The 440,048-nt window shown below is 46.7% G+C and overlaps 8 protein-coding genes, 1 non-coding gene and 1 pseudogene across 13 annotated transcripts; 5 read left to right on the forward strand and 5 right to left on the reverse strand.

Annotated features, from left to right (window-relative positions):
* The first annotated feature begins 32,370 nt into the window (after positions 1-32,370).
* LOC142570350 (uncharacterized) lies at positions 32,371-35,692 on the forward strand (annotated as a pseudogene).
* Positions 35,693-40,799: 5,107 nt separating this feature from the next.
* Positions 40,800-51,911, reverse strand: LOC142572100 (putative bifunctional dTTP/UTP pyrophosphatase/methyltransferase protein). 2 transcript variants are annotated; one of them, XM_075680962.1, is made up of 6 exons: positions 51,693-51,911; positions 51,108-51,245; positions 50,254-50,357; positions 44,997-45,058; positions 43,232-43,328; positions 40,800-40,966 (listed from the first exon to the last, which is right to left on the reverse strand). In XM_075680962.1, the coding sequence occupies exons 1-6, from the start codon at positions 51,780-51,782 to the stop codon at positions 40,816-40,818; spliced, it is 642 nt and encodes a 213-aa protein (XP_075537077.1). In that variant the 5' UTR covers positions 51,783-51,911; the 3' UTR covers positions 40,800-40,815. The 2 variants fall into 2 exon arrangements, with proteins under 2 accessions (XP_075537077.1, XP_075537078.1); XM_075680963.1 differs by lacking the exon at positions 44,997-45,058 and having other exon boundaries at positions 43,232-43,321.
* A 5,346-nt stretch (positions 51,912-57,257) lies between these two features.
* LOC142570351 (arylsulfatase B-like) lies at positions 57,258-79,560 on the reverse strand. The gene is made up of 11 exons (XM_075678738.1): positions 79,245-79,560; positions 77,763-77,956; positions 69,672-69,791; positions 68,018-68,215; positions 65,822-65,962; positions 65,486-65,596; positions 63,447-63,572; positions 63,132-63,258; positions 60,492-60,785; positions 58,572-59,008; positions 57,258-57,383 (listed from the first exon to the last, which is right to left on the reverse strand). The coding sequence occupies exons 1-11, from the start codon at positions 79,558-79,560 to the stop codon at positions 57,258-57,260; spliced, it is 2,190 nt and encodes a 729-aa protein (XP_075534853.1).
* Positions 79,561-83,358: 3,798 nt separating this feature from the next.
* On the reverse strand, positions 83,359-86,781 carry LOC142572103 (protein KRTCAP2 homolog). 2 transcript variants are annotated; one of them, XM_075680966.1, is made up of 5 exons: positions 86,603-86,781; positions 86,276-86,430; positions 84,726-84,789; positions 84,578-84,644; positions 83,359-83,524 (listed from the first exon to the last, which is right to left on the reverse strand). In XM_075680966.1, exons 1-5 carry the CDS (start codon positions 86,604-86,606, stop codon positions 83,407-83,409), a joined length of 408 nt encoding a protein of 135 aa, XP_075537081.1. In that variant the 5' UTR covers positions 86,607-86,781; the 3' UTR covers positions 83,359-83,406. The 2 variants fall into 2 exon arrangements, with proteins under 2 accessions (XP_075537081.1, XP_075537080.1); XM_075680965.1 differs by having other exon boundaries at positions 86,698-86,774.
* Positions 86,782-86,836: 55 nt separating this feature from the next.
* On the forward strand, positions 86,837-102,081 carry LOC142572102 (uncharacterized). Its single transcript, XM_075680964.1, has 8 exons — positions 86,837-87,018; positions 87,138-87,201; positions 87,389-87,507; positions 89,054-89,443; positions 90,433-90,684; positions 92,983-93,129; positions 100,304-100,405; positions 101,891-102,081. Exons 2-8 carry the CDS (start codon positions 87,180-87,182, stop codon positions 102,014-102,016), a joined length of 1,158 nt encoding a protein of 385 aa, XP_075537079.1. The 5' UTR covers positions 86,837-87,018; positions 87,138-87,179; the 3' UTR covers positions 102,017-102,081.
* A 16,956-nt stretch (positions 102,082-119,037) lies between these two features.
* On the forward strand, positions 119,038-124,475 carry LOC142572104 (UPF0729 protein C18orf32 homolog). Its single transcript, XM_075680967.1, has 3 exons — positions 119,038-119,234; positions 120,110-120,294; positions 124,327-124,475. The coding sequence occupies exons 2-3, from the start codon at positions 120,139-120,141 to the stop codon at positions 124,426-124,428; spliced, it is 258 nt and encodes an 85-aa protein (XP_075537082.1). The 5' UTR covers positions 119,038-119,234; positions 120,110-120,138; the 3' UTR covers positions 124,429-124,475.
* Positions 124,476-149,551: 25,076 nt separating this feature from the next.
* On the forward strand, positions 149,552-150,907 carry LOC142572105 (neo-calmodulin-like). Its single transcript, XM_075680969.1, has 2 exons — positions 149,552-150,021; positions 150,641-150,907. Exons 1-2 carry the CDS (start codon positions 149,755-149,757, stop codon positions 150,815-150,817), a joined length of 444 nt encoding a protein of 147 aa, XP_075537084.1. The 5' UTR covers positions 149,552-149,754; the 3' UTR covers positions 150,818-150,907.
* Positions 150,908-155,665: 4,758 nt separating this feature from the next.
* On the reverse strand, positions 155,666-389,788 carry LOC142572106 (adenylate cyclase type 1-like). Of its 3 annotated transcripts, none has more exons than XM_075680972.1 (22): positions 389,136-389,788; positions 312,093-312,785; positions 206,631-206,780; positions 205,514-205,632; positions 204,085-204,196; positions 203,829-203,956; positions 201,659-201,817; positions 199,507-199,651; positions 197,963-198,142; positions 196,668-196,708; positions 195,887-196,031; positions 193,685-193,782; positions 188,945-189,029; positions 186,418-186,513; positions 183,090-183,358; positions 181,909-182,029; positions 180,691-180,810; positions 179,322-179,468; positions 177,387-177,485; positions 176,305-176,422; positions 171,381-171,505; positions 155,666-170,257 (listed from the first exon to the last, which is right to left on the reverse strand). In XM_075680972.1, the coding sequence occupies exons 2-22, from the start codon at positions 312,663-312,665 to the stop codon at positions 168,578-168,580; spliced, it is 4,710 nt and encodes a 1,569-aa protein (XP_075537087.1). In that variant the 5' UTR covers positions 312,666-312,785; positions 389,136-389,788; the 3' UTR covers positions 155,666-168,577. The 3 variants fall into 3 exon arrangements, with proteins under 3 accessions (XP_075537087.1, XP_075537085.1, XP_075537086.1); XM_075680970.1 differs by having other exon boundaries at positions 197,963-198,145; XM_075680971.1 differs by lacking the exon at positions 389,136-389,788 and adding an exon at positions 388,789-389,033 and having other exon boundaries at positions 197,963-198,145.
* Positions 308,618-308,690, reverse strand: TRNAS-CGA (transfer RNA serine (anticodon CGA)). The gene has a single exon. It is a non-coding gene; the product is annotated as a tRNA-Ser (tRNA).
* Positions 389,789-389,897: 109 nt separating the features above from the next.
* Positions 389,898-431,562, forward strand: ND-42 (NADH dehydrogenase (ubiquinone) subunit ND-42). Its single transcript, XM_075680973.1, has 8 exons — positions 389,898-390,570; positions 391,523-391,609; positions 392,450-392,571; positions 396,039-396,127; positions 400,368-400,422; positions 407,805-407,917; positions 415,886-416,000; positions 431,370-431,562. Exons 1-8 carry the CDS (start codon positions 390,030-390,032, stop codon positions 431,499-431,501), a joined length of 1,254 nt encoding a protein of 417 aa, XP_075537088.1. The 5' UTR covers positions 389,898-390,029; the 3' UTR covers positions 431,502-431,562.
* The last annotated feature ends 8,486 nt before the right edge of the window (positions 431,563-440,048 follow it).

A 440,048-nucleotide genomic window follows, 5' to 3' on the forward strand; every position in this document is an offset into this window, starting at 1 on the left:
AAAGAAGAATTCTTCGCTTACCTGTTCTCAGTTTTAATAAAAACTATTTCCAAGACGGTGGAAATGTGATCTGACAAGACTGGAGAACCCTGCCAAACCAGAATTCAGTTTGTCCCTTCGTTACGCGCTCCCTCATCGGTCGAGCGTAACTTCGGGACAGTGCGACTGTGGTTCCAAGGTTTCTGAGCTTATTTGCAAAAAAAAATTGGGAAAGCGCTATCCCGGGCTTGACTCTGCCGAAAAGAGAAGTAGTTTCTGGTGCCGGTTCCTTATCGCGTATATATATATATATATATATATATATATATATATATATATATATATATATATATATATATATATATATATATATATATATATATATATATATATATATATATATATATATATTACACATTACTCATTCGTCGGTTAATTTCAGCTGCTTTGCAGCCCTCAGCGTGCAGAAATCGAATGACAGCACGCATTGCACACTTAGCGGATCAGACCTTGAAAAGATATAACCATCGTATCTTGAGATTTCCCTCACGTATCCCGCTTAAACGACTAAGGAGCAATTTTCAGGAATTATTTTAATTGCCGTGACGAAGTCAGACGCTCTTTAACCGAGACCTATAGGTGATCTCCTGGCAAACGATTGAACTATGCCAGCTAAAAGGTAAATACTTGTGTTTGCAAGCTACTCGGCGTCGTTTAACGGTAGCGTATGCACGGCTCCAGGCACATTTGTACTCGTAACTGCGTTCACGCTTGGCGCTATCATCCTCCCATGATGCATTTTCTCATGTACTACGCATTTTTACAAAATAATTTCCTCAGCCTATTGGATACGCGCCGTGTTGTACAACTAACCTCTGAGACACGAACATCTCAAACGACATGTAGGCCAAGTCGAAATTATATAGTTATCACGGATAGGCCTCCACAACACACATATAAGAATCTCAAATTCTAGCCACACTTCGTGCCATAATTGCGAAGCTTACCTAAAGAAAGCGTATGCATTTTTTTTTTTGCTGCGCTCTTATTAACGTCAAAAGAAAAAAACAACGCTTGATTTATGGCATTGTTTGCAGTTACCTTGCTCAAAAATTACCGGATACAACTTAGAGGAAGCGCTGGCGCCGTTCATTTACGTTATTACTTGGTAGTGCAATACCGCTGTACTAGATAACGGTTTTATTTTGCACTGGATGTCCACCACCAACTGTGAATAACTAAAGGAAGTACACGCGTGATTTATGTGCGGAAGCTTCTTGTAATGCACTATTTTATTTTCCTTTCTTTATTCTTGGCGTTATTGCTTGCAGAGTCCTGGCTGAGTGCCAGTCGGACTAGCGACATTATAATAGCCGCAATTTCATAAACGGGGCACTACGGACTGTGCCTAGCCAGCCAGGAGAGGACTCATATTCATCCAATCAAAAAGAAACGAGAAATTCCGTTTATCCATAATGAATACGTACACGGGGACCATTATTTTGTAAATAATCAGTACAATAAATCGTTGAAAACAAAGATTGCTGGAGCTCACGCACAGCTAGAAAACTGAGATGAAGATTATGGTTTTTAACTTCAATGAGCGATGGGGGTGGTGGTTAAAAGATAACGGTTTCGACAAGTCTGTTTTAGCGAACATGTAGATTTGACAACATTGTTATGTCTATGGCGTGATGGCCGGTAACCGCACATTTCCCTATGTTATGCTGTGCTTGTATATCAAGCTTTGCATGATGTATAATAAGCCTCAGGAAATTTGTTGTTGGTGGAGAACGCTGATGAAGAATCAATGGAGCTAAGGTCACTGAGCTAGCAAAACGTCGCGAAACAATACAGAGCAAGATTTTATTAAGAACTTATAACAAAAAGCTTTTCATCACAAAAACTTTCTGGCATAAAATAAGCGGAAGTGAATGAAAGGCACAGCAATATCGAGGAAACTGATCGATAAAAGCTGCCTAATATATGAATTCTACGGAACATGAAAAGTAAGGTACATAATATCAAAATTTGTTCTTGCTTGGGATGTTTTATAAAATAGGCACGGCTTGAACGTGGGACAGCTTCAGTCGTGCTATAACATCATATGCCAAAGCAGAAGCCTGAGAAGTGCGCTGCAGCATTTCGCCCCTACTCAAGCTGGCAAAAAAAGGATCATTTTGCCAGTCTTCCTACCACTGCACATGGAGAATGTGCGCATAATATCAACTATAATATGTATTCAAGTCGTAAATGTCCCTACTTGTCTTTCCGCTAGCAACAAAGGGAAGTGTTAACTCTTCTAGGGTCACTATTGTTACATCTACCAAATTCATTGAACACAATAAATTTCCGATCCGCCTTTGGACCATAATGCTCAAAAACCCCGCGTAATTACCTCCCAAACACAGGTTAATGCGATCCTGGAGATGTGGGAATTTATCTTTAAAAACAAACGCAATAAACTCTCAATATAACGAATAAATGGGGACTGCAAATTGACTTTGTTATGAGGGGTATTTCGTTATAAACGTAAAGGCCGTGAAAGAACCGTAGTGACGCGGGACACGCACACCAACAGCGTGGGAGCTCGCAAGACGTAAATTTAAGTAAATCCCCGAAAGCTGCGACACAATAGCAAAATTCTGCTGACATCCGAGAGCAGGCGCGCTATAACGTAAAACTATTCCAAACTTTTCTATTCCAATTCTGCAATCAGCCCTCCGCGATTAGCGAAAAACTTTCTTGGACCACCCCCACTTCACCTGTCTGTCCCGCGACGTCACGAAAACCGTTGCAGCTCCCCATCTGATATGACGTTTGCACACTGATTATGCATGATTTGACCGAACAAAAGAAAAATAGTCACCATTACTCTTTAATTTAGTTCTACTCGGTCTACCCGAGAAATTAACAGAAATAGAAGGATTACATCACAGCCTCTACGCGGATGGCATCACCCTCTGGGTTCCCGGGGGAGGATGTGACGGTCACGTCGAGCGAACGCTACAGGCAGGAGTAGATGCGGTTCAGAATTACTTGCGTGGAACGGGCCTCGAGTGCTCGGCTACGAAGTCCTAACCCTTACTCTACAAACCCACAAGGAGAGGTCGTAAAACCCTGCTCGAAGAGGAACGGGAATATTCCAAAATACGCATTACATTGGCAGATGGTACTTCTGTACCGCACGTAGAGAAAATTAGAATCCTAGGGTTACACCTTCAGGCAAACGGCTATAACGGAGAGACGGTGCGAATACTTCATCGTTCGGTAGATGACACGATCCGACTCTTACGTCGCATCACGAATAGACGCAATAGACGAGCAAGAGACCTGCAGAAGAAGATTGGCAACAGCAACGAGGCGGTGTACGTAGACGCGGCGCGATATGGAGGAGGGAGAAGCGCACACGCGATAGCGGTTGTAGACCGCTCGGGTAAGTGCTTCGCGAGCGCCACGGTGACCACGGGACACACGGAGGCGGCCGAAGAAGCCGCGTTAGCCCTAGCACTCGTCGCGGTGCCGAACGCTGCGATCGTGATCAGCGACTCGCAAGCGGCAATCCGCGGCTTCGCGCGCGGTCGTGTCTCGCGGGAAGCGGCCCGCATACTCCAAATTTCTGACGACGGCGACTCGTCATCGCCCTCGCAATCCCAAAATTCTACGGTCTTCCTCCTCTGGACCCCGGCACACACAGATGTTCCGCTCGCGGGCAACGAGGCGGACCACGCCACGGCTCGAGGTCTCACACGCCGAGCCGCCGCTGATTATGTGGCCGCCTCCGCCCCCGAGAGCGGGGCATCGGATCTGTCGGATCGGGACACTACAACAGAAACACGGCAACAAGAAACACACTGGGCGTGGGGCGATCGCCTAACCACGTTCAGAGACCTCACCCAACACTACAGACTCGAAAGACGCACATTCCCGCCACTGCACGATAAATTGAACAGGAACGAGGCCGTAACTTTACGCTTGCTCCAGACACACACCTACCTTAGCCCCACTATCTTACACCACTGCTATCCGCGTTTATATCCAACAGACGCGTGTAAAACATGCGGGCAGAGAGCAACGCTGCGACACATGCTCTGGGAGTGTGCCGGTAACAACGGTAATCAAACCATCTCCGTTCGGGACGCGTCCATAATCGCGGCCGTTGCCAGAGTAGGAGAACGCTGGAGCTCGCTTCTTCCCGACGCCGCTTCGGATGCGGGAGCCGCCGGGGACCTTCTCCGTAGGCGTCGCCGCCGCTGGGAGGCGGCTATCAGAAGTTCAGAGCTGGCGGACCAGCTCTGGGCCGTCCGGCAAGCCGAAGATGCCGCTCGAGTCCAAGGACTTCGAGCCGTCACCTGAGGCCACCACAGCAAGAACTGCCGGACTATTCTTTAGTAAAGTTTCTTTTTCTTCTATTTCTGATTCGACGGCTTTTCGCCATTAGCCCTCTACTATTGCTCAAAAGTTTTCGGGCTGCACCCACTTCATCTGCCTGCCGCACGACGTCACTATACCGCAAAAACTCACCGCGTCAAAGTGACGTGTACGCGTTAAAGATGCATTCATATGCCGGACAAAACTGAATTTTCTTCTGAATAGCCCCAGGCTACCCCGTTCCGAAAGGAATAAAAGATGGCTGCCGCCGATCGCTCAGGCACTGGCTAGTCGCACCTGCCGGAGAGCATGGGTTTATTTGCGTGTAATAAAACTTTTTGCGTGGCCGTGTAACGTTTTCGAGCACTTTCGGCACGTTTACGAACTCGTTCTGCCAACTCGTCCTTGCTGATGATCCGCTTCAGCATCATTCTTAAGCTTCCGTTGCATGCCGCCGCGATTGTGGACGAGCCACCGTAAGCTAAGTAAGGGAAAGCGGACCAACCACAGAGGCCGGCACCACTCGCTTCATCCGGTTATCGATTTTCAATGCAGTGGCTCGACCCCATCGAATCCCTCTCCACTTGAGCGTGCTCCTCGCCTCTTGTGAGCCAATTAGATAAAACAAGCCGCTCAGTGTAGGCAATGCTATTCGTTCTTCAAACAAACAAAAATAACCTCCTATGAACGAGGAGAGCGTTTGATTGGTTTGTTGAGACAACCCTGTGGGTGACCGCCCGATGCTTGCGTGGGCTAATGCGCAAATTTGATGTGAGGAGATTGGAATAAAAACACATTGGAATAGCTTTACGTTAAAGGGCCCCAGGTGCCTTTTGTGTCGCTATTCATCACGTGATGCAGTTCGTTTCTAGTAGCTGTCACCACCTGGTAGAGCGATATTCACAGAGCTGTTTGCCTCGCCAGGTTGATGAGAAGAAAGAGGCTAAGGGCACTTGCGTGCGTATGCTGCACCGAGCGGTCCCATGCAAATTTTCCGTTCTGCACTTCGTACTACGCGGAGTCTGGTGCTACTGCACTAGTAATCGGGTCAAGATGCATGCGCTGCAGCAGGGACCGCGAAAAACTTCGAATGGGGCGTTATGTCGAATAACTAGATTTCGTTATAACGAGACACTACTGCGCGTAAAAGATGAGTTGAGGAGAAAATAAAATAATGATAAAAAAACACACAAAAAACATATCCAGTGATGAATGAAAATGAACTAATCAAAAGTAAATCGAGCAGCATCAATTTCAACTCGCAAAATGAACTCACACAAAGTGATACACAACATTTCCGCCGCGAACACGGTACTGAACAGACCTTGTTCTTAGAAGCTACAGCGCGGCTATACGAAACGTATAGATTCACGAGTCTCGGCCTATCCGCACAGTAGCAACAAGTCGCAGTGTGCTCATTTTCTTCTTGTCTCCTTTCTGCCTGCTTCTTTTATCTTTCTTTCTTTCTTCTTTCTTTTTTGCGACATATAGTCACAACCTCATCAGGAAAGGTTGGTTTTCTGCACTGCAATTAAGTGAGGACCTCCGTAACCCACTTTGTCTAAATTCGCTGCTGATTTGAATAATACATTTATTAAAGAACATTCTATCCATCCGAGTAAAATTATTCTCTCGCCTATTGACACAGCGACATGGCAGAACTCGGCGTCAACTAAATGACCTATCCATGGCATCACTGCTGCGTCTTAACACCATATATATATATATATATATATATATATATATATATATATATATATATATATATATATATATATATATATATATATATATATATATATATATATATATATATATAATTTTTTCCACGTGGCACAATGCGCGGATAGCCCTGAAATGACATTAAAACATGTATGTGGGATCGCATAGTCCGCTTCGTGACCTAGAAGACTAAAAATATATGGAATGATTCATAGCGTATAGGAAGCGGCGGAGGCGGGGGGAGTATTAAGACGCAGCACTGATGATCATTGTATATATATATATATGTATATATATATATATATATATATATATATATATATATATATATATATATATATATATATATATATATATATATATATATATATATATATATATATATATATATATATATATATATATATATATATATATATAATGTCCGGGCATTATTTAATGTCCGGGCAAGAAACCGTGCAAGACTCGCAGCGTGGCCGAGTGTAAGGAAAGCATGCATAGAAGAGCTGAGGGGGTACGACAAGAAAGTAGAAGTGGAGGGTATAACAGGCGCTGTGGGGGACGGCCGGCTGCCTGTTTTCAGTAGACCATGACATTACATGACAAGAACTTTATTTGAGTCCTGAGGGACTGAGACCTCGGGGAGCCAAAACCGAAGGCTCCCGAAGATAAAGTCGGTGGCTCCGCCCACGATGGAACCTGGAGATCATGTCCCGCCGCAATGTCGTGGGCCCTCTGGACAGCCTGGAGTTGAATGTGGATATTGCTGCTCTTGAGAGATTCCTGCCGTTGTTCTTTAGTGATGGGTGGAGAGGCCTTAAGGGCGCTGGGCACAGCCAGAGCATGTGGTCAAAGGAGCATGAGTCATGGCCACATTTGGGGCACGACTGTGAGTGTTCAGGATCTATCTTGTTAAGGAACCGAGGAGTGGGATACGAACGGGTTTGCAGGAGTCTTGGTGTGGTAGCCTGAGGTTTGTTCAATTTGGGGTGAGGGGGTGGAAATGGCCCCCTGCCTAGTCGATAATGGGAAACAATTTCGTGGAATGTACATAATGGATCTTTGTGGATGCTGACCTCGTTCCAAGCCTGGCTACCCGCGACAGCGCGGTGCATGAAATCGCGCGCTCTCCGGTGGGTCTGCTCGTTAGGATTACATCCAAGCGGGTTAATTGAGCTATCTAGATGTGCTGGGAATCACGAGATTTGGTATCCTCCTTCGGTACTCTCCCTAGTCCTTTGAAGTGCTTTGATCACAATACTGTACGCCTGTTCAGATATGAGGGCGGACGAGAAGGATCTAACCGCTGTGCGCGAGTCCGAGAAGACGATAGCGGGAACTTTGGAGCTGTGAAAAGCCAGAGCGAGCGCCGCTTCCTCCGCCACATGGGCAAACTTAGTATAAACAGAGGCTGCATTGACCAGGTTGCCCCTCGCGTCCACCACCGAGACAGCGAACTTATCCCCACTGTCATATCTGGCAGCATCGACAAAGAGGGCATCTAGTTTCTGCTGATTGATCTTTTTAAGGATGGACTTGGCTTTCGCGAATCTTCTACCCTGGTTATGCTCTGGGTGGATGTTTCGCGGGACGGGGTCAACCATGATGCGAGCTCTGGTTTCCCGGGTCAAGCTAACTTTGGTCGCCGGTTCATGTCTAGGTTGGATTCCTGCTTCTTCTAAAATCTTAATCCCTGCATAGCGTCCCGTGTGAACAACGCCTGCCTAAAGCCGATTAGGTTGTGTCTAAAGAGCTCCTTGTTTTCAATATGTTCAGTGATCCTGTTATGTATCGCGTGCTCCGCAACCTTGGCGATGCATGATGTAAAGGAAATAGGCCGCAGATTATTTATATCTGGAGGTTTTCCTGATTTGGGTATGAGTACCACTTTTGCGGTACGCCAGTATATCGGGACTTGTCCACTTTTCCATACTTCATTTATTTTGGCCGTGACTATCTGGATTGCCCTATCGTCTAAGTTCCTGAGGAGTTCGTTCGTGATTCCATCAGGTCCCGGGGCTGATCTGCCATTTAGATTGAAGAGAACGTGTCTGATCTCTGACACGGTGAAAGGTTCGTCTAGATCAGGTGCCGAGAATCCCATGTAGTTCACATGCTCCACCGGGCGATCCGCGTCTTTGGCGAGAGGGAGATAAGTACGTGCTAAGTTGTTGGCTAATTCCCTGTCGGTGAGACCGATTGCGGTTTGCTTCTTAATGAGCCTATCGGTTGCAAGGCTAAGGGTGTCCTTAGACAGTTTATCGCTGAGGAGACTTTTCAGTAAGCTCCATTTGCTACCTCTTCGCATACGCCCGTTCGTTTCGGTACACGTCTCATCCCATTGCTGCCGGACGAGCTGGGCCGAATAGGTTTCAATCTCCTTGTTAAGAAGTGCGATTTTCGATCTGAGTCTACGATTAAGCTTTTGGGTCTTCCACCTGGCTGAGAGGGCGTGTTTGGCCTCCAGAAGGTGAGCAAGTCTCGAGTCCATTTTAGAAACTTCAACATCCGTAATGATTTCTTTGGTCGCTCCTTTAACCACCATGTTCAGATTATCTAGCAGATATGCATACGTTTCGTCTGGCGGGACTGTTTCATTTCTGATTTTTCGAAAAAGGTCCCAGTCCACATACTCATATCTCGCGGGTGGTCTGGGTTTGACACGCAACAGAATTTCAAGTATGTAATGGTCACTGCCTAGCACCTCCTGGAGGTTGTACCACGTGCCCTCGATACCTCGGAGGAAGGTGAGATCGGGAGTCGTATCTCGACGGACCGAATTACCGGATCTGGTGGGGAGCCTTGGGTCTGTGAAGAGTATTAAGCCGAGCTCTGCAGCGTCGAAGGCCAAGTTCGTCGTTTTTGCACTTTTGTAACTGTACCCCCATTCCGTATTGGGTGCGTTAAAGTCACCCGCAACAACGAGAGGCGCGCTTCTCGCCGCCCTAGACGTGGTGCCTAGTAATGTTTTAAAGTCTCTTTTCCTGTCCGATGGTGCGCTGTACACGTTGAGAATGAAAATTTTAGATTTGCTTGTTCTGTTGGGCACGATTTCTATTACCTGGGCCTCAAGGCCCGCTTTGTACGCGCGGACCTCGTGCTCAACGAACGCGATGCTCTTTCTGGTTAGGGTAGCGATACCTCTGCCCTTTTCTCTCCTGTATGCTACCGTGCGGTACCCCGAGAGGGAAATTTCAGCTGTGCATAGCGTTTCCTGTAACAATATAACTTGCGGCTTGTCCAGTCAGTAGACCAGAAATACTTTTTTTTCTGATTTTGTCCTGCGACTTACTTGGAAATGAAAAAGTGCTCGGGCTAAGCGTGTATTTCGTTGTTGTTGTTGTTGTTGTTGTTGTTGTTGTTGTTGTTGTTGTTGTTGTTGTTGTTGTTGTTGTTGTTGTTGTTGTTGTTGTTGTTGTTGTTGTTGTTGTTGTTGTTGTTGTATCCGCCCACTCATGAAGATGAGCTTCAATATAACCTCCAAATGGATATATTGCAATAAATTAGCGTGTCATTACCACATTAAATAAAAGAATATGTCGTTATCCATTGGTCTGTCGTTGCTAAAGAAACTTCTACGTATCCTGCCCCCTCCCCCGCTGCGCTCTACGCCGGGCGCGTCGGGTCGTTCCACTCCCCCATTGGCCGGAGCCCACGGTGCCAGGCTCTGTGGTAAAACATACGAAAAACGAGCATATACTGCAAAAGTCAAAGTGGAAAACGATGTACAGGTTTACGGCAGTGCAGCTTCTGTTGCTGGCGTGGCGTGGGCTCCGATAGGGCAGCGACTGCAGAGCGGTGCCCAGGTGGCACGTACAGATCACTTGCCCTCTAAGTGCGGATGAAAGAGTGTCTGTAGTTTCCTCTTCATCGGCTTTGAATGAATAAATTTCCCGGCAGAGATTTGGGTAGTTGTATTATTTTTAGCCTGCATATCGCAAGTGTTATAGGGTCGCAAGTACACGATGCTCGAGTTACCGCTGTCACTATTTCCAAGATTAGAAGACACTGATTATTAAGTGTCTTCTAATCGATCTCCATGGATACTTTTCGCATTTCCTCTAAAAAAGTGTTCCTGTGTAAGCAAAAAAAAATGATGGTTCGCAATAGTTCATTTAAACTGTATATTCCTTATGTAATGTCACTTTTGCGTTCAAATTAAGTTGTCTTTAAAATTGTCGCACGCACAAACGAATCTGTACATAAGAAAATAAGGAATTCACGGTGGATGCTGGGACTCTACTCGAACTCCAGGCCATACATTCAGGTAACTTCGTTATTATCAGACATCTCCCGAGTGCACATGTACAGATTCCTCGAGTGCCATTAAATAGCTGAAGTGAGTGATCAGTAGAGCTACATTACTTTGTTAGGAGATACATAAGCTTCTTAATAACTCCCCTTTCAATGCTCACCAACACTGGGTACAAGGACGCAGCCTTGACCCTTTCAATGCCATGACAGATAGTAAATCACGTGACAACGCGAAGAAAACGCCTCCGCCGACATCTCTTTTGTCTGACACCTCTACCAGTTCGTTAGCGCAAAACATTCCCTCCGACGTGACATATGTGCTCTTATCCACCACGTACGTGTGCCCGCTCCCTCCCCCGCAATCTCACAAGTGGTAAGAAAGGTCCGTTTACGGTGATATGGGCTGGGGTAGCCCTCACCTCTGGCGTAACCTGCAAGTGGAAGGGCTTCGACGTGGAAGACGCCACCTGTCCGGACTGTACGAGTCTGGCACAAAACGCCGGTGTGTACCACTTGCTGTTGACTTGCTCAGGCGCGCGACACATCCAGGAGCCCTTGCTTAGGAGGTATGGCCTTCGCAGTGACTGGCATGCTGACTTCAGCAAGTGGTGTCAAGATAACTTCAATTGCAGAGCCTTACTTGATTTCCTGCACGCTGCAGGCTTGCATTCATACTTTCGCTTTCTCTCTCCTTTTTTTCAACTATATCATAAGGTAGCGCTTATCGGGAAAAACGATAATTTGCACAAGTATGGCCTGTTTCTCCACACGGCCAAGAACACGCTCCTTTTCCATTTAATTAAATAAACCTCAGGACGCATTTGCTCTCTTTCAGGAAATGTGAGCGAGTGAGTGGCAGTGAACGTTTCGTGGGAACGCAGACACGGGGAGTGTCCGCCACCTGGTGGACCAAGTTTTTATCGCTACCTAATAATTTTCCGGGCAGGTATATACGCTTATTCAAAAAATTTTCTACTGCGAGACAGCTGTTAAGCCTCGCCGGTTTATTGCGCCGGACGCGCGCTGAAAACGATGACGCTGGCCATGATGATGAATATATACAGATGAAGAAGATGAAGTGGTAATATAATGCTCACACAATTTCCCCCGCGCGTGGAAGCGGCCATCCTGGCCGCTGGTTATGGCGGGAAACACCGTATGAAAGGCTTTAAACGAGAAGCATGCACAATCTCCGTGGCACGGCAGCGGCCGTCCAAAGGCGGAACAACTGGAGTGACACGATAGTTAACTGGCGAAATCTGTTCCCGAACAATGTAGGGCCCGATAAAACGGGACTGAAATTTCTCGCACAATCCAGGAGCGTGAACTGGGGTCCACAGTAACACTCCGTCTCCAGGGTGGAAGCAAACGACGCGGTGAGATGCATCATAGCGAATTTTGCGGTCTTGTTGACTGGCGTCGGTGTTGAGACGGGCACGTTGGCGACACCGGGCAATGCGCGAAACGAACTGCTCACACACTGATGTGGACGAAGGCACGGGGATACCGAAGAACGAAGCGTCGAGGATAGTGAGCGGTTGGTGACCATACACGAGGAAAAAGGGCGACTACCCCGTAGTGCTCACACTACAAGTATTCGTCAAATTGGTACAACGTTATTTCACACTACGTTTAAGTTAAGAGCGCGGATCTTGTGATCAACCACAGTGAGTGTTATCCCATCAACATGGACCTGACACTCAATGGAAAGAATACAATCGTAGATCTATGCAAACTTTCATTAGACACACCAAGAACGGCGTCAACTGTGACCCAACTTGTGAAGGCCTGCAGCAATATTTAGATGCAATCTTAACCTTATATACCGTCGTCTACACAAAGATCGCTCAAGTCCGCCGAAGTTTGCGTACAAACCGTAAATAACTGTTAACCGTTGGAAAGTTTCCGCAAGCTGTCGCGATGCCTGTTCACTTTACCAATTTTCACTGCAAATTTGGTAATCAATTACACTTTTACCACACGTCCTTTTTGCTTGCACCAATGTGTGTACACGCGGCGCGGTGGTCTAGTGTAGTGGCTTTAGTGTTGCGCTGCCGAGCACGGAGATGGTCATAATCAATACGAAGTCCCCAACTACAGCGCGCCTAATAATCATATCGTCGTTCTGGCCCGTAAAATCCTAGATTTTAGTAATGTAATTAACCAGTGTATATGCAGGCTCTAGTCAGTTTCTGCAAAGTTCCATCTCAATGCTGTTTCCTATCTGCTCGTAATGATATTCTGAAGATCGGCCCCAGGCCACGTGTTTCAGGAGCGTGTATGGGACTCTAGCCTTCTGATGCTGCCACAAGTACGTGCCGAGTACGCCACGTGTTCACGTGGCACGCTGCACATGTTCTAGCTACTTAAAAGCGGTGCTCTAAAAAAAGTCAAAGTTGCTTTAGCGCATAGACTATTAAAATAGATTCCGCATGCTGAAATTCTGGGTCCCACGTGTTGAAGGACTAGTTTTACTAGGAAGGACGCAGCGCAGCTGGAGCTGATCTTGCTCAGCAGAATTACTAAAAGGCGAGCCGATAAAGCAGGAACATTATCCCTGTTTTTCGCGACAGTCCTGCCAAAATCAGTTTCTTTCACGAGCGTGAGCGAGTGCTTTTTAAGCCAGTTACTAAAAAAAGTGCAAAACTCTCGACGCATGCTTGCTATGATACGCTTTCGGCCCTTCACTCATGAATGACGTGTACATAGAGTTGGGAGCAAAATTGGGTTGGCAGTGACTCAGTTTTTCTCTTCAAGTACGTCAAGCACAACACAACACACTCAAATGGAGGCGGTGAATCGCAATGACTGATTATCGTAGCCCATGTAAATGCCCGATCCTGAAAATATTTCTGCGCACGCGCCAAGCCGGCGTGTCGCAAGTCCACCTTCCGGTGGTTATCGTAACTAGACTTGGTTGGAAAAGAACGCGAGGCACCGCGCCTACTACGGACTGTGTTGCTACAAAAATACTGGTGTTGCGCATGTGGTTTTTTCGAGTATACCGGTTTATTGTATCGCCTTCAGGTGCAAGAACTACTACAATGGAAACAAAAACAAGAAAGGGGCTCATAGATGGAATAGCACACTGTGGTATAAAGTTTGTAAACAGGGATAAGGTGCCTCAGAAAGGCTGGCCAACGTTTCGATAGGAGTACCTCGTCAAAGGTGGCCTCGTCATCCTCGGCATGTTAGGTTTGCAGGATTAATGAAGTGACGTCACGTGCGGGTGTTGTTAATGGTGGCTGGTTTTAAAGAGAGAGACTTCAGAGGAAGCGAGCGGTGTCGTCCGACGTCTATGAGCTTCGTTCCCAAGACGGGGGGACAAGAGCGGAAGAGTGGGAGCGCGGGGAGAAAAGAAAAGAATGAAAGAAAGAAAAAGAAAGGGGGGGGGGGGAGCCAGGGCGACACCAAGACAGAAAAAAGGCAGAGAGAAAGAACAAGAAAGAGAAAAAAATTTTAGAAAGACGGGGGCCTGGGGAGCGTGTTGGGGATACGCGAGGTTAGGAAGCATTCAGGGGTATCGTTGGCGGCATGTTCTTGTGGCATTAGAGCCGGTCAGGTGGTCAGTGCTCGAGTAACACGAAAGACAAAAAATAAATAAAAAATAAATAAATAAAAACATGAGTTGCACGAGTGACTTGAGTAGCATAGCAGCAATACGTCGAGTAATTTCGAAATAGTTAAGATGGCGACGAGGAGTCTGCGGTGCCTGGAGTGAGTCTGCGGTGCCTGGGTATGGGGTGACTGAAAGACAGCGGCATGGTCTTTCAAGGGGCATTGCCCCAGTCGCTCAACGTAGGTGTCATTACGGCGGCATCCAGAAATGGCGATACTCTGGATTGAGGCGCCGAAAAGGCACATTGACTTCGGAATGTGTTGGTGGGGGGTTTCAAAAAATATATACAAAAATATATAAAAAAGAAGGGAAAAGAGAAGGGGGGACCGAAACCGAATAACAAACAGGAGGATGACGTGCGCAGAAGCGGGCGGAGGTAAGTGTACATGGGAGAAGGGGGTCGTACAGTTGATATAGACGTAAAACCCTGAAAAAGTATATTAAATTGAGTAGTAGGCAGAAAAAATTTTTCGAAATGGAAGAGTAGGTGAGGTTAAGAATTAAGGTTAGCTGGTGGCATAATGTGTTTTGTGTCTTGGTTGGTGATATGAGAATTTCAGATTTAAGTTACTGCTTTTAAGGTTTCTAAGTTGCCGCGTGTCAAATTAATTCCCGTCGGGTGTAGGCAATTAAACTAGTGTATGAGGTATAATTTTGTATACTTCCTTTCGCGAGGGGAACGGAAATTTGTTTATAGTATATAGAACCTTGCTTTGTCAAATATATGACTATATTCATTAAAGTGGCTGGCTACTGCTTTGGGTAAATTGTGTTTTGTGTCCGCGCGGTGACCGTTGGGTCTTGTGTGAATTTGTTGTCCAGTCTCACCTATGTATTGTTTGCTACAAGCGGCGCATTCTAGACAGTAGACTACGTTGCTTGATGGGCAGGTGAAAGCCGAAGTTGCCTTGTGTGCGTAATTCGACACTGTACTTTTTACTGTAGTAGTAGATTGAATATTTTTGCATGTAGAACACCTGGGACGGCCACAGGGATTGGTTCCCAACTTCCTCTTTGTCTTTAGTTTGGCGTGCACAAGAACATCTTTAAAATTAGTGTTGCTCTGTAGGCTACTCTGGGAGGGTCTGGAAAAATCTTATTTTCTGGTTGCTGGCAAGAATTGGGTAGTATTTACTGAGGATGTTATTCACGTTTGGGAGTGCGTTTGAGAATTTAGTAGTAAGAAGAGGCGTTGTTGTTCTTGTGATCCTCGGGTGGGGCTTGAGGACCTCGGCTCGATCAAGGTTGGTTGCAGCGGTGTAGGCTGTTTGAAGGTCACTGTTTGGGTGGTCCCTGTTTGATAGGGTTTCTTTAAGGTGATCGAGTCTGTCTATGTAGTCTTGGTTTTCAGCGCAAATGCGACATAGTCATGTGGCTTGGCCTTTAAAGATGCCTTGTTTGCAATGTCTGGGATAGTGGCTGGTATATTCTAGGTATTGTTGTTTGTCGGAAGGTTTCCTATACAGCGTTATCTTTAGCTCCCCATTCTCAATGTATATTGTTGTGTCCAGAAAGTTTATGCGCTCAGTTGAGGATTCTGATGTGAATTTTATTGTTGGGTGAACAAAGTTTAGAAATGCTACATATTTATCTAGACTGTCTTGACCATGTCCCCATATTATGAGTATGTCGTCTATGTATCGTAGGTATGTGTGTGGCTTGGCAGTGCAGCAGGATAGGAAATGTGTTTCTAGAATCCCCATAAATATGTTCGCGTGGGTTGCTGCAAAATGCGTACCCATGCTTGTACCATGTATATGTAGGTAGTAACTCTCCTCAAATTCGAAGTAGTTGTGTGTTAGAACTAATCCAAGGAGAGACCAGTAGACTTCAGTAGAGTCTTGTGGATTGTGTTTGGACAGCGTTTGTTTTATCGACGATAAAACATCAGGGATTGGAATGTTGGTGTACAGCGCCGTGACGTCTGGTGTTGCAAGAATTGTGTTGGTGGGGTAGTGTGCCTTTAATATTAATGTCCTCTATAATTCTCAGCAGGTGGGGCGTATCTTGTACAAATGACGGAAGGGCTTTTGGCAAGTCACCAAGGTAGTGGTTAAGGAATGTGGAGATGCTCTCTGTCGGGCTGTTGTTGTTTGATACTATCGGACGGCCTCGGATAATAGCAATGTATAGTTCAGCGGATGGAATTTTATGAATTTTTGGAAGGAGGTAGAAACGCTTGGCCGTTTTGTTGCTTGGTTTAAGAAATTTGTATTCTGAGGGTGTTATCAATTCATCAGCCAAAAGTGACTTCAGCCTGTTGGTAATTGTCACTGTGTAGGACAATGTCGGATCGTTATCTAGTTTGTGGTAATTTTCTGGGTTGTTTAGTTGTCTGTAAGCCTCGCGCTTGTATTTTTCTACTCGCCAAATAACTATACTTCCACCCTTATCTGCTTCCTTAATAACAATGTCATTCCGGCATATAACGGAGATTCATATCATTTCGAATCTTAGTTGCCAGAATGACATTGACACAGCTTTCCACGCCACTTCCCCTTCACCTCCGAACGTTGCCACGCTAGTTCATCGCGCCTACATGGCAATCGAGCATCCGCTCGACGTTCCGGAGTGCACTCACCTTTTCTTGGAACTCCTTCCCCGGCGGCGGCAGGATGCCAGCCTTTCTGTCCTTAATGTATACAGCCCTCCCCGTACACCTGCAGGTCCCCTCCTCCTCCTTCTCAGCAACGCCATCTCACGCGTGAGCCGGAACGAGCTCCTAATTCTTGGGGATTTCAACCCTCCTCACGTAAGTTGGGGCTACCCCATGAACTGCAGGAAAGACCTGGCGCTATGGACCTTCGTCCAGAACGAACAGCTGTCCCTCAACGATTTCTTGGACCCTACCCGCATTGGCGCCAGCGCACAACGAGACGCTAATCCGGACCTTTCCATCTGCAAAAATATAAAAATATCCCGAATGCGGTGTGGACAAACACCTGAGTCTCTCTCGGTAGCAACCACTGTATCCTATCCGTTTGCTTCTCTTTTCCCACCCTATCTTCGCGGCTGGCGCAGGTGGTGGACTGGGATCGCTTCCGCCAGTGGCGGCAACAAGCCTCCACCTCCAATTCAGACCTTTCTCAGTGGACCATTAACTTGATTCAGGATGTTTCCTCTGCCACCTCCACCGTCCCCCTCCCTCCTCACTCCTACACTGCTGATTGTCGCCTCTTCTTCTTTCTTTCTCACCTATTGCATCCCCTTGCCCCTCCCCCAGTACAGGGTAGCCAACCGGAGATAATCTCTGGTTACCCTCCCTGTCTTTCCTTTGCCTTTCTCTCTCTCTCTCTCTCTCTCTCTCTCTCTCTCCTGCACCTCTGGGAGGCGTATCACTCCTTGCACCACCGCTGGCTTTCCCAGAAACACAATCGCTCGCTGCGCCTCCGCCTTTCTCGCCTGGCAATGGACATGAAAGAGCACTGCTCCTCTCTCACCAAACAGCAGTGGGGCCAGACCTGCGAGCGCATGGCTGGTAACCTCGGGCTGAGGGATACGTGGGCTCTCCTACGTGTCCTCCTTGACCCGTGGCATGCCAAGGCCACGCACTGCAGGGACGTGACGCGCCTGCTTCACTCACCTCCACTCTCTGATTCCGACTTTCTTCTGGCTATTCGTGATCTCTGTCTCTGCACCAGCCCCTCCTCCTATCTCCTTTCCTACACCGGCACCCCTAATTCTGCGCTCGACACAGATATCACCCTGGGCGAGGTTCGTGCCGCGCTTCATAAGCTCCGCACCACCTTCACACAGGGGCCGACCAAATCTCTAACAAGGCCCTACATAATCTGGACACCCCATCCCTCGGGGCCATCACTGACCTCTTTAACAAACATTGGCATGAAAGCACTCTGCCTTCCGAGTTGACGCACGCTAAGGTAACTTTCATCCCCAAAGCTGGCAAACCAAGACATCCAAAATCTCCGCCCCATTTCCCTCACCTCTTGACTCGGTAAGCTCTTGGAGCACGTTGTTCTCGATCGCTTGCAGAACTTTCTAGACGATATCCACCTTTTCCCCGATTCGATATTCGGCTTTCGCCCTTCCCTTTCTACGCATGACGTCATGTACCAGCTTTCTGAAGAGGTTCTTGCCCTCTTCACGCCCAGCACACTCGTGCGGCCTTGGCACTGGACATACGAAAGCCTTTGACAACATCCTCCATTCCGCCATCCTAGATGCTCTTTCCAGCCTTAACGTGGGTCCTCGTATCTACGGTTATATCACGGCTTTCCTTGCCCGTCGCATGGCTGAGATCTCATTTGGCCCTCTCTCTTCTCCAAATTTCCCTCTTGGAAATCGGGGCACCCCTCGGGGTTCCGTGCTCTCCCTCCTTCTCTTCAACATCACCCTCTTCCCCATGGCACGCGCTCTCGCTAGTCGCTACCATTCCTAACCTGTCCCATGCTTTCTACGCCGTCGATATCACCCTCTGGGTGACCACCGGGAATATTGCAGAGATGAAGGCCGTCCTCCAGGCGGGCGCAGACCGTGGTTGCCGGTCATGCTCGAGCAGTCGATCGGCCGTCAAAGTCGGAGCTTCTGCTCCTCCCGGCTCGAGGCACGGCCACAACCTCGTCCACCACCCTTCGCGTCATTATTGACGCGCACCTCATCCCTTCGGTCTCCTGTCTCCGCATTCTGGGTCTCCAATTCTCCAATTCAACGGCAATACACTGCCGTCCTTTCCCGCCTAACTACCACCGTCCACCAGACCGTCCGACTTATTCGGCGTGTCGCTAACCAGCACCACGGCATGCACGAGCACGACCTCCGGCGTCTTGTCCAGGCCTTCGTTCTCAGCCGCGTTGTCTACTCCCTCCCTTATCTCTTTCTCTCTCACGCCGAGGAAGACAAGGTGAACTGTCTCATCCGCCAAGCCTACACGTCAGTCCTTGCTCTCCCCACCTACACCCTCACTTCTCGTGTACTGGCGATGGGCGTCCGCAATACTCTTTCAGAGCTTGTGGAGGCCCATCGCACGGCACAACTCGACCGCCTTCCTCGCACCCCCTCTGGTAGAGCCCTTCTCTCTTCCCTCCGCTTGACCCCTGTGTCCCCTGCCTGTGTACCCACCCCTTACCCTCCTCTGTATCTTCCATGCTCACTGTCAGCCCTCTTCCCAAGAACATGCACCCTGAGCATCACGCCACCCGCTACTCTGCCCGCGCCTCCGCCCTCTGGCGCCAGTACGGCACACAGTTCAACGCTGTGTATGTCGATGCGGCGCCATACAATTCCCACCCCGCCTACGCCCTTGCCACCACTCCCCATACACTTTCTCCTCTACCTGCCCCTGCCCCCCCCCTCCACTGCCGCAGAGGAAGCAGCTATTACGCTCGCCATTGTCACTACCCCGGCCCGTTTCATATTCAGCGACTCCAAAGCTGCAGTCCACAACTTTGCGAAGGGCCGCATCTCCTCCTCTGCGCTCAGCATCCTTGAGCACTCCCCTCTCCCTTCTCGTAGTATCCAACTCCGCTGGGTTCCGGCTCACGAGGGGCACCCTTGCAACGAGGCGGTAAATTCCCTCGCTCGCGAGATGACAGACCGAGCTGGCCCCCTCCACCCCAGGACGGGCACGCGTGACTCCCTCCTCACCTTCCATGACATCACCCTTCATTATTGCATCTCTCGCCTATCCCTCCCTCCCCCTCACTAATCACTGTCTAAGCTCCAACAGAGCATGTCGCGCCATTTACAGGCCCACACTTTCCTCTCTCCTGCCCGTATTGCCCTTACTCACCCCGGTGCCTCCTCACACGAATGCACGCTTTGCAGACACCCCCCACGAGCTGACAATGTTCCTATTCCCTATTCATGCCCGAAACACTCTCCCCCTGCCTCTTGGCATGTATCTAGTCCGCAGCGTGGGAGGCTGCATTGGCCAGCTCGGAGCCGGATGTCCAGCTACGGCTAACGATCTGGGCAGCGGAACTCGCCGCCAGGCATGATCTGGAGACCTCGTCCGGTAGCCTGAAGGCCACCCATGGAACGGCGGCATCTTAATTTTTCTTTTCATTTTTTGGCCTTCACTATATAAAGTTGGTACCACCACCACCACACTCTACGGAGCGGCGGGCGAGAAGGACATCGAAGCACCCTAGCAGCCTCCGGAGAAGGCCCCTCCTCCCTCACCTGACCCCCGCGTCAGGAGAGGACATGCATCTGGGCACCTTGTCCTGGCTGCGTTCTCGCTCGCTCACGCGAGATTTAACTGCGTTCGCCGGCTCACCCTCACACGCTTTCACTCATACGAAACCTCACAGCGACGGTGATGGCAGAAATGTGCCCCGAATGTCCATATAATTGCTGTCTCAATAAAAAGAGTGAAAATACGGTGGTTATCTGAGTACCGGTGCTATACGCGTAGGTTACGAAGGGCAGAATGACGTCCCAATTTGTGTGGTCGGAAGTGATGTACGTCGCAAGCATGTCCCCGAGCGTACGGTTGAAAAGTTCTGTGCGGCCATTGGTTTGAGGATGGTACGCCGTAGTTGTGCTATGAACAACGTGGCCCTCCTTAAGGATGGCTTCAACAACTTAGGACGGGAAGACACGGCTGCAATCACTGTGCAGTTCCCCAGGTGGCCTATGACGTGTCACTGCCGCTAATTCATGCAACGTGATTAGCCATGAACCTTACGGGACTATGAGTCATTGCATTTTTTGCTTGCTTACGGTGGTATGAGCCATTGCTCACGGGGGTATGAGTCATTGATGATGACAGTTTTCAACATGTTGTTCTTTATGTTGTATGCGTGATTAGACAGAATTTAAGCACTGTTCGCTTCACTTTGCTGAGTGCTTGTAGCCTCTGCCTGACGGGGCTATGAGCCATTGTATCGTTTGCTTGCTTGCGGGAGCATGACTGCTTACGCGGGTATGAGCCATTGTTGATGATAGTTTTTGTTCACGGATAACAAAAATGCATAGAATCGTAGCCATATACAACTTCACTGTATTAAGGCTAGAACTTAGTGAGAGCCCAGATGATGGTCAGGCATTCTTTTGGTGTTCCAGTGTAAAATTTATCGGCTTTCGTAGGCGTACGACTTGCATAAGCCACGAGATATTCAGGAAGTCCTTGTTAGCGCTGGGCAAGAACAGTGCCGAAGACAACCCCGCTGGCATCTGTGTGCATCTCGGAAGGGGCTGTCGGGTGGTAATGGCGCAAAATTTACGGAGACGTTAGCAAAGCACGGAGCGTTGTGACGGACTCGTCGCAATACGACGACTACAAAGTGAGCGGCCCGTTGCTTCTAAGTAGCTTCGTCGTGGGCGATATGATGGCGGCGAAATTTCGAACGTAAGTAACAGCAGAGACCTATGAAAGTGCGCAATTCTTTGATGGATGTCGGCTGAGGGAAATCAGCGACGGCCCGAAGTTTGGCTGGGTAGGGGAGAATTCCATCCTTGGATACAACGTAACCTACAATTGTCAGCTGCCGAGCTGCAAATCGGCACTGCTTTGGGTTTAGTTGTAGGCCAGCGTTTCTTAAACGTCAAAACACACCGGAGCCGTTGAAAGTGCGTGGTGCAGTCAGGAGCAAAAGCAACGTCGTCAAGATAGCACAAGCACGTGCGCTAATTCAAGCCGTGCAGAACTGTGTTCATCATGCGCTCAAAAGTTCCGGGCGCATTACAAAATACAAAAGGCATTACGTTAAATTCGTATAAGCCGTCAGGTTTGACAAAAGCTGTCTTCGGCAAATCGGAGTGTGCCATAGGTACTTACAGATACTCAGTGTGCAAAGCTAGAGGTGAAAAGAATTATGCGCCTTGTAAACTGTCAATCACGTCGTCTAAGCGCAACGGAGAATAGACATCCTTGCGAGTGATCCTGTGATGACGCCGGTAGTCCCCACAGGACTGCACAGAACAATGTTTCTTCGTAACAAGGACGACAGGAGGTGCCCATCAACTGTTGGAAGGTCGTATCACCTCGCGGCGAAGCCTGCCGTCGACTTACTCGTTGATTACACGACGCTCTGCAGGAAATACGCGATACGGACGTTGCCGCAATGGCGGTTGCGAGCCAGTGTAGATGCGATGTGAAAAAAATGACGCCGACCCAGGGAAGATTGCCCTACGTATAAAACAGAATGAAATTCTTATAAGAGGCACAAAAGCTGAGACCACTGGACCTGTGTAAGGTTATCAGCAAGAGAAGAAGCGAACACATCACTGGGTGATAGGTCACACGTAGAAACAACAGTGACACTGGAACTAGCACATGAATATCTATCGAGCACGTTCATAAATTGCACGTCTTCGATGGCTTCTACAGTGGCAACACATTCCCCTCGGATCAGCATCATAGGGTGTGGGAACGGGCTGCAAGCGAAAACGGCGCTGTAGCCCTGTGTGATGCCCACTGTCGCAAAAGATAGCGGCAGACCTTTGCAACTGAGAATGCGGTCAGATGGAGACAGTAGTGCAACAGCGTCTGAGATCAGGCTGCAGTACATGGGCACGACCGTTGACCCTTTCGGAGGAACGTGGGTGCCGGCTTGGACAAGAAGTTTCCTCGAAAGCGAATTGTCGGTGAGCGGCAAATCTAACAGCGGCAAGAGTTCTATTTCGGCCCGTGCGCAATGGATAACGGCATTGTGGCGCGAGAGAAAATCCCAGCGGAGGATAACGTCATAAGAGAACCAGGAAAGGATTATGAATTCTATGGCGCATAAGACGTCTAAATGACAACACGAGAAGTGCAAGCCGCTAAGGGGTGACTATGCTAAGCACTAACTGTGCTGAGGGACAGTCCAGAAAGAAGCGTCGTCACTTTCCGAAGTAAGCGGCAAAGCTTAGCGTCCATAACACATACGGCGAGTCCTGTGTCCACTAGTGCAGATGCGCGAACACCGTCAACAAACCCTTCGATTACGTTCGAGGGACTGCGTTGAGGACTTTCACATTTCGACGGAGTCGCAACCCTTGCCGCTGCGACTGCGACGATTAAATTTCCTCGTCTCGAGTCACGGGGCGAGGTCGCATCGGTGACATTGAGCGATGGCGAAGAGACGGGTTAACGGCGGGTAGTTATAGCATCGGGCGCAATATCGGTGACATAGAAAACGGGGGGCCATACTATGGACGGTTAGGCTGGCTTTTCACGGGTGGGGCGACACTAGGCGGCTGCACACGATTGCAACAATGTGCGATGTGACCGACGTAGCCACACTGTGATGATTGGGAGGTCAATCCCACCGCTCGCTAACCCGCTGTCAAGATTGGAGTCGGGCATGAATTAGATCGTAGCTGGCCCATGCCGTCGTCCAACTTATCCACGCTGAGGACGTTGTTCCCATGTTCCTCGTTCTCATCGAGAACGAGGAATATGGGTTTATTTACAGTATCTACATAAGGACGTTGCAGTTCATCAGTCTAGCATGAATGCGAGGGAAAGTACACTGAGCAGCCGCAAAACGCGGTTTATAAACACTCGGTCCTCCCTCGATCCCTAGGTGAGGGAAACGTTCGATCAGTATAGACAAGCCACCTTTGAGCGGGAGGGCTTCCGCACCGGTGTCACGGTCCGGAACACGCTTCCACACCGGTTTCACGGACCCCACCGAGGGCAGACGGACTTCGCAGAACTCGGGGCTTACGTCAGGAACGGTGCGTGGGAAGGGGCCTCCAAAGACGTTCCCTCGGGACCTCCCTTGCTCACGGCGGACCGGGTCGGCGGTGGCGTGTTCAGTCACAAAGCCTGCTTCGTCGAACTCATCTCGGCAATCCCGCGACAAAGGGTCGAGGACGCGGCGTATTGTTCTCCGCACACAGTAGACTTAGTGACGCCGTGTGGCTAGAGGGTGGCGGTGGCTTTCCATGAAAAGTCGACGCCGCTCTCGCACCTGCCTGGCAAAACTTGCACCTCAGCAGGCCGTTCTTAACAACACACAAATCATATTGGCCGGTTGTCGGGGGTACGCCACCGGTTCGCTGGGGCAGGTCCCATCCATGTCACAGGACGCGTTGTACGGCGCGGCTACTTACATGACTGCACTGCGGGCGGCAGTCGGAGCCTAGGCACGATGTCGACAGATCGGAGAAACATACTTGGAGAGAGTGGTTGGGTCGTCGCGACTACTTCAGAGTAGATGAGTGGTGCAGCCACCGGGACCTGTTGGGGCTTCGCAACGACATCAGCTTAGGTGAGAGGTGTAGCCGCAGGAGGATGTTGGCGCTGGCAAGGCCTCGACGATTTCTTGCTGGATCGCGCGACGAAGCGGAGGCAGAATTCGAAGTAGGTTCGAAGTAAGTATACGCGGCGGCTGAGCGAAGGTCTTCAAGGAGAGCTGGCGTGCAACTTCCTCCCGGACGAACGCTTTTATTTCTGCAAGCAGCGCCGTCTGGTCGGAGGTTGTAGCCAAACCAGCAATGTGTTGGTCGCGGGATGAATTAAGGGCGACTTGTCAACGAGCGCTGCCTGCGTACCTCCTCGTAGCTTTGGCAGAGAGTGACGATGTCAGTCAAGGACTGAGGATTTTCGGCAAGTAGCATGTTGAAAGCATCGTCCTCTATCCCTTTCATGACATTTCGTATTTTGTCGCACTCCGACATCGTCGCGTTTACTCTGTTATAGAAGTCCAAAAAATGTTCAATGTACGTGGTAAATTATTCACCTGGCTGTTGCGCACGTTCTCGCAAACGCGAATCCGTGCACGGAGCTTGCGCACGACAGGGCGACCAAACACAGCCACTAAGAAGATCTTGAACGAGGACCACATCGGAAAATCGGTCTCATGGTTGTTATACCAGAAACTGGCCACACCCGCGAGATAGAAGAGTTTGTTGCTCAGTTTTGCGGGATCGTCCCATTTGTTGTGGGCGCCTAACCTCTCGGTTATAACTCAATTGTTATGACTGCTACCGGGTGGGAATGGAATCCGGCCGGACGGCCAGGAGCATAATTAATGCCCACACAAGAACGGGAACACTGCACCCGTTTATTCAGTGACAGCCCTTTATTCGGATGTTCTCAAGCCGCTCCGGCACTAGCGATGACGTAGGTCTCGCGCCACGTCGAACGTTGTTTTCTCTGTCTTCGTTGTCGTTTTCACTTTGCACCACTCTTCCCTCCTTAAGGCCAGCACCGCTGTACGGATTTTCGTATACGGGTCGATCTACGAAGCACAGCTGGTTGAGCCTCTTCTGGGAGCGTCGGTACACCAGCTGGTTGATCTTGCGAAAGTTGTGCCGGCACATGACTGTATCGAGGATGGACTTGATCCATGTGACGCTGAAGCTCACCTTCTGCCGTTTCAACGGTGACCATTCGGGATCCTCTTGTTTCTTTCACTGTGGCTGGCAGCCACCTTTCTCCCTCTCCGAAGTTGGGAGCCCAAACAGGAGTGCCCGCGCTCAGCTTGTTTTCTTGATATGCTTGTGGACAGATAGGAAAGGTTACGGGTGGTGGGAGGCATCTGTCCAACCGAGAACGGATCTGGTATCCCAAAAGTCGTTGAGACGGTGATCGTCCATCATCCAGGGGCGTTCTACGGTAGCCAAAGAGCAGTTTAGCCAATTGCTCAGACAAGTCACCTGACCTAACCTTCTTGAGGCCATCTTCCAGCGTCCGCACGGCGCGTTCAGCAAGCCCGTTCGATTGGGGGTGATATGGTGCCGTACGAAAGTGCTTTATGTTATTTTCTGTCAGAAACTTCGTGAAAGTCTCTGATGTGAACTGAGTTCCGTTGTCTGTCACAATGGTTCTTGGTATGCCCAGCCTGCTGAAGATTTCACGCAAGGATGTAACTGCCGATTGTGCTGTGGCATGACGCAGTGGAATTGCTTCGATCCGTTTTGAATGTGAATCTATGGCCACTAGGATCATGGTGTTATTCACTGGACCAGCATAATCCAAATGGACACGTGACCAATTCTTGTGCGTTAGTGGCCAGCTTACTAGTATTTTTGCCGGTGGCATTGCGCTTGCTTGTATGCATGTAGCACAATTCCTACTGATTTGTTCGATAGCTCCGTCGATGCCGAGCCACCATACGACAGTACGGATTAATGCCTTCATTGCAGACATTCCCTGGTGCGTCTCGTGCAGGAATTGCAACATCTCACCACGAGCAGTCTCGGGAATCACGACTCTGTGACCCCAGTAAATGAGACCTTTGTAAACAGTTAGCTCGCTTTTTCGTGCGAAGTATGGGTCCAACCGTGGATCGGGTGCTTTGCGCTCCTTTGGCAAACTATGAAGCACGTAGGACTCGACATTTCCAAGTACTTGATCTTTCTCGGTCGACTGTCTCATTGCTTGCGACGAAAGGGGTGTGTCATCCAGCTGCTGCAGCGAGTGCACGTACTCGTGTAGCTTCTCTGATGTCTCCTCGGTGATTTCCAGAGGAAGCCGACTGAGTGCGTCTGCATTCAGGTTGTCCGAGCCAGGTTTGTACTCTATCTTGTACTGGTATGCTGCCAGCAGCAAGGACCAACGCTGAATTCTTGCGGCAGCCATGATGGGCGTGGGACGACCTTCACGAAATAGACCCACCAGCGGCTTATGATCTGTGATCAAGGTGAATGTTCTTCCCAGTAGGTAGTCCCGAAACTTTGATACCCCGAACACTAGGGTCAGCGCTTCACGCTCCAGTTGGAAATAATTCCTTTCCGCTTTGGTAAGTCTTCGAGAACGAAAACCTATAGGCTTGTCAACGCTGCCAATGCGATGGGGACAGTACCGCTCCGATTCCGTTGGGTGGCGCATCACACTCCTAGCGCAGCGGCAGTGAGAGATCGAAGTGAGTGAGCATTTTGGCATTGCATAAAGCGTTTTTTGACTTCTGAAACGTTTCCCGTTGTTGACAGCCCCAATTCCAGCGACGTTCTTTGGTTAGCAAATCGTAGAGCGGTGATAGCAGACTGGCCGTATTGGGAAGGAACTTGCTGTAATACGTTAGAAGACCCAAGTAGGAACGCAGTTCGCTCATGTTCTTGGGTGTTGGCGCCTTCATGATAGCATCCATGATCTTCTCCAGAGGTTGCAGCCCTCCAGTACTGATCTTGTGGCCAAGATACGAAAGCTCGGGCATCCTGAAGGTGCACTTGTCCTTCCTTAGCTTGACGCCGTACTCTCGAAAGCGCTGGAGAACTGCCTTGAGGTTATTTCCGCCGTCATTCCCCTTCTCGGCAACCATAACGTCGTCCAAGTACGCCTGGACTCCCGGCAAACCGTTCAGGACTCTGTCCATTATTCGCTGAAAGATAGCTGGAGCAGAAGACACACCAAATGGCAGGCGATTAAAGCGGAATAATCCCCAATGTGTGTTAATGACCGTCAGCTTCTTTGACTGCTCATCCAGGGGAATCTGGTTGTAGGCGTCTTGAAGGTCCAATGTGCTGTAAACGTCACATTCGTGCAGTGCAGCAAGAAGGTCATTGATTACCGGGAGTGGGTACTGCTCCGTCACACAACTGGCATTTACTATTAGCTTGTAATCGCCACACAATCGAACTGTTCCGTCTTTCTTCATTACCGGAACTATCGGCGTCGCCCACTCAGAGTGAGCCACCGGGTACAGGACTCCGGATTTAACAAGCCTGTCCAGCTCTTTAGAAACCTTTTCTCGCGTTACATATGGAAGTGGCCTGGCTTTGAAGAATTTTGGAACCGCATCCTCCTTCATGTATAGATGAGCGGGCGGAACCTTGAACAGACTCAGTTCAGGTGCAAACACGTCCTCGTACACACACAAGATCGCTTGCAAGTTTAGCCCTTGCTCCTTAATGCTGAACACGCTCAAAACCACAGCCCCTTCGTTGTTCAGCGCCTGGGCGAGATCACGGCCACACAGGGTCGGTTCGGAGACGCGAACAACGGTCAGTGACGCCGTAACAGTCGCGCCGCAGCATGAAACTGGGAGCGTTCGCTTCCCGGCTATATGCAACGGACCCAAGTTGCATGACTACTTCAAGCTGGATTTTTCAAGGCAGGGCCAGCTTGTGCGATGGTGGCAATAGACGTCCCAGGACATCACGCGCACGGGTGAGCCGGTATAAATTTCCATCACGATGTCGGCTCCGCCCCAGCAAAAATTGCGTCATACCGGGCTGACGATTCCGTTGTCTGCGGTTGGTTGCGGCTTTAGTGTATACAACTGTGCGGAGAGCTCGGCTTCGGCATTTCCCATTGAGCCGCTGCTCAGCGCTAAGCTCTGGTGCGGTTGCTTTTCCTTAGATCAACACACGGCAGCTAGATGCCCCTTTTTTCCTACAGTTGAAACATTTGGCGTGTTTAAAGGCACAAGTCGCCTCACCGTGCTCGCGGCTTCCACACCGATGACAACCTTTAGATGATCCACTCGCCTGACTGCAGGTTTTTCCTGCCTGTCGCTGCCGTCGATCGCCCGTAAGATTGTGAAGCTCGGGCTCTTCTTTCGGTTCCGCCTGCTTCATAAGCTGAACACCCTGTCGTGCAGCCTCTGCTGCAAGCACGATGTTTTCTGCCTCCTGCAATTTCAGTTTCGGGTGAGAAAGCAGTGCCCTCTGCACGTCACTGCTAAGAATTCCGCGCACGATCCTGTCTCGCAGCAGGTGGTTCAACATGGTCCAGAAGTTGCAGTTATCAGCCAGGCGTCGAAGCTCCCCGATAAACTGTTGAGCTGATCGCGATTCCCCTTCCCTTTGAATGCGGGTAAAAAACTTTAAGCTTGCGGCTATCTCATTTGGCGGGGGTGCGTAAACTTCTTCGAGAATGGTAACCGCTTCCGCGTAGGTTAACTCGCTCACCTTCCGCGGGGCACAACGCCCTCTCATTACGTCGATAGGCTTAGAGCCCAGTGCCGAGATGAGAAGCGCCCTTGTTTTTTAGCGTCGTCAACGATGGCGTTACGCTCGAAGTACGACTCGACTCTGATGTAGCACGACGACCACTTGTCCTTGGGGTCGTCGAACTGTGGAACTTGGTACGCCATGGCAGGAGTGTTCGCCGTCATCAAGGTGCTGGTTCGTTGCTCATCGCCACTGTTATAATTCAACTGTTATGACTGCTACAGAGCGGAAACGGCATCCGGCCGGACGGCCAGGAGCATAATAACGCCCACACAAGAACGGGAACACTGCGCCCGTTTATTCAGTGACAGCCCTTTGTTCAGACGTTCTCAAGCCGCACCGACACGTGCGATCTTTTTTTTATTATAGGGTTTTACGTGCCAAAACCACTTTCTGATTATGAGGCACGCCGTAGTGGAGGGCTCCGGAAATTTCGACCACCTGGGGTTCTTTAACGTGCACCTAAATCTAAGTATACGGGTGTTTTCGCATTTCGCCCCCATCGAAATGCGGCCGCCGTGGCCGGGATTCGATCCCGCGACCTTGTGCTCAGCAGCCTAACACCATAGCCACTGAGCAACCACGGCGGGTCCGGCACGTGCGATGACGTAGGTCTCGCGCCACGGCGAACGCGGTTTTCTCTGTCTTCGTTGTCGTTTTCACTTTGCACCAATCTCATATGTTGTCAGTCCTCCACGTCGGTGTCGTCCGCGCCGCTGAAAATGGCAGGGTCTCTGTGGCGAGGTACACTAGAGCAAATGACTGATTGAGGAGGCGCTTGCTGGGAAGGAGTAGGAGGTGTTCGCTGGGAAGCAGGCATGGTTGAGCGTAGGTTATGGGATCGAAGTTCCAGGATTAACGCTGTATGCCGAAGCACTCTCCACTACTTGTAAAGGTGTTTATTAGTCACCAGCGTTTGGGCCGACCGTCGGAGCACGGCACGGACTCTCAGCACCAACGGTGTTCCCCGAGCAAAAGCGCTGGAGCGGATGGCCCACTATAACGTTCCTCTTCGCTACTATTTATTTATCTTACTGCAATATTCTCATGGCTACATGCTTTGAGCACATGGATAGCCCTGGCCAATTGTGAGCGTTGATTAATCGACTGTGATGCGAACGTAAAAGGAGTGTTTTGCTAGTGCTGTTGGTAAAAGGGAAAGGAGAAACACTAAGGAGAAAGAACAAATCAGAGGTGCAATTCTGGACATCGTCAAATTACGCCATATTGTCAATTTCGCCATCTTGTCAGCTGGTTGGTGCAGAGGGCTGCTACGGCCTCTGATTGGCTCAAAATGCCGCCATTACAGAATTTGGCAGTATGAAGGAATCCTAAGATGTCCAGAATAGCACCCCAGTTTGAACAGGCGAAATATTATTTGGCGCAAAAACTAGCGAGTTCAAAGGTCAAATTTCTCTATATATGGAATTTTGTGCCCCAACCTCAGCACCGATACATGAGTGGCGTCACAAATTGTCTCGTATGTAAGCCGTATGAGCGTGGGAAGAGTTCACCAAGCTTCCTTGATTGTCTCTGGCTTATAGGAAAGGAAGGAAAAGCAGGGCGGTTAACAAGACATACGTCCGGCTTGCTACGCTGCACTAGGGAAAGGAAATTAAAGGGACGGTGGCTTATTAGTATTGTAATCAAAAGAAACGTGTCAAAATCCGTAACACCACGAAAATTTGGAGTGGGAATACGAAAGGTGCCGCTACCTGTCCTTCGTTATTTATGTTTTCTGACGTGCAAAGCTTGCTCTCACAATAAGAGTGAACTTTTCGACATTGTGGGAATCTATTTACTGATACAGTTTTGTATTCCTCGTAAGTGTTCCTCTCTTTCCGTACCGCGCTCATTGGCATCGTTGGCCCGCTAAGGGCTGAACGCTCGAGCCGCCCATCGCCGCAAACCGCACCGCACGCTTGCGGTCGCGCGAAAAATTGCACGTATCCAGCACTTGTGCAAAAATTACCATTTATACTGTGTGCACAGTGTATACTTTACACATTGTAAACCGAAATTTGTACACAAATGTTTGATACGTTCAATCTTTCGCGCGACCGCACGCGTGCGGTGCGGCTTGCGGCGATGGGCTGCTCGAGTGTTAATCGGCCCTAACGCGGTACGGGTACGGTTTCAGCGCCGCCCACGGAGACACTGCACCATCGGACATGAAGGAGGAGGACTACTCCTTTGTTTTCTAAGCGGTTCGTTTTTTCCCCCAGGCGGTGATTTTTGAATGCACTCCGATGGTTTCAAAATCGTCAAAGTAGCAAGCAAAAATGGCCGCCCGCTATCGATGGTTTGAAACGTCGCTTTCGAGACCTTCCGCGCCGCGCTCACGGACACTCTGCGCCATGGGACGTGAACGAGAACTATATTTTCGTTTTATAAATAGTTCGCTTTCTCCCCGCAAGGTGTTCATTTTTAACGCGCTCCGAAGTTTCGCGACCGTCAAAGTATAGAAAGCAAGAATGGCCGCCTCGGGCAGCGGAGCGCACGCTTCGAAAGATCGCTGATCTCGCGATTCCGCTGCGTTTGCGGGTGATTTTCTCGGTGGATCGGGCATCAGCGAGTCGGAGGATGCTGTCTTTTCGTCGAACATTGACTGAGAGCCACGACGACCCAAGCCAGCCCGGAATATCGACGGCTGCAGCCTGGCACTCCAAACTGTAGTGCTTGCACTTACCTTTTCTAGTGGAAAATCTGTGGAATGGTAAGAATTTTTTTTTTTGGAGGGGGGTTGTAGTACCTATTCGGCAGCAATACATTTTGCATATCTCATAATTTTTGTTACATACTTTTCTTAGTAGATACAAGCGTCTCTTTACGAACTTTGTTCAATTTTATCCCACAATTTTTATTTTGGCAATTTATATCTCTTTTATGGCATATATTTTGTTATTAAAGCTTTTATGCGTGAAAAGTGCATTTATCATGCTTTTTGTTTATGTGTTATATAAAATCTTAAGTACAGTAGTTCCTTCAGAAAAACATATTGGCGTAACCAGGCACGTACCCAGGATTTTTTTTCATGGGGGGGGGGGGAAGGGGCGATACCTTTATATACTAGTGTGAATGACGGGATGGTGCTTGGCCCAGTTGGTGTGGGCTGCTACAGATGGCGCAACGTGACCTGCGCAACAAGTAGCCGCAGCGACATCGTCACCTACCTTGTCCTGCTTCCGTTTCCGGGAGCCTCGCTTGTTTTTGCTGTTTGCCCGCGATGGGCGAGTCAGTCAAGCCACTGCCGCTGGAGTGATCAGTCGGTGTGTTAAATGTAACCTTAACCTGCATTAAACCGTTACCCTACCATGCGAGTCTACCTGCGTTCAGCCCAAGCCTCACATCTGGCGCAGTCGATCCCGAACCTCTGCCAAGCCATTCAGCCACGGCAGCGCAAGAACGACGGTCAGTACGCCTCTTCAGCCGCATTCGTCACTGTAGTCGCGCCCTCACGCCGCCGAAGACTCACGCCTGAAGATACTTCTGCCATTTTACCGCTCGTCTGTGTTCACTCCGCATCACAAGAAAAGCACGGCCATCAAATGAAGAGTGCCGTGAAAGTTCACAACTAGCCCGGAACTAACTTGAATCCCGCGCATAACATGTGGCTTAGCGCTCACTCGCCTAGTCTCCCGTGCGCCCAGCCTCGCTTTGCGGTGCATCATGCCAGGAATTATTTGGGAGGAGCTTGACTCAACGACCATGTCGCGGCTCGGAGTCGACCTTATCCGCGATGAATTGGCCCGACGCGAGTTAGAGAGCACCGGCTCTAAGGAAGAGCTCATTCAGCGCCTCGAAGCCGATATTCACCAACGTCGTGAGGCAACGCCACGGTCAAGCGTGGAGAGGGCGGGTACCGCCGGCAACTCAGGTTTGACCCTTGATACCGCGACGCTCGAAAGTCTGGCACTTCTGTTTCAACAGCTGCCACGCCCCTCGACTACAGTTACCACACTGCCAGACCTGTCGTCATCGATTGCTTACTTTGATCAGTCTCCAGCACAAAATGTTAATGTCTGGCTCAATGACGTCCGCCGGGTACAGCAGCTTGCCGCATGGGACGACGCCACCACCCGTCTCATTGCCGCAAGTAAACTGAAAGGCACAGCTCGTAATTGGCACCGCGCTTTTGGAAATCACCATTCAACCTGGGAAACATGGAGCGCCGTCCTGAAGGAAACATTTTCATCGGAGCTCACCCTCATCGAATGGCAGGAACGCGTCATAAAGATCACAGGGCCCAGGCGAGAGCCTACAAGAGTACGCTTACGCAAAGCTGCGTGTGGTTGAAAGCTGCCCCGTCACCCAAACCGACGCCCAGAAGATTGATTACCTACTACAAGGCTTTCAAGAACCACATGTCATTGCGGCCATCGCGGCTAATAGGCCGTTAACAGTGCGTGACTTCATGTCCACGTGCACAAGCCTAGACAAGTGCACTCAACGTGCCCATGACAGGGTAAGCGTAAAGCAACCGCTGCTTCCACAGAAGCCACCCCCTCGTTCATCTCAAAGTGGCAACTCAGGACGTCAGCAATATAACTTCCAGCCACCAGCTCCGCCAACAGCTACAACAGTACAGCCAAGACAGCGCATTTCCGAGTTGCCCAAGGAACAACAGGAACGAAGATACGAAGCCATTTCTGCACAGTATGGGCCTCCAGCATTCCGGAGCGGCCAAGACATCGCAGAAACAACCTGTTACAAGTGCAAAGAGTTAGGGCATTTGGCGTCGGCATGTCCCTCGCGTAGTAACAGGGCACCACCGTCAACCATCCCTGATGCCCAACAGCCACGGGCTTTTCACAGTATGCCTGAAAAACTTGAAGGCTCCCAACATCAATGTCCATTTTTCACGGCGGCCGTTGCAGGAGTCGGAGAACACGAAGCATATCCGAACTCTGGCTCGAACGTGACATTGATTTCTAAAGCCATCCTACCTTCCGCAATGATCTTGCCATGGACTAATTTCCCTCTTGCCGTCGTTGGAGGTGGTACAGCGCTACCAGTTGGGTCCGCCCTCCTTAAGATAACTATAGGCCCTATCACTGGTGTGGGTGAGGCAGCAGTTTTGGAGAACGTCCTACCCCTTATTCTGGGTGAAGACTGTTTTTTGGCAGCGCGAGCCCGCCTGATCTTCCAGCCACCAGAGCCCACTCAGCTACAACATCCAGCCACGGGTGTAACGCTTCTAGCCACTCAGCGTCTGGTCCCGCGAATGGCCAATGCCGTCATTTTAGCCTGCTCAAAACTTTTTGCGCCGGCAGAAGCAACATCACAAGACTGTCTACAACGAGAACCCTTACCTTTGCCAGAAGAGCCTCCATGGCAAGTTTTGGCGGCGAAGACAGTGCCGCTGGAAAGCAGCACTGCCACACTACAAGTCTGCACTACGGTGCCTGTAACCATCCACCCCGAACTTCCAGCAGCCAGCCTAGGCAGCCAGCTCTCCCCTGAACAGCATTCTGTCATTGCTGACATACTGGCCAAGAACAATGCCGTCTTTTCTCGCCATGAAGATGACATTGGTCATTTTACTGACACTCAACATCGCATTGATTGGCTGCCCAATACTGTGCCGTACAGCCGCAGCCCTTACAGATATACGCTAGAAGACAGGCAATTCCTCGAAAAGCGAATTAAAAAGCTTCTTGCTCAAAATATCATCCTCTCTGCATCTGGCCCGTGGGAATTCCCAGTCGTTGTGGTGCCTCACAGTGGAAAGAAACGCTTGTGTGTGAATTACATTCCACTTAATGAACGTACGATCAAGGTTGTGCACCCTCTACCTCTGGTGGATGACATCATTCAGGACATCGCTGGCTGCGCCTACTTCGCCACAATGGACATTAAGTGCGCCTACTGGCAAGTAAGCCTGAGACCCCAGGACTATGAGAAAACCGGATTCATCACCCACCACGGAACTTGCATGTGGACCCGAATGCCATTCGGATTAAAGAATGCGCCGTCCACATTTCAGCGAGCCATGCAACTAGTATTCCAAAACCTTCAGCCTCGCCCGGATAAATGCGGCATACGACTATATCTAGATGACATCTTTATCTATGCAGAGTCATTCGCCACATTTGCAGACTTGGTGGAAGAGGCCCTCCAGTTGCTGCATACCAGTGGACTTAAGGCCTCACTTGAGAAATGTTCCTTCGGTCTCGCTTGCATCAAATTTCTTGGGTTCATCATTTCAAGCGAAGGCCATCGCCCGGATCCAGAGAGCAGCTGCCATGTACCGTATCGCAACTCCCCGAAACCAAAAGGAAGTCCTTTCCTGGCTACAGACAGACAGCTTTTACCGTCGATTCATCAAGGACTTCGCTAAAGTGGTAGCCCCTCTTCAAGCTCTAGTCAAGTCGACCACATTTCTGTGGTCTCCAGAATGCGAAACTGCCTTCCAGACTATTCGCTCAGCCCTTACAGAGCCACCACTACTTGCTCATTTCAATCAATATGCAGCAACAACAGTAACCACTGATGCTTCTCGTGAAGCCATAGGAGCAGTGTTGTCACAATTTCAGGATGGCAAAGAACGTGTTATTGCCTATGCTAGCCGATCCCTGACCCTAGACGAACGCGAGCTTCACAGTGACTTGTGGGAAGGCATCGCAGTACATTGGGCAATAACAGTGAAATTTCGTCAGTATCTAATCGGAATCAAGTTCGTCCTAGTTACAGATAACTGGACTGTTGCTTGCTTGACCAAGTGTGTGAAACCATCTCGCAGATTTACGTCCATGCTCATGGACTTGGTTGAATTTGACTTCTCTGTCAGACATTTGCCTGGACGGCAAAATGTTGTAGCTCACCATTTGTCTCGACTTTCGTGTGCAGTCACGCACTCCGCCCAAGCGCTGGCTACCGCTCAAGAAAAAGACCCTGAATGCAGTGCAATTCTTCAAAGCCTTGCTAATGGAGATGCACCGGCCGAGTTCAACCTAATCGACAACGTGCTATACCATCGGACACCTTTAGGAACATATGCCGTTGTAGCGCCATCGTCATTGCGTCCCGCCATTCTCCAGGCACTACATGATGGTGCAGGTCACTTCGACGTCAAGCGGACTTTACACAAAGTGCAAGACCGCTACTGGTGGCCAGATATGGAAAAGGCAGTCAAGAGCTACGTGTCATCCTGCCAGTGCTGCCAGCAGTATAACAGTCCAACCTCAAGAAGTGTTGGTTTTCTTGGCAAAATGCCAACTTCAGATGTTCCATTCTCGAGCATTGCTATCGACCACATACCTATGCCTCCCACCAGCTCATCACGGTACATACTGAACGTGATTGATTTTGCAACTCGCTTTATTGCTCCAGGAGCCGTTCCGTCAACCTCGGCACGCGAAGTTATTCAGACTTTGCATAAAGTATTTTATTGCTATGGTGCACCTGACCACTGTCTCTCAGACCATGGGTCGGCCTTTGAGTCGACAGAGTTCAAGCGGTTCATGCATTTACATAACGTTGAGCTGCACTATTCAACAGCCTACCGACCTGAAAAGAATGGCCTCGTTGAACGAAGCAATGGAACATTACTTACAGTATTACAGAAAATATGTGCTTTGGAACCTTTATCATGGCCTGCAAAGCTCCATGAAGCAGCCTTTGCGGTTGACACTTCGGTGAATTCTAGCACCAGCTTTTCGCCATTCCAGTTACTCTTCAGCTACGTACCAAAGGTTCCTCTCCAGCAACAACGGTCGCTCCAGCAAACCGGCCTTGTTGAGCGCGTCCTTGACGTAACAGCACAACGTTCAGAGGCATCTGCCAATCCAGAAGCAGCTCAAGCCTTCCGCAAACGCCACTATGATAGTACCCATCGCTCTCATAGCTTCACAGTAGGTGACCTAGTATGGATCAAACGTCAAGCGCCAGCGCCCCACGAGAAAATGGCACCGCGCTTCAGAGGGCTCTACCGTCTCACTGAGCAGTTGACTGCATCCACATTCAAGGCTTTGCGTGTGTCAGGAATGACAGCTCGCCTGCTTAACCAGCCAAGAACTGTGCATGTTTCGCAAATTAAGTTGTATGTACCTCCGTCATCTCCTGTGGCACACCTTTCGTCCAGCCTTGAAGGGGAAACATCCGCCACTACAGTCCCTGATGATGAAACTGCCATCCACCAAACACAGCCTCAGCGCCAACAGCGTGTGCGCTACCTTCCCCGTCACTTGCGAGCATTTGTTCTTGAGTGACTATATGGACGCCAAGTTAGACCAAGGGACTTGGTCATCCGGACGGGGGTGGAATGTGAGTGACGTGATGGTGCTTGGCCCAGTTGGTGTGAGCTGCTACAGATGGCGCAACGTGACCTGCGCAACAAGTAGCCGCAGCGACATCGTCACCTACCTTGTCCTGCTTCCGTTCCCGGGAGCCTCGCTTGTTTTTGCTGTTTGCCCGCAATGGGCGAGTCAGTCAAGCCATTGCCGCTGGAGTGATCAGTCGGTGTGTTAAATGTAACCTTAACCTGCATTAAACCGTTAGCCTACTATGCGAGTCTTCCTGCGTTCAGCCCAAGCCTCACACTAGTAGAAATCTGAATAACGCCCGCCATTCGTCATAAACAATTGTAAACCCACAAAAGAGAAATGAAGTAAGGTGTGTTTTAAAGCTACACCTATGCGATAGCCCTCTCCTTTACTTGGCAAACAAGGAACCATGTCAAATGGACTCGCGCAGGAAGAACAGTGCCAAGAACAAGTAAAGAACCGAAAGCGTAAAATAACAATTACTTTAGTAGAATACAACTTAAAAAAAAGCAGCAGTTGGCAACCAATGCACACGGACCGCGCAGAGTTGTGTTACTGCGCCAGCCAATCACAGAAGCAAACAACATCGTCGCCATGCGGCCTTTTCAAAATGGCGTCGTAGTTGATACCTCCAGAGCGTCTGCTGTTCTTGAAGAGCCTTTTCATCGGCGGAAGCAATGAGGTGTGCAACAGACATGGACAAAGTGTATGGAGTCTGGACATCTCACTCTTCAAAAGTCTGCAGTGCAGTTCATTTCACTGTTGAATCCGTTTTACTCATGAAACTTCACTGCCAACTGAAGTGAAACTTGACAATAAATAGTTGCAGAGAAGCAAGCATGTTATTTCAGTTCAATAAAGAATTAGGCTTTCGCCATTCCCCTGTAATAGACGAGCGAAAAGGTATAAAATTACGCGTTAATAATTTCATTTTTGTGGTTACCGTCTTATTTGGGTAACAGAAAAGGTTTTAAGTACGGATTATTTGCAGACTCTCGAAGGAACAGTGGCTGGCGGACTTAAGTTGTAGCCGACTATAGCAGCGTTTGTTGAATTCGCTCTGGAAGAATTATAAATATATATTTCCGGAACAATCACAGTTCTTTTGGATCCCTCGTTTACTGCTCTAGCAAGTGCCACAACTCACTCGTATATTTATTTGGGAAGTTACGTAACGATGCGTGGCCGTCAGTCCCGTACAACCGCGTAGGGCACACGACGCTGGGAGTCTAAACGTACTGCGCCTACCGCGGAAGGTTAGAAATATATATATATATATATATATATATATATATATATATATATATATATATATATATATATATATATATATATATATATATATATATATATAAGCACAGCAGAGAAGAGGCTACGTCAGGCGGCTCGAATAACTGTTTAAGCGTCATTCAGTACACACGAAATTTTTCTCCACTTCCGGCGGCGTTTTCTCTACTTCCTAGTTAAAGGGACACTAAAGGTTACCAGAAAGTCAAGTTAAAGTGGTAGAGCAATGTTCTAGAACGTCTAAGGCGTCAATATAATCACGAACAGAGCTTTAGTAACCGAGAAATTGAGGTAAATGCGTGACACTATTTGAGACCCCCCAGCGACATTCCGGTACTAGCCCGATGACGAAAGCACTCCTCATAATTTGTGTTACTAATACTCAACTACTCGTATTAAAAATATCATTTCATTCGATTATAAGATGGAATAAAATGCTACTTGACTACGTCTATTCGATTCTAAGAAAAAATAACATTTTGACGTTACCCTTCAGTAGTATTGGTGGTCAAAAGGTTTCGTTTTCGCTCGACTCTGCGCCGCGCACGTAGTACGCAACGACGCCGGCAGTGCGAGCCCTCAGCAGCAGGTTGCGCTCGTCAGTGCTCAAATCGCTGAAGTTGAGCCCAGCATCGCGAGCCAATCTGTCGTTGTCAGGGTCCATTGCGACGAGCGTCGAAGTTTGCGTCATAGAATGAAGTGCCAGCTTATGGTCGCGCGTTTCTCCTTCCGCTAGCCACCATACTCCCGCTTTCGCTCTGCTGTCGGCTCTGTCTTGGCTCTGTTTCTGGCCGCGCGTTTGCGTTTTGCGCAGAAAATCCGTAGCGCCGTCTGCGGACGCCGTTTTACTCACAGACGGCGCAACGTCACTATGAGACCATGATGTCAGTACTCCTCGATCGGAGGGCGGGCGATTTGAACTGCGCTAGAAGTACGCGGACGCTTCAGAACGCATTTTGTCTTAAAACAAGTCTCTCCTTGGCACGAAGCTAGTGTTTCGAGGTTTCTGGGATGGTATTTCAACAGTCCACGTTGACTTCATAGTAACCTTTAGTGTCCCTTTAAATAAAAAAATGTTGATCCATAAATATTTTCATAGACAATCGAGCCCTTGGGGGGGGGGGGCGAGCCCTTGGGTACGTGCCTGGGCGTAACGTGCAAAAACCACCTATTTTTCCCCATGGTACGGAAAGAGTTAAGCAGACCTCGATAATGGTTGTGGCAAACATTATAGTGTACGTTGATCCTGCCTTTTTGGGACTATCAAGGTATGTTTCAAGTGCAAAATTATCACGAACTTCTCTTATAGCCAACATACAACATATTCCCTTCAAATTCAATAGGCCCATAAATTACTCCTTTAAAATTTTATTTTTCTTAATTTCGCCATGATCGATTTATTAAAATACAAAAAGAAAGCGAGCGTTCCATCATTCATTTTTCATGCCGAAACCCATAAGCTGGTATGTCACTCACTATTTAGATCATTTCAAAGTATCTTTTTTGTATTTAGGCACTGAAAGCTCAGTAAAAGCTTTTAAAACTAGCTAAATCCGTCTATATTTATAGAAGGCTACCCTTACCGATAAAGAATACAACTAGGCCTGAGAAGACGCGGTGAGGATTTCAGTCACAGCGAGCTGGTGCAGGTACTTCAAGGCGGTGGTGCCACCAATCTCATTTTTACATATTTTCTGGTGCACCAAGCCTCTTCTGAAGGTAAGGGTGGCTTTGTTGAAGGTAAGGGCGGCATCAGCTATACGTAACAATATAGTAGAAGGGCAATTTACAAACAGCACAAATCATTCAATTTAGGGTCCCTGTAAGATACTGCAATTTATTTCACTTGACACCCACTTTTAAGAGCAGTTGATACTCTTCATTACCTGCCTTCTTCTCAGCAGATGCATACACGTCATCAGGTACTGCTAAAATGCACCGTCAGGCAGCTAATACAGCCTTGACACCCACTTTTAAGAGCAGTTGATACTCTTCATTACCTGCCTTCTTCTCAGCAGATGCATACACGTCATCAGGTACTGCTAAAATGCAACGTCAGGCAGCTAATATAGCCTTGACATGCACTTTTAAGTGCAGTTGACACTCTTCATTACCTGCCTTCTCAGCAGATGCATGCAACGTCAGGCAGCTAATATAGCCTTGACACCCACTTTTAAGAGCAGTTGATACTCTTCATTACCTGCCTTCTTCTCAGCAGATGCATACACGTCATCAGGTACTCTTAAAATGCAATGTCAGGCAGCTAATATAGCCAATGCTTCACAGTGCAACTGAGCAAGATTGCTTCCAGAGTAAGACTGCATTGATGCATGTGCCACACCCAGATGCCAACTTTTCTAAATCGCAAATGAAATCCACAAGAGAAATATCTTACATAAACGTGATAAACAGCCCTTTTCTGGCTTTACACTGCCAGCACTGAAATGATGGGTGCACACGCCCTTTAACCCCACCGCCCCATCCTTCATATATATGTGCACATTTTGCTCTGGTTGAAGTGCTATAACTTTATTTTACATTGCCAAGTTTTGCATAAAGGTCACCAAGCTCCTTGCAGAACCTGTGTAGAGGGAATCCCATAACATTGTAGAAATCACCAACAATCTTCTCCACCAGACTTCCTCCTTTCCCTTGGATTGCGTAGGCTCCAGCTTTATCACTGCATGAAGTCAAAATCAAGCTTGTTCTGTACCATAAGTATGGCACCTAAAATTTTCAAAACACTGTTGTTTTTGAGATTTCGAAAGCATAGGCATATTGAACCAACTGCAAGTGGCACTTAATTTTGCGTTCTGTTCGCTCCTTCAATGTGACAAAATAAGAAACAGAAAACGACATTAGATCTCTTATGTCTTCTGGATAAAGACACAATGCATTTTATTATCAATGCCAAGGACAAAGGAAACATGTGCCCCCCTCCCCACCACTTTCTTGATCATGGTGTAAAAAAACTCTAGGTGTGGACAGCATGCCTTGCAGGAAGGACTGATAATGTTTCCTGGTTCGAAATTGTGAAGTGAATATGCCATGGCCTCTCAATGTTTACATAGGAGTGCGGCTGTAAAATATGTATTTCAGCTGCCGCCACCAAGTCCATTAACATAGTAATGTTTCCCCAGAACACTGCTCTCACACATAATGTAAACAGAGAGACGCATGGACCCTCTTTCCGCTCAAGGAGCCCTACACCATGACGTAATTTTCCAATCATACCACAGGTCTGTCCCATAAGAAGCAGAAATGCTTTTCTATGAGAAATATGTGCTGTACTGGTGTTTTGTAAGAAATTGCACACCGCTCAGTGGGAATGCAAGTGGGTGTGCACACAATGCCCAGGCCAGTAGCAGATCGTAAAACTACGGTGGGTAGAATGCTGCCCATCTGCTGCTGTGTTCCACTGCCATGTTCCACTGTAGTGTTGAGTGGAGCGTGATGTTGCATCCACTTGGTTTAGTTGTTTTGCAGCCAAGCTGACTGTACATCACTCACATCTGCCGACATCTCTGAGAAACATGTTCAAGAAACATGAAATAAACCAGCTGTGCCTTTTTCATTATGTGGTGCTGTGGATTATTGGTTCGTTTAAGGGAAGCTTGAAGAAATGTTATACACAAGCACTCACACCAGCAGTTGTTGCGCTGTTTCTGTACATAAAAATATGTATCTTACACCATCGTGGCATTTCAAGTCTAAGCATATATCAGCAAACTCATTGATGAGTAGATTCACTCAAACTCACACAGACACAAAACCAGCTGTTAATTTGGGTCCAAATGAGCCTCACTGAGCCGATGTGGGGCCCCTCTAAGTGAGTACCATTTCGTCCTGCTAGCTAGTCTTGAGTGAATCCCAGTGAACCGGAGCTTGTGTGAGACTGAGCGAATATGTGCAAGTTTAAAACACAGGTAATATCAAGTCAATTTGACTCTCGACATCCATGAATGACATATAAAGGAACCAGAATGAGAATGTGGAAAAATCACTTCTGCCAATTCAACGAAACTTGCCAGAAACCAGGTAACAGAATAAACTAAGTATGAACTTCGATGCACTAAGACCTTTCCCTAAAACCCTCAGAAAACATTACTGCTACACATTATTTTGTTCCAGTGCATGCACTGTCTGAACTTCCTGGTAATAGTGGGCTCATATGCACACTCAGATCTCTTGCACAGTCAGCAGACCAATGAAACCTGCCGACTCTGATGACATTACATATAGATACGAACCTTAATTAAGCGAATACCCAGACCGTCACCGGTGGTTCCAAGTTTGTGTGAGATAAAAACTTGAAAATTTGGTCTGATCCTAATATTCTAAAATGTTCCTTCACTCAGCAATCCACCTCGACTCAACAATGTGGATGCCAGCACCGCTCCTCAATAGAAATTGTCACTGCCCGTCTTTGACACTCGAGAGCAATTCTTGAAAAGTATACCGTCTTTTTTAGTTGAGGGGTGCCACTGTGCTCAGATTCGGTGGAGTTGAGTGAGGATCATTGAATAATACAGGGTTGAGTCTGTGGGCCTGTAAGCCTGAGTAAGTTTGTGATTTCACAAATCTAAGCAAGTATCAGTTCATAATTGTGCAATTCTGAGTGAGCCCACCTGCGTCTGGTTTAGGTAAGTGAGTTCAAGTTACTTCAGTGAGGTCAGATTTTGGTGAGCCTCAGTCAGACCTGGCTCGGTCTGATGTTCATGAGCCCAACTGAGTCCGAGTGAGCCCTAAGCTGTAATATATTCTTTTTAAGTGAGTCTGAATAAGCTGTGCATTTTGCTGACTCTTGATCTCATTATAATAGCTGCACCATTGTAAAAGATATTGTACATGTGAGAATATGCAAGGCATGATGCAGTGGGTGCCTAAACAAGGATATAACAATCAAGGATCAAAAACAAGAATATAGCCCAACCAAAATACTCACAGTGGCTCTCCCGTACGTACGTAGGCTTTGATAATTTCCTGTGACATAGGAGCCATGAAAACTTCAGTTGTTTCATGAAAGGTCATACATCTGAAATCTTAAGCAGAAAAATAGTCACTACAGACATGTCATACATCTGAAATCTTAAGCAGAAAAATAGTCACTACGGACATATGGCAAAAGACACAAGAAATCTAGTTCTAGAAAACATGAGAAGTCTGAAAAACACAATAGGTTTCCCTGAGACGGACGACTTAATGTGTGCAGTGGTCAAGAAATTTGCGATTAAAGATCCCTCTCAGTAATTTTTAATTCAGTAGTTCATCCTGCTGCATAAGTTGGGTGATTCAGTCATATGTAGCATTTGCCTGACCAGTCCAAATGGTTCTTATTCCTAAAGCATAGGTTTGGGGGTGTTGGTAATGAGTGATTCGATGTGAATAACACACACACAGTGCGTCAGAACAGAACGAAAACGAAACATTTTTGACTGACACAAAATGTAACCAAAACATCATTTATTATTTTGTTTCAGAGCGAAACCGAAATATCTTTTATCACTTGTCGGTTCAAGGGGAAAGTTAGCAATCCAAAACATCAGGCAACATCAGTGTTGGCGCGCATTTCAGGCAGGGACAGTGCAAGCGATAGCCGGTCGAGCACTCCATTAATCTAAGCCTGTCATTCGGTGCAATAGCAGATCGGCGTCATAGCAAAACCCAGGGCATGCACACAGAAGAGCTTATTGTTTCATTTTTCTACGGGTACAACGCTTTGTTACCGAAGTTTTATCACTCATTTATGTTCGTTTAAGTTTTTTTTATCGGAACAGTGGTCTCACATTTCGGCGAGTGTACTCGATGACATGCTGCCTTTGACATTATGTTCAGTGCTTCAATTCAAGGCACTGAGCATGATCTCAGAACTCATAATTAACTTACTGAGAAAAAGTAATATTGTTCTTATTGTTACTTTGCTTCGAAAATTTTTGCATGAAAACAAAAGCCGTTAGAACTGTTACAGATCATTTCTTCTTTTCATTCCAGAGCAGAACTGAAACTAAACTTTTTTTCAGTGAAACGAAACTAAAACCAGAACAAAAAACATTTGTTCTATTTGTTCTACACACAAAAAAAAGGACAAAGAATAAACAAGGTCACACATAGCATTAAGTGTATCCCTGTCTCACCTTCGTCACTGGTTTTTGTGTGCTACCCAAATAAAACTTATTCCCATGTTGTCCAAAACAAACAATTTGCCTGTGCACTACATCATAAGCACAGGGTAAGCTATCTCACTGCACAACATGCAGAAACATATACAGCATTTAACTTCAGATTTGTTAGGTGACTCTGTACTTTCATTCCAGCTGTGGTGCAAAAAAAAAATGCACCATGGTAGCATCCTTCAGTGCAGTCATGTTTCAAGAAATCATAGAAGTTCCAATTCTGTCTGGTAATTATAACTATGTGCTTGTAGTAAAGAAATTTGCACTTCACTAAGAAAGCCTCATTTCAATCCTTGTGAAGAGCTCACATTAAAAAAAGGTTCAACTGTGGGGTTTAACATCCCAAAACTGAACAGTGGGTTATGAGGGATGCCATAATCGAGATCTCCAAATTCTCATACCACATGAATCTGGGTATGCACCAGAAGAGTCACAGTAAACTTTTTTCTCCTGGATGAACTTTATTAGATAGCTTGAATTTTGTACGCGCTTTCCTGCACACAGTAATAGCTACGTTGAGTTGTGACAATGACTTACCATCGTTGCACCGATAAATAAGTGCCACACCTGTTTGAACACTGTGCACTTCTCCACTGAGCCTTGGGCAAGAAAAGAATACAAACACTGAGTTACACAGTGGCTACAAAGAGTAAACAAGCAACAAAAGCTGACAATTTTTCACCAAACTTGCCAAGATGTGGCATTTACATACTTGCATTAAATGGATTAATGACATAATCCTGCACTAGGTTTCTCACCTACGATCTGTCAACCTTTCTCTGCCAGCCACATCTGTGCTCCACAGTAAGGCAAAAGAATTTTAATGTCACTTCTCAAACAACTCCTGTACTGTCAAATTTGTCATTGCTTCAGCCCTAGCTATGTACCAATTTCATGTTTCAATTTCATGCCTTACATCACCATGACCAAGCAACAAATATAAAGCTGGCACATAGGAAATTTTTACATATTTAAGTTGTACATGAAATTCCTACACAGAAAATCACTATGTGCTTTATCATCAATAGTCACCAAGTATTTTTTTTTTTTGCAATTCATCCTGATGTATTGTTTATTTTTCAAAAAATCATGAACATGAGCTCTTTGTATTGCAGAAAATATTGTAATGGCTTGGTAAGAACCATGGCAGTGAGAATTCCTTTGGCAACTGCCGACTACTTCTGTCAGTAACTAGATAACAATGAGAACCTTGAACAAAGCTGAATTCTGAACACATTAATACATTTTTATAGGATATTAACAAGTTTTATGTGAGATCTCAACAACGCTTGTGCATAACAAATTACATGTGACTAAGTACTTGTAACCAATTACATTTGTTGGTAGTCTTGTAATTGATCTATTACTAACTTACTCAGTAACACTAACTGTAATGCAATTACTCTTTTCAGTAACCAATTACATCTAACCAGTTCCTTTATTGATGAGACAAGCTGTAACAGGGTATGCAGCTTTGAGCACTTGCATTTGGTAGGAACTATAGCACAGAACACCTGCGGTCATGCTGTGCAGCTGCCTCGTGGAAGCGCATGTTCAGACATGCTATACTAAGTGCATAGTACTTGTTTCCCGGTATTAACACTTCACCAGATCTTAGCCAACAATTTGAACCAGCACTGCTATGGTTTGAGAGCAATGACTACATCCGACATTTATGCTAGGTAATCAACTATAGTAAATGTTTTCAGCTTGTCACTGGACCCACTGGAAGCACCTCCTTCGAGCCCCAGCAACAATGATCTCACTGAGCTTCACAGAAGACAAAGAGACAAGCATAGTGCCACTGTGCGACAACAATCTTGTATGCATGGTATTTGTATGATACAATGCCGCCTTTAACTCCAGCGCACACATTCAGCAAGTTTTAAGTGTCGCTGCTGGTGCCTTTACAAAAAAAAAAGAAGGGAAGGAGACTGATTAAAATTTTGAAGAATGATTGTCAGTGAAGATAAACAATGTGTAAAGGGCAGCAGAGGACACACTGAAAGTAATGTAAAAGTAATTTATTGCATTCTAGTAATTGCTCAATTACTCTCCTGAGGCAGTAATTGTTAACGAGGTTTGCAATGTGGCTTGTTGGTAATGCATCTTCAAGGGGTGTACAGTATCGCGATTAAAAGACGGAACAAAAGAAGACACACAGGGACACGCACAGCGCTAACTTCCAACAATGTTTATTATTGAAAACCAGGTCGAACTTATACACTCAGCCAACATGAGTCACAGCCACGTGAACAGATAAACAATCAATCAGAGTGAAACATTTTTGTAAGCGATATGTTAAGCCATGCGCAAAAATTTCTGTTCTTTTTCAGAGAGAGCCAGTGACAGTTTGTTGATACATGAATCCCCTAGGGCATCAATCTGCTCGGCTTCTAATATAAGTCTAGTGAGTTCGCACTTATTTCTACCAGTAATGGTCGTTGATTTGAAGAGAGGGGAGCACTTATGTTGCTTACAATGAACGGAGAGAAACCCATCTGATACAACTTTGTAGACTTTATTCTTGTTTCCGTGCAGTCTATCGTTTATGCTCCTGCCAGACTGTCCGACGTAATACTTCCCACATGATAAGGGTATACAATATATAATTGATCTCTTACAATCTCTAAACTTCTTCCTGTGTTTAACTTGGCAGCTAGGACCACTCTCTTTCTTTTCTGGTCTTGTTTTCCTGCACAAGCTTATTGAATGGTTGTCGCACAACTTAAAGAAAATTGCCCGCCGAGGTAACACTGATGTGGTTTTTTCTGCACCTAACAAACTAATCAGCTTGTGCAGGAAAACAAGACCAGAAAAGAAAGAAAGCGCTCCTAGCTGCCAAGTTAAACACAGGAAGAAGTTTAGAGATTGTAAGACATCAATTATATATTGTGTACCCTTACCATGTGGGAAGTATTACGTCGGACAGTCGGGCAGATGCATTAACGATAGACTGCGCGAACACAAAAATAAAGTCACTAAAGTTGTATCAGATGGGTTTCTCTCCCTTCATTGTGCGCAATATAAGTGCTCCTCTCTCTTCGAATCAACCACCATTACTGGTAGAAATAAGTGCGAACTCATCATGATGATGATGATGATGATGATGATCATCATCATCATCATCATCATCAGCCTGGTTAAGCCCATTGCAGGGCAAAGGCCTCTCCCATACTTCTCCATCTACCCCGGTCATGTACTAATTGTGGCCATGTTGTCCCTGCAAACTTCTTAATCTCATCCAGCCACCTAACTTTCTGCCCCCTCTGCTACGCTTCCCTTCCCTTCGAATACATTCCGTAACTCTCAATGACCATCGGTTATATTCCCTCCTCATTACGTGTCCTGCCCACGCCCCCCCATTTCTTTTTCTTGATTTCAACTAAGATATCATTAACTTGCGTTTGTTCCCTTACCCAATCTGCTCTTTTCTTATCCCTTAACGTTACACCTATCATTCTTTCCATAGCTCGCTGCGTCGTCCTCAATTTAAGTAGAACCCTTTTCGTAAGCCTCCAGGTTTCCGCTCCGTACGTGAGTACTGGTAAGACACAGCTGTTATAAACTTTTCTCTTGAGGGATAATGGCAACCTGCTGTTCATGATCTGAGAATGCCTGCCAAACGCACCCCAGCCCATTCTTATTCTTCTGATTATTTCAGTCTCATGATCCGGATCCGCAGTCACTACCTGTCCTACGTAGATGTATTCTCTCACCACTTCCAATGCCTCACTACCTATCGTAAACTGCTGTTCTCTTCCGAGACTGTTAAACATTACTTTAGTTTTCTGCAGATTAATTTTTAGACCCACCCTTCTGCTTTGACTCTCCAGGTCAGTGAGTATGCATTGCATTTGGTCTCCTGAGTTACTAAGCAAGGCAATATCATCAGCGAATCGCAAGTTACTAAGGTATTCTCCATTAACTCTTATCTCCAATTCTTCCCAATCCAGGTCTCTGAATACCTCCTGTAAACACGCTGTGAATAGCATTCGAGATATCGTATCTCCCTGCCTGACGCCTTTCTTTATTGGGATTTTGTTGCTTTCTTTATGGAGGACTACGGTGGCTGTGGAGCCGCTATAGATATCTTTCAGTATTTTTACATACGGCTCGTCTACACCCTGATTCCGCAATGCCTCCCTGACTGCTGAGGTTTCGACTGAATCAAATGCTTTCTCGTAATCAATGAAAGCTATATATAAGGGTTGGTTATATTCCGCACATTTTTCTATCACCTGATTGATAGTATGAATATGGTCTATTGTTGAGTAGCCTTTACGGAATCCTGCCTGGTCCTTTGGTTGAGAGAAGTCTAAGGTGTTCCTGATTCTATTTGCAATTACCTTAGTAAATACTTTGTAGGCAACGGACAGTAAGCTGATCGGTCTATAATTTTTCAAGTCTTTGGCGTCCCCTTTCTTTCGAACTGACTCGACTTATGGCGTTTTTCACTGGTCGATTCGGAGCAGAATTTCTTGCTCCGTGGCAACGAATCCGAATTTCACTGGTCGATCTGGAGCGGGTTCGCGCGTTCCACTGGTCGTTTCGGATCAACTCGCTCCGCGCCGGATCGCTCTCACTTGCTCCGCCGCCGAGGCGCGGATTCGGGCGGAAATAGCGCGCGTCACTTCCGTTTTCAAGCGAAATCGGTACCCGGTTGTACGCACAACATTGTGTTGCTTCGCAAAATGGCTGCGTTCGGTGCTGCTGCAGCGCTCGCGTTTAGCGATGAGAGCGCGGACGACAGCGATTACGAAGTGACGCAGGTGCTGTACGAAGACTTCTATGCACGTTGTCCATGCACAATCCTTGCAGGCTCGACATGGAAATGACGGACTATGCGACTGCCACGGTCAAGTTACACACGGGGGACGGCGAGTTTGGTTGCCGTGGAAACGTACAGAACGGAAGTAGGGCATGGTTTTCAGAACCGGTTCGTGCGACGTGTACGCAGACTTCCTGTGTGATCCGCCGCGGAGCGTTTTTGCGCTCCGCTGGCCGATTCGGATTTGTGAAACCCGAGCGCTCGCTCGAGGATTTCGGCGGCCGCTCCAGATCGACCAGTGAAAAACGCCATTATATTAGAAGCCGAGCAGATTGATGCCCTAGGGGATTCATGTATCAACAAATCGTCATTGGCTCTCTCTGAAAAAGAACTAAAATTTTTGCGCATGGCTTAACATATCACTTACAAAAAAGTTTCGCTCTGATTGATTGTTTATCTGTTCACGTGGCTGTGACTCATGTTGGCTGAATGTATAAGTACGACCTGATTTTCGATAATAAACACTGTTGGAAGTTAGCGCTGTGTGTGTCCCTGTGTGTCTTCTTTTGTCCCGTCTTTTAATTGCGCTACCGTACACCCCTTGAAGAGTAATTGTTAATTGTAATAATTACACTTTTGAATAAATTGTAATTGCAATTATTTACTTTTTTTCTGCAACGTATACAAGTCTGATATTAACAAAGGTCTCCAGTGTCATGTTTACTGCCAATTTACTGATTGTGCCCCCCCCTCCATTGTGAGCAGCACCACTAAAGACAAGGACCAAAATTGAGAACCACAGGATGCATGCAGAAGCAATGGGGCTGCTCGCAATGAATTGTTATGAATTGTTCAATGAATTGAAATGGAACCAAATTAATATTTATAAGTTTAATTAACGATTGTTTCTTCAAACCTGCTCAGTACTTCATCACCTGTAGATGTTGAACACACAAACAGTCCTTTGTCAAAAGCTGCACAATCCTCCACCACCTTAACAGACTATAAGTAATGCCAACTTACTCATTAAGCATACGTTCTGCGTCACTGCTGTCCTTGGGCTTCTCATACAGACTGTTGCCTTTCACAACAATTGTGTCAGCACCAATCACCAAATCAACTGCTTCCTTCAGAGAAAAAAAATATTTTTGTGATTACAAGGCAACAATAATAAGCATTTCCCTCAGCAATTGTGCATTCTTGGTAAAGCCAACATTTGAAAACGTAATAGCAGTCAATTTGAACTTTCCTTTGAATTCAAGCCTGTTGAGGCGCAGTAGGCACACCTGCTTTTTATACCATTCAAACGTGATAATTTCAAACATAATTTCAACCAGTTCTGCATATTCCATTAGTGTTTATTCTACGAAAGTTGAGTGCATTTACATAATGAGGATATCATTAATGTTCAATAAATTTATCAGCATGAACCCATAACACTTTAGAAGTATGTATATAACTCTACAGCGGAAAAAGATGTTTTATGCTTGGCAGAGTAACATATATCCAGCCATTCTTATCACGATCATAATTAAGACATATCACTTGCCTACACAATCTAAATGCACAAACAAAGCTCAAGAAGTGGCTTATCGGACAAAATACATAATTTGCACATTACAGCAGTTGACTCCGTTTTTAAGCAACATAAATTGCCAAAGAAAAGCAAACATATTTCCTTTGTCTAAAATGCGCACAGTTTATTTCTCTTACGCGGGCGACAAGTTATAGCTTACGGTGGAAGAAAAAGACAAAACACTAAAGGGAGTTTATGACGACACGAGCCCCAGCTTATAAAGCATTATGGTATTCTGCGTTAAGTTCAAGTACAACACTTCCGTCCTTGTAAAACATCTAAAGGAAAACAAAACACTTACATTCTTTTGTTGAAGGACTCTGGCGACATCTCTTGCTTTGCCTTCAGCCGTTCGCACGCAATATTCGGCCGGAGTGGTAAATGCATGCTTGTCGAGATTCTCCTCGAAGCTGGAAGCCACGACATCGTAACGAAAGCCCTATAACAGCATCTGTGTCGTTAGTACACCACCAAATTTAAGAAACAATGTCCCAGAATATAACTGACCAAAACCACACTAATAATAAAGCAAGCGTCCGAGGAGCTTGAGATAATTCACATAATAGAAATCATTACTGCACTCCTCCACTAGAACATCTTTAGCAGTTCAGGTGTCGACATCGGTACACATGTTGCATTCAGTATGTATCAGTCAAGTACGAGCAAACATAGACGTATCTGTTACCGGTGTCACACGGCCACTTTCAATCGCGATCGAGCCCGATACGGATCGAAATTCCCGACCGCGAGTGGCTCGCTCCCGTAGTCTGCACAAAGGAGCCAATCACGACGGAAAAATTCAATCCCAATCAGGCTGAGCGCGATCGAAAGTGCACCGTGCGACACCCGTATTGCTTAAAAGCATCGTATTGCGCGCGGAACTGACCAGCATGTTGAGTATCTCTTTTCGTCGTGGTGATGCACTGGCAAGAACGATTCTCTTCTTGTCTAGAGCGCAAAGTAGCGGCTCAAGCATTGTGTATTACTTTAGCGTATTAATACTTCACAAAAGTAACAAATGCAAGCTATAGGCACAGAACCGGATGAACTTCGCGTTTTAGAAAAACATCCAATGATGAAACTAACGCCAAAACTCATTGGTAAACTTGCTAGTGGATTGGATTGACTAGATGCGCGCCAACAAAAATGAATGTTTAAAAGAAAGAAGGGGTAATGCATAGGTAATGCCTTCAAAATGCATTTCTGCTGTTCTATGTTGTTGTAGTTTTTGTTCTCAAAACGTTTATTGCGATCAATCTATCGCAACATATATTATCACCTTTCCTTCCGGCACCTGCCTTGCCTATGCTTTAGTACAGAAAAAGCATGGACTTCGAGATTGCTGCGAGAGAGAGGCAGAGAGAGAGAGATACCATGTGCCCTGGTACTGGCATCAATGAATGTTAGGGAATTGGCTTTCACTTAGCAACGGATTTGTCCGAAACTTACGTTTTGCTTGTTTTAGAACCGGTAGCGACGTCGCAGCATGCTCTGTTTCAACTATCTAGTAGCGATGGTTGCAACAGCGGAACGCCATGATCTCGAAGGCCATGTAAAACTAGCTAATCTCTCTTTAACTAATACACTGTTCATACGTCCTATTCAGCAATCTCGATCAGGATGTATACAGTGGAACGCCTCCACAGTGAAATTACCTGTAAAACGAAGGACCCGGCCGAATTCATATCTACCATGTGTATTGCGAGCACCTGTAGAGCAAAGGCCTCTACAACGAAATTTTCCTGCTGAAAGAATGAATGTAGACGTCCCAGAAGGCTGATTTATTCTTTTACAACAAACGCTCGTAGCGACGACGCCATTTTCCTTCGTAACCGCCACAGAACGGGGTTGCACCTATGAAACGCCAATGTGCGGGAGATTCCGGACCCTGGCTCCGGACACCGCAGTAGTTACGGTAGCCCTTCCGCCCCGCCCCCTCTCCATTTAACCCTCATGATGATCTGCTCGGAAACATCGCCGAGGCTATATCAAGGTCGTGATACAGGTGAAGGTCGATGAAGGCAGCAGTGAGCCTGCAGACTAGCCAATTATTTTCACTAAGTAGGCTATATAGGGGCATTCGACACTCTGCCCAGCTGTAGCTTGTGCCTATACTTGAGCCACTTCCGAATTTCGCCTCTGAGCATGCCGCGTACCTCGTTACCATAACGTAAGCTGCAGTCGCACATTCCGTCGAGCTAAGCGTGCAGAAGAAATTTAGCGACAAAATTCACTAAATATTTCTTGGATTCGTGCTAAAAAATATATATTTGATTTTAACGAACAAGCTTAGCCTGCTCTATGGCGAGTGGTACGGTGCGCTATCTTTACAATGAAGTGATGTGTATAATGAAGGATTCTGGAGGCCGCAAACACTTCGCTATAAAGGCGTTTGACTGTAGCTCCTCCTATCAGTTGGGAGTGCGTGTAGTTACACCAAATGGAGTCGAAGACGCACGTTGATTCCTTCTGCTGATTAGCACACTCAAATATCATTAAAAAAATACAAAATGAAGTCACTTAACTAGGAAATTACACAGTAATCTATTTATATAAAAAAAAAACAATTATGCTTATCCTGCGCACTGTCGGAATAGGTGTACCCGAAACTTTCATGAGCCAGCAAGGCAAAATGGCGCATTATACGACAAGACACACGCTGCATATTTCAGTGACGAACTCATAGATCAGCCATCATGGAGGGCTTTGCAGAGAAAGACGGACCTTTATTCAACATTAGGACGTGTTGAATCACAAGACACGACAAGCTTGACCTTGTAGAAGAGCGCCGCAGCGCGACAGTATATGATAAGAAACACGCAGCGAGTTTCGAGGACGAACACGTCCCCTAACTTCTATCTTCATTGTCAGCTAGAAAGTAAGCGTGTTCACTTCTTGTAACTATATTAACGCGACAGCGTCAACGGCTCCGCCGCTCGAGGCACTTTGCGTGTTTTCGCTGGCTTCTTTCAAGCTCGGAAAAACTTTTATGTAGCACGTATTGAGGAACAGAAAGCTGTATCGGGAGTTTTTCATGTCGCTCTACAAGTTTCTCATTGACACTTTTTACTTAATTATAATATTTGGGAAGTTGACTGATTAATTAAGACCAAATATGTAATTAGGCAGAATGAAAAGAAATAATCTGACTATCTCCAAGCGGCGGCAAATAACATTATCTTCGTTCTGTCCAGCTTCGTAGCATTTGCATATATTTAGATCTTGGGTGCATGATAGTTGGGACACCCTGTATATAGCTGCAACTGAGATATGGTTGTAAATGGCGCAAACGACACTCATGACAATGAAAACGATCGGACTCGCAGGTGCAGTGAGAACATGTAGCGGGAGCTATGAGCACAGAAACTGTCGAAAAGTGGCAATCAGTGGGAATTATTTAGGCTCTGAAGAAGTCTAAACTTGGAGTCGAAAGCGATAGTTATCTTAACGGGCATAGAAATGTATAAAAAGAAGGAAATGCATACGCGCTGTGAAGACTTTGGAATGACACTCCTTGTGACATTGAATTTGATACTAGGGCCTTCCGACATGACTAAATGTGATTATAATACGTGACAGTCGATTTCCTCACAGCTCTCACAGGCCACAGAAGCCGCGTTTGGAAAGTTCACTTTTTGTTTACTTTAATGGTGCTGAAAATAACCAACTGCAAGCGGTGTAGTGAAACCAACTTTCACTAGAAATAAACACATTTTTATGCGTGTTCTGCAAATAAATATATCATTCTATGTGTATGTTTCGGTCATTTATTTATTGCGCCGATTCCAAGCATTTAGATTAAATTGAAACTGCAGAAACGGGTTTCCTTGTTCAGAAATAACTCGGCAGGTAAAGGATTAACGATATGTGAACTCAAATCAAATAAGTCTAGCTGCAACACAGAACATTAGTGGCCCTGCCTCATTGACAAACCAGACACTACAACAATATATTTTATGGTTTCGCACCTACTTACCCACAAAAGTGGACAAAATACATGCGTATTTGGTATAACACAGCTTTCATAACTACACAAATGAAAATGAGCTGGTAACCTAAAGAAGCCAGGGTGAACCTTCACTAATTCGCGAGCGGGTAGCTTCACGCTCAGATGGTTCATGAAACAGAATGCTGTGCCAAGAATCTTGGTCGAAAAGGATGGTGACCGTCATACACAGTGCCTAGGGGAAATGCGTCCAGCAGTATGACAATACCTGCTTTCCTGTTTTTGCTCATGCCACATCGACCGATTAATAGCGATTGAATCATTGATCGAAGAATTGGATAGTTAGAACTGCCCCGCACAAGGCATTATTGGCAAAAAAAAATTGCCTCCAGCGTTTGTGTAATGGGTGCCGCAGTGGTACAGCTGACCTGCCAAGATCCTTCTTTAAAAAAGTGGAAGGGGAGGGGGAGGTGAAGCTTAAGCGTACTCCAAATTTTTGTTGCTAGCTATGCGACGTGTCTAAAACGCCAAGGGTCTCAAAGCAATGGCTTGCACGAAGGAAACTTGTAAAGTCGTTTTCTTCCGCCTTTTTTGGCATGTGTCCGTGGCCTAATTGTTAGAGCATCGAGCCTTTGTGCTGGGGGAAATGCGTTCGAAACCAATCACCGGAAATGCATGTAGTTTCCTCACATATGTGTCTGCGCGTGCGTGTTCGTGCGTGTATGCGTGTGCGCACGTGTCAAGGTCGCCATCAAGATCACATAAACGGCCAGGCAGAAACAAACATACAAACCGAAAAGTTGGGGGACAAGTAAAGTTATCGCTTTAATAAACCAACGGCGTCTACGTTCTGTCGCTGTACCGATTCCGACTTGATGCAACTTCAAAGCTGTGGTATTTGCATTCTTGGCTGATTGGTGAGATTTAATCAACTCAAGGACGGTGAGAGACGTCGTAGTGGAGCCCGTGTGATTATCTTCGAAAGCTTTGTCGGCGGCACGCGAACGTTCTCGCATTCCGTCCCCATTGCGGCGAGTTCGCAGTATACGGTATTCTTGTTTTTAGAAGACTGTATAACTTTTGTTCTGTCTTAAACTCTTAAAAGTTATGTTGACAACGCTTCTCGCATTTGCATGCAAAGTAGCTAGGTAATCTTGACTTGTTGCATTCCATTTCTCGAAGTCGTTTCTACCGCATATCCGGCAGCACCGTCAAAGAAGGTAGCCTTCTGAAACCGTCTGCCATTATTAAGCATAACAATTAGGGTGACCATCTGCTTTTGTTTTTCTTCGCTGTTTATCTATATTTATTTATTTATTATTATTTTTTGGACTGTCTTCATTGACAAGTTACTGCCACTTTCCCGTATGGCGCATGTCTCTTTTTCAACTTCCAGTCTCTTTCGTGCGCCGATCCCGACGGCAATGCCGTCGGCGCTCTTCATTCTCCCCTCTCGCCATAGTACCGTGCGCAGTGACTGCGACGTCAGAACGTGGAACGGAGGAGCGGCGTGAAATGAGACCAGCGGTCGCTCGCTCGCCACTCGCCTTCGCATTTTCATGCCGCGCCCGAACAAATTGCCGACTACAGCGGACTGCGAAGAGCGGAAGAGGAAACGTGCAGAGGGCGTCGGACGGTCATGCACTCGAAAAAGTTTGGATGGCGATTCAACTTGATTGTCGTCGGTCAAACCCTGTCGTTCCAGCGCTGCTCTCACAATAAATTGTACGGTTCATACATTCCATTCCCGACCCCCAACTCACTCATGAAGGCACTGTCTTTCGTCAACGTCAAGTGTGCCTTGAAAATTATCCCAAGTTATTTTATGTTGTGGTTTCTTTTTTTTTTTTTTCTTACCAGGAAGATGAATCGCCCGCCGGAAAAAGACGCTTATGACAGTGCGCGTGCATACGCGAAGCAAAATAATTGAAGCGCCTGCTCGGGTAGGAAATACGCGGCTTGCGTACTTTAAAACTGACTCTTTACTTAGATAGGAAAAAAACAATAAAAGACACACGCTTGCACGGGTACATCGGTGTCGACAAACCACCAGGCAACGTTGCAATTTTTTTTTATTTTGCGCAAGTTTCAACACACACCACAATACACTTAAATACTTGCATACCTTATTCGTGAAGAAACATGTCAGAAATTTGTCCCTACAAGCCATGCTTTGGTTCTGTGTGTATACATTGCTTCACGCCACTGCGAAAGAGGGATTGCGTCGATGAGATGCCACCTAGTTTTCTAAGACGCTCTAGGGCGATGGAAATCACTGTCAAATAACTGATTTCTTTTCATGTGTTGCGCAGTATGAATTCGTAATGTGTGGCATATACAAATGGAGGTTCTCATTTAGAAGGGACAAGTCCTTAAGAGGATCGGCTCCTTCCGCGAAGGCACGTAAGTGTACGCGATGAGACGTCACTAATTTTTCAGGTTGAACGATGTGGGTAGTCCACTTTCTACAAAATAAGGTCGATGACTACGCATCCCATTTCACTTTCAAAGCCATGGTGCCCAAATGCCATTGTGCTGGTCAGGGTAACTCCTGGGGTCTGCCAGTGTAGTCACAGGTGGCACCACCGTCTCGTTGTAGATGGCGAGCTTTTTCAACATCATAGACAAGACCTGTAGGGAGAAAGCTATGTTTAAGGGATGGACACTACGGTCATGTTTTCAGTCAAACCGCGACCTCCACCAGGACACTCTCGACGCAAGGTAAACCTCCTGCGCAGCTATTGTGAAGCCAGGCGCTGAAATTTGCCTTTGCATTTATCGGACAGCCGCTAGTGCTGCGTGCAATGTAGGTTCAGGTGGATGACCTGTAGAGGCAGGCATTATTTGCGAGACAAGTCGCGATGCCCAGATGGCTAACTGAAATGTTCATTAATACAGTTTCTAATTATTCACTTAAGATACACGTTCCAATTGTCAAACTGAAGTCGAGCATTAGAGAAGTCATGTCTACTTACCAAAAATCCTGAGACTATAGCGCTACTTTCTAGAAATCCTTCCCCAAAATCTGCTAAAAATCGCACTGGCGTTTCTCGATCTGCTTGACGCACGGTTTTTGGAAACTGTCAGCTGCAACGCAAATGTATGTCGTAGCACATGTTTAAGACCGATAACCCGAAAATTGTGCTAGCTACGATTTCGGATAAACAAACGCGGCTTCACTACTGATTGGCTTCAATTGTACAATTGCAACAAATGCAATAAAGCGAATAATTAGAAAGGTAATTAAGAGATATTTTTAATAAGCTATCTGGGTAATTGCGATTTTTAGTGCACGTGATTTCCGCCAGAAGGGAACCTGAAAAGGAGTAACAACGCTATCGCTCACAGGCGATTTCTAAAAAAAAAAAGAAAATCTGCTCGAATTAAAAAAATAATGGTCGGTATATCGAAGCGCGGCATGAGAGAGGTTAAAACCCTCCAATGTGCGCGCGTGTGTGCGTTGCCTTTCCTATTTCTCTATTTTGTTCGCGTGTGCGCGTTTTTCTCCACACATGAATGCTCAGGCGCGCTCGCATCTGTGTTCAGAAAAATTAAACTTTCACTTTCTCTTATTTCTCCCTTGTTTCCTTTTTCCTGCCTACGGTGTAGCCGACCAGACGCTCTTAGATTTCCCATTGTCTCTCACTCTCTTTCTCTGCCAATGTGCAATATCCTTTTTTGCCGAACAAGCACCGAAGTATAGCTCTGAAACGTTTTGTTTACCGCATACTTGCATTTAGGGATGGTGTAAAACTTAAATTTCTTGAAATGAAAAGCCCGTCCATAGGACAAAACCCAGCGCATGCAGGGAACACTTACGTCGGGTCGCTCCTTGGCCAAGTTTCGCTGCTCGCACGGGTCATCGAGTATGTCGAAGAGGTAGTAGGTGCCGCCCATTTGGAAGTTGGCGTCCTGAGCATGACCGCACTTGATCGTCGCCTGCAGCCTCCATCTGTCGACGTGCTTGAACACGTCCTTCTTCCCGTAGAATCGCCTCAGCACGGCGGCTGCCTTGGACTGCTTCAGCAGGGCGTCCAGGTCTCCGTACGGTCGGCTACCTCCTGGGACCTCGAAGCGCGCGTCCAGCTCCCCGTCGCTCCCCACGACCAGCTTGAAGTCTCGATAACGCAGAGCAGCTATTCCGGCATTCTGATCGATGTTGTGCAGTATCTCGCTGCGAGGTGACGGCTTGCCGACGACGAGTGAGTGCCACATGTCGATACCGTCGAGAGCACCTAGGCGCTTCACGTCTCCTCCTGTGTGGTCAGATTTTAAAAAATCCTTCAATTTTTTTTTTTTTGGCTCTGTCCCATAGACAGACAGACATAGCATTCAAGTTCCCCAGAGTTACCAGAAAAGTACTTGACACCTCGTAGGTGCGGTGATGAACTCACAAAATCGAGAAAAAAAGTTTACCAGCTTGGCGTCATCTACCGACTCGAGTTTGTAGTGGCCTGCTGTATAGTCCACCGTCCTACTCGCACGTGCGCTCTTTGAAAGAGGTTATGAACCAGATCAAGCGCCCTTCTGCATCTCAGGCTAAGCTTTCAGATTGTAAAGGATAGTTTCTTTCGCTTGCTCACTCTAAAATTCACTATTGGCCAGAAGCGCTCATCAACGCCTCCAATGCAAAGCATCCATCGTTATACACAAAGAAAAGAAGACTCGATGTGCCATGGTGGTACAGTACAACCATGACGCTTGCATCTATTTTTTTCTTATTATTGGTTCGTGCAGACGTGATAACTACAGCAGTAGAAGCGGTTAATCTGAGATCCCACCAACTTCGCTCTCTTTCTGATCGCCAAGCTATAAAGTTCATTCCTCGACGAGACCAGCGTGGGTCCCCCAGTGTCTCTGCTTCCTTTCCAGCAATCTTTCCCGGGTGGAGAAAGCTATTATTCGAAGGCTGGAGTGGCACTGGCAGTGCAGCTGTGGTCTGTGCCGAGGTATCTACAACTGGCAACCCTGTAACGTGTCGTAAGTGCCTGACTCCTGCGTTTATGCGCTTCCGTGGATGTACCCTAGTGGCTGGCACTCGGAATATACAGGCGCAAGATGCTCAGGGAAACCAAACTGATCGAAGCCTAATGTTCCAGAGGACTATGCCCTGTGAACAACGGACAACATATATGCAAGCTCATCGCTGCAATATCTGCATCACACAGGCCTGCATGTGTTTATTTGATGTTCCTTTTACTTCACCTTTGTTGAACGTATGTCTTGCGGTAAATCCTCCAAAACGAAGTGCTGACAATAGGCCCTCAGGAAAAGCACTCATAAACCTCATTCATTATGATATTGTAAATGTTCAAACTATTTTAATAAAACTCTATTCGCCTCTGCTAGTAAACCAGCACGCAAGCGTAAATTATCGCGTGATTTCGATTATGTTTTCACAGTGCCAGCGACGCCTGTTCCTTGCTTTCCGCGCGAGATTTAATGATTTCGAACTACTGCACACTGGATATTGTGGGACCACGATAGGCATCTTTATCAGCGCCGTGCGCAGAACGAAAAACACGAGAAACACACAAGAAAAGGAAACTACGTAAAGAAAAAAGCCAGAGCTGCCAGACGTGAAGACATCGTTCAGAGCTTGTCCTGACCTTGTGTTCCTTTAGGTCCCGTATTTTCCGTTGCCACAGTTCACAGCGAACAAGATCGCCCAATCGAAAAAGCACTGCGTGGTCCGGTTCCAACTTTAGAAAGTCGATTATAAAAACAGAGTACACCTACCGGCGGCTGCGTATAGCGTTGGCAACCAATCGGTGATGTGCATGAGCTGCTGCGACACCTTCCCGCCATGACGAAGCTGAGCACTCCAGATGAACGCGCTTGCACGGATGCCACCTTCCCAAACAGTCTGCTTGGCACCGCGCAAGGGCCAGTTGAAACCGAAGTTGGACACGAATCCCGTGGGGGAGCCACCGTTGTCGCTGCTGAACACGATGATCGTGTTCTTCAGCATGGACTCGGCTTCGAGCGCCTCCAGAACAGCCCCGACGGACTGGTCCAGGGCGTCCACCATCCCTTTTGATTGGCGCAAAGTGTAATCATGGTATACATGCGCGCTATCCGTCGACCTCGTTACATCAAAGTGAGAGAAGCAGCAGGCAGCAGTAGCAGTACATACACTTGGAAATGCCTCAATAACTAAGGAAAAACACCCATCTCAGAAACCTGTATCGTCTTTAAATTGGCTTTTACAGCGCAAGAAACAACACGGATGACAGCGCGGCTGCCAGTTCTGTAGCCTGTATCGCCACAGCTTTCACGCTAAATCTCGCTACTGTAATTATAGAAACATATTTCTTTATATTTGTTTAAACAATACGTTACAGAGCCCAACTGGCGCATAGAGTAATGGGGGCGATGCATGAAAAGTATACATAGAAATCATGAGTGAAAACACCTAGTGTAAGCTTTGCATCATCAAATGACGTAAAAGCGAACAGTCATCATAAACAGCAAATACGTTAGTAAAGGTACAGTTCGCATTTTTATAGTGAGTATACAATGAAGATGCCATACCAGTACAAGCAAACCTATCATTTAAACGCACACATGCACAAACAAAAAAAATAACCTCGCAAAAAAATACACACTCATCAATGAGACAGTAAGCTTGCTAACATACTGGCAAACAGTCATAAAAAAAGAAAACGAATACTATGAATCTTCAAGTATTACAGCCAAAAGTAAAAAAGTGAGTCTGTGCATGCGAGCGGCTGATGCGCTGTTAGAGGTACACGAAAGACAGAAACGGATGTTCTACATACTACTGGCTTATGATGATGATTCCTGCCTTTGCCAGAGATAAATGTATTGCTTCTTCGTTTTGTCATGCGGAAAAAAAAGGTAAAATATGAAACATATTGGCCCGTTACACTTAACTCCAGCGTCGCCTTTCGCGTGTCTTCACTCGCCTGCTACACAACCGGACATTTCCATTGCCAAAGCGGTAACGAATGTCTTTAATTCCTTGAACGCAGCAACAAGCGAGCTGCAGCTCTGAGCTCAAACCTTTCATAAGGAAGCCTATAACATAATGTTTAACACTGCGTCAAGTATGCAAACGTGAGAACAGGGACGCTATAACGTAAAACTATTCCAATCCCTTTTTACTCACCTGACATCAAAGTAACCGCCGACGCAAGCATCGGGTGGTAATCCGCAGCGCTGTTTTATCTGTCCAATGAAACGCTCTTATCGTTTAAAGGAGGTAACTTTTGTTCACTTTCAAAATGAATAATATTGCCTACCTTGACAGGTATTTCTTATCTAATTGTCTGATAAAAGGCGAGGAGCACGCAGAAACGTAGAGTATTATATTGGAACTGAGCTAGCGCCGTGAAAGTTGATAGCTGGATGAGGAGGGTGGTGCCAGTGTCTGCGATTGGCCCGCTTCCCCTTGCTCAGCTTGCAGTGACTGGTCGAAAATAGCAGCGGCGTGCAGCGGAAGGTTAAAATGCCACTAAAATGGATCCGAAGCGAAGAAAAATTAGCAAAGCGATGTCGTATTGCCACGTAATTCTTTTTATTATATGCAAATAAATCTGTTCTCCCTGGTAGCTCCAAGTAGCCAGTGCCAAAGCGATCAGCGGGCACACAATTTCTATTCCTTTCGGGACGGGACCCCCCAGTGTATGCCTATTCCGAAAAAAAAAAGATAGTTTTGTCCGGCATACTACACATCCCTAATGCGTACAGGTCACATTGACGTGAAGGGTTCTCGCGGTTTTGTGACATCGTGTGCCTGTAGGGCGAAGTGGGCGCTGCCCGAATTCTTTTCGTCATATTGTGGAGGACTAATGGTGAAAAAGGTGTCGAATCGTCAATAGTTATTTTTCCTTTGTTTGATCTATTGAAGCATAATCAGTCTGTACCCGTCAAATCAAATGGAGAGTTCTCGCGGTTTTCGTGACGTTGCGTGACGGACAGGCGAACTGAGGGCAGCCCGAAAAATTTTTGAACAGTCGTGGAGGGCTGATTGCTGAAATGGAATAAAAACAGTTTGGAATAGCTTTACGTTACAGAGCCCCAGTCCGCTATCCCGAGAGCTTTCAGCGAACAAAGTCCCATAAGGTGAACGGTAACGCGAGGTGCGCCTAATCTTTATATATGGTTTAAAGGTGGTTATGCCGCTACCATATATAAGTCAGCTTTAAAAATGAGCGGAAAAACAGAAAAAGAAATATCGCCACATGAAAACTAGGTGCAGCATGCCTAATTTATTTATGTATTGAGCTGAACGCCTTTTATTTTATATCGCTTTGTGCGGGATACATATTGTGCAGCATAACGTCAGCAATAAAAAAGGGTTCTATACAAACACCCACGAAAGCATGTGCGTACATTTAAATCCCAGGAACTTACCCGCATAAGTCGTTCTGTCCGGTTGGCCAATGTATGGAAATTTAGCCACGTTTTCCTCCGGGGCTTGCAATGGATTCGGATTTATGCCGCTGTGTGACGCCTGATGTGCCAGGTACAGGAACAGGGGCTACACAGTGCAGGTGCAGCACAGTCACCACGTGATTTGGCAGTGCCAAAAGTTATTAACTTGACAGCAATCACTTGGAAGCACTCGAAAGACACGTATAAACATCTAAAAATGATCATAAACTACAACAAGAAACTGTATGCTTTCGCCTTTGTTCTTGATCCATTCAACGAGAAAGAAATGCTCACTTTTGATTTATCCCTGTTCGATATGATAGAAGCAGCCCGCTCCGTGAACAGAGTGGTAGAATATTTTCCGTCCTCGGTCGTAAGGGGCTGCGTATCGTTCCAGAAGTCAAGGCCTCTCTGACCTTCCTGCGGTGAGACGATCGAGATGCTAGTACCAATATGTTTCTTTACCATACATGGTTCTGGTCAACAAATGGCTAAGGAGCTGCTTCAGGCAAATTTAGTGCGCGTAGCAACAACAACAGAAATAGTCACGTTGAAGTTCCCATCAAATGTATTCTGCTGCGTTTAGAAAACTATGCCTACTACGTCATCAGCTTAAAGTTGCATCCCCTGAACTTAAGTCATTACCTTATACCACCTTTGTACAACCCAAACTGGAATATTCTTGCGTTATTCTTGATGCATTCGCTAAAACTAACAGTAATGCTGTTTACAGGATTCAGAGAAGATCCTTTCGTTTTATTTTTTGCAAATACGACCGTGAAGTGTCTGTAACCGAGTTATTGCGCACTAATGGCTTTCACACCCTTCAAGCAAGACGAAGAATGCTACGACTGAAATTTCTTTACTCAATAATACGCCGTAAACTTTCTTTAGATCCTAGCCCACACCTCACTTTTCCTGCATTTAGAAAAACCCGTCATTCCCACTCTCTTAACCTCTCTCCTTACCTAGCCAGGGGAAACAGACTCTAAGTTTTCACTCCCCCCCCCCCCCCCATAACTATATAGAAGAATGGAATGACATACTTGTGATTATCTTGACTCTTGAAACTCACGTTCTCAATAGTTCATTCTATGTAAACCTGCTGTCTTGTGCTGTTTTGTTTCCGTTCCTAATGTCTCATATTTTTTTTCTTACAATGTTACATTAGCGTTATAGCCTTTTATAAGCATATTTACCACTGTACCTCGCCCCTCCTGCTTGGGCCACAATGCGTGAAGTATGATGTGAATAAAAAATAGCGATACCGTGAAGAAAGTTAACAGAAAGATTTACAAGGTTCCGATCGTCAACATTCGCACTAATGACTCAGAAAAAAGGGGTCAAGTTGGAGACCTCACGCCGAAAATTACCGAGTTTGAATAGTTTACAAACTGCATTTCTGCACAAACAGCGCGCCGAAAAGGAACTAGGAAGGCCTCCCATAAAAGGACAGCTTTGAGTATCTTTGAGTATCACGTGGCAATAAAGTACATGATTTGCTTTTAACCATTTTCTTTTTCTCATACTAATGCGGAATTTCGATGCAATCACGGTATTTACTTTCGTCGCTTCTCTCTGTGCGTATCCCTCATTTGAAACAATTAATTGGGAGAGACTTGCTGGCAGCTATCCTGCCTTCCACCGCCCCCCCCCCCCAAAAGAAAAGCAATAAGCAGCGGGCGCATGGACACCATGAGCGGTCGCTCAAGTGTTGTGTCGTTTACGTAAGTCTTAAACTTATGTAAATGTCTGGGCATCACAAGCAGCTGCCAAGGCGTGTCCGCTAGCACAGTGCTGGCGTTCCAGCGTGGCCGAGAGCTGACATTGCAAGCGCCTATTGTACAAAGCAATACCCTATAGAGTCATGACATGCGCATTCCTTGCATGCGTGTGTGTGTGTGTGTGTGTGTGTGTGTGTGTGTGTGTGTGTGTGTGTGTGTGTGTGTGTGTGTGTGTGTGTGTGTGTGTGTGTGTGTGTGTGTGTGTGTGTGTGTGTGTGTGTGTGTGTGTGTGTGTGTGTGTGTGTGTGTGTGTGTGTGTGTGTGTGTGTGTGTGTGTGTGTGTGTGAGTGAGTGAGTGAGTGAGTGAGTGAGTGAGTGAGTGAGTGAGAGAGAGAGAGAGAGAGAGAGAGAGAGAGAGAGAGAGAGAGAGAGAGAGAAGCGACGTGTTGAACGAACAGCTTGACAGCGGAATCACCTGCGTGAATGCTAAGTTTCTAAGCCTATAGAAGCAGCCGATAACTGGACAACAACACACTTTCACAGTCATTCTTTCACTTCTTCTTACAGAGTTTTAAAAGCGTTTTCACGAGGCTTCAATGAAATGCCTACCCATTCCAAGATGTGGCTGTAGTAGTCGTCAGGCCCAGTGTGTATGCCGCAAAAGCTGTCGAAGCCTCGAAATGTTGGAGTATAATTCAGGCTTTGGTATCCAACGTGCCACTAAAAAGAAAAAGGATGTGTCACCACAGTGAGTTCACGGACTGTATTGAGACACGTGTTAACCGAAACAATTGCATACGTGAGGTAGGGGCAGTAAGGGGAGGGCATGGTTCGTCCAGGATGCTATGGGAGTGCATTATTGGATGAAGGTATACAGCACCTACGGACATTACAGTCTGTGTGAGACTGTTCGCCCTAACTTTGATATACGGCATGTCTGTGTACCTTTCCTAGCATGTGCGTTTCATAGCCCAGATCTTTGAGATACTCGGGCATAATCTTCACGTTCAGGGACAATGCCGCTGGCACTCCGGGCAATATGGCGCTTTCTTGAAAACCTGGGCAAGGAAGAAAAGTCCAAGCGCTCTGTTAAACCAAAAACAACAGAGGCAGTAAAAAGGTGAAAAACAAACACGACTACCACTGCGCGAACTGAAGCATATTAGCAGCATTAATTGTTCACAAAGAGAGAGAGGAAGAGAGAGAGAGAGAGAGAGAGAGAGAGAGAGAGAGAGAGAGAGAGAGAGAGAGAGAGAGAGAGAGAGCGAGAGAGAGAGAGATTAGATTGGAAATTCAGGGAGGTTAACCGGAAAAGAAGCTTCTGGTTGGCTACCATGCACTGGAGGGAGTGGGGCACGAGGAATAAACGGAAAGAAAAGCGGAGAAATAAAGCAAACCCACGACCAGAATATAGAGTAGGTGGGAAACATACGCGAGAATTATTAATAGGCCTCTAGAACGTGAAAACTTCAGTAGTGCCTTGACCGACTTCTCGTGTGACGACCGATTCCATGATAGTCTGCTCCGAAAGCGGCTGGTTGTCAAGACGAACCAACATGGTCGCGAGAGTTGAGTTATTCAAGGGCCGGGGAAAACTCCGGATGATTGGAAAATGAATGCTTCTTTTTTCGTTTTTCTCAGAACAGCGAAAGTGTAAACAGGCCATTAAAATTTCCACATACAGTTATACTTGCATTCTCAGCTGTGCAACATAGCATTCTAGAAGCCAGGACGACAAGAAATTGGCAGAAGAATTTTCAAGTACCTTCATTATACGCTTTCAGTTTCGTTTTGAAAGCGCAGCGTAGCTTTCAGACGTTGCGGAAAATGTAATGCCCTCTAAGTTTTGGCCTGGGGCTGACGTCTGAGACTCCACGCGAAGCCCGTGTAACCGTCAACCTCGGTAAGGCCATTGAACTAATCAGCCGTTGTCACGTGCAGATGCAGATCCTTGGAAGTACTGGCACGTACCCACTCTGGGGGATTGGTCAAGAACCGGTTGGGTCAAAGTAAATTACAAACTAAGAGAGGACAGAATCTTGTAATAGGTAAACTAGAATCGAAAGACAGAGATGTCATAAACTGCGTCATCTTATGAAGCTAAAGAAATTATGTGATAACCATAAAAATAAAACAATTCAAATTCAATTTGGCTGAAAGAAAAGGATGCTTAAAATGTGGAATTTAGAGTTTAAATCTCATTTATCCTAAAACAAAACATTGCATCGCCGCGCTAACCTTGCCGTCGCTGTACCCAAGGACAGTACATTTTTAACTGTTAAATCTACTCCAAGAAGGCGGATTTGTTTTTTTATGGTTCGTATTCGTAAGCTAATAAATAGTGGACAAGAAATTTTAAAAAATTCTACAGTCTCATCTTCCTTACGCATAGGGCCTATACATAGAAACTGAAGATGGTATGCGACAGCGTAGCCGACTAATAGCTGTTTCCATTCTTCTTTGACAGACTACTTATCGAGAGGTACAATAACTGCTTAAAATTCCAGAAACTTGGTGGTACAGAGAATTCTCGCAACATAACTAGCCTCCGATATCTTGCAGCTATGATCAAGCCTGATGTATGGACAACTCGAATGGCTGGGCCAACTGTCGACGCCTGGAAGAGAACGAGACGTTAATTCCATTGTCTTGTCCTTCGCTGCGTAATTATCGCATGCGTTTAAGGATAATAATTATTGCTGGGATAACGGACATAATCTATTTTATGGAATTTCAATTTCTCACGACATTTCTAAAATTTTCTTTAAAGAAAAACTTTATTTTTCTCCCGCTCGTAATTTGCCCAAATGCTGCATCCCTACGAACGACTACCTGTACAGCTTGCGGCAGCGAGGAGATAAACGTTAGCAGCCGTGAGGATAGACTTAATGACCCGAAAGTTCGTTACCTCGCCTTATCCTAACCGTGTTTAGTTGTCTTTTATGTGGCTACAGTGTGACTGGCTGCCAGAGCACACCTGGATAGCGTTCCTGTGTCGACAAGGGACGTAGGCCGACATCCTATTCTCGGTTTACGCACACCGCGCACGTGGGGAAAGCGAAGCGCCGAGGTCGTTGCATCTACGGCGCTACAACGCCCTCTCTTGCACGGTTTCGCGGCGCGCGCATGGAGCGAATGTACATAGCGAATGCGTGCGATGAGCGGAGAGCCGAACGGACCGGTGTGTATGGCGTAGAGACCGCTCAACAGCGACGCCCTGGAAGGCGAGCAGAGCGGTTGCACGTAGTAGTTGTTGAGCGCCATTCCCGTGCAGGCCAGGGCGTCGATGTTGGGCGTCGGGATCTGCGGGGAGCCGTGCATACTCACGTCGGCCCATCCCTGCAGTACACATGTGCGAGACAAGGCGTTAGAACCAGGGTGCATGCATACGCTGTGGCAGGCTTTGCTGTGCTTGTACCACATCTGCGATCCCTTTTTATTGTTTGTTACAGACGCGAAAAAGTGTGCTCTTGCGTCTGTAAGCGGCGTCGGATGACGAGAACAAACAGAAACGTGTAAAAAGAAACGAGGCGTTGAAAGGCGTGCGTAGAAAACGCGTACACAATTTGGAGAAAAAATACCGTAAACGCTTATTTCCTCTGGCGTCAGCGTTCTTGCGTACGTCCTTGCGAACCATAAATCCTTACAAACTATCACGGCATACCACGCTGTCCGTATTTCCCGTATCGGTCCGCCCCTGCATGTTTTACAAGTTCAATAAGTTCAGCTGCAATCTAGGATGACCTTCTCGGATCCCTTCGCCTTTTGCCGGCATACTTTTTCTTTCAGCTAGCGCCATCCGACAGCGGCGAGCACGCGCAGAGGGTGCATGTTCACACACGCACGTTAACAACAGTTCCCTAACATTTTCCTAATGTGGAAATATTATGAATGCAAGGCACATGCGTGTCTTAAGAAGACAGCGTTTATGCTGTTGTCAAAAAAAATAGGGAATTGAACAAAAAGATAGGCAGCAGACAGCAACGATTCCTTAAGCTCTGAACTCAATTACTGCGACAGCAGCCATTATCCCAAAGACCAACGTTTTATATTGGTTTACCTGCTCGTTCCTCAAATAAGTGCGCTCGATCGTCCACTACGGGGGAGTTTACAAGCTTCTTAATATGTTTATGTGAATTATTTTTGCTCGAGCCGGTTTGGCATTTTATTATTCGAATATATTTGATTCAGTCAATCTTATAGTGTGTAGTGTTAATTTCCTTTTCTTTTGTTGTGATAGCACGGTGATATTGCCTTGCGGTGAGTGTAATAATTTTCGAGAACTTGTGAAAAACGGTCATATTTTCTGTTTCCATAATTCAGCAGAAGGACGTCTGAGGATGTATACCTGACCAAAGTGTCGGCTGTGTGGCATTTGAGATGATGTTTCAAATTTCCTTACGCCATTTTGGAAAATTCAGTGTTTGCGTAACAATTGATGTTTAAACTGCTGGCGACGAAACTTCCGACCCCTGTCCTTGTGACCAGTACCCGTTCTTGTTTATGCAATGAGCCATCCTTTCTCAAAATGTTTTATCCGTTTATCTATTTACTGATACACGTTGTCTATCACTACAGCTCACAAAGAACGGCACGACAGACCGCCACATTTAGAAATGGGGGGAACGCGACAGCTATCAAAATTTCGCCAGAAAGCAAGCAGGGCTACATATATATATATATATATATATATATATATATATATATATATATATATCGACTTGCTTCCTGCCTTTGCCTTAGCAATAAGCCCTTCCTGACAGGCGGTGAAAGCTAGCGCATTTCGTAAGCGTACCAAGTCGTCGGCTAAGATGAACACGATGTGGGGTGGTTCCGATTCCTCGAGCGCTCCAACAGTCCAAGTAGCGCAAGCGAGTACGAACAGCAGAAGCGACATCTCGGATAGACGACTGCCCTGCATGCAAGCGAAAACATCAGGCATTACCGCCGCATTTTAATCACTGTGTTTGCGCAGAATTTTTGTTTTTCAGCATGCACCGCCAAGTGTCACTCATATTTGGATGTATAGTACAAGCTAAACTATACATTGACGTAACAAACACAAATTTATGGCGCGTATAACTATAAATAGATCACGTGCGCATGCGCAAGGGCGTTTTTCGTTTAGCAGTAGAGTTACGAAAAGGCAGATGAAGACACGCGTGCACTTCTAAAGTCGCGTAGTGAACGAAAGTAACACTTTTTACAGACAGTTTGAAAATAGCGAAAACATAAGAGCACCGTATAGTGTGGTCAATTATACTTGCAAAACGTAGCCTGGGTAGGTAGTAAGAAATAAACGGAAAACATTACCATTCTATGTGGAGTCGCTGAAAGAATATAAACTTCTCAATAGTCCTCACATGTACTCGTATAAGGATATAACGAACACTTTATGAAAACTGAATGTACTGCTCCGTCACGTTGCTTTGAAAATACATTACTAAAGGGAGCATTATAAGAATGGGAAGAATAAAAAGAACTGACATTTGCGATAAAGAAACTAAATGAATATGGCATGCGGGATGACAGGGGACACGTTTAAGTCGTCAATTCAGTTTATAATGTCAGCTTGCCCAGTTTTCGATACTGCCTTACGGGAGCTCTGCGTTGTCACCTCTAGCATTTGACTGCTGCGCGCACAATCCCAAATTGGAATGGTATTTACACATTTCGTCGTCGTCGTCGTCGTTGTGGTTGCTGTCGCCGTCGTCGTCGTCGTCGAATAATTCGTTTTGAATGCGCGGTTTGCGCCTTCTTTTTTATCAGGTAGAAGACCGACTATCTCTGATAGTAAACATATATAACCTAATTAAACAATATTTGAAACCGAATGAAACCAAATAATTAAATTTGTATAAGCGCATCAATGCTAAGTCCACGCGAAAGCTTTGTGAGTACTATACTTGACGGCCATAAATAACCTATAAAAAAGTGCATTGAATTATATGCCTATCGTGTGCTAAACGGCATTATAATGTCATCGAGTATTAAGACCACGGAAGTTGTGTTAGGTTGCTTAGTTAGAGCTGGACGTAAGTCTGACTGAGAACTTTCTCCACTTTTCGTGCTCAGAGATTTAAAAACGTAAATCTTCGTGCAGGAAGTAAATTCAATAGAGAAGTGTAGGCTCCTTCGTTTTCCACAGTGTTCACATTTCTATGAAGAACAAACATCAATGCGTCTAGCCACGTTGTAACAGAAAGAAAGTCAACGGCAAAACAAACGCCGAATCGCAGCTATCGAGCTCATAATCCCACTGCCTCATTTACGCGTGCTTTTCTTCAACTTACATATGCGCCCATAAACTCCGCCGCTATAGAGCATGCGTCTTGCTTACTGCTCCAATTTTGAGCAAATATGGTGCTACCTTCGTTCAGATGTAGTAACTATAGAATGTAACGCAACAGAGTGGTGATTTGGGAGAGTTGTCCAATAAGATTCAGTTGGAGGACGGCGCTATAGAGCATCTTCATTCATTCTTGTTGTTTTTTCCTTTGCGTAGTGTGCTGACCGCCATTACGACTGTTGTAACCATGGGTATAGGCACCTGCGCATTCTGAATTCTGAAGGCATGGCTTAGCCAAGCGTATACCGATCGGCCAAGTCCTACAACTACGGGGTTTTACGAGCCAAAACCACGATCTGATTATGAGGCACGCCGTAGTGGGGGACTCCGGATTGATTTTGACCACCTGGGGTGCTTTAACGTGCACCTAAATCTAAGTACACGGATTTTTTTATTTTTATTTTTTTGCCATATCGCTCGCATGGAAATGCGGCCGCCGTGACCTGGATTTGATACCGCGACCTCGTGCTTAGCCGGGCAACACCGAAACCACTAAGCAACTTCGGCGGGTCAAGCGGCCAAGTCCTACAAAAATATAGCTGCAGCGTAGTTAAAATGTTTCAAAGTGGCTATGTGTGCAACTACATTTCGCGAAAGTATCATTTGCGTAGCTGTGCGTAACATTTTTGCTAGCTAGACGGTCCAAGTAATAGCTACATATGGTAAGTGGCACCGTAACTACACCTGTACGATGAGCGGAAAATATAAGTGGTGATGTTACACGATCTAGAACGGCTCGCGCGAAGGTGCATTTCTAAGTTTTCCATCTGCTTTCGAACGTTTCATCGTCGACTTCTATTCGACTTATGTTATCCAAACGCATCCAAGCCGCAAAAATTTCCAAGAAATCGTAGAGCAATTATGAATAATGTCTTATTACCTGCCTGTCTGCCTCCGTTGACGGCTCGACGCTTGCTGGATTCCGCGATCCGGTTCTCGAGAGAAGCGACAGCTTTGTGCGCCTGCTGCGACCGGTTCGCGGATGATGTTTAAGACATGGCCGAAACAACGCAATTTATGCCCCACGCGCTCCCCATACCGCACCCGGCACGAAGTGAAAACCAATCGTACGCTGAAAACAAGTGTTTCGAGCTCTGCAACACAGGATTTCCTCGCAACAAACGCGGTGTCGCACGGCGACGTCGAACCCGGCATGCGGTGGGGCCACGCATGCCTTGCACTCCCGCACGAAGCAATCACTCGTTTCACTGCACCTGGCTGTCGTACTTTGAACTGAGCAACGAATAAATTCACTGCGACGTTGTTTGTCCGTCCACCACGTTATTACTGGCGCCCATCACAACACTACAGTTACGCAAAGCTTCCTGCATGCGGCCTGCTCTAAATGCGATAGAATTTAACGGGACTCTACGATTGTATAGCTTGATTTCTCCGTACACGCGTGTGTGAAGTGGTGGAAATTTGGGCACCTTGAGTTTACTCGATCGCGTCTGTTGTGGGCCGAATAAAGTTGTTTCACTCACTTTGCTCCACGATATTTCACATTTGTAGCGATGGAAGAACACGACAAAATGATCGAAACACATTGCGCATTGCACTACGTTTCGTCCTCGTGCTGTCGTTGTGTTCACCCTGCGCTACAAACATCGAAGGTCATATATGCTGCGTGTTTGGGACGTGTGTGCGTATGTATGCGTGCCTTCTTATCTTTCGCCCTCGACATATATGAAAGCACGGCGAGCCTTCGGCGCGGCTAACCTCTCTGCAGTTCTTCATTAAAGCCATCATTATACATTCCTCCCATTGCATAGTAGTGACCTTGACTTGCAATTGACCTAAATTTTGAGCAAAGCTGCCATGGCAAATAGGATTAATGCTATTTTGTAGAGGCATACGTAAGCACAACAGCTGTTCACGGCGTATACATAAGCTCAACATGCATCAAGGACGCCCGGGCCGGCAGAACAGGACGCCCACTTCATTCGTTGGCACCGATGTTCTTACGACCAATGTGAAGAGTAAAATAGTGTATTCACGATGTCCTTCACAGATGTGCAGCCACCAATGTCAATACGCGCGCAAATGACTCAAGCATTTGAGGCTGCAGCGGTATGTACCGTGTCGATGGTGGGTGGGTTTCTATACTGATGGTATACATACTCACTTTCGGGGACTAGTCAAGAGTCAGACGGCATTAGAAGTTACGTTTAGTATTTACTAAAAACAACACAAATCTTGAGGAAGAATCGAAGGAATGAAAAACAACATTATATACTGAGAATTTATCAAGAAATTGTCATGAAACAAATAGAAATTAATTCATGGCTGAGTAAGCATTCCTACGGCAGCGTCCAACAGAAGAAGCTCCCAGAGAAAATGTCCAGAATTGAACAATTTACTCCAAGTTGTCTAAACGGCGACAGAATAATAAAAGAATCACCGCCCAAGCACTCCGTACAGATGGTTAACCAGCGAAGCTGAAATGCGCGGCCCCGTTGTTTATCACAGGATTAGTCCTGGCGCTTCATTAAACGACGGCTTCGTAGGCTGCCGGATCCTACGTACGCCGTTGCTGCTTGCGCACGGCTGCAGGATCCTGTTCTTGTGCTCGGACTTCAGCATCGACACGGCCTAGACGAGCTCGTTCACGGTTTTGCTCGCAGCGTTGCTGATAGAAAGCTACCTGTTCCTGAGGAGTACGTATGACTCGTGGCCTACCAATTTCGGAGCCGGAAACTGCTGCGCGCGCGCTCGGCTGCGACGGACAGCAACGACGTCACTACTAGCGCAGCTCATCCAACAACATAGCACAAGGCCCATTCACTCCCATCCATGACATCATGTTACCTGGCCAGACCGCCATAGAATCTAATGGGGATGCTCCCGAGTAGGCAACAGCGATTTTGACGTCACCGCTTTCATCACGCCAGCCTTGTCAATGGAAATTTCAGGCCAGATAGCGTGACGTCATGGGTCGTAGTAAACAGGCCTTGCGCTATCTAGGTGATGATGGCTAATCGCGCGCCTCTCTTTTTCACGCATGCACATCGGGTTGCGCCGTAGGAGCTTTCGGCGTACAGACGACCGACAGTTGGACGGACGACCGAATCGGCTAGCCATATACAGCTTCGCTGTAAAAACCTCGCAGGATGAATTTTCTTTTTAAGCTTCCTGGGTAACCATTTATGTTCCGTAAATGCCCATGGAACATGATGTTCTAAACATTGCACACATCCTATAGATATCTAGATTTATCCAAACAACATTACAAATACATACCATGGATAAATCCCAGTCAGATCACGTTGCTGAAATTTCGTAAGGTTGTCGCCGCTAGGAAAAAGGGACCTCAAACAGATGATATCTTTAGACAAGCAGAGGTTCGTAGAACCTCTAGCGGATCTTTGCGGTTCACGCTATCGAGGCACATTTACAGGTGCTACAGCAGATGTACTCTAGAAAAATTAAATGCGAACACCTGAGCGTGTGGCCGAAGGCTAACTGAAGGTAGTGTTCGGCCTCGGCCAGTCATAATTGTAGACATGCACGCACATGTGTGACTGTCCCGTATATCAAATGCCCATGCGGAGTGCTTGCTCTACTGAATACTGCTTAGAAAAAGTTTATTTGCAGTATTTACAAGACAGCATAAAAGCAATCATGCGTTCAACACTATGTAAAAAGACAATACAGAACTATACACTGTGAAACAGACACTTTACATGTATGATAATAAGGAACATTGCTTATAATACAGGGAAATGAAATTGGAAATGGTAACCTGAAGTTTCAATTGAAGTGGCATACTTATCGCCACTCCGGACGGAAGACTAGATGCACTCGGCCGTTCTGAACACAAACAAACGGGCACGACCAGTGGCGAAGAAACTCCTATTCCCCGAGGATGAGAAGCTCATCCGACAGGAAAGCAATCACCTCTAGCCTCAAGCGCCCCATTATGGGCCACATTGCTCGACGGCGACAGTTACCTGCCACTGCTTCACAGCGATTACGCCAAAGGCTGAACAGGGCTGCCACGAGCAAAAGGCCCTCGAAGCGCCCGCGCGGAAACCTTCCGCTCGATACAAATTCCCGGACGCCCTGGCCTCGAAACCCTGCAAGGACGGCGTGCCAAAATACACGTGCGACAACGCACTTGATTGTTGCATGTCTGTCTCCACCGACGTGCAGCTGGGACATGTGGAGACACGTACCACGCCCCAGCGCTCTAGCATGTCCCGGGTTGGGAGCAGTCCCCAGAAGAATCTCCAAATAAAATCGCTAAGGTGGCCAGGCAGCATGGCCGTGGCAATGCGCTTCCATTGAAATCGATGCGTTATGGTACGCCGGTCAGGGGGCACCAAGGGAAGCAGGACAGCGCCCATTATTTCTACGACCTTGTCAAAGCAGAGGTCGACGTCCGGGCACGTGGCTGACATATGTCTGCGGAAGGCTACGCTTGTCCTGTATATACACTGCAGGCGCATCCGCCGACTGCGGTCCACGATTCACGGGGATCATCGGAAGTAAAACCCGCAATGAAGTGCCAAGGAACTACCTTGCAAGGGTCTGCGCGGGGGTGCCACCATTGGCCAGGGTCCACATTAAAGTGCGCAGTAATAGTATGGAGGCTGTAACTGAAACATTCAGAAAGGTGAAAGCGCCGCGGGGCTGGGCTAACGCCGGTCGCGCCAATAGCTCAGTGCCACCCGCCTAGAAAAACGAGTTGGCACTGCTTTGCACACTCCTCAAGACACGAAAAAAAAAGGGGGGGGGGGGGGGCTTAACAACGTGGCACAGGTACCAAAAGCTTCCTAAGAAAACAGACTGTATAAGGTAACGCAGCTCGAGAAGAGGCAAGTCGAAATCACGGGGTGCCTGAACGTTGCTCTTCAATGTATTTATGACAGGCATCCACATGCCATCCCAAATGCCTAATGTATCAAAAAACCCAAAATCTTTATTTTAGGATGCCACTGTAATGGCGAGGCGATGTGGAGACGTGCGTCTGGAGAACCAATGAAAAGATATTTGCTTTGGGAATAATTTAACCTTGCACCAGATATTGAACCACAGTCCTGAAATGTGTTTAGGGCATACAGAAGCGTTGTAGACATACAACGTTGTATGTTCGTTGTAGATATACAGTGTAATGTCATCCGCATATGCCGTTACTTCGACGAATGAGTTGCCGGGTAGCGGCAGACCTCTAATCTGCGGATGACGTTCTAAGGCTATTAAGTATGGTTCGAGGGATAAAATAACCAAAGTGGAGATAGAGGGCAGCCCTGACGGACCCCTCTCGCAACGGGGAAGGGCCTAATTTCGCGTGAGTCTAGAAACAATGTGCTTTCTATATTGGTATACATTGCTCTGTTCAGATGAATAAAACTTTGGGGGAAACCGAAAGCTTCTAATGTGCCAAATATATATTCGTGTTCTATGTAGTCGAATGCTTTTTCCTGGTCCAGAGAGACCAACAGACTTTGACTACGGCGACCGATTGTGTACTGTATTATGTCCCGTGTGACAGTATGTATTTCGCGGCCCGGTACCAAGCACCCCTGGTGCCACGCAATAAGCGACGGGAAGATATTGCTGAGCCGGCGAACAATTACACAGGCTAAAATTTTATAATCAGCGTTTAGCAGAGTGATGGGACGCCGATCGTCGGGGTGCGTTGATGTGGGTTCTTTCTTGGGAATAAGTGTAATACGGCATTTACCGAAGAAAACCGGCAAGGTGCGATCTTCAAAGCACCGTCCTTGTACTCGCGTAAGCAAGGATCCAATGGCATCCCAGAACTCCGAATAGAATTCTACAGGGAGACCGTCCGGGCCTGGGGCCGCCCAATGCTTCATTACATCTAGCGTTCCCTTGATCTCGTCACTGGATGGCGGAGCAAGGAGCGCTTCCCGCGATTGGCTGGCAGCGCGTGGCAGTGCGCCCAGCAGAGGATGAGCGGACGCTTGGGCAGCGTCGATAGAGAGAGTCCTTTGTGCCACGGCTCTGAAATGCACGACAAAGTCGTCCAAATCGCGGGCACCGACATCATGCGAGGCGTCCGAGTCCAAGGAATGGGCCGGTAATCCCGCCGGACGAATAAATTCGCGGCGTGCGTATCTGAGAACTTCGGGGTGCCCACACGGCGCACGCCTACAGCGCCAAGCGGCAGCTGACAGCGAGGAAGCGCGCACTAGCCGCTGGTAGCGTTCGACGAGCTCGTACTTCCACGCGTACATAACGGCCGTCGGATGCGGGCTGCGCTGAAGCGATGCGCAACTTTGTCACCAACGCCGTCATTTCCCCGGTGACGCGAGCCCGGAGCGCTCGCCCCGACGCACTGCAGTGATGACGCCACTGCTCTTTTAACACATCCCAGTCATGTGGATCAGCTCCGACAAGCGACGCCTTAACAGCTAGCAGTAATCCAGTTTTGGAGCCAAGGTAGTGTAGGACACGGCAGTCGAGACGCCATGGGCCTCGAGCTGACGGAGACCCTGAGGGCAGCTCTAATACTAGCTCGAAGGGGCGATGGTCGCTTACATATACTGGTGAAGGTGGGAGTGAACGCACCTCAGCAACATGGACGTAGCCAGTAAGACATCGCGGTACATAGGCTCTGTCCAACCTACTCGATGGTGCCCCACGACGCCACGACGTACTACCGTGGAGCAGTTCGTACGTGTCAAGGAGCGCAAACTGCTGCACCAGCCGACCTAGCTCCCTAGCGTTGCCGTTTGGCCTGCCCCTGCCAGTGCCCTGGACATCTGCATCCGAATCGAGTACACAATTGAAGTCGCCCAAAAGAATTACCGGACGCGAACCTAGAAAATATACATCCGATGAATTGAAAAGGGTATTAGAATTCGAAGACCGCACCAGACCATAAATGCACAGTGATCGGATGCGTACAGAGAGAAATGTGCATTCGAATGCCAGCACGTGTCCGAGCGCGTCGAAGGTTACGTGATGGTCGCGCAATAGATTGCGGTTAAAAACAAGCACTCACACACCGCTTGAATACGTGGTGGCGTACGAAAAGAAGCAGTCAATATTGAAAGCGCGCTTGAACATCAAGACATCGCTTAGCTTAAAGAAATTTGTTTCTTGCAGGAAGAGGAGGTCGCAAGGCGACGAACGGGCGAAGGTGACCACCTCTGCCTGCTTTTGGACACTACGGAAACCATGCACAGGCATTAAAAGTGATCACTCTGAGGTGAAGATCCATACTGCTAGAGAATTATTAGGGTACCTTTAACTGTCAGGGTTCAATTGCGCCGAAATCAGCGCAGAAAGTCTCACTTCTTCCGCGCTGGCGACCCGGCAGAAGCACGAGGCTTCCGGGGTCGAGAGGAAGCCCTCAATGGGCCCGTTATGGGACAGAATGTCCCCTGGGTGGAGCCGTAGTGCCTTTTCGTGCCAGCCAATGCCAGCGGTGGTGAGGGAGGGTGGTACAAAAATGTCCGGGCTGCAACCGCTCAAGTCACTAGGAGTACTGTCCTCGATTCTTGTCGACGACGCACACACAGGGACGCCGCGTCGTCATCCTGGCCTGCATGCCGTCTCATCGATCAGAAAACGGCACGCCACAGAGTCTACGGACAAACAAGGCGACAACACGGCCTCTGGGGCGTTGTCCTCTGTGAGCTCTCGCGATGCAAGAGGCTCGACGCGGTGTTCACCGGCTATCTCCTGGGTACACGGTGTTTTGGCCGGTTCCAGAACACTTCCGCCGTTCTCCTGTTCGGGGGACGCTGCCGGCGTTCCAGCTGGTGACACTTGTAGCACGTCTTACTGGGCGGAAGTTAACGCAGCTGGCGAATCGGTCGGTTGATCAGGTGCGTGCGTACTCGACTGAAGCGGCGGAAAGTTCTTCGACGCCGCGTCCGAGTATATTCGCCGCAGGGAGCAGAGGACTGTTGCGTGCGGGTCTCCATGCACAGCCGCGGCACGGTAGAACGCAGCCCTTGCCGATGTGGCCATAGATGCCGCACATTCCGCAGAAAGGTGCCGTGCACTGCACACGGAAACAGCTCGAAGACCGACAACGCCAACAGACGCGCTGCATTCCTTTGTAGTCGCAGGTCACGCGGTGGCCTGCCACTTTCAGGTATTTGGGTACTAGTGAGCCGGGCTTCATCTCGATGCAGACATAGCGCGTTCCGGTGGTGACAGTGGGACGCGAGCCTATCACACCACGGCTGATGTGAAGTACTTTGCCGTACGGCGACAGCGCTTGAGCCAAGGTTTCACTGGAAACACGGCACGGGAGAAACATGACGGTCACTTGGGTGACTTGCGGGCTCAGGGGCACGATGGAGACGCGTTCCTCCCCGATGACGAGGCTGGCAGCGCCGACGATTTTAGCCATCGCGGCTTCGCTCTTCACGGTGACTTGGTATAGTTGCGTTCACCGAAGTGCTGGACGCAATGTACACCTCCTCCAGGGCTACTATCGAAGCCGTCGCGTCAACGACGTCTTCGGGACTTGTCCCCTCAGGGACCACAGCCACAGAGAAAGCCACAACATCGTTCAGAATGCTTCAAACAAACACGTACCCTACGCAGAACAGACTCCACCACTACATGCCTGACCTATACAAAACATCATATTGCGACAATTGCCATAGAACACTAGACGTACATCACTTGCTCTGGCCGTGTGGTCGGACCCACGCAAACAAGGATCAAGACTCCGCCAGGCTACAAGACGCATTACGCAGCACGGACCTGGCGGAGCAGCTCTGGGCCGTCCAGCGAGCCCACGATGCGGCCAGGGAGTTACAACTCCCGGTCCCAACGTGGGAGTAGCCCGCTCTATGGGACCTTGCGCCCCGTAGCTCGCAGGACCTTTCTATAAAGTTACTCCATCCATCCATCCACAACATCGAAGGCATAGGCCTTCTGGGGTGAGAAAATAGGCAGAGTTGAACACATATGAGATGCAGATATGACAGTTTCGAACTGTACTTTTAACAAATTAGAAAACGTAAGTCTCTCGTAGGGACACTGGAAAAAAAGGGCCTATCGGTGGATAGCATGCTGTTGCACCATGCATTAGAGGTCATGTGATAAGCAGCGAAACGACATAGGTACGGGCTTCTACATTTCCGAACGAAAATTCCCTGAAAAATTTGCAACGAGCCTTTCTTGTTTTTTTTCACTGCCTAAATTGAGCCTACGGTTCCGGGTGTTATTTCTGCAAAATTTGAGTACCGCATTAAATGTAAATCACATATCGTACACAGTGAAGCTCGGGAAATTTAGCGTTTTCGAACACGTAGTCGCATAAGCATTTTATAAGAAAATTTTGAATTACATCAACCGATATGGCACCTTCAATAAATCTTCAGAAAAACTTAGAATGGTGCCCAATCGATATGACCTTGCGTATACTTCTTTACAATGCCAGTATGTAAAGCCTATAAAGAGTCTTAATGCCAAATTAGAATGAACGACTATAAGACGTCGGCTATTTGATATTTACAAAATTCACGTTACTAGGATGCGAGTTAGATGTTATGGCAAGAAATAGACGAATGGATCGCACCTGAATTCCGGCACTCATGCCCCCCCCCCTTCTTTCTTTCTTGATAGTTGATGAAGGCCCCCTATCCATGGAGGCTGCCCTAGATCCGCCCCTGAGCCTTTGTATAATTGCGCTTCAACTATTCTTTTCTATTCTTACTATTCTATTCAACTATTCTTATTATTCAACTTTTCTTTCGAGGACCCCGTATGGGTCTCCTTCGTAGCAATTGCTACGAACGGGTGGATGTCTGATTTTCCCTTTATTCAAATTACTTCTCTCCACCTTGCGGGTTTCCGCAGAACTACTACGTCAAACACTTGCCTTTGCTTCGTGTTGTCGACAAATTCGACTTCGCCCTGCCATCTGCTAGCCACCGGGTTAGCTCAGATGGTAGAGCGGCTGCCCCGGAAAGGCGGTGGTCCCGGGTTCGAGTCCCGGACCAGGACGAATTTTTCTTCAACTATGAGGCTTTTCCTTCGAGGAACCCGTACGGGTTTCCTTTGTAGCAATTCCTACGAACGGGTGGATGTCTGACTTTCCCTTTATTAATTACGCTCAGTATTTGATCATTTCACTGTTGCGACAAGAGCTGGGTGACAGTTCAATAAGTTAAACACGCTCAAGTTAGCAATACTCTTCTCGTGCTTGAAGTTAAAGAAGCGCCAAGATCAAAGCGATGAAGCTGCAAGAAAGGCTGCGTGCCTTGCGTGTCCAGCGCGTAATCTGTCAAGCTTGCTAGTAATGTGACCCACGCTTGTGATACGGCTTTCGATAGCTGGAAATCAATTTACCGCCGCAAATGCTTCATGCGAGTAGTACAATCAAATTTAATCTCGCGCACGTCCGCCCAGAGACACCCTTGCGTAATCAGTGGAGTATAGGACATCTCTGGTGGCGTCACAGCGGGATGAGTGCCAACGAAGCCACGGAACATTAACCCTTCGTATCTGCTTTCCTTTTCGTCCTCGTACTCATATCTTATAAAGAGGGCGCATCTTTATCCTCTCTCGTTTGAGTCCTACCATTAAAAGAAAAAATAAACATATATCGGCGCTATACGCACTGCGCACGATCACTATACGCCCGCATGGCATGTGTTCCGTGTCGGAAGCTCGTACTAGCGATACCTATACTAATTCATTCATAGGGCGCAGTCACCGGTGCGGTTTCGTAAGCACGCGCAGGCACCCCCTTTCCCCAGCTTTGCGGACAAGCATCAAAAACAAACTTGTGCGCGCATAACTCCCACGTTCAAGCCATAAACTGTTCGTGCCGCCAGCACTATATATGCGTTTAAATGGCGCTTGTTTACGGTTTCTTCTTGAAGTACACTATACATGTTGAGCGCGTTATTGTGTGCCCTCGTGCGCGAACTCACCCAACATCTGCGAGGCTCTTAAACGTATGTGGCGCTCGATGCAGCATCGATCCTTGCATTACAACGTGCGGCGTAACTTCTAACTCAGTCTGCCGTTGCCGCTGTTCTGAAGGTATGCATAAAGCCCCTATAGGTATACACCCTTGCAATTTTTTAACCAGAACACGCGAGAATAGACCGCACGGCATGTCCGCGCCTGATAGCAGCGGGATGGCGACGATATGCGCAAACACAAAGCACTTTCCGGTGCGAGCATCGTCTGCTCCGATGTTCGCATCAGGACACACGCACTGCCAAAGTTATCTGCGCAGTCCTGCTTGCGAAAAGCCGGTCAGAGAATAGGTGCACATTAACAGGAAGCTTTAGCTCGGCCACAACTCAGACGCTGCCTATTCATACACATGTAATTCGCAGAAATGCTTTTCCGAGATGATCCGTGGCGCAGTAAAACTTTGATTTGGGAGAGTTGGTCTGTGGCTACTGAAAAGGCGAAGCGCGACTGGGGCGGAGACAAAGAAACAAACCACATCACAAGCGCTTGTGACGAGATTTGTCTCCATCCCAGTCTCGTTGTGCCTTTTGAATAATCCATGGGTCAATTTTAACGAAACTTGGTACACTTGAAACAAAATATTAAATTCTAGTGGCTGGTGGAAGCGAAATTTTGATTTATGGATTTACTGTTTTTACAGAATTTGCCGAATACTGGTAAGCTAGAAAAAACTAGAAGCACAAAGTTTGCAAATCTGTAACTATGCACCAATAATAGATACCGCACTTCTGCAAGTTGCATCCGTCAGAACATCCAAAGCAGACAAACTTGATATATTAATTTATATCTTACGTGGATCTGTTACAATGTTTAGAAAGGTTTTGCAAAAGTCCTACTCCCATATGTGGTGTAGAGAGCCATGTATAATAGATCCAATATGTGCTTTTTGGATGTACTATTAGATGTAATTTACAGAATTGCGACCTCGTTTTTCATTGCCGAGTTAGAGTTGTAAACTTGATAGCTTTGTTCTCTTAAAATTTGCGATTCTTAACCTTTTTATTAAGAAATGAATGGCCTAAATGAAAAATCTGCTTCTAACAGTCACTAGGTTTTAACTTTTTCGTTTTTAATGCAACAAATGCTTCATCAAATTCCGTGCTGTGGTTGCTGAGAAAAATTATTGCTCCTTTCCTATGTATTTAGATAGAAGCCTCTGAGCTAGTAGAATATTAGAGTACATATTGATAGAATAGTCTCAACACAGTTTGAAATGGGTGAGCATGAGTTTATTGCACAAAGGAAGCACGATGAGTTATTTGGCCTTCTTGCCTTTGGGTAGGGAATTCACAGTCAATGGGGCTGCACCAGTTCCATGGACCTTGATGGATATTCTCGAGATATAGTAGAGGGCCACAAGTGAAAAGATGAGGCTGGAATATATGTTTCATGATACCAATAAATCAGAAATATTTCTCCCAAGATCTATAAAAAAAGCTGTCACTGCTTTTATTGAGTCCTGTCACAACACACATTTTGCTTGTATTTTGCTGTTCCACATTAATCTACGCACTAAATTCATATCCAGGTGAAAGTGTACTGTCTACAGGGTTAAGAATAGCACGACTAATAAAATGCATAGTTGACAGGAGGCGCAATGACAAGCACGCAGAGATGTAGAAACAAACAAAAAAACAGGCAGGCATTATATCACCAAAAAATTTTTTATCACCAAGTATCGCAGCTGTTGGACAATGTTGTATGCTACGCAAGTAATCAGTTACATGCACACTCATGACACCAACATGATCCTCACAGAGATCAAATATGATCTCGGCAGCTTGTTAACTTATTCCTATCTCTCAAATGTGTCGACACAAGCCCACGGCACACTTTCTTAAAGGGACACTAAAGCGAAACAATAAATCAGTTTACACTAATCAAGCATTGTTTGAGAACCCTGCAGGCAGTCATTTCAAAAAAATAGTTTGATTATTAGATGAGAAAATGAAGGTCCAAGTATCAGTGTTGAAATTTCGCGTCGAAACCCCAGCGCCGGTACGTCAGCGTGACATCAGGAATTCCAAAGTATGTTTTCTCATTTGGGCTGCGTTCGCTGAATAAAGGTTCCCGAAACTTGCCATGTTTGATATTTGGTTCTTTTAGAACACAATGTAGTCAATCTGTACCGCTATATATAATTAGTAGGCCCTAGAAGATGCCATCAAAATCCAAGACGTCACAGCCCCCAGGTGCGGGAAGTAGGCGTCGCCACCCGTACTTCATTCTTGCGCTTTTTCTGGCTTACCAAACGTCTTATCGTTGTAAGAGTTATGTTCTTAGTGTTGTAGAACGGTAATTTACTGATGCAGAAGAAATCATTTTTCACTTTAGTGTCCCTTTAAGCTCTATGAACATTACGCAAGACATGGATAGTGATAGGATTTTAGGGTGTCATGGGGATGAGGATTATAACTTCCACTCACCATGTTGTGACACATACTCTGTGCACCAAGCCAGAGGCCACCATGGCAACCACCAAGCAGATGAGCACTGGCATGAGGAATACACGTATGAGCTACAAAAATTACAGCAATGTCGACAGAGAGATGGCTGAAGTGGTGTCTTGCATACCTTCAGGAATCAGTTTTGTCTGGAAGTTCTTCCCAAAGAAGTGGTTTTCCATGTTGGAAACAGCCTAAACATTGAACTGTCAAGGGGGCACCATATGTGAAACATTTGTTCTTTTTTCAATATGTAGGCATACCAATACCCTGAGCCATGTCTATTGGGTCCTTGCTTATTTCTTTATAACCGATCGTCAACTCTCAAGGCCTTACAGACCTGGTAGGTTCAACTCATTTTTCTCACACCCACAACATGGCTTCTGGAAAACCTATTCATGTGGAACTCAATTCATAATGCTCAAGCATAAACTGAACATCATCCTTGATCATGTTTCTTTGACGGACTGCATTTTTTTAAGACTTTTTGAAAGTGTTTTACAATATGTGCCATAAATTATTACTTTTCAAGTTTACTTAACCTTAATTCGAAACTTCTCACCTGGTTTCAAATTCATTTTCTCTAACAAAATGAGCTCCCCACTAACCCCTGTGAACTCGGGCATACCACAAGGTTCCATACTTGGCCCGTTACTCATCTATATTAACGACTTGCCTAACTACATTTCATCTCACATACAACTATTCAGCGATGACTATGCATAATTTATCATCAAATGTCTCAACCTAATGACTAATTTTCATACTGACCTTAATGCAATTGCTAAGCAATGCAAGAAATGGTGCATGGTACTGAACATTAACAAATGTAAATTCATGCACGTAACAAGATCTAGCTGCAGGTTTCAAACTTACTATCTTAATAACATTTTAGAAGCAGTGGATTCTTACGGAACCTTGGCATTCACATAACAAATGCCGTCACCTGGGTCACTTGCATTACCTACGTAAATAAGAACGCAAAATGAATACTGCGATACATCCACTGAAACATTTCACAAGCGTCTTCAACACTTACACTTTTGCTTTATTTAACTTCAATTTGCTCAAAACTCAATTGCACCGCCATAGTCTGGGACCCTGCTCACGAACTGTTAATACACTCATTAGAAATTATTCAGGACACCTCTACCCGCTTAATCCTATCAGACTATAAGTGCCAGTGTAATATAAAACCTAATCTCGACCCGCCATCACAAGCCCACCATCGCAAAATCTCTCGTCTCTGCGTTTTTCCCCACATATTTAACCACCCTAACCTTCTTGACAAACTTAATTTACCTCCCGATTACATATCATATCGGCTAGACCATCGTCACGGGGTTGATATTTTGTGAGGCAGAACCAATGTTTTTCTTTGGTCATTCCTATAACGCACATCTCAAGCGTGTGATCGCCTTCGTATTGCATCACTTCAAGAATTCTTTAAATAATGTATATCAGAGCCACTTACATTGTATACCACTGTACTATTGGTTTTTATTTGTTGCATTATTACTCCATTGTTTGTTATTTTTCTTTGTACTGATTTAACCACACACTTACGTAATACCTATGATCCTAGGACATACTAAATAAATAAATGATACTGTCGCTGAGTGCTAATCAGTGCAAACCTCGATACCACTGTAGCCACGCTTAAGCGTGCTAAAAGGATACAGTGAGAATGAGCATGAACAGCACAGATCCAAGGAAACCGCCAAGAATGGTCATCGGTTGGCTCGACGCCAGGTGAGCTTTATAAATTTGCATCGCCGCGAACAGCAACATGAAGAGGCACGATGACAGCACTGCTGACGTTCCCGTAGACACCGCTGAAAAGTTGGAGTAAAAAATTACGCGCATTGAAATGGCAAGAGGACCACGAGCGGCGGACTATCTGCACATATAACAAAAGAATTGCAAAAGCGCTATCACACACTACTCCGGTTATCAGATTTGAAGGGGCACGAAGATCACATTGGAACGCAAGTATTCAAGACTGACCCATTATTTGACCTGAACGTCCTTCTTGTGTTTGAACAGAAGCCCTTTGACCAGCTGTTTGAGGTCTGGAATCAACCTTTATCAAATTTTCTTACTCGAAACTTCTCGAATCAGCATGACACGGTGGCACAAAAACAACTCCACCGGCGTCAGAAGGCTGGGGCTGGCTTGTGTGACTGGCTTGACTTGGATTCGGTTTAGGTTATCATAACGACCGCTTGAATCCAACACGATCCGTACCAATCCACTTACGTAAACGCGATTGCTTCTGTCACAACAAACTCGTGCCTTCCTTGTTCGCCAGCAGGAGCAGAAAAATTTACAATGCTTGAGCGGTAATGAGAAATACTTGGTGCTTTTATCAGAAAAAACCGCTATCCCTGTCTTCCTGAGGAACCTTGAGCATTGATAAATAGGTACAGTACTGAACTTGGACATTAGTTTCGTGATGGTACAAGGGGCACAGAGCGCTTGCAGATTCACCGTTTGTTGATACATTGTCTCGTGTGATTGCGTCGTTTCGTTTCTTTGACAGCGAGAAAGAACTTGGCAATTTCCCACAGTTCCCACTGGCCTGATGGCCTCGTCACGGAAGGATGGTGAGTGGTGTCACGAAAGTTTCAGTTAGTCGAACGTAGACGTTAGAGCTGCGTCGGCCGAGATAAAATTCTCCCCTCGTAGTTCTGTTGATATTCGTGCCATCGTTTCACTCAGGGATGGCGAGTGTTCGGTTAGTCTTTTAGGAGACGTGCTTGCTCACTTTTTGCCATCGCCTACATGTTGTAGTGGTCTGCTACCTGGATGGAGTACAAGTGAAGGTTTCAGAAAAGTTCAGGCCACCACGCAGGATAGTGCTTCCAATGGGGCTCACTAGGAACTTCTACCCTCAGACACTGCATGAAAACGTAAGTGAGTTCTTGAACCTGTTTATGAATGGTGCGTAAAAGTTGGAGGTTTGTGTAGCGATTGTAATTAACGCTTATCTTACAATGCTCACAAAATGTGGTGCATGGGCAACGTCAGCTTTTTTAACACCGCCCCTGTGGCGTAATGGCTATCATAGGAGCATGTTATACAACTAACATATGCAATCACTTACGTTGCACGCACCTGATTCGAATTATTTATTCAAAAAGGGAAACAAAAGCAATGGCATTTTCTTGAATAATGAGAAGAATGCATTCTGAAGCGTGTTTGATTAGCAAAAAAGTCACATTCATTCAAGATAGACCACATGAATGCTATGTGTCTTCTTAAATCGCTGTTTCGAAAGGAGACCAAGTATCGCATTCCTAATTTTACCCAGAAGCTGTTGAAACAGCTCAAAGAGAAACAGCCTGTTTAATGAACACAAGGAAACTGAACATAGTGAAACAGGAACAGGAAGGAAAACAAAAGGAGTCCAAAATGTTATCAAACGTAAGTGTGTTATACTCTAGCTGAAGTTAACATAAAAAGGCACTCAAGTGATGTCTGTAACTCTGAACTCCTTTATTGCAACATTAGTTGGTTCCCCAATGCCCGCAACTTTGTATGAAACTTCTGAAATCCTTTACAAATTCCATGAACTGTGAGCAATGACAACAGCGTATGCCATGGTGTAACAGAATGGAAAGCAAACAAACATTGTTTGAGCATGTAGCTATTGTCACAGAAAGAAAGAGAGAGAGAGAAAACAAGGATGGAAAAGGCAGGGAGGTCAACCAGAAGAGCATCCGGTTTGCTACCCTACACTGGGGGTGGGGAAAGGGGAATAGAAAGAGGAATTGTCACAGAAAAATGTTGCATATGGTATATGTACTCTGCACTAATTAAACAAGATATGAATCATTGCACAATGCCACAGTACAGCAAATGGCCGTTGAAGCACTGTTTCGAGCTCAACTGTTTTAACAATAGAGGTTGGTTGGAGAAGATGATCAATGGACCTTTAGAATAAAGAAGTGATGCTAGAGAGAATGGCAAACATTGACTAAAAGATATGATTGAGAGTTGCACTTAACTGGTCTCTGCATGTATGGTGGGCAGCGTTAGTAGTACACTCATTTTATGAAGTTGCACCCAACACAAATATGCCTTCATAATATTCAATATTTGTTCTAAGCATATATTCATTGCATGCTAATATGGGCTAGAAAATGTGTAGATTTACCTTTTTATATCAAATAATTTGTTATATCTATGTTCATTATATCGAGATTTGACTTATTAATTTATGGGTTTCACATCCCCAAACTTGTGGGTAGCACTGTGGAGTATATCAGTCCTGCTATAGCATTGAAGAACTGAAAATGCTTCCATAAGTACTGGTTCCATAATTACTGCTTTCATAAGACTTGTATTTGTCATGGAACATGTTTATGTTACCCTACCATAGTGTCTAGACATGGCATACCATGATTTTTGTATTTTATTTTATTTTTTTATTAATTTTTTTCTTTCTATTTTCAGTATGACTTTGATCTTGAGCAGAAAACGATTGAGTTTGCCGAACGCTACCGCCAAGAACAGGAGTCCAAGCGGCAAGCTCGAACAGACCGTGTGGCAGCAGACATTCAGCATTTCACTCAGTTGACAACGCAAGACCAACCTAGTGTGGGCGATGTGAGCCCTAGTTCAACAAATTGTGTGCCTGCTGCGGTTGTCACTGCTGCGGCAGTTACATCTGCTAGCATTCTGCAGCCTGCACTCGCTCCAGAGACAGCTGGTACTGCTGCACCTCAGTCCACAACACAGAAGTCATTCAGCTTGGCAGAATTCGAGAATGACAGTTCAAGCCCCTTTGATTATGTTGAGCTTCAGACAATCAATGAGCTGGAAGAGCTCAGTTCAGTCTTTCAGGTGAGATAAGCTACCTATTTATACCTTAATTATGCCTTATACCTATACCTTAATTTATACCTTAATGCCATTTATACCTTAATTACTTATATCTGCCATAGCAGCTTTTTAGCTCCAGCCCTTCTCCAGAAACATTTCTGTATGAGAAATAGCATTAATGCATATCTTACAAGGGCTGATCGTCAGCAGTTCATGACTAGAAGAGTACACAACAACCCAGGAACTGGCTATAGCCTTTCAAAGTTGGAAGCATGAAGGCGCAGTACGTCTTGTGTCATACTTCATTTCTTCACCCCTTGGCTTGTTGTCACGTTGGAAATTATATGATTTTCTCGACTGCCAAATTTTGTGGTTCTTTAATCTGCCAACATCTTATTATTTGAGATTTATGTGTGATGCAAGAATTTCATTAGAGTAAGTTTCACTTGACATTATTATACCATGAGCCCGAACCATCACACAAGAAAGAAAACATCTAGCTACATCTCTGGTGCTTGGCTAAAATTTCCTAATGCCACTGGGCAATAAGGTTCCAAAACAAAGCAGTGAGTTTTCATTACTTGAACTAGGAATGGTGTCCTTGTTTTACTATGTTGAACATGTCAAGCTGCAGCGGGTGGGGGAATGATCAGGCTGTTTATTAGGTAAGTTATGACATAACCGAAAGAAAGTGTGTTTTGTGGCGAGAACCTGGCTACAGAAAAAACTTAAGGTAGTGATTACGTCAGTGGTGTGACTATCATGCAACTAATGTGCTTGGACAAACACAAATGAGAGACGGTTGGCCACAATTTAAATGACATCATCATTGTCGTTAATCACAGGAACACTTTGCAGCGTAACTTCAGCGTGGCAGTCACCGTCAATAATAAGTGCAATCAGCAGCAGTACATCTGCCTTGTTTGCTAAAAGCAGCATTAAGGCTTAAAGCAATCTTATCTGGTAACTGAAATGTACAGAGTGGTTGCTAACTAAGTAAATCTGTGCAGGGCATGACAGCGCAGTCACCACAAGCTACCGCTGCAGAACCAGAGTATCCTGCTAGTGGACCAACGTGGCCAGACCCACAGGCCACTGAGACGCCGGTTGTGAAGAAAGGCAGCACCAGTGCTCCCTTGCATTTCTCAAGGAGTGCTTCAGATGTCTGCACCTCTGGCTCTGGTGACAAGAGTGTCAGCCAACGTACCATAACCCCACCTCCAGAGCATACACCTCAGAATGAACCAACACAAGAGGAAACAGTGAGTCGCATCCAGCATTCTGCCTGGCACAATAGCTGATGGTCATAGTCATGAGCAAACCATGCAATTATACCGTATTTACTCGAATCTAGGCCGACCCTGATCCTAAGCCGACCCCCTAAAGTTTGAAGCCAACAAAAAAATATATATATAGTACCTCAAATGTAGGCCGAACAAAAACAGCGAGGACAGCATTCGCAAAATGCAAACAGCATTTATTGAATCTGAATGTGCAGAGCTCATTCAGTGTCGTCGTCGCTGCTAGACTCATCGCTGTGTTCCTTGTCACTGTTGCCTTCAAACAGTGCACTATCTTCGGTACCGTCAAGCGCATTAAATATGCTGCACTTTTTAAAGGCGCACACGATCAAATTACCTGGGATGTCGTCCCACGCTGCAGCTACCCAGCCCACCAGCTGCGATATCGATGCATGTTTGATGCGGCCCATTGCCATTAGCATGTGGTCTTCGTCAGTCAACCAATCCGTGTAATATTTCCACAGACAATCCTTGAAAGGTTTGTTGATGAACACATCAAGTGGCTGCAACTGGCCCGTCATGCCGCCTGGTATGATAGCGAGGTCTGTGTTCGCTTGGGCGAGCGCAGCCTTCACGTTGTCGGTCAAGTGCCCGCGGTAAGAGTCGACGACAAGGAGCGAGTTCTTTGTCAAAAGGGCTTCTGGACACCGTCACCACACAATCTTAACCCACTCCTCCACCATCGCACCTGTCATCCACCTGTCATCCACTCATTCTCATTCGCCCGCACAATGACATTTCTTGGGAAAATTTCTCAAGCAGGCAGTGTCTTCCTTTTAAATATCATATAAGGAGGGAGTTTATGTCCATCAGCCGTGCAGCACAGCATCACAGTTGAGCGCTGCTACTCGTAGCTTGCAGAGCGCACCTTCACCTCCTTGGCACCCTTTTTATTCATGGTGTACGCCATTGGCATATCAAAATACACAGCCGTTTGGTCGGCGTCGCCGATTTGTGCAATGTTGTAGCCCGCCGCTTCTCTCTTTCGCAGCACGTAGCGCTGAAAAGCTATCAGCTTTTCTTCGAAATCGCTTGGCAGCTTCTGGGTGATTGAAGTGAGACATCGGAGGCTGAAGGCGAAGCGCTTCATGAATTTCTGAAGCCAGGCCCGGCTGGCTTTGAAATCCTTTGGCGTTAGGCCTCGCTCCCTCGAAAGTTCCCTAGCTTTCACTTGGAGCACTTCTGTTGTCAATGGAATTGCAGCTGCTCTCTGCGTCCGAACAAAGTCGGCCAAAACTGTCTCCACTTCGTGGTGACGGCCTTTCTTTGGTCTGCTAAATGCCATCCTCATTGCGCCCCACGCAAAAAAGTGCTGTTGTTGTCCCCTCCAATGACACACATTTTTCTCGTCAGCGCCGAAGTCCCGCCCAGCTTGAAGGTTCGACGATGCCTCTGTGGCTATCACAACTTTTCTCTTGAAAGTGGCACTGTAGTGGCATCTTGGTGCCATAGCTTGGTGCCATCGCGATAACACCACGCCGCACACCGATACAGCCGACATGACACAGGTCAAAATGGCGACCTCACTTGTGTACGGTTGGCTACTGGCACGGCTAGTAGCAGCTGCGATACTGACTTTTCTAGATGGCGCTAGCTATGCACCATATTTAGCAGTTTCAATGAAAAACTTTTCAGATGAAACCACATGAGAGCCCACACCACTCTTGAGTGCAGGTGCACACCACAATATATGGCACTAATAATTTGGTGCACTTTCTCTGCAGAGCACTGATTGCCAAGTGTCTGTGGCATCTGTCATATCAGGATTGTGCCACATAGCCCCGTTCTGTATTTTGCATGTACTCACAAACCGCACTCCCTGTACCATTCATACTACGTGCTTCGATCCTTGCACTTGTGCAGTATGCTGCCTTTGTGCTTGTGTTCAGCCCCTCCTTCCATCCCACTTCTGGCTGCGCACATAAGTTCTAGCTATGTGCATAAATAGTTGCTATAGGTAAGTGCATAGACAAATAAGAAAGATGAATGTATGAAAGAGTAGTGAAGATGAAGATAAAAGAGTAGTGACGGTTGAAGGAAAATGGTGGAAATAAAGGATGTGTGCTTTTATGCAGTTTTATGTAATTGACGCAATATTAGAGAGATTGTACTGCTCCTGAGTGGAACTGACTACAGCTTTTGTGTGGTTTGTCTTGTGCAATGAAGGGTATTCCAACAATTACCCACTGCACTAATTTTCTTTTTTATTATTGTGATCATTGTAGTTGCTGCCTTTTGAAATGTCTGCCTTTCACGTAGCCCCAGCCACAGCATGATCAAGCAGCAGCCAAAGAGACTCCAGCAGAGGCTCTCTCTCCTCTTTTACGCTCCCTAATGGATATGGGCTTCGACAAGCATAGGGCTCAGCGAGCCCTGCAGTCCCAAGGAAGCACAGACGATAAAAAGGTATTCCTCTAGTGACCTCCGTTTCTGAAGCTCTGATACAGTTGCATGACTATAAGCTGTTACCTATATATTCTGGAACCATCTTGTTAGCCTCATATCACCTGAAATTTTTGTTTTTTGTGAAGTAAAACACTTGAATTGCATTTAACTCTCCTTACGGAGCCCAAAGGAATCGATCAATTTTATCAATGGTTTTTTTTACATGTTAAACATTGCCATTGGAATTTTCCCATGAGCAAGCTTGCACACCGTATGAAGTGACGACTGCACTTAGCTATTCGTCGGATTTGACAATTATATGCATGTTGAGAAGTACTGAAAAATAAAACTTCGACTGGAAGTATTGTCAAAGCTAGCCTCCATTGCTCCTAGCAGTTCCACAATCAGACAAAGCAAAATTTGTGCTTTGGTCGACTCGGTAACATAACCTTTAAATGGCAGCAGGAGTGAAAACACAAAAGCTTTTCTTGGGTAGTCTAATTGTCTGATCCATAGTCTACATTGTTTTAATGATGTTTTAAACCTTTTACATACTGAAGAGTGCATGTCGTTTTGATAATTGTGTTTGACTAATTGTCAAGTGCAACTTTATTTTTCTCCCGTGGGTTGCTTTTATCCATCGCCGTTTCCATGTCGTCTGTACACCTTATAAGGAGCAATGATTCCCAGCATGTGGATTTTTCACTCACACAAGAGCACACAGTAGATTTCAGATCAAAACTGGACTGACAGTCTAATCTCACAGTTTTTGAACACTGCCTGTGCAAATGCCATTACTTATGACCATACAATACTGTGCATTACTGTGCAGTACTGTATAAGTAGTATACAAAGCACATAAAGGTTCCAGTACCAGTTCAAGGTGCATGACTAGACCACCTTGCTTGCACAGAAGAGCCAATCAAAAACAAAAATCAAGTATCAAGAGGCATGCTCCTCAACCAGACTATCACTGTTTCGAGAGCCTAAAGAATGCAGTAACAACGGAAGCAGGTGCTTGCTGCAATGAGTAAAAACACGATTCCTGCACCACAGGCGCTTACTCGCTTTCACATTCGCGAAGTCACGGCTTTCCCGATGGCCAGTATTCATCCCACCAACTCTGCATAATATTTCTTTTTGCATGGTTCAACTTAAAAAAGTTGGAAACCAGGAGCAAGGCACATATTTTGTATATTCCATATGTTTGGTACTCTCAGTACTGACATTAAAAATAGCAAATCGTTACTTTCATTCGTGTTCCTTCAGGTGCTTCCTTGAAGTTTCACGTAAGAATTTTCAAGAACTCGCTGAGCAGTTATTTCTATGTTACTTCCATTTGACAGACCAATGATCAGGATACAATTTTATATATCATGGTACGGGAGGCCACGCAAAATTGGCAGGGTACAAATCCTATAATGCTTCTGGGTCGGATTCCACCACCGCTATTCTAGTTCACAGAAATCTAACAGTCATTAAACATGATATTGAAGAAGTCGACATAGACCACGTCTTTATTGAACTCATTCCTAAACGTAAGGAGGATGAAAGCATATTCATTCTTAATGTCTATAGTAGCCCAAAGTGCCGACGTCACAAGTTCGGAACTCTATTCAGGAAGGTTCTCAGAATCTCCCAACAAAAGGCCATATTATTATTAGGTGACTTTAACGCTCCCCACACTGCATGGGGATACCGCACAGAGGTAGTCAAAGGTCGTAATCTTTGGCTAGAAGCCCAACAACAGGGACTGACTCTCATCACAGACCCCCAGACACCCACCCGTATCGAGAATAGTGTCAGTGTTGACACCACTCCCGACCTAACTTTCATCAAAAACATAGGCAACTATGATTGGACTAATACCGGGGAAAGCCTCGGTAGCGATCATTATATCATAGAAATCCACATTCAGGCGGGTCCACCCCGCAAGAAGGGCAAACGAGTTTCGCTCACGGAATGGGACCGCTTCCGCCAGATTCGGGAGACAACCGCCACCGAGCATATAAACGATCTCGAGGCCTGGATCGGGGATCTCAGAGATTGCGTGAAACGCGCCACGAGGGAAATCCCTGAAGACGATGGTCTGGTAGAGGTGGATAGCCGCCTCCTGCACTTGTGGGAAGCCAAAAATAGCATGCAAACCCGCTGGAAAAAGAATAAACTAAACCGTACACTCCGCTTGCGCATCGCGCAAATTAACATAGAAATCGAGGAATACGCTAACCAATTAACCAAAAACCAATGGGAAAAGGTATGCGACAGCATGCAGGGACAACTCGGTCTAGCCAAAACGTGGAATCTCCTCCGATACCTTATGGACCCGGATAAGAGTAAATCCGAGCAGAGGAAAAGCCTCAATAAGATCACTCACCAATACCAGGGCACGAACGACGAGCTCCTAACAGAGCTCAAAACCCGGTACATAGGCACAAATGCACAAATCCCCCAGAAACCATACACTGGTCCGGAGAATCATAACCTAGACGCACCCATCCTAGAGGCTGAAGTACGAGCCGTCTTGCTCAAAATCCGAACTAAATCTGCACCAGGCCCCGATGGAATAACGAATAAGTCCCTCCGAAATCTAGACGACGTATCTATCACTGCCCTAACAGAGTGCTTCAACCGCTGTTGGGAAACAGGTTCTATCCCCTCGCAGTGGAAGCATGCACAAATAATATTCATACCTAAACATGGTAAGCGACTACAGCTCGAGAACTTACGCCCGATCTCTCTGACCTCATGCGTAGGAAAACTCATGGAGCACGTTATACTTAACCGCCTCCACAATTTTGCGGAGGACAACAACTTATTGCCGAACTCCATAATTGGCTTTCGTCCAAAACTTTCCACGCAAGACATCATGCTTCAGCTTAAACACCAAGTTCTGGACCACATACCCAAGAATGGTACCCGGGCTGTCCTGGGCCTTGATCTTATAAAGGCCTTTGACAACGTAGCGCATCAGGCTATACTAGAGAATCTGCAGTACCTAGGTGTGGGCCAGAAGACCTACAACTACATCAAAGATTTCCTCAACCACCGTACAGCGGAACTAAGAATAGGAGAACTACAATCGGACAAGATCCCTCTTGGAAGTCGTGGCACACCGCAGGGATCAGTCTTATCCCCGTTCCTCTTTAATTTAGCGATGATCAGATTACCGGAACAACTTAATCAGATTCCAGGTCTACACCACAGTCTGTATGCCGACGACATTACCCTGTGGGTGGTTAAAGGTAGCGATGGAGATATATAAACCACGCTGCAACAAGCTGTAGACACGGTTGAAAAGTACGTTACCGACAAAGGCCTCGCCTGCTCCCCGCAAAAATCAGAACTCTTCCTACTCAGAGCCCCTACAAACCGCAAATCCGACACTGCGCCATCCCCAGAAATCACTGTGCGAGCCGGAGGAGGCGCGATCCCGGTGGTGACCACCATCCGTGTACTAGGCCTCTTCATGCAAGCTCATGGGCGCAACGGCAACACAATTCATAAACTGGAAGCATGCGTTCAGCAGACGATGCGACTCATTTCAAGAATTGCCAACCGACACTCTGGCATGAAAGAAGCCAACCTCATAAGGTTGGTACAAGCCTTCGTTCTCAGCCGCATCACCTACATCAACCCGTACCTCTGCCTCAAAGCGGCTGAGAGAGAGAAAATAGAGGGGATTATCCGGAGGGCCTATAAACAGGCTCTTGGGCTACCTATAAGAACGGCCAATGCTAAATTGCTAGCCCTAGGTGTGCACAGCACCCTCGATGAACTAGTAGAAGCGCACCTTATATCTCAATACGAAAGGCTAGCTCAGAGTGCCGCCGGGCGAAACATCCTCCAGAATCTCGGCATCAACTACGAGTCGATGCAAAGCATTAAAGTAGACATTTCTCACGATCAGAGGCGCCATCTCAAAATTAATCCACTCCCTAAAAACATGCACCCTGAATTCCACAAGGAAAGGAGGGCCGAGCGGTCCAAAGCCCTACATCAGAAATTCCACTCCTTCAAAGACGTAGTCTATGTCGACGCAGCAGAATACATAGAACGCAACTGTATGTCCCTTGCAGTGGTGGACTCCTCAGGTCAAATACGCGCTGGTGGTTCAATTCGCACCAGAAGCTCCGAAACAGCGGAAGAGGCGGCTATCGCTCTGGCAATAGCCTCCACACATTGTCATTACATTATTAGCGATTCCAGAGCAGCAGTACGCAATTTTGCGAAAGGTCGAGTCTCGGCTCCCGTAAAACACATAATAGACACAAACCAACACCCACGACCAATCCAGATCATTTGGGCACCAGCACACTCCTCCCTACCCGGCAATGATGCCGCCCACACCGCCGCTCGAGGACTCGCCAACCGAGCACCCGGACGGCTCACGCTAGGGTCAGGGAGGGATCGCATGGTCAGTTACCAGGAAATAACTCAGCACTACAGGTTAGCCAGGGCAGAGTACCCGCCAGCACACAAATCGCTTAACAAGCGACAAGAAGTAGCTTGGAGACGACTTCAGACGAACACCTACCCCAACCTCGTAGCCTATCACTACTACTACCCGGACCAATACCCTAATACATGTAAGCATTGTAAGCAAAAAGCAGATCTATTCCATATTATGTGGTCGTGCCCAGCCGAAAATCACACAAATCACGAAATAAGTAGTACTGAGCAGTGGGAGGCCGTGTTGCTCAGCTCCGACCCTGACCTGCAGGCCAAGGTCATCGAGAGAGCTGAGGAAGCCGCCCGGGCCCAGGGGCTCGTGGCTGCCTAACAACAAGGTCATCCGTCAATACCTTGTTTTCAAATAAAGTCTTTACTCACTCACTATCATGGTATACATTGCAACTAGTACGTCTTGAAATAAAAGATTAATATATAAAAGCACCTAATGTAAGCACATTTCTAGTGATAAGGAAAAAGTTAAGGGTACTTGTATATGAGGCCACAAAACATTCAAAATTAGTTTCACGCTACTTGTGACATCAGTGCAAAATATGTGTGCTTCTTACAATAAACTCTGTGCATTCCCTTCATACAAAAAACTGTAAAAGGCCTCTAACCTCATTAAACCGCAGTTGGCCGGAGCTCGGAAAAAGTATGTACTAAACGGTAGTACTGCTTAACCGAAATAGCATGAGATCGCCCACTTACCTGTCAAAAACTGAACTCGGAGACAGTGAGATGAAAGGAAAAAAATGTGCAGTATTTATTTACTTTGTGCGACTAACGTGTTTTCATTTGATGCCGGGCAGCCTAGCAGCGATGACAGCAGCCTCAAACTTGCTGAAGCTGTAAGCCAGCTTTTCAGCCAGCCCTCTCTTCTTGGCAAACACTCGCATGGCAGATTCCTCGTTGGCGTTGCATATTCTCAGTGCATAGGCACAGTAGCACTGCAGAAGTCGCGGGGCACCTTTTCATTGCGGGGTGCTGTTCTCGTCACGACGATTGCAATCATGAGGCTGACGTAAAGCGCAGCTTCTGCCACTGTTGGGCCTGAATCACCTGTGCTGTCGCTTTCCGTGTCGTCCTTATCACTGTCGTTAGGCGACACTTCAGCAACAACAGAGGCAACGATGCCGAAAACTCGAATCTCGTAGCCGACATCTCTTCATGGTCACAGCAGCACTGCCGAGCAACTACTTCGCATTCCAAATGCCACACACCGTAGTCAACAGTAGACCCATGTCGCGTGCCAGTGCCGGCTTTTCCTTTTCGTGTCACGTTCGATAGTACAAACTATGTCTAATTTTTCTTCTGTGCTGAGCACCCGGCGTCTTTTTTTATCCAAGTTTCGGCATGATGCGAGTTCTCGCTTGCACAATGCCACAACGCTCTCTGGCATGGCGCCGATATTATGTTGATGTTGATGACGCTTCACGCGCAAATGCACAGGGCGCTTGGAGGCGGTTGTGCTGATCTCTGAGGCTTGTTGTTCTGCCGGGCTGCCGGATGGAGACGACGCACCGCCGCATTTGCGCGATGAGAAGTGGAAACACTACGTGTTAACCGATACATACGCAAGAAGCTGGTATGGTTTATGCGGATACAAAACACATTATGTTCAATGGCCGCTGAGTCGGGGGATTTGACTTTACTACTTTTAAAACGAAACTACTGTTTAAGCCGGTACGGTTTAACAAGGTTTTACTATATTATGACTGTAGCTATGACTATTGATGAATGTAACTGTGCGAGTCACTTGAAGTATTCAGCCTCATTGAACAATGTACATCCAATGGGTTTATTTCAAAGTTAGGTGTGCTGAAAGGACATGTGATTATTGTATAATGACACATAACAGACTACAGCTTCCTCTCTCTTAAAAGCCTTGTTCCTATATGGAGCTCAGAAGGAGTGCGCTGTGAAATTGTGACAACCAGCTTGAACTGGCTAAAGCATTATTCTGTTCCTGAGAATGCCTACATTCTGCTTTAATGCCACCAAACAAGAAGCACTGCTGTAAAAACTAGTGCAGTGAACCTTCTGCACAATAAAATAATTTTTTTACTTCTTGCTTCTGACAGGCTGCACAATATGCTTCTTCATAGCCACTGCATTGTCGCACTGCAGTTCTTATGGCTTATAGCAGTGCACACTGGAATGTAATGTACTTGATTGTCTACTTTCAAACAGTTTACGAAGAGCTATCACCTTCCTTTCTCTTCGTAAGATTTTTTTCATAAAATTGATGAAGCTGTCCGTGCTGCTAAATTTGTGCATGGTCAGTTCTTCTAGGCAAGAGCTTTTCAGTGAGCCATATGTTTCAACACATATTATGATGGTAAGTTCAGTAAGTGAACATAACATGTGTTTAATTAGTGCAGAACCTAATGAAGAAACATTCAGAAACAGACTAACTTTATTTCACAGCTAGCCTAGGTCGTTAAAGCAACACCCATCTTTAGGTGCACACAAAAATGACAGCTGTTTACGACACACAAGAGCAGGACAGGCTATTCAACAAATTTCAGCAAGTGGCACACTGGTGGCACACTGGTGCCACACAAGTGACACACTGGTGCCACTCCACCCCACTTACTCTACATTAATACATGTGCTCACGGTCACCCTAGATTACAACTTTTGTGATTAATATCTGGGTTATATTGTTGTAAATGCACGACATGCTCAGCATGCAGTAATAATAAATTACTTTAAGGTAAATTAAAATGCTTCTTTTTAGGTTGTCGAGCACTTGTGTCAAGTGCAGTCACTTGTTGATGCTGGATTCAGTGACGTGGATGCTGAGGAAGCCTTGCAGGTCAGCACAGGAAACTACGAACAGGTTGGTGATATGCAGAGAACATCACTAGTTGATGGAATCGCCAGTAGTTAGTGCTGGTAGCATCATCATCATCATCCCACTCCATAATCACTACCACTACAGCGATGAATCTCGAGTAACTGCAAACATCAAAACATACTTTCGGTCTTCGCCAGGCTAAATGTCACAGCCACCACTCCGCTCACCGCTTTGCCTTCAGCTTCCCGAATAAATGTAGGAACAATGGCATACCACATCAGACGCAGTCGTGTTGTCCTACAGTCCATTCTTGTTAGAAAAAGAGTGTGTCTGCTGTTGCAAGCGAGTTAAACTTTAAATGCTCCTAGTATATAACTATCATGGCATAGAAAAATGACATTATATCCAAAATCCATTTTCGTCTCCCCATAATGTTACTAAAAGTCATTAAAGGTACACTAACACTAAATCAGTTGCACCTGATAAGGTATTCTTTCAAAACGCTATTAAAGTTACTCTCCCAGTTACAGGTTCATTACCAGAACAACAGATGAAGGCCAAATTTCCATTTTTCTAATTTTATGCTGAAAGCCCTGCACCGATATGTCAGTATGAGCTCACATATATCAAAGTGCTTTTTCATCCTTGGGGGATTGTGGCTAAATAAATGTTGTTAAACCTTGCTTGTTTAGCCTTTGGCTCCTATGGAATACAATGCAGGTCGTCTTTACCAATAAAATGTTACCTATGCTCGAGCGCACACTCCTAATCCATGGCAGCATGGTGAGTTGGGGCAGGAACATCAAAGTGGTGACACCCCCCATTTTTTGCTCTTGTGTCTTTACTGGCTTACCAAGCCTTTTCTCATGGTAAGGAGTGCCTTTTCTGGTATTGTAGAAGCATAATGTACTGATACAGTAGAACTGAAATGGCTTTCTCATTAGCGTTGCATTAAAGCTTGTGGTAGTGCAGAAAAAAAGCAGCACATTTATATTTTGTTAGTCTAGAATGATGTTGACGATTTTGTCGACTTGTAATTACATCACAGGGTGGATTGCTCATTATGCAAAATAGAAGTGAGGCATGCAGACAGGACACAAGAGTAGAGAAGGGGACAACACGAACGCCGACTACCAACTGAAGGGGGCACTGAGGCGAAAAAAGAAAGAAGGCACAAAACTCATCTGCGCATGCTCAGGAATGGTAACACCACGTGTCAATCGGGTAAACGTGCCGGCCTACGTGAGAGATAACTGTTAAGGTACTTAATCTCTTCCTGTATAACTTTAGTATTGTTTCTCGGCGTCTTGGAGTTGTTTTCTACATACATAACAAGATTCAATGACATAGCCTGCGCTTGAGTGTCAGTTTTTAGCAACCCATGAAGGAGGTAGTCTGCTGTCGTAATCTAGGTACACACGCATTATCACGGTGTGCATTGTGCGCAGTGATTTTCGTTCTGAGCGCCTTAGCTGTGATGTGTCATATGAATGGTAACAAACATCACAAATTCATATTTATCTACAGGCACTGGAGTTCTTACAACTCGAACAACAGTTCCTGGCGCTTGGATTCAAGAAAGACTCCATTGTTAAGGCCCTTCTTGAAGCCCAAAATGACCGGGACAAAGCACTGGACTTGCTGTTAGGATGATCTTTGTTATCTCTTTATTATTCATATTACCAAATTTATTTTAGTAATAAAATAATTATGCTGCACTTTCTGTGCGTTTGCCATCAAAGGAAATGGTTGCACTCAGAAAAGTCGATAAAGTGGCTTCTCATTGTGTAATTGGCATTCACCAACCTTCAGCAACATTTCTGACAAATAAGAAACAAATTGAAATAATTTTGAGATTCTTAAGCAAACCGTGTCTATAATGTTTTCATTATAGCACCAAACTCGTACTTACAAAATCAGATGTCAACAACCTGTATAAACAGGTTGCGTTATAAGTGTCTAAACGTATTCTTAAAAATTTCCAGTGATTATATATGATATTCGAGGGTGTAGATTGTTCATATTACTTCAGAGAAGTTCACAGTTCTGCTTGCTTTAAACTGCAAATACCCATGCACATCAGCCTTTTTATGCTATTGGTGGCAACATTGTTTTGCAAAGCATTTGTACTTTGTTCGGTGGGTGTGACCTGCTGCACAATGCAGTGTTGAATGGCAGACTGGTGAACTGTGTGCTGTATACACAAAAATAACTGCCTTTGTATATCTGTATATCATTATTTATAACTGTGCTAAAGTAACTATGCATGCTAAAGTAACAAAATGCTTCATTCTTGCCGAAAATTTGCATATTGTTAAATTTTTGTGTCACTGCCTTACATTCACCTCTCTCCGTTTAGCTGTTTGCATTTCGTGTAAAGCTAACAAAACATAACTTCTTAAATGCACACATCATGTTTCAGATCTGTATTACGACACAAAATGCTGATGCACCTGCACGAAGCAAACCAGGATGGATACTTTAGATTGGTAATAACACCCCCTCATTGGAGTAAACTATAATGTTAGTCCCTACCGTAGCACGGAAGTACGATTTGTTTCTCATCTTCAGGCACGTATAGCTAGGCACACAAACGCACCATCAGCTAGCTGCTGTCCTTTCCCTTCTTGTTGGCCTTCTTGTTAAGAATTTCGTCTACCAGTGCCTTGACCTGATCTAACGTTAGCTGATCTGTTGCATTAGACACATGCTGACGGACACCGTCTTCATGCTGTGGGGCTGCGGGGCTGCTGTGAAGGTGGAGCATCGTCGAGGCTCTCTGCGAAGTAGCCTCGGTATTTTTGCTGCGCGGCCGACCTGCCTTCGTGTGGGTCTTAATAGACTGGTACACTTCTGCGGCATTTTGCTCTCCGTAGCAGTTTTCGTCCACTTCGCTGGCTTGGCTGTCCCTGGAATCGGAACGCCGGGCGGCGTTACTTTCCTTCGCTCTGTACATCCTGGCGTCCCTGACGGAAGTCTTGCTGCCGTGGTCCTTGGCAGGTTTCTTGTCTGGGCTGAGACTGAACAATAGAGGCCGCGCTTTCGACGCATGGCTGATATTCGTATTTTCGCCGCTCGAGTACGAGGAAGCCGAGTAGCTATCCGGCGGGTACTGCCTCATGCTGCCGCCTCCGGAGGCGTTCCTGTTCTTGCGGCCGGACTCTTGGTTGATGCGCAGGTCGAGCCGCAGGTTGGACAGCGCCTTTCTACAGTTGTGATCGTCGACGTTCTCGTCGTCACTGCACAGTTCCTGCCTCTGCTGGGCATTGGCCTTGTACGCGCCCCTCCTCTTGTTGCTGCTTTCCCGCGTGTGGTGCTGCTGGTCCCTGGAGTATATCAACTCCCGGTAGTCCCCGGGCGGGGCGTTGTACGAAGGCGTGTTGCGAGCGTTGTACTGCGGCAATTCGCGAGCAGTGTACGACACGTCGCGAGCACTGCGCTTCAAGTCGCGCGCGATGCGCGGCTCTGCGGCCACCTGGCCGGCCCGCTGCTTGAACATGACGTCGGCCAGAGGTTTCCCGCGGTTCTCGACCACGCAGAAGTTGTCGTCCTTTTGAGCCACTGAATGATACGCGATCTGTCCGTTGAAGGATTTCAGGAGGCACAGGACGCACAACGCCAGTGTCATGGCTCCCGCAAAAAGACCCGTGATGAACAGGAACAGGATGAGGGCCACCGACGGCCGGTGCCTGGCCGGTGGCTGCTCCACGGTCTCGACGATGATCTGGTCGAAGTCGGGCGAATCGTGGCGCCGCCGCTTCGCCGCTCCGCTGGCATCGTCGTCGTGCCACGGCTGCGGCTCTGCAGCGCTCGCCCATTCTCCGCGGAAGGCGGCCGAGGCTACCGAGCCGTCCTTGATGATCGCCGCCGCCGATGTCATCGCCACTACAGCCGTCATCACGGCGACCAGCAGAATGGTGGTCCTCATGCCGCCCCCGCGTCGATCGCCCGCCTCTACGGGACCGACCTCATCCCGCCTACCGCGGTCGCCGGCGGGCGCTCCGCAAAACAGCAGGGGCCGCCGCTGGAGCCCTGTCCGCTCCTCATGATGATAATGGCTACGGCGTCACTGCACGATGTAACGATTCATCACAACGTCGGAATGAAATGATGCAGTCATTTCATCAACGGGCCATCATAATGGGAATACCCTTTAAGATATATTTAAAGATTGAGGTTAATCTGTAGAAAGATAGCTGATTTCTTAGTAATCTTCTTCCTTTATCGGCTGCGGTGGTTGCATTTCGATGGAGGCATAATGCGAGAACGCCAGCGTTCTACTCGCGTGCAACGATATTTCCGTGCGTCCCACGTTCATTCCATGCCTTTCACTTTACGGCGTCCTGCGCAGTTTCGTGCAGGCACCACAGTCTCGTAAAGAATTAGAACAAATCGGTATCACCGCTCCATTCTGAAACAGTTCAACTAAAGGACTTTGTCGCGGTGTCAACACGTGTGCCACGTGTGACTTCTGCATCACTCCTTGGCCAGTGGTGTACAGCCAGCAATTTTTTTTTGGGGGGGGGGGGGGAGGGAGGGGGAGAACGTGAGAGATGGGGGCGAAGGAAAGGCTGGGCAGGCCGCACACTAACACAAATTCCGGAGGGAGGTACGTGCCCGGTGTGCCCCTCCTTCCTGGCTACGCCACTGCTCCTGGCATCATTAGAGTGTAACCAATGGACCTTGGTCAGTGATGTTGCGTACTTCACGGAATAATTAATTCCCGTTTCTAGACACGACAAATATATATTTCCGACTCTTTTCCCCGTGTGATTGTTACAAAAAAATTGCCGTGAATTTCCCCTGAAGGACATACATCCACAGAGATAACGTTTTAAAATCTAAGTTAGCGACTGTACCATGAGAAACCAACAAAGACACCAAGGACAACATAGGGGAAATTACTTGTAATTACTAATTGAATTAAGGAAATGATAAATTAATGGCAATGAAAGTGGATGAAAAAACTTGCCGCAGGTGGGGAAGGATCCCACGTCTTCGCATTACGCGTGCAATGAGCTGCGGCAAGTTGTTTTTTCATCCACTTTCATTGCCATTAATTTATCATTTCTTCAATTAGTAAGTACAAGTAATTTCTCCTATGTTGCCCTTGGTGTCTTCGTTTGTTGGCTTCTCATGATGCAATTAACAAAAAATCGGGCCCCTCGGTTAATCCGCACTCTTCTAGAACTTATCGACCGCGTTATTTAATGAAACTCACGTTGAGAAACATGGCACGGTGTATTCGACGTTGCTGTTCTATTGCGGACACGTCTTCCGCTTTGGAGCTTTAGCGTAAACTACAACGGGCACCCTGCAGCTAGTTCTGAGCGAGTTTAACTTATCAAATACTGACGCAATAGTGTGCTGTTCACGTTTAGTCGTACGAAACAGTATCCCGGCTGTTCAACATTGTAGACTCACCCGCCGCGGTTGCTTAGTGGCTACGGTGCGGGCTGCAAAGCACAAGGTCGGAGGATCAAATCCCGGCCACGCCGGACGCATCTCGATCGGGGCGAAATGTGGAAACACCTGTGTACTTAGATTTAGGTGCACGTCAAAGAAACCCAAGTAGTCGAAATTATTCCGTAGTCCCCCACTGCGACGTGCCTCATAATCACATCGTGGTATTGGCACGTAAAACCCCATAATTAGAAAAAGAAACATTGCAGACTATGAGAGCGTGGAACTGAATGACTCCAATTTAAGCCCGTGCACTGACAATGACGTGCTCTGGATCAATAAGATAATGTGTCGTTCACAGGCGCAATTTTAATATTTACTCAACCAATCTTAATATTCCCCGTAATATCGCAAGGATACGGCTATGGCCGAAAATCATCAGAAAGGGGAAATATTCCTCGCACGGAACATCACTGGCCTCTGTGCAACTATAGCGGCAGCGACACTGTCATCGACTGTGGAAACATTCCTCCAGTTGGCGCCGCTGCGGCCACACGGTTTGTGCAGCCATGGCTGCGGCAGCGGCCCTGTGCGCCCGGCTAGTGGCCGGGCAGCTGCTGCTGCTGCTACTGCTGCACGCCGTCGCGGCTGCTGGTCCCGCCGGGACTGAGCGGCCCTCGCTGCTGGCGTCGCAGAAGCACCGGTTTGTTCTGCCAGTCAGACGCGCCGCCGCCGCCGACAACCAGAGCGGCCACGTGCTCAACCTATACGATAATGTGTCCCGCCTGATACTCGAAGAGCAGGCAAGTTTGCGATGCTCGCTTCTGCTGAGACGACGCTGTAGAACAGCTGCCGCGCACGGCCTGCTCGAGTAAGCATACGGTCCACGGCAAAGCGCGCGCTACAATACAACCGCACGCACGGGCCTATCGGAAAGTGCACATGTTACTGCGATAGCAACTATATTGACAATCCCAGAGCGCTTTTGCCGTCGCCGTTGTCGTGATGTTCCGTATGTTTTGGTATATGTATACGCTATATGCCGCGTGAGCGAAGCTATATTACACGCGGTATGTGCTGGTTACATTACCACGCCATTGGTTCACTGAAGTTGCTCATGCCAGGTCTTACATTCTTGGCAAAATTTATTCCTCAGAAGGTTGAGAATGGCCGCCCAAAAACAAATGTCACGAAACAGAACACCGACAGCGCATGACTTTTATCTTAAATGCGAAACAGTAACAGAGCTGAAACCTAAATATTATGTAAATTATATGGCGCGGATGCGCCCCACCTCCGGGATCGGCCCAGGAACGAGGTTTGAAACACACCCGATACGGAAAAGGGGTGGTAAAGTCGCTGAGAAGGACGTTGGCTTCAATTAATAAACATAAATGTAAGTGTCCGATGGCAGGACACAGAGGACCCTTGCACAACAGCTCGTTTTTATTTGGTCAACTTACGTTTACTTCAATTCTTACTGTCACTACAGCTACAAGTCTTACACTTCGTGTAATATTGCAACATGTTTCTATCGCATTCACTTTCGTCCTTATGGCGAAACTGTGATATTTTTCTATACACACCTTGTCAATAGTTCCGAAGCCAGTGCCTGTGTGACAAGCTTATTTAGCTGTCTTCGAATATGTATTGAATTTTCGAGCGCCAAACTTTCAGAGGGAGAAGGAAGAAATGTGCTTCTCACTCTCCTAAGCTCTATCTTGCTCCATAGTGCAAGGCGTGTCGAAAGAGCCCTGTCGTGTCACATGACAGATCCTGTCACTCGCAGAGTGATCGCAGGGTAAGGAACCAGCTATAGGAGTGGCTTCGAAACTTGCCGAATCCCCTGGATCATATACTGCTGCTCTTTTGCAGCGATTTTCGCAATATTTCGGAAAAGTAGCCATGAATCGCTTGCGCGATGCCACTCGTGATGACGTCGCAAACTTCCGTCAAACCTATAGAATAGGTTTTGCGGAATCAGTATGTGGAATCGCTATAGTTGTAATGCGAAACCCGTTTGTAACGAACGACAAGGTGCGTGGAAATTAGCGTGTCGTGGCACATTTCTGTTTATCGTAAATTGTTTTGTTGTTGTGATAATAATGACCGCTAGGAACGGCCACCATATTTATTGCGGGAGTATGATCTGTTCCACTTATCTGATTGTATTCTTGCTGTTTAGCGCCCGGGTCTCACAAGATGCGCTATTGCACATATCCTAAGTACATTATGAATATCTTTTTTTCGAAAAAGTGGCTTAATGTAAAATAATAAACGGTAGATTGTTCCTGCACAGTATGTCTGGCATTCAGTAAAATTATTCAGGAAGTTTTAAGAACTGGCACGTCTGCCATTTGCCAGTGGGTGGCGGTATGGGCTATAAATTTGGAATATCCGATATATACAGGGTCCTTCGTGTTCGGGTAAAACGCGATTAATTCCCGAGTTTTGCGCCCCGAACAAAATTTATTAAAATCGGGTTATACCCTACTTCTCTCCTAGTTTTCTCTTTCGCAAAGGGTAATAATAAATGCTGGTGTTACAAAACTAATAAACGCTGCCTACCTTTTGTGAGCAAGTAGTCAAGATATACCATATTGATAATATTATTAATATGTGAATATAGTGTATGTCTCGTTATCGCTAACACTCGAGCGATTCTCGCTAACTTTTGTAGTTGGCAATGTCAATAGATGTGCCCTTACATTACTTCTGTAACACTTGACGGTGTTAAACGCTGTACCCTTACATTGCGTATGTCGCCATTCATTCCGATAGTTAAATTTTAAAAATTATCGGGTTGTACGTGCCAAAATTACTTTATCATTATGAGGCACACCGTAGTGGGGGATGCCGTTATAATTTGGACCACCTGGGGTTCTTTAACGTGCGCCTAAATCTAAGTACACGGGTGTTCTCGCATTTCGCCCCCATCGAAATGCGTCCACCGTGGCCGGGATTCGATCCCGCGACCTCGTGCTTAGCAGCCCAACACCATAGCCATTAAGCAACCACGGCGGGTCATTCCGATAGTGTATATTGCGTTCCGCTAACTATTATGTAACGTCACCTCGTTTTATGTACCTTAGTATACGTCTTATATAATAGTTATCTCTTTCCATTCCTTGTAATGCTTCCTCTTATGAACATATATATTGTATAACCCCCACCCCCCTCGCACAGTACTCCTGCTGGAGAGCTTGTTGCTTATTTAATAGCCGCGTTTACGGAATTGGGACAGTGACGTATCGCATCGCATTTCCTGCACGTCGCATATATGTAACTCGGTAACGTGCTGTAGGAAGCGAATTAACACAGCACTGACGTTGGTCTACATTTGTGAACGGTAGCTGTGACGTTGAGAGGATGTTTAACTACGTTCAAACAAGGGTGGCTAAGTCGTCTAGTTCGTCGTCTATAATTTTCATACAAGGACGTATACTGGCAACCAGTAATGCGGGACGACAACAGACGAGGACGAGAGGCCCGATAGGTCGAGGCTGAACACAGAAATGCTCCCGATACGAGTGATGACGTACGACGACAATTAAGGGCTTGTAAGATAAGGGAAAGCATTACACGAAGCACGCCCGCATGCACTACATTTATTTTTCTTTGTTATAAAAGTGCAAAGAACAGTGTAAAGAAGAGATCACCAAACCCATCTGTATGTGTTGTTCTTATTATAATGTCATTTATTTTAAATATATCATATATGTCTGACAAGGGAAGGCAATTTGTAGAGCTTGTTTCAGGATTTGCCAGTAGCTCTCTTTGCTATTGCATATTCCACCGAACATTGCTTTCTCCGAGTGAGTTTGCTCGTTTAAGTGTAACGTTCGTGTTCGAAAGAAAAAAAAAAAGACATTGCTTGTGTTAATCGTTTGTAAAAGTTACTCGAAAAAATCCCGATATTTGGGCCGCCAGTAAAAAGAAAAGATTTCTTCCTCGTTTTCGATCTGCCAAACGATAATACCCCCCGATTTCGCGCTGGGTTTCCTTTTTAAAAACTAATACCCGATTTGTGCCCCCCAAATTAAAAAAAAAAACATAAATCCCCCAAACGAAGGACCCAGGTATATACTGTATATGCTGGTGTACGCACAACACATGAGCCACATGTTTCGGCGATAAACTTGTTATCGATCGATATGGAATCAGCCTTTTTCGCTCTTAGCTTATGTAGTTGGTTAAATGAAGAATTTTATTAGTAATACGAAGGACCGTGGTAATACTTTAGGAAATTGGGCTCCTGAATTAAGCACTATTTTCCCGGTAGCGCGTTTTTCGCCTAAGTGAAGGTCAGAAATTGGGCGAAAATCGCAAAGGGTATGTCTTAATTGACCAAATTTGAGTAAAATACTGCTAAGTAATAAGCGCGAATAATGCTTAAGGCGTGTCCACCTAGTGGCAGTCCTGAGACTCACCATTTTGGAGATAGGCGTCCCCAAAAATCATTCGCATTTCATATACTTTTGGCAATCGACATAACGGCATTCCATTTAATTTTATCCAACAGTGTTTATAGAGGGCTTTGTGGAAAACACGTGGAGTCCCAAATGGTATCCGCACCGCATTTGAGGAAACGATATCTGGAGACTGTCGCTGTTCTTGGGATTGCGTCTAGGCGTTCACACACTTCGAGCACACGACAACTTCACATCGGCTTCTATTCCGCCATTACCTCAGCACCTTACATTTAGTAATGAATGTAAATTACCAAATTGTAGTTAATAAGGCACTTATTGGATATTTGTGCGTTTCCTGTCGCTCACATACCGCTAACATTGCGTTGCAGGGAAAACGACCACTTTCGTATACGTCTCGCTGCCCTGTATTCAAGAATTTGCGAATGTCTGACGCTGACACACCAGGTCGATTGGTGTTTCCGGTTAGCCACCCTTGCGTCATAGCCTTTGCGGGTAACGATAAACTCACACGGGACCGCTTCTCCGAGCAGGACGCCAAGGTGATCAGGGCCGCCCTACGCGATTCCTTGCAAGAGGCCATGCACGAGAACATCGAGAACCTCGTGGTGCCCGGCAAAGACGTCCGGAGGCGTGCCAAGATGCGCCAACTCGGCTTCGGCTCGGTCTCGGACGGCTTATACGTCGCCCAGCGCTATGTCCTGGTCGGCATCATCGCCGTCGTCGTCACCGTGTCGCTAGTCGTGCTCGTGTACTGGTTCGTCGCGCACGTCATCAGGGGCGCCATGCGACGCAGTCCGTCCGACATCGGTCTCACCGAGCTGGAGGACCTCGACGTCTATTCGACCGACGACGACGGCTCTTCGGCCGGTCGCTACAACCGAGCCAGGAAAATCGCCCTCGCTCCGCGAAATGCGCTCCTCGGCTACAGGCCACTGCCGTGATCGAAACCGAGCAGTGGCCAGCGTTCGTGAACTGGGTTACTGCGTGCGTCGTCAAACAGGTACCGACGAGAGATTACTGCGCCAGTTGGGTTGTCGGCATTGTTTGTCAACCGTTACTTGTGAGACGCCAATTGTTTTATACATCTAACGTCCCGCAGCCGCTGAGCATTAAATATGTGAGCGGTTCGGCGGTTGGTATGACGGTCTAAAAGGTGAGTAATAGTTCTTTATAACTGTTCCTTTCTTCCTGAACGATCGGCTAAACGGCATTCTCACCTCGTCCTCACGACGTAAGGCCGGCCTCTGTGTCTCACGCGAAGACTCACAATTTCGCTTTACCCTGACCATATATATATATATATATATATATATATATATATATATATATATATATATATATATTGGTTTGTGCCGTTGCGCACGAGGTCGCAGGGTCGATCCGCCACTGCGACCGGCGGCTGCATTCAGATGGCTGCGGCATGCAAAAACCCACGTCTATTTGGGTATCGCTGTGCCATAAAAATACCTACATATACGGTGGCGCTGTCGATATCCCATATTGCAGCTTCGGAACTACAGAGAACGCTACAAAGGAACAGTAAATCAGCTTAGACTCGCACAGTATTCTTTCAAAACAAACATGGTCAGCCGGCACGTCGCCATGACGTCACGGATTTCATGATATCTACGGGTATTTCCGCTGTTGTCGCTCAGTAAAAGATCTCGAAACTAAGATCGCTTGTTGGCTCCTTTAGAATGCATTGTATAGTCCATATATTTACAGATAAAGATTGTCTAGGCTCAAGCAGGCGTAGTCAAGATCAATGACGTTATGATCGCCACCTGTATTCGCTTCTTGCATCTTTTCTGCCCTCTCTCAGTAAAGGTATCCTCTTTTTTTCTGTTCTTCAGAAGCGTAGTTTACTAGTACAGCTCAACTTGGCTTTGGGCAGTGCAAAAAAGACAAGCACCGTGCGTAAATCACGCCGTGGCTATCGATGTCTGCCAAGTAATGTGCCGGCGTATACGACACGAAAACTGCAAGTTAAAATGAAAGTCATTGAGCACTTCTAGAAAAAGCCACTTTCTCCGCCAGCAGCGGCGACGTCACGGGAAAGTGCCTACGCATCACGTGCACCACTTGCAGCGCTGCAACGTGAGACAGAGCGTTCAGAACATGGGCCGGAAATGCCCCGAACCCCACTATGCAAAGAAAGAGAAAATTGAGGAAGCGGAGATCGTGGCGTATAATGTCACCAGGGTCCTATAGAACTGTCCCTTGCTCGCGCTGCTCCAGGTGAAAATACCCTCTTCTGCGGGGAGAGTAACTCGCATTCTCACATCATCGCATCATATTTTATCTCTCAATTCTTGCGGTAGAACGCTTCCTGGGCAACGTTTTACATTTCGCCAACGCATAAGAAAGTTTTTGACGGAGCCTGTTCAGGGGAAACCCAGTCATTGTCAAATATAACTCGCATTTTCCAGTGATATTGTAACGCGAGCTATTCATTTTCCCAGTTATCGCAAACAATCGCAAACAGTGAGCACTCGTGAAACACCGCGTTGTTTGAGCGAATGTTTAGCTATCGCTTCAGTATATGTGCACACAGCACTGCCTAATTTTTTACGGCGGCAGCTATTCCGGGTTTTCTCGACATTATACGTGTCCGTATACGTCCAAATGGCTACCGGACACATCATGGGCGAATGCAGACGTGAGGAGGAGTGGGGGTCTGCCACGGTGTACGAATACTTCTTACACCGTGGGGTCTGCGTCCCCTATATCCCCTCCCGTTCTATGTTTGACGACTCCCCCACCATCCCGCTAGGGGCTATACAGTGGATCCGCCCCTGTTCTCCGTAGCATTGTCACGTGTTTCAATATAATTACTTCATGTATCTTCGTGGACGTCTTCTAAATGTTTCTTATAGACCCCTTTTAGCGGAGCAGTTTGCTCCAGAGGAACGACATCTTCGGCGATATAACGCAGGTTGCCTCAGCGAAAGCGCACGATCACCAAACCATTACCGTTCAGCCCTGCTACTATGCGCTCAGCTGTCAGAAATGCAACTAGGTGTTTGCTAACGCACTGTCCTCCATTCATGCTGCAATATATGCAACACTAAAGGGAAGACGTGTGCATTATAGTTGGCTGCAAAAATAAGTGACTTGCATATTAGGGAATGGAATGAATCTGTGTGGCCAAGTTCACAGACCGCTGCTCCACAAGGACTGCCTGTGTTGCCGGCGCTTCGCAATGCACTGCTTTTCTCTGGGATTAAAAAAAAAAAAATCACTCATGTGCTAGCATTGTATCGCTAACCTCCAAAGAAAGGAATTCAACGCTGGAACGTCGGCAAGAGTGAGTACACCGCTCGTCATACAGTGACAAAGGGAGCAGCGCCGCTTCCTGGTAGAGGCTTTCTCGCACGTTATCTACACGCATACGCCTCAAACGACACTCAAACACGTTCACCCTATCGCCCACATATCAAGAATAAGTGAGTGGGCGCACACTCGAATTAGTGCGCCGAAGCACGGTGACCGACAGTACGCGAATGCTCGAAGCTGAACGTTGCGTGACGGTCCACAGAGTAGGCAAGTGGCTAGTCATAACGGGTCTTTGCTACAAAATATTAGAAAGTACAGAACATCTATGTTTCAAGCCTCGTGTGCAGCAAGACCGAATCCATCGCAACTGAGCTCACGCGCGAGCGATTAGGCAGAAAAGAGAAAATCAGGTATAATAACCGAACGAAGGAATTTACTGAGTTAGAAACATAACAAGCTACGGCTTCGATATGTTTGCCAAATAAAGAACGAAGGGCAAAACACACTAATCCTGATCTAATTCATAAGTGGAAAGTTTGGGCACCTTGGAATACATTTCTAGCCCCACTTTTAGCACGAGCACCGCATCGCTGCTCGCGCCTTTTGGGCAAGGCGCAATGAACTCCTAAAGCGCTCACATATCCTCTGTAGCTGTGGCCAAAGCTTCGTGTGGTCCCCTCGCTCACAATCTACTATATTCGTCGAAAAAGAGGTTTGCTGAGCCGCATCGGGGCGTCATGCACATCCATCGTAAACACGGAGGCAGCTAAGGCAACCAGTGTTGCGGAGTGCACTCTGGAATTGGAATGACTCCGGAATCATTCCACATACGCGCGACCACGGAATAGAATGGAAATAGAATGGCGACAACGCTTGGAGGAATGGAATGAGAATGGAATTAAGCGCAGTTTGCCCGAAATGGAATTACATCTTTTTCCGAAAATAGAGCGCTTTTTCGCCTACGTGCTGTGTTTTGACAAAATATGCCGAAGAACCCGCCAGCCCACGTTCAAGCATTAGTAAGTCAGAGCCTCGAATTTAGCAATAAAGCAGTATCTTTAAAATGGCTTGGCTAACTAAAAGCACGGTACATTTACAACCAACGCGCGTACTACAATTCTGTCCTTATAGACTGAGTTGCTCCGAAGTTTGTCTCGATTATTCGCGTAACAGCGGTTCTATGCCGTTGATATCCGTCGTGCGGAACAACGGCGGCGACATAATGCCCATGAAACGGAAAAAGCGGCAGGAGATGGACTACCAGTCGATATAATCAAAGATGGTGGAGACCTAATGCTTGAAAAACTAGCGGCCCTGTATTCCAACTGTCTATCGACTTCAAGGGTCCCAGAGAACTGGAAGAATGTCAACATTATACTGATTCATAAAAAGGGAGACGTTAAAGAATTGAAAAATTATAGGTCCATTAGCTTACTTCCAATATTATATAAAATATTCACTAAGATAATCTCCAATAGAATAAGGGCAACACTGGACTTTAGTCAACTAAATCAACAGGCAGGTTTCGGGAAGGGATACTCTGCAAAGGATCACATCCATGTCATCAATCAGGTAATCGAGAAATCCAGAGTACAATCAACCTCTCTACATGGCTTTCATAGATTACGAAAAGGCACTTGATTCAGTCCAGATACCAGCAGTCATAGAGGCATTATTTATTTATTTATTTATTTAAAAATACCTTACAGGCCTCAAAGTGAGGCATTGAGTAAGGGGGGCAGTACATAGAAAATACATTGAATACAAGACATCTATAAACCGTATCTGTTTACAACCTACAACCAAAGTACAACTGAGATGAAAAAAGAATTATTTAGATCACGATTCACTAGGGAAAAGAAGAAACATAAAAAAACATAATATAATAACAAGGAATAAATCACACAGATTGTTGTCAGTGAAGTCGTGTAATTAAAAAAAACAGTTATGATGAAAAACAATAACAGAAAAGTTACGGACGCGACATTCCAACGAAACGGTAAACATAGCGACATAACAGTAATAATGCGAAAATAAGCTGTAAATATAGTGCAAGTATAGAAAGCATTGTGCGACAAACGTAAAACTTCACTTTTCTTTAGTCATGTAATCAATCAAGGCATCACGGAATGAATCGTAGTTAGATTGGCTTGCAATGCTGTCCGGGAGTGAATTCCATATTCTGATAGCACGAGGAAGAGCAGAGTAATGGAATGCCTTTGTAGACCCGTAAAGGCGGGCATAGCTGAAATGATTATGAAGCCTATGTGACGTGGAATAGGGTCGTTTCAAGCATGCGGGTGTTCGAGTGGAGTGAAGGAATTTGTGGAACAGTGTTAAAAGGGCAATGTCTCGGCGAGTGCTCAAGGTTTGTAATGAAAGCTTAAGTTTTATTTGTGTAACACTAGACTGGTAGCTGTAATCGTTTATGATGAAGCGGCTTGCTCTATTCTGGATCCGTTCTAGCGTTTCAATTAGGTATTTCTGGTGAGGGGACCAAATGGGAGATGCATACTCGAGCTTGGGACGAACGAGAGTTAGGTAAGCTAGCTTGCGAACATTTGAAGGAACATTTCTTAAGTTGCGTCGCAAGTACCCCAACGTTTGGGAGGCATTAGCTGAAATGGACGTGATATGCTCTGTCCAAGAAAGATTTGATGTGAATAGAACCCCTAGATACTTATATTGTGTAGCTGTTGTAACAGTGTAATTGTTAATATGGTAGGGATACTGTGAGGTTGCCGACTTCCGGGTAAAAGACATTACTTTGCATTTTGTGGTATTTAAAGTCATTAGCCATTTATTGCACCAGTTATTGATTTGTTGAAGGTCTTGCTGAAGAACGAGATGATCATCTGAGTTTTTAATAGGGCGATAAATTATGCAGTCGTCGGCGAATATTCTGATGGTGGAGGACAAATTTTGAGGTAAGTCGTTAATAAATATTAGAAAAAGCAAGGGACCGAGCACGCTACCCTGTGGTACACCAGAAGAAACGTCTGTTACGGAGGAAGAGTAGTCATTTGCAATAGTAAACTGCTGACGATTAGACAGGAAATTTCGGAGCCATGACAAGGTAAGACAGTCTAATTTAAGTGCGGAGAGTTTTGATATTAGGCGACAATGTGCGACACGGTCGAATGCCTTCGAAAAATCAAGGAACAAGCAATCAATTTGTAATTATGTAACCAAGAAGTATAGGACGCTTACCTAAATATCTTGGAAAATATCTGCAAAGGTTCCACAGCTACCTTAATTCTCCACTAGAAAAGTAGGAAGACACTTATTAAGAAAGAGGTCAGATAAGGAGACAAAATCTCTCCAATGCTATTCACTGCGTGCTTGGAAGAAGTATTCAAGCTATTAAACTGAGAAGGCTTAGGAGTCAGGATCAACGGCGAATATCTCAGCAACCTTCGATCTGCAGATGACGTTGTCCTGTTCAGCAACACTGGGGATGAGTTATAACAAATGGTTGAAGACATTAAAAGAGAGAGTATAAGAGTGGGGTTGAAGTTTAATACGCAGAAGACAAAGGTAATGATCAATAGCCGGGCAAGGGAACAAGAATTCAGGATTGCCAGTCAGCCTCTAGAGTCTGTGAAGGAGTATGAAGGAGACCTAGGTCAATTACTCACAGGGGCCCTGATAATGAGAAGGAAATTTACAGAAAAATAAAAATTGGTTGGAGCGCATTCGGCAGACATTGTCAGATCCTAACTGGAAGCTTACCATTATCATTAAAAATGAAGGTGTACATCAATGCATTCTACGGGTGATGACATATGGGCAGAAACTTGGAGACTGACAAAGAAGCTCAGAAACAAGTTAAGGACCGCGCAATGAGCGATGGAACGAAGAATGTTACGCACGCATAACGTTAAGAGACAGGAGAACGGTGTGGATCAGAGAGCAAACAGGGATATCCAATATTCTAATTGGCATTAAGAGAAAGAAATGGAGCTGGGCAGGTCAATGCGTAGGTCCGGTGGACCATTAGGGTTACAGAATGGGTGCCAAGAGAAGGGAAGCGCAGTCGAGGACGGCAGAAGACTAGGTGGGGTGATGCAATTAAGGAATTCGCAGGCGCAAGCTGTAATCGGTTGGCGCAAGACAGGGGTAATTGGAGATCGCAGGGAGAGGCCTTTGTCCTGTAGTGAACATAAAATAGGCTGATGATGATGATGAAATTAATTTATCAGGCAGCCATTACTTCTGCGAGAAATCAAAACATTTAGATAATTAACATAACTACGTAATTATATTTTTATTATTATCATTACGGCTATTTCAATCTGCGAATTATAGCCGGTGAGATTGCAAGGCGTATTCACTTGGAAAGAATTTTCATGACTGCACCAGTTTCGAGATACTAATTTTCAAAGTGGAACGAAAGGGGGTTAACCGGTGGGCCCGATTTTAAATAGTCATTTTATTTGTCAATTTTCAAAGTGGTCCGACGAAATGCACTGGCGTTCCACTTACTTTTCTTTTAAGGAAGCGCTGTTTTATTCATTGAAGCACAAAAATAACTGGCACACCAATGCATTTCTTTGGACACCTTGAAAATTACTATCTCGAAACTGGTGCAGTCCTGCGAATTCGTTTCTAAGTGAATACGCCTTGCGAACTCGCCGGCTGTAATTCGTAGATTAAAATAGCCGTAATGGTAATAATGAAAAATGTAATTACGCAATTGTGTTAATTATTTAGGTGTTTCGATTTCTTGTAAAAGTAATGGCTGCCTGATCAATTAATTTAGATCAAGGATTGGAATTGTGCTATCTGCTGCCGCTAAAGAAAGCACTCCGTATATCGAAAGCAGACGCTGCATTTCGTCACTCCTGCTTCTCCTGTGCTTCCGGTACTCACTGTTTCATATAGGTCATAGATACCACAAACACTTGGTACTCGTACAGTTCGTTCTATGACCCAGAGAACGAACTCAAGGGTCACGTGTGCCACGAGAATCCTATAAAACCATATGATATGACCATATCGATAACGTCTTGGTAAACTGACAGCATCGACAGTTTTCACGTTATGGCTCTTTCCACGCCTTTAGTGATCTAAATATAGGAAACTCAGCTGATTCTGGACGCACGGCATCATCGCAGTGCATAAAAAGCGCGGCCTCTGAGATTGCGGCGCGATGCTTACGGTGGAATGCCGCAACCTCGAAGGCCATACACGACCTGACGCACACAACTTTTTCGCACTACGACGTTGGACAATGTTTAGTATGCATATAACGCTTTTATATAACTTTTTTATTCGTTTATAACTTCTGACACATTTGTTTTTATATTTTTTTTTCGACTGCATAAGAAGAACAGAGCCTTCGAGATTCATTTTTATAACACTGAATAAGCCTTCCTTGGGGGAGTTGGGAATGCGTTGTGGACAATACATGATGTGCAAACAAATTTTTTTTTTCATAATTTATTGTGTGTAACGCGCCAAGTACACACATTTTTGTGTCGCCGCGGTGCCCTTGCTAACGTTGCCCGTGCTTACACTGTTTAGGTGATTCGACGGCCTAACTTGGCAACTATGAGGAGCAGCTGGCGCATGTGAGCAATTTTTCGTCAGCGCTAGTCGGAGCACAGTCAGAGCTACAAAAACAGCTCAGCGAAACTGGAAAAAAACTCGCAACCATGACAACGCGATGGCTCTTTGACGTCTAATTATTGTATCTGGCCAACTACCCATAGTTATTTCAGCTCTTGGAGGCTTTTTGCCACGGCACGATTGTTCAGGTAAGCACTTGAAAAATTTGTTGTCGCGGTCACCCAGGGAGGATCTGATGCAAACCTAAAGCACCAGTAAATTTGGATGTGCTCTTTGCCGACACAATCCCATGTTCTCATCGTAATTTGATAGCACCGTTAATATTCTGCCCCTTTTAAGTTAATTGTCGTATTTTGTAATGTGCCCATCTAAATGCTTCCGTAGGTGAACGTACTACAAATTGTCCCTTAATGGACGCCACCCTAGAGCGGCATTGCTGAGTCATATCCGTGGCACTGTAGGACGCTGTTGACGAGCAGTCCATATATATAAGAGATTTTGTTGTAAGCGTGCACACTGTACACTAGAGAAAGCTTTCTCGAAACTTGCGGAGTTTGCAAGTCATCCATCCTTCCTGATCACTGCGAGCGGTTTCTCTGTGAGAACCAAATGGTGTTCGTGCACTCGATTTTCTGATTTCACGGATGAGCCCACCTCCCTCGTACAATGCATTCTCACTGCCTGCCAAACATAAGCTTCCTTCGTTTTCTTTCTTTCTTTTTTCTTTTTTACTTTTCCTTGCGCCGTCACGTGTACGGCAAAATGAAAATGTTTATTTTTAATGACTGTACACTAGGTAGAAACAGTGAACAACGTTCATTCCGTAAAGCATACATTTTCTGCGGCTTTTATAACCATCGCTCGTTGGTTTCAAATTACAAAAGTGTAGTCACATGACGGCCCTCCTAGAAAGTTTAAATATTTAAAATGTCATGCTGCTTTTGATGTATGGCTACTTGGACAGTTCAAGTAAAGTATTTATTTTGTGCTGAAAATGTTCCATCAACGCATGTTGTCATGATATTTAGCGATTTTGGATAACATGGGACACATTTGTACGTAGCTGCTTCCTGGAAGAAAAAGGAACACGCCATGGTTTGCATTCCATGCATTGTCGCTCCGGTTTTGCTGTTCATCTGGTACCGGTTCATCCAGCCCATTGTGCTTTCCATCTGGAACCCATGGGCTAAAAAGGAGATCCGCATGGATGCTGCAGGGGATGACTCGGGCAAAGAAAAATCTAATGATGTAAGTTACACCTCGGCATATGTGGCTCAGAGTGCAGGCACTGTAATGTTAACTAGTGCCAGGCCCACAATTTGTTTGTTTGTTTGTTTGTTTGCTTGTTTGTTTGCTGATTCATTCATTCATTCATTCATTCATTCATTCATTTGAAACTTCCTTACAGGCCTTGTATAAGACATTGGACAGGGGGCGAGTCAAATCACAGGGTGCCCAATTTCGGCTTAATTTAGCGTTCATGTGTTGTCTTCTTTCTTTCTTTCTTTTTTTTTTTTGAGTACTGAGCTGCTTAGAAAAAAGTTTACTAAGCTTTCTGCCAGGAGACTTCTTACACAGTGATATGCAGTGTGGCTGCCCTAAAGATGTCCCACGCACTTTTTTCTGATATTCAAAACTAAATGCTGCCTAGTGACTTCTAGCATATCTTTAGTTCAAGTAATTAATTCATCAGCAAGTTACTGTGCAGAAGCAGGCACATTTATTCACTTTTCATCCATAACCTGCATGCTGAAAAATAGGTGTAAAAATGATAATGAGGCAATAAGTAATGTAAGCCACCAATTATATATAGCTACAGAGATTCTTTCGATGCATTGATCAACTTTCCGAGAAATGGTTGCTTATAAGCAGAGGTGTACTGAGCCTAGTGTAGACGAATGAAATGGGCAATAGTAGCAATGCTGGTGGTCACTGTTGCAGTAGTTTCCTTACTAGCAATGCAGTCCAGCTGAGTTTATGCTGGGCAAATTGGTGCATACCTGTGAATGGACAGGAAGACAGCAAATAGACACTTACACAAGGGGAGCAATGGGTGGGACTAGCTGAACTTCGTTTTTAGTAAATCCAGTGCTCATCCCATCCACGTTATCCGTTGTATAAGTGACTGTTTGCTGGCTTCTAGTTCATTCGCTGGCAAAGTAGAACAGAATGTGGTGAATAGACCAGTAAACCACACACAGCAAGTTGTGCAATATAGTTGGAGGACTAATAACAGAATGTTTGTGCAAGCAAGCACCAAGCCACAGAAGCGGAGTGCATAGTGGCAGAAATGTTGATGGTAGAATTCAGGTTTTCATCAGCGGAAGGACACACAGTGATGAAGGCCGCCTTTGTAAAACCATCATCAAGTTTGATAAAATGCTATGCAAGCTTGATTTTGTGAAGGTGCTGTATAAATATGTGTTTGTTAAAGAGACACTAAAGGAAAATGCTGAGTCGAGTTAAAGTGATAGATTAGTGCTCGACAATTGCTAAGGTGTCAATATTATCGCGAGCAGAGCCTTGCTAATTGAGAAATAGAGGTATATGCAGGACATGATTAGAGACTCCCCAGGGACATTCAAGCACTTGCCCAATGACGAAAGCACTCCCCAGTTAAATTCTGTCACTAGTACTCAACTACTCTTTGCAAAAAGCATACTCGTATTGTATTATAAGATGAAATAAAATGCTACTTGTCCAGTTCTATTTCACATTCAGAAAAAAGAACTCATTGAAGTTACTGTTGACAACAACAAGGTTGGTAGAAAGGTATCGTTTTCTCTCGACTCTGTGCCGCCCACGCTTTCGCGTTTCAGTACTTTCCTGATCGTGTAGTGCTGCGCTGGTTTTGCTGGCTCGTGAAACTCGCACAAACTGCAAGTAGCAGAGAATTCAACTTCCATGTGATGTCGCGGGATGCCCGAATGGTCTACCCCACTTGACCAAAAAGCAGCTGCAGCAGCAAATCTGCCGCTCTGTCTTGGCTCGGTGCCGCAGTCTGTCGGGCGCTGTTTTACTCACCGACGGCAGCAAAGGGCGGTGATGGCGTATGCAATGTCACCACTCCACTCCCTTGGTTGGGTGGCGGGAGATTTGAATTTCGAAACAGGTATTCGGACCCTTCAGATACAATTTTCTCTTAAACTAAGTCTTTTCTTGGCAGAAAAGAAGCATTGTGAAGTTTTTGGAAAGGTATTTAAACAGTCCACGTCGACTTAGTATTTGCCTTTAGTGTCCCTTTAAAGTAGATGTGCAGAAATGGTCAGAAGGATGCAAGGTGTGATATTCTGTGTGCTACATGGAGCACAAGTGTGTGTGATTACTGTAGAAATTTTCTTGCAAGAAATACCATAGCAGCAGACCATGTTATGTCTGACTCTATTGGAAGGGAAATTTTCTTTGTATGGCAATATATTTGTTACTTTAGGGAATCGCTGTTATGGCTAGAAGTACATGTTGCTGGACTAGTCGGTTCATATTGCTGAGTAGACGATAAATATGATCGCTTTGGCGCAAACAAGGTCGGGAGGGAACAAGGGGAGCGCCAACTTTCAACTTTTTATTCTCTATTGTATAACATGCAATATATACATGCAGGTGAATGCGCAACATACAAAACAGCTTCAATCGTGCACCCCCCTAATCACAGCCGACCTTCTTTCTGCATGCAAAATCTATGGCTACTATTATATGAAGTGCTTTATTTGTATTGCACAGCCATGGTCAACAGGCAATTATTGCTGATCACTCTTGTTCTTAATGGAAATAGCTATGAACAAGGGTGCAAATTGGCTGTAACATTCACTTCCATAAAATTAACTCCTGCAGATTTATGTTGCCACCCTACCTTCAGGTGTGGCTGGATTACTGTAGTGAAAATTGTTTTTTAATTAAAGGCTTGGTTTCAGATAACGTGGCAAAGCTGGTGTTACTATTCCTGTTTTCAGGATTTGTCACATATGCTAAGAAGCCTCAAATTTTAGGTACTAAGTTAAAATCTGCGATGTTACAAGGTTAGTGTGGTTCTACAAGTTATTATTTTATGCTTAATATATATCACATGAACTGAACACACTTTGACACAGTTCAGCAAATTTGGTGCAACTTCAGCTTGTGTCTCTAAGAGGCATGTAAAATGTTATTTCAGAAAGTTACATAGAGCAGAGGATTTGCACCTCACATAACAAATAAAGCAAAAACTGTAGGCAGTAGCTCTTGCACAATGGAGGGATCTTAATTTTTAACAGCCCACCTTCTTTTTGCATATGCATCTTTCTGGCCTTTGTCTGTAAAGCAGTCATTTTGTTTCATTTCTTCAGGTAGGCACTTATAACAGACTTAGGTGCATGTGCACAGCGATCAGTATCAAGGAGTATGCCTTTTAAAGCGAAAGCTTTACTAACCTCGTAGAGCCTAGTTTCGCCGTCGCCGCGAATTTGACCTTAATTTGACCGCAGCTGCGCCGTAGCCTTGGCAACGCATCACGTGACTCGCCGCGCCGAGCTCCGGCGGCGCCGCCGCCGGCTTGGCGCATGCGTTCTCCGCAGCTGGGTCCTTGGCCATGGAGCCATGGATGAGAGCGGGACCGGGCCTTAGCCTTGGCAACCGCCCGGCCTTGTATGAGCGTTGCGCGGGAGCGGGATGCTTTGAGTCGTCGTCGCCAAGAGGCGTCTGACCACCCCGCGGATATCGCTTGGCGAGCTTTACTGGACAGGGTCCGCAATGCAACAGGCGTCGCACCGTCGAGATCAATGTAGCGACCGCGTTCGCGCCCTGTCCGTTTTTGCTTCCCCGCTGCTCATGTTCGCGGCGTCTCCTTGCATGTCTAGCACTTGCGCTTTCCCTGTGGCACAACAGGCGTTGCACCGTCGAACGATGGGTGTGTACCCAAGCCTAATCACAGTCATATGTTTAGCCACCGACCTAGGCACAGCCGTCATACCTAGCTTAACGATGATTGTATACTTAAGTATAATAATTACAACTAAATCAAAGGTTAACCAAGTGAAACCAAGACTTAACCAGGCTAAACCAGGCTTTCGCTTCGCATATCCAGGGTTAGCTGAGCTAAGCTACAGCAAATTTTTTGTTGGTTCTGTGAAAAATAGAATATTAGCATCTTCACATGAATGCATTTCTGTTCTTACTTTTTCAATTATTATATGCAGTCATTTTGTCTTTAAGTCATTGCTTATATTTAAAACCTCATATTTTTCTACTTCGCATGAAAGTGCAGGCACCGCCATAATTCCTAAATATGAATAATCTGTTTTACAGACCAGCAAGGAGGTCCCAACTGATGGAGGAGAGCCAGCCAACGTTGCCAGCAGACCATCAGAACCACCTGCAGATACAGAAGTATCAAAGAAAACAGATTAGTTGTTTATAAACCATCATTTTGTACATTCCTATCAACCAGTCAAGTGTTAATGTTCTGTGTTGTGTTCGATCACACCCTTTTTGATATGCTGTTGTTTTCCTGATTTTAACATTAAGCCATTAGCCTGTTTGCTATGCTATGTTTGGGTGGTCAATAAAGCCTTTAATAGGATCGAAAAAAATGTTTCTTCGTAAATCTATTGATTGCCTTCTTACTCTCCATTCCATACCTCATACTCACTTTATCATTCATCTGTTATCACATCGTAAATAATGATTATTGTTATAGCGCTGCAGTGGTTAAAAAATAACTCGCAGGACAGTTACGAGTGTGTAATGCGAATGTTCACGCGCAGGATAGGCATTCTCTCTCCAGATCTCGAGCTCGTCGAATCGCTTGGTTTTCTGAAGGACCTGCGTCCTCCGTGACAGTTCAATGTGAAGGGTGTTTTATAGCGTTCTGGTTTAAACTGCGCTCCTCCGCGATGCTCGGAAGGCTCGCCGGCTTTCTAAGCATGCACTGGCGCAGCCGTGCGCTGCATGGCGGGAAACGGCCGCGCCGCCACCCGATGACGTAGCCAGAATTTATTTCAGGCGGGGGAACTAACTTCGCGATAGTGTGGGCGCAATCGGTCGGTTCCGCGGCCCGTAATGTGTAAAGCGCCTTGATAGTGATGAAAATTACGTTTTAAAGCGAAGCTTTCTATGTCTCGCTGATTCGTCCGTGAGCGCCGAAAACGCACTGCAGGAAAGTCAACTTACTCATCTGCGTAGAACACTATGCAGTTTACAATCGCAGTACCGCGCCAGCGTCGACTGGCCGGTCGGTCAGTGCCTGATAACGGCGCGAAGCGACGAGCGCAGCAAGAGTAGGCATGCGCACAAAGTTCGCTGGAAGCGCAAGTCGCGTTTGCTAAGCATGACGCCACCCCTGTCGCGATTAACTGAGCTTCCCTGCTTATCGGAGGCAGGAAGTGCGCTTGGACACGGGCTGGTCTTAGGATCAGGAAAAAGCCCGTAAAGGAAGATGGTTGAACGCCGCGCCACCCAGACGACCCATATGGGCGAACTGTATATATCTGCTACGCGCCTCACGCATTCCCGGCCGTCACCATGGTAGGCCGCGGGTGCAGCGCACGGCAGTAGAGGCAAGTGTACGGCAAGTGTTCGAGTCGCCCGTGAAAGTGTATGTGCGTGTAATCAATGGCTACATGAACTAAAATAAAGGCTATGCAACTTAACGAAATGTGCCTCCATTCAGCTTCAACGTTCGAAAAATACAATCATAAACAAGCAATCAAATCACATACGCATAGTATCGGGTCGCTCAGCATTTCTTAGGTTCGTTGCGCGGTCGTTGGCTTTGGACTTTGATTCAGTTTGCATTGGGGGAAAGCTTCGCGTTCAACAATCCTTCTTTAAGAAAGGGGCTTTGATTTTTATTTGCAACCCCTTTGAAACGAGGCGGGGACAAACAATTCCCTAGCCCTCTTGATTTAATCAGGTTTTGCTACATATATCGCTATCTAGCCTTTTGCCTGTTTGATCTCGATCTTTCGTATTTGAAACCTCTATCACTCCACTGTACCATTACATATATACACATGCAGTGACTCCTGTTCTATCAATCCCTTCTTTTGTTCCACCAATACTCTAATCGTCTATTAGTTATCTCGACTCATCATCATCATCATGATGATGAGTCGAGATAACTAATAGACGATTATCTCGACTACTGACCAGTTAATCCTTCCTTCTTTGAATGGCGGAACCATAGTGAAGCGAGAAACATCGAAAGCGAATTCGCAATAGCGCATAATGTAATAGCAGTGGCATCGCTAGGGGGAGCAGCTCGACAGTGAAACGGGGTGCGGGGGTGAATTGGCAAACAATTCATCAAAGAAACCAAAAGGTACTTCACTACAGAAAAAAAAAAATCGAAATTTCCAGGAGGGTGCCCTTAGCAAAGCTTAATGACTTATGGCACTTTGGAATGTGGAGTTAAAATGACTTGTACATTAGAGAGCTCGCCCCCGAGAGGTACATACAAAAATGGCCAGACCTGGTGAAGTGCCCTTTAAAAGGGCCTTTCACCAGGTCTGGCCATTTTGAGTTGACAAGCGCGGAGCATACAATGCGCAATAACGATCGTGTCTGCAGAGTACTGCGTCGCTACGGGCCGCGGGAAGACCTAAAATTACAAACCGAACGGCGTTTTCCCTTCTCGCTGCCGCTGCGCTCTAAAGCCGGAGAATGACGCACACGCGCTTAGCGCTTCTGTGTACACGTGTTTGTGCTGTGACGTCGCTCGTTGTGGCACGCGACTTCGAGAATTATTCAAGGCAACATCTGTTATTTGTGTGATATGTTGCTTGAATAGACGAATTAAAGCTTAGAGAAATAATAAAACACACAAACCGAATATCTGCATGATTTTTTGTTTTACTTCGCGCCGCAGCAAGACAGATGTACTTCCGTTTCGCCTGCTTGTTCCCATGTCATGCAGTCGCGCGCGCAGACACCGAAACTATGTCATTTCCTACCATGTTCTAGTGCGGGATCATGCTCCGTGATCCACTTGTGTCTGCTCCAGTATATATATACGTGTAGCACTGACTTATACCGTTAGTCAGGTGTCCTCGTGCACAGCGCGCAAAATCGTGCGCTGCGCGAAATGAGGCACAACAGCTCGAGCGCGACGCCATCAGCGGAAGTGCGCAGCGTCGCAGAAAAGCGAGGAGGAAAAATAAGTGAAGGCGGGGCCCGTGACGTATGCGTCACGCCGTCCTCAAGGTCCGGTATGGAAGAGCGCAGGGAAGGAATTTCGCTTGCGGAGGCTAGACGGGGCAAGTGGAGAGAATGTCTCGCTTGACAGTGGAGGTCGCCTCCTGAAATCATGGGTTCGCGGCACTGAAATATTTCTATTAAAATGGGCAAATTTGAAAAATGTTTGCGGCAGAACGCTCCATAGAGGACACGTAACAACTTCCAGCGTGTCACCAAAAGTTGCGTGGGGCCTGGTGAGGGGCCCAGACTGAAACGCGATAGCATTCAGAGATTCCCGACTGCTTCTCACGCTTCTCGGTAACTGCAGCTTATGTAAACGTGATGTTTACCGGGAAACGCTGGCGGCGAGCTTCCTGGTAGAAACGCAGCCTCTTGCGTGGGCCTATCCTGAAGGTAGTGCACAGCCGCGACAATAAAATTGCATCATTTTCAGGTTTCTGTTATTGCTTTAAGTCTCAGAAGATTTAACACAAAAGGCATGCGCTGTCGGTGTTTTGTTTCATGACATTTGTTTGTGAGGTGTCATTCTCAAAATTCCGAGGAATAACTTTGTCAAGAATGTAAGACAAGGCATGAGCAACTTTTGTGATAGAATGGTGTGGCAATATAATCCGCATATACCGCATGTCATACAGCATGGCGTGGCATATACATATACCTAAGAAATAACTTTGTCAAGAATGTATCACAAGGTATGAGCAACTTTTGTGATAAATAAATGGAAAATGAGACATCCGCCCAGACGTAGCTAAACGCTACGGAGAAAATCCACACGGGTTCCTCAAAAGAACAGCTTCTCAGTTGAAGAAAAATTCGTCCTGGTCCGGGACTCAATCCGGGACCACCGCCTTTCCGGGGCAGCCGCTTTACCCAGGCGGCTAGCAGATGGCAGGGGGAAGTCGAATTTGTCAACATGTCGAAGAAAGGCAACAGTTTGACGTAAAAGTTCTGCGGAAACCCGCAAGGTGGAGAAAAGCAATTAATAAAATGAAAATGAGACATCCACCCAAACGTAGCTACGTTTGGGTGGATGTCTCATTTTCATTTTATTAATTACTTCTCTCCACCTTGCGAGTTTCCGCCGAACCTTTACGTCAAACTTTTGTGATAGAATGGTGTAGCAATCTAACAATGTCTTTATTTGTGTCCCATAAAAGTACACGACACGGGATACCTGCAGTAAAAGCTGTCATAAATGACAGCTTGACAGAGCCGGTAGGCCCCCCATACATGGGGCAGTTACATAACGACAAAAAAGGCATATAATACATAGTCACATTTCAAATTACACATTCCGAGCGTACAATGGAACGTACTTAAAAATAAGGCAAGATGGAAATACAAATTGCAAGTTCACTCATATAATAAAACATCACAGTCAACGATGGAGTACTCACAAAAGAAACAACATAAATGCAGTTTCACTTATCCGCAAGAAATAACCTGCATATACCGCGTGTCATACAATAAGGCGGGGCATATACATATACCTAATTGTACCGAAATTTTCGCTCGCGGGCAACTCCGATTTTCTGCGATAAGAAGTACATACAAGGCGGCACTGGGACTGCTGGTAAACACACCAACTAAAAAACTCTTAGGGCTCGGCGTGCACAACACATACGTGCACGCCGAGCCACATGCGGCGGTACTCGTATACCACAGAGGAACCGGCTGAGCCAAACTCGGTCGGGCAAATAAATTCTCACCAGAATGGGAGTCCCGCCACACCTGCAGCACTTGGATGAGGCACTCGTAGAAGTACTGCAAGACATCTGCGGTATGATCTCGGTCGGCCCACTCCTCAAGGACATGAATCGAGACCATAATGCAGAAAAAAGGGGCATAAAGAGTCAAGTAGCTCAAGAAACAAATAATAAGAAAAAAATAACCTCATGTATGCAGACGCTGCCACATACAACTGGAGGTGCGCAGCAACAGTGATATAAAGACGGTCACGAGCGCATCTTTGTACACCTCCTTAATCACTAAAGCAGAGTCCGTTGACATAGCTTTGACTTGAGAGAGCAGGAACACAGGGGAAAGCCACCAATTATCGCCACAGAGCGCCAGGAAGTGTGCCGGCTTTATATGAACGACCGCCTACCCATGACACTCATCAAACTACTGGGACGTGAACTGATCAAGAAACGCCGACTGGTCTGGTACTCGGTGTTGCGTTTCGCCTGCGACACGTGGTTTTGCCGGCGCGACTGCGGCGGGGCGGCAGACATTTTGGCCCGATCGTCGTCGCCGCAACGCTCCCCGCCAGGTGTTTCCAGGCGCGACTGCGGCGATGCGACCGCAAAGGATCACCCTCTCCTTCCAGTCATTGTGCCTGAACCAGGTGATGCGACAGCAGGGGCACCCTCTCCTTCCAGTCATTGTGCCCGAACCAGGCGATGCGAAAGCAGGGATCACCCTCTCATTACAGTCATTGTGCCCGACCGGCAGCGCTACGACAGTGTGCGTCACCATTAGCCCATTGTACATTCACGTGCTCGTCTATTGAGGGGTTCCTTCTTGCCCTCAACTGCGAGAGTATAAAAACAGCTGCCCCCGGACGCCAAAAAGAGGGCTCCGATTTCTTCTGTTGAGTAAAGTGCTCTCCCGTCTCTCTACTTCGGTCAACCTGACCGCCAACTCTTTGCGATGTTAAAATAAACAAGTTGTTTTGTTGTTACCAGTCGACTCATGCTTTGCCGGGACCTTCGGATGCTTCCAGTTGTACCCCAGGCCGCCAGGCCAACGCTACCCTTGGGGCTTGCGACCCAGGTACAACCACGGGCGTCAGCGCCGAGTTCCCAACAGATCGTACCAGCGGTGCGATCCCAACAACCGATGCCATCGGTGGGATCCAAACATCTGTCTGCCAGCGGTGGGATCGCGACAACGGAGGCCAGCAGCGAAGAGATGCAGTTGACTGTATGCTGAGCAGCTCAACGACGATCCGGGAGCAGTGCAACGAGCCCTGTGTGACGACTGGTTGCCTGCAGCGGAACGACTGCGCGGAATTCCTGCCTGCGAGGTTTGGTGAGTGCGGGACTTTCTTCTTCTGAGCTTTGCCAGGCTTTTGTTAGTGTCAGAAACAGAGCTGGTAATTGTGGTTGTCGTTGCTGCCGGGTTAGTTTGCGGCAAGACAATAGTAAGCAGTAGAGAAAGCAGCATTCAGAGCAGCCATGGATTTGAAGTCGTTGCGCAAACCGAAATTGTTGGAGCTTGCAAGAGAGTTGGGTCTGGATGTCTCGGACAAACTCAGAAAACCAGAACTGCTAAAGGCTATTCTTGAGTTAGAGGCTGAGGATGACGAGCTGTCGGAATGCCTTGAGACTATTGAGGAGAGGTCAAAAAGACAGGAGCGCGAACTTAAAGAGCAAAAAGAGAAACAGGAGCGCGAACTTAAAGAGCAAAAAGAGAAACAGGAGCGCGAACTTAAAGAGCAGAAAGAAAAAGAAGAGCGCGAACACGCTTTGGAAATGAAGCGTCTCGAGGTAGAAATGGAACGCGCTCGTAATGGAAGTCAGGCACACGGTGCAGGAGAACGAGTATTGTTCAAAATGACTGACCTGATGCGGCCGTTTAAGCTTGGAGAGGACATTGGTTTGTTCCTGGTTAACTTTGAGCGAACGTGCGAGAAGCAGGGGTTCTCTCGGGAAACGTGGCCACAGCGCTTGCTCACTTTGTTACCCGGCGAGGCGGCCGACGTAGTCGCTCGCTTGGATAGAGAGGAGGCAGAGGATTTCGACAAAGTAAAATCGAGTCTGCTAAAAAAGTACCGGCTGTCTGCGGAGGCGTTCCGTCGGAAGTTTCGGGAAAATGAGAAAGGCAGAAGTGAGTCATATACAGAGTTTGCGTATAGGCTTATGTCGAACATGCAGGAGTGGCTCAAAGAAGAGAAAGCGTTTGGTGACCACGATAAAGTTCTGCAGTGTTCCGGGACTAGGCTCAGTGACGAACAGGGAAGACACCGGTCAAGTCATTAGTGACCTTATCAGTAAAGCACCGCTGTCGCCCGAGCAGAAAACCGAACTACACCAGCTATTACAAGAGTTTCAAGGTCTGTTCTCTGAGAGGCCTGGTAGGACTTCTGTACTTACTCATGATATAGAACTTACCTCCCCAGAGCCAGTACGATCCAAGGCGTATCGGGTGTCACCCCGCCAGAGCGATATTATGGAGGCTGAGGTAAAGAAAATGCTACAGCTCGGTGTTATTGAGGCAGGTGAGAGTGATTATACCTCCCCTTTGATTTTAGTTGAGGTACCGGGCAAGGAACCTCGTCCTTGCGTCGACTACCGCAGGCTTAATTCCATCACTAAGGATCAAATTTATCCGATCCCTAACATCGAGGAGCGCCTTGAGAAAGTTAGTAGCGCTCAGTTTATTTCCACCCTAGATCTTGTCAGGGGTTATTGGCAGGTTCCACTTACAGAAGAGGCTAGTAGGTATGCGGCGTTCATTTCACCAATGGGAACATTCCGTCCTAAAGTGTTGAGTTTTGGTTTGAAGAACACGCCATACTGTTTTTCAAGCCTCATGGATAAAGTGTTGCGGGGACAGCAAGAATTCGCTTTACCGTATCTAGACGACGTAGCGATATTCTCCGCATCCTGGTCTGAGCATATGGCACACTTGCGGGCAGTGCTAACCCGCCTGCGCGAAGCGGGCTTGACAGTAAAGGCTCCTAAGTGCCAGTTAGCACAGGCCGAGGTTGTCTACCTCGGTCACGTGATTGGTCAGGGTCGTCGCCGCCCCTCTGAAATAAAAGTGGCCGCTGTGCGAGACTTTCCGCAACCGCGCACAAAGACCGATATTCGGTCGTTCTTAGGTGTCGCCGGCTACTATCAGAGGTACATCCCTAGGTACTCTGATATCGCGGCTCCCCTGACGGATGCTCTAAGAAAGACAGAGCCTCAAACAGTCGTCTGGGACGAGACAAAGGAAAGAGCTTTTAGCGCCCTAAAGAGTGCCCTAACAAGCCAGCCTGTGCTACGATCGCCAGACTATACAACAGGGTTCATTGTTCAGTGCGATGCTAGTGAGCGAGGCATGGGCGTTGTACTGTGCCAACGGGAAAATGGAGAAGTAGAACACCCCGTCCTGTATGCTAGTCGTAAGCTGACCAGTCGTGAGCAGGCGTATAGCGCCACCGAGAAAGAGTGTGCGTGTCTCGTGTGGGCCGTTCAGAAATTGTCATGCTATCTAGCCGGCTCGAGGTTTATCATTGAGACGGATCACTGCCCTCTCCAATGGCTGCAGACCATCTCTCCCAAAAATGGCCGCCTCCTGCGCTGGAGCCTCGCTTTACAACAATATTCCTTTGAGGTGCGTTACAAAAAGGGGAGTCTCAACGGTAACGCCGATGGCTTAAGTCGAAGCCCCTAACGTAGGAATCAGCCTCAAAATTGTTGGTTACTGATGTTTTTCTTCCTGAGGCAGGATTTTTTTTAACATATTGCTTTTGTTTAGTGTTTCAAAGTGATGATATGCTTTCTAGTGCAATTTTCCAATTTGTGGACGCGTTCTGAGTGATGCTAGACTACTGTAAGGAACTAGGCAGTGGTATAAAAAGGGGAAAGAGCCTGGCAGGGCTTAGTGAGGGTTGTGCCGTGCTTGCTGACTGAGCGGTTGAGTTTCAGCGTAGTTCTAACGCTTGCCGGGAACGAGAACAAAAATGTGAACTCTCCCGAAGTCACTTTGCAGTGTCCCGTGCGAACCTGAACGAGAGAACGAGGCCTTCTCTGTGCGCTGCGCTCAAGAAACGTCGAGGGACGCCCGACTTCGGTTATGAGCATCATCGAGCGACATCCCTCCGGACAGCGGATGCAGTCCCCTGTCCATCGGGATCTCCTTTCCCCGGCGGGGCGGTCTGTTGCGTTTCGCCTGCGACACGTGGTTTTGCCGGCGCGACTGCGGCGGGGCGGCAGACATTTTGGCCCGATCGTCGTCGCCGCAACGCTCCCCGCCAGGTGTTTCCAGGCGCGACTGCGGCGATGCGACCGCAAAGGATCACCCTCTCCTTCCAGTCATTGTGCCTGAACCAGGTGATGCGACAGCAGGGGCACCCTCTCCTTCCAGTCATTGTGCCCGAACCAGGCGATGCGAAAGCAGGGATCACCCTCTCATTACAGTCATTGTGCCCGACCGGCAGCGCTACGACAGTGTGCGTCACCATTAGCCCATTGTACATTCACGTGCTCGTCTATTGAGGGGTTCCTTCTTGCCCTCAACTGCGAGAGTATAAAAGCAGCTGCCCCCGGACGCCAAAAAGAGGGCTCCGATTTCTTCTGTTGAGTAAAGTGCTCTCCCGTCTCTCTACTTCGGTCAACCTGACCGCCAACTCTTTGCGATGTTAAAATAAACAAGTTGTTTTGTTGTTACCAGTCGACTCATGCTTTGCCGGGACCTTCGGATGCTTCCAGTTGTACCCCAGGCCGCCAGGCCAACGCTACCCTTGGGGCTTGCGACCCAGGTACAACCACGGGCGTCAGCGCCGAGTTCCCAACAGATCGTACCAGCGGTGCGATCCCAACAACCGATGCCATCGGTGGGATCCAAACACCGGGGACACAACGGGCTCGAAGGGAACGAAAGGGCACATCTAATGAACCAAGCGGAGCATCCCCATCCCGACAACGAACCTCATTTAACGACTTCAAGACATTCTCGCTCACAAGTTCACGGGGCACACGTCAAATATATGGTGTCCCCAATAAATCATTAGACAGGGAGGACGCCACAGGCCTCCCTAAAATACAAAGGGATATGTGTCTTCCCAAATTAAGCAAAATTTACCCGATCGCTGTATCGGGACGCTTGTCCGTGGTGCTGCGGCTCGCCAACGTTGTACATCTCATGAGAATGTGATAAAAAAATTGTCTGTGGCTTAGTTCAGCTAACCCTGGATCATCATCGTCATCATCATCATCATCATCAACCTGGTCACGCCCACTTCAGGACAAAGCCTCTCTCCCATACTTCTCCAACAACCTCGGTCATGTACTAATTGTGGCCATGTCGTCCCTGCAAACTTCTTAATCTCATCCGACCACCTAACTTTCTGCCGCCCCCTGCTACGCTTCCCTTCCCTTGGAATCCAGTCCATAACTCTTAATGACCATCGGTTATCTTCCTTCCTCATTACATGTCCTGCCCATGCCCCCCATTTCTTTTTCTTGATTTCAACTAAGATGTCATTAACTCGCGTTTGTTCCCTCACCCAATCTGCTCTTTTCTTATCCCTTAACGTTACACCCACCATTCTTCTTTCCATAGCTCGTTGCGTCGTCCTCAATTTGAGTAGAACCCTTTTCGTAAGCCTCCAGGTTTCTGCCCCGTAGGTGAGTACTGGTAAGACACAGCTATTATACACTTTTCTCTTGAGGGATAATGGCAACCTGCTGTTCATGATCTGAGAATGCCTGCCAAACGCACCCCAGCCCATTCTTATTCTTCTGATTATTTCCGTCTCATGATCCAGATCCGCCGTTACTACCTGCCCTAAGTAGATGTATTCCCTTACCACTTCCAGTGCCTCGCTACTGTTACGTTTCGCCTACGACGCGCGGTTTAGCCGGCGCGGCTGCAACAAAGCGGCAGACATTTTGGCCCGTTCGGCGCCGCCGCTACGCCTCCCCGCCAAGCGCGTCCAGGCATGTTCCGATGCCACGTGTCTTCATGTGCGTGTGTGAGTGTATGTGCATATTGGTGCCCACGCTTGTCGAAGCGCGGCAGCCGGGGAGAGGAGCTCCCAACAACTGTGAAGCAAGGGGGTCCGAGCGGCGCCGACACAACGGCTGCTCCTCCTTCTCTTCCCATTGTGCCCACGCTTGTCGAAGCGCGGCAGCCGGGGAGAGGAGCTCCCAACAACTGTGAAGCAAGGGGGTCCGAGCGGCGCCGACACGACGGCTGCTCCTCCTTCTCTTCCCATTGTGCCCACGCTTGTCGAAGCGATCAAAAATAACGTACAGCGCAAAGGACCAGGACAGCGATAGACGACATACACAGCGCTGTGTATGTCGTCTATCGCTGTCCTGGTCCTTTGCGCTGTACGTTATTTTTGATCATGAATTACCAACTAGCCCAAGCAACCACCCTAGTTGTCGAAGCGCGGCAGCCGGGGAGAGGAGCTCCCAACAACTGTGAAGCAAGGGGGGTCCGAGTGGCGCCGACACGACGCTGCGCCACCTTATCCCATTGTGCCCGAGCGGCACCGTCACGTGCTCGTCTATAGAGGGGTTTCTTCTTGCCCTCAACTGCGAGAGTATAAAAGCAGCTGCCCCCGGACGCCAAAAGAGGGCTCCGATTTCTTCTGTTGAGTAACGTGCTCTCCCGTCTCTCTACTTCGGTCAACCTGACCGCCAACTCTTTGCGATGTTAGAATAAACAAGTTGTTTTGTTGTTACCAGTCGACTCATGCTTTGCCGGGACCTTCGGATGCTTCCAGTTGTACCCCAGGCCGCCAGGCCAACGCTACCCTTGGGGCTTGCGACCCAGGTGCAACAACGGGCGTCAGCGCCGAGTTCCCAACAACTCGTGCCAACGGTACGATTACAACAACTGTTTGCCAGCGGTGAGATCGCGACAACGGAGGCCAGCAGCGAAGATATGCAGTTGACTGTATGCTGAGCAGCACAGCGACCATCCGGGAGCAGTGCAACGAGCCCTGTGTGATGACTGGTTGCCTGCAGCGGAACGATTGCGCTGAACTCTTGGCTGCGAGGTTTGGTGAGTGCGGGACTTTCTTCTTCTGAGCTTTGCCAGGCTTTTGTTAGTGTCAGAAACAGAGCTGGTAATTGTGGTTGTCGTTGCTGCCGGGTTAGTTTGCGGCAAGACAATAATAGGCAGTAGAGAAAGCAGCATTCAGAGCAGCCATGGATTTGAAGTCGTTGCGCAAACCGAAATTGCTGGAGCTTGCAAGAGAGTTGGGTCTGGATGTCTCAGACAAACTCAGAAAACCAGAACTGCTAAAGGCTATTCTTGAGTTAGAGGCTGAGGATGACGAGCTGTCGGAATGCCTTGAGACTAGCGAGAGCAACAAGAGAAAAAAGAAGAGCGCGACCGTCAACACGCGTTGGAAATGAAGCGTCTCGACATTGAGATGGAACGCGCTCGTAATGGAAGTCAGGCACACGGTGCAGGAGAACGAGTATTGCTCAAAATGACTGACCTGATGCGGCCGTTTAAGCTTGGAGAGGACATTGATTTGTTCCTGGTTAACTTTGAGCGAACGTGCGAGAAGCAGGGGTTCTCTCGGGAAACGTGGCCACAGCGCTTGCTCACTTTGTTGCCCGGCGAGGCGGCCGACGTAGTCGCTCGCTTGGATAGAGAGGAGGCAGAGGATTTCGACAAAGTGAAATCGAGTCTGCTAAAAAACTACAGGCTGTCAGCAGAGACGTTCCGTCGGAAGTTTCGGGAAGATGAGAAAGGCAGAAGTGAGTCATACACAGAGTTTGCGTACAGGCTTATGTCAAACATGCAGGAGTGGCTCAAAGAAGAGAAAGTGTTTGGTGACCACGAGAAAGTTCTGCAGTGTTTCGGGCTAGAACAGTTTTATAGTCGGTTACCTGAGAACGTGCGGTACTGGGTCTTGGATAGGCCAGACGTTAGTACGGTGGCTAGAGCCGCTGAGCTAGCCGATGAGTTTGTGACGCGTCGAGCTCGCGGAGCTAAGGACGGTCAAAAGGGTGAATTTGGCTCGAAGTTTGAGAGGCCGAGGTTCACGCCCATGAGATTAAAGGGGGACACGCGTAGTGAGGATGCGAGTGAAAGCAGTCCGACCAAACGTAAAGAGACGGCGGCAGCCGAAGCCGAACGCAGAAAGCGGTTCGAGATGAGGCAAGCGCGCGTTTGTTATACGTGCCAGAAGCCGGGTCACTTTTCGGCGCAGTGTCCGGAAACAAAACCAAAAGTTGTGTTTTTGTCAATATGCAGCACTGACGAGAACATGAAGCTTCTCGAGCCTTACATGCGAGACCTCCTCGTAAACGGGAAAGAGTGCCGAGTGCTTCGCGATTCCGCAGCTACGATGGATGTAGTTCACCCCTCTTACGTAGAACCCCAGTGTGTCTGCCCGTAGCAAAAGTGCTTATCGAAGGACCTTTCGGAGCGCTTGAGACGGAGGCCGCAGTGTCATCTATGCTGCCTCCCCAGTACCCGTACCTATTTTCGAACAGGTCCGATCTCCTCCTGCGCGAGAAGGGACTTTTGTTTGGTGAGGCTAGCGTTCAGGCCTTAACCAGATCGAAGGTTCGGGAGCTCGCTGCAAAGGCGGTAGTTGCGGGGCCGACGTTATCAAACAATGAAAAAGGGTCAGAGGCGCAGCAAGCCGATATTCAGAGCACGCCCGAACTGAATAAAATTGAGTCTGTAACGTTAAAGGCACCAGATACTGGAGAGGAAATTCCCGATGCGGGAAAGTTAGAAGAGCTATCTGCAGATTTGCTCATCGCGCCTACGTCAGATGGACTTAATAGGTTGCTAAAAGTCAGCCGGTCGGCTTTGATAGCCGAGCAAAAGAAGGATGGCAGCCTAGAAAACATACGCTGCAATGTCAAGGAAGGTATCGCCAAGAAAAATGCTCGCTTTGTGGAAAGAGGTGGAGTCCTGTTACGGAAGTATCTAGACCGCAGAGGAGTGGAGTTCGATCAGCTGATCGTGCCTCAATGCTATCGTGAGGATCTGTTGCGCTTGTCGCACGGGGGTTCGTGGTCCGGACACCTAGGAGTTAAGAAAACTAAGGACCGTCTCTTGCAAGAGTACTATTGGCCAGGGTGTTTTCGGGACGCAGACCATTTCGTGAGGACATGTGACACCTGTCAGCGGGTGGGCAAACCAGGGGACAAATCGAGGGCACCGTTGAGATTGGTACCTATCATTACGGAGCCTTTGAGACGGCTCGTTATTGATACAGTGGGACCTCTGCCGGTAACAGCCACGGGGTACAGACACAGTTTGACTGTGATCTGCCCAGCGACAAAGTTCCCTGAAGCAGTGCCGCTTAAAGAACTCAGCTCAGTTGAGATAGTCAATGCACTACTGTCCATATTTGCGCGAGTTGGTTTTCCTGCGGAAATCCAATCAGATCAGGGCACAGTGTTTACTAGCGCTTTGACGACAACTTTTCTCGAAAGGTGTGGGGTAAAGCTGTTACACAGCTCAGTGTACCACCCACAGTCGAATTCCGTTGAGAAGCCCCACTCCGTCATGAAGCGCGTGTTGAGAGCATTGCGTTTTGAACATCAAACTGACTGGGAGCTGTGTCTGCTTGGGGTGATGTTTGCATTAAGGACCGCGCCGCATGCGGCTACGGGGTTTTCGCCAGCTGAGCTGGTGTACGGTCGCTCGCTTCGGTCTCCGCTTCGCATGCTTCGAGAATCGTGGGAAGGCAGGGGCGACGACCCAGTCGTGGTGGAGTACGTGCTTAAGCTCCTAGAACGCTTAAGAAGGGCACAGGAGTTGTCAGGTGAAGCAATGGCAAAGGCCCAGCAGAGGGCCAAGGTTTATTATGATCGGACCGCCAGGGCCCGTCGTTTTGAGGTGGGCGATGAGGTCATGATATTGCGCACATCGCTAAACAACAAACTAGACGTGCAGTGGGAGGGCCCAGCACGAATTGTTCAGAAACTGTCGGACGTTAACTACGTGGTGAGTCTGCCAGGAAAGCGGAAAGCACAGCAAGTTTACCACTGTAATCTGCTCAAACCTTATAGACAAAGGGAAGCAGTGGTGTGCATGATGGTAGACGTTCCTGAAGAGCTTCCGGTCGAGCTTCCGGGACTAGGCTCAGTGACGAACAGGGAAGACACCGACCAAGTCATTAGTGACTTAGTCAGTGGATCACCGCTGTCGCCTGAGCAGAAAACCGAACTACACCAGCTATTACAAGAGTTTCAAGGTCTGTTCTCTGAGAGGCCTGGTAGGACTTCTGTCCTTACTCATGACATAGAACTTACCTCCCCAGAGCCAGTACGATCCAAGGCGTACCGGGTGTCACCCCGCCAGAGCGATATTATGGAGGCTGAGGTAAAGAAAATGCTACAGCTCGGTGTTATTGAGGCAGGTGAGAGTGATTATACCTCCCCTTTGATTTTAGTTGAGGTACCGGGCAAGGAACCTCGTCCTTGCGTCGACTACCGCAGGCTTAATTCCATCACTAAGGATCAAATTTATCCGATCCCTAACATCGAGGAGCGCCTTGAGAAAGTTAGTAGCGCTCAGTTTATTTCCACCCTAGATCTTGTCAGGGGTTATTGGCAGGTTCCACTTACAGAAGAGGCTAGTAGGTATGCGGCGTTCATTTCACCAATGGGAACATTCCGTCCTAAAGTGTTGAGTTTTGGTTTGAAGAACGCGCCATACTGTTTTTCAAGCCTCATGGATAAAGTGTTGCGGGGACAGCAAGAATTCGCTTTACCGTATCTAGACGACGTAGCGATATTCTCCGCATCCTGGTCTGAGCATATGGCACACTTGCGGGCAGTGCTAACCCGCCTGCGCGAAGCGGGCTTGACAGTCAAGGCTCCCAAGTGCCAGTTAGCACAGGCCGAGGTTGTCTACCTCGGTCACGTGATTGGTCAGGGTCGTCGCCGCCCCTCTGAAATAAAGGTGGCCGCTGTGCGAGACTTCCCGCAACCGCGCACGAAGACCGATATTCGGTCGTTCTTAGGTGTCGCCGGCTACTATCAGAGGTACATCCCCAGGTACTCTGATATCGCGGCTCCCCTGACGGATGCTCTAAGAAAGACAGAGCCGCAAACAGTCGTCTGGGACGAGACAAAGGAAAGAGCTTTTAGCGCCCTAAAGAGCGCCCTAACAAGCCAGCCTGTGCTACGATCGCCAGATACACAAAAGGGTTCGTAGTTCAGTGCGATGCTAGTGAGCGAGGCATGGGCGTTGTACTGTGCCAACGGGAAAATGGAGAAGTAGAACACCCCGTCCTGTATGCTAGTCGTAAGCTGACCAGTCGTGAGCAGGCGTACAGCGCCACCGAGAAAGAGTGTGCGTGTCTCGTGTGGGCCGTTCAGAAATTGTCATGCTATCTAGCCGGCTCGAGGTTTATCATTGAGACGGATCACTGCCCTCTCCAATGGCTGCAGACCATCTCTCCCAAAAATGGCCGCCTCCTGCGCTGGAGCCTCGCTTTGCAACAATATTCCTTTGAGGTACGTTACAAAAAGGGGAGTCTCAACGGTAACGCCGATGGCTTAAGTCGAAGCCCCTAACGTAGGAATCAGCCTCAAAATTGTTTGTTACTGATGTTTTTCTTCCTGAGGCAGGATTTTTAACATATTGCTTTTGTTTAGTGTTTCAAAGTGATGACATGCTTTCTAGTGCAATTTTCCAATTTGTGGACGCGTTCTAAGTGCTGCTAGACTACTGTAAGGAACTAGGCAGTCGTATAGAAGGGGAAAGAGCCTGGCAGGGCTTAGTGAGGGTTGTGCCGTGCTTGCTGACTGAGCGGTTGAGTTTCAGCGTAGTTCTAACGCTTGCCGGGAACGAGAACAAAAATGTGAACTCTCCCGAAGTCACTTTGCAGTGTCCTGTGCGAACCTGAACGAGAGAACGAGGCCTTCTCTGTGCGCTGCGCCCAAGAAACGTCGAGGGACGCCCGACTTCGGTTATGAGCATCATCGAGCGACATCCCTCCGGACAGCGGATGCAGTCCCCTGACCATCGGGATCTCCTTCCCCCGGCGGGGCGGTCTGTTACGTTTCGCCTACGACGCGCGGTTTAGCCGGCGCGGCTGCAACAAAGCGGCACTGTTGAGGTGTCCTCCTGTGAGAGACAGTTACGGCGCTGCACTCATCTCTTCCGTTTCCTTTCCAAAAATCACTTCACACACACACAAAGCGGCAGACATTTTGGCCCGTTCGGCGCCGCCGCTACGCCTCCCCGCCAAGCGCGTCCAGGCATGTTCCGATGCCACGTGTCTTCATGTGCGTGTGTGAGTGTATGTGCATATTGGTGCCCACGCTTGTCGAAGCGCGGCAGCCGGGGAGCGTATTTGGAAAATCCAGAAGGGACAACGCATGGCAACCGCAGCGCCACGCTATTGGCTGCCGCCTGCGGGACGCGCCGTGGCGTCATGCCTAACAACGTACTCTCATCACCAGCGGTTTCGCGTAGCTTGTTGTGGGTCGTGGCCAACGCCGTGGCTAACGTTTTGTCGTGGCTGGCACGCAGACGCGGCTACGTGAAACTGGCTGTGTGCTGGCGCGGTCGCGAGCCGAGGGTGACGCGACTTTCCGTCCCATCCATCGAAGCGCCCTCTCCGCCCTGCCGATTGATAGGAATCGGGACCTACGCCGGTGCGACAGTTTACGCTGCGAGGATCGCTGGGCGAAACCCATGCCGACAAGATCGGAACCTGTGAGATGGAGTCGTATTCCACCACTACTACTAATGATACGCAGCGCGATGCCCTCAAGTGGAAACAAAACTCCCTTGCGATTACTGTGCTGCTCACGTCCTGTTAATGCAATTCGGCATGCATCGACACGGCGTGAAAGCACTGAATAGTTTTTTAAAGTACGTGCGCTGGCACAAAACGTTTTAAACAGTCCCGAAAGAGCCTATATTGTGTTGGAAGTTAAAGTTCACTCTAGATATCAATAAATGTTGCAGGTATGTGCCAATTTCTTCACGTAATTGCAGAGAACTCTCTCTGGCCGTTATTGCATATTTATGGCTTCCTCCATGTCCAAATATGCTGAATTTCAAGTACATTGAAGTTGTTGCAGATGCGAAATGCCACTTTTATAATGTATTTGGTTCGCCTGTTAAATATAGTTTAAAAAGTTCTGTTCAAAAAGAAACTCCCATCGTTTTACAACTGGGATAAATAATGTTAGAGGTGGAAAGCTGTTATAATGGCATTGTGCAAGCTAATACTTTAATTTAAGAGCACTGCTTTAAGTGAATTTCTAAAGCACAGCAATTTTGCTTGCCTTTTTCTGTTTTATAAACTACAATGTACATACATCTTTGAAAGGCAGCCTGACCCTCTTTAAATTCGAAATATTGGGCACAGACTGGGAACACTGCTTTCCAATACACTTGCTGAAACTGCCTTATCAGAACACCCTAGTACACAATGCAGATTCATAAGGAAGTGACAAGACAGTTTGACAATTTTAATCATTGAAAGACTTAGCTAAACGTTTTTTGGGTTTTTTCTTGCTTTCAGACGCTGCACATTGCCTTTTAAGGCATGTTTTCAGTGTTTCTTTTTTTATGGGGAGGGCATGTTAACATCTTTTACACCATGTCAATTATGCGGTGCCATAATGTGTTCTTGGATGGAGTCCTGCCCTTTCATTCAGTACAATATAATGTCGTTTATTGTGTCATAGGCCGTTTTACATTTGAGTATAAGTGTAGCATTTTGCCAAGTTTTGTCTCCCTCACCCAAGCTTGCAAGTTCGCTACCCACTGCTGGTGACGTGTGACACATGTGACTTTTGTTCAATAAAAGGAAGTCTGTCACTTATCCTGTGCACAGGTTGTCTTTTTGGATTACAATTTGTTGCCTATATTAGTTCTTTTGTTGCATCTCACATTAGGAATGGCTATCATAGTTGACATCATTTAACCATATTGCACACAATGTGGATATGTACTTGCAATATATGGCCACCATAAATATAAATAGAAGTTAATAATTCAAGAATAGTGCCTTTGCATGGTGGGACAGCCATGAATTGTGGCTACAAGGTACCAGCGCTGCAAGTAGCACTGTTTGTGCAGAATATAGTTCAACTCAAATACTTTCAAACATCATTGTTTTTGTCTGCATTTGTATAGCTCCAGTTCCTGTGTACAACACACATATGGTGGAAGAGTGGCTTGCACCTGCAGTTGGGCCCAATGAATAGCCAAATTTCTGCACGTTTTCATGTTATTAGCATATTAGTAGAGGCGGTCGTTCTTATAGTAGCCTGTTTGCCCAGTGTAGAAGCCACTGCGGGTGTCAGGATGTTGTACACATCTTCGGCTTTGCAGGGGACACAGCATCTGGCACATAGTTTGTCACAGGCCATGTCTTTGGGGCAAGTTGGGTTTACTCACTTGCAAAGGGAGAACCAAGCTTATTGGATAAGAATTAAACCGCCTGTACACTCAGTGGCCTTCATTTTGTGTGACATAAATGGTTATAGCTGCCCTTGCTTTATGCATTTCTTGTCCGGCAGCAGTCCTGCTTTTGAAACACTCGGGATAGCTTTTAGCAAGCTGGACAGGAATAGCACTGAAAAACCAGCAGATGTTAATTGTCACACTTGTCATGCGAAGCTTCATACAGTATGATGAGGGCGGAAATTAATGAGGGCCTCAAGGCCTTGTAGCACATGTCATGAGTTTGGAGCAACGTGATGTATAGCACTTTTCTGTTCGCATACTATGGGTTCAGCAGGTGTGGCCATGGTTTAAGTGCAGTGCAAGGTCAAGAAAACATATCTATGAGCAACACCCTGGTAAAGGAGACGCTGGGAAAACTAATGGGAAGCCTGTTGAACATCTAATCGACCAAGTTGCTGGCTTCATCAGGCAAAGTGTGATAAAGAGAAGAAAGTCATCAACACATCAGAATGTTTTTGCATATAGACACTGCTAAGGTTCTCAGGCACGCCAACAAGTCTTTGTGCACAGGCTATGCAAGACCAACTACATATGTCTTCTGTTTGGACAAAGAACTGTTCATTGTAACTGGATGAAGATGGCGTGGACAGAAATAAACGGCAGCTCTATTAATCTGGTTTCACTGGCATTAACATTGATATGTAAGTGCGCATTGCCCTACTCCGCAATGCCTTCTTGGGTGACATCAAGGACCAGCTTGAGGCAAAGGATAATAGACATCTTTACAAGCTAAAAATGCATGCATGGAGAGCACTTTGTGTCCAAAAAGTAGGCACTTCCACAGGGGCACTGGAAAAGGAACATATTATTGACAGTGGGCAAAGACAAGCTTCTCTGCTACTATACACCCAGCATTGTTGCCATGTAACGACATCTGAAACAATCCCTCTCAAAGAGGAAATCATCTTTGTGTATCCACAAAGAGGGCAGCAGGCAAAGCCCCTTCTGCAATGATGCCAGCTTCAAAAGGCCCACTTGCACATCCTGAATGCTTTCTTCTTAGACTTTGCTGGGTGCAAGGATTCTACTGTCCAAAAGTTGTCATTGAGAGCACTGTTCGTTTGGTTGCAATACAGTTCTGAAGTGATTGCAACAAATTTCCCTTCCTAGTTGGTCTGGAGGCTCACGGTGCTCATGAAGCAACACCATGAGATAAGCAAGGTGACAGGATGCCTCCAAGCCCTTGTTTATTTATCACACTGTTTTGTTAGTAACAACCATGAGATCTGAGACCAACAAGCTCACGTTCGGCAATCTAATGGTTACTGTGGAGGATCCATAATAAAAAGCACAAAACAGAAAACTCAACAGAAAGGATAAGGTACCATTTAACACTTAGTATTGCTGCAGCCCACCCCCTTTTATTTTGTCTGGTCATGCTACATTTTATTGCTGCAGCCCACCCCCTTTTATTTTGTCTGGTCATGCTACATTTTTTTCTATAGATAGGCATGAACTTATCCTGTGCGCAGCTTACTGCAGAGAGCATAGGTGATGTTCCCAATCGGTGTCCGATTTTTATATACACTATGTGCTGGCTCAAAGAGGCTCGAAACACTGCAATGGAAGCTTTTAGTAGAAAAGGTACCTGGAAGAAAAAAACTGCTACAACCACCTTGGCAACATCTTGTCCCCTTAATAAAAATTGTGCTTCCGTATCAACTTCAGCCCTCCAGTTTAGAGTAAGTACCAGTGCACTTATGAACAACGAATCAATTCTCAAAGAGCACGTGCAGTCCAGCCAGAAGCATAGGCATGAATCCGCATTGTGCTCCTGCATTGAAGGTGAATAATGCATTACAAAATGGCGAATGTGCCTTAGTAAGCTTCCCGGCAATATGAATTTGTAATGTACAAAGAATTGTCAATAAAGCTTACCAAGAGCACAGATGCACTTGCAAATTATATCACAATTGAAAATAATGAGTAATCCTATGTGACCTTTCCACTCTTAGTATGCTTTACTGCACGATGCTACACCCCTGTATTGCAGTGTAGCAAGCTACGAAAGAAACGTTGCATAATTGAGCTTTTTAAGATTACCTTTTTCGCAATACACTTATGTACTGCGGTGAAGCATACTAAAAGTGGAAAGGGGCCACTGTCACTGGACATAAAAAGAGTTCTTTAATTATACACTCGCGCAACAACCGCCGCCTCTCAGGTCGCCTGAGTGGACATACTATGCTGGGTGAAAGCGGTCCCCTCCCACTTTTAGTATCCTTCCGCGCGTAACTAAAATGTACTGCGGCGAAGAAGCAGTACATTTGTATTGGGTGAATAAACAAATGGTTTTTACAACAGTACAGAAATAAACGCGCACCATGCATGAGTCTACCACATGGAAGAGGGTCGCAACAAAAGGTAGCTGATTCACACAGGCTGTGTAGCCCGCTGATCAGTCGTAAAGGCTATTATAGGAAATTCAAAATTTCAGACACACAGAAATATGTTTATATGTTTACGTTCGCACTCCTTGCGTAATAAGACTGCCAGAACTTCCACAGTAGGAAGTAATTTACAACACACAAATGCGAACAACACAGACATATGCCTTGTTTTCAACTCGGTCGTCATGCAAATGACATATAGCACGGAAAAACGTGAACATGCTGTGTGTTAGCATCGTAAACTTCATACTAGGCAATGAGCACACCACAATCCCGCGACAGCCGCTAATGAGACCGAAACGGGAGCACATATCTGTGAACGTGCAAATGGAGACCCCTAAGCCATTCTGTTCTTCCATCACCCCCCGCTGCACGGCTGCACCACTCGTATCAAGCACAGCACACCTAACACACATTCAGCGCTGAACAGTGCATGGGCGGTCGACGCAGTCGCATTTACATGACTTGTAGCGAGCAGCACATCCCTCGATGTCCGTTAAGCAAAGTCGGACAGGGCGACGCCACATCGCGGTTCGTAGAACTTCGCTGCCGAAGCGCTAGGCCAGTTCGACATTTCAATTGTCAAGGAAGCACGGGTCACACAACGCAGATTCTGTACTGCCAGAGCTCACCGAGGCGAAAGTCGCACTGCCGCACCACCACTACTCGCGGCTTTCCGCCAAGTAACACAGAACCTAACACCAACACACAAGCAACGCAAGCACGATCACATAAGCAACGTTGAACAACGCACCGTCCGCGCGAGCCGGAGAACGATCACGCCGAGAACGAACACACCACGGCGCCGAGCCACCATCATGCCTTCTCAAAAATCCCTAAACGATCCTGTCCCTAGGCACCTATGATCAGGTCACGTGAGGGATTTTTATACGGAGAGCACCGGGAACGAGAGTTATCGCTTGGCGCCGTTGCTAGGGTTGACATCACGGCGTCCCGCAGGCTTGTAAGCCAATAGCGTGGTGCTGCGGTTTCCATGCGTTGTACTTTCTGGATATTCCAAATACGCAGCCGGGGAGAGGAGCTCCCAACAACTGTGAAGCAAGGGGGTCCGAGCGGCGCCGACACAACGGCTGCTCCTCCTTCTCTTCCCATTGTGCCCACGCTTGTCGAAGCGCGGCAGCAGGGGAGAGGAGCTCCCAACAACTGTGAAGCAAGGGGGTCCGAGCGGCGCCGACACGACGGCTGCTCCTCCTTCTCTTCCCATTGTGCCCACGCTTGTCGAAGCGCGGCAGCCGGGGAGAGGAGCTCCCAACAACTGTGAAGCAAGGGGGGTCCGAGTGGCGCCGACACGACGCTGCGCCACCTTATCCCATTGTTCCCGAGCGGCACCGTCACGTGCTCGTCTATAGAGGGGTTTCTTCTTGCCCTCAACTGCGAGAGTATAAAAGCAGCTGCCCCCGGACGCCAAAAGAGGGCTCCGATTTCTTCTGTTGAGTAACGTGCCCTCCCGTCTCTCTACTTCGGTCAACCTGACCGCCAACTCTTTGCGATGTTAGAATAAACAAGTTGTTTTGTTGTTACCAGTCGACTCATGCTTTGCCGGGACCTTCGGATGCTTCCAGTTGTACCCCAGGCCGCCAGGCCAACGCTACCCTTGGGGCTTGCGACCCAGGTGCAACAACGGGCGTCAGCGCCGAGTTCCCAACAACTCGCGCCAGCGGTGCGATTCAAACACTACCTATTGTAAATTGCTGTTCTCTTCGGAGACTGTTAAACATTACTTTAGTTTTCTGCAGATTAATTTTAGACCCACTCTTCTGCTTTGCCTCTCCAGGTCAGTGAGCATGCATTGCAATTGGTCTCCTGAGTTACTAAGCAAGGCAATATCATCAGCGAATCGCAAGTTACTAAGGTATTCTCCATTAACCTTTATCCCCAATTCTTTCCAATCCAGGTCTCTGAATACCTCCTGTAAACACGCTGTGAATAGCATTGGAGAGATCGTATCTCCCTGCCTGTCGCCTTTCTTTATTGGGATTTTGTTGCTTTGCTTATGGAGGACTATGGTGGCTGTGGAGCCGCTATAGATATCTTTCAGTATTTTTACATACAGCTCGTCTACACCCCGATTCCGTAATGCATCCATGAATGCTGAGGTTTCGACAGAATCAAACGCTTTCTCGTAATCAATGAAAGCTATATATAAGAGTTGGTTATATTCCGCACATTTCTCTATCACCTGATTGATAGTGGGAATATGGTCTATTGTAGAGTAGCCTTTACGGAATCCTGCCTGGTCTTTTGCTTGACAGAAGTCTAAGGTGTTCCTGATTCTATTTGCGATTACCTTACTAAATAGTTTGTAGGCAACTGACAGTAAGCTGATCGGTCTATAATTTTTCAAGTCCTTGGCGTCCCTTTTCTTATGGAGGAGTATTTTTAGCGTTCTTCCAAGATTCCGGTGCGCTCTAGGTCATGAGGCATCGCGTATACAGTGTGGCCAGTTTCTAGAGAAACTGCCACACTGACAATCTGCCTACCATCCTTCAACAAATCTGCTGTTACCTGATCCTCCCCAGCTGCCTTCCCCCTTTGCATATCTCCCAAAGGGGGAAGGCAGCTGGGGAGAACCCTGGATATGCAAAATGAAAGCTTGGTTTAGCCTGGTTAAGTCTTGGTTTCACTTGGTTAACCTTTGATTTAGCTGTAATTATTATACTTAGGTATACAATCATCGTTAAGCCAAGTATATGACGGCTGTGCCTAGGTCGGTGGCTAAACATGACTGTGATTAGGCTTGTGTAGACACGCATCGTTCGACGTTGCGACGCCTGTTGTGCCACAGGGAAAGCGCAAGTGCTTGACATTCAAAGAGACATTGCGAACATGCGTAGAGCCGAAGCGCAAACGGACAGGGCGCGAACGCGATCGCTACGTTGATCTCGACGGTGCGGCGCCTGCGGGGTGGCCAGACGCCGCTTGGCGACGACTGCTCAAAGCCTCCCGGTCCGGGTCCCGCGCAACGTTCAAAGACAGCCCAGTGTCGCATAAAGGTCGCACTGACTAGGCGAGCACGACGCTCTCCTTGGTCAGGCGCGCGGCGAGTCATGTGGTCAGGCGGCGACCAAGCTGTGGAGAGCGTTTGCGTCAAGCCGGCGGCGGTGGCGGCTAGCGCACGCGGCGGCGCTGGAGCTCGGCGCGGCGAGTCATGTGATGCGTTGCCAAGGCTACGGTGGCGCAGCTGCGGTGAAATTAAGGTGAAATTCGCGGCGACGGCGAAATTCGGCTTGACGAGGTTAGTAAAGCTTTCGCTTTAAAAGCCCGGAAATTTAGAGACTTTCCTGGGTAGTAAATTCGTAAATAGCACAGCTCTGACTCGGACTTGCAACCATCACTTGTGGGTCATGTCAGGCGGGCGGCTGAAGCCAGTAGGGCCCTGGAATTGGGGCACTGCCCATAACGTTCCGTTCCCATTTCCTCATTACCCCTTTACAACAAAGTTTTTCCTCATTTCCTCTGCGACACGGGCCCTTAACGCTCTCGCGTTAATATTGTTTCACAGATACACGCGCGTAGTGCTCGAGGAAACTGGTGTAGAAATATTTCCTATGTATGTATGTATGTATGTATGTATGTATGTATGTATGTATGTATGTATGTATGTATGTATGTATGTATGTATGTATGTATGTTTCTTCTGGTGTTTCGAAATAAAAGTAGGAAATGTCGTTAGTGTTGGCTCACAGCTAAGTGTTGCGCCACAAACTTTTCTGCCACGTCAGCGATCATTATTGGTAAAGAAGAAGACTGCGCTCACTGTCCGCGTGCTTTGAGTCTCGAGACGCGCGTTTCATGCCCACGATCTCCTGGGGTCAGCCGACGCCCAAGCAGGCTCCTTCACTGCACCGCCGGCAGCCTCAGCGGGTAGCGCAGCCGAAGAGCCTGCCGTGGCTTTGACCAGCAGTGGCAAACAACTCGCGCAGTCGTCCGCCACAGAAAACGCAGCGCGTATATACGAGCAGCGGCTGAGTGGCGCCCGGATCCAGCCGGCATGCAGCTGTCCGAGGATGCGGTCGCGGAGCTCCGCGAGGCATTCGCGCTCTTCGACAAGGATGGCGACGGCGCCATCAGCACCAAGGAACTGGGCACCGTGATGCGCTCCCTCGGCCAGAACCCGACCGAGGCCGAACTAAATGAAATCATCGCGGAACTGGACGTCGATGGAAACGGCACCGTCGACTTCCCGGAGTTCCTAGCCCTGATGTCCAAGAAGGCGCGCACTACGGACACCGAGGAAGAGATTCGAGAGGCCTTCAGGGTGAGCACAGCGCCGGTTGAGGCGGGCACGGTGTGTGTCTCGCGTACGTATGCAGGCGGCCGAGTAGAAGGAAACGAAATAAAAGTTGATAGTACGCATGCATCGAAAGTATGATTCGATACATTCAGCCTATTTAGACGTCTCCGATGATTATAAGCGTTTGATACCGGCGTCGCACGGTTACATAATTTCGACCTCGATCGAACCTGATCTAGGTCAAATTTTTTGAAGCGATTCGCTCCTTTTTACAAGCTCCGGAAGGGAACCAGTCGCACTCGAGAAATTCGATCCCGATCTAGTCTTCCTTGTGACCAAGGTATAACATGTACCGCGCAAGCAATGAGGTGTGCGCCAGGCATATACCTCGGGCTCACGTGTGTTTGGCGTGACTCATCGCAATATGATTGAAACAGCTCTGAAGTTTACGTAACGTTTGCGTTAGCATGCATTCAATTTTTTTAGCCCATCGCGGAAGTCTCAGCAGAGCATTAAATGTTAAGATGGCGGGGAGCAGGTAGGCTACAGTAATCAGCTAATGTGTATATTGCCACTGGACTAAAGCTTTCACAAATTCTGTAGTACAGCGCCCATAACTTCAAGTGACTCCTCTTTGCCGCAGGTTTTCGACAGAGACGGGAAAGGCTTCATCGCGGCAGCAGAGCTCCGTCACGTCATGACGACTCTTGGAGAGAAGCTTACAAACGAAGAAGTTGATGCGATGATACGGGAAGCCGATGTGGATGGAGATGGCCAAATTAACTACGAGGAGTTCGTATCGCTCATGACCTCAGGCTAAACATCAAAATCTCCGTGTGTTTCTTCACTCATTGCTTTGCCGTGGCCATAAGAAAAGTGAACAGCGCTTAATTAAACAATGTTGAAACGGCGGCACTGATTACGTTTCTGGGTTCGACGCCACGTTTGCGCCTTGTCTGTGGCACAGGAGCATATCATAGAATAAAGAACATGAAGTCACGATCAAGGAAGAAACTCCAAATTTCAACTCCGTCGACCGGGTCGCAGGAACGGCGGCCAACTCCAAAAGCTCCAAGGCGTGCAACGCGGCACAAATTGTGACGCTCATAGTAATTTACTAGCCGAACCGCCACTATCGCTAAAGCAAAATATTTGGCTTAACATAATACAGAGGTGGTGTGAAAGAATCGTAATATACTAGAAAAATGCCAAATTACCTGCATTATTACAGCGCACTGTGTTTGAATTTGGCACAAAGGCACTTTCCTTCGGCTTGGCTCGACCTGGCTCGATGCCATTACGACTCGCCGCTTGTCACAGTGGCCGCAGTTTCGGCTGGTGCGTTTCCGCTACCGCTGCAGCGCACGTGTTTGGCATCAGCAGTCAGCAGTACGAGCAGCAGTCAGCACTGTGTTAGCGCACGAAGGAAGGTCAGCGTATCGAAAATGAGCCCGGAATCTAAGCAAAAAGCGGCCGTTGTCCTCTTCCTCGCAAAGAAAGTGTTTCACTGGGGATTCATACCCACAGTGCTATACTTGGGTAAGCCGTCTCTGTGCACTTGTTTGATTTTCTAGTTACAGCGCTTGTGTGAAGCCGTTGCGATGGGCCCGTTTAAGAACTCGCTGTGTTGAAATGGTACAGCAGACCCTGCATTGACTTCACACCCAAATTTGTAGCAGCGTTTCGCCTTCGTGCTAGGTCAAATTAATGACAATTATATATTTTTTCTCGGTTTTAGGATTTAAAAAAGGAAATGATCCAGGAATGCCTGAATTGTCACTGCTCAGGTAAGGAACCCCTTGCGTTCAGAATTATCTGATACTTGCACATCTGTTGTGTGCGTGTGTGTATGGCGTGGGAGGGGGGGGGAAGCAATTTCTTTTATTTGCCAATTAACTGCGAAGTAACAACACCTATGCATTTTAGCTGCACAGTAAGTGCGCGAGAGAGGTACAGTTTTCAGGTATGTATGTACTTCTGCAGGTTGATAGTTTGTGCAAGCTCGCAACACTCGGGGGCTAACTGGGAATTGATATCAGTTAAGATTTAAACCAATCAATATTGGTCAGAGCCTGAATGGCTCCCATGTGCAGCGACGCTGCCGTTATCGTTTGTCTTAAGAGCAGTATAAATGCAAAATTTACTGCCACATATGTAGCAACCCTGCAAATGCTACTACCACGTACTTTCGTTTTTGAACCCAATGTTTCTTGTGCCGGCACTTTTTTGTTTACATTTTCCATCTTTAAAATAGTGCTTTCTATTGCTATCATGTGATGGTTCAAGATTGGGAAAGTGGCTCCCCTTATTTGTAGAGTGGAAATTGAAACATACTTCGTTGCTTCTTTTTCAGTCTCCTTTGGCAGTGAAGATTTTCAGCCTCAGCAGGATTCTGTTGCCTTGACACTTGGCTCTGTCACAAGAAACATAGTGTAGGCGATTTGAAAACCCATCTTCATTTGTGAACATTTCCTTATTATCTCTGTGCCAGTCGAGTCAGTTTCTCACGATCACTTATGAAGCGCCACTATTGATTTGATCATGTGATTAAAATACATTTGAGGTTCATTTGTCGCATTTTATTGATGGCCATATATTTTGATGTAAAAACGAATTGCCTGATGTTTGACTTTATTCATCGTCATTCAGGTAGCATCTTGTATGTGGCAATATCTTTCAGTCATTGTCATGACTGTGATGATCTGGAATGAGCAACTACAAAGAAAAATTACAGAGGCACACAGCACAGCTTTAGCAGGTTAGGCAGCATACGACAAACGTTCTGGACAGAACAAAGTGAAGACTAAATGTTTGATGTTTGTGGATAATGTGCGTGCCACTTGAATAAATGGAAACTACTGCTGTTAGGAGTTTAGGACCTTGAACACCAAAGTGGAAACTAAATTGTGTCGTATTAGTAAATTTTGCTTCTACAATACCAAAAAAGCCAGTCTTGCTGTGAGAGGAGGCTTAATAAGTCAGAGTAGATGCCAGTGCCACCATTTAGCCACTGCCAGTGGTGGCACTGGCTAACACTCCCAAGGTTAGTTTTACTAGCAACACATAAATACTCAAGAAAGTGGATGTGGAAACTGCGCTGCGGTAGCTCAATTCTTTAGAGCATCGCATGCGTAATGCGAAGACGTGGGGTCTTTCCCCACCTGCGGCAAGTTGTTTTTTCATACTTTCCTTGCAATTGATTTATCATTTCTTTAATCCACTTGGTAAGTACAAGTAATTTCCCCCTGTGTTTTCCTTGGTGTCACTGTTTGTTGGGGGGTTCTCATGACACAATAAAAATTGGGCCCTTTGGTTAACTTAACCCCTTTCTTCTTGTTCAATGTATGGCAATGTGCTTTCAGCATGAAAATTAAAAAATATACTATACTAGCTTTTATGTTTTTGAGTAATTGACTGCTTACCATGAAATAAATGAAAATAGAGCTTTGAAAGAATACTTTTATGAGCCTCTTTGTTCACTTTAGTGTCTCTTTAAATTATTTAACATCATAATGTCCGTGCTGCACAGGCATTTTTAACAATATTAGAAAGCTTGATGATAGCTGCAATTAATCCAAAAAGTTTGTCTGCTAATCGTAACATTATAAAAAATAGTTACTAAGCAGGCAAAAGTCCGAAAAGTGTCACTAAAAACATTTGTAGGCGTATTTTATGTAGAGATGTTTTGGACTACTTCAGAAATTGTTTATCATGTGCATTCACAACATCTAACTTGCGAGTGAGAGTATGTATTTGATAGTCAAGAAAGCACTGTGATGCCGTACTAATGGCAATAATCTTTAAAGCACCGAGCAGTTGATCTGATTTTTGAAGCCTGTGTGGTGCGAATACAACTCAGTGAATCAAGACGGAACTTTGTATGAAGAATGCGTGTTCGAAATTATTTCAAAGTTTTAGATGAATTGGGGGTGCCATTGGAATCTTCCTTTGAACAGTAAAATCAATTTTAGAATTGTCATTGGCAAGTGGCTCAGCTTTTCTTAAAACTTTCAAAGTAGATGTGTTCTAAAAGCCAGGCTTAGCTTGCAGAGAAGCATGTGTACCATGGGCTTCATTAGCCTTTGTTTGTTTTGTAATATAATCCAACACTTAAAAAAAGTTCACACCATTTGGGGCGTATCTTGTCCCACAACGGTAATCGCCATCTGTCTTGCCCGCATTTCGTTTAACGGTGTGAGCCCAGTACTTCCAAGTCACGAATGGCATGTGGGTTATCAGCGTGATATAGCATTCTCGACAGGAAACTAGCGAGCAAAGCATTTCCAAGAAATGAATGGCAAGCAAGGCAGATTACGATTATTGTTGTGGGACCAATATACACCCTAAAGGGTGCAAATGTGTTAGGAGTGAATTTCATTGAATTTCACAGTTAATCACATTTGACATCACTTTAATAGTGCTTTTGGCATAGTGCGATGCCAAAAGCCCTTTTACACAACCTCTATTGCTGCTCTTCTTTTACGACGGTCAATAACACCATGACACTATACAATTCAACATGGTTTAAATTGTGACCATAGTTAAACCATTGGGCATTACTTTCCACAGGACTCTGTATTAGAATGTGATTGTTGACTGGCTGCCTTATAACTGGATTATTACAATATGAGTACTGTACATTATAAAAAATGAAATCGCCATTAAATGCAATGAGCGGGGATGTGAAATGAGTCAAGCAGGTAGTGGGGGGGATTGTAGACTTCTCTAGCATTTGCAGCAACTTATGAGGAGTCCGTGTGCTGTTGTCCGACTAAAAAGAGCAGTTTGGCATATGGAGTGTGCAGTAAGCTGTATATATTTATGGCAAATAGGTACTCTTGAAATACTTGTCACATTGTGCAGTGCCGTCAAAATTTGGCTAACATTAGTCTTTGTTTGGACCAACATTTTGAGGAACCACGTTTGTTTTAGACCAGAGCTTCCAGGTTCTTGGGTATTTTTTTTTTTATGTGATGCAGTCTCTTGAAGAAAGGCCTAAAAAAGAAGCCAGAATTGTTGAGTAAGCTCACTGAACTAACACTGCTTGAAATACGAGGAGTCTCACATATGCATAGTGGGGCAAATATCAAGACACGGCTGGCATTTACAATTAAATGCTCAACAGCAAGACGGAAAAAAAACGGGGGGGGGGGGGTAGGTGTGGTGTTAAGAGTTTACACCCCATATCAGAACACATTCCTGCCTTATGAATGGTGCAAATATGTATTCTGAACGTAACGGTTGAATGTGATTAGGAAAGATTTATGCATTCATCATATAGTAAGCTAAGCTATATACAGCACTTGCAGTTCCAGGATAAAACGTTTCCCAAAAATGTATTTTGATCACATTTTTTTCACATGGCATTCTTCTGGGCTGAAGCACACTGTCCACTTCTGCAGGCGTGACTAAAATTCTTGAATGTCTCGACCTCTTTTTTTCTGTTCTGCTGGTGTGTTTGCTTTTAAACTTTTCAATTGACGCTATTCACTGTTGTCTCAGAAGGTTATGTATCCACGAAGTACAAGCCGACACTGCTGAAAAGAAAGTTGCGGTTTTTCCCAGTTTAGACAGATCTCCAATCGTACAGGTCAGGATAAGGCAGCACTTCAATGACAGGCTGCAGGCTTACTTCAAATGTGAACATGCAACAAGAAGTGGTCAAAAATTAACAGTGATGCAAAAATGATTTATTATGAGCACAGGGTTCATCATACAGTCTTCAAAATGCTTGGTCAATTTTTATGCTACAATCTTTGGGTCCACAATATGCATGCAGGTGTTTTCATTTTTATCACACGTGAAACATTGTGGTGTATCTTGCCGATACAATGCCAGGAGATTCATGATAACACTGCGGCATGACTAGATGAGGACAGAGAAGAAAATTACACATGGACAGTGCTGTGTATATGCCTTTTTTTTTCTCTATCCTCATCTAGTCGCACTGCACAGTGTTATAATGAATCCCAACCTACTTACCCGCCAACGTGCTTTAGCCAGGCGGTCCCATGATGAGTACATTTTCTTACAGGCCTCTTGCAGCGCACTAAGCCTGATAAAGTGCATGCTATACAAGTGAACTTACATGCACTATGTAAAGCTTGTCACTGTGTGACAGAAGACTAGTAGATTAAAACACTGACGAAAAAGGAAGCCTGCTTTCAAGAAAGACACAGATACAATGCACTGTGTGTGCACTTTTCGCATTGCTCAAGATAGCACATCACGATTGCTAATGGTGAAAAGGTGATAAGTAAGCTGCCTTATATGAAAATGCCTGCTAGCAGTGAAGTGAATGAAAGGAAATACACAAATAGTGATGTCCACTATTACAATATATAACACCAGTGCACTTTAAGGCAGATCTGCTATGTACAAGTATTTGTTATGAACGTAGCTGGTGTCCATACATCTTGAGTACAACAGTGATAACAGCTGTGAGTGAACTTGAAACTTAAGACCAAGTACTACAGCCCTTTTCTCTGCGAAGGAAAAATAGAGCCAAGATCAAAGATGTAGCAGCGAGGAATGCTGATAAGAGCAGACAGCTGTGTGCACAAGCCTCTTAGTTGCACAGCCACTGAACAACTATTGATGTTCTAGTGCCACTTGAGCTTATTTGTCAGCCAAGGCACATTTTAGGTAGTCTTGTTCGAATAGTCATCACTGTTGGAGAGCCTTAGTAGCCAAGTACAATAATATTGTGTATGTTTTTCACTGTGTGCTTATGCTATGTCACAATTAGCACAGTTATAATGTCAGCATAATACAAGCTTTCTTTCTTCTGATAAAAACACTACAGCATGTAATCAGTTTCTCAGACAAAATCTTGCATATGCTTGTGTGTTATGCAATTCGCTATGAGAGACGGTAACCTGGTGCCTGTGAATGCCCATTGATAAATGCACATGGATGCCTGCTGATGGTTTTTTTAGTATTTGGAATCTGGCAGCAGCAGCCCCACAAGGCCTTGTGCTTTCTGTTAACACCATTAGAAATAGGCATGTAACTTCAACAGTGCTACACAAACATTCATAAGTGTGACAGTGCAAAAGAACATAACATCTCTTGTTTGTGAGGCCTCCAAAACCACATAAGCACTTTGCAGTGAAGCAAAGCGTTGTTTGTGGCATATGTGAAAACAGTCACATTACGCAACTTTACATCTGACGTAGAACATGCACGAAGATGCCAATTCACCTGAGGCTTAGTGGGTGTGTTGGCTATGCACGAAAGAGTAGAAAGTCTCGTGGAGTCCAGCTCAAAACTGCCTATTCATATGTGCTGCACACTGGTACACTGGTTTCCATTTTGTTCCTTCTGAAGAGGTGGGCACACACCACAATGATCATATACACGACTAGAAGGCATGCTTAAAAGAGCACTGACAAAGGTTTCTCTCTCGTCTTTTTCTTTCAGGGATTAATGTCGGCCCATTAGTTATCGCATGAAGACTCAATTGCATGAGAGTGAAACAAATAGTTAATTACATCATACGGTAATGCAACCCGTTCTAAATGCATGGCAAGTGCTGCAGCAATTTCGGCTGGACTTGAAGCAGGCTTCCTCATTGCATCACTGAAATCCTCGGAGGTGTTGGTCATTAGTACTGCAAACCATTGACACATGGGTCAGTTAGCCTGGTACAGTGACTGCGGACCACTCCATGAACATGTTGCCAAATGTAAAGATATTAAGCATTCAAGCGGATAATAGTGCAAAGAAACTTGGAGGGAGCACTCCACATTCTGAAAGAACCGACAGCAGAGGACCAAGCCTATCCTGTGTCAAATGTGGAGGAGCAAAAAAAAAAAAAAAAAAAAAAGATGAGCGGTGCGGCAGCGTACGCCCAGCTTTCAGCAACACTGTCATGATGTGGCTTGTAACTGCTGCACTGGGATGACTGATGAATCTGTCAGTAGTTTGTGCCACCACACGACTGCTGCCTCCAATTTTTGTTGGTAATAAGGAGGCCTGCTAAACATGCCCTATGCCTCAGGCTGTGCCCGATTTGGTGTGCATTTTGAACTTTGATTGCATTAATAAATTATATAAGTAATGGTTTGCTGCTTAAAGACCCATACCTTGATTGCAAAGCTGATGTTCAAATAAAGCAAAAGAAAGCAAGACAAAAAATTTTCTAGTATTTCCTTAAGATTACTTCTATTTCTCTAAGATGACTTCTTTGAGTATGCGTAGTGTATCTAGGTGACCACTTCCAAACAAAGTGTACCTCACGTGAATTGCAGCAGTGTTATTACAAACTAGCATCAAACATTTAAGAGATACTTCCACAACACAGATAATTTGCTCCAAGGCATTTTTAAAACATTAGTAGGTTAAAAGATGATTGTCAGAAGTGCAGCATTGGTGAATTAACATAATCGCGACCAATTTCATTGCAACACAAGTGTGCACAATACGTTCAGTGCACCGGGTGCGTTACATGTTACGTTGCTTGCAGTACATTTTGATAATGTGGTGTGCAGAACTGTGCCCCAGGCATCCCGACACAACCCAAGACACACACTGTACCTGCACCATGCAGAGAAATGTGGGACCCGAGAGTTGCAACTGGGCACATCTCTCGGACTATTACTAGCATTATGTCTTCGTAAATGTACATAAAGCTGTGCTCGTAAACCATGCCTGCACTCATTCGAATCGCCACTTTCAAAGTGTATCTTCACTTGGATCCTCAATCAACTCCCTTGTTCCCTCCCATTTCCTCTTTTGAAGTGTCGTGCCACAGTGTGTGTGGCAGATTACTCCACCTTTCTAAATTGTGTACACGCTTCAAGTAGCTTGAGACGCTCACTTTCTAGCACTACACTCGCATACAGTAAGCATGCTGTATGCTTATGACAACAATCATTACTAAGAGATTCTGCTAACAACAAGAGCATCCTGGGGAGATTAACGTTTGATAACAGGTGATCGATGTGTGCCTGAGCACAAACAACAAGGATGAATAAATATTGCTTCAAGTCTATCAACTGCATTAACAAGCAGGCACATATGAAGGGTCACCGCATAAAGAGTGACACCGCTGACACTGTACCAGTGCTGAAAAATAATCTGGTGGCCCTTCATACACAATAACTTGGTGGAAGCAATGTGCACCAAAGGCTTGACCATTGCTCGACTGACTGGCACGGTTGGCACTAACAAATAACTCGAGTTCTTTTGTAAGGCATCCTGGATGCAATATTTTATGTTTAGCATTTTTATTGTTCTAAGTAAGAATTTGTCTGTAGGATTTGAATGAGAACGTAATCGGGGCTGCTATGTTATAAGAGCTTTGCATTGCTGCAAACTTGCGTTCACCATGTAGGGCAGCAGAAGTTTGGTCAACTTATGAACATAGAGAGGGAAAAAGAAATAAAACAAATGAAGCATGCATTGCTTTAACAATACAAAGCCTCCGGAAGTGATGTCATTCTGTTTTTGTACTTTGGTAAATGTATTCTTCAAAGTATAATAAAGTGCAAGGTTTCTTAATTCTCAGCTGGGAAAATTTATCTCTTGTAACCACTAACATCAGAAAATAATTCTAGTTTGAATGTGCAGTACATAGCAATCTTCCCAAGTCCGCAAGTATAACTGATCCTGTTTTCCTTTTACTGCCCTTACGTTCAGTAAAACAGGAAATTGGGTGACTTGTTGAGAGCTGATCATACTGAACTGTGGCACAAATGAGACAGCAAAAGAGCAGAATAGCATGGTACACTAATATTGACACGTGTCAATATTAGCGTACCTGCCCTGCCAACAAAAGTTTTCACGATGTGAAACTTGTGACTAGAACCACATTTCTGTGGCCCGAGAGCACAGTCTAGATTCTTCAGGCGAGAGACGCACTGTGTAGGCTATGTGCAGCAAGTATGTTCAACTAAGCCCTGTGCTTAGAGACGATACAGTTTTTTTTTTTTTTCTTGTACACTGCCTTGCACTCTGTTTTGAACTGCAGCACAAGAAATGGACGTGACGCAAGAAAGAACCACACAACAACCCTGTGCTGTGTTTTTGCCATCGTTTTTCTTGCGTCTCTTTCTAGCACTGCAGTTTAATATCTTCAACCAGCTAGCCCAAGTCTCTATCCTGTCAAAGTTTTTGCAGCACAGTCAAAGGGACTGACAACCAATTTTCATGGTACCTATTTTTTTTTACGCAATGGAAAGCTTATCAGTCAGAATGTCTAATCATGAAGTGGTAACGTGGAAAACACCATGGAACATTTATTGTCAGAATTTTTTGACCTGCACTGAGGATGTAGTCATTCAGTGGAAGCTTGCTGAAAACGGTGATAGGCGAGAATGATAGCGATTGTACGCTGGTGTTAGTGGGAGGCAGACGGCAAGTGTGGCCATAACTGTGAGAAAGTATTATTTTGTTTATCAAGTCGACGTTCCTGCGATTCATGTTTTCCAAAGTGAAAGTATTTCTGCGGTAATAGCTATGTGTTTTCATGGTTGCCTGTCTAACTGCTTTGGTATTTAACAAGTCAAAATGAAACCAATCAAATCGAAAACAAAATGACGGTGTTACAAAAAGTATGCAGTTCAGCGTGTAGCCGTAGCCATGCGCGCGTATTTGATTTCCGAAGCATACAATAAAGTGCAAGTGTCTAATAATATAGCAACTGCAATTTTAAGCAATAGTTATATTGTGCTTGATAACAGCTGACTTACGTGCGGTAATCTGATAGACTACAACCGAAGTGCCAAGATTTCTCTGCCAGGCTTCGTCACTTACTGGTTTTCGAGACTCTCTTTGCCAATTTAAAACTATAACTCCCACTTGAATAGCAAACATCATGCTGCATTCGATCACTATAAATCACAGTCATTTAATTTTCATCTGTGTCTTGCAACACATTCTGGTCAGTTGTCAGTCCCTTTAAGCAGTGTTGACCCCCATATTGCTTAACAAACTAAGAAAAATATTTGAGCAAGGAAGTGTTGTTGTGTGTCCAGGTGCCGTGCGGAAAACACAGGGCGGCATAGTGTCAAGACTGAAGCTTGTGGTGTAAGCAGAAAAAAATTGTCCACCCTACTGTTCTAAGTGTGTCTGCGAGCTCTATACCTAGAGGTCACATTTCTGCATAGGCTCTGTCAAAAGTAAGTTCAGAGGACTCGAACAAGTTTTTGTCCTGTGCCTGTTACCAAAATATCGGTGATGAATGCTGGCAGAGCCATTCAAACTACACAGTATGATTGTACTTTTTCGGACATTCATCAATACAAAAAACAAATAATGTCACATGACGCTTATTACTATAGTTGTTTATGTTGCAGTGGCCTTGTGTCACGTTTCTGTGCACTAATGCTCGCTACGAAATAGTATCCGGCATGCTAACACTACAGTTTTCACAAGGTTCTTTCGCACCATGCTTATCTAACCTCAAAACTTTTGTTGTGAGTGGAAACAAAAGTGCACTATGAATCATTGGAAATGTGCGAAAAAAGGCGAGCGTTACGTAAGCAACTTTAGTGCTGAATGACACCAGTGATGCTGGGAATTTTGTTCAATGTTAACAAAAGTGTGTATGTGCATGAGCATGTGTGAGGGAGAGGGTAAGTATGCTTTCAGATGTGCAGGTCTTGGGCCCTTAGAAACAGATGCAACTATTGTGCTACTCTACCTATATGTCCTCTTGATGTGCAACAGCTCAGCAAACATATCAAATAATAACTGTTTATCAACACTGCCACTAGCTTCTAGGTTGCTTCATATTCCTGTTTCAGTGTATTTCAGGAATATTGCAGAAGTGTGGTGTGCCACACACAACAGCGTAAATGCTGAGCTGCCACTCGTACCGTTACCTGCAGTGAAATCATTTGTGGATGAATGGTATTACGTGCATGAGAGCTTCTGAAGGCACATTTGTGCTGAAGCACAAAAGGCAGCCATTTTGTAACAATGCCTTCCCCTTGATTCTATGCCTCTCTTATACTCTACCATTCATGGCCAGTTGATCCCATTGATAAACAAGTGGAGCGTGATGCTGACCACTGACAAACTACGAGAAGGAATATCATTGGAAACGGCATTGCTAGAAAATCAGAGCCCAGCTCACAAACTGTCCAACGAGATCACTTACTGAAGAAAAAAGAAATGTTCTAAATGCAAAAATAGTATAATGAAATATACAAAACTAATTCAATAATCTATACATAATGTAATGTACCACGCATTGTTACGACTCACCAATGCAATCCCATGTTTACAACTATGGTGCACCTGTGATGTAACATGGCACTGTTTGGGATGATGTGTAATAGAAATATGCATGCCTGATGGTATATTCTGACAAGTTGAAGTGATCTTGAGAAGCCAGAAATAGCCTATACCATGAATGCATTTGCGGTACTTTTGCTCACACAACACCCATGTTTTCCCCCTGAAACTAAATTGTGAGGCGAGGCGCTACACAAACATCACAGTGCTATTTCAGACTACAGCGCTGCCAGAGCTGCAGCGTTATGAAGCTTGTTTTGGTGATACTTTGCTGTCGTTAAAATGCTTGGAGCATCAACGCAAACAAGAGCAATACTGTCTGAAGCTAGAAGTCTATAGTAAGGTGGTTGTGTGCATGCACATACCGTATTTACTCATGTAAGGCCTGCATTCCTTACAGCCCATGTAAAAAAAACTGGGAAAGGAGCTTCACCAAATGGCACTTGCATTAATGTTAATGCATGCAGCGATTCATGTTTAGCAATTGGAACATTAAAAGTGATGAGGAAACTGCTGAAAAATAATAGTCTTCAAATTGTGTGATTAGTGGTAGCACATTGCGAGTGACAGTCACAGTGCAGTACTCGGTGTGAGCTAGTGGCCATTAATCGGACTTGTACAAGATTTGCACCCTGCGATGGAATAAGAGTGAAGGTCTCACATGATCAAATACAGTGTACACTCTCTGATGCATGCTGGTGGTATCAACACCAGAACTGCCTTATTGTCAGCCACGCATTGTGGTCCCTTCTCCATTCACCTTGATGCTGAAATCATGGTAGGGAATACAAGACGTCATTAAAAAGGGCTCTGCAGTCTTAATGGAGGCATACAGGCACTATAACATTTCTTAAACATGGTAGGTAATTGTACTCTGTGGTTATCTCTACATACCTTACTCTACATTACAGTCAGCATAAATTCCAAGGAAACAACAAAATGTGGCTTTGAGCGAGTACAATGCGTACATTAAAGAATTAAAAATTACACTACAGAAGCTGTGTACTGTTAACGATGAAAACTCACTGCCCTCAACCAGAAGCAAGGAAACTTTTTCAAAATGCTTGAATTTCCTTTTTGTGCATTTTTCACGACCTGTAAACATTTGTCCCCAACTGCAGTGAGCAAAACTATTGGTAGAAACTCTGTTAAGCCTGATACCTTGATAAACGAGACATTACAAACGTCTGGTAAGACAACAGGCTTCCAATGTTCTCTTTTTACATTCGCTTCAAATTAAGTCTACTGTGTAGACAAGCAGCAGCAGTACTAGTATAAATCAAAGCCTTAAGAAATACTATGGATGACACTTCTTAGGTGCATGCCAAGCAAGCTACAGCCAGTTATTAGTGCTCTTGTCCACACAACAAAACCAGCAAACTTCTCATTAAAACAATTAACAGAAAAAGCCTTTGCTATATGCTTTTTTGTAGGGCTTGCTATGTTTGTTGCTTATTGCTCAATGCACAATTAAATGTTGCCATATTGAAGGTCACTTTTAAATATAGATTTAAACATAAGGTATATTAACCCTGTTATCTGACCAACAGTGCATTGTAATTTTTTCTACACTACAACAACAAGAAAGTGAAGTTTTGAGATATGGAACAAGCAGCTGTATTTCTTTTTTCCAGCCACAGATGAACGGCTTACAGAGAACTGCAATTAATGTTCATGTACCCGTGTAATAACAACTTTGCCATTCCCTTGATTCTATTCAAATGGCAGATAAAGTGGCTTTTCCATGTAGTTTACTGTCTCCTCACTGCACTCGTGTTTTGCTGCTTTCTTTCAGAGCATGCACCCTCTTATTGAGGAGTGAAATCCAAGTGGATTGGTATGGATCAATGATATATAATTAAGAGTGCAATAAAGGTGAGGATGAAGGTGACCAACACAGCAAAAGCACTGTGTTTTCAAGGTCAAGACAAAAACGGTGTTGGCACAGCAGATGTAATTTGCGCTAGGAAATGAATTATGTGAAAAACCGCGAGGCGGGGGAAGCTTTACAACAGATAAAGTGGGCATCCACCTGAAGCGTAGTTGTTTCGGTGAGTTGGCAACGCTTGATTTGTTGTATCTAGCGCATCAAAAATGAGGACAAAAGGAGAAAGTTCTACACATGTAGTGCTGTGTCCCTGCAGAAATTATGCCTCTTCGTTCTATGCAACCTCTCTCTCGCCTTTCCTTCTAGTACTTTGTTGTAATGCAGCAGAACAACATTAGACAAACACACAGTGCTCTATGTGTTTGTTTAATGTGCCTTTGTGTGTTCCCATCATTCAGCCTGCGCTACAACAAAGTAGGAGTTGCCATACCAAGAAGGCCCATATATAGCTACCCTCATCTACTCTTACCTTTCGTTCTCGTTTTCTGTGCGCTACCTACACGAAATCAACCAGCTGAAGCTACTTTTGAGGCGACCGATTGGTCGATGCCAACTACCATTTTCTCCTAATTCGCAAGTGCACATCTCTGCATTGCACATTTACGCAACTAGTGGCAGCACCGGTCGCAGTTCAAATGCAGACGGAGCCTTAGCTGCACATGCTGGCTTGTCTCCTGCACATAGTTTGCCTCCTGACATGGCACACATTTTCCATGTCGTAAGATGCACAAACAGTATTTGTACGTGCCAACTACAAAAATAACCGTGCCATCATTATAGCTGGTCAATCTGCTAGCCTTGCAAGTATGAAGAGGGTTCATAAAGCTTCCTCTACCCTGTGCATTTCAGCAGAATCAATCTACTTATTCAGTGTTCCTGCACCTTGAGGTTGTTGATTAATTCACCTTCACCTTGCTATCTACTAGCCTTCGGGTTAGCTCAGTTGGTATACCTAGGAAACACAGTGGGGCTTGGTTTAATCCTGATGCTGCAATGAATATTTCTTCAGCCACAAAGCTTTCTTTTTGAGAAAACTGTATAGATTCTTGCAACTTTATACTGCAGTCAGATGGATATCAACCTTCCTATTCAGCAAACCTCCTTAAGTTTGCCTTGCCCAGAGGACAACCCTTCATTTTGGAGCACAAGGTACCCTGGAGTTTCCAGTAAGTGACATACAGTACAGCATGATAGTCTATCAACTAGCCCAGCAATAGCAGGGTAACTGTGTTGAGAGCTTCTGGCCGGGATGAACTGTTTCAGCCTGATCCCAGCATTTGCAAACAAACTATACTTGCTTGTTGGGGAGAAACATCCAGTGCACTCTAAAGAGACGTGGCAAATAGTAGGGTATGGGAATGAACTAGTTCCTGTTCCGTTGCTTGTGGTATAGCGTGACCCATGTCACGCTGTACTACAAGTAGTGGCAATGGCAATTGATTTTGAAGAAGCACAATGCTGCAAGGACTCGCAGATTAAATTCACCTTGATAAAATTCAGTTATTAGTAAAGCTGTACATGCTCAATATATGTGCAAGCGTGCGGACACCTCATTCCATCACAGGGGTCACCAAAAGCCTATAATTTGAACTAAATTCTTGCACTGTGAATCATGTCATCAATGGATCATGCATGGCAGACTTATCAATACATATAAGGAACGCAAATTTAATTTTTAGGAAGCATGATGCGTCTTTTAGTCGAATGGAACAGTCAATGAAACAGCCTTAGTGCTGTGTGACACACAATGAAACAATTTTCACAAAATGCTTCCTTGACCTAGCAAACAATCTTTTTAATGAAAATGACAGTCACCTCTGGAAATGGAAAATGTTATAGAAGTTTAGGTGTGAATGCTTTCGGGAGACAGGTGAGTTCGGTGCATGTCATTTGAGTATATGCTTGCCTATGGCTGCACTGTTCTAAACGTGGGTTAAATGTATATTCTTATTTACAGACATTTTCACTGACATTCTTCACTATGTGCTGCCATGAATAATTGCACCTAACTGAAACTTCCTACATTTCTGTAGTTACAAAAATGGAAAACATAAGTTAACAAATGTGTTGTAACCTAACGTTACTATTGTGCGTATGAAGCTGCACAATCTGAAGCTTTATTACAAGCTGGCATTAGGGTTGGAGAAAGACAACAGATGAAGTGGCACTGAATCCTTTGACTGCTCTCTCGACTTCAACTGCACTTACTCTACATGTGAGTTCTTTGCAACTGCTGTATTTATGTTCTCACTATGACTAGTTCAACAGAAAGCCAGTACATACTATTGAAAATCCGAAAATACATGGCCAGAAAGTGGTAAATGAATTCTAACCACTCCTACCACCGTAACTGCAGACAACATTTTATGGTTGCGCAATGTTTACATAAGATGGCCACAGCCACTGAAACCTGCCAAACAAGGACAACTCTACATTTTATACAACATATCAGACACCCTGAACAATCACGCGATGGGTTCAGTGTAACATACATGAGGCTAATGCAGGTACTGCCACCACTAAGAGTCAGTGGCAGTGGAAACATGCCTTCGAGATCTTGCAGATCACCCAAGCAATGAACTGCATCGACAAACCTCTACCATAGTGATGTCCAAGCATTTCACGATATCTTTTGTGTACCTCCTAGCAATAAAACGAAACTATTCTCCAGTAACATCAAAGTGAAAAAGATAACACAAATGGCTGATGTGTGCTAGTTCTCTGCTGTCTATAGCAACTGAAAAATTGTGGATTGGAGCTTGTTCATTACAACCACACCATCTGCGAAGTGTGAAAGACTGCCCACCCCTCAGTACCTTCCATAACTATGCTCAAGCATAAAGCTGGCAGTGCTTCTGCTCTTTCAACCAGCATCCAGTGGCATTATCAATGAGATCAAGTGAGAGGGTCACTGAAGCTCAAAGTGGATTCTATCTACAGTTCAAATAATTGCACCATATCACTGGTGCTGCACTAGTGCACTGATCATGGCATAGATATGATCGAATGTGTGCTGTATCAGCCATGACGTAGGCCAAAGTACACTGTGGTCCTGTGTGGCACAATTTTTCTATGTGCATGTGAAACATAAGCTGAGGTGCAATTACCAATAGATCTAGTGTTGCTGATAATGCCAGTGGCTGTCAGAACAAGAAACACTAAGGCACTTCTGCACGTTACTGTTAAGAGCTTGGAGGTGGGCACACAAATTTGGCAGCTCATGCAAACGGATGCTGAAGAACTAGATGTCTCTATTGTTTCTGCCTTACAGTGAAGTTGTATTTCTCCAGCCACTGTCATGACCAGACAAGTGTTCAAGTGCATATCACTGTGAGAAAAAAAAAATTAGAGCAAGCATTTTTCTTTCTTTTCCAGTGGTATAAGCAGTACACATGTGCTTCTTTAACACTTACTCGGTAGTAATTCCAACTACAATGACGTTACTACAACAGGCTGTACTGTGCTTTTCATAGAGATCACATGTGTTAAGAACAAAAACACGTTTTAATGAGCCATTCCTAATAAAAGACAGCTAGACCCACTCCTCAAAAAGCATTCACACCCACTTCCACAAAACTACAATTTTTGACGGTGCAGTCTTAAATGAGCATGAGCCTAGAAACAGCCACGTTTTGGTTGCAGAGAAAAATCAGCCTCCTGGAAAAGTTGTCTGGGTAGCAGATTGACAAACAAACTGCACTGAAGTGAAATAGTTTCAAGTGAAATGGTAGGTGCACTCCAGCATACACATCAAATTCCACTAAGTGGCAATTCAGAGCATAATAAAACGACTATGTAAAGTGCAAGCTGCCACTTCTGCATGAAACTGCTGTGCAGCTTTCTGGAAACAAAGCAGAAACATAGCACAAACACTTTGTAACGTCCATTTTTTGCACTATTTTCAATATGCTACCTTGTAATCTTGCCCAGCTTTAAATGGCCAGCAAGTAAAACTATTCTGCTGAAGCTCACACTTTATAACTCTTCTAATATACCTCTCAAAACAACTCCTAAAGGCATGGTGACACTTATGAAAAATAGTGAAACAACAAAATGGCATCATGTTGGTCTGTCACTAACTTATGTAATCTGGTTGGCAGCCTTGAGTCCTAGCATTTTACGAACATATCATTGTGAATTATGTTTACATAGCAATTAAACTTTTGTGGCCAGTCCTTTCATTCACTCTTTATATCGTGCATTTAGGATGTGATAGTCTGTCTTTCAGGTAGTTAAGATGTATCCCAAGAAGTGAACATTACAGAAGGCCGAAGCTTGGATAAACATGAAACTACTACACAAGCTATGGCAGAAATAAACACATGAAGAAGATGTGCATTTATGTATACTGAGCATGTCAACACACGAGTCTTTCTTAAAAGAGCCAGAAAGATATTGTAGTTGTCACCGATCAGGCTATTTGGGTGCAAAGGGGGCTGGAGAGAAGTATCAAGCAAGCACGTCACTGTCTTCGTTGTCACTCACGCAATGGCCGAAGTTGCGAGCTATGCAGTCAGTGAGTGACCTCAGGTCCTCAGTGCGGCCCATGGCACCATTGAAACCAACTCCATAGTTGTCATACTCTGAGTCATAAGTAACACTGAGTGAGTCAATGCTGAGCAAGCGGCTGCTGGCACGTGAGGAGATACTCGTGTCATCCCCTTCGTGGCCCGCATCATTGAGGAGTGAGTTAAGGTCGCTTAGGGCCCCCTCCGCATCTGTTAGCCCTTGGTCGTTGGCAAGCGATGCGTCGTCCGTCGTGTAGCCACCACCATGATTGTCCATCAGTGGGGCTCCTTCTTCGTCTGCCTCGCTTGAACCATCGTTGCTCCAGCTGCTTCGTGAGTCAAGGTGCAACAGTGGTCCACTGAGAGGGTGGCCTGCTTCGGCCAATCGTAGTGCGATGCCTGCAGAGTCCTCGCCAAGCCTCATGAGAACACGCGGGGAGTTGCCGTTGAGCATGTCGCCCACGGCATATCTTGGCTGGACTGCCACACTGCAGTTCCCATTCTCCAGATAGTCTTCTATGGGTAACTCATCAGCATCGCTGCGCATGGACAGGAGTGGAGCCCTGACCTTGCCATGCTGCCAGACAAGTTGTTGCGATGCCGGACTCGAGTTGCAGAGCTGTTTACGAGGCACCTGCTCTGGGGAGTCAATCGGAGGTGATGCCACCATGTTGCTAACTGCCTCTTCATGAGTTCGTTTACGTGATCCTGAAGCATTTATGAAATACACTGCAAGCTCTGGATCCTCCCTTGTATTGGGAGCAGCTGCTTCTGGCAATGTGCGACTTAACTTACCGTCATGTGGCTGTCTCACATTGCGGCTAGGAGAGCAACCAACTTGAGGGAGACCTGGGCCAATGATATTGGGACTTGCCTCATAGTCACCCATAGACTGAGAATATGGGTACATACAGTTTGCTTGAGGACAGTTTGAATTTTTTAACAACAGCAAGGGAAAGCCAGGACCGGGCAAGCTTCCATGTGGCAATGACGGCTGGTCATTTAAACAGCGACTTTCCACTATGAGACTACCACTGCTAGAATTCCTGTCGTCAAGGTGACTGCTCCCACTTTCTGACCGGGGGTCGAGGCTGCAGTCATCAGTCAGCACAGCCTCACTTTGGTCACCAGGTAGCGAGGGAGGAGGCACCCTTATTTGTTTCAAGCTCTCCCAGGGGTCACCACGTGTAAGGGACTCCGGCTTGGAAGACACTCCGGTTTTCACTCTTGATCTGGACCCATGCGGAGGAGTGCTTGAGACAATGATGGGCTTGGGCTGGGTGTACGGTAGAACATCATCTTGAGGTGCCAGGGGTGTTACCTTTTGGTGCTGCCCGGCCCAGCTGTTGGGAGTGGACCCACTTTCTCTTCTCAGCTGCAGGGAGTTTGAGCTTAAGTGCGGAGGCAGACTTCCAGAGAGGCTATTATCCTCCCGCTGAGCCACTGTGCTAGGATTGCCCCCAGAGATGCCCTCCTCCCTTGGGCTGGACGCTGAGCGGCTAGTCTTGCGGTCGATGAGAAAGTAGGTCGTCATTTCTCCTTTGCCCTTCACCTTGACTTTCCCACGGCACTGGAACAGGTAGGGTCCGTCTCGAAGCAGCTGATAGACTTCCTCCGTCACCTGAAGCAGTAAATTTCATGCTAATGGTTTAAAATGCGGGATGCAAAGTCAAAAGTTACAAGTACAATTTATTATTCAAAAATGAACTTGCCACCATTAGGGCAGCACTGCAACATACAGCGAGAGAACGACACATCAAACACAGCATAATGAGTACGACGGGCGAAAAGGTGGTTTACTATAAAGTTTGAATCACTAATGTCATAACCTAATGGGAGGTCATTAGACATTGCATAAGCAATGAACAAAATTAGATTTACTAGAATTATACAGGGCATCCTGTGTAACTTCAGCCAAACTTTAAAAATATGCAAATGCCACATAGCTGGACAAAACCAATGTAACATTGTCTGCCGTCGCTTGGAGATATTCTGAATATTTATTGCATTTCTTCTAATTACATAATTAGTCGTAATTAATGAATTAAATTCTCAAATATTATAATTAGATGAAAAGTATCATTGAGAAAATTGTGGAGCAACATGAAAAGCTCCCGATACAGCTTTCTGTCCCTCAATACATGCTACATAAATGTGTTTTTCCAAGCGTGAAAGAAGCCCGTGAATACACACAAAATTTCCACGCAACTGGCCGCTTGAGGCACATTGCGTAAATTCGCGGGCTTCTTTCGTGCTTGGAAAAACAGTTTTATGTAGCACACATTGAGCAACAGGAAGGGGTTTCGGGAATTTTTCATGTTGCTCCTTAATTTTCTCATTGACGCTTTTCATGTAATTATAATATTTTAGAAGTTCATTAATTAATTCAGGTTAATTATGTATCTACAAGCGAAGACAAACAACATTACCTTGGTTCTGTTCAGCTACGTGGTATTCGCATATTTTTAATGCTTGGCTAATGTTACGTGAGACACCCTGTGTATGAACGGCATGTGCAAATGAACATGGATAAAGCATTAGTTACAGAAAAGAAAATTTTGAGAATACAAACAGAATGTTCTGGCTATCCATGCCTCATGGATATTCTCCCATCAGTTGTTTTTGCCATGCTTTTGGTCACCAGTTGTTTTGGTAAAAAGATGGGACGCAACTTTACTTCTATGGAACTTGCACTTTTGCAAGCTCCTGCGCTACACATGACCTCCCGAGACACTCAAATTCACCTGAGTGTGATTGGGCAGGCCCGTGGAATCCATGCGGCTGGCCACATTGACTGTGTTTCCCCAGATGTCATATTGTGGCTTGCGGGCTCCAATAACTCCTGCCACTACGGGACCAATGTTGAGCCCTACAAAATTCAAAAGCATATACAGTTAAAACCTCCATAAAACGAAGTTGGTAAAATCGGCCATTTGCTTCATTACATCAAAATTTTGTTACATTTAAATTCGCCCATTTGTGCAAATAACCACAGTCACCAATGAATTTTTCTTAAATAGAAGGGGCCGTAAAATTTCCCGCATTATCAGACAATCGGAGAAAGCAAACTTGAATGAGAAAAAAAAGCTGTGTCGATGGTATCTTCACATTGGTGGTACAAAGCGAAGCCAGCCACACTTTCTCGTCCACTCTGCCCTCGTGGCTGATAGTGTCAAAAGGATGGATGCGCTCTGTCCTGTTGCCTTCTTCTTTCCTTTCTGCATTTCGTGCACCAAAAATAATTTTTCCTTGTCTAAAGGCTGATAGAGACGTGTCGCCTACAGTGGGACGAACCTATCATGAAAGAAGCTGGCAGCGGGGAGCGAATGTTTTACCTGCCTCTTGCTTCAATGCATCTCTGAAACTCGACATTACACAACCACCAGTACCAAACATGCAGGAAGATAGCGCACATGATGTCACGCCATATCAGCACGCCCGCTCTTTGTACATGTGGCAGATTAATTCTAAATAAGGGTGCGCAGGCTGCTATGCGCTCAGCCGCACTGACATTCATATATAGCCACCACGGCGATAGAAAAAGTTGCAGTTTCGCCCGAAAGGCGAAGCATCGATTGGATAGCAAATTAGTGGACAGCTATACGAAGTCAGGACAGTAGTTTTATCGGCCGTACAAGCTTGTAAACATAGGCCTACACTAACTAAATTAACAGGCATGGTGTCATGTGCCCACAAGCAAACATAAACACATCTCACTCGATCATCACGGAAACTCGCTGTCAAAATGCTGCAGTGAGAAAACACGGAAGCAGCAGTGAGCGAATTAACTAAGTCATGAAAACACAGCACAACGCTGACTCTGCACCCATCGCAGATGGCAGCCGGGAGTGTGTGCGGCCACCCGGAGTCGAATGCGCAACCCCTCAGTCCCCTACCCCCGAAGCCTTGCTTGTGACAGAAGGCGGTGCGCTTACTCTATGATTTCGGCTGTTGCACGCACAAGATTGAGCCGCGATCACCGGTTCACCCTCATACAATCTCACTCGCACACATAGCACACAGGGCGCGGTGACGTCGACACCAACGGCAGAAATGCACCTGGAGTGTCCACATAATTGCCATCGCAATAAAAAGAAGACGCTCACCAACCAGCCCCTCACTTCATCCCCCTCCCTTCCATTGCACGTGCTTGATCGAGTTACTACAAGCTCGTTCCCCCCCTTTCCCTTGCTCCTGCGGGAAGATGGCTCATGCTTTCACTTGCACCCAAAGCATGCAGTGCCCACAGCGCTGTAGGATCTTATCGCACTTAGATTTTATATGGAACATGAAAGGGCACTCGCTCCTGGTCGCACGGGGTGCGATTTGAGAAATGCGTTTGCAAGTAGCAGCTTGCAATTCACCCATTTAACCATTTGCATCCGTGGAATTTCTTCACTTTCTCAGTATTGCTTTGCGATGGTAGTGAAATTTCATTTTGTTGAAATCGTGTGCAAACACGTTGTTATAGTGAGCTTCTAAATGCATAGTGTTCTATGGACAAAAAGTTATAAAAAGTGAAATACCTTGTTATATTGCGAATTTCATTATATTGAATTTCATTATATTGAGACTCAACTGTAATAATGATGCAAAAAGTTTAATAATAATAATGATGCAATAATGATGCAATGTTTTGAACAATAATTTCATCACAAGTGTGAGGTTGGTTACAAGTGGGACTTGCGTCAAAGAATGAGTAAGAGTGAATAAAAAAATGAGAAGTAACTGTCGTTGAATAATTAGATGTGATAATGTTAACATTACAAGATGTAAAGACAGCAGCGTGGATGAAGGACCAAAGGGAAGTAAACATATTCGAGATGACACAAAGAAATGAAACTAGGCAGGTCATGTGATGCATAAAACAGATGACTCATGATCTGTTAGAGTGACTAAACGAATGCCATGGGAAGGGACCCGCAATCAAAAGCGACAGAATTGTCCAGCATAGGTTTGGATTAGTTGAAGCAGGGCAGGAGCACTTGTAGACCTCCGGGAGAGTGTCTGCAATGTACATAATTAAGCTGGCGATGGAAATGATGAATGAGAGTGCAGGGGAAATATTCTGCGAGTGTCCGCCTGGTGGACATCTCCATTTCATCTGCTGATAAAAGTGCTCATTGGCTGGGAGCACCTGTCTCCTTGTGACGCATACTCCAGCCGAGCCAACCAGAACTTCAGCAGACAACATGGACACGTCTACTGGGTGGACACTTACAGACTAACCCCCCTAGGACTCGATAATTTGTCCTTTGCGTATAAAAGCATACACCTCATAGAACGAACAAGTACTTTATGCCGAGCTGGTGGGTCACCATAAGCCGCCACCACCTCAACATGAATCTTTTTGGCATTGTGTCCCTCTAAATGCGGAAAGCAGATCACTGCTCATGCTCCAACCAACGTTCCCGATAGAGATTGCCATTCTTATTTTGATGCCCTGGTAGTGTTCTGTAGTACTATATATAGAGCACAACTTTTATGTTTCGCACAAACTTTATGAAAGCACCTAATAATAAGCCAAGTCACAAAACACACTTGAATAAACACTTATGAGAAACATAAAATGAACTGTCTACTGTTCTTTAAGGTAATCCCATATTATAGCACAATAGAAAGCCTTCCATTCAAAGTGTCTAAATGTGCAGTTGTTTCTTTAGAAAGCAAGTAAAAATTTTTATAACAAGATTTATTTATCTGTGTAGCCTTCTCAAAACTGTGTACGGATGCATGCACCAGCGTTTACTGGACACAATGGTAATGCTGGTCAAAGCAATGGCTAATTTGTGTTAAAGACTGAAATTATGACCCCAATAGCCGTCCTCAGCATGTAATCGATTGCATACGTCATTAATTTTTTTTTCTTAGCCATGCGTGTTTTTTTCAGGTGCAGTCAGTGTAGTCTGTGTCTTTCAGTCAGCACTGCTACTGAAATGCAAGCCTTTTGTGCCACAGTCTAGCGGCTATTGGGTTAAGCAAAGGCACTGTGACAGCACTGATATGCTTTAAAAGTGCAATGAACTTTTGACATACTAAAAAAGAGACTCTCGCATCACTCCACCAATGCTACTCGCACTGTTGCGTGTCGCCATGTCAAGAGGGCGCCCTTCTGGACCCACTCATCCAAGGACATCAAGCGGAAAATCAGAGAGGCTGAAATAATCTCATGGGTGGCGGCAATGGAAAAAAAACCTGCCTTGAGTAACTACTTAAGAGGAAAAAACGAAATCAGGAAAGAAACAATCTGTGATAACTCACAGGGAAGCTCATTACTTTTCGAAGCAAGATCGGGATGACTCAGAACACGCACCTATAAAGCGAGGTATTGGAAGGAAGAAGAAGCATGTGCTTGCTGCGGTAAAGCTAGGGAATCTATGGAGCATGTTTTATGAGAATGTGAAGACATCTACCCAGCGGTCGATTTAGGCACCACTGGCCTCTTTGAAGCCCTTGGGTTCAGTGAGAGCAGTGGAAAAGTAAACATGTCCGTAATAGGCATTAGTAAGAGGTGATTGGAGGATTGATGGAAGAAAAGTAGGGAAATGACAAAAAAACGGAGACATACAAAAGCACAGTTCGAAATAGGAGACCAGAAAATTTGGTTGTGGGAGTTCATAGTGTTCTTTTTTTATCTTTTTTTATTGTTTAACCTAGGCAGGACATTAGGCAGTATAATAACAAGAGCTTGGTGGTGCAACCCACCGCCCCGTTCCAAAGGGGAGGCTCATAACATCCATCCATCCCCTCCATCATGCACCACTGCATCTGTCTGAATGAAGGCAGCACCGCTTTTGAACACTTTTACTGAAACTAAGAAAGAAGCTACTCTCCGGCGAAAAGGAATGTTAGCAGCAGAAGCAGCTACGCAATTTCAGGTACTGCATCAATGTATCTGAGCAAGGGAACACTCTCCTTGCACAGTTTTTAGTTCGTGTGATGGTACATTGTTTGGTTTACACTGCTTCTCCATCAAGCTATTCAACATGTCATTCTCACACTATTTTCATGGCCGAAATAAAAATATAATTCCTTGTTTAAGGAATATAAAAGCATGTTGTTTTCATCAATGTGACACACAATCTTGTCATTCCCACCACAATCTAAAGACATGATCCGAGTTGTAGACGGTCCCATAACGTGACGTTGGCAGATTTAACTTCTCGAATACGAAGTAGGTGAGCTTACAGAAAGTAGATCTCAATATGTCAGAAAGGATGAGAAAACAAAAGACAGGTCCACATTGTCTTGTGGATTTGTGCAATATTATAGAGTTTCATCCTGTATTTATAAGTACAATACTATTTCACAAAGCTAATATTTGGCACCTGCAGCCAAAGTCCAAGAGATAATCACACTGTTATATATCATTTACCTGTGCCCAGAACCAATCCGAAAAATGGCCATTTTTATGTCATTCAATCACAACAAAAGTGATATATCAAAGTATGTAGTGTTGTTATGCCTAGCTTGTACTGTGTTATGTCATAATATATGATTAGGATCTAGAGGATGACTGCTTGCACATCCTGCAAGGCTTATATTATTAAGTACACCTTTACTTTTCAACAACTCTATCAGTCCAAGAGCCTGTTCAGTGACGTGGTTAAATGACAATGATGTGGTATGAAAAATGCACTGAGATAAGAAAAGAGATATCAGACTAACCAACACGAAGCATGAAGTTGTTGTAAGAATTCTCATTGATGTCAGCAAGGCAGTCCTTCATGGTGAACACAAGCTCTGCCATGGTACTCATGTAGCTGGCACCAGATTCATGGTCATCCTGCACAAGGGGTGGCAATGCCCACACAAGTATTAATTACTCTTATGATGCAAGGACATGTGCCACTGAAATTTTCACAAATGCAGGTCTTGCTGTGAACCTTCAATCAAAATGTCGACAAACTTACAGATTTTGCCACACGGATTAGTACAAGCCAAACCCAGACACTTTTGGCACTGGTCAGCATCACTTTGCGTGCAACTTGACGCACAGTGCCTGATTTCACAAGCTGCAAGCTACTGTTTGTTCTCATGTGCCTGTATGATGTGCAAGTACAGTGTTATTTACAGTCAAACTGCATATTGACATAAAAACAACTGCCATCTTCCTTAAACGAAACAGCATTTGACATAGAAACTCTTTCATGATTGATTGATAAGGGGAGGGTTACGGGGTTCTGTGGCCACCCCGGAATGATTGCTGCAGTGATGTGCCTTAACATCCCAAAGCAGCACAGAGTTTATAAGAGATGCTGCAGTGTAGGACCTCCAAGATTCATTCTGACCACCCATGGTTCTTTAATGAACACCGTGGTATGTGAGTAACTCTTGATGCGATATGATTTTTTGGGTTCCTCGAACACATGTGGACAGTTTTTTTAATTTTTGCACATTTACCATTGACACTTACAGCATTTACATTTACAGTTTCTGCTGATCTTAGTTGTAAAAAACTAGGCTGTAAAATCTGGCAGCAATGACAGGAACAAAACAGTCGGCAGTCATCAAGAGGAAATCAGGTCACATCCTAAAGAAGATAGGGCTTATCAGTTATTCAACACACATTAGCAGCAGTATCATAATATCTGGTGACTAACACTGAAGAAGTCCAAAGAAATCGCCTTGACAAATCTCCGCATTCAATTTTTGAGGACTGTTTTCTCACTTAGTACACCATAGGACCTTCAGGCTCATTTATGTGGTTGATACGATAAGGAAACAAATGGTCAAGAAAGCACGCTCACCCCGATTCGTGCATCAGGCATGAGCCCAATGGCGGCCATATATGTACTGCCAGTTGTCTTGATCTTGTCAATGGCTCGGAACTGTTCACCATCCAGCAGCTAAGAAAAACCCAAACAATTGTTGTGACCATCAAAACAAAGAAACAGTAAAAGCCTTTCGAATACTCTTAGACAAACTGAGCACTGTAGCAAGGCCACACGACATAAAAGTACAGAAGGTGGAGCAACTACATGCACACCTTTGCTGATCAAGCAGATGTTTTTAAATGTGCACCTACGTGCACGCGCACCTGCATGTATGCAAGCTCACTCACAACAAGCCAGGCCTAATACAGAGCGGTACAGTCGACTTCCATTAACTCAATCCTGAAGGGATCGACTAAATGGATTGAATTATCTGGCAGGTCGAATTAAAAGACACAGAAAAAACATCAAAACACACCGCTGATTCATTCGGCAGTGGTTCCCTGATTCTAACACACCCCTGAATCAAACATACGCCCACTTTCTATAGGTACAAAGCAGAAAAATAACGTAAATATAACAATAAAGCTCTTAAACTAACTGAAAATCTAATGTGCACCTGGTTTTTTTAGCAAGAGAAATTGCCAAGGGTCTAATGCGTGTTGCACAGTGACGGCCGGTTTTCTAAAGTCAGTTTCGTCGCAATGCAGCCATGTTATGCGGTAAAGCATAGTATTGCTGTAAACGCAAAATTTCTTTCAATTTTCCTGAAAAAAGAAAGCAGAAGGAAGAAAGCGGTGCATTAGAATAGGGTAACCACCTTAATCTGACATTGTGGGCTACCGTTATTGCTTGAAAATCTTCCTAGGGCAGGTCGAAAATAGGCACTCTCAATTGGAGATGACATATGTTCAGCAGTTACACTGTTCCGTAAGTGCTACCAAGACACTGCCAGTGAAGATGACGACAATAGAGATGCTGCCAATAAAGGGGCCGCTATTGGGGGTCACCGTAGGGGTCAGGCATAGGGGTCAGGCATAGGGGTCAGGCATAGGGTAGGTATGTTCACTGGTCAAGTTAGAATTATCAGGCGAAGGCCCCTTTTAGGATCAAAATAACGAAAGTTTGGGCCCATAGAAAAGCATAGGCGCTGGCAGGGACTGTTGGACAGGGTTGAATTACCAGAAACGTTGAATTAATAGAAGTCTACTGGATCGCTCGTTTAAGGCAAGTATTTTTTTAATGGGAAAAAGGTGCTTGTTCAGAGATGAAATGAAAGCAAAATTTTCTTCCATGAATTTCGTGTCTGCAATACTGATGACGCCACTGTGATGTCGCTGGTTTCAATGAATTTGGTTTACTTGAGCTTTTTTTGCTCAACGGAAGTGCACAAATGTTGCCTACAGATCAGACAGAAGACAACTTGCACAAAAGTAGACACCTAACGTGTGTTTTTTGCAGCAAAGCCACAGTCAACTCTAATTCGTTTTGGTTCACAGCTCACACAGGAAGAGTAAAGATAAAACTCATGCACACCAAAGTATTTTTATCATGTTAAAATCTCAACTTCATCAGTCAACATGTTGAGCAGACGGTACCTGCAAATGTAGTATACCTGGCAAGCGTAGTGACACCACTGATAGTTTATTTAGTGATTTGGGTCACAGATTCCAACTAAAGTCAATGGTGTAGATACTATCAGTTGTGTATAAGAAAAGTGAATTGTAAAATATGGACAAGAACATATTTCCTGCACTGTGCACATGGTAATTTCAGAATGTAATGTAGCAGTACATCCTAAAGGCTCACTAGCCCAAGAACTCCAGGCTTAGTTGAATCTCCACCAAGTGTAACAGTGTCACACACATTGGTGAAAGTGAAAACAGAGATGTGGTACGTCTTGCAGTTCACATATTTGCATCTCGATTTAAGGTGACGTTAGTACATAAGGCAAGAAACATGGCACATTACCTGGTCAAACTCTGCAATGATCTCATTCAGAAGCCTCAAGCACTCAACACCTTGATTATTGCCATCCAGTTCTATGTAGAACTCGTGGAAGTTTGGTATTGAGGCAAACATGACACCTACACGGCTGTAAGACTGATGGTACAACTCCTGGAAAAAAAGAAGCATAGCAAGAATATCATGTCTAAGCTTACAGGGAATAAAAAATGACAGTGAACAGACAATACAGCTGGAGCGTGACTACACTTTTCATGATGCAATGTGCACAACGTGTGGCAGTACAGTGGAGACCAGAATTATTGGGAACAGGCAAATGTGTGGCTTTATCTCCGCACCATGCCTGATGGCGCTCTGGGGGCAGTACTGGTGGGTGTAAGGAATGCAGCAGAGACGGACTCTACCGCATCATCTGCAACAGCATGGAGTGTTGTCTGACATGCTATATAGACAAGTTAACTTGTGCACTCTAAAGATTTCCCATCTTATATGTTCCCCGCTGCTCGTAATCTAAACTTCAGTGCCCGATGTTCAAATTTTTTTTACTGGGAATGGATAATTCATGCAGCCTTGGGGCACATGTTCAAACTTATCAGACAACATAGCATAGGCAGAGCATGCTGCACTCTTTGTGAACATGTAGTGTGTCTACAGTACTGCCATGAGCACCCACATTTATCACGATATGATGATTAAGTCATGTGCATGCCTGTTCAAGCTGCGTTTTTGCCCCAATTGTAGATTACACAGCATTGCACACTCCGCTGACATCACTATATGTTCTCCTCAAATTTGTGACAAACGATTGGCAAACAAGCAACTTGAGTCAGCTGCTTATGCAGCAAAATCGACTGCATACAGACTTAATCCATTACATAGACATCTGATTCCCTGCGTGAATGAAGAGTTGGTGAACTGAAGGCAAATCCTAAACATTCTCAATGCAAAGACATTGCTATACTTTTGTTTAACATTCATCATTCTAGCAGATATTTGCATTTGCAGTTACAGTGGCAGAACTTTGAATTGCTGAACAAAATGTACTAAGTAATGTATTGACAAAAGGAGTTGTGCAACAAAAGTCCATACACGGTGCTTTTCACATTTTATGATTGTGAGCAAACAACTTACTTACGCCCCTTAGAGATACGTAAAAAATATTTGCAGAAAGCTTTTTTAAATTTTTTTAATTATTTTTTGCAAGCTTTAAGAACATTATTATTACAGAAAAAGTAATGAACCCCTAATTCCCTTAACTACTCATTATAAGCTGCTGTATCTCACTTCATTTTTTATGTCAGCACCTGTTGCCAAGCACAAGCTTACTGGTAGCCTATCAACTGCGTGCAACCACCTAATATCTAAGTAATCATACCATGTTATTCCTTAGCTGATTGTCCAGAAAATGAGTTGCCACGTGCGCAGGAAGTAGGTTGAATAATATTCTTCGATTGCTGCTCTCTAGGTCGTGCATTTCCTGTTTTTCTTCATTGGCCTAGAACGAGAGGGAAAATTTTACACAGAAAGGCAGAGCTAGCATGCTCCAGCCTTCTACTCTGCAATGAGGATAGGGACAAGTAAAGAACGGAGTGATGACGATGATGAAGAGAAGGTGCGCCTATATATGTGTACAACTACGTGATGCCGTGGCATTCTTAAAGGCAGTGCATCCAGTCTGGCCTCTGATAGAGCATATAAAATTGTGTTTATAATTAATGATGCACAGTTTGGGTGAATTCAGTGAAGGCAAGGGCCCCAGAACAAAGCCTTCTGATGCAGTGGCCCAGAAAGGTATGCAAAGAAGTATAGGTATAGTGTGATTTGTTTCATATGCTATACAAAACATAAAGAACGAGAGAATGAGCCAATGTTAGGCACTTTGACAAGGCTCTGATCCCCTTTGATGTAAACAGCAAACAGTTTAAAATAATCAAAGCAGTCAAATTAACCACATTTGATGCAGCCTAGTCTAATGTACCACATGATTGATGACAGTATCGGTATTCTATAACATTGTCAGCCAGAAACACTTAATGGTTGGTACAATACAATTTTTACCCAATGTTGGTTCATTAAGAAACATTGACCAGCTGTCCTGGTTGCAAAAAAAAAAAAAACTGCTGTTTTTCATAGTGACATTATTGTAACCTGATTGACATGAGTTGTAAGCTACAACAATGCTAAAGTTTAGTTCTGACATTTAAAAATACATATTTTACATGTTCACCATTTGTGCTTCCTGGTTACATCTTTTCTCTGTGGTCCCATAAAAAGAGCTATTACATTAGCATTACAGTGGAATATAGCTGCAGCAAGATTTACCTGTTGACAAATGTGCAAAAAAAAAAAATCAAATTTGGAATATAAATGAAAGAGTTCCACTTCACAAAAAACACTTGTTCTTTTTTTTTCTATATTAAATGACCCTGCATGTGTAAATTACTCCATATTCATAATATCTCCATGTGATCTTCAATAATTAACGTTTTAAATATGTACACAGCCTGACACGCTGTCATGGTGGATGTAACATTGGAACAGTCAACGAAAATGAGCAGAATGAGACTCTGCGATAGTAAACGTCCTTTGTTACCTGCAGGTTCCAGAGAAAATCGAGACGAGCTGTCCACTCTACTTGGCGACCATGGATGAGCACGGCCATCAGCATGTGGACGATTCCCACCACAGCTAGTACATGCAGGGGTACCAATGTGCTGCACACAATGAGACAGAGGTACAGGTGATGACTGAAAAATGCAAGCAATTGCTACACCATATTACCTGATTTGGTTAACATCATCATCATTCTTAATCTCGTCACTCCATGTAAACCAAGGCTCGCCTCCACAACTTAGAACCTTTGCTTGGTTCCCATTCTGTTACTCTGTAAGACGATTCTGAGCACGAGGTCGCGGGATCGAATCCCGGCCACGGCGGCCGCATTTCGATGGGGGCGAAATGCGAAAACACCCGTGTGCTTAGATTTAGGTGCACATTAAAGAACCCCAGGTGGTCAAAATTTCCGGAGTCATCCACTACGGCGTGCCTCATAATCAGAAAGTGGTTTTGGTACGTAAAACCCCAAATATTATTATTATTATTATCTGTAAGACGATTGGTTATCTGGTCTACACATTAAATAAAATGATGAACTCCACTTCCTCCTTTTTGTCTTCAGATAGAACCTGATTTTTTCAATGTACTTAACGCTGAACCATCAAAAACATACCGTAAAGCCCAATTGCTTCCCAAAAATATCCTAATTTCTTCACTGTGGTCGCACATGCCATCATATCACTTAATGCACAACCTCTGTGCTTAGGTGCCTGTGATCAAGGTGACCAAAAAGGGAGGCCTGAGGCTGAAGCCAATGTCTCTACGTGGGGATTGTGCTTGCCCTGACAAATACTGGTCCCCTTGTTGAAACATTGTTAAAATGTTGGTTCCAGCCTGAGGCTTACCTTGCCTGGCCACTGTTGCTCACTTCAAATCTATATGTTCCTGCAACCCTTTGTGTTCAGTTTATTTATTATGTGCTCAGAATTTATACTGCCTTGTATTCTGTAATCATTAAGTTTCACTCAATCTTGATTTATTCACAGTATGACATGCTAAAGACATTAGGCTGTCAGTGAACACAAAGAGAAATAAATAAAGCGCAACATTAACAGCTCAGCGCATGGCCAGGTACCTCGTACTACACTGCTAAATCGAGCATTCAACATTCACACACAGCAAAGAGAAGCGAAGAGGAGCAAAGGGGTTGAGTCTCACTGGGCATTTTGGTCATAGCAGAAGAAGACTTGCGCATGCGAGATCTCGACGAGGGCAAGAAAGGCGATGCCCATGGGGCAGAGCAGCAACACCTTGACCAAGAGTGGTAGGCGCAGGAAGGCTGAGGCAGGCAGCAGCGTCAGCAGGCAGCACACCACCAGGTACTGGGGCAGCGGGCACAACCGATGTGGCCACTCTGCCCCATGAGGACTGGCAGGCAATGCCGTCGTCTCATTGGCTTCCTTGTGGCAGTCAGCCATACACGACACCTGTGACACAAGAGGACGGCAGTGCGGGGCCTTGAGGTGCGAGGCTCAAATGAAAACCAGATTTATTCTAGCCACGTCAGCAGGCACCGATAACACTGACGCACCTATTACATAGACGAGAGGCACAGCTTGCTTTCTAAAGTTATCAGACCACTGTGACCAATCTATTAAGCCACCAAACCAGAGCAATAAGACACATGAGAAAACCATTAAGCCAGCTGTCCTTTGTGACAGTAGGTCAACCTAATGGTGGCACGGACAAGTCAGCAAGCAAATGCACAGGTAATGCAGCAAGATGCTGGTGCTGCTTCTGTAATGATATCACGTGGACCACTGAAACTGCTAGCACCATGCACAGTCAGCAGTTGACCATCAGGTGAACATCTTGTACCACCATTAGTTGGGGGGTTTAGCGATGGGTGGGGATGAGCTTCTAGGCTAGGAAAAGTACTAGGTGCACACAATAGGCACCAAAGTCTTCGCATCTGACTTATAAAGCACTGATTGACTTGCTCTTCACATTCACAAGAGGTATGTACTTCTTTCTTAAGCTTTGTTCTACAATGCTTACAGCTACGTTTCCACAAGACATAGAGAATGTGTTTTAAGGGTACATAAAATCATGTTGAATGTTTTAAGGGTAGGACCTATAGGTAGTAGACAGAATGGGGGCCAGCTCACTCACTTAACCATTTGCAGTCATGTGCTTTTACCCAATTTGTGGTTCTTCCACTCGGGTGCTGTTTTGCACATCTAGACACCATGCAGAGAAAGCACTCAGGTGAACAAATGCGTGCTAAGCAACTTATTTCAGAAAACTTATTTATTCCCGAGGATCTCTATGGTACTTGAGCACTATGTCTTAGTGCGCAAAACACTATCCTGAGTGAAGGTCAGGATTTGCACTGCAGGTCTGTGAGGTTTCATTGTCACTTTCTTCTAAAGTTCTCTCATCCGAGGATGTTTGACAAACATCTGGATGCAAAATATATTCATCCACGGCACTACTAAAATCATCTTCTGATTCACTGAATTCATCTGCATTTAATTCACACAACGCACGCGCATGAAACGTCGCCATCCTGTCGACACTTCATGGCACAAATTGCGCTAAAATTTCTTCGTGCACAGAAGAAAAAAAAAGGTGCTGCCCTTATTTGGAGGCTTTGCCAAGTGCACTGATTAGCTGGAAAAGTTCCCGAGAGCCAGCGCTACCAAACCAAATAACCAGCAAACGTGAACATGTGCACATCGAGTGCCCCTCAACAACTGACTGGGACAAATATTTTGTGTGTTGGGAGAAGCGCTACGCATGACTGCAAAGGGTTAAAGAGACACTAACAAAACAAATTAATTTAAACTGTACTAGGATATTATGTTTCTGTGATAGCAAAATGTCCACTCTTACCATGAAAGCAGTACTGGTAAGCCAGAAAGGACTCAAAGAATGGCGGCACCACCACCATGACGTTAGTGCATCAGCTTGCCATGATGTTATGAATTTTGACATTGTCTACTGAAGTCTAGACAATTGTTCAATGGTAAAGCTTTTCTAAAATAACAAAAGACCTAACTTAGCAAGTTTCAAGGACTTTTCCTCCCGCAGTGAAAATAACTTGACATCCGTCATGGCATGGTGATAGAGCAGCACTGAGGTTTTGTCGCGAAATTGAAAAAAAAGGAAGTTTCACTTTCATCAAGCAACCCTTTCCTAACAAACAAATAAAAATAGATTACTGAAACAAAACCTTACCAGTATAAAGCGATTCAGTGTTGCTCTTTGGTGAAGTTATCCCAGAGTAGTTTGCTGTTATATGCTGCCTACGGTGCAGTTACAGAGAATTAATATATCATTCGGCATTGCCCATTACACACATTAAACAGTTCACAAGACCATTGTAACACTACACTTCCAGCCCTATTTACTAACTAAATATTTGCAGCAATGATGCTAACATGAGGAAGATTCTGGTTAATGAAAATAGCTACCCCTTATCTGACGATAACTCAAAAGCTTATTGCAAAAAAAAGAGTTATGTTCGCAAACCATTGCTTTAGAGAACACATCAATGCTAAACATGAGAAAAATAGCACAAGAATATGTATTCTAAGGAACAGCTATTTACTATTGGCGTTGATAAGGATGAAACTGCTTGAGAAATCAGTAATTCTTTAGAAGAACACACTTTTCATAATAAACAAGGTCAAGGTATCAATAAATGATTTACTACAGTCTATGCTCGTTACAACAGACCCGGGTACAATAGACTTTTGGATATAACGGACCATATTTTAGCCCTAGTTTATTCTGCCTATTTTATTAATGCAACAAAGTTCGCTTTTAATGGACCACACTACAACAGACTATCAGCTACAGTGGACTAAATTAGCGGCAATATTTTTCAAAATTGGGCGCATAAAATGTACTTTTGCCGTGTCGACATGGGCTGACAACTGACTTGTGAGGGTCGGCCTAGGATCGCGGCTCAATATTGCACGCGAGGCACAGGGAGGAGGGGGGGGGGGGGGGAGGACGTGAGAGAGAGGAGCAGTTCAACTCCGGCGGCTGCTGCCTACGACGACACCACCATATCTTGAAAGCGATCTGCGATGTGGACAAAGTGCGCACCCGAGCGGGCGTTATATCTTCAAAGCGATCTGCGATGTGAACAAAGTGTGCCCAGTGCCAGTAGCTTCGTGTGTGCTGTGCTTTTGGCATTTAGTTCACATTGAAGCGAGACACAGCACGAAGGTCAATTTGCTCATTGCTGCTGCCGCACTTATCTTGCTTAATTTGCTATCGTAATCGATGCCTTGCCTTTCAGGCGAAACTGCGACTTTCTTTTGTTGTTTTTTTTTTTTTTACTTTGAATGTTCGTTACTTACTCCTTGCAATATTGTTAGACATCAGGACAAAAGTTTCGGAAGTGAGGCGTTTCGGATATTATGGACTTCGGATAAAATGGACGTTTTTTGTCGGATTATCAGAGTCTGTTGTAACAAGAGTCGACTGTATTATCTAGGACTTAGCATAAAAAAGCATAAGAAGGGTGAAATACCATGTTGACTTGGGCTACAGAATAGATGAGCAGCAATGAGAAGATTGTGATGAACATTCGCAGAACGAAATTACGGCTGATGTCCCAATGGATGCACTGCAGAAAAGAGATGGACAAGAAAAGTATGCACATGCATGTATGTATATTATGTTTTGTTATATACCCTTTACATATACTTCTTTAGTCCTTCTGTGATGCCACCCTTACCCAATGCCTCATACGAGGCCTGTAAGGAAATCTTAAATAAATAAATAAAAAAACTAAGTGATACCACAATTATTGGTTTCTGCTCTGAAGTTTTTTGAAGGTGCATTAAAAAGAGTTCAGAGTCATGCCACTATGATGTACAACAGTAGCTTGTGGTGACAGAGGTATCAAAAAGCATGTTTGGCACAGTCGGAGAAGTCAGATACATCTGCTGAAACCATATGTGAAATATGTGATCAAGCGTTTTATGGAAGGAAAGGGCACATATGATTTAATATTACGCAGTGTTTACTTGTAATTTGTACATAACAGCATCACACTATATACAAGCATTAGAGTCAACATTCAAAGCATCTTGGGGCTGTAAGAAGATAAACTGAAACGTTGAGGTCTCTGCAAACAGCATTCCTTTTTTCTCATTTAAAGCCTCAAATGTCTACAGAAATGGTCATAGTAAATGTAAATTAAATTTGCAGTAAAGTGCACAGTGATGATTTGGAGGGGTTATGTTGTACAGTGGAGGGTTTAACTAAGGAAGTGTAGACTTCAACAATACAATTGCTAAAGTTATTTTCATTAAAGGATGTTAGCAATGCAATCCTTTTAATGGGCTTATTAATGCCTAATTTTGCTACTTAAACAACAGTTACAATTTAAAGCAGCCTTTCTATATACTAGTTACTGTACAGCTAAAGCAATCTAGCCTTGATTTGTTTTCAAAAATTTTGAAAATCCTAGAACTGCTGTTGACCACAGACATCTATGGCATTATTCCACGACAAACCAAATCACAGATAAGGGAGGGTTGCTCTGCTTAAAGAAGATTTATGAATGTTTGTTGGATACTCAGAACATTATATTAAGTAATTAAAAATATTGAAATTATATACTTATAATAATGTTAAGATAACGGATATGACAATTCACACATTGTGATACCTACTGTGCAAAAATTGTGAGTGTAGCAACATGGGTATATAAATAATGATGTCTCACCCGTAACTAATCACGTCCTTAAATGCTACCATCTTTGCTTCAATCTTAATTTCTTATAAATAATTAACAAATGAAAGGACTCTTTTTGCATACATGTTACTTGAACAGTATGTGGCTTGACTTTTACCACAGCGACCAAAAATATGCAGATGTAACACAGTCTACGCTCGTTACAATGGACCCGCATACAATAGACTTTCGGATATAACAGACCATGGTTCAGTCTTAGTTTGTTCTACCTATTTTATTAATGCAACAAAGTTCGCTTTTAACGGACAGCGCTACAACGGACTATCGGCTACAGCGGACGAAATTAGCGGCAATTTTTGTCAGAATTGGGCATATAAAATGGACTTTTGCCATGTCGACACGGGTTGGCAACTGACTTGCGAGGGTCGGTTGACGATCGCAGCTCAATATCTTGTACGTGAGGGAGGGAGGAAAGTGGGGCAGAAGTGTGCCTGCTTTTTTTTACGCGCGAGGCACGGGGTTGGGTGGGGGGGGGGCAAGGTGGAAGAGGGGGGGGGGTTCTACTGCTGTGGCTGCTGTTAACAGCATGGCCGCGCAGGCACCATATCTTGAAAGCGATCTGCGATGTGAACAAAGTACATGCCCACGCGGGCCTCATCTTCAAAGTGATCTGTGATGTGTACAATGTGTGCCCAATGCCGGTAGCTTCGTATGTGCGTGCTTTCAATGTTTAGTTAGCGTTGAAGCGAGAGACGGCACGAAGGTCAATTCGCTCACTGCTGCTGCTGCGCTTATCTTGCTTAATTTTGCTATCGCAATCAACGCTACGCCTTTTGGGCGAAACTGCGACTTTTTTTTTTTTTTTACTTTGGACGTTCATCACTCACTCCTTGCAATAAAGTTGTTAGACATCGCGACGAAAGTTACGGAAGTGAGGCGTCTCGGAAATTACGGACGTCGGATTAAACAGACGTTTCTTTGTTGGATTATCAGGGCCCGTTGTAACGAGAGTTGACTGTATTTGCATACTAGAATACTTAAAGATATACTATTATACTACATACCGCATACTGCCTGACACAAACGTTGAGTCTATTCAAATATTATAGTACATTGTTACCTTCAATTCCCATCTGAAATGAAAGTTCACATAAAAAAAGCCTAACATTTCATTGCGTTTGCATGTGCTAAATATTTACACAAGTCTAAAATGCACCATTTGCTTCCCAACAGTAATGACATGACAATAAACAACAACACTCTAGACTGATGTTTCAGATTAGAGTATAATTAGAAAAGCTCGTTCAAAAGGAAGAAGAAGAAAAATTTAAAAGAGGAAAGCTGTTAAACCTACCCTGAGTTGTGCAGCCAGAACTAAGATGAGAAACAGGGAGACACACACAAATGCAGTCACCGACAGCACCACGAGAATCAAAGTCCTGAGAGACAAGGACAGGCACAAAAAAAATCACAGTCAGTTCGGAACTGGAATCATGAGCTTAACTCTTGAATGCACAACATAAACTGTGTGTCCTTAATTAGTTCACAAAAAATATTTTAAATTGAATAACACATGCCTAGTGTAAAATAGCGAAACTGTAACGGCTTGTCAAAAATAAAGTTTAATGTACCATTTATCACAGTCAATGTCACATATTATATATATATATATATATATATATATATATATATAAACACACACTGCATACATCTACGCCTTGTCTTTGCCTAGGCTTTCACCAAAGAAGGCGCCATAATTCAACAAACCTTATCAATATTAGCAATCTAAAGATGCTTCATTTTACTAACTCAAAGTGTGTGCTAGTACAAGGAAGAATGTTCGTGCCTGACCTTGACTTGTATTCCCAACAGACATGCATTTCATTAAAGATGAGCCTAAGATGTAGGAATGGATACTTTCTTTCAAATGAATGGCAGTTCTATAAGTAAAATTTAGGTCATGAGCTGAATTTCAGATGAATATGTTTTAGATTTTTAAGGCATATCCAATGACAGAAGATTCACAGAAACCTTTCAGCAAAAATCACGTGACACCCAAAATAGTAAGAGCATAACCGATGTTGTCTGCATCTTGCTGAGCTGTGAAAGGGGTTACATCGGCCAACGTGTTTCAATAAGTGTGTGCACGAGGGTCAAAAAATGTAAAAGATCAGTCGGAAGGGCACCTTGTCTTTCAATGCAAGCACTCCAACTGCGACGTGACAAGACCATGCTTTCAGAACAGGCAAGCAATGGGCTTGAATTTTAAGAGCTTACATACGCTATATTTTATCATCAATCAGAAGAAAACATTTTTAATGGCACGTCATCACTGTAACTGATGAAAAAGAAATCAATTATGTGTCTTTTTGTAGTTTCGTAAATTTGTGATGTCATGTAGAGTGACGTGATGCACATATATGTGATGTCAGAAGCAAGAGGCATGCTGTGTGCTCAAATACCACACTTCTATTTTAAAGCATGCACACTACGTCGTCTGCTTCTCTAGACATCAAGCACTTCATTGCATTCTTCAATTGTCACAGGTATATAGTGCACAAATGCGCTTTCTACTGAACGAAATTCACTTGTAATTCAGTGCCTGTCTTGTCTCTCTGCTTTCTTGCTGTCACTAAGTCGTTTATGTTGAATTCTTAGTATGAGATGAATCAACCAGCAAGCTCCAAGATTCTTCTGTTGCATCATAAAGTTAACTAATCATGCATATTTGCCTTTAATATTACCAAATGATTTGTTTAGAAGAAACAATAAGTGAAAGAGGCATTGTCAAAAGAAGGCATTGACTTCACAAATGCAATTTAAATGGCTATAAAGGGTGAGAGCACTTACTATCGATTCAAACATCCGTTCCCTAAAATTGAACAAGCCCACAGATGACATGAGCCAAGGATGATGAGACCTCCCACTTTCATTTACACCTTTGCTTTACCCTATCAGTTTAGATGTATGCTGATTGAATCATAGGCCTATGCCCACGAGAGAAAAAGTGGAAGAATTATTTTAAACAAGTGTCTCGGTATGCATATGTTGAATGAAGAAAGAAAGTATAGAAATAAAGCTTTGAAATAAAAAAAACTTAATTAATTTCAGTCCTCGCACAAATCACAAGTCTCACATCACCATTACCTACTTCTTGTCTTTTTCATTGGAATTAATTCTTCCTCACTTGTCTCTACCAAGACATGCTGAAATTGAGCTGAAATAAGTGCCATCCAATGTCACTGAAATAGAATATGTATTTCCAAAAACATAGTGCTGTGATGCAACCTGGCACATCCTTTCATATAGACGCTATTTAGGTAAACACACTCAACAGCAGGTACTTTATATGCACAGTAAGCTTTAGCTGACTTCATTAGCCAATCTGTAGGCAATCTTTCTTTAGTAAATATGTAGAGCTGCGAAGCATGTCCTTAAACGGTTTATTACAAGCCACCACAATGTGCTAGCATTAGTAACCATAAGCCCAGGGAAGGCAAGAGTGGCATTGAGGCAATAACTTACCACCAGAACAAATTCCAGCAGATGACCTATGCAACAGTGATAATGAAGTAAAGAAGTCATAACAACTTTTTCGAAACCATTTCCAGTTTCAGCTGTGAAACATGTGACTTTTTACAAGTGATGATACAAACTGATAAAAGGATGTTATGCCTTATGGTTGGCTCTTGTTGGCCTGTGACAGCATGATGTATGACTCATTACTTAGCAAAATAAGCAGAATTAAACAGCCACATGATTGCCTTCACAGAAATAATCCAAGTGAAGGGAAGACATAATTGTGCAAACCAAGACAATCACGTAGAGAGAAGAGCACAAGGGTAAGCACTTATTGGAAGGCTTCTATATGCAGTAGAGTTCTACTAATTTGAGTCTGGTTAATTTTTCAACTTGTTTGATCCTGGCTGAAGGTCCCGGCCGGTGCCCATGCATATCTATAGGCCCAAACTTTCGTAATTTCAATCCTAAAATTGGCCTTTGCTGAATAATTCAAACTTGAACAGTCAGCATGCATGCACCTGACCCCAACAGTGACCCCTTTAGTGGCAGCATTTGTCTTAGCAGAGCTTACGGGACACAGAATGTGTTGAACACAACTAAAGAAAAAATTGTCAGCCTGCCCTAGGAAGATTTTCAAGCAATAACCGTAGCTCGTAAGCGCAGAATGTCCGATTATGGTACTTACCTGATCCGAGCAAGAGCCTTCTTTTTTTTATAGGAAATTGGGCTGAAAATTGCCTACACTGTGCAATCGGACATGATAGCTAAATCGCCTTTGCGGCATTTGTATGGTTTAACTTATAACACATCCCAGATAACTATTTATGTTCCATAGATGTCCATAGAACATTGATGCTTTAGACATTGCACACATCCCATAGATATCTAGATTTATCCAAACAACATTAAAAATACATATAATGGATAATTAATGTCCCATCCAGATCACGTTTCTACAACGTTGTAAGGATATTGCAGCTGGACATATGTGAACTCTTAGAGATGTTCACGTAAGGCACGCAGAGGTCTATAGAACATTTATTGCATATTTTTCAGGACACACTAGCAAGCCATACTTGCAGGTGCCACAGCAGTTGTACTATCAAAAACAAATTCAGCACTATAATGTTCGCAGCAAACACTGTGTAGCAGAACATCCACTCAGCAAGATCAGCTGCATCGCGTGCACACATTAGTGCACATGCCTGCAGCAAGGAATCGCAGCCTACTCATTCTCCTAGACCTCCCGCGTGGCACATTGAGTATATTAAATTAACTAAAGTAATAAAATTAAATTGTGTGAGAAAATAGGCAGAGTAGATAAACAAACATGAGATACAGACATGACAGTTTCCAACTATATTTGAACAAATGAGAAAACCTGATTCTGTCATATGGAAACTGGGAAAAAAGGCCTATGGGGCAGAGCAACATCATGTGTGCTCCGAAAAATTTTTTTGTCGTATTGTTACAAAATATGTTAAGACATCATGTGATCAGCAATGCAACATGCCAGGCTAGCACATTTCGGCACAAAAATTCTCTGAAGATTTTCAAGGTGTCTAACCTCAGCTTATGGTTTCACCTTTAACTTCTGCAATATTCAGGTACCACAGTTAATGTGAATGACATTTCATGCACAATAAAGCTAGGGGAATTAGTGTTTTCAATGATCACGTCGCATAAAACTTTAACTACAAAACTTTAATCACACCCCCCAACCGATACAGCATCTTAAATCAATTTTCAAGAAAACCTCAAATGCAGCCACCCGGTTGACGTAGCGCATACAACTCTATGACATCAATATGTAATGTCCATAAAGAGTAATTCTAAAGTAGAATGAACATCTGTAAAGCATAGACTACTGGATATTCGCAAATTACATGTTAGTAGGACATCCTTAGATGTTATATCGAGACATGAACAAATGGATCATAACTAGATGTTGATAGGATATCAGTGGTTCAATGGGATATTAGACCCTTGCTCATTTTTCTTGCTTAGAAATCAGCTGCACAATAAATTTCTACTTTGTTTGGGAGCTTTAATGTCTCTTCTAAGTTATCTTTTTTTTTTCTTTGGGCACATAGAAAGTGGTCGTACATGTGATTCAGGGGCATGTTATAATTGGGGAAAATACTGCAAAATAAAATAAATTGGTGGTGTGCTTTGGTGTTTTTTCACATCTTGTTTACTTCGACACGTTGGACAATTAAATCACCTTTGTCAGTCCTGTCAGGGTTAAATTAATGAAAGTTGACTGTACGAAAAAGAGGGAATGGCTGTCCATTAGTGATAGGTGTGTTTCGATTTTCAGTTGCGAATCTCCGTTTTATCAGTGAGATTCCTTACCGTGGTGTATCTGCAACCTGAGTGCATGTGCTTACATGTGTATACATTCTTGGATTCAAGCGATGGATAAACTTGTTGTGAGTAGCTCTCACCCTTGAGTTCTTCTTTCTATGCGACCACATTATTCAATGCTATTACGTCTTCCCTGCAAGTTAATCAATTTAATAGCCTAGCAATGACTTCTGTTAATCCAAGACAGCTTTGCGAATGTTCCCACCTTGGTAGCACAGTGGCCTCTACTCCACTCAGCAAGAGAAGTACTCCTAGGATGCAAGCGAGGCTGTTGCCAAAGCCATGATCCTTCTCACGGTGGTACTACATGATAAAAAAGGGGGAAAAGAAATATTTGATTATGTTAAGCAGGATAGCAGAAGCCAGAATTACTGCACTAGCATCACAAGAGCAACACGGCTACTGCAAACACAAGGTCGCTACACTTAGCTGCCTGAAACTACATCGCAATTAGCTGATAGTAGTACAGCGGAACATGGCTCGCGTGACATTTCAAATATTGTGCAAGGAGGGGAAACACAAAAGCAACCATTAAAGGCACTGACAACTGACCACAATGTGTAATGAAATCGGAATGGGCATCGAATGTGAAAATGTTTACAGAATCATGCACAATTTCCTTAGTTGCACCGACTTTACATGTTAATCAGGAAATTGTGCTAAGAGACAAAAGTTGTCACAAGTTACCGTGTTAGGCAGCATATGCGCTAAAGTTTAAGAACAATTCAGGCATGGAAGTTGTCTGACGTGGAGAGAGCACAGATTAATCTGTCTTGCATAACTTAACAGAGTGGTAAGCCCGATTTCACTCACCTTACTATAGTATCTTGCCCATTACACTATCTGTTGGTATGTGTTGATATCTTTCACTTTAAAGGCACATATTTAGCTGCACATTTTCATACAAGGTGTAGTTTGCTGCCTTGTCAAGATACAGAGTTACAAATATAGCACGATGCCACACCTAATTGTCGTATTTGCTTTTGCAAGACAATGTGTAATCTCATGCGGTATTCATGTAGTCATGTGAACCTGTCATGTAATCAAGTGTGTTTCTTTTTTTATTTTATTATTATTATTTCTTTTTACACAATGGTTTGTTATGCTTTCTTTACTAGTATTTATGGCAATAGCTGCTGATTTAAGCCAGTACAAAATATACACCTGACTTCTGTACACTGTTCGGTTTATTTCTGTTGGCATGCTGTCTTTGTTATGCGCCTTGTATGCCAGTACGGGGGGTGCAGACCTCGTCAAGCCTGATAGATGGCTTATTGTCTGTACCCACCAAGTGTCTTTGATACTGAAATAAATTGATTGATTGATGAATTGATTGATTGATTGATTGATTGATTGATTGATTGATTGATTGATTGATTGATTGATTGATTGATTGTGAATTAAAAGTATGTTATTTCACTACGAATTTGTTTTAGCAGTAACCTACCATTAGAAGGAAAACAAGAGGGAGGACAACCAGATGAATATTCTGAAATATTAGCAATGCGTCCACATCTCAAGTTGCCAGCCATGTTTTCGGGCAGCAAGGTTTTGGATGTCCATTGTCAATGATACCAGACTTGCTCCTTTGACCCAGAGGTAGTCCTACTAGCCTTCAGTTAGACAGGCTAAATACCAACGCTTAATAATGGAATACTCAATATTGTACTTGCAAGGGATGTAGTACAACAAAGTGAGGAACGACTTTTGACAGTTCGAAGAATAAGAGAAAGTAACATTTTGCTTACGACACAAGTGATGTATAATGCTGTCATATATGTGGGCTTTATTAAGCGCAATGAGCAATACACTACCTCACTGGTGAAGTGTGGTCAGGTAATTTAGTGGGCAATTACAGTGGCTATTACTACGCTGAAACATAACAGGAGCCTGATGTGTTGCGCCAAAGGGCCAGATGCATGTATTCTGGGGCAGCCACATTTGTGCAGTGAGGCCATATGTATCTGCATCACTGTAATACGAGTAGATTGGGCTATTTGACTTTGATACGAAAGTCCCAGATCAACTTTGTTGCAGCTTTAGTTAGGCCAGTGCTATCACTTAATTCCCTCTAACTGCCCCGAGTTGTGCTCTCAATTTTCGTTCCGCTTCATTACCACACCTCTTACCACCAAAAGGCTGGCTTTCCCACAATGCTCAATGGCCCGATGGTTGAGCACACCATGAGAAATTAGAGGAGGAAAATAATCTCACTATTCGGAGCATATGGCTGCAAATATACCTAAAATGTAACGTGAGTTGCATTCATGGAGATAAGTTACTTTGTTTAACGAAAAGTGAGGTCAAGAAACTGCAACATACATTCTTATGAGAGTCGACTGGTTGTGCTAGCAATTAAAAGGAACATGCAGTGTTCAAAATTGAAGTGCAATACCACCAAGCCTACCTGTTCCTCCTTGGTCTTGTCCTTGAACCAGAGGGTGACCATGTTGACATGATTGGATTTCTCTCGGTCCACACTGCGGGCCTCGATGGCCTGGGCCAGGTACTTATTTATGCGATTGCTTGGTTGATGGTATACCACAGAATGCCTGCCAAAAAATGTAAAGTGGCGCCAGTCTCAGCATTAAACATGTGCTTTCCTGACCACCCTATAAATACTGTATAAATCTACAGAATGTCAAGTTAGGGCACTTGGTGCATATTTATGTACTGAAAGAAAACAGCATTTTTTCTACAAGATTTAAAGCAAAGTGGTCATGCACATTGCCTGCTTTATTATCTGTCGAAAAGTGCTGTTTCCACCATTGTGAACAACTCCTGATGATCAAAAGATTGATCCTTTATAATTTCATTCCATGCCTAAACATTAGAAACATTTTGTGGTCACTACATTTTGTCACAAGAAAGGAGCAAGAAAGGTGTCCAGTGGGACTTCTATTGATGAGACTTCTTATCATATGGTTAGCAAGAGGGGAGGGGATAAAAAAAGAAGTGATGAACATTAGGCCATCACAATAGCTGAAAAAAAACAAGAGAAAGTTATGTACTATTTTGACTAAATGAACACTGGCAAATCTATCGTTCTGTTCTCTAAAGTTTCTGCAGCTGCAGAGGTTGTGAGAAGAAAGCAGGCTGTTGAAAGCAGTTGTGAGAAGAAAGGAGGCACATTCATGCACTGATGATGTTTAAGAACAAGCATTTTTAAAAAATGACAAGAAGAGTACCTTTTCTTTAGTGGTTTATGAAGTTTGTCGGTCATCTTGAACTGGAAAGGATAGAATAAAAATCAGCACACACATCTTGCAAATTTGACAAGTACTTGCTTTTCCAAAGACTAATTAAGAGTGGAATGAAATTATATCACATGATATAACAAATGCAGTCGTGGTTGACCAATGGATAAGCAGTCTGGCAATAATGCTTTATGGAAGGCTTAGATCAACTACATATATGTCTATTTCTACACTGAGACTTCTTCATACTGTTAAACAAGAGAATTACATGTTCCTCGCAATTTACATTAGGCTGCTACGCACACAATGCAGTGTTATTTTTAAAACCTATAAAGAAGCTATCAATGATATCAAAATATATTTAAAGATACTATATTTAAGAACCTTCTTTTCATTTACATCATTCAAAGTGCTCACAATTGCTGGAACCTGATGTCGGCTTGTTCAAGTACAAAATGTTACTAGATTGAAATGCCACCACCCGCCGTTGGTCCATCACTGCTCTTCACAGTTAAAGGACAAACAAAGAACATCTGCTGCCACCTGATCACAACAGCTGTGCAAAGCATTCTGACGTCGTGTTAAACATTCAACCGGACTGAAAAATTGAAACAACAATCACTTTGGTGAAAGGCTGCTTCATAAGAAATATCTAGTGCTTTAAAGAACTCTGCACTCCGTTTCATGAATAGTGAGCACATGTTAACACAGTGATTGGAAGAATTATAGTTCAATAGACTTCACTTTCCGTTTGATGATTAAGATATCGCAAGTATACAAATTATGCATTCTTAAATGCTTAGCTTAGGTTAGCTTAGGTTTTCATATTTGAATGTGCTCTGAGGGTGTGTTAATGGAAGTCAGCTGTGCTAAAGTTACTTAGGGAAATCCTTGTGCAACTTACGATAGCTGCATATCACGGGCAACAAACGGCTGCCAGTATGACTTACTAACTTATTTCACATCGTTACTGGTTTGAAGCCCTCATTACAGCCCTCACTTGCAACTGAGGGTGTATAACATTCCTTTATGTTCAGTGAAATAGTTCAAATACTCATGTGAACAGTGTCGGTACCGAGCACAGCAAAGACACCTGTTCACTGCAAAGCCAATAAGACAAAAGATACAGAGAGAGAGAAACACAAAGAAACTTGTACATTTACGTATTTACTAGCTTGTGCATATTAAGCTGCTGGCTTCCCCACTGCATTTTTACTTGCATACGGACGACATTAACAAGGGCCTCTTTTTTAACCAGTAGAAAGCAGATTAGAGGTGCAGCTCACCTTTTTGCTTGGCTGCTTCTCAGCTGTACCACTGGGGCCAGGCATGGCCATGTTGGCGAAGGGCACATCAATGCTGTACTTGATAGAGTGCAACAGCTGCACCACGACATTGGAGACATTCTTGAATGACAGCTTCCGACCAGCCATGCGTCGGACGTGCAGCTGGTTAAACAGCATCGTCTGCTTTTAGGGAAAAGACAATTGTAAATAAAGCAAGGTGTTGTATCCCGGAAATAAGGGGGGGAGGGGGCAAAGGACCTTATGCGCAAGCAAACATACAAGCAAATGGAAAGCGCAAGATATTTTTTTAAGGCTATATTTAAGGCTATATTTTTTTAAGGCAGCTTCCAAGAGTAAAGCAAATGTATCCCAAGACAAGGAGGCTGCCAAAAGCTTTCTAAAACGATATCTATCAGATTAATGGTCTGCCACCTGAAACATACACACACAAAAAAAAGAAAGGTGCAAGCATTTTATATGCCCTTAAAAAATCAAGAACTCTGGGCTATGAAAGAATCATCATTGTTTGTCACACTACTGCATGTTAGAAACATGCACCCAATTTTTTAATAGTATATTTCCGGTGAGGAGGGCTCTTTTAGGCTTATTTTCATTGTTGCTGCATCAATCAAAGTAGAATTTGCTAAATTATCAATGAGAATTACACAGCTTTCCAGTGATAACTATGTATGCCAGCCTTGATACTACATAAGTATTAGACAACAACCACAAATTATGTATGCTAACAGCATGGAAAATAACCAAAGATCAATAATGAATAATGAATGAGAAACAACAGGGGAGGTATAAAAATAGTGCAAGTGAGAAGAACAAAGAAAGGAAAAGGGATTACTATAACAAATATAACCTGGCGCAATCTTGAGAGAACATGCCACATAATGTAATGCCTAAATAGAGAGGGAGGCCCACTGTCCTTTAATATGTTGGAGGGATGTGAATGCGGCTGGAAAGGTCAAACACATGTGATATGTGTGTCCAGAGAAACAACAACCTACTGGCTTTTTTCAATTCCTTCAAACCTTGGCAGCTCAGTAAAGCGCCCTTGCCCCATTCCCTTCCCCACACACTATGTGATAGCACATTTGCAATACTGAAAGACAGGAGACGCGGTCATGATCTGCGGTACAGCCTGAGGCTGCCACAATTATATCAACTATTAAACAACTGATATCCGATTTTGATACAGTCTATTGCTTTCATTTAGGCATAAGAAACAATAAGCTTTTGGGGCTCTCTTATCACAGGATATAGAGCTATCCATTACTCATGGATAAATTGACAATTCAAATGAACACAAAACCAAAAAGATTAGGAAATAAAAATTCCACAACAATATATCAAACGGTAGTAAATACTGGAATGTGAAGAATTAATAAAAAAAACGAAGAAAACCAATCAACAAGGTTCCCGCAGGGCTCAAGCACAAGATCAGACATGTCCAGCTAGGGGCAGATGTTGTGATGAAATATCCGGCAGTGCTATGCATCATGTCGTGAGAGAAGCATTGCATAAATTGCGCCTACCTTTCTCCTGTGTGCAGGTGGTCGAATGAAGAATGTGTTGACATTGTGTTCACGCAAGTAGCTGTTGCGCTCCTGCCCTCTGCCTGGTTCCAACTGGTACTCGCCGTGCAGACACTCTACAGTTGCCTCTGTCACATGTACACGCCTGGCAGGGAGACAGGGCAATGCCACACAGATTAGTATGTCTTGTTATATCAAGACTTGTCACTACGAGTGGTTAGGACAATGAAATCATTTCATCTTATGGCACATGCTTGTGTAATCTGAAAAGCCCAGCTCTGCGATAGGCAATCTTTATTTCAACTAAAAGAGTGCCGACTTGGAATGACACGATCAAACCTGTCTGCTGTGCCACGAGTCACGAAACCTCAACTAACCAACCACGAAGGAAACAAGCAGTCCTCATATTCAGACAGCAATGCAATATTGCCACCTGTCATGTGCTCTTATTTAATGCATGCAGCACCTACGTCGAATGCAGCCTCTACATGCGAGGTACAAACAATAAGAACCACGAAAAAAAAATTGTGGCAGGTATTGCCACACAACATCCACACACAGTGCTTACATCAAATAGACAGAGAGAAGACAAAGAACATTAATGACCATCGAAGAACATCAAAGAACACCAAATAGAAGCACAGAACAATCTGGTCAGTATAATTATTTAGCACATTCAGTCACAAATTGCAAATGACTGTTTGGAAAAATTGAGCACCTACAAAATTTCATGCAACAAGTCAGGGTGAACATGTCTAAAAACAACAATGCAGCTATACATAATGAGGCAGTTCTTGCAATATCCTCATAGATATGCACAATGACTGCATCAGAACTGTATTGCTGATCTTGGCAATTTCCTAATATAATAGATGAAGAAGAACAGAAAGCTTTATTGAAATAAAGTAGCATTTCACTGGATAGGAGAAGCACTTGGTGCATATTGTGCATATGGTTGAAGAAGCACCTGGTGCATATAGTCCAATCACACATATTGTTAATGGATGTATTCACTAGCACAATGCATGCTTCTACCTTAAAGCCTTGTGTTTCTGCATATATACTTCATGCTCAAACGTGGAATGCAACTGGCCTTTATCTGGCGCCAGTAATATACCACTGTGTTTTTTTTTTATTATTATTTTACTGTTGCCACTATGAGACACAAGATGAAACAGATTACGTCGGAATGTGAAGATACCATGGCTGCACAACAATAACAGTATATGAAACACCCCGCAGGTTATAGAGAATGTGAGCAGCCCGACAACATCGCATAGACAGCTGGCATCAACATCATCAATTAATTTCATCTGGTGGTATACAATGTCAGAGTAAAATGCTTAAACATGGTTGTATTATGCTGATGTCAACCACCAATAGGCATAAGCATGCATGCAACAGATACAGCCAATCTGAGCATTCCTGACATCGTTAACAGGATAGCGTTAAGGGTTTCATGTCGCAAAAAATCCAGTGTCGGCTTCAGACATTGTTTCGGCAAAAAGATTTTTGAACCACCCATACCCAGGCCCTCCATGTGGGGCAAGGAACTTGAACTAATTGTATTTCTCAAGCTAAAATACATTAAAAAAATCACAAAGTACGACTTACACACAACCTAAAGACATGACAGCTCTCGGATTGTAATTTGAACATACGAGAAAACGTAATTCTGTTACGCGAAAACTCAAACAAACCCCTTTTCCAGTGTTTCTACAATTTGTAGACTGCCGACGGCGTCAACCATTTGCGCGCTGGCGTGTGAATATCTCGGAGTGCATGTAGCGGCGCACCTGCTTCCTTGAAACACATACAGATGGTACTCACCTCCGTCCCATCATGGCCCACGCAAGAGGCCGCGTTGCTACCAGAAAGCCCGCCTTTGTGCGTAGCATTCACCACGAGCGTTTCCCAGTAAACATTATGGTTACATACGCTGCAGTTGCCGGGAAGCAGTCGGGGATCTGTAAATGCTATCGCGTTCCAATCTTAAAGCAGAAGCTTAAGCATCCTCTAAATCTTTTTGGTTGTGACTGTGAGTAGAGCAACTGCTTCAGTCTATTGCTGCTTTGTTGCTGTGAAAAAATAGTATTTTGAAACATGACAACATAGTGATCCACTTTCTTTCTCAGTACCATGCAATACATACCCTGGGATGCCACCAGCCTCCATTGCATTCGCCAAAGTTACGTCGTTGGACCAGACGTCGTACTGCCATTTGCGCAGGCCTAGCACTCCGCACAGCACCCGGCCCGTGTGAATGCCCACCCGCATGTTGAGCTGCACCTCAGTGGCCTCCACGACTGACCTGTAATGTGTAAAGCATGAAAGTTGAAGGGGCTTTGACAACTCTTGTTGCAGGCAGGAACATGAATACAGTTAAATCTCTATTTAACAAAGTCAAGGGAGCCTTAGAACTGTTTTCTAAAATTGACAACTTTGTTGAATCAAAAACACTTGAAACATCCGTGCAAATAACATTACATTAATTCAACAGCAAAAAGAAAAGTAGTTTCTGCCTGCATACACACTTATCGCACACAATGAATCTGCTGAGCATGTCTTCTGTTCTTTCATGAGAGAAGAAAACCCTTCTTAACAGGTCAATGACATTCACCGCTTGAACTGAAACCTGGCATACCCATGCATTATCTATATTTCACCTCAAAACTTCATTATAGTATTCGGTGAAGTGTTAAATTTCCTTTGTTCCTTTGAGGTTTTCAATGCGTCAGGCTCTATGAATATGTGTTGAGGAACCAAAAGTGCTTCATTTTGTTAAATTGTTATAAAGGTTTTGTTAAATTTAGGTTTGGCTGTACAGCACTTTTAAAGTGTCAAATAGCTGCAGGTTGCATGAACTAGGTTTCAGCTTATAGAGTTTCCCTGATCACATGGAGTCTTGCCAGTCTCACTGTCTAGCCAATCCTGCGAAGTTTTGCTGCTTTCACTAGCCATCGGGCAGCACAGCAAAAGCCTTCAAATCCTAATTCTCTGGCTTATTAGTTTCAGCATACAGTTCTAAAAAAAATGCGCAGCTTGTATCAAAGAAAAATAACTCCAACAGATCAGAGTTTGCACAAGGCTATGATTAACTTTTCGCCGCTCACAGGCAGGAGTAACAAGCTTCTCTAAGGAGTGGAGATTTGTGCAACTTTCAGCAGTTGCGCATTTCAACATCTGCAAATATCACTCAAACCTTTTTTTCACAATGTTGCACTTTCATAACTGTCTTGTGCACAATTGTGTGGCACGGCAAGGGCTGTAGAGCACTTCTTTGGCAATGTCCTTGCAAGCCACGCGGTGATGGTGTCACGAGAAGCTGGTAAACGTGCATTGGTCATTCTTTCCTCCATCGCTCAGTGGTTCTCCGCATTCAATGCAAGATAAGCCTAGCCTTCTGTTCTACTTCTTTCAGAGAGTGCTCTTCTCACCTTCTCTACTCTTTTTCATTGTTTAAAGCGTTCAACAGAATGACTGTGGCATGTATGTGGTTGCCAGTGGTATTATGATAGCCTGACCCCTGCTTTTCATGATGTGTAAAGGAGTCCAGCTGTGCTTCATCTGGCATGTGTTCTAAATTTTTCACAATATAAGCTGGCACAATTCCTGATCTGTGGGGTGTTGGAGAAACAGAAGCTTCATACTGTGATTACAGAGTTTGTAGCTATCTAGTAAAACAAGAAGAGCCACACAAACATTGTGTGTCAGTAATTCGGACACTGACCTTTGTCAGTGAAACTTAAAAGAAATTCCATAACAATGTACGTATCGTTTATTCTCAGTTTTAAGCAAAACCACACAACTTGAATATTCAGGTATGTTACAGAGGCCATGAAAAATGAAGTGCCTGTGCAAACACTTTGCAAGTTATTGCTCCAGAAACTGGGTAAACTAAACTTTGATGTTATCTTTGTGTAGTCTCAGTATATGCCATTTGCTCATTCTTCTTCAAGAAACCAAAAGAGTATAACTGCTTCTGCGGTAACTGCTGATCTAGAATTTCATGTAACTCCTCTCAACGACATAGAATCTGAAAAAAAGTAACTGAAGACTGGAACTGAATACTGAAAAAACAAAGAGCTAAAGCGACAGTTTCTACTTGAAGATGTGCTTCAGGTATACGAATATACCTTAAACAAGAATTAACAGTAACTCCTCCGTCAAGTGATGCCCAATCGCAGTTTGAAAAATGTTGGGTGGTCCATTACTTTTGCATGCAACAGTATGCGATTCTGGTTTCATAATGTCTTTGCACACAAAAAAATAACTTGTGCAGATTTCTAAATTTTTTAATAAAGAAATCAAGTGATGCTCACGCTATAGCGTCAATCATGTCTAGCCCCATCTCAACAGTGCAGTGAGCATGGTCTGAACGAGGCTCGGGCAGGCCGCTCACACAGTAGTAGCAGTCACCCAAGATTTTAATGCGCAGACAGTGGTTGTCCTGAAAATGAAGTGCAAAAAAACACTTTAACAAAAGCAGACTTGGAAAACTGGATGATTTCTCATCCTTTCAATGGCACACACAAATTTACAATAATACAAGAACACCTGTAAGACAGGTTAACTCACATTGGCCAGCTGGTCAAAGCGACCAAACAGCTCATTCAGGAGCCTAACCAACTCCTGGGCGCTACACTGAGAGGCCAGCACTGTGAAGCCAACAATGTCGGCGAACAGGATACTGCAAAAACAACAAGTAAACATCCGGTGAGCCGAAAAGTGTAAGAGAAAAGTTTAACTAACCGCACACAACAAAAAAAAATTCAAGCTACCTCAGGTATTCTTTCCAGGTCAAGAAAATATTCCGGGCTCAAGTAACCAACATGTGAAATTCTTACAAGGACAATATGTAAACACCAGTCAATCTGAAACTTTTCCGAATGGACACAAAGAACATCTGCATGGTGTTCTACATATCTCTAAAGACATTCTGTTAAATGTAAGCAATTATTCTCAAGAATGGGCCTGTCTAAGTACAACATCAGACATGCTTTATACATGCACTGAAAATGCAAAAAGTTTCAATACAGCTTAATTCACATGAGGTACACAAAATGTTACCTTAGTGATTAAACGTTGCTTGTGCATCAGGCACACATTGATGTTCAGCTGACAAAACCCTTATGCTGTAACATCAAGGAACTTATTCGGAAGAGATGTATTCACATTCGGCCTCGAAGAAAAGTAGTCTTATCAACAAGCATGTCTGTCATGTGTTACATTCAAGCACATCATTGCTTCGTACATGTGAAAATACTGTTCTAATATTTCACTTAGCCAGTGATATACCCAAACCTTATGCTTGTGCACACTTATTCATATGCTTGCACAGACCTACCAACCTTAGAATTTAAAAAAACATGACAGTGGAAGTCAAAGAATACTAAAATTTGGTGAAATATACTAAAAATTATTTGATTATTCTATATGTTTACTGTTTATTGAGATTTCACAGACTTTGTTCTGTGGGGATGCTGTGAATAGCCACTCTGCTCTATACAATTGCAACAACAATGATCCATGTCACAGACAAGCAGAAATAGTTATAAATTTTATTAATGAAATATTCCCGTACAAGTGTCAAAGATATGGTTGCCATTATACATTGGTTATATCAGTTAATGTCATAATGTCATTGCTGCGTGGATATGTCTGTATAATCAGTGGGTCCAAAAAGTGGGCCATAAATAATCACTCAATGAGTATATTTGTCGTTTATTGAAATTTGGCTTGCTCTAAATTATATGCAAATGAAATAAATCGTAATATACTTGTGTTAATACAACAATCTGGCATTTTATGATAAAATCATGAACATTGGCAGGTATGTGTTCAACACATGATTGAATCAAGAGGAATTTGTCCTTTAACTTCCTTTTTCTTTATGGCACTGAAATTTTTATCATTTCCTACTGCTTCCTTAGCTTGTTCCTTCATTCCTCTGAACACAACTTTGAGCACTGGTGGCATGAAAAGAACAGAAGCATCAAACACGCACCTGACATTTTCATGTTTTTGTATGTAGATCTTGTGAAACTGGCCAGCTCGAGGAGCTATGATGTCTTCTTTCATCTCCATGGCAACATGTTGTGGCAACACACTCAGTAGTAGTCGTTCCTGTGAAAAAACACAAAGGCCATCAACCACTTGTGCCAGTCTAATTAAGTTGCTGAAAGCATGCATACACTACAAAATCAAACTCTGATCAGACAGTTTCTGAATGAAAATTGCTTTTAATATTACTCTCCCTCAATGGTGCTTGTACAGAAAATCATGCAATAATTATCTCGATTTAATGAAGTAATTCTGTTCTGCTGTTTCTATCTACAGAAGTTTCACTGTACCGTCAATGCAGTTTATGACTGCCTCCAGGAGGTCAGATGAGGTTCCAAAGAACAAAGCGCTTGCTGTGCAATTTGTGGCCCTCACCCTGTGTGCACCCATATTCAATATGCTTCCTCTATGCTAGAGGGGACACTCTTAAATATGCAAGTGGAACAGGTGCAAGTCTCTACAAGCTGATAGTAACAGCTGAATATGTAGTCATGCCTAAAGGCACTGACAAGAACGTTATGTGCCAAGGCACCCTTTACCACTTTGGGTAGCGTGCAGTGCCAATGATGCTAGTAAATGTGGTGGTACCCACATACCAACCACAACATCTTCATTTCACTAGAATTTTTTATTGTGTCTTATGCTTTTGATTTCTTTGATCATCAATTCTCCCTTCTCAAGCCTGCCATTTCAATATTGAATCACAATTCTCAGTTCACCTAAACTTACTGGAGATGTGTCATGCTTGCTTTCATAGATTTTCTGTCACAATTGCACCTTCTATAACTTTGCCTTTCTTTTTCTTTTTAGACACAACTTCGGCTCGTCACCAAAACAACACATTCAGTCGCGAAGCGAATGTGAATAAGTTGACTAGTTTGTGTGCACCTTTTTATACTAATTGCTACAGAATTTTCTCAATCAGTAGCAAACTAGCTCCGGTTTTAGCATATGCATGCAGAGCATCACCAGCAAAGCTCACTTGCTTGCATGAATGCACACACACACAATTGTGAAGATGAGAATCTTAAGTATACTGTTATTGGTGGCTTGAAGCTTACAAGTTTCTCATTCTCATCCTCCATGTGCAGGCGGGCATTGATGCAGTTCCGTGTGTCCAGAAAAGCCTTCCGTTGAGCGTGCTCCATGATGGAATGCACAAACACCCCCACCAGGTGTCCGCACACAAACACCAGCACATTGGCAGCAACCTGCAGGTACAAACAACGAAAAAAAAGGAAGAAATGCGAAACATTTAGCATTTGGCAAATGCAGCTCAATGCAATTCATTGTTTAAGACCAAAATTAAGTAATACTGCCTTTTAACAAACACTGTTTACATAGTTCTTTGTCACAACATAATAAGATCAAAACACTATAGGAGACCACAAGTTCAAGTAAAAGACTGCACTCTATCTCAGGCTGATATACTTACAGCAGGGCATTTTGGAAGTGGTTTTTACACTCTAAAAGAAGCTTACACCCTTCGGGGCCTATCTTACGCACAAACAATAATTGTCATCTGTCTCGCTTGAGTTTCCTTTCTGGAAAACTCTGCGCTCTCGCTACTTTCCTGTCAAGAATGCTATGTCACACTGATAATGCACATGCTGCTTATGACCTGGAAGTATCAACTGCACAACACTAAAGAAAGGAAAGACACATGCAATAACAGATTGCGATTGTTGTTTAGGGACCAAATCAACCCCAAAAGGTGCAAACTTTTCTTAGAGTGCAAGTTCACACACTGTGACACTTTACACCCCTAAGGGTATAATGCTACACAGAATGCACTTAATAAGCTTTTATTTTGGCAATTCTACCCACAGGGTAAAACTATGGCTAAAACACCTATGCAGTACCATTAAGTTCTCCAAGAATGTGTGACAGGCATATTTTTACAGGTTATTATGCATTGTAAGGGGTGTAGGGTGTTTTATCTATTTTGTTAATGCAACAACAGAGATATCAGCCATGACAAAAAAAGATGTATTCCAGTCTCTGTATTCAGATGATGTTGAATTAAAAATTACATGTTGCTCACTGGCAAACGAAAGTGCGCATAATAAATTTTGCCAATGCTTGCAGCTGACTGCATATCTAGACAAAGCGCACAGGGGCTCGCTGATCCAACTGGTGCTGTCCACAATGTACAACAATAAATTTGGACAGGTGCCATGGCACCTCGTGAAACTGTAACTTGTGACGCTTGCGACCTACCTGCTGTTTTTCTTTTTTCATGTGTTGTTCATTGAATGCTATTATTATCACTGTGTTATAAACTGGAGATTGATAGCAGTGATAATCATGATTAATTAATGTCTGCACCAAAATGCTAATTTGCTTGCAAATAATTCTTGCTGTTGAGTTCTTTTGCATAGTAAATTATAAATCAGAGAATGCGTGGTACAAATATAGAGTTTATTTACAGAAAAGGCAGAGAGGTAGGCAATATTAGCAGTATATTATTTTATAAAGGTAACGACCTTGCTGTTTATCAGGATTTTACTCCCGCTCAAATGGTGTAATTTCGCACTTACACCCACGAAAATCTCACCAAAAGTGCAATGTGTAATTCCATCTTCAATAAGGTGCTTTTCCACACAAAGTACCCATCTCGATGGGTGTAGTAAGGGTGTGAATTATAGATGAAAACATCCTTATGGATTTAATTTTATTTATAGTGCAGAAGCTGCCGATGATGGCGGGTAAACACGACACAGGGAACCGTCGCTGTTAATACAGCGACTGGAAGCAGAGCAGCTGGTACAAAACTACAAGCAACCTCGCTTGTACAAAGTGGAGCTCTGATGCACACTCGGGTCTATTCTGAAGGCTCGCAGAGTCTAATCGTTTTACCAAACACTAAATTCGTAATAGACGGCGTCACGCTTACGTGGTCTTGTTCAGCAAACAGGAGAAAATAGCACATTGCAGTGAACTGCAATACTGTGCCGGGAGTGAAATGGCTGCACAGAAGTTAATTCTTGTATATCTATAGATTCAAGTGCGGTCCTCCCGTCTTCTGTAAGCCCCTTTACAACTTGATCGGTAAACACGGAACAGTTTCCTATAGACATGAGCGCGGAAACCGATGAGCACGCACTCCCAGGAGATATCCGCAATTTACCAGGTCGTGCAACGACAAAACCGCAATCGCAGAGTCGTCGACGTCGAGAAATAACGCCGACAACGTCGGCGCCACGCCCTTGGCAGATAATGGCTTCAAGTGAGCCGCGCGTCCATCGGAAACTGCACATTCGCGCGAGACAAGGCAGGATGCGTCGACCCGCGCCCATCCAGCAGAATTCCCGGACAAAGAGGTCTTTGAACGGGCGGAGATTGGCCTATCGCGAAGTCCCTTGCGAGCTGGTTGCGCGGACTCTTTTTTTTTTTTTTTTTTGAGAGCTGCAGACTCGCGCAGGCATAAAAGCCCTAAAGCTCATCACGAAAGCTTGTGAAGAGAGTTCGGCGGGCTACGGCGAAGCGCGGCCCAGATGCCGTCGTCTCAAGAGGAAGGGTGCGATGGCAGCCAGGCACCCCCCATCGCGAACGATGGCGAACGCGCGCGCGCGCTCAGACAGACGATACGCGCACTCCGTCAGTCGGAGCGCCAGCGCTCTCTGCAGAGAACGAGTGCTGCAGCCTTCCAGCGCATCGCGCGAAAAAAAAAACAAAGAAAGAAAACACGGCGATGTTCATCGGCTTCTCTTTCGTAGCAGCAGCGCCGACAACACAAGCGCGCTTTTATGCGCTGCGGTCGACGGATGGGCAAGGCGCCGCGACAATTCGATCGCGTGCGCGTGCGGACCGACCGGAGGCATGCCAGCCTCTAAGAAGCGAAGCACGCCGAGGCACCGAGCCCCGCATGTGGCGGCGAGGGCACACAGTGCGTTTTTTTAATAACCATGCATGTTCGCCGCAAGGTCTTCAAGCAGAAGACGAAACTATACATTAGCAATGATTTAAAATGCTGAATCCTCGGGCAACGTTAGTTCTTGTTGAATGCGTTTCGCAGCATTTCGTAACACCTTAGACTCAAAACAGCACTGAACGATTAGATCCGTTAAGAGGCTTCGCACGGCAAACGGGGTAGTCATTCTTGCTCCTTCACAAATCCTATGATACCGTTGAATTCGTAAGGGGGTTTAGCAGGTTACGCGTTTCATATCTGATGCAAGGACGCCTACAAAACAGCGCATTAGGGCGAAATGTGCCGACAGACCATAGCAACGTTTTCATGCGTGCGCATAAATTTACAGATTAGCACTTCTGCACGCGCGGTTCAAAACAAACGAAGCACGACATGTCAAACGCTCCGTTTTAATACAGGCGGCACATCTATAGGGTCCACGCAGAAGGGCAAAGCGAGGCCACACATTCGAATTTCATGAATGCCTGCTGCCGCTATCACGACGTAGTACCATCGCGCTAGCACTGGCTCGCGGTGAATGCGTTTCTCTCTCGTTCCATGTGTAACATTGGCAAAAATCGATCGGAGCGAAGAGCGAGAAGCACGGCGAAGTTGAAGCCATTATGGCTAGGCCCGCAGCCATTAAAGTTTGTGTCTGCACGAGCTCTTCCGGCCCTGCGCGCTTGCGAAACGCAACAAACGTCGCCTGGTCGCTTAAAAAAATAAAAAAAAATAAGCGTTCGCCAAAGTTGGCTTCTCCGCAGCAAGGGACCTAGCGAGGAGAAGCCCGCCTCTGTTTTTCTCGTTTCGCAGTCGCAGCTGATGGCCGCTATACTGGAATCATTTAAAGTGCGCATGTTATGTTACACGAATAAATAGATGCGCATCAGCCGGGAGCGAACAAGCGCGCTGTCGACTGCGAGAGTGCTGCTCAAACTGATCGCACCAATCGAGCACCTGGACTGCCTGAAGTTGGAAAAAGGATCCGAGGCCTCACGAAGCAGCGCGCATCAGGCGTGCTGTGCCGCACGTGTTCTGAACGCTAATGATGACCACAGCTTTCAGTGGCGGTGCTGTCGGTTGACAAATAAGGATACCGTGAACGCGTACGCATCGGGGCGAGCATGGCAGCTGGAGCGAACACATGCAAGCTGGCGCGAAGGGGATTTGAAAGCACATCGAAAGCAATCGCAAGGTTGACAGGGATAGGCCAAGGGCAGGTGGAGGCAAGTACTGTCAAGTGGATAAAAAAGGAGTGCCGTGCCAGGGTGCACTAAGTTTCGAAACGTCGCTGTAGGCTATCGCCTGTCCGTTCTATCGCATGACAGGAGAAGCTGCAGATTTCTTGTGTGGTCAAGAGGTGCCGGTGTCAAAGGGAAGTAGATCCTAAGTTCCCAAACTTGCAAGACGAATGGAGGATACCTTTAAGCCGCTTTTGCCGGCTTTGCGTGTTACCTTGTGCCTTCCGTCGTACTTCCTTAATGGTGCAGGACACGCCGACGCGCAGAACCCCGTTGCCCCTGCGGCCGAGGAAACGTAATGATTCTTCGCGCCGCTGATGTCTTATCATTAGCCCCGCCCAACCGCACAATTGTTTACGACAACGCTGAATAATGAACTTCGGTGACGATCGCGCGCAACAAGATGGAACGATTTCTCAAGGGACCATTGCCCAATCGTAGAAGCTCAAACACTGATGTTCGCCAGCGTCCATGTGCACACACACAGACACACACACACACTGTTAAGAACGGCCCGATGACGTGCAAGTTTTGCCTGCCAGTTGCGCCAACGGGCGTCCTCTTTTCCTGAAGCGCCGCCGCAAACCAGTAGCCACGGCGTCACCTCGTCGCCATTGAAACTAAACGGCCTCGCCGTTGTGACTGAATGAGTTCGACGAAGCAGGCTTTGTGCGCAACACGACAACGCCGCCCTGTTCTGCTGTGAGTGGGGGAGTTGCCGCGGGAACGTCGACGAAGGCCCCTTCCCACGCGCGACCAATACGCAGGACAATGGCGACCCGGGCGCGGCTACCCGGGTCAGCTCCGAGTTCTACGAAGCCCCTCTGACGTTGGCTCCGGACCGTGCACCTGTGTGTGTGTGTGTGTGTGTGTGTGTGTGTGTGTGTGTGTGTGTGTGTGTGTGTGTGTGTGTGTGTGTGTGTGTGTGTGTGTGTGTGTGTGTGTGTGTGTGTGTGTGTGTGTGTGCGTTTGTGTGTGTGCGTGTGTGTGTGTAAGCTCTCGCGCAAAGAGGCGGCTCGTCTACGGTGCCTGGTCGAACGTTTCCCTCACCTTGGGATCGAGGGAAGACCGAGTATTTTAAACCGCTGTTGGTGCGGCTGCTCAGTGCACTTTTTCTCGCAGTCATGCTAGACTGATGAACTGCAACATCCTGGTGTAGATACTGTAAATAAACCCATATTCCTCGTGCTCGATGAGAAGCAGTCCTTCCCTTCAACAACGTCCTCAGCGTGGATAAGTTGGACGACGGCATGGGGCAGCTACCATCTAAGTCATGCCCGACTCCAATCTTGACAACTGGTTGCGAGCAGAGGGATTGACCTCCCAATCCTTACAATGGCCACATGACGCAACGCGGTTGCTCATCGTCCTATGGTGAAACGAGCGGTGTATACGCTCTATTTATTTATTTATTTATTTATTTATTTATTTATTTATTTATTGTACATATTTTCAAGGCCCGAAGGCACTAGAGAAAGGAGTGGTAACAAAGCAAAGTAATATGCAGACAATTATATAAAGGAAAAAAGTTAAGCAATAGCGTGGCAGACTTCTGTTTTCAATGAAGATGTACCTGCGATGTGAATGATAGGAGGAGGAAGGTGGTTCCAGTCGACACTTGATAATTTGATAACAAGCCTTCGGCCATATAAAAAAGCCACGAAACAGAAACACTAAATTGGTGTACACAGATTCAACAATGTTTCATAACTTCATCTGCATTTCGTTAGCGCAAATAAGGGGTTATTACTGGAAGAGACAATGAAGGTCTCTTTCCACGCGCGCAAATAGCGATGCCGATAACGTCAGTCTCACGTCAGGGACTCTGGCGCACTTGGGCGGTTCTGAGCTGAAAAGGTTATCAAACGTCGCCGCATCGAGTATGCACTTATACTTTAGTATGAGACGTAGTCCTGCTTTGTTGGTTGGAACATATATCGCCCAAAGCAGACACTATCTACATTCATCACAGACTGTTGGTGCGGGAACGTTGACGTGTGCCGTCCTCCCCGTCTTTCTTTTTTTTTTTTTTTTTCGTTTAGATGGCTGGCTAACCAAGCCTCTGGATATTCAGGTAATGACTTATATTTGACATTCTGGAAGTGTTATGTATCAATCTAGATTAACCAAATGCGCTAGTTACCGTCCTTTTATAGTACGGCGAGATAAGTCGCACTTGTCATGCCATGCTCGTCGTCCACGCTACCAGTTCCAGGTCAAACAACGTTGCTTCCTCCGCTGTTTCGATAACTTTCCGTGATCACGCAGCCGAGCGAAGCGAGTGACGCCGCTAGCGAGACGCGCAGCTGTTGCGTATTCGTCCATTCTGTGGGGCTCGATTGATGCAGTACGCGAATTCTGTTCCGTGCTGTCTCACTCTGTCTTACTCGTACGGTTTCCGCGTTAGACAAGAAATAAGACAGCTTAAATCACCGTGGTGTTTCTCTTCTGTGTCTTTCCGGGTTAGATGACTTCCAAATATAGCCTGTGCTATCTCTTTAAAAAAAGAAGGAGATGGATGAGATGACATTATTCCTTGCAGGCGTTTGAAACAAAAATTATATATATATATATATATATATATATGAAATACGGCCAGTTATACATGAGACATTTGCTTGGGATCATTTATGCAACTTCCTTTTACTAACAATTCATATTAACGGACTAGTGTTACTTCAAAAGTTGAAGAGTACGTTCACAAAAACGCGATCCAAAGTTCACGACAAGTTGACCGCCATAAATAAAGGGGGGGGGGGGGGAGATATAAAGAGAACGGGAGGAGGCCATTATGGACTTGCGTGCTTGGTGCATATATTATGCGTGCCTGTGGCGCCCCCAAGTGCACTTTCAGCGAAGTACGAAGTCAGCAAAACACGCGACAAATGCAGGCCATGACATATTAGTGTCGGCCAGACGCGAACACATGTCAGCAAGTTCGTCCCCGAGATGAGAAGTGCTTACGGTCGTGCGATAAGCGGTAGGCTGGTGGCGAACGGCCGAGCGCATAACAAACGCTCCGCTGTTATCGCTTCCTTCCATTCAACACGCGGGCTTCGTTCGCTTAAAACACGCTTGAAGGCGCGGCAAGCTGGGCGCGCACAAGCGCGTCTTTCCTATATATACTGTCGCGTACGCACTGTTGAAGTAAACGTGTGCTTAGATTTAGGTGCACGTTAAGGAAGCCCAGGTTGTAGTACGATTTCCGGAGTCCCCCACTACGGCGTGCCTCATAATCAGACGGTAATTTTATGGCACGTAAAACTCCATAATTCAATTTTGTTTTGTTGAAATAAACGCTGAGTCTGCAGGCGTTAGCACTTTACTGAGCGTAAGCGTCGACGCGCGGTGCCCAAGATTAACCTCGTTCTCCTCTTCTTCAGTCCCCTTACTGTGCCACACCATGTGGCAATTCGCCGGCCCCCAATTCCTCCCACCCCCTCCAAAAAAAAAAAATACTGAAAATGAAAAAGAAGGAAAATATTGGCTTGATGTGAAGAGGGCGAGAGGGCCTAGGAGGAACACAAGGGTATTGTCACAATCGCTGAGGTGTGCGTTATAGTCACAAGTCACTCGGCAACGAAAAACAACAAAAAGCAAGAAACGCTGCTGAAATCGTTGACTATTAGGGGTTGTAATACGGTTTTAACGGCACAACGTGCACAATCTCAAATTACGGTTGTCGACGTCGATATATATATATATATATATATATATATATATATATATGTGTGTGTATATCTATATATACGCAAAATAATTTCCACGTCTCATAAGCACGGACAAAAAAGTCGGTTTCGTTCGAAAGGCGAGCACTGATAGCGATAGAAGGGAGGTTCGTAGTTTTATCGGTCGTATGAATTGCAGTGAAACTCGCTGCCTCAACGGGGTCCTGATGAAGAGCGCCGGCAGCGGGGGAGCAAACGCTGAGAACGCCTGAGAAACTTGACATTACGCGACCTCCACCACTACGTTCGTTTGAACAGAGCGCGCATGCAGCCACCAGCCATGGCTGCTCGCCCTTAATCTTTGCACTAGCCGCATATTACCTCCAAGATCCGGCGCATATATGCCGCGTATGCGCGAAGACAGCCATGGGCGGCGACGGCCGGGCTTCACCTGCCATGCCTACACCTCCTCCCCCCCCCCTCCCCAATTACGCCTTTGATCCCGCGACCTCGAACATTGGGAGCGCGAGAAAATGACGCTCATGAAGGCACCATCTTCCTCGGCTCGCCGTGGCACGCTTTCCCTCACACCCAAAGCATGCGGCGCGCGATAGGCTCCTATCGCACTTGGGCTTCATACGAAACATCATGGCGACAGCGAAAATTGACCATATTGATTGACCATATTATTATTCTTATCGCAATAAAAGCTGTCATGCAAGAGTCAACTCGCGCGGTTCTACAGCGAGTGTTTCTGAACGTGCTTTACAACTTATAAACTGTTCTATAGCGGTAAACGAATACCCAAGTTTATACCAAATTTGCCCAAGGCCTCATCTGTCCGAACGTACAACTCATTTTACTTTCCGAAACCGCACAGACGATATCGCAGGCGTCCAGTCTGGACCGAGGAAGACGACCTGTAGGCAGTCTTCTGCATGCATGCGCCAAGTCAGCGTACCCGTTCCAAGTAACGCACATTGCAAAGTGCCCATCGGGATACAGGTTCATTGACCATGCGGAAGCTTTAATATCTGGGCCGTTATTCACTCATTAGCACCCATCGATAGTTTCGATAAGCGTCACTTATCCAAAGTGAAGGTACCAGCTTCGGTGCAGGCGGTGTTCTACTTTATTCAACCTTTTCCCCGCATTTCATTTTATCGGTGGTACGACGACATGATAATTATGGGGGGGGGGGGCTGCAATGGTCGAGGTGGCGACAACAGCATGGTATACAGAGCGAAGCCGTGAATGCAGCCGGAACGTCTGGGGAAGTAAAGAAAAAAGAAAGAAAAAAGAACGGTGTATCAGGAAGGCGGCTCAAAGAAGCTGAGCCGACATCGTCTTTCTCGGAGCAACAAAAAGCAGATGACCCTTTAGCTACAAACACAGATCTTGCTTTCTGCAAGCTTTCATTCGTAAGTTCGCTAGTCCTTAGTGAATAATGCTGCAGAAGTGTCCCAGCAATCAAATGGCTTCAGACGATGTTAGAAGATGAGGTTAATTTTGATCGGCAATAAGGAAACCCGTATGTTAGCCACAAGAGGGTAAGGGGTGCCAATAACGAGTTTGAATGCCTTTTTTTCTTCAGTCGCCAAAACAACTTAAATATCTGGATGAAACAAACCCGCTTGCACTGTGTATGCGGCCTCCAGCTTGCGCGGTCTTTTTTATCTCATAAAGACACGCCGCCTGCCTACAGGCTACAGTTATTCCCCAAGGCGACTGCGAGGACTGTGTGTGTGTGTGCGTGTATATATATATATATATATATATATATATATATAGGACCTCCTTCTATTCCTCCCGGCGCCCACGTTCACAAGAAGGGTCTCTATGGCTGCGAGATCGGAGCATAAAATCACCGCCCGACCAGGTGCGATCGAGCCGCAGGGATCCAGGCGAGCTGCTGTCCGCGCTATAAGCAGACAGCTTCGCGCCGCCTGGAGGCCGTGCATTATATCGACAGGTGGCACGCTCCTCCTCGGGCGATGTGCAGGATGAAAGGGGGGGCACACTTGCGGCGGCAAGCATGCAGCCGGGATGACGATGAGGTTCGGCAGATGCCGCGGACCCTGCCCGGTGCAAGAATGCCGGGCGGCGGCGCCGATTTCGGGGCCGTCCATCACCGTCAGGGCGACAATGGGCCTCTCTGCATCGGCGCAACATCCGGTGCGTGTGTGTGTGAGCGCGCGTGTGTGTGTGTGTGTGTGGGCGCGCCACCGCCGCCCGCCGATATATAACGCCAGGCACGCCGCTCCGAGATATATACCGTATCCGCCACCGCGAGCGAAGCGCGAGGCGTTGAGCAAATATGCCAGCCGCTTCATGGCGAAATACAGCGCGGGAAAAAGAAGAAGAGGAAAAAAGAAAGACGAGGCAAGAAAGACCGAACAGTCCTGCTTGTCTCTGTCGTCCAGTTTCTCCCGCACCGTTTTTCGCCATGAAGCTGTACCAACAAGCTCAGGTTCAGATCATTTTAAATGCCAACCTGCTGCCGCAAGCAAAAAAAGAAAAAATCGGAACTGCAATCATACTACACGGTACGGGTTAGACACCTTGCGCACTATTCTGGACAAATTCCGCCGTATTGTCGAATTCGCCGTCATGACAACGCTAATTGGCTAAGAGGGTAGCTGCGGCCTCTCTGATTGGCTCAAGACGCCAATATGGCAGAATTTGACAGTGGCTAGGAAGCAGTTCAGGGTTGCTATTCAGGACATTGTCAAATTACGCAATACTGTCGGATTCGCCACCTTGTCAGCTCTGATTGGGCCAAAGGACTGCTACGGAGTCTCAGATTGCATCTCAAAATGCCGCCACTACAGAATTCGAAAATATGGAGGAATTTCACGATGTCTAGAAACATAGGGGGAGAGTTTTCATTTTTCCGGGGGGTGGGGGGGGGGGCAGGGGTAAACCCCACCAATAAATAAACAAATAAATAAATATTACTTTTCATAACAGCTACTCTTGAAGAAACCTCGTGTGACCTCGGAGAATTGTTCACCGAAGTGACGGCCTTACTTGAGTAGATACAAAACATCATATAGTAGAAGACAGTTCAATTTCACAGCCCGAATCTCCTCGCACCCCCAAGAGACTATCGTCTCTAGGATGACCCACAGAACAAGCGGATTCAGTGAAACACGTTAGGAATATATATGTGTCTTCTACGTATTACGTTGCAAAAATTTACATCAATAATAAAAGCCGCGTAACGCCTTCGGAGAAACCGGTGAAACGAAATAGCGGAGAAACCAATTAGCGTCATTACTGAGAGAGCCGCTGAGAAGTGCCCGTGCTTCCGCGCCCCCTAGTGACAGGGAACGGCGGAAAGAAAAACATCGAACGCTGCGTGCGCCTGCACGGTCAGGAGGAACGAGGTCGAATTCGAGAGGTAATTAGCAAACGACTCGATCGGCGCGGCGTGCGGTACAAACGCGCTCGACGGTTTGTGGTTCCGGCCTGACGTCAGTGATGCGTGGCCATAGTGACCCTGTCTGCGCCGCCGAATGAGAATCACCGGAAGATAATGCTGAAGACACGCATAATGATGTTGTGTCTGCGCTCCTCTGTTCAGTAGACAGGAAACCACGCAGCAGACCCACCGTCGAGGCACAGAGGCTACGGCGTCGTATACTGCTAGTCGGGCATGAATTAGAAGGTAGCTGGCCCATGCCGTCGTCCAACTTATCTACGCTGAGGACGTTGATGAAGGGAAGGACTGCTTCTCATCGAGAACGAGGAATATGGGTTTATTTACAGTATTTATATCAGTCTAACATGACTGTTTGAGAAAGTACATCAGTCTAACATGACTGCTTGAGAGAGAGTGTGCTGAGCAGCCGCACAACAGCGGTTTTTAAACACTCGGTCCTCTCCCGATACAAGGTGATCGCAAACTAGCCGCCTCTCCGCGGCACGGTTTACACACACACACGCATACACACAGGTGCGATGGTCCGGAGCCGACGTCAGAGGGGCTTCGTAGAACTCGGAGCCGTCCCGGGCAGCGCGTTGTCTTGCGTCTTGGTCGGTGCGTGGGAAGGAGCGTCCGTCGGCGTTCCCGCGGCAGCTCCCCCGCCCGTAGGATATCAGGTCCGCTTTGTCGTGTTGCGCACAAAGCCTGCTTCGTCGAACTCCTTCAGTCACAACGCATCCTAGCTGAAGCTACGGAGAGTGGAGGATGCGCGTATTGATACCGACACAAAGTCGACTTAGCCACGCCGTGGCTAGAGGTTGGCGGCGGAATTCCTAGCTGAGGTTGCCACCACTGGCGTAACTGTCTTGCAAACTTGCACTGCAGCTGGCCGTTCTTAACATCACGTACTAATCAAGTCATAAGCGTCTATAAGTGAAACGCATAGCTATGCATTGATTGCGCATAGACACACGTGCAAGAGTACACACACACACACACACACACACACACACACACACACACACACACACACACACACACACACACACACACACACACACGCAGGCACGCACGCACACGCACGCACGCACGCACGCACGCACGCATACACACACTTGTGTGTTACTTGTGCGCCTCAGTGCATGAAACGACGTGTTGTTACAAATTAACTGGAACGGCAATGCCTTTCTCCGTAAATTTCGGGAATTTATATCTCTAAACTGGTGTCATCTTGAAGATTCGTTCCAAGTGGATACGCCTTGAGAACTCCACGGTTAGAATTTGTAAATTGCAATATGGGCCATAACGTAATTAGTTAAAACTTAATTAGTGAATTTTTATTAATTAGCCGATTTTGTATCTCAATCTTTTGTGCAAGTATTGTCAGCCGCTTCGAGTAGACCAGCTCATGAACTAGAATTCTGATATCTGCTACAGGCAACCTTTAAAGATTTTTGAAAGTGTTCGCTGAAACACCCTGTATACGATGTCCCAGCTAACTTTAGCCAGCTTCAAAATATGCGGATGCCACGCAGCTGGACAGAACCAAGGTAATGTTGTTTGCCGTCGCTTGGATATACTCAAACTATACTTCTTTTTATTCCACCTAATCAGGTAATTAGTCTTAATTATTTAATCAACTTCTAAATAGTGTAATTAGAATAAAAGTGTGAATGAGAAAATTGTAGAGCGACGCAAAAAATATCCCTATATAGCTTTCTGTTGCTCAATACGTGCTACATAAAAGTGTTTTTTTCCGAGCGTCAAGGAAGCCCACAAATGCAAGCAAGATTGCCGCACGACTTGCGGCTCGAGGCACTTTGCGTTTATCCGGGGTACATTCGAGAAAAAGTTCGAAGTGGCCCCGTGCCCCGAAACGTCCATCCCGTCCACGACGAGGGCAGACGCAAGTCCAGAGCAGCAGCAATCCTCCAACAGATCAGGCAACAAGACATCAGAGCAAGCTTCGTCGACGCCGCAGAGTAGCGATGGGAAGACCTTTGCCGTCGTCGGTGGTCGACTCCAGCGGCAAGATTTCCAACAGCGCCTCGATTCGCACTTCAGGCCCAGAAGTCGCCGAGCAATGCCGCCATCGCACTCGCCCTGCTAGACGGCCGCGAGTCCGAGATCTATTGCGATTCCAAAACGGCAGTTGGGGCTTTTCAGAAGGGTTGCATCGCCAAACAAGCTGCTCGTCTCCTTAGCAGCTCGAGTCCATATGCTCTCACGCATCATTCGATTCACTGGTTTCCCGCTCATGTAGAGTCGGTCGAGGGTGCTCCCCCGAGCCTCAATGAGTCTGCTCACGAGGCTGCGCGCGACCTCACCGACCGTGCTTCCTCTAAGGAGCGCCGACTGCCCTCTCCCCTACGGCCACAGGGACGCTCCCGCTATTAGCAACGAGGATATGAAACTCTTCTACATGTCTAGAAGGGTCTTTCCACCCCCTCACCCCAAGTTGAATAGCGCGCAAGTAGTTTTTTGCGTGAACTTTTCTATGCAAATTAGGGGGGGGGGGTTGTACCTTCACTAGAATAAATGTGAATAATGCCCACCATTCGCCATGCATAAAGACGCGTAAACTCGCAAAAGAGAAATGAAATAAGGTGTATCTCATCACAGGCACGCCTGTGAGATACACCTCTCCTTCCCTTGGCAAACAAGGAACCACATAAAATGGACTGGCGCAGAAAAGAAGCGCAGGAAGAACACTGCCAAGAACAAGTAAACACGTGAAAGTGTAAAATGAAGTTTTCTAGTAGAGTCCTTTTTAAACTAGCTCTGGAAGAATTATACAGAAATATATATTTGTGAAACAATCACAGTTTTTTTGTGTCCCTCGTTTACTGCTCTGCCAAGCTAAGTGTCAAAACCGACTCGTGTTGTTATTTTGGAAGTCGAGCAACGATGCGTGGCCACCAGTCCCATACAACCGCGTTGAGCGCAGGACGCTGCGGTTCTAGACGCACTGCGCCCACCGCGGAAGGTTAGAAAAACACCCATATTATCACAGCAGAGAAGTGGCTACGTCAAGCGGCTCGATTGATAACTGTCGAAGCGTCATTCAAAACACACGCAATTGTTTTCCACTTCCGGCGGCGGTCATTTATTTCTGGCAAAATGTGTAGTGTCTCATACGCAGCCGGCACATCAGTTAAAAACAAATACAAAACATTCTTTCCTCGCGTATATTGCATTACAAGGTGGGTAACTGGGAGGAACGGCAGCGAATTCTTAATAGGGACACAGAGAAGAACATTAACTGCATTAGCAAAAACGATTATCCTACAATATCCAGACGGCCACTTTCTCCGTCGAAGGAAACTTGATAAGCCAGACAAGAGGCGAGAACGAAAGAGGTGCACCAGACTGCCATGACTTCATTGGCGTTGACGGCGCCTGCTCGGTCATAGTTAATGTTTTATCGGTAACGAAGCATTAAACTGCATTACATGTAAACAGGGGACTCAGCCTATATAGCAAATTTGTGGAAGTTTTCATGCGCCAAAATAGCCCCAAGAACGAGGAGGCGCTTTGAAATCCGTGACGTCACACTGACGTAACGGCGCTGAGATTTCGAGGCAAAATTCAGACGGAAGTTTGACTTTAATTTTGTTCAGTACGACAATATGAGGGGTGAGACCACCTAAAATCGCTTTGCAGTAATTCTTTGGAGCAGATGAAATTTCATTATGGAGCAGATTGGACAAGACAAATTCTGATTTCGGAGCAATCTGTATATGCACATATATCTTATTACTGGAGCAGTCTGGAGCGTGCGAATTTTAATTTATAGCATTATTATAATTAAGTGGGGTAGCAGTCAAAAAGCCTTGCATGCTGCAACATTAACTAAATGTTGATGAGTAACCTCGATCAAGGCGTTGTTCGTACTATTTTTGTATGAAGTGACTAGAGGTGTTTTCCAACAGAAGTCGTGAAGAAGATAGGGTTAGTGAACACCACAGTGGTTTATTCAAATGAATTTCCCGGTAATGTGACAACGCCAACTAGCTCAAACCAAGGTTCTGCACGTGACTGACTTCGCTTTGCCACTCACTGCAGATTGAGTTTATACGGCCGGTAAAGCTACTATCCTCACTTCGTATGGCTGTCTACCAGTTTTCTATCGCAATCGATGCTTCGCTTTTCGGGCGAAACTGCGACTTTTTATCTAGGCGATCTTTAGCACAGCACGTACTCGACTATCTCCAACTGAAACCGAGTCTTCGGGAAAACGAAAATTCCAGCATCCACTATAGTCGTTCAAGTCTGCGCGGAACCTGTCGGCATATCGCAAGATGTTGGACGGTCGGCACCCAGCGCCGTCTTACAGAAGGAATACTTACTACAAGAAAATATAACGAAATGATAATTTGCGGTCAAACACATCAAACGACGTCTCGGCTTTCTCAAGCCTTATTCACTAAAGCTTAGCGAACAGCACCTTCAGTGAACGAAGTCCTTTCAGTGAGCATAACTGTAAGTGAATGTAAGACGAACAGTTGAGGGCAATCAGGTCAATTAGCGCAAAAAGAATTATACATAAAGACGCGTTAACAAGACAGAAAGGAAGCTAGTTAGACGAACACAAGCACTTCTGTTCTTCCACTTATTTAGAGCCAATTTCTCTCAACATAAGTGAACAGAATGCTCACTGAAACAAAAAGCGCCCAATAAAGGTTATACACAAAGCTTTGACGCGCGGAAGCCGAGACGTTCTTTTTTTTTTTTTTAACGTTTACCCCCAGTTTTCTGTTGGCGTTCCATTTGATTCCTTGTTAATGTGAACTTTCTTCCCGACCAAAAAGTGTCCCCCAATTATCGATTTATAAGCTGCAGGAATAGCTCGGCCCTCAACCCGTCATTTTCTTAAACGCAAAAATAACTTGGTCGGCGAGGTCGCAGCGGATCCTTCCTCATACCGTTGCTTCACTCTAGCAGCGTGCGGTAGGGAACTTCTGACGTGTTCGGCCACTTGAACGTGTCGGTCCCATCTCGTACTTTTCTACTTGTCTTATCCTTTGGCTCTCTTCCGAAAGATAAGACGGGCTTGTCGGCAATACATATTGTTTTCATGTCAAGCGTAAAAAAAAAAAAAAAAAAAAAGAAAAGCGCCGAAGAACGAGCATTCTGCAAGCGGCGTCGTCTCTTTCTTTTACACGTTCGTGTGTCTGCGCTGTACAAAAGCAGTTTTGATACGGCTTCCTCTTTCCGCTCAAATGGCGCGGTCGAGGTAGTAGTAGTGGTCGCCTTAAAGCATATTCTTCGCGTAAGAGATTCTGCGCTTTTTCATCCTTAAAAAAAAAGCAAGAAAGAAAACTAAAACTACCGGTGTAGTCGGCGGCACGAAAAATGCGCCAACTTGGCGCTTGGAAGTGAACGCCTACGACGACCGTCTCTGGCTCAGTGTGTCGCGTCGTCTAGCGGTCCCACGAAATGCCAAGTTGTTATGACCTTATTAACGCCGGGTCGTCGTTGGCGGGATCACACGAACTGTCGCTGTGTCCAGCGCGGCGTACTGCGACGACAAAACGGCAGCAACAAAACAAAACGTGACAGCTCGTTGTGTCTGCCTTCTGGCTGTTCCCTTCGCTCGCCTTCCTTTTCGTGCCAAGTCGCAAGCCGATGTATAGCAGGCGCAAGCCGATGTATTTAAGGGCCGATTTACGCTCAAACCGCACGCTGCGCCGCCTGCCTGCTGCGCATGCGCAGTTTTTCGCACGACTGCACTCATGTGGCAGGCGGGCTACACAGCGGTTTCGCGGAAAGCCCTTACTTACCTCCAGAAAAAAAAAAAAAAAAATATATATATATATATATATATATAAATATTTCCTCGCGGATGCACAAACTGGCAAACTGCACGGAGACAACATTGTTGCACAGCTGCATCAAGTGAAATGAGCAAAACAGGCAGCTATCCGGATGGCTTAGCGGCTAGTCACATAGACAAGACAGGCGCCACAGACAAGCCGCATTAATGTATACGGCACCTCAATACAGTATGATCCAACGTAAGTACATTGCATTAGAAGTGGCTAATGGAATTTCCGAACTTCGAACACGAAACTGACAAATCTGGCAGAACTCTACTACGAGTGTGACAATAATGAAGCTATACGACTGGCGTCAGCTAACAGCTGTGCGATGAGCAGCTATGTCCTCGCCGGACCGGAACAGGCGCGTTATTTTTGCAGCTTCGTTTCTGCAGTCTCCTCCCGGAAAAGCGACGTGCATCATTTTTTTTTTCGTTTTTTTCCACGGGGAACAGGCCCGACGAGAGCCGCTAACAAATGTCAAGCAGCAGAAAGTCGAGGCCCGCGGAGTTTCCAAGAAGCGTAGAAACAAAGAAAAAAAAAGAACGAGAGAGCTGACGCTCACCGCACGCTGTTCACAGTGTTGGATCGCAAGCAAGTGTCACTGTCAAGCGGAAGCATGAAAGTCGTTATTGTCCGCGGTGAGTTGCAGTCGCCAGAAACACGCACTGCATGCAGCACAACGTTAGAACACGTCGTTAGAATCCTACTTTGCTTCGCGGAAAAAACAGCGCATCGCCAATGGGCTATTCACACGCCTAATGTTCGGAAAGAGGAGAGATAAGGAAGCGGGAGCTTCGTATTTCCGTCAGCAACTCGAAGACCAGGCATTTTCTGACGTCCTTTGCAAGATGTTCACTAGCTTTGTGATAAATACGGCCCGATCACAATTTCAGCACTAAAGATTCGGGGAGAAATAGGCGCGATCACAATCTTGGCGTTAAGGATTTGGGCAAAACACAAAAGACGTGAGAGTGATGAATATCAGCAGCCTACAGGCGCCCGACTACCATTTCACGCTTTCAGGTCAACAGACACAATTTATATATCGGAAAAGGTTACGCAGCGAAATTACCGGATTTCGCCATACGTACGTTCCACCATTGACGTTGCTGTTTTGCTAAGGGAAGCAAGAATTCGACTCGAAACGACTGCGCTATCTCGCAAATGTATAACCTTCCCCCCTCCCCCTTCTTTTACCCACAATAATGTTTTCATCTGACTTATGCTAACCTGCATATCAGCGCGGACTGTGCGAGAGCAAGACGAATGATAGTTAAACGGTTATATACCCCGTTTCGCAGTGACGCAATAACCACAGTTGGTGCTAGACGAGGCATGCTCCAGCGCTCGAGTTTGCTCGAGACTGAGCAGACCTCGCGTTGATCTGACGCGCAGCGACGTCTCAAGAACACAGACGCGCACGTTCGCACGACCGCCCTCTTGATTAGCTCACGCCAGCAGCATATATCTTCCACTCAAGCGCCAGAGTCACGGTGCACGCAGAACCGTTGTTTCGCGCGACACACACACACACGAACGAACGCACACATAATGCAAGACTGCACCGTCGCCAGAACGCTCAGACGAGCTGCGTATTATAACCCTGCCCCCCTTTTTTTTAAACTCCTTTCTGGCTCTAGGCTGATTAATTAAGCACCCGCACGCAATCCCGGCTTTCTCGTCGCTGCCTTAATTCTCTTTCTTTCCCTCAACGTCCGATGACTGAGCCCGGCTGAGCAGCGCAAATTTGCAACACAAGATCGACCAGCTCCGAGCGAGCTGAGCGAGCAAAGAGGAATTCGACGCGGTCCTCAATCCTCATCGCGAAAGACGACACGGGACGTAATGAGGTGGAGCAAAGCGGACGAAGCCACGGAGGCGCGCGCGCACGGCACAGCGGTAACAAGAGCTGGCTGCTCGAGACGAGTCCACGAGCTCCGAAAAGGCAACGCAGTGGGCGCGAGAGACAGATTTCCTTAAAATAGGGAGCGTAAAGAACTAAGCCGCGGCACATATTATAAAACGCCGCCGGGCGAAAACGAACGCTTCGGCCGGTCCGATATTAACGCAAGCGCCGAGCGATAAGAAGGAGTCCTCTCCCGTGCATGGAAAGAAGTGTTCTCAAACGAACACTTCGTTACGCCCCCCGTCCTCCCCACCCGCTTCCCCCGGGCGGCCGCTCGTTAACTTAAGGCCAACAGAACTCATCAATCGCACACGCGCCTCGCCATACGGACTGAAAAGTATACAGCACGGTGAAAGACGACGATGATCTCCGGTCTCTACGTCACCGAAATTTGGATTGCTGTACGCGATTGCACGAGATCGATACATCGGCTCTCGCGAATGCCAGTGCATAGAGAAATGGCCAGTGCAGCACGAAGCGCTATAAATAGACCTTTTACATCACCGCACCCATGGGCGCCGCCACATTTGGTCACATGACAGTGTGCGCCATTGAGCGCGTCTTCTGGTCGGTGTTTGCTCGCTTGCTTACAATGGCCACGGCGGCCACAGGCACGGCGCAGGCAGCCGCTATTTCGGCCACCACCGTGACCAGTGAGTGGGCAGAAGACACAAAAGTTTTGTTACAGCTGCGGAGGCAGTATAAGTATACCTTTCATTTATCTGCGTCTGCGCTGCAACCTTATTGTGTGCGCGCAAGCTGTATTTTACCGGCTGAAGGTGACGAATGTAACAGGCGTTTGTTTTTACCCTTATGTTCTAGTTTTTGTGGCGGTAAATTTGATAAGCTGTTAAGAGCGCGCCGGTTGTCGTTAACTGTAGACGTGCAACAACTTCGTTTGGGAATAGACGTGAGTGCGCGCGCTGAAAATGCGTTTGCGATCTGCTCCTGCCACGGTGCTCGATTCCGACCGCGTCATTCTTGTCGCCAGCGAGGATCAGATAACTTAATTTGGGAAAGTATTTCCGATTATTTACAGCGCAGATTAAACTGTATTGGACAAAAACGTTGCAAGTTGCTGAGAGATTGCCATAACCCGCTGTTTGATTCATGTCACCAAAAGAAAAATCGCGGTGCTCGCCTATATATATTATTCAAGGTTCGACTTCGCTGCTACGTAAAGTGAAGTGGGAGTAAGTCGCGCTTGGGTGGGGAGGACGTAGCGTTGACTTGAGTGCAACATTCCGTGATATTTTGTGCAAGGCGCGGTGGCGGTTTCAGGCGTAGTCATCTGCAGGCGTAGGTATACTGCCGGCAATCGGTTGCCGGTCATTGGCTATTTAGCACTGGCGGTTGAGCTCCTCATGCTCGCCCTGCGGAAAGGTATGCACGACAAACGGTCATAAACACGGACACTCCTTGCGCATCTGAGGCGGATGAAGCTCGCACAGTCTCATCCCACACCTGCAAGTCTTGGGTGCATCTCTTGCGCTTCCTGACAGAGCATGTCTTCTTTCTGCTCTTCCACATTTTAAATAACGAGTGCCACAGTACTAAGCGATCCCCGCGGCCTCTCGGCGAAGCATTATACTAGAGCGGCCGGCGGCGGCTGATGCCTGCTTGCTTACGATTCACAAGGCGTTCAATGGCGGCGCGCCAGTGGCGGCCTCTGGTGCGCGGTTCGTCGACTGCTTGCTGTAAAAGGTCTATAAGAGCACGTGACTTCCTCAGTTGGGCCAATCTTACTCGACACTTCTGTCAGCATTCACTTACCTTTAGTTGTCCTAAACCGTAAAAACCAGCCGTCACTTTAACGTTCATGTTTTTATCATTTTGACGCGATAGCGTTAAGAAACCTGTGTCGTCGTAGAACATTCGGCGTCGGCGTCGTTTTGGCAAAAACCATTTTCCAACCGCGTATACCCAGGCCTTCCATATGACACAAGGAATTGACAGAACTATTTCAATTTCTCAAGCTAAATACGTAGAAAAATCGTAAACTACGACTTGCACACAACCTACACACACGATAGCTCTTGTATTGTAATTTGGCTATACGAGAAAACATACTTCTGTTACGCGAAAACTAAAGGAAATTATCAGACAAACAAATCGGCCGCGGCGTCTGTCATTTTGATCGCGCCGGCGCTTTGGGGGGCCACGGAGAGGCGCGCCCGGTTCGTTGCAATAACTCCACCTGGCGCTCGCCTCCGACGCATCGCGACCCACGCAAGAGGCCGTGGTTCCGCCACAAAGCTCGCCTTCGTGCATATATCTATGTTCTCGGCAAGCGTTTCCAGGTAAACATTACGGTTACATACGCTCCAGTTGCCGGGAAGCGTGAGAAGCAGTCAGGGATCTTTGAATGCTATCGCGTTCTACTCTAAAAGGCGAAGCTTAAGCGTCCTCCAAATTTTTGACAAGCCATCGGCATCATCGGCGTCATAAGGAGAAAAGGAGAGAGTCACGAATACCTCAAGGGACAGAAAATGCTCGTGATGATAGCGCGATTCGATTGGCTGCCGTGCGCAGTACCGGCATGGTGTGTGCCTTACCAAATAAAAGGCCGCCATCATTTCGACAGGTAAATGCTTGGAAATAGGGCTGCCAAAATTTTCCCCGTCATTTAGTGCAGCATTTTTTACAGTGTATAGTTTACAAGATACCGGCTTTCCCGGCCAGTCGATGTGGCAGCGCTCTCCCATGGGCGCAGATGGAAAGAAAGAAAACGGGAAGAAATGAATTCGGAGCACTCCTCTAACGGTATTTCTCATAGTCCGTATCGCCTCATACTCAAGCGCAATTATTATTATTATTACAACAGCTCAAACAGAAAGAAACGCCATGTGATTAAGCGCTGAATGAAAACAAGAACTTCATACTTACAAGTGTTTTTTTTTTTTTAAATATCTGTATAACACATGACGTCTAGCTTGCATAACGCTGCACGGTAATACCGAGTTGGCACACCCACCAGCTTTCTCAAACGTTCCGTGTTCCGCTGCCATACACACCAGCAGCCGCGCCCACCGCCCACACTGTGCACGCACTGAGCAAACAGTCCAAAAGAAAACAGCCAAGACACGCCTCCTCTTTCATCCATCACTGCCCAGTGCGTTTTAATTGGAGTCCAGGCGAGCGTGCGCGGCGCGCACCGATCAAGCCGCTCGATTTTTGTTTTATTTTCTTTGTTGTTTCTCCCCCTACGATCGCTGTCTCGGTAAAGCCCGGCGAGGTAGTCCCAAGCCCTCGTTTTTGCGGAACGCGAGTGGAAAATGCTCCCGAAAAGTGGATTCCAAGTTTGTTTACGACGAGCAACACTGGAGGGCTCCTTGGAACGGCATAACAAGCCAGTAAACAAATCCCTCGGGCGCGCGACAAGCGGCAGCAGCGGCAACAGCAGCGGCAGCAGCTGGCTGTCGAGCCCACATTCGGGGTTCGTCGAGGCATCGTTGAGCGGTCCATACATATAGTGAAAGTCAGGAGCATATGCACCGTGTGCGAAGGAAAAAAAAATATATGGTAATGAACGGAAACGGCATAGGCTATGAACTCTCATAAAGCACCGTGCACGTGGATATACTTTCACCTCACCAGATACGCGCGTGAAGTGAAAGCTGTGCGTCGCTGCGGCCAACCAGAAACAAAGAACCGGAAGGGCGCTCCTCCTCTGTCCGCTCCTGGTCGACCTTCGCGCGACGCCGTCTGACGCCGACTGATTGGAAGATTCACAGAAGGATAACTATAGAGCACGACAGGCAATCTCTATATGCCGCTGACTGAGTGAGCACTTGGTGTGATTCGTACAATCGGCTTTTTGCCATTCCCCCAGTGCAGGTGTAGACATTATGCAAGAAAAGGTGAGGCGTGCCGACAGGACACAAGAGAAGAGAAGTGGACAACACGAACGCCGACTATCAACTGAAGGGAGCACCTTTCCTTGCATAATGAATCCTTACCAACTACCTCAGCTTTCTGTCGTCCTCAGGTATAGACAGCTGTACTCAGTACTGGTAAACCTCCTTCTCTTTCAATATCCTTTAATTTTCTCCCTCGCTCAGCTAATCAGCGATATAAAAAAAAAAAAAGGACTTTGCCCGCCGCGGTGGAAATGACGACGTAAGGATATGGTCCTCAAAGCGAAGTTATATACCGGCAAAGTCGAGAACAGTCTCGCAACCGGTACTCCAATCGGTCTATAATTTTTACCCTGCAAACGAACTTTTTTTAAAGAGAGCATTAATGGGAAATACGCTCCGACTTTGAGGTATTTCTTACGATTTCGCGTAAATATGGAAGACACGGGAATCATACACAATGAGCGCGATGAGTGACGCCACAACAACCACGAATGCATTGGGGAGAGAAGGAAAATGCTTTATAACGCGTGCGCACCTGCCATTATGCGCAATCATGAGTGCACGTACGCTTTCTCCATACGAAAAGACGATTGATGCTTCAACGACTGTACAATAGCTTCGCATGCGTTCGCGATATAGGTACAGGTTATTGAGCTGCGGGATTACGACTCGCATGCTTCATGAACAGAACGGTCCGCGCTAGCGCAGCAGCGGCGTTCCTGCTTTCAGAAGGAAGGAAATTCACATCCCGTGAACTATAGCATTGCAAGCCTATTCTTGCTAGCGACTGAAGTGCAATTCGCGCAAATTTATCAACGCGACGGTTGGCGGTTGCTACCGAGTGTCCGAAGCTCTTTCTGCGCTCACGCGTTTTTTTTTTTTTTTTTTTGCTGTTCTAATTGTTATGAAAAAAAAAAGAATTACTTCCCCTTTACATATGCTTCAACGCGAAATGTTACGAAACGACCTAGAATCGCTTATTCTGTGCGTTCCTGGTAGATATAGTCGCAGTGAATGTCGTTAACATCAATGGGAGTTACACGAAAGCAACATCTATAACCTAACCTTCACGGTGCAAACTTCAATAATAACGCGGTTCCGCTCGCAATAATAACACGTCGTCAACGCGACTGCTTCTCCGTATCTTCTCAGACTGAAAGCATGCATTTAAGAAAAAAAAATTACCGACGATTACGTTACTTCCTAATGCGAAATTTGAGCGCAGTAAATAAGCTGTTTCACCTTTTCGATAGATTGAGGCAAAGAAATCGAGCAACACATGTATGCGCTATCACAGAACTTTTTTTTTATATTTCCCGTACTCCTGGATCATCTCGACGGCGGCGACGGTAAGCTTCTGCTTCGGCGGCACGCACCTCTGGATTCTGACGGCGACGGCGCTGGGCCTCTGCTCTGGCAGCTCGTTTAGCAGCAGCAGCAGCAGCAGCAGCAGACGGAGGACTTCCATCGGTCGTCTCGCTCATGGCTCAGAAAGAACTGGCAGATAATTTCGCAGTGGCGAACGGCAGCGGCAATTTCGGCTCGGGCGGTGCACATATACAGATCCGCCGCCACCGATCTGGCTCTCTGATTGCCACCGCAAAGGGCGAACGGCAGCGGCAATTTCGGCTCGGGCGGTGCACATATACAGATCCGCCGCCACCGATCTGGCTCTCTGATTGCCACCGCACAGGGGTTGCATTGGAGGAGGAGCGAAGAAAGGAATTAAGTTCGAGCCGGCGCTTTGACAACCGGAGACTCGCACGAAGAGGGGGGAGGGGGGCGGCGTGTACACCCAGCGGCAAACGATGGGGGCAGAAGCGCGCGCAGCAAGCGGACAACACGATAAAGGGAGGAGGGAAGAGATAGCAGCGACTGACTGATGCCGCTGACGCCGATAGTGAGTCAACCCCAGCTGCGGAGTTGGTTTCAGGGACAACGCCGCCGATGCCGACACAAACAACATGATACCCTCGCTTCCGCAGCGCTAAGAACCAGGTCTAGCCGTGGGAAGGTGGTCACGTATTCGTCGACGTGCCGGGGCCTACGTGAAATAACCGGCGCGTCGGCAACTGAAGAGCACCCTATCCGCCACACAAGAACAGGGGGGGGGGACCCTTTCCTCCTCTTTCTGCATGGCGGCGACGGTGTTCTATGCAGTCACGTTATCTTGACTCTCTAGCGGCGTCAGCGGCATCCAGCGGTATCAGTCGGTCGCTGCTAGCGCTGGGGGGATGAAAGGGGGGCGGAGCTGGTTACGAGGCCGACGACAACGCCGACGACGACGCGAAACCCAGGAACGGACGCCAAAGAGCTGCGCTCTAAAAATATAGACCATAGGCTGCTATACAAAGTCCGCAGCACAAACACTCGCGCGATTTCGGGCCCGCCGATGCCAGTGATTCCTTCGGTCCCCACTTAAAAGAAAAATTAAGGTATATACAAGAGGGAGGAGGTTCTAGAGAAAAGCAGGTACTCGCGCATAAGTTCTATCTTCTGTCTAACGGCACAGGTGGAACGTATCGCGCCACTCAGTATACGCCCAGCGAGAAAACAACGCATACGAACGACTCACTTGTACACTGACAAAGCTTAAGTGCGAAATGAATTCGAGGAGTTTATAGAAACAAATGTGACACTCAATACGGACAACCAGAGCTGAAACTTGGCGTGCCAACAGCAGCTCCGTAAAACACACACAGCCTGGCTCGAGCGGAGGAAACAGTTTTCAGATGCCGCGATTTCGAGTCAGCAAATTCCCTGCTCACATTGAGGCGCACGTGTGAAGCTTCCGACCAGGCTGGGCACCGGTGCGCTATAGGACGTATATACTAGCAGCAAGCACACAATGTGCTCCTCGCAACGCACACGACTACCAACACAGCTTGACTTGACGCCTGGCTTGCTAAAGCAACGTTGAAAGGGGGCGTGCGCATAACTTTCAAAATATTCCGATATTTTCGTGGCTTCCTTGTATACCGGACGGTGTCGGCATATTTTATTTGCGCACACAAACTGCCGTGCGGCGTCTCCTCGCTAGCGCTGGTTCCCCCACAGGCTTAACTGTCACATTAGTGCGCCTTGTCATGGATGCATGTTGAGTACGTTAGCGCCACGTTACTGTATGCAGCCGTGACGCAAAAGGCGCTTGGGATAAACAGCCGAGATAAAACGTTACGGCAAAACGAGAAGCTGCGGAGGGAAGCCGAGTCATGCAGGCACCGAGGCGCGCTGCACCGTCGAACACGGAATCACTGCACGAAGCAGACAGCGCGAGCGAAGCTGCCAAGCTCCCACAAGTTTCGCGCACATGAATTCAAATGGCGCGCTTCGAAATGCGCGAGGTTGCGATTCGCTTGGTTGGGACAAGCTGCGCGGCGCGTGCACTGGGCCACAACGAGAGCGAAATAGTATTTCCATTTCCGCTGCTTTAGTAAACATAATTCACGCTCGTGCCTGTGTATTTACTTCGATTTGGAGATGTTCTCTCGCGTGCGCATGGAAATGGTTCGCAGGCAGCAAACGGAGCAAACTTAAAGCCGATGATTTTATGAAAAATACGCGACGAACACTGTTATGCCATCAACTTTATTTTGAGCTTCGTTTTTCACGCGGAAAACACGTTTCAAGGAAAGTGATCACGCCATTTTGAGCATCCTTCTCTTGAAAAAAAAAAAATAATAAAAAAATACGGGCCGCACAATATGCAAACTAGACATAGACGCTGAAACGCAATACACAATATTGAGCGTTGCGAAGAAAAAAAGTAATTCGGAAAATTATTTTTGCCCCAAACTTTGAACTTATGTGGACTGTGAAAGTCGCAGTGGTGGAGAGCTCGGAGTGACTTCCACCAGACTGAACAACCTTACAAGTCTCCTTTTCTTGAACACACACACACACTATATATATATATATATATATATATATATATATATATATATATATATATATATATATATATATATATATATATATATATATATATATATACAATGAACGAGAAGAAAAGAAACCGATGGGCCCGGTTTTTTACTAGTAATATCACAAGAACCCAACAAACAATGACGCCAAGGACAGCATAGGGGAATTTACTGGTAGGACATGTTAAGTGCATGCGACGCGAGTGCGCATGTGCAGGATATTGCTTAACTTACTTTGCCATTTAAGCGCAAGTAAGTATTCTTTGGCAAAAGCCATTAGGCAATTTCCGTTAGGGCTGCGTTCGAAATTTCAGTGCGAGCGACGTAATCATCGCTGTCCCAAAGAATCCCGCGCATACAAAATGGCGATCTGTATGCAAAAACAAGACACGGTCAAGTTCAAACAACGCGATCAATCGAAAGCAAGTTCGCTGCAACGCCGGGACGACGACCTTGATTGCAATAGGGAGCGCGCCCCCCCCCCCCCCCCAACCAACACCTTGCCGCCACCCGCCAACAGCAACGAGCACGCACGCGGTAAGCGCAGCTCATAATGCCCCGCCCGCTGGTATACGAGGCTGCATATCAGCGTGAGTGAAAAACCTTGCTCCTGGGATATTGGAAAACCGGGGCGTCGTCACGTTCACGACCCGAAACAAAGCCACTGTCAATCTGGAAAGCAAGCGAATGTATACGGGTCCACGATGCACGCGCTCCCCTCCAGGTGCACGGGTCTCTCCGAATGACGCAAAGGCGGCCCCATTTATTCTTCCGACTTGCCACGCAAGGAGTGACGGAGCCGACTGTTGGGGCAGAACAGTTCTTTCGACATGGACGCGTTGACCAAAAAGAAATAGAGAGAGAGAAAGGGAGAAAAACAGAAAACAAATGCAGGCTGCAATCATTGCCTTCCGATGTTTGGGCTCGTTTACTGCGACAGGAGATTGAGACAGAGTCGTCGCCGTCGTCGTCTTAAGTCTCCCTGAATGCTGTGCAAATCTCCACATTGCAGTTCCCGCGCCCGTCCCGTTAGCGTCCTCGTCTGGCGTGACGACATATATCACATAGAGAGTTTGCATAAAGAAAGAGTCGATATTTCCGCAGCTGTATAGATGGGAGAAGACGGCCATATACCGCCGCGCTGGAGCCCAGTGGTTATGGAGTTGCTTTGCTGAGCACGAAGTCACGGGTTCGATCCTTGCCGCAGCGGCCGCGTGCCGCAATGGGGGCGGAATGTAAAGAAAAAAATGTGCTCGTGTGTACACCGTGCGCATGGGGTGCACGTTGAAGAATTGCGCTTCGGCGGCACAGCTTCTGCGACACTTAAGCACGGACGGATGGACAGGACACGCATACATCATTTCTCACTCCAAACTCTAACCGCTGTCGGAGTTTAAAAGAAGAAAAGTGTCATCGAAGGCTTCTTCACTGATACTACAGAGCAAGAGGGCAGTATGACCATAATTAGGCGTTCATATAAATAAAGAATGACGCGATCGATCCGTGCAGCTAAGTACGGAGGTGTTAACACCATGCGTTGGAAACCTCATAATTATACATGAGTGAACCTTGCACGCAGGCAGTCTTCCGTGCATCTCTTCACCTATACCATTGTGATGAGGTTCTTTCAATTAATTAATCGTTGCTGAGGCACAGCCTCGGCGAACGAAGTGACGAAGCCGTTCGTTACCACACCGCAAGCCATTCATTAAAGAAAATCCAGAACAAAGAGAAAAAGAAACCGAACAAACCAATGTAACACAAAAAGAAAAGAATTAAGCCTCCAAAGAAAGTATCAAAGACAGAAGGGGGCCTGTACAGTGTCATTGCCTGCAGTGGAGCTGCGAGATGAACTCGAGGTGGCGACGGAGGCAGCGCTCGGAGCGTGGATGCGCTGCTGAAGACAGGCACCGCTGACGCGAAATCCTGGTCACCCTCAGGCGAACAACCCGGGATCCAGTGATGCAGGAAGATGCCCGGTTGCGACGTTGGGACCAAGGGCAGATGGTCTTGTCACTGTGGAGGCCTCGACGCCGGACACCCAAGTCTTCACCTCTGCTCCCGGTGCGTGGGCTTCGTTTCTCCAACGTCGATCGGCACCTTCCCGTTGTGATGATCAGGAGGACGTGCTGACCACGCCAGCGGAAGGTCGCCCTGGTCCAGCAGAAAGCACGAAGCACGGGCATGACGCCCGGCGACTTCCCTCCTGCGCCTGGAGCACTGGCGAACTCCTTCCTCCACGCAGGTCTTGTCTTCCAAGCACTGGCGCATACCCTCTATGGGAGATTGGCCAAGAAGCAGGCGGTTTGCAGTATAATTAAAAGAAAAGTGAATGTGACCAGCGTAGGAGCATAGTAATGTGATTTTGAAGTTTAATATATATATATATATATATATATATATATATAGCGTTAAGAATTTCGAGATAAAATGATTCAACAGTCAGAAACGAAATAATCGAGACAACTGATCATTCTAGCAATCCAGCAAGGTACTCTTTTTGTCTCTCTGATAGAGTTGTAGACTGAGAAAAGCATCCCTGTGGCTGGATCCCAGTGAAGTCGCCCTAAAGGAATGGTTGGCGAGGTTAGCGATAGCCCAAGTTTTCGAAATGAGTTTTCTAAGAGTTTTCTTTGTCTACAAAATCGGCCGCACGAAATAAAGTAATGATCAATAGATTTAGGTGCATTGCAAAAAGAACAGAGGGGGGACACTGACACCAGACCTGCGTAAGCAAATATTTAGAGGCGGTATACGGCATTTCAACTTTTTTAAGGAAACTTCCAGTTGCCTTGAAGGACAGCACTTATTATTCCATGGGTTGAAACTAATACGGTGGAATTCAGAAGCCGGTGTTAGCATGAATATTGCAGAATTTTGCAATATAGAGAAATTTCTCTTCCTAGCAGCGTTGACATAAGTTGATTTCGGCAAAACAGATATGATAGGGTTAGTCGTAAGAGCTCGAGGGAGTGAATCGGCCATTTCATGCAAGTGCGAACCACGATGTCCCGGTACCCAAAGCAAACATACTTGCCGTAAGTGCGGAGGTAAAATCGAACAAAATGTTTACCGAATTATTGAATTTCAAGATCAAGATCTCGGGCTACCTGGAACGAATCCAGGTAGCCCGAGGCATAATCGTAGAGCTTCCCTTTCTTAAAGTATGAGAGGTTTAATTTTGTAGGCGGGACTACCGGAAAATATTACGCAGCCGAATTCCAATATGGGCCGAACATACATCTTATATATCATCAGTAAGGTATCCCTGCGCAGTGCGGAGCGACAGTGGTTGAGTCGGTGGAGCACAGCTACGACTCGTTCTGCCTTTTTTTTAATGTTCAATGTAACTGCTCCAAGTGAGCTTCCAACCGTAGATAACACCGAAGTACTTGACTGCGTCAACTTGAGTAATGATTTCCTGGCGGTATCGTAGAGATATGTGCACCTGTTCAGTTAACGGAAAGACTAGAATCGCACTTTTCCTAACATTTAACCCCATGCATAACCCCTCTAGCCATGTCTCCAGCATTGCTAAGTAATTCTGCAACGACTGGTGTGGTGAGTGTATATTAGTTGCCGATGTAAAAAAATAAATGCGATATCGTCTGCATAAACATAAACACGTACTTCTGAGGGCAAAGGAAGTGTACTTGGCAAAATTTTAAATAATATAGGGGGAAGAACGGCACCCTGTGGTAAACCTCTTGTCTGCTTGTGTTTTGCCGTGGAAATATCGAGTTGATAACAATAAAACTCTCCATATCTCATAAATTCATAGATCCAAGCGGTTATATACTTCGGGAAGTTCATGCACTGTACAGCTTATCGAATAGAACACGATATTCTACAGAGTCGTACGCTTGTGCTACATCTAGCGCCACCAAAGCTGCGCATACTCTCGTTTGCGGCGAACATGTTTAATGCTGCCTCCTAGACCTAAATGGTCGCACCATATGGAGTGCCCGGGACGAAATCCCGTCTGACAAGGACTGAGAAGTTTATCATCCCGCATAAAATTTGTTATACAGCCGCGAACTACCCTTTCTATTCAATTGGCGACATTGGAAGTAAGAGAAATTGGCCTTATGTTGTCTAGGTCAAGTCCAGCTGCTTTTTTTCTTCAACAGTGGAATAATTTTAGCTACTTTCCACTCTCTTGGAACCCAGGAATTTTTGAGAGAATAATTTACTATACTTAATAGGCCCTGAGGCATATAATCAAACAGAATTTTTAGCATTCCTGTTGTAATGCCATCTGGACCTGGGGCTGACGCCGGTAATGATCTAATAACGCCCGTTGTCATGTTTGGAGTCGGGCATGAAAGAGATGGTAGCTGGCCCATGCCGTCGTCCAACTTATCCACGCTGAAGACGTTGTTGAAGGGAAGGACTGCTTCTCATTGAGAACGAGGAATGTGGGTTTATTTATGTATCTACACAAGGACGCTGCAGTTCATCAGTCTAGCATGACTGCAAGAGGAATGCACTCTGAGGAGCCGCATAACAGCTGCTTATAAACACTCTGTCCTCCGTAGATCCCTAGGTGAGGGAAAAACGGCAGTTCACTGCCAATTCGTAGCGTCCAACGCCAGCGTGGTCGACCCGCCTTTTAGGGGGAGGGTTACACACACTTCCACACAGGTTTTACTGACCACGCCGAGGTGAGTGGGTTCTTGGAGACACTGGGCTTGGCCCGGGCAGGCGCCTCTTCATCCCAGTGTTGATCCCGCAGACAATGGCCGCCACGTCCGTCTGGCTGAGAAGGTTGAGAAAACTTTGGATGTCGGCACCTCTGCAGGCCGTTCCTAACACCGTAGGCTCTGTCGCTGTTAATTCTACAAAGTCGTCTCCTGAGGGAGGTTTCGATAATCCTATCGGCAAATAATGCACGAAACGTATAGCAAGTCCTTGAGCAATTTTCTCAAGTGACTCTGATAATCCTTTTGTTGATAGAACAATAGAGTCGATATTCACGGGCGCCGGTATAACTTTACCGGATCGAAGAAATTTAAACAGGGCTTTTTTATTGCTAGACTTCGAAAGACGTGTGTAGTGCTTTGAATCATAATGGTCCTTAGCTTTTGAGACCGTTCGCTTATATGTATTAGCTATATACGTATAATCAGCCGAATAAACAGGGTATTGGTTGTATAAAAGTTTTTTCCATGCAGCTTTTCGACGTCTGAAATCTCGCTCGCAGTCAGAATTCCGCCAGGGGCAATATGATCCGCCCTTAGTAGATGGTACAACAAATTGAGCCTTTTTTGATGATTGTTTCAGAATCAACACAGGCTCATTGCTTTAACGTCCCTCTCCATGCCCTCCCGGGCGTTTAAAGCCGATTTTAAGGCATTCTTAAATATTTCATAATTAACAAAAGTCCGCACATGACTATCTAAACTAGTTAACGAAGTAATCGGTTCACAAATTATAGGGTGGTGATCATTGTCAGTGCCGGAGTCAACAGTGTTCCAGGAGCTGACAGAAATGCTCGACGCAGCAAACGCCAGATCTAGGGCAGATCGCGATCTGACCCAGAACGAAAGTAATGTACTCTCGAATTCAAATGAGATAAATGATTGATGTTCCACGTCTCTCCGGTTCTTTAGTCTTCTTTTCTCTCTGCTGGCTTCTTTGTTGTCGTTGCTGTGCAAACTATTTCCTCGGCGCGCTCGTGCTACCGCCGCAGCGTCTCGTCGTAGTTGTCGTCTTCGCATGGTCGACCCACTCCGATCACGGCACTCGCGCACTTGACACATCGCAACGATACTCACCGCAGTGTTCTGCAATCTTTTTTTTTCCCCCGCTTCATCCAACAATCACGTTTACAGGATCTCGCGAAAATAAACAGCCACACAGATTTGCTCGTAACACGTTGTAAAAGCAACTGATATCGACAGGGTTCCGCGACGGACACACAACGTACGTGGCGAAGTGAAAGAGTGGGGTCATCAGATTTTCGCAGGAAAATATATTCTCCGTTATCGCACCTCCCTCCGTACCCCCATTTTCGTGCCTCAATCGTCCGAGTCTACAAAAGCATTCTCACGAGCGTAATCGCGCCAGAAAGTCAGCACTGTATCGGAGGGAATACTATGCCGTTTTAAACGCAGACGCGATAAACGCCACACGAGTTGACGCTCTCTGGGCGTTAATTAACGTCCTGGAAAAGTGACGTCCCGGTAGCATCGAAAAAGGCAACAGGCCACATCGCTTAGTTCGCCTCCTCGCGTTCGCGACAGAAAAACAGAGGAGAGCGACGCGAGAGAAATTTCATCGTAAGTAAAGAAACAATAAGCGAATGAAAGAAAAGGGGAGGATGCAAAAAAAAAAAGGACAGGATTTAAAAAAAAATAGAGTGAAAGAAGAAAAAGGAAATATTGAACGAAGGAAAGAAAGAAAAGAGCCTCCAAAGGCGTGACCACACGCTGCACGGCGCTCAAGCGAAAAAGCGCTACTCCTTCTTTTTCGGCCAGGAGTTGCGTCAAAATCCTGCGCGCCTTCGATCCCGCGCCATTAATTAATTCTGTCTCCCCGTAGGAAGTTTCCGTGGACGATATATAGCATTGCCCCCCCCCCCCCCCCCCGTTGCCGCGGTATGGTGTCGTTCTGGTTCGGCAAATCGAATATTCGGGACATTTCCTGGTCCTCAGTACTCAATAATTTAATTATACGCACGTTAATATCTTCGGCGTGTATCGACGCCTTCTCTATTTCTTGTTTTCTATAAGGTTTTGGACAATCACGCATTAAATGGGATCTCTAAGTCGCAGGCACTCGGCTGTGTGCGGCGGGTCGAAACTACGCCAAACTTGGTCATGCGAACAAATTACTTAACGCAGTTGTAAAAGCTCATGATTAACAAAGATCGCGAGCACCTCGGTCTCACTTCCTCTCTCGTTATATCGTTATATATTATATATATATATATATATATATATATATATATATATATATATATATATATATATATATATATATATATATATATATATGTGCCGCTCCAATGGTTATTTGTTCCCGAAACAAAACGCATCGCTTGAATTCTGACCAAACATATATCACTGCTACGAAACGATGCAAAAAAAAAAAAAAGCAGAACCCAGAGAACGAAACGTCTTTGCACATGAGCGGCTTGATCGAGCGGATATTTCTCGCAGCGGAATTCATCCTGCATTTGTTCAGCCGCGCTTGTCAAGATCTGAAACAGACAATTCACCAAATTCGATCACCACACGCCTTTCGTCTGTTCTGCCATTTTCTTGCCAGCAACCCTGTACTGCGCGCGAATGTGACCTTTTACTATTTCAGAAGCACAACCTTACGAGCATGACGACGACGTCCCATCTTAGACTGGCGTTCCTTTATGCACTTGAAAACTCTCTATACAAAAAAAAAAAAAAAAAAACCACAAGCGTCGATATCAGCTGCCTTTCTTTTTATTCCAAGGCTGATCAAGAAGCTTCAAAGAAATTATGAAAACTACATAATAAGGCCCCCTACAAGACACAATAGTGGCTGATGAGGAAGAGCGGACGAAGCGATTAACGAACAAGCACCCCGAAATTGAAGAAAAAAAAAAGGGGGGGGGGGCGGTTAAAGTGCGGCGCACAGTACAGTCCGGAGAGAACACGCGAACGCGAAACATTCAAAACATGAAAATTATTTTTTTTTTCAACGCCACGTCGGGAAGCGTCCGGCCTGGAAACACATGATCAGAGACAGGTGGCTCTGGCTCCGTTCTACGCACATGCGCAGTGCTTCGAAAACACTGCTACCTTCCACCTGCATCCACAGGCCGGAGCGATCCCGCCAAAGCGTCGGCTGAATGCTGGCGTCTGCTTTCCTCCTCGCAACAATGGAATGCATTGCATGCACACACGCCCAGAAGAACTAGCGGATCCACGTATAGGCAATCCTACAAAACACAACTGGGTAAATAGAAACAGTAAGAACCGACTATATATATATATATATATATATATATATATATATATATATATATATATATATATATATATATATATATATATATATATATTCCAAGGGAAGGGAAGCGTAGCAGGGGGTGGCAGAAAGTTAGGTGGGCGGATGACATTAAGACGTTTGCAGGGACAACATGGCCACAATTAGTTCATGACCGGGGTAGTGCATGCCTTTGCCCTGCAGTGGGCGTAACTAGGCTGATTATATATATATATATATATATATATATATATATATATATATATATATATATATAGAGAGAGAGAGAGAGAGAGAGAGAGAGAGAGAGAGAGAGTTTCTTCTTTTTTTACCTGCACCAAATATTTTAAAGATTACCTATGGCAGATAGCACAATTCTAACCCTTGATAGAAATGCATTCGCGTTACAGTTCCTTTTTCTTTCTTTTTTTTTAGGAAACCACAGTAGCAGGCATTGAAGCACGAAAGTAACTGGAACACCAACGCATGTCGATGGACACCGAAAATTAGTACGTCGGAACTGGTGTTCTCCAGGGAATTCGTTCTAAGTGGATACGCCGTGCGAATACATCCTCTATAATTCGTAGATTGAAATATGTGGCATAAAGTAATCAATTTAAATAAGTTAATCGCGGGGACTACGTTAATTATGAATTTAACATTTCGATTTCTCATAGAAGTAACGGCCGCCTCATCGGGTATTTAGATCAATGGTTAGAATTGTGCTATCTGCCATAGGCAATCTATAAAAAAATTACTGCAGCAAAAAAAAACCGTATATATATATATATATATATATATATATATATATATATATATATATATATATATATATATATATATATATATATAGAGAGAGAGAGAGAGAGAGAGAGAGAGAGAGAGAGAGAGAGAGAGGATCGAGTCGTCTCACTGCACAGCTACAAGCTGCAGGGACCAAAATACCTCGCAGATATGCGGCACGTACCATCGTAAACGTCATTCCGTTAACCCGCTTACATATGGTTTCCAGCGGGCCGCTTAAAGATAAGTGCATCGGATAAGTGCGCAACTCTTCCTCGCGCTCCTTGTGAGCTGAACGCAACGTCCGGGTTGAGTTGAAAACGCCGCGATCGTCCCCACGGGCTACTGTATATACACTGGAGCAGCTATAAAGACTTCCGTGTATACCGTAGTTACGAACAGCTGTAGCCGTTATCGCCCAGTGTTTTTAGAAGCCCACGCTAGGCCCGAATAAAACGGGTAGTCAACATCAGCGGTATATATCTTAGCCAGACACCTCCAGCTGCGAAAATCCTGATTTACATTCTCGCTCTGTTTCTTTCTTCGGAAAAAAGAAAGCGGGGAGGGAACAGGCGCGGGGGGGGGGGGGGGGGAGGTTGGTCTTGTTTTTGTAGTTTCTATTTGCGATCCGCATTGCTGCGCGTTGCTTCTATCTCACTCCTTTTACGGCTTCCTCGCAACTCCCATCTCGTCCTCGCTCTGCTGCATCTATCGGCGGCGCGGCCGGTCGGCTTCCTGGCGGCCTTCCGAGCATATCTACCAACGACGTGCGCCGGCCGGTCTCTCCGGAACAGAACATTCATCACTCGCGCAGGCAGCCGCCAGCCCGACGATGCATGTTCCGCCTCATCGATACCGACCGCGATGTGGCGGCGAGCCTGTTCTATGGCGCACAGCAGGGCTTATGGTGGTGCGCACATAACTCAAAGCACCGTGTCGTTGCGCGCACGTGTCTTCCCGCACACACACATACACACACACGCACACACGCGCGGCCACGAAAGGTTTCGAGGCTTTGGAGTTATTCAGCTTCATGGGAAATTTCGTGTCCCGTAATCTTTTGCGGCCAAATGTACGCGCGTGCGTAAGTACAGACGTACGCACACGTTGTGTGTGTGCGTGTGTGCGCGTCCGCGGCCCATACTCATACATTCAAGGCCACCGCCGGCTGCAGCGTTTACTTTTCATTACTGCCCGCCGCATAAACGAGGCGGTTGTAGCGGCGACAACCACTGACGAGGCAGCGCTTCAGCAGCGCGCATCACCAACGTCGCCACGGGCACTAGACCGGCGTAACGCCGCATCGCCCCGTCCCTGTTCCGAGCGTGTCGCCCCCCCATCGATCCGACGCGAAACAATCCTCACGTGTGTATGAACACCACACGCGCACAAAGAGAGGTGTGCCCGCGCCAGGCCAATTACCGCCTTCGCTGCCCTGCGCCCGCTGCGCCGGCCATGTCGATGACGATGCACCTGCGGCGGAGCAGCGGTTCACTGATGAGCTAGGGGAGCGAGCCGCCACCGGCAGCGACGCAAACAGCACACCGGGGCCCTCGGGCCATTCCCTGTTTGCCATGCACGTTCGCTCTCTTAGATGGGCACGTACACACAGTAGGCCGCTAACGCTAAACGACTGTCGTGTTTTAGATGGCGATTGCGACGGAGCCGCGTGCTTTCCTATGTGGAGCACATATATAAGCGCTTTATACTGCGCGCGCGCGCTAATACCGAGTTAACGAGCTCATGAAACGTCACACGTGCGTATACCGCAACTTCGTCGATCGTTTGCGGATTGGCCGTTGCGGGCAACCAGCGCTCAAACTTCGCGTGCCAACAGAAAATGCGATACGGGACACGGTTGAATTCGTGTGAACTCGCGGCTGTTGGTACAGAAGCGCGTCTGATATCGTTCAAAGCCCTTTTCGTGACCTCCCTACCGGACGGTGTAACCATACGTTAGTTACGCACACAAAGTGCCGTCTTCTGGCCAGCGCTCGCTAACACCGCGCATTAGGCGGTGCGCTGACAGCGAGCCTCCTGCACATAATCACGTACTACTTAAGCGGCACTGATTACAGATCCGGATGAATTTAGATATTCAAAAGGGCGATCCATTCGTTCTGTCAGGTTCTGTTAAGGTATTCCATAGTGGAGAGGTGTCGCGGTCGCGTTCCGGCCCTCTCGAACTGCAGTGTGGCATGGCACCAGCCAATCGGGCATGCAGCTGAAGCGCCCAGCAATGCAGGCATTGGCGCGCACCGAATGCTGCAGCCACACAGGCGCTGTACCGCCTTGCTCTGTTTCGAAGGGAAAGTGTAATGCAGAGAGTTACGTATATCCGCGAGCCCAGACACCCGTAAAGCCTTGGCGCTATAGACTGCTGGTGAAGGCTGCTGGACGTAGGCACGTGACACATCACGCACGTTGCACGACGGTAGGGTAAGGCACGGCTGCAGATTCGTAGTTCCGCGTCAAAATGAAATTTATACAGCATCCAGTGCTCAGCGAATTAGGCGCGACATTTTGGGCGCGGCTGTATTCTGCGTCACGTGATAGCGTGGTGAGAAACTACGCTATAGTGGTATTAGGGGGTGCGTGAGGTACCCACACGTGTTTCTTCGATCGTCCGAAGCGTGTATTGTTTGGATCGCACCGCTGGTACGATCTGTTGGGAGGAACTCGGCGCTGACGCCCGTGGTTGTACCTGGGTCGCAAGCCCCAAGGGTAGCGTTGGCCTGGCGGCCTGGGGTACAACTGGAAGCATCCGAAGGTCCCGGCAAAGCATGAGTCGACTGGTAACAACAAAACAACTTGTTTATTTTAACATCGCAAAGAGTTGGCGGTCAGGTTGACCGAAGTAGAGAGACGGGAGAGCACTTTACTCAACAGAAGAAATCGGAGCCCTCCTTTTGGCGTCCGGGGGCAGCTGTCTTTATACTCTCGCAGTTGAGGGCAAGAAGGAACCCCTCAATAGACGAGCACGTGAACGTACAATGTCGTAGCGCTGTCGTAGCACAACGTCGTAGCACAATGTCGTAGCACAATGTCGTAGCACAATGTCGTAGCACAATGTCGTAGCACAATGTCGTAGCACACTGTCGTAGCATTGCCGGTCGGGCACAATGACTGTAATGAGAGGGTGATCCCTGCTTTCGCATCGCCTGGTTCGGGCACAATGACTGGAAGGAGAGGGTGATCCTTTGCGGTCGCATCGCCGCAGTCGCGCCTGGAAACACCTGGTGGGGAGCGTTGCGGCGACGACGATCGGGCCAAAATGTCTGCCGCCCCGCCGCAGTCGCGCCGGCAAAACCACGTGTCGCAGGCGAAACGCAACAGTATATACATATGTCTTACCACGGTGCAAAATGTACAGCGCGCAGAAGGCGAAGCATTAGAACGACCGTTGCTTCATTGGATGAGCTGGGATGTTATTCTGGACACTGTCAAATTCCGCCATATGGTCGAACTCGCCACCTTGTCTGCTCTGATTGGTCCAGAGAGTTGCTACGGCCTCTCTAATTGGCTCAAAATGTCGCCATTGCAGAATTCGACAATATGATGTCCAGAATAATACCACTGCCGAAGCTATAAATGCAGATTTTTAAAGATATGCTTCTCCAAGCTGCGAGTTCGGCTATACATTACCAGATCGAGCACGTATTCAACAAAGCAGCTCGTGCGCTAGAAGAGCTCGTACGGTCGGCGCTGGCGAATAGTAACAGCGAACATATAATAGCAAAGGACCGCCAACGAATGAGAAAAAATATTACGAACGAATATCTTCGTGGATAGTGATAATAATATTCCGTTGCCTTTCATGCAAGAGCTCTGTATTGAAGAGATGGCTAGGTAAGCTAAGCACTATGCATAAGCGAACCCGATATTGAGAGCAAACGTAGAGAACACTACGTTTTTCAGCTGTTGTACGTCCCAGTTTCCTACACTCCACCCAACAACTTATCAGCAAGGGCGCCTCGCAGGTAGAAAAGCACCGGACTCGCATCACAGGAAAGGACCGCAGACGAAAAGAAATTGTGTACGGCAAATAAAATTATTGACGCACGACAAGAGAGCAGCACCACGTGAGATACTTCCACTACACTCTTCTGTGTATACACGTACGAGGAGCGTCAAATTACTGCTACAGCCTATAGATTCGTCAACGCCGGCTGAGAGGCTGACACGACTGACACCGGAATGCAGAAGGCACGCAGTCAGTCCAAGGTCAAAGTTAAGCCACAGCCGCGCACGTCCTTGCGGAAGCCCTGCGAATGGCGCCGCAATGTGTATGCGTACACGGGCGACACATATCGGAATTCAACGAGGATCTGTTGGTAAGCGGACAGTATGCGATTAGAAAGCGTCACAAGGTCATGCCTTCGAAACATGCATGCGATATATACTTGTTGGTGCCCAAGTCGAGTCTCATTAATCAAACTTCTACTTCTGCGAAAGTGACCACGTTGGTCGACAACGACTTGCGCGAGTCGCCATTGACAGCAAAACAGACAGACGTGACGCGGTCTTCTAACCTACATACCAAGTGTGAAAGGACAGCCCCCCCGAGCTCGCATACACGCAGCTGACGAGTGAAAAATGGAGCTGCATAGCAGCCACCGCGCCAAGCGAGGAATGTCTCCAGCGACACGTCTACTACGTTGAGCGCGCGACGGCGCGAGTCATGCCGAAGCGCGAGCTTTGATTAAATCTCGCGAACGCTTAATTGTGGCGCTGGGCGTGTTGCATTCACCGGCGAGCCAGTTCCCACGTGCTGCAGTATGCAACGGTGCCAGCGCTTAGGCACGAAAATAAATAAAGAGAATGCCCGTCACTCGACCTGCGTTGCACGTGGCGGTAATAATGCCGAACGTACGTATTTGAGCCATATTTTCTGCTGCACGGCCGTGGCCGCCCGAGGTCGCCTTCCGTTCACGACTGACAGCATTCAGTGTGGTTCAGCCGACTTGTGCAAAGCTGTAAGATTTGTACAAGCTGACTTCCACAAATCTTACGGACAAATGGAAGTAATTTTCGTCACTGTGTACTGCCACAACGTTGGGAGTCGTGGCGCGTTTCATGCGTTGCCCTTCTAAGTACATGGGGAAAAGCATTACCGACGCTTCAGTTCCAAGCGACGAGTCTTATATAGACTGGAAAGCCTTACTGAACGTTCGCATCTGCAGAAGAGCGGCGGCGGTTGGTGCTGGTGTTGTTGCTTTCATCTCTTGTCATCACCATAAAAATCTTTCTCTGTGTCACAGGTTTTTGCTTTCGTCAACCTCTTTCCTCTTCGCTTCAGTGCCATTTTGTCGGCCCGATCCTTCTCCACAGGTAACGTAAATAGAACGTACGTTAAGTAAATATACAAAAGCAAGTTAATGAAGTTTCTCTCTCTCATTCATGCAAAGAACGCCATTTTATTTATCAAAACGATGAGTCAGTTCCAACAAGGAGCGATCAGGGCTGTACGCAGTTTTTATTTGGGCGCGTCAGACACAGGGCCGAGCATTTACAATGCACTCCCACAGTCGCTGACCCTGCGCCTCTCTTTCGAACCGCTCAGGCGAGACCGGCGCACTCAACAGCGACACTGAGCCGTAGGCGGAGCGCGCTGCGGCGCTGTCAACCTCCACGGTAGTCGAAAAACGGCGTCGCAAGAGGGGTTTTCGCGCATTGCGACGGATGTCGACACAAGTCGAAGCCAGAACTTCGACCTCTGCCACTGTGGTTACGTATACGCCTCCGAGCGCCACTTTTCTGAGTCAGCCCTTGGGGATTCGACGAAGCGTACGGTACGCATATACGACACTGAAAGGAACGTGTGTTGCCGTCGCCGCCTCCGACGACAGCTCCGACGTCTCTGCGAGAACAGGACCGAGGGGGGACCCTTCGCAGGCTATACTGTAGCATGCGCACTCCGCACTGCTATAGGTCCCACAAAGGAACCGCCGTCTAATCCACTGACGCGCCAAAGCGCCAGCGCAAGAAGGCAGGCCCTATTGTTGTACATCACTGGCGTGTTCACAAGCATCTGAACGTGCGGATTTATTTATTTACTTATGAAAATACTGCCAGGCTTTAGGTAGGAGTGGGCGATATATTAAATGTAACACAATATAGAACGTTTAAGCGATATGAAAGAAACAATACCACATCTTGTGCATAAGAAATGCGATGGAAAAAAAAAAGTTATATCAGTGGTTCAGAACGAGAGCCCGAATGATAAACAGAGTAAGACCAAGTGCATATAATAGGTACCACAGCAATAGAAAATACCACTTATATAGTCTAATGATTGGCGACGAGAGAGATACATTTGCCGAATGCCAAAAAGAACAAGTACATAATTAATGCTGAGAAACGAGGTTACGAAATTCTTCCAGATCTCTTCCACACCCCCTCACCCCAAGTTGAATAGGGCGCAAGCAGTTTCTCTTAGACTCTTACAGACCGGCACATATCCGTGTTTGGCCGTTCTACGCGAAGATCACCCCGACGTATATCACGACGACGCCTGCCCGTCCTGCGGCCAGGCTTCCACTCTAGCACACATGCTCTGGGAGTGCGGGTCGAAATACCCCAAGTTCAGCAAGGAGGAGTGGGACTCGCTTCTGCGTAGCCCCGCTCTGGACAAGCAAATCGTGGCTGCCCGGCGTGCCCGCAACCGGGTCGGTGGGCTAGACCTGCAGGTCCCGACGTGGGACTAGCCCGGTGGGCGACGAATTCGCGTCGTCGCCGGACCTCCAATAAAGTTATTTCACTCGCTCACTCATAATTCTTGCTGAGATGCAAAACCGACGACAAATGGCACCTAAAACGATAACAATGCCGAATACAAGTCGCGAATGAAACAATCACTTCGCGTGCAGGATCACAACAAAGCGCACTATAAAGCAAAACAAGATCGGAATACTATGCACGAGCGAATTCATATGAGCGCTTTCTATAGCTTCGGGTGGCCGATTGTTCCAGTTGTTACTTGCAAGAGAAAACAAAGGAATACTTGTATACATTAGTATGGCAAAGGAGTTCGGCTACATTTTTAGAGTGACACCAACGCGTTTCGTGGCGGTCGATAGGTTTAATATACTTACTTTTGTCTATTGCTAGCTTACGATGATATCTCATTTAGAATAACTTCATTCTTTCGCGATATCGTCTAGTTTCTAAAGTTTACAAGTTTGCACTTAGCTGATAGAAATATGTCGCGTTTATAGGCGTTAAATAGAAATCTTACAAAAAAAATAAATTACGGGATATTACGTGTCAATACCACGATCTGATTATGAGGCACGCCGTAGTGAGGGACTCTGGAAATTTGGACCACCTTGGGCTCTCTTTAACGTGCACCTAAATCTAAGTGCACGAGTGTTTTCGCATTTCCCGGGATTCTATCCCGCGACCTCGTGCTTAGCAGCCCAACACCATAACTACTCAGCAACCACAACGGGTTAAAAGTCTTACAGTCTTTCTCTTTATTTATTCTAGTTTATCTACATCACTCATGCATGTGCGTGTCCCAAACAGTTGGCACATATTCCGGTATTGTAATTGCGTATGTTTTATAGGCCATGCGTTTATTTTAATGGGCTGGTGTCGTTCTTATGTATTCCAAGTTTTCTGAAAGCCATTTCCTTTTTTTTTTTCAAATATATGGTACATCTTCTTTCATCTTAAATCAGATGCGGTGACAAGACCTACATACGTATATGCTGAAATAAAAAAGAAGCAACTCTATACTAGTCTACATACGTCAAAATCAAGTAAGCAAACGCGAGAGAAGGAAAACGGAACTCTCGCTTCGAAGCCGCGATATATGTGTACAGCCGAAAGCGCCAGTGACTTTGCAGCGATCGAATGTCACTTTTCCATTTGCCTGTATATTTCCCTCGTAATTCCTGCGTCCCGCCTATGTAGTCGCGTCAACGTGAAAGCATTATTATGTCACACCAACCGGCACATGTCAAGACTCTGTTGACACTACACTGTAGACAGGCGTGTCCGCTAGACGTCGCCTATATAGGCTGAGGCACTTCGGTGCACGTATTGCAACGAAAGTTGCAGGATCGCGTCCGTGAAACAGGAACGAGAACAATTAGGTGTAGGTATATGCACACGAAAAAAAAAAACGTCAAAGAATAGGTCACGTGTTACCTTTATCATGTAGTTTTTCGTGCGCAATGCATTAATTGAATCATGCGTTATCAACTGCGAGACCCGCAAAAAAGAAAGAGCTCTGTCTCGCCGCACTGTGAGCCGCTAATGCTGCCGTGACCCTTTCATTAAAGCGATATCGCACACGGCAGGACTATCGGCTGACAATAAGCAAGCCTGGTGTCACCTGCTTTTTGTGCCTGATCGGCTAAAGCGACTCGAATATGGTCCACTCCGACGATACCGGTACACTTCGTTCGCTTTCCACCCTACAGTACCCGTATATATATATACCTTAACTATAAATACGATAACGTCATTGCATCAACTTCTTCACACTAAGCAAGTATATAGTTAAGAGACAGAGTGCAACAGTAAAAACCACGGCTGTTCACGACGGAGGTGTTCCAGAGCGTCGACCGGTCGGGCGTAGTTATTCCTCGAGAGCTCGCGAGGTACACTGAGGCGCGCTGCATGTGACTGCGCATGCGGTTACATCTCTCGAGCTTCCTCGAAATAGGTCCACAAAAGGAGCCAGTGATTGCTCGATCCCTGATGACGGCCGTTACAGACATGCAAGCTTAACGGCCGTTCGCAAACTTCCATTCATGAAGTTACAACTATAAAAGCATGGCCCTGCGCAGCACCAGAGAAAGTTACGGAACTCATCCCCTTACAATGTAGTAATTAAGCCACGCAGATTAAAAAAGAAGAGGGCCACTGCCTGCGGGAAAAAAAAAAAGAAGACTAAAGAAAGAAAGAAAACCGGAATGGCGCGCTGGCATAGCGCGTTAACTGAGTCCTCCTCCCCATTACCACTTTTGATCGGCTTTTGACCGCCTTCGCGGACTCCGCCTGCTTTGTCGACACACTGACAGCGCGCGCGTTAGACAGACGGTGCGTGAAGAATATCTGCGTGATGTAAGGAACGTAATCGTGCATTGTTTATAACTTCAAGGGTATCGCCGAAGGCGATAGGCAGGTAGAAATGACGTGCAGCTTTTCACCGCTTGCTCTGTGTACATCATGGCACTCGCAGTAACGTCACGGCATACACCCAATATACTATGTGATAGCGCATGCGTACATACGAGCAACAACGCATGGCGGCTAAGAGATCGCTTTCGGACAAACACGATCCAGGCCCTACAGCTAATGTAATACGGGGCGACCATTCTTACGGAATTTTAAAGATCTGTTGCAGTAGCACGATTCTAGTCGTAGAGAGGGACACGCGCGATAAATCGAAACACATATTCGACTAGTTAACAAGCATTCAGGAATTAAGTTCTTAATGATTTACTTTATGGCACATATGAAAATTTGCGAATATCGGCGGGCGAGTTCGCAACGCATATGTACTTGGAGTGAAATTCCAGAATGACACCAGTTTTGGAGATATGCGCCATCAAACTCGCCGTAAAAATGCCCTGTTCTCCGCTCCTTTATGCATTGAAACACAAAAGTACACGTAGCTCGAACGTCCATGTATTTCGTCCCACACTTTGGGTGTCAAACTGTTGTCATCCTGGTCTTCTTATCGGACTCGATCGAGTTCGCCATTACAAAGCCTCGTAATGCACCCTCCAGCCACACAGCGAAAATACCTGTCTGGAGATGTCAGCTTATATAGAGAGAGCCTTAAGAAGACTCAAAAGATGCAAACGGGTGATTTTACGTTTCTTCATCTCTCTCTCTCTCTCTCCACACATGGCTAATCTTCGATAACGCGGCCACCGATCCGACAGGAAAAGGTCGGCCGAAGCCGAAGCCAGCGCGTTTGCCCCTCGCACGGAGGCGAATCGAAGAGTCTTTCCATATATACCCTTCGACTTATTATGCATCGTTCACTCGTCTTCGAGAACCGGTGCACTGAACGGAGGCCGCCATCACACAGAGGGGGGAGCGCGCGCTGAACTCCCACGCATCGCAGATGAGCCAGCTGTGCACCGCCGCTACATCCTTCGCCCTAGACCTCATCGTCCCGTCTGCCCCCCCTCTTCACACCCACGTACAGAACGGTTCGCGGAGGAACGCGGCCTTTTTCCCGACGAGGCCTCCACGGATGCGACACGCCAGCGTACGTCACCGCCGCCGCATGCACGCGGCAGGCGACAAGGGCGCGCAAGCTAAACAAGCACAGCAGCCTCTTCTCGTCGCCAAGTGTGACGCGTCTTCGCGACGTGCAGCGACGCGCCGCACGCGCGCACGCCGAGGACGTGACGCGTCGTCCTCCCGGCGCCCCGCGCCGGGCTCGTTGATATATCGAGAGCCCTTCCGAAAGTTCACTCACCCTCCAGCAGACCGCATCCCCTCCCCCATCCCAAGCACTCCAGTTTCGTCGTCTCTGCGCCTCTGTGGGACGTTTATAGCGCGAAACTAACGTAATGCGTCCTCTAACGCGACCAGGCGTGCGACGTGGCACGCAAGAAGACCCCCACCCCCTTCCCCCGCGCCCGTTCTTCGCGACACAGTGGCCTCGCGAACTCGTTGCTAAGCGCTGCTCATCTCTCAGCGGTTGCATTTGGCATACTATGTGGCAGTTAGAAATAAACGTTTTGAGCAACTCGTGTATATAGCGTTGTGCAATCCGACGTGGTTCGAAGCATGTCAGCTTGAGCGACACCTTGAGAAATGCTCGAGAGGTTGGTAACCTCCCGATTTTCAAGGCACGGCAACCGCCATGGAGAGCATACGAAAAATGTGGCGCATTTTCAGCGTGGTATCGCCCGACGTATCTGCGTTCGTTTCACGTTGTGATGGCCGCTGTGTGTCATGCATGTGCTCATTGTGTGTGTTATACATATACTCACTGAGAGATACATACTCAGAAGTACAGTGCGCATTTAGGTAACGACAGAGCGGTTGTCGTGTTGCTCGAAATAACGCGGCGGCGCCGCGTCAGAGATACGTCGGAAACATGTCACATGCATGTGCTTGTCGCTCAAAGCGTGTTGAACTACACCAGTGATTAACATATCTACGAACGTTACACACCCGAACTTCAACAAATTTCTATAGCCGTAACAACTGTAAAAGTCTTATCTTTCTCACACACGTCCACAAGCTGTCAGAAAGATTTTACGCCTTTACTTCTCTCTCGATTTGCCCTTTCGTTTGACTTTCCTATATAGCAATATGGCTGGCGTCCAGCATCGCTACCGTGTTTGCACAAGATTTGCACAATATCTTGCACGTGCAGGATCAGTCGACTAGGGAAAGCTTGAAAGCCATGCTACGCATTAGCAAAACGCGAGTGGTACTTTCTAGGGAAGTGTATATGTACCTATGGGTGTAAATTGCGCGAGGCGCACGGCATGATTAAACGACCGGTGCTGATTTGGCGTCAGCTGGCGCGAGACAGGGAAATGGAGATCGCCGGGAGAGGCCTTCGTCCTGCAGTAGACATAAAACTGGATGGATGGATGGATGGATGGATGGATGGATGGATGGATGGATGGATGGATGATGATGATGATGATGATGATGATGATGATGATGATGATGATCCTTTTTGCCAGTCGTTCCTTTAGCTGTACGTGTATTGCACACGTTCGTCTCGGAGAAAAAAGGAAAGAGGGGGAGAGAGGGTCGTTGGAAGCCTGCAGCGTCATTGTATGTTTTCTTCCCGACGTCTTCGTCCCGCTCGCTGCTGTTCAAAACACTATACAGTACCTTTAGACAGCAAAACCAAATTGTAACACGAACACAAACAATATCACTGTGACACAGGACCCCCACGGGATGAAGTGGGAGGGAAGGGCCACTACCTATCACTTCATCTCAAGAGTTCATATTGAAGTCTACTTCGCTTTCTCTAGAAGCCCCCTTCTCGCTTCTCCGCAATTTTCTCGTTTTATTACAGTTCTGCGAACTAGAATCGACGCGACCCACCTCGCTTTCCAGACAGATACCCGCCCTTTGAACCTCAACAAAGGAGTGAGCTTAGATCAAAGAGTCGTGCCCTGCTTTCGCCAGACTACCTTACACCCAACGGAGTCGCTGTCGACGGTATGCGTCCCCGAAACGACGGCGTCAAGAAACGAGGGCGCCGGTTTCGCTGAATACAAGCCATCTTTCAATGCGTAACAATCATTCACAAAAGCCCTGCGCTCAACAGTCTGTCGTCACTGGGTGAGCGAAATGCGTGAGAAGACGCTTTCTTTCTTCTCTCTGCCTTAACTACCCCCCCTCCACCCCCATTTCTTTAATATGCCTCTATCTTGAATTTCGAGGTCGAATAAGTTTTGTTTGCGCGTGCCAGTTTCCGTAATTGGCCTCTTCTTTGAAGCGAAATGATTGGCCGTGAAACTAACGCAGCAGCGAGAAATTCTTTACAGAAAAATCAGCCGAGCAAATCACAGCATAAATCGACAAGAAAGTTGCTCTGCTATATATCTAATCCGATTAACACCGAAGCGGCTTTTGTGTTTTCGCTTAACTCCGAATGCCGTTTTCGCCTACCCTATTACGCAAATGCTGGGACCAACACGCACACGCTGGCAACTTTATACCATTTGACACGCGGAAACGGCAGCTAGATAATCGCGCTAATGGGTGCACTAAGTCGCAAATCCGACCCTCAAGGTCACTTTGGGGCAGTCGCCAGACAAACAAAAAAATAATAAACTGAGCCGGGCGAGAGGACAATCGAGATAACCGAGGAGCGGGAGCATGCGCAGAGCTATATAGCCGCGTGGCGCAAGATTAAATCATGCTTGTGTATGCAAAAAAGTGTTTTGTTCCCCGCTGTGCCTAATACGAGACTAGGCACTGGACCGGACTCAGTTATTACCGTGTAAGCCGGTCGCATCTGCGCGAAATGGGCCGGCGTTTCTGCGTAATGAAATAACAGCGTTGTATATGTAAGTGGCGACCCCGTTGAGGAAATACTTCGCGGAAACTCGCACTGAATTGGATAAACCGGTCCTTTAGTGTGCGCACTTGCACGTCGCTTGCACTTGCACTTGGCCGCATTGTCTTCACGCCGCAGTTCCGAAAGACCCTTTCCACCCCCATTCCTTTTCTTTCCTTCTTTTTATGCGGCTCGAACACAAAGTTTGAATTTGTATAAAGCCCGCACTTGATGCGTGGAGAATAAGTGACGCATCAATTTTAATCGGAGTGTGTCAGTGTGCGGCCAAATGGCGGTGGGCGCAAGATCAATTCTTTAATCACTCGGCATTAACTCCCAAAAGAGTACGCAGAGAGAATGAGGCGGGAAATCTTCTAAAGCTGTCCCCAGTTTGCCCGCGCAAAAGCGCTTCCGCGAATTGCAGCCACTGGTTCGAATTAAACCCGCAATATATGCACGAGCAGAAAACTTCGACCCTTGCGTGTGCCGCTATATCTCGAGCCATCCAGATTTCTTACCGCGTACTGTGCACACACTGCAATACGGCGAGGCAGGGGGGAGGGGGGAGGGGGCTCTGAGTCGAAACGAAAAACACCACACGGACGGGGCGCATCGTTGCCAACGTTCACTGACACCTACGCAAGCGCGAACGCTGCAGATCGGCACGGGCACAAACGGGCCACTATATTATATATATATATATATAGCAGTCGTCGACCGCCCACCGTCTTGCATACGCGGTTTCGACACATTGGAAATGCATCGGCCCGTGGACTTAACGCGTGCGCGCGTGTGCTCGGCGGTTCCATCTGCGCTTTCAGCGCGTCTGTCAGCGGTTTCCACATTTGCGAGAAGCATGCTGAACAGAGAGAGGTGTACATCGCGACCGAAATAGTGGTCAGCACGCGAGGGTCGCCAGGAAGCACGACGCATAACAGCAACGTGAGCTGCGCGCAGCTGTAGCCGCTTCGGTGTCGTAAAAACTGTCCGTCACCGCAGAGATTGGCGCTGCGCTCAGCGAATCACGTGAGCGAATTTACGAAGACGCTCGAAATAAACAAACGTTTCTAATTAGCCAGCGCTTCTCGCGTGCTTTCCAATAGTGACAGCGTATATGAGCGCGGTCGTGGCCAAAACGTTGTCAGTGTCACTCACTCCAATCACGCTATCCATGTAGCGGCTTAATTAAAAAGCATTACGCCTACGTGAGAGAGAGAGAGAGAGAGAGAGAGGGGGGGGGGGGGGACTTTAATGGTGGAAAGGTCGGCCTGAGTGAAGCGCCTGCAGCTCTGGCCTGCTACTCCACGCTGGGGAAAGTATTTGGGTTTGACTATACGTTGCAGTAGCATCTAGGCGCAAAGATGCGCATATGCGTTGCAACATACACAACGTACATACTGTGCCACTCTTATCGTCAACTTCGTCATACCACCCTCCTTCCACCTCACATCCTACGCCGATCAGGATATACGTATTGTCAGTGCTGCAGATTCTCCGCGCTTTTCAAGCTTCCATTAAACATGGGACAGTTTAAAGTGAGCAACAGCGAGTGGTGTGAAACCATTTAGAAACAGGCAGCCGCAGCAGCGTATACGGTGAGAGACTGTTTAAACAGCGTCACGTGACATCGATCATCACGTTATTACTGTGCTGTATTATGTCACTCATCCTGCGACATCATGAAATTATTTCCGCTGATATTGCTTTATATGCTTCGTCTCTCTCGAACGTTGCAGCCCCGCAGGTCCCTTGCTTTGATTTTTTTTCATCTTTTTATTATTTGTGAATGATTTGCTAATGCATACAGTAAGGCCTATAGCTTTCCAGCCGAATAGTATCTTAGGATCGATTACACCGAAGTTCTCATGAAAATGACATGGGGAGAGAATTTTATTTTAAGATCAACTGATGTCCGTCTAACGCGCCACATATATCAGGCCCTCCCCCCTCCCCTCCCCCTTTTTTTTTCTTTCTTATGTAGTTGCGGGAAATCGCCAAACTTCAGCGACCCCTCCGGTTCTGAACCCATTTACTGCGACAGCAGCAATCGATTGTTGTTGTGGCCATGATTCGTACAGAACATATGCGACTCAAAATTCAAGACAATTCCAGAATTTCGAAGATGCCGCAGGCCTAAGTTCAAGGAGGAGAGAGCAGTTTATTTACAGACATACACTGAGAAATAGTGAAATCTCCTTCTTAGCTACAATTTCTTGAAGCTAAGCAGCTGCTCAGTTGGACACACACTTCAAGAGTTTCAGATGGCTTTTCTAAGCTAACCCATTGTAATCATGTCAATTGCCTTCTGGCATGACGGTTAGTAGTGTGGTGCCCGACTTCAGCCAAAAGCACTCTTCCGTGTTAAAGCCACGCAGCTGAAACCTACTTCCTGCCAGGCATTTCTAGAAACTAGGGCTCGAAAATGAAGCCATGATGGCGGCGGTGTGAACCAACCAGGAAAACAACAAAATGGTGGCACAGCTTGGTCGATTGACGGGGCTTTGCTAAGCTCCACGATGACAACGGTGATTTAAACAAGCCTGTTGTTGGGAGCTGCGGACACGCCACATTGCAATCGTTTATCGACTCTCTCAAAGGACAAAGTATCTAGGACTGTTTCCTAATAAAAGTGTCCCATATATAGCATAGTTCCTACGCAGAGTTTGTTACTGTGAATATTCGTAAGTCGCTGCAAACGCATGTCTTCAAGGAATTTAAGAAGCAAATTTATTTCTGAAGGATTCTTAAGGGCCCTTGAACTTTTTTTACTAAATTCGTTTTCAAGGGCTTTCAGGCATTTCAAGAAGATGTACGAACCCTGGTTGTAGCCTTGAAACATGCTCGTACCCACGAGGAGGATTGGCCACATAGAAGGGTGTGATATCCTCACAAAGAAAGAAAGAAAGAAAGAAAGAAAGAAAGAAAGAAAGAAAGAAAGAAAGAAAGAAAGAAAGAAAGAAAGAAAGAGAACATGATACACTGCGAGCACACAAGGTGATTTCATATACAGCACAAAAATTGTCAGTGGCTTAGCTCGGTTATGCCAGGATATACGTAGCTTTCGCTACGTATATCCTGGCATAGCCGAGCTATTCTGGATAAGACTAACCTGGACTTGCAATCTTGATTGCAAGTCCAGGTTAGTCTGGTTGTCTAGCTATGTTGCGGCGTTTAGCCAGTAGTTCGGCGCGCTGTTCGTCTGTTTCCTGGGCGATTCGTTTCCTCTTCATCTCGTTCCGATGTCGATTCCAGGCCTCCTCCTGCTTATCAGAATTGTCGCGTTCATACTGCCGCCTCAACTGTGGTTGCAGGGCAAGCGAGCGCTCCTTTTCAATCCTCCGACATGTTATCAGGCATGCGACGCAGCTGGCGAAGCGAGCGGAAGCGAGCGCAACGACGAGGCACGCGGTGTGACGTCATACCAAACGCCGGCGGCGGAAAGGCGCCGCGCTGCGCAGCGGCGGAACACCTGTGGCTCGGTGCTACTAGCGGCACATGCGCAATAGTGACTAGAGAGCGAGAGAGAGAAATATCCGCGGCGAGGCGCACGTTGTGACGTCATGTGCCTCCTCGGAGCACCGCCATGGCGAAACCGCAAATTCGCGGCCAGTAAAGCTCTCGCTTTAGAAGAGCGCACCACGATCGGCACCCTTAAGCCGCGCTACCTTCCGACGCACGAGTGAACAGCTGATAAAATGGTCCTTTATCCGGCATCGAACTGAAGTTCCACGAACGACAAGAGATTGGAGGTTGCTACAGTTAAACTTCGTTGCCTCAGTGACGCAACATTTAGCCAAGGGGGTAGAAGTGGCGGCAGGCAAGCGGTAAAGTTATCAATTCTTCTCAAGAGCTATATACTTCTGTGCGATGCACGCAGCGTCGTCTTCGGTCGCTACACAAGTAACTGCTGCCTCTGACATGCACTGTCAGGATTGGAGGCTCAATCCCATCGCTCGTAACCCGTTGTCAAGACTGGAGTCCGGCTTGAATTAGAAGGTAGCTGGCCCATGCCGTCGTCCAACTTATCCACGCTGAGGACGTTGATGACGGGAAGGACTGCTTCTCATCGAGAACGAGGAATATGGGTTTATTTACAGTATTTACATGCAGTTCATCAGTCCAGCATGACTGCGAAAGAAAGTACGTCAGTCTAACATGACTGCTCGAGAGAGTGTCTCAGTCCAACATGACTGCTTAAGAAAGTGTGTGTCGAGCATCCGCACAACAGCGGCTTATAAACACTCGATCCCTCCTTGATTCCAAGGGGACGGAAACGTTGGTCCAGTCATTGCAAATATGCCGCCTCTCCCCGGGACGGCTTACACACGCACACGCACGCACACGCACGCACACACACACACACACACACACACACACACACACAGGTGCACGGTCCGGAGCCGACGTCAGAGTGGCTTCGTAGAACACGGAGCTGACCCGGTTAGCGCGCCGGGTAGCCATTGTCCTGCGTCTTGGTCGGCGCGTGGGAAGGGGCCCTCGACGACGTTCCCGCGGCAACTCCCCCGCTCGCGGCCGACCCGGTTGGCGGTGTCCTGTTGCGGCACAAAGCCTGCTTCGTCGAACTCATTCAGTCCCAATCACGACGAGGCCATTTACTTACAATGGCGACGAGGTGACGCCGTGGCTAGAGGTTTTCGGCGGCGCTCCAGGAAAAGATGACGCCCGTTGGCGCAACTGGCAGGCAAAACTTGCACGTCATCGGGCCGTTCTTAACAGCACGCACAGAGGCCAGAATTTTCAAGGTGCTCCATGAAACCCCGCACGTACTTCTGTCAACGCTGCAGCGACAATGCCGTGGTTACAAAGCGCGTGCAGCTCCCAACTGCACATTGCCGCAACGTCATAAACCACATGCTGCAGCGGCGGTAGTTGTGAATGAAGTATTGTTCTCATTCACAAGGTTGTGCATGTTAAACCGCGACATCAGGGCGGTGGCCCGATCACGGCGCAACGGACGGGGCGGACGGACACAGCAAACCCAACTTCAAGCTCTAAAGTTATGTTGGCTTGAATAGCAATTAGGTGAGCACTTTAAGAGTGGTCCATATATACCGTACTTGCAAGGGCACCTTCCGGGTCGGCTGACACAACGTTCTACTCGTATATAATAACCCTTCCCGGGTTTACAGCCGTACAGAGAACAGAGGCACGCGGAATGCAATAAAGAGTTTCGAGCGCACAACCCATCGGGGAGGCCGGCCGGGCTTGGCCCCCACGCGAAGTTCTGGCGCGTATTTTTAAACAGTGCCGCGCACTGAACGGAGTTCCGTCAGTGCAGCGGACAGAGAGCGCGCGCTTTTCTCGAGGAAAAAAATGCGCGGGCTATGCCAACGGCGAAATATGGCGCGCAGCCTGCGGAGCACGGCTGCCAAGACGCACCATGGTCCTCGTTATAAAATAAAAGAGTGGCGACCCTTTAAGACGAGCCGACGGTGTGTCTGGCCTGGCTTCTCCTTTGCCAGGGAGACGCGGCCTCGCCCTTCACACCCGCCGTTTCTTTCTTTCATTTTTTCCCCCTTCATCTTCTCACTCCACAGCGCCCGCCGTAAACATGTATCAGAGAGTTTTAGAATAGGGGGCCCCCCAAACGTTTGGGGCCCCAGAGAAATAGCGTCCAAGCCACTGCGCATGCGCGAGACGCGAAATGCGTTTGGGTTTTGCGTCGGGCACGCTATTTCACTTATTTACCGGGAGCCCCAAAAGCTGCCGCAAGAGATTTGCGTAAAGAAACATGGCGGTACCCATCGAAGCGACGGCTCTAACGCTATAGCACCAAACTGGGCTCGATTCGAGGGTAACGCGGGAAGTTCGCAAGCTAGAAGTGAATGCGGTTGTCGCTTTCTCTCGACTATAGCGTGTGTTGTGAAGACTGATTCATTAGACACCGCTGATTCCGAATTCGATTGTGGATTTCATGGCTCGTAGGCCTAACACGGCTTAGCTTGGCTGGTGAAAGCACGTAAAGTTGGTTACTCAAAACTAGGCGCAACTATTTGTTTGCTGCTGATATAATAACCTCTAAATTGTAATTAAACGCGAAAACACGAAAGTCAAAATTACTATTCTTATCATAAAATGGAATATTTTACTTAAACATTTCTAATAGCTTTTCATTGACGCCGTAGTGACGCTGTCGCCGAAAGACGCATATCCGCAAAGGCCCACTCTAAAGCTCTTCCCTGCTGCGTGCCCCAACGCTAACACACGGAAAGCTCTTTGGGGCCCCTATTCTAATACTCTTAAGTTCTCTTGCTGCTTGCCAATGCTGGCTGCGGCAGTTCCGGACCGCTCAAAGCTAGCCCGTATGCTCACGAGGGCCGCTGTGTAATTGCGCCAGTTCTCCGTTTGTGGAAAGCAAGACGTCGACAAAAGCGACGCCAATATTTATAAGCACGTCCAAATAAACAGATACGTTCTTACGCGTGCTCACTGTGTGCCTGACAGTTCTTATAGACGCATGCATGTGCTTGCGGGGAAGTGGCGACACACCAGGTTGCCAGAACAGGCCGATAAACAAAAACGAGTATTCGGCCATTAAAAGGTGTGCAACAAAAAGAAATATTAAGTCCAGCTGCGGCGTTCTATAGATATCTCGCACTAATGTGAGGTAGAACATTCTCACCGCCAGCAGAGGCCTGAGAGCCAGAGGCAACGCAATAACGGAACATGAGTTGCAACGCCGCCTCTAAATTCCCGCACGTAGCGGAATTCGGCAGCGTCTGCACGGCGCTTCAGTTTAGTCTCTTATCGAGAGAAAAATTACTGCATAGCACTCAAAAGTAAGCCATGACTTGACCTTACGGCAGAGGCCTGTGGCAATGACTCGAGCTTTATAGGTGAATTTTTCTGCACAAAGAAGGTCAATCTTCCATAAAGTTGCTTGAAATCTGTGACGTCAAACTAACGCTCTCGGCTTCGCGATTTTGGCGACGAAAAAAAAGAAAAGAAGAGGGGAATGGAGCCACTTACAATTTCAAGTCAATCTGCACCAGCTGCCTCTTTGCGAGAACTGCATTAATTTGTTTGGAGCAGGTATGTCACGGTTAATCAAATGCTCGATGTTCTGCCACGATGTAGTTTTTAACATTGTTCGTGGTTTGTGATGCACTATATTGTTATGATGTTTTACACCAGTGCTTGTATTAAATCTTTGATGGCCGTCCTGCAAAGTCCCACATCCTGGGATTCATATGGAATTGAACAAACAAACAAACAAACACAGGTCGTTTTTTTTAATGATAACTATAGACTAAGCCGATTTTAGTATTTAGTTTTTGATGCCCTTTTAACCTCTATTCAAGACAGACGCTGCTGTATAGACATTCAGACACATCGATCCAGTCGAATGTCTGATGCAAGCCACGCGCATGCGCGAATCGCGCTTCTCGACTTCGTCAGAAGAGACAAAACTTTTTTTTTAAAAGATAGTCACGTCCATCGGCAATGTAAACATTGCAACAAGATGGCGAGCTGGCATAGTTGGTTGAAGTTCGGTTGGTTGGCAAGCGCCGTCCTGTCTGCCTCTCCCTATTTGCGTCCACGTCTTATGTGCGCTTCATATCAAAATTTCAAACATGGAAGTATAAACTCCTCGCTCCTCTATTCTCGCGAATCGGCTTTAGTAGAATATTGCAGCTCCTCTGCTATTCACCGAACGGCAAATAAGGTTTTCGAATAGTTGAAGCGATTAAACATCGTCGGCGTTACGCGCCCCTTTAAACTCATCAATTTAGAAACAAAATGCAGTCGTTTAGGACGAGTTTATTGATCTGTTTGCCACCGTTATATACGCATATAGACACATAGAAACGTAGTAGCCTTGCGCTGCAGCTGGGCAAAAAAGAAAAAAGAAAGAAGTGCGCTCGTATATAATGGATATGCGACCTCCCGATTAGTGCGCACGCATATATACGCTCTCTTCGGATTAACGCGCCGCTTTTCGCGGTACTTCTCTTTGTTCCGGTAGCATAACTCTTCACGCGTGAACAATGCGAAAGCGCGGGATTACGGCTGAGCGGCTCACGCAATGCGTCGCAGAGGCTGTAGCGATTATGGAGGCGTTTAGCGCTATACGCGGACGCGCACTTTTTAATCCTTTAAATGAGCAAATGTTTACGCGTCGCATGATGCTCTTCGAGCCAGCGCAGAACCACGAAAGTAGCACGTACGCGTATATAAAAGCGACACAGTTAAAAAGAGGAATCAGGCGGACCGTTAAATACGCGCACGTTAACGAGAGTAAGTCAGGCGAACAGATCGTCTGCAAAAGCAAGAGTATATATGCGTGCGACACACGCCTATACACGCTGCTGAACGCGAAGAGCCGAGTGATATCAACCGCTTCTCTTCGTATCCACACTTAATGGCGAAAGCGGCTGCAAAATAGATCGTTTCAAAGGCACGTAAAACGTAAGCAATATAACAATGAAACAGCTAAACCGCACGTACTCCTCTGTGGAACGCGCAAGACGACAATGTCGCCTCATCCAGAAGAGTGTACTCGCGGAGGCCGAGCGTCGCGCAAGGAAACGCGATACAGAAAAGCGCGGGCGCCCGTCAATTCCAATTTTGAAACAGCTTTAACCCGCGACGGCCAAGCTGCGCGCCCGCCCCATAGATCGTCGCCCCGATTTTATGGCGACGTATCGTATCTCGTGTCTCATACAAGGATACAAGCTCATACAAGCTGATTCTGCGCAACCATGGCCGAGGCCGTGGATCGTCGTGATCAGACGAGAGAGCGCGCGAAGGGGAGGGGGAGGAGTCTTTAGCACGCGCATCCGACGTGCGCTAAAGGCGGTCGAGCTGGAGAACGCGCGTCAGATGAGCGCCGCCACGTTCTTCACCTCGAGTGATCGATTCTTGCCGCCGCACCGCGAGAGAGCTAAAAGAAGTAAAAACGGAGGAGACTGAAGAAGAAAAAAACGCAATCGCATGTATAGGAAGGCCGAGAACGTAAAGAGGAGCACGGACGACGGAAGTGTGAGAGACGACAGTCCCGCGCATGAATCTCGATCGCCTTTTCACGCAAGCAAGCGCGCGTATGAAAACGGAGCCTCCGACGAACGGAAATACCGCCGCCCTCTTTCAAACAGAAAAAAGTAAAAGAGCGAGAGCGAGCAAAAGAAAGCCATCGCAGATCTACACTCGCTGCAGGCGCGTATCGAGTGACAAAGCTGCGTAGCGCGTATACGCTGCGCGCTCGTTCTCCATGCATAGCGCCACTTCAGAGATTGCCCTCGAGGGCATAAACCATGCAACCGGCGACATCGAGCGGGTTGAGCAAGGCCCTGTTCGGGACACGGGGGGAAAAGAAGGGCATCGGGTGGCGGTGTCGACGGGGCACGAAGGCAAACACTGCAACACCGTGCGTGCGAGGAAGAAAATGCGCAAACGTTGATACTCGGATAGCATGACGCATCAAACGTTCGCGTACGTGTGCCTCGTGGAATGATGGCGGTGGCGACGGCACAGTCGATGAAACGCGCTTCCACACACACACACACACACACACACACACACACACACACACACACACACACACACACACACACACACACACACACACACATATATATATATATATATATATATATATATAATCATACAGCTCGCGCTGTCGTCGTCCCATTTATATACATTCGAGCAACGAGATGACACGGCCGTCGGATTACACGCGTACACGTGAGAGACACGAAAACAGGCGTGCGCGATACAAAGTATATAGCGGACGTCGCGAATCGGATATATACATATACGGAGTCCGTTTCTCGTCTTTTTTGCGCCTCATATTTACCGTGACTCGGTTTACTGCCGGCCAAAACGCGCGCGTCTCCCCCTCTCCTCTTCTTCATTTTTTTTTTTTCTCCCGTATTACTTCTCCTGCGCAATAGAGCAAGATGAATACGCGTCGAAGATGAATACGCGTCGACGGGAACGCTGTCGCGTTCCACTCTTGAAGGCGAAGCTTAAGCGTCCTCCAATTTTTTCCCCTCCTGTTTGGAAGGACAGCTACACTGCTGCGACAGCGTAACGCAAAAGCTCCGGGTATTGTTTTAAGCGTATGCAGCGGCGTCGACCGACAGAGAAAGGCAAGCACCGGGGAGTAAGAGACAAGAGCGGACACAGTATAACCTCAAGGACGCGGCTCTTGGGTCGCATCTATATAGAAAGGCGCTGACGCGCCTTCCGAGAGACACGACGTCTTTGTTTATACGCGGACAGACGCCGACGCGACGCCAGGCTGCAGTGGAGCGAGCCCAGCGTGACGCCACGAAAGTGAGCGTACGTCCGCCGCGCGTTCAGCAGGCGCTGCAGCGCACCCCGCGTCGTCCCATTCCAGCGGCCGATCGGATTACCCGCGCGGTCCGGACTCTGTTCTGGCGAATGGGACGCGCCGGACACGCCGCTGCGCCGTTCGCCCCTCGAGATGCGTTCGGAGGGTCTGTCTCGCGCGTATGGAACCGCCAGCTCAACTTTCCGGAATGTTGACCCGGGGCGGCGCGAAACAGTGTGGACATAAGCAAAGAACACGCAGCGCTGGCTATCAACTGAGGATTTTACTAGGGAAAAAAAAAAAAGCCAAAACGAGCTGATATAGAAGCACTGAAAAACACGTGGTCCCAAAAATTAAAATTTGTAAGGAAATTTCACTCAGTGGTGCGCATCCAAGTAAACTCCCTTCTGTCGCATGCAGCGTAGCGGGCTTCGCGACATATGTTACACCCGATTTGCTAATAAGAAAAAAAAAAAAGGCTCCAATTCTTCGTGCGAGCTTCTCTTTGAATCTTGAAAGTACCCTGTTTTCAGAAAACATTGGTGCGCAGCAGCGTTCCTCGCAATGTAACGATAAGTTTGAACACGGCTGTCTCGTTGATGCTTCGTGGTCCATTCGTCTGTTACTCAGACAACGACCAGATTGTCCGGCATAATACTTCCCGCAACATAACGCAACGTGGTGTACAACGCCTGTGCTGCACTCGAAAAACCTTTCGCGGTGATGGATCGTGCACCCATGTAAGCTCTGCCCTTCGTCTTCTTGTCGACAGCCGCGCATAGCTTGCCAAGCTTGTTGTTCACCGAAAAAAAAAAAAAAAACACGTTACACCCGTACCTTGCCCCCACTTTTTTTAGACAATGGGACACACCATGAAGATACGGAATGCTGGCAAACGGCTTCTTCTTTGGATTCGGGTCTGGCTCCAAACATGTCGCTTCCTCATTTACCTTTCTCAGAACCCTTTCGCCAAGGGATGCAATGTGGTCATCAAGAAATCGTGAAAGCTTGAGTCGCTCAAGGTGTCTTGCAAAACTTTCCACTACGCGATGCGGGCATGACTTCTTAAGTGCAGTCTTCTAACTGGAGACCGAGACGGCATTCGCGACCGCACCTTTGGATGCACCGAACGGAAGCCAAGGATTAGGTTTTACAATTTGTGGGGCGTACATGCAGCATGTATGATTTTCATCAAAATATATACTCAAGTCCAAAAGCTGTATGCACCCGTCCTTAGGGACGACAAAGGTGAACTTCAACGCCGAACATCTTTCGTTGAATACCTTCAGCACGTTTGCCCGCGTGTCAACACACCTGCTAGCACCGACGAAAGCGAGGTATAGTCATCGACGTATACCTAAACGTACTCACAGCAACAAATTCTAAGGCGGTTTCTAGCTCGCGGTCAAACGCACCCAAATAAATGTCACTCGGCATAGATGCAACCCTAGAGCCTACACAAACCCCCGATTTCTGGCTCATAGTCACCTCCCATTCACCCGATAATTGTTGGGGTTAGATACGCGGATAAAGGCTCAAGGAAGGCACTTGCCGAAACACCACACCCGTCCTGAAATCCATGCATGTTCATCATTGTCCACTTGTATGCAGTCCTTTGCACAAGCTGTAATAGACTGTCGTGCGGCAACGAATAGGACAGGTCTTCCACATTTACGCTGAATTTTGGCAACGGCCGAGGTGTACCACCTATCATGAATTGGGCCGCCTCCCCCGAGTTATTCAGACGAAATGGGTCCACCACACACGGAGACGACAGATGCCTCTGAAGATGGCCGCACACCTCGTATTGCCATGTTACGCGCTCCGACACAGTAAGACGAAAACGGGCTTTGACCTTGTGCGTCTTCATCGTCAAAAAAAAAAAAGAAAAATCCGCGTGAAAGGTGTGTGGCGAAGCCATCCGTTACGCTGCATGCCGCAGAGCAAGTTTACTTGGATGGGCACCGCTGAGTGGCCTTTGTAATTAAAAGTTAATTTACAAGTTTTAATTATTGGAACTACGTGTTTTTAAGTGCTTCTATATCTGTCTGTTATAGAGTAAAATCCTCAGTTGTTAGTCTGTGCTGTGCATGTGTGTTCGTTCCTTTCGTCTCGGTTGTTTCGAGCTGCCCACGTCAAGATGCATTCCACCCTTTAGTCCAGCAATGCACCCTTCCTGGCAAGAAAGCGGCGTAAGACATAGGGAGGTTAACCATGCAGAATGACATTCCGATTGGCTACTTCGTACTGAGGAAGGGAAGATTGGTACGAGAGATGACAGAAGAAAAAGAAATAAAAATAAGGAGATAATGAAAAATATAGGGCTGTGTGGGCGATATATCACACATTCTGCGTGACAGTGTACAACGTGTATGCGACATTGCCACTGTGTGAATAACAATCTGGCAAGCTTGCCAGATTGCCATTGTACCAGCTGCCTGCGCCAGGGGGCTCGTATCCTTCCTGCTTAAAACAAAGCGAGGATATTCAAAACCCCTCAAGCTAACGCTTCCGCAAGACATATTGCTGCGCACAAAACTCCGTCATGTCTTGCGTAGAAGCTCACTTGCGAAACGTCGCCGGTGTTGCATACATGTCCTAGTAGTTGTGGAGAAGTTCCCTACAGCTATTGTCCCGTGTGTGGCGTACCCTACGGGGTCTTTGCTCAAGTCCCCAGCAACGACACCCTTTCAACGCCCTTGCTCTCTATCAAAACCGCCGTGAGATAGACGTCGCAGAGGAATTTTGTGCGAAAGTCGCCGACGGCACAGTTTCGGTCCTTGACATGACTTTAGGCGACATCCCCGGCCCACGAGATGCAAGTACGGACGCTCCATTCTCTATGGAAGAGTTAGAAGCTGCTATGGCGCTCTGCCGGTGTTCGTCTTCACCAGGGCCCGATGACATAACATATACTGATTTGCGCCACCTAGGTCGAGAAGCACGAAGAGAACTTTTCAGCCTCTTTAATAGTTCATGGCAAGATGGTGTCGTCCCACAGGAATGGAAACGCAGCCGCCTGGTACCGCTTCTAAAAGCAGGAAAGCCGCCACTCGAACTGGCATCGTATCGGCCTATAGCTCTTGCCAGCTGCGTCGGGAAGCTCAAGGAACGCATGATCCTCATGCGTCTCGAATGGTACCTTGAACACCACAAAATTTACCCTGACTCTATGGCGGGATTTCGACTTCGTCGTTCATCGATTGACAGTGTCATCGATCTAGTATCATCTGTGGAACAACAAAAATCTCGGAAGCGATGATCAGTAGCACTCTTTCTTGACGTGACAGGCGCTTACGACAACGTTTCCCATCAAATCATTCTAGACGTACTTTTGACAATTGAACTAGGAGGGCGAGTATATCGATGGGTCAGTAACTACTTGACACAAAGGTCCTTGTTCGTACGTACGGAAGATGGTCCGACTACCGACCACTACACATGCCGAGGCGTTCCCAAGGCGGTGTGGTGTTCTGAGCCCAATTCTTTTCAACCTCGCGCTTCTTCGGCTGGCCGAATCCCTACCGGAAACAGTGAGTGTCTCAATCTACGCCGACGACATCTGCATCTGAACATCAGCGGTCACTCGCCTGCAGGTTCGCGCACGGCTACAGAAAGCAGCAACACAGGCATCTGACTACCTTCACACACAAAGCCTTACCATCTCAACAGAAAAATGTGCCTTAGTCGCTTTTACGCGAAAAGCGATGACTCGTTATCCAGTATGCACCAATGGTCAGCCTATCTCCTACAAGAAAAATCAAAGGTTTTTGGGCGTCATTGTAGACCGGGACCTCACGTGGAGCCCTCAGGTTGCCCACTTAAAGAAGAAGCTCACATCTATTGTTCATGTCTTCAAGTTCATCGCCGGCAAAACATGGGGATTGCCAGTGGGCTCCATGCTACAGTTATATCGAGCACTTTTCATCGGATGCCTACGCTATAGCTCTCCCGTGCTTGCTAAAACATGCAAGTCAAATCTTCGAGAACTTCAGAGCGTGCAGGCGCAGGCACTACGTGTTTGCCTAGGCCTTCCGCGGAGCGCCTCCACAGCAGGAACCATTATAATGGCTCAAGACCATCCGATCACGACTTACATTAGCAACGAAACGCTTAGAGCCCATATTCGTCATGTTTCACGGATGCAGTCAAGCTCTCTTGCGTGCCTGCCAGAACGACGACCACAGGCGACCTTCTCCAACAAGGTCAGCATCCATCGTGCTTCCTTACTATCGGGCTTCACACCCTCAGCACGTTCAACCTCAGATTTGTGGTGTTTAAAACAACCTCATGTGCGTCTTACGGTTCCAGGGATAAGAAAGAAGACCGACCTGCCTACCTTGGCCTTGAAGCAAGCAGCTCTGGATTGTTTGCACACTTTCTACTTTGATCGAGTCCACATATATACGGTTGGTTCTTCCACTCAGACCAGCTCCACCAGCGCACTGGTTATACCATCACGATCACTAAGCATCCAATACAAGATTTCTCACTTGACAACATCGACCGGTTCGGAGCTTGTTGCCCTCCGAGGTGCCGTTGATTATATTAATAACCAACCGGCTAATCGGTGGGCTATATTCTGCGATTCAAAGGCGGCCTTACAATGTCTTCTGTCATCTCTTCGTCGCGGGTCATGTGAACAACTCGTGTCGGAGATACGAGAAATGCACCATCACATGATCACGAAAGCACACGACGTCGTGTTTCAGTGGCTGCCTGGTCATTGCGGTATCTCCGGCAACGACCTTGCTGACGAAGCTGCTAGGAAAGCACACCAAGGAGCAACCCTTGTTTCTATACCTTTATCGCGGACCGACGCAGCCCAACACTTAGGCAAGCGAGCGCATTCTTTGACATTGGAGAAGCGGCACACACCTGAATTCACTCAACATCGAGTGCATTCCTTCGATCCCTCTATGCAACTGCGGCTATTACCAGGTCTTCCGCGAAATGAGGAAACAGTGCTGCGCCGCTTACGTTTGGGCGTCGCATTCACCAATGCATATGCATTTTTTATTGGAATGGCTGATAGCGCCGAGTGCAATGCCTGCGGTGTCGAGGAAACCATAGAACACCTACTGTGCTACTGCCCATCTTTTGACGATGAAAGGCAAGACCTCTGCACAGCTCTCTATCAGCTAGTTGGAAAGCCGTTAACCTTGAACAAGATCTTGGGACCATGGCCTCGCATATCGCAGCTACAAAAGGCCACAAAAGCGCTGCTGCGATATTTGAAAGATACCGGATTGAGTCAGCGTCTGTGATCCGGACTGAGTGACCGACTGATATCCCCAGTGGACTTTCTCTTCTTTTAATCTTTCCGTCCCCCTTTCCCTTTCCCCAGTGTAGGATAGCCAACCGGGCTCAGTCCTGCTTAACCTTCCTACCTTTCATTTATCATTTTCTCTCTCCTCCTCCCTATAGCCGTGTCTTGAATATCCTTCTCATTTTACATGCAGTGATACCGACAAATAGGACAGTAACATGACAATGCTCTAGAAACCACTTCGTTGAGTGCTATGTCCCACTAAGGCGTTGTATGAAAGCACAGCGCGTTAATGCCTGCTTACAAGGCAGACGCTAAATTGTGCTGTATTTAGCAATAATCTCGTATACTGGAGTGAAAGAAGCTAAGCTAGGTAAGTTAGCTTAGGTTACATATGGAAGCTACAGATGATATCAGCCTATCAGGAGTTTGATCATGGGCGTGCCGTCTCCATGTGTCACGTGCCCTTCCGTGCCAGAATGTTGCCTTCTCGCTCTCGAGCGCTAGAGCCCACATGAGGCACGTGGTATTCTGCATACTTCCCGACATCGCGAAAAACAGGGGCCGACTTGCATCAGGGTATTTAGCTTGAACCGGCGCGTTAATTTTCACTTATCATGTTTCCTTCATTTTTACATTGTGGACCACTATATACAAGCTAAGCGATGCGGTCTTGATTTACATACTATAGGACGGACAAAACGAAGCGAAGGGCACACAGTTGGCAAGGCAGGTACCCCTGCAACATACGCACTCATCCCGCTTTTCGAGATAACCTTCCTCGATTGTTCCGGGCAGTTGGCCTTGTTTGCTCTCACACACGAGATAGCTTTTTCTGACCGCAGGACACAATCAGTCTCGGCAGTGCCCTCGGTCACCACCATTTTTCTCTGACGCTTGAGAGTTCGCGTAAGACTGCAGCCTTCTCGTCCGCCGACTCCGTGCCAGAGCCGACGAATAGCAAACAACCGTATCCACACAACAAGTAGGGGTCGACAGCTACAAGTACGGGACGACATGAGTCCATCAAGATAGGCAGCGCCAGCAACTGCAGCGTGATTCTCTTTTCTTCCTTGATGTAGCTCTTCCCACACGAAGACACCGAAAGCTAGTGATATTTTCGACAACGTACCATGCATGAATAGGTCAGCAACGAGTTGCCGTTCACATTTCCTCTCAACTATAGCACATCAGTGTTGATGGCGAAGTAAAAGTGTTCTGAGCTGGGCTACACAGTTTATGTTCATTATGGCGATACAGCGCAGACGACGGGACGGGTGAAACAAGTGCACAGTGTTGTCTGTTTAACACACCCCGCACCACCTCCGCTGTATCGCCATAATGAAGTAAAAGAAACATAACTATAAGAGCAACTAGGCCATACATGCCTTAGATAGAGACGTAGCAACAAGGCGAAACAGGTTGAAGGAAGCGCACGACGCAGCAAATCGTACAAGAGCAGACATCGTGTAAGCTCGGTCGCACTATCCAGAGCGCGTCACCGCTGTCGCCGTATAGCCTAACCCGAGTGTTGCGTATAGTGCTGTCAAAACGGTTAGGCGTTGTATAGTTCGGAAGTCCGCTTTAGCCGACTTCCCGAATATTACAACGCATGGCTATAGCCACCGTGGTGATCTCATGCGAGCGAGCCTGACAGAAAACAAGAGCGAGCCTGACATTAGGAAACAAAAACTATGGGGGCACCTAAGCAATTCTTATGATGTGTAAATGCGAGCGCATTACTTGTCGCTGAGTTTAGTGCTGCTGCGTTACGTTTCCAAGTGTAATGGTGCTGCCTATGAGGTCGCAACAACGCAAGACGACAAACCGGCCATATTGCGATCTTTCAGCTGAGTTTTATTTGCGGAGTTCTCATTATATATATAGTTTCACGCACATTGCGTTGAGTGTTCTTTCTCGATGACACCACTTTGCCAAGCGATGACAGTACTTTGCACATACATGGAGAAAAGTGGGGAGGCAGTGCGGGAGGGAGGTGGGCGACTTCGAATCCGCAAACAAGTCCGCACTTTGCAAGGCCGCGCGCGATAGAGCGCGACGTACCTTGAAAGAGATCTGAAGACAGCTCATACCCTTGCGCGCGCTGTTTTCTCGCCGCTCTAGCGTTGAAGCGATAGACCTCACGAAAGTCAGTTCGCTCGCTGCTGCTGCCGCGGTTGCTCACACCAGCGTTCTGACAGCGAGTACCCGCGCTCATCGAGTGTGATATGTTCGTGTTTGCTTGTGCGCGTTGTCACCATCCTTGTTAATTCAGTTAGTAAGCGAATGTTTCCAAATTTATACGGCCGATAAAACTACTATCCTTACTTCGTATAGCTGCCTACTAATTTGCTATCGCAATCGACGCTTCGCTTTACGGGCGAAACTGCGACTTTATTAGTTAGACGAAGATGAGGGAATTCGTGTGCCGTTTGTCTGCCACGGTTTCCTGATGACGGCGGGGTCGCACAATAAGCCAAGTAAGGCTGTCGCATTAATAAGCCCCACCTCGTGGCGAACTGAGATGCAGTTCGACCGACGCACAAGCGGTTAAAAAAATAAATTATGGGGTCCTACGCGCCAAGACCACGATCTGCTTATGAGACAGGTCATAGTAGAGGGCTCCAGAATAATTTGGAGCACCTGGGATTCTCTAACGTGCACATAAGTACACGGGTGCTTTTGCATTTCGCCCTCGTCAAAACGCGGCCGCTGTGGCCGGGATTCGACCTCGTGCTTAGCAGCCCAACAGTATAGCCACTAAGCAACCACGGTAGCACAAGCGGTGTCCAGTCGTCTGAGAAAGCCAGATCAGTTACATTCTGCCACAATGTCTTCTACAGCGGAGGAGAGCTAACGAAAGTCATAGCTTTCGAAACAAAGGCGTTACTTCCTGTAAAAGAGTCGCGCAATAACTTCAGCAAGTTGCGGCAGCCGAGCCATAGGCACACGCGTATAGACATCGGCTCCCTATCGTCGCGCGAGAAATGCCGCGAACGTCACGATCGAGCGGACTCGCTCTCGCGCGAGGTGGCCGGCAGATCAATCAACGAATCTACAGAAGAACGACCCTGGTTCGCTACTTGTTGGGAGAGAGAGCGCTGCCTCAGCTCGTCTCAATTCTGAACACGGACACTTGTGATCGATGGCGCACATTCGCGCTGGATAAGGGCGCAACCACATTGACTGCACGCTCGTCGCGTCACGGCCTCCCTGTCACGCCGGGATTGATGACGGACGGAGCCCCCTTCTCTTCGTCCCACAAGTGCCGCCGAACAAAGCTGTCGGCTCCACTCCTGACCTTGCCCACACCTCAGCTATCCCATAGTCAGCGCAGTACTCAAGCGCTCAGCGACCGATTTTGGCGCTCCTAGATGGCTCGTCTTGAAAATGACGAGCCTTGAAAACAAAGACGCCTTGAAAACAAAGATGACGCCTTGAAAACAAAGGAAACGGTAGACAGGTAGAGGGAGCCTGTCGGTATGCCTAGCGTCATAATTCAGATGGATATAATGAAATGAGATGATGCGCATATTGCACGTCGCTTACAAATAAACTGAATTGTTTCAATGAAACCGCTATTTTTAAGGAAGGTTAGAAGTACTTGGATAACGGTGCGTGTGTGTCTGAATTCGACATTAACCAACCTACCGCGTCCCAGCGTTGATCGGCACGATTTTATGCCTAAAGGTGCAGCTGTCATCGTCGTTTTGCTTGTCGTTGTTGATCAGCTGAGAAGTACTGGAGGCTTCATTCATTCATTCATTCATTCATTCATTCATTCATTCATTCATTCATTCAAAACCCTGTTATGAATACATATGTAACACGGTCAGGGAGGTAACTATTGTTGTTTTGATTATTTGTAGTCGACACAATAAGCGCGCTCACACCTATATATCAACACGCAGCATGGAGTTGGTTCTGCCACTAGACAGTATTGACCGGCATCGACCTTAACCGGCTTGGACGAAAAAGACCTCGCCTCGTCCCTCACTCATTCGGGAATAACGTTCGCACTACAGTTTGTATTTCGCGCGTCGAGCCGCGAAAATTAACTCGACATGACCGCGAATCATTAGCGGTCCGACCAAACGACAATTGCTCAGCGTGTACACAGGGCTCAATCTGCATGGGAGCCATGTTAAGAGCAACAATCGCGAGCAAGTTGTTCCTGCTATTCCGAGTACTTCGTTTCTAAATAAAGTCAACTAACACCCCAAATGATTGTATATGTCACAATAATTATTACCATCTAAGAAATTTGTGACGACTAATTAACTTCAGCGATGCTAACGAAACCAGTGACGAGAACCTCCCAACCCAATTCTACGTTGAGCCGCGTACTTCGCATCAATATTATATGTCCATTCTACTCATTTACATTTTCAATACCGTTAGCTTTATTATGATAAAGAGACGGAGGAATAGGAGAAGAAAAGGAACAAGTCATTTCCGTTTTCCTTTACGGTTCTTTTTATTTGGGGGGGGAGGGAGGAGGTCAATTACGATTTATGGAGACCACTAGCTAGCCCAGTAAAGCAAAGCCGTTACTGTAATCGTATTCACGCTGGTTAAACCGCCACATTGACGGCTGCGGCTGACGATGGCGCCAGGCTGCCTTCTACTACTGTGTGTGAAAGCGCGCGCCTGTGACGACACGTTACAAGAAACAGCAATGTACAGATACCATATAGCGAGCCTGATAAGAGAATGTGTCGGTAAACAAACTACGCCAGGCTCATCAAATGCGTTGCACATGTGTAGGCAGGGATTCTCGCATTCCATCGGTGCGCGCAAGCGCAGTTTTGCACCGAGTTGATCGAACACTCTTTCCTTGTATTTCCTTCCGCGTTACTGTTTTCTTTATTCATCCAGCGAACAGAAGTGGGTCGTCGTCGCCATACATGGCGACAAAGCAGTATTACACTTATTTTCATTTCGTAACTATTAATGCAAAAGGGCTGCTCCCCTGACACAGCGCCAGCAATGGAAGTGAACATAGCTCCAGATACGCTTTTAATTAACAACATCATTCGTGAAGCCTACCACAGAGCCAGCGGTTCAGGCCACGTACAGCAGCGAATTGCTCGCGGATGACGCACATGCTATAAGTTACAGAATGAGTTAAGGTCCCAATTTTCCTGCCCGTCCGTGGGGTATATACACGCATGGCAGTCGCAGCCGGGATATGATAAGCGAACGAGCATATTACACTGAACGCAGATCAAAACAGGCGAAGCGGAGCGGCGTACGTACCTTGATTTTTTACCGATACACGCTGTGCTACGCGGCTCGACAGCAAGCGATGTGCCCACAACCGGTACATATTCCACCCCACAACTTTTAATAAGCGTATAACGAAAAGCTGCGGGCACCGCTTTCAGCCTCAGCGCGAGCGCGGAGTTGTTCATGACGGCACAAGCCGCGTATGCTACAATCGCGATGTTTGCCGTGCCCGTGTGACGCGTCAGAGAAAATGGAACTGCGCACGCACTGCATGTAATGCAGTAAAGTCATGGCCGGTGGGATACAAGCCACGCACATTCACCTCGTGTGGAAGCTCTACAAATATATAATGCAGGCTTTTATTATTATTATTATTATTTGTGCGTGTACGAGTTTTTAGGGAGACTTCTTTTCGGCGAGCGAAGCAAGCAAGCGGTATGTCGGCATGCGCAACAATCTTTCATTTTGTTGCGGGAATTTGGCAGCGCTGAGCAAGAAGACAGAATGAAGAGGTGAGCAGGGCTGGCGGAGAGGAAATACGGGTCCGTGGAAAAAAAAAAGAGAAATAAAGTGGAGTATAAATGACGCTTCGCTCTAGCCACGACAACGCGAGTAAGCCGGGAAAACATGCACTGGAGAGAAGAGCCCCGAACGGCGATGCCCCCCCCCCTTTTTTTTTTCTTCTTCCAGCCACCCCGTAGTTGCGCGGTTGCATGTAGCCGAGCGTGCGTAGTTGCTGCTGCCGCCATGACTGCGACTGCATGCGAGCGAGCTCGCGGCGTGCAGCTAGTCTAAACTCCGCGACAAGCAAGCTATAGCGGGCAAGCAAGCAAGCAAGCAAGCGGGGCTCAAGTTTACTTTCCCCGCGGAGCCGGCATGGCATAAAGCAGCTGCCGTCCAGCTGCTTGCATTCCCCCGCGGGGCGAACGGTCTAAATTTAGAAGCATCACACAGTGCAGACGAAGGGCGGGCAACTCCATCCGTATTTTTCCATCCAGTGCCCCCTGTCACATCACATGCCGGCTCGCTCTTCTTTTTTTTCCGGGGCTCAGGAGGAACGCGTCTCTCAACTCTCCCGCCTCGCAACAACGGTCACGGGAGGGATTGCCTCCCCCCCCCCCCCCACCTTACTTGACTGCACCGGCAGTGTATACTGCCGAGCGCTGCGCGAGAAACTCACTCCTTGCCGATATATAGCAACCGGATCCCACAAACAAATGTCGGGCGCGACGGGCCCTGAACGGGGCTCGCGCACGCATAACCGCAGAGACCTCACAAACTGTTCCTTGTAGCGCGTTAGAATGGAGCGTTGCTATTAGAGAGCATTAGAGAGCGTTGCTATTAGAGGCCGCAAGCGGCTTGCGTACGGAAAAGCTAGGGGCGATGGTACTGCGCATGCGCCGACGCCCACGTCTGGGTCTGCGCATGCGCAGTACCGTCGCCCGTAGTACTTGCGTACGCAAGCCCCTTGCGTCCCCTTATCTAAAACTATCTATTATCAGGGTTCTGCTAAGGCAGAACATCCCGGCACGAGAAGTCGTCGCTGAACGTCTCGAACCCACTGCCGGCGCAATCGGACTAGCATGTCGTTGAGAAACATATTGGGGGCATTGTGTATATAGCAGCTTCGTTACCTTAAATCACTAAAGAGTGAGAGACAGAGAGCAGTGATACGGAAAAAGGTAAAGAGGTCAGACAGGCTAAGCCCTGTGCTGAAGAATCATTAAAGGGAGCGAAACATGAGAATGTGCAGTGCTTGCGCCGTCCTCCTGTCATTTTGTCAAGCCGTGCTGCTTGCTGATAGCAATGATGGCATCTGGTGATTATATATATATATATATCGAAAGGTAAATACGGATGAGCGCGTACGAAGTTCGCGCACCAACTTGCAGTGACCTCAATAGATATTTACGGCATCTGCTCGGACCTGATTAATTTGTTTACCGGTAAAGATGGACAACATTGTATTCTGAAAAAAAGAAATCCCAGGTGTCCTTAGCTACCGCTTAAGAGACGCGAAGTCAAAAACATTGTAAAGCCTACTGTAATTCAAGTTAATCGACATTCATCCACGTTATACCACCTTAATTCTCCTTAATTCACCCTAATCCGCCTTAATCCTCTTTCATCTACCTTAATCTTTCTTCAGAAACGTAATACTCCTTAATCGACCTTGATCCCCCTAATCCACCTTAAATCAATCACTAATCGATCGTTAATTAACTTTGCTAATCATTAATGATCTCTTATACACGGCTGGACATGCCTTGGTTCGCTCCTGGCCTCCTTTGGGTCACGTGATATTTTCTGTACCGCAAAACGCGACCTTTAAGGCTTTCGCCTTAAAAAAATCCAAGACTACCACTTCGCAAGTTTCAGTAACTTTTACTGCGTAACAATAACCCGAATACGAAAAAAAATGCATTGAAATGCCTGACATGGCACTGACGTACGTATACATGCGGCGGAAGCTTCGGCGCGAAATAAGAGAGAGAGAGAGAGAGAGAGAGAGAGAGAGAGAGAGAGAGAGAGAGAGAGAGAGAGAGAACATTAACCATCATTTTGTTTTATAATAAATAACCTACTACCACGAAATTCACGAAAATATCGTTTCGAAAATATAATTTATCACTCTAAACTGATCTGGTGGATCTTTTAAGTGCACCTTTAAATAAAATGAGCAGTACCAACGGAACAGCGGCGGAAACGTCCAAGATAAGAGCTGTAACAAACACAGACCCTGTACACGAACTGTTTTTTCTTACGACGCGATCGCGATAGCAGATCTCGTCAAGGGGTTTCGTGCGCTCTCCCGTAGAAGCACGCGACGAGCCGGCTGACGCTGCGATATATTTAGCTCGGTCATTCAACGCACCACGTCACCGCGTGAAGAGGCAGGACACTAAGCGACTCTCCACATGCCCATGGTGTATAACGCTGCAGCTTGCACGATCGTACGTCTGAAAGTCGGCAGTCAGCAGACACTTCACGTTGCCACGACACTAATACGACATCGTAGAACAAAAGACGTACGTCTTGGTTTTCCAGGTTATAATACCTCACCGCTCACTGCATACATGAGCGTAAAATTTAAGAACTGGAACGTCCCACATGAGAGAACGAGGCGCCTGAAAGAGCCGAAGTTGCACATCTATAAAACACGGTATCGCCCTCGTTACGGAGATGCAACTAAGACTTACGACCATTCGCACCATGAAACAAATGCGTGTAAGCGTTCTTGCCAACTACCTTCATCACCAATGACACCTGTGGGGCTGCACTCGTCACGAAAGCGCATGCTCTTTAAGAAGTTCATAAAAGACTTCATAAGAAGTTCATAATCGACAGATTAATTACGCGACTCAACCAACTCTAAAGAGGTTGTTATCGAAAAATAGTAATAATAATAATTTCTGGGGACCGACGTGCCAAAGCCACGACCTGATCATGAGGCGGACGCCGTAGTGGGGGCACTCCGGATTAATTTTGACCACCTGGGTTTCTTCAACGTGCCCCCGACGCACGGGTCACGGGCGTTTTTGCATTTCGCCCCAATCGAAATGCGGCCGCCGGTATTTGATCCCGAGACCTCGTGCCTATAGTAGCGCAACACCATAGCCGCTAAGCCACCGTGGCGGGTGTAAAAGAAGAAAAAAACCGAAAGAAAGAAAGCGGTCTATATATAGACCACATGAAACGCTCAGACGCTTAGTCAGCTCGCACAATATACACAGACGCGAAGAACCAGAGCGGTATGTCCTAGGCGGAATACCCCTCACGTTTTCATCGACGTTGTACAGCGGGGCGTATACTACGGGCTAGCACAGCCTCGCACGTGAGTCGATTACAGAAGGCTCGTTTGAGCGCTACTCCTGCCGGGTGCGCAAACTGGAAACTCCGTCCAAATTTGAGCTGAGGGCTTGTCAGCGAGGCGTGTCAGTAACACACACACAAAAAAAAAAGAGGGAGAAAAAGGACATGATTACAAAGAAAACGAAAAACGGCAGGAGAAAGCCCGTTCAGCCATCAAGTGCTTCCTCGTAGACGGCTGCTGAAAAGAAAAGCTCTGAAACCGACGCAAACAAGTCGGGTTTTCTTTTCTTTTTCTGTTTACCTTTGTTTGCACATCGCACAAGTGCGAGCGAGTATTGCAAGCTTTCGTACACAACCACTTTTGTATACAACCGCTGCGGACGTCAGCCAGTGCGGTTTCTTGAAGACGACGCCCCTCCAGACCTGCTTTTACTGTCATTTGTCTTTTGCCGACAGAATCCCGTTTCAAAAAGCGCCCCGAAAGCATCTCCGCTAGTCGACGTGGCTCGGGAAATGTCGCTACAGTTCCCGAAACGGGCAGGATGAATCTTTCTTTCTGACGGCTTAAGAAAGCGTGCCTGGCGTGCCTAAGCGAAAACAGCGGACTATTTGTTTGGACCGCCAATTTCCTTACTTTTTCTCCAATCTTCCCGTCATATGCTTATCCCTCTTGAACGGATATATTTCTTCCCATTAGAGAGGCTCTATAGTTCTCACGGCCGTTCCCAACCTCCTGTAATAGATTTTCTTATCTTCGCTTTTTCTCCGCCATTCTTTCTCTCTTTCATTTCCCCTATACCCTTCCTCCCAGTACCGGGTAGCAAACCAGAATCCTCTCCGCGGTTAACCTCCCTGCCTTTCCGACACGTTTATATATCTCTCTGTCTCATTGCAATACCGTAGACCGTGTAAAAATTGTCCGGTAAACATGAATTCTTTAAGCGTTTGTGCATTTAGTTTTTCTTAGATGTGCGGTTTACGTTTCAGTGGCCTCGAATTGAGCGCGAGTTTCCCCACAAAAGCGCCGCTGTATATATATATATATATATATATATATATATATATATATATATATATATATATATATATATATATATATATATATATATATAGCTTAGTGACGTTGCGCTGCTGAGCTCAAGCTCATCGTCGCGGGTTCGATTGCGGCCGCATATCAATGGGGGCGCAATGCGAAAACGCTCGTGCACACAGCTTTAGAGACACGCTAACGAACCCCGGGTGGTCAAAATTAATCCGTGCCCCACTACGGCGTGCGCCCCGTGATAAAGAAAGGGTTATATATGGCACGCAATACCCTCAGAATTATTATTATTATTATTATTATTATTATTATTATTATTATTATTATTATTATTATTATTATTATTATTATTATTATTATTATTATTATTATTATTAACTATACGTGCATTAGCCTTTTACACTTTCTAATCACGAGACAAAGCCGTATCAGGGCCCCCAACATCTCCTCCATAACCATGTTAATAAATAAAGAAATATAATGAAGGAAACTGATTGTGACTCAGTAAGAATATGCGTTAATTCTTCGCCAAATAGGTCGCGTATACCGGACAGCAAATACCTGTGCAAATCATTTGGGGACTTCTCTGCGTTTGCTCAGTTCATGATGCGATATGTTACCGAATCTAGCGAACTCTTTCTCCAACTTTCTCATCGCAAAAGAAGCGTACGAAAATATTTAGAAAATTCCCAATTCTCGTATGTCCTTTTCAAATGTTTTAAACTTCGGTTCCATGCTCATTTCAGACATATCAAAGAAAGAGAGAGAGAGAGAGAAAATGGAGAACGAAGCACTCATTTACGTACTGTCCTAATCTTGCCAGTCAATTGGATAAGCGCAGCGCGCGGTCAATCCATACAGACCGAGACCAATTGCAAAACACGCACACTGCAATCCGCGCGGTGCTCCGTTTGCAGAACGTTGCGCAGTAAACGCTGGTCTCCGTGGAAACTACGCAGATGGCTCGTTTCGGAGCTGTATAAGACCGATATTCTACGATGAGACCGACGCTCGCAAACTGTGGAAAGCGTCATAAAATGGCCAAGCTCCGCAAGCAAGCTCGAAAACACTACGATCTAAGCGCCCACGCCCAACACAAGAGACCAGTTCTCCCCTCCTCCCCTTTTCTCTCTCTCTCTCTATCTACCTCTTCATTTGTTTCTCTTCGACATCGTAATTAGCGCACTTACTGCCCAGGCAGGCCTCAACACGCTTTGCAATCGGCACGAATTCATTCCACAAGGCTATACAGGAAAACAAATGGAAGGGGGCGTTATCACCCGCGAAAGAACGTCGCCAGACAGTGAGTTTCGATTGTTGCACGGGGCTATTGTCCCTGGTCTATTCTGGCAAAAGCGGGAGCGTAAACGGGCAACGCATATATATTGGGGCGTCCATTCGCGCAGCCCTCTGCATGAGTGCTCGCGCAACGATCGCCCCCGGCTCGCTGCAAGCACGCAGTTTCTCATCTGCCGCCCTCCTCCCAATTCGTTGATTCCGAAAGACGGCACTCATCGCCGCAATCTGCGGCAGGGCGCGTTTCTTACACAGAACAGCCACTCCGCTCCGGTGGGAGTTGTATACACTCATCCATTATATATATATATATATATATATATATATATATATTATACAGCGACAAGTAGCGAAGCCTGCGTTTCCCGAACGTTGTTCTCGGGTGATTCGCAGAGACAAGGAATAATGGCGGAGCAGTTTCTCTCTCATATCTGACGACGCGACGGAGACGGGACGCGGAGGAAACCGTCGCAGGAAGACAACTTGATTAGGTGCCGCCCGTATACACACCACGCGAAAGCGCCAAAATGAACGTTGGCGCCGTAAGAAAAAGGCGAGAAAAAGAAAAGAAAAAAAAAAAAGAGAGAGAGAGAGAGAGAGAGAGAGAGAGAGAGAGAGAGAGAGAGAGAGAGAGAGCCTAGGCCAACCACGGGCACGCTCGGCGTAGCGAATGGGACTGCAGCAGTCAGCTCGCAAGGCATGCATATATGCTGTCGCCCTCGACAGAACGGACTCTTAGCGACGTCTCTCTCACCACGAGTACACTGGAGAAGGAAATAAGGAGGAATTGAAAGAGGCGAATAAGGAAGAAGCAGATAAAGGGGGAATAGAAAATTCTTTCTGCGCCCTTTCGGAGGCAGAGATACGATGGCATACAGTGCGGGCGCCGCGGAAAGTATACAGCCTGCGAGACCCTATGCAGACCCAACGACGCAGCGACCGCAGCACGCCATGTTTACACGCGCGTTTTTTCACGAAGATTAATGGGCACGTGGTGATGCTTACATGTTTCTTTTTTTTTTTACTTCTTTAAGTGAGTCGTGGGTGCAGCAGGGGCTGTTGCGAGCACGAAAAAAAATGTGTTTATTGCTTCCGCGCGCGGGCACGCGGGCCTGCACCGGACGCGCAATTTCTCCGAACTGTTTTGTAGCGGGCCACGCTGGGAGTGAAATGTCAGCTCTGTTTCCCGTCAGTGTTCCCACTTCTTTTGCCCTCGCTTCTCTCTACTCCTCCCGTTAACTTCTGGCATCATCCCGCGATTTTTCACTCACGAAATTATGCCGTCTATCTCAATATAGTAGTATAGCAGCAAAGAGCTACGCCAAACGCTCGCTATAGATATACGGTTAAATATCGGGCGATACCTAACGCAAGCCTCGCCCGCCTCGCACCACCACAAGACGCGCGGTCATGTCGGCGCAAGCAATTCTTGTCACGAGATGTAAGACATACTAGCAGCGCCGTTCCTTGTTAACCACAGCGCAGTTCCCAGGAACGCTATAGCAGTGGCATTTGAGCACGTATACGGAACAGTTCAGAGCTGCGCGATCATCATTTAAGTTAAATAGCTTTCTTTGGCTCATTCGGCCGTTTTTGTGGTCGGTCTGTGATCGGACTTGGCAACGAAGACGCTAGCTCTCTCTCTCTCTCTCTCTCTCTTTCTCAATCGCGTTCGTTCGTTCGTCCTATTCGCTTACATTGACCATTATCGTCGATGGTTTCCGCGCAGTATTTCTTTCATTTTTTTTTTCTATTCCCTGGCAGCGCGCACATACCAGAACTGGTAACAAGGCGCTCGAGCGCTGCTATTCCAACAACGGTCTCGTCCGAGCTAGCATGGTTGGTTTATCATTACCGTGGCGCACATTCTAAATTGACAAACAGGACGTGAAAGAGGACATTAAGTTACGAGGGCCTGCAGCGCCATACAATTTACCAGGCAAAGCGGGTACACGCGACATCTGTGGCCAACGTACACTGTCAAGGTGGCCACGAATGTGGCTTTAGGTAGAAGCAAAACGGCAGGAATGTGGGGCGCGACACACACAACTCTCGCAACACGTGGTCGACGTGCCGATGTGCACGCACCAGCGCACGGGCGAAGTGCACTGCTTGCTTAGAAAAACACCGGCACTGTATGCGGCACGAAGCACTGCGCGTTTGGATGAGGCGGACAAATATGGTTATTCCTCGACAGAAGGGACAGCGTCGAGTACAATCTACTGTCCTTGCGCGATTTAACCCATTGACTTGTGCGGCATGGGTGAACGACTGGTCCAGCCTCCCGGATTCAAGATATATATATACACTCCGTTATATCAGGTACGTGAGCCGCGGTTATTTATTAGAAAAAAGTTATTCTTAGAGCATCATCCTTGTGTCGAGGGAACGCGTATATATACGACGCAAACGATCAAATTATGTGCCTTTCAAGTTCACATTAAATAACCTGTGTTATGTCATTTCTTTATGGGGTAGGTGTATAATTCCTGCATGAAATGAATTCCCCCAAGCGAAAGAGGGAGAGAGAAACTGATAGATGAAAGGCACGGAGGTTAACCAGGACTGAGCCCGGTTGGCTACCCTACACTGGGGGAACGGGAAATGTGAGGGACAAATTAAGAGAAGAAAAAGTGCGCAGTGGATATCGCCGACGTGGTAAAGTTTTCTGCTCTATATCCACTGGCACTGCACTCATCCGGGATCACAGACGCTCGCTCAATCCGGTAGCTTTGAAATATCGCAGCAGCGCTTTTGCGGCCTTTTGTGGCTGCGATATGCAGGACCACAGTCCCAAGATCTTGTTCAAGGTGAACGGTTTTCTATCTATCTGATCTCTATCGAACTGAGGCACAGAAGAACACGACACTGGCGCTGACTCACAACTGTGAGTGTCGTGTTCGCAGCAGTATCGTGTTCTTCTTTGCCTAAGTCCTCGTCCGTTTAGCGCTGTCACTTTTCAAAACATGAATTGTCCCCAACTCGCCCGAGTTTCCCTTCTAGTAGAAGAAATGAAAGCTAATCACTACCGCTCGACCTATTGTTTCTTACTTGTCTTCCTAAGTATTTATTTTCCTGTTAGCGCAACAACATATTCACAAGGATGGCTCGGGAGACCTCAGCCATGCAGGAAAAGAAGAGGAAATTCTCATAGAGAGCTTATAGCACAGGAAATAAAATTGAAATGGGAACTGTAAACCAGACAAGCAAACAAAAAAAAAGTACTTCTATCCTGTGCCAACGAATGTATATCGCGTAAGCGCGTTGGTTAACGCGTCGATATGCAGCCGTGCAACAAGCGTATTCATTTTTCCGCGTCTCGAGGAAAGCGCGCTCTTCGAATTCCGCGGGCTGCTAATTACGCAACCGAGACGCGTGTTCAATCGAGGATATCTAGTTGTCGCGCGAGGTAATTGATCGCACCGGTCGCCGCACGTGGAGCCGCGGCTGACCCGAAGGGGAAGAAAAAAAAAAACGGGAGCGCGAGCGGAAAGAGGCGCGCGGGGAAAGAAACAATTCCCGATTGAATGAAGCTAATCAGCGCGAAAATTTGTTTCCCGTCCCTTCCCGCGCACTGCAGCACTGCGACAGCGGGAGTGATCCGATGGCGATAGTCGTTACGCCCCTTCCCTTTCCGTTCCTCCCTTTCTTCATCACAGCTGTTCGCGCGCCCTTTTTACTTTGTTTCTTTCTATTGCGGACGCTTTCTCTCTCCACGCCGGGACATTCCCACGCGCTGTGTCTTCGAAAAAGGCCAGCTTGGTTCCCGGCGAAGCGATCCCTAGGGAAACGGGGAAGGCGACAGGGAACTTCCCGCAGGGCCTCACGCTCTGACGATTGCCGGAAGGCACGGATGCCCGAGCACGCAAGCACGCACAGACGCCGACGCGACAGAGAGAGGCAGAGGCGTGGAGAGGCAAGTGTGAAAAGGGCACAATTCGTCTGATCCCGGTGGCACAACTGACCGGCTCCCTTCTTCCCGTTTTTGTCTTCGGATCCCCCGAGGCTCGTAATGTATAGAACAGCCGCGCCACTATGTGCGCACTGCGAGTGACTGCAAAATGCTCCGCCTGTACCGTCTCCTCTATTTTTATTTTCCTCTACCACTTCCCGGTTACTTTCTTCCTCACGTATCTCTCTTTGTTTAAGTACTTTTGTACAACAGTTGCGTGTAAGGCCTTAACTATGCTCGGCTAACGCCGCTTCCTCCCGCGCCTAATTGGCAGTTTTAACCTGTTTTCTTTTCTCGAGCACTTACGTTCACGGTCGCGAGCAATAAAATCATAAAGAAAAGCGGACGTTAGAAAATGATGATAGAGAAAAATTAGCAAAGATGAAAAGGGGATTACCGCGTCGACGCGATGTTTTCCTGCCCTGCGCACACGGCAGGAAATTCCATTATCTGGCGTTCTACTGCAGTGGTGAAAAAAAAAAAAAGAACAAGCAAAAAACACGTTAGGTTAGCGTGCGCTTGGTCGCCTTTCGTGAGCATATTCTCGGCTCCTATCTAAGCCCACTCCAGCCATGGCTGCGGCAAGCTAAACTCAGGCGCGTGCAAGTCTCTCTCTCTCTCTCTCTCTCTCTCTCTCTCTCTCTCTCTCTCTCTCTCTCTCCTGCGCATCCATGCGCAGTCTCCTCACTACCCTTCGCTTCTGCTCCATCGGGTGTTGTGCAGTGCCATTTTGTGTAACCTGCGAAAAGGCGAAGGAGAAAGCGGAACGACGCACCGCCGTGGCCGTTCTCTCCCACATTAACGCGCGCACACGCGCCCTGTCCCGTACAGGCACTTACGGGGAGGCAACGCTACGGGCGAGCGAGCGGACCCGTTCGTCGCACGCAGCCGCCGATTGCGAGCCGGCAACGGCAGGAACGGCGCTCAACGTACAGCAACGCGGGCTCCATCAGCGACCGAGCAAGGCGTGGATTAAACCGGCCGCCGCGCGGCCTTCTTCGAGAGATGCCGGCTGGCGCTGCCGCTGCTCGTTAAACGGCGCTCAATAACGGCTTCCCCCCCACGAGAACACAGCTGTTGAAGACGGGTCTCCAGTGCCCTCTCCCACGCACCCCCTTCCTAATTTTCTCGTGCAGGGCGCACGCGGTAACATCCTGATCCTCTTACCTCCTGCGTTTCTCTCTGTCTTCGGCTCTCCGCGGAACCGCGTGCGATAAGAGACAGGCCATCACGTCACGAGCGCGCTTTGCAAGCGCAGCATTGTTACTGCTACGAGGAGAAAAGAAGGCACAATGAAAGCCTAATGAGGCCGGCGCCAGAGCCGTCGCGGTCCAGAGAGAAAAATGTATAAGAGGAAAGGCAGGGAGGGTAACCGGACGCACGTCCGGTTTGCTACCCTGCACTGGAGGAAGAGAGAGAGAGGAGAGAGCACAGTTTCACGCACATTTGAAGCTTCGCACCGAGTCTATACAAGCGGTCGCGAAGACCTGACGACTTGACGTACTGCAATAACGCTTTCGTGGCTTTCTGTGCCATCGATGCGTACACGGTGTCATGATTGGGGGTTCAATCCCATCGCTCGTGATCCGTTGTCAAGGTTGGAGTCGGGCATGAATTAGAAGGTAGCTGGCCCATGCCGACGTCCAACTTATCCACGCTGAGGACGTTGATGAAGGGAAGGACTGCTTCTCATCGAGAACGAGGAATGCGGGTTTATTTACAGTATTTATATCAGTCTAACATGACTGTTTGAGAAAGTACATCAGTCTAACATGACTGCATGAGAGAGAGTACCCTGAGCAGCCGCACAACAGCGGTTTTTAAACACTCGGTCCTCTCCCGATACAAGGTGATGCGAACGTTCGTTTAGTCATCGCAAACTAGCCGCCTCTCTGCGGCACGGTTTACACACACACACGCACACACGCATACACACAGGTGCGAAGGTTCGGAGCCGACGTCAGAGGGGCCCCGTAGAACTCGGAGCCGTTCCGGGTAGCGCGTTGTCTTGCGTCTTGGCCGGTGCGTGGGAAGCAGCGCAAAACGGCGTTCCCGCGGCAACTCGAGCACCCGTAGCAGATCAGGTCCGCGTTGGGGAGTTTGGGAACAATAGTTGGCCCGCCGAACTCATTCCGTCACAACGCCGATGAGGCTAGAGGTTGGCGGCGGTTTCAGCACAAAGCCTGCTTCATCGAACGCATCCTAGCTGAAGCGACGGAGAGTGGGGGATGCGCATCTTGTTCCCCGACACAAAGTCGATTTAGTCACGCTGTGGCTAGAGGTTGGCGGCGATGCTCCCGAGATGTTGCTTCCACAGTCGCAACTGGGTGGCAAACTTGCACTGCAGCTGGCCGTTCTTAACAACGGCCATGGTCCAAGGATCTTCATTTCCGCAAATGGTCTAGAGTCTAGCCGGTTCAATGCTGTCCGGAGAGCTTCACGCTCGACGTCATGCTGGGGACAAAGACATAAGCTGTGTTCAATTGTTCCCGTAGTTCCACGAGAGTCCCACATGGGCATATCCCCCATTCCAATGCGGAACGAGTAGGCCTTCGTAATTGCCACCCCGAACCGGATAATGCACAATGATGATGAACCGGATGATGCAACTTGATGGAACTTGTAGCTTTAGGGATGCGAGTCTATGAAGATGACACTTTGGGAGGTTGGGAGAAGACCAACGTTTGTGTGTTGCAGCTTCATCCACGTAATGAAGCTTTCTTGCAACGTCGGTTCTGGATAAGGGGATTAGAACTGATCGGGCTTCTACATAGACGGACTGGGCGGCTTCGCCGGCGAGGTCATTACCAGCAATGCCGGTATGTCTAGGTATACTAAAGTTTATACTGAAGTTAGAAGGTATACTAATTATACTGAAGTACAATTTCAAGCCCTTTAGCGATAGCTTGATGGTGGTCCTATTTTATCTCACGTGCCAGCTGCTCATGATTCCTGTGGTATAACGCAAAATGCCGCCTCTGAAGTGCTGCCTTAGAGTCGCTAAAGATGACCCATTTCCGAGGTATCTCTTGCAGAAGGTATTTTACTGTAGCACGCAGGGCAGCAAACTCTGCTGCCGTTGATGTTATCATGCTTGACAGTTCGAATTTGATTGTACTTTTCGTAGCCGGAATGACAACGACACATGAGGAGTAGGTAGATGAGACCTAACCATCGCTATAGATGTGTATTCCGTTCCCGCATGTCTCATTCATTAGAAGCAGAGTCATATCTTTCAGACATATTATTGGGTGATTGGCCTTCTTTACACCCAGAATACTTCGGCGCACCTGAGGCTGTTAGGAGACACGACATGGGGAACGAAGGCCTTGCTGTTGGTGTGCATCTTGATGGAAAACAATCAGGATGAGTGACGATAAAATAAGCAATGCAAAGTAGGGGGTCGCCGGCGTGGACTCGTTAATACCTTGAACCAGCGTTATATTTTTAAATGGCGATGGGGCAGCAATCAGCGACATTAAAGAGCGCCTCTCGGGCTTCCCGTGTATGCCTTCGAGCCGCGGAGGAAGGAAGCATCGGAGGCGCACAGTCCACCCTCGGGGCTCGCAGTGTCCAATCGCACGGCAATTCTGGGTCGGTGTGCAGTGCCGAAGTGCGACGAGACGGAATGCGGACCCACTCTCTTTCTTGTCCTCATCTTGCTGTCCGCTCGGACGCACGCTGCCTGCACTGTCTTCGCGGCGATAACGACCCCGGAGCAAGGAATGTATGCACTGCTTCTTGAACTGAATGCGGCCGACGACGGGGCCTGCGTGTGTCGCAAGTGCGCCTCGCAAAGCTCTTTAGCCGCTCGGACCCGCGCCCGATTTCAGTTTAACGTCGTACAGGCGGCCGTGCAATGAAAAAAAGAAAGCTATAGCGCGGCGACTATTTCGTCAGGTCGTGGCGCCAAGCTGCTTTGGCAACGGCACGCAATCCGCGACCCCGCTGTCGCGCCAAGATAAGCGCCCTATTTGGCCGCCTGACCAACCTTCACGAATATACGAATGCGCAGCTGTTCGCCTTTATACCAACTTGGCGGGACGCACAACGAAGACGGCAGCAAGCAGCGCAAACGCAGTCAATCGAGCTAGGGTATAACTGTATTCAGTATATATACTATCAAACCGAACAGACGCACTGGCCTGCTCTATACGGACTTGCAGCGCAAGCTCAGCATCCCCCCCCCCCTTTTTTTTTTTATTTTGCACGAACCCTCAATTCGCATGATGGTCGCCCGGGATTCACAGCAGGCAATAAAAAGGCGCGCGCTCTTACAGCCGTTTCGGAACTGGGAACGGAACCTGCGGGGCAAGCACGGATTAATTACCGGCGACTTACGCGGACGCTAGTTAAATTTCGCAATGGCTCGCAAATCTGTGAGCGTTTCTAGTACTCAACGAACGTTAATCTGACCTCGCAAACCTATGTCCCGCAGCGAGAGGTCATCGCCGGCGGTCAATGGTGCATGCTGGGGTCGCGCCGCTTGTGGTGGGCGGTCTCCGCCGGACAGAGCCAAAGCTTGTATATCGTGGCCGGCGCCTTCTCCCACCATCTTTCAGCGTGCGTTCGTTCACGTGTATACGACCTCTTCAGCCAAGTATACTCGCGATAAGACGCACGCGCAGCGGACCCTCATGTCTCCTGGCACGACTACAAATAACAAAAAACTGTTCTCACCGCAGCTAATCCTTGTATTCTCTATATACGTAACCGTCACCGAGGGTCACATTGCGGTCTTTGGGACCCTAGTCTGTATACTTGCTGAGCTGTAATTACCTTGAAGTGCAATATAATGATAAAATTCATTGAAATTGAGGACCGCGTTCTGTTCTAGCGTTCACGGACGGCGCCAATCGGCAATTTCGTCGCCAGCGCAATGCTGCACGACAGCACGCCCACCCCTTACAGACGCCCCCATTCCTACAAACCCGCACGATCGAAAGGCCTAAATGAATTTTTAGAGAAGCTCGAGTGTTTATCGGAATGCAGAGTTTCAGTGAAAATTAGTGCATGCAAGGGCATTCGGTGGAGGTCAATGGAAAGTACGGTATATAGATATGCTTTCGAGGTGTTACTGCAGATTACTGGGCTCTGCCCTGCAACAAGGCGCGCTGACGCAGCCGCTCTCCCTCTTTCCCTCTCCTTCTTTCTGCAAACACGTAAGGTCGGCCTAAGTGTGTCGTCAGAGTTGTATGCGACATTGTCCCGTGATCACGCAGAATTCATGAACTACTAAAAAAGCCATGAGCGACCACTTGACCTCGTCGTCCGGGGCAGCCAACTAACCGGCTTTTTAGTATCCTCCATGGTGGTTGTATTCCTCCGTTGAACTCCGCCAACTTTCGCTGGATCCCGAGAAATGTGTCTCCGCCGGCGAAGGTTGTAAGGGGCAACGTGTCACAGCGGTGCCCCGACCAAGTGGCCGCGACGACGGCACGGCGCCAGCAATTGCGCTACCGCCCGCGCGTGCCGTTTTAACATTCACTGCGATTCCTCGGACGGCAGGCAGTTCGCCTCGAAATACACCATCGTATTTCACGTTAACGCATTTCCAAATCGCTTAATTAGAGAAAGCAAATGTTGCCTGCACAGGCGGTTCATGCGCGCTCAGGAGGACAGAAGTTTCGCGCAGAGTGAGAAAATACACTACTAATGAAAATGCGTATAGGTAAACTATTTAAATTTCGTGTCAGGACTCCAGCCTGTGAATGCGAAATTACCGTACGCAGTGTCGAATTCGATGGTCAACATCTCGGAGCCCAAGCGTTCCAGTGTAATCGAACAAACTGAGGTTGGCTTGGAATACAATTGTCTTCAAGTTTCAAACACCGTATAGCCGCGAAATTTAAAAAAGTTAAATAACAAATTTTGTTGATTATATATTTTCTCACTCTTCTTGTTCGCGAAAGTAGCGTCCGCCTAAGCACATACACTGTCTGTGCGTAGCGTTTTCATTTTTACTAATGCTTTAGCTTTGAAGCCACTGTATACCGCAGGGTGTTTCAGCGAACATTTTCAAAAATGTTTAAAGGTTGCCTGTGGCAGATAGATCAATTCTAGTTCATGAGCTTGTCTACTCGAATAGGCGGACATTACTTTCACAAAAAAACTGAAATGCATAATCGTCTAATTAAAAAAAATTTACTAATTAACTTTTAAATGGTTACATTATGACCCCATACTGCAATTTACAAAATTTTAGCCGTGGAATTCGCAAGGTGGACCAACTTGGAACGAATTCTCAGGACGACACCAGTTTAACAAAATGACGTTTTGTTACATGAATTAAAATTAAAAATTACATTATGGGGTTTTACGTGCCAAAACCACTTTCTGATTATGAGACACGCCGTATAGTAGAGGACTCCGGAAATTTCGACCACCTGGTGTTCTTTAACGTGCACCAAAGTACACGGGTGTTTTCGCATTTCGCCCCCATCGAAATGCGGCCGCCGTGGCCGGGATTCGATCCCGCGACCTCGTGCTCAGCAGCCCAACACCATGTTAAATTAACTGACTTATCGCGGTTAGAGGGCGCAAACCTGATTGTGTATTAAACCACTGACTCTACAGACATGCGTCTGGCCAGCATGCTCTTAATAAAGTTTATTCTACTGTTTCATTGGAAATTACATCTTAATTTCTTTTTCAAAATCCGCCGCGAGCGCTTCTCTTTCCGTAAGCTTCAACAGATGAACTACGTATGCTACTGCGAACGAAGCTCTCGAAAAAGAAAAAAAGAAAGCAAGAAAGAAGAAGAAAGAGAAAAGGAAAGAAAGAAAGCAAACAGTGTTTCCCAGAAGCACCCAAAACGTCCAAATTAGTTTTGTTACATTTCGAAACCTGCTGCCACGCAATCCGATTACTTTAGCCAGGCATGACTGCGTTATCGCCCTGTGGCGAGTCGTGTATAGTGTCATGTTACTGCGCATCTCCTAAATTGCCAGACAACGAATTCACCACGTTTTATTTTTATAGTTTTTTTTTACTGTTTCCTTTTTCCTTTCTTTCTTTTCTCCCTCGCCTCTCGCCCTACCATGACTTCAGTGTAAGTGCCGTCTTTGGCTTCTCCCTTTATCATTCTTACAATATCCGCCAATACCACTTACGTAATCATCTATGTTACGTCGTCTCTTCACGAGCACTGGACTCAAGGACGGAGTGCCGGGAAATTGTTACGAAACTACCACCATGCTCACAATTATACTGAGCGAGCTTTACGTATAGTATACTTGACAATGGCGCCAACCTTCAAGCACTGAGAGCAAGCCGCATAATTAAAACGGCTGGCGTTAGCCTGCGCCATGCTTGCACCATGGACTTACGCTACCATGTATCGCGACACAGACGATAAAGCAGCAGGACGCCGCAACGTGCGAATTCTTCAAAAACGACAGTGGCGCAACGTACAAAAAAAAAAAAAAAACTGCGCAAAGACTAAGTGGGATATGCGACCATTCGGCTCCACTTAAACGTGACCTAACAGGAATTCCGCTAAGTATCATAAAGAGAATATACGCCAAAAAGAAAGCGCTCGTTTCGCACACAGGACCTCATGCCACGAAGGCGTCCTGTTTAGGTTGCGCATGCAGTGCGGTCCACGCCTGGAAAGGCAGCTCACCAGGTTTGGCCATTGCAAGAACAAACACGTCCGTGCGCGCATATCACCGGGTGACGATCGTGTCCGCAAATTGCTACAACGGTCTTCACCGCAGCTACAAACGAGTCCGCGCGCTCCCTTTTTAGCAGCCACGTAGACTCACCGTCCAGCCAGCAGAGAAGACGTCACAGCTCAACTTAACGGCTGCCGGCTGGCGTACACACACACACACACACACACACACACACACACGCACCAGTTTAGGAAGAATAGGAACGCACTGCCATTTATGTTGTGTGTGTGTGTGTGTGTGTGATAACTTTATTTGGAATCCGGCGATTGGGAGGCCCGGGCCTGGGGCCGCCTAGATGGCCACTGGGAGCTGCTGCTCCCGTGCGGCTTCCTTGGCTCGCTGGACGGCCCAAAGTTGGTCTTGGAGTTCTGAGCTGAGCAGCACGGCCGACCACCGCGCCCGTAGATTTTCTGGGGAGACTGCCATTTTATTTTGGTATATTTCACATCCCCACAACATGTGTTGAAGGGTGGCTCTAACAGACTTGCATAGCTTGCACATATCGCTCTCGTGTATATCGGGGTAGAAAGTTTTTAGTTGCACGGGACTCGTATAAGTTTCTGTTTGTAGTCGCCTCCAAATAACGGACTCAGCTCTGTTCAGTTTAGTGTGAGGCGGTGGTAATACCCGCCTCCGATTTTGATAGAATTTGGTAATATCACTAAATCTTGTTAATACATCTTTTTCTCTCCAGATTTCCTCCTCCGCGTTCTCCTGACCGATGGAAGTCACTCTTTGCTCAGCTCGGCGAGTAAGACCTCGAGCTTCGCGGTGTGCTACCTCGTTGAGGTTGACTGCGGGAATGTCTGGAGTCGTATGCGCTGGGAACCAGATCAATTGCCTGCCGTTCCTCTCTGCATTGGAGAACTTTGCTTCATTGACTCTGATGATGTGCCATGCCTCAGGAGAGATCCTACCCTTTGCATAATTTCTAATGGCCGCTTGAGAATCGCTAATGATGTACTGAGCATTCGTGGAGACCAATGCTAGTGCAATGGCTACCTCCTCTGCGGTCTCGGAATGTTTGGTATTAACTGATACGCTTGTAAGGGGTTTTTGGGTGTGATCTACGATTACTGCTACATAGCTATTTCTGTCTGGGTATTCAGCCGCGTCTACGAAAGTCGCTCTGTCGTCTGACCCAAAGCTTCGGATAATTTTCTCTGCTCTACTCTTGCGTCTGCCGTCATTGTAACCTGGATGCATGTTCTTGGGTATATTTGGTACTAGGAGTTTGTCACGAATTTCTCTCGTTATCGTGCTCTTTTCCTCGTATAGATTGTGATAATTCATTCCTAGTTTGCTTAGTATATGCCGTCCCGTTTTGGTTTTGGTTAGTCGCTCTGCTTGAGATGTTTGTTGTGCTTCTATGAGTTCGTCCAGTGTGTTGTGGAGTCCTAACTTTAGCAAGAGATCCGTGCTCGTACTGATGGGAACCCCTAGCGCTAGTTTGTATGCCTTTTTTATCATGTTGTTAATTTTACGCTTTTCAGCTGCAAACCAATTGTGGAAGGCTGCTATGTATGTGATCTGACTGATTACGAATGATTGTATCAGCCGTATGATACTTTCTTCCTTCATACCTTGGTGCTTGTTAGTAATTCGTTTGATTAATCTCATGGTGTTTGTTACCTTTGTGTCTAACTTCTTAACGGTTTCCGTATTTGTGCCTTTGTTCTCGATTACCAGACCCAGCACTTTGAGCTGGTTGACTATTGGGATATTCCGCCCGTTCTTGGTGTGTAGCTTGATTTCCTCATGAGCCTTGTTTCTGTCGTATCCTTTGGGAGGCCTGCCTCTAAGTGTGGGGCGGTACAATAGAAGTTCAGATTTCTCTGCAGAGCATGTGAGGCCTGTTCCTATGAGGTGTTCCTCTACTGTGTTAATTGCTGTCTGGAGTCGTTGTTCTATTGATCCGTCGCTGCCATCACAGGTCCAGATAGTACACATTTTACACATTTTACACATCGTACACATTTTAGCGCGAAGGCGCTACTTGCTTCATGGGGGGTTTCGCCGGTGCCCGGTTGTGTTGGCACATTTAACTGTAGGAACGCTAAACTGTAAGTATAGCATATATCAGATACATGTATAGAAAAAGAACATAATGCATGGAAGGTGGTTAGATAGACGTATACCAGGTATAATAAACGAAGAGATTTGAAAAGAACATTCGGAACGTGTTTGCCCGCAGGCGGATTCGAGCCCACCCCACCCCGCGGACGCTTTGCAGCGAGAGCCAGGGGCGTTACCTCTACTCCACACCAGCAGCTGTCATCGGCGACGAAGGAGAGCATAGTTCGCTCGGCGCGCCAAGCGGTTCGTGACGTCACGGGAGAGGGCTCACCACTTGGACATAAAAGGACGCTCACGTTGGTTTATCTCCCCCCCCCCCCCATTGCATGCTGAAAAAAAAAAAAGAAATGTGGGTGCCCGCAACACTTCCAGGGGCTACCGGGAAAGCACTAAAGGGAACACAGTGGGGGACTACACTGGGAAACTACATTAGGAAACAAAAGTGAGTCATAATAGCTTCCCAATGTAGTCTCCCATGCAGTCCTCCAATATGTTCCCTTTAGTGCTTTTGTAGTAGATCCCGGAAGCGTTGCGGGCTCTCCAATTTTCTTTCCAGATTTCTTGTTTGCCATCTTTGTATATGTCTACGGACTTTTTACACCGAAGCAGTATATGGCTAGTTTCCAGCGAATCAAGGTCCGTAGACCAAAAACCGTGGGACCATTCCGAAGATGGTGCAATACCGGGCCGGCCTACGGCGGAGGTGAAGCAGGCGTAAAGCACAGTTCGCCATTAAAGGCAAAACATACACACCTTCGCTGGTCATCTTGCTTCACAGATTGGAATGGCACTGAATTTGTCTTCCTATTCTTTAGATTCGGTTAATTTACCGTCTTTTTTCCTCTTACCTTTTCCTAGCAAAGCAGAGTGCAAACGCAAAAGCGTTGACGGGAATGCGCCGTGCAGCCAGAAGAGAAAAGGGAGGGGCGGGGAAGGGGACGCCAGTTCAACGCTTCCTAAATAGTTATCGAGAAGGCTTTGGCCAGTCATGAAGCCAAAGTCACGTGGGCCTTAGGCTCTTGGAGGGAGTATCACGTCAGGCAGCCAGCCTTGATTGGCAAGCCAACCCTCCGCGCAAGCCATTTACTTCACTTTTTCTCTCGAAAAGACAGCCTATTACACGCGACCTCCGAGATTCTGGGTGTTGGAATGTTTAGTTCCCGGTAGTATTCAATCGATGCGGCACTTGTTCGGCTGCACCTGCAGAGCGGTATAATATTACGACGGTACTACAATCCCACTTGCATTAAGTTCTATGTGAATGCCGATTACAGAAAATGGGCACACGTGACCATTTCGGCCATGTTTGGAGCGCGGCTACAGCGCGTGACGCGATATAGACGCGGCGACGCTGGGCAACGTCGCGTCGAAAACACGCAGCAAATTAATCTCACGAAATTTGCAGTCGATTACAGCAGCAAGATACGCTAGAAAAGCCTTCGGGCAAGTTTTTACGCATGACTGTTTCCCTAATCATAACAGCCATTTTCTTAAATGAGATATATGTAAGATGATGTTGGCTACAGGCGCCGGCTGGTTCCATAATCTGATGTACGATACCATTAATTCTTCTTTAGAAGAGGTGTTCCCGTTACGTTGGCTTTATTGAGGGCGAAGCGCTGCCTTGAAGAGTTGACCCTATTGCATGCACGTGCAGTCAGGCTGTAGCAAATCGTAGTGTTGTTCACATAGTGTGCAGTGCACAGGCACCACGCATTACTTTCGCCGCATTCCGAGGCACCTCCCGGTGCTGGTGGTCATATTTAAAGACATCGGCAGTCTTCCACCGGTCACATTAAAAGAAGATACACAACAGCACGGCTTTTTCTTTTCTTTTTTCGCCTCTACGCTCTCAAGACGATTAGAAACGGTCGATCGCCCTCCAAACAACTAGGAGCCAACTGGTGTTGCGTTTCGCCTGCGACACGTGGTTTTGCCGGCGCGACTGCGGCGGGGCGGCGGACATTTTGGCCCGATCGTCGTCGCCGCAACACTCATCGCCAGGTGTTTCCAGGCGCGACTGCGGCGATGCGACCGCCTAGGGATCATCCTCGCATTCCAGTCATTGTGCCCGAAACAGGCGATGCCAAAGCAGGGATCTCATTCCAGTTATTGGGCCCGAAACAGGCGATGCCAAAGCAGGGATCTCGTTCCAGTCATTATGCCCGAAACAGGCGATGCCAAAGCAGGGACCATCTTCTCATTACAGTCATTGTGTCCGACCGGCAGCGCCACGACAGGGTGCTACGAGATCGTGCTCGACATGGTGCTACGGCATCGCTACGACAGTGTGCGTCACCATTAGCCCATTGTACATTCACGTGCTCGTCTTTTGAGGGGTTCCTTCTTGCCCTCAACTGCGAGAGTATAAAAACAGCTGCCCCCGGACGCCAAAAGGAGGGCTCCGATTTCTTCTGTTGAGTGAAGTGCTCTCCCGTCTCTCTACTTCGGTCAAACCTGACCGCCAACTCTTTGCGATGTTAAAATAAACAAGTTGTTTCGTTGTTACCAGTCGACTCATGCTTTGCCGGGACCTTCGGATGCTTCCAGTTGTACCCCAGGCCGCCAGGCCAACGCTACCCTTGGGGCTTGCGACCCAGGTACAACCACGGGCGTCAGCGCCGAGTTCCCAACAGATCGTACCAGCAGTCGGATCCAAACTTCTGGTTGGCAGCGGTGAGATCGCCTCCGACTTCAAACAACTGTCTGCCTGCGGTGAGATCGCGACAACGGAGGCCAGCAGCGAAGAGATGCAGTTGACTGTATGCTGAGCAGCTCAACGACGATCCGGGAGCAGTGCAACGAGCCCTGTGTGACGACTGGTTGCCTGCAGCGGAACGACTGCGCGGAATTCCTGCCTGCGAGGTTAGGTGAGTGCGGGACTTTCTTCTTCTGAGCTTTGCCAGGCTTTTTGTTAGTGTTAGAAACAGAGCTGGTAATTGTGGTTGTCGTTGCTGCCGGGTTAGTTTGCGGCAAGACAATAATAGGCAGTAGAGAAAGCAGCATTCAGAGCAGCCATGGATTTGAAGTCGTTGCGCAAACCGAAATTGTTGGAGCTTGCAAGAGAGTTGGGTCTGGATGTCTCAGACAAACTCAGAAAACCAGAACTGCTAAAGGCTATTCTTGAGTTAGAGGCTGAGGATGACGAGCTGTCGGAATGCCTTGAGACTATTGAAGAGAGGGAGACTGCAAAAAGACAGGAGCGCGAACTTAAAGAACAAAAAGAGAAAGAAAAAGAAGAGCGTGACCATCAACACGCTTTGGAAATGAAGCGTCTCGAGATAGAGATGGAACGCGCTCGTAATGGAAGTCAGGCACACGGTGCAGGAGAACGCGTATTGTTCAAAATGACTGACCTGATGCGGCCGTTTAAGCTTGGAGAGGACATTGGTTTGTTCCTGGTTAACTTTGAGCGAACGTGCGAGAAGCAGGGGTTCTCTCGGGAAACGTGGCCACAGCGCTTGCTCACTTTGTTACCCGGCGAGGCGGCCGACGTAGTCGCTCGCTTGGATAGAGAGGAAGCAGAGGATTTCGACAAAGTGAAATCGAGTCTTCTAAAAAAGTACCGGCTGTCTGCGGAGGCGTTCCGTCGGAAGTTTCGGGAAAATGAGAAAGGCAGAAGTGAGTCATATACAGAGTTTGCGTATAGGCTTATGTCGAACATGCAGGAGTGGCTCAAAGAAGAGAAAGCGTTTGGTGACCACGATAAAGTTCTGCAGTGTTTCGGGCTAGAACAGTTTTATAGTCGGTTACCTGAGAACGTGCGATACTGGGTCTTGGATAGGCCAGACGTTTGTACGGTGGCTAAAGCCGCTGAGCTAGCCGAGGAGTTTGTGACGCGTCGGGCTCGCGGAGCTAAGGACGGTCAAAAGGGTGAATTTGGCTCGAAGTTTGAGAGGCCGAAGTTCACACCCATGAGAGCAAAGGGGGACACGCGTAGTGCGGATGCGAGCGAAAGCAGTCCGACCAAACGTAAAGAGACGGCGGCAGCCAAACGCAGAAAGCGGTTCGAGATGAGGCGAGCGCGCTTGTGTTATACGTGCCAGAAGCCGGGTCACTTTTCGGCGCAGTGTCCGGAAACAACACCAAAAGTTGTGTTCTTTTCAATAGGCAGCACTGACGAGAACATGAAGCTTCTCGAGCCTTACATGCGAGACCTCCTCGTGAACGGGAAAGAGTGCCGAGTGCTTCGCGATTCCGCAGCTACGATGGATGTAGTTCACCCATCTTACGTAGAACCCCATATGTTCACGGGCGAGTGCGCGTGGATCAAGCAAGCCGTGGAAGCTCATAGCGTGTGTCTGCCAGTAGCAAAAGTGCTTATTGAAGGACCTTTCGGAGCGCTTGAGACGGAGGCGGCAGTGTCATCTATGCTGCCACCCCAGTACCCGTACCTATTTTCAAACAGGTCCGATCACCTCCTGCGCGAGAAGGGGCTTTTGTTTGGTGAAGCTAGTGTTCAGGCCTTAACCAGATCGAAGGTTCGGGAGCTCGCTGCAAAGGCGATAGTTGCGGGGCCGACGTTATCAAACAACGAAAAAGGGTCAGAGGCGCAGCAAGCTGATATTCCGAGCACGCCCGAACTGAATAAACTTGAGTCTGTAACGTTGAAGGCGCCAGATACTGGAGAGGAAAATCCCGATTCGGGAAAGTTAGAAGAGCTATCTACTGATTTGCTCATCGCGCCTACGTCAGACGGACTTGATAGGTTGCTAAAAGTCAGCCGGTCGGCTTTGATAGCCGAGCAAAAAAAGGATGGCAGCCTGGAAAACGTGCGCTGCAATGTCAAAGAAGGTATCGCCAGGAAAACTGCGCGTTTTGTGGAAAGAGGTGGAGTCCTGTACCGGAAGTATCTAGACCGCAGAGGAGTGGAGTTCGATCAGCTGGTCGTGCCTCAATGCTATCGTCAGGATCTGTTGCGCTTGTCACACGGGGGTTCGTGGTCCGGACACCTAGGAGTTAAGAAAACTAAGGACCGTCTCTTGCAAGAGTACTATTGGCCAGGGTGTTTTCGGGACGCAGACCATTTCGTGAGGACATGTGACACTTGTCAGCGGGTGGGCAAACCAGGGGACAAATCAAGGGCGCCGTTGAAATTGGTACCTATCATTACGGAGCCTTTTAGACGGCTCGTTATTGATACAGTGGGACCTCTGCCGGTAACAGCCACGGGGTACAGACACATTTTGACTGTGATCTGCCCAGCGACAAAGTTCCCTGAAGCAGTGCCGCTTAAAGAACTCAGCTCAGTTGAGATAGTCAATGCACTACTGTCCATATTTGCGCGAGTTGGTTTTCCTGCAGAAATTCAATCAGATCAGGGCACAGTGTTTACTAGCGCTTTGACGACAACTTTTCTCGAAAGGTGTGGGGTAAAGCTGTTACACAGCTCAGTGTACCACCCACAGTCGAATTCCGTTGAGAAGCTCCACTCCGTCATGAAGCGCGTGTTGAGAGCGTTGTGTTTTGAACATCGAACTGACTGGGAGCTGTGTCTGCCTGGGGTGATGTTTGCTTTAAGGACCGCGCCGCATGCGGCTACGGGGTTTTCGCCAGCTGAACTGGTGTACGGTCGCTCGCTTCGATCTCCGCTTCGCATGCTTCGAGAATCATGGGAAGGTAGGGGCGACGACCCAGTCGTGGTGGAGTACGTGCTTAAGCTCCTCGAACGCTTAAGAAGGGCACAGGAGTTGTCAGGTGAAGCAATGACAAAGGCCCAGCAGAGGGCCAAGGTTTATTATGATCGGACAGCCAGGGCCCGTCGTTTTGAGGTTGGCGATGAGGTCATGATATTGCGCACATCGCTAAACAACAAACTAGACGTGCAGTGGGAGGGCCCAGCACGAATTGTTCAGAAACTGTCGGACGTTAACTACGTGGTAAGTCTGCCAGGAAAGCGGAAAGCACAGCAAGTTTACCACTGTAATCTGCTCAAACCTTATAGACAAAGGGAAGCAGTGGTGTGCATGATGGTAAACGTTCCTGAAGAGCTTCCGGTCGAGCTTCCGGGACTAGGCTCAGTGACGAACAGGGAAGACACCGGTCAAGTCATTAGTGACCTTATCAGTAAAGCACCGCTGTCGCCTGAGCAGAAAACCGAACTACACCAGCTATTACAAGAGTTTCAAGGTCTGTTCTCTGAGAGGCCTGGTAGGACTTCTGTACTTACTCATGATATAGAACTTACCTCCACAGAGCCAGTACGATCCAAGGCGTATCGGGTGTCACCCCGCCAGAGCGATATTATGGAGGCTGAGGTAAAGAAAATGCTACAGCTCGGTGTTATTGAGGCAGGTGAGAGTGATTATACCTCCCCTTTGATTTTAGTTGAGGTACCGGGCAAGGAACCTCGTCCTTGCGTCGACTACCGCAGGCTTAATTCCATCCCTAAGGATCAAATTTATCCGATCCCTAACATCGAGGAGCGCCTTGTGAAAGTTAGTAGCGCTCAGTTTATTTCCACCCTAGATCTTGTCAGGGGTTATTGGCAGGTTCCACTTACAGAAGAGGCTAGTAGGTATGCGGCGTTCATTTCACCAATGGGAACATTCCGTCCTAAAGTGTTGAGTTTTGGTTTGAAGAACGCGCCATACTGTTTTTCAAGTCTCATGGATAAAGTGTTGCGGGGACAGCAAGAATTCGCTTTACCGTATCTAGACGACGTAGCGATATTCTCCGCATCCTGGTCTGAGCATATGACACACTTGCGGGCAGTGCTAACCCGCCTGCGCGAAGCAGGCTTGACAGTAAAGGCTCCTAAGTGCCAGTTAGCACAGGCCGAGGTTGTCTACCTCGGTCACGTGATTGGTCAGGGTCGTCGCCGCCCCTCTGAAATAAAAGTGGCCGCTGTGCGAGACTTTCCGCAACCGCGCACAAAGACCGATATTCGGTCGTTCTTAGGTGTCGCCGGCTACTATCAGAGGTACATCCCTAGGTACTCTGATATCGCGGCTCCCCTGACGGATGCTCTAAGAAAAACAGAGCCTCAAACAGTCGTCTGGGACGAGACCAAGGAAAGAGCTTTTAGCGCCCTAAAGAGTGCCCTAACAAGCCAGCCTGTGCTACGATCGCCAGACTATACAAAAGGGTTCATTGTTCAGTGCGATGCTAGTGAGCGAGGCATGGGCGTTGTACTGTGCCAACGGGAAAATGGAGAAGTAGAACACCCCGTCCTGTATGCTAGTCGTAAGCTGACCAGTCGTGAGCAGGCGTATAGCGCCACCGAGAAAGAGTGTGCGTGTCTCGTGTGGGCCGTTCAGAAATTGTCATGCTATCTAGCCGGCTCGAGGTTTATCATTGAGACGGATCACTGCCCTCTCCAATGGCTGCAGACCATCTCTCCCAAAAATGGCCGCCTCCTGCGCTGGAGCCTCGCTTTACAACAATATTCCTTTGAGGTGCGTTACAAAAAGGGGAGTCTCAACGGTAACGCCGATGGCTTAAGTCGAAGCCCCTAACGTAGGAATCAGCCTCAAAATTGTTTGTTACTGATGTTTTCTTCCTGAGGCAGGATTTTTTTTTTTTTAACATATTGCTTTTGTTTAGTGTTTCAAAGTGATGATATGCTTTCTAGTGCAATTTTTCAATTTGTGGACGCGTTCTGAGTGATGCTAGACTACTGTAAGGAACTAGGCAGTGGTATAAAAAGGGGAAAGAGCCTGGCAGGGCTTAGTGAGGGTTGTGCCGTGCTTGCTGACTGAGCGGTTGAGTTTCAGCGTAGTTCTAACGCTTGCCGGGAACGAGAACAAAAATGTGAACTCTCCCGAAGTCACTTTGCAGTGTCCCGTGCGAACCTGAACGAGAGAACGAGGCCTTCTCTGTGCGCTGCGCTCAAGAAACGTCGAGGGACGCCCGACTTCGGTTATGAGCATCATCGAGCGACATCCCTCCGGACAGCGGATGCAGTCCCCTGTCCCTCGGGATCTCCTTCCCCCGGCGGGGCGGTCTGTTGCGTTTCGCCTGCGACACGTGGTTTTGCCGGCGCGACTGCGGCGGGGCGGCGGACATTTTGGCCCGATCGTCGTCGCCGCAACACTCATCGCCAGGTGTTTCCAGGCGCGACTGCGGCGATGCGACCGCCTAGGGATCATCCTCGCATTCCAGTCATTGTGCCCGAAACAGGCGATGCCAAAGCAGGGATCTCATTCCAGTTATTGGGCCCGAAACAGGCGATGCCAAAGCAGGGATCTCGTTCCAGTCATTATGCCCGAAACAGGCGATGCCAAAGCAGGGACCATCTTCTCATTACAGTCATTGTGTCCGACCGGCAGCGCCACGACAGGGTGCTACGAGATCGTGCTCGACATGGTGCTACGGCATCGCTACGACAGTGTGCGTCACCATTAGCCCATTGTACATTCACGTGCTCGTCTTTTGAGGGGTTCCTTCTTGCCCTCAACTGCGAGAGTATAAAAACAGCTGCCCCCGGACGCCAAAAGGAGGGCTCCGATTTCTTCTGTTGAGTGAAGTGCTCTCCCGTCTCTCTACTTCGGTCAAACCTGACCGCCAACTCTTTGCGATGTTAAAATAAACAAGTTGTTTCGTTGTTACCAGTCGACTCATGCTTTGCCGGGACCTTCGGATGCTTCCAGTTGTACCCCAGGCCGCCAGGCCAACGCTACCCTTGGGGCTTGCGACCCAGGTACAACCACGGGCGTCAGCGCCGAGTTCCCAACAGATCGTACCAGCAGTCGGATCCAAACTCTGGCCAACCTTTCGCGTAGTATACGCGGTGGCCGAGATATCATCCCAGTCTATTCCGATACGGTGGTTAAATATACGCACCTCTGACAGGTGCACTCGCGCTACAAGAAGCACACAAAACTCTCGCCGACCGCACGCGAGAGCTTCCGCCAACAGAGCCGCGGCGACGCTCGCTCGCTCGTCGACAGTTCAGTCACGTCGCTCCGCGCAAAGCCGCGCGCGACCGCCGCGGTGCAAAGACGCACGTCTTCGCCTTCAATTAGCGGTTTGCCCCGCGTAAAGCAAGGCGCGCCGGCACCGATTACGCAGCCACATCACGTCATTCAACCACGTTTCCAACCGCCAACGAAGCTTCGGGGCAGAATGGCAGAGGGGGGCAGCCGCATCAAGTGCCCCGCAGCGCACTTCCGTAAAGACGCGCTGCATGCTGTGCCCTGGCCCCTGCTGCCCCCCCCCTCCCCTCGCTTATCCCCATTCTATAAAAACCGACGCACGCACGCACGCACGCACGCGCGGGCACACAGCTGACCTTTGGCGGCGCCTCTACCAGTCGACACGGAACTCATTACCATTCGTTGCAGATGGCGGTATAAGGCAAACGCGCTGCGCGCCTTGGTAAACGAGAGTAAAGTGAAAGCTCTCGTCTTGAAACGGCGAATCGTATGGTGCAGCACTTTATACTTTTCATTCACGACGTCTTTCTTTTCTTCGCCTTTGCGGTATAAGTATTCCTGTTTTGATTGGCCCGCGGCCCACATACGTCTGCCGCTTGTCATTTTGCACTTGGCGATAAAGGGCGGAAGTCGCAAAGCTTTCCGCTCGTAAGCGCTATTTGCCATTGGCTCGTCACCGTTGCTAATAATATGTCCGGAAGCAGGATTAGCTGAAATTCGCTCCACAGACAATTCTAGAGCGAGTGCTTTTTTTTTTTTTTTGTCAATACGGGCCCAGGCAACTGGGAGCGTTCGAAGGCATATTCAGTCTGCTTCGACTTTTTCGGAACCGCCTCACGGCTAAACGTCAATCGTGCTTTTCCGATGGGCTGTCAGCGAATAAAACGAAGGGCGAGTTTCCATTTCGCGCTCGTATGTACCGCGCGTGCCTAAGAGGCCGTTGCGTACAGTCACGAACTTGGCGGTGTGCTCCCCTATATACGTGGCTTCTTTTTGTTCCTGAAACGCTCGTGCTGCAAAATTTTCCACGACCTGATTTTTTTCGTTTATCCTCCAGTGAATTGCAGTACTTTCGCATTTACAGGTTAAAAAAAATTAAATTATGGGGTTTTACGTGCCAAAACCACTTCCCGATTATGAGGCACGCCGCAGTGGGGGACTCCGGAAATTTCGACCACCTGGGGTTCTTTAACGTGCACCTAAATCTAAGTACACGGGTGTTATTGCATTACGCCCTTATCGAAACGCGGCCTCCGTGGCCGGGATTGGCCGAAAATGGCGTCACCTGAGCGGGCTCGCCGATTGGCCGAACGTAACGTGACTTCGAGACACCGAAGGGCTTAAAAGCCAGAGACCGGGAGCAGCAAGGGAGCATTCCTTCATTCGTCTCTTTCGAGCTTCTTGCCACGGGCCGCAGCGTCCGAGTTGCTGCCGGCCCGCAATGGCTCTATGACTGTTAGTTTCATGGTCCTCTCACCGTAAATAATCTAAATAAACCACCAGTTTTTCATCCCGACGTCCTCCTCAACCTCGGCCAACTCCCGCACCCAACGGCAAGGTCCAAAATCTGGGGGACAGCAATTGGGATTGTCTTCCAAATCCTGACACCGGTGCGTAAACTTGGGACTGGGCGCCACCGCCACCTCTTGCGTCGACTTCCGACCACACCAAACCTCCTCGCTCACCCCCCCTCCTGCCGCCGCCGCCGCCACGATCAACGCCGACTGTCTGCTACTGCGAAAGCTAAATCTAACCTATAGCCTAGTACAACTTTACATTCTAACCCGCCCCAGTAGTTAAGTGGCTATGGCGCGGTGCTCCTGAACCCGAAGTCGCGGGTTCGACCTCGTCCACGGCAGCAACCGCGTTCCAACGGGGAAGGAATGAAAAAAAAAAAAAGAATAGTTCGTATACCGTGCACTGGATGCACGCTAATAACCCCAGGTGGTCCACATTAATTCGGTGTCCCCCTAATACCGCGTGCCTCGCAATCGGCTAGTGTTTTTGGCACGTAGAACCATAGAATGCAATTTTAATAAAACCTCGACCGAAAGAATAAAGGAAACGAAGTAGACCAAACGCGCTGCAACAGGTGTCTAATTACTGAAGCGGCGAACACATCCAGCGAGTGCAACCGCCGACCACCCGTCTTTCGCAGACACCGTCTGTCTCTCTCCTTTATTTATCGTTGCGAAACGAAAGCGAAAAACTAATGTACGCGTAGTCGTGGGCCGTCTAGACTGTCAATCTCGCTCGCTATGCACACAACTACGTGCTTCCCGCCTTTTTCCCCGTTACGCCCATCCCTTCGAGATGTCACATGTCTTCTATTTAGGCGCCACACAAAATCCAAAACAGTAAAACGGTAAGGAACAAAGTCGCGTAAGTGTGAACGAATAGCTCTATCGCCCATTCGGCTCCTCGCTGGCGCTCAGTTTCGAAAAGGCTCGAATTTTAAGCGCCAGGCACAATGTGAAACCGTCAACAGGAAGAATAACATATCATTTGTTTATTTATTTTTCCGCTCGCGCATAAACGCGCGAATTTAAACGAGACATGCACGACAGTCGCGCATTCGTTTCGCACGCATCAAAGCGCGCACAGTATTTAATAAAAAATACAACTAATCAGATGAAAAGGAAGCTTGTCCATTCCTATGGTACCGACGAAATCTCGCGTGCATCAAACCAATTTCTATGCAAATAATGCGTCCCCGCCTTATCGTACAACGTCGAGAGGAGCGTCGATGCGCAGTCAGTCGTGTGTTTGCGCCGTCCCACTCGCTCCAACATACACACGCGACTACACCTCGCTTTTACTCGTTCCGGAACAATCGAGAGCACGCTGCGGCAGCGGCCTCAATCCGTCGCCTCCCCCCCCCTCTCTCTCTCTCTCTCGGCGGGACTACCGCATTTCCTCGTGTAATAGACCCACCCACAATGCACGCACACACTTCTGTCCTTGTGAAATTAAGTTCGTCATTTTTTTTTTGTCACCTGGCGCAAAAATAAATATATCAATAAATGAAAAGAAATCATACTCGACTTTTACGGGGTCGGTGTTCAACATCTGTTCGCTTTTTTATCTCGGGGTGATTGGCCAGCGCCATTCGACTATCTTGGGAATCGGTAAAATTTGCCGATGGATCCCCATGGCGCGGATCCCAATGACCTGCGACGAAGTCGTGATTAGCCGCCGTGGTTGCTCAGTGGCTATGGTGTTGGGCTGCTGAGCACGTGGTCGCCGGATCGAATCCCAGCCGCGGCGGCCGCATTTCGATGGGGGCGAAAAGGGAAAACACCCGTGTACTTAGATTTAGGTGCACGTTAAAGAACCCCAGGTGGTCGAAATTTCCGGAGTCCCCCACTACGGCGTGCCTCATAATCAGAAAGTGGTTTTGGCACATAAAACCCTGTAATTTAATTTAGTACGCCATCGTTCGCAGCAAACTGCCTTGACCGCACTGAAAACGACGCACTGTGTGTCGACAACGACATCCGTGAGAGTTTCCGATTTGTAATAGTGGGACCAATAAGCGCTGCGTGAAGCGGCAGGTGAACGAAAATTAATGTTTGATTCGCGTACACGGTGTACGCGTTGTTTAATTAAGACAAGTAAGATGTGTATCGGTATTTTCTTGTTATCGACGTCGTGATACGACATTTCTATTCTAAGAAAATAAAGGGGAAAAAAGAGAGAGAAAGAAAATTCCGTCGAACCTTTTTATTCCCGCGTAATGAACCCGCCCCCTGCATATATATATATATATATATATATATATATATATATATATATATATATATATATATATATATATATATATATATATATATATATATAAACGAGAAGAAAGGGGGTTAATCGAGGGGCCCGATTTTTTTAGTCGTATCATAAGAAGCCAACAAACACTGACACCAAGGACAACATAGGGGAAATTCTGCTTAATAAATGAAATAAAGAAACGATAAGGAAATGGAAATTAAAGTGGATGAGAAAACAACTTGCCGCAGGTGGGAACCGAACCCACAACCTTCGCATTTCGCGTGCGATGCTCTACCAATTGAGCTACCGCGGCGCCGTTTTCTCATCCACTTTCTTGGGTATTTATGTGTCCTAGTAGAACCCTGGGAGTGTTAGCCAGCGCCACCACTCACAGACCTGTTTTTTCATCCACTTTAATTTCCATTAACTTATCGTTTCTTTATTTCATTTATTAAGCACAATTTTCCCTATGTTGTCTTTGGTGTCACTGTTTGTTGGCTTCTTATGATACGACTAATAAAATCGGGCCCCTCTGTTAACCCGCTTTCTTCTCGTTTACTACATAACGAGGGACTCGAATCCGGCAACATTGATGCCTTCAGGTAGCATATGTGGGTTTATTGACCAGTTGCCTTCACCCAAAAAAGATCACGTTCTCGTGACGCCTGCGGCAAAAAGACGTTCCACGTCCGCCGCCAAGGTCTGTGAGTGGTGGCGCTGGCTAACACTCCCAGGGTTCTACTAGGACACATAAATACCCAAGAAAGTGGATGCGAAAACGGCGCCGCGGTAGCTCAATTGGTAGAGCATCGCACGCGAAATGCGAAGATTGGGGGTTCGGTTCCCACCTGCGGCAAGTTGTTTTTTCATCCACTTTAATTTCCATTAACTTATCGTTTCTTTATTTCATTTATTAAGCACAATTTCCCCTATGTTGTCCTTGGTGTCAGTGTTTTTTGGCTTCTTATGATACGACTCTACATATATATATATATATATATATATATATATATATATATATATATATATATATATATATATATACTGAACAGAAATTACGCAGAGCAAACGCAGATCTTGGACGGAATCTGTGCGAAGCTTTCGTGAGGCAGGGCTATATTACCTATTCGGCAAGACAGCAGGGACCCAGCACCTACGGCCAGGACAGTCCGGCAGGGCTCGCAAAGAAACCTTCGCTTTAAATAATGGGTTCGTTACGCGAGTAAATGCGGCACTCGTGAGAGAGACACGAAGCACGTCCGGCAAAAAGTCAGTCAGCGACACTCCCCCCCCCCCCCCCCCCCCCCCCGGCGCGTGTCTGCGTGGCCCACGCGTTCCACACAGGATTACGCACACGCACACTACGTAGGAGCGGGCGCGGTGCGAGTGTCGTGTATGACGTACGCGCGCAGCTGCTGTGTCATTCAAGCCCTCCCCCGCCTCCCTTCTCACTTCGCGCCTTCAGTTCTAAAATACGCGCGTCCATGTTCCAATTTCTCTAGCACTATAGTTTCATGCAACTGTGTGCTCTATATGAACCCTGTTCGGCTGGCTGCGTCACCGTAAGCGTAGACGCCAAAAAAAAAAAAAAGAAAAAAGAGGAAAACCGGCCTATAGCAACAATTGAAAGTGAGCTAGCTTGATCGTGACAGAAGTGAGATAACACTTCGAAAGAGAGATAACGTACCTTAACTTTATTCACGAACGCAAGGGAGAGTATACGGTGCATGCATCTCAGAGGTGTCGACTATACGCGCATCCCCTATGAGTATTCACACATTATAGGATATACGCGCGTTCACAGCACGTGAGCATGCAAGTCACGCAGAACTAGCACACAGATCAGAAAGAACAGAGACGAACAGTAATTCTGTTCACAACAAGCGTCGAACAGATTGAGAGCGCAAATCACACGTAAGCGCAGACCGCTACAACCGCTGGGCATTAGCAGCACTCCATCTGACCAACACGTAAGGAGCGCGCATGAGTGCGCTATATGCCTCTGTGGTACGCCATAGCCCTTCTGCACTCTCATGAGAGAGTTTTAGCGCGTTTTAAACAGGAGATGCCATACAGTTCGGGGTGAAAATCGCCGCTTTGCTAGTGCCAAAGCGCAATTTATTAGCACAGTTTAACTTAATATTTTTCCCCCGCCGACCAAGTCCGGTCCAGTCCGCTTGTCGAGACGAAATCCGGTCATCGGGTTCGCGCAAGCTCTAGAGAGTCGCACCGTGGGAGTGTCGAGGCGACTTCAGTCAACCCGCCAGCGATGGCTGTGTTGCCTCGCCCAACACGCTTGACAAGATGCACGCAAACGCTGTCGGGTCGGGATCGGTCAGCTCGACATCTGACTCGACCCGCCTGCGCCGAGTCGTAAACGCGAAAGATGCTTTAGTAACGAACAAGCTGTTGCGGCAAGGCTGAATGCGCAGGCGCTCCGTCTTCCCCACCGCTTTACACACTTTCCGTCTCACAGCGCTGTTCCAAACTGGTTAGCGGCAGTTAGGTGTTCAGTCTGAGGGCGCATGCGGTCGCTATGTAGTACTAGTGAAAGCATGAAATATTTCTCATCGCGTATAGGTGCTACGAGAACGCTCATTCAGCCTGGGACGACATACGAGGCGAAAGTATGCAAATTTTCGCGCGCGCGTTTAAGGCCTTGCACGGGGAAGAGGAGGCGCAGAGACGACTTGTTCAACGATTTCCATTAGGCGTGGGACGAAAGCGGATAATATAAGCACGCGCGAAAAGACCACGAAGAATCGCTTGAACTGCATGCGCGGAGTTCGCGGACTAGTTAGTAGTCTATACACGAGACATTTTTGGTTACCCTGCAGCACATGTGGAGCCGTCTCAACTGTTCCCACGAGATAGCAAGCAGGTTTTTAAAATTCAGCGCGAAAGTTTTAGAATATTCCGGACAATGGGGTCTTGCTTTCATTCCGAATCACACGGCGTAGGTGCCGGAAAAGGGTACAACTGTGATTATATGTGCTTTGTCTATCCGTGAACATTTCCTGCCTGCAACGGATCAAGTGTCATGGAATATTTATCATGACGGAGTTCCTTAATTCATGGAAAGAAAATGCTCCAGTACGTGTTGCGAAGTGTATAGGGGGAATCTCCTCATGCGAAGTTTCACTTGAATGGACGCTTTGATCGACATACATGGCTTCATCTAGCCATTTTACTGTCTGCTGGTAACGAGCTATCCTTGTTCACTGACTGCCGTCGAGCAAACCCGGGCGCCCGAGAAACTCGGCGCATCCCGCATAGAAACCTTGATGCCGCGTTATTGTAACGTTTCTTGCTTTTGAATTGCCCTTCGTCAGCTTGCACGAGACATATCGCTATATCGGCCACTCGGCGAGACGGATGACAAGAAATAAATAGGATAGCAGAAGAGGAAACGAATGTTCACACTGTGCGGCCCGTGGATTTGATTAGGGGGTCGGAATCTTCGACTTGTTTTTGTCGGGACAAACGCGGAAGCTGTTTCCCCGCTTGGCTTCGTGCTACGCAGAAATTTTACTTCAACAACAACGTACTCGTAGCAATAAATAATTTTCTGCCGTTCCCTTCGCCCGTTAGCAAGCACTTTCGCAGTCTTGCGCAGAGAACGAGGCGGCGTACATTTATACACTTCTCGAAAATGTCCGCGTATACACACGCAGAACACCGACAGCGCGCCAGAGGGCTGCGCCGTCCGACTCACCTGCACCGTCCTGTCCTGCCCGGGCGGGACGTGGGCGCAGAAGACGGCGCACAGCGCGTGCACGACGCACAGGGCGGCGCCCAGCAGCAGCGCGACCCTCGTGCGCACCGGCAGCATGGTGTACGCCAGGAAGAGCACGAACAGCAGCTCCCAGAGGCCGTCGGCGGGGCCGCCGCGCCGCAGCTGCCAGAAGCCGTCGCCCACCGACCACGGCATGGACAGGAGCGAGAAGGTGGAGGCGAGCGCCAGCGCGCCGTGACACAGGGCCAGCAGGGCGGAGTCCTCGAGCCGGCGCAGGGCCATGAAGCTGAAGGCGCCCAGGAACAGCAGGCCGTGCACCAGGTGCAGCAGCCCGAGCAGGGAGGGCGAGCCGCGGCGGTACGCCAGGTCGATCGAGGCCAGCGTCACGTTCAGCGTCACCAGCAGCCCCAGGACGCTGGCGATCGAGGACTGCTGCAGCTTGAAAGTGTAGCGCTGGTACAGTTGCTCCAGGTCGGCGTTCTCGAAGCGCCGGCCGCGCAGCAGTCTCGAGAAGGCCGCCTTGCGGTGCATCGCCTTCACCGAGTGGTCCATCGCGCGAGTAGGAGGCCCGAGGAACGCCCGCCGCTTGGCGCAGTTCTACCCTGCAACTTCGGCACGGGCGGCTGTGTGCTGCAGTCCCGTGTTCAGCTCGTCTCCATGCTGACAAACGGCCTGCGCAACACAATAAAAGTGGAGGACCTGTAGGACGGCAACACACGTCTGTGACGCAGCAACCTTGCGTCGACTTTACTGCTCCCTCTGCAACGTAAACCCTCCGTATCGTCTAGCGTACCATACACGTATTATACGTCACGTGCTACATTTATTACAGGCTTAGCATTCGGCACTGGTGCGAGTGGGGAAAGAAGCCAAACCATTTCTTCTGCTTGTCTTGCATAGGGCATCCTGTAATAGAAGAGCAACTTAAATTTTAAATGTTTTGTTCGTTTCATGCGTGATGCGTATGATGGGTGCCATTATTCAGAGGGCCATTGTAGGTGGGCATACAGTAGCAAATTCCTTGACCGAGAAAGGTAAAACTTGTTTGCGATGTGGAAAAACCCAGCTTCGCCACGGCATCCCGTCTGACAACCTGACACAACCTGTTGGAACAGTCATGGGAAAGGTATAAACGCTTGCATGGCGGAGCCAGTACAAATCTCACTAATATAGGACACAGCCTTCAATAATCTATACGCCAGATTCTCGCCAACGACAACGTATATTGAGAATGGGCCACAGTAATTCACAAGGCACTGGCAAGTGTTTCATACACGCGTTGAAACGGAAAATGTCAACGATTGTACCGCTATAAATTCCACTGGAAAGATGTGATTGATGTGTCACAGTTTTCGTAACTTCAGCTAACCCAACCGCTCTGGGGACTACTAAAGGGCATTGGCCAGAAAAAAACGAAAGAAAATAAAAGCTGTTTGCGATTACAAAATGACCCGCTACGATAAGGCACAACGACCTGAAGATGCAGCGCGCATTAAATGACATCTAAGAGTAGCGAAAATTTTTCCGTTTGCAATACGATCAAGCAAAACACAATTACAGTATTTAAAAAAGGAAGAAAGAAAGAGGGAAGGAAAGATAGAAAAGGCTTGTGTCCTTTCAAGCCCGCGAAACAGACAAACAGTAGGCAGGCCAGTCGCGGCCTACGCTGACATTTTCTTTTCCTTTTTTTTTTTGCAAACAAGGAAAACAACACTAAATATATATAACAAAATAAATGACCATCGAAAGCATGAAACACTGTCATAAGACAGCGTGTATCTTCAACATCCTTTTCTTTTTTTCTGCCATCAGGCTCCGACGCTCAAACAGCCGTTTACGTCCGCCGTTCTTCCCCCCCCCCCCAACATACGCTTTCTTTTTTTCCCAATATCATTTCCTGCAGCGCGCACACACACACACACACACACACACGAAGCAGCGATTAGGAGGTCGCATCTCCCCTCTAACCCCATTTCCCCAAACCGCCAACCCTTTCACGGTCATCCGCGTGCAGTCGCACACGTGGCACCCACATTCGCTCGCCTTTTCCCTCACCACCCACTTTACCCGTTGCGTCTCCCTACCGCGAAGCACTGACGTCCCATTACGGCACCGTGCTCGGAACGCGCAGACAAGCCCTCGCAGGCACGAGAGAGGCAAAAGAAAGAAAGAAAAATCCCACGGGATGCGCACAAGAGCCGACGGTCGAACGCCTTCGGTTTTAGCCCACTCGCTTCTCCCCTTCCCGGTCCCTATACCCGTCCCCGATATAGATAAAGAAAACACGGGGCTCAGCGGAAGGCGGATAATATGTGGAAACAAGTGCGCCTCTCCAAGTGTGGTCAACTATACAGCGAGGGACGAAATACAAGCGGAAAACGTAAAAGAAAAACAAAAGCAAGGGGGGGGGGGAGGGAGGAAACAATGGAAAGGAATTGACGCAAAGAGAGCACTTATCGAGCGGTAAGGATGGCGCAGCGATTTGTCTCGGAAACAAATTACGGGAAACAAAAGCGCCGCGCAGGCGCCACCACCTCCTCGAAGGTTGTCGCAGCGGGGGTGCTCTCTTTCTTTGTTTTGTGCGCCGCTCGCCACCGGTCTTCCTTAGTCTTTTTCGTCGAAGAAAGGAGAAATACCCACTGTCTCAGATTGCGAAAGGACAAAGTACGGGCTGTGCAGAACGCGAATGCTCGGTTACTGCCGTGCAACCAAAGCGATTCCCGTGATGCCAGCCACTCAATAAAACACGCAAAAAATGAGCACGAAACCGCGCATACAAGCAGAAAAGGCGATTGCAGGGATGTCCGTTGGAACATCTGTCACTGAGACTTCTTTTCTACCTTCGCGGAAAGCGCAGTCCCTTTCCGCAAGTTTACTCAAATTGTCCGCAATTAAACATTTTCGGCAAATCTATTTATTTCTGCTAAGCTTTCCATCTTGAGTATTTAACACGTAAGTGGGTGGCAAGGCTTTCCCACGAACTTCGGTTGGAAAGTCGTAACCGTACTGTGAACGACATTTCACAGTGTAATTCCTTTTTTTAGTTTTTTTTTCTTTATCAAACGGCCAGTTAACCGAAGCAGCGGCTGTACAAGTTCGCATATTTAATTATTTATCTTTCAATACTTCTTTTTCTCTTTCGCTCATCAAAAGTGGTGTCTGAATGGTGCGTGACAAATCTAAACCTCTTCGCTGCTAAAATGTCGCCAGTGACGACGTTTGAAGCTGCAGCCCGCCAGGCGCGAACGCCTTGAGCCACCGCGAATCCAGGATCAGACGCGCGATGGCGCGACTTCCTCCCGCGGTCGTCACGGTTGGCTCCTTTCGTCGGCGCCCCGCCCGATTTCGTTCAGCGCATTGCATTGCTTTTTTTCTTTCAAGGTCTCTCCGTACGGAAAAATTCGAGGCGCTAGAATCCGAACAACGCTAGTTATTCGATCGAGGAGTCAAGTGTGCAATCACATGGGCCGATCACGGAAGTATAACAGAAGTCTAACAAGCGGAGAGTAAAGAAAATGAGAGGGAGCGAGCGAGCGAGCGAGCGAGCGAGAGAGAGAGAGAGAGAGAGAGAGAGAGAGAGAGAGAGAGAGAGAGAGAGAGATCGACTGAATTCTGCAGTTAGAAACGATAATCGGAAAGCACAGAATTAAAGAAAAAAAATGAAATAAAGGAAACGAAGTCACAAAGGTGGCAGACAAAAGTCGCCCATCTTAGCGTCATGCGACTTTCGTGTTTAGAACCGTGTTTACGTGATGTAAAACAACTTAACCTACCAACCGTTCTGTGTGAATTCTGCTGTCATATAAACCGGCCGATATGCTAAGGTGAAGCAGTTAGTCTCGAACATCTGAGGCAAAACAACTTTCGATGTCTATATATACCTCTGTTATCAGCGCAACGATGACAAACACCAAAAGCGAGTTTACCTTCGAATTTATCTCTCTGCTGAGATGAGATCGACCGTTGTAGTAGGGTTTCTGCCACCTACAACGTCTCGTGCACGGCTCGTCAGTCGAAATCTGCCGCTGGCAGTGCGCTTGCGCCAGCCACGATAGAATGGATAACGTCTCTCCACGGAAAGTAATAAAGTAATAGCAATAACAAAATGCGCACTATCGTACGGCTCAGCGCCACTGAGAGAAAAAAAGAGAAGAGTTTTCAAGAGGAACGCGGAGTTTGTCGCTGCTCGGAGAACGAAGAACGGAAGCGAGCGATCCGAAAATGACCGCCCCTGACACGTGGTTCAGTACGCGTAGGAAGCGCCCGCAGTGCGGCATTTCATCTGCGGGCACGTTGAGAATTCGTGCGCTGGCTCCTTTGGCGCTGTCTCCATTGGTCCAGCATAGCAACGAACGCCATGTCAACGTGCAGGAGGAAAGCCGCCCCCTTTCCCAAAGGATACGATTCAGGTCCATGCAGTATTCACGAAATGCTCTTACGCTATCTAAAAGCTCGTAATGTAACATGTCAGCCAATCGTGGCGCTGGACGTTTTATTATCGAAGGCTTGTGACGCAAACATGAACGAAAAATTTCGTAAATGCGGCTCCTGCGGTACCCTGCAGCGCAACCAAAACGATTAAGCCTCGTCAGCCAATCAGGGAAGCCAATGCATACACGATAATACGATTAACCTTCGGCTGCGAATTACTGCCTTCGTTTTGGGCACCACATACATATGCGCACGATGATGCAACAGCGGCCAAAATTTTGCGCTCATCCCCTCAACCACTTCAGCGCTATTCAACGCTGAAGTGGTTGAGGGGATGAGCGCAGGATTCAGCGCTTCAGCGCTTGGTGACATGGCCCCGTTGCTCGACAAGATGACGTCGCAAGGAACTCAACTTACATATGCGACCGCCGGCGGACCAGTTTCATTTGTTGCCCATAAAATTTCCATTCCAGGAAGCACATCGAACCAATTAATGTTGACATTCATTCGGTGACAACAAATCACGCCTCTTCTCAACGAACACCATTCACGTGCGTGTCTTCCTTACGTATACATTATTGTCACCAATTTAGAACGGTTAGCTGCATAATCAGCACCCGTGAGACCCGTGAATGTGTCAAACGACCGCAGCCTTCACGGAGAGGGTCTATACGCTGGATTCGTACTAATGTTTACATAGCAAAGCAATAGTCCTGCACGCTTTTAGGCGGCTCCTCCCCCTTTCTATAAAGCTCATCGCTACGAACAAAGAACCATTGTGACGAATATACACATCCACCGCCGGAAAATAAACACCGTTGCAAATACCCCGCAGACGATGATGGCGTGAGTAATGCGTTCCAGAGAAACAGGTTGATCCCTCAATCCCAGAACAGACGGGAAATGAAAAGCACCCAATTGGTTGCTTCTACATATATATATATATATATATATATATATATATATATATATATATATATATATATCAGAAGACTCCAACAAACACTGACACCAAGGACAACATAGAGGAAATTACTTGTGCTTAATAAATGAAATAAAGAAACGATCCGCCGCCAAGGTCTGTCAGTGGTGGCGCTGTCTAACACTCCCAGGGTTCTACTAGGACACATAAATGCCCAAGAAAGTGGATGGGGAAACAGCGCCGCGGAAGCTCAATTGGTAGAGCATCGCACGCGAAATGCGAAGGTTGTGGGTTCGGTTCCCACCTGCGGCAAGTTATTTTTTTCATCCACTTTAATTTCCATGAATTTATCGTTTCCTTATTGCATTTATTAAACACAAGTAATTTCCCCTATGTTGTACTTGGTGCCAGTGTTTGTTGGCTTCATATGATGTGACTAATAAAAATCGGGCCCATCTGCTACCCCCTTTCTTCTCGTTTATATATATATATATATATATATATATATATATATATATATATATATATATATATATATATATATATATATATATATATATATATATATATATATATATATATATATAAGAAACGAATAAAGATATACTATGTGACGGTGCGTGTCCGCGGTCAGCAATTAGAAATTTGTGCGACACCGAAAAGCACATCTCTCTCTCTCTGTTTACTCTCTTCCTCGTATACTTACTCTTGTTCAGCATACTCGTTATATTACACGCTGACTCGGTTCTACTAGGGCAACAAAATGACACCAAAGAAAGCATGCGGTTCGTCCTCATCTTTCGGCAACTATATACGCGGAACAATAACTGGCGTTCAGGCACTATGAAGGATTCAAACCTTGATCCGTGCGCTCAAAAGCGCTCAACATCTCTTTCACCCAGGAATCAAAAGGAATGAAACGCGGAAAGCGCTGTTCAATTTTGCCACCGAACTTTACTGACAGAACCGCGGCCGTTTCCCGTGCTTCATAAAATATTAGGCAAGAAACGAGAAATTCCGGCGGGCGCGCTACAACAGTGTTGTTTCGCTGTGACGATGCGATGAGCACGTCCTCGTAATATACAAGTACTCCAACGCGATTGCTTCAACAAAAAATAAATAGATAAATAAGAAAAAAAGAATGAGCGAACGAACGACTGAAAGAAAGAAAAAAAGAAAGAAGGAAAGAAAGAAGAAAGAAAGAAAGAAAGAAAGAAAGAAAGAAAGAAAGAAAGAAAGAAAGAACAATGCCCGCTCGAAGCAACCCGGCGTGCTTGACTTGTGGAGCCCGAACGACCCCACGTATACATATGCCGTGCACCCGCTGGGCTTGCTGCGATAACCCCAACTGCATCCGGACTGCTCTCGTTTGAAACACACAGAATATCGCTGCACTGCATTGCGTTACTTTCCTTCTTTTTCATGCCGACACCGGCGGCTCTCCAAATGTGAGAGCCGGTGGGCTCTACAATAACGAGCTATAGTACGCATAGCGTCCAACTGAATGCGGATAGCATATGCGTGTGCGTATGCTTGTCCGTGCGTCCTTGCGCAGACGGCTTGTCATGTAGTTATGCGCCGGCATTGTTGTTCGTCTCGCGTTCGGTTGGCCCGGTGTTTCACTGTTTACTGTTATTCTTGAACGTACAGCTTTCCTTTGTTCTTCCTTTGCTTCGCTTGGAGCTTCAGTGCGCGAGATCTCTGATACATAGAACAAATAGAGAAAAAGAAAAGACAGAAAGAAACCTGGGAAACCGACGGATGTCGAAGTCAAGTTAACAGCACCTTCAGTTTAACTAAGCTACGAAACTACACGCGGCAGAGGCAGTTAAGAGAGAGGGTCCTCTTGACAGAGCGGAGCTCACGTGTACTTGGCTTAGCGCTTTAAAGTCACAGCTCACAGATCGCTCAGCGCAACTCTTCGTACATTGTTTTCACTGCCACGAAAATCTCCGACGGGAGAGTTCGTCGCCCACCGGCCGCGGCAGGCCCCGCACCGGATCGACCAGCTTCTCGGCCAGACATTCAAGCTGAACCGGTGTGCAAAGCAGCGGAACGAAACGACGCCAAAGAAACGACGCATCAGAAAGAAGACGAAGAATAAAACTTGCGGAAACAGCAACGAGAAAGAATTACCAAGGAAAAAGGGAGAGGAGGCAGAGTGCGTTGAAGCTTTTTACGCTCCGGAACGAGAGGAACAGAATAAAGACAATATGGATGACGAGGAGGAGGATGCGAGGGGGACGGCGGCGACAGGCCACGGTTGGCGTGTCCGTGGCGGTCGGCTGCGCGCGCAGGGATGTATACAGGAAGTTTAATATCCTCCTGCCCTGGCGCACAGCAGGAGCTCGCCGTGTTGTTTTCCAAAGCAAAACTGACTCCTTACAGCAACCCGACCGCACCACCTTTTTTTTTTTTTTTTCTGGCTCCACCCCCAAGATGCGGCAAGGGGCTGACGAAAAGAGCAACCCGAGAGAAGACCGAAAGGAGGGGAGGGTGGTGGTGGTGTCGGCGGCGGCGGTGAAACGCAAACAATATGACGGCGAAGAATATACACACTGTATGAAAGTGGCCCATGCCGCGCACGAATTTCGCCTGCAATGCCAAAACTACGGCCTCCCCATCACTTCCCCGCTCTGGATCCCACGCGGCTATAGACGTCAGGCGAAAGAGCTAATCAAGTGCGCGCGGGGGGTCACCTTCATTCACCTTCATTTACCTCTCGCCTCATTCACTGGCGCCTTCATAAACGGAACGAGGCGGGAAAAGGAAATAAGCGAGCGTGCGGCTTCCCGTCCGACACTGCGTAGCGGCGCGACGTGTGGAGAAACGCGGTTGCTTTGTTTTCCGTCCCCCCGCCCTTTCTTCTAAAGAAAAACCGTTGGGTTGCTTCGGTATATACGAGTTAATACATAATGCAACCTAGAGCGGGAGCTTTTTTTTGTTATTGTTTCTTTAACATGCGACAGGATTATTTGAACGTAGCTGCCAGGGTAGCAAAGGATATACTTTATTACGAATCACTGCTACCAAAAATAATTTTTTGAGAAACATTCTTTGGCGTTGCGCACATTCTAAACTCCCACGAGCCAAAGGCAACATATATAGAGACTACGACTAAACTGGGTTGCGTCATTTGGTGTACCCATATTCCTGAGAGACATTATTTCAACAAACTATAAATTAAATTTATATATAGGTTGTGCTGACGGAAACTGCTATCGATGCAGCACCACAGTGACAGCGCCTGGGGCACTGCTTATTGCTTCCGCATAAATGCGGTTTTCTCTGTTTCTTTCTTTCTTGAGGTGACGGCCTCAACCAGAGGCGCCAAAGTAAGATTATAAGCGAAATAGATGCTAACGCATCCAATACTTCCCGGAGGTAGACAGATACATAGAAGCGGTATAGCCACACACGGTTGGTTCTGTTCGCGCGCACTCATTCCGTGCCACTTAGATACGCAGGCCCTGTGGACATTCAAGACGGGGCACCTTGTATGCTACAGGTCTCCCCACGTGACCTTTCCCGTGCGTACTTGAGTACGGCTACCGTAAGCCGTGTGGACGTTCAGCAGGAGCGATTGTATGCAGTGCGTATTTTACAACTCTGGCACCTCGTCAGAATGCAGTTTGTCCCTGAAAGCACTATACACGTTAGTGCATAAACGTGTATAGACAAGTCCTTTTTCTACCCACGGGCTCGCACTCTGACTTTTTCTTTTTCGAGGCGACGACACGAACGGCACGTTGCGAAACACCGCGCGGCGGACAATGGCATTTCTGACCAAGAGTGACAACCACACCTAAATGACAGGACGCTGTAGCCTGTGAAGCAAGCGCCGGCGACCCTTCGCAAGGCCGTACAGGCTAGAAGGCCGACAACCACAGCGCACATGACTGAAGAGAAAACGTTCGCCGCGCACCCTGAGTCACGACACGTACAAGCTATAGGCCAGCCGTGATGGCGCAGTGGCTTTTGTGTTGCGTTTCTAAACCCGCATACTAGTAGTAGCAGTCCTTCCATGGTAGTGGTAAGCTTTATTGTGGAAAAAAAAAAAAGAAAATCTGCGCTGAACCGGGACCCTCAGTCCAGGGATCCGCTGGCCGAGGCGGCTACATCTCAGTGGATGTGAAATGCAAAAAAAAAAAAAAAAAGAAAAAAGGAAAGAAAGCGACCGTGTAGCGTACCGTGCATTGGGCGCATGTTAAAGATGCCCAGGCGGTCAAAATTGTTCCGAAGTTCCCTACTGCGGTGAGCCGCATAATGATATCGTTGTTATGGCACGCACAACCACATAATTTAAATAACAGTGCAAGCTAGAAAAAGGCACAGACAGACGGACGGACACATAAAGAATCAGTCCAGAAAAGCTAGCGTTACGTGCGTCTCCGTGTCTCTCTTTTTGTCCTCGACTACATCGTCACGTTGAACCACCCCGCACAAACCGCGCTATATATATATATATATATATATATATATATATATATATATATATATCCGTCATCTCGCAAAGCGCGGGCCGGCGTCGCGCGACGCACATTTGGTCGATACCTTGGTGCCGAGAATAAAAACACTTATTACAGTCTCAGTGCAAGCGAATGTCGCGCACCTGATTGTACGATTATTTTCGGCAAAGAATTTCAATAGAATAATCTTACAAGTTGCGCTAAGAAAAAAAATGAGCGCCCAATTTCGCGCAGCGAACAGAATGGCGCATTGAAAGCAACGTTTTTTGCCTGCTTTTACGTACACGCGTTGAATTGCATCGATCGAGATGCCTTTGAAGCCGGGAATTCAGAATTTACTGGCGCCACTCAATATACGAAAGGAACGAGTCCGCTTATGTCTTCCTAAACGAACGAATCTGTCATTCGGCATCATCACGCGCGCCTTCCTAATTAAGTTCGATACAAGTTTCTAAATTAGCATCGACACATAAGTGCTTTCTGTTCTCCACAAACCTGCGCGCTTCTCTCGAGATCGTTTTTTTTTTTTTGTCTCTTCCGACGGTGCGACGCATTAGCTTAATTGAACTCAGCGGGACGCAATACGCGGAATTTCATACGCACGAGCTAAAAATAAACCGCAACCTTCTTCCCCTTTTTTTCAAACCGAAATACAAGCAAACATGGCGGCGGCGAAGAGGAGCACTTTGATATGCTATAACACTAATGCACCGATCGCGGCGCGTTCTCGTTTCTTGTATAGTTAATTCGCTAGTGATATCCAATCCATTAATTAGCCGTGCAGTTAAGCAGCCGCTGCACGAAGCGCGCAAATCAAAGCAAAACGAAAAAGGGCGCATGAAGCTTTCCTTTGTGGGTGGAAATAGAAATTAAAAAAGAAACGTAAAAATAACGCGCACACGAAGCAACAATATTCCGTGATTTGCATAATATATCTTCAGCGCCAACAGCACCCCACAGTGACGTCATCATTTTAACCTCACCACTTATTATCGTGCATACATACGATGCAACACCAGGGAAGAAGACTAAGAATGGCGCGCATATGAGCGGTATATATGGGGGAATGGTGGACGTCTTTAAGCACAGTAAGTGCGAAGTTTACGACAGCATGAAAGGCAGGACACGTGAAAGCACTTTTGCTTGTCGGGGCTTCCATATATATCAATATTTTTTTTTTACATCTCTTCTTTCCTTTCATTATGTTTTTTTTTTTTTATCTTTGTAGTGAAATGCTGAATGAAAAAAAGAAAGGTAGCAACTAGCGGAGAAAGTACCAGACACGCAAGCATAACTATTTATTGAATGCAGGCCCCACGCCGCCAAGCAACTTGTTACTGGGTAAAACTTAAGCGAGGCATGTCAGTGACGCACACTTGTAAAGAATACTTGAAATCTGTATGCGAAAAGAAAAACCGCGATAACCACTGCGGCGCTCAAAGAAGAACGAAAGAAAGAAAGAAAACGTGTGCTTACAGTAAGCAGAAATACAGTGCAGGAGGAGTAACAAAGCGCATTAATAAATATGCAGCGTCCCCCGCAGTAAGCTTAAGCAACACAATAAGCATATGGTCTTTGAGCGTTCTTGTGGCTACAATATCGTTATGAGCGGCACGGACATATCAGCGAAGGCAGATAATTAAAAAAGAAAGGAGCGGGCAATATTCTATTGCAGTACGAAATGTTAACTATAGACCCTCCTTCGCCATTGATGCCTTTGAGTAACTACGCTTAAATTACTCTCAGTCATATATATATATATATATATATATATATATATATATATATATATATATATATATATATATATATATATATATATATATATACCCAGTGAGTCTTGCACACGAAAGAAAACGATAGAGCGCAATTACAAATTACCAATTCACTCCTTCGAAAGTGAAGCTGACTTTACTTATCGTGCGCAGGTCGAGAAAGGTTAACTAAGAAATTACCTCGAACTTCAGCAATCCATCACTTTTAGCCGTTAAACTAATTTTTTTTTTAAATACTAGCTTCTACTATAAGTATGGTATGTCAGGGCGAAATACCAAAACAGGCACAAACACTCGGACAAGGAGAAGCGCTACTAACAAACATGCAATAACAAGAGACCACGCACCGGTGGTCGCTTATGCGCGCTACTGCACCTGGGTGCGAGGAGCGACACCAGGAGACAAAGATTATGTTTATATGTATGCTGGAGCGACAACACGGCTATGCGTCTACTTTGGAGGAATTTTTTAAAGTGAAGCTCCCTCTCTGCCTATACCCTGCCGGGTTTGGCGTGTTTGACGGTTGAAGTGTGCGGCTGGGTGGGTCGGTATCTGGGCGGATATATTTGGGGATACATATACGAAGGCGCTCTCTTGTACGACTTGCCGGTACAGAGCATAGTGCAAAACGGTACCGGATATGGCGTAACAGGGGCCGCCCGGGCCGGCAGGTGATCTACGTAAGCGTGGCCGTAAGCACCACTCAAACGCGACCCCGTTGTCACGCTGTCATCGTCATTCCGTCACCGTCAATCCGTCGTCGTAAACGACCACCACCATGATCATCCCCATCATAGAATCGTCGTAAGGCTTACGTAATGCCGTCGTCATTCCATCGTCACCCTGTCATCGTCGTCATTGCGTCGTGTCTATGCAGTTGTCATGCATTCGTGGACCTACCGTCGTAGTGATGCCGTCGTATTCGTTGCGTTGCGATTATTCCAGCTTCGTCATCCAACTGGCATCACGCCGTCGTCGTCACGCCATGGTCGTCATACAGTCGTCGGCACCCCATTGTCGTCAAGCTATCGTCGTCGTCATACTATCAACATGATTTCAAGATCGTCGAACAGCAGTCGCCATACCACCGTCGTCGTCGTTCCACCGTTGTCCCTCCTTCTTTATTCCGTCGTCGTCATCGCGTCGTCATCACACAGTCGTTATGCAGCCATGTTCATTCAGTCATCGTCATTCGTCCATAGTCACTGCAGTGTTGTCGTGCCTGAGAGTGACCTACGTGCATGCAGCGCTGATGATGTCGAAGCTTTCGGAACCCCCGCCGCTTTGGACGCGAGGAAGTTTGGCACGCAGGTGATAAGAACATCAGTAGCAGCAGTGGCGTGGCGTGACGCGACATATTCATAATGCGCCGACGACCGCGGCGTGTAACTCACTCTCAATTTCGTATTCCTCGCTCGCTCCCACACGCACACGCGTAGACAGACACATACGCACGCACGCACGCATTTACACAACGCCGAGCTGAAATTGAAGCCAACGAAGCGCGGGCGCCTAATTCACGGTGCTCCGCTCGACTCGGCCACCCTGTAAATTAAACTCGCGCGCACGCACGTCCTGCACATTTATCATATATTCATGATATCTTTATCAACTTTATCATATAAGCACAGTGAAGCACGCACTCAATACCGTCGGGTATACCACGAGCCCCCTTCCTGCGGCTAATTATAACGAACGCCACTGAAGCAAAACGCAGTTCCACTGGTATATTCTTTTAATATAGTTTTGAGATTTTATGCGTCTATATACGTTCCGTGAAAATTTCACCATAATCTTCCATCCCTCTTTTCTGTCCCCTTTTCGCTTTCTACCCTGTGCAGAGCAGCAAACAAGAGCGTGCTGGCTCAGGCCGACTTCTCTGCCTTCCTAATAAATTATTTCTCTCTCCTCTCAATGTCGCTTCCAGGTCGAGTATTAGCCGTGGTGCTGGTTGGTTTACACCACTGCCCACATGTATATGTAATCAAAGGAAAGGCTGGCGCCCTTATTGGCGCCGGCAATACTCCTCTTCACAGCGCAAGCTAAATTAAAAGCACGAAAAAGATTTACAAATGCTGAAGACAGTCAAATATAAGGAATATATTTGCTTCTCCAGCCTTTACCGTAGTTGGCGCAGGTATAGAATTATATCGGCTATATAATTATATTACTTATTTATACCCATCCGTCGAAATGTGGTAGATTGACTTAATTAAAGGGACACTAAAGAGAAAAATGTGACTGAGTTTTTTTTTTTTTTGTATGAGTACATGAGACTTCCACAATATCATAAACACCGCTCTTACCACGATGAGACTCCTGGACAGCCAGCAAAAAGCGCGATAACAAAAGACGGGTGGCGACGCCTCCTTGAAGTTCCCGCACGGGCTCGCTAGCTGTGGCGTGACGGATTTTGACAGCGTCATCTAGGGCGTGGTTAATTACCTAGCGGTAACGATATAGACAGACTACGTTGTGTTCTAAAGGCCCGAAGGTCGAACGTTGACGCGTTTCGGTCGGGACTTCTCCTGACCCAACGCGGCCAAAATACGATTATCTATATATATATATATATATATATATATATATATATATATATATATATATATATATATATATATATATATATATATATACACTTTGAAACCAGTGACGTCACAGTGGTGTTCCAGCGCAACAGATTCGTTGCGAAATTGAAAAGCTGAAACTTTGCCCTTCCATTTTCTCTTCTAATACTCAAGCTATTATTTCGAAATTAACGACAACAGTGTTTCCAAGGAACGCTTTATGCGTCTAAATTTAGTGCTTTGCTTTAGTGCCCATTTAAGGTGGGGCCGAGTAAAACGTTTACTACAGGGGCCCCGAGGTCTATCGCAAGTGTAAGCCGCCTCGTGAACCTCGAGTAGCCAACAAGATTCCCTCAACGGGGCAAGGAAGGCTCCTTGACAGCAAGTGAACAAGTCCCATAATCGTTGCAATAATCGCAGAACAGGCGTGTTAAACATAGATAATTTACAAAGAAATTAATTAGTTGGGAAGTTAATTAGTAAAGCCATGTTAATTAGTCGAATGTGTGTTTCGATTTCGAGTAATCTCAGCCTGTTCTCATAACCCAGCTCAAGGACAATAATTGCGCTATCTGCTACAGGCGATTTTTGGGAAATTACGTACAGCTTAACAATGATCACCCGGCACACGCGCGATATCAACACACGAGAGGCTCGCGAATCCGGCGTACAGGAGGAGCACCACCGAGGTCAGTTGGCGCTTACAGTAACGGTACGTGCGTTTTCCAACTACGTCGCTTTCTGTTTTTTAACATTCGGTTATATATGGTACTCCAAGCGACTGCGCCATCGCGACATCAGTAAAGGGAACGAGCTCAGCGAGGCAGGGTTGAATGTGAGAGCGCAGCGACGTTCACAGAGAATACCCCGATACACCGACCGGAAGGAGGCGCTAAATTAAGGTAAATGTCCGCCGAAAGCGGCGGTCTGTAGGTTAAGCGATGAGCCGTGATCCCTGAATGGAAGCAAACATGGCGCCTCTTTATGTAACACCTTTTCTCTATCTCTATCCCTGTGTGTATGTCTCTATCTCTCGGGAGGTTCTTGCCGGTAACGTCTTCACACTACGACGAAAACATTACTTACTTACTTTCTTTCTTATAATAGCTATGAAATTCAAACGGGAACAATGCCGAAGTTTTGCCATTCGTTCGTAGCTGTCACCAAAACGGTGCACTACGCAACGTTATTCAAAGAGGCGCGAGCAAGGCATGTACTATTCCAGGCGTATAATCGCCGAGTCACACACAGCTTGGCCCCGCGAGCTCCCCCATGCCTGACGCGTAACTCTCTCTCTCTCTCTCTCTCTCTCTCTCTCTCTCTCTCTCTCTCTCATCCTTAATTAAAGCGAAGCTATCCTTACGAACCCTCCTGTACTTTCGTGACCGTGGCTGTTTGTCGGGTGCTGCAACTGTCTTGCCGAATAGCTCCCGCTGAGAAAGGAAAAAAAAAAACGAGAAAAGAAGACAAGAAAAAAAAAAGCGTGCTCGATGGTGGAATCAAACCTCGATCTGCCAGCACGGCAGTCCGATGCTCTAACAGTGAGGCCACAGTTGCACTTTTTCTTTTTTTCCTTTATTACCAGCAAAGCTCAATGCACATAATGCACATCAAGCGGAAATGACAAAAAAAAAAAATTACAACGCAGTACTTCGGAGGCCAGCCCAATAAGGGACAACATTGTTGAATTAAAACGGTTTCATATGCAGTATCTGGTGCCTACACACTGCATCCACACCAAGGATCACAAACCTGCGTTTCATGCACTACGAGAATGCATGCTACACATCATTGTGTCGAATAGTCATCCAATATCTCCATACACTGTGCACGCGCCCAATAACACTACAACATCAGCATGTACGCCATCGTCATATTGTACCGCTAAAAACTTTGGTCCATGGGCATCCAATCGCAAGTCTGTCCTCAAGTTACGTTGATGTATGTCCCAGAAAAGAACCGCATCCCAACGGTGAAGAAAAACGTGCTCAATCGATTTCCCGGCTTTTCACGTAATAAGCAATTTACACTGCAAGGAACGAGGAGCTGCTTCTGTGACAGACATATTGTTTTTCTTTAAGCGTTGTGCGCCAATATGCAACAGAAATCAATTGTTTTATCCACGTCTCGATATGCATTCTTCATTTACCAATGACAGTCTATTATCACAGCCTCGGTGCTCTTTGGCCACTTCTGTCCCTTGCACCTCAATAAAAAACAATCGCAAGCATACACGTCTATCGTGCCCACAGGTTCTTTCGGGTGATGACCGCACGTGTCGCAGTGCGTAGCACGGGTGCGCGAGAGCGCATGCGCGCGGCGCACCCGAGCAGATGCGGAGGGGGGCTGCGCGTTTTGACAAGTGACGTGGATGATGCGGTTCAGGGCAAGGAAGAGCCGTCGGTATGACTTCGCACAGATGTTGCAATAATGCAGAAATTACCACAGGTTTCGGCACTCTTTATGCATCTTATACAAAACTTCGCTGTATGTAGACTCTGACAAGGTGTGTTGGATCTGCCGCAATATTTTTTTCTTTTATTACGTGCCTTCGAAAAAATAAGAGAAAGAAAAAAAAAGGAGTGGAGGAGGGGCAGATTTCCCGACACGACCTCAGGTATACCCTTTTGGCTGTTCTTTCTGCCCTCTGCCTCTATTTTTTTTTTTCTTATACATGTTCGCGTGTTTTTGACAGACCGCGAGATGAAAAACTTCGCAGACGGAATTAAATTCTGCACGTTTCGCGCGCAGCCGATGCTCAAGAACGTCGCACTTCACCTCCCGCCCCCCGGGTGTTTATATTTTCCGCGCATTTGGCCTTACCCCGTCGCTTGGACAAAACGAATCGCAGGGCGAACCGAAAAACGCTTCGCTATCTATCATGCGAACCTAGACATCTCTCTCTCTCTCTCTCTCTCTCTCTCTCTCTCTCTTATTCGGATGCTCCTCGTCACCTCTTCATTCCAGGCCTGTAAATCTTCGTAAGAGAGAACAGACACACGAAGAGAAATATCTGCACGGTCGCGTCATTCTTCAGAACTGCATAAAGGAATTGCAAGCTATAGACACGGAGGGAAGAGGCAATATATACGGGTTTCTGTTCCTCGGGTATTAGCATAAAAAGGCTTAAATGTTTTCTTACTATGCAGCTGTCAACAGCGAATACAGCTGAAGCATTAACCTAAACCAGAATAATGTCATTGAGCTAGAAAACCAAATGTAGGCCAGGCGCTGAAAAAAAAAAGAGAAGAAGAAGTGCGAATGCAGCATGCCGTCCAAACACTGCTTTTCCTCCGAAAAATTTAAAAAGAACAAGGACACTTACCGCTCAAAATGATAACGAGCAGCTGTTACAAAACTCCAAAATCGGTTCTTGCTGCGTAGAGCTGCCGACGTCGCTGTTGCAGCAACCGCACGTGGATTTGTGGCATCTTTCTTTCTTTCTTTCTTTCTTTCTTTCTTTCTTTCTTTCTTTCTTTCTTTCTTTTCTTTCACAGTTACCATAGTATCATTTTCGTTTGCAGTTCACCATGCCGGCGTCTTCGCTGCTTTAGTCTTCAGAAAACACATCCACGATTAAATAAAAGTCGCGTCAGAATGCAAGAGTCAGGATGCATGTAGATACTGTCGCGAAGACAATGTAACGCGGCCTTCTTTGCTGTCTTTCGGGGAATTTTGTGGGGTCCTTGACGAGGGGCAAACCTTTGTACACAAATGACCTCGACGGCGCCGCGGACAGTGCTGCCGCGCGGCCGCCGCCCCCGCCGCACCTGACGTCACACCTGCACATGTCGCGTCGTCTTCTCACGCTCGGCTGTCAAAGGCCAATTAGTTATGGTCAGAGTGCTTTTGTGTACAGAGTGTTGACGCGACCATTTCTTGACCCCTTGAACTCTGCCGCTTATTGGATGATGTCGGCTTGCCTGATTGGTCGGAGTAACGAAGTAGCCCATTGGTGGAGAAAAGTGTCTCTTGGATGCTGGGGAAACTTATTTAAGGAATAGTTTGGGGTAGTTTAGTGAGCAAGTAGACAGCAGCAGACGGCGCATCTTCACCAGGGGAGACCAGGCCGGTCAGGCAGGCCGACGACGACGGGTATGACATCGTTTTGCTTGTATATATTTTGTACAGTTTAAACTTAAGGTAAATACCAAGAGAATAAATCTAGTTCAAATGCTACTCTCGTCGTCGTACCTGCGGATTTGGACTTCCCCTGCCGGAGCTCATCCCCATTCATCTTCCGTCTCCCTGGTGAGTTGATGCGTCTGATATCTCACGGCTGCGTCACTTCGCTACAATACGTTCAACAGATTGCGGTAGAAGATGCTACAATGCTAACCAGCCATGCTATTCCCACACGCACATCCCAGTTACATAAGCGCATTTCACGGAAATGAAATAAATTTTGTTTGCAAACTTAAAGTGTGTGAACCAAAGACCGAAATTGAACCAAAGGCTGAAAAACCGAAATACGAGGAAGATACACAATGGGCTAGCATTTGTGTGTGTGTGTGTGTGTGTGTGTGAGAGAGAGAGAGAGAGAGAGAGAGAGAGAGAGAGAGAGAAAAGAAACAGCTCATCTGCACCGAGGCAACGGCGCAGCAAATGCTACGCCACTGAGAAGCAGCTTTTCGTGAATAACTTCTTGATACTATAGGACCACTGCACTGACAGAAGCGTGGGGCAGCGAGGGCGTAGAATCTGTTACGAAGTTTCACAGAAAGTTGGACCTATAGCCACACAGCAGTCGTGCGATCAAAAGAAAGTACAGAAAGAGAAAACAATATATGATACGCCAATCCAAGTTGAGTTGGCACGTGCTAAAATAAAAAGAAATGGAAAAGCAGTAACAAGAAGCGGCCGTGCGCACCATGAAGAAAGAGACAGAGAAAAAAAGGCGAAGTCCAGATGGGACGGGCCGTCGCTAGCACACCTTAGTATATATACATCGCGTGCACGGGACTGATCAAGCTTTTTTTGCCAGCACAGACGGAAGATCTTAAAGAGTGCCGTTCGCAGGAGAGATTAATCTATAAGCCGATCCTTCAGGGATCCTCCAGCCGTCCCTCTGATTGCTATCTTTGGCTGCGGACTCTTGCCCGCACTGCGTCGCTGCAATCGATATGGCATCGATCAGTTGACGTTGCGGATGGCAAGAGCCGACCGAGAGTGCGGCGCTTAGCTCGAAAGTGTCCTCGCTATAAAAGCTCGGGCGCCAGGCTGGACACATTGCGGTGAAGAAAGCCGCATGAGCGCGGGCACGAAGAGTGCCCCGTACGTTGAAAAGTTCAGAACTATTGAATCACACACACTCAATTAACTAAGCAATTAAGTTACGTGCACCTGCAGACGTCGCAGCTTTTTTTTTTTTTTTTCTCCGCCGCGTTGTTCATTCTTCCAGCGAAATCAGTGGGGTACCGAGAGAGAGAGAGAGAGATCATAACGGAAAAGCAGGGAGGATAACCGAGCTAAGCCCAGTAGGCTACCCTGCACTAGGAAATAGGGAAAGGGGATTGAAAGAGGAGAGGGAAGAAAGAAGTTGACAGTATGCACTGGTCGTTTGACTTAACAATTGTTTCAGCGCAAACACATGCATCCACAGAGTAACAAGGACGAGACACAAGCGTCCTTGTTACTTTGTGGATGCATGTGTGTGCGCTGTTACAATATTTAAGTCAAGTATGCTCCAACTCGCCCAGAAAGAAGTTTTAATGCAGCGGTCGCACACAAGCGTTCATCACTGAGTCAGCACAGGCGCTCATACAGGTCGGTGCATTTAAAAAAAAAACGCATCAGCGCATTTGTGGCCTTGCACATAGCAGACACACGGGGCCACGGGCCCAAGATCTTCTCCTCTGTGAAAGGACAGTCGTCTAAGTGCTCCAAAGCTGCACGAAGGGCACTCCTCTCGTCTTCGTATGTAGGGCAGTCACATAAAAGATGTTTGGCCGTTTCTTGGACACCACATCTGCTGCAATTGGGACTGTCCGCCATTCCAATTAGAGTAGGCGTTTGTGAAACTCCTGCTCGCAAGCGGAGCAGTAGAGTTTCTTTCCGCCGAGAAAACGAGTGTACGAGGATTGCGTTTCAAACCCTTCCCGTAGTCACTGTTTAACCCGCCGCATCGCTTCCAGCGAAGGCGGAAATAACGAGGGTTCGAGGATCGTTTAGAAAGAGAACAAATGTAACTGAATAAAACAATATGCCGTTGGATCTATGGGGCCCGTATTGGCGAAAAGCTCTTACGCTAGAATTGTTCGTATAAGAGAAAACTTTCGCCAATCCTGATGCTGGACACATCATTACGGCGAAGGCGGCCGGCCAATGTCAAAGGGCACAATGTCAAAAGGCATCGCACAAACGTTTGCACTCGCGAGACTGTACGCACACGCGCAGGCGCGCACAGTACACACAAACACGTACGCGAACAGACTCGCGTATGAGGTCCGCGAGCCACATAAAAGGGAAGAGGGTTCACTTGTGGGAGTTGTACTGCTGCGGCTCTGTGGACACTTCCATTATGTGATTTTGTCGCACAGCCGTCCCGAAGTCGCCTCTTTTTTCCCCTGGAGCGTCATTAATGAACAAACAGAGAGAGCGCCTACACGCACTCTCTGCGATTAAAGAAGCCGCGGAGAAGACAGCAACGGCAAAGCGGGCGGGCGCAGGCTTCCGGCGGCACGGTCCCAAGGGCAACCGGCCGCGCGCGCGTATTATACCTCTTTGGATTCGCGCGATAGAAAAGGCGAAAGCTCCGCCTTTCGTTCGCCATGCTTTTCCGAGGCATTCGATGACGCGCTTCCGGTGCTGCCGCCAGCGACGAAATAACATTGCCGACGAAAGAAAAAAACAAAGAAAATAGAGTAGAGGAGCGAGGCCTCCCGCGCTTTGCTAACAGCAGGCTGAGAGAAGGCAAGAGCAGCAGCGCATCTTCAGAACGTCGCGGCCGTGAAGCGGCCGCCTAGCAGAACGGAAGTCGGCGAGCGAGAAGACGGCGAGAGGCAAGAAAAAAAATCATAGAAAATAAAAAGAAGAAAGCAAGCAAGCAAAAACGTGGCCGCGGCTTGGAGAAGTGACGGACTGCACAGGCGGCCCGGCATAAGCAGCAGCAATAGCGGCAAAATAAGAAAAGAAAGCGCAGCAGCGAGCGAGGCCTCTTGGAGTATCCGTCTCCCTCCCAGAAGCGGCAACGGCGGCTGTTGACGCCTTCGGAGCGCGCTTGCAGCAGTGGCGAGGCCTTAATTAAAGACGGCGAACGTCCGACAATTTTATCTTTCTTCTGCGTCCTTGTTTTGCGTACACCCTTCCGTACCCAGCGATCTCTCTCTCTCTCTGTCTATCTCTCTCTCTCTGTCTCATCTATCCTACTGTCAAGGGCTGCAGTTGTTTATACTTCCCGAAAAACAAAGCAACGCGTAATGTGCACGGCAGCGCGTGTGAAACAGACGTCGCCTTTTCCGCCCAGAGCATTCCGACGGCTTTGTGATAGGAAATGATAGGTTTTCTTTTTTTTGCAACGAGGAATTCGATCTGTTGCGACTCGTTGTCCAGCGCCAGCTGTTACGCATCGATAATCCTCTGTGCTCCTTCAGCCAACGATGCAGATAAAACGCTTCGCCAAATCTCGATATTTTCGTGGCTCTTTTTACTGAGAGAGGCGCGACATGATGCCGCATTCCAGCGCCCTGTGATGTACATTGGCAAAAGTGTGGTGCGTGTGTGTGTGTGTCGATTATTGTATTTCGGCTGTTTTCTGTTACATACAATGAAGCACTGATCGAGAAAAACAAGGGGAGTTGGGGCGCTCGCTCGACATTTTTTGTTATTTACAACGATATGAAGCAAACAGACAACAAAGACAATGAAAGCATAGGGGAAATTAACGTTTATATTCAGCTGAAGTGTGCAAACAAGAACGAGAAGGAAGATGAAATTGCAAGGAAAGGGAACTTGCCGCAAGTGGGAGAACGCAACGAAATTACGCTGGGGCATGCGCATGGTCACATCGTCCATAGATTACACAAGGTATAACTCGGAACATGAGCACTCAGATCGAAAAAGAGCCCTAGTCGTGCGGGCCGTCATTACAAGGGCAGGGCACCACGAAGAAGGTAGGCGTAATGTTAAGCGGTGGCGAGACAGCGGTGTGCATTAGAGAGCAAATAGGTGCAGCTGACATCCTGCTTGAGATTAAGAGGATGAAGAGTAGTTGGGCGGACCATGTAATGCGTACAGCAAATAACCAGTGGTCTGTTAGATTAACAGAGCGGTTGTCGAAGGAAAAGAAAGAAGCGCAGTCGAGGACGGCGGAGGACTAGGTGGTGAGATTGGGAAATTCGCAGGCGTATATACAGAATGAAGCCGGCTGGGGAAAGACAAGGGTAATCGGAGATTGCATGCAGGGTGAGACCTTCTTACCCAAACGGACGCAAACTAGGATGGCTGCTGTTGTTAAAGGGCACGGTATGTTAGTATAGCAGCGTTGCGGCCGCTACTTCGCTGAACTATGCCCATGCATCGCAACATCTACCGGGAGTCATTCGAGCGAGCTTTTCCTTCTACTGCACACAACTGAGCGTGAAGGAGCTCGATAGACAGTGAGAAAAATTCGATAAGCCGTTAAGCGGATGCTGCTACGTTAGGAACAAGTGATAAGCATGACTGACGCTCCCCGATATTGGTGACGGCGTTTTACGACACTGGAAAACGCCGCCACGCAGAGCGGAGCACCAACCGAGCGTGGCATCAGCGACGCTGTCCGCAATCCCAAACTTGATGGCCATAGTACAGTCATGAGGTGGTTTTCTCTTTCCAACTCCTTAACCGTGCACCGGCCTCCCCGTCCTCAACTTCTTTTTTCTACTTTTCATGTTTTGTTTTAATAACATCTGAAGAAAGTGTCAAGTGAAAAGTTTCTACGGCACGACGCGGCAGAGAAAATATCTTTCTTTTTCTTTTCCCTATACCAACGTAAACACTCGAATCCCTACCCAGGCCTCCGCAATATAAACAACTGGGCGGCGCGGGCATCCGAGTGCTGCGTGGTGCGCCAGCGTAGCGCGCACTTTCCAACAGAACAAACTTTCCGGCCAACACACTCCAGCGTCTCCCGCACGCGCACTTCCAAGTGAAGCGCGCAACTGGAGCAATAAAATTCCAAATGCCCCAACCATTAAACTCGGCCGCACGTATACACTTCGCGCCATACTTCTCACCTCAGAACGTTCACCGTCCTTTTGGAGGTGGCGGACCACGCACGCTACGAAAATCGCGGGGAGCGGGAAAACAGCGCGTCGGTGCATGAATAGAGAAATACTGCATGCATTAACAAAAAATATATATAACACTAAGTGACGTAAAACAAATAACGCGAAAGTCCCGCTACTTCCGGATCGCGCAAAAGCCAGAGCTACGGGCGATGAATCTTTCACGCGGCCGCTCGAGGGAAGAGGTCGTCAATAAGTAAACGGAGGCGCACGCTCTTTCGCGCTATCGGTCCGCGCAACTGAGCTCCTCTTCCGAGCACTCGATCCACCTCCGCATGCATACTCGGGCAGCGCTTCGCTGCCACAACGGCTATGGCGCCAACAAAGCGAACTGTCTAGACGGGGCTGATCCCTGGGTAAGCTTGCACTACGGCCGCATCAAGCTTAAAAAAAAAAAAAAAAAACAAGTTCAGCAGCGTGAAGAAGGCCGTCAATGCAGCTGCGCGCTCATTAACAACTGCTCCGCCGCGGCCTTCGATATACGTTAGCGGCGCGGCGTTTCAGTTGCCGTGCAGCATGGCGGTTTTCTGTCGTGAGGTCGAGGGTTCGTTTTCCAGCCGCAGTGGGCGTACATTTAATGGAGTCCCCATGCAAGCAAGGGAATGTTCATACACCTTCAGCGCCGTCGCACCGTTTCCCCATTCGGAAAGCCGCGGTGAGCCTGCAAACGATGACAAGCTGTTCCAGCAGACAACGAGTTTGCGACCACAAAATGCAGTGCACAAGGCGTCGGAACATTTATTATTATTATTATTATTATTATTATTATTATTATTATTATTATTATTATTATTAAAGAAATAAAGGAGATTGACGGTGCTACCGCCCGTCATGCGACGATACGGGTACATTAATTCAACAGACAGCGGCGATCTGCCAAACAAGAAGGTCGAACTGCATGCATGCGTGCTCGCTGGTTTGTTCGTTCGTTCACTGTGTCGTCTGCTACGCCCAGCCCCGCGAAGCTCATAACGGAGGCGCCGTGGACGATAACAGCGGTGCGCGTAACAACAAGGGCGCGCCCTCCGCAATAACTCGACGCACACGAGTAACCTCACATTATCTGCCATCACTGTTGTGCCGCGCTCGTCTAGCTAACGCGCGTTACAGCCGTGTCCCTCGTCATCTCGTGCGCATGCAGCAACCCTCGTGGGGAAAGAGCAGCCCGCCGCGAGAGTGTCGATGTTCTCACTCGCCGCGCACGCACGCCGCGCCTCCCTTAATTCACCCTCGCCGAAAAAGCACCCTCAACATTTTCTTCTTCTTTTTAACAGCGCGCCACACTTCGGTGCAGCCTTCAATGCTTCACGACTCGGCAAACGAGCTTTGTGCTGCCGTACAGTTGTTGGCGCCCGCTTATATATACTTGTCATGAAGGACACAACGGCGTTCGTCGATACAAATAACGTACATGCCACTCTGCTGCGCCATAAATGTTTCCTTCGATAATTTACTTTATTGTGAATTGTTAAGCGCGTATGTTTCCTTTCACGACCCAAGCCGCACTCGCACGGCATGCGATATACTGAACTACACATAGAAAGGACGACACGTTAAATCGCTACACGAAGAAAGGAACACGTATAAGGACTGGTGCCTCACGAGTTTGAAATAAATAAATAAATAAATAAATAAATAAATAAATAAATGAGCGCAATTTTCTACACGTCAGGCTACCACTTATGAAAGGCGCTAACGAACAATTCTCGCACAGCGCAGTAACCGCGAGAGTGCCTAACATAGCAGCACGCGAGAACTGCTCGGAGCCAGCGCCGAATATATTGATCACTAAGACCGCGGCGTGCGCGCGTTTCCTTTCGTTAAACGGTCGAAGGCGCAGACCCGTACGCAAAACTGCACAGATATAGCCCTGAGCAGTTTCAATATATCGCGAATACATTAAACCGCCGCCGCTATATATGCAATATGGCGCCTTCCTGTCGCCACAGGACCGCCTACACAACTGCCCTATATACTGAGGGCGCGCTAAACTGTTGCGACTGTTGCGAACTGCTGGGACTGTTGCCCTTGACTCTGAGAACGATCGGCCACACCTAACAAGTAATAACTGACGTCACCACCATTAACGCAATTTGTCTCCTGCTGTCCCATTCTCACCATGGAGTCGGGTGTAAATCATTGGAGGAACCACGTCGTTACGACAATCATAAAGCCTTTCTACAAAGTAGGGAGACAGCTAGGGAGCGGCGAGAATGAACTGTAGCGAGGCCGCAAATGTCTCTGTGCGCTACACACACAAAAAAAGAAAAAGAAAAAAAAAGACCGAAAAGAAAGGAAAAGAGCAAGGGGGTGTGCCTAAATGGTGCCTGCTCAGCTCCGCCTCGGTTATGAAGTGGAATGGGCCGCAGTGCGCAATTGGGAGTACATCCGCGGCTTCCGGCGGCCCAACCCAGGTTGCGCGGGCGCAGCTGTTCCCGGCAACGTGCGCCGCAGCGAGCACCTGCTGCAACAAGCGACCTCGGTCGCGGATGCGCCAGTTTCGTGTAATGCACTTCGCTGGGATTGCGGACACCTGCAAAGTAGGGAACCTCGAAAACTGTACAGCAAGTCGGGCCATATAGGAGGCTATGGTAGGGCAGAGTGGCCCTCCATATGCAAGATTTCGACAGAGGCTGGCTGCTAGCTACGCTTGTCCATCTCGACACCGAACCGTGTCCGAAGATGCTATGTACATGGTGTGTTCGGAAAGCAATATGTATATAAGACTGTCGCTAGGAATCAAAATTATATTAACTTACCGATGAAAACACTTAAAAATCTTCAAAATATGCTCGTTCGGTGTCGCGTACTCCGTTGACAGCGTTTCTACCAAGACTGGTACGCACCCTCCTGATGGCGCAACCGGAACATCCTTCAGAGTCTGCGTCACGGCTGCTTCGATTTCATTTTTACGGTCTCACAATGGCGCCCTTTGAAGCCGCCGTTTGAAGGGGGAACAAAGAATTCCTGCAGAAGCCACCTCAGGATGATTGTTGTCGTCAATGATATTCGCACACATGCAATCGAGCGACACACCGCACGTATTTCGCCACGACCGAAACGCGTCATGCATGAGGCGCGTGCTGCAGCCCGGCTCCTCCTCTCTCGCGCTTCCCACTGGACAAGGTGCGCCATCTAGCGTGCCGTGAGTTTTAATATATCGTCATACGCTGCTGTCTGAATGTATATGACGCGGTTTCGTTCCCGCCCATCACGGAATAGTTTTTAAAGATTTTGTTGCTGTTATTGTTGTTGAAGAGCAGCACATAACCCAAAGTTGGCGTGAAAGACATCATGCGTTATAGTCACTGCACAACGCGTGAAGTTCTCAAGGAATACTAATCGCAATAAAAGTAGCACGCAGAATCCAAGCGAGAAGACATAATTAGAAGAGAAAAGTCAGGTCTTCTAAAAATCCAACGAACGGTCAAAGACACAGGCGTCAGAACCAAGGTTAAAGAGCAAGGACACCAATTACCGACTTTGCTGAGTAAAAAGAAGAGGCGAGCGCTGAGTCACAACAGTAAGAAAACGCAATGACTTCTGATCCTATTGGGGGCGAGGACTTACGGAGTCGCCATCTGTCGGCAGCGCCTCCCTTGCGTAGTATGAGGGATCACGCGGCAACTCCTCATAGGTTTGGATTACGGCGCTTAATAAAACACCACGCGGTAGCCCTTCTGTACATTTCTGTAAGTACTCTCAAAACGAGGGAACTTTATTACTGTATAAATAATAATCTTGGGCAAACTGAAAGCACAGATTCGTTTACAGACGCCATCTCTTTACCGAATATGTACAGTGAAAGCCACTGCGCGCGGTCGCCGCAATGGAGTATCCCGAACCTGCTTGCGTGAAAGGTCCACGTACAATGTTTCGCTTTCACTGGGAGCGTTTTCGCACCGTGCTGTGAGCTTTAGGCCGCAGAATATGAGCATTTGACAGTCCACAAGCAACCATTGTTGCATGGACGTTACCAGAGATGTTCAAAAACAATTTCGTTTTAACAAGGGACTTCGACGCCTACGCGGCGACTGTGATATGCCGTCGCGACGATTCAATATTTTTTTATTCTAAATTTTCGGACGTTTCAATATTATTTCCTAAGTTGCGTAGCACTGTATGCACTCAGCGGGCGATCTCGCGCTGCTGCTTTTTCGTAATCCAGTGCGTTCATTCATAACACAAACATGACCATATGCCACGCCTTTGTTTAATGTGCTTATTACCACTCCCTTTCCATTCCAGTAAACTTCATAGGCCAAACTGTCGTGACATTAGCCGGGCAGCGAGCGCGCAGCCGGGCAGCGAGCGCGGGCGAACGTCTCAGAGCGCGTTTTCTGCTACTCACCGAACATCGCAGTCCCGGCGCCGTAGCAGAAATGTTCCTCGCGTCTGTGCTTGCTGCTGTTTGCCGGTTCTAAGTTTCGCGAGTCAAGCTTCAGGCAGCTCCTTGTCCTGGGACTACGTGTGAATAAGGCTGACACCGGGCTCCGTTGCGTACGTCCGGCACTGCGGCACCGAGCAGTAGCCTACCATGCTGCATGCCTCCAAAGGAAGCCACTATCTATTATAGTGATTTCAAATGTTGTCAAACAGACACCCAAGGCGGAAAATCCTCACCACTTAATCAGAACCGCCGCGCAGGTGGGACTTTAAACTTTCGTTTTCAGCTCGCTTCGGCGCTTCCGAAGCAGCCGACGCGGCCGCTATGTCCACGTGATCCCTCAATCCACGTCACGCCGACGGTGGCGCCAGCTTTTCCAGTGGTAGAGCTCGCCTCCATGTTGTGTGACACCAGTGAAAGCGACGTTGGTACCAAGCGGCTGAGTAGACGCGGGCGGTTGAGAAGGCGAAGTAATAGCAACTGACAAGGAAAGTTCCACGTGGAATTAAGATGCATCTAAGGAAAGAAAAAGTTACCGATTATATGGCCAGTTCACAGGGCGCGAACTGACAGCAGTAAAAAAAACCAGCACCAAGATGTGCACTGTGAACTTAGCACACAGCTAATGGGGTTCCGTCACTCTGCCCATGCTGTCCTGAAATCTCCGGAGCATCAGGACAAATGTGACTTTACATAAGTCGTCATAGAAATTGTATAGTGGTTCGAACTTTTTCTTGCGATCAATTGACTTTCTGTTGAAAAGCGACTCAATGCCAAGCTTGATTGTTCCACGACACCGAATGCCAAGAGCTTGTTTAAACTAATCATCGCACCATTCACTTTGAGCGCTGGACAACTGGCAGTACACTCGCGCTACACCAGGGCCCGTATCTTCTAACGTTCAATCTCATTTATCATTCATTTTTTGTTTCGCTTTCTTACCGCTCTTCGCGCCAAATGGCTGGTCCCAGCGTTAACACACCGGCACGGCGGCGAGCGAGACACGTCAGAGCCAATGACGAAGAGTCATATGAATGGAAAATGAAATGCGTCGTTAGAAAGTACGGCCGCGGAACGAATTTCTACGGAGAAGGCGAAAACTCGTAACCTATATCTGCCACGCTCACATTAACACTAATGATGACAGACAACGAGAGGGGCAAGGAGGCACGCGATAAAACAACGTAGCCATTGAGGGCGCGCTGTGGGCGCTGCCGCTCAGTAAGATGAGTTCACGCTGAGTGCAACTGACGTCGGTAAACACGTGACGTCACGCGCGCATCTTTGGGGACGAGAGGCGCCCCGCTGCGCACGAAATTACGGCTGCGCGCAGTAATCATGCCGTGCCTTTCCCATGGCTGTCCAAAATGCTTCCACTCAACCGCGCGGTCTTTCATTTAACGAACTATAACAACGGGGCTAATGCGGCCTTTAAGCTTTAAGCTCCCTGCGCGGCATTTCCAGCCCTCTATTCGCGGAGTGTTTCGCACGCTATCGCACTTTGTAAATAGGGGGGGGAAAACGGCCTGAATGCTTGCAAAGCTTAGCCGCTCGTAAGCCCTGTTTGCCATTCATATATCGCATTCGCTAATAATCTGTCGTTTTGCTGGCATCTGGTCTTACGAACAACTTTAGCGTAAGAACGTTTTGTGGATACGGGCCCAGGGGACGAAAATACACACATGTGTTTTGTTAATAAGAGCTGTTTGCCGCATCTTCTTAAAGGATGGTCGGCCGCCTTCATAAATATATGTTAAACTTTACAATTACCTGGCACCTGACCTTACGAACAGTTTTAGCGCAAGAACGTTTTTTGCAATTCTATTGACCCTTTCGCGGAGAAGTTTGTTGTAGAGAAACGAGATGGCGCTTTCCGCGGCGTGCCGCAGGTCGCCTCAGCGACAGCGCACGAACACGAACCCATTACCGCTTCCACCTTGTTCCTGTGCGATCAGCTGTCGGAAATGCAACTGAGTTTTCTCCAACGCACTGTGCTCCAATGCTGCCGGATTGAAACATGTGGACTGAAGGCGTGTGCAGTAGTTGACTGGAAATTGAATTGAATTGGATTTATTGATAGGAAAGACAGAGAGGTCGACCTGAGCTAGTGCGCTCTAGTCTGCTACTCTGCACTGGGGAAGAGGGAAGGGGAGTGAAAGTACTGGGATGGATGATGATGATACGAGAAGTGGTGAGTGCTTATGTACATGAGACAGTTGTCTTGCTAGAGCCGCTCGTCGAGCTTGGTGTCCTGCAGAAACTTCAACAATACTTTTGTTGCACGCATTGAAAGTGCAGTGTCAGGCCATGGGCCGAGGATAGCTTCCTCCGACAGTGGTTGCCTGCCAACGCTGGCTAAGAAACTTTCTAACGTCCTTCGCTCCAGCATATATGCTGGGCAGTCGCACAGTAGGTGTTGCAGTGTTTCAGGCGTCTGGCAGTGATCACAATCAGGGCTGTTCGATTGGCCGATGCGGTGCGCGTAGCGACGGGTGAAAGCAACGCCGAGCCGAATCCTGTGTAGCAATGATGTTTTGCTCCGTGTAAGCTTCGGGGGCAAACAGAATTTACCGTCTGGGTCAATCATATGTAGACGTCTGTGAATGTTGACTGGAAAAATAGTGACTGGCATATTAAGGAATGGAATGAATCGGTGTCGCCACGTTCGCGGACCGTTGCTGCAACTGTCCGTACGTGTTACCGCCACTTCGAGATGTGCGGCTTTCTTCGAGGATACAGAAATTTGCTCATCCGCCAGCGTCGTATCGCTAACCTTCAAAGAAAGTGCTTCAGCCCCGGAACGTCAGCAAGAGTGAGTACCGCTCGTTAAACAATGACAAAGTGAGTAGCGCCGCTTCCTGTCATGGTCGTTTCGCGCACAGTATCTACACGCATCTACCCTAACTGACACGGAATCTTACTCCCACTCTATCGCCAACGTGTCAATAAGTGAATGGGCACCCCTCATATAAGCACAATGAGCGCCCGAATGGTCGAAGATTAATGTTTCGTGGTGGTCCACAAGTGTAAGCTAGCGAGTTACTAGAGATAATACATCTTTGCTATAAGATATTACAATGTACAAAACGGCTACGTTTCAAGCCTTGCACGCAACAAGAACAAATATATCAGAACTGAGCACACCCGCGGGCGATTAGGCAGAAATAATCAGACAGTGGACCGCACCAAGGAAATTTACTGAGTCAGAATTGCGTGAAGCCGCTGCTTCAAAATATTTGCCAAATAAAGAACGGAGAGCAAGACACACTAATCCTGATTGAATTCATGAGCTGAGAGTTTGGATAGCCTGGAATACATATTTAGCCTCGCTTTTAAAAGAAGCACCATATACGCTGCTCGCGCCGTTTGGACTTAGCTTACTCAGCTTCCAAAGCGCTTTTACATATTCTCTGAAGCTGTGGCCAAAGCTTCGTGTCGTCCACCCAGTCACCGTCTACGATATCTCCCAAAACAGAGGTTTGCTAAGACGCACCGGCGTCATGCACACCCATTGTAAACGCGGAGGCAACGGAGGAAGTTGAGGCAAACAAGGGACGCGTCACCACGTGATCAAACGTGGCAGCGCCCACGGAATCGCCGCAAGAAGGGTCAGTAGCGCTAACGTAAGAACTAACCAGTCTTACAGCATATTTCTTTTTTTTAAATAGACGGCACTAGCGTCCGTATTCACACACGCACACACACACACACACACACACACACACACACACACACACACACACACACACACACACACACACACACACACACACACACACACACACACACACACACACACACACACACACACGCACACACACGCACGCACACGCACGCACGCACACACACAGAGAGAGAGAGAAAGAGAGAGAGAGAAAGAGAGAGAAACGTTCCCATGCTAGATGTCTTCATAGCAGCTAGCGCCGGCCTATCATGATGCCGCACATATCGTGAGCGATGGGATCAATTCTTACGAAGGAAAGGCTTTAATTATGAATTTGGCCGCTGAAGACTTCAGGGGGGAGGCAGAAGGCGACTCCCCCGTCTGCGAACACTCCGACAGACAGCGGGTTATTCTCACAACTGGCACCGCCATTTTCTCCAAAACACAACTTCTCTGCAAGTCACAAAACGTCGACAGCCATTTTGACACACAGCGTTTGACGTACGTCAAGGAGCGCGGCATGTCGGCGCGCCGTTAGCAACACATATACCATCATACACTAACCAGCCAACACAGTACGTAAACAGTTATCATAATTCATTATAGTTGTCTAGTTTAAACCAGCAGCTGGAAAGTGCGACCGACAAGACGCTGACGCCAACGATCAGCGGTGTGATCAGTATAAATATGTCGCTCAAACGCAATGGGCCTTATACGGCGATGGCGACACGATCAAGAAGTGGAAGCACAATCACAGTTCGCCGCCCCCCCCCCCATTCCAATTTTCGTAGTGACAATAAACAAATAAGCAAGAAAAACATGCTTACTTTGCATGCCAGCACTTGCCCCATCTCGCTCTTTCATTCAAAGTATATCTAAACAAGTGTCCGAAGATAAACGTATACTTGTGCTTGGCACTTGTCGGCCACATGTAAGTAAAATGATTTATGAGGCCGGTAAGTTGAAAGTGATCTACCATACAGGCCGCGACCACTTGTCTTGCGATCGTCCTCGTCCGTTCGCGAGCTGCTTATGCAACGAAGCGCAAATTAAGTAACTAACGGTGATACAAATGCCTATCGCGATGGCCGTTACGGTTTCCTCTCATTGTATGAGAGGAAGGTCTCCTCTCATTGTATGACAGAGGCGGTTTTCCTACTGCACAGAAGTGCAATTTACTAATACAAGCTAACTTAATGTTAGGCATGAACTAAATGTCTCTCTTCGGTGTCCGTTGTAAATACAAGAACGCGCACCTCTATAAAGAAAGGTTAGCGCGTGCGACCCTATAAACCTCCGACAATGGGCTCATTCCCACAGAGCTTCCGTTTCTTTCCCCGCATACTGCTGCCGTACGTCGTCGGTCGATTGGCCAGCGGATCCCCAGATTTTTTTTTCTTTTCTTCTTCGCCTTTCGTGTTAAAAGCAGCCGCGCGGTGAGCAGCTTTCGCGCCGCCTCCCATTGTGGCACATCGTTTTCTTTCACAGGCGTGCAAAGCGCGCGGGGCCCCCCAAAAGTTCGACAGGCGCCGAAAAATCGCGCCCAAGGCCGCGAGCGGGGCATGCCTGGCAGTGCCTCTCACGGCCGGTCAATAATTCAGCAGCTTCAAGGCCCGAAATCGCGCGCTGCGGAAGGAGCCGACGCCGCGCCGTAAACGAGAGCGAGAATCTGCGGGAAGTGCCGGCGCTGAAAATTTAACAGGCTGCTCAGTTTCTATTCCGCTTCGACGCGGTCCACATCGACGTCCAATTAGCCGCGACAGGCGAGGCAGCGTGTGTATCCGCGGGCTCGCCGGACGGCGCGAGACCGTCGGTCGAGACAGCGCGGAGTGCCTCCCGCGATACCGTTTGCGTTTGTGAAGCTTGCCCAGAAGAAGAGGGCGGCGGAAACCGTGAAGGAGCGAGCGTCATTACGGTTTAACGAGTGTGCGCTTTCAAGGAATGGCACAAGAAAGGTACACGGGGGTATTTACTAACGTTTTAAGCAAAAAGAAAGGATAATACGTTTATATATAAGAATGAGCTAGAATAACCATGTGCGATCCAATGGCACTCAACTTGGCACTCAAAAAGAAATGACTCGCCATCCCAGCCATGCAAAAATGGATGTCCAGCAAAGCTGATGAAAACCAGCACTACAACTGCTGAGGGGGGTATGCAACGCTTTGTGGGTTTAGAGTAATGGTAGTAATGCCACCTTATAGCGATGTCAGCAATCGTAGTCTTGACATCACGCCGTCAAGCACTGGCTGCCAGTGACAGCACTGGCTGCCGTCGCCGCTGGCAGCTTGCGCAACAGTACTTTACCGGGAAACGTATGCGGGGAGCACTGAGTGCTTCGCATTGTAATCAGCAACGCCTTATCATCAATTGTGTGGCTCGGATTATTGCTTTGTGCTTGTTCTTCATTGAAACGTATGCTGTTTTGTATGTTGTATGTGTGATTATAAAGAATGTTTACACTGTCCGCTTCACTTTGCTGAGCGATTGTAGCCTCTGCCTTACGGGGGTATGAGTCATTGCTCTGCCCTGCACTGCCGCCGGGATCGGCCCACAAATGTTTTCTGTTGACGTTACGCCACAATGAAATCCCGGGATCCCAGCCATAGGCAGCTTCGCTGTAAGGAAAGGATGCGGTGTGCTGGCCTGCGGGAATAGCTTCTGCCTCCATGTTTAGCTTTCCACCCACTGCCCCTCCTTTCCACCTTCCACACACACACCACGTAGCTTTTCTTCTCTTTGAGTCCCCCGATACATAAAGTGCAGTCTTCTTGGGCACAAGCGAAATGGACACTACAGCTATAAAGTAAACATACACAAATGGAGAGCACGCAAACGCTCCAAAATACGGCTAAATGAGCACTAAAAAGAAAAAGAAAATCTGCGACTTATCTCGTTCTCAAACAATAATCGCCATCTATTTTTTGTGTGTATTTCCTTTAACACTGCGCTCTCTACTTTTTTGTAAAAAAAAAAAAAGGAAAATTCAGTTCCCTCCACTCTGTGAAGAAGGATGACCAATGAAGCTGTGTGTGTGGGCCCCTTAATGGCGAACTGCACCTCCGCCGCGGGTCGGCACGGCATTGCACTATCTTCGGGATCGGGAAATACTGTTAGTAAATGTCTACGGATACGAGATCCGCCAGAACCTAGCCATAAACAGCTTCGCTGTAAAACGCTGTGCTATGCGTTCTGATAAGCGCATGCCGTTCGTGACATGAAAGTGCCGAGCGCTCAGCGTTAAATAAATGACTTGCAAGCAAGACAGATGAGAATTGTTGTTTGGGGATAAGGCAAGTCCCAAAAGGTGTGAACTTTTCTTTGGGGGTGCACCGCGCAGTTACTCCGGCTAAAGGCATTGATAGAGCACTTACTTTGCTCTTACAGGTTGTAAATAGCGACCAGTTAAGGGTTTTGCGCGAATGGATCTGCATCATGTGGCCGGCCTCGCCTGCGGAGAGCTCGGTGAACGTGTAACACCTGTGTGGCGTCACCCTTATTGCAACTAATATCGGTGATATTTTCTAGGCTAGAAGCGGGCAGTCTCCACTCCGGGCTTCAAGGGATCTCAAGAATGCCAGCCTCCTAATTTACAAAGCTTCTCGGCGCGTGTTCAAAAAATGTGCTTACGCTAGAATTGTGTGTATCAGCAAGCACATTCCATCGAATTCCTATGCCGGACAGACTACTAATGAAATCGGCTAGCCAAATGTGTAAACAACACTTGGTAACGAAAAGATTTGTGAATTGGGCCCCTCGCTCGTAAGCGCTTTTTGCCACTGGCTGGTAGCTTTCGCTATGTCGAGCACCAGGACCGGTTGTAATTTCCTCTTACAAACAGTTCTAACGTAAGAACCTCTTATATATATATATATATATATATATATATATATATATATATATATATATATATATATATATATATATATATAAACAGGCCCAGCTGCGCTCAAACGGCACGCCCCCATTTCTGAAGTTATATATCGTTTCCCTCTGCGCCACTAGTACGGCGACATCTTTTAGGAGGGTCGTTCAGATTTCGTGGCGGCTGCACGCATGCAGGTACCATTATGCTCATCGTTGTGTCTCCGTGGTACAAGTCACCGGAAATCCTATGCGTGTCCCCAAACGGGACTCCGTGCAGGGCGCACGACGCGTGAACCGCTGTGTCGCCTTCGCGGCAGTTGTTTGAATCCCCGTGCTGCTGAACGTTGTCGTCAGGCCAGCTGTCCATGTTTTATGCGACACTTAAGGCTCTCGTACGAGTGGACTTCTGAATTTTTTTTTTTTCGGCATTCTCTGCCAGTTTTTTTTTTGTTGGCGTCAATACCGCCTTGGACTATACATCTCGCCACAAAGAACGGATCACCTAACGTGCCTCAGCGATGGTGTAGAGGCAGAAGGAAAGACGCCGACACGATGGGGACCTGCCCTTTGAGTCCCCTGGGATCAAAGTAATATCGTTACCGCCGGAGAAACGCCGCGGGAAAAGAAAATGAACGAATGCAACAAAGGAAAAGGGGAAGCGGCACGCTCCTCCCCCTGCAATCAAAAGGAATGTGCACGGGAACGATGCGGTCGCTCCTGTGTTCGGCGATGGCGTTCGGCACGTTCAATCTATTAGCTTCCGAATAGCGAGCCTCGCCGCAATTCTCGCCGCCCTCCAGGGTTACGAAACGTGACGTCACGTATGCTCCGTAATAAAGCGCAGTATCTCGTCTACTTTCAGTCCGTGCGCCAGGCCACCTCCTCAACGCGGGAAAGTGAGCGGTTGACGTTAAACCTTCCCCATACATCCGCAGCACACAATATACTGATTAGCAGACCGGCGTGTTGGCCGCTATGGTCGTCATGCCGTCTCGCCATCCGAGTTCTCGCTGAGTGGTCCTCAACGTAATATCGCAGCCATTTAGTTCTGTTGCCAAGCTCAAGGTCGCGGGGTCGATTCAGGGTCGTCGGGGCCGCATCCTGGTGCCGAATCCAAAGAACGACCGGGCGCGGAGATTCGGTTGCATGTTAAATGAGCTCCCTTTAAAGTTAGAATAGACCCGGGTCTGTCCGCTAACGTCTTTTCTATATATCCAGTTGTGTATGTCTGGGAATCAATTAATTAACCACTCAGACAATCAGCCAATGAACAATTTGCTAAATGTAAAAAAAAAAAAAGAAAGACGATGATGGGTGAGTACAAGGGACGAAATTGCATATTTTTTTTAAATTTCGTAGCCATCTCTCGCACCACATTTTGCTTTGCCTGCTTTCAAACGAGCGTTGTGCTTGTAACAATAAAAGGTTCGATTACAGCGAAGTTGCTCGATCACATATGACCACTTCCGCACGACTTCAGAGAACAGCGCATCCATGGGCACATCACATTCGTTAAGAACAAGTTTTCGCGAATCAGGCCGCACACTGATGTGAAACAAGGCTCATTCGCATATTTCATCCACAGATACCAGTCAGCAATCGTTGCCATGGATGGCCAATAGCCAATTCCAAAACTTAAATGCAGGTACGGACCAACGCAGCCCAACACCTAAGCAAGGTAGCACACCGTATGACATTAGAGAAGTGGCACACACCTGAATTCACCCAAGAACGATTGCATTCCCTCGACCCCTCTATGCAACTGCGGCTGTTACCAGGGCTTCTGCAAAATGAGGAAACCATGCTGTGCCGCTTACGCTTGGGCGTCGCATTCACCAATGCATATACGTTTTTGATTGGAATGACTGATAGCGCCGACTGTAATGCCTGCGGAGCCGAGGAAACTATAGAACATCTACTGTGCTACTGCCAATCTTTTCAAAACGAAAGACATGACCTCTGCACAGCTCTCAATCAGCTAGATAGAACACCGTTCACCTTGAAGAAGATCTTGGGATCATGGCCTCTCATATCGCAGCTACAAAAGGCCACAAAAGCTCTGCTGCGATATTTGAAGGCTACTGGATTGAATCAGCGTCTGTGATCTGGACTGAGTGACCGAACGATATATCCAGTAGACTTTATTTTCTTCTTTTAATCTTTCCGTCCCCTTTTCCCTTTCCCCAGTGTAGGGTAGCCAACCGGGCTCGGTCCTGGTTAACCTCCCTACCTTTCCTTTATCATTTGCTCTCTCTCTCTCTCTCTCTCTAAATGCAGGTACGCGACACGCTGTAATTGTTAAACATTCGCAGTATTTATTTATTTGTTTGTTTACTTACTTACTTATTACTTACTTACTTTGTTCGTTCGTTCGTTAACTTACCTTTACTGAAAATGTGCTGGTGCAACTAACCAACGCTGCACTACTGCAGCGCACAAGTTGGAAAAGCAACCTCAACCCCAACACGTGCTGTGGCTAAGCGGTCACGTACTCGCGGTACACGGTCCGAAAGGCCGCCTCCAATCTCGGCCGTGTTTTTACTTCCGGTCGGCCATGCAGACACATGTGGGGGCACAACACGGAACGAGACAGAAAGTGACAGAGTGTGGGCAACGCGATCGCACGTGGGACGGCGCGCGGTCAAGGCGGCCGCATTTCAGCCCGACGTGCACACCCTTCCTCTGCGTATACACACGCGTCCCATACGCGCAGCCACCAAAGAGCGATAAGACAACGCGCGATTCAAGGAAGAAACCGGACACCGCCTGGGAGACCTCTCTCGTTATCTTGTCTCTTGTTTCTTCTGACACGACCTCTCGTACCCCTAACAGCTGCTATCAATTCAGTGAATGCTAACGATCGGCGCGAAGGGTGTAACAAGGACACGCACGCGCAGGACGACGAGGCGATCGCATCATGGTATAGTTAGTCGGTATAGCGGAAACTGCACTGAGCCACTCCTCCTCGGAGGGGTTTGTGCACATACGATTCGACAGGAGATTGTAGGCGCAGGCAAGGCCAAGCGGTTCAAACATGGAACTTCCCTAATAGTATCGTAATCTGCAGAATTATAGGCGAAGGTTCTTCATTACAGCAGAACTGATAGTTGGGCGAGTTGGTACGAATTCATAGATAGTAATCTATGTAATCTATGTAATATGTAGTAATAATAGTAATCTATGTCATTGTGATGCGGTATTTTTTAACACTGACATTTTGTTTTCAGATAAAAACAAACTAACATGTGAAATCACAGAAGCATTTCATATCAAAAAGCGCGCTGTATAATGCATAAGCCAACCACCGGTTGCAATCACTGAAAATGAATTTGCTTTTCTACATACTGGTTGAAACTTCTTAATCTGTTTTAATCTGTTTCTGTTTTACTGACCAGTCTTGTTGCACATGCTCAGCGCTGATAGCTGGGGTATATATGTTCTATATCTTACCGAAAATAAAATAGTTGTGAGTAAGCGCTCGTGCGTCCCCCTTCACTGCATCCTTGTCAATTGTGCGCGCTAAATATTTTACTATGTCTTCATTACATATCAACGATCGACATTACCAGTGATGATTATCTTAAGCACGCATTGTCTCTATACGTTCTCAACACTACGCCGAAAAGGAACGGCGAATAGAAGAGCTCAGCGAGACTATGTTCAGTCACTACAGACTGTTATAGCAGTGCGAGTCTTTTCGAGGCAAAGGAGCCAAGCGTAGCAAGCAGACGCACATTGAATTCTGTGGCTGTTCTGCCGTAATATATCATATGCTTACATGGCGTCGTTACAAGATGCCGTGATTGGCGCTACAGCTGCACGCTACGTGTATGCGAACGTGTATGTGTATAAGCGTACACTAATTTCTTTACACGTAAATGCGCAAGCGTCCTATACGGCGATAGAGCTGTGTAACCTTTAAACGGTGTTCACGAGGATAGTCCCGAGTCCGCTTAAGGGGAAGCCTTTAGCTCGGGTGCTCCTATCTAAATACGTGTAAAAGGAGAATTCGTTTTTCTCGGCAACCACTGCACCAAATTTGGCGAGGTCTGTTGCATTTAAAAGAAAAACATGAAATCTAGTGACTGTTGGTTTCGAATTCCTTATTTAGATCGCCAATCGTTTATTAAAAATTGGCTAAGATCGGAAATATTCAGAAAACAACACTATCAAGTTTACAACACTAACTCAGCAAGGAAAAATAATAACACAATTCTGTGAATTGCATCTGATAGTATATGTAAAGCGGGCGAAATTTATATGTTACAAATGAATCTCAAAAAAACTTAGTAATATGTAAATACAGCTTTTGCAGAAGCCTTGTACACAACGTAACAAATTCACGTACGATATAAATTGACATATCGAATTTGCCCGCTGTGAATGATCTAATGGATGCCATTTACCGAAGCGCGATATCTGTTCTTGATGCAGAGCTATTAATTTATAAACTTCGTGCATCTACTTTTTTAGAGCTTTCGAATTTTTGAAAATTTTCACAAATCTCAGGCCTTAAATCGAAATTCTGCTTCAAACAGTCACTAGAATTTAACTTTCTCTCTCAAATGCAACAAATTTCATTAAATTCGGTCCAGGGGTTATCTCAGAAAAGCGTTTCTGCGTTTTACGTGTATCTGAATAGGCCGCGTCGGAGTTGGGCCCGATGCTAAAGCTTCCTCTTAAGAGGAAGCTTTTTCTTCAATACATTACACAGCAGCTGCATCGCACACACCACAGCTTCATGACTATCATCTCTTTTTTTTTTTTTTTTCTGTGGGTCTGCATATACGGGCTAGGTATGCAGCACGCAAATAAATGGCCCGCCTCGAACCACGCGCGAGGAGGAGCCTCGTTTATTATAGCGAGCCAGCGACCATTGCGCTCTCCCTTAGAAGTCTCCTCGACAAACAAACACGCACGCACACCAGAGAGAGAGAGAGAGAGAGAGAGATAAACCGAATACTCGGGAAGCTCATGCGGTAACGCGAGGCATCGCTAGCTTAGTTGCGGCCGCGCACCTTCAGCGTTTCCGGACGTACGGCTCGGGAAGGAAACGCGGCTCTCGTGCGCACACATGCATGCAGCTCCCGATAAGGATTCGCTCGCGCTTTTTTTTTTTTGTATTTGTGTCTCGTGCGCAGGTGGACTCTGACGAAAGGGCACTGCGCCCCTATAGAGCCAAGGCGCTCCATGGCCTTCCTCGTGCTGCTGGATGGCGGTGAAAACCTGCAACGATTGTGTGCGCGCTGAGTCACTCGGTGCGCGAGCGTCAACGAAATATAATCAACGAACTACAAACCACGGAGAAGGCATGTTCATTGTGTCTTCGTGTATACATGTAGCATTTGTATTTGTTGTATCTATAGTGCGGCGCATTCAAGAGGGACCTAATTCGCAACATCTGTGTGAACGTCTTCGTTTTGTAAGTATTTATGCTATGTGAACTATTCTGTTGCGCGAACTATCGTTCGTATTGCAGTACTGAGACTTAGTACGTGAATGTGTTTTATTAGTCCTGCTCTGTGATTGTTAACAGCTTTCCGACGGTAACTATCACGTAAGAGAAGAATAGCCGGCGCCACACATGGGCACCAACCTCTCCTTAAATACACTTAATAATAAAAAAATAAGACAGGTACAAGACAGAGAGACACGTGCATAGCACGTAAGTGTTGCCGGATTTGTGTCCGCTTTGGTTTCGTGAGGTGCGCCGGTACGTGTGAACGACGTAGGCCTGTACGACTGCTTCATTCCCTCCTAATGCGGAATGCCACAACAATTGCTGCACCCTTAATGTCACTATAGTATATCACAATATCGTTGCAGATCTACGAGAAATCCACAGTGTATATTATATATCCCAGAGCTGGGGAGAAATCAGCGGTTTTTAACTGTCCTGGAACAGTGTACACCCTTAATTGTGCAGAGGCTCTCGAAAGTAAGCCGTGCCGTAATTTACATAAAGCGTACTGCGAGTCACCGTTAGATAGTGGACCGTTCACGGAAAAGGCGAACAGGCGTGTCCTCCTGTAGCGATGATAAAGCTCGTTGTAAAACGACCGAAACTTCGAAGACGGCTGCACAAAGAGGCATGTCGGCAGCACCTCAACGACGGCTGAGAAATGCGGACCGCGTAAGCCTGCCTGCCGTTTAGTACCGAGTTCGTATATGCTTGAGTGCTTATCTAACTTCCTCATACTCGGATAAGCGAGGTCCGTCTCAAAATACGGCCTTAAAGGAGTATACTGTCATGATATTTTCGACCACTTCCTTTTCTTTTTTCTTTAAATGAATGCCCCCGAACTCTAAGCCCTATAAAAATACTGACAAGTCTGACAAGCAACAAATAATTTAAGAACTTAACACCGAAAGTTTCGGTTTCATTTCCCAGGAGGTTACTGTGTCCTGACGTCATGATGCAGGTTGGTGTCACGTGGGACCCGGCCCATAGCGACGTTTACTCGCTCCGGCTCGCTGAATCGCCCCTTTGCTGCTGCTCGTTCTGAGGGTCAATGCAGCAACATAGCAGACGACCGCGCAAGTGAGAAAACTTCGCAACGTCCTGTTCCTACGTGACTCCCTTCTGCGTCATGACCTTTCTTGTCGGACAGTATCTTGGGACCACAGACTCGCATACCACAGATGCGGAAGGAAACGAATGCGCTGCTGCGATTCCTGAAGGCAGCCGGAATAGGCGACCATCGGTAACACAGCGCTGAGATATCTTCATCACATCGGCGACTCCTCTTAGCCTTTTCCTCCCCTTTTCCTTTCAGGCAAAGCAAGGTGTACCCGACCGAGCTCAATCCAGTCTAACCTCTCTGTCTTTCATTTATCCCTCTCTCTCCCCCCCCTCCCCCCCACACAAAGGAGTAAGTATAATATAATGCCTTCGCAGCGACTTCGTGCAGGGGTGTCTACTTCCGCGACGGGCATCAGCTTCCCATCCGTCTATGCAAGTCGCATTCGCTTACACTGCAGGGTGCGGCGCTCTCTTATATAGTCGTGAACATTGACAGTAGGTTACGTGAGGTAACTTCAGCCACACAGGGGTGGAGGCACGTTAAAGACTAGGATTCGTCGGACGATCTCGCCGCTGCCACCATTTGTTAGAGTTGTCGGACGATCTACGAGCTGTAGGCCGATCTCACCGCTGCCGTTCAGATGTAAGATTTGGCAGTCGTAGCTGTAGGAAGGAGCTTGACTCTTCGTCGGGACTTAGGAGAGCAGGATTTATTTACATTATTTACAGTTGAACATGAGATACATCGACAGTCTAGCGTGGCTCCCAAATGGAGCACGCAAGACGAACACACAGAAAACAGCTTACGAGCACACAGCTCACGAGTACATTTAGAGCACGACAACGAGCACAGTCTAGCAGCCGACAATCTCTGCTTATAAGCACTCCGCTCGACGTCATAGTTCGACGTCATTGTAGATGAACCGCCCTTTTGGAGGAGGCGGGCTCTCGACTTGGAGGAGGAGGAAGGCTCACACACACGCACACACATGTTCACGGTCCGAAATCGTCACCACACGAATTTCACAGAACTCGGAGCCGTTCCGGGTAGCGCGACCGGGTAGCACATTGTCTTGCGTCTTGGTCGGCGCGTGGGAAGGAGCCCTCGTCGGCGTTCCCGCGGCAACTCCCCCACTCAGCAGAACAGGGCGGCGTTGTCGTGTTGAGCACAAAGCCTGCTTCGTCGAACTCGGGAGCCGTCCCGGGTGGCGCGACCGGGTAGCACATTGTCTGGTGTCTCGAAAAGCGCATGAGGAGGCTCCGCCAATTACCTCCCCTCGAGAACTTCCCTGAGCTGACCCCTCGCCACGTGGCTGCCGGTTATCCGCAGTTCTCTGAAGTGCGCCACCGTCCCGGTTGGATCAAAACACGTGCAGTGGGCTGAAATAGCTGCAGGCCGATCCTAACAGGACGCAGTAAATTGCGCAACCAACCCGGTTCGACTCTGTCCTTCCCCCTCATGCAGTGCCACTACTCAGCCCATCCCTGACAGCGTGACCCCGCGGCGACTACACGATTGATTGCGCAAGCAGTATGGTGAAAACAGGAAGTACGCCCGAGGCCGAGCAAGCAAAAATCCGAACGTGTCTATCTAAAGCCGTGTTCCAGCTGTCATTATCCTCAAGCGTCGACAGGTAAGGCACGCTTGCAGGGTATAGATACGTATAGATATTCCATCGGCCGCGTTCGGCGGCACTCCCACTTTTGCGCAACGCGACGGAGCGCTGGCAGCACACCTCCAGGTCTGCACACCACATGACATGACGTCATATCGCAACGCCGACGGCGCGTACATTCAAGGCGAGGACGTGTGATTATATATATATATATATATATATATATATATATATATATATATATATATATATATATATATATATATATTAGAACAACGATATTTATTAACGGCGAACCTGTGCCCACAACTCAAAGTCACTACCGTCGTGAAAACGCCCGTCAGTCGCGTTCAAAACTGGCGTCGAACCGTCTTCTACTTTCTCCTCGCGTGATATTTCGTGCGCGTGGCGCATAGGAGCCGGGTCTGGCAGTCAGCGCGGCATTTGCAGGGGGAGTTCGAGACAAGTGTAAAGGAAGGGCACACGAGTTAACCACTCAATCCTACCATGTCGCGGGACAACGCAGAAAAAAAGGAGAGCGAGTTGCGGAATTACATATTTTTACGCAACACTTCACCAATCATTGCAGTTTCGCTCTAGTTTACTGTCTCTCTTTTCCATATCTCTTTATGCGTTTTCTTCTTCATTATTTCCTTGCTCTTTTCTTTCTTTATATCTTCGTTTAATTGGAGGAAGGGATCATCGTGCACCACAAATGCGCAAGCGAATTTGGTTCAATAAGCGTCCCCCTGTGGTATCGCGAGCCCGCGTATATAACATAGCCCTGCGTTGCACAAAAAATCACCCTAATGACAACGAAGCGCACTTTTACGGGAGAACCCCACTGAAAGCAATCCTCTTCCAACATTTTTGAAGCCATGCATGACGTGCCTGCGAAGCCCTATGATACGACGTTCGCAAAAGTACGTCAATAACAAGAAGGCGAAGCTAAACGAATATCGAAGCTTATCAAACGAGTGAGGGAGGGAGGGGGGGGGGATGCCGCGAAAGCGCTGGCCGTCTGGGAATGGTGATCACGTCCAGTGTCGGCGAAGGATTACGAGACGCTGCGGTGAATCATTTTCAAAGGCGGAGGAGGGCGAGCCCGCACCGCAGGGATCGAGCGATGTCGGTCGGTGTGGACCGCTCAAGGGATTTACCGCCTGTGTGCCTCCTGGCGTACTTGTGCACGCCTGGCCGCTTATGCGTATGTATAATTCTATTAACGGTGTTAGAGGACGTGCGAAACACGACGGTGTAATATCACCTGCGCTGACAGGGAACCGCGTACTCTGCAAGGTCACGGGGGCGTTCTATACACCTAGCCGGATTTTGTCAAAGAAAGCAATGGAAAGAATAAGCAGACGAGTTTGGAGCCGAATTCGCAAAGACTTTCGTTCGTAAGTGCTGTCTGCGATTGGCCGACCGTCTTCGATGATAATATGTCCAACATCCCTACTTGCTGGCATCTTCTCTTACGAACAAATTAAACATAAGAACTTTCTTTTCTTTGAAAGTATGGGCTTTGAATCATAATCACCAATGCCGAGCGCAGGGCTAGTGCACCGCTGAAAGTGAAGCGACGTCCTTACCAAACCGCTATTTAATTAAGGCATCAACGCCGAGTCTACGCATCCCAGTTCTCATTTCTGACATCTCTTGTACCGTTTCGCTTTTGCGGAAGCGTAGCTTATCACTACAGCTTAGCTTAACATTCTCAGTGGCCCGTTCCTCTCAGCTTTTCTATGATAATAAATACCTCTCTCTCTCTCTCAGTTACCCACGTCGGCACCTGCCCATCGCGCAATCAAAAGAAGAGAAAAGCGCGAGCACTCATTCGTAATTCCTTTGCGCCTAGACAATGACAAAAACGAGAGGATAAATGCATCACTGAGTGACAAAGATGCGGTACGGATTTCAGCAGAGGGGGTGAAATCATGGCGCAACCTGCTCCTCCTCCTCTACGAGTTTATTCACGTCCCGTAGGACTTGACGTTGCGAAAAGAAGAGCCGTGAACCGGTCACGACAAAGAAAAAAAAAAAAAAGATGAGAATCCGCTACATCAGGTCAGAATTGATCCGGCAGCCCAGACACGGGATGGCACTGCCATCCTATCAAGTGAAACACGCGAAAATTCGATTGAGAACCGCGCCTTGCTTTTCTCTTTTTACCGCAACTGAGCCGTGTGCGAATGTATATCTCGCTCGACGCGACGTCCGTGGCTATCGCGAACCTGTTCACATTACTGCGCTACCGTTAGGACGCCGACGGTTCGTAAACGAGAGAGAGAGGGGGGGGAGGGAGGGAGGGAGGGGGAGGGAGGGGCACGACATAGGCACGCACGTAGAACACGACTCGGACGACCCAATCGAGAAGCTTTCGCCACCAACGATGGCTGTACCTGTGGAAAAGAAAAAGCAAGATGGAAAGACGCAACGAAACGCAAAATGGCATCAGCGCAGAAATTCCATGCGGGCGAAGTCTTTCAGGTCGCATCGCTTCTGAGCAAACGGAGCGCCGATAGCGCAGCCGGAACGGAAAATCATAAACGCGCCGACGCCGACTTTCATGCGCTCCCGCCTCCTGCCCAGACATGCAGGGACGAAAGAAAAGGGTGGTAGTGTGTGTGTGTGTGTGTGTGTGTATGTGTGTGTGTATGTGTGTGTGTGTGTGTGTGTGTGTGTGTGTGTGTGCGTGTGTGTGTGTGTGTGTGTGTGTGTGTGTGTGTGTGTGTGTGTGTGTGTGTGTGTGTGTGCGTGCGTGCGTGCGTGCGTGCGTGCGTGCGTGCGTGCGTGCGTGTGTGTGTGTGTGTGTGTGTGTGTGTGTGTGTGTGCCGGAGAACACTCCAATCTGTCCGGTCCCATCTGTCGCGCCGAAACGTGGAGGATTCTCTCTGACGCTTTCTTGCGGAGGTACACATCAAAAGGCGCCAGAATTCCCCCTTTCGTGCAGCGACACAGGCGCGTCTCACAGTCGTGCACCGATCGCAGAGAGAGACAGACAGACAGAAAGGATCCAAGTACCGGTACGCCCACAGTGTTCCTAGCTTTTATCTCTAGAAACACGCGCAGTGGTCTCTCGCGTGGCCGGCAAGCGCACTTTTGCTCCTCCGCCCACCAACCCACACGCGCGCGCGGACACAAGCCAGCGCGTAAGCAGACTAGCGGGGCGCACGTGTGCGACCAAAACACGCACAAAAGACGGGCGCGACGTTCCCTCAAGATCGGAGACGCACGACAGCGGCGCTCGAATGAGCCCGATCTGGGGCGCGGCTCCATCTCTCTCTCTCTCTCTCTTGTTCCTTTTCAACTCGTGACAGACGCGTCGTAACGGTAGCGCGCTGTTGTGCTGCTATTCTGCGTGCGCACGTTGATGACCCCAGTAAACTCTCCAAGAATCGTTCGACTTCAAAGACTTTCTTCGCAGTGCTCTGGTATATAGTATACACGATATACATGCACAGAAAGAATATGTAAAGCTCTTATTCACTGCAAATATTTGTCCGCGGCTTTCAGATAAGTTTTCCTTCCGAGTTCCGCTTCAGTGTCACTCGAGTAATGCGGAGAATCTTAAATGTCGCAAAAATGTCGCCACGTAAGCTGTATATGCATGAAAGAAACTGTCGGGGACTTGAAATCCCAGTTTTCAGAACGAATCTCTGGCCCCGCGGCGTGTAGCTGGCTGGCTTCGGTGTACAAGGTCGACTGCCGACTTACTACGGAAGGCAGGCGGGACGCGCTTTGGCCAGATGTGGCTATGAACAACTACAGCGCGGTCATGTAGTAATCGCCTCGATCACCTTCCTTTTCCTCCTTATATTTAAAATTATCACAATCAATTAGTCGTGCTATCCGGCCATCGCTATACAGAGAACGAACGAAGGACAAAGGAATGCCAGTCAGCATTTCGTTCCAGATTCGAGGTTGCTCGGCAGCTATAACGACCAAGGGTCTTTCTTACGATGATAATAGAAGTTAATGCGAGAGCCCCAAGTTTATAACGATTTCTCGAGCGAGTGTTAGCGACGACGTCGGTTCCGTCACAGCACTGCGTTAGAAAGGAGAGTGGGAATTATGGATCAAACGAGTATGCATATATATATACTCGCCATGGAACTAATTGGGCTTCTGATAGCCAAGACCGCTTAATCATACGTGGTGCATTTACGGCTCGGTATCGGAGGCGTTACATGGAATCGGCGCACGACTACTGATACCTTCGGCTGGGATAGTGGTGCAGAGAGGAGAAGTGACAGAGTGTCGCTTGACATTGACGGGAAGCCGTTAATGAAGGGGCCCGTATAGAGAGGAGGCGCCAGGGTGCAACAGCCGTTCATTGCATGCTTCACTGAGGGCCACGACGACGCATACAGGGTGACCCAAGCATCATGCACCAACATATACAAACATGCAAATGCGACGAAGCTGGACAGAACCGAGGTAAAGTTATTTGCCGCCGCTTGGAGCGATCACATTATTTCTTTGCATTCTGCCTAGTTACATATTTAGTCTTAATTAATCAATCAACTTCTCAAATATTATAATTAGATGAAAAACTTCATTGAAAAAATTGTAGGGTAGCATGAAAAACTGCCTTTCTCTCTCCCGCAGCCATAAAAGGGAGGGAGGGCGATGGGGTAAGAGGAGAGCTGTCCTTCGCGTGCTTTCCACCCCAGCACCTGAACAGCCTGAACCATCGGACGCCTCAAAGCTCTCGCACGACAGCACGCGTCCACGATCGGAGAGAGCGACGGGCGAACTGTAATCTCGCAGATCTCCAGACGCCAGGTAAAAGTACGGGTAAAGTGGTGATTGTAAACGAGATCGCAGGATTATAAAGCACAAGCTCCGCTCGTATGTGTGCGTCTGCGTTATCTCCGCGAAACGTGTCAAAGCGAGCGCGACGACCAGGCGTGGCCCGACACAAGTGCGGCGGCAGCGGAAACCGGCGTGTGCGCGCATGCGGGGATGATCTCGGCTGCCGTGTGTACCGCTCCTCCCGAGAAAGCAGGCAGGGGAACGGTGACAGCTGCGTCCGCCGAAGTAGAGCCCGCCGCTCTTCCTCGGGGAGAAATCCATAGCGGCCAGCCCTAAAATTAGCGCCCAGCCGAACTCGTCGGAGGGGGGGGGGGGGGGGTCGCCACAACGGCGCCCGCACGAACGCCCTTCAACCCGCAGTTGCAAGGGCCCTGCAGCCTCAGTGCCTCTACCATGGCTCCGGCGCCCGCACCACCCATCTTCGTTCCAATGTTTCGCAGACTGGCAGTTAAGTCAGCTGCTCTGACGGACGTTATATACTATATGATAACACTACCACTTGATAACTCCTCCCCCTTCCCCTTCCCACCACTACAGAGAGAGAGAGAGAGAGAGAGAGAGAGACACACACAGTGAGAGAGCGTGAGCAACTAAGGTTGTTTACCAGGATGATGCACCACCTCCGCCACAATTAACAGAAACACTTGACACTTTAGCTGTGTTTTAGTTATCATGCATAGACGACTCGCGCTTTTCTCTGACAATGCAGTGTCACGCAAATAAACACTTGCTCGTCCTGTTAACAAAATCGTAAGCGCTTTCACATCCTCTAAATATCGGTCGAAAAACCCCTCGCTGAGGAGTGCTGCAAAATTATTCTGGCCTGGACGAAGTAGGACCGAAGTACGGGGGTTCATTTACAAGGCAAAAGACCATAATTTAACTGAGCCTTCCAATCTGTGAAGGTGGTTGACCAGCGAAGCTCTTTAGCACACAACACGGAGGCGACACATAATTTTGAGCAAAGGTACGAACTGATTTATTGTCTTGGTGGGTGGTCACCGGGTAAAAGCCGCCGTGGTGCACGTAGTGGCTTCGGTGTTGCGCTGCTAAGACCGAGGTAGCGGGATCGAATCCCGGCCGCGGCGACCGTATTTCGATGGGGGCGAAATGCAAGAACACCCGTGTACTGTGCAGTGGGTGCACGTTAAAAAAAACCCCGGGTGGTCAAAATTAACCCCGAGTCCCCACTACGGCATGCCTCATAATCACATCGTGGATTTGGCACATAAAATCCCAGAATTTAATTTAAATCACCTGGTAAGAACGATGGCTCAGTCAGCCGTGCTAATCGCTGGCTGTGTTCGCAAAGCTAATCTTTCGCAAGAACTGTTGCTCAATGGCCGGTATACTTCGCTATTAATGAGTAGGCCTGAACCCATATTTCTTTATGAACCACTACGTGCGTATGCGAGTGGTTTCACGAACATGTGCCCGCGTATTCGGCCAATCGGCGGCCGCAATAATCGAGAGTGCACATGTGGTGAGGGAACAGGTGAGAAGTCCTATCACGTAGGTGAAGGATCAGCACGTTAAATTAATTTAATTTCGAACGGCCGCTTTTCCGCACAACGTCGCACTAATCAATAGCGAAGGCGACAAAATACAGCCACTTCGGATTACTACGACTATAGATACAGTCGCAAACCGCGGGACTGTCACGCGAAGTGGTGCATTGTACGTAACACAACTGGAAACCGTAGCGCAATCTCAGCGCTCTGTCCTGTGCTTTTTTACTTGCTCGTCCTCTGTCGCGCCGTTTCTGTTTTATTACAATGATGAACCAACCAGCCCCTTTGAACACACCACTAACGATCACAACTATTCACACACACACAAACACACACACACACACACACACACACACACACACACACACACACACACACACACACACACACACACACACACACACACACACACACACACACACACACACACACACACGCACGCACACACGCACACAAAATTCATATCACTCATGAAAACAAACATATTGAGCGAACAGCTAGAGAAGTCAAGGAAGCTCAAAAGAAATGGAAGAGTTAATTGTCTCCATTGTGGTTTTCTTGGCTTCGTTGTATACGTTAATTTCATACAGCTGACCAAAAATGTCGTGTTCCTCGGTTCCCTCTGATTATTCTCGTTCACAACGACGAAGGTGTTCTTCGTCCCTAACGGGTCGCGCCTACGTTTTCCGGTTGCATGGAAATCCTGCGAAGCTTGTACTCTCGGCTCCGTTGAGAAATTATGCCGACGACAAGTCCCGGAAAACACGATGCGACGAGCCCCGTCATGCAATAAAATCACGTACTGGCAACCTTCCTGCAGCCGGTCGGCACAGCGGTCGCAAGAACGATAACATCGATGAATGCGCGGCGCCCGACATCTGTCCTACACGATCGACGAGCACACTGCGGCGTCTCGCCGGACTGTGCCAAGAAACTCTTTATGGCGAGCGCCCATCGAGTCCACGCTCCTCTAACAGCTGGCTCTCGAGAGCTGGCGACTGCCTCGTTGCGGAATCACCACCAAGGACGACCGCCGCGACTGCGCGTTATTAGTTTTATTGTGATACCAACTGCGTGGACAATGGACGCGCGTTTGCACCGTTTCCATCTGCGCCGTCGCCGCAGCCGTGCATTCCCGTCCAGCTGAAACGGCACATGCGCAGCCTGCGCGCCGCGAGTCGGAGGCCACGTGATCTGCTGCAAGAGCGCCAGCGGCGAGCATGCGAGAGCGAGCCGAGAAGGCTTGACGTGAGCTTTATTCTCGCGCCCTGTATCGGAGGTCATGTGATATGGTGAGTTTTGGAGGAGTGGCAGCACGGAATGTTCGCTTCTGAAGACGGAAGACGCCATCAGAAGATGGAAAAGCCGTCTGAAGACTGCGAAAATTACATCAATTTAGAGCACAATAAGTGTTTTTCCTCCTCCGCCTCGCTTATGGACGCGCGCTCCCCGCTACTGGCACAATCACGGCAGTGTTGTGACCGAAGGTGTTCACGGTTGTCCAGCGAACTCTGTTCATGCGTGTTTGGGCCCGTGACACGATACGTGTTTACTTCGTAAACGAATGTCTACAGTGCCTCTAAATCTACGAATCTTACTGCTTGTAACAGTCTAATACTTTGCTATTGCTGTCAAAGCTCCCGTATTTCATGCAAAACTGCAACTTCTTGTATAAGTGCATGTAAATACAAGTATCGTTATATCATCGCTAGCGCACTAAAAATACGTTAGTGACTATGGCGGCAAGGCTGTGAATTTCCATGCGCAAGGTGACGACAAACTCGCATCTGGGATGTTTCATTCAGGAGTCAGAGCTGAGTGCAGCACATTCTATTTCAAAGCGAGGAAACAGAGGCGGGCTGGGCCCACAAGGCGGTTGGTACACAGGGGCACGCACGGGCTAACCGTTATAGCGAATGAGACGATACAGCGAAAGCGCCGGGTAACAGGCCGTTCGTGTGAAAAAAAATCCTTTGTGCTACATGCAAGCTATGAAGCTATGTGCATAACCGGAAGCAGGTGGATGAACGCATAGCAACCAAGGGGGGTACGCGGGGGAAAGGAAGGAGATGTGGAGACAGTAGAAGAACTGATGTGGTGTGGGGGGGGAGGGGAGGGGGGGCAGCGGTCCTGCAGTGAGCACGACGATACACTACCCGGTGTGGGAACTTGGCCAGTGCCACGTAACGCGCGCGCACACACACACACACACACACACACACACACACACACACACACACACACACACACACACACACACACACACACACACACACACACACACACACGCACACGCACACGCACACAGAGAGAGAGAGATCAAATGCACAACGATGTCTCTTCTTCTTCTCGCAGCCTATACCACGTGCGTCGTCGAGACTGCCAAGGCTGCCGCGTTAATTCGACACGCAGCGTTTGCAGCTGCGTTTCACTTATCCAGACTCGCAATGCAGAAATAGACGCGGTGTGCGTTTTCCTGTCCCTTTCTTTTTTTTCTCGAGTTTGTAGAGGTTCAGAAACACGACAGAGAAGTTAAGCTGGTATGTGATACCTTTTTTCCGTGCCAAATAAAGGACACTAGAGCGAGAAGCGATCATCTTGGTGCCATAAAAAGAGGCTTAACTGAGACAGGTGGTGAGATCACGGTGACCTTCCAAAGCCAGCAATTTTTTACGTTAGAAATTACACTGTACACGGAAATAAAACGTAACACACAAAACTATGTAGGCTTTATATTCTGCAACAAAGTGGAAAAACAAAAAATCCCAAATACGGGAAATACCGCACAATTCGTGATGCTGTGCTCATATCATTCGTGCCGCAGGGATAACGGTGAAACAGGCTTTAATGTATAGACTGGCAGAAAACCGCTTCAAAACTTTCCCTGCATTCCTTCGGAGATAGATAAATTTAGTTAGTGGTTCCGTCGGAGTGGAGAAAACTGGCGACATGTCAGCGGAGAAACTATGGTTGAGATTTAGCTTCCCGAATTTCGCGCCCAGTCAAGGGCGGAGAGTTGACATAACAGGCGCCCCCTACTACGAGGCACGTTTGGCGGACCGAGTATTGTTAGCTGGTTCACTGTCGCCTTCACGGACCAATGGGAGAAAGGAAACTCCCGGAAAGGAGTGTTCTACAGCGTTCCCTCACGGACTCCAGTAACCGCCACGGTCGTAAGACAAACGCCCCAGCCAACTTCGCGGTCATCCCCGGAAACCCCTGTCTACGCTGCATGCGCTGTCCAGTCACTGCAGCCTGCTGTTCCCGGCTTGCAGCGCTGCTGGCTCACTAAACGTGTACCAACCAGCTATCTATAAAATTGTTCGCGCTGAAGGCAATGAGAAGGCTCTACTCATACAACGACGGCACTTTCAACCACACAGTTGTGCTGCGTAATCAAACAGTCATTACATAACCCATACTTACTTCGTAGCTCCCTAAAGCACACAGGACTACAAATACAGCAACGCGTAATATTCAACGGTATATCGTAATGGAGGTGGAAGGAACACCTAAGTTGTTGCAACACATCAGGCGTAAATACGAATGTGGGCAAAACGGGCGGAGAGTTGCCAAGCAAGCGCTTGACACAAAACTTTCCCTACCACCACGGGATGCGCGCTCATATGTCACTGCAACAATGTGCACTAGGTATAGCCGGACGCGCTAACCGCTGCACTAACGCACAACAATAACATTGTAACTTGTGCAAGGTATCGCGCTCCACGCCGACTCAGAGCAGTGGCGTTTATGCGCCTATTTCGGAGGCTATACAAAAATACTGTAGCGGACGAGGATTAAGCCGTTAGTATCGCATAGACGTTGCCCTTGAGGCGGTGTACAATTATTCGTCGTCCAGGACGTGAAAACAGCGTCGACGGCACAAGTGAGGCGTACATCACAATGATGGCGACGAGCTCGAAGCAAGGCACATGCCCAGAATAGAGGGTGCGCCAATAATCCGGCAGTTGACGGAAAACAACGAAGAAAGCAAGCAACGGCGGCGGTCTCGATCCACTGTCAAAGAATGCCGCTGCCGCAGTGTACGAGTTCCGAGCCGTATGAATCTCTGGTGTCTTGTTTTCTTTGTTTATCTCCGGATGATGGTCACCTACTTCCGTGTCCCAGAAGTGTCAGCCACCAATTTAACACCTTCTTTGGTGCCACATTAGAGCACAGTATAGTTTTGTCAGCACAATCTCCGCTAATAAGTTCATATTTCTTCCGTCAAACAAGTTAGTACGGTTCTGAGAGGAGTAAACCAACGGTCCAGCTCTGGAGTTTGCCGTTTCATTCTAGAGCCCTTTCAGATAGGTATGAACGAAATAAAAGTAAATTAATGCTCCCAACTGCGGCACTCGGTAGTCCTGCCAACTCTCATACCTTTGCCGACGTCATGGTCGCAAGGAAGCCCAAAATATTCACCCGACTGTGAACTTCACTCGGCGAGCTTCCTGCGTCTAAAAGCAGGAACTGGCGTCACAAAATATTATGCGGCGAACCTCACACTCGCCGGTACATATCCCACTCGTCGTAAGCATGTCAACTCGAGACCGAACCGCGAATCTCCATCACGCCCGAATCTCCACAAGTCCCAGCTGCCGCACCACTATAGCGACACTCTTCTCAGAAGGCTTCTTAGAAGGCGCCGAAACTTTCTGAGCAAACAGGCTCCTGCAGCCGCCTTCGTGTGCCCACGACTTTGAAGAGCCGAAATTGGCAGCCCCGCCCGTACACTCATATACGTCCCGCATTCGGCAATGCACGACGCGTATAGCCCCCAATGAACGACGTGTTTGCCATTCCGCTGTACCGTGCCCGAGTGGACGGAGACGGTCTAGCGTGTCTATTCATCAAGGAGCTGCGAAGACGGCCAACGTACACCGGTGGGTCCAGTTCATAACTGCTGTTGAAAGAGGGGAGGGTCCTATATTCGGAAACGAAACTACAAACGCGCAAATAGAAGGAAAAGGGAAAAAAAAGTAAATCAACGACTCTCGTGCGAGCTGAGGACGGGTAACGAAGTTAGCTCGGGAAACGCTGCCAACTGATATTACAAACACGTGATCAAGAAGAAGACATCTCTCCGCCTTGCGTGCAATCTGAAATCGCGTTACACTCATAGCCGAGTTCCAAAGAAAGAGAGGGAGAGAGATTGGCGACTATCGAGTTATCCTGTATATATTGCAATCAGAGATACAAAATAAATTACAAAGAAAAAGAATGAACTAACGGCCGTCCTCTAATTATGTTGGTGAAAGGAAACACGGGAAATGCCCGCGGCGGTGGAGGAGCATTCCGATACGGGTCAAGTTCGCAAATGCTCGGCTAATTATGTTTTAGGTGCAGATATCCAGGTAGTAAAAAATAATCCGGAGTGCTCCGCGACGGTGTCGCTCAGAGCTTAGGTCAGGCAACGCTTCGGTGCGTTAAACCCATCATTCAAGGAGGGACAGGTCGTAAAAGGTAGATTAACGAGATTGCAAAGCACGGTGGCCTGACCTCTGGATGGGGGCGCGTCGACGGCGATTCCGTAGAATTACACAGTGCCAGCACTTCGTGCACTGCAGCAGCTGCCTCGTGCACGTGGCCGTTTCTTTTTTTTTTTTTTTCGGCAAGAAGCCCTTATCTATATAAAACACTCTGCACAGTGTTGTTTACCATTAGCTGCGACAGCTTTTGCTATAGTACGTCCAAGATTACGGTTACCAGACACTTGTTCTTTCACGAACAGTTCTAGCGTAAGAAATAGAAATAGAAACTTTGTTGCAATGGAAAATATTTGAAGGATGGGTGGTCGGAGCCTCTCAGTACAGGGCCCCACTGGCCTCTGCCGCCTGCCTGACCTGGCTAATTAAGGGCTTTTGTCCTGCCAGGTCGGAGCGGGCGAGCTGTGCCTCCCACTGCTCCATTGTGTTGCTGGTATTTAGCCTATGAGGTTGCTTAGTACACTCCCAGGTTATATGTATTAGTAAGAACTTTCTTGTGAATACGGCTCCCTCAACCCTGTTAAGAACGGCCAGCTGCAGTGCAAGTTTGCCAGCCATTTACGCCAGCGGTGGCAACCTCATCTTGGAACGCCGCCGCCAACCTCTAGCCACGGCGTGACTAAGTCGACTTTGTGTCGGGAACAATGCGCGCATCCTCCACTCTCCGTCGCTTCAGCTAGGATGCGTTTGACGAAGCAGGCTTTGTGCTGAAACCGCAGCACCGTTACGCTCTAGCCTCGTCGCCGTTGTGACTGAAGGAGTTCGACGAAGCAGGCTTTGTGCGCAACACGACAACGCGGACCTGATCTGCTACGGGTGGGGGAATTGCCGCGGGAACGTCGTCGTGGGCTCCTTCCCACGCGCCGACCAAGACGCAAGACAATGTGCTACCCGGACACGCTACGCGAAACGGCTCCGAGTTCTACGAAATTCGTGTGGTGTCCATTTCGGACCGTGAACATGTGTGTGTGTGTGTGTGCGCGTGTGTGTGAGCCCTCATCCTCCTCCAAGTAGAGAGCCCGCCTTTTCCAAAAGGGCGGGTCATCTACAATGACGTCGAACTATGACGTCGAGCGGAGTGCATATAAGCAGCGATTGTCGGCTGCTAGAGTGTGCTCGTTGTCGTGCTCGTCAATGTACTCGTGAGCTGTGTGCTCGTAAGCTGTTTGCTGTATGCTCGTCTTGCGGGCTCCATTTGGGAGTCACGCTAGACTGTCGATGTATCTCATGTTCAACTGTAAATAACATGTAAATAAATCCTGCTCTCCTAAGTGCCGACGAAGAGTCAAGCTCCTTCCTACAGCTACGACTGCCAAATCTTACATCTGAATGGCAGCGGTGAGATCGGCCTACAGCTCGTAGATCGTCCGACAACTCTAACAAATCGTGGCAGCGGCGAGATCGTCCGACGAATCTTATAACCCCACGTACAAGAAAGAAAAAAAACGTGCTGCGCACTACAACAGGCCTGTAGTTTTATGCACGTCGAATGATAAAATGCCTTCACGCTCATCCATTTTATATCTTCCCTCTACGACGAAACATTCAAGCCTTCGAAGGCACGGCCTCACTCTCGCGAGTGCCACAAAGCAACTTCCTAAACAAGACAACTGTGAGAACAGCTGCGTCGCTCACGGTATGTCAAGACCGAGTTGACGCCGCCTTCTTCCAAGTTGCTTTATTGTCAACTTCTTGCAGACGTCCGACGACAGTTCGACGATTGTGCCTGACGGAGCACTGGGCGACTGAAAGTTGACGGCGACCTTTTCCAATCAGTTATACTACCGTACATTGCGTATTTGCGAGCGCCATAAACACTCGCGGCTATACTGAAACATCGCAGAGCCATAACCTTTGATGTTCCGCGCCCATGCTTCTACGCACGAGTCCCGGAAATACGCCGGAGAGGGCATGAACTGTCGCGATCATCCCGCACGCTCCGTTGCGCGTTCGAACGTTCGCACGGGTGCGTTGGCTTCGCGCCGGCGAGCACCACACATATATTAACACCGTGACCCGGTCGAGCGTGCTGTGACCGGTGCGGGCGCGCCAACGGACAGAGCTTGAGAACTCTGCGAGAACGGCAAGCGCGTGCACATGAAAACGCAGCGTAGCACCTTGTAACAACCACTGCCGAGGCCCGGTGATACTTCCCACATAGCATATAACGCCAGTGTTCCGACTCCGCCGCAGCCAAAATTCGAACAGCGTTACCGACGTTACAGCTACCGTGAACTAAATACGGAATTTCGCCGGCCGATTGGATGCGGACCGCTTACACACGGCTCGCCAGTCGCGACACTCATCGGCACGACAACCAAGATGACGCTGGCCAATCGCAGACCGTAATTGCGTGCGAGCTGGTTTGCGAGTCCGAGTACAAACTAACCCAAACTCCAAAAGAGCCGTGCAATTACTCCCGTTTAGAAGGTGCCGCAGGTATACCTGAACCTACGTAGGGTTATAACTGTCATAAGGACCCAGTCCTCACCGCACTGCACGTTTGTAGCGGGACGGGCTGCAGGTAACGCCCGGAGGCGAGACACAACAAAACGAACCGAGACGAAAGCGGTACGGCCGGTACTCGTCTCCGGAGGCCGCGCCGAGAACGGCCACCACCTTCTTTTCAAGGAGGAGACGAGACCGCGGCAACAAAGTGTGTCACGGCGCTGATGCGAGGCTATCATTACGGCGATTCCCAACGGCAGCGAGAGCGTGCGCCTCAGCTGCGCCCGGCACGCCTGGTGGACGCGCCTTGACGAGCGTGCGTGATGGATGGGAACAGCGTCCGCGACGGGGGCGGGCGGCCGGAGGAGTTGGAAACGCTGGAGAGAGTTGAGACGGAGCACCCAGAGCCCAAGGAGCGACAGATAGGGAAAAGAAAATTGAGAAGTATAAAAATACGAAGTCAGCCCTACTTGACGCTTGGAAACAGAAGCGGTAACCTTGTTTGTAAGTTCCGCCAACAACGTCGAGAGCAAATTAGCGCTTCGCATCGACTTCTTTTCTTTCGCTCAGTGAAGTTCGTAGATGACAGCCTTTGTCAAACGGTCTTCGGCGGGCCCGGGATGCGAGACTGTTCATTTGCGCGATGAGTTAAAAGGGAAAGAGGAAGGGTTTGATTACGTTTATTTAGGACGTTGGTGGGGGGGGGGGGGAGAGGGGGGGCTTCTCTAAGGCGACTCAATCCAAGGGCGCGCTCAAAACGAGAATTGAATGCCGTCGACATAACGACAAGGAAACGCATAAACAGAAGAAATCTGAACGCTCATGTCTGCAAACAAGGAAAGCAATGAGGAAGAAGAGAACACACTTTTCCCGTATCAAGACGTTTTAAACAGCTCCGGAAGCAGCATTCTAAAGAAAGCGCTAAAGGTAATTTTTGTTCGCTGTGCTCCCGAACGTTTTTCTCTCTGTATCTGTTATTTTTTTCCCTGGGGTAGCCATTACGTCACAAATAACGAGCACTAAGCCATAGGCGCATTCCGCAATTGAGGAAACTAAATCGAGCGCTTCTCGTCACACGTCAATGCGAAGGACGAAGTCGCGATTATGCCATTTAAACAAAAGGAGAACAAAAATAAGCATTTTCTTCTTCCAACGTCTCTCTTGTCTTGCACCCTAAACAGCTACTACTGCATTTTATGTAGCCGCTTACGCTGACGGCGTAAAATGTCCGCAATAACATGCATGGACAGGTCGCGAACTCTCGTCGCGTCACTGAGGCCGGGCGTGCGTGCGCTCGGTGGCAGTGAAGAACGACTGCGATACATCCCGCCACACCAACTCCGCGCAGCGCAGCGAAGTCTAGCACTGGTTTCGCTAAACAGCTGCGTGTTCCAGACAATGGAGGGGGACTAGCCCGTTGTGCGCTATACTAGCTGCATTAATCCTTCCGTGAAGAACAGGTGATATGCCCTAAAACCTCCCATCCTCGAATATTTACTCCGATGTATGGGAGCAATACAGCGCCATTCCCTCGTTTCACTCCATTGGCTAGCTGCGGGAGGATTAAGGCGACATGACGCGAATTTACTCCGCTTTAAAATCTTGTTCTCCTGTATAACTCCGACAGGGAGTTTTAAAAAATTCCCCTCCGCCGATACAGGTTGGTCACGTGACACTTCCCATGAACCTGTGCGCCGCGCCAGCGACCGGGCGCGTTCGGCAGAGTTGGCAGTGCTTATTGCTGACGGTTTGTTTACATCTGTGAAGTGTCGTTCCGTGACAGCTTTTCGTCAATTTGTTTCCCGTATTTCCTTCCAGAAAGCGTGAGAGGCGTGCCTGAAGCTCACTGTATCTCAGCTTTAAGTGCGTTAGCTGTGATCACTTCGCTGACAACGATGAATGCGAGTGCAATGTTCTCAAGTGAGGAAAACGGCTTAGGTACACCTCGAAGCTGCTCACTGACTCGTGATTTCGGCTCAGGTTCTGACTGTTTTTTCGTGCGGCGTGACCGTGGCTTATGTTCTTCAGTACGTGAAATGCGACTTTTATGTCCTTGTGAGTACATGCTGACAACGGCCGGTGTAATGTCTGAAAGGACCGCGTAGCAATGGCAACAGCCGTCACTGTTCGAGCGACGACATCCGTGCTAGTCGCGCATGAATGGCGTAACCCAAGTTCGTTGCGGCGCTGTGTAGCCAGTGAGAAAGACCGGACTGGAAGCAACTGTTCTTGTGTATCTGTGTATAGATATCCTCGCCCAAGAAAAACGGTAGGACATAAGCATGCGTACTGTAAATAAAGCTTCTTACTTAGCGATGTGAATCGAATTCTTATCGTGCATTTCGGTTTTGGTCACGTCGTTGCTTCCGATATTGCATTAACATTATACGCTATCCCAGACACTGATTTAGAAGCATGCCTGCTAACTCCGAGTTTGAGGATTCGCTCGACAGATCAGGGATATATAGCTCCTTTTTACAACCGAGAGAAATTGTTTGGACGCTGAGCAAGTGGTGCGGTCTAGAAAATGTATAACTGCGCAATTTTCGGTGTTACGTCGGCTGCATGCTGCGGGTCATGCTCACACTTAATAAATTCCTGATACGCTACCCCTATTATGCACAAAGTTAATTTTGCCATGAATCACACGCACTTACATTTTTCTTGCTTACTGTAACTAGCGCACTACTTTTTGGCCGCGAACGCCGGCGGTGTGCGAAGTTGCTACAGCACCAACAGAATGGCATGCTCATTGTGAAAAATTAGGCATTAACTTTTTTTTCTCACTATTTTGAATTCAGTTTTGTGTTGATTAAGATCTTCTGTTAATTTCAGAGAGGCAGATCTCGTATGACAGAGCATGCGAGTCGTAATTATGAAAACAGCACAGCTGTTCTCTAGGCGGCTTCAGGCACACAGTATCGTGGCTATATATACCGGCAGCGTTGCTCCTTGTGTGTCGCGTGTATGTTGGAAGTCTTTTAGAGTTCTGCATTGGCGTTTCTCAAATGTTTATGTATGTCATGATTTATGTGCCTTCATTGACTTGTTTCGTTGAATTTGACGCGGTCTTGTGTATATATTTCGAAATTTGAACAGTAAGTAGCTTCTGCATATAGAAACCTTCACGCGAACTAACACGATACCTTTTTTATGCTCCCGTGGCACCTCGAGAAAGTTCCGTCCAGTGCAAAGTAAAAAAAAAAAGAATGAAGACAGACTGAAAAACAACTCCCATGGTTCCACGCAAAAATTCCTCTCGCACGGAGTAAAAATTCCACTCCGATCATACGGAGCATAATAAACTCCCAACCGGGGGTCGCTATACACTGTAAACGGAAATAACTCCCAGGTGGGAGTATATTGCTTGTTTTTTACTCCGTGCGAGCGGAATTTTTGCGTGGAACCATGAGAGTTGTTTTTGTGTTTTTATTTTTTTACTTTGCACTGGACGGAGCTTTTTCGAGGTGCAACAGGAGTATAAAAAAAGGCATCGTGCTAGTTTGCGCGAAGATTTTATAAGAGGAAGAAATGAAACGCGACAATTTCCGTTACAAGACACGAGCTCAACTCCACTTATTGGGTCTATTTGGGCTTTTCATTGCCGCGCGAAGGGTAGCTTGTATTCAATCTTTAGAAGAGTGAACTGCTGGGCTGGTTGGTTATCCGACATAATAAACTAGTTTTGCGCCAAAACAACACACACAAGAAAGGGGACAACACGGGCGCTTTGTTGTCTCCTTTCTTGTGTGTGTGGTTTTGGTGCAAAACTAATTTATTATGTTGTATTCAATCGCAAGCTCGTACATGCCTTTTCTTTAAAGTGTGGAAGTGGGCTGTCGAAGATTTATCCGTTCTTTCTTAATCGGAAAACGGTAATTTGACGTGCCTACATTCTCGAATTCCATCAGTCCTTTCGTGTGGTAAAACTGTTAGGTATAGTCAGGTCCATATCCTCTCGTAGGAAACGGTAAGAGCAAGCGTCGCTGCTGTTGAGAACGGCCTGCTGAGGTGCCAACATGCAAAGTTTTGCCAGCCAGGTGCGACAGCGGCGTCGACATTTCCTGGAAAGCCACCGTCATCCTCTAGCCAAACGGCGCCACTAAGTCTACTGCGTGCGGAGGACAATACGCCGCGTCCGCGACTATTCGTCGCGGGATTGCCGAGATGAGTTCGACGAACCAGGCTTTGTTACGGAACACGCCACCGCCGACCTTGTCTGCCGTGAGCGGGGGAGTTCCCGAGGGAACGTATTTGGCGGCACCTCCCCACGCGCCTTTCAAGACGTAAGCCCCGAGTTCTGCGAAGCCCGTCTCACCTCGGTGGGGGCAGTGAAACCAGTGTGTACGTGTATGTGTAAGCCTTCCGCTCAAAGGCGGCTCGGCTACGATGACTTGTCCAACGTTTCCCTCACCTAGGGATCTAGGGAGCACGGAGTGTTTATAAGCAGCTGTTTGTCGGCTGCTAGTGGGTGCTCGTGAGCTGCGTGTTCTGTGATCGTGCTCGTGAGCTGTGTGCACGTGCTCGAGAAGCAGTGTATTTGGAGCTTCGTGCTCGTATGCTGTATGCTTCGTCTTGCGTGCTCCGTTTGGGAGTCACGCTAGACTGTCGAATGTAAAAATGTTCTAATGTTCTAATGTAAAAATATGTAAATAAATCCTGTATGCCTAATTCCTTCCTACGAGCTACAACCCTTACACTGCTTATTGCAAGGTTTACATACACTCAACGACTACCGCCAGCCTTTTCTCGATTGTGTTTTTCTCAACTTTTCTACACAACCATCCAGAAATGCGCACGAAAATGCAAGGTATACCTACTGTGTTTTTAACTAAAAGAAGTATCATTAGCAAACACTTCGGAAGACAGATTCCGCCGTGTTCCGAGCTATTCTTGGAGCATCCGCGCCGTTCATTCTCCGTCAACATCATCATCATCATCTTACTAGTTTATTCCACCATCCGATCACTGACTGCCCTGTGCACGGTGGGCCATTTTCTGATGTTACATCATCATCATTAGTTACCACTGTCATGCGCCCACCGACTCCATTATGTGCTTGTATACTTTGTAACCTGCTCAATCCGTTCCATCTTCGGCGACTTCTTTGAACTTGCCTTCGGTGGGTCATCCGGCTGGTTGGGCCAAGTTCACCGAGTCACCCCGCTATACGCGAACACGGCCTCTCGAGAGCCTGTAGCCGCGGCACCTCCTCTCCCCTTCGCTCTCTTCCTTCGCATTCCTGCGGCTCTTCCTGTGGCGGGCAGAGTCGCGGGACTGCGCCGCTGTGGGAGACGGAGCGAAAGTTTGCAGAAAAGTCGGCGCAGTGTGCAGCCCGCGCTTACGCATGTACTACGCGGCGCAGCCAAAGGCATTTCGTTTTCCGCTTCTTGTTTTCCTCGAAGGCAGGCTCGCCCACTTTCTTCCCGAAAGGCGCGACGCCGGTGCTCCTCTTCAGCCGCTGCTGCCCGCCGCCGTCGGCAGCCAGCCGCCGTCGGCAGGCAGCCCATTTCGAGATAATCACACTCGTGTGCGCGCGTGGTCAGAGCGAAGTGGGGGCTCGAACACGAACAGCAGTTCTCGCCGGAACAAGAAACGCCAAGCGCAAAAAAAAAAGAAAAGTCGGGAGACGACGCTCGCCGACAGACTTGGCTGCCAGCCAAGGAGTCGCAGCTTGGGAGACAGGGCGAACAACCGCCCGCCAGATTGCCCCCCCCTCCCCCCCCCCGACCGCCCGCACGTCCAGCAGCCTATTAGCCGGCGCCCAGCGCGTTACGGAGCCGGCGAAGGCTATGTACCATTCTGAATACCACCACTCGTTCCACCCAAGGTTAAAAAATAGCCAACTGTGCCTGCTCCCCATCCATTCCCCCCACCCTTTTCTTTTTTTCTACAGTGCGGCATCAGTTGTAAGCTCGAAATTGGGTTTGCTGTATACGTCCATCCTTTCCGCACGATGACGGCCTGCTTTCATTGTCAAGTCGACGTCAACAACGTGTCGTCTCGTCGCATTCAGGCCAGCTCCACATCCCTCACCTTCGCCCTCGTCACTTAGGGGGCGAAGAAAAACGAAACTTTGCGCACCACCGTCACCGGCATTCGAACTCAAAGCCGCTGACGCAATATCTATACGTTTACGTGAGCCCGATGAAGCCGGTTCGAGTCAGATTGACAGGCCAAAATCCAGTTGTCGACTCCGCATAAACGCTAGCGGGTCGGGTTGCATGAGCGTCGAGGCGAGTTCGGTCAAGTCGCCTACAAGGGGGCGCGTTGACTCGCACAACGCACTTGGTAAGGCGCATGTAAACGCACATGGTTATACTGCGCTCAGTTTTACACAGACGATATTAAGTGAAGGACGGAACGTGGACCACGTCACGTCCTTCACTTAATATAGTCTGAGTAAAACTGAGCGCAATGTAACGCTGAACGTTCCCCAACTAGCCCCCTTCATTGTTTTACTAAATGTAAACGCAGTCGGGTCAGCTCGACATCTGACTCGACCTGCTCGCGTCGAGCTCATGTAAATGAAGCTAATGTCAAGTTGAGAGCTGGACGCGTTATCGTGCAGCTTTGGCGCTGAGTAATTGGCGTGAAATTTGCGCCTACCACACGCTCCGAGAGCGTGGGCGTGTTTGTGTTTCGGAGACCACAATAGGCAATGCTACCACGGTTGATGACGACACTGTGTGCATCAAATAGAAATCATTCAGAAGATGTCGACGTCTGGTGTGAGTCCATGAAAGGGGAAAATTGTTTAGTCGCCGTAACGCAAACCTACGATGGATCGAGTCCAGCACTACAGCAGTGACATCATGTTTCTGTCACAATGAATATGAGTTCCGAGCCGGAAAAATCACTGGTCCGATGGTTTTTTTTTTTTTTTTGCAGATTCTTAAACAAATCGTTGCCGCTGGCAGCGCAGTTACATTGAAGAGATAGTTGCATGAAGCTTCTTATGCTGACCCACCACGTAAGAAACACATGTACAGAGTATTTGTGCACAGTGCTCGGCGACTGAAACGCGCTGCTCGGACAGTATGGCGGCCGGTGATCCTTGCGCCACCGGTAAGCGCTGGGTGATCGCTGAGGGGGCCCAATTGCGTCACGATGCACCAAAATGACTCGTTTCCATGTGTCACAAATATGCACCAGCTCAATGTCCCAGCGTCCAACGGTGGCGCAACAAAGTGCGGGCGAGGGGTGGGGGGCATGCTGTCTGTGTATCGCGTTTCAATCGCCGCTGTCTAACGGATGTCTAATGTAACTTTAGCCAAACTTTAAAAATATGCAAATGACACGTAGCTGGACAGAACAAAGGTAACGTTGTTTGCCGACACTTGGAGATGCTCAGTTTATTGTTTTTTCTTTCATAATTACATAATTACCCTTAATTATTTAATCAAGTTCTTAAATATTATAATTAGATGAGAAATGTCAATGAGAAAATTGTAGGGGCCCATGAAAAACTCCAGATAGAGCTTTATGTTGCTCAATATGTGCCACATAAGAGTATTCTTACGAGTGTAAAAGAAGCCCGCGAATACACGCAATTGCCGCGCGACTGGCCGCTCGATACACTGTATTTGCGGGCTTCCTTCACGCTCACAAAAACACTTTTATGTAGCGCGTATTGAGCAACGGAAAGCTGTATCAGGAGTCGTTCATGTTCTTCTACAATTTTCTCATTGACACTTTTAATCCAATTATAATATTTGATAACTTGATTAACTAATTAAGACTAATGATCTAATTACGCGGAGTGAGAAAAAGTAATTGAGAATTTACAAGCTACGGCAAACAGTAACACCTTGGTTCTGTGCAGCTACGTGGCAGTTGCAAATTTTTAATGTTCGACTAGTTACGCGGGACGCCCCGTATATTTGATAAGTGTAACGCAAGTATGATCTCACTGTGTAATTTTTTCCGAAAAACGTAACGCGTAACGCTCCCTAACTATATGAGCCTATTGTGATAATGTGACAGTGCGCGCGTAACGGCGTTTTCCACAGTTCGACTGCCCTTTAGCTCAGCGGTCGGGACTGGTTCACAACGTGCACACATTGTCACAATATGCACACGCTGTCTCCAATACAGTGGCGCCGAAATCTCGGTTGGGTCCCCGCGTATTCTGTCTGGTTCCCTGTAAAACGATACACGATACGTGGCGTTCTCGCATTCGAGATGTCGCCCCTTACGAACACGCTGTTCCTGAGCGCTATGTTGCAACATGTATGCCAACACACTATTCATGCCGACGTAATCAAGTTTCCGCGAATGCAAACGATGATGATGATGATGATGACGATGATGATGCTTTGTATTGCCTCGAACCCACTAAGAGGAATAGGTCAAGATTTACGCGGCAGGAGGTAGCTAAAGTAAATTCTTATTTGAAGACGATAAACGCAAAGTAAAAGAAATACAGAAAAAGAGGAGATGGTGCAATAACTAGACTAGTATGCAAGCGAGCGGTCAGACAAACTGAAAGATGAATGTTAAAAAAGGCTACAATCAAGGAGAAATTAATATTAATGCAAATATCACAGCTAGGTCTCTGCTTCTCTCTCTCTCTCTCGTCCCAGTATGGCAACAAGAGCATAACAAGCACTGTCGCCTTTTGGAATAGGCCTTTGACTTCGTGAGGGCATTCGCGAGAACCGGCGGTGATCAAAGAGAAAGAAAAGTTTAACGATGCCAGGGTCCTTCAATATTCAATAGAAAGTATTGAATGACCCCGGTGATACGAAATGCAGAGAGGTCGGTCTGAGGTACATTCCTCTAGCCAGCTCTTATGCACTTGGGGAAGGGGAAGAGGGAAGGAAAAGGCGCACGATGGGTGACGAGGAGGAGAGGAGGATGTAAAACGTATAGCAAGCAATTTGGCCTACTCAAAGTCTGCAGTTCAGGCCCGTACTTCTTAAAACGTCAAGTAAGGCCATGGCCTTAAAACTCGACTTAACGTTTGGTCAAGGGCCTAAAATAACGTCCGCCTAAAGCGGCGGGCTGCCGCGGCGCCTAAGGTCATCGCTCAACTTTTGTCGCCCTTCCACGTACTGAGGGCAGTCACACAGCACATGATCTATAGTCTCATTCGCATTGCATATCTCACGGTCTGGAGACTCCGTGTGTCGCATGATGTGTACGTACCCACGCGTAACCGCCACCGCCAGCCTAAGTCTATGCAGGAGACTGGCACAGTTACGTTGTATTCTTGGTGGCAGCCTAAATTTCATGGTAGGGTCCAATCTTTGGAGTCGTCCGTGACGATTATCTGGATTGTCCCAGCGCTTTTCTGTCGTTTTTCGAATGATACTTGAGAGAAAGGAGTTGGCGTCCGCTAGTGAAAAAGGAATAGCAAGCAGTGGCTCTAGTTCTTCCGAGTACCTTGTTCGCTTCGGTATCGGCCAGCTCGTTGCCGCGTACACGACACTAACTTGGAATCCATAGAAACGCTATGTGGTGACCGTTCTGTTTCGCTATAGTGTGTGTAGCTCGGCAGTTTGAAGAGCCAACACTCTGTAGAGCGTTTTTTCAGATGCGGAGCCGATTTCCAGTCACTGAGGACTGTCTATACTTAAGGAGGCTGTCGCGAAATATAGTGAACTGCCTCTCTGATTGCCACTAGTTCCGTGGACGTTGGTGTCGTCTTGTTACGCAAACGAAACCGTCGAATGACTTGATGCGCAGGCACGACGAAAGCCGCACTTAACGCATGTGACTAGAACGATCCGCCTTCACCGATGAGCTATATTCTCGCAACATATATTCAAGTGTTGCATGTCTGAGGCCCGCGGTAGGTACTCGCGATTTTTTAGAAATTCCGTGAATAGACAGTCGTACCCGTATTTTAGACATTATCCACGGAGCATACGTGGAGGGTCAGTAGGGGCAAAGTATGACAGTATGGCGGATTCTTAGCATTTAATGGCTCTCGTAAAAGTGGAGTCCAACCGTACGTCGAGAAGTGTTGACAAGGGGTGGAGTTGGTGACGGCCCAGTAGTCGCAGGAATACTCGAAGAGGTTCGCATCGTAGGTACAAAATAAGGTACATGCAGGCAACTACAGATATACGTACTATTCTACACCCCTTACATTATTTCTCCACAGAGTCCCAACACCGCTTCAGACCCCCCATTTGTCCCATCACAGCACTAAACTTTGAGATGCCCCTATGGTACAATTCGTCCTGCTGACGGGACCACAGTCGGACTGCTGTATTGGCTTCATCGTTGCACGTTGTTAAGAACGGCCCGCTGACATGCAAGTTTTGCCAGCCAGTTGCGACAGTGGCGTCAACTTTTCCTGGAACGCCACCGCAAACCTCTAGCCACGGCGTCACTAAGACGACTTTGTGTGGAGAACAACACACGCGTTCTCGACTCTCCGTCGCTGGAGCCGAGTTCGACGAAGCAGGCTTTGTGCCTGAACCTGCCACCGCTGACCTGACCTGCTATGAGCGGGGGAGTTGCCGCGAGAACGTCTACGGCGGCCCCTTCCCACGCGCCGTTCAAGACTCAAGACAATGGACACCACGGCGGCCGCGCTGCGGGGGTCAGCTCCGAGTTCTGCGAAGGCCGTCTGCCCTTGGAGGGGGGGCTACTGTGAACCTGTGTGGGTGTGTGTGTGTGTAATCCCTCTCGGAAAAAGGCGGCTCGTCTCCTGGTCGAACGTTTCCCTCACCTTGAGATCGAGGGAGGACCGAGTATTTATAAATCGCTGTTGTGCGGCTGCTCGAAGGTACTTTCGCTCGCAGTCATGCTAGACTGATGAACTGCAACGTCCTGATGTAGATACTGTAAATAAACCCATATTCCTCGTTCTCAATGAGAAGCAGTCCTTCTCTTCAACAACGTCCTCAGCGTGGATAAGTTGGACGACGGCATGGGCCAGCTACCTTCTAATTCATGTCCGACTCCAATTTTGACAACTGATTACTAGCGATGGGATTGAGCAACCAATCCTGACAACTGGATGTCAGCGCTGGGATCGTCCTACAGGTCTAACAACGTGAGTCGCTGTCCTGCCGGCAAAAGCGAGACACCTTTCCCGATAAGTGGGCTGCATTTCCCGGTGAATTTCGATTAGTGTTTGTCCCTTGCTCCATAGAAAACGAATCACACTTCGTTGCTCGTACACCGTGAACGTGGACGTGTGAAGCACAATCGCCATCTTCAACAACTGACGGCAGCAAACATTTTTTAACTGCGAAATAAATTATCAGAGAGAGCACACAAGGACAACCGCAGTCCTCGTAAGCTCTCTCTGTGATAGTTTATTCGCGCAGTTAAAGAAATGTTTACTAATGTGCACCAACTCGCCCGAAAAGTTGTGGATGGATGGATGTTATGAGCGTCCCCTTTGGAACGGGGCGGTGGGTTGCGCCACCAAGCTCTTGCTACTATGCCGCCTAATATCCCACCTAGGTTAACCAATGAAAAAAGAAAAGAAAAAAAAAACACCATGAACTACCACGTCCATATTTTCTGATCCCCTATTGCGAACTGTGTTTTTGTACGTCTCCGTCTTTTGTCGTTTCCCTACTTTTCTTCCACCAATCCTCCAATCGCCTCTTATTAATGTCTATTGCGGACCTGTTTGCTTTACCACTGCTCCCGCTGAACCCAAGGGCTTCAAGGAGGCCAGTGGTGCCTAAATCGACCGCTGGGTAGACGTCTTCACATTCTAATAAAATATGCTCCGTCGTTTCCCTAGCTTTACCGCAGCAAGCACATGCTTCTTCATCCTTCTTATATCTCGCTTTATAGGTGCGTGTTCTAAGGCATCCCGATCTCGCTTTGAAAAGTAATGAGCTTCCCTTTGAGTTATCATAAATGGTTTCTTTCCTGATTTCGTTTTTTCCTCTTAAGTAGTTACTCATGGCAGGTTTCTTTTCCATTGCCGCCACCCATGAGATTCTAAACTGATTGTTCTAAACTGACAGCAACGCCATACCGCGGAGCTAACGGCAGATAAGGTCAGGCCAGTCCAGGAAAGGTCCACCGCTGGGAATGGGTATGTTGAGTTCGTATTTACAGCCGTAATTTGGCCAAAAAGAAAAAATAGGGACAACGACTTTCTGACTCGCCCTCGTAGAAGAGATCGCAGGTTTTCATGCTTGATGTCAATGTCCATGTCAGATACAACACCAGTGCAGGTATCCTTCCCGCACGCTAAGAATGAGCGAACTGGGATGTTGTCAACCGCTTGAATAGCCTCCCTGCTTGGGAACTCACGTCCACCATCAGAATGTTCTTCCGAGCATTAATGCGGATCTCCCTCATATGTCCTGAAGCTATTCGATCGAAATATTCGGTCAGCGATTGATTGCCTGTTCAACGAATTCAAATTTGCTCCTGCCGTAGTTAGTGTGTAGACAACGGAGAAGAGCTGCTCGCCAACTCTGCTTTTATGAGTGGCATCACTGCTTGTTGACGTCCTGCGAAGCTTGCGCTTCAAGTGACGTGATTGGACTAGCGTGCAATCACTGTCCGAATCCTATAGTTGTTGTCCTAAGTGGCCGTGGCACATACCCACAGTGGGGTCCGTGATGTCGCGGTTTCCCACAGATAGGGCTACCGCTGCGGGACTCGCCCTGTCAGGAGGGCGCGGTCATTCTCCGTCCCCCAACACGTAGGAAGACGTCTTCGGAGAAGTTCCTAATAGCCAGAAGTCGCACAACTTCGAAGATAATGATGACCGTGATGTGGTTGGCGCAAGAACCACAGTAGAAAAACGTTCGTTCCACACTTCTTCGTCTTCTTCCCAATCGGTTGTGATCAATGCAGTGACTGACACGTCAGCGACAGCTCCGACCAATGCCGTCCAGTTCTCACGAAAGAGAAACTTCGGGAATATGACTTCAGCGCTCGTATTCACGAAACAGTTCGCCCGCCACATCGGTTTGTATACGAACGGCGACAGCCAATCATGATATTTTGCTTGCCTTGCATTGGTACGTTCTAACGCGAGAGCGTTAAAAGATTTTCGAACCACCCACACACAGGCCCTCCATGTGGTGCAAGGAAGCTACTGAACTAATCGAATTTCTCAAGCTAAAATACGCAGAAGAATAGTAAAGTACGACTTACACACAACCTACAGACATGCTAGCGTCGGACTGTAATTTGACTATACGAGAAAACACAATATTGTAACGCGAAAACTCAAAGCAACACCTTTTCCAGCGTTTCCACTATTCATAGACTGGCCACGGCGTCTGCCATTTGCGCGTGCCGGCGCCTGAGTATCTTGGAGGCCACGGAGCGGCGCACCCGGTTCCTTGCAATACCTCCAGATGGCGCTCACCTCCACCGCATCGCGGCCCATGCAAGCGACCGCGTTTCCACCAGAAAGCCCGCTTTCGTGCATATAGTTCGCGCACAGCGTTTCCCGGTAAACATTACGGTTACATACGCTCCAGTTGCCGGGAAGTGTGAGAAGCAGTAAGGGACATTTGAATGCTATCGCGTTCCACTCTTAAAGGCGAAGCGTTAAGCGTACTCCATCATTTTAAGCACAGTGGCTGGAACCAATTTATACTGACACGAGCACTTGCTTAACTTTTACGGGTGAGAGCTTTTCACCGCCTAACAAATGTTATCGTTCAGCGCGGTACGCGCCAGCATGTATCCGAAGTTTCTCGAATTTTATCGATGGTTCTGTTGTCACGGAAACCTGTGTAATCTGATTGCATGTGCGACGCGAACTGTGTAGAACTTTCTGGAAGACACGCGGGCACCACAAATTACTCTGGAACCTTCGATGAATCGTGTATAAAAGTCGACGTGCTTGACCGGCAGATGAGATTTCGACGATCGCCGACTGTGTTCGGAGCTCTTGCGTGTAACTTTGAGTGTAACTCAACAAGTTCGCCCAATAAAAAGTTAGTTTTGTCATTCACAGTTTTACAACTGTATATTCACCGTCACTAGTACGTGACAATACGATCGTTCTTCGACGGAATGATTTCGGAAGACGAACCCAGGGGCTAACTTCAGGAACATTTACGTTCCCGAAAACTATTCGTCATTGGCCTGTCACTTTCGTAAATACGTTCGCTATCGCGGTTGGCCGACACCTGTTCTTAAAGTGCAACTCCAGCGATTTTTTTGACCAGGTCAAGGTAATGAAATATTTAGGGTCCCGAGACCTCCCTGTCACGCGTCTGATAATAGAATTGTTACGCAACTTCGCAAATTATTTAAATAGACAAAAAGAGCAAAAACGAAACCGAAACCTGACCAAGCAGCCGAGCGAACCTCTTCGTGTGACGTCACGTGTCTCCACCGGGCATGGCGCGCAAGGCATGCCGGTCTCGTCCGCTGGCAGCGAAGAGCAGACGCTCGGCTGAATCATGACCGCGCCGGGCCTTCGGGTGACAATGTCAGCTATACCAACTCTTCGGATCTGCCAAATATTGATAGTTATGATTCTGACGAACTCAACAATCATGAATCGCCGTTCGCATTCGAACCGGCACCACGAGAGCCAGCGCCCATGCACTACATATCGTGCTGCAACATGAAGACCAAGGGTATCCCTAACCACTGATTTTATACGTGCTGTTTGCTGTTTTAGGTGTTTTACCCCTTCTCAGGGTAGCGCTTCGCATGCTCACTGCAGAATGTGGAGCACGACTTTCCGCATTTTTAACCCGCAAGAACGCCGCTGACGGTCCAAAGCAACGAACGGTGCGTTTGTTTACATCGGCAGGTACAGCGAATACTCCTCGTTCGCTTGAGATAGAATGCTGTAGCCGCTCATCGGTGACATCAATTTATGTCAGAACATATCAAAATAGGCAGAGTTTTTGCACGTAAGCACCGTTGCATCACTCTGAATCGCACTGATATGAGCGACCACACATCTTCGACAACACCGCGCGGGAGACCGTAATATGGGAGCGTTTTTATGCTGCCTACTTATCATTCTTCATATTCTCTTCATGCGCACAATATGTTCCGTAAAGTGGACATAGATGAGGACTTTGCGAGAACACGTAGTTTTCTCGCTGTAACGCCTGAACTAGGCGATTGTTTACGCTGCTGTATGGAAGGGCCTACGCTTGCTGCCCATTTGGAATACGAGGTAAGCAGTTCACCTCGGAAGCTAAATAATGAGCCTGTATGACAACACGTAGAAATACACCCATCTTCGTAGTCGCATTTAATTTAGGGAAGGGCCAGTGAGTGCGGCGGGCAGCTTTCCGTAGAGAACGGCAACGTACCGATTTCGGTACTGCTCCGTATCGTCGCTTTTCGCTTTTCGTGTGTGCACTGTAGGAAATGAACGTTTTATTTTAAATCCGTATGGTTAAAACTGAACTGCAGAAGCTTTCTTCACCCTGATGGCTTAATTAGCTTCATGTCAGTCGCTCAGGGCCGGCAGCAGCAGACGCATGACCTACGCGACTGTGACTTAACCTGGCTGAACACGATCGGCGTTGGCTCAAACTGTGTGTACGGATGGCGAGGGCTGTAGTTCGTGCAGCCTACGTCTACAAGGAACACAACATCTCGCGACAGCAACTTCTCACGCCAAGCACCAGCTCACGATCGTCGATTCCTCGACGGTGTCGTCACTGTCCTCTGCGTAATCCTGGCATATGCTCTGCATGGGACCACTCCTGACGTAATACAGATTGTGGCTTGTAACTGAGGGGGAGGCAAGGTAGGGTGTTCGAGGCAATTAATTCAATTCATATGAAAAAGAATATGTGCAACTCTCAAACCTGCTTTTTTGAGGACATGACTGAAGTGTTCAGAGGAACGTACCCAGCGAATTTAATCGACATCCGTGGACATCAAAAAATCGTCGTGCGGTGCACTGAAGGCTATATAAGGCTTGTGTCAGTCAGCCAGTCAATAATGAGAGCCGAACGCGTGTTCCAGAGAGGGGAGGAGGGCTCGCCCACTGCGCGGAACAAATCCTTTCTTGAGGCTTCCATTCAGACGGCGTGGCGTGGACGGCGATCAGAGGCAGACAATACAGATGACCGACCCGCAGCTTTCGCTGCACTGCACGTAATTAGCGAGATAGTATACAGGTTACATAAACTGCTTTGTGGATTTGGGGTCCGAAAACACTTATTTAGTTTCTTAGGACCTTAGTTTTAGATTTAGCATCTTAGTTTTGTGTTTTTATGTACTCTTTTTGTTTAACCGGATTCTTCCAATGAGTGCCAGGTCCGAACTCTCGTTGATCACCCGATACAAAGGGTAAGGCCGCATAGATCATCATCATCATCATCGGGAGCGGAGCGGGAACATGTCTTTGGCACTTCGTGCGACTGCCTGAACTCGCTTACTACGGGTCTCCCGGCAACAGCCGGGTCACTCGAATAATGAGAGACTATCCCTGGGGTGCGTATAGCTCCCCCCTCAACACGGACAGACAAATGTTCCAAACCCAGCTTAATAAAACAGTGTTCTTGCACGGAGGCAACGTTCACCCCAGAGACCATAAAGATCGCTTTTGGGATGCTTCGGGCTTCGTCGCAGTACGTAATGGTGCAGACCTAATGGGTCGCCGCCAGGCAAAGCGCGCGTGACACTCGACGCTATCTTACGACTACGCGCGCTAGCGTGTTCCGCTAACTAGGAAAAGTCGCCCTAGGCTTCGACGGCGTAGGAACAGCGAGAAATGATGAGGAGGCGCGCCGGCGGGGCTTTATAATTATATTCCGCTCATTACAGCACATTTCCGCGAATACTCGCGGCAGTTAAAGATTCAAGGTCATGATATCTGCTCTCCGTACGAGGAAGCTGAGCATTATCCTATTCTGGCGACAGTTAATCAAGTGTTTAATACGCTCGCGTCTCGGTTTCGTTCTCATTTCTACATAACAGTATGTAGCTTACCTCGCAAGCCGTAATCTATTGCCGTTCGACTGCCTCGACTACTACAATTGTCTTTCGCAGCGCTCAGTCACCATACCACAGGCTGCTATTCATATTCTTGAACCCACAAACAGCAGGTTTCGCTTGCTCAACGCTAGAAAAGCGTCGTTGAGTGATGGAACCACTGAAGACCACACTGTTGAAATGCTAACCGATAACTTTTAGTCACTGCTTCGTGAACGATTTTACAATAGCGTGGTTTGGAACCTAACCGTGTTCTTGGAAGGTGAAAACATGACATACACGGCTCACGATCGAAGAGCCGAGGAGACGCTATTGGAAAAAAAATATTCGGCGAACCAAGGTACGTTAGGGCCGATCAGAGAGAAAATCTCGTTCCGTAGAATGTATTACGCCCAGAACACGTCGCCGGGAGCACTCACCGCGGAGTGATAATCACGAGAAAGATACGCGCTACGAACTACGCATAATAGTCTAGCTCGTGGAGCTAACTGATAATGACGCGTGATTAAACAGCGCAACACACAGCACAGGAAAGTGAAGCAGCAGCGCTACCAATGTGTTCTGTCTACGAACGGAGTTGGGACCACGATACGATAGTACTATGACCACTTATCTTTATATACATTCTGCCCAGTTGTACGCGAACCATTGTCAGTAACACCCGAAGTACGAACCAGAAAAGTTCGCATTCCAGAATGCATGTATATATCGAGAGAGAGACAGAGAGACAGACAGAGAGACTTTATTGTCGCTCGAGGAAAGGCGCGTTCTCCGGTGTGGCGAGCGGATAGCAGACACCTGCTACCACACAGGCGTGTCATTTAAAGAAAGAAAAAGAGAAAACGAAGCACCTTGATGTCGTTGGTTCAGGAAGTCGTCATTCTCAAGACACCGGACTGTTCCCGTCTGCTAGGCTATCGCGAGGAACAACGGACGATTCCAAATGCACGGGCGGCTTACTTTCGCGGGGGAAAATTTGTTTGGCTTGAAGCACTTGAGTTCGAGCTTGTTCGTGTAATAGGGACATTGAAAAATAGTATTACTATTCTTAAATTACGATTATTTGACACCGGAAATATCTGTCTGACCGTGCGTAGAAAAGATGCAAGAACAGACGCCACCTTGAAGTTCCCCAAGACGTCATGGATTTAGAGAGCATCTGCTATCCGATCTAGTTAACGGTTTGATAAACAAGAATTACGCCGCGTTCTAAAGAGACTTCTCCCTGAATATTTCTAGAGTCTGTACTATTCAAGGGTATTTCTAAAGAGCGGTTCTCACGTACTCCGGGGACCCCTGGAGTTCCGCAGACCAGATACTCAGAGGCGAAGATGTCCACCTCAAGAAACTCGTACAAATGCAACCTGCACCCCTTTAATTCACACATGGTGAACTGGAAGGAAGGAAGGAAGGAAACTTTATTTTTCAAAAAAAAAAAAAAAATGTCGGCGAGCGTGGTTGGGCCCTTAGTCTAGGGCTTCACTGGCGCAAGCGGCTCACTGGGCTTGGTCCAGGAGAGCCACTTGGCCCTCCTTTCCCTCGTCCGCAAGCCATGCCTCCCACTGCCTATTTAACATGAGTGGATGTGCAGTTATGTATGGGCTAGTGGTGAAATGGCATAAAAATTACTTAAGCAGCCCTACAATATATACATAGCCATGCTAAATGACCGCGCTGGACACCGGCAGAGTTGTTTTGACACGAGTGTATGAACGGAGCTTCTCACAGACGAATTTTGCGCGATGAAATCGCAGACGCCAACGCTTCCTTGTATCCCGCCGCTTGTGCAGGCTTACATACGGCAGCCACTTCAATTGCGAGCAGTCTCGCGATTTTTACTACTTGTAGCTCGGCTAGAACGACCCCTGCCACCACACGACTGTAGTAAAGTGTCTTGCTATCTGTCCCGGCAGAGTGATTCGAAAGATAATGATCGCGGTACTCAGATGCATTGATCACTTGCACTCGCCGGCGCTCTTTTCGCATTAGACCAGATGTCGCAGTTGTTTTCTGATGTCAAAATAAAATTTAAAAAAAGCGAGAAAAAAAAAAGCACCTTGGCATCGCCCTCTCCGTCAGCGTACTTCGCCGGCCAACTCCGCCCAAAGAAAGGTAGCGTGCCCTGTTCGCCCCGGAGTTCGTTTTAGCCAGAAAAGGGAGCGACGCGTTCAAAATAGGATGATTCCAACCGTTGAGCTCAGCTTGATGAGGAGCGACAGTGTTCGTAGTGCCTTACAGGTGAGACAGTCAACAAGAGGAACAACAACGGCGCCGCTAAAGAAGGGCCCATAAACACCGCCACTTAATGTCAGCGCAAAGTTCCTGCCGTATAACACAAAGAAAGTACGTTGCAGTATTGAGTGATTTCTAAAGGATATGCGTGAGAAGTGAGTGTTTACTTACTTTCAAGTAGCTTGACAGTCACTTTCGGTGCCCCCTGTGCAGCGGGCAGGCATTGCTCAAGAAGTCAAAACAATGCTGACCTCGTCCATCCTATCGCAAATGCAGATAAATCCAGAGCTGTAAGCGTGCCGTCGCGCTATCCAACAAGCTGCACCGGTGTAACGAACAGCGATCACAAAAGAATCACGTCGTGACAAACTCAAAACCGCACAAAGATTCTTCTTTCACTGACGCTGGCTTTTGACAGTACGCGGGGAAGAGCGCTGCCGAGCCGATTGCAGCAGCGTCGGCTGCTCACATGCGAGACTCTGAAAGCTCCGAACACTCTGAATCCTCCGAAAGATTCCTCAGGGGGCTTGGGAGGAGCTCCGAGGACTTCGTCGACTTTTTGAATCCATGTCTCCCTTGGACTGGGAATGTGGCGCCACCTCGGTGTTCTGCAGGAAACCTGCCGTGATCGTAGTTTTAGCAGGTTTTAGTGGCACGAGTCAGCAGCTGTGCTGTGATTACCGGGTTTCAACGCGAACCACGTGTACGAATCGACATTAGCATGGCATAACGCCACAACGCACTTACATCCATGAGCACACTTCCAGGGCAGCATTATGAGTTTAACTTAGCACTGTCGGCACCACGGCTAGGCGTGTACCTGAAACGCCTGAAACCGCCAGCCAGCCTGTGAATTTTTTGAATAGATGTCGCTTACAAACGTGCTACAACAAGACTTCAACTCGCGTCATTCCTTCTCACACAGCTGCTTGTCGTGTAAAATACGTCTAGTTGATTGGCGCTGTGCTAACCGTCCGAGCTCTTCGACTTGTCTGTGGAGGTCAACAGGACTTTGTGCCGGTGATATTTCTTGATCGTATTCCCTGGCGTTGCCGTGTAGAGGCAATGGCTTTCGCTCTTCTTCGAATAAGTAGATGCATCGCCGCAGCACCGGGCCTCCCGACCAGTTCATGCTGCAGTGTTGCGGTTGCAAGGAGCACGGTACATATGCAGCAAGTGTCCGGCATGAAAACCAGAACATTTAGGGAACACGTCCCGAAACCGAAGCCTTTTCCGTACGAAACCAAGCCGTTCAATAGCTGGCGCATGCTTTTCGACTCAACTACCGATCGCTTCGACGAAAACACGCGCATGATAGTAGTTGACGGGAACATCGCAAGTGGAAAGTCTGCTCTTGCCAAGACCATTGCCGAAGAGTTCGAGCTGAAGCACTTTCCAGAGGTCAGCTTGGACAGGCTCTTTGTAGATGAATACGGTTTCGATTACCGTACCGTTAATCATCTCTTACCGGAGTCTTGTCGCATGTGCGACATCAAGACGTTTTACGAGGACCCGCACAACAGAAATGTGGCCCGCATGCAAATGTACATGTATACGTTGAGGTTTGAGCAACACATCGACGCCCTCGTGCACATTATGAACACTGGTAGGTGGCCTTTGCAGGTTGGCAGACGTCGTACAATGGCAAAGCGGCGCTTCAGTAATGTTGTAGCCCTAAATCTGAATGTACCGCCGGGTCGGTATAATGTAACGATTCATTTTGCTCTATTCTGTTTCTTTCTGCTCATCCATCGTTCACGGCCGGCTAGACCACTCGAGAAGAGCGAAAAGGAATAGCACAGGAATAGAATCATTGCAATATACCGGCCTTGCTTGAAGGCGCATTCAACCATATATCATGTATGAGGCACTAAGTCTCTATTAACCTTCGCCGCTTTCGACATTCCGTGTACAAAAGATTTTTGTGCAAGTGGACAATAGCTGCCACAGTGACATTGTTTGTGACAAGAGCTTTCCCTACTTTTTGGCAGCGGTAGTGTCATTCCTTGCGGCGTCACTTTAAAAAGCAGTTAAGCAAAATCGACAGTTTGGCGAATTGCAACCGATCATCTTAGAATTTGCGAAGCAGTGCACATTACACGCCACAATTAAAAGGAGTATTGTCTGTTTCTTCTCCTTTTTTCTTCCCTTTTTACATGCAATTTTATAGGCACTTCATTATGTACCTGCTGCACAAAAATGTGTATAAGCACTAGCATGTGCACTCAGCTGTATCACAGTGCTGTGCATGACGTGCATGTAATGAAATTTTTTGTTATGAGTAGATCCAGTACTTTAGATTCGCCAATATATGCTTCGAAGTGTACACTGTTTGCACTCATGTTCTCTACATTAGCTGCTTTATTGCATTCACTGTGGAAGAAATCTTGACCAAGTAGTAGTAGTGTTAAACTTTATTTACACTAAAAAGTCAAATAAGAGAAGGCGATGTTAGGAACCCTCACTCCAGGATTCTGCTGGCTGCCTCAATATTCCGATTTCATTTAGTGTCACTTGTACATCTTGGTTGTGGTTCAGTATTCTTTTTTACCTTTCAGGCCAAGGAGTTGTGTTGGAGCGCAGCTGCTTCTCCGACTTTGTCTTTGCTGATGCAATGCACAAGATGGGCTACATCTCGCCTATTGGTAAGAAGTCTATTCATTAGAGGAGGGTGAACACCAACTTTTCCAAATATGAATCTGATATGAACAGTAAGCGCCGAATATTGTATAGTCAAACACAGGTGGATATATTTACAGCAGGAATATATATTTCAGTATAATTAGGTACCATGCCTGTACTGACTAGTCCAAAAAGGACATTTAACTATTAGGGACAGAGAATTAGCTGTATACAAGGTCACTGATGGTCTTAAAAAACTGCATAAACAGCCTTTCAACATATTTAGAGCCTGTTCGCAAACAAGTTTTCCAAGAATGAATGGCTGCTGTACGACCAGCTTTCCAAAAACGTTAAATAAATGGTTGCTGAAAAAAGATCAAAATTTGTGCAAATAAAAAAAAATGCTGAAAGATTTTTGTGCCATTAACACATGTAAATGGGCCCATTACAAAGGAAATATCACTGGCTGTAGCATAAAAGTTAAAACTGCTACATAACTGGACTTCCTAAAACAAACGACAGACTACAAGCAAAAAACACAGGTTATCATAGTGGCTTCCGCCATGAAGCCAAAAATAAAGCTTGTGTAATCCATTTTGTTTCTGCATTGCATTGAAAACTGTGGTCGTCTTATCACTTCTGATCATTCACAATACTTTGTTTACAGTAGCAACAGTAGCAAGAACTTAACAGTAGATTGTTGTGGAATGTTTGGTTATTTTCGAAACTGCTGAATAGATTTATTTTTGAATATGAATAGAATATTACACACTAATCATTCGTATTCGAAACTTTGAATATTCACTCACCTCCACCATTCATCATCCTACTGTTTGCATGAATGCATATTTGTTTAATTGCAGCTTGGAAGATGTACCACAAATGTAGGCACTACACTATTTTTCAAATGCTGAAGCCACACTTGGTCATTTACCTTGACGTCCCCAGTGACATCTTGCTCCAGAGGATCCGGGAGCGGAATCGGGTAAGTGCCTTGAAAGTGGCAACAACACTGCTGCTTTCACTTTATTATGTGAAATTCTGCACATTCTGTGAGACTGGAACAGTTGTTCTAAAGGGATCGGCTCCCCTACATTTATCAGAAACAGCTACGCCAATGAATAGCTTGATTTACACAGTAATAATGCTGTTTGCCTGTGGGTCTAACACAGCCATCTGCTGAAAATGGTAGTCATGCTTCACAGCTTTCTCCTTTATGATATAGCGAGCTAAGTGAAGTACCCACCTAAAATTTGTTTTCTTTATATCTTTTGACACCTAATTCATGGTCCGAGGTCTTGAGCACAGCAAATACTTAATTACATAATATATTAAAGTGATCATTTTAAAAGGACCCTGAAACCCGTTTTTAACATAAAAAGGAAACATTGCTGATTTGTAGAAGAAGCGTCTGTGAACATGTGAGCCCAATATTATTGCGCTGCATGCAGCAGTTAACAATCTTGTGTCAAAACAGTGAAAAATCCCTTGCTGTTGCCTTAGCAATGTTATCATGCAGCTACGTCGCAAGCAGCCAAGCCCACCAACAGTTATTGGCTGATTTCGTGATCAAGAGAACATTCTCGGTACTATAAATGCTCATATTGAGTTAAATAAGAAATGCACATGTCTGCAATATCATAGAGACCAAGAAACGTATTTCATCTTTGCACCTCTGGTCTGCACATGCCAGTTGTGCACAGCTGCATCTGCTGAGCATGACCTCCAAGATTGCACGCCGTGTTGTTTAGCATACCTACTGCACCCACTATGGGGTGCTGTGACATGCCTTCTTGTCTACGAGAAGATCAGGCAACCATGTGCGCTGATTGGTCTCTGTAAGTGACGTAGCTACAGTGGCCTGAGCACCTATCTCTTGTCAAAACAGCACCGCACACACCTGCACCAGAAGTAGTGTCATAAAGAAAATAAAAAACGAACAAGAAACTTGAGCGGTCCATGCTTCCTTACCGTCCTTGCCCATCTGTATAGCTTCCAGCTTGCTAGTGGAGACGAAAAGAGGCGGAAAGCCATGCATCAGTGCAATAACTACCTCTAATTCTTCTTACACTTTAAAGATAACACAAAAATTTTGTGCTGGAGATTTGTGACACAACGTCCTTTAATAGCGAGGCCATCTTGTGACTAGTTAGAAAAGTGAAGGTCGCTTTAATCCCTTAGCCATTTTGTTTTATGAAGAAACTTCTTACCCAGAATGCATATTTTTTTATTGCTGATTATGAGTATTCTTTCTATAAAAAGCACGTTATTCAGGCAGAAAAGATACCGATCTCATAGGATAAATAAAGGTACGTTACGGAAGTTGTATGCCATAGTATAAATGCATCAACCACCTGCTAGTAATCAACAAAAATTATGGGAGAACAATTTTCAGAATTTTTTGGCATCGTTATGTTAGCTGTGCATGCTAACAGTGCATTATCCGACTAAGGGAGCTTAGGCAGCGCCTGGCAAACCTCGAAACAACGAATTACGCAGAGACGCTTTCCGGTTTGTTCCATTCAAAAACAGCTAATTTTCCATAAGACGCTCAATATATCCAAACAATTCAGCTGGTGGCCTTACAGTAAACTTCTTACAGGGAGAAAAGAATCAGTGAACGCTTCAGCAGAATGCTGTTAGTGTCAATTTTAGTTCACAGACGCACACTTGTTGTTGCCCATCACGCATGTGGCTCCTACCACATGCATGATGGGCAACAACAACAAGTGTGCGCCCACTTGTGATGTTGATCTATGATCTTTCCTCTTTGTCTTCATCGTCTGAGGAGCTGCTGACGTCAGCCAGCATCACAGTGGTCTTCGCATTCTGAAACTATGTATGCTTCAATGTCTAAAGCATTATTGCCAGACTAAGACAAAGAAATGCCTCTTTTTCTGGAAGGCGGATTGGCCATACACCCATAGCCTCCGGTATTTGCCTTTTTGAAAGTGCTGGTTGCCACATGAAAAATGCGCTGCAGATGAAGAACGAAGAAATCGCTGAGCGCATACTGCCATCTGCCCACAGAAACACCAACTAGGCCATGGGGAAGTGTCTCTTATCCCAAACGCTCAAAGGGAGAACAAATACACCCTCATCCTAAACACTTTGGAGATGCAAGGGCTCGTCAAAAATGGCTAAGTAGTTGAAGGAGCCCTGAACCACTTTTTTTTAATCAGAGTGGAGGAAGGCATTTGAAGTGAAAATAGTCTATTTCAGAAATACTTTGCCACAAAAAGTACTTCAACGCATTCAGCAGAAGCAGGGGTATTGGCAATCAGACACGGCCTCCACTGTGCTCCATTTCCTTATTCAATGCTTTGCACTGCAAAGGCTATGGCGTGGTGGGGCGTGCCCACAAGAAGGCGTGCTCCGCCTTCTAAATATCACCATGGCGTGCAGTTCAAATTTCATTTTGGTCATTAACTAGTCGCCACAACTTCCACCTTTGGTGCCTACAATGCGCTAAACATAAGCCAAACGTGGTTGTCCTCAGCGAGTCGCAGTGTGCTTAGCGAGTGCACTCATGGATCGGATGGAGCTGCAATCGGTACACCACATAGCCGATTGCAGCTTGATGTCAGCTATCGGCTAATAGCAGCCTTCTAAGGGAATGACGAAGTAGTCACCTGGTGATAAAATAGTGCCTCTAGAAGAGAGTGAGGACAGGGCCTTCTGTCGAAAAGAGAGCGTTTGAGAGAAAGGCGGCTTCGCAGTCTTCTTGTGAGCTCCACGCACCACGTACAACAGCAAAACTTGACTGAGATGTTCACAGCAGTGTATGCTGCCTGCGGGCTATGTTATTTCACCAAGTTCAATAGGTGGTTCAGGGCCCCTTTAATAGAGAGCTTTAGACTGGGGGACGCGAGTGGCTTGCGTACACAAGAACTAGGGCCCATTGGTACTGCGCATGTGCGAACCCAGACATAGGGGCCTGCGCATGCACTGTACTGTGACCCCTGGTTCTTGTGTATGCAAGCCGCTTACATCCCCTAGCCTAAAGCTCTCTAATATATGCACCAAGTGCAGCATGGCTTAGGCTTCAGGCACATCTCATTGTGATATCATGTTAAATAAAGGTGGAAATCGTGTGGTATCACAAACTGCCATCATGTGTTTCAGTAAATGCAGTGCTTTGCCTTAAACAGGACACTCAGTGGGATAAAGCTAGACAGAAGGTGGTCCCAAGTACGAGCTGTCTGAGGGGACCACCTGTTAGCAAGTGCACAATAAACATAAAGCTTTATAAGAGCTAGAAATAGAGCAGTAATTTAAAAACTCGGTATGAGAAATAATAATCAAATATGCACAATGGATTGCTACTAATTTTAAATAAATATGAATGCTTTTTATTTATTTTTGATGATCGTCAAAACTACACATAAATATGGACTGCTTTGACATTAGTGAGTTACAAGTTCATGTACCTTTTTGCAACATTTCTTGCAGCCAGAAGAAGTGAACACAAAGGTTTTGACAAAGGCCTATCTTGACGAAATTGAATCAGTTTATAAGAAAAACTATCTGCGTTCAATCAGGTGAGTCATACATCCAGATAGCTTCTGGCTCCTTTATACTTTACAAGCCTGTGATGTGGCTTGTGAACAATGGTTTAATTTGTTGATGGTAGCACAACATGTTGAGCAATTATGCACTGTCATAATGTATTTACTCCTCCCTATGCCCCGCACCCCTGGAGATTAGGCTGTGAGGTTTCAAGCATTGTTGCTCATACAACGCACACCACAACAAACTCAAAAGCTAGAATTTTGGCATACTGTGGTCATCGTTATTAGCTGCCAATATATTCGATCTAAGAGGAAGCTTCTAGTAATAACTTCCGAGCTCCCTTCTGACAATAAGTTGCGGTTCTTAGATATGGAATTGAATTTTAGAGTAGCCCACGTGTGTTGGCTTTATGAACCCTGTTTGTTCAAAAGTCTCCTGCCTTATATATAACGTGAGTGCATTCTAAACTCGTAAAATTAATTATCAGCAAATCCTGTCTTAGGACAGCAATAACCCACTCATGCCATCGTCAGATGACAAGTATTTTTATACGCGAAGTGTAACGGCTGCAGTAAGCCGACTTTCCGACCCTTCTGCTTATACCCGTAGCGGGATGGCTATTAGTCACTGTGAGATGGCAAGATGGAGAAGAAAGAAGTGATAGAAATGGTCAAAACAATCCTCACTCTTGTAAGGCAGGTATGCCATGTATGCATGAGGTATCGCACTGCTTAAAAAGGATTGCCAGGAAAATAGGAACAAAATTTGTGTTCAGTGCATGCGGTATAAACATTCTGGTCTTTGCTGTGAATGAGATAAAACACATATGTGATGCCTTGAAAAATGCACAGGCACAGTTGTTTATGAGATACCATTTTTGTGCGGCCGCTGCTACATCGTGGAAACAGGCCAATGCATGCATACTAAACTTAGGGGCACAATTGCAAGTCATTTGGCAGGTCATTGTAAAAAATGTGGTTGCGAACCACATTTTCAAAAATATACGATTTTAGGAGCTTACCCAGTGTGACGCACCCATGAGATTAGCAATGCATTTCAAATATAACACAGTGACTAGTGTGTCAGCGTGCCTTCTGTATCCTCGTATTGCAGTGAATTACACTACTTATTGAATGTATGATGGCCTACAGACAGCAGTAGCCTATCGTGAATTGGGGTTTATATGTTTTTCTGCACAAATGACCTTTCCTGTATGTTGCATTTGATATGCAATCAAAACTGGTCGTTAGTAAGTGCCGTCTGCCATGTTCCTTTACGTCCCATCTTTCGTGCTGTTTGATCCTCTTCAACATGCACCAACCAGTCCAGTTCAGCACACTCTGGCTGCCAATGAAGTTTTTATTTATGAGCTTAAATGCATTGTGAAAGCAAACTTCAGTGTGCTATATAAAATTTTTGCCATTAAATTTGTAGCCAGGCACAAAGAATCCGTAAAACGCCAGTGTGCATGTGCACGCCACTGTAATGATATGTGCAAACAGGTTGCAAACACCCTGAGAAGTTATGTGCAGTGGCACCATCAATTGAGATCGCCTGTTTTTGCAAGCTTTTGTTGGAGCTCGGAATTTTCAGAAAAACTAACGAGAATTGTAGGATTAGAAGGTTGCTGCTTCCTCGAGTTATTGCAGATCGACTCAATCTTTCACCTGTCTAAGGTCTGCAGACTTTTGCTTGAGCAATCAAAACTTTAATTTTCTGAAATAGTGAAATATAGTTCCACACAAAATTGTCTGTTATTACTGAAACAAATGAACACACATTGTTGCATTCAAGCCAGAACAATATGGAGATGTATGTATGACCTAGTAGCATTAATTGTGTCAGGGTCGAGGGTGCCATTTTTCTGTGAACTTTGTGAAGATACAGGGCAAGGACACAATCAAGCAATCAGCTCTTTTGCCATACATTCGCTCATCCTGTTATGATTTGCTGGGCGTGACGCTTTTGTCAGCAGTCGGCAGCACGATGGAGCGGCACTGTGAATTCCGCACAAGTCACACTTTTGTCATTCATTTCCAAAGTAATTGCGTCATCTGCTAAGAATAGAACAGTCAGCAAGGCCATTGTCTTTAGAATGACTGCTGTTTGCACTCCTAGCCAACAACGCGCTTGTCGTATGCTCGTAATGGCTGCTTCTCTCGTCATGTCATTGCTCACCCAACTTCGATGGCTATGTCGCGGGACACGTTTTCCCAGATGAAAACTCGTTCTGCTGTCTTTCCTGCGACCACTCGGTTTACATACTCAGCAGCCAGCAAGTCAGTGAACTTGGGATGCAGGAGGTCCTTTGTGTTCTCTGGTTTTTCCAAACCAGTACTGTTGGAAGTTTGTGGGCAACATGTCATTGAAATACTTTTTGCTGGTGTTTGTTTTCCCTAGAGTGTCACTCTTATGTGGTTTTCACTCAGTGCAAGACGTTCCTATGGTGTCTGAAGTTTCTTGTACGTTGTCGCCATTCTTTGGCGCTACTGCAGATAGTGTTGTACGCTTCCGTTCAGGAAGCCTCAGCTAGTCTTTGTCGCTGCCTTCTGCAGAACCTGACATGGCACAGCAGACTTAAAATCAAAACAATTCTTGAACCACGGGGAGCAGCTCCAAGGCACAAAATGCCTGAAGAACACTGTGGCGACTAGTTATGACCATAACAATGCCAATTATGTGCTAAATGCAAAACCACAATGTGACTAGTTATGCAAGTGCAGCCAAGTCAAAGAGAATTTGATTCGAAGACTGACAATGCTTGCTGCTATCGTTATCTTACTGTCGCTTGTCATTCTAGGAACAAGTTTAAACTAGACTACAATGCGACATAAGTGTCTAAGTCACTGATGTCGTACTTGAAGTAATCAAGGCGATATAACAGTAGTAGGCCAGCAGCAATGCTTTCTGCTTACAGCCAATGGCAAGGTCATTACCGAGACAGCTTTTTCATGCAATCACTGATATATTCTAGGCATGCTTGTCCTAAGGACATTGCCCAACTAAGTACTCCTTTCACCAGATATAAATGCTAATTCATAAAAGTAACAAGCAGGCAGGCAATGTGATGCAGAAGGGCTCAGCTGAACATTCTTATGTGACAACATGACAGAAAAGTAGATTAGATGTGCATATGCAGTAGCAGGTGATATGCAGCAGACGGTATACAGCAGATGGCAAACAATGCTGTTTGCTTGTGATAATACCTGGAATATAAATAAAAAGAAATAATATTATTTGCTGCACAGATTATATGTTGCAAGACTAAAAGAAAGTTTTTAGTATAAAGCGTATCTTTATTTTATTGCCAGAAACGTTCTAATGTTAATGTAACGTCTCCAACCAAAGCAATGCTGGCAACACAATCCTCTGGGGCTGTACCTGCATGTCTATTTTTGTGCCCTCACTCATGTTTCAAATTTTGAATAGTGCTTGATCAGTGGCATAGGTGCTGAACCAAGCATTCGGAAAGTGAGCTGCTTGCGCAGTTAAACCTCGGCCTAAATATCAAACATGGAGGCATCTTGACCATTTAGGCATTATGAATGGCCTGATGTCGACCATTGACTAGAGCTTGTGGGAAGCCAAAATAATATGAATTAACCGAAAACCTTGCTTAAACTACTAAGTGGCTTTAGTACACATAGTGAACCAACCAAAATTTCGATATTTGTCTGGATTAACCAGAAACATTTGTTTAACTGAGTTTAGTCTACTGTACTTGTGTGCACAGCTTCCTTGTTGTAAGCTGACACACAGTGGCAATAGGAAAACATTAGCATGAGTGATCAGCAATCGGAGTGGCAAAATTGTGATATGCAGCGCTGCAGCTGGCGACTCACTGATTGCAAGAGTGCAGGGCCATTCCTGTTAATCATACACAAGGGTAGTTTGATAGGCAGTCGCAGATTAAGAAGAAATTAATTAATGGCCAGCATATGAATCCATGATGGAAAGTTAATGATACAGAATCTATAATCGCTTGAACGCTGTTGCATATTACTGCCGGCCTCCTCCGTGCTGCAAACATGTGAAGAGTACGGCACCTTCACTACCTGCCTATTGCTGCATAGCAGCATCATGTACCTTCAAGTTTGCCACTCCAGTGGCCAGTGACTCATGCTAATCTTTTTCCGTTGCCACTGTAAAATTTGCAGGGATTGAACCAGATCTTTCATCTTCTGTGCATAAAAATGCGGAAACACTTGCATGCAATAATCAAATGCTGTCTAGGTTTTAATAGACATACTTCTTGTGCTTGCTTAACAGGAAGGAAACTGAGCTGCTGATGTATGACTGGTCGCATTTTGGAGACACTGAAATGGTGAGAACTGTCACACTGTGGGTGACTTGTTTGCTCTGAAAGCAAATGGTGGGCTATAAGACAAGCCTAATGCTTCCTAGTTTATTTATTTAGTATAATGCTACCTGTTGATAGAGGAAGAGTGAATGTTCTACAAGTATTCAATAAAGCTAAGGATTAATATCACACAGAACATAATCTGAACTTATTGGTAATCAATGTCTTCTTTTCTGTTGCTGGAGGTCTGATGTTTCTAGTCTTTAACACCCTAATTATAAACATGGCGGCAGAATATTTTCTGAGTGCCTTTTGAATTTATTAAATATTTGTAATCAAATAATATCAGCATTTCTTCCAAAACATTATCATCAGACTAGTTTGACCTTGCAGAATTGCTACTCAAATTTTAAGTGAAGCAGTTAGTGTAACTACTTTTAACAAAATTGCGTCATTCATGCACATTGTGTTTGCCCATGTTGCTAGAGAAGATGGTAGTAGTATGCAGGTGGTCCCTAACTCTTTAGACACTTACATGGGAAGCACATTCTAGTTGTATTGAATTTTGTGAAGCATATACGTGGATTTTCGCAAATGGTGGTGATATAAATTTTAACATCTATATGATGAATATGGTGTTTTGTGGTGCAAGGGCAAAATGTGGCCAAAAAATGTCAGGCCCGTGTTAATGAGTTCGTTGTGGAACTATGCATAAAGAGAGGTAGACGTTATGTAGCTGTAAAGCCGTACAGTGAACATGAAAGATACATTGTGAAATAATGATGATATAGTAAAATGTGTCATAAATAAACATCTGAGAGTCCTAGAAGAGAGGAGAGGATAGGAAAGATTGAAAGGAAGATAGAAAGACGCAGATTGGAGAGAGGGACAGGAAGAGGCAACTACCGATTTCCCCTGGGTGGGTCAATCCGGGGGTGCCGTCTACATGAATCCGAGGCCAAAGGGGTGTTTTGCCGCCGCCGAGGGGCCGTAAAGGTCCGAACACCCGGCATTGGCTCAACCCCCAGGAACCCCTTTTCCCCGGTCACGGCTAAGCCACGCACGGTTAGACGCGGGAGGGTCCAACCCTCATTTCTAACATCTATAGACAAAGGTCTGTTGCTCCGAAAGTGAGTTCTAACTATGAGTATATATCCAGAACTATTGCTTTTCATTTAACTTAATGTTGGAGCTGTCTTTCAAGAAGCAAAGTTTTGTTTCAACTCGAATATCTCTGGTCAAAAACATCAATATAGCTGGTTTCATGCAGTGAAGCTGGCATGCAGTGCTCTTGTGGCAGGATTTTTTATTTATTTTTTTGAGCTACTAGGTGCCTAACTGTGGAAATCACAAATCTGCCCCTATCGAAAGTGCACAAAAAAAATTGTATACTTAGCCCTATATATTTGAATGTGCTGCGTGAACTAGTTCTGTTCACATGCAGTCCACTGTGTACACATGCCTGTATGGTAAAGGTGGAAATGACAGAGAAACCATCAGGATCATGACACTTCATTTTTTGACAGATTATATGAATCATATAGCTGTTTTCCGTCTCCCTAGGAGCAGCACCCTTGTAAAAATTCTGCAAGGATAGTTAAAAAGTCATTAAACAACAATGTGGCCCATGCACAGTCAACTGTCATTAATCCTAACTTTTATGGACTACATAATTTACATAGTTGAATTTATAAACGTCATCAGTAGCAGCTTATTAATGTCCACTGCCGATTCAAAGCCTTTACCAGAGACCTGTAATTACATCTTTCTTGCTTCATCTGAACCCATCCTCTGCCTGAAAATTCACTAATCTCATCTTTCATCTAATGCTTTGCCAGCTTTGATTCTGTTTACCTTCCATTTGCACTCATTCTGTTTGTTTATAACAGCCGTTATATCCGTTCAACTCATTGCCTTACCTGCTAGGTTCGATTTCCGGCCACTGATTCTGATGGGAGCAGAATGCAAAAATACTCGTGTGCTTAGGTTTAGATGCACAATGAAGAAGCCCAGACGGTCGAAGTTAATCCAGAGCCCCCCAACTATAGTGCCTCATAGCCCATGTGCTACATTGGGATGCTTAATCCCTAAATTTATTGCATTTGCTGAACAACTCCGATTCTCACTATAATCTATCCACATTGGCTTTCTAACCAATACTGCCTTGAAGGGAGTATTGTCATCCAGCCAACTAGTACAAAGCCACAAAGTAAACCCACACAGATTTCTCAGAAAGAAAGCTTCGCAGTTGAAGAATTCGATGCAACCTAAGACCTCCTTTCTCTTTCTCACATGGGTTTCGATTGTAGCTTCGCTCTACAGTTGGGTGGATGATAGTGCCTCCTTTTCATGAACCGTCTTCCACATTGAAAGCTTTCGCAAAACTGATTTACCATACTGCGTATTATCACAACTCAACTGTATATGCGTCTAGTACTTTGTTCCGATTCTAAATGATAAGGAAACTACATAAGGAAAGGCACATATGCATATGATATTGTGTTATTTATTCTACCTCACATGTCTGCTACGTTAATCCACAAACATATGAACTCCTTGCAAGTTGGCATCTTCTTTGTATAGAATAAGTAAATTAAATTTGTGTTGAGCATAAAGGCAAGCTCGCTGGATTCCTTTAATGACATGAATTATTCCTTTTGTGGATAAATTATGATTACCAGTCGGTGCATCTTCACCTCAACAAATTTCTCTCTGACCCTTCCCCCCCTCCTTTTTCTTCTTTGTCACAATGAAGATGGGTGCTGTTTTGCATTATACCTGTTTTCTACCGAGTGTTGCTTTTTTTAACAGCGCCAGGTGTACGTCGCTGTGCCTGCTAAACCACTGGCCGATTTTCACTCACATTTCATGCAGACGAAGCATTTTGCAGTGTGTTCAGTTGAATACTGTGTTTAAAAGCATTGCTTGCCTCTTTCGTCCACAATAAATGCTAACGTGCATGCCTGCAGTGACGCTGCTAACTAAGTGGTAATGTAACCGCAACATTCTCAGGCTTGAGGTTGTATTTAGGCCATGAATCCTCCAGGCACAGGGATGAGTACGTCCAGAAGTAGCAGTAAAGGAAAAAGGTTTTATTTTGCATGTCTTATACTGGCTCCAGATATGGAAGCCCACTCCATGTAGGAGAACATTAAATGTCTGAGCTCACATCAGGACACGTCAGCCTCTCTTTATCAAAGGGCTCCGCTTTTAAAACAGTCGTCTTCCCTAGGAGACTAGACTGTGGAATCTGATTACTGTATCTTGGCCAGTCGTAATCATCGAACTGCTTGAAATGACATCACACTGTTACATCGTACTCCGCCTCCTATGTTGAACCATCACCCCTGCATACGTAGCAACCTGGGAAACTCGAGTCAACGCAGTTTCCACGGTAGTCATCGGTGTTGGCCCCTTTCATCAATTAGTGGGCTCTCAGTGACCCTTTATGGTTACCACGTCCACGGAATCTGGTGGTCATTGTAACCTTAAGGGGAGCTTCTCTGTTGATCCGTCAATGGTCGGCTTCAGGGCTGTGTCAACGTGTGTACGGCTGCTGATGAAAGGGCGGTGCCTCGTGGGAAACACCTAAGGAATTCCCTTTGCCGTGTTGAGACGTAAGAAACAGAATAGTGGTGCCATATGTTGCTGCCACAGGAAAATATATGTTCCACTACTGTCCAGTACAGGTAGCTGATGGCTCCACTAGTATTCCGTTGCAGCAAAATAATTTTTTAATGGCGTCGCTACGAATGACATGCACTTCAGCTTTGCTGCTAGTGCAGCAGGTAAAAGGCAAATGCTTGCAAATGGCATTTTCAACTGAAACCACTGTGAAACACTGTGCGCGCGAAATTTAAGTACAAATCAGCCAGCAGTTTAGCTGTAAGTGCTCAAAATTATGCCACACTCAGTATATTTAGACAGCCTGTTATTGTTTCTGAATGAAATCTTTAAAAATTATTGTGTAATGTGATATTACACTTGATAAGGGGTGGGGTGCTAAATATTTACTTTTGAGCTATTGCACATATATATATAAAAATTTATAGGTTTATATATCCTCTTGTCTTATGTGTATATTCTAAATTCCATTAATACAGATCAAATAGAAAAGAAATTATGACTGTTATACAGACCAATTAGGCATGTCACCTTACAAAACTATGATTTCAGAAATAATGAAGACGCCAATTGTTTGTGTCAGATACCGTCTAGGTGTGTTATAATGCAGGATAAGGCCAGTCGCATGTTTTTCATTACATTTCTGTAACAATATCATCACTTTGAGGCTAAGTTCAATTTTTTTCGTTGTCATTATATTTCAGATGTGTAATGTCTTTTGTGTTAATAAAAATTTATAGATATAAAAAGTGCCTCATCTTGTTCCTGACAACATTTCAGGCTAGGAACTACTTTAAGTTTTGGCAAAGCAATTTGGAAGTGGTAGATTTCCTAAAGGTTTTGTTCAGCCAAAAGGTCCAAACTGAGAAAAACAAGCTGAAAAATTTCTGAATGTGCTATTTTATTTTAAGACTAAAAATAATTACTGAAATTGCCATGCTCCATGGGTTAGACCCTCCTCTTCAATTCGAATCTGCACTGTGGCCATTCGACATCCTTGCTTTTTTTTTCTTTTCTTTCTTTCTTTCTTTTTTCGGCTTTAAAGTAGGCCCTTGTCTGCACTCACAGACAAGGGCACCACAACCAGAATTATGCCTATCTTTCTTAGTTTTTACTTTATGGTCGGCTGTACTGAAAGTCTCCCATGATTAGAACATGTGAGAAACAAACTTTCTAATGCGAACATTCACTCTGTCTTCTGTTTCATGCCTGCTCTGGTTATGGCGTCTTGAATACAGCATTCATGGGCACACTCGACGGCGAGCCCTACAACGCATACATATTTCTACATATTTTCTTGTGGCGACTACCACAAGAAAATTCATTTTCTTCGTTTCGGCAATGCAGACTGCAACCAACCATGGTGATGAGCTTCCTTATATGCCTAGGAATCAAAATAAACAAAATTTGAAAATATGTTTGTTGAAAATTGCAATTTTAGCCCTGCATCCCTCCTTAACTCTTTCCCTACCATGCGAGACGTTCTTTTCTGAAGGAACTACTGCACTCAATATTTTATGTAATACATAAACAAAAGGTCGAATGAATGCATTTTTCATGCAGAAAAGCTTTAGTAACGAAATGTGCATCATTAAAGAGATATAAATAAATTGCTGGAATAAAGATTGTGGGATAAAATCGAACAAAGTTTGTAAAGACACATCTGTATCTACTAAGAAAAATAGGTTACAAGAATTACGAGATATTTTGATACAAAATGTATTGCTGTCTAATATGCACTATCTCCAAAAAAATTTTAATTTTTTATTGAGTAGGTCTTTTACTGCAACACTGCAAGCACTACAGTTGGAAAGCGTTGCGTTTTGGGCGAGTTGGTTGTACATGGTTCTTGTTAGACTTTTGCGCGCACAAAGACAGGACGTCGAATGAAGAAGGGACACACAACATGCGCAAACTTCAACTGGCTTTTATTGTGACAGTGGCACATATATATATATATATATATATATATATATATATATATATATACGCTTCCACAATCAGAAAAAAAACAGGATGGCAAGAAAACAAAACCACTTGCAAAACTGCATAGCCACATGTGCTGGAGAAACCAAACCTTGTCACTGTCATTCCTTTTCACCGTCCAGAAACCTCACTTCTTTACCACTTAATGCTACAGACAGGGCACTAACACAAATCTGCAGTTTTGCACGTGGTTTGTTTGCTTTCTTGCCATCCTGCTTTCTCTGATTGTGGAAGCATATATATATGTCGCTATCACAATAAAAGCCAGTTGAAGTTTGCGCATGTTGCGTGTCCCTTCTTCGTTCGACGTCCTGTCTTTGTGCGCGCAAAAGTCTAATAAGAACTGCAGTTGGTTGTGCCATGCACCAAAGCAGTTCCTCGATTTAAAATGTAGAGGAATTTTGCATGTAGGAATGTTGCATATCTTGCAGTAAACTCTTGTTTTCTGCTCAGTTTTCATGTCGTAAAATTTCTTGTAGTTTCTATAAGTCTCCATCTTGGCAGGCTCTGAAGCACTCCAAACAACAACTAAGACGGGCCGAAGCACGAAGCGAAACTAACTGGGCTGTGGCCGCCGATGTTCCAGCCTGGTTCGCGTCATCGCACCCAGAGTCAAAGTACGACGAAAAGGCAGCATGCTCAGACTCGCTGCTGCTCGATCCACCAATAATATCAGCCGCGAGCACAGCAGAATTATGAGATCTGTGATCTTCCGAAGCATGCGCGTACAGTTTCCGGATGTGGCCATTTTTCCTTTCTACTTTGACAATCGCGAAACTATGGAGCGCATCCAGAAATCACCGTCAAGCGAGAAAAAAAAGCAGACTACTTAGGAAACAACAATGTGGTTCTCCTCCTTCACATCCGATGACACAGTGTGTCCAAGAGTGGTGCGGAAGGTCTCAAAAGTGGCATTTCGAACCCTTGATAGTGGGCTAACGACGCCCAATGGGTGTGGTAGCAAAGGAGCTAAGGGACATGGAATCTGCAATACAGCTGAATATTTCAACACATTAAGCATGTAACCTAGGATAGAGATCTGCCATCTGCACTAATATATCATGCCAGCACCATAATGTAGCGCCATTTTTCTAGCTGCAGGCACAGTTTGCGAGAAAGTTGTGCTTTTTTATTATTGTTATGTTGCATTTTGTTGACATTTGCACAATATGGTGTAATGAATGTCATCTGTGATCTGGTGTAGAAGTTTCAAGAACATATTGAAATCATCATCATCATCATCATCAGCCTGGTTACGCCCACTGCAGGGCAAAGGCCTCTCCCATACTTCTCCAACAACCCCGGTCATGTACTAATTGTGGCCATGCCGTCCCTGCAAACTTCTTAATCTCATCCGCCCACCTAACTTTCTGCCGCCCCCTGCTACGCTTTCCTTCCCTTGGAATCCATTCCATAACTCTTAATGACCATCGGTTATCTTCCCTCCTCATTACGTGTCCTGCCCATGCCCATTTCTTTTTCTTGATTTCAACTAAGATATCATTAACTCGCGTTTGTTCCCTTACCCAATCTGCTCTTTTCTTGCCCAAAGGCATATTGAAATGCCTTTGGGCAACTTTGTTTCTCACATTGTTTGAATACGAGTCAAGGCCTCTCCTGTTTGACTGAAACACTAAGTTAAATGCAAATGTTTATTCCAGCTAGCCATTCCTTGGTTCATATTCTTCTGTGTTGCTTCATACTGACTTTCCCAAGACAGTTGTTTCTCATTTGGCATTGCAGAAAAATTTTCATTGCTGGTGCGAGCCTAACTGAGGCTTACCCATGCTTTTCAGGTGCTCGACGACATTGAGCACATTGACTTTGAGGGTTACCTGAACGACCCGTATGATCCCATGCTGGCCGACTGGAAGAAGAAAGAGGACCTTTGGGATAATTATCGTTATGAGTAAGCCCTGCTTCAAAGGAGTACTGACACATTTTTTCAAAATTGTAGTAGAAACTCTACCACATCTCTTGCATGTAAAAGTATACTTGGCAAATATGCAGGTTGGGGAACACCTGTAAAATGTTTGAATTGATACCAGTGTTGTCTTGCAATGGCCCGTATGACCCTGACCTGGCATCATTGATGTTATAGTGATGTCATGACAGAGAGCGAGATTTGCTGGCATCATTTGGCAATAAGGCTATGCATCGTGGTGTTGCTCATGAAGCAGTAAAACCTAGAGTGCTACCTATGTCCGTGTATTCTAGCTGTGCTGCTGTGTGACAGCCACAACGATCGCAAGAATGATACCAGCCACTATCTCATGACGTCATAGTGCATGGACCTTTAGAATCAGTAACAGCAGTTTCTATAATATGGTCTGGTCATTAATGATGCTACAATAGCTCTTGTGCTAATATACATATTTTCAAACCTCAAGGGGTCAAGGAAGGATTGGTATAGACAGTAGATACACGAAAAACACAAGAACATATGGCAAATACAATAAACATGAACTAATAGGACACAAAACCTCTTTGTTCTGACCTTCAGATAAAATTCCTTGTTTAATGGATAACATGACACGAATAACCCTTCAAGCATACAGAAATGAATGTAGCAGCTAGATTTTTTTCATAAACAATAGAACATGACAAGGTGCTTTGGAATATCATTCGCAAAATTTATTTTGCAACAGTTATTGCAATACATTAAAATTGCGTCAGCTCTTGATTTGTTGAGTCCTCACTACTGATTTTAACCCCTTAAGGACAAGACATATACAAGCCCGAAGAAAATTTTCATTTTTCATCAATATCTAGAAAATAAATTAAGAATATGAATATTCGACAAAAAGAGAATAATTATACAGATCCCACACACTGTGGGAATCAATGTAAGTGAAGCTCTCTGTGTAGTTTTCTTTGATTGACGGTAATTAGTGGTAATGTTGACGGCCCATGTTTCATTTCTTCAACGTTTTGTCCAAAACGAGAGTGCCAAGTTGATGTTCACTGTTACCTTGCATGCACCACTGCTGTTTGTCTGTGTAGGACACAGAAGGCGCAGGGAGAGGTGTTTGCTTGAGACATTGTTGTGTGCCATATTTCATGCTTAGTTAGCTTTTGATAAAGTACCTCATGTCCAATTAATCTTCAACTTACGTAATGCAGGAATAAATGAATATATAATAAAATGGATTGAAGCATATTTAACAAACTGTACGCAGGTAGTTAAACTGGATGGTTATGTATCAGATTCATTAGCTGTACTCTCAGGAGTGCCCCAAGGCTCAGTATTGGGACCAATATTGTTTCTCCTTTATATCAATGACATCAGTAGTGTGGCAGAAGAGGGTGTTCAGGTTAAGCTCTTCGCAGACGACTGCTTAATTTACACCACAATTACTAAACTAGATGACCACCTTAAAATTCAGAAATGTTTGCAAAATTTAGATGATTGGTGTAAGAAATGTAAATAATTTATCCCAAATCTACATATACAGGGTGTCTACCTACCGGGAAAACCGGAAAAACCGGGAATTATCAGGGATTTTGAGTACTCTGGAAAAACTCAGCGAAAACTCAGGGAATCTGTGCCTCTATCAGGGAAAACTAGCTGTAATTTTATTGAAAGGGCCGAAAGTCGCGATAATGCTGGCGTGAGTAACAGACAGGAATCGTAATGAATTGTCTTTGACGCCCTGTCATAGGCTGGAGGAGTTGACAGTGTGCTGTCAACGACCGACTTTCCGGATTCCGAATAACTTGGACGGCTACGCGGCACCACCACATACCCTTTAGAGTCAATGTATCAGAACGTCTGAAATTTCGGGCGCAAGAACTCTTTGCCGTCCGATTTTCCGGACGTTTTGCCGTGACCGCAGGTGCAAAACGGCATTAATCAAAGCCACTACGACTGCCATTTTGATTGCCTCGCCGCCTCGAACCGGCGCTCTCGCACGCAGATCCGCTGGCAGTTGTAGCCACCACTGCGGCAACGCTAGGCCTAGCTGCTTCGGCGTTCGCTATGAAGCTTCTGGCCGTTGGGTACCGTGTTTTTTATTGAAAGAATTCGTTACTGTCAGCAATGGCACGGATTCCGCCGTTGTGGTCCTCGCGATTGGCTTAGAAGCTTGGAAAGCACGGTGAGTTGCATAATGCCGGTTCCCGAAAGTCAGCTTCGCGTCCGTACAGAAATGGTACGTGGTGAAGCATACGTAAAAGTATTGCAGTGAAGCATAACAAGCGTAGAAAGGGGCTATTGCCACGGGACACAGTATGTATTCCTTAATTATACACGCATGCACCCGGTATTTCCTGTCACAGTACGAGCACCGATAGGCCTAATACGTGTACCGACAGGCCTTCAGAGCGTTTTCGAATGTGTCTGTGGCGGTTTGAGCCCTTAAGAGCAGTGAATGACAACCATTTATTTTTTCCAACTGGCCGATTTTTCGGATGTTTTCGCGGCTCCTAGGGAGTTAAAAAAATCGGACGTAAACTGTGCAACTGACCAAGAAGATGCTTCAAATGGTCTGTGGGACGAACGAGTGGCGGATGAAAGACAAGAACATAAAGTACCTACGCATTGAGGAATGAATGGGAAAGGAAGCGTGCTGCCACGGTGTTGAAGGAGCTTGAGCTCAAAAAACAAAGTGTTGGCTGATGCCGAGATGCAGGTGTCACTGATGATCCAAACCAATATAAACTTTTTAAAGCAGTGAAACACAACACTGAGGTGCTGTGGGCGGGCTGAGAGTATGTCAGGACGGTTGAGGTTGACTTACGAGCTGTTGAGAAAGAATCGCAATTGTGACAAAGTTTGGGCCTCATACCACTGAGCTTGCTATCAGTTGATAGAAATAGCTGATGTTTGAAAATATTTGCTTCTATATGTATGTCCTTTTTATTCGTTACTATTATATTTGAGAATGTTTGACTCGATTTGCATATTTTTTAAGACATTTTATTTGCTATGGATTTTACTAATGCCTCCCGTTATTCTCTTTTTGAATAACATAAACACTACTCCTTAGTATTCAAATTGGCTTAAGTCGTTTTTTTTTTAATTTTTTCATATGCTTACTAACTAGAGAGTGACAGCATCGGACAATAATGGTTTCATCCCGTCTTGACATAAAACATAGTTCTGCATCACTCAGGGAATTTTGCAAAGGCACTCAGGGAAAACCTGGAAAACTCAGGGAATTTGGAAATGTCAACTTGGTAGACACCCTGAATATACACACATCAGCAAAGAGAAAACTATCTATTCCTTTTCTTACAGCATTGGAGCACATTTATTGGAGAATGCGCACCAGCTCAAGTATCTAGGGTTAACAATAACACAAAATGTGACATGGGACCAACATAGAGATAACGTCTGCATGACTGCCTATCAAGAGTTATACTTTCTGAGAAAAATCTGGAACATGCATCAGTTAATGTAAAACTTATTGCATACATCACCATCATTAGGATGATACTAGAATATTCTGCCGTTGTTTGGAGTCCCCATCAAGTGACGCTTAAAAGGAAGTTGGAAAGGATACAGAGACTGGCGGTGCATTTTATTTGTTCGATGTACCGAAGGAAGGAATCGGTCACACTTATCTTACAGCATTGCAACTTGGATCTTCTTGAGTTACGCAGAAAGAAATATAGGCTGAAGGTACTTTATCAAATAATGCAGGATCAGCTTAAGATAGATAAGCTGAAATATCTAGTGTACACGCTCCATGCAAAAGAAACCCGCGAACTAGCCACGACTACGTCATAAAGCTATACCATACCACCAGTGATACATATCGATACTCATTTTTCCCGGATGCGATAGAAATGTGGAATCAATTGCCAAAAGATATCACGAACTTTGAAAATGCTGCTGAGGCATATTTACGGGAGTTTTAAATTTAGTTTTGAAGTGCCAAGTGATATGTACGACTTGATGTTCATTGTACGTATTTTTATAAATGTCAGAAGTGTGCTGAACAGCATTCAAGTGTACATCTTATTCACTGAATTGACAAGTGCTAAGCAACTTTACGTACATTGACATTGTCCATATTTGATGTATGTAATTGTATTGTCCTCTCTGTTATGACCCTCCAAGAGGGTTGAGCATTGTCACTGCCTTGCATGGCACATCACATTGTGGCAGAAATGTTAAACTTGAATTGGATTATGAGGCATACCGTAGTGGCGGACTCCGGATTAATTTTGACACCGTGACATTTTTTAACACGTCCCAAAATCTAAGTGCATGTGCGTTTTCTATTTCACCTCCATCGAAATACAGCTGCTGCAGCCAGAATCAAATCCGCGACCGCTAGCAATGCCATAGCTGCAAAGCTACCGTGGCGGGCACAGAAGTAATGACTTGACAGTCGACCACTTCCGTAGTATCGTCTGGACCCTGTGGTGTGCTCTAATTAATGCGGCTCTGCTTCTGCACGCCCTGCATAGTTTGTTCGCTTGACATATTTGCATGATGTTTATTTTTCAGAAATAATAGGAACGTACTGTACCGTACCTTGAGTGTATCCAGTTTCCTCGCAACTGCTGTATAGCAGTAGGGTTTCCTTGCCTTCTCACGTCACCCTCCCCCTCCTGCCCTCTGTACGGGAACTGCCTCTTTTCCTCGCTCCTCGTTGCAGCTCTAGCTATGTCCCTCCTGGACTGTTAGTAGAAAGGGAAGCATTGCGGTTTCTGCAATGCTCTTGAGCGGGGTCACAGATAATTACAGCTGTCAAGAGGTTAATGTGGCGACGCCCAGGGAGCTCGAGAGGGCATCGTGCACATTCGACGCGGTGGGGTCCAAACGAGTTTCTAGTGTCACCTTTCCTCTCTGACTCGCTCTCATCATATATACACAAGCTCTGAACCACCCCACCACGCCAAACAGTGTGCCAGACAGCAGCAGTGGGAAAGTCGAGGAAAGAGGCAAAGAAAGCTTTGCTTTAAAAATATGTTGTGGAAGCTTCTTCGGCAATACATTTGTTGCCCTTAGGCAACTGCAGACAGAACACCAAAAGTAAGCTTCGCCCCCAGCTATCTATGGCTTCATGTAGAACTTATACAGAGAGTTTTCGTCAAATGTAAAGGAGAGGTGTACACTACATTTCCTCTACATTGCTTGTGTGATACCACTGCAGTAGAGGATTTTCCGTAGCTCTTCCTCCTTTGACCATGCTTTCCAAAGAAAGCAAGTCGCACCAAACTTCTTCCTCTGTTCCTTCTCTAATTCATGAAATGTCGCTTGCTGCTTATATTCGATGTTGGGCAAATACGTTTAGCCAAAAGCTCGGCAAGAAAAAAAATACTTGTGCGATTTGTTGCCTGCAAGAAACATTTACCTATGAAAGGCTAAGAATAGCTTTCTCCACCCGAAGAAATCATCAGGTACTATATAATTAAATGGCACCTTTAATTGATATCATCATGGTGCCAGGAATGGCGGGCAGATGAGTTTAAATGAATATGATATGAGTTTAGAAGAGAATTACTTTGAAGTATGTTCCAAATACATTTCATTGTTTTATTAACTCAGTGGTATTGTAAACAGTTTGGGAAATTAAATATGTAGTTTTCACAATCACTTCTAACCTGTGCTGGGCTGAGCACGTCAATAATCATTACAGTAAGAGTCTCCCATTGAATATCAAATAGTGATACGCACACACATTTATTAGCAAGTTTGGTTACCTTAAAATTGCATTTGCATAGTCAATGCTAAAAAATAACCTAGTAAACCATTACACTAAAAATTAGTTTTTATTTGACTCACATTAAGAAAATAGAGTTAATTCACACTAGCTGTCTGGTGCTGACAACCTGTGCATTATTATACAGCATCAAAAGCCTTTTGGCATTTGACCTTGCCACCAGCCATCACTCATCACGCTTGCTGTCAGCCAACAAGCTCAGTATTTAGGGTGGCACTGCGAAAGGAAGAACAAATGAGCAAGGCATAAGCTGCGCTCACACTGAGCCAAAATTAAGTGATGCTGTACTGGTTGCTATGACTGTTGCTTAGGATATAACTGCGAGGACAGTGTATTTTCTCTTGTCTATGTTTTGTAGGCAAATAGTTCTATGGCACAGCTTGTGGCAGCAAGCCTCCCCTGTTCTTTTCCTTCAGTGCGAAACATCTGATGAATCACTGTTGTCGAAGTGCAGTACTTCATTTGCAAACATTTAATGCAACCACAAATATAATGCAAGGCGGAAAGAAGAGAAAGGGCACCTTCAATAGCGTGAAAAAAATTGTTTTGGTTGTAACTTCAAGTAAGCATGGGTAATGCATCTGTACTCATTTAGAACAGCACCTTTTAGTCTACTGCGATGTGCGCAGGCATCATTTTAATGCTCATCGCTGAATGCCCATCAGCTGTGATATCTGTACTACAAGTTCTGGGTCCTGCTCGAGCACATATCGGGTACAGGAACAACTATCACTTTATCCTGAAATGTAAAATGCATGTGATACGCTCAGCTGAGCTGTGACATAGGTGCACGGCAGCGAGTGGCATGTTTGCATGGTGAGGCCGCTTGGATTGGCATCGCTGTTGAGGATCAATCCATTGGACCTATACCCCCGGCAAGAGCATTCTTATTGCAGTTGGATTCCTTTGCACAGTCGCTCCCGTACCCTTTCATTGCGCACCCTCACTGTTCACAAATCCGTGTCCCTTGCTGCTGAGAGGCTGACTTTTCTGTAATCTTTTAACTTCCAGTAGCTGAGCGCACCTTATGCACTGTACTTCACCAGCAGCATGACATTATCACGAAATTCAGCACATAATCAGGCACGTATTCTCAAATTATATAGAAACAAACAAAGAAATGTGTGCTCCTGCACAGCCAGCAATATATTAGATTTGTTTTCAATACTTGTATCCTACCTAATCTTCAAAAATCTTTTAGTAGTAGTACCTAGTTTCTGAATTGAATACAAATATTAAAAGTGTAATATCCAATGTTGCCCAAATTGTAGAATATTTGTGAACCTTGGCTATTTTATTTATCCGCATTGTTTCTATTCTGCACATCTAGTTGCATTTTTCTTCAGGAATACTTTTAGATCTTGGTTCTTTAGTACTTGCGCTGCCGATTCTGCTCGTTGAACTATTGCGACATTCCTCTGTTCCACACAAATTTTGGTTCTGATTTATAAAAGTTTTTTCTTGCAGTATTGAAATACGAAACTGACTTATTTAGAAGCATGATCCATTTAAGCAGCAATGCCATTTCAGTGGTTTCCATTTGCCGAGATTCTGTTGTAGTAGGTAGTTCAAGCTTGTAGCATTTCGTTCCAGCTGAAGTGACAGCCCGCATAGAGTCCGATGCTTGAGTCGGCATGCAACTCGGGCTTCATGTGCCGCTTGTAAGGCACCACACTACACTCTGTCTCGTACTCGGCAAGTAGTGCTGCTGAAGCTATGCAAGCAGTATAGTCATAGAAGTCCCATGCCATGCACTTTGCAGTGCAGTTGTTTTTGATGTGAGACACTTTCTGTGGAATAACTATATCATATATTTTGGCTACAGCGTGTGAATATAATGTTATGTCAGATTGCATTTCTGCACTTTTGTGTTTCCAGTATGTGGTGCCGTATGCTTTGGTCGCAAGCGCTGTTACCGTTGTTCGCATGAACAGGTCACTGCGCTCATTCAGTGGTAAGCAGAGTCAGATCTGTGCCACCTTCCATCTAATAACTGCATCATTGCATCATATTTCATGACATAAATGTGTGCAACTTGATGTTACATGAGTAACATGATGCATACCTTTATGTTTCCATATGTTGACACTATTTCTTGATTGCCTACTATGTTTTAAAACTCAGTATAATGTGCATTGCAGTAAGCACATCTTACTGCACTCATGTCAATCTGTTATTGTTCTCTTGTAACTTGTTTGCAGGCTAACAACTGAAAAAGACATACTCATGAACAGCCTTGAACTGAACTACTTTGAAGCTCCTGAGCTCGCCGCCAGTGGGGAAGATAACGAAAAGATGCTGGACATCATAGAAAAGGTAATGAAAGTATACCATGCCTTGAAATTCAGTATGGAGAGCTCAGCCTCTTTCGGGCCATTATATTAAGGCACTTCAGTATCTTAAAAATGGCTGTAACATGCCCTGTGTTTCGTAGTCGTTAGTCGACAATCTCTGGAAAAGGAATACCTGTTGCACCATTGAAAAGAAATCCATATACTGTCAACATCCAATTTTTTGGGCTCCCTAGAGGCTACCCACCTCTAAGACGTCTGAAAATCAGGCAGTCTGAAAAAAAACAAATGCATGCCTTAACTGTCCTCGAGGGCTCAAATCACCACAGCCACATCCGAAATAGCTTTAAAGGCCGGCCAGTACACTTATTAGACGTCTCTGTGCTTGTACTGTGGCAGAAGATGGGTGTGCACACATGTGTAATTAAGGAACACATTTTATGTCCCATGACAGTGGCCACTTTGCATTCTTGGTATGCTTCTCCGCAATACATTGCGTATGCTTGACAGTGTAGCACTGCTGTATTGAGCTGAAGCTAACTTTCAGGAACGAGCATTGTGCATCATTTTAGCCCTTGCTGTGCTTTCTGTGCTTAGACGCCATCGACGAGGATGACAAAGGCAGAGGCGGCGCCATTCCCGACAGCAGTAAATTCTTTAAATGAAAAAAATGGCATCGAACAGCAGAAAGCTTGATAGCGAAAGTCGAAGCGGCTAAGCTTGACGACAGCGCAAAACGATGTCTACGGCTGCTGGCGGATCGGTGTGCAAGAGCACTGTTTTAAAGCTGTGGGATAATCAAAGTGGCAGCAATAGTGGCTTCAATTAATGCTGTTTTGAACAAAGCATTTGAAAAATCAGATGGCAAAGCGTTTCAGCATGCGAAATTTCAGATGTCCCTACGCATTAGCTCTATGGGGTACATAGTGGTTCTCCGAAGGCGTCCAAATTATCAGGCATGTCCGACAAATTAGTCGTTCACTGTAATGTTAATCGGAGTGACAAGAAGAATTTGGACCATCAAGCAAATCACCTTTACAAAACAAGGCCAGTTAAGTTGCCTGTCTCATCTAAAAGCATTCTAAAATAAGTGAACACTTTCATGCAAAGAGCATGCCAAAAATGCGGCTGCTGTGCAATATGCACATTCACTATTATTGCTTGTTGTACTCACGCAGCTTCAACATTTCATAACTTAGGTTATTCCTTACTGCTTTGTTCAGCAAACTTGTGCTGCTGTGTTTTGCAAGGCTAAGAGTAAAGCCACAGTCAGTTTCACACATGATACCAACATATCCCACACACACATTTAATATTATTTTGCCATGTATGACTCACTTTTAGTAAAGAAAACATTATGTTCTATTGTTCTGATATGCATTTTATAAAATTGTTGAATCTGACAAGAAGTTTAGGGAAAATGGCCTGAAGCGGATCATTATTGATGAAACACTATGGTCAAATTTTGGTTTTCACTTCTCAGCCACGACATGTATTGAGGATCTGAGTGAATGCTCCATTTAAGGCCGCTTGAAAATTTAAACTTAGCATTCACTCCTACTTGGTTCTAAAAGAGAGGCTGGCGCTTGTCTTCCTTTTGTGTATCTTGAGCAAAACGTGAACAAGGTGAATGCAGGAGCCAACGTTTCGACAAGTGGACTTGTCTTCTTGTCTTCAAAGAAGAAGACAAGTCCACTTGTCGAAACGTTGGCTCCTGCATTCACCTTGTTCACGTTTTGCTCATCGTCTTAAATTTCCATCTCCTGCATTCCCCGTCTTTTCTTTGTGTATCTTGCCTCACTGAAGTCAGCAGTGGTCTATAAGACTGGCAAGCCTGAATTTTCTTTATAGAATGTGCAATTTGTCACACAGGCATTTCAAAGGCTTTCGAGCTGATAGCATATCACGTCAGTGGTGAATTAGGCATCACAGGGTTTGTAGCGATCCTTAAAACCCTTGAAAACCCTGGAATATAAAAATAGCATTTTCAAGGCCTTGAAACTCTAAATATATTGAAGTCTTTAAGTATACTTGAATTTCGTCAATAGGCTTTCATACAGCCGGTTTTTAGCGGATGCCTCTTGAATGCCTGGCAACTACGTGTTTGAGCCAACCAAAGCATCCACTCCATTTCTGTAGCCCCAGCGCAGTAGTGTTGTTACAGTGGTGGCAGCCATAGAGTTTTATACAATAATTACTAGAGGGAACTCTGGTGCTAGTGTCTACGGGAGCTGCAATGAGAGCGGTTGTACCAGCATGGGAATTCTAGGAAGTACATAGATTTGCCTAAACTTCGTCCTTTTGGCTTCAAACGGCTTTGTGACTTTGCAAACTCGTCATTTTCGACAATGTACTGCGTAATAAATAATTAAATGAACATCATTAAAATTGTCTGGCGGCAGGATTCGAACACAGGAAAGCTAGCACAGAAGCCTGATATTGAAACCATTAAGCCACGGACGCATGCATCGAAAAGCAAATGAAATGACCTAATCAATTTATCGCAGGCATGCCACTGGCCTTGAGATGCTTGGCACGTTTCGATTTGGCCACCTGGACAAGCTCAATCGTTGCAATTAATAGCAATTGTGCATGTTCGCGGCGTCTTATGCACTTCAACGAGTACAGATTATGCTTAAACTTACGCCAATAAGATTTATATAACGTAATATACAAAGCCACAAGAACGTCTGAATCCACAAGCACGAAGATCAGACAAATCCATGTGTTTCCCATCATTCCCATGGTGATACAATGACAGCAGCACCAGAGTTCCCTCTAGTAATTATTGTAGGAAACTCTATGGCGGCAGTGACAGCAGCTAAGCCTACCATCGTTGTGGGAAAGCATAGAGCATGAATAATCGCTGTCGCGTCTTTTGTAGCTGCAATGTGCCGGGAAAGCACAATTTCCAGCAGTCGTGGTTAAACAGTGCTACTTATAGGGAGTGGATTTTTTCGGATACGTCAAATTCACATCGGGCAAACCTTCGATGTATCATCAATGGGTGAGTCAGCCCTCAAAAGTCATATAAAGAGCGCAAAATGCATTGCGAACACGAAAGCGACTACGGCACGTAGTACCATGTGGAGCTACTTGATGGCAATTGCTTATGAGCAACGCATCGAGCCAACTCCATCGTCGTCGTCGGATGTGAGCAGCCTGTGCAAAGTGCATGCGTGTGTGACCGATGCGGAGATACTGTGGACCCTGAAAATGGTAACATCACACTATTCCTACAATTCGTCATCACACACAGAATTGTTCAAGAAACTGTTCCCGGATACCAAAATCGCTAAGGCATTTTCCTGCGGTGAAAGAAAATCTGCATACATAGTGTGCCATGGTCTGAGACCCTTTTTTCTCTTGTGCCTACAACATGAATTAGAGCAATCTGATGGCTACACCGTTATGTTTGATGAGTCTTTGAACGACTGCCTGTAGAGAAAACAGATGGACATCCATTTGCGGTACTGGAGCACAATGCCCGAGCGTGTAACCACGAGAGGTTATATGTCGGTGTCCACGGGACGTTTGACTGCCGAAGGCCTTCAGGAGAAGCTTCTGGCTGCCTTGGCAGATTTGCCGCTGGCGAAAGCTGACCAGCTGTCTATGGATGGCCCCAATGTGAACCTAAAGTGTTTTAGGGAAATGCAGGAATACTTACAGCAGAACCATCAAGTCCAGTGTTTCGACCTGGTCACTTGCGGACTGCATACAATACATAACGCTTACAGGGTGGGTGCTGTTGCCAGCAAGTGAGGCATAGAGAATCTTCTTTCAAGCCTCAGTGCCATTTTTCATGATGCGCCAGTGCGAAGGGAAGACTTCTCTACTGTGAAGGGCAGAATGACATTTCCTCTCAACTTTGTTGCTCATCGCTGGGTAAAAAATGTTGTTGTGATTGAACGTGCCCTTGCGCTGTGGGGTGATGTAAAAAGGTAGGTGGAATGCGCAAAAAAGAAAGAGGTGAACTTGCCAAAGTGTGCATCATTCAGACAGCTCTGCGAATTTTGCCAGGACCCACTGCTGTTGGCCAAACTGAACTTTGCTCTCGGCATTGCGGAATACCATTGCTCACGGAATACCAAATGGACAAACCACTGATGTTCTTTTTAAAAAAAGATGTAGAAGGTCTCGTGAGGAAACTTCTCACAAGATTCATGGAGTGCTCACTGCTGTCAGCTTCCACAGAAATTGTCGGCTTGCTCAAAGTGGATCTCGTAAACCCAAATAACCATGTATCCTCAGAAAAAGTTGACATTAAGCATGCAGCTGAAGGAATGGTCAAAGCCGCCAAGGTGAGCGCCAAGGACGTATTTGCCTTTAGGATGGAATGCAAACAGTTTCTTATCAGTACTACCAAGAAAATTCTGTAAAAGAGCCCGCTGACATACCATCTAGTTAGGAGCCTATCTTCGCTAGACCCTCGCCAAATGGCCTGAAAGCCAGATGAGTGCCTCACAGGCTTCAGGAAAGTATTAGACACGCTCATTGCAGTTAGACGATTGGGTGAGCATGAGCGTGATTCTGTCCTAGGCGAATACACAGAACTTCTGCAAGAGAAGAAACACAACCTGTGGCAGTTTGACAAACACTCTTTTAACTTAGACGAGTTGTACCTTGAGCTCTTGAAGGTTGACTCATCTTATAAGCACTTGTGGAAAGTTGTCCAACTTCTGGTCTTGAACCACCGGCAGGCAACTGTTGAAAGAGGCTTCAGCGTGAACCACCAGGTCTCTGTCGAAAACCTGAAGGAGATCTCATATGTGTCGCAGCAAATCGTTTACGATGCAGTAAGCGAGGCTGGTGGCATCCTGAACATTGTAATAACGAAGGAGTTGCGTAGATCTGTATTGGCCGCAGACAACCGCTATCGAGCCTACTTGGAGGATAAAAAAAAAAGAAGTGATCGAGCAGTCAAAGGCATGAAAGAGAAGCCACATTGAAGAAGAAATACATGGCATAAAGACGAAGAGGAGGAGGCTGGAGGCAGCAATTGCGGATTTAACAGCTTGTGCCGACAACTACGCTAAGTGGGCAGAAGCTACAAGCCACATCACCTTCATTGTGAAGTCCAACAGTTTGAGAAAAACGGCAAAAGAAAAGACTCTGGAGCTTGCAGAAATGGACGACAGGTTGAAGGGAAAGCTTCAGGAACTTAATCGTGAGTCCACTGTTTGAGAATGCGCCTCTTTTTTTGCGAGTGTGCAATACGTCTAGATTGTGAAATTAATTAGTTTAAGCAAACCGGCAAAAGGAATGTTGACACCTGCAGAAAGCAATGCAGTGAGACCAACAATAAACAAGAAGTGAACGGAGGAAAGAAGCTATGAAAACTTGTTAGTTAGCTATTGATTGTGGAAAATGTGCCTACTTTTGTTTGTGTGCAGTAAAAGATGTGCTTCATTGCTGTTAAGCACGTTGTGGTCTTTTTCTATGATCTCAAAAAGTCTTGTTTTAAGTCCTTGAAAATTCTTTGTTAGGGCCTTGAAAGTCCTTAAAAACCCTTGAATTTCTTCCTTCACGGTGGCTATGAACCCTGCATCACTACAAAGGCAGCTTCAACGGTCGGCGAGTCAGTAATCTAGCAAGTAGGAGTTGTTCTCAACTCAAAAGCATTCGAGCAACAGGCGTGACCACCGTTGTCAGTAGCTTACTTGCACTGCAGTCAGTGGCAGCCCAAGAATTCAGTACAAGATCCAACCATGCATTCTCACTGCACTTTTTGTCTATGCTTGTGAACTCCAGAACATAGTCCCCAAGAGATGCAAATATTTCCGCTATGGGAATGTATCTGACATTACTGCATTACGCAAAGCTATGATACAACAGCAAATTATATGTAAATGCATAGTTATTTTGGTCAAGAAAGCTGTTGTAATATAGAATTCTCAAACAGCAATAAGGGCAGGATATTAAAGCCGCTCAAGACTTAACAATAAGGAATGTTAAGTTTTATATAGTTTTTTAAAATGTTTGTATATTAATCTATTTATTTATGTATTTGTTTACTTATTTGTTAATACTGTCAATCTCGTCAGGGATCATAGCAGGAAAGGCATGTATGTATATAAGTAACCTTAACACACAACATACGAGGGCGAATCAGAAAATATTTGCCCGTATTTTTTATTAGCCAAAATAAGGTACATACATATAATTAAAATATACATACTATTCTACATTTCTACGTACCTTACACTATTTTTTCACATAGTCTTCACACCTGTTCAGACATTTGTCCTATCACAGCACTAAATTTGAGATGCCCCTGTCATCAGTCAGCGACACATGCGGCCTCCCCGAACGCTTATTGCCATGCAAGTCCTCACGGCCTTTTGTGAACTCGCAACACCACCACCCCACACTTCTGAAAGCGAGACACCTTTCTCCATACGTAGGCTACAATTCCCTGTGGATCTCGATGGGCATTCGTCCCTTGCTCCATAGAAAATTAATCACATTTCATTGCTCGTATGCCATGGACGTATGAAGTACAACAGCCATCTTCAACAACTGACAGCAGCGCGGTGCCACGGAGCCACCGGCAGATACGGCCGGCCGATCGACGAAAAGTCCACCACTGGGATGGATAGGTTGACTTTCCATTTACAGCTGTAATTTGGCTAAAAAAAATATCTGATTCACCCTTGTACCAGTCTGTATAAATGCAACTACACAAGCTAAGTAGACAAAAAGTAATAGCTTAACGTATGGTAAGCAGAAATAACAGCAAGTACCATGTGGCAGTAAATTTAAGAATAATAAATTGTGAATAAACTATAAGGTTGAGTTTAGGTATCAGTAGTGCAAGTAAAGATTATGCATACAATAAATTGCACAGGAAATAAAAATAAGACAGGTAATTTGCAAAGCATACGATTCTTTTTCAACTAACGATAAAAATATTGGTAATGTTTGGCTTTTTGTAGTAAAAGAATCCATCTTTTTCTATTCATATGCCATTCAAGGAAAAAAGGAGTACTAATGACTTTCCGTATGAAGTAACTAAGGGGTTCATTTAATATGAATGTCAGGTGAGTCGTTCAGTCACGCAAACTTGGCTAAATTTTTTAAAGTAGAATACCGGCTCGTTCTAGCAATTCTGTAGGTTAGTTTGTTATTCTATGTTTGTTGTAAATACATTTTAGTGCCTTTCTTTGAACAGCGTCTGGTTTGTTAATGAATTGTTTGATGAAGAAAAACCAAACAACAGTGGCATATTCCAAGATCGATCTAGAAAATGTGTTATATGCTAGTAACTTTTTACCTGGCAGTGCTAGTCTGAGACGTCTGTTTAAAAATAACTTTTTTCAGTGCAGTTGAGGTAATATTAACAGGCCAATCCTGTCCAAAGTTGTGTGTTAATGTTAAGCCAATTTACTTGTACTGTTTAAGTAGGTTAAGCGTGGTGCTATTTATGGTGTACTGGAATCCCGATCTGTTCTTCTTTCTTGTAATTGATTAGATTTTATTTTATATACAGTGTCAGTTGCCACAAACATTGCACTATCTGGACACCAATGTTAAAGCACTGTTTAAGGTTAAATTATCATTATAAAATTACTTGATACAGAACATACTCATCAGCAAAAAGTTCTACGTTAACGAGAATATTAGAGGGCAGGTCTTTAATGTATAGAAGAAATAAAACTGGAGGCATACGCTACCTTACGGAACTCCAGATGTCGCATTAGATTTAGTGGAAGAAAGCCGATTTATTTTTACAAACTGAGTGCAGTTAGTAAGGTAGTCGAACACTTTCACTGCGTCATGGGTAACGGGTGTGTCGTGGCAGTTATTCCTCCTCTGTGGCTGTGCAGGGCATTCCTGTCTGCTAAAAATCAAAGGAGAGGGAAAGTTCTTTTTGCTTCTGATTTGACAAGTCAGGGCACCATTCCTCCACAGCTTGAGGTAGCTTTAAAGGAGCACAATCCCCTATTGACTCACAGATGGGTCATGACGCTTCAGAGGAATATTACGAGTGACCCACTGGTGGATCATCCTGCACAGGAAATGAGACTTTAAAAATTGTTTCCGCAGTGAATGTGTTAATCTAGTCAGGAATGGGGCCCTTTCCTAAGTTACGTTCAAGCTTTTGAATTACTTTTTTATGTGTTACACTATCAAGACCTTTTGAAAAGTGGAGGAAGATTAGATTAGATACTTGAACTACTAGTTCAATTAGCTGTGTGATCGTGGAAAACCATTCTTGAAAACCATGCTGACATGCTGTAAGTGTTTCTTCCTGTTCAAGGGGCTTGAGTATGTGTTTTAAGACAATGTGTTCTAATAGCTTTGCACACTGTGCATGTTAATGGGCTTGGTCTGTATTTAAAGAGTTCAATACTTCCCGATTTATGAACTTCAGCTGTTTTCCATTCCTTTGGGAGTGTGCCTGAGAATAGCGACTTGTTAAAGAGCATTAATAGGTATAGTTAAACCTCGATATAAAAAAGTCAGTGAAATTGGCAATTTACTTCACAATATTGAAATTCTGTTATATTAAAAATCGACCTTTCATGCAAATAAATAAAGTTGCTGATGGATTTTTCTTACACGGAAGGGGCTGCAAAATTTTCTTAATTTAGAGCAATCGGAAAAGGCAAATCTGAGTGAGAAAAAATATAATTTTTTTTAATTTGAGAGTTGGCAACGAAAGATAACGGCTTCGTACTGTGTGGTCACATCAACAGTACAAAGTGAAACCAGCCATGCTTTCACGTCCACTCCGCCGCTGCGGTGGATAGGATCGGCCACAGTGGTACGACGCTATCATGAGAAGTGCCAGCAGAGGGAAGTTAATGCTTCATCTGCCTGTAGCTTCAGCCCATCTCTAAAACTCTAGATTACCCAACCTCCTGTTCTAAATGCGTGGGAAAACGGCACACGTGACGCCGTACCATCTCGGCACGTCCACTCTTTCCATACACGGCATATTACCTCTGAAGCAACAAACGCGTAAGCTGCATAGGCGCTCAGATGCACTGACAGCCATGCATAGCCAGGCCACACTAGAAAAGGAGACACGCACCAACCATTAGAAGCTTCGTTGTCGTTACATTTTTTTTATTAACATAGTTCAAAAACATAGCTGGGGCACTTTTCAGAGTTTTTTAGTGTATTCTTAGGTTGGAGCTTCCTGGCTTTTCTTAATTTGGATTTCATTTATTTGATAGCTGCACTGAGAGTGTGATGTGTAAATTTTAATGAGTTAGTCTTCTGCAATTTTCTTAGTCATGTTACTTTGCATTTGGCATGTACATATAGCATCACAGGTTATCCACAGGGTATGTTTTTGGTTGTGCAGTGAGGTATAAAGCCTCTAGCCTGAGCCACCAGGTATCAGTGTCTGTACTGCAGTTGTATGAAAATTGCATGAACAAGGGAAATTTGTGGATTGAATGATAGAGCATACTACATAGTGTCGTTAGCTTTACTAATCAGGATATGCGATGCTTGACTGAGAAGTAGTCAGTGTCAAGAAAGGGCACAGTGCATAAAGTTGATCACCTTTTAGCTGAGTTTACTCATTTGTAGTTAAATTTAACAATGATATTGTACGCTTGCTTTTCATTATTTTGGTTTTTACAAATTTTACAGCCTCTCTGCCACAGGATTTTGCAACACCCTCCAAACACCCGCCGTGGTTGCTTAGTGGCTATGGTGTTGGGCAGCTGAGCACGAGGTCGCGGGATCAAATCCCGGCCACGACGGCTGCATTTTGATGGAGGCAAAACGCGAAAACACCCATGTACTTAGATTTAGGTGCGCGTAAAACCTCATAATTTTTTAACCCTCCGACCATTCTGTTTTTTACCATGGTAGCTATGGCAACTATGATGGTAACATGGATCCTTGTGAGATGATGTGGGGATGTAATTCTGTGCTGAGTTGGCTTACTAGCTCGCCATTAATACTGCCACGGTATCTCTAGAAGCACCAGAGTGGGGATTTTCTCACTAGCGGTATAATGCAGCTCATCCTGAACTGCTGCCTGAAGTTGTAGATTCACAAGATGTATCCAAGCTAGGACGAAGCTTGCAACTGTCCTGTAAACAGTCTGCACAGATTACGCTAACTGCTAGAGACTCTGCATATGGCAAAATAGTTATTGCCCGGGTACTTCTGCTCCAGGACTGGCCTGTGTACTGTTCAACAAGCACAACTAATGTGCAAACATTCAATATGGTGCTTACTGTCACATAATTGCAGCCACCAATAATAAAATGCACTGGAGAGGAGGTCGTGGATGTTGTCAAAAAGTTCGCTCCATATAAGTTGTTCAAAGAACTTTATTCCGTCTTCCTTTAGACACTTGGTGTATTTTGCTGCTCAATTGCAGTGTCTACACATGAAAGCACACTTAACAGTGATGTCGGGCAATGATCATGTCGGGTCATAGTCGGGCAATGTTGACCCTTTCTTTTGATTGTCAGAGAGGCTCACAACACATGCATGCAATGTGCATTGATTTTGTTAAATCGAAACTGCAGAGCAGAATACTTTGCTAAATTTCAAGAAAAAAAAAATGTGTGGCTTTCACAGAAACTATGATCCCAAAGTGAAGAAAGTTTGTTACGTAGTGGATTTCATAAATTGAGACGAGATTCAAACGTAAATGACAAATATTAATGGTCTCTTCAGGTTTGTTTGATTGATTAAAATTATTATTGGCATGTTTGAAAATCCCCAAGAGAGCTTCCCATACCAATTCAAGTGCTTCAGTAATAATGAAATTAGTTTCATCCATGATGCACAAATGCTAACAACTTGGCACTTTCAGTCACCTCTGTGGCCAAAGGCAAGCATGTGGGCTCAGCAAGCCTCATGCACCTTTATTGCTTTAGCATTTTAATTGTCCAGGAAAGCTTCCATGTTGAAGAGCAAATTCTATGCTTTGAATGCCAAACTCATCTATGTTTCACAGCAAGCTTGGTGCCGTTGACCGTAACAAAAATTTGGTGCAAATTTTTAGATAATTTACAAGTTGCCTGGTTTGTCTTATCTCTCTCGCATTTGAAGCCTCAGTGGTCGTTGACCACTATTATTGTCAAGTTTGTTGAGGCCTGTTGAAAAAAAGTCACAGCCATAAGCATCCACTAGCTTTCAGGGCAAGTGATGCACTGCCGTCAGCATTAATGGCAGTTCATATTTATATATGTGTGTAGATTCTTCCATTGAGATTGTTTCACTGGCATGTGGTTCTTGTGTAAGAGGCTGCCTTGGTAGAACATGTACACAACAAGCAGGATTGTCATGAAAAGGAAAATTGTCGTTTACCCAACTGTAGCACGAAGCAACAAAGGAAACCTATACAGGTTTCTCAGAAAGAAAGTTTTGTGGTGAAAGAAAAATTTGTCCTGGTCTGGAGATTGAAACTGGAACCAATGCATTTCCGAGGCAGTCACTCTGCCATCTGAGCTAACCAGGAGGCTAGCAGATAGCAAAGCAAGGGCATATTAATCTAAAACTCAAAGCACAGGGACAATGAATATGGCACATAGTTCTGCAGAATCCCACAGGTGGATGAAGGTTCAAGAAAGAAGTCCAGTGGACAACAGGTTTCCTTTTCATGACTTTTCCCCCACCTTGCATTCCTCCGTCACCTCCCCCCCCCCCCCCAACGTGAAGTTGTACAACAACAAAATGCCTTTTGCCTGTGTTCACGCTTCAGGAGTCATTGACTCAGCTGCCTCGTTTTTCTTCTGGTAGTACAAAAATTGACAGGTCGTCTGGCAAGAACCTCATGGGGACGCAATTAAGCACTGCAGTATACTTATCCGGCAATGTGCCCACGCCTTCTAGTGCACTTATGTGGAATCGCACTGTGTCAGGCAGCAGGTGCAGCATCTGCACATTCTTTGACGTCTTACGACCAATGCTAGGAGCAGGCCAATGTGTTAATTCAAATTTCTTGTCAACTAAATCACTCTGTCTTATAAGAGTTGGGGTCGGGCATGAATTAAGTGGTAGCTGGCTCATGCCATCGTCCAACTCATCCACGCTAAGGACATTGTTGAAGGGAAGGACTTGTTCTCAACGAGAACGAAGAATATGGGATTTATTTACAATATCTACATGAAGGGTGGAGAACATTACATTTCATCAGTCTAGCATGACTGAAAGAGAATGCACACTGAAGAGCCACAAAACGGCTGCTTAAAGACACTCTGTCCTCCCTAGATCCCAAGGTGAGCGAAAACGGCCATTCAACCTTTGATCAATGGGAGCGTCCAAAGTAATCGTAGTCGACCCGCCTTTGAGGGGGAGGGTTTACACACTCACTTCCGCACAGGCTTCACTGAACACACCGAAGTGAGCGGGTTCTCGTAGACAGGGGTGTGGCCCCGAGCAAGCGCCTCTCGATCCCAGAGCTGACCCCACAGTCAGTGGCCACCGCGTCTGTCCATCGACAGTGACGACTTCTGGGGCCCGTGGGAAAGCACCGCAAAACATCCTTTTACAGTAGTTACCCTGCTCCAAGCAAACCATGAAGGTGATGGCGAACTGACTAACAATACTTGGTCCAGCGAATGTCTAGACATGCCGGCGCCGTGTGGCTGTTGAAGAGGCGCATTGTGGTCCTTACAAAGCGAGTCGTCGCAGCGGGCTGGGAAGGGTTCAGAGGTCACTTCTCTGAAGATTGCCAGCCCCCGCAGGCCGATCGTAACAGTCTATATCTTGACTGCAATGTCATAGTTGCCATCAGCCAATCTTATACCTTCGATTGCTCAGTTGTAGGGATGGGCAAATATTCAGTGTTGCCGAATATTCTATCTAATTTTTCTCTATTTGTTACTTATTTTGATTTGAATTCAGGTATTTGATATTTTCGTATTACTCAGCGCTCCCGAATAGGTAGCCGGAAGCCACGGACGACCAGTACAAATACACATCTTGGAGGATATGCGCTTATATGCCATGGCTGCCATACAGCATCCATAAGTCTCGAAGGCTACACGTTTTTTAATTAGTAAGCCGAAAATGTGCAACGCAAAAGAGCAAAAACTGCACTAGTGCGCAACCGAAAGGAAGTGGCAGAGTACACATCGCCATAACTATCAGTGGAAAACGCTAGAACGCTTTGTGCCATGGAAGAAGGACAACTTCGTGCCTATTTATGCCTTTAAAGGGTCCCTCACCAGGTCTGGCCATCTTGAGCTGGCAAGCGCTGAGCATACAATGCGCACTAACAATCGTGTTTGTAAAGAATTGCATCTCGACGCGCTGCGGAATGGTCTGAAATTTCAATCTGAATGCCTTTTTCCCTTTTCCTCGCGGCGACCATGCTCCAAGCTGGATGGTGATGTAGTCGTAATCCTGCGCCTATGTACTGGTGCCTGCAGTGCAACGTTGCTCGTGGGAACACGCGACTTCAAGAATTATTCAAGGCAACATCTGTTATCTGTGCAATCTGTAGCCTGAATTGACGAATTGAACTTTAAAGAAATAATAAAACACACAAACTGAATGTCTGCGTGCAGTCACGCGCACAGGTACCAAAACTATGCCATTTTCTACCGTGTTCCAGCACGTGATCATGCTCTGCGATCTGCTTGTTCTGCCACAGTATTCGTGTAATACTGAATTATACCGCTATTCATGTGTCCTTGAACACAGCGTGCAAAATCATGCGCTGCGTGAAACAAGACATCACAACAACTTGCGTGCAACATTTTCAGTGGGAGTGCGCAGCGCCTCAAAAAGAAAGAAAGCAAGGAAGAAAATGAAGGCGGGGCCCGTGACGTATGCGTCACGCGATCCTTGAGGTCCGGTATGGAAGAACGGAGGGAATGAATTTCGCTTGCGGAGGCTAGACGAAGCGAGTGGAGAGAGTATCTTGCTATGCAGTGGAGCTCACCTTCTGAAATCATGGGTTCGCGGCACTGAAATATTTATATCTTGGCTATTAATGAGCCGACTTGAAAAATTTTTGCAGCAGAACACTCTCTGGAGGACACGTAATAACTTCCAGCGTATAACCGAAATTTGCTATGGGGCCTTGTGAGGAGCCCTTTAAAGCCTTTATTCTTGCGTTTACCGCCGTGCATAACACAGTTCTGGCCGCGGGCTTTCATAATTGCATAGTCACCATCTATGGTCACGTCGATAGCCGCCACGGTTTCTTCAACAGCGATCAATGCAAAAAGTAGTTTCCTTTTGACTCAATACGCATGTCAGCTGTGCGCCTAAAATGCTGCGTAGTCATCATACGTGATCGCACAGAATGCCTGCAGTTGCAGCGAACGGTAATCCTGACTCTGTGCGTGTGTCGGCTGCGTGCCTTAAGCACCGCAAAGTCACCGTTCATAATCGCATCGATAGCAGCTTTGGTTTCCTCTGTAGCCACTGCGGCAAACAGTTGTTTCATTTTGAGTTGGTGCAAAGCTGTCGATGATGAAGAGCACCGTATACATTGCAATGGACGTGCGACCTGTTGGCGATCAGCTCACTAGCGAGAAAATAATCGCGATGAACGCACAGTTGTGCAAAGTGTGTTGCATATGAAGGCGCGTGCCACGCCTGTGAAGGAAGTTGCAACGCCTTGAGCGCCACTGCGAGAGCCAATCAATCACAAGATGAGAATGGCAGCTTCGGCACTGCTTTTGTGCAAAATAGCAAAAGAATTTGCTTAATGTTTTCTGGGTACCCTCCAAAATGCGACATTCGGTTAATTTGGACTCACATTTTTTTCTTTTTTTTTCGATCCCGTGAAATCCTAATTGATGAGGTCCTTGCTGTGAAATGTGATCTATACTATTCAAAGTTATTTGGCCAAGTCACTATTCGCTTCGAACTTCAAATTCAATATTTGCCCAACCATACTCATTTGCAGCTCCTGTCAGGTACTTCAATAAATTGTATTGTGGACTCTGGATTTTCGTGGATTGTCCCACTGCAGTGATCCCCAAACCCTTCCAACTGGCGTAGATCACCGTGGTGTGATCTACATTAGTTGCAATGTGTTCCGCAGAACACATTGTCACCTAAAGCCTTGCAAATGTTACTGAACAGTGGCACATCGTAATGACCTATCCTTGCAGTGCAGCAGACTGCCCCTTACAATGTGGTGTGGGAGATGGTTACATTTATGCTTATTGTAATCTCCACACTTTGTCCCTTGACATTTCTTACAAAGTCCAAATAGAGAAGGGTTCTATGGCTCATGGTCAGATTACAGTCGAATCTCACTTAATTCAAACGTGACCTGAATACACGATCTGGCAGTTGTATGCTTGCAACCTATAAGTAGGCACAATGGCACAGAAGCCTTGAAGGATGGGAAAAGTGTGGATGGAAAATCCTGATAAATGCTACCACATTACGACACACGATACCCCAAAATATCTTTTTGCATTTGCTTAAGAAATTCTTTGTTTTTACGCAGTACAACGATAAGCGGCAATACTTCCAAGCGGGTTACAACAAGCATCTAGGTGACAGAGGACTTCTCTTCAAGTTGAAAACGATCAGCAAGTGGGAACAAATGAGGTACGCGTGGAACCTGAACAAGTACTAATCCTGTAAGGCTCACACAGATGACAAATGACATCCTAGAAATAAAAATGTTATTGCCTCCACTTTTGTGTACTTATTCCTTTCTTCAGTGAGAGCCTATACATTTCTAGCAAAAATGGGATGCAAGAATCAAGCAGGTGAAATTAGGATATTGTGACATATGTACATGGTGGCAAGAAAAAACAGTGAGGTTAGTTAGTTATGTAGGAAATGTAGTCAAGAGTTCGACGAAAGTTCATCTGGTTAGGTAACAAACATGATGATGAAGAAATTGCGGCCACTGACCAAGTCAAGGTGAAAAAAACAGACGTTTTGGGACCCGTACGGGTCCCGAAACGTCTCTGTGTGTTTTTTCACCTTGACTTGGTCAGTGGCCGCAATTTCTTCATCATGAGGTTAGTTAAAGTCTGCATCCATTTCGCCATCACACAAGATAAAGAGTTAAAACTAAAGGAAATACAGCGAAGTCCACAAAAGGATATCTCCCGTTCTCTACCCTGTATATCCTGGCGAAGGAGAAAATTGCTATGAAAGATGGGAGAAAAGAAATGAAAAATATGAAAATAATGAACAAGCAAACTATTGTTACGCATATGGCGCCTGCACAACACGTACGTGTTATCTATGTGACGTTTAAGAAGTGCCATTTATCAATGACGTGTTTCAAGGCACTGCGAGGTCTTTCGCGGCTGCCCCTCTAACTTCTCAGGTAAAACAGACTTCCTTTACTTGACTCAATTAGAAGTAACAAGAACATGCAAACCCCTTGTTGTTTGCACTGAATCACATCCAATAGCAAAGACCGACATGCATGAGGAACCGCAGCGGCGTTTATGTGTGCCTTGCGGCGTTAAAGCGGGTTTGAACAGAAGTAAAGCCGGAAGAAGTAAAGAAAGCCTTAGGAGATATGCAAAGGGGGAGGGCAGCTGGGGAGTATCAGGTAACAGCAGATTTGTTGAAGGATGGTGGACAGATTGTTCTAGAGAAACTGGCCACCCTGTATACGCAATGCCTCATGACCTCGAGCGTACCGGAATCTTGGAAGAACGCTAACATAATCCTAATCCATAAGAAAGGGGATGCCAAAGACTTGAAAAATTATAGACCGATCAGCTTACTGTCCGTTGCCTACAAAGTATTTACTAAGGTAATTGCAAATAGAATCAGGAATACCTTAGACTTCTGTCAACCAAAGGACCAGGCAGGATTCCGTAAAGGCTACTCAACAATAGACCATATCAATCAAGTGATAGAGAAATGTGCAGAATATAACCAACCCTTATATATAGCTTTCATTGATTACGAGAAAGCGTTTGATTCAGTCGAAACCTCAGCAGTCATGGAGGCATTACGGAATCAGGGTGTAGATGAGCCATATGTAAAAATACTGGAAGATATCTATAGCGGCTCCACAGCCACCGTAGTCCTCCATAAAGCAAACAACAAAATCCCAATAAAGAAAGGCGTCAGGCAGGGAGATACGATATCTCCAATGCTATTCACAGCGTGTTTACAGGAGGTATTCAGAGACCTGGATTGGGAAGAATTGGGGATAAAAGTTAATGGAGAATACCTTAGTAACTTGCGATTCGCTGATGATATTGCCTTGCTTAGTAACTCAGGGGACCAATTGCAATGCATGCTCACTGACCTGGAGAGGCAAAGCAGAAGAGTGGGTCTAAAAATTAATATGCAGAAAACTAAAGTAATGCTTAATAGTCTCGGGAGAGAACAGCAATTTACAATAGGCAGCGAGGCACTGCAAGTCGTAAGGGAATACATCTACTTAGGGCAGGTAGTGACGGCGGATCCGGAACATGAGACGGAAATAATCAGAAGAATAAGAATGGGCTGGAGGGCGTTTGGCAGGCAGTCCCAAATCATGAACAGCAGGTTGCCGTTATCCCTCAAGAGAAAACTATATAATAGCTGTGTCTTACCAGTACTCACCTACGGGGCAGAAACCTGGAGGCTTACGAAAAGGGTTCTACTCAAATTGAGGACGACACAACGAGCTATGGAAAGAAGAATGATAGGTGTAACGTTAAGGGATAAGAAAAGAGCAGATTGGGTGAGGGAACAAACGCGAGTTAATGACATCTTAGTTGAAATAAAGAAAAAGAAATGGGCATGGGCAGGACATGTAATGAGGAGGGAAGATAACCGATGGTCATTAAGGGTTACGGACTGGATCCCAAGGGAAGGGAAGCGTAGCAGGGGGCGGCAGAAAGTTAGGTGGGCGGATGAGATTAAGAAGTTTGCAGGGACGGCATGGCCACAATTAGTACATGACCGGGGTTGTTGGAGAAGTATGGGAGAGGCCTTTGCCCTGCAGTGGGCGTAACCAGGCTGATGATGATGATGATGAACAGCTGAACTGAAACGCAGGGGAGGAGCCAGACAAGGACGTCGCGTCGTGGAACTGTCAACTGAGTTTTATTTCCGCGCACGCGGATATATATATATATATATATATATATATATATATATATATATATATATATAGAGAGAGAGAGAGAGAGAGAGAGAGGGGGGGGAAGGGCGTTAATCGAGGGGCCCGATTTTTATTAATGGGACACTAAAGGTTAAGATTAAGTCAACGTGGACTGTTGAAATACCATCCCAGAAAACTCGAAACGCTCGTTTCATGCGAAGAAGAGACTTATTTTAAGAGAAAATGCGTTCTGAAGCGTCCGCGTAGCTCTAGCGCAGTTCAAATCACCCCACCCCCCCCCCATCGAGGAGTATTGACGTCACGGTCTCATAGTGACGTTACGCCGTCGGTGAGTAAAACGGCTCCCGCAGACGGCGCTACAGCTTTTCCGCGCAAAACGAAAACGCGCGGCCAGAAACAGAGCCAAGACAGAGCCGACAGCAGCGCGAAATCGGAACTATGGTGGCTAGCGGAAGGGAAAGCGCGCGACGATAAGCTTGTTCTTTATTTTATGACGCCAACTTCGACGCTCGTTTAATGGACGACCCTGACAACGACACATTGGCTCGCGATGCTGGGCTCGACTTCAGCGATTTAAGCACTGATGAACGTGACCTGCTGTTGAGGGCTCGCGCTGCCAGCGTCGTTGCGTACTACTACGCCAGCGGCCTGCTTTGAAAGGCACTCCACGCGACTTCAATAAGTCGGCGTTGAACTCGTAATCCTCTGGACGAAAGTGTAGCGAGCACACTATGTGATTTTTCGGCTCTTTGCCAGCGCGCTGTGGCAAAGGTACGGCACTTAACCATTTCGAACGGAGAGGTTCACTCGTTGGCACACAGTGATAAAAGGGCAAGTTCCGCGGACCGTTCGCGCATCCCACGACATCACATGGACGTGGCATTCTCGCTGCTGGTTCCAAATGCAAGTTTCGCGAGCCAGCAGGACCACCGCAGCACGACGCGATAAAGAAACAACTGAAACTCCAAAGCGTGCGCGGCGCAAAGTCGAGCGCGCAGAGTCGAGCGAAAACGAAACCTTTCGATCACCCGTACTATTCAAGGGTAACGTGAAAATGTTTTTTCTTAGAATCGAATAGAAGTAGGCAAGTAACATTTTCTTCCGTCTTATAATCTAATGAAATGATCTTTTTAATACGAGTTTTTGAGTACTAGCTACATAATTTATGATGAGGAGTGCTTTCGTCATCGGGCTAGTACCAGAATGTCGCTGGGGGGTCTCAAATCGTGTCATGCATTTACCACAATTTCTCGGTTACTAAAGCTCTGTTCACGATAATATTGACGCTTAGACGTTCTAGAGCATTGATGTATCCCTTTAACTTGACTTTCTGTAACCTTTAGTCCAGGGGCGTAGCCAGGCGGGGGGGGGGGGGGGGGAGGAGGAGGGGTGCTTATGGTGCTTAGGCGCATTCCCGCCGTCGCCTTCACGTTCCTTAGGAAGTCCAAGGGCGATAACAGTCACCGCGCGCCGCATGCTGTATGTGCGAGTGAAAGCGGGGGGTTTGAGCCGACGATGGTGGCTCAGTCTTGTGCGTGGAAGGGAGAGGAAGCGCGCGAGACGTTCATTTGAGGGATCGCCAGCCCTCGAGAGAGAAAGTTTAGGTATGGTTTGGTACGGGGGCTTTTGCCAGTGGCGTAGCAACGGGCGGGAGGAGGGGGGGGGGGGGGGGTCATATACGTCTGAAGACGCCCGGAAATTGTCGATATCCTCGCCTTCCTCGACTACACCTGGGGGGGGGGGGGGGTGACAGATGACCTATGGGCCCCCCCGGGTTCCAGACGACCTAGCTACGCCACTGGCTTTTACTCCTTGAATATATGACTGCCTAGGCATAACGGAGCAGGTTTATTAGCGCGTGTTGTAGGCGTTTGTCCCTAGACGTGCCAGCATAGCGGAGTGGGGTCGAGTTTGTTTACGCTCGGACGCTGGCTGCCGGCGCGGTAAAATAAGCGGGCGCTGATGCCCAATTTCGTGACCTCTGTGTCGGACAGACTGTATCGCACCTGCGGCGCTCGTGCTAAGTCAGTCGTGGCGGATCACAGCTTTCTTGCGCCTTACGGCGATGTACCTTGTAAATAGCATCACAGATGCTTCTGTGGGAGCAGCAGCGATCGTAGTAGAGCCCAGGCCGCATATATTGAAAATCTAGAAAGCAGAGCGTAATCGCGGTTAAACGCAAGTGTCTGAAAGGGCGCCGGTGACGATGACTAACTCAGCACCAGCGCGGCAGGCGCGAGGTCTGTCCGACGTACCTTCAGAGGCAAAGTTCTGACTGGTGTTGCAGAAGTCGCGGGGCGCGTGAGTGCTCAACTAGCGTCACAAGTTGCCGGCTGGACGTAAGTATATTAATTCAATCTTGTTGTTTTACTAATTGTAAGAGTGTGTCGTTATTTCGCATTATTGGCGTGGCCTCCAACGCGGCAACGGGGACACCAAAGCTATAGAACCCGAACTGGACCGTGGGTTGGGGCTCGCTGAGGCGTGCGCGTGCCAGGGGTGTATAAGATGGGCTGTCCGCTGTCGCGGACAGCCAGTTTTTTTATGCGAAAACCCTCTGGCACGCTTCCGCTTCCGCGGCCCCAACCAACATTTTTTCTAGCCCACCATAACAAAAGCCTGTCGCGTACCTTGTCGGAGCACAGGGTGCTTAAGGTTGTCAGGTACGTTGATGACTACGTAGTTTTTTTTTTTTTTTTTTTTTCGAACCAGACCCACGTTCTACAGTAGGCAAGCTTTACGAAGTTTTATCTGCAGGCGCCCTGAAGCCCACTTAACCCTTTGAGGGTCGAATTATTTTGAAAAAAACTTTCCCAGGTGGTCAAATTACTTTATTGCGGATCTTGAATGTACAAAATGTATAAAGTCGGGAATAAATACTAAAAAATAATTAGGAACAGTATTTTGGTGTCGGCATCACTCAGAACTGCAAAATGATCAATAGTACTTCCGAGCGTGGTACTCCTTGAAACACGGGTCTACGCACAGCGTCTTATCGCAGTGTGCACACCTAAAATGCGTGTCTGTTCTCTTGGAGCGAGGAGTTGTGTTGGCGCACACATGACATCTCTGCGTGCGGCTGCCTTGGGCAGAGGTCTGATGCACCCTCTCGCGTAAGCGCGTTGCCGCGGAGAGCGAGAATACCTCGTGAGCGGTGGTGATAAACAAGCTAAGAGCAGTGCCAATCAAGCTAGAAATCAACTTCCGCCGCCCCTGCGAGAGCGTGCCGACAAAGAGAAAAACCACGTTTCGCGCGTCTCCGTTGCGATCACGCGGCGGAACCGAAACCGCGAAAGCGCGTTGCGACTGAGAGCGAGAATACCTCGCGAACGTCGCTGATAAACAAGCTAAGAGCAGCGCCAATCAAGATAGAAATCAACTTCCACCGCCCTGCAAGAGAGTGCCGACAAAGAAAATGACGTTTCGCGCGCCTCCGTTGCTATCACGCGGCGAAACCGAAACCGCCAAAGGGGAGTTGCCGCAGTCTGAGCGACGCGCTGAAGCTAGCAATCAATTCTGTTTATCTCCCCAAGAAGGTAGCGCAAATTTCAAACGCTTCTTGTAAGTGCTAAGAGGTGGCAGCACCTCTCGGTGAGCCCGCATCGTCATTATGGCACGAAATTTCAAACGGAGGGTCGGAACCGTATCCGTACGGAAAAGACCTTGCGGCACAGAAAGCCGCTGCCGTACATGTACGGAAACCTTCAAAGGGTCTCTCACGGTTGGCGAGCCAACTGATAACGCGTGCTGCGTTTCTTAGATATTCGAGTTCATGGAACGGCACACGTGTTGGGAGTGTAAATCTAGGGCTAATATGCCCCTATTGCCGTATCGGTCGGCCCACTCGAAGCTCGTCAAGAGGAGTACTGCCAACTTGTGCTGCGACCATAAGGTCTATACGAGTCTTATGGATCAGTCGGGAAGGCTATCAGCGGCAGGGTTTGCGCAGTCAGTGCTAGTTTCGGTCGTAGAGGGGCTCCTAAAGAGATGCGGATCAGACAGCACAACTCGGCACGCGGCAAATCAACGGACGGAACGCACAGGGAAGGTAGTCGTAGAGCCCTATCTGCATAGAACGGCACATAGTCTTACGAAAATGGCTAGCCGGGTGGACACAAAAGTGGACTTTTCAGCGCCAGAAAAACTCGCGAAAATATGTGGGTTAACGGACCCGTACTTTAAGCCAGCTGAGAGATGCTCTACGAATAATCGTAAAGCACCTGCGGGATGCGTAGAAGCTGCTTATGAGCTCCCGCTGTCCTGTGGGAAAAACATCGGACAGACAGGAAGGTGTCTTAATGACCGGTTACGAGAACATAGTCTAAACGTGAGAAATAATAAGGTCATCTATCAACTCACTGTCAGGAATGCGGCTGTGCGCCGGTGTATGGGTCCTGCCGGGTTCTTGCGAAGCACAAATATAAAGATGTGCGAGAGATTATTGAGGCTCAGGCTATCTGTCGGATAGTGATCGACCTTCAGTCGACTTGTTAGATAAGGAGACGGCTTTTTATGATGAATAAAATTTGTATGAGGTGGGGCGACACTTTGCATGGGTTAAATAGGTAGGTGCTCCCTGGAAATTAAGTTGTTGAAGTTGCAATTCACATACACTGACCGCGGACTCGCTCTCAAAACGCTGGCATGAGGAATCGCGGCAGCAGCAGCGAGCGAAGTGACACTTCAACGCAAACTGAGGGGTGAGAACAGAGCGCACGCAAAGCTACGAGCCGTCGGCTCACCAAGACTGCGCCTCCAAAACAGATCCCTATGCAGATCGCTTTCACGCCCGTGCGACCACGTGCGGTCGAAGTACAACGTCCCGCCACCCTTCCCCGGTGTCATGCGCGCTTCTGCCCTTGCGCAAGCGAGATTGAGTCGCCATCGTCGGCTCACCATCGCACGCTTTCACTTGTACACACAGCGTACGGCGTGCAAGGACGATGTTATTCCAGTTCCACCCACTGCCCTCTACGCGAAGCTTCTATCCCCAATGCTATTCGTTCACAACTTTACATATCAGAACTGTGATCGGCACATGCATCAACTACTGAATTCAGCACGACGCATCCAACGCACTGCACACTATATCCGCTACAGTTCCCGCAATCCACACCGATCTTACCTTTACACGGATGCCAGCACGTTTGGGACACAAGCCATAGCTGTCAGCCTGTCACAGATCAGCATTCGCAACCAATTCGCATAGCCATCCTTCCTCTCATGCACGGCGGAATTTCACGCCATAGCCACAGCCATCACCCACGCTCCTTCAGCTTCCGCTATCTCTGTATCCGTCCGTCATATTCACGGACTCCATGGCAGCTTGCCGGCGCCTGATACATAACTCGCCCCCCCCCCCAGACGATATCGCTCAATAAATACAACGCGACCTGCACTCACCTGTACAAATCGTCTGGATCCCAGGTCACCAGGGTATGCCGGGTAATGAAAGGGCTACATTCTACACGCTTTAAAAAAAGTTACATCCTATTAGAGTTGTCGGACGATCCCACCGCTGTTACCAGTTGTAGGAGTTGTCGGACGATCTCGCCGCTGCCACCATTTGTAAGGGTTGAAGGTCGTAAAGAGGAACTTGGGAGGAACTAGGTGAACACGATTTATTTACAGTACTTACATTTGAATATGGGATACATTTACACAGTCTAGCGTGACTCCCAAATGGAGCCCGCAAGACGAAGCATACAACAAACGAGCACGCAGCTCACGAGCACGATGACGAGCACCCACTAGCAGCCGACAACAGCCGTTTTTAAACACTTCGTGTTCCCTGGATCCCTAGGTGAGGCAAAACGTTCGACTTCATCGTAAACAAGCCGCCTCTCTGCGGGACGGTTTACACACAGACGTACGCACTTTCACTGCACTCGGAGCTGACCTTCGCAACGCGGCCGTCGTGGTGTCCATTGTCTTGCGTGCCCGTAGCTAGGTGGTCACGCCCGACCCCAGCCGGCGCCTCTAAATTCCAGAGCGGACCTCGCACAGTGGCCTCCGCCGCTGCCCATTGTCTGGCGTCTTCAAAGGCCCGTGAAAAGGCACCACAAGGCATCTCCGAACGAGGCGCCCGGTGGA

This window comes from Dermacentor variabilis, chromosome 2 (assembly GCF_050947875.1).
Source record: "Dermacentor variabilis isolate Ectoservices chromosome 2, ASM5094787v1, whole genome shotgun sequence".
In the NCBI taxonomy this organism is placed as follows: Eukaryota; Metazoa; Arthropoda; class Arachnida; order Ixodida; family Ixodidae; genus Dermacentor; species Dermacentor variabilis.

Bases quoted from the DNA above. Each gene is read 5' to 3' on its own strand.
- LOC142572100 (XM_075680962.1), bottom strand. From the start codon at position 51,782: ATGCTTGAGCCGCTACTTTGCGCTCTAGACAAGAAGAGAATCGTTCTT. The intron at 50,358-51,107 runs GTAAGTGTTTTG...TTTTCTCTGAAG, and splicing joins GAGTCCTTCAACAAAAGAAT to GAAGCAGTTGATTTGGTGAT. The intron at 45,059-50,253 runs GTAAGTTGGCAT...TTCTTGCCCAAG, and splicing joins GCAGAACGTATGCTTAATGA to GCTCAGTGGAGAAGTGCACA.
- LOC142570351 (XM_075678738.1), bottom strand. From the start codon at position 79,560: ATGGCTAAAATCGTCGGCGCTGCCAGCCTCGTCATCGGGGAGGAACGC. The intron at 68,216-69,671 runs GTACGCTTACGA...TGTGTACTGCAG, and splicing joins TCATCTTAGCCGACGACTTG to GGATGGGCCGACGTGAGTAT. The intron at 63,259-63,446 runs GTGAGCATTTCT...TGCACTGTGTAG, and splicing joins CGAACAGGGATAAATCAAAA to CCCCTGTTCCTGTACCTGGC.
- LOC142572103 (XM_075680965.1), bottom strand. From the start codon at position 86,719: ATGCTGATTCGAGAAGTTTCGA. The intron at 84,645-84,725 runs GTATGCAAGACA...TCCTCATGCCAG, and splicing joins GACAAAACTGATTCCTGAAG to TGCTCATCTGCTTGGTGGTT. The intron at 83,525-84,577 runs GTGAGTGGAAGT...CATATATTCCAG, and splicing joins AGAGTATGTGTCACAACATG to CCTCATCTTTTCACTTGTGG.
- LOC142572102 (XM_075680964.1), top strand. From the start codon at position 87,180: ATGGCCTCGTCACGGAAGGATG. The intron at 87,508-89,053 runs GTAAGTGAGTTC...TTCTATTTTCAG, and splicing joins CTCAGACACTGCATGAAAAC to TATGACTTTGATCTTGAGCA. The intron at 90,685-92,982 runs GTGAGTCGCATC...CCTTTCACGTAG, and splicing joins AACCAACACAAGAGGAAACA to CCCCAGCCACAGCATGATCA.
- LOC142572104 (XM_075680967.1), top strand. From the start codon at position 120,139: ATGGTTTGCATTCCATGCATTGTCGCTCCGGTTTTGCTGTTCATCTGG. The intron at 120,295-124,326 runs GTAAGTTACACC...TCTGTTTTACAG, and splicing joins GCAAAGAAAAATCTAATGAT to ACCAGCAAGGAGGTCCCAAC.
- LOC142572105 (XM_075680969.1), top strand. From the start codon at position 149,755: ATGCAGCTGTCCGAGGATGCGGTCGCGGAGCTCCGCGAGGCATTCGCG. The intron at 150,022-150,640 runs GTGAGCACAGCG...TCTTTGCCGCAG, and splicing joins AGATTCGAGAGGCCTTCAGG to GTTTTCGACAGAGACGGGAA.
- LOC142572106 (XM_075680970.1), bottom strand. From the start codon at position 312,665: ATGGACCACTCGGTGAAGGCGATGCACCGCAAGGCGGCCTTCTCGAGA. The intron at 204,197-205,513 runs GTGCGTGTTTGA...TTGTTTTTGCAG, and splicing joins CAAAAACATGAAAATGTCAG to TATCCTGTTCGCCGACATTG. The intron at 171,506-176,304 runs GTTAGTCTGATA...TGAATTTTGTAG, and splicing joins CAACTTCATGCTTCGTGTTG to GGCTCAACATTGGTCCCGTA.
- ND-42 (XM_075680973.1), top strand. From the start codon at position 390,030: ATGGCTTTCGCTCTTCTTCGAATAAGTAGATGCATCGCCGCAGCACCG. The intron at 396,128-400,367 runs GTGAGTCATACA...CTTGCTTAACAG, and splicing joins AACTATCTGCGTTCAATCAG to GAAGGAAACTGAGCTGCTGA. The intron at 400,423-407,804 runs GTGAGAACTGTC...CATGCTTTTCAG, and splicing joins ATTTTGGAGACACTGAAATG to GTGCTCGACGACATTGAGCA.